The 576,716-nt window shown below is 45.2% G+C and overlaps 2 protein-coding genes and 1 long non-coding RNA gene across 4 annotated transcripts; 2 read left to right on the top strand and 1 right to left on the bottom strand.

Annotated features, from left to right (window-relative positions):
- Positions 1 to 137,663: 137,663 nt before the first annotated feature.
- LOC143963466 (gamma-tubulin complex component 4-like) lies at positions 137,664 to 322,959 on the bottom strand. Of its 2 annotated transcripts, XM_077473099.1 has the most exons (18): positions 322,796 to 322,959; positions 305,813 to 305,941; positions 299,119 to 299,241; positions 294,048 to 294,101; positions 293,160 to 293,216; positions 288,233 to 288,312; positions 284,540 to 284,741; positions 277,570 to 277,735; positions 268,034 to 268,158; positions 260,631 to 260,681; positions 259,338 to 259,434; positions 259,145 to 259,252; positions 255,658 to 255,796; positions 204,035 to 204,175; positions 198,521 to 198,699; positions 198,338 to 198,400; positions 190,622 to 190,693; positions 184,956 to 185,623 (listed from the first exon to the last, which is right to left on the bottom strand). In XM_077473099.1, exons 1-18 carry the CDS (start codon positions 322,871 to 322,873, stop codon positions 185,046 to 185,048), a joined length of 2,442 nt encoding a protein of 813 aa, XP_077329225.1. In that variant the 5' UTR covers positions 322,874 to 322,959; the 3' UTR covers positions 184,956 to 185,045. The 2 variants fall into 2 exon arrangements, with proteins under 2 accessions (XP_077329226.1, XP_077329225.1); XM_077473100.1 differs by lacking the exons at positions 184,956 to 185,623; positions 190,622 to 190,693; positions 198,338 to 198,400; positions 198,521 to 198,699 and adding exons at positions 137,664 to 138,670; positions 153,497 to 153,707 and having other exon boundaries at positions 322,796 to 322,956.
- A 243-nt stretch (positions 322,960 to 323,202) lies between these two features.
- POLR2M (RNA polymerase II subunit M) lies at positions 323,203 to 388,594 on the top strand. Its single transcript, XM_077473106.1, has 4 exons — positions 323,203 to 323,375; positions 351,764 to 352,522; positions 359,247 to 359,457; positions 381,223 to 388,594. Exons 1-4 carry the CDS (start codon positions 323,263 to 323,265, stop codon positions 381,352 to 381,354), a joined length of 1,215 nt encoding a protein of 404 aa, XP_077329232.1. The 5' UTR covers positions 323,203 to 323,262; the 3' UTR covers positions 381,355 to 388,594.
- Positions 388,595 to 471,955: 83,361 nt separating this feature from the next.
- On the top strand, positions 471,956 to 478,064 carry LOC143963472 (uncharacterized). Its single transcript, XR_013270970.1, has 2 exons — positions 471,956 to 472,450; positions 477,832 to 478,064. It is a non-coding gene; the product is annotated as an uncharacterized LOC143963472 (long non-coding RNA).
- The last annotated feature ends 98,652 nt before the right edge of the window (positions 478,065 to 576,716 follow it).

Raw genomic sequence — 576,716 nt, 5'->3', positions numbered from 1 at the left:
CTCCTCCCCTCTCCCCTGTGTGTTCTGTGACATAGGAATAATGGTGTCTGGATAAAGTGGGCTTTTAGAGGAAAGGAAGTCCTCCTCTTCCTCCTGCTGCTCTGCCTTGAGTGCCCTGTCCATAATGCCATGCAGAGTCTGCTCCAACAGGAACACAACAGGGATTGTGTCACTGATGCATGCACTGTCACGGCTCACCATCCTTGTGGCCTCCTCAAATGGTGACATGCATCCTTAATGATCAGCCACTAGCGTGGGGAAAAAAACAGAGGTGGCCTGAGCCTGTTGTCCTGCCGTATTGGCACAGATACTCGTTGACGACCCTCTGCTGCATGTATAGTCGATGCAGCATTGCCAAACTCAAGGGCAGGTGGATTTCCCGGTGAATTTCAGCCAACTGAGCACTGGCTGTGTATGATTGCCTGAAATGGCTACAGACTCTTCTGGCCAACTTTAATATATCTTGCAACCCTGGGTACATATTTAGGAAACACTGCACCACCAAATTGAGGACATGTGCCAGGCATGGCACATGTGTCAACTTTCCCTGTCTAAGGGCAGACAGGAGGTTTGAGCCATTATCGCACACCACTATTCCTGGCTCCAGCTGGCGTGGTGTGAATCACCTCTGGGCCTGTTCTCTGCAGAGCTGCAAGAATCTCTGCTCCAGTGTGGTTCCTGTCCAATAGACACACCAGCTGAAGCATTGCATGGCACGTTTTAGCCTGACTATGGGAATAGCCCTTTGAATGCTTAGGGGGTACCTGATGTTCATAGGACAATTCTGCAGAGGAGGGCATGGGGGTGGCGGAGAAGGAGGAGGAGGAGGGAGTAGAGCTCACAGGTCTGGCATCATCACCACCAGCTGTTTGGAGGCGTGGGGGCTCAACTAGCTGCAGCACAGAGCCATGCCCTGCATCTTTTCGAGTTGCAACCAGCGTTACCCAGTGTGCTGTGAACAAAATATGTCATCCCTGTCCATGCTTGCTGCCTAGCCCAATGATGCCAGAACATTCCCTTCCACGTGATGGTAGAGAGATGGAACGGTCTTATGTGAAAAGTAGTAGCGACTGGGAACCTGCCATTGTGGTACAGCACAGGGGGCAGAATACACCAGGCTGAAAGGCAGAAGTTGGAGAGTCAACAGCATTTGACAAGCTGGCATTTAGACATTGGGCAAGTGGGTGGCAGGGACTGTATTTTTTTTAGCTGCAACAGATGGGGCAGAGAAATTTGCCAGCTACAATCTACAGTTGGTGGTGTGCTGCTGGCAGATATGCTGCTAGGACCTGGGACAGCCTGTGCTATACCATCATCCCTGTCAGTGGAGGCTGCTGAGAGGTAACGACTCGGTATAGCAGGGGCAGACTGAAGTGGGTAAGGAGGAGGGACAGATTTGTGCCCCTTTTGTGTGGCGTTTAGGTGCTCTTGCCAACGGGCTAAGTGGTTGGACGTTAAATGCCTTGTTAAGCAGGTCGGTACCCAAATGGTTGGGGTTTATGCCATGTTTGATGTGCATGAGACACAGTTTGCAGATAGCAACAGTGCTGCAGATGTGCTGAAAAAGGCCTAGACAGCTAAGCTTTGGGGAATGAGCCACAAGATAGCTGCAGAATGTGATGGAATAGGGTGCCTGCTGTATACTTTTTTTTTATGTCGGCTCATTGGGGTTATGCCATCTCACCTTCAGTTTCCTCCTATACTCTATCTAGCACCCAAGTCACATCAGTGACCTCATCATCATCATCATCTCCATCTCCTCCATCTTCATCATTACCACTGGAGACAACTTGGCAATACGCTGCGGTTTGGGGAACATGAAAGCCAATTTGTCTACCAGTGTTCCTCCCTCTTGGCTCATGTTACTGTCATCCTCAATCTCAAAACCAACACCTGAATCCAGAAATGGCTGGGCATCATCAAGGAACAAGTGGCTGAAGCTGTGCTCAAATAACCCAGCTGACTCCTCAATGGCTGATGTTGGGGTTATGGCAGCAATAGATGTGGACAAGGAGGCAGGTTTATCCACTCTGGCAACTGCAGGGAACTGCACACTTGTCTCTGCTTGCAAGGACAGAGGATGAGGAAGGTTTAGTAAGCCAGTCCACCACCTCCTCTGCATGCTGTGGCTGGGGTGGATAGCATGGGTAAACTCACTAAACAGAGGAAATTATGCCCTGCCTGAGTACTGACCACCACGTCCACTTTTGCCTGTGGACATATTTGTTGCTGGCCACCTTACAGTGCAAGGGAATGTCTGCCTCTCCTTGTTGTTCTCCCAGACATTATTGGTAGGGAGGGGGTGGTGCTTATAAGCAAATGTAAAGAAGAAGTTGAAATCTGTTTGTAGATGTACTTTAATCAATGGAAAGATGTGTTTTGCATTGATTTTTGCAATGCACAAGACATGGCACGGAGCCCAATACTATCATGGAGCCCAGAGGCAGTTCACATGCATGTTTTGACTTAGCTTAATCGCAAAGTCTCATGCTCCAAGGTGAGTATTTATTACCTAAGGGGGGCACCTGAGTGATGACACCTTAGCATGGCTTGGATCACAGCTTTTGGATTACACGGACCTTTATCAATACTGGATTAGTGACGCAATTGATCGCTCCTTACATGCACATGAGCCCTTTGTTATATGATTTAAATCACTAAAGCCACATACACATGACTGGTTTTCCCGTCAGAATAAACTGTGAAGGTTTTTCAGACGGAGTTCCGCTGAAACTGTCTTGCATACACACGATCACACCAAAGTCTGATCTTTAAGAACACGGTGACATACAACACTTACGACAGGACTAGAAAAAGGAAGTTCAAAAGCCAGTAGCCAATAGCCTCTGTCTCGTACTTGCTTCAGAGCACGCCCCGTTTTTGGTCCATCGGAGCAGCATACAGACGAGCGTTTTTTTCCGATAGGAATTGGTTCCGTCAAAAAATTTAAAACTTGTTCTATTTCTAGGTCCATCAGAATTTTCCTAAAAAAAAAAGTCAGATGAGGCATACACACAATTGGAATATACAATGAAAGGCTTTTGTTTGACTTTTTCTGTTGGACATTCCGCTCATGTGTACGTGGCATAGTTTTTCAGCACAGTCATTATTGACATATTTGGACATTATATCAAAGCACAGAAGCACTTTGATATATTGCTGCTTTTTTAATATATATATATTATATATTTTTTGCCTTGTAATACACAGTTATGCACTAGGCACTTTAACAATATCCATAGTATGATATACGTGTATTAACATTTATAATTCACTGGTTCATTATTTATTTAATTTGAGATCATTTATTTACTGTGCACTTCTTATACATACCTTTTAATGCAGTGTATATATATATATATATATATATATATATATATATATATATATATATCTATTAGGGATGCACCGATACCGATACTGGGATCAGTATCGACGCCGATACTAGCCATTTTCGCGAGTATCGGTACTTGCAAAAATTCTACGATTCTGGAAACCGATACCAGAAGTGACGTCGCTTGGAAGAGGACTGGCTCCTCCTCCCCTCCGGACAATGCCATCCCTGCCTCCTCCTCCTCCCAGTGGCATCGCAAAGTGCAGGCCCACCAGCCTAACAGCCTACAAGACTCGTCTCCTCACTACACCCATCCCTGCTCCAGCTCTGACTTCTGTCCACACAGAGCACTGGAGCCAGGCTCTCCCTGGCTGGATACTGAGGCAGAGAACAGGGGGGCTCTGTATGAAGACACTCAGCAGCAGGGCTCTCTCCCTGTACCCTGCCTGCAATCTCTGGCACTCTCCCTGTACCATGCCTGCAGTTTCTGGCTGTCTCCCTGTACCATGCCTGCAGTTTCTGTCTGTCTCCCTGTACCATGCCTGCAGTCCCTGGCTGTCTCCCTGTACCATGCCTGCAGTCTCTGTCTGTCTCCCTGTACCATACCTGCAGTCCCTGGCTGTCTCCCTGTACCATGCCTGCAGTCTCTGCCTGTCTCCCTGTACCATGCCTGCAGTCTTTGGCTGTCACCCTGTACCATGCCTGCAGTCTCTGGATGTCTCCCTGTACCATGCCTGCAGTCTCTGGCTATCACCCTGTACCATGCCTGCAGTCTCTGGATGTCTCCTGTATCATGCCTGCAGTCGCTTCTGGCTGTTGCCTCCTCCTTCCCTCTACCAGCTGTCACCTCTGCCCCCATGTCTTTCAATAACCCCCCCAAGCGATCACAGCCTTTTCCATCCCAACGCTCCCACACCACAATCCCTATTTCACCCCACTCTCAACTACCTTGCCCTCACTTAACTCTCCCCTCCCTCCCTGCCGTCACCCAACTCCTGAACAACAACCCCCTGCCACCTCCCAAATCACTCCTCTTCCTAGGCAATAAGTATTGGTATTCGGTATCAGTGAGTACCTGCAAAAGAGTATCGGTACTCGTACTCGGTGTTGAAAAAATGGTATCGGTGCATCCCTAATATCTATATATCTATATCTATACTAAATCAAGCACTGATTGTGCCCTAGCTCTAGCAGGAGGTAAATATTCCTTAACGCCAAAGGGAACTGCCCAAATTGTGGACTGGATGGCTAAATTATTTGCTTTAATGCGTGATTATAGAAATGATAGGAATGAGGAAAAGATATGCAGCTTTTAGCAACTGTAGGGATCTGCTTCCCTCTTATGTTTGTAAATGTAAATGCATGTAAATATATTATGCATGCACTTCCTGCCCATGAGCTGTTGGCTTTGAAAACCTGGAAGATGAAAGTGGAGAGAAAGAGGATGTCTCAGTCACATGTCCTGTCCATGCTCCAAGCCAGGAGGAACGTTAATGTAAGTATTCGTATAATCTAATATTTTAAATGTAGCTGCTGAATGTGTATCTGTCAGGAACCATAAACCAAACGGCGACAGAAAGTGCAGTTAAAATCAGACTTTAATGAACTATCAAAAATAACACAATTCAGAAACAAGTAAAAAAACAGAAGCCAGGGTTTGCATTTGTCAGGAAATCAGGAGTCAGCGTAGTCAGGAGCACAGGAAGGAACGCCCTAGAGATCATAGACCATGCAAGGGCAAGGAGGAAATGAACTAAGCTCCTTAAATAGCAAATGGGGCTGGCTGTAGGCTGGACTAATGAGGCAAGTAAATGGCTTCTGAGCACTGAAAGAAAAGAGCTGCTTGTTAAGTACCAGTTGCCCAGCCCTGACAATATCTAAATCCTTGCAGCAGAGAATCAATGGCATTGGATGATGAAAGCGACATTAAACGTCACTTCCACCTATTGTCTTTTTAAGTCAAAGACCAGAATCCTTCCTGTATATTGTTAGGTGAATCTGTTTATTGCAATATAGTTTCTATGCAGCTCCTGTTATTCTAGTTAACCATGTCCCTTCTGGTCTGGGATTCTATAGCTAGTTTTGGCTTAGGGCTCAATAACCAGCATAGGTTAGACCCAGGTTAGGCTTCCAGTGGCCACATCATGATCATAGCTTTAGAAGTCCAGTTGCATGTCAGATTAGAAACTACGAAGGAGGTTCTAAAGCACAAAGTATGTAGGCTGACTCCCCATAATCTCAGATCTTGTCCTAAAGTAGAACTATTAGGCAAAACAGTGTTTTCATTTTGGATAGAGCAAAGGAGGGTATAACCCCTGTTATATTTTTTTTTCATCATCTATGTCCCATTGTGGCGATTTCTTTCCACTTCCTGTCCCATAGCCAAATGGGAAGTGAGAGGAAACCTCTGTAAATTAAGGAAATTTCTTGGGGACCCCAAGGTCACCAGAACTAGTGTCTCTATTGGAAGATTTCCCCTCTATTACATTTCTGGGGACAACCCAAAATTTTGAATTTTGTTTTACTTTTACGTTCAATGATAATGGTAAACAGGACAAATAGAGAGGGTGACTCTCCGTAACAGGGATACAGCCAGCAATAAGAACTGCCAAGTTCTAATCCCTCTTCAATCCATCCAAAGCTAAAAAAAAAAAGGCACCACATCACCCTCAGGGGCCCCTGAAACTGGACTTTGCTGCAACATTCATCCGGAGGTATTTCTGTTAATAACTTTATATACCCGGGTATGTGTGCACAATTCCACCTTATTGGTCCCTTAGCTGATAATACCTGTTTTTTCATTGGATTATGCACTTCTTATATAAAGCTTGCATTATTTTTGCACATTGGTGTGCATCTATATGCTTATAGTTAAAGTACAAGTATAGATTATTCAGTTTTGCATGGTTGCAGTAGTTCTGCTTTCAATTACTTTGATTAGATCACTGATTAATTTCCCAGGAAGGTAATCCACCCTATTCACAAAGGCCCTGTCCTAGGTGGGGGCAATGCCTACTTCTAAACCCGGTACTCTACTTAGCGAAGATTCTGTGTTTCTTATTTACCTACAGGTTTACCATAATATCCTGTTCGGGGAGGGCCATTTCTCATAGCCCCCCCCCCCCCAAATGAGGGCTACACAACCAATTAGGTTGCTTATTATCAATTAATAATGATATGCTGGGCAATATTTACCCAGTAAGTATTAATCGATTGAATTGTTAAGCTTCTACGCTGAACGTGTTGAAAATACACATATCCTATTGATAGTACAATGTCTATTATTAGACTGCTACCATAAAGATGTTTATCATCCTAAACCAAGCTTTCTCGTGTACAGTCCTAATTGGTAACAGCACCAGTGTTTGTTTCTTTTCATAAAATTCCTCTGTAACAGGAGTGGTCAGCGCTTAAGAAATGATAAAGTATATATCTGCAGAGAAAAGAAATATGTTAATAATTATAAGTTTATAACTAGCAAATAAATTATTTGAAGAAGGACAGAACGGTACTTCGTTAAAATGATAAATTGCTCTGCCTGACGATAATTTATGAGGTGAAGAGATGAGAGAGGAAAAAAACATCATTATATCAAGGGGCCTACTTTCTAGATTGACGTGGTAGATTTGAATATTGCATCCTGCATTCATCAAAAGCTTTTGTAGTGGGTCGGAAGGATGGAAATTAAAAGCGATGTTCTGCAGAAGTTAAAACCCGTAGTATTTGTGGCTTGATATGTGAACCACACATGTTTTATTTTCTCACTCCACATATAGTCATTTCCAAATGTTATGTGTTGGGAATGACATTAAAGAGGTCCAGTCATTTTTCCTCCCAGACAGGAGATTAGAAGGTCTTTATTTACCATCCTTTACATTTACTAAAGAGTCTACTTGCATCTGGGTGAAACCAGAAGCCATTGAATGTGAGGCATGCATTAGTCAGTTTTTTTTGTGCAACCACTGGGTTGATTGAAAAAAAAAAAAACTGACCAGATTTCCCCATCCACCTCATGAGGGACTCATCCTAGTTTTGTCATTGTATTCTGACAGCGGGGAGTTCCCCCTCCATCTGAATTCACAGATTAGCACTGCAGGCTGCAGTTCTTAACTACTTAACCACTTGCAGACCGGACCATTTTGCTGGTCAAAGACCAGACCACTTTTTGCGATTCGGCACTGCGTCGCTTTAACTGACAATTGCACGGTCGTGCGACGTGGCTCCCAAACAAAATTGACGTCCTTTTTTTCCCACAAATAGAGCTTTCTTTTGGTAGTATTTGATCACCCCTGCGGTTTTTATTTTTTGCGCTATAAACAAAAATAAAGCGACAATTTTGAAAAAAACGCATTCTTTTTTACTTTTTGTTATAATAAATATCCCCCAAAAATATATAAAAAACATTTTTTCCCTCAGTTTAGGCTGATACGTATTCTTCTACATATTTTTGGTAAAAAAAATCGCAATAAGCGATTATTGATTGGTTTGCGCAAAAGTTATAGCGTTTACAAAATAGGGATAGTTTTATAGCATTTTTATTAGTAATTTTTTATTATTTTTTTTTTACTAGTAATGGCGGCGATCTGCGATTTTTATTGTGACTGCGACATTGTGGGGGACCCATCGGACATTTTTGACACATTTTTGGGACCATTGTCATTTATACAGTAATCACTGCTATATAAATGCAGTGATTCCTGTGTAAATGACACTGGCAGTGAAAGGGTTAACCAGTGGGTGGCAGTGTAGGGGTTAAGTGTTCCTAGAGGTGTGTTACTAACTGTGGGGGGGTTGGGCTTTCATTTAGGCCGCGTACACACGCGCGGACTGTTCGGCCAACTTTGTCCATCCAACAGTTTCAGCAAACAGTCCGCTCAAAATTAGCATGGACGGACATGCCCACACACGACGAACGAACAGTTTGCTGAAACCGTGCGCGATGACGTGAACAGCACGTACGACGGGACGAAAAATACGACGTCCTATACACTGCATTATAGCTTTCGGCGTGAAAATCCTTTCTGAGCATGCGCGCAACTTTGTTTGACGAACAAGCCTACACACGAGCGGGCTGTTCGCTGAAACAAGGTTTCAGTGGACAGTTTTTCGGAAATTCCGAAAAACCTTGTCCGTCCAACTGTCCGCTGAAACTGTCCGCTGAAAGCCCACACACGAGCGGACTGTCCGCCCAAACACTGTTCAGCGGACAAAGTTGGGCGAACAGTCCGCCCGTGTGTACGCGGCCTTAGTGTACACTGATCTCTGCTCCAATCACATGGAGCAGAGATCAGCGTCACTAGTTGCTAGGCAGAATGGAGAAATGTTGTTTATACAGCATTTCCTCCATTCGGCCGCTCCGTGAGACGATCGCGGGGATGCCCGCGGCGATCGAGTCCGCGGGTCCCGCGACCGGACTCACGGGGGTCCCGACCAGCGCGGGAGCGCGCCGCTGGCGGCACGCTCCCGAAGGCAGGGCGGCATTGAATATTGGACGTACCTGTACGCCAATATGCCTGCCTATGCCATTCTGTTGACGTACATCATCGTGCGCTGGTCGGGAAGTGGTTAAGGACCAATTTTTTACACTTGGTGTTTACAAATTAAAATCAGGGTTTTTTTTGCTAGAAAATTAGTTAGAACCCTCAAACATTATTTAAACTTTTTTTTAGACACCCTAGAGAATTAAATTGTGGTCGTTGCAATACTTTATGTCACACCTTATTTGCAAAGCAATCTTACAACGCAATTTTGGTGAAAAAATACACTTAAACAGTAAAGTTATCCAAGTTTTTTTTTATATTGTGAAAGATAATGTTACGCTGAGTAAACTGATACCCAACATGTCAAAATTTCGCCAGCTCGTGGAATGGTGACAAACTTTGACACTTAAAAATCTCCATAGACAATGTTTAAAAATGTCTACAGGTTACCAGTTTAGAGTTACAGAGAAGGTCTTTTGGTAGAATTATTGCTCTCACTCTAACGATCAAGGTGGTGTGTGGTTTGAACACCGATTACATATGCGGGTGCGACTTACATTTGCGTTTGCTTCTGCGCGTGTGCATGGTGGGTCATGGTGGGACAGTGCACTTATTGGGATAGTGACTCGGTCCAGATCTGGACTGCGATCCGCCATTTAGCAAAGCCTGCTCTATAGCGCTCACCTTTCATTCCTCCCCTGGAGGGTACATATGTAAGGAGATAAAGGAGAAGCCGAGAATCTTAGCCAGTACAGAGAGTAATTAGACACTCTTAGGAATGGAAAGGGCTATAATGTACAAGGAGGAAGGGCCTGTGCTACAGAAATGGCTAATTCTGGAGTGGTCAAATTCTTAAGCATATTCAAACAAGATTGCACATGCATAAGAAATAATTTATGGAAAGGAAAAACACTGCAAGTATTCATTTAAAAATGAATTTTCTGTGTGTTTTACCTATCTATTGATCACATTCTGTTGAACAGACCTGTGGGAAAAAGTTGCTCAATCAGTGGTTGCAGCTAATGCCTGTAGCTCTGATCTGTGTATTCTGACAGTAGAGAAGTCCTCCAGCTGTCAGAATACAATAGTGCAGTGGGGAGGATTCCTCCATCCACCTTGATTGTGTGGATGGGGGAATTGGTTCAGTTTTTTATTATTAAGCCCACAGGGGGACAGCAAAAGGAATATCAACCATCAGGCCGTTGTACTTACATGTTGGCTGCTGAGTAGACTTTCCCAATAACCTCAAGGCAAATGCCACTCTACTCAATGACTAAAACTGCCTTGTAAATAAACAGACAGATATCCTAATGTACATTACCTTTTTTCATATTGATGGATAAAAAAAAAATTCTAGAATCTGCGTATCTCACTTATAAATATTGTATATATATATTGGCATGCAAATTTCCTATGACACATTCAAATTCACTTTGTTAGAAAATACTTAATTTGAAAAAAAAATATTATGATGTAAGAAGAAACATTAAAACAAAATGGCAATTTTTTTACCTCTGCCCATTCTACTTTGCTGTCAGAATCCCTTTACTACAAGTCAAAAATGAAGTCATTTAAAACAAGACTGTGCAGCAAAAATCAAAATACCTTCAAAAGAAATTCTTTGGCGAGCATGATTAACCATGCTGTATTTTTAAGACTCAAATAATTGAAAACAGGATTTGAGATCAGTTCATTTAGATTGTGCTGAAATATTTATTATTGCAAGTCGGGAGGATTTGTCTGGTGTTTCTCAGTGAGAATGTCTAAACTCAGTATCCAGATGTTTGTTTAAATTGCCCCCACATAGTTCCAATGTCAGTTAACAGGGGTTATCAAGGAGCATCACAGTGTATCTTCCTCAGATAATATTCTGATTACCTCTGAATCTTTGAAGATGTTTTCCATTAAAACCTGATGCCTAAAGTCACAAAATATTAGCCCTCAGCTGACATGAATGTGTTGAGAAAATAAGAGCGAAAATTGTCGTTAAAACTAATTGCTAAGTGAAGATGAATTGGCGTTTTCCTTATCTGTTGAAAGTCAATTTAAGTAATCAAAAGTAAATTTAAGTATTCAAGCTAATGAGGTTTAAAGCTAAGCTCTCGTGTAAATGTTTTCCACCAGTTTCACTATCTTTATTACAATTATTATTAAGTGCCAATCTCTTCCGCGGCACTATACAAAGTGAGATCTAATGGGAGCTTCAACAATGCAACCATGATACAGTAGGAATGTGAATCCTGCTCAAGGCAGTTTACAATCGTGTAGTTATAAGGCCAGTTGCACATGGACATAACAATTTACTGATGTTTATACTCAGGATTTTAATTTCGTTAAATGTGCATCAACGTGCATTTTCACATACACGCGTAAAATTCCTATTCATTGATAGTGTTGCAAGTTACGCGCATACACGTGTAAATTACTGCACTCAAATGTAAAATTTTCTATTGTTATTTCAGGGCTCTGTTCTCATCTCTGCATTACTGATCTTTACACAGCTGTGTGCATTGTTCCATAGACAACAATGTATCTATATCCAGATCAGTAAAGGACATGATGTGCAAGAGACCTAAAAGGTAAAGGAGGCCTGGCACCAGAGGCTGTGTTGTAGATAACAGTTCACTAACAGTAGTTGAGAGGAGAAAGATATTGTTATCTAGGTTATAAAGTTCAGTGATTTGCAGCTGAAATAATAGAATAGGTCAGTGTGTTGAAATAAAAATCATTCTGATTCTTTTTTCTTCTCACTAACTCAATATACAGCGGGTAAAATAAGTATTGAACACGTTACCATTTTTCTAGGTAAATATATTTCTAAAGGTGCTATTGACATGAAATTGTTACCACATGTCGGAAACAACCCATGCAATCCATACATACAAAGACACCAAAACAAATAATTTCATCAATTAAGTTATGTGTAATAAGCTATAGGACCAAGGACTACTTGTGGAGAGCTTCAGAAAGACCTGGAATTAGCAGGTACAATTGTTTCAAAGAAAACAGTAAGTAATGCACTCAACCGTCATGCATGTTCCCCAGGCAAAAAGAGAAAGTGGGGGTAACTGGCGCCAAACCCAGAATATCATAAATACTGACAGCCCTATGGATAATAACATGTAATCGTGGGCAACATAAATAAATTAGTTAAAATCAGATAAGATTCAATGATAAATTCTCAGGTACAACAAGTCCCAGAGTTCAATCAATGGCTAATGGTGGCAGCCTTTCTCAGAGATAAGCCAACATTGTGAATACAGGGAAAAATGGACAAAGAAAGCCCCGCCTGAGTGTAGTATTAAAATACGCAATTTTACTCATAGAATTAAAAACACTCACAGGAAAAAAGTATTAAAAGCTCATCTGGTGCATGGAGGGGGTCACTCTGATCTGTCCTACGGACATCGCTCTCACATTAGGGACACGGTGACTGCTGCTGCTGGTAGACAAGGCTGGATAGCATCCAGAGAAGCTGGAAGAGCAGCTGTTGTGATGGGCAAGGCAATGCACTCGGAGCACTCGTCTCTTTTGAAAGGCCTCTTTTTTTGTCCTGTGAATGTTTTTAATCTTATGAGTAAAATTGTACATTTTGATGCTACACTTAGCTGGCCCTTTCTTTGTTTGTCCATTTATGCTCACCAGGCAAGACTCCATTGCTGAAGAAAAGCACGTTTAAGCTCGTTTGAAGTCTGCTGCACAACATTTAGACAAGCCTGTGAAATACTGGATAATGACTAATTTACAGGGCGCATCACATTGTTTAGGTGTTGCTTTAATCCAGTGTCACCTGTAAGCAAGGTGGGATAAGAGATGTGGTCGGGTCAGTTCCAGGTTCCTGCAAAAAGAATGGTGTAAAGTTAAAGCGGGATAGTGCTTCGGCCGAGACATTGCACTTGCCCAGGATATAGATGCAGTGCACTTTGAATTGATGCTGCAGGGATAGTTGCACCAGCCTGCACTGGAAGGACATGATGGCTAGCGATTTGGACCTACCTTTATTTATGATATTGGCTGTGGCCTTATTGTCTGTGACAAACTTCACTGTTTGCCTGTCCAGGTGCTGCCCCAGACTTGAGCTGCAGCCACAATGGGGTAGAGTTTAAACAGTGAGAAGAACTGACTGAACCAGAGAATCAGGAGGATTTCTGGTTGCCATGGCCCTGCAAGCAATGTTGGCTACCCGAGGTGACGAAGAGGATGCTGATGGAATGAACATTGATATGCCATTCCAGTTTGTGAGAAATTCGTCCCACATTGACAAATCCGGTATTGCTGCTGTGTCTAGCCTAGGAATTTGGTCAGGATCTTGCGCCTATGAGAGGAAAACTAAGAGGCGCGAGATGAAGGACCGCCCCTGAAGGATGATGCTCATGGCAAAATCAAGCATGCCCAGCAAAGATTGTAGCTGTCTCTTGGTGTACTCTCGAGTAAGAGTAAAGGTGTGAATGGCCAACCTGATGTGGGTCAACTTGTCAGGAGGCAAGCGGGCTTGCATGGACCGTGTGTGGAGCATGACACCCAAGAAGGTGATGGACTGTGCCAGGCTTTCCACTTTACACTTTGCTTCGGGCAAATTAAAATGACCAAATACCCCTCTTAATCTGTCTACGTTTACTGGGGTCTCACTGGGTTTTATTTAGGACCAAATGTCAATTTGGTGGTGAAATAATACAAGTCTTTCCACTTGATCCCTATGCCATAGCTAGAGGGATGGCTCAATGGGCAGTAATTTGAAAGAGTCTGAGATGTCCGCTTTGTACCGTTAAGCACCTACTCCTATGCTAATGATGGCTTGAATGGCTAGGTTGACTGACGAATACTTAAATACTTAATCTGAGGGTATAAGGGAGTTCAAACTTGGGATGCGAGAACAATGAGGTGCGGACAAATCATACACTAACGAAGTGTATTAGAGTACATGCTTTCAGCAAGTCCAATAGGGCTGACTATCCAGATGGTAAAAGGTGACTTGGAAAAGGGGCGATCGTGTATTCGAAGTCCTGTTTGGTTTGTAACAAGATGCCGATGGCTGACTGAATCGGTGGCAGCTGAGAGTAGGCTCTTGCATTGGTGGGTCGTGTGGGGCAGTGTGATGAGGCCAGTGTGGAATCCTGAGGTGCATCCCTGCACAAGGAAGGCAGCCAGGGAGAGAGTCGTGTGGAGGATAGGAAGAACCCGAGCCACCTGACATGCATGCCGCCTAGTCATGATGTATTTAGCTGCTTAATGCTGCATGTGACTTTGGGATGTGCTTTATGGCATGAGAGGCAAGCATGAAGGAGCTCACAGTGAGTGTAGTTGCAAGTCCCGATCCTTTTTTTTTTTTTGGGGGGGGGGGGGGGGGGCTGAGCAATATCCGAGGATATAGACTGCGGAGAAGCCTGGGTGCCAGGTTGGGCTGCCGCTGGTGGTGGGGATAACAGCCTAAAAAGCTTGGCTTTCCTGGCTGTGGCAGGGTAGGAAATACCCCTGCGCTGCAGCTCTGCTGCAAGCTTGAAGATGGTCCATGCTCAGGGAGGTTGAGTGCCGCCGCTTAAAAGGTGAAGTCTTCACTGTCAGCCTGCGACATGGCTTTGGCTAAAAGACAAGGAGAGGGGAAGTGCATATGTTAAGATAAGTAGAAAAAAGGCAGGAGGGGACAGACACGTTGGGTAGGTAAAGTTGGGAAAAAAGGAGGAAAACGAGGACAGGAAAAGAAAAGACAGGAGTAGTGAAGAAGGCAATTTACATACGAACACTGTTGAGTGGAAATTTAGAAAACTCGAAAGAATGCGTGGCAACTGAAGTGAGCCAGGAGGTGACTGGCCAGGTAACCGTTAGCTCAGGTGCCCATTTGTGCTTGGCACAAACCTGTGAACCAGAGCCCCCAGGGTGTACTGGGGTGGGGATCTGCAGTCTGGTATTTCTTTTTTTTTGTCAATTTTTGTTTATTAACAGTTTTTCAACACATACAATACAAAACACATGTACACCCCCCCCACTCCCTCCCCCCAGGCCCTTGTGCAGCCCTCCGACCAATACCAAATCACATTCCACGTTCACCAGCTGTACCCCACAAAAATCATACTTCCCAGACATCAATGGCAGTACCAATCCCCCGAGGCCAGACAAATAACCAACCGTGATTACATTATTGCTCTGCCCATTATATCAGATGGCTATTGAGGGGCCCGCTCCCAGCTCAGTGAATTAATTCAAGGTATCCTTGGCATCCATCCAACACTACCATACCTTCTCAAATTTCTTGGGACATCCCCTACTTAAGTAAGTAGCTTTATAAAAAGGTAGTGCTTTATTAATTATGCTTTTCCAGTTGGACACCGTAGGTGGTTCAGGTTTTTTCCAGCACAACAGAATAGCTTTGCGTGTGTAAAACAAGGACACCAGTCCAAGCAAGCATGTCGCGACCGTGACAGGAATTGGCACTGAAAGAACTGTCTGTATAGTGTGCGTCACTCCTTTATCTGCCGGCACTGCCAAAATATATGGTCAAAGTCAGCGTGGCTATCTGTGCAGCGGCAGCACCCTGCTTTACCCGTACCATATATCACAGCTATGCTTACAGGGGTATAGTACACTCTGTGTAAAATTTTGAATTGAATGAGCCTGTCTCTGCCTGACACCAGGGTTTTGAACAGGTAATCCCACATGTTGTCCCAATCCCCCCCCCCCCCCAAAATCTGTTACTAATGTGCTCCACGTGTCTCTACATTTTTTGAGCATGTTTGGTCTATCGACAATTAGTTATTTGTAGACTGTGGAGAGGGGCTTCATCAAATCCTCCGTCCTCAGCATACTCTCCAGGGCGGACATACCCAGCTCCAGAGTATCAGAACCAAACTGAGTGAAGAAGGCATGTCCCAACTGGAGATATCGAAATAGATACCAATTTGGAAGGTTGTATTTAACTTTCAGTTGGTCAGCTTTGTCCCCCCCCACTAAATGCTTCAATTGTTTGATGCCAACCCTGGCCCATATCACTGGATCAGGAATCGCACCTAAGTGTGGTAGTCTGGGATTGAACCAAAGGGAAGTGTCCTGTGACCAGCTCCCCACTTAGTTTTTCATCAAGATCTGTGCCTTGTCCCATGCTCGCACAGTTGCGCGCATTGAGGCAGTCAAAGATGAGGAGGCTTGTGGACCCCTGTATACTAGGTAGGATAAGCTCTCATACGAGCCCAGAAGGGCTGTCTCTACTACTATTGCCGAGTCACCATTGTCCCTTGTCAGCCAGTGTTGAGCGATCACCATCTGCCCTGCTATGAAATATTTAAAAAGATCCGGTAATGCCAAGCCACCTTGACCCTAGGGCTCCTGCAAATTACAAAGATTTATTCTGGGGTGTGCGGTGGCACATAAAAAGGAGCTAAATTGACTACTCACCCTCCTAAAAAAGGAACAGGGGATCCAAATTGGCATGTTTCACAGGAGGTATAGGAAAGCCGGGGGTAGAACTTTCATTTTAAGTAATTTAGCCCTACCAATCAGGGACAATGACAAATGTTTCCATGCATCTAGCTGCACTTTAACCCTGGCTAGTAATGGGAGAAGGTTTAAGGACAGAAAGTCACCAACTCAGGGTGATACTCGTACACCCAGATACTTGAACTGCTTCACCCATTCGATGGGTACCCTGTTGGTCGCTAGAGCCTGGGTATCAGTGTCAACAGCCATCACATTAGACTTCTCCCAATTAACTCGGAGCCCGGAGAACACAGCAAATTTGTCAAGCACTCCGAACACCGCCTCCAGGGATGGCCCTGCGCCTCGGAGAAAGAGAAGCATGTCATCCGCGTACAATGCTATGCATTCCCGGATACCCCCTACCTCTAATGCTCCAACCTCAGGTGACCTCCGCAGAGCTATAGTCAGGGGCTCTATTGCTAGAGAAAACAAGGATGGGGACAGCGGGCACCCTTGACGCATGCCCCTGCCCACTCGAAAATGAGAGGAGACTGAGAAACCTATCTTTATGGCCGCTTGGGGATTCCTATAGAGCAGAGAGATCCAGGTCACAAAAACCTCTCCAAAGCCCATGTGCCGTAGAACCGCTAACATATACTGCCAGTCCACCAAATCAAAGGCCTTGGCCATGTCAAGGGACACCACTACCCTAGTTCCCTTCCTGTCATGTTCAATTTGTAAGTGAGCAAACAGTCTGCGAAAGTTGGTGTAAGTAGATTTTTGCGAAATAAAGCCTGTCTGATCTGTGTCAACCAGGGTAGTAATGACTTGGGAAAGTATGGTAGTCAACACCTTCGTTAAAATTTGTAGATCCTGGTTCAGCAGCGCTATAGGCCTATATGACGAGCATAATAAGGGGTCCTTGCTCGGCTTCGGTAGAAGAATCACCTGCGCTTCTATTAGTAAGTCGGGGAGGCATTTTGTGTTTAAGACAGTAACAAAACAGAGCTTTAAGTCTAGGGACCAAGTCCTCCATATGTAACCTATACCATTCAATACAAAAACCGTCAGGTCCGGGAGATTTGTGTGGGGAGGGGGGGGGGGGGACCTGATGGCCGCCTCAATTTCTTTTTCAGTGATGTCGGCCTCCAAGACGTCCCTGTCCGTCACAGACAGCACCGGCACATTCAGGGATGCCAGCAATATATCTAAGTCTAGGGCATCATAGGCCGGAATAGGAGCATACAAAGCCTTGTAGTACTCCACAAACGTGTCCATGATGTCAGTTGGGTTTGTGAGAACATCTCCCCTCTCATTTTTGATCCAGGGTATGTTTGTTTGTACTCTCTGGTCAGCCACCAACATTGCCAGCAGCTTACCATTTTTATCCCCTTGCTCCAAAAGGGATCCAGGTAATTTTGTCCTAGATGTGTGCGCTAAGTCAGTGAAATGAAGTGCTAGCGTGCGCCTCACCTCCAGAAGTTCCTCATATGTGACATCTGACTGATTGTTTGCATGAGCCAATGCACAAACCCTCTCCATGTCCTGTAATTCCTGCTCTTTCTTATTGTGTGACCTGCGTGCCTGCTTAATGGCTGAAATGTACTGTCCACGCATGCAGGCTTTAAACGCATCCCAAACCATTGTGGGGTCAGCAGACCCTATATTGTCATTCCAATAATTACTAAAATGTGGCGCTACCTGAGAGGACACCTCTTCCACCTCCAACCAGCCGGGGTTTAACCTCCATGCCCCCCCCCCCAGAAGCCGAGGGGGGACCAATGTGTACCGATAGGGGCGTATATTCTGAGATGCCACCAGCCAGGTATTTGGCTCCACCCACTAACTGCAACATAGCTGCATCAACAATCAGAAACCTGCCTCCTGGGTCTGAGATGACATGATGTATGGTGGCAGTCTGGTATTTCTAAGTAGGAAGGTTGCGATCTGTAGTTTATTGATGTGTGTTTGGCCTGCAAATGCTTGCACTACCAGCAAGCTTGATGTTGAATGACCTTGTCTGCGTGGTGAAGGTTTTCGCTTCGAAAACAGAGTGTAGTGTCCAGAAATATGGGACAGTTACTAACGCCTAACATGCAACTCAAATCATGTATGTGAAGTAAAACATTTTGTGAAAGGGTGTTTAAGGAAATATTGCAAGGGAAGGTCCCTTGTATTATGCAACGGACTCGATGCCCTAGCTTGCGAAGTCCTGGTTGAGGTCGAGAACTGGGTCGACCGGGAACCTGTAGTAAGGTGACATAGGAGTTTAATTTAAAAAGGGGTTGCAAAGAGCTGTTTGGGGCATAGCTGGCCCCCTGGAGAAGGTGTGAACCCTATCGTCAGTGTGTGTTTTTTTTTTTGAGGAAATACCAACCAAACCTGGTGCAGGATGGACCAACTTCAGCTCACTGACCTAAAGGGGAAATGACAGAGAATAGGTGAATGACCGTTTTGCCACTGGAGACGATGAGTGGCTGTTTTTGAAAGCCACTTGCAGAAGTGCTTGAAACAATTGCAAGTAAGCAGCCTTATCAGGAAGGCAAAAACAAAGGTAGTGGAATTTGACTATGTAGGAATGACCAACTGCAACAAACGTACAAATAGATGGAGTAAGATGTGCATGTTATGCGCCTGATTTTAGTAATGTAAATCCCAGGATCTGAATCGTTGTGCCCCTGCGATGTCACGCCAATGCAACTAGATTTGGATCAAGCTGAAGAGTGAAAAATGGGTGTGGTGTGTAGAGCAGAGGATCCAAATTGTTGTTCTGCTGCGATGTCACACCAATGTGACTAGATTCGGATTGGGCTTAAGGGTGAGTAAATGGTGTGATGTGTAGAGCCGCAGATCTGAATTATTGTGCCGCTGCAATGTCACTTGGATGCAACTAGATTCAGATTGGGCTGAAGAGTGAAGAAATGGTGTGGCGTGTAGCGCCGGAGATCCGAATCGTTGTGCCGCCACAATGTCACGCTTATGTGACTAAATTCGGATCGGGCTGAATAGAGCGTGAGGGGTGTGGTTTGTAGAGCTGAGTATTTGGGTCATTATGTCACCCGTACGTCTAGATTCGGAAGTGTGAGTGAGTGGCGTGAATTCGAATCGTTCGTGCCGCTGACGTGACTTGATACGAATCGTCCTGGGCAGTGGGCTGACATGAGTCTTTACATCTAATTAGTCGTTACGTCTAATTAGCAATCAGCCATAGAACCTGTGCAAACAATACATGCTCATCTCCAAATAGATGAGATGGCAACCCCATGGACAGTGAATCCTATAATCAGTGAAGCCTATGTTGAGTGATATCGGACAACGACCAACAGCGGCTCGGAGGCTTGAATCTACAAATGAATCGTATGTTTGTAGATGTGATGACAAACAAGGCAGAAGAAACCAATCAAATGTACTATGCCTGTGCCAAATGATGTCGGGACCGACAGCAACTCAGACGCAAGTTTAATTTTTCAGGTTCAGGTCAAATATATGGAATAAAGTGTCGTTTTTATACCAGAAAAGGAAGGAACAATGTGCACCCGCCAGTGCGCCAGCACGTGATGATGTCACAGATCCTGCTCCACCCAATGCATTTCTCCATAACAGATGTCCTATGGGAATGGAGCCTCCCGTGAGAGGCAGAGGATGCCAGTTACGAAGAAACATGTACTCTTTTTCTTTATACACTTTACTTTAGTCTGGTATTCAGGATTGTTTTTTTTTTTAACAGAAAAAACTGAAAAATTCAGGATTGGTTTGGCGCAGCAGTCTAGGTGGGGCTTGAACTAAGTGCAAGGTTTTTAAAAAATTTTAGTTCACATCTTCATTTAGCTTTGAAGGACAAAAACTATTTAAAAGTTTAGAATGTTGTAGATTTTTCAGAAACAGATCTAAGGAATATAGTGCAGGCTGCATGGGCATTATTTTAAAACATTTCTAGGCCTCATTTGCTTAAACACATATCTCATGCAGCTTTTCAGGAAAAAAAAGTGTATATTTTTCATTGGTAAAACAAGGAAATTATGTAAAGACTGTGTTGACAGTATTTCATGCAGGCTACATTTTGAAAATGACACACCATATGCAATTTTAAGGCACAAAAATCTACATTTAAGTGTACACAATTGACATAAAAAGGAAAAAATATTTTAGTTATATAGACAGTATTTAAGCACTTTTGGTAGGCTTTATTTTAAACAGGAGTGGAAATATTCAGCTTTTAATCAACAATTCATCATTAGAGTATTTATTTTCCAAAAAAGGCATTTAACCACTTCAATACCAGGCTATAGTCATATGATGTCTGCAGATGGGATCTCCCATCCTGGACGGGCGTCATATGACATCCTCGGGTGCCCCCGGTGGCCTCGCAGCATGACGACCGGGGATAAGGTGTGTCCCTCGGACAAAGCCCATCCACTCCCAAGCACCCCCCTAGGGCTCACGCAGAGCGGCGATCGGGGACGAGGCTTGTCACCCTGACACAGCCCAACCCCGATTGCAGTAAACCAGCTGTGACCATGTGACCAGCTGTGTCCAATCAAAGCTGGTCACAGAATGTGAACAAACTGTGGTAACGAGATGTTACCAGGTTCTCCTCCTCGCACGCCGATCATGTGTGAGGAGATTGTGGTAACATCTCATTACCGCTTACAGTGCACCCCAACACACACTGATTGCCCCCCAATAAAGAGGACCTGTCACCAGCCAGCAAAGTACCCGAGTACCTGTCACAGTCCATCTGAGTACCTGTCACAGTTCATCTGAGTACCCGAGTACCTGAGTATCTATCACAGTCCATCTGAGTACCCGAGAACCTGCCACAGTTCATCCAAGTACCTGTCACAGTCCATCTGAGTACCTGAGTACCTGTCACAGTCCATCTGAGTACCGAGTACCTGTCACAGCCCATCTGAGTACCCGAGTACCTGCCACAGTTCATCTGAGTACCCGAGTATCTGAGTACCTGTCACAGTCCATCTGAGTACCTGTCACAGTTCATCTGAGTACCCAAGTACCTGTCACAGTTCATCCGAGTACCTGAGTACCTGTCACAGTTCATCTGAGTACCTGGGTACCTGTCACAGTCCATCTGAGTACCCGAGTACCTGTCACAGCCCATCTGAGTACTCGAGTACCTGTCACAGTTCATCTGAGTACCTGTGTACCTAAGTACCTGTCACAGTCCATCTCAGTACCTGTTACAGTTTATTTGAGTACCCAAGTATCTGAGTACCTGTCACAGTTCATCTGAGTTAATCTCAGATGGACTGTGAGTACCTGTCACAGTCCATCTGAGTACCCGAGTACCTGTTACAGTTCATTTGAGTACCTGAGTACCTGAGTTCTTGCCACAGTCCATCTGAGTACCTGTCACAGTTCATCTGAGTATCTGAGTACCTGTCACCAGGCCATCAGAGTACCCGAGTACCTGTCACTAGCCCATCGGAGTACCCTAGTGCCTGTCACCAGCCTATCAGAGTAGCCGAGTAACTATCTGCAGCACATCAGAGTACCCGAGTACCTATCTGCAGCCCATGCCTCATAGAATATTCGTCAGGTGTTTGCTTTCCAAAATGGGGTCATTTTGTGGGTAATTCCACTGTCTTGGTGCTCAAGGACCTTCAAAAATGTGATAGGTAGGAATGAAACGAGATGTGCAATTTATGCTCCTAGAATGCCTGAAGGTACTACTTCAGTGTTGGGCCTCTGTATGTGGCCAGGCTGTGTAAAAGTCTCACACATGTGGTATCACCATACTCAGGAGGAGTAGCAAAATGTGTTTTGGGGTGTAATTTTTGCTATATACATGCTATGTGTTAGAAATATCTTATAAATTGACAAATTTGTGTAAAAAAAAAAAAGATTATCATTTTCTTTCCACGTTTTCTGAATAAAAAAATGAACCATTCAAAACTCATAATTCTTCATAGAATATACGTTGGGGAAGGGTACCAACCTCACTCTATGCAATATTTACTCCCCGAACATCAACTAGATCTCCTTTTTATCCAAAGTATATAAATGCCTGTTTGTAGCTACCCACCAGTATCAGGTCATAGGAGGAGACTTTAACTTGACCTACTCCCTGGGCCTAGATAAGCTCTCCATTGTTCCTGGAAAAGCCTCCTTAGCTGCTGATAGGAAATCCACCCCTTTTTGCCAATTAACTAGGAAATATGCCCTATTTGACACCTGGCGCACCACATATCTATCAGCTAAGCAATTTACTTTCTACTCCCAGGCCCACAAATCCTACTTGCGTCTTGATTATTTTTTTGTTAATGCCCCAACCCTGAGAGCCTGTACAAGCTCGGATATCCAAGCAATCTCTTGGTTGGACCATGCCCCGATTAAACTCTCCCTAGCACTCTGCGGGATGCTTTTGAGTATGTCATTGGCATTTAAATGAGTTCTTGCTTAAGCATGACCCTTCCAAAGCAGAACTGGAGAAAACATTGAAGCTGTACTTCACTGAAAACAGCTCCTCTGAGGTCTCCCCCGCCTCCTTATGGGAAGGCCATAAAGCGGTCTTTCGTGGCCAGTGCATATCATTCTCCACATCCCTAAAACATAATGCCAACAAGGCCAGATGGCTGCTGTTAGATCAGCTCTGACAACTGGAGACACGCCTGCTGGAGTCCCCCACCATGTGTACGCTTAGGGCATTGGTGAGCACTAGGGCTAGTCTATGTGACATAGACCTGGGGAAAACGGAGAAAGCCCTTCTCCGGCTGCGCCAAACCTATTATGACAAAGCTAACAAGCCACACACCCTTCTAGCAAGACAACTCCACGAGCGGGTGGCAGCCACCTCACCCAACTCTATTAAAGACGCACATGAAACTCTTCAATCCCACCCCTCTAAATTTGCCCAACTCTTCCATGACTACTATTCCACTCTATATAATGACCCAAGTGTACCACATAATCCTCCCTCTCCTAATCTATCCCAGGCCATCCATCCTTATCTAGCCGACTGCAACCTTCCTTCTCTCTCCCCCTCCGCCCTAACCAGCCTTAACTCCTCTATTTCTGAAGAGGAAGTAGCTGGCACGATTAAATCTCTCCCGAATAACAAAGCCCCCAGGCTTGATGGTCTGCCATACCTTTATTATAAAATCTTCTTGCCGCTTCTTTTCCCCCATGTCACCCCTCTCTTCAACTCCTTCATGGCCAACACACCCTTTCCGAGAGACATGCAGACCTCTTTCCTTACAACGATCCCCAAATCAGGAAAGGACCATACACTGTGCTCTAATTACAGGCCAATTGCACTCCTGAATACAGACTTAAACATTTTTACTAAATTAATAGCAAACAGGTTAAACAACTTCTTCGCTGATCCATAAGGATCAAGTGGGGTTTATCCCCCCCAGACAGGCAGGGAATAACCCCAGGAGAGTTATTCACCTCGTGGAGGTAGCAAACATGAACAGATCTGAGGTGTTGTTTTTAGGTCTTGACACAGAAAAGGCCTTTGATAGGCTGGACTGGCCTTTCCTCTTTGCTACCCTTTGTCAAGCCAGTATAAAGGGCCCCTTCCTTCCAGCCATTACCCACTTATACTCATGCCCCTCGAGCGTAGTCAAGACTCAGTTTGCCTCCTCTCCCACCTTACCTATCACCAACGGTACCCGACAGGGCTGCCCACTTTCTACACTCCTTTATGCCCTATGTAATGAGCCCCTAACAACCCATATTAGACATAATTCAAATATTCATGGCATCTCAGTCTGTATTAGGGACGTTAAGATTTCTCTAATTGCAGATGATGTCCTGCTCACACTTACCCCGCCCCATATTTCCCCTTCTGAACCTACATATAGAATTAGATCGCTACAGCTCTCTATCAGGCTACAAAATTAACAACTCTAAGACGTAAGACCTCCCCCTCAATATGACTCCTCAGACACTGTCTGCCCTCTCCCAATTATTTAACTACTCATGGAAGACATCCAAATTAAAATACCTCGGTATCCACCTCACACCCTCCTATGAAACTCTATACAAGGCCAACTTTCCTCAATTGTATACATCCATCAGAGCCTCTTTGGCCAAATGGAAAACCCAAAAGCTGTCTCTTTTTGGTCGCTTGGTGACCATTAAGATGGTGATCCTACACAAACTCCTCTACCTCTTCGAGACACTTCCTATACCTATCCCAGCTGCATATTTCAGGATCCTCCAAGGTGACTTGATAACATTTTTCTGGAACTACAAGAGACACTGGATTGCTAAATCAATTTTATATGCCCCCTGCTGCCAAGGTGGCCTCCCGTTTCCCAACATAGCCAAGTTTTACTTGGCTGCCCAGTTGTGCCCAATAGCCTCCTGGTGTAACCTTCATGCATATGACAGGTGGACACAAATTGAAAAGCTGTGGCTGGCTCCTACCCACCCGAATTCCATGTTATGGAGTACGGGTGTGCCTCTCGGTGGGTCCCAACTACTAGGACCAATGGCGCTCTTACAAAAGTTATGGTGACGTGCTAAATCGATGTACCCGCTCACCTTCACTCCCTCCCTGGTCACTTCCTTTCTGTTTACTCCCAACGTCCCGGACAGCTTGACCTCGCAAATATCCCATTTATGGATGGATAGGGCCTTGTTTTGGTACGGTCAATTGGTGGATACCAGAACCAGAACTTTGAGGTCCTTCCAGGAACTGAAAGATAACTTTGAGTTACCCAGACAGGCCTTCTTTAGTTACCTACAAATCCACCACTTTCCACAACTCTGGTACCGAACCTGCAATTCTCCACTTTAACCAAGTTTGAGAAAATCTGTCTGGAGGGTTCGTCCCCTAAAGGTATGATATTACGCCCCTATCAACTTGGGCAGGCCTTGGGCAAGGATATACCCTTGAAGACATGGCAACTTATCTGGTCGCAGGCCTCTAAGAGCTCTGTTTGTACACTATACAAAGAAAATCAATACAAAATCTTACTTCACTGGTACCAAACCCCTGACCTGCTCCATTCTATATACCCCTCTGCTGATCACCATTGTTGGCGCTGTTGTAAAGCGGTGGGGACACTGTATCATACCTATTAGACCTGCCCACTGATCGTCCCCTACTGACAGACAGTACACTCTCTTCTCCACTCCATCTTTGGTTACTGGGTGCCCTTCGACCCTAAAATATTCTTCTTAGGCCTCCCACCTTCTTCCTTTTCCAAATCCTCTAAAAAAACTCTTGGCCCGAGTGCTAAAGGCTGGAAGATGCTTGATAGCCCTGAAATGGAAAAGGAAGGAACCTCCATCTTTGTTTGAATTGCACTTCAGGATCAGAGACGTCAAGCGGATGGAATATCTGACAGCTTCCCTAAACAATACCCTCGATACACACAACCGAGTATAGGAGTTGTGGGATATGCTAGAAGCCCCAATTTCAGCTGACATCTGGTCGATATCCCCGGGCAGTGCGGGGGCCCAAGGCTGGGTGGTTGTCCTCTTCTTTCCTACCCTTTATCTCTCTCTAACCTTTCCTTCTTTCCTTACCCCCACTCTATCTAGCCCCCTTGGCTCCATCTAACTTTTCTACCCTTTGGTTACTGACACGCACTTGAACACGTTTGAAGTTTGTGGTAATACAGAAGCACTGAATCCTACCCCATTGTTTGGTTGCTGATATGCATTGTTTTCTATTTTCTTTTATCTGTTTTACATGCCTCAACCTTGTTTTTCTATGGGCGACAATGTGTGTGGATAGTTCGCCTGATGTATTCCACCTGATGTATGCCACCTATCACAATGTGTGCCTTTTCTTTTTTCTGTTTGTCTTTTTCTGTTGGAAAATATGGAAATTCAATAAAACTGTTAGTTTTCAAGAGAATATACGTTGGGGTGTTTGTTTTCCAAAATGGGGACAGTTTGTGGGTAATTACATTGTCCTGGTGCTCCAGGGCCTTCAAAAGTGTAATAGGTCATTAGGAAATTAGAGGTGTAATTTATGCTCCTAGAACCCCTGATGGTGCTCCATGCATGTTGGACCTTTCAGGCTTGTTGGACAGGCTGTGTAAAAGTCTCACACAAGTGGTATCGACATACTCAGGAGGAATAGCAGAATGTATTTTGGGGTGTGAGAAATAACTTGTTATTATGACAATTTTGTGAAAAAAAAAATCTTAATTTCCCCAAGAAAAATTACAACTTCAAAAAACTCACCATGCCTCTTACTAAATACCTTTGACTGTCTGCTTTTCAAAAAGGGGTCATTTGGGGGGTATTCGTACTTTCCTGTCATTTCAGAGCCTCAAGAAATGAGATAGGCTGTCAGTGCATCAGGTGTAGACTATATAACTTTCACAGAGACCAAATAATATTCACAAATTTGGGTTATTTTTACCAAAGAGATGTAAAGGTATATATTTTGGCCCAAATTTATGAACATTTATTGAGTTTTTTTCAAAATGATCGCTCTTTTTTCACTTATGTCGCAAAAAATAAAAGACCCAATGGTGATTAACCACTTGAGATCCGTCATTCGGCTATAGCGCGGACCTCCTTTGCCAGGACTACGTCTATCGACGCCGTTCCGTGCACGAGCGGCGCGCTCTGTGATCGGCGAGTCTATGAGACTCGCCGATCACGGATCCGAGGAAGGGGTCGATCCCGACCCCTTATCACGTCATCAGCTAATCATGTGATGCAATGGAGCCGGTAATCGGCTATTATTCCTCTTCGCGCTGACAGCGCGAGGAGAAAAAAAAAGAGCCGATCACCGGCGGCCGTGATCGGGACATCAGTCCCGATCACGGCCAGCCCTGCCAGTGCCCACCTGCCCCCTGCCAGTGCCACCTTAATAAAATAGAAGTGCCCCCCGTCAATGCCACACAGCAGTGCCCACAGTGCCACCCAGCAGTGCCCACAGTGCAACCCAGCAATGCCACCCACAGTGCCACCCAGCAGTGCCCACAATCTGCCTCAACAATGGTGCTGCACCCCAGTGCCACATATCCATGCCCATCAGTGTCATCTACCAGTGCCCATCAGTGCCCAGCAGTGCCGCCCATCAGTGCCCAGCAGTGCCACCTATCAGAGCCACTTATCAGTGCCACCTATCAGTGCCCATTAGTCCCATCTATCAGTGGTATCTATCAGTGCCCCTTAGTGCCACCCATCCGTGCCCATCTTTGCCCATCAGTGCCGCCTTATCTGTGCCCATCAGTACTGCCTTATCTGTGCCTATCGGTGCCACCTTATCTGTGCCTATTAGTGCCGCCTTAACTATGCCCATCAGTGTCCGCCAGTGCAGCCTATCAGTGCCCACCAATGCAGCCTATCAGTGCCCACCAATGCAGCCTATCAGTGCCGCCTCATCAGCGCACTTCAATGAAGGAGAAAAATGACCTGTTTGCAAAATGTTATAACAAACTATTAAATATGATTTATTTTTTATTTATTTTTTGCATCTTTTTTTGTTTGTTTAGCAAAAAATAAAACTCCGAGCTGTAATTAAATACCACCAAAAGAAAGCTCTATTTGTGGGAAAAAAATGATAAAAATTTCATTTGGGTACAGTGTTGTATGCCCGCGCAATTGTCATTCAAAGTGCATCAGCGCTGAAAGCTGAAAATTGGTCTGGGACTGAGGGGGGTTTAAGTGCCCAGTAAGCAAGTGGTTAAATACCACCAAAAGAAATCTCTAGTTGTATGAAAAAAATGATAAAAAATGTGTTTGGGTACAGTGGTCTGGGAAGGAATGGTGTATAAATGCATTGTATTGAAGTGGTTAAATGTTGTACCAGCTCCGTACACAGTATTTTACTTGGCTGCATTTTCAACAAGAGAAAGCTTCTGTTGACTGAATAAGAGAAAGCACCAGACAGCTTTTAATAAAAAAGAAAAAAAAAATGTTTAAAATTGAGTATTTTCACTAATTTTATACACAATATGTAAGCACTTTTTTTTTTTTTAAATATAGTTTTTATTAAATTTCACAGTTACAAGTGGAGTGTCGAACAAGGTCACTTGAATAATACATTGTAACTAGTGATGGACGAACTTCCGACGGGACGTTTTGCGAACGCGGACCGCGAACGGGGCTGACCGTTCGCGAAACCGAACGTTCGCCGCGGGCCCCATTGACTTCAATGGGAGGCGAACGTTTCAAACCTTTAGGTCGAATTTGCAGCCACTAGGTAATTATTAGCAGGAAAAACATAGTCCCACCACATGGCCAATGACATAATACATGTATGAGGTGAACTTGGGATCGATAACTACAAGCATTCTTTTTTTATTTGGGAAATTGTTCTGACAATTCAGGACTGTGGAGCGCATGAAGGCAATGGAGGAGAGGGAAGGTCAGGGACCAGGGTAGGCAAAGAAGAGGGTGCAGGAGATGATCACCAGCAGCGTGACATACAGCAATGACACATGCACCGTGATAGACGCATCTGACAACAGCACTGTGATAGAGGGCACTGACATCAGAAGCGTGACATACAGCACTGACAGCAACACCGTGATAGAGAGTACTGACATCAGAAGCGTGACATTAAGCACTGACATCAGCACTGTGATATACAGCACTGACAGCAGCACCGTGATAGAGGGCACTGACATCAGAAGCGTGACATACAGCACTGACATCAGCACAGTGATATACAGCACTGACAGCAGCACCGTGATAGAAAGTACTGACATCAGAAGCGTGACATTAAGCATTAACACCAGCACCGTGACATACAGCATTGACAGCAACACCGTGATAGAGAGTACTGACATCAGAAGCGTGACATTAAGCACTGACATCAGCACCGTGATATACAGCACTGACAGCAGCACCGTGACATTAAGCACTCACACCAGCACCGTGATATACAGCACTGACAGCAGCACCGTAAGCAGCCCCAGGAGTAAGTCAGCACAGCACAGGGATGGTGTGATCCCCTCATAATAAGAACCCCCAGGAGGAAGTCAGCACAGCACAGGGATGGTGTGATCCCCTCATAGTAAGCAGGCCCAGGAGAAACTCAACACAGCACAGGGATGGTGTGATCCCCTCATAATAAGAACCCCCCAGGAGGAAGTCAGCACAGCACAGGGATGGTGTGATCCCCTCATAGTAAGCAGGCCCAGGAGAAACTCAGCACAGCACAGGGATGGTGTGATCCCCTCATAATAAGAACCCCCAGGAGGAAGTCAGCACAGCACAGGGATATCATAAGCAGCCCCAGTATAGAGTATAGGCTGCAGTATAGGGCAGCAGTCAGCAGTGGTGCACCTCAACCCTATCTATTGTGGACCGATAGCGGTCCTTACAGAACAGCAGACTGTACCGCACTCAACCCTATGTACTGTAGCACCCTAGACCAAGTTACCAGTCCTTATAGGAACTTTTGTGGACCAAGCAGGTTGTGTGTTAGTGATTAGCAGACTGTACTTCAGTCCCTATACCAATGAAGGACTGCTGCAGTATAGGGCAGCAGTCAGCAGTGGTGCACCTCAACCCTATCTATTGTGGACCGATAGTGGTCCTTACAGAACAGCAGACTGTACCGCACTCAACCCTATGTACTGTAGCACCCTAGACCAAGTTACCAGTCCTTATAGGAACTTTTGTGGACCAAGCAGGTTGTGTGTTAGTGATTAGCAGACTGTACTTCAGTCCCTATACCAATGAAGGACTGCTGCAGTATAGGGCAGCGGTCAGCAGTGGTGCACCTCAACCCTATCTATTGTGGACCGATAGCGGTCCTTACAGAACAGCAGACTGTACTGCACTCAACCCTATGTACTGTAGCACCCTACACAGACCAAGTTACCAGTCCTGATAAAGAGCTTTGTGGAACAAGTGAGTTGTGAATGATTAGCAGACTGCAGCAGAAGGGCAGCAGTCAAGTATAATATTCTTTCTATATTTGGAAGAAAGAATATTATACGTGTACAAGCCTATTACCGTACCACTGATACCAGTCCTGAAAAGAACCTTTGTGGAACTAATAGTAACAGCAAGTCTTTAAAATGACCCTCACTGCCTGCCAACACTGCTTCCTTCCTGTCCCTATACAAAGTGGCAAAAAAGAGTAGACTGGAACGATTAGTGGTTACTGAAACAGCTCTTTTGTGGACCTGATAGTAACAGCTAATGATGATGATGATGATGATGATGATGATGAAAGACTAATCTGGCTGTCCCTGTAGCACACACCGTCCTTTCCCTTTCTCTAAACTGACAAAAGACACTCAGGCTGCTGCAAGAATCAGTAGCACAGCAAACCTATATACACCTAACACCTATACCAGTCCTGAAAAGAACTTTTGTGGAACTAATAGTAACAGCAAGTCTTTAAAATGACCCTCACTGCCTGCCAACACTGCTTCCTTCCTGTCCCTATACAAAGTGGCAAAAAAGAGTAGACTGGAACGATTAGTGGTTACTGAAACAGCTCTTTTGTGGACCTGATAGTAACAGCTAATGATGATGATGATGATGATGATGATGAAAGACTAATCTGGCTGTCCCTGTAGCACACACCGTCCTTTCCCTTTCTCTAAACTGACAAAAGACACTCAGGCTGCTGCAAGAATCAGTAGCACAGCAAACCTATATACACCTAACACCTATACCAGTCCTGAAAAGAACTTTTGTGTACCAAATAGCTAGCGTTTTATCTCTCCCTACTCCACACAGCAACCTTTCCCTATAGTGACAGAAGAAAGAATGTAAAATGGCCACCGGACCGGGTGTATTTATAGGTTAGGGGGAATGTCCAAGTGTCCATGTGCTGTCATGTCTCAATTGGCTGGCCTGTACCCCATGACAGACGTGTCATCATAGGTCAAAGTTCTTTTACACATTAAACACGTAAGTCCGCCGGAGCAAACGACGGGAAAAGGCGAGCGAACGCGCGGACCGCGAACGACCGAAATTCGCCGCGAAACGACCGCCGGGCGAACCGTTCGGCCATCACTAATTGTAACATTCAAAATAAAATACAATTAAACTGATCGAGAACATTACCATGAGAACATACAGATAATGTTTGCATGTGAACATTGCAGCTGTGGTCACTCCAACTGGAATTCACGTCTAAGGGACATGCCCGAACCCCTCTAGCGCCCCAATTGGGATCACACTGCGCCAGAGGAGGTCCGTTGTTTGGAGTTGAATAAAACATATATTCCAGCTGGAAGATCGCTTATAAAGGGACTAACAATGAATTGACTTCCTAAACAAATAACTTGCTTCCACTACCTGGTAGGTGACGTGGACGATAGGTTTCTAGGGATGTCAACGGCCATACCATTCTTTCCAACAATTCCAGGTTTTGTCAAAAGTCAAGCAAGAATTATTTCTAATCGATAATAATCTTTCATAATGGTAGTTGAGATTTACTTGAGCCATTACCTCAGAGGGATTCGGAGAGAGGGTATTTTTCCAGTGCATGGCAATTATCAGTTTTGCTGTGGTTAGGACATGCGTCACGACCAACCGGAATTTATAAGGGTAGTTATGTATACCTAAATGGAGAATAGCCAGAGCTGGGTTTGGATTCTGTAATATGCCGGTAATTTGGGCAAGGACCGTGAATATTTTTCTCCAGAAGCTGGTTAGATTTTTGCAATGCCAGAAAATGTGTAGTATTGTTCCGGGTGAGTCACAATTTCTCCAGCATAATTGGGAATGTGTAGGGAACATTCTAGCTAATTGAAAGGGTATCCTGTACCATTTGGTGAGGATTTTTTGGGTCAGTTCCCAGTGATTAATGCAGTGCGTGGCTTTGTAATTGTAACGCAGGGCTACTCGCCAGTGGTCAGGGTCAAATGTTATATCCAGATCTTTTTCCCAGGACAGTATATTTGGAGTTTTGAGGAACTTGAGTTTGGATTGTAATATGTTGTAGATAAGGGATATGCCTCTTCGTTTGCTGTGTTGTGACGTAAGGAACTGCCATACCTGGGTGTTTATTTGTATAATCGGAAGGGAATGTTTAGTTAAGAATGATGAGACTTGCTTATACAACATAATATGAGAGGTAGGTAGATTGTATTTACTTTGTAAAGTGTTAAATGACATCAAAGTGCCATTGTCAAGAAGTTCCTCCACTGTTTCTATTCCTAAATCTGTCCATTTATGAATATGGCTATAGGGAAGAATTATACCAAGCGTCTGCAATGGTATTTTTAGGGTGGTAAGTTTATGTTCATGTTTGGGTTGTGACATAAGATACCTTCACGCAAGAAGTGTGGCCTTTGTGGTTGGGGACAGGGATGTAAGCGACAACTGTTTCCAGGAGTCTGCTATCAGTAGTAGACTTAAAGGGTACGCCTTATTGACAAATGCTTCTATATTCACCCATAATGGGAGAGAAGAGTCCTGGAACCAGCTTTTGGACTGGGCAAGAAGAGAAGCCCAGTAATAGTCTTTTAGATCCGGGAGCCCCATCCCCCCTCCTTTCCTATGTCGAGTAAGAATAGCATGTGAGCAGCGAGCTCTTTTCCCTTGCCAGATAAACAACTTAAGGGATCTGTTTAGTTCGTTGAAATAGGAGGCTTTAAATGGAATGGGAAGTGTTCTGAACACGTACAGTATTTTGGGGAGAATGATCATTTTGTAGGATGCAATTCTGCCCGCCCAGGAGAGTTCAGTTTTGGTCATATTGTCCAATATTTTCCGAATGTCCGAAATTAACAATTTAATATTAATCTCGGCTATCTGTGAGGTATTTGCCGCAAGCTGAACGCCCAAGTATGGAATGGATTTCTCCGCCCACATATACGGGAAGGCATTTTTTAAATGAGTTTTAGTAAGATGGTGAACGCCTAAATCTAATATTAGGGACTTATTGAAGTTTACTTTATAGTAAGATAGTTTACCAAATTCAATGAGAACATTGTGGGCGAATTGGAGTGAAAGAGAGGGGTTGGTAAGTAATAGTATAACGTCATCCGCAAAGAGACTTATGACGTGGTTAACCCTATGGAATTTAAAGCCTGATATATGGGGATGGGTACGAATGGTCTCCGCCAGGGGCTCCATCATTAGATTAAAAATTGGTGGCGATAATGGGCACCCCTGGCGGGTTCCATTCGTAATTTGAAATTCTTTCGATAGTAGTCCTGATGTGTAAACCTGTGCTATTGGGTTTGAATATAGGGCCATAATAGCTGATAGGGATTCACCTTGGAAACCAAATTTCTGCAAAACTGCTTCCATATAGCCCCAGTGGACCCTGTCGAACGCCTTCTCTGCATCCACTGATAGGAGCAGAGAAGGCGTTCCCCAGGTCTCTGCCTGGTCAATGATATTCAAAAGGCGTCTTGTAGCATCTGACGCCTGACGGCCTTTGGTGAAGCCCGTCTGGTCTGGTTTCACCAGGTCTGGGATAAGATCATATAATCTGTTAGCGAGCAGTTTTGCATAGATTTTTACATCCCCATTGAGAAGAGAGATGGGGCGGAAATTAGCTGGCGTGTCGGGAGTTTTGCCCAGTTTTGGTAGTGTGATTACATAAGCTTTTAGCATTTCAGGTGGGAAAGAGCCTTTTGTCCTGGCCTCATTGAATAGTGATATGAGATTTGGGGTCAATATCTTGGTAAAGGCTTTGTAGTATCCATTGGATAAGCCGTCTGGGCCGGGAGCTTTATTAAGGGGGAGGGACCCTATGGCTTTTTCTAATTCTGGGATTGAGAAAGGGTCGTTCAATGTTTGAAGCTGGGATTCTGATAGTGAAGGTAATTTGATTGTAGCTAAAAAGTTGGCTATGTCCGTTCTATTTGGTTGGGTGACATTAGGGTCGTCTTTTAAGTTATATAGTGACGAGTAGTAGTCCGCGAATGCGTTGGCAATTCCCTGTGGATTTTCTATTTTCTTGGAGACATCGGGGTAGTGCAGATGGGGAATTACCGATTTGGATCTTCTTTGTTTTAGTCTGTTCGCTAGGAATTTACCTGCCTTGTTGTTATCAGCATAGTAGTTTAATTTTAGCCTGTTCATATATTGGTCATGTTGAGTGCAAAATAATTCCCTGAGTTGTGAGCGTGTATTGGCTAGTTTCGAGGCCGTGGCAGCTGTAGGTGTGAGTTGGTTCTCTTTTTCAAGCTTACGAAGTGCAGATGTGAGTTCCGTGATCTTAGCCGAGCGGGCCTTGTGGGCTACTGTGTTTAGTTTGATAAGGATTCCCCGGGTATAAGCTTTGTGGGCATTCCAATTTGTAAAGGGGTTTGTGTCAGCGGGGGTATTAAAGTGAAAGAATTCTGTCAACTGGTTGGCGATATCTTTTTGTAGTTTAGGGTCCTGTATTATGTGATCATTGCAACGCCATAAGCGAGCTGCGGCAAAAGCACTCCCACCCTCTATTTGAATAAGTACTGGGGCATGGTCTGACCACGTTATATCATATATAGCAGAGTGGGAGATTCTCTGCAACAGCAACTTATCTACTAGAAACATATCCAATCTGGAGTATGAGTTGTGTCTGGGGGAGTAATAAGTGTACGTTCTATCATTTGCATTTAGACAACGCCACGCATCATACAAATCTTCTTTGATAAGAAGATCCCGAAAATTCGGGTTACGATTTTTAGTGCGGGAGGAAGAGTCTAGGTTGTCATCTACTACCATATTGAAGTCACCACAAATTAATATACTCCCCGCTCGCATCTCTGATATTTTTTTGGTGACACGTTTTACAAATTGGAGTTGACGCGAGTTGGGAGCATATATACACGATAATGTAAAAGGAAGCTTATTTATGGTACAAACCATAATAATGTATCGACCATCTGGGTCGCAAAAGGAGTCTTTCAGTTCAAATACCACCGTATCTCTCACCGCTAGCATCACTCCTCTCTTCTTCGCCATAGCAGATGACAGGAACACATGCGGGAAGTTCAGGTGGGAACATCTAGGTGTAGCTGAGCTATGAAAATGAGTCTCTTGGACTGCTAGAATGTCTGCGTTGTGCTGGATAGTCTCTCTCCATAGGGATCTTCTTTTAGCCGGGTGGTTAAGGCCCCGCGCGTTGATCGACAAGATCTTAACTGACATTTAGAGTTGTGGGGCGATAAGGCAGTCAGTAATGTCTTTGTTCATGGGGTAAATGGCACAGTGGTCTCGGAAGTGGAAAGGGTATAGATGTAACAGTCAATAGGTCCTCCGGTATATGTTTAGTGAGACAGGGAGCAGAGTTAAAACATAGGTGGAACTTCGCGACAGTCAATATCCAGGATGACTGCCAATAGTAGTGGTAAGGAAGGCAAACAATTGGAAAAACGGTAATGTCCAGAACTGTCTGTGGAGGTATTTGAAAAATTACAGCTGCGAGCATAGTAGTCGAGCATAATCTCCAAAGTGCAAAAAAGGTAGGAAAACAAAAAGAAAACAAAAGGAAAACTCTCAAAAACATACAAATAAGTCCAGACGGACCAGGCAGACTGGCCGCCCAACTGGAGGGAGCTGCGGTACGGTGTGCGGTGCCATAGGCCTTCGGGGAACCCTACTGTATTTGGTAGGTCGAGTTATACTGGTCGGTTCAGGTACGCCTCGAATTGGATCTTCTGCGCTGTTGTATTTGCCACTCTGGTTGTACTTTGCCAGGTGTGGGCTTATGCAGTGGAGGTGGATCATCACTTGTGTCTGGCGGTAAGATTTGCCACTGACGGACGAGGTGTAATCCATCTTCCAATGAGGTAATCAAGTGAGTAGTGCCCTGATGTGAAACGACAAGTTTAGCTGGGTATTTCCATTTATACATTATTTTGTGGTTTCTAAGCGCTTTAGTGACTGTCGCCATGTTGCGTCGCAGTTGCAGTGTGTATTGCGAAAGGTCCGGGAGCACTTGTAAGTTTGCAGCCTGTTCTGGAATATTCTCCGCTTTGCGGAAGGCATCTAAAAGTAGCTCCTTGGTCTGGAAGAAATGGACTCGAAGGAGCACGTCTCTCGGAACTTCTTGCGGTAAGAAGGAAGGTTTGGGTGCTCTATGAATCCTATCTATCTTCAGATCCATTGGGGACAATGATGGCGCTACAGCATGGAATAGATCTGTGGCATAGGACTGGAGCTGTTGCGTCGTGACGCTTTCCGGTATGCCCCTTATTTTCAAATTGTTCCTGCGGGAACGGTCCTCGAGGTCTGCCAATTTCGCTTGTATTTTAGATATAGAGTCCTGCTGGGACATATGGGAGTCGACAAGTGCGTTGAAAGATACCGTAACATCACTCATCTGTGTTTCAACTTGATGCACCCTGCCCCCCAATTCAGTGATTTCAGCTCTACATTGCTGGAGGCACGTCATCATATCTGACTGCAGCGATGATCTAAGCGACATGAGCATTTATTTGAGTGTGATATCCGAGATTGATTGCCCTGTAGTTGGAAACATAGCGATTGGATCTGCTGGGGTATGTGTGCCTGAGTCCTTGTCATGAGCACCACTCACCTCCATGTCCAGGGCTGAGTATTTGTTTTGGTGTGCAGGGATGTCTGGATCCAGCCTGGGCTTGGATTTCGCCGGACTTCTCGTTGTGGGTGAGTCACACGGAGAGGTACTTCCACTGTGCCGTGGAGCGAAAATAATGTGTTCAGTATCTGCGTACCTCTCCTTCTCTGTCCGCAGCACTTCCAGTCCGGATGGTGGCACTAGAGCACTTGAGGCTTGCCTGTGTTTATGTCTCTCGCCGCCATTTTCCTGTGGTCCGCGGGAGACGGCTGGAAAAAAGGCCGGTAGTTTTTGCATTTTCTCCGCCGCGCGGAGCTTCTTCTTCATGTCCCCGGGACTTCTCGCGTCTGCGGTGATTCGTCAAGCCGAGGCGGCGGTTCCGGCGTACGACCGAGCGGCGATAGGTCGATAGTTCCCCGTCAGCCGAGCGGAGCTCTATTCGCTTGCGGCCATCATGTTCGGCGGTCGCCACGCCCCCATATGGAAGCACTTTTAATGGGCTGCAGTTTAATTAGGAAGGAGTTCACAGGCATTTCAGACAGACAATAGCCACAAATATTACTGTTTTTCCAGAGCAGTGGAATACGCCACAAACTAGGAGACAATGGCCATGATTTATCCTGCAGCAAAGACTATAAGTTCTCAAGTTGGGGCCTAGCTGTGTAAACATTATGTGTGTCACCTTGACAGGGCATGATCTGCTGAATACCTTCATTAGCTAGACCTGACTGATGGATTCTAAAAAATGACTTTAAAGTCTAGCTTAGGCAGCCACCACAACTGCTTCTCTTTTCACCAAACTTAAGATTATAGAGACATTGCTCATGAAAGACAGCTAAGATTAGCTTCCACAGCACCTCTTTCATTTTTATGCTCCTTCTGGGATGACAGCATGAAATCTGGCATTTTTGATTCAGAGATCCAAAAGGGTGGCCGACCAACAACAGTCCCTCTCTTTTATGGCCTTATTCCTGGGGTCTTTGAGCAGGGACTACGACATGAATAAACATATTCACCAGCAATGTCTTTAATGACCTCTCCTCACCCACATACAACTCCTGGGGTTTGGGAGAGGTGAAACAGCTTGGAAGCCTGCCCCATGTCCTTCCCCTCCTCCTCCTCCTCTTGACTGTCCTCTGCCTGCTGCTTCCTCATAGGGACAGAGTCAGATGTAAAAGGATCCAGCAGGCCCTGGGACAGCAGGAAGTCCTCCTCTTCCTCCTGCTTCTGTCTTTTCCCCATTACACCACTCTATGCATGCTCTAGCAGGAAAACCAGAGGGATCATGTTGCTCACTATTACACATGTCCTGAATCAGGAACTGCTGATGTAGTGAAAAGAAAATTTCCAAAAAACAGGTGTATCAGATATCAGGCGACTGGCAGGCAGCTTGTGTTGCCATGGAATTTCAGCTAGGCAAAAACTCTTCTAGCCTGCTGCAGGAAATCACAGAAGCCAGGATACCTAACCTGAAACCACTACGCCACCAGGCTGAAGTTGTGTGCCAGGAAGGACATGTGTGTGAAAATTCCATGATGAGGGGTGGACAGCAGGTTGGTGCTGTTGTCACACATTATCTTTCATGGCACAAGATGGTTTGGGGCCAGTCACCTCTCAGCCTGCCCTTGAAAAGCTTACAGATTCTCTGCCCTGGTGTGGCTCCTGTCCCTCTAGCTTACAAGCTAAAAAAACAGCATGGCAAAATTTTGATTGGGGCATTGCATAGACTTGGGGGGACTGGTGGTTCTGATGGGTCACCAGATGAGGCCAAAAGAGGAAGAGGGTGTAGAGGTAACCATAATCAAGTAGCTGGACTCCTGGCTGTGCCACCATCTCCAATGGTGTGCCCTGTCCTGCATTCTTCCCTTAGGAAATGTACTCGATGTGCTGTAAAAGAGAGGTAACATTCCTGTCCACCTGCCCATGCTGGCTGGACCACATTTCTGTGATCATGTGGACCCTGCCAGTGACTGTGTGGTCGAGAGACACAGATACATTATCTTCCACACGCAGGTGAAAGGCAAGGATAGCTTTCTGGGTAAAAAAAATGCTGGTTGAGTACCAGCTACTGTACTGGCCTTAAAGTGGCAGAAAAAGAGCAAATTCCACCAGCTGGAACAGGAACAGCTGTAAAGCCAGCAGTGTTGCCAAGCTGGCATGGAGATAATGGGCATAGGGATATTTGGGTAAATATTTTTCCTTTTGCTCCAACAACTATGGAAGTGTCATGTGTCTGATTAAGAATGCTCCTGGAGACAATGGAGTGGGGTTAGAAGACTTACAGCAAGGTTGATGCCCACTCTTGGCCCTACTCTTCATGGCCTGATGCTTACCCACTTTCCCACTTGAGGTGCCATAATGTAGGTCTCTCAAATGCCTTGTCAGGCTTCCATCTCTACTGTATGAGGCCACAGACATTGCAGGGGATGCAGATGTAGATTCTTTTGAGAGTAGGGAGAGGTGGAACAGAAGCAGCAAGGAGGAGGTTGAGCAGTCTGGGCCTTTTCTGCCTAAAAGTATCATTGATGTGCTGCTCCCACTGAGCTTTGTGGTGGTGAACAGTCTATGTCTCCTTATGCATATGGTACCCAAACGATTGGTATATTTACCAGATCTAATATGCTGCAGGCAGACGTTGCAAACCACTATGCTGGCAGCAGATGTTTAAAAAGGCTCAGATTGCTGAGCTCTTTAGAGCAGATAGCAGTGGCCTGCATTTTTAAGTAGGAGCAGTACCATTCAGTGGAATAAGACAGCTGTTCCTTGCACTCACCTGCAAGCTGTACCTGCCCCTGGATAACACCCTGTCTCACTGATGCAATGACAGGATTAGCTCTAGAGAAGGGGGAAGAATAGAGCACATTTTCATATCCTGATAAAGGTGTTCTGCTCAGCATCTGGGAGGTGAATGAGGAAGGTTTTGATTATCCACTCCTCTGCTTGCTCAGAATGTATAGCAAGCCTAATACCAGATAGAACGACACACATGCCCTATTTCTCAAAGGCGCAATGACTAACTTTATTGGCAGCATTGGCAATAGGGGATTAAGGATGTGGTGTTTTGGAGCACTTTACAGTGTGATGAGTTGGTGCACAAAATTGTATTTATATGCAGTAATAAGGTGCTAACACATGGCAACTTTTCCTGGGTCAGCAACAAGTTAAACGACCCTAGAAAAATTATATATGAATATGTAGCGGGGTCTCTTTAGGAACTATAAAACTACTGTTCCCAGAACCCCGCTGGTTCCCAGGATGCTTTGAGTTATGCCCCAGAGACTTATGGGGAAGGAAATATAAGGAGGGGGAGAGGCCTAGTTCGCTCTCTTTGGACACCCCCCTCTCTCCTAGCAAGAGAAGGTCTGTGCTGAACTGCTGAAAGCACAAGGCCTGAAGCCTGGGCCTTGTGCTCTTTTCCAAAGAGCTCTCTGCCAGCTTAGTTGCACCTGAGAGACATTTTCTCATCTTTGCTGCAGTACACCAGAAGGATTGAAGACTGGGAGGTCGGTGGATTCCTGTTCCTAGACGAAAAGGCAGAGAAACCGGACTTGGACTTGTCCGAGTGGTGAGAGCTGTTTAAAGACAGATGCTTTATCTTTATTATTCGTTTGGATTACAAAGTTGTTCTTCAAGTGCACCACCGAAAGATTGCTAGCGAATATTGTTTTACTGGACTTCCATTTAGATCAGTCAGGCCTGACTGCATAGGTAGATAGTGCTGTATGTTAGTTTACCCATGCGGGGAAGTAGCTGAAAAAGGGCAGCGTTAGAGTTGCATAGCAATACTTTATTATGCTGATTACTCTGTTCATCTTTATTACTGGTTACTGCAGGGACCTGCTTATGTGTTGCAATCCAAATGTTTGATTCATGTTATTCCTTTTATAAAACACACCAAGTAAAGTCAGTTATATACTTTCAAAGATTGTCTATGAGCTTGAGTTATCCACCCACGCACACACACATATTTAGAGTTTAAGTGATTTAATGTGTATTGCTAGTTACTAACTGTGCCAAAGTGGGTAGAGCAGATTGCCGGGGGGTTGGCGGAGCTGTGCTCAGGACCCAAACCAAACTTGCGGCCCTCTTAAGTGAGGGTATCGCTATACGTGGGGGCTCGTCCAGGATTTCTGAGACAGCGGTGAACACTCCAGAGGTACCGGCATGGACCCACAGGGAGTCAGAGCGTGGTGTGAAGCGGCTAAGGCCGACCCAAGTCAGTCAGTGGTCATTAGCCTCCCAGGGGAGGAGCCATCGCCAACAGAATCACTGCAGGCTGCGGCCCGTACCTCACCCGAGAGTCCCAGATCAGCACCGGCCACCCTTAGCGCAGAACTGTGTGCTGTCCTGGGGGAGATTGTGGCCCAGTGCAAGAAGGATCCCACAGATTACCCGATGTCGGGGTACAGGAAACTCCAGATGTTTTCAGGGAGGAAACCTGTACCTTCGGAAGAAGAGGGATTTGAAGATTGGTTAGATAGCGCAACTCAGGCACTAGAGGAATGGGAAGTTCCAGAGCGCAGAAAGAAGCAGAGGGTTGTGGAAAGTCTAAAGGGGCCTGCTCTAGAGGCCGTACGCAACCTGAAGATGAGCAGGACAGACTGTAATGCGCAGGAGTACCTAGATGTACTACAGACTGTGTTTGGTGGGACAGAGAAAATCTCTGAGCTTGCTTATCAGTTAGAGCATTGCTACCAGAAGAAAGGTGAAAAACTATCAGACTACGTGGGACGTTTAGATAAAATCCTGCATAGGATGATCCTAAAGAAGGGGATCAGCCCAGGAAAAGTAGATGAGGCCCGTGCTCAACAGGTACTGAGGGGAGCTCAACCCATGGATCCTATTGCATGGACACTGCGTGCCCGACTGGATGGAAAGAATCTGGAGTACACTGACCTCATCCGAATGATCAGAGAGGAAGAGGCCCTACTGGAAGAGAAAAGGGAAGAACATCTCACCGAGCCCGTCAACCAACCGGTAGCAATAGTTACACCGGCCATGACTCCCGCTAGAGATAAGGAGCTGGACACTTTGAAGTTACAGATGTCCCAGGTGATGGAGATGTTGACTGCTATGATGGCGAAAGGTCAAGGGGGAGCCGAGAAACCAAGTCCTAGGAGGGAGTTGTTTCCAGATACACCAACACCAAGCCCCACTCAAGACCGAGAAGAGATGCTATGCTACAACTGCGGGGGCAGTGGCCACTTCGCCAGTAGATGTTCCAGTCCCAAGAAGAAGAAGATAGATAACCGCCAGCCGGCGGGAAACTTCAGAGGGCCCCGGTGAGGGAGTCAACCGGGTGCCCATGCCTTTCAGTGAACTCCAAACTGAATAGAAGGAAGAGAGAGAGAGGAAACCAGACCCCTCAGAAGGAATGTCTACAAATAAGAGACAATAACATCCCTCAGCGGGTTTGTACTCCCATTACTGTGGGGAGGGACACTGGAGCTCAAGTGACTTTGTTGTACAGAGACTTCTATGATAGGCACTTGAGCCATTTGCCTATACAGAAGATAGAAGAGCTGGAGATATGGGGCCTGGGAACTCAGAGTTTCCCCTACGATGGTTACCTGCCCATAAAGCTGACCTTCGACGGGCGTGACCGGAAGTGGAGACGGACGGATGTGCCTTGGCTGAGCTCCGCAGAGACCTCTCAGCATCTATAGCCATCCGTGCCCGCTGGGCGTTTTTTCGCCCTTCCAGGCTGTCCATCCATCCCAGGGACCATCCGTGCTCCGGACGGAGCCGCTATTTTCGGCCGATCCATCGCCGAAACGGACCCCGGGGCTGCGAGCGGCAAGACAGGCCGGTCTCCGCCGCCATCTTGCGGCCTACTCCGTGCCTCGAGACCTCCGGACGGCGGTTCTCGAGGCGTATCCCGAGTCGGATCCCACGGCGCATCTCCCTACTGGACCCACCGGACCCCCTCGCCTGAGACAGGAGGCGGATGAGCGCCCGCCGGAGGCCCGGAGAAGATCCAGAGCTGCGCCCTGGGAGGTGAGACCCGGCGGCCATCTTGGTACACCCGAGGCCTAAAGCAGTCCTCCTGCAAACCCCTTTTGGCAGCTGCTCCACAGATTCCTGCAGGGAGAACATTGCCCCCACTCTCAGTTCAGCCTGTCCCCCACTGGATCGCTGCCCACTTGGTTCTGGTGCCTCTCTGAGTCCTGCACACACGCCCTAGGCCCCACCAGCGGCCATCTTGGTGCACCCAGTCCCTCCACCCACCCTCCTGCGGCCTACATCTCTCTCAGCCGCACCCTGGTTTATGCCTAGACTCTCCTCATACTCCAGTGATGTAGTGTTACCTGGGCTCCAACCCCCCCACTACCCTCTAATCTGCAACGTCCTATTCTGGGGTCACACCCCGGGTCCCTTTACTTGACAGACATGTGATCACTCTCTACGAGCCCTAGCCGCCTTTCAATGTTCCCCTACAGCTCACAGTCGCTACCTTTACATGGGGAGCTCCACGTGTAACTGAATGTATGCCTAGTCCCAACGCCTCATGGTGAAATACGGTCCGAAACACCTCCCTCAATCTCTGTCTCCTGAACTGCGGCCCTCACAGACTTTAGATCGCTTCCTAAGCAGGCCGGCCTCCCCTGTTCCAACTCCGGGTTCTTCCACATACGCACAAGTGGCTTCCCAACTGTCCGTACAAGATAATCTGAGCCCTTTGTCAAAGGGCCACTTTGACACGATGTCCGCCCCTGTTACAGTTGAAGTACTCGACGATAAACTGCGAGTTCTCCTGCAAGACTTGACCAGTAATGTTTCGAAGGAAATGGGCAAACTCGCCCATGAACTGCGGGGGGAGCTGGCCCAGATTGGGGAACGGACTGACGTCCTGGAAACCAAATTTGACGATTTATTGCAATATGTACACGTCTTGGAGGAGGACAATGCCGGTTTGAAGCAGTCTGTCTCACAGCTCCAGTCCCAACAGGAGAACTTGGAGAACAGGGAACGCCGCCAAAACCTACGCATCAGAGGAGTCCCCGAGACCGTTAGTGAGGGGGAGATTAAACCTTACCTTCTCAGCCTCTTCAATGTTGTCGCCCCTAAAATCCTGGACATTGATTGGAGATTGGATAGGGCCCACAGGTCTTTAGCCCCAAAGCCCCCAGCCGGGGCCAACCCTAGAGACATCATTGTACGCTTCCACTACTACGACAGCAAAGAAGCTCTGACTGTGGCCACCCGTAACAAGTCTCGTCTGGAATTTAAAGGGGCCAAGATACAAATTTTCAGTGACCTATCCCCCATTACCTTGGCTAAACATCGCAGCTTCCGCCCTGTGACTGCCTATCTGCAGAATCACCAGTTTCCGTATCGCTGGGGTTTCCCCTTTCGCCTTTCGGCTACTAAAGATAGGATTCAATACTCCATGAGGGACCTTCAGGAAAGTGAAGCTTTCATACGCAGTCTGGGTTTGCCACCACTGCCTGACGAAGACCCTGTCCCGCTTCCAACGACACCCAGACCCACAGCCATCCCGACACGGATTTGGACCCCAGCTCGTCAGAGATCGCAGAAGTCCTTCTCTACTCCCCAGCGGAACTTGCATCCCAGACTACCTCCTTGAAGAGAACATTTAAGTGCTGTGTTTGGTTTACCTTGGCTTCGGCCCCTATTTCGCCATGTTTGTGTTTTTTTTTTTTTTCTCCCCCTCTTGACAGGGGGTATTCGCACCCCTAGTTACGGGTTGTGACTTTTCTTTTTGTTTTTGTTGATTGGGACTATGGTATATTGTTCACGCTGCCTATAGCTTTTTTCTGGAAGGTGGCAGGGTCCCTCTAGATGAGCAGATACCCCTGATGTGCCTCCTTTTGTTCCGCGGCTGCGGCTGTGGACTCCTGGGTGGTTTTTACCCCCCAGGCCTTTTTGCTATTACTTATAGTTTACTTTTTTACTTTTTAGGCCTTTTTTTTGGCCTTTTTTTCATTTCTTGCCCATTTTGGCTGTTGTCTTTTTCAATCTCTAGATGCATTATTGTTGTTATTATATGTTTCTACCCGCTTTTCATTCCTAGGATACACCACGGCTCCCAGTATTTCCTTGGTTTACTCAGGTATATTTGTTTATTGTATGTTGGTTATGGGTACTTTAAGCTTCAACTACTTGGTGCACAATGGCTTTAAGGGTACTTACATACAATGTTAAAGGCTTGAACTCTATTCATAAGCGATGGTTGGCTCTGAAGGAGTTCAAGTCCTCCAACGCAGACGTGGTCCTAGTCCAGGAGACTCACTTCCGCCCAAGAGGCTCTCTTAAATTTGCTGCTAAACATTTTCCGGTTTCTTTTATGGCTTCCGATCCCTCTGGTAAAGCAGGGGTCGCGATACTGATTAAAAAAACCTGCCCGTTGCGGGTGAAGTCCTCATTCCTTGACCCACAGGGTAGATACATTCTCCTGGACTGCGACTACTTATCCCGCTCACTTACTATAGTTAATATTTACGCCCCAAATTCGGGCCAGGTTCAGTTCCTCTCTGGGGTCTTGAATGCTCTGGGCTCCTATGCCCAGCCATTCATGATCATTGGCGGGGACTTTAATATGACCATGTCCGCTAAGAGGGACAGACAAACCCTTTTCCCAGGTAACCCCTCTTCCAAAACTGAACGTCAATCCACTGCGTTTCGCAAGCTTATTAGATCCCATCACCTGCTAGATATTTGGAGGATTAAACACCCCACACACCGCCAATTTTCTTTTTATTCCCCCCCACATAAAATGTACTCTAGATTAGATTATATTTTTGTAACGGCACCTCTACTGACGTCGGCAGTAGCCTCAGAGTTGAATCCCATGACGTGGTCGGATCATGCCTCGGTCCAGCTCGACCTTACCCTCTCCTCCTCTACACCCAGGACCTGTCATTGGAGACTTAATGACTTCCTTCTCCGGGATCCGGTCACTAAGGCTCATTTATCTCAAAGTTTAGCTGACTTTTCCGATTTAACGTATCCACCCTTTGGGAGGCGCACAAGGCCTTCTTTAGAGGAGAATGTATCTCAGCCGGCTCCCGCCTTAAGCGGGACTCGGCAGTGCAGAGACTAGATATTCTTTCTCAGTTGCAAAAAGCTGAAGCTCTGCTCCTGTCCTCCCCTTCGGTGTCTCGTCTCCGCGCAGTGACCTCCCTACGCGAACGGTTAAAATCATTAGATTTGCATAGATGCTCCAAAGCCCTACTCTGTGCAAAACAGAAATTTTATGAGTTCGCTAACAAGCCTCATAGGATGTTGGTGAATAAGCTCAAACCCCGCCCATTCCACTCCTATCCCGATCTTCTTATTCAGTCGGATGGCACTCCAACCTATTGCCCCTTAACAATGTCTAAAGTTTTTGGTGCTTTTTATAAGAAACTATATAACTGCCTAACCTCCGATCCCAACCACGCTTTCTCCCAAGATAGCTTTAATGACTTCTGCACCTCTTTGAAACTACCAGTGTTATCCTCTTCCCAGGTGGATACCCTGAACGCTGCCGTCACGCCAGAGGAATTGGCTGCGGTAGTGAAAGCTCTCCCTTCCCATAAATCCCCAGGCCCAGACGGACTTCCTTATATCTATTATAAATCTTTCCTTCCGACTCTGAGCCCTCATTTGCTAAATCTTTTTTCCTCTTTACAGAAAGGTAGAGTGCCTCATTCCCAATTCCTACATGCGCACATAACGGTTATCCCGAAGCCGGGTAAATCCCCTACCCTACCGGACAATTATAGACCCATAGCTTTACTTAACTCCGATTATAAGATCTTCACCAAAATTTTAGCTAATAGACTTTCCTCGATGATTCCCGCCCTGGTCCATAATGACCAGGTGGGATTTGTCCTGGGTAGACGAGCCGGTGATAACACTAGACGCACCATCGATCTCATAGACCTGCTAGACAAAACATCCCGCCCTGCCATTATTTTGAGTTTAGACGCACAAAAAGCCTTTGATAGGCTGGGATGGCCATACATATTTGCCACGCTCCAGCGTTTTGGTTTTTCTGGTTCTTTCCTGTCAGCCCTGCAGGCCTTGTACTCACTTCCCACGTCCCAGGTTCAATTGGCATCTTATAGATCCCCACTCTTTACGCATAGTAACGGCACTAGACAGGGATGTCCCCTATCCCCCCTGTTGTTTATATTATGCCTTGAGCCCTTGGCCGCAGCTATAAGGGAAGACTCAGATATAAGCGGGATTTCTCTCAAACTGAAGGAATATAAGTTATCCTTTTTTGCAGATGACATCCTCCTCACCTTGACGAAACCTCAAATTTCCCTCCCCAAACTTCATACACTCCTGGATACATTCAGTAAACTCTCGGGGTATAGGGTTAACACGACTAAAACTGAAGCGCTCCCCATTCATATTCCTCCTCCACTTCTGGCTTCTTTAAAAAATGACTTCCCCTACCATTGGTGCCCGGTCTCCCTTAAATACCTTGGCATTAATTTGACCGCTACATATAATTCCTTATACGAAGCTAACTTTGTCTCTCTGATAGCGGAAACACATAGTCTGCTCAGAAGCTGGTCAACTTTCCCTCTGTCCCTCCTGGGTAGGATTAATGCATTAAAAATGGCCATACTCCCTAAATTTTTGTATCTCTTTGAAACGTTACCAATTGCTATTTCCATGCCTCAGCTTCGGAATATTCAATGGGCCTTCACTAAATTTATATGGGGAAATAAAATGCACAGAATCGCCCAGACCGTGGTCTTTGCTCCGCGGTCTCATGGGGGGTTAGGAGCTCCTGATATAGTGAAGTACTTTTATGCGACTCACCTTCTGCCGGCTATCTCCTGGTCATCCTATTTCGCTACCAGTAGATGGTCGGAACATGAAATGAGTGTCATTGGTCCTGTTCACCCTTGCTCCATGCTGTGGTCAGATCTGCCCTCCTCTATGGCTCAGCTTAGACGCATACTCCTTGGGCCGATGTTATTTACTCTATCCATATGGAAAAAATGTCATGGGAGGTACTCTCTCTCTTCTCCATGCTCACCCTTGTTAAATGTCGTTTTCAACCCAGACATACCTGATAGTCTCTCCTTGAAGAATATGTACCCCTGGTTCAGTTTGGGTATCTTCCAACTTCGCCACCTAGTAAACCCGATATCTCGTAAATTCCTATCCTTTTTAGAACTTCAGAATAAGTATGATATCCCGAACCAACTCCTATTTTCATACCTCCAATTTAAACACTATTTTCATTCCAGATCCCCTGACCTGGCTCTGGTCAATCCTACCACCTTTGAAACTTTATGTTCCCAGGGTCCTTGCCAGAAAGGCCTCATATCCGCCATATACAGCATACTTCACAATTCTACTGCTCCCACCGCGGAGGCTCACCTCTATATGAGGAAATGGGCCACTATTTTACAGACTCCCTTAACCCTCTCTCAATGGCAAGAAGTCTGGTTGTCTACCTCCAAGGTTTCTAGGTGCGTGGAGCAGAGAGAGACAGCCTACAAGGTACTGATGTTTTGGTACAAAACTCCTGAAATGCTACACAAATATGACCCCTCTATATCTAAGATGTGCTGGAGGTGCTTACGACATGAGGGCACCCATTATCACATTTTTTGGAGTTGCCCCTTAATTGTACCTTTTTGGTCTATGGTCCACTCCGTACTCCATACCGTGTTGGGGATCACCATCCCTTTAGACCCGAGGCATTACTTGCTGGGCCTGCCTGTTGCGACGCTATCAAAAAGCGCTAAGAAGCTGACAGCATATGTCCTCCTAGCTGCCAAGAGAGTGATCCCTACTCTTTGGTTGTCCTCCTCCCCCCCAACCCACTCTCAGTTGATTTCCGCTATTGCAAACATACGTAGAATGGAACATATGACTGCTTTGGTACAAGACTCTCTACCTAAATTTTCTAAAATATGGGACAGATGGGACAACTCTATATCGAATCCTGAGGCAACACCCCGATGTATAGACATGAGCTTCCAGGAAATTTTTCCCATGGCTCTCTCCCGAGATCCTACCCCTGCGTTAGCTCTATAAAATACGGTATTTGGTTTAACTATGCATTTTTATATGCGAATCTGTGGTGTATCCTGTTCCTTCCCCTTTAATGTGATATTTTAAGTTACCGACATTTGATATCCCGCCTGCGGCGGTACTTGCTGTTACAGTTGCAATGTTAATTTTGATTGTATGTATCGGAAGCATATATACTTTGTTCTGTGAAAGAAATCTTTTTCTCAATAAATATACATTTATAAAAAAAAGCTGACCTTCGATCCATCTGTGGCAGGGAAAACGGAGGTGTTTGACACCCTGGCAGTTGTGTGTCCTAGACCGCCCGGGGCCAGCAAGATGTCCCTCATCATAGGGACCAATACGGATCTGGTGCGAAGACTTCTGACCCCTCTAGTGGAGACGAATAACCATCAAGATCCCAATATCCATCCCATGCTGAAGACAGCCTACCAACGGTTGGTCCTAGAGCAGAAGGCCCCAGAAGAGGGGATAGGGAAGGTGTGGAGACTTGGGAGAGAGGGAGTGGTGCTGCAGCCCGGAGAGGTAGCCTGCCTCAGGGCCACGGTGAAGCTTACCTGGGAGCAGCCTGGCCCCTTTGTCATGCTGGAATCCGATCCAAGGGAGGATCACTCAGGCCTGGAAGTGATACCGGAAGTGATTTCAATCAAGGCCCTGAAGAAGGCTCGAGGAAGAGTCCCAGTGAGTGTGAGAAACCCTATGGAGAGACCCATAGAGATCCCTGCCAGGATGCTGTTGGGGCAGGTGAGTCCTGCGGCCCCAGTCAGCTGGTCAGAAGTAAAAGGAACGGGTGAAGGAGGAGATGTTTGGGAGAAACTTTCCATGGAGAACCCGGACCTACCTGGAGCCTGGAAGGAGAGAGCCAAGGCCCAGCTGACTAGATGGGAGAGGATTTTCTCAAAGGATGAGTTTGATGTGGGATGTGCCAGGAGTACCACCCACCGAATCCGCCTCCAAGAAGACAAACCCTTCAGGGAAAGGGTTAGGCGGGTCCCTCTAGCTGATCTGGAGGATCTGAGGGAGCAGCTTGCGGAGTTGAAGAAGACTGGTGTGATTCGGGAGTCTAGAAGTCCCTATGCCTCCCCCATAGTGGTGGTCAGGAAAAAGAATGGGTCGTTGAGGCTTTGTATTGACTACAGGACTCTCAACAGGAGGACCATCCCTGACCAGTATGCCACACCGAGAATAGAGGATGCCCTACAGAGTTTGGCTGGTGCCAAGTGGTTCAGTGTAATGGACCTCAAGAGTGGGTACTACCAAATCCCCATGCACCAGGAAGACCGAGAGAAGACAGCCTTCATAACCCCAGTGGGATTCTTCGAATTCAACAGAATGCCTCAGGGCCTGTCTGGAGCCCCTACTACCTTTCAACGCCTCATGGAGAAGACCGTTGGAGACATGAACCTCATAGAAGTCCTTGTGTACTTGGACGATGTCATTGTCTTCGGGAAAACTTTGGAAGAACATGAGGCCAGGTTGGAGAAGGTGTTGAGAAGACTCAGCGAAGAGGGACTCAAGCTTTCTCCCGAGAAGTGCCGGTTTTACCAATCCTCTGTGAACTATCTGGGACACATAGTGTCTGAAAAGGGAGTGGCTACAGACCCTGAGAAGTTGGAGGCAGTTACCTCTTGGCCAAGACCGACAACAGTCACAGAGCTCAGATCTTTCTTGGGGTTCTGCTCCTATTATAGAAGATTTGTGGATGGGTTTGCCCGGATTGCCAAGCCACTAAACAAATTGCTCAAGACTGAAGGAGAAGAGGATGGCTTGGGACCTAGGAGGGCCGGTGAGTCGGTTCAAGATCAGTGGAACCCAAGGTGTGAAGAGGCTTTCCGAACCTTGAAGAGGAGCCTTACCACGGCCCCAGTCCTGGCCTATGCCAACCCCACCAGACCATATGAGCTACATGTCGATGCCAGTCATGAGGGCCTAGGCGGAGTGCTCTATCAAGAGTATGAAGGGCAGCTGCGACCAGTGGCCTATGTGAGCCGGAGCCTGACTCCCTCGGAGAAGAACTACCCCACTCATAAATTGGAGTTCTTGGCCCTCAAATGGGCAGTAGTAGACAAACTGAAGGACTATCTCTATGGGGCGGAGTTTACCGTAAAGACAGATAACAATCCTCTGACCTACCTCTTCACTACTGCAAAGTTAGATGCAACCGGACACAGATGGTTGGCTGCATTATCCGGATTCAACTTCAGTCTAAAGTACAGACCAGGGGCTGGAAATAGGGATGCAGATGCCCTGTCCCGAAGATCTCATGTCATGGTCAATGACTGGGAAGACTGGACCCAGGTAGCACCGGAAGGAGTGCGAGCACTCTGTCAGGGTGCTGAGTTTCAAGCAAGAGGGGGCCCCAGAGCAGAGGAGATAGGAGTCACCGCAGTGGGAGTCCCTCAACCCTACTGTGGGGTAACTCAACTAGCAGAGGAACTCCTGCCAAAGCTGTCCAGAAAGGAGCTGAGCTATGACCAATTGGAAGACTCCATGGGGAGATTGGTCCTTGAATCTTTGGAGAACGAGAATCCAGAGGGACTTCGACATCACCCTTCCAAGGAGGCTCGCCTGCTGAGGAAAGAGTTGGATAAGCTACAAGTACATCAGGGAGTGGTCTACCGAAGGGGCCCCTCTGATAACTCAGAAGATAAGTGGCAGTTGTTTCTCCCAGAGAAGCACCGAGAGACGGTACTAATTGCCTTACATGACCAGCATGGCCATATAGGGGCGGAGAGAACTTTTCAGCTTGTCAGAAGCCGGTTCTATTGGCCCTGTATGAGGGCAGAAGTGGAGGAATATTGCCGTTCTTGTGCACGATGCATCCAGAGGAAGACTCTACCCCATCAAGCTGCCCCAATGGGCCACCTACAGAGTCAGGGTCCAATGGATCTGGTGTGCATTGACTTTCTCTGCCTCGAACCCGATTTGAGTGGATTGGGAAATGTTCTGGTGGTAACCGATCATTTCACCCGTTATGCCCAGGCTTTCCCCACCAAAGACCAAAAGGCCTCCACTGTGGCCAAGGTGCTCATGGAAAAATACTTTGTCCACTATGGATTACCACAGAGAATCCACTCAGACCAAGGAAGGGACTTTGAGAGTGGTCTGATCCGGAACCTACTGGACTCATTGTGAGTAGAGAAGACCAGGACTACACCTTATCATCCACAAGGAGATGCCCAACCTGAGAGGTTTAATCGGACCTTACTAAACATGCTTGGAACTCTAGAGACAGAGAAGAAGCAACACTGGAGCCAACACATATCAGCTCTGGTGCACGCTTACAACTGCACCACAAGTGATGTGACGGGTTACTCCCCCTACCGGCTCATGTTTGGGAGGGAAGCAAGATTGCCGGTGGATCTGGCCTTTGGCATTTCCCTAGACCATGCCTCTGCTACCTCCCACAAGGGATATGTGGATCGACTTAGACACAATTTGAAAGTGGCCCATGAACGAGCTCAGGCGGCCTCGGACCAAAGGGGAGCCCGTAACAAGAGGAACTTCGATCTGAAGGTTCGAGTGCAAGACCTGCAGCCTGGGGACCGTGTACTGCTACGCAATCTGGGGATCCCTGGGAAGCACAAGCTTGCTGATAGATGGAGATCGGAGCCCTATGTCATTTGCAGAAAGCTACCTGGATTGCCTGTGTATAAGCTAAAACCAGAGGGGAAAGTGGGGCCCTTGAAGACTTGGACACAGGAATCATTTGCTCCCGCTTACTGAAGCAGTCAGAATACCTCCAGTGAGAAATCCACCTGAATCTGTTTCCATTCTGGATACCCCGGGACCCAGCACTCGGTCTCAGACCTCCCGGGTTAGAGATGGACAAGATCCCCAACTAGGTGAAGGTGGAAGAGGAGAGCTTGAGTGGCTATGGCCTTCATCAACTCCAGAAAATTCTGCCATAGATCTCCCACCTACTGAGGATACACAGGATGGGACACTGAACCCAGAAGCTACAGAGTTCATTCCATCTAGTGGTGTGCCTGAAGGCTGGGAAGATATCCCTAGCATTTACTCAGAAGAGGAAGGAACCGATGTTCCAGAACCAGTGATGCTGTCAGAATGTGTTCCTGAAGTTGAGCCTGTGGCACCAGAGCCTGAAGTCCCAAGAAAACAGAGAGCTCGCCGAGTTGTGAGACCCCCCAAGAAGCTAACCTACTCTCAAATGGGAGAGAGCTCTGAGGACTCTGTTGTGACTGCTAGAAGAAGTGCTGAACGCTCTAATCCTTCCACTGACCATTTGGTGGAGGGCAACCCCAGCTCACTCTCTGGCACAGTTAGGCAGGCCACTCATGTCAGTGTGACCTGTGGGACAGGGAATCCCACCTCTGAGTTCTGGTGGAAATTCCCTGTACCAACATCATACTCAGCACTTTCAAAATTGGTACAGGATATGTGTTAAAAGTTTACCTTTGGGGACCAAAGAGTTAAAGTGGGGGGAGTGTGTAGCGGGGTCTCTTTAAGAACTATAAAACTACTGTTCCCAGAACCCCGCTGGTTCCCAGGATGCTTTGAGTTATGCCCCAGAGACTTATGGGGGAGGAAATATAAGGAGGGGGAGAGGCCTAGTTCGCTCTCTTTGGACACCCCCCTCTCTCCTAGCAAGAGGAGGTCTGTGCTGAACTGCTGAAAGCACAAGGCCTGAAGCCTGGGCCTTGTGCTCTTTTCCAAAGAGCTCTCTGCCAGCTTAGTTGCACCTGAGAGACATTTTCTCATCTTTGCTGCAGTACACCAGAAGGATTGAAGACTGGGAGGTCGGTGGATTCCTGTTCCTAGACGAAAAGGCAGAGAAACTGGACTTGGACTTGTCCGAGTGGTGAGAGCTGTTTAAAGACAGATGCTTTATCTTTATTATTCGTTTGGATTACAAAGTTGTTCTTCAAGTGCACCACCGAAAGATTGCTAGCGAATATTGTTTTACTGGACTTCCATTTAGATCAGTCAGGCCTGACTGCATAGGTAGATAGTGCTGTATGTTAGTTTACCCATGCGGGGAAGTAGCTGAAAAAGGGCAGCGTTAGAGTTGCATAGCAATACTTTATTATGCTGATTACTCTGTTCATCTTTATTACTGGTTACTGCAGGGACCTGCTTATGTGTTGCAATCCAAATGTTTGATTCATGTTATTCCTTTTATAAAACACACCAAGTAAAGTCAGTTATATACTTTCAAAGATTGTCTATGAGCTTGAGTTATCCACCCACGCACACACACATATTTAGAGTATAAGTGATTTAATGTGTATTGCTAGTTACTAACTGTGCCAAAGTGGGTAGAGCAGATTGCCGGGGGGTTGGCGGAGCTGTGCTCAGGACCCAAACCAAACTTGCGGCCCTCTTAAGTGAGGGTATCGCTATAAATACAATACAGTATACCTCCCCACAAATTATACCTAAAACACAAAACTACAATCCTAAAAACCCCAAACTATTCACAGTAACGCAGCACAATATAACACAGTGAATAGGTAGGGTACACTTGCTTTGCTAACCTTGCTCTGAAGCCCACCACACTGCAATTCACTGTTATGTTGCACAACACAGCAATGTATAGCTTTGTGTGCAGCACTATATATACATCAGTATTTTTTTACAAAGTTGATTATTAACAATGAGTGAGGTAGAGAGTGAAGTGTAGAGAAAACTAATATAAAATAATATAAAAGTCTCATTGCCAGTATTTCATGTATGTAAGGTCACAACATTTTATCAAAAGCCTTTTTGGCATTATGGCTCAAAAGTATATGGTTTGGGTAGGGGGTAAGTGTGTGGCAGCTATGGCTGTTTATATCCCAGTTAAAACGTGTTTATTCCTAACAAAGAGAGATGGATGTGGCATAAGAAGAGAAGTAGCCAATTTGACATTGTCTCTGCCAAAGATTTGTAGTTAGCATTTAGTAGCACAATGGGACAATAGGTGGCAGGTAGTTTTGAGTTTTTGTTAAGTTTAGGTATCAAAGCCTCCTTTTAAAGCGGGGCATGAGGCTGTGAGAATAACATTAAGTAATTATTTTAAAAGGGGAGTGACATAGGGCTCTAGAGGCTTATAAAATTCACGCACAGACCATATGGTCCAGATGTTTTACCATTAGGCAATAGCCTAATTGCCTGAGCTATTTTATTTTATTTTTAATGAAACGAGTGTAACTATCTGATATCAGGGTCCTAAAATTCCCTGTAGAGTAAAGCTCAGATTGGGAAATTGAGCAGCAACACCAAGGACCAATTCAGTGCGCTGCTTGCACATGTGCTGATAAGCTGCTCCTTCACTGTCCAATTACACGGTAGGGTATTCTCTTTGTATGGTTACCTTAAATCATGCTATGAAAAGTATAACACAAAACTAACACTTTATTAAAATCTCAATCCCACCACCCCTGTTTGTGCTAAGCACCCTCTGTCTATACGTACCCTGGCATCTGATACTTTGGGTTATGGGGAATAATTTGGCATGTGAAAGTGCACAGCTCAAGGGATGAGAAGCCAATCCCCAGGCCCTACGTTTGTTGCATGGACATATGGTGGCAAGGGGTATGTCATAAAAATGTGTGATAGTCACCAGTTGCAGGTGACTTTGCAGGGGGTCAACACTAGGCACTGATGCTAGAGCTAAAGTAGGCAAGATAGGCATAGGCAGAATAGGTACCTAGCACAGTGTGGGAGTTAGGTTTGGGATTTATTTAACTATGTTTAGGTTTACTTTTAGTATTAATGTAGATGTTCATGCAAACAGCATGCTTGTGTGGTAACTTAAAAATGTATAGGGCATGGTTTATAAGTGTTTTTTATAAAAAGCCATAATGTGCAGGTGATCATTTTGTGGTTTGAAATTGAAGAACAACCAACAGGTTTGAATTCTCTCTTATCTACATTTGATCCTACAAAAGAGGGACACACTGTTATAGTTAAAAGTCTGACAGCATCTTTATTATTTCATGTCAACCAAGCAACTGAAAACGTGCCTCCTGGGACATTAAGACCTTTTCTTTGCCTGTATGGATTTTATGTGCGCCAACTTATTTTGTAAGAAATACCTAGAGAAATTATGTTATGTTATGGAGTTTCGAGTCACTTCGGATGACATATACTCAATATATTTTCCTGAAGATATTCAAAGACTAGGAACGCTGTTTATGACTTCCTGCTTTCCTTCTGCTGTCAGAGAGTAGAAATCTCTCTCAATGGCTGAGCAGTCACAGTAATGGGCTTGCCAAGTTTCTTGCCTGCAGTCTGAAGTGTTGGCTTTGCAAGAATTACCTTGTCAGTTTTACAACTATAGTCTATAATATAAAAAAAAAAAAAAAACTAAAGACCTTCCAATACTATAGTGGCTCAAGAATACTCCTTCATGTCCATTTTGCTTTGACATATTTCTGATAGAACAAGGAAGAACTATAACCTTTGTTGCGTTTGCTATTACCCAGGACTACCTTTGAGGCTCGGTTCACACCATTTCCGCATCCGTCTCACAGCAGGGGGTCCGATGCGTGCTGATTCACCGTTTCAGGTCTGATTTCAGCCCAAGTTTTGGGCTAAAAGGCGCACGCGTTTTTTCTGCAAAATTCCCCGGACCTGCTGCTGAGATATGTGAACTGTCTCCATAGAGAGCCAGGCACATTCTCCTGCTATGCGAATTGGATGTGGAGAAACTATGGTTGCCACCTCATTCCTTTAAACCCAAACACATATTAATTAACACAGGTTCTGTGGCTGATTAATGTGCTAATTAAACTCACTTGGTGCATTATCTGCATTTAATTAGCCTCAGAACCTGTGTAATTCAAAGGTGTTTGGGTTTAAAGGGATGAGGTGGTAACTCTAGGGCAGTGATGGTGAACCTTGGCACCCCAGATGTTTTGGAACTACATTTCCCATGATGCTCAACTATACTGCAGAGTGCATTAGCATCATGGGAAATGTAGTTCCAAAACATCTGGAGTGCCAAGGTTCGCCATCACTGCCCTAGGGGAAACCCACATCCAATTTGCATAGATGTGAACCCAGCCTAAGTGATTCGGTTCACTTCCATTTTCCACTGACAGTGGTTTCACAAGACAGCTGCGACAGCAGGTAAACAACATAAACTGTATTAGAAGCTGCCTTTATATTGTCTGGAAGTTTTCATGCATAGAGATATACAGCAGGCCAAGAGAGGTAGGCTTGACTGGGTGGCATAGGCATGACCAGGCATGTTCGAATGCTAATTGCAATCTTGAGGAGCATCTTGAGGTCATGGCTCTTACAGGGAGGGGTTGTGCAACGCTTACTGCAGCACAATCAGAAATACAGCAGTAAGGCAAAGGAGGAATTTATTAAAGTGGTTCTAAACCCTCACATGTACCCAGTGATGTGACTGGCATCGGGTGGTATGCTGAGGTGAAAAAAATACTCCTGTATAAGTTGTAGCTATGTGTCTGCAGCTATTTCTTCTGTAGATCTTTCTGAAAACACAAAAATAGGATTTCTTGGTTCTATCAGGAGTGGGGATCTGAAGTAGTGATGGCCGAACAGTTCGCCCGCGGCGAATTTTGGCTGTTCGCGGTCCGCCAGTTCGGCGGACTATTGGCGCCGTTCGCCCGGCGGACTTCCGTGTTTTTACTGTGTAAAGGAACTTTGACCTGATGACACATCCATCATGGGGTACAGGACAGCCAATTGAGACATGACAGCACATGGACACTTGGACATTCCCCCTAACTTATAAATACACCCGATCCGGGGGCCATTTTACATTCTTTCTTCTGTCACTATAGGGAAAGGTTGCTGTTTGGAGCAGGGAGAGATAAACCACTAGCTATTTGGTACACAAAAGTTCTTTTCAGGACTGGTATAGGTGTTAGGTGTATATAGGTTTGCTGTGCTACTGATTGTTGCAGCAGCCTGAGTGTCTTTTGTCAGTTTAGAGAAAGGGACAGAGCGCTGTGTCTGCTGCTATTTTAGGGACAGCCAGATTAGTCATCATCATCATCATCATCATTAGCTGTTACTATCAGGTCCACAAAAGTGCTATTCGAGTGACCAGTAATTGTTCCAGTCTCCTCTGTTTTGCCAGTTTGTATAGGGACAGGAAGGAAGCAGTGTGTCAGGCAGTGAGGGTCAGTTTAAACAGTTGCTGTTACTATTAGTTCCACAAAGGTTCTTTTCAGGACTGGTATCAGTGGTACGGTAATAGGCTTGTACACGTATAATATTCTTTCTTCCAAATATAGAAAGAATATTATACTTGACTGCTGCCCTTCTGCTGCAGTCTGCTAATCATTCACAATTCACTTGTTCCACAAAGCTCTTTATCAGGACTGGTAACTTGGTCTGTCTAGGGTGCTACAGTACATAGGGTTGAGTGAGGTACAGTCTGCCGTTCTGTAAGGACTGGTATCGGTCCACAATAGATAGGGTTGAGGTGCACCACTGCTGACCGCTGCCCTATACTGCAGCAGTCCTTCAGCAGTATAGGGACTGACGTACAGTCTGCTATTCAGTCACACACAACCTACTTGGTCCACAAAGGTCCTTATAAGGACTGGTAACTTGGTGAAGGGTGCTACAGTACATAGGGTTGAGTGAGGTACAGTCTGCCGTTCTGTAAGGACTGGTATCGGTCCACAATAGATAGGGTTGACGTGCACCACTGCTGACCGCTGCCCTATACTGCAGCAGTCCTTCAGCAGTATAGGGACTGACGTACAGTCTGCTAATCAGTCACACACAACCTACTTGGTCCACAAAGGTCCTTATAAGGACTGGTAACTTGGTCAAGGGTGCTACAGTACATAGGGTTGATTGAGGTGCAGTCTGCCGTTCTGTAAGGACTGGTATCGGTCCACAATAGATAGGGTTGACGTGCACCACTGCTGACCGCTGCCCTATACTGCAGCAGTCCTTCAGCAGTATAGGGACTGACGTACAGTCTGCTATTCAGTCACACACAACCTACTTGGTCCACAAAAGTCCTTATAAGGACTGGTAACTTGGTGAAGGGTGCTACAGTACATAGGGTTGAGTGAGGTACAATCTGCTGTTCTGTAAGGACCGCTATCAGTCCACAATAGATAGGGTTGAGGTGCACCACTGCTGACCGCTGCCCTATACTGCAGCAGTCCTTCACTGGTATAGGGACTGACGTACAGTCTGCTAATCAGTCACACGCAACCTACTTGGTCCACAAAGGTCCTTATAAGGACTGGTAACTTGGTGAAGGGTGCTACAGTACATAGGGTTGAGTGAGGCACAGTCTGCTGTTCTGTAAGGACCGGTATCGGTCCACAATACATAGGGTTGAGGTGCACCACTGCTGACCGCTGCCCTATACTGCAGCAGTCCTTCATCGGTATAGGGACTAAGAGTTTTGTCACAGGGTCTTTTAAAAAATGACAGGCAGAGGAAGAGGCAGGCCCTTCCGCAGGGGTGGTAGGGGTAGGGCAGGAGCAACAGCCTTGAGCCAAAGTGGGAAGTTGCAGAAGGTGTGTTCAATTACTTTAAAGGACGCACCAGACTTGGATGAGTGGCTCACTCAGCCTTACTCTTCTGCACCCTCCTCATCCTCTCGATCTGCACCCTCTTCTTCACTCTCTGCTATGTGCACCCCCAAAGACACTACCACCAACAACACCACCACCACCACCACATACCTTCCGCTTGAGTCACAGGAATTATTTTCCGATCCATATCAAGAGGACATTTCTGATGCGCAGCCACTCTTGGTATTGGATCAGGAAGAGGAGGTAGCAACAACCGCTACTCAGCAGTCTGACGACAGTACCCAGATCAGCCCAAGGAGGAGGTTGGTCCCCGGTGTTGCTGCCTACTCCGAGATCTCTACTTATAGCGGTGGGGAAGGTGACGTTGATGATGACGTGTCTAGTGATGTCACGTGGGTGCCCACAAGAGAGGAAGAGGAGGGGAGTTCAGAGGGAGATATGGACCAGCAGATAGGGAGGAGAAGCAGGACTAACTTACATTGCACAGGAGGGACAAAGCAGACTGCAAATGTATCAGGAGCGAGTCATCGACCATGTACGGTCACATCTGGCGCTCCCAGGACACCGGCACATGGCTCCGCAGTGTGGGCTTTTTTTAACGTGTCCGCTGCTGACAATAGCGTTGCCATCTGCAATCTTTGCAGTCAACGCATTAGTCGCGGTAAGCCCAACACTCACCTAGGGACGACCGCCTTAAGAAGGCACATGGGCAGCCATCACCGAGCCGAGTGGGAGCAACGGAACACACAAAGCCACACTGCAGGCTCTCACCGTCCAGCCTTATCTTCTACTTCTCCTTCTCCTCTCTCCTCACAATTGTCCTCCACTCCGCCTTCCATCACGCCAAGCTCACATTTTTCTGCAAAAAGGCAGGCTTCCGTGGGCCTAATGTTCGAGCGTAAAAAAATGATGACGCCGGATAACCCTCTTGCCCAACGATTGACGCCTGGCTTGTCAGAACACATAGCCCGCCAACTACTGCCATATAAACTGGTGGACTCGGAGGCCTTTCGCAAATTTGTGGCCATTGGAACTCCACAATGGAAGGTCCCAGGAAGGAAGTATTTCTCAGAGAAGGGCATCCCAGAGCTATATGGCCATGTTCAGCGGCAAGTGAATGTATCTCTGGCACACAGTGTCGGTGCCAAGATACATCTGACCACAGACACGTGGTCTAGCAAACACGGGCAGGGAAGGTATATCACTTTTACTGCCCACTGGGTGAACCTTCTGACTGCCGTCAAACATGTAACCCGTGGCACCCATGTAGATTTGGTTTTACCGCCACGGATTGCATGCAGGCCTGACTCTTCTTCTCCTCCTCCTCCTACTCCATCCTCCTCCCTCTCCTCCTCAGCTGCCTCCTCCTTTTCCGCTGCTAGCGTCTCTTCCGCTGCACCGCCCAAGCTCCCCAGAACCTATTCCACATGCCAGGTGAGACGTTGCCATGCCGTGCTGCGTCTGTTGTGCCTGGAAGCCAAGAGCCACACTGGCCCGGCACTCCTTTCAGCTTTGCGTTCACAGGCAGATCAGTGGCTAACACCGCTCAATTTGACAGTTGGTAAAGTGGTGTGTGACAACGGTGCCAATCTGCTTAGCGCATTGAAACAGGGCAAAATCACGCACGTGCCATGCATGGCACACGTCTTAAACTTGGTCGTGCAGCGATTCCTTGTCAAATACCCTGGGGTCCAGGACATCTTGTGGCAGGCAAGGAAAATCTCGGCCCATTTCAGAAGATCTTACACGGCCATGGCTCGCCTTGCTGACATTCAGCGGCGACACCATCTGCCGGTCAGACGTCTTATTTGCGATTCCCCGACGCGATGGAACTCAACCTTCTATATGCTTGATAGGCTGCTCCAGCAGAAACGTGCAGTTAACGTCTACCTGTATGAACTCTGCGAAAGAAACGGTTCTGGGGAGCTGGGTTTTTTTTCACCGCGCCAGTGGCTGCTCATGCGCGATGCATGCAGGCTTCTGCGGCCATTTGAGGAGATCACCAAACTGATCAGTCTCAGCCATGGCGCCATCAGTGACATGGTACCTTATGCCTTCTTTATGGAGCGTGCATTGCGTCGTGTCATTGATCAAGCTGTGGAGGAGCAGGAGCGGGAAGATGAGGAAGTCGCAATGCTGGATGAATTCCCAGGGGGGGCTACTCTATCTGAGACAAGACAACAACAGGAGTCTGATGAGGAGTCAGAGGAGGATAGTGCCGGGGCGGATGAGGAGGAGCAAGAAGAGCATGCTTTAAACCTTTCTGGGATCCCTGTTGTGCGTGGATGGGGAGAGGAGAATGAAGAGGATGAAATTATCCTGGATGATGAGCAGGAGCCAGGCCACCACACTGCTTCCACTTTAGTGCAAATGGGGGCCTTCATGCTCCAGTGTTTTAAAAGGGACCCCCGTATAAAAAGCATAAGGGTCAAGGACCAGTACTGGGTGGCAACGTACTTAGACCCCCGGTACAAACACAAAATGGCGGAAATGTTACCGCCGTCGCAGAGGGCTGTCAGAATGCAGCACTTCCAGGCCTTGCTTTGAGAAATGCTGCATTCTGCTTTTGCGAGCGCTGGCAGAGGAGCAATTCCCACTCCCAGAGAAGGAGTTGCGGATACCAATCCAACAGCGCCTGCAAGAAGAGGCCGGTTTGAAGATGTGTTGGTGACTTCGGATATGAGGTCATTCTTTTAGCCGACCCATCGACAGGTGTCATCCGGATCCAGCATCAGGGAACGCCTAGACCGTCAGGTGTCCGTACACTTTGGGTTAACAGCCGATGTGGACGCTCTGAGGAGTGACGATCCCCTGGACTACTGGGTGGGCAGGCTTGACCTCTGGCCAGAGCTTGCCCAATTTGCAATCGAACTGTTGGCTTGCCCCTCATCCAGTGTCCTGTCCGAAAGGACGTTCAGCGCAGCAGGGGGGATCGTGACCGATAAGCGTACTCGCCTAGCTCACGACAGTGTTAACTACCTCACATTTCTAAAAATGAATGAGGCATGGATCTCAGAGGAATTCAACACATGTGACCAGTAGACCATGTATATGTCTATAAACAATTTTTTTAATCAAGCACACAGACCTTCTTTCTTCATTTGGCTCACTTCCTTGTCCCAAAAAAGCACACCGTACTATATGCCCCTACCCTCCTCTTTGAAGAGGTTGAGCGGTGTCATATTTCTACTGGGGCTGCTTATGAGGGGATCACACCATCCCTGTGCTGTGCTGACTTTCTCCTGGGGGTTCTTATTATGAGGGGATCACACCATCCCTGTGCTGTGCTGATTTTCTCCTGGGCCTGCTTATTATGAGGGGATCACACCATCCCTGTGCTGTGCTGACTTCCTCCTGGGGGTTCTTATTATGAGGGGATCACACCATCCCTGTCCTGTGCTGATTTACTCCTGGGCCTGCTTATTATGAGGGGATCACACCATCCCTGTCCTGTGCTGACTTACTCCTGGGGGTTCTTATTATGAGGGGATCACACCATCCCTGTGCTGTGCTGTGCTGACTTTCTCCTGGGGGTTCTTATTATGAGGGGATCACACCATCCCTGTGCTGTGCTGACTTCCTCCTGGGGGTTCTTATTATGAGGGGATCACACCATCCCTGTCCTGTGCTGACTTACTCCTGGGGGTTCTTATTATGAGGGGATCACACTATCCCTGTCCTGTGCTGATTTACTCCTGGGCCTGCTTATTATGAGGGGATCACACCATCCCTGTCCTGTGCTGACTTACTCCTGGGGGTTCTTATTATGAGGGGATCACACCATCCCTGTGCTGTGCTGACTTTCTCCTGGGGGTTCTTATTATGAGGGGATCACACCATCCCTGTGCTGTGCTGACTTCCTCCTGGGGGTTCTTATTATGAGGGGATCACACCATCCCTGTTCTGTGCTGATTTACTCCTGGGCCTGCTTATTATGAGGGGATCACACCATCCCTGTCCTGTGCTGACTTACTCCTGGGGGTTCTTATTATGAGGGGATCACACCATCCCTGTGCTGTGCTGTGCTGACTTTCTCCTGGGGGTTCTTATTATGAGGGGATCACACCATCCCTGTGCTGTGCTGACTTCCTCCTGGGGGTTCTTATTATGAGGGGATCACACCATCCCTGTCCTGTGCTGACTTACTCCTGGGGGTTCTTATTATGAGGGGATCACACCATCCCTGTGCTGTGCTGATTTTCTCCTGGGCCTGCTTATTATGAGGGGATCACACAGGGGCGTAACTAGAAATCACAGGGCCCCATAGCAAAATGTTGTATGGGCCCCCCCCCCCCCCCATCAAAAAAAAAAAAAATGAACTAATGCCATTGAACAACAGACTACCACACCCATGTGGCACAGTACCCAGGCAACAGCTTATATTAATTTTGAACAACAAAGTATGCAGTATACTCTATGCAGCCCCTGAAGGGAACACATTGCTGACCTCCTGGCCTTCTAACCAATTTCTGTTCTGTTATATAAAATGAAATAGTTCAACTCACCATAATGCAAAATCAGTGGGATCCCTGAGCGTGTCACTTGCCATCATCGCCTGCCACCAGATGCAGATTGTAACTTGTCACAGGTTGCGGAATGTCACCTACCACATGTTGCAGATTGTCCACTTGCCACATCCCAGATTGTCACTTGCCAAGATAGATAAGTCACACATTATGCCACACATTATGGATTGTCACTTGCCACGTCCTGGATTGTCACTTGCCACGTCACTTGCTAAACATTATGGATTGTCACTTGCCACGTCCTGGATTGTCACTTGCCACATCACTTGCCACACATTATGGATTGTCACTTGCCACGTCCTGGATTGTCACTTGCCACGTCACTTGCCACACATTATGGATTGTCACTTGCCACGTCCTGGATTGTCACTTGCCACATCACTTGCCACACATTATGGATTGTCACTTGCCACGTCCTGGATTGTCACTTGCCACACATTAAGGATTGTCACTTGTCACATCACCTGCTACATGTTGCGGATTGTCCACTTGCCACATCGCCTGCCACCAGATGCAGATTGTCACTTGTCACACGTTGCAGAATGTCACCTGCCACATGTTGTGGATTGTCCACTTGCCACATCCCGGATTGTCACTTGCCACGTTACCTGCCACACATTACGGATTGTCACTTGCCACGTCCTAGATTGTCACTTGCCACGTCCTGGGTTGTCACTTGCCACGTCACCTGCCACACATTACGGATTGTCACTTGCCACATCACCTGCCACACATTACGGAATGTCACTTGCCACGTCACGGATTTTCACTTGCTACGTCCCCTGTCACATGTTACGGATTGTCACTTGCCACATCCAGGTTGTCACTTGCCACGTCACCTGCCACACATTACGGATTGTCACTTGCCACGTCATTACAGATTGTCACTTGCCACATCCTAGATTGTCACTTGCCATACATTATGGATTGTCACTTGCACGTCCCGGGTTGTCACTTGCCACGTCACCTGCCGCACATTACGGATTGACACTTGTCACGTCACGGATTTTCACTTGCCACGTCACCTGCCACATGTTATGGATTGTCACTTGCCACATCCAGGTTGTCACTTGCCATGTCACCTGCCACACGTTATGGATTGTCACTTGCCACGTCCCGGGTTGTCACTTGCCACGTCGCCTGCCACACATTATGGATTGTCATTTGCCACGTCATGGATTTTCACAAGCCACGTCACCTGCCACACGTTATGGATTGTCACTTGCCACGTCATTACAGATTGTCACTTGCCACATCCTAGATTGTCACTTGCCATACATTATGGATTGTCACTTGCACGTCCCGGGTTGTCACTTGCCACGTCACCTGCCGCACATTACGGATTGACACTTGTCACGTCACGGATTTTCACTTGCCACGTCACCTGCCACATGTTATGGATTGTCACTTGCCACATCCAGGTTGTCACTTGCCATGTCACCTGCCACACGTTATGGATTGTCACTTGCCACGTCCCGGGTTGTCACTTGCCACGTCGCCTGCCACACATTATGGATTGTCATTTGCCACGTCATGGATTTTCACTTGCCACGTCACCTGCCACACGTTACGGATTGTCACTTGCCACGTCGCCTGCCACACATTATGGATTGTCACTTGCTCTGCCACTTTCCTGCTGTGTCACTGAGTCAGGCAGCAGATTATCAGTCAGACAGCAGAGAGATAATGTCAGCTCTCTGCTTCCTGCCCAGTGAGGGGGGAACTGCACTGCAGGGATGCAGGGCGGCCAGAGATGATGTCATCTCTATGCTCCCCGCCTGTCAGCTCCCTGATTGGCCAGCCCACTCTCTCACCAGCGAACTGGCCACTCTCATCCGCCTCCCACGGATCCTTTGACCGCCCACTCTCACTCACTGAGCCGCCTGTGGACCACCCGCGGAGCCGCGGCGCCGCCCGCGGACTACCCGCGGAGCCGCCCGCGGACCACCCGCGGAGCCGCGGACTACCCGCGGAGCCGCCCGCGGACCACCCGCGGAGCCGCCCGCGGACCACCCGCGGAGCCGCGGACTACCCGCGGAGCCGCCCGCGGACCTCCCGCGGAGCCGCCGGCTATCTCCCGCGGAGCCGTGGCGCCTGTCCTCACCGGGCCCCACTTGACTGCGGGCCCCATAGCGCCCGCATGTGTTGCTATGGCGGTAGTTCCGCCACTGGGATCACACCATCCCTGTGCTGTGCTGACTTTCTCCTGGGCCTGCTTATTATGAGGGGATCACACCATCCCTGTGCTGTGCTGACTTCCTCCTGGGGCTGCTTACGGTGCTGCTGTCAGTGCTGTATATCATGGTGCTGATGTCAGTGCTTAATGTCACGCTTCTGATGTCAGTGCTCTCTATCACGCTGCTGCTGTCAGTGCTGTATATCATGGTGCTGATGTCAGTGCTTAATGTCACGCTGCTGCTGTCAGTGCTGCCTATCACGGTGCTGCTGTCAGTGCTGTATATCACGGTGCTGATGTCAGTGCTTAATGTCACGCTTCTGATGTCAGTGCTCTCTATCACGGTGCTGCTGTCAGTGCTGTATATCACGGTGCTGATGTCAGTGCTTAATGTCACGCTTCTGATGTCAGTGCTGTATATCACGGTGCTGCTGTCAGTGCTGTATATCACGGTGCTGGTGTGAGTTCTTAATGTCACGCTGCTGCTGTCAGTGCTGTATATCACGGTGCTGCTGTCAGTGCTCTCTATCACGGTGCTGCTGTCAGTGCTGTATATCACGGTGCTGATGTCAGTGCTTAATGTCACGCTTCTGATGTCAGTGCTCTCTATCACGGTGCTGCTGTCAGTGCTGTATATCACGGTGCTGGTGTGAGTGCGTAATGTCACGCTGCTGCTGTCAGTGCTGTATATCACAGTGCTGATGTCAGTGCTTTATGTCACGCTGCTGATGTCAGTGCTCTCTATCACGGTGCTGTTGTCAGATGACTCTATCACGGTGCAGGTGTCATTGCTGTATGTCACGCTGCTGGTGATCATCTCCTGCACCCTCTTCTTTGCCTACCCTGGTCCCTGACCTTTTGTCTCCTCCATTGCCTTCATGCGCTCCACAGTCCTGAATTGTCAGAACAATTTCCCATATAAAAAAAGAATGCTTGTAGTTATCGATCCCAAATTCACCTCATACATGTATTATGTCATTGGCCATGTGGTGGGACTATGTTTGCCCAGCTAATAATTATTTTGTGGCTGCAAATTTGACCTAAAGGTTTGCGAAGTTCGCCTCCAATTGAAGTCAATGGGGCCCGCCGCGAACTTTCCGTTTCGCGAACTATCGGCCGCGTTCGCGAAATGTCCCGTCGGAAGTTCGTCCATCACTAATCTGAAATCTTCACACAGCCAACAGCTTTGAGCCTTGATTGGAAGGAAGGGACACACCCCCTTAACACAGCCCCTCCCTCATCAGCATATGAACTGTTGGTGTCAGGAAAAGCTGCTAGAATTTTGATAAAAGTGGAACCAGGCAGCAGAGAGAAATGCGTGTGTGGGGGGGGGGGTTTAGGACGCGCTATGGATTGTGATTCTGGTAAGAGCGGCCCCTATTTTAATTTCAACCCAATGTGGGTGGAAACAGAGAGGTAAAGTGGGGGGGGGGGGGGGAAATAGGCTTGGAGCTATACTGTTTAAAATTTAAAATTCAGATAAGCAATAAGCAGGAATGTTCCAGCGTGCTGGATAATAAAATAAAATAGAGATAAAAATAAAAATAAATATGTGTTACCAACTGGTATAAATGTGCTTATCAATGGATGTCAACAAACGATCATTATGTCTTAGAAACCATACATGACATTGGAATCATAAATTCATGAGCCATAGATCAATTAAAGCAACATACAGTTACTAAATGGCAATATTAAAGTGCAGAGTGCCAGTGAACGAATAGTGTCAATGTCAAAATGCAAAAATACAATCACTAGTAATGTGAAAAAAAGGAACTATAAGGGTAAAAGGTGAAAACCAATAGTGTGAAGATTGGAATATAAAATATATAATATATATAGTCCGATTATCTGTTTCACATATCGGATCCTCACATGGTGCAACTGTGGTTAAAGGTACGTGCAAAAGTAATTACATAGGATAAAAATGCGTAAAAATACAAAAGGTGAAAAAAATTTGATAAAATTTAAAATTAAATAAAATAAAAATAACACTAAAACTGAAAAGTAAAAATAAAAAATGAAAATAGAATTGATGGTAAATAATGTCCCAAAAAATGGTGTCCTAAAAAATGAGAAAAGTAGTGGGGTATCCTTTATAAGTGGAGGTGAAGGGAAGAGGGAAGGTGACTTCAACTGTTGCTCCCGGTGCTCTGTGACCACTTATGCAATTGCTCTCACCAGAGTTATGACCCCGTCCGGGGTGGATCAGCCTTCACAGTATCAGCCACTGTGTTGCTCTCTGGCTTGCCTCTATTGTGGTTCTGGGAGTCCCTCGTTCCTCCGTTCGTATGCCGTGCTCGATTATATGTAATGAGTCCCAGACACATAGATTCCCCCTATATATACAGGAGTAATGTCCAACCATCTTTCGCAATTATATATTTATATCAACACAGGCGCATTGAACAATCACATGCCTAGCCTAATAAGTTCAGTATTACACTAATAGAGGGCATTCCCTCAATCAAAATGGCGGCGGGGTCTTCCGCGCATGCGTGTTGGCACATTACACCCTATATATAGAAAAAGGTGTATGCAGATGGCCGCTCCAGAGGACGTCTTTGATGACGAAGCGCATAGGGCGTGGCCAGACAGCATACACCTCTAACTCATACGGCGAGGCAGCCGAACGGGATCTTTCCTTCCCTTCCTTTTGAAGCATATACGAAGGAATGTTTGTGAGTAATTTTGTCTATTTAATAAAAATGGAATTTTAAAAAACATACTACACCATGGATATGCCTCTTACTCATTACATATAATCGAGCACGGCATACGAACGGAGGAACGAGGGACTCCCAGAACCACAATAGAGGCAAGCCAGAGAGCAACACAGTGGCTGATACTGTGAAGGCTGATCCACCCCGGACGGGGTCATAACTCTGGTGAGAGCAATTGCATAAGTGGTCGCAGAGCACCGGGAGCAAATGTTGAAGTCACCTTCCCTCTTTCCTTTACCTCCACTTATAGAGGATACCCCACTACTTTTCTCATTTTTTAGGACGCCATTTTTTGGGACATTATTTACCATCAATTCTATTTTCATTTTTTATTTTTACTTTTCAGTTTTAGTGTTATTTTAATTTTATTTTAAATTTTATCACATTTTTTTCACCTTTTGTATTTTTATGCATTTTTATCCTGTGTAATTACTTTTGCACGTACCTTTAACCACAATTGCACCATGTGAGGATCCGATATGTGAAACAGATAATCGGACTATATATATTATATATTTTATATTCCAATCTTCATACTATTGGTTTTCACCTTTTACCCTTATAGTTCCTTTTTTTCACATTACTAGTGATTGTATTTTTGCATTTTGACATTGACACTATTCGTTCACTGGCACTCTGCACTTTAATATTGGCATTTAGTAACTGTATGTTGCTTTAATTGATCTATGGCTCATGAATTTATGATTCCAATGACATGTATGGTTTCTAAGATATAATGATCGTTTGTTGACATCCATTGATAAGCACATTTATACCAGTTGGTAACACATATTTATTTTTATTTTTATCTCTATTTTATTTTATTATCCAGCACGCTGGAAAATTCCTGCTTATTGTTTATCTGAATTTTAAATTTTAAACGGTATAGCGCCAAGCCTATTTCCCCCCCCCCCCCCCACTTTAGCAGAGAGAAATGGCACTTGGAGCTCTGGAGAGTGACAAGTACACAGTATAGAAGGGTATGCTTAGTTCAGATTTCATGTCTTTACCTTTATGTGTGTACGGTGCCAAAAGTAATGTAAATCATAATGGTTTTTATTTTCTACGCTTTCTCTAGTTTGAAAAAAAAAAAAAAAAAAGTTGTATTAACCACTTCAATACCGGGCACTTTTATCCCTTTCCTGCCCAGGCCAAATTTCAGCTTTCAGTGCTGTCACACTTTGAATTAAGCGGTCATGCAACACTGTACCCAAACTCCATTTTTATTATTTTGTGCACACAAATAAAAACTTTCTTTTGGTGGTGATTAATCACCACTGGGTTTATTTATTGCAAAATAAACAAAAAAAATAAAAAAAAAGACAAATTTTTTAAAAAAGCTATTTTTTTTCTTTGTTTCTGTTAAAACATTTTGCAAATAGATAACTGTTCTTCATAAATTTAGCCCAAACTGTATTCTGCTACATTTCTTTGGTGAAAATAACCTAAATTAGTGTATATTATTTAGTCTGTAGGAAAGTTAGAGTCCACAAACTATGGAATAGATCTGAAAATTGATCAATCCTGATGTATAGCGCAAAAAATAAAAACCACAGAGGTGATCAAATACCACCTAAAAAAAGCTATATTTGTGGGAAAAAAGGACATCAATTTTATTTAGGTTCAGTTTTGTACGGCCACGCAATTGTCAGTTAAAGTAACGCAGTACCGTATTGCACAAAATAGCCTGGTTAAGGGGGTAAAACCTTCCAGGGCAGAAGTGGTTAAAGCATTCTTATACTATTCACATATAATTTGTTGTGAACACTAAAGTCGCATATTCAAAATTTTACATCCAAAAATATTTATTAAAGTGTACAGATTTTAAAACTTATAAAAATAACAAATAACGTGGCAGTTAAAAATTAAACAAAAAAGCCATTAATACAAGGAATACAGACAATGCATTCAATTAATTTAAGCTAATAATATTCGTAAAATGTGCATATAGTTGTTTAATACCAAAAATAAGTCAGCAAATTTAAATAATCAATCAGTAACTTAAAGCATAACTACACTGCATCTGCACCACAAACACTATTTAAATTCATTTTTATTATTGAAAAGCAAAAATTATCCTTCCATCCATGTCTCCATTCTTTATTATGCTGAGAAATCACTTAGCATTTCTGGCTGTGGCCATCTTGAGTAAGGGCAGATTCATGTAGCATTTACTTCCTGGAATCCATCAGCCCTTAGCTCAGACATGCAGGCAGGCAGGTGGTGTGCTGACAAAACCCCTGCCATCCTCCTGAAGACTCGTGGGATGCAGGATATCATTTGCCTGGGCATGGAAACCAGGAAATAACCAAAGAAATGTAAAAAAATAAATAAAAATAAGTATATGTCTTCCCATACATTTGCTAATGATAGCAGCATAAAAATTCACATTAAGTGAACTTGGCCTGGCTTAAAAAATGCACTTGGAAAAGAATGCCCATTCACATGCAAGAAAAAAAAACAAAAAACAAAAACCTATTGATGCCTGCACATACCGTATTTATTGCCGTATAACACACACCCCAACTTTAAGGGCACTTTAACAGGCCCCTGTAGAGGACACAGACCCCTTTCCCTGCACATCACACAGCCCCCTTTCATTATAAACCCCCTCCCTGTACTCCCAGGAGACCCCCCCCCCCCCCCCAGCATACTCTACAGTTGAGAAAACATCACTGTCATTCCCTTCTCATACACGGCTTCTCCTGTGTCACAGTCATTGTAAATTGGAGCTTCTAAATACCTCAATTAATGGCGCTCTATTGTGGACCCAGTCATGTGACTGCTCTCCTCAGCTGCTTCATTGACAGTCACATGACCCCTTCTCCAAGCAAAAGCTACACTTGAAAGAGGAGGAGAGTGGCCAGAACAAGTGGCATTAAGTGAGGCATTAGAGGCTTTGATTTACATGGAGAGTGACACATAAGGAGCGGTGTAAGAGAAGGGGCTGTCAGTAATGTTTTCTTAACTGTAAAGTATGGCAGCACTGTCCCAGGGCCAGGAGAGATGGGGCATCCAGCTTGACACCCCCCAAAATTCCCTTGCAAAGTAACCAAGTATTTGCCTTTAGTAAGTCAACTCCAATTTCTTCATACAAGGCTGGTGTTCTGTCAAAAACTGTCCAGCCATTGGATAGTGTCTGCCCCGTACTGTGCAGGCGCAGCGCTTGCGCAGTACAGAGGAGAAGGAGTCCAGGTGCAAGCCCCACCATCCAAGTGGACATACGGTAGGACATAATAACAGGGCTTTGCTCACCACGCTTCGGGCACAGCCAGGCTTTTCTCGCCACGCTTCGGGCACAGCCTCGCTTTGCTCTGATATTTTTTATTCTAACTCTGTCCACTTGGATGGTGGGGCTTGAACCTCAGCCTCAATGTGAATGTGAGACAATACTGAAAAGGGTACATCCACACAAAAGAAAAAAAAAAAACTTTTTTTAAATTTGCAATTTTAGTTACTATAGTTTTATTGTAGAAATGTATATTTCAGACTTTAAAAATTAGGAGAGCACCGGGATGAAAATCATTACCAGCAAAAACATCTAGTGCTTTGCCCATCCAAAAGCATTACTGCATACAAAAGATTGCTTTAAATTTTCAGGCTTTTTTTTTTTCTTCAAGAAAACATTGCAAAAAGTCAACAATGCGTGAATTGCAAATACCCACAGCATACAATCAGACATAAGAACCCTATAAACTAACCCGCATACAGTACACCGAAACCAACTGGCTACCCAGAGTAACTGCTCTTTGCATTGTCCCGCTATGCAGGAACAATGTGCACCCCGTTACTTCTTGAATGTGGACCTGAATGTAGTTATGTCATAGATAATAAAATGATTACCGACCTCAGGTGCAGTATACATCAACTTTTATCTGCGTGCACATACATATTTGTACACATACACTTTTTTGGTATGAAAGGTCTGTTTTCCTGTAATGTATATATAGCGATACCCTCACTTAAGAGGGCCGCAGGTTTGGTTTGGGTCCTGAGCACAGCTCCGCCAACCCCCCGGCAATCTGCACTACCCACTTTGGCACAGTTAGTATCTAGCAATACCCATTAAATCACTTATACTCTAAATATGTGTGTGTGCGTGGGTGGATAACTCATAGACAATCCTTGAAAGTATATAACTGACTTTACTTATTGTTTTTATAAAAGGAATAACATGAATCAAACATTTGGATTGCAACACATCAGCAGGTCCCTGCAGTAACCAGTGATAAAGATAAACAGAGTCATCAGCATAATAAAGTATTGCTATGCAACTCTAACGCTGCCCTTTTTCAGCTACTTCCCCGCATGGGTAAACTAACACCCAGCACTATCTACCTATGCAGTCAGGCCTGACTGATCTAGATGGAAGTCCAGTGAAACAATATTCGCTAGCAATCTTTCGGTGGTGCACTTGAAGAACAACTTTGTAATCCAAACGAATAATAAAGATAAAGCATCTGTCTTTAAACAGCTCTCACCACCCGGACAAGTCCAAGTCCGGTTTCTCTGCCTTTTCGTCTAGGAACAGGAATCCACCGACCTCCGAGTCTTCAATCCTTCTGGTGTACTGCAGCAAGGAATGAGAAAATGTCTCTCAGGTGCAACTAGGCTGGCAGAGAGCTCTTTGGAAAAGAGCACAAGGCCCAGGCTTCAGGCCTTGTCCCTCCAGCAGTTCAGCACAGACCTCCTCTTGCTAGGAGAGAGGGGGGTGTCCAAAGAGAGCGAACTAGGCCTCTCCCCCTCCTTATATTTCCTCCCCCATGAGTCTTTGAGGCATAACTCCAAACATCCTGGGAACCAGCGGGGTTCTGGGAACAGTAGTTTTATAGTCCTTAAAGAGACCCCGCTACACACTCCCCCCACTTAAACTCTTTGGTCCCCAAAGATAAGCTTTTAACACATATCCTGTACCAAATTTGAAAGTGCTGGGTATGATGTTGGTACAGGGAATTTCCACCAGAACTCAGAGGTGGGATTCCCTGTCCCACAGGTCACACTGACATGAGTGGCCTGCCTAACTGTGCCAGAGAGTGAGCTGGGGTTGCCCTCCACCAAATGGTCAGTGGAAGGATTAGAGCGTTCAGCACTTCTTCTAGCAGTCACAACAGAGTCCTCAGAGCTCTCCCCCATTTGAGAGTAGGTTAGCTTCTTGGGGGGTCTCACAACTCGGCGTGCTCTCTGTTCTCTTGGGACTTCAGGCTCTGGTGCCACAGGCTCTACTTCAGGAACACATTCTGACACCATCACTGGTTCTGGAACATCGGTCCTTTCCTCTTCTGAGTAAATGCTAGGGATATCTTCCCAGCCTTCAGGCACACCACTAGATGGAATGAACTCTGTAGCTTCTGGGTTCAGTGTCCCATCCTGTGTATCCTCAGTAGGTGGGAGATCTATGGCAGAATTTCCTGGAGTTGATGAAGGCCACAGCCACTCAAGCTCTCCTCTTCCACCTTCACCTCGTTGGGAATCTTGTCCATCTCTAACCCGGGAGGTCTGAAACCGAGTGCTGGGTCCCGGGGTATCCAGAATGGAAACAGATTCAGGTGGATTTCTTACTGGAGGTATTCTGACTGCATCAGTAAGCGGGAGCAAATGATTCCTGTGCCAAGTCTTCAAGGGCCCCACTTTCCCCTCTGGTTTTAGCTTATACACAGGCAATCCAGGTAGATTTCTGCAAATGACATAGGGCTCCGATCTCCATCTATCAGCAAGCTTGTGCTTCCCAGGGATCCCCAGATTGCGTAGCAGTACACGGTCCCCAGGCTGCAGGTCTTGCACTCGAACCTTCAGATCAAAGTTCCTCTTGTTGTGGGCTCCCCTTTGGTCCGAAGCCACCTGAGCTCGTTCATGGGCCACTTTCAAATTGTGTCTAAGTCGGTCCACATATCCCTTGTGGGAGGTAGCAGAGGCATGGTCTAGGGAAATGCCAAAGGCCAGATCCACCGGCAATCTTGCTTCTCTCCCAAACATGAGCCGGTAGGGGGAGTAACCCGTCACATCACTTGTGGTGCAGTTGTAAGCGTGCACCAAAGCTGATATGTGTTGGCTCCAGTGTTGCTTCTTCTCTGTCTCTAGAGTTCCAAGCATGTTTAGTAAGGTTCGATTAAACCTCTCAGGTTGGGCATCTCCTTGTGGATGATAAGGTGTAGTCCTGGTCTTCTCTACTCCCAATGAGTCCAGTAGGTTCCGGATCAGACGACTCTCAAAGTCCCTTCCTTGGTCTGAGTGGATTCTCTGTGGTAATCCATAGTGGACAAAGTATTTTTCCATGAGCACCTTGGCCACAGTGGAGGCCTTTTGGTCTTTGGTGGGGAAAGCCTGGGCATAATGGGTGAAATGATCGGTTACCACCAGAACATTTCCCAATCCACTCAAATCGGGTTCGAGGCAGAGAAAGTCAATGCACACCAGATCCATTGGACCCTGACTCTGTAGGTGGCCCATTGGGGCAGCTTGATGGGGTAGAGTCTTCCTCTGGATGCATCGTGCACAAGAACGGCAATATTCTTCCACTTCTGCCCTTATACAGGGCCAATAGAACCGGCTTCTGACAAGTGGAAAGTTCTCTCCGCCCCTAGATGGCCATGCTGGTCATGTAAGGCAATTAGTACCGTCTCTCGGTGCTTCTCTGGGAGAAACAACTGCCACTTATCTTCTGAGTTATCAGAGGGGCCCCTTCGGTAGACCACTCCCTGATGTACTTGTAGCTTATCCAACTCTTTCCTCAGCAGGCGAGCCTCCTTGGAAGGGTGATGTCGAAATCCCTCTGGATTCTCGTTCTCCAAAGCTTCAAGGACCAATCTCCCCATGGGGTCTTCCAATTGGTCATAGCTCAGCTCCTTTTTAGACAGCTTTGGCAGGAGTTCCTCTGCTAGTTGAGTTACCCCACAGTAGGGTTGAGGGACTCCCACTGCGGTGACTCCTATCTCCTCTGCTCTGGGGCCCCCTCTTGCTTGAAACTCAGCACCCTGACAGAGTGCTCGCACTCCTTCCGGTGCTACCTGGGTCCAGTCTTCCCAGTCATTGACCATGACATGAGATCTTCGGGACAGGGCATCTGCATCCCTATTTCCAGCCCCTGGTCTGTACTTTAGACTGAAGTTGAATCCGGATAATGCAGCCAACCATCTGTGTCCGGTTGCATCTAACTTTGCAGTAGTGAAGAGGTAGGTCAGAGGATTGTTATCTGTCAATACGGTAAACTCCGCCCCATAGAGATAGTCCTTCAGTTTGTCTACTACTGCCCATTTGAGGGCCAAGAACTCCAATTTATGAGTGGGGTAGTTCTTCTCCGAGGGAGTCAGGCTCCGGCTCACATAGGCCACTGGTCGTAGCTGCTCTTCATACTCTTGATAGAGCACTCCGCCTAGGCCCTCATGACTGGCATCGACATGTAGCTCATATGGTCTGGTGGGGTCGGCATAGGCCAGGACTGGGGCCGTGGTAAGGCTCCTCTTCAAGGTTCGGAAAGCCTCTTCACACCTTGGGCTCCACTGATCTTGAACCGACTCACCGGCCCTCCTGGGTCCCAAGCCATCCTCTTCTCCTTCAGTCTTGAGCAATTTGTTTAGTGGCTTGGCAATCCGGGCAAACCCATCCACAAATCTTCTATAATAGGAGCAGAACCCCAAGAAAGATCTGAGCTCTGTGACTGTTGTCGGTCTTGGCCAAGAGGTAACTGCCTCCAACTTCTCAGGGTCTGTAGCCACTCCCTTTTCAGACACTATGTGTCCCAGATAGTTCACAGAGGATTGGTAAAACCGGCACTTCTCGGGAGAAAGCTTGAGTCCCTCTTCGCTGAGTCTTCTCAACACCTTCTCCAACCTGGCCTCATGTTCTTCCAAAGTCTTCCCGAAGACAATGACATCGTCCAAGTACACAAGGACTTCTATGAGGTTCATGTCTCCAACGGTCTTCTCCATGAGGCGTTGAAAGGTAGTAGGGGCTCCAGACAGGCCCTGAGGCATTCTGTTGAATTCGAAGAATCCCACTGGAGTTATGAAAGCTGTCTTCTCTCTGTCTTCCTGGTGCATGGGGATTTGGTAGTACCCACTCTTGAGGTCCATTACACTGAACCACTTGGCACCAGCCAAACTCTGTAGGGCATCCTCTATTCTCGGTGTGGTATACTGGTCAGGGATGGTCCTCCTGTTGAGAGCCCTGTAGTCAATACAAAGCCTCAACGACCCATTCTTTTTCCTGACCACCACTATGGGGGAGGCATAGGGACTTCTAGACTCCCGAATCACACCAGTCTTCTTCAACTCCGCAAGCTGCTCCCTCAGATCCTCCAGGTCAGCTAGAGGGACCCGCCTAACCCTTTCCCTGAAGGGTTTGTCTTCTTGGAGGCGGATTTGGTGGGTGGCACTCCTGGCACATCCCACATCAAACTCATCCTTTGAGAAAATCCTCTCCCATCTAGTCAGCTGGGCCTTGGCTCTCTCCTTCCAGGCTCCAGGTAGGTCCGGGTTCTCCATGGAAAGTTTCTCCCAAACTTCTCCTCCTTCACCCGTTCCTTTTACTTCTGACCAGCTGACTGGGGCCGCAGGACTCACCTGCCCCAACAGCATCCTGGCAGGGATCTCTATGGGTCTCTCCGTAGGGTTTCTCACACTCACTGGGACTCTTCCTCGAGCCTTCTTCAGGGCCTTGATTGAAATCACTTCCGGTATCACTTCCAGGCCTGAGTGGTCCTCCCTTGGATCGGATTCCAGCATGACAAAGGGGCCAGGCTGCTCCCAGGTAAGCTTCACCGTTGCCCTGAGGCAGGCTACCTCTCCGGGCTGCAGCACCACTCCCTCTCTCCCAAGTCTCCACACCTTCCCTATCCCCTCTCCTGGGGTCTTCTGCTCTAGGACCAACCGTTGGTAGGCTGTCTTCAGCATGGGATGGATATTGGGATCTTGATGGTTTCTCGTCTCCACTAGAGGGGTCAGAAGTCTTCGCACCAGATCCGTATTGGTCCCTATGATGAGGGACATCTTGCTGGCCCCGTGCGGTCTAGGACACACAACTGCCAGGGTGTCAAACACCTCTGTTTTCCCCGCCACAGATGGATCGAAGGTCAGCTTTATGGGCAGGTAACCATCGTAGGGGAAACTCTGAGTTCCCAGGCCCCATATCTCCAGCTCTTCTATCTTCTGTATAGGCAAATGGCTCAAGTGCCTATCATAGAAGTCTCTGTACAACAAAGTCACTTGAGCTCCAGTGTCCAGGAGGGCCTTCGTGTAGACTCCTTCCACCTGGATGGAGACAGTGGGGGACGGGCTGACCAATTCTTCTGGGTAGGGCCGGGTTGAGGCCACCCTCTTCTGGGGACCCGTCTTCATCCAGTTGGTTTTAGACTTTATTCTTTTTCGAGCCTGGTATGCATTGACCCTCTCCACAGTAATGGGAGTACAAACCCGCTGAGGGATGTTATTGTCTCTTATTTGTAGGCATTCCTTCTGAGGGGTCTGGTTTTCTCTCTCTCTCTTCCTTCTATTCAGTTTGGAGTTCACTGAAAGACATGGGCACCCGGTTGACTCCCTCACCGGGGCCCTCTGAAGTTTCCCGCCAGCTGGCGGTTATCTATCTTCTTCTTGGGACTGGAACATCTACTGGCGAAGTGGCCACTGCCCCCGCAGTTGTAGCATAGCATCTCTTCTCGGTCTCGAGTGGGGCTTGGTGTTGGTGTATCTGGAAACAACTCCTTCCTAGGACTTGGTTTCTCGGCTCCCCCTTGACCTTTCGCCATCATAGCAGTCAACATCTCCATCACCTGGGACATCTGTAACTTCAAAGTGTCCACCTCCTTATCTCTAGCGGGAGTCATGGCCGGTGTAACTATTGCTACCGGTTGTTTGACGGGCTCGGTGAGATGTTCTTCCCTTTTCTCTTCCAGTAGGGCCTCTTCCTCTCTGATCATTCGGATGAGGTCAGTGTACTCCAGATTCTTCCCATCCAGTCGGGCACGCAGTGTCCGTGCAATAGGATCCATAGGTTGAGCTCCCCTCAGTACCTGTTGAGCACGGGCCTCATCCACTTTTCCTGGGCTGATTCCCTTCTTTAGGATCATCCTATGCAGGATTTTATCTAAACGTCCCATGTAGTCTGATAGTTTTTCACCTTTCTTCTGGTAACAATGCTCTAACTGATAAGCAAGCTCAGAGATTTTCTCTGTCCCACCAAACACAATCTGTAGTACATCTAGGTACTCCTGCGCATTACAGTCTGTCCTGCTCATCTTCAGGTTGCGTACGGCCTCTAGAGCAGGCCCCTTTAGACTTTCCACAATCCTCTGCTTCTTTCTGCGCTCTGGAACTTCCCATTCCTCTAGTGCCTGAGTTGCGCTATCTAACCACTCTTCAAATCCCTCTTCTTCCGAAGGTACAGGTTTCCTCCCTGAAAACATCCGGAGTTTTCTGTACCCCGACATCGGGTAATCTGTGGGATCCTTCTTGCACTGGACCACAATCTCCCCCAGGACAGCACACAGTTCTGCGCTAAGGGTGGCCGGTGCTGATCTGAGACTCTCGGGTGAGGTACGGGCCGCAGCCTGCGGTGATCCCGTTGGCGATGGCTCCTCCTTTATTGCGTGCGCCAACCTAAAGTATCTGTTGTCTTGTGTCCGTACACGGTTGCGCTTGCAAGCCTCCGGCATCCTATCCCAGTATTCCACTAGCGCGTACTGATATGAGATGTCTGGGTCTGATTTTATCTCCATCACCCATGGTTCATGGTCTGGGGACACTGACTTCATTAACTCCTCTACGGTCTCAGTCGACCATTTCTCCCCTGGGAGGCTAATGACCACTGACTGACTTGGGTCGGCTTTAGCAGCTTCACACCACGCTCTGACTCCCTGTGGGTCCATGCCGGTACCTCTGGCGTGTTCACCGCTGTCTCAGAAATCCCGGATGAGCCCCCACGTATAGCGATACCCTCACTTAAGAGGGCCGCAGGTTTGGTTTGGGTCCTGAGCACAGCTCCACCAACCCCCCGGCAATCTGCACTACCCACTTTGGCACAGTTAGTATCTAGCAATACACATTAAATCACTTATACTCTAAATATGTGTGTGTGCGTGGGTGGATAACTCAAGCTCATAGACAATCTTTGAAAGTATATAACTGACTTTACTTATTGTTTTTATAAAAGAAATAACATGAATCAAACATTTGGATTGCAACACATAAGCAGGTCCCTGCAGTAACCAGTGATAAAGATAAACAGAGTCATCAGCATAATAAAGTATTGCTATGCAACTCTAACGCTGCCCTTTTTCAGCTACTTCCCCGCATGGGTAAACTAACACCCAGCACTATCTACCTATGCAGTCAGGCCTGACTGATCTAGATGGAAGACCAGTGAAACAATATTCGCTAGCAATCTTTCGGTGGTGCACTTGAAGAACAACTTTGTAATCCAAACGAATAATAAAGATAAAGCATCTGTCTTTAACCAGTTGCCAACCGCCGCACGCCGATGTACGTCGGCAGAATGGCACGGGCAGGCATAAGGGCTTACATGTACGTCCTTTGCCTCCCGCGGGTCGCGGGCCCTATCGGGCCCCCGCCCGGTGCCTGCGGCGGTCGGTATTCGTTCGGGAGCGATCCCGGACGAGGGGACGGCCATTCATTCATGGCCACCCCCTCGCGATCGCTCCCGACGAATAGAAATCCCCGGTGACATCACTTCCTCTCCTGTAATGTAAACACAGGAGAGGAAGTGATGTATTCTCTCCTCCGTGTCGGTATTTTTCATTCCGACACGGAGGAGAGCGGATCGGTGAGTTGCACCAACACTCTACACACACAGTAGAACATGCCAGGCACACTCACACCCCCCCTTTACCCCCCGATCACCCCCCCAATTACCCCTGCCCCCCAGTCACAGTGACACCAATGTCATTTTTTTTTTTTTTTTTTTTTTTGCATTGGTGTCATTTGTGACTGTAATAACTGTTAGGGCAGTTAGAGTTAGCCCCCTTTAGTTCTAATGTACCCCCCTAACCCCCCAATAAAGGTTTAACCCCGTGATCACCCCCCGTCGCCAGTGTCACTAAGGCTGGGTTCACATTGCAGCGGTTTATGAGAACGAATGTGATTCGCACCGCACTGCAGTGCAAATCACATCCGATCTCTGTGCGATTCGAGTTCAGCCATTCGCCGCACCCGCCGCACCCGCCACACCCGCCGCACCCGCCGCACCCGCCGCAAATTCGCACGGGACCCTTTTTTTGGCCCGCAGCAGAATCGGATCGCATGGGTGTTCACACCATGCGATCCGAGTTTGCAGATCGCACTGCGATATGCGAACTGATCTGGGGGTGTCAGTATCATTTCACTGACACTCCCAGCAGTTCGCATAGGGCAGTGTGAACTGCCGCCGGGAGGCATGCGATGCGGGAACCCGCCGCGGATTCGCGGCGTTTCCGCATCGCTCCAGTGTGAACCCAGCCTAATAAGCGATCATTTTTCTGATCGCCGTATTAGTGTCACAGGTGACGCTAGTTAGGCAGGTAGGTATTTAGGTTCGCCGCAGCTTTTTATAGCGCCAGGGACCCCCATATACTACCGCATAAAGCCCCCTGATTGCCCCCTAGTTAACCCTTTCACCAGTGATCACCATATAACTGTTACAGGTGACGCTGGTTGGTTAGTTATTTTTTTATAGTTTCAGGGCACCCGCCATTTATTACCTAATAAAGGTTTAACCCCCTGATCACCCGGCGGGTGTCATTTGTGACTAATAACTGTTAGGGCAGTTAGGGTTAGCCCCCTTTAGTTCTAAGGTACCCCCCTAACCCCCCCAATAAAGGTTTAACCCCGTGATCACCCCCGTCGCCAGTGTCACTAAGGCTGGGTTCACATTGCAGCGGTTTATGAGAACGGATGTGATTCGCACCGCACTGCAGTGCAAATCACATCCGATCTCTGTGCGATTCGAGTTCAGCTATACAGATAGTATGGCTGAATTCGTGTCGCACCCGCCGCACCCGCCGCAAACTCGCACGGGACCCTTTTTTTGGTCCGCAGCAGAATCGGATCGCATGGGTGTTCACACCATGCGATCCAAGTTTGCAGATCGCACTGCGATATGCGAACTGATCTGGGGGTGTCATTAACATTTCACTGACACTCCCAGCAGTTCGCATAGGGCAGTGTGAACTGCCGCCGGGAGGCATGCGATGCGGGAACCCGCCGCGCATTCGTGGCGTTCCCGCATCGCTCCAGTGTGAACCCAGCCTAATAAGCGATCGTTTTTCTGATCGCTGTATTAGTGTCACAGGTGACGCTAGTTAGGCAGGTAGGTATTTAGGTTCGCCGCAGCTTTTTATAGCGCCAGGGACCCCCATATACTACCGCATAAAGCCCCCTGATTGCCCCCTAGTTAACCCTTTCACCAGTGATCACCATATAACTGTTACAGGTGACGCTGGTTGGTTAGTTATTTTTTTATAGTTTCAGGGCACCCGCCATTTATTACCTAGTCTCACTAGTGTACCCCTAAATTTAGGGGTGTCTACTTTCCAAAATGGGGTCATTTGGGGGGGGGTTTGTGCCATCTTGGCATTTTATGGCCTTCAAAACTGTAACGCCCTTAGAAAGCCTGAAGGCGGTGCTTGGTTTTCGGGGCCCCCGTACGCGGCTAGGCTCCCAAAAAGTCCCACATATGTGGTATCCCCGTACTCAGGAGATGCAGCAGAATTTATTTTGGGGTGTCATTTCACATATGCCCATGGCATGCGTGAGCAATATATCATTTAGTGACAACTTTGTGAAAAAAAAAAAAAAAAGTTTGTAATTTTCCTGCAACTTGTGGCAAAATATAAAATATTCCATGGACTCAACATGCCTCTCAGCAAATAGCTTGGGGTGTCTACTTTCTAAAATGGGGTCATTTGTGGGGGTTTTGTGCCATCTTGGCATTTTATGGCCTTCAAAACTGTAATAGGTAGTGAGAAGTGAACTCAAAAATTTACGCCCTTAGAAAGCCTGAAGGCGGTGCTTGGTTTTCGGGGCCCCGTACGCGGCTAGACTCCCAAAAAGTCCCACATATGTGGTATCCCCGTACTCAGGAGAAGCAGCAGAATTTATTTTGGGGTGTCATTTCACATATGCCCATGGCATGCATGAGCAATATATCATTTAGTGACAACTTTGTGAAAAAAAAAAAAAAAAAAAAAAAAGTTTGTAATTTTCCCGCAACTTGTGGCAAAATATAAAATATTCCATGGACTCAACATGCCTCTCAGCAAATAGCTTGGGGTGTCTACTTTCTAAAATGGGGTCATTTGTGGGGGTTTTGTGCCATCTTGGCATTTTATGGCCTTCAAAACTGTAATAGGTAGTGAGAAGTGAACTCAAAAATTTACGCCCTTAGAAAGCCTGAAGGCGGTGCTTGGTTTTCGGGGCCCCGTACGCGGCTAGGCTCCCAAAAAGTCCCACATATGTGGTATCCCCATACTCAGGAGAAGCAGCAGAATTTATTTTGGGGTGTCATTTCGCATACGCCCATAGCATGTGTGAGCAATATATCATTTAGTGACAACTTTGTGTAAAAAAAAAAAAAAAATTTTTTTTTTGTCATTATTCAATCGCTTGAGGCAAAAAAATAAAATATTCAATGGGCTCAACATGCCTCTTATCAATTTCCTTAGGGGGTCTACTTTCCAAAATGGGGTCATTTGGGGGGGTTTTGTACTGCCCTGCCATTTTAGCACCTCAAGAAATGAGATAGGCAGTCGTAAACTAAAAGCTGCGTAAATTCCAGAAAACGTACCTTAGTTTGTAGATGTGACAACTTTTGCGCAAACCAATAAATATACAATTATTGACTTTTTTTTTACCAAAGACATGTGGCTGAATACATTTTGGCCTAAATGTATGACTAAAATTGAGTTTATTGGATTTTTCTAATAACAAAAAGTAGAAAATATCATTTTTTTTCAAAATTTGCGGTCTTTTTACGTTTATATCGCAAAAAATAAAAATCGCAGAGGCAATCAAATACCATCAAAAGAAAGCTCTATTTGTGGGAAGAAAAGGACGCAAATTTTGTTTGGGTACAACATTGCATGACCGCGCAATTACCAGTTAAAGCAGCGCAGTGCCAAAGTGTAAAAAGACCTCTGGTCATTTACCAGCAAAATGGTCCGGTCTGAAAGTGGTTAAACAGCTCTCACCACCCGGACAAGTCCAAGTCCGGTTTCTCTGCCTTTTCGTCTAGGAACAGGAATCCACCAACCTCCGAGTCTTCAATCCTTCTGGTGTACTGCAGCAAGGAATGAGAAAATGTCTCTCAGGTGCAACTAGGCTGGCAGAGAGCTCTTTGGAAAAGAGCACAAGGCCCAGGCTTCAGGCCTTGTCCCTCCAGCAGTTCAGCACAGACCTCCTCTTGCTAGGAGAGAGGGGGGGTGTCCAAAGAGAGCGAACTAGGCCTCTCCCCCTCCTTATATTTCCTCCCCCATGAGTCTTTGAGGCATAACTCCAAACATCCTGGGAACCAGCGGGGTTCTGGGAACAGTAGTTTTATAGTCCTTAAAGAGACCCCGCTACACATACATGTAAACAATTATTAAAATAATTATCCTTTTGTAAAACGGGTCATAAACATATATACATAAGACCAGTCAGGGAACTGTTGTGTTGAGAGCCGTGCAGAACACCACAGAATCTGCTCTGTAGATTGAAAGCCACAGTCCATCTGTTAATCTTCTCAGTCAAGGCCCTCCTCCTCATCTCTCTGATCCTGGTATTTCATGTAGGCATCTCCTTCAGGGTTATAAGTAGGGATGAGCTTCGTGTTCGAGTCGAACGTAAGTTCGACTCGAACATTGGTCGTTCGTGCGTTCGCCGAATTCCGAACGTTTGGGCCGTTCGCGGCAAAATTCGTGTGGCCCACAATGCACTGCGATGGCGCAATGCATTGCTGGCTCACGATTGGCCAAGCATGCACTGTGACCCCGCATGCTTGGCCAATCGCAGCGCCAGCAGCGAGGAGAGCCATGGTTGGCCACAGGCATCCTGCCTGTGGCCAATCATAGCTCAGGCTGTGTAGTGCACGCCCCACACTATATAAGGCCGCCTTTGAGGCGGCCTCGTGTAGTGTGTTAGTTAGCATCTGAAGCAGTGGGTGTTCTGTGTACCTTCAACACAGTTACACACCAATCGTTTTTGGCTGATTTACTATCTTGCTCTTGTGTAGTGGTTACTGTCTGTGCCCTGACCGCAGTATACACCACTATATTCACCTCACCTATATAGCTAGTGATCTAGCTTTAATAATAGAGCTTGCAGTCAGTAGTGTTAGTGCGTGCTGTCTGCGTGCTCTGTACCCAGCCAGTGTCTTTTTTTTCACACCCCTTTGCTCTAGTTCTGCAGACTCTGTTATCCTCCATTCACACTTTTGCAAGTGTGATGGTATGGGAGTTAATGCGCAATGGACTGCCCTTTGGGCACAAATCGCACAAGTGCATGACAATTGTGCTGCACCAAAACGCTTGCTACCTTGTTACAAAAGGTTTTGACACATACAAGAGCATGCACGTTAGCAAGGTGCATTGAGATGGCACAAAAGGGATACACGTTTTTGTGTGAACGTATGAGTTTTTGTGTGCATTCCCACAATGCACAAATGTGAACATAACCTTTTCAATCATTTTGACCCTTCCAGGAGTGACAGATATCTTGGCCATGCAATTTGGGTTCCATCCACCAACCCCATGTCACATAAGTCTTTTCAATCATTTTGACCTTTCCAGGAGTGACAGATATCTTGGCCATGCAATTTGGGTTCCATCCATCAACTCTGTCACTGTTCTGGCTTGTAGTCAAAAAGGTGTCAGAGGTCGGGAACCATTTCTGGGAGTGTTTAAGGCTGGGGAGCCCTATGGAGACTGCATCACTGAAATGGAGGTAAGATATGAGACTTGGGCAGCTGGAGAGAGACCTTTCATCTAGATTAATTTTAACCAGACATGTTTGGTTTAACACACCCTGATATAATCCACTTTTATAAAATGATGGCATAATTGTATTATGTGGTACTTGATGGCAATATTGAACTGTTTTAAGGAAAAATCAACATTTTTATAAAAGATCAGGATTGCATGATCAACATTAATTTCAGGACAGAGGCAAATCTGCATTCATTGTCATCTTATCACCTTGCATAATAGATTCTGTAGCATTTCTTATCTTAATCAATTTGCTGACAGTTTGTTTTCTCAAACCCATCACAGGTAAAATATTCTGATGCTTTATACCTTTAGGTCATTGATTTTAATTACTGGATTTTTCTTCACCTTATATGAACATTTTAAAGCATTATTCATTTAAAAAATATATTCCTGCCAAAATAATTTTACTCCCAGGGTTACAAAAGCTTACTTATAAATATGTAAATAACAAGAACATATACAGTATTACATTGATTTCAACAGTTTAATAGTACAGACTACAGTGCAAAGTTAACAAGAGTTTCAAGTTGCATTTCCTTGATAAAGTGTATTTTATGCTATGTAAATTGCACTACTTAGTTAATGTTGTCCAGCAGGAGAAGTGTTGTTTGGTAGGCAGGGGGTTAACTCTGCTAGTCAGGTTTTCCTGGGCTTTTCTAAAGAGAACTGCCCTCTGCTGGACAAAGCATATAAAAAAGGGAACTTTGTCAAGGTCAGGTTCCTCTCTGCATGGAAAGCGGAGGAAAGTTCTGCTGAGGATGTAATTGACCCTTTGCTACTTTTACTAAGCTTCGTGGAAGCGCAGTCAGGGTTCTAAGGGGTATGGACTTTGCTGCTAAGTGGGCTATTGGACTTTCTCACCTGTTATCCACTTGCCTACTGGGCACTTTTACCCCCTTCCTGTCCAGGCCAATTTTTAGCTTTCAGCACTGTCGCACTTTGAATGACAATTGCGCGGACATGCTACACTGTACCTATATGAAATGTTTATAATTATTTTCACACAAATAGAGCTTTCGTTTCTGTTTTTGCTAAACGAAGAACAAAAAGTTTTTCTTATTTTCTGTTATAACATTTTGCAAACAAGCAATTTTTCTCCTTCACTGATGGGCACTGATGAGGCAGCACTGAAGAGCACTGATAGGTGGCACTGATGGGCACAGAAAGGCGACACTGATAGGTGGCACTGATTGGCAGCACTGACTGGCATCACTGATGAGCACTATTTGACACTAATAAGCAGCACTGATAGGCACTGTTGGGGCTGCACTGATCATCAGGACACTGATGATCAGTGCCCTGATGATCAGTACAGATGTCTCTTTTCACACGAGCCGGTTACCAGCTCTCTCCTCTCCTCGCGCCGCTACAGTGTGCGTAAAGGACTTCTGATAACTGGCAAGTGTGTTACCATGTGATCAGCATCCAATCACAATGTAGTCACTGTGATTGTAAATGATTCGAAGGACACAGTGATCAGAGTGCACTGCAGCGGGCTTGCGGTGGGCACAATCACAGGAGGACATAATATGACGCCCTCCCAGAATTGGCTGATCATGCTGTAGCCTGTTGCATTTTGCCATAGTGTGGCCAACCAGTGGTTCACCACTTCCGGACCACCGCATGCCGATACATGTCCTAAGTGTCAGATGCTCACCAGAGCCGAAGTGCTGAGAGTGGCTTCCCTTGCAACTGGGTGCACAGTACCCCTGAGGATGGAACAGTGGGTACAGGGCACGGAGGGGCATGGGTTGCCAACAGGTGACTTGTATGCAGAAGGTCTTCTGAAGGAAGAGATGCCCGTGCAGAAGGTCTTGGAACTTGTTAGAAGGGAACGCCCGGCAGGGGTTCTAACATCTGGAGTGAAGGACAGCATGAGGCCAGGGTCAAACACCAGGGAGATTAGATCAGAGTCCAAGAGCAAGCCAGGTCATACACAGGTCAGTTCGTGGATCCAGGCGTCACAACACAGGGAATAGGCAGAGACAAGTCCAGGAGGCAGGCCGAGGGTCAAACACATGAACAGCAGAGAGGGGAATCCAGGAAGCAAGCCAGAGGTCAATCACAGGAGAGGTCCAAGAGAGTAGTCAGGTACGATCCGTGTCACAACGGGAAGGACACAGAGCCATAGTAGTTACTATGTGGGTTATATAGGCCACCTTTAAGTGATGGACACTGGCACACCCTAAGAGAGGAAGCTCACTCCCTATATAACCCTTCCCATTACTGGCAGTACCTCAGTTTTTATACCAGTGTCTTAGGTGTTGGTCATGAGTAAAGATGTGCTATGCTGAACTCCACTGGAGTAATCTTTGCTGGGGCAAGCTATGCAGCCGGATCCATTCAAAGTGTCTTTTCAGACCAAATTGAATGGTACCCAGGCCTCGTGGCGGAAGAAACAAGATTTAGCCCAAAGTGCTTCTCTTGTTTGAGAGCGTGACGAGGTGAGTGACGAGGCCGCATCACTGGACCATGGGACAGGTGAGTGTCTGTCTATTAAAAATCAGCAGCACTTTTACTAAACTAAACAATGTGTGGAAACGCCGCTTTAACCACTTGGCGTCCACGCTATAGCCGAATGACGGCTACAGCGCGGACCTGAATTTCCGGGAGGCCGTCATATGACGATCTCCCCTTTGCACGCGCCCCCTGCAGGGGGAGTCACCGAGACTCGGGTGATCACAGATCCAAGTAAGGGGCCGGTCCCAGCCCCTTACCACGTGGTCAGCTGACAACCAATGACACCTGATCACATATGTAAACAAAAAGCTTGGTAATCTTTTACTTTTCTCCTCACGCAAAGCCAGTTGTCGGCTTGTGTGCAGGGACATCAGTCCCAAAGAGGAAGGAGGCACATCTGCCTCATCTGTGCCAATCAGTACCCCCTGCCAGTGCCACCTATCAATGCCCATGAGTGCCACCTATCAGTGCCCACCAGTGGTGCCAGTCAGTGCCAACTAGCAGTGCTGCCTATCAGTGTAACCTATCAGTGCCCATTATTGCCACCCATCAGTGTCCATCACTGCCACTTATCAGTGCCCATCACTGCTATCTATCAGTGACACTTCTCAGTGCCCACCAGTGTCACCTATCAATGCCCTTCAGTGCCCACCAGTGCAGCCCATCGGTGCCCACCAGTGCAGCCCATCGGTAAGCAAGCTGCTGCCCATCACACCATCAAGGCTAATACACACAGGCCGATTACCGGGTGACATTGTCTGGTTCAATAAAAACTGGCTGATACTCGGCACGTGTGTATGGCAGCTGGTCCGACAGAAGCCGACTGGCGAGCATGCTGGAAAACCAGCAGCCGGCTGGCTCTTAATTAGTGCTCTCTTAAAGCAGAGTTCTACACAAAAGTAGAACTTCTGCTTTAAGCACTCCTCACCTCCTGACATGCCACTTTTGGCTTGTCAATTTTTTTTGTGGGGGGGGTGGGGGGTGGGTACTTAGTTTAGATTGGGACTTCCTATCCCACTACCTTCTTCCTGCTCTTGGCCACCTAGGCGACTCCTCTTCTCCCCCTAGGCGGCCCCTCCCTGCCAGAAATCTTCTGGGACACATGACCGGTCCCAAAAGATTGCCTGGCCACTAGCAGAGTGCAGTGCAACTCGCGCATGCCTAGTGCGCGCCCGGCTGTGAAGCCAAAAGTTGTCAGGGCCAGGTGCCCACAGTGGCTATGACAGCACCAGGCGGAGAGGAGGGGGAGATGAGTGAGGCCATGGGGCAGGTGACTGACGAGGCCACATCACTGGACCATGGGACAGGTGAGTGCCTGTCTATTAAAAGTCAGCAGGTACACTTTTTGTAGCTGCTAACTTTTAATAAATGAAACAATGTGCGGAACTCCGCTTTAACCACTTGGCGTCCCCGGCTATAGCCAAATGATGGCTACAGCGCAGACTTGAATTTCCGGGAGGCCATCATATGACTGCCTCCCCTTTGCACGCTCCCCGCGTGCTCCCTGTAGGGCGTGCGCAGCGCGAGCTGTGATCACTGAGTCACCGAGACCCGAGTGATCACAGATCCGAGTAAGGGGCCGGTCCTGGCCCCCTACCACGTGATCAGCTGTCAGCCAATGATAGCTGATCACATGTGCAAACAAAAGCTCTGTAATCGTTCTTTTTTCTCCTCACGCTGACCATCACTGCCACCTATCAGTGCCCATCACTTCCAGCTCTCAGTGCCACCTATTAGTGCCACTTCTCTGTGCCTACCAGTGCCATCTATCAATGCCCTTTAACTCTTCTGCTGCTAGTATAGACAGATCTGCATCATTTTATTCTGGGAAGGTTTGATCATGTTTTTTTTACCTTTTGCCATGTGATTTTAACATATGATACGAAAAGCTTTTGTACTGGATGAGAAAGAAGAGGCATTTACATTGTAATGACAATCAAGCATTGGATTATGTGGCTCTGCTCCTTCCACAGCCGCATTCTTCATCTACCATTGGCTCCATCCATAACACTGATGCTCTGGGATGGCGGATCAGCAACTTGCAATCTGGGCTTGCCCACCTGCCATCCCAGAGCAGGAGGTCGTGGGCCACATCAGAGGGCTCCGCAGGCCACATGTGGCCTGTTTGGCACTTCTGTCCTAGTCTGTATTAGTATGTGGTTAAATCAAATGTAATTATACCCATGACACTCCTACTGCGTTCATTATTATTATAGCAGTATTGAAGACGAGCATTGTGCAGTTATACGCTCATAATTGTTTGACTTACCTTTAGTGAAAAACTGCACATTAAAATGCTCTGTAGGTACAGAGATATGGGTAGCTGAACATATATAAACTATGAAAAACGTAACCTTTCCTGAAGGGAGTCTCTACTTTACCTTTACCATTTAAAACAACATTTTACAGTTTTCACAAGAACAGGAATAGAAGGGAGATCTCCCATAAGGGACACTGTTTTGAAACACAATAGTTGGATTTTCCCTCACTATTAGGACCTGTCCTCTCATATAGGGCTTGTTTAAATGAGTGTCCCTCTCTGTAAAGGTGTTCCGGGAGGGTTGAGCAATGGCTACCGGGCATTAAGGAGGTGATACTGTCACCTCTTGCATGCCTTTTTTTTTTTTTTTTTTTGCAGCAAGAGATTTTATGAGAATACAATGCCGCAACCATGAGCCAAAAGTTGGGCTTGGGGTTGCGGTGAGGTCCCATTTAATTAAACTGGTTATGTTTGGCAACAGTATTGTCCACCAAACAACCTTTTGTATAGATTTTTGCACTGCAACCACAGCAGCGTGTACTAACATGACCTCACCCATGTTTACTTGTGGCTGCATAGTCAAACTGCGGCTCAACCGCTAATTTTTACCATCTCCGGCCTCCCACTTTGATGTATGACTGTGATTAGGGTATGCACTTTCAAATATTCACATCCTTAAAGTGATACTAAAGCTTATAGATTATTATTATTTTTTATTAAAATAAAAAAGAGCTTTTTGGTAACCTGCTCTGTGCAAAGATTTTACTTTTTTTTTTTTTTTTTTTCTGTAGTCCCCCTCGCTGTCCACATCTTCTTACTCCATAGAAAGCCGCGTGCTATGGAGGCACCCATGTGGGTGTGTCGTCCCGAGCTGTGCCATGTGCATACAGTGACTTGGCCATGACCATTACCTCAGGCACTGCTCCCTTCTTGCAGGATTCGGCTGACCTGCAGCTGGGACAATGCTGGATCGATCAAAGGAGACAGGTAAGTGTTTAGGGGCAGGGGGATAGAAAAGGTAGCTAAACCTTATTTACCTTAATGGGGGAATGCTTTAAGGTAATGCAGGGAATGCATTAAGGTAAGAAACATTGAGACTTTAGAACTACTTTAATGATTAAATGCCCAACTCATTTGCCACTGGGGGCATTCTGCCCTTCCTGGCATTACTTCAGTGACATTACGCCTCCAGCATTCAGAATGGTCTTTTTCCAGTGAGATCCCACCACCAGCACACAGATTGGTCCCTGTATAGTAGACACATATTTTCAAAGATTAGTAGTAGTAGTTGTAGTAGTAGGCCAGTAGGGATGAGCCGAACACCCCCCGGTTCGGTTCGCACCAGAACTTGCGAACGACCCCCGCGTTCGGTACGAACGTTAGAACCCCATTGAAGTCTATGGGACTGGAACGTTCGAATTGGAAAATGCTAATTTTAACGGCTAATATGCAAGATAGTGTCCTAAAAAGGGTTTGGCGACCTGCCTCCTGCCTCAGGGGACATGGGTCACTGCAAAAAAAAGTTTTAAAAACTGCCGTTTTGGCGGGAGCACTGATTTTAATGACGATTAAAGTGAAAAAAAAAAAGTGAAATATTCCTTTAAATATGGTGCCTGGGGGGTGTCTATAGTATGCCTGTGAAGTGCCACGTGTTTCCCGTGTTTAGAACAGTCCCTGCACAAAATGACATTAAACGGAAATAACACCATTTAAAACTGCTTGTGGTTTTAATATTATATATCTGGTTCCTGCAATATGGTTGAAAATCATTCAGAAAAATGGCATGGGTAGCCCTCCCTGCCCATTACCAGCCTATTTGGGTCTTGTACACATATTAAGGGGAACCCCGTACCCATATTAAAAAAAGGAAATGCGTGTGGCCCCCAGGCCCTGTATACTCAGAACAGCAGTATACAGGCGGTGCAAACAAGACAGGGACTGTGTAGGTTTGTTGTGTTAAGTTGAATCTGTTTGTCATTTTCAACCGGTACATTTTTAAAGTGTAGCTCCAGTCAAAAAAAATATCTTTAAGCTTTTTGGAAAACATAGGGAAGGGTTATCACCCCTGTATAATTTGTTTTGTCGTCCATCTTTTTTCATCTCACTTGCTGTTGTCTCCTTGCGTTTGCAAGTAGGAGATGTTTGTAAGTTGGATGTTTGAAAGTAGGGGCCTGCCCTATATTATAGCGGTATGTACTGGGTACAGAGCACGCAGACAGCACGCACTATCTCCTAACACTACTGACTGCAAGCTCTATTATTAACCACTTGTTAGCCCAATGTTTGCATAAAGTGAAAGATGAAGTTATGCTGAGTAAATAGATATCAAACATGTTACTCAAAATTGCACATGCCCGTGGAATGGCGCCAAACGTCGCTACTTAAAAAATCCCCATAGGCGACGCTTTAAATTTTTTTTTACTGGTTACATGTTTTGAGTTGCAGAGGAGGTCTAGGACTAGAATTATTGCTCTCGCTCTAACATTCTCGGCGATACCTCACATGTGTGGCACATGCGAGCACATGGGGACATGGGCGCTTTAATTTTTATTTTATTTTTTTATTGTTCATTTTAATTTATTTATTTTAGTTTGACATTTTTTCCCCAAAAATATATTTTTGATCACTTTTATTCCTATTACAAGAAATGTAAACATCCCTTGTAATAGGAATATGGGGTGACAGGTCCTCTTTACAGTGAAATCTGGGGGGTCAATATGACCCCACATCTCACCTCTAGGCTGGGAACCCTGAAATAAAAAATAAAAAAAAGATTCTGGCTTTGATCGTACTGGCGAGTTGGTAGAAGCACCGGAGGGCGGTGAGGGGCATCTATGGCTGGGTATTTCAGGGTATCACCGAGTATGGCTGGGTATCTCTGAGTATGGCTGGGTATGGCAATTTATGGCAGGGTATTACAGAGTATTGGCGGGGTATTGGCGGGGTACTACAGAGTAATAGCAGGGTACTGCAGAGTAATGGCGGGTACTGCAGAGTAATGGCGGGTACTGCAGAGTATTGGGGGGTACTGCAGAGTAATGGGGGTTACTGCAGAGTAATGGGGGGTACTGCAGAGTAATGGCGGGGTACTGCAGAGTAATGGCAGGGTACTGCAGAGTAATGGCAGGGTACTGCACTGCAGAGTAATGGCAGGGTACTGCACTGCAGAGTAATGGCGGGGTACTGCAGAGTAATGGCGGGGTACTGCAGAGTAATGGCAGGGTACTGCAGAGTATGCACTGGTATTGCAGAGTATTGGCAGGGAATTGAGGGGTTAAATTCGGTGAGCAGCGATGTGGGCACTGCAGATGCAGCCCACATCGCTGCTGACACCGATCTCTTTCCCCTCCGCTGTACCGATCGGTACAGAAAGGGGAGGGAGGAACAGGCGTCATAACATGACGCCGGTTTGTTTCCAAGTGATCACTCCGTCATTTGACGGAGCAATCACGTGGTAAACGGCCGCTATGAGCGGCCGTTTACCGTGATGCGCCGGGTCCTGTGGACCCGGCGGTCACGGATGCTCTCGAGTGCGCACACCTCGTGGGCACGCGAGAGTAGAATTCTGGGAGGCCGTTAATTAACGGCCTCTCTGAGTTAAACAACCGCCCTGAAGCCGTTAATCGGCAATGGGCAGTTGTTAAGTGGTTAAAGCTAGATCACTAGCTATATAGGTGAGGTGAATATAGTGGTGTATACTGTGGTCAGGGCACAGACAACAACCACTACACAGCAGCAAGATAGGAAATCAGCCAAAAACGATTGGTGTGTACTGTGTTGAAGGTACACAGAACACCCACTGCTTCAGATGCAAAGTAACACACTACAGGAGGCCGCCTTAAAGGGGGCCTTATATAGTGTGGGGCGTGCACTACACAGCCTGAGCTATGATTGGCCACAGGCAGGATGCCTGTGGCCAATCATGGCTCTCCTCGCTGCCGGCGCTGCGATTGGCCAAGCATGCGGGGTCACAGTGCATGCTTGGCCAATCATCGGGCAGCAATGCACTGCGCCAACGCAGTGCATTGTGGTCCGCGCGCGCGTCACTCGAATTTTGACGCGAACGGCCAAAACGTTCGGAATTCGCCGAACGCACGAACAGCCAATGTTCGAGTCGAACATACGTTCGACTTGAACACGAAGCTCATCCCTATAGGCCAGTAGTCACACACCCCCACCACATAAATTGCATATTGAACATATCTTTCCCATAGACATTGCACACTGAGCCAAGACACACATGTCTGAAGGTTCATCGCAGTGAAGCTCAGATCACCAGCAGTCTCTGCCTCCTCATACCTCTTTGCAGATGTCGGTTTCTCCTTGCTTCTTAGTAATTGTAGATTGTGTGTGTGTGTGTGTGTGTGTGTGTATAGTCCAGGATTGCGCACACACGCGTGTGTGTGTGTGTGTGTGTGTGTGTGTGTTAGGATGTTTTCGATTTTCTTCTGCATCCTGTCCCCAGCAGATGCACATCATTACCCAGTATCCATACCAGTGTAGCTGGGTGCAGAGACCCTGGCGCGGTTGTGGTCAGGACACAGTCTTCTGCTTGATTACCTTCCTCTATCCCACTCACCATGTTGTTTTGCCTCTACACACTAGGGAGATCTGGAGAGACAGAAAGGACTAAAATGACTATAATGCAGTTGCATGGCTATAGCGTAGGAAATGTAGTTTGCAAGGAAAGCTGCACTTTGAAACTGAATGGGGACTGTCAACTACAAAAGGACGAGGACAACCTGGAAATACTAGGAGAGTTGGGCAATTTTCTCTTGCGCTTTTGATAAGAACTTCCTGCTGTTTCTGGGGCCCGGAGTTGTGTGTGTGTGTGTGGCAATGGCCCCTGAATGAGCCGCTGGTTCCCTGATTCTGCATGACACAACCCCTTCTAGCAAAGCTACACCTTCTGACACACCAAAACTCATGAAGGAAAATGTATTCCGGCTTATCCAAGGTCTCACTCCTACTGACCACCATTGCTGGGAACTCTCAGGAGGGGGTAAGATGGGAGGGAGCTAATGTTAGGGTATTATGCATCAAGTAGCGATGTACAAGGAGTAATCAAAGTCTGCAGCCTGAAGTAATAGCAGCTTTGTTGGCTGTCTTTGTTGTTAATAGCTGCTGCTTTCAGTAAAATAAACACTAGTAAGTGTGTTTAGCTTTCATTGGGGAATAGGGTTAATGGAGGGTAATTGTCCTTCCTGGGCCTGAGTTGAAAACAGGAATTTACTGTAGGTTATAGTTGCTGTGTCCATCAACATCCCTCTCACCAGATCCTTCTGCAGCAGTCCATAGGTGACAGTCAGTTGTCTGTTGGGAGGGGGCCCCCTTAAGCAGCATTGCGATAGATGATGCAGCAATGGTGGAAGCTCTATCTCAGGCTATCACCATGACTCTGCTCTCAGCTCAGCAGTCCTCCCCTCAGGCCTGGTAAAATCCTGTTGGATGCAGTCCAGTCTAGCCTGGTCCAACACAGCATAGCAGGGCAGGGCAAACACACACACCTTCCCAGTTGGCGCATCACTCCCCAACTGCCCAGCTTCTTCCCAGCCTTTTGCTTTTATATCATCCCTCCTCTCCAAGGCTTGTAGACATTGTAGATGTGACCCCATGTAGATGTAACCCCCATATGTTTACTGTGTACAAGATCCTCATTCAAGACTACACACCAAATAAGGCACCAAAAATGGCAACAGCAGTGTTCTGCTTTTGCAATTAAAGCACTGAAAACATGATCTCGATAACTGATCAAGTTGTGGTGAGTTAGCCTAACCTACAGTCTAGTACTGGGGTCAGTAACCAGTAGATTGCAGACAGGAGACTGGTAGATTGCAGTCTGGGCTTGCTGACCTGCCATTCCAGAGCATCAAACAGAGTGCAATGCAGAGGTACTACGGGTAAAGTTGGAGCTGTAGTAGGGAGCAAGAGCCACATACGCTGATGCCTCCTCTGTAGTGCTGGCTCCTGTCCCATGTGGAGTGATACCAACTGCACTCCTTTCAGAAAGTGTACCACAGCTGTAGGATATAATAGAAGTCTATAGCAAAGCGCAACTAACCCAGGAAAGTTGCAGATGTACTGTGCTGCACCGGTGGTGTGGGTAAACCGCAGCACATCAATGTGAAAGCAGCCTTATAGGGGCCTTAGAACAGTAAGGGTCTATTCAAAACATTAACAGCAGACACTGCTGTTCCCTTGAAAAGCGATCTGAGTGTGGTTGACAGGTGCTGAGGAGGCGATATGTTGCCTCCTTACCACCTTTTTTAAACCCATAATTGCCATGCAATGCACGTGATTTCTACACGGTAGTATGGCAATTAGAGGCTTAACCACTTGTACATCCCTACTTTTGGGACGGATATCGTTGTTATGGGAGCATTTAGCTGCCACAACCCCGGTATCTCCGTGTTTGGCCGGCAGTTGGCTACAAGATAAAAGTGGTCTATGTGGTGGATTCACCGCAAGATCACTTTTATTGTTGGCGGGAGAGGGGCCCCCCGCCATGATCCGGTGCCTTCCGCCAATTACCAGAGCCATTGGCAGTGGCGGAGGCAATCGCGTGTGTCTCCTTTCTAGTTATGGAGATGAGTGAGGGGAAGATGGCCCCCACCCATCTCCATACCATAGCAGGGTGGAAGTGACATCAAAACGTCACTTCCTCCCATACTTCTTAAAGGAACATTTTTTTAATGTCATTTTTTGAAAATTACAAAATTATATATATTTTTTTTGCATTGAAGTCCAAATATCAGATCTGACGACTTTTTGACCCCAGATCTCATGTTTAAGAGGACCTGTCATGCTTTTTTCTATTACAAGGGATGTTGCACAATTTTATTTTTAAAACAGTGTAAAAATAAAAAATAAAAGGTAAAATAAATAAGACATTTTTTTTTTTTTTTTTTTTAAACGTCCCCCCATCCTGCTGAGCTTGTGTGCAGAAACGAACGCAAATGTGAGTAGCGCCTGCATATGAAAACGGTGTTCAAACCACACATGTGAGGTATCACGCGATCGGTAGAGCGAGAGCAATGATTCTAGCCCTAGACCTCCTCTGTGACGCAAAACATACAACTGGTAGAATTTTTTAAATGTCGCCTATGGAGATTTTATGTATAAAAGGTGGTCACCATTCCACGAGCGGATGCAATTTTGAAGCATGACATGTTGGGTATCAATTTACTCGGCGTAACATTATCTTTCACAGTATAAAAAAATGTGGCTGTTGTCTTATTTTTTCATTCAAAAAAGTGTATTTTTTTTTAAAAAAGTGCGCTTGTAAGACTGCTGTGCAATTACAGTGTGACAAAGTATTACAACGACCGCCATTTTATTCTCTAGGGTGTTAGAAAAAAAAATGTATAATGTTTGGGGGTTCTAAGTAATTTTCTAGCAAAAAAAAACAGTTTTGAGCTTGTAAACACCAAGTCTGAAAAAGAGGCCCGGTCCTTACCTGGTTAAATCAGGTGTGAGGAGGTGACACTGTGCCCCGTGATCTTTGACTTCTCCCATATTATTCAGGTAAATCTCAACATCTTTAAGGTTGCCTACCCCTGGTCTAATAGCTTGGCAGAGCTTGACTCAATCCAAATGACATACTGCAGATCATAGAAAGCTTTAATTGAAAACTTGTGCAGAGCTTCACAAATGAACATCAGATCAAAAGACCATGGTGTGTCTGTCTTGTCCCAGCAGAATACAGCATGTGATGAATGGGGGCTAAGGCATGAAGAAAAAGAAGACTGGAACTAACTATATAGAGCAGTCCCAAGCTATATGGAGTAATGCCTGGTACACACAATGAGATTATCGGACGAATGATCGTCCATTTTTTATTTTTTTTTGCATGCTAATCTCAGGTCGAATGTGAATAGTTTACTAAAGTCAAAATGATTGTACGACAGAATAAAAATTTGGAAGTGATGTAATGTGTTGTAGTGTATTTGTATTGCATTTTCAAGGACAACTGTACTGATTAAATAAAAAAATAATAATTTTGTGCATGTCTGATCAAATAATATCAGAACTGTCCTGATCGGCTCTGAAAGCTGTGTACTAACGATCATACGATCGATACGAAATTGGTATTTTTTTGTAAGATTTTCTGATTGTGTGTACGGGGCTTAAGGAAATATAACATTTTTTAAAGGCAAACAAACAACAATGCATGTGTAATATGATACTCCACATTGAAATCTATGATTTAAAATATTAAACAATTTAGTATTCAGATCATATATTAAGTGAAGACTCTATTCCAAGAACACTGGAAAGAGAAAAAACGGAGAACAAGAGAATAACAATGCAAACATTAACATACTGTAAGCCCCCATTTACACCGGAGCGACTTGTCATGCGATTTGACAACAAATCGCATGACAAGCCGCACCCTATTGTCAGCAATGGAACTGTTCAAATTAGTTCAAATTGTTCAAATTAGTTCCTGCACTACGTTTGGTGATTTCCGGTGCGACTTGCATATTCATCTGTGCATGAAGCCGCACAGATGTCTTCCAAATTTCACCTGAAGTTGCACTGACGTGCTGCTTTGTGCTTTCAGATGAAGTTGCATGATTTTAAAGCCGCATTCAGTTTAAACGAGGGCTAAACCTGAAAGTCACTACTAGTGTTTTTAAAGTGCTATTAAACCCAAAAGCAAACATTTATTATATTGCAGCTTACTAATTCTAAGCCCTTGTACACAAGGTCGGAGATTCCAACAACCAAATCTGTCCGATTTTGTCTGACGAATTTTGTCTGAAACTGTTGCATACACACGGTCGGACAAAGATGTCGGAAAATCCGACGTGATGACGTTATTTCGTTACGACGGGACTACGTTCACGCTAGAAGCCAATAGCTTTGGTGTGGGAATATGATCTGAGCATGCGTGGCACTTTGTCCGATCGGAATTCTCTACAGATGATCGGAGTATGTCCGATTGGAGCATTTTGTCGGAAAATTTTACCAACAAGTTGGAAAACTTGGTCCTTCGGATACTCCGACGGAAACAGTCCGATGTAGACCACACACAGTCGGAATATCCGACAAAACGGTCCGATCGGACACATTCCGTCGGAATCTCTGACCGTGTGTACAAGGGCTTAGATATGATGGTTCTATTTGTTTCCTTTTTTTTTTTTTTTTAGGCCTATTTTCATCAGATGATCCAGCCAGCAAGTCTGTTGCTTTTCACAACATTCAAGCTCTCCAGCAGAATGTATTAATTTACATGGATGGGGCAAACCACTTAACACTGGCAAGGGTAACTAAAATGATCAGCTTTTTTTATTTGTGTAAAACATTTATGCCAAAAAAAAACAAACCCTGCTCTAACTTATAAAGCAGGATAGGGAAGGGAATACCACCGCCCCAGGAGGGTCAGCCAAAAATGAGATCTCTCCAGTTTAGAAGCCACAGGTGCTGGCAATACATATAGCAATGAAAAATAGGAAAAATTCTGGACTCCAAAAACTGCCTTTTATTCAAAAATACATGCCACAGCAGAATGGAGAGAGGAGCTTCTGGGAAAAAAACGGGAAAATGAAAAAAAACTGAAAACTGAATAAATAAGGAAATGTTCATGAATGATTCAGATAGATATACAGTAATTAAACTGGGAAAAGTATATCAAAGACACTTACATTATCACTAATCTGAAAAAAAAAACCCCATCTGTTTAGCCCTCTTGCTCTGAATTCGTATGGAAGAGTTACTTAGACCCCTTTCACACTGGGGTGGGGGCGGCGTCAGTGGTAAAACCCGCTATTTTTAGCAGCGCTTTACTGCCAATTTCACAGCACTATTTGGCCTCTAGCGGGACGTTTTTACCCCCGCGAGAGGCCGAGAAAGGGTTAAAACCACTGCAAAGCGCTGCTGCAGCAGCGCTATGCCGGCGGTATAGCCAAGCTGTCCCATTGATTTCAATGGGCAGGATCAGTGTATACACCGCTCCTTCTCCACTCCAAAGATGCTGCTAGCAGAACTTTTTTTTTACCATCCTGCCAGCGCAGGCCTTGGGGCTTTCACATTGGAGACACTGCAGCAGCTCTTTGAAGATTTGCAGACGCTATTTTTAGCATTGTAGTGCCTGCAAAGCGCCCCAGTGTGAAAAGGGTCTTAGTGAATGTTAGTGCAACACCATGATCCGATATCACAAACAATCTGATACAATGTCGTAACCAGTAACAAACAGTGTACCAACATAGCAATCATAGGATTCATCAACAGCCGCTATATTGACATGAGGATCTAAAATACAAGGACATTAACTACCGAGATGGAGAAACATTGTTACTCATAAAAATGGCAAATGTCCCATTCATGATTCACCCCCCCCCCCCCTCCCCCGGTTTCCTAGTATTGAAAAAGAAGATCCAATACACCTCCCTCTTGCATAATATTCTGAATTTATCCCCGCCTCTAGCTGGCACAACTATCTTCTCAATAATGTGGATCACTAGGCTAGAGATGTCATTCTGATGCACCAGATTCATTGGTTAGCTACATTGGTGTTATGGCCCTTGTGAATGTTGTACAGGCGATCACGCAATCTGCGCGTAGTAAGACCAACGTATTGTATATGACACATTTGACATGTATTAATGTAGACCACAAACTTAGTATTGTAGTGGGCAAATGTGGTGATATTAGATTGTTTATTAGTGGCAGTAGCTTGAACTGTGTCTCCTTTAAGAATATGTGGACAACAAGGACAACCATTTTGTCCGCATCCAAAAGTGCCCTTGAACTGTAACCAATGCTTACAGGGACCTGTACTGGTATATCAACTTGGTGATAGAGTTTAGTTTATAGTCAAAATGATATACCAGTACACGTCCCTGTAAACATTGGTTATCCTGTAAATGGTTTGCTGTAACTAAATTATAAAGTGTGAGCTGGAGTTTGGCTTTAATTGATTGTATTATTTAAATCATCCTATACATTAAACAGTTCCTTCCCCCAGACTGACAAGGCTGCTGTCTACTGTGCCTCCTGTTCTCCTTCATCCAGAGTGGAGGGGAGGGGGGCGCTCTAACACAAGAGGTGTGTTACTGGCCAGGTCACCAGGTGATATCAGAGGGGAAAAAAACCTTTAAAAGAAAACTAAAGAAGCCACCGCATCTAATGATCGGTAAGCTGCAATATATTGCATTGTTGGTTTTAAGATCACTTTAAGACTCGGTTCACACTGAGATGACTTGTCTGGTGACTTAGTCGTCTGACAAGTTCCGTTCTGTACAACGGAACCGTTCTATTAGGAGTGGCTGAAGTCGCTCCGACTTAGAAAAAGGTTCCTGTACTACTTTGGGGGCGACTTGAGGCGACTTGGTTTGACTTCTGTACAGAAGTTGTTTTGCAAGTCCCCGCTGCAGTCGTGTGCAGGTCGCCTGCGGCAGTCGCACCGCATGTTGTGCTGCCTCAGTGTGAACCGGCTCTAAAGAACCCGCAGACTAATGACGAGTCTTCCTTCTATTCCCATGTGCTTGTAGTACACCTGATATTCACTCTTCCCCTCTCATTATATATATATATATATATATATATATATATATATATATATATATATATATATATATATATAAATTTCATCTAGATAGACAGATACATTTGATTAGATAGATAAACTGCAGATTTTTTTTTTATTAGCAACAAAAAAGGTAAATTATTACTATTGATAATAATATTTTATTACATTTAATATGAATTGAATGTATTAGTATTATTACTATTTTTATTACTACTACTACTACAGTAACAATAATAATCAGAATACAATATTATATCATTAATATATTATATTAATACTGTAATGAAAATACAAATATTACTACAATAAATAAATAGCAGCAATAAATAACAATGTACTGACTTGTGACAGCTTGTGAAATGCAAACTGATCTTACACACAGTGGGGTGAAGGTCAATCAAGTAGTATGTAAAGAACAGTCAGTCAAGGTTTTTAGATAGGTAGCTGTGTATGTAAACTTTTCATTACAAGTTAAATGATAAAAAAAAAAAAAAAAAAAAGGGGGTTGTGCTTTCTCCGAAGCAAATTATGTGTGCAGCAATACTGCCATCCAGAGGACAATAGACAGAACTTCTGTTTGGAATAATTAGCTGCTTTAGGCTCTTAACCACTTGCTTACTGGGCACTTAAACCCCATCTCCTGTCCAGACCATATATATACACACACAGTGGTGTGAAAAAGTGTTTGCCCCCTTCCTCATTTCCTGTTCCTTTGCATGTTTGTCACACTTAAGTGTTTCGGAACATCAAACCAATTTAAACAATAGTCAAGGACAACACAAGTAAACACAAAATGCAATTTGTAAATGAAGGTGTTTATTATTAAAGGTGAAAAAAAAATCCAAACCATCATGGCCCTGTGTGAGGGTACCTCATTCAACTATGCTCGAGGCTTAAAAAAGCACGAAACGAGTTGATTAATGCCAAAACGAAGGAATATGAAGCCTTAGCGTCCCAACATAAGGATTCACCATCTCCCAATCTCTTAACTAAACTCGAGCAAGCTCGCTTAGAACTCAATATTTGTCTCATCACAAGAGCTGAAAAGCAATTACGCTGGTCCAAGCATAGGTTTTTCACATGGCGTGATTGTCCAGGATCTCTACTGGCACATAAGCTTACTCCGAGATATACTCACTCAACATTACCCAAAATTAGACTCACAGGAGGCCAAATCTCCCAAAATCCTCAAAAGATCTTACAAGAATTCCATAACTTTTATGCTGATCTATATGGACAGACTCGGGAGGCCGCGTCTTCATCTATAGGGGAATTCCTAGAGAACCTACCTGTTCCCTCTATCGAGGAAGCACATAGAGAACTAATGCGTCAACCTTTTACCTGTGAAGAGATTAGTAATACTATCAAACTGTTACCGCCAAAAATCACCTGGACCAGACGGTCTCACCAATATTTATTACAAACAGTTCTCAGAACAGTTGGTCCCACATATGGCTCTGTATTTCAATTCCCTGCGGAGTGGAGGCGTGGTCCCCCCAGACGAGATTAGGGCCTATATTAGTGTTATCCCCAAACCTAATAATCATAATACTGTCCTTAATTATCGTCTGATCTCGCTAATTAATTGTGACCTGAAAATTCATACAAAACTTATGACCCTACGTCTTAGCTCATTTCTGGCAGAATATATACATGGGGACCAGTCGGGATTTATCGCTGGGTGCCAAACAGTAGACCAAAGCCGTAAAACTGTCAGCCTGATCTCAGCTGTACGTACTAACTGGGATGCCTCCATTTCTCGGGAGCTTCTTCTACTATCATTAGACCTTCACAAGGCGTTTGATAGTGTAAATTGGAATTACTTATTCATTAAGCTAGAGGCTTTCGGATTTGGCCCCAGCTTTCTATCCCTACTGAAAACTCTATATGGATTCTCGTCAGCTCAGGCCTCCATACGGGGTTACAAATCGTTGGCATTCACTATCAAACGTGGCACAAGACAAGGATGCCCTTTATCTCCCTTACATTTTGCACTAGCTGTTGAGCGTTTGTCCATGGCAATTAGGAACCACCCTAGTATATCTGGTATCAATTGTGGTCAACAAGTGCATAAATGCGCATTGTTTGCCGACGATGTCCTTATGTATATTACAAACCCTCAGGTCTTGTTTCCCCATTTGCTATCTCTACTGGAGCAGTTCTCCCAGCTCTCTGGCCTCTCTTTGAACCCTCTTAAAACAACAGCTCTTAATGTGTCACTTCCCCCCTCAATTGTATGAAGTCTTAGGGAAAAGTACGATTTTCAATGATCGTCACATTCCCTTTCGTATCTAGGGATCCAACTAACACCTACTATAGAGACTCTCTATAAAGCTAACTACCCCCCACTGTTTAGGAAACTAATGCCGCGTACACACGGTCGAACTGTTTGACGTACTTAGTCCGTCATACAATCTGGCGTACTTTCCACTGAACGGACTTGACCACACACGGATACACAAACAGTCCGACGAAAGCTTGCGCGATGACGTACAGCACGTACGACGGGACTAGAAATAGGAAGTCCAAGACACAGCAAAACCCTGTAAATCCTTTCTGGGCATGCGCCATTCTTAGTCCGTCGGACTAGCATACTGACGACCGTATTGTCCGCTGAAACCCAAGTACGACGGAAAGGTTTTTGGAAAAACCGAAATTCTTAGTACTCCGGACTGCACGCTGAAAAAGTCCGCTGAAGCCCACACACGAGCGGATTGTCCGCTGAAATGTGTTTCAACGGACTAAGTAAGTCAAACAGTTTGACCGTGTGTACGCAGCATTAGGGAAGACCTTCGTAGCTGGGCAGATTATTCCTTATGGTTTTTTAGAATCAATTCAGTCAAGATGACACTCTTACCCAGGATACTTTACTACTTTTAGGATCCTACCAGTAACAGTCCCGAGAGGAGACCTGCAGTGTCTACAGGCTGAAATTCTCAGCTTCATTTGGAGCAATAAAAGACCTTGCATGAACAAACAGATATTGTACACACCAAAGCTGAAGGGAGGCCTTGGGCTTCCCAATATACTAAACTATTATTAAGCTGCCCAAATCTCCCAACTTGCCCAAACTACAGCTACAGGCTCTGCACCTCTATGGGTTTCTCTGGAAGCGCTTTCCTGTCACCCCTTGGCCGTAGGGGCAATGATGTGGCTCTCTAGCCGACTACACCCTCCTATATTATGCCCATCCCTATCACATTCGTTGTCTTCTGTAATCCAGAGTTCCCAGCTGGGTTGACACTGCAGTCATTCCAATGGTGACTTAATAAAGGCTTGCTGAGAATAGAGGACTATCTTGATGGCAACCAGGTATACTCTTTACAGCATTTTAAAGATAAACTGCAGATTCCTACCAGTGAATTATTTCGATATAATCAAATTGCATCCTTTATCAGACGCAAACTTAATCTGGTACGCTTACACTTACAACGTTTGAGTTGTCATGTCAAGCTAGGACGATTATCTATGGTATATACTTCCCTCACGGAGCCTACTTTAAAGCTTTCCTATATGACACAATAGGAAAAAGATTTGAAACTTAGTCTTGATTAGGGATGAGCTTCGTGTTCGACTCGAACATCGGCTGTTCGCCCGTGTGGCGAATTCCGAACGTTATGGGCCGTTCGTGCCAAATTCGTGTGGCGCTCACGGCCCACAATGCACTGCATCATCGCAGTGCATTGCTGGCTCATGATTGGCCAAGCATGCACTGTGACCCTGCATGCTTGGCCAATCACAGCGCCAGCTGCGAGGAGAGCCATGATTGGCCACAGGCAGCATGCCTGTGGCCAATCATAGCTCAGGCTGTGTAGTACACTCCCCACACTATATAAGGCCGCCAGCGCGGCGGCCTAGTGTAGTGTGTTGGCGTCTGAAGCAGTTAGTGGGTGTTCTGTGTACCTTCAACACAGTACACACCGATCGTTTTCGGCTGATTTTCGATCTTGCTGTTGTGTAGTGGTTGTTGTCTGTGTGCCCTGACCGCAGTATACACCGCTATATTCACCTCACCTATATAGCTAGTGATCTATCTTTTATAATAGAGCTTGCAGTCAGTAGTGTTAGGAGCTTGTGCGTGCTGTCTGCGTCCTCTGTACCCAGTACACACCGCTATATCCACCTACATAGCTCTTCTCTATTTGAGCCCACTTGCCATCTGCAGGAGTTATTGGAAGTTGTGTGTGCCTCCAGCACAGCACAGTATACATCTGTATATACCCCTTTATCTCTGGTGTTCTATAAAAAAGGCATCTGCAGGAGTTAGTGGGTTTTTTGTGCCTCCAGCACAAAATAAACCTGTATCTACCCTTTATTGCTGTTCTCTAATAGAGCCATCTGCAGGGCTTAGTGGGTGTTGTGTGACTCCATTACACTGCTGTTTTACCCAACTCCCTTCAGGCCATTACCATGTCTGGAAGGCCAGCAAGGAGAGGCAGACAGGCGCGAGCCGATAAAAGAGGGCAAGCAGGCTCTGTGTCTAGAGACAACAGTGCTGGTTGTGGACGCGGTGCATTGTCATCAGCACGTGGCCATGGGACACACTTGTCCTTCTTTTTGGCAGCTGGACATGTTGAACCGCAACATGCCAACGACTTGGTAGAGTGGATGACCAAGCCCTCTTCATCCTCCTCATCCTCTCTCACCCAGTCTCAGGGTACTAGCAAAGCAGCTGCCAACGCATCGTCTTCCCTCCTCTCAATGTCATCATCAGTGACTCCTTCCCTAGACCCACCACGTCCTCCTGAGAAGTCTCCTGAACTCTTTGAGCACAGTGTTGGGTACATGCTCCAGGAGGATGCCCAGTGTTTGTGGGCTCTGATGATGACACTCAGCTAGAGGAAGGCAGTAGCGTGAGCGCAGAGAGAGGGGATGCTCAAGAAGGACAGCAATCTGGCAGTCATGTTCCACAAGCTGCAGCATACTGCCAGGTTTGCTACAGCGATGAAGAGGGAGGGGATGATGAGGGCACTGACTCCACGTGGGTGCCTGGTAGGAGAGAGGAGGAGGAGGCACATGTCCAACGAGGCAGGATGCCCTCCGGGGGCCAGCTTAGGGGCAGCACACTGACTGAATCACACCGCAGAGCTCCGCCTGTGCAGGGCGCTGCCTCTGCGCGTTATTCTAAGTTCTTTGGTGTGGGCCTTTTTTGAGACGAGTGCATCAGATCGCACCGCTGCTATTTGCAACATATGTCTCAAGCGTATCTCACGTGGCCAAAACATCAGCCGCTTGGGCACCACATGCTTGACCAGACATATGTTGACCTGCCATGCAGCTCGTTGGCAAGCGTACCTCAAAGACCCACACCAAAGAACGAAGCGGTCCTCTCCTTGCTCCTCATCAGCTGGCATCTCCAACCCCACTAGACCTTCAGTCCTCTCTGAAACCTGCTCTGAGAGGAATGAAGGTGTAGAATTAGGTATGTCACAGCCAAGTGCTTCCGGGAACTCTGCTAGCGGTACACCCACGTCCGATTATAGCAGGCAAATGTCCCTGCCCCAGCTGCTGGACCGGTGAAAGAAGTTCACTCCCAGCCATCCACATGCCCAGCGGTTGAATGCTAGCTTGGCTAAATTGCTAGCACTTCAACTGCTGCCTTTTCAGTTGGTAGACTTGGCCCCCTTCCGTGAGTTTGTACAATGTGCGGTTCCTCAGTGGCAGGTCCCCAAACGCCACTTTTTCTCATGAAAGGCGATTCCGGCTCTCTACCGGCATGTGGAAGGCAATGTCCTTGCCTCGCTGGACAGGGCGGTCAGCGGTAAGGTGCATATTACCGCTGACTCATGGTCCAGCAGGCATGGATAGGGACGTTACCTGTCTTTCACGGCCCATTGGGTCACTCTTCTGGCAGCTGGGAAGGATGCAGGACAAGGTGCAGTAGTGTTGGAGGTTGTTCTGCCACCACGCCTCCAAAATGCTACTATTGGTTGTGACACACCTCTCTCCTCCACCCCCTCTTCTTCTTCCTCCATGGCCTCTTCCAGTGCTCTGTCCTCAGAACCAGCGGTGCTCCGTAGGCGTTCCAGGGGCTACGCAAGTACGCAGGCAAAACGATGCCATGCCGTGCTTGCGCTGGTTTGTTTGGGGGACAGGAGCCACACTGGGGCGGATGTTTTGTCTGCTCTGCAGGGGCAGGCCGAGAGGTGGTTGATGCCACGCCAGCTTAAGCCAGGAATGGTGGTTTGTGACAATGGCACCAACCTCCTCTCCGCCCTCCGACAGGGACAACTGACCCATGTGCCCTGTGTAGCTCACGTCCTTAACCTGGTGGTGCAGCGGTTCTTGGGCAGGTACCCCGGCTTACAGGATGTACTGAAGCAGGCCAGGAAAGTCTGTGTGCATTTCCGCCGATCATTTAATGCCTGTGCTCGGCTGGTTGAGCTCCAAAAGGAGTTGAACCTGCCCAAGAACCGCCTTATATGTGACATGCCCAGCAGGTGGAACTCAACATTGGCCATGCTGCAGCGGCTGCACACGCAGCAGAGGGCCATCAATGAGTACCTGTGCGACTACAGCACCAGGACAGGGTCAGGGGAGCTCGGTTTTTTCTCACCACGCCAGTGGGGCATGATCAGGGATGCATGCACTGTCCTGTCACCATTTGAGGAGGCCACAAGGATGGTAAGCAGTGACAGTGCATGCATCAGTGACACTGTACCTCTTGTCCACCTCTTGGAGCATACGCTGCGTGGAATAATGGACAGGGCACTTGAGGCAGAACAGAGGCAGGAAGAGGAGGACTTCCTTGCCTCTCAAGGCCCCCTTTATCCAGACAGTGTTCCTGCTGTGCCACCCATCACACAGGAAGAGGATGAGGAGGAGGAGGATTATTGTGTCAGCATGGAGGTGGAGGCTGGCACTCAGCAGCAGCAGTCTTGTAGGGATGATTTACAGTCCCAAGAAACACGTGGACTTGTACGTGGCTGGGAGGAGGTAGCTGTGGATCATGCTGCCCTTAGTGACCCAGAGGACACCGGACCGAATGCCTCAGCTAACCTACGCTGCATGGCCTCCCTCATCCTGCAAAGCCTGCGGAAGGATCCTCGTATTCTTCGGATCAAGGAGAGGGACCATTACTGGCTGGCCACTCTCCTTGATCCACGGTACAAGGGTAAGGTTGCCGACCTTATCTTGCCATCGCAGAGGGAGCAGAGGATGAGACATCTCCGGGAGGCCTTGCAGAAAGGTCTGTGCAACTCGTTCCCAGAGACTGGGAGGTTACAAACTCCTGGTCCTGGACAACATGTTGCTGAGGCATCGGTCAGAAGGAGCGGTGGAGAAGGTGGCCGTCTGACTGATGCTTTCAGACAATTTTTTTAGTCCGCAGCCCCAAGGTATGATCGGTTCCAGCAACCATTGCCAGTGTCTGATTTACATGGTGCAGGAATACCTAGGGGCAAGGTCAGACTTGGACACCTTTCCCACCGAAAATCCTCTGGCTTACTGGGTCTTGAGGATGGATCACTGGCCAGAGCTTGCACAGTATGCAATTGAGCTACTGGCCTGTCCTGCATCCAGCGTTCTTTCGGGGTGCGCCTGTCCACTGAATCAGTTGATCGACTGACCTTCATCAAGATGAATCAGTCTTGGATCACCCACAGCTACCAAGCACCTGAAGCTGATGTAACCGAATAATTTTTTTTGAAATATCACATCCTTTCAAGACTGCCTATGCTGATGCTGAGTGACTGTCCTGTTATGTTGATTGTCTATCCTCTTCCTCCTCTGCTGATATGTTGGAAGAACATTTCTGGTTCTGGGTGATGCCATTAGCCCAATTTTTCTGCCCCTGTTTAACAGGGGCATTTAAGTACAATTTTTGATGCAATGCTTTGCAGCAGGGCTAATTCCTGCAATAAAACAAGCGTATATGGGAGAGGTTGCAGTGTGGTGGCACCAGTGCCTAAGGCCCAATTTTTCTGCCCCTATTTAACAGGGACATGTAATTACAATTTTTTGATATAATATTTCACAGAAGGGCCCGTTCCTGTGCCCACCCAGAGTAACTGTGAGGACTTATAGTGTTGTGGCACCAGCACCACAACCACCAAAGGCCAATTTTTCTACCACTGTTCAACAATGGCATGTAATTACAATTCTTGATATAATTGTTCACAGCAGGGTGCTCCAGCGCCCACCAAGAGTCACTTTGGAGGGTTTACAATGTTGTGGCAAAACCAACACCTTGTTCCGCCATTTCTGCAGAGCATATAGGGCAGGCCCCTACTTTCAAACATCCAACTTACAAACATCTCCTACTTGCAAACGGAAGGAGACAACAGCAAGTGAGATGAAAAAAGATGGCCGACAAAACAAATTATACAGGGGTGATAACCCTTCCCTATGTTTTCCAAAAAGCTTAAAAATAGTTTTTTTGACTGGAGCTACACTTTAAAAATGTACCAGTTGAAAATTACAAACAGATTCAACTTAACACAACAAACCTACACAGTCCCTGTCCTGTTTGCACCGCCTGTATACTGCTGTTCTGAGTATATAGGGCCTGGGGGCCACACGCATTTCCTTTTTTTAATATGGGTACAGGGTTTCCCTTGATATGCGTACAAGACCCAAAGGGGCTGGTAATGGGCAGGGAGGGCTACCCATGCCATTTTTCTCAATGGTTTTCAACCATATTGCAGGAACCAGATATAAACATTAAAACCGCAAGCAGTTTTCAATGATGTTATTTCCGTTTAATGTCATTTTGTGCAGGGACTGTTCTAAACACGGGAAACACGTGGCACTTCACAGGCATACTACAGACACCCCCCAGGCACCATATTTAAAGGAATATTTCACTTTTTTTCACTTTAATCATCATTAAAATCAGTACTCTCGCCAAAATGGCCATTTTTAAAAACATTTTAGGCATTGACCCATGTCCCCTGGGGCAAGAGCCAGGTCCCCAAACCCTTTTTAGGACAGTAACTTGCATATTAGCCGTTAAAATTAGCACTTTTAATTTCGAACGTTCGAGTCCCATAAACGTCAATGGGGTTCTAAAGTTCGTTCGAAAGTTCTGGTGCGAACTGAACCGGGGGGTGTTCGGCTCATCCCTAGTCTTGATCTAAGCGACTGGCAAGAAGTTGCCTATAGCCTATCCAAAATCTCAATCAATACCAGGTTAATTGAAGCCAATTATAAGACATTGTTACGTTTTGTATTTGGTCCCAACTCGAACAGCTAGAATGCATCCATCCGTATCACCCAATTGCTTTCGACGCTGTGGCCAACCTGGGACAATGCACCACATTTGGTGGCAGTGTCCCCTAATGATTAGATTTTGGATTAGGATATTTAATTTAATAAACTCAGTGACAGGAATAAATATCTGTAGATCTCCGGAAGCAGCCTTGTTCCACAGACTACCTGAAGAGATACCCAGGAAATGAACTTAATTACATATATACTATTAGCGGCAAGGAATACAGTGACCAGGCATTGGAAACAAACAAGTATCCCATTAGATTATGTAAAAAATAAACTTAACTGGATTATGGTAAACGACAAACTTACTCACATACTCCATAATACATCCAAACAATTTGACAAAATTTGGGACCCGTGCATTCGCTACATCTCAGTTCCCTAACGAACTCTGGACTGAGCCTCTTGACTTCCTCTTCTTTCATCTTTCTGTCTTTGTTCTGGTTTTCTTTACTTCCATTCTTGTTTAAATATAGATTACACCCAGTATTTATTGAGCAGACTCAGAACTCTACCAAGTTTCGGAAGCTGATTTCCTAAATATATGATACCAAAGTTTTTCACTGTGCTCCATCCATTGCCCCCTTCGATTTATCTTTTTCTATAGCTGCCTGAATATACCACATGTAAGCTTGGGACACCGCTCTATAGGGGCGTGGTGCCAACCATTGGTTGAGACTACAAGGGGTTCAGTTAGTTAACCAGGCACTTAAAACTGGTGAACGACACGTAATGGAATTATCTTTTGTTAAATAGTAGATTTACCTGAAACTACCTTATGATAACTGTTTGGGATATCATAGTAGTAGACTATGCAAGACTTTGGTTAATTATACTCTGGATATCTCTAACTTTGTTATAACATGTTTGGAGACTAGTCTAAATGTATTTGTTGAATCTGTTATGTCTAAAAACTTTTCAATAAAAATATTGAAATATAAACTTTTGCAAACAGGTAATTTTTCTCCTTCATTGATGTACGCTGATGGGCACCGATGGGCTGCACTGGTGGGCACCGATAGGGCGGCACTGATGGGTGGCACTGAAGGGCATTGATATGTGGCATTGATGGGCACTGATCAGCACTGGTAAGTTACACTGAAAGGCAGCACTGCTAGGTGGCACTGATTGGCACCACTGGTGGGCACTGATAGGTGGCACTTGTGGGCATTGATAGGTGGCACTGGCAGGCACAGAGGAGGCACAGGAGCAGGCAGATGTGCCTCCTTCCTCTTGGGGACTGATGTCCCTTGAGCATAAGCATAAGCCGGTGATTGGCTTTTTTTTTCTCCTCATGCTGTCAGCGTGAGGAGAAAAAAAAACAATTACCAAGCTTTTTCTTTAAAATTTACATTTTTTTTTCTGAAACTTCCCTCTCAGAAATAAAGTGCGTGCTATATGCCTGTGCATGTTATATGCCGATAAATAGTAAATAAATGGAGAAGGAGAATAAAGAGCTAATTAAGGCTGATTAGACTACATTAAAGGATAAGTCCATCCAAACACTAAAATCCCTGCATCTACAGACATCCACGATCTAACACTAACCTATCTAGCCCTGTAAAGAAGAAATCTGTATATATAACTTTTCTGGGCTGTCAGCTGTGGCTTTGCTGTGGAGGTGGGTGCAGAGGAGTCAGCCGACAACGGAAACCCCATAGTAAGTCTATGGGTGACGTCACTCTATATTAATTTCACAGCTGTTGTCGGACGTGTCCTCTGCAGAGCTTCCGCCGCTGGAGACCGCTTCATAAAAGGTATGCATACTGATTTCTTCTTTACAGGATTAGATAGGTTAGTGTTAGATCGTGGATGTCTCTACTGTAGATGTAATGATATTAGTGTTAGGGTGGACTTCTCCTTTAAGGGTTAATAAGGGGTTAAACAGAGGGGCATTTCTTTTTAATTTTTTTTATATTTTTATGACTTGACAGGTTGCTTTAACCGCTTGCCGATCGTATACTGTATACGGCGGCAAGGCAGCTTTCCTGGGCAGAATCATTTACCTGTACATGATCCTGCACTTGCAAGTCTTTGGTGCGCATTCGGTTCGCCGGTGACCTGCTCCCGCTGTGATTGAACACAGCAGGAGCCAATCAGCGGGTCCGGGAGACTTGATGTCTGCTGGGACTCAACGATCATTCAGGACAGAAGCAGAACGGCAGTCCGTCAGTAGGAAAGACATGGATCCTGGCAGGGATAGATCTATGTCTTCCCATAGTACAAGCACCTCATCTAAGGTAAGAAAGCACATTTGAGGTGTAGGCACACATTTAACCCTTTGACCCCCCTGATAACCCCTTCCCAGCCATTAGTACAGTGATAGTGTGTATTTTTAACACTGATACTGTATTCAAGTCAAGTCAAGTCAAACTTTATTGTCATTCTACTACACGTAGGAACATACGAAATGTCGAATCTCACAGGACAACGGTGCTACATACAAATTAAACATAATTATAAATATACAGAAAATAAAAAACATCAATAAAAGAAAACCTATACACATCTGGGAACTACATAACTGTACATATACTATATGTTTCCAAAAGTCTTTGTAGCAGCAAGTGTTTATAAAAGTGTCTATTTAAGATTAAAATGGGGGGACGTGAGATGTTCCTGGTCACAATTTATAGGTTGTAGAAGAGGTTTCAAAGAGGATTGGAGTTGAGGGCTCTCACAGCCTGGGGGAAAAGACTGTTGAGCAGTCTCATAGTCCTGGTTTTGATACTTCGGTACCTTCTACCTGATGGCAAGAGCTGAAAGAGACTGTGGGAGGGATGGGTAGGATCCCTCACAATACTGATAGCTTTGCTGGAGCATTGTGTATGGAAAATGTTCAGTTTAGCAGACACAAGTCCATCAAGTCCAACCTATATGTGTGATTATATTTCAGTATTATATTGTATATCCCTGTATGTTGCGGTCGTTCAGGTGCTTATCTAATAGTTTCTTGAAACTATCAATGCCCCCCGCTGGGACACCACCTGTGGAAAGAAATTCCATATCCTTGGTGCTCTTACGGTAAAGAACCCTTAGTTTAAGGTTAAACCTCTTTTTTCTTTTAATTTTAATGAGTGACCACATGTCTTGTTAAACTCCCTTTTGCAAAAAAAAGTTTTATCCCTATTGTTGGGTCACCAGTATGGTATTTGTATATTGAAATCATATCCCCTCTTAGCATCTCTTCTCCAGAGAGAATAAGTTCAGTGTTCGCAACCTTTCCTCATAACTAATATCCTCCAGACCCTTTATTAGCTTTGTTGCCCTTCTTTGTACTCGCTCCATTTTCAGTACAGCCTTCCTGAGTACTGGTGCCCAGAACTGGACAGCATACTCCAGGTGCGGCCAGACCAGAGTCTTGTAGAGCGGAAGAATTATCGTTTTATCTCTGGAGTTGATCCCCTTTTTAATGCATGCCGATATTCTGTTTGCTTTGTTAGCAGCAGCTTGGTATTGCATGCCATTACTGAGCCTATCATCTACTAGGACCCCCAGGTCCTTTTCCATCCTAGATTCCCCCAGTGTATAGATTGCATTCATATTTTTGCCACCCAAATGCATAATTTTTCTACATTGAACCTCATTTGCCATATAGTTGCCCACCCCATTAATTTGTTCAGATGTTAACTTAGTATCGTCCGCAAATACAGAGATTGAACTGTTTACTCCATCCTCCAGGTCGTTTATGAACAAATTAAATAGGATCGGTCCCAGCACAGAACCCCGGGGGACCCCACTACCCACCCCTGACCATTCCGAGTACTCCCCATTTATCACCACCCTCTGAACTCATCCTTGTAGCCAGATTTCAATCCATGTTCTGACCTTATGGTCCATGCCAACGGACCTTATTTTGTACAGTAAACGTTTATGGGGGACTGTGTCAAATGCTTTTGCAAAATCCATATATACCACGTCTACGGGCCTTCCTTTATCTAGCCACTTCAGACCTAGGCCAATTCTGACATTTCTCTCCTACATGTAAAATTCCTAATTTTTTTGCTAGAAAATTACATAGAACCCCCAAACATTATATATGTTTTTTTAGCAAAGACCCTAGAGAATACAATGGCGGTCATTGCAACTTTTTATCTCGCACGGTATTTGCGCAGCAATTTTTCGAACGGGTTTTTTTCAGAAAAAAAAACAGTTTCATACTTAAAAAAAAAACAGTAAAGTTAGCCCCATTTTTTTGCATAATGTGAAAGAGGAGGATACGCCGAGTAAATAGATACCCAACATGTCACGCTTCAAAATTGCACGCGCTCGTGGAATGGCGCCAAACTTTGGTATTTAAAAATCCCCATAGGCAACGCTTTAAATTTTTTTACTGGTTACATGTTTTGGGTTACAGAGGAGGTCTAGGGCTAGAATTATTGCTCTCGCTCTAACGTTAGCGGCGATACCTCACATGTGTGGTTTGAACACCGTTTTCATATGTGGGCGGGACTTACGTATGCGTTCGCTTCTGTGTGCGAGCTCACGGGGACAGGGGTGCTTACATTTTTTTTTTTTTTTATTGTTAGTTTTATTTTTATTTTTTTTAGTTTTACACTTAAAAAAAAAATAAAATTGATGACTTTTATTCCTATTACAAGGAATGTAAACATCCCTTGTAATAGGAATATGGCACGATCGGACCTATTTACAGTGAAATATGGGGTCAATAAGACCCCATATCTCACCTCTAGGCTGGGAAGAATAAGAAAAAAAAAAAAAAAAGATCATGGCTTCCTAGCCAGATCGGCACCGTTAATTTGAATACCGAGGCCGGGCGTGACGTCATAACATCGTGCCCGGCCTCCGAACAATCATAGAGACTCCGGGGACAATCTAGTCCGCCGGAAATCTCTATAATCACATGCTGGGGTCGGCGGGTCCTGTGACCGACTCACCGATGGAAACGGTGAGTCGGTAGAAGCACCGGAGGGCGGCGGGAGGGGGGGGAGGCGTCCCCTCCCGCCGCCCGTAAGAACGATCAAGAGGCGGAACAGCCGCTTTGATCATTCTTATGGTGTAGGGAATCGCCGGCTGAAAACGGCAATATCTGAATGATGTCTGTGGACTCAGGCATCATTTAGATATAACCAGCGAAACCCCATGACGTCAATAGACGTATTGCGGGTCTCAGGTGGCTAGATGGAAACTCACCTCCTCATAGAAGGTTAGTGGATTGGTTTAGCATGAATGATTCTTCATGAGTCCATGCTGATTACTGCTAATGATACTGTTCATATTACTAAAATCTTGTGTATATACTGTATCATCCCCTCCAAGAGTTTACATACTATTGATGTTAGGCTAACTGGTCTGTAATTCCCAGGGATGTATTTTGAGCCCTTTTTAAATATTGGTGCTACATTGGCTTTTCTCCAATCAGCTGGTACCATTCCAGTCAGTAGACTGTCAGTAAAAATTAGAAACAATGGTCTGGCAATTACCTGACCGAGTTCCCGTAATTACCCTCGGGTGCAAGCCATCTGGTCCTGGTGATTTATTAATGTTAAGTTTCCCAAGTCTAATTTTAATTCTGTCCTCTGTTAACCATGGAGGTGCTTCCTGTGATGTGTCATGAGGATAAACACTGTTTTGGTTACTGAAGCCCCCCGATTCCCTCGTGAAGACCGAGGAGAAGAATACATTCAATATATTCGCCATCTCCCCATCCTTTGTAAACAGATGTGCTTCCTCATTCTTTATGGGGCCAATATGGTCTGTCCTCCATTTTTTACTGTTTACATACGTAAAGAATTTCTTGGGATTTTTTTTGCTCTCCTCCGCTATGTGTCTTTCATGTTCGTTCTATCTTTAGCCTTCCTTATTGCACCCTTTGGCCGCGTACACACGGGCGGACTGTTCGCCCAACTTAGTTCGTCAAACAATCCGACAAACAGTCCGCTCAAAATTTGCATGAACGGACTTGACCACACACGATGAACGAACAGTCCGCTCAAAACGAGCGTGATGACGTGTACAGCACGTACGACGGGACTAGAAAAACGACGTCCTATACACTGCAATGCAACCTTCGGCCGTGTAAACCCTTTCTAAGTATGCGCGATACTTAGTCCGTCCAACTTGCCTACACACGAGCGGACTGTCCGCTGAAACCAAGTTTGGATGGACAAAACCAAGTTTCAGCGGACTGTCTTACGGAAATTCCGAAAGACGAAAGAAAGACTTTGTTCGTCAGACTGTCCGCTGAAACTGTCCGCTGAAGCCCACACACGAGCGGACTGTCCGCTGAAACACTGTTCAGCGGACAAAGTTGGGCGAACAGTCCGCCCGTGTGTACGCGGCCTTACATTTCTTGTTGCATTCTTTGAATGCTGATGATGATGATCCCTCAACCTTGTATTTTTTGAAGGCCTTCTCCTTTGCTTTTATATGCCTTTTTACATTGGAGTTAAGCCATCCAGGACTTTTGTTTGCTCTTTTAAATGTATTACCCAATGGGATGCATTGGCTAATGCCCTTATTTAATATGCTTGTAAAGCAAACCCATCTCTCCTCCACATTCTTTGTTCCTAAGATTTTATCCCAATTTATGCCTTCTAGTAAGGTTCATAGTTTAGGGAAGTTGGCTCTTTTGAAATTCAGTGTCTTTGTATTCCCCTTATGTTTCCTATTTGTGTGATTTATACGGAAGCCAATCTGTGGTCGCTGTTCCCTAAATTCCCCTGTATTTCCACATCCATGATCAGGTCTGTATTATTGGTAATCAGTAGATACAGTAACGCTTTATTTCTAGTTGATGCGTCTACCATCTGACCCATAAAATTGTCCTGCAAGACATTTAGGAACTGGCGAGCCTTAGATGAATGCGTGGTTCCCTCCGCCCAGTTTGTCTGGATAATCAAAATCCCCCATTATGATAACACTTCCCATCCTTGCTGCCAATCCAAATTGTGATAGGAGATATGTCTCCCCTTTCTCCCTCAGGTTAGGGGGTCTATAGTATACTCCCAGTATTATTTTCCCTTTATCTTCATCCCTTTGGAGCTCTACCCATAAGGATTCCACCTCCTCCGTAGCTCCCTTAGTGATGTCATCTCTCACATTCACTTGTACATTATTCTTGGTATATAGGCATACCCCTCCCCCTTTTTTACCCTCTCTATCCTTGCAATAAAGGGTATACCCTTGAATGTTTGCCAGCCGATAATGAGAGCTGTTGAACCAGATCTCTGAACTTCCCACAAAATCCAAATACTCCTTGTACAATAGTATCTCTAATTCACCCATCTTGTCCGCCAGGCTCCTGGCATTGGTGAATATGCCAAGTAGTTTAGACCGGTCGCATATTATCCTCTTATTGGGTGTTCCCAGATTGCAACTAGGACTTGCTACTATACTTACCTTTGGTTTATGTGCTTTGGTCAACCTACCACTAATGCCCCCAATACTATCCTCTGGAATGTGTTCCGTGCTGACTATCTCTACCTCTGGACCCTACCTACCATCGCCTAGTTTAAAAACCCCTTTAACTTTTCAGCCATCTTCATTCCCAGCTGATCTGCACCCTCCTCATTTAGGTGCAGTCCATCCCTTCTATAGTATCGGTTATCGACTGAGTAGTCATCCCAGTCCTCCAGGAAACCAAACCCCTCCTTACTACACCAGCTCTTCAGCTACTTGTTTACTTCTCTAATCTCCCTCTGCCTTTCTGGTGTGGCTCGATGTACCGGTAGTATTCCTGGGAATTCTATCCTGGAGGTCCTTTCCCTCAATTTAGCTCCTAAGTCCCTAAATTGCGGTTGATCGGAACCCTCCCATAATATTCCCTGACAACCCTTTTTTTATCTTTCTTTTCTTCTATGCATCTACCTAGCTTCTTTTTGCTTTTTCCAGTTTGGACCAGGTTAGGTCCTTGAGTTTAAATCGCCTCCCTTCCGCCTTATAGAAAAATAACAGCAGAGTGGGGCAGCTCTGGGACACCATCTCGGTATGCAACGCGGCAATCCCTGGGACACGAGGTGACCCTGATCTCGGTAAAGAGTCGCGGCTCTTTGCCCATGTGATCAGCTGTGTCCAATCACATTCGGTCATATATAAACAAGGAAATGCTGTTAATCGGCTCTCCTCACCTAACACTGACAGAGGAGGGATAGGAGAGCTGATCAGCGGCATCAACTTACAGGGGAGATTTGTATACGTAGTCAGGGCACTGATTACAGTATAGCCCCAACAGTGCCCATCAGTGAGGCCAATTTGTGCCCAGTGACAGTACTGCCTTTCAGTGTCCACCAGTGCCACCTATCATTGCCCATAAGTGCTGCATATTAGTGTCTCCTCATCAGTGTTACCCCATCAGTGCGGCCGCATCAGCTCACATCAGTGGAGGTGAAAGATTACTTATTTACAACTATTTCTGACATAAAAAAAAAGAAAAAATTTTTTTTTTCAGAGAGGACTTCTGCTTATGATCGCCCAGGCAGTCAGCGTGGAAGTATAAGCAGGTACCTGTCAAAAATATGGGTACAGTGTTGCATGACCGTGCAATTGTCTATCAAAGGGTGACAGCACTAAAGGCTGAAAATTGGCCTGGGCTGGGAGGGGGTTTAAGTACCCAGTAAGCAAGTGGTTAAAGGGGTTACATTGGAAAAAAAATTTCTAACTTGTCATGTTGCTTTAACTGATAACATATAAAGATATAAGTTCATCCATGAGATTAGATACAAAAGTAACAACGTTTATAAACACTGCACCATTTGATCCTTTCTTTTGACAGCAGCAGCTAATGGAGAAAATAAATCATTACACACCAAACCGCAGTCTTCGATCAGCCAACAAAAACCTCCTCCTCGTGCCCAAAGCCCGGTATAAATCTAAGGGGGATCGGAGATTCGCTGTCCAAGGGCCTCGGCTATGGAATCTCTACCTCTACCAATCAACATCCGCCTGGAAGAAAATCACCTGGCTTTTAGGAAAAAACTCAAGACCTTCCTCTTTTAGCAGATGATCAAAGCTCGCCACAGCGCCTAGAGGCGATTCAGTTCGCATTGTGCGCTATACAAGTATTTCATTCATTCTACAGTTTCTATATTTACGCAGCAACTGTCATGGAGGCTGGGAGAAGGGACTACACACCCTGTACATGTTGATAACATTAAGGATACTTTCACACTGGCTATAAAAAGAGGGATTACAGGGGAAAGGATCCCACGAGAAGAGACACAGTTGGGCCAAACCTGATTAAATAATCTTGATCACGACAGAGACGCTCCGCGCTTCACAAACGATGTACATGCAGTGTCGATTGATTGAAACGGCAATCATCTTGGCTGAGGTGAGCAGACGGTGGCCCAGAGGACTCAATACAGCAGTACAGAGCTGAAGGAAATCACTTCCTGGAGCCCCACGGACCCTGCTCGGAAACAAAACATACAGGACAGCATACTGTGAGGATCAAGGTATAAGAATAAAAATGGTTGACAGTATATTTCTTTAAATGCTTATCTCGTCTGTTTTCAGTTGTTTTAAAGATATCATTCTTAAAGGCCGGATGGGTGCAGTCACGTACACACAAAGAGGAAGCCATGTCATAAGGGTCAACTGCTGCATCAGCTCTAAAAGCAGAAGACACTTAGAAATTGCCTTTTATAGAAGTTGTTTTGTTTCAACATTTTTAACGCCTGTCTTTCCTTTGTGTATATAAGACCTGTGTTAATAAAGAGACTCAGAGAGTGAGTGAGTGCGACCGTCTGAGCAGACATACTGAGAACTTTTTCCGTGTCTCCTTGCTTAGATAAGACTCTAATAATAATTTGGAAACGGTAACATAACTTATGAATAGGTGACTTGCAGTAGTCACACCTAACATTTTTGGCGCACGAACAAGGGACTTCGCTAAAGAAACTACAAGAGGCGAACAAACATAAGGACGGAACAAAGAGGTCGGGCACATCAGGAACCACAGACAAATCCTGCGCAGGTAAGAAAAGCTTTATTTTCTTATAAACTCTGTGCTTCTTAGATTTGTGCCCACCCGATCTGTCTGTATTGTTCTTCAGGTAAAACCAACCTCTGTAGTAAGCGAGTCTTGAATTTAATATTTGACTTATGTTACCGTTGTTTCTTGTCTGTCTCCGTGTCATCTGTCTGTTGTGACTGAGATAAGCCCTGTTTGTATGGTGTGAATTGAAACATATATCATCCCAATGGGTAACGGAATGCGCCCTTAACTCGTAAGAGTACTTGGGGGTCCGACACTTAAGTTTGATATACGCTTTTTGATTCATGAGCCTAAAAACGGGTTGAAAGTATAAGTCCTGACTGCCTCGATAAAGCAGGAATAAGAAACGAATGCTGAGAGATTCCATGGTAATGGGAAGGGAATAAGGTCTCCACAAAGTCCGGAGATCTAGTTATATGTGTTTGGCCACCAAAAGGAATGCTTGTATATGTTGTAGCCGTCAGTCTGGTCATAATATTTGTCAGTTGGCTAGCATATAAAGTAATTCGATTTCAGAAATCTCATCCAGGAGAGGTTTTTAGTATTTTGGCACCCTAGGAGGAGAAGGCAACGAGACACTTAGTAAGTGATCCAAACGCCACCTAGGCAGGACTGTCAAAATGGGCCAGACACATGGTAAACCCCAGGAGGAATCTCAGAAATGTTATGCTGTTAAAGACATAATTACAATGTTGTATGGGAAGGACAAGGCACAGGGCACGAATAGGGTTCTCAAGAAATTTGGAATGGATGGAGAAAATGGGCTAAGTGTAGAAGGTTGGGAGAATATAAAGAGAGACAGACAGGGGGAGGTCCTGCAGAACAGATGGGTATCACAAATACAATGTTTAATTAAGGTTTCCAACAGGGCTAAAGAGGAGGGATGGAAGTATTGTCATGAACAGGGTGGATGGGATATGAAGGTCCGACGCAAGAGTCTCCCTTCTGCTCCCGAGGATGGAGTAAAAACGGAAGGTACTCCACCTCCTTATACCACTACCACACCAAGTAGCGAAAGACCAAAACTTTATCCTTCCTTAAGAGGAAGAGGATGGGTATGCCGAGTATGCGGTACCCAGAATACAGACTGGGCACAGGAATGTGTACATTGCGGAGCTCAAAGACCAGAGCCCGTAGCTCCAGTCCACAGCCGGACTAGGGTAATACAAGTAAATAATCCAAATGCGGGTCAAGCAGGACAGCCACCTACAGTGACTCGACAAGTCGTTCTGAGGACATGGACACCTTGGTCGGCTGACACTCTTATGGCATTAATACAGAATGCTCCTGATCCCGTAGCAAAACCTGCCGCATTCTGTAGATTCGTGACACAATTACTAGACACACATGAAGCAGCTTGGCAAGATGGGGAAGATTTGTGTAGACATAAAATGACACTGACGATGTTTAATCAATTTATGAATGAAATTGCTCCACATAGACCACAAGGGGATCCAGCGGCAGATCCACCAGGAATACACCCCCGTCATATAGACTCTAGACCCCTGTTTATTAATCAGTTACGAGAATTTTGCCAAGGGAAACAGCAGGAAAGGGGTTCGACAGCGCCCATAAAACAGGCCCCAGGTCAGACTGTTACAGAATTTTACCTCAACATGGAAAGCATGATGGCTGACGAAGGTCTAGATTTAGCCTTACCCGTCACCATTAGGGCTTTCAATCGACAGTTTATGGAAGGACTAGTACCCCAAATAGGTGACAAACTGAAGGCATGTACTCCCGAATGGAGAGCCATACGGGACAGAGGAACATTGTTGCAGAAAGCACAAGGCATAGAGGCTGATTTAGCAGAAGCTAAACCCAGAAGGACACCGGGAGTTAACACTGTTGCCCAGGTCAATGAAGGAGGGAATTCCTCCCGTAAACCTCTTACCTGTTATTACTGCAACAAGGTGGGACATATAAAAAGAGACTGTAGGAAAAGAATAAAAGACGAACAGGAAGGAAACACGGACAGAGACATGAGGGACTACAGACAGAGGCGTACCAACGATAGGGACGATCCGACCGAATGACTTGCCCCAGTCCTAGCTGAATCAGAGAATAAAATGCTCCACATGTTGATGAAGGTGGAAGGTAAACATATTCCTTGTTTAGTTGACACAGGAGCATCACGCAGCTTATTATCTGATTCAGTAGTCCCTCCACACATGACATCCCGTGACACCATACCCATAAGTGGTTATGACGGTCTTTTGTCCGATGCCCCACTGACTAAACCTTTAAAAGTAAAAATAGGGAATCACATGTTTTTGTCACGCTTTTTGATTTCCAGAGGAGCCCCTACTAATTTATTAGGAGCAGATATTCTTCAGAAAATAGGAGCAAACATTACTTATCATCCAGATGGTATGGTCACCTTAGCAATAGGAGATGACCCAGAGGGTATAGAAATCTGTAATAAAATACAATGTTTGGAAGTAGAACCAGAACTGTCCAATACACCCTCGCCGGAAATAGATCAAATTCTGTCTAGCCTTCCGGAAGGGCTATGGGAAACACATCCAGCAGACGTTGGGCTTTTGCCCATACCCCCGGTTACTCTACAGCTGATTCCAGGAGCAGTTCTCCCCCAGCAGAAACAGTACCCACTCAGTGCGCCCCAGGAAGCAGCTATAGAACTACAAGTGGAGGCTCTACTCAAAAGTGGAGCATTAAAAGAAATACAGTCACCAGCCAATACCCCATTGTATCCGGTCAAGAAAAAGACATTGGGGGATGGCCCAGTAAAGTATAGAATGGTACAAGACCTAAGGGCGGTAAACAAAATATTGGTCCCAATAACGCCACTAGTACCAAACCCGCATACTTTACTTTCAGAAGTACCATCAGATAGCTCCTCATTTACTGTTATAGACTTGGCTAATGCTTTCTTTTCTGTACCCCTGGCGGAGGAATGTCAACCGTGGTTTGCGTTCCGTCTCAAAAACCGCCAGTTGACCTGGACACGCCTACCGCAAGGAATGGCGCATTCGCCAACTCTATACTCGCAAGCCCTACAGACAGTGTTGGGGGAATGGCAACCACCTGACACTTGTGTATTGTTGCAATATGTAGATGACCTATTGTTATGTTGTCCGGATAACGATACTTGTTTAAAAGCCACTCTATCATTGTTACAATTCCTGGCTGAAAAAGGGTGCAAAGTGAATAGAACTAAGTTACAGGTATGCCAGAAAAACGTTGTCTTTTTGGGCCACTGTATATCCCAGGGTACTCGACACCTCACTGAAGAACGAGTCCAGGCCATAAGACAAATGAATGTCCCACGCAACTTTAAGCAACTTCGTATGTTTCTGGGAATCATATTGTAGACAACGGATACCACATGCCAGTTCTCTGATGCAGCCATTATATGATTGCTTGAAAATAGTACCCTATGTACTCACAGAAGCAGGTCATAAGTCTTTTAGCACCTTAAGAAAGTTACTAATTTTGGCACCTGCGATCGGGATCCCTGACTATACCAAAACATTTCATTTGTACATTGCTGAAATCACGGGACACGCAACAGGGGTGTTGACACAACAACACATCAAACAAAGGCCGGTAGCATATTTCTCAGCGGCTCTCGATCCTGTCTCTAGAGGATCACCGTCCTGTGTACGAGCAGTCGCAGCAGTGTCAATTATCATTGACAAATCCTCAGAAATTGTCTTAGACAATCCTGTAGTGGTACATACCACACATGACATACACGCCATCTTGTCACAAGTTCAGCCAAAGCACATATCAATGGCGAGGCAGCTTCGTCTGCAATGCACCTTGCTCCTACCTCCCAATGTTACCTTCCAGCGATGCACTTCCTTTAACTTAGCACAACTTCTACCCTTACAGACAGATTTGACAGGGGGGAGTAATGGTGAAGGCACAGCACAAGAAACTCAGGATTCTGACACACTTTCATTTCATGACATAACATCTGATGAACACGATTGTTTTCAACTTATGGAACAAGAGATCACGGGGTTCCCACATGTCACAGACACACCCATTGCAAATGCAGAACACACACTGTACATAGATGGTAGTAGATTTGCCGATGACAAAGGTAAATATCACACAGGTTATGCTGTGGTAACGGACACACAGGTAATTGAGGCAAAGTCATTACCAGCACACATGTCGGCACAAGAAGCGGAACTAACGGCCTTAGAAAAAGCCTTAGAACACTTAGAGGGACAAGAAGGGAACATTTACACTGACTCTGCCTATGCTTATGGTGTTGCACATGATTATGGCCACATATGGAAAGCTAGAGGTTACCTTACAGCAGCAGGCACACCTGTTAAACATGGTGAAGGAATCAAAAGAGTCCTGAACAATCTTCAAAAAGTTAGAAGAGTAGCCATTATGAAGATAGCGGCACACACGAGCGCAAAAACAATTGAGGCAAAAGGAAATGCATTTGCAGATTTAACTGCAAAACAAGCAGCTCTAGGGGAAGTAAGCCCTGAGACCTTAGCTACAGTAAAGGTGAGCATCCCAGAACCGACATGGCAGCAGATGAGTAAACTACAGGAGCAAGCAGGAGAGAGCGAGAAAGATAGATGGGTAAAAATGGGAGCAGCACCAGGCCTTGACAATATATGGAGGGAAGGAGGCAGAATATGCCTACCTGCCTCTCTATACCCAGCAATGGCAGCGGCTGTCCACTTGCCCACTCATGTCAGCTCCAATTCTATGTATAGGATTGTAAGCCAAGGATGGCTAGCCCCTGGATTCAGTAGTACTGCAAGGAACTACTGTGCTGCATGCCAAATCTGTCTGTTAAATAACCCAGGACAGAGAGTGAAAACCCCACGTAAACATCAGGTTCGGGCCCAGTATCCCTTTCAGAGACTGCAAATTGACTATATCCAAATGCCTAAGAGCGGCCCATTTGAATTTTGTCTCGTGTGCATCTGCTTATTTTCAGGCTGGCCAGAAAGTTATCCAGTGAAATCAGCTACAGCGAAAGCCACAGCGAAGAAACTGATCACAGAGTTAATACCTAGGTTTGGTCTTCCTGAAACCATAGAATCAGATAGGGGAACACACTTTACAGGAGAAATCATGCAGAATGTAATGGCTATGTTAGGGGTTCAACAAAGTTTCCACACCCCTTACCACCCACAGAGTTCAGGATCAGTAGAAAGAGTAAATGGGACAATAAAGTTAAAAATACAAAAAGCTATGCAAGAGTTAAATAAACCTTGGCCAGAATGTCTGCCTTTAGCTTTGTTCTCCATAAGGTATACTCCAACGGGAAAAACAGGGTTATCCCCATATGAAATACTTTTTGGGAATGCACCCAGACTAGGTTTATACTTTCCACAGAGTATGCAATTGCAATGTGATAGTTTGACTGCATATGTGATACAATTACAACAGCATCTAACTAAGATCCACAAAAGTGTGTATTCTTCTCTTCCAGACCCTAACTCAATAGCAGGTACTCATTCGCTGAGCCCCGGAGATTGGGTCTATGTAAAGAAACATACCAGAAAAGCTTTAGAGCCACGGTTTGAAGGACCATATCAAGTACTGCTGACCACTCCCACATCGGTCAAGTTGGAGGGTAAAGCAGCCTGGATCCACGCTTCACACTGTAAAAAGGAGCCAGTTGGCAAATGACAACATGTATCTTTTTATTCTTTTTGTTTCAGTAATCCTGACCAATAGTTTGGTTACCTCACAGAATGAAATTCACAAGGATGAAGGATTTTCTAAAAAAATGTTATTACTGAAGTTTAAATATGCTTATGCTCGGAAGTCAGGATATGAGAAATGTTGGATTTGCAGTAAATTACACCCCAGTACAGCAAACATACCACTGATGGCAGTTCCTATAAATTATACTGACCTTGCTAACAGTAGCATTAACATAACTGGAACAAATACCAGCAAGACAGTAATGTTTAAATCAAATGGTCTCGCCTTTCCCCCTGCCTGGTGTTTCAACTTAGGGAACACAACGGGAGGAAATAGAGAATGCCAAGACAGCAAGTTTAATTTGTCCATTGTCGTATTAAATGGAAGCTTCTACCCCAGTAATTCCAGCACACACCAGACATTATCTGACTTCCTCACTAACATTGTGGATAATAATGTTAGGTGGTTAGTATCCAACTTATCCCTCTATGGATACACCTCTCGTTATAGAAATGATATCAGTTCAAGATCAGTAGCTCTAGGAAACAATATATACATCTGTTGTGGGGATAAGTGTTATACCTGGATACCTAGAAGGGCTCAGGGATGGTGCTATCTCGCAAGTTTGGTACCAGTAATGGGAGTAGTGGGTGATGAACGAGGTGATCACCTACTAGAAGCTAGTATACACCCCAGATATCCCCTCAGATATCGTAGCAAGAGAGAAATATTCTTAGAGCAGGACATGGCATGGGCTTGGTTCCCGTCCTGGACAGGATGGGGTATAGACTTAATGAAGCGACTAAATAACTATACTGGAATAATTTAATGATATTTTGGAGAAAAACTCTGATGACATTACTAAGTTAAATCTAGAGACCAGAGCCATCACAAAACAAATAGAATTACATGAGTTAGCGATTGAAAGTATGAGTGCAGCATTAACAGGACTCTGTGAGGCTACAGAAGACTATGAATGTTGTACTTGGATACATAACACCAGCATCGAGATACCCGACTATTATGACATCATTGCACGACACCGCACGGAAGTAAAGGATCTACAGGAGAAGGCCCGTAATATTGGCCGTAACTGGGATCCGTTTGGTGGAACTTTTAGCTTCTCAGGGTTATTCTCTGAGCTTAAGAAGGCAGCGATGACAATTATAGTGGTGCTTTTATATGTATTTCTTCTTTATGCGTGCTTTAAACTGCTCATGTGCTTTTGCAAGAAAGCCAAGGTAAATGCTGTAGAAAAGATGGAACTTTTGTAAGTTGATAAGTTGGATAAGATAGGTGGATTTAGTTTCTTGACATCACCCATCTGTCAGAAAAGCCACTCTTCCTGAATTTTAGATGTTGGTACTATCCAGGGGGATGGGTGTATACCCCTCTGACAACTCGCGGTCAGGGAGAGTACTTTGGACATAGGCCGACTAGAACTTGTTCAGGTGGACCCAGGGTAAGAGGGAGGGGTGATGTCAAAGGGGGAAGTTGTGAGGATCAAGGTATAAGAATAAAAATGGTTGACAGTATATTTCTTTAAATGCTTATCTCGTCTGTTTTCAGTTGTTTTAAAGACATCATTCTTAAAGGCCGGATGGGTGCAGTCACGTACACACAAAGAGGAAGCCATGTCATAAGGGTCAACTGCTGCATCAGCTCTAAAAGCAGAAGACACTTAGAAATTGCCTTTTATAGAAGTTGTTTTGTTTCAACATTTTTAACGCCTGTCTTTCCTTTGTGTATATAAGACCTGTGTTAATAAAGAGTCTCAGAGTGAGTGAGTGCGACCGTCTGAGCAGACATACTGAGAACTTTTTCCGTGTCTCCTTGCTTAGATAAGACTCTAATAATAATTGGGAAACGGTAACATAACTTATGAATAGGTGACTTGCAGTAGTCACACCTAACAATACATAGCATCCATCTGGACTGTAACCATATTGTTCCATACATAGTCGGATGAGTGGACCTTTGGTCCTCCAATTGCTTGGTTTACTTTCCCCCTGGTATTTTGCTCTATCTCAGCCTATGTTAGCTTGCGTCACAATAGTGTCATCTTGCTATTGTTATCCAATGATGGAACTTTCAGTGAAAGTATCTAATTCAATCCTGGATTATTGTATACTTGTACCTCTGGACTAGCCACAAACTGTGGATCCTTTCCACCTCTTTACACTGGCAGCTTTACCTAGGTACAACTTCAATCAATACTGTTCCTATGGGACTAGCAATTTGAATCAACTATTAATCCTCTAACCAATGCTATCCCCCCGAAGGAGATTTACTTAATTAAACTTAGAAACAGGATGGACTTTTTCTCCTATGCAGTGGCGGAATTATAGGGGTCGCTGCGATCGCCAAGGCGACTGGGCCCCGTGCTGCAGGGGGGCCTTGAGGGCCCCCCTGTATAATTGAAGGAGCGGGCGGCTGTGACCGAGCTCCCCGATCTTCAGCCGAAGTGTAATCGGCACTGTGCGGGGAGCTCAGAGTCATCACACTGCTTGTAACTAAAGTGAAAGCATTGTGTGCTCTTTGTCTCCCCCTACAGTGCAGTACCCGGCAGGAAGAGGTAAGATAAAGCACTGCCGTTTTTGAACAGACTTTGTGTGTGTGCATTTGTGTGTGTATGTGTGTGCTTGTGTATGTGCGTGTATGTGTGTGCATGCAGGGCCGGTGCTAGACTATTTCGCACCCTAGGCAAGACCAGCTACTTGCGCCCCCCCCCCCCCCCCAAAAAAAAAAAAAAACATACCCTGCATGGCTTTGTGAAGTGTCATTAAATAATAGCACAACACACTCTTTGATCACAGATCCCAGTGTGTATTGTGTGACAATCTGTCAGTCTTAATGATCTCACTGTGAACACCAGGGCCAATTGCAAGTGCGACTGCTCAGCCTGGATTACGAGCATCATGGGCCTGGTGCTGAAGATTTTGGTGGGCTCTGGATTATGAAGCCCCTTGCCCTGAATTATACATTACATTTTTCTTTACAGGCCCGCCTTAACCATCACTTGTGCCTAGGCATGCCTTTCATCCCCACCCACTGCATCTGGGACCCCTTTCTTCATCATCTACTGTGCCTGCAGCCTCCCTTGCTTTACCACCCACTGCGCCCACAGCCCTCTTCCCTCACCACCCAACATACCTATAGGCCCCCTTGATTGCAGAAATACTACAGGAGAGGGTCAGAGACTGCCGACAGGGTACAGGAGAGGGTCAAAGACTGCAAAACGTGCTGCAGGAGAGGGTCAGAGACTGCCGACAGAGTACAGGAGAGGGTCAGAGACTGCCAACAGGGTACAGAAGAGGGTCAGAGACTGCCGACAGGGTACAGGAGAGGGTCAGAGACTGCCGACAGGGTACAGGAGAGGGTCAGAGACTGCCGACAGGGTACAGAAGAGGGTCAGAGACAGGGGACAGGGTACAGAAGAGGGTCAGAGACTGGGGACATAGTACAAGCGTTTCCTAGGCTAGCAGTGACCAGTGTGGAAAAACATTGATCACTGCAATATGTGTAAACAGGAGTTTACAAGATATAACAATGTGCCAAAAAAACTAACAGAAATTTCTCAAGCACAGGAGGACAGTAAATGGTTAACAGGTCTGAGACGCTCCCAGCCTGACCAACCTAATTCCTTCAAAGATAAATAAAAGGTCAAACAAATCATGGATGGACATAGCTATAGAAACAGCAGTCATTGCAGGTCTTGCAGAAGTCTAATCAGCATTCTCCTGTCCTGTGTTCAGTGTAAATAAATAAAACCACAGATAAGCAGCTTGAGAAGACAAGGGGAAGTCATCCCGATCAGTGTGATCTCTGCATATCCTAAACACAGCACAGGAGAAGGAGAACACTGATACATTTCTGCAGCCAGCATTGGGACAAGTTTTATCTCATACCTTCCCCATGCTCAGGTATGTCGGGTCCTCTCCATCCCTCCCTGCTCTGACCAACATCTTCTGGTCAAATGTGGCGGGCTGGACAATACGATTGGCTAAGGAGTTAGTGGGAGGCGGAGCAACTCAGCAGTCACGCCCTCCCACTCAGAAGAGGAGCGCTATTGGCTCCCTGCCTTGTTACACAGACGTGAAATTGTGAAATCCTGGGAGGGAGAGGGGAGAAGCTGCACACCACAGCGCTCGGCTACCACCCTCCCGCCGCACTGAACTCCTTGCTCTCCGGGTCCCCTGTCAGTGGCTCTGCCGGGAGCTTGGGGGTGGGAGAAGAGGAAGAAAGGGGAGGCAAGGGTCGGCTGCGCCCCTAGGCGGCAGTGCGCCCTAGGCGGCTGCCTAATCCGCCTAGTGGGTGCACCGGCCCTGTGTGCATGTGTGTAGATGGCGAGCGGGCAGGGGGGGCACACTGGCGGCATTCAAGGACACACTAGCAGCATTTGATGGCACACTGGCAGCGTTTAATGGCACAGTTGTAGCATTTGAGGGCACAGTGGCAGCGTTTGGCACAGTGGTTGCAATTGATGGCACAGTGATAGCGTTTGATGGCACAGTGGCAGTGTTTGAGGGCACAGTGGCTGCAGTTGATGGCACAGTGGCAGTGTTTGATGGCACAGTGGCAGCGTTAGATGGCACGGTGGCAGTGTTAAATGGGCACGGTAGCAGCGTTTGACGGCGCGGTGGCAGCGTTTGACGGCGCGGTGGCAGCGTTTGACGGCGCGGTGGCAGCGTTTGGGCACAGTGGCAGCATTTGAGGGTACAGTGGCAGCGTTTGACGGCACAGTGGCTGCATTTGATGATTTGGTTTATAAAAATTTTTGTGCCCCCCAAAAATTTTGAGCACCAGCCACCGCTGTTTAGATGTATTTATGCACATTTTATGTATCTGCGTTTAATCCTGCCCCCCCTTCCCATATTAGAGCTGGGCGATTTTCTAAAAAAAAAAAAATGATGTCATTTAAAAAAAAAAAACTCAATTCACAAATCGAATCCAGTTTTTTTTTTTTTTATGGACACCGTGCCAGTCCTGAGAAGCTGCGGGCAGGAGTTTTTAGGTGAGGCCGTGGCTTCGTCCTAGTCCGCAGGTCCGGCCTCGCGGGCTAGGCCGAAGCCACGGCCTCACCTAAAAACTCCTGCACGCAGTTCCTCAGGACCGGTGCGGTGTCAGCACTGATCCTGGTGAAAAAATAAATATCTGAAAAAAAACTATTTGCTGAAAATTTTAATCGATTTGACCTCTCAACTCAATTCAAGATTCAAATCGATTTTTTTCCCCACCCCTACTCCATATGTGTACAATCAGAACTGTTTTTTTTTTCTTCCTTGTTCAAATTAGCAGCAAAAAAAATGCTATTACTCTGAAAAGCGATCTGTGCTCAGATCGCTTTTCAGAGGCATTTGACAGCTGGTAAAGGGGCAATATGTTGCCTCCTGACCACCTGTTTTAATCCCTTAATGTGATTGTAAAGGTTTTGCTTTTTTTTTTTTTTAATAACAAACATGTTATACTTACCCTCACTGTGCAGCTCGTTTTGCACAGAGTGGCCCCGAACCTTGTATTCTGGGGTCCCTCTGTGGCTCTCGTGGCTCCTCCTCTTATCAGACAACCCCCTAGGAGAAGCGCTCTCCCGGGGGGGGGGGGGGGGGGGTTACCTTGCAGGCGCCCCTGACGCTCGCCTCATTGGATTTTATTAACAGCAGTGGGAGCCAATGGTTGAGCTGCTATCAATCTATCCAATCAGGAGCCGAGAACCCCGGGCAAAGGAAGAGCGCATCTCCACCTGGTGAAGTTCCAGGGCTCAGGTAAGTAAAAAGGTGGGGGCTGGGGGTTCCGGTGACTGCCAGGTGTTTTTTCACCTTAATGCATAGGATGGATTAAGGTGAAAAAACACGAGGGTTTACAACCCCTTAAATGCATCATCGCTATGCTGCAACTGCATGCAATGCACACAGTTGCAGGGTGGTTGCAATGCAGCCCCATTCACCTAGGGATGTACTTAAAGGGTGCCCTGACTGGAAAAAGCTTGAGAAACACTGACATAGAGGAACCCATCTCTCCATTTTCCTCTTGCAGTCGCTGAATGCCTGTGGAAGGGAGAGGTGGAGAAGCGGTGGCAAATGGCGAAATTGGTTCCTTTACATGTAGCCACCCACTTGCAACTGGGTCCTGTTGTTCCGCCACCAAACTCGGAGTAAAGGGCCCTGTCAGGGGGGCCCTTCATGGTTTCTTGCATCGGGGCCCTGAAGGTTCTAGTTACGCCACTGAAATGGGCACTGCTGCCAAAGTGCATGCAAAGCGCTTCAGGAGCGTCTCTTTTCAGTCGCATTTAACCCTTTCTTAGGCCGATAGCGGGGGTTAAAAGCACCCCACTAGCAGCGCTTTACCGATATTGTGGCCCGCTGGCAGTGTAAAAGGGCACTTACAGTGTTTTCATATAAATGGTGTGGCATTGATCAGGGACACTGACTGGTGACAGAACAAAAAAATGTAAATAAAAAAGTATAATTTTTTTTTTTATTACATTTTTTATCACACTTTGACCAGAGCAATATAATGTTACCATAGTAGCTTTGTACTATTCTGGTGAAGCGATCAAGATTTATTTATTTTTTATACACAAGATGTTTTCTTATAGCAGTGCATTAAATTGCTATAAGCAAGCATTTTACTGAATGAAACCAAATTATTCAGTCCGTTATGTTGTGATTAGCTGTGATTGGTCAAAGCTAAATCACATAGTACAGATGGGCTGTGATTGGCCCTTTATGTACTATGTGATCAAATTGATCAATCACAGAACAATTGTACACAAAAGGATGGCATGAAAGGAAATCATCCATTGTGTACAACTGTCATGTGACCTGCTGTGATCGGTCACTTGGTACTGGCAGGGAGCCGGTACACCGATTGGTCATGTCCCATGGGCATGGCTGGTGACAGATAGCACTGTGCTTCCTGACAGGAGGTCATATGACGTCAAGTCAGGATAACAAATCCACCGCCCACTGTCTGACTTACAAGCTTGTTACTAGTAATTTCAGGGCACTTATCAGATTATGCCCACTAAAGTACGGTATTTAAATTTTTATTAACAGTCAGTACAATCACAAAGCAAGCCCCAATTCACCTACAGTCATGGCCAAAAATATTGGCACCACTTTGCCCAGAAAACTGTTGCAATTACAAACATTTAGGCATTCTCATGTTAATTTCTTTAACTTGTATTGGTATGACACAAAGAAGTGGAGAAACAAAAAGACACATTTCATGCAAAACTCCAAAAACTGACTGGACAAAATTATTGGCACCCTCAATTTAATATTTTGTAGCACACCCCTTGGAAAAAAAAAACTGAAATCAATCACTTCATGTAACCATTAATGAGTTTCTTACACCTCTCTACTGGAATTTTGGACTACTCTTCTTTCGCCAACTGCTCCAGGTCTCTCAGATTGGAAGGGTTCCTTTTCCCAAATGGCGTTTTGAGATCTCTCCACAGGTGGTCTCTATCAGTGGTTCTCAACCCCGTCTTCAAGTACCCCAACAGGCCATGTTTTGGGAATTTCACTTAGATAAAATAGCTGTCCACAATACCAAGCCTCTGACTTGGATTAAGGCCCGATTCAAAACTATGCATTTTTTAGTGCAGTTTCAGTTTTGCAGAAACACACTACAGTCCATTTAACTTGGTTTTCTATGGGTCACGATCACATCTGTGCATTTTATGGAAAGGTCCATGGACTTTTTTCTGGTTTTTGGTTCCATAGACTTCGATGAAAAACGTGTATTGAAAAATGCAAAATGCACCTGGAATATGCAAACTGCAACCTGCATAAGTGTGAATCAGGCCTTAAAGCACCTGTGCACGATAAAGAAAAACCTGCAAACATGGCCTGTTGGGGCACTCGAGGACAGAGTTGAGAACCACTGCTCTATGGGATTTATATCTGGACTCATTACCAAGAATTACTTCATTGTACAAATCGAAACATCAGGGAAGGCTTGCATTAACCAGCTGGGGACAATAGACATGCAAAAATGCAAAATACACAGGGAGTGTGTAGTACGCCTTGCCCTTCTGTCCCACTGCTGCTTCCCTCCGCAGACCTCGCACTTGTCCATAGTCTAGGCACAGGTGCACTTTAACCAACTGCCTACCCCATATTTACTGCGGCAGGTTGGCTCTATTGCCGGGAAATCACATACCTGTATGTCATTTTGTGCAATAGCCACTGGGGCAGAGCACGATCGTGCTGATCGGACACAGAGAATGCCAATCAGCGGGTCCAGCGATGTCTGCCTGCCACCCGCAATCATTCCTGGGAGAGGCAGAATGGCAATCTGCATATAGGAAACAAGGCAGATCACCGTTTTTTGTTTATAGCGCAAAAAATAAAAACCACAGAGGTGATCAAATACCACCTAAAAAAAGCTATATTTGTGGGAAAAAAGGACATCAATTTTATTTAGGTTCAGTTTTGTACGGCCACGCAATTGTCAGTTAAAGTAACGCAGTACCGTATTGCACAAAATAGCCTGGTTATTAAGAGGGTAAAACCTTCCAGGGCAGAAGTGGTTAAAGCATTCTTATACTATTCACATATAATTTGTTGTGAACACTAAAGTCGTATATTCAAAATTTTACATCCAAAAATATTTATTAAAGTGTACAGATTTTAAAACTTATAAAAATAACAAATAACGTGGCAGTTAAAAATTAAACAAAAAAGCCATTAATACAAGGAATACAGACAATGCATTCAATTAATTTAAGCCAATAATATTCGTAAAATGTGCATATAGTTGTTTAATACCAAAAATAAGTCAGCAAATTTAAATAATCAATCAGTAACTTAAAGCATAACTACACTGCATCTAAGCACCACAAACACTATTTAAATTCATTTTCATTATTGAAAAGCAAAAATTATCCTTCCATCCATGTCTCCATTCTTTATTATGCTGAGAAATCACTTAGCATTTCTGGCTGTGGCCATCTTGAGTAAGGGCAGATTCATGTAGCATTTACTTCCTGGAATCCATCAGCCCTTAGCTCAGACATGCAGGCAGGCAGGTGGTGTGCTGACAAAACCCCTGCCACCCTGCTGAAGACTCGTGGGATGCAGGATATCATTTGTCTGGGCATGGAAACCAGGAAATAACCAAAGAAATGTAAAAAAAAAAAAAATAAGTATATGTCTTCCCATACATTTGCTAATGATAGCAGCATAAAAATTCACATTAAGTGAACTTGGCCTGGCTTAAAAAATGCACTTGGAAAAGAATGCCCATTCACATGCAAGAAAAAAAACAAAAAACAAAAACCTATTGATGCCTGCACATACCGTATTTATTGCCGTATAACACACACCCCCAACTTTAAGGGCACTTTAACAGGCCCCTGTAGAGGACACAGACCCCTTTCCCTGCACATCACACAGCCCCCTTTCATTATAAACCCCCTCCCTGCACTCCCAGGAGACCCCCCCAGCATACTCTACAGTTGAGAAAACATCACTGTCAGTCCCTTCTCATACACGGCTTCTCCTGTGTCACAGTCATTGTAAATTGGAGCTTCTAAATACCTCAATTAATGGCGCTCTATTGTGGACCCAGTCATGTGACTGCTCTCCTCAGCTGCTTCATTGACGGTCACATGACCCCTTCTCCAAGCAAAAGCTACACTTGAAAGAGGAGGAGAGTGGCCAGAACAAGTGGCATTAAGTGAGGCATTAGAGGCTTTGATTTACATGGAGAGTGACACATAAGGAGCGGTGTAAGAGAAGGGGCTGTCAGTAATGTTTTCTTAACTGTAAAGTATGGCAGCACTGTCCCAGGGCCAGGAGAGATGGGGCATCCAGCTTGACACCCCCCAAAATTCCCTTGCAAAGTGAACCAAGTATTTGCCTTAAGTAAGTAAACTCCAATTTCTTCATACAAGGCTGGTGTTCTGTCAAAAACTGTCCAGCCATTGGATAGTGTCTGCCCCGTACTGCGCAGGCGCAGCGCTTGCGCAGTACAGAGGAGAAGAAGGAGTCCAGGTGCAAGCCCCACCATCCAAGTGGACATACGTTAGGACATAGTAACAGGGCTTTGCTCACCACGCTTCGGGCACAGCCAGGCTTTTCTCGCCACGCTTCGGGTACAGCCTCGCTTTGCTCTGATATTTTTTATTCTAACTCTGTCCACTTGGATGGTGGGGCTTGAACCTCAGCCTCAATGTGAATGTGAGACAATACTGAAAAGGGTACATCCACACAAAAGAAAAAAAAAAAAAACTTTTTTTAAATTTGCAATTTCAGTTACCATAGTTTTATTGTAGAAATGTATATTTCAGACTTTAAAAATTAGGAGAGCACCGGGATGAAAATCATTACCAGCCCAAACATCTAGTGCTTTGCCCATCCAAAAGCATTACTGCATACAAAAGTTTGCTTTAAATTTTCAGGCTTTTTTTTTTCTTCAAGAAAACATTGCAAAAAGTCAACAATGCGTGAATTGCAAATACCCACAGCATACAATCATACGTAAGAACCCTATAAACTAACCCGCATACAGTACACCGAAACCAACTGGCTACCCAGAGTAACTGCTCTTTGCATTGTCCTGCTATGCAGGAACAATGTGCACCCCGTTACTTCTTGAACGTGGACCTGAATGTAGTTATGTCATAGATAATAAAATGATTACCGACCTCAGGTGCAGTATACATCAACCTTTATCTGCATGCACATACATATCTGTACACATACACTTTTTTGTATGAAAGGTCTGTTTTCCTGTAATGTATACATGTAAACAATTATTAAAATAATTATCCTTTTGTAAAACGGGTCATAAACATATATACATAAGACCAGTCAGGAAACTGTTGTGTTGATATCCGTGCAGAACACCACAGAATCTGCTCTGTAGATTGAAAGCCACAGTCCATCTGTTAATCTTCTCATGAAAATTAAGAATGGCCTCATGGAATAACAATTTAGAAAGTAAATTTACATTATGCACCATCATCCCAATTATATATGGAAAGAATTTTTTGGAAATTCTGGTCTCCGGCCAGAAACATCAAAAGAAAATGCGAGCAGGGGGGACTATTGCGGTGCACATTCAACAATTATATAAATTAAAAGAACAAGAGAAAAAAGTGAATAAGAAGGATTTCATCGTTTATTAAAAATAAAAACATTTTGCAATGCAGCATATCAATAACTCATGGTGAAGATGTAGTATTTCGACTAGTTTCGCCTTTCGGCTTCTTCAGGAAATACATGTATCTAGAGATATATACATAAATCACAATTAGATCAATAAAACTGTATGAAATAACCTTCAATGACAACACAGAAAAAAAATGGAGAAAAGAACAATTGTACAATACATATCAAAGTTTGGCAGAGTCTTTCCCAAACGCCTTGGTCCCAGGGTGACTCAGACATACCGGGGAAAAGTCTCCCCCGGCGACTGGGAGGGGTATTAACCCCGACACAAGCCGATATCTAAATCTATGGAGACATTGGTATTAAACTTCATTAATTTAAAAAAAAAAGAGAAGAAATAACCCCGAGGCCTTTCACAAGTAGTGACCCTGTGTGAGATACAGGTGTATTATCACAAATGGATGTTTGTGAAAGATGTTCAAAGAGAGGGTGATAGGGACCATGTGTAACAATACCCAGTGGGAAAAAAGCCAACGAGTGAAGGATGTTAGGGAAGTGAAGGTAAGGATGAAAAACAGAATCACGAGAAAAAAAAGAAGAAGAAGAAGAAGAAGAAAGGGAACAAGGTGAAAATACATCACAAAAGAGTTTGATGAAAAAAAAAAAAAAAAGGTAAGGATGAAGTCCACCGTGAACTCCTGCTCGCATTTTCTTTTGATGTTTCTGGCCGGAGACCAGAATTTCCAAAAAATTCTTTCCTGTTAATCTTCTCAGTCAAGGCCCTCCTCCTCCTCATCACTCTGATCCTGGTACTTCATGTAGGAATCTCCTTCAGGGTTATAAAGTTCCATCTTCTCCTCATCCCCAAGGCCCTCCTCCTCCTCATCACTCTGATCCTGGTATTTCATGTAGGAATCTCCTTCAGGGTTATAAGGTTCCATCTTAATATTGAGCTTCTCAAATAGTCTTTCAGCTGCAAACTTGGCCTGTTTTTCCTGAAAGATAGAAAAATATTACAATAATCAACCCAAACCCAATTTGATCACTTTTGAAATTTAGTAACCTTGTTGCCATTATTTCCCTTTCCCAGAGTCCTAACTTACCACACATCAATCATAAACTGGCAGCTTAAAGTGATGGAAAAATCTTTTTTTTTTTTTTTTTTTTTGTTAACTACTTTTACTCCCTTAATGACCAGCCATTTGTGATACGGCACTGCGTTACTTTAACGGACATTTGCGTGGTCATTCGACACTGTACCCAAATAAAATTGATGTTCTTTTTTTCCCCCAGAAATAGAACTCTCTTTTGGTGGTATTTGATCACCTCCACATTTTTTTTTAAGCTATAAAAGAAAAAGGGACTGTTTAACAAAAAAAAAAAAAAAAAAAAGTGTGTATATATATATATATATATATATATATATATATATATATATATATATATATATATATATATATAAAAAATATATATTTATGGTCGGAGTCCTCCGCTGTAAGAGATATGAAAGAACACAAACACGTCACAAGACTAACAACATAAAATAGACCTGAGTTGTGCCCTTGGTCTGCTGTAAGGTAAGCCCTGGTGAGCTGGGCGGTGAGCCCTGCTCTGCTGGGCGATATGCCAAGAGAAGGCCGCATACCTTAAGAAAGTAAATGGATATTTCTGTAGAGAAACGTGTTTTAAGTGAAGTACTCTGAGAAGGGAAATGGGTGGGTGGGTACCTTGCACTGGAACCGACACAGACCGTTGTGGGTGGTCTGATTATATACCCTCCGGGCTCCTCCCATAATTACGGGCCACCATACTGGCCCTCTTATTTATGGTCGGAGCCCTTCGCTGTAAGAGATATGAAGGAACACAAACACGTCACAAGACTAACAACATAAAATAGACCTGAGTTGTGCCCTTGGTCTGCTGTAAGGTAAGCCCTGGTGAGCTGGGCGGTGAGCCCTGCTCTGCTGGGTGATATGCCAAGAGAAGGCCGCAAAAGATTTGGTGTAGGGAGGTAATTATTAATTTATGTACAACAAGACACTACGGGGCAAAGTTTCTGAAGGCTCAGGACATTTCCACTTGTGGATTGAAGATGTATCGAGTAAAGCAGGTGGATTCCCGCCTGCCCATCTTTGATCGCGTGGACTGGGACCCCGTTTCGTGAGGCTGCTGATGCTGCTCCAATGCGAAAGAATGTCCAAGAAAATGACCAAGGTCCTGGCCTAATTTGCTCAAAAGGAACCTGACGTGACTAATGAACTGGTTGCTGCCTGGGGTACTAATCGAGAACGGTAGTAATGGGCTGTCCTGCGAGGGATCAAACATATGGGCCAAAAATTGATCTAGGATGGACACGGGGCACCAGGCTTTCAGAGTTTGGAAAGGTTTTATGTCAACCCCTGGACCGGACTATTGTGTTTTGGACACGCTGAGGAGCAAGATGAAGTCTGATGGTGTGTGAGGTGGTGTCTACGTAACACTTTACAACTGGGATGGTGACAGTATTCACTGGGGCGTAAGAAGCTGTAGAAAGCCAGGTAGATGGCTGCTTGAAGGACCAGGCTGAATTTAGCCAAAAGGGGAATGTGACAGGATGAAAGACATGTCTCGGAATATGGCGCTGGTGATGGGTAGCCGTTTGATACTGATTTGGGGTCATTGCCTGTGAATACCACACAACATGGTCTTGACCGTATGGGCGGCGAACAAGACGGTTTGTTAGGATCTCATAAGGGGATGAAATACTGGATGTCAGCTGAGTGGGGTCTTAGGTATTGTGTGACAATGCCAACTGTGTGCGGTGGCATAATATGAAGACCAGGATGTGATGGAGAACTCTTGGTATTGCTCTGGGGTTTGAGGCTAGTAACCTGACATAGAACCTCTAGGCTGCCCGGTAGGCCTTCAGGGTGTTGTGAGATAATGAAAGATTAATAAGGCAGGTAGCATCGTGAAAGTGTTGTTTGAATCCGAGGTTAGCTACGACCAGTGTGGGATAAGAGACATGGTCGGGTCGGTTCCAGGTTCCTGCAAAAAACAACGAAGCAAAGTTAACGGGTAGTGCGTCGGCCAGATTATTGCGTTTGTCTGGGATGTGGACGCATAGGACGTTAGATTGGTGCTGTGGGGATAGTGGCACCAGCCTGCACAGGAAGGCCACAATGGCCAGCTACTAGGACCTCCTTTATTTATAATACTGGCTGTAGCTTGGTTGTCTGTGGCGAACGTCACTGTTTGTCCTGCCCAGTTGTTGCACCAGACTTGAGCTGCTGCGACAATGGGGTAGAGGTCGAACAAAGAGGAGGACTAACTGAACCCAGGAATCAAGAGGATTTCTGACGGCTATGGCCCTATAAACCCAATTTGGCCAAAATTGAGGCGAGGACCTGTGAAGGCTGCGGTGACCATGACTACCTGAGATGAAGAGAGAGATGCTGAGGGAATACACATTGGCATGCCATTCCAATTTGTGAGAAAAATCGACTCTCATGGGCAGATCTGCTATAGCTGGCACATCTTAATTTAAGTATTTAGTCAGGGTCTTTGCCTGGAAGAGAAACACTAAAAGATGGGAGGTAAAAGATCCCCTTGAGTCTGGCTGCTGCCTTGGCTGAAAATGAGCAGTGATAGTCAAAGGATGGGCACCCTGCGTACTTGTGACCTGCTGCGTGCAGATACGGGTCCTATTCTACCCTCCTGTTGGGGTTGCTCTGCCTAGCATGTCTCTGACTGTCCCCAAGGCCCGCACAAACTCTGTGACAGTGAGCTTGCGATTAAGTAAAGGGTCTCTGGCCTTCAGGATGACGGAGACATCTCCCCGCGAATATGATTTGTTCTAGGCCAAGTTGTGTACTGCTATGAGGAGGGATGCTAAGTTAACGTCGTTGTCATCCAAGATGTCCTCCTAGATGCCCTGCTAGGACAAGGTGTGCAGGGAAGACGATGGTGCAGAAGTTGGGTGTATCTGTAAGTGAAGGTACGGGAATGACGGTGGTGACTGGAGCTGGTAGGGGCACGGCTAGGCGTACCTCCAGGGCTGTCACTCTGCTTGGACTTCGGTGACTGCTGCTGACAGTGTGGTTACCCAGGAGTGCAGCTGAGTAGTCGCAAAGAAGATAGACTGAAGTGGTGCCTGGAAGGGCTGCCACTGGCGGTGGAAACAGTAGCCTAAAGGCTTGGTTTCCTAGCTACAGCAGGGTAGGATTTACTCCTGCGACACCGTTCTGCTATGAGTTTATTTTATTATTTTTTTTTTTTTTATTATTATTATTCTTTTTTTTTTTTTTAATTGGTCCAAGCTTTTGTGAGACTGTAAACCGCCGCTTGCTGAGCCCGTAAAGGGTGATGGCAGGGCTGAGGCAAATTCCTCACTGTCTGCCTGCGACATGGTGTCAACTAAAAGCAAGGGAGGGGTGTGTATGTTTGAGGTAAGTTGCAAAGGTAGGAGGGGATAGTTGCGTTGGGTAGATAAGATGAAAGGCGGAAGGAAACAAGAATAGGACAAGGAATGACAGCCATAGTGACAGTTGGTTTGCGCTTGAGCGCTGTTGAGTGTGACTTTAGAAAACTCAAAAGAATGCGTAACAACCGAGGTGAGCCAGGAGGTGACTGGCTAGGTAACCGATAGCTCGGGTGTCAGTCTGTGCTCGGCACAGACTAATGAACCAGATCGCCCCAGGGCGGACTGGAGTGGGTAGCTGAAGTCTGTTATACTAAGTAGGAATGTTGCGATCTGTAGTTAATTGACGTGGATTCGGTCTACTAATGCTTGCACTGCCAGCAAGTATGGAGATTAGGCGACCTTGTCTGCGTATTGAAGGCTTGTGCTTCGAAAACAGAGTGAAGTGCACAGAAGTATGTGACAGTTGCTAACGCCTCAGGAGCAGGTCAAATTCTGTATGTGAAGTAAAAATATGTAGTGAAAGAGTGTTTAAGAGAAAGGGGGAATCCCATTGAACTACACACCTAACTTTATGCACTAGTTGTGAAGTCGACTGGTTGGAGGCGAGAACTGAGTTGACCGGGAGCCTGTAGTAAGGTGACATGAGAATTTCGTTTTGACAATGGGGATTGCAAAGAGCTGTTTGGGGCAAAGCTGGCCCCCTGGTGAAGATGCAAGCCCTCGACAATGGGTTTTTTTTTTTTTTTTGGAAGATACTGTCCAAACCTGGTGCAGGGTGGACTAACTGGCCTAAAAGGGGAAAGCGACAGAGAAAACGATGAGCAGCCGTGTTGCTGCTGGAGACGATGAGTGGCAGTTTGAGCCATTTGCTGAAATGCTTGCAGCGATTGCAAGGAAGCGGCCTTATTTGAATTATAAATTGAATTATGAGGTGAGAATGAATGAATGAATGAATGAGGTGAACAGCTGTGTTGCTACTGGAGACGATGAGTGGCCGTATTAAGCCATTGCAAGAAAGCAGCTTTATTTGAATCTATAAATTTAATTATAAGTGTGTAGGAATGAGGAGAGCAGCCGTTTTGCTACTAGAGATGAGTGGCCATATTGAGCCATTGCATCGATGCTCGCAGCGATTGCAAGGAAGCAGCTTTATTTGAAAGGTGAAAGCAATGTTTTGCGGATTTATAAGTGTGTAGGTATGAGGTGAACAGCAGTGTTGCTACTGGAGACGATTGGCTGTTTTGAGCCAAATGCAGAAAGACTTGCAGCAATTGCAAGAACGCAGCTTTGTTGAAAGGCGAAAGAAAGGTTATAGAGGAAATGTGATTATGTAGGAATGACCGTGCGCAATACTGAGCAAATTGGTGGAGAGAATTGTGTACGATCATGTATGGATAGACTGAGAAGGTCAAATGTAAGTACTGCTGAATTCGTACAGTCGATGTGACTAGTTTGAACTGGGCTATAGTTATGGAATAGTCTGCGAAAGATTTGACTCATTTGAGTCAGTGATGCAACAGGATTCGGCTTGGTTGCATTTGGCAAGGACTGGAATCGTTGCGCCGATGCTGCGACTAGACTCAAATCCTCCGTAGATGCGACTGAGAGGCTCGTATATGGGATCCGACCGTATCGCTGAGGATATGGCTGGGTTCGGATTGATTGAATTGTGATGGTGGTTGAAGGGGCTGGGGATTGTCAATGATCCGAAACATAGAAGCGAAGTTGCGACTAGATTCGAAACGGCCGTAGATGCGAGGTGACTACAGGGCTCGTATGACAGATCTGACCGTATTGCCGATGATATGGCTGGGTTCGAATCAACTAAATGGTGATGACGGTTGAAGGGGCTTGTGACTGCCGAGGATCCGAAACATAGAAGCGAAGTTGCGACTAGATTTCGAATCGGCCGTAGATGCGAGGTGAGTAAGGGGCTTGAATGTCGGATTTGACCGCATCGACCGTGAAGTGATCGGCTCGAGTAAACTCGCGTTGGGTAGAAAGGATGAAATACATGAAAGATGACATAGACTTATGGTGGCGTAAGTGCGACTTTGCAAAACGAACATGATAAACGAACATGATAAGGTAACTATTGGAGTTTAGAAGAGCGGTAACAACAAAGTCCTACCTGCGACAGCGAGTGTGTAGCGGTCCGAGCGTGGGACAATCGATGAAGATATACGACCGATCTCGAAGGTACAACTATGTGGACATGCAGTGAGTTGGCAGAGTCGGCCTCTGCAATGCATTCGACACGAATCAGCTCAAAAATGTATGAGATGAATCTGATATAAATTGGCAGTAAGGAGTATCTGATACGAATTGGTTGTAGAGTGTATGCCATTCCTTACTGTGAAACCAAACACCTATCAACCACCCATCCCCCCCAGGCTAGTCAAGTGCAGGAAAGACATCAGGTGGGTTTAATTACACCCCAATCAGCCACAGAAACCCATACAAACAATACCTGTTTATCTCAAAAAAGGATGAGAACAGTGAATTTTATAACCAGTGAAGCCTATGGCGAGTGATATTGGAGAACGACCGACAGCGAATTTACGAATGTACTACGCCTGTGCCGAACAATGTCGGGACATGAGTGTCAACAACTCAGAGGTAGGTTTTGCGAAAGGGGTGCAGGATAGTAAGCATGATAAGTCGCAAGTTTGCACATGACATGAAAAGATTTGGATACTACTTATCTGCGACCATGAGCGGGAACCGCCGACGAAGACCACGAATGAAGAAGCCGAAGTGCACCTACGATTGGACGCACGGATAGACGACCGTGAGGGAGCTGAGAAGAGTCGGCACCTTGATGTGCAGTACCTTGCACTGGAACCGACACAGACCGTTGTGGGTGGTCTGATTATATACCCTCCGGGCTCCTCCCATAATTACGGGCCACCATACTGGCCCTCTTATATATATATATTATTTTTTTTCTTCTTTATCACTTTAGGCCAATATGTATTCTTCTATGTTTTTGGTAAAAAAAAAAAAAAAAAACCCAATAAGCGTATATTGATTGGTTTGCACAAAAGTTATCGTATCTACAAACTATGGGATATTTTTATTACATTTTTTTACCAGTAACGGCGGCGATCAGCAATGTTTAGTGGGACTGCGGCATTGCAGTGGACACTTTTGAAACTTTTTGGGGAACCAGTGACATTATTACAGTGATCAGTGCTAAAATAAAAACGGTCAAGATTTAATAGAGCTGTGTCCGTCAATGACCAAAAAGAAAAAATAGGATTGTTGTACTCACCGTAAAATCCTTTTCTCTGGAGTTCATTGACAGACACAGCTCCATTAAATCTTGACCATAGGGTTATCACGTCACCTTCAGGAGAGGACTAGGCAGAACATGTAATACATGTGAAAACAACGGAACTGTACAGTTCCGCCCAGGGGGCGGTCCCTCTGGCTACAGCCCCTCAGCCTGCTTCCTGTAGCTCAGTACGTCAACAAGCAGTATAATGTAAAATATTAAGAGGGGAGGGTGCCGTGTCCATCAATGAACTCCAGAGAAAAGGATTTTACAGCGAGTACAAAAATCCTATTTTTTCTTTCGGTCATTGACGGACACAGCTCTATTAAATCTTGACCGTAAGGACGCCCCCAAGCAGTGTCAGAATGAGGGGTAGAAACAGAAAACATAAATTCACCCATAGCCAGAGGCGCTCCTCAATGGAGGAGTTGCCATCTGAAACGACTGCATCAGAACTTGCGGCCAACGTATGCATCAGAATGCGTTTACAACCAAAATGCAACTTTCTCTAACATGAAGAGAGAGTGTAAATTGCAACGATTACATGGCCGCCTGCAAAACTTTGCAGCCAAAACAAGCATCTGCAGATGCGCACACATCAACTTTGTAGAACTTTTTGAAAGTGTAAACGGATGACCAAGTTGCCACCTTACACACCTGGGAGACAGACGCTTGATGTCGGAAAGCCCAGGAGGTGCCAATTGCCCTGGCGGAATAGGCCGTGATAGTAAAGTGGGGCACCTGCCCCTTCAAGGCATAAGCCTGGACCACGATCTGTCTGATCCACAGTGAAATGGTGGTCGACGAGACCGCCAGCCCTTTTTCGGACCAGCCACCAAAAAAAACAGAGTCTGACTTCTGGAAGGGAGCCGTGGCAGACAGATATACCCTTAGGGCCCGGACCACGTCCAGGGAATGGAGGGCCACCTCCTTAGGATGTGTCGGCTTAGGACACGGGGATGGTAGCACAATGTCCTCATTGAGATGAAAAGCTCAAACCACCTTTGGAAGAAAAGAAGGTTGCAGACGCAACATCACCTTATCCTTGTGGAAAACCAGATATGGCAACTTGCAAGACAAGGCCGCCAACTCAGAAACCCTCCTGGCAGATGTAATAGCCACTAGAAAGACTACTTTTTGAGAAAGAGTCAATAAGGGAATTTCCCTGATGTTCTCAAACGGCGGTTTCTGAAGCACCAAGCAAGTTCAGATCCCACGGAGGTAGGGGCGGTCGCACCGGAGGGACTACATGCCAAACCCCTTGCACAAAAGGTGCTTACCAATGAGTGAGATGCCAGGGGTCGTTGGAAAAAAACAGCCAAGGCTGATATCTGTCCCTTGATGGTGCTTAAAGCCAGTTTCTGGTGCACTCCTTGCTGTAAGAACAGCAGGATTCTGAAAATGGAATAGGCACGCGGACGACACCCCATCTCCTCACACATGGAGAAATAAGCCTTCCATGTACAATGGTATATCTTCCGAGAAGAAGATTTTTGTGCCCTCAGCATAGTGGAGATTACCGAGTCTGACAGACCTTGGTTCCTTAGCACCTGGCTTTAAACAGCCATGCTGTTAAAAACCAGAGACGGTAAAGCAGGATGGAGTATCGGACCTTGTGACAGAAGGTCTTCTCGCATCGGCAACCACCAAGGAGCATCCGCCACCAGGCATACTAGGTCAGCATACCAGGGCTGCCGGGGCCAATCTGGGGCGATCACTATCACTGGAACCCCCCCTCGGCCTCCACTCTGATGCAGAAGCAGATGTGGCAACAGTTTGAGCAGAAGGAAGGCGTAAATCAGCCGGTACTGCTCCCATGGAGCCACCAACGTGTCTGACGCGTCCGCCCAAGGATCTCTTGAATTGCACACGAATCTCGGCACCTTCTGATTGAGATGGGAGGCCAGAAGATCCACGTCTGGTGTGCCCCACCGCAGGCACAGTAGCCTGAACACCTCTGGATGCAACGCCCATTCTTCTGGGTCCAGCATCTGGCAACTTAGATAGTCCGCCTGCCAGTTCTCCACTCCCAGAATGTAAATGGCCGACAGGGCCGGTACATGTCGCTCTGCCCACCGAAGTATGTGAGCGACCTCCCGTGCAGCAGCTGAGTTTCTTGTTCCTTCTTGGTGATTGATGAATGCCACCGCAGTGGCGTTGTCTGATTGGATCCTGAATGGACGCCCTTGCAGTCTCATCGACCATGTGATCAATCTTAGCTCGAGCAGATTGATCGGCAACTTGGATTCCTCCATCGACCAAAGGCCCTGAGTCAACTGAACCCCCATCACTCCACCCCAGCCGGATAGGCTGGTGTCCATTGTGATCACAGTCTATTTCAGAGGCAGGAACGACTTCCCGGACTGAAGCACCGGGGACCTCAGCCACCAGATCAGTGAATCTCTTACTAACTGGCTCACCTGGATCTGTCGAACCAGGGACAACGGAGATTTGTCCCACTTTGTCAAAATCTCCTTCTGCAGAACTCTGGTGTGGAACTGGGCATATGGTACTGCCGCGAAGCGACATCCACTTGCGATTCATCAGCAGTTTTACCGCGGCTCTGAAAGTCTGCAGCTTGTCTGAAGGGAGAAAAGCCCTCACTTCCCTGGAGTCCAGCAACAAGCCTAGGTACTCCAAACGTTGGGTCGGTACTACCACCAACTTCTTTAGATTTAACAGCCACCCAAATTCTTGCAGGGTCTGCATGGAGATCGCCACATCCTCTTCTAATTCTGATGCGGAAGATGCTCTCAGGAGAAGATAGTCTAGATATCCCATGATCGCAATCCCACATTGCCACAGCAACGCCAAAACTGGAGCCAATACCTTGGTAAAGACTTGGGGGGCTAATGCCAAACCAAAAGGGAGAGCCACAAACTGATGGTGGGCTTCCCCGACTGCAAACCGCAGAAACTTTTGATGCTGGAGGCATATGGGTATGTGCAGGTACGTATTCTGGATGTCCAAGGGTGCCAGGGAGTCCCCTTGATGGAGTGCAGTGACTACTGAGCGAACTAATTCCATTCTGAATCTATGTACTTTTACAAAGTGATTGAGGGCTTTTAGATCCAAGATCAGACGTATCCCTTCCTTCTTGGGAACTACAAACAGGTTTGAGTAGAACCCCTGGAAACGTTCTGATTCCGGAACAGGTACAATCACCCCGCAGAAATGGGTATGCTGAAGGGGAAGAATCTGTTTTGCGGCCAAGAGAGAAACTCTATTTTGTAGCCGTGGGAAGCTGTGAGATCCCATTGGTCAGACAGTCGAGAGGAGCACCGGGCTGCAAACTCCCGAAGGCAACTCCCCACCCGAGTCATGGGTGGGGGCAAACCTTCATGCGGTAGCACATTTGTTTGCAGGCTTGTTAGGCTTTACAGTTCCAGGGATGTTTCTGTCCTTCCGTGGTCGTCCTGTGGGGCTGGGGATGTTTAGCCGAAGCTCCTAGGCGGACGAAAAAGCCGTTTGTGAGCGGAACAAGAGGGCCCTTGCCTACGGCGTGGCTCCTTAGCCTTCTTGGCCTGTGGGAGTAGAGTACTCTTACTACCTGTGGCATTCTTAATAATGTCATCCAAGAAGGCCCCAAAGAACCGGTAGTGAAGGAAGGGAAGATCCGTCAGGGCTTTTTTGGATGCCTGGTCAGCAGACTAGCATTTCAACCAAATCAGGCGCCTCAGCAACACTGCTGACTCTGAAGTCCTGGATAACAGAGGGAGAATATCCAGGACCGCGTCATAAACGTACTTAAGGCCTTGCACTAATTGGTCTGCTAGTGCGGATACCAGTACTGGTCGCACAGCTGACCCCACAACCGTAAACAAGGAACGAGCTCCTGCTTTGGCCTTCCTGTCCATGGGATCCTTAAATGCAGGAATCCCCTCTACCGGGATTGTGGTTACTTTGTTTAACCGGGATACTGGGGGCTACCAGAGAAGCCGACCATTTTTTGAGAAGGCTCTCCTCAAAAGGGGTAATGAACCGCCATGTAATTGGGTACCAAAATGGTCCGTTGCGGGCGACCCCATTCCTTGTAAATGAACTTGTCAAAACAAGTCAGATACGGGAACACGTTAAGTGAACGGGCTGCCTTATGGGACCCAAAAGGGACCGCTACCTCCGCAGAGGAATCTGCTGGCTCCTGAATCTTCAGGGTATCACGCGCAGCTGCGATAAGTGCTCCAACAAGCACTTTGTCACGCACGGACCCAGACGGGGACTCATCCTCACTGTCTGAATGGTCCTGGTTAGCGCTATCTGAAATGAAAGAGCAGAGGTCACCAGCCTCAGCGGGGCCCGAGTCTGCATCAGAGCTCTCCGCAGAGGACGGTGGGGCAGGGGACGTTTTTTAGCACCTTTGCGTCCACGCACCGCCTCCATCTTGGCAACGAACGAATTGAGCACCGCCGACAAGGTGTCCAAGGGCACTGCGTAGTCCGCAGGTGACCCGTTGCAATTGCCTGGATTTCTGGGGAAGAAAGACCAGTTTCTGAAGCATTGCTGACCCTACCCTGTCTGCCACCTAAAGGGGACTTAGGACAGTGACAGTCCCACCCTCCTTACTGCTGCTGGCTGAGGGGCTCTTTCCCGCAGGACTTACCACCCTGAGGGGTTCTGCGCTATCCAGCAGGTAGTGTCTGTAGTCGCTGTTGCCTCCCAGGTGCAGAGGAATCAGCTCGGTGGAAGCAGCTGCTAATGGCACTGAAACCGCTATGTAGTGTGCTCAGGCTCAAAGAAAATGACCACCCAGCATCAAGCATAAGGACATAAAACACAGGGAAAATGGCCACCAGAGCACATGCTGCCGCTAGAGAACACTAAAAAAACGTGTTCAGGCTTCCAGAAAATGGCAGCTGACATCCAGTATAAAGACAAATCACAGGGAAAATGGCCGCCGAAGCCCAGGAGAGCATGCCTTCTCTTGCCCACACGTAAGATGGTCGCTGTATGCAAAAGCCATGAGGGATAGAGAGAAAAAATGGCGGTGAAACAGTGCTGCACAGGACACAAACACAGTCTCACAGGCATCTCCAGGGACATGAAAAACAGGACACATCCAGCCAGAGCCCCTGCACAGACACACACACACCGCTCTGCAGCATCCCCCAAAGGTGGGGGGGGAGGGACAGGGAGAGAAGAGAGGGAGGTGAGGGACCCCAAATTAACCTCCCAGGGAATGCTCACCTGCTCAGCCCCACTGAGGCGGGGAGAGCTGTACTTACCAGTCCTGAAGAGCTTGGAGACATTCCATTACAGACCTACTCACTGATCAGTACAGGGTGGCTGCTGGCCTGGCACACTGACGCAGACATCAGTAGCCCGTTCATATGTGTGCCCCGGAGCATAAAAGCTCACCGACCACCGCTGAAGCTGAGGTTTCGTCGTGGCCGACCCAGCGCAGAGCTCTGGCCTGCACGCGCTCGATGGCCAGGCTGGGGAGACTACAAGGATAAGGGTATCCAGCCTGTCACCCAGCTGGCTGTTGATAGCAGATCACAGGATCTATCATCTTGCGCAAAAAGCCAAGCTTCTGCAGAAACCCCCGCCAAAAAAAAAAAAAAGGACCGATGGGCCTGTCAGGGTTCCTAGGTCCTCCTTATTCACTAGGCAAGATAAAACTGATAACTGGATGGCAGGCTGGAGGGTTGTTGCCTAGGGGACCGCCCCCTGGGCAAAACTGGAGAGTTCTGTGTGTTACATAACATGTAATGCCTAGTATTCTCCTAAAGGTGGCGTAATAACCCAATGGCTAAGAGGAGCTGTGTCGGTCGGTGAATATAAGAGAAATAGGATTTTTATAACAGCTTATCTGTAAAATCCTTTTCTTTGAAATACATCATGGGACACAGAGCCATAGTAGTTACTATGTGGGTTATAAGCCACCTTCCGGTAATGGACACTTGCACACCCCAAGACAAAAAGTGAACTCCCTATATAACCCCTCCCACTACTGAGAGTACCTCAGGTTTGTAGCTAAGCAATATACGTGTATACCAAAGATGGGGGGGACCTCTGTGTCCCGTGATGTACTTCAAAGAAAAAGGATTTTACAGGTAAGCTGTTATAACAATCCTGTTTTCTTATCGTACAACACGGGACACAGAGCCATAGTAGTTACTATGTGGGATGTTCCATAGCAATGCCAACTGACGGGAGGGAGGCTACAAAAAAGTAGGGCATTAGGAGACTTGAGGACACATACTGCAGCCTGCAGTACACTGCGACCAAAGTCAATATCCTCATGACCTTTTACATTGATTTGATAGAATCTGGTAAATGTATGGGCTGAAGACCAAGTTGTGGCCTTGCAGATCTGAGCCATGGAGGCTTGGTGATGCACTGCCCAAGAAGCACTTACAGTCCTGGTGGAGGGCGCTTTAACATGAAAAAAGAGGAATTTTCCTCTTTTGACCATAAGCTTGAATAATCACTTGACGAATCCATTTGGAAATAGTATATATTGATGCCATCTGTCCTGTTTTAGGACCTTCTGGCAATACAAACAAAACATCTGTTTTGCGAATCTGAGCGGTCTCCTTTAAATATACCTTGACCGCTCACTACATCATAGGAATGTGGTGACTTCTCTTCCCTAGTTCGAGGTTCTGGGAAAAAAAGAAGGCAGAACAATACCCTGGTTTAAATGAAAACCTGTCACTACCTTTGGTAGGAATTCAGGATGAGGCAGCAATACCACTTCATCCTTATGAATAATCAAATACGGCTCTTTACAAGAAAGAGCCGCCAATTCTGATACCTTTCTGGCAGAGGATATGGCAACCAAAAAGATTATCTTTCTCGTCAAAAGAACCAGGGGAATATCCTATATAGGCTCAAAAGACTGTTTCTGTAAAGCTGATAAGACTAAATTCAAATCTCAAGGGTTCAGGGGTGTCCTGAAAGGAGGATTAATCCAAGTTACCCTTGCATAAAGCTACGAACCAGAGAGTGAGAAGCAAGAGGCTGTTGAAACAATACTGATAAGGCCGAGACTTGGCCCTTGATAGTACTCAAAGCCAGCTTAATTTCCAGTCCCATCTACAGGAATGCAAGGATCCTACCTATGACATACTTTCTGGGGTGCCAACCCCTGGATCCACACCAGGAGACATATGCCTTCCAGACTCTTTAGGACTCTGGAGGCCAGCTTCCTAGCATTAACCAAAGTAGACACTACTGAAGCTTCCTGCCCGGCTCCCCTCCCGACACCCATGGAACCCAGAAGAATGCATTTCGAGATGGGGGAAGCCCCGGGAGTAGAGGGTGGGGGAGAGACCGCTTCAGGCAGCCCTCCCCCCTCAGTCTTTCGAGGGGGAACCCGCCTGCCGGTACCGCATGTGCCCCGCCGCCCTTTACCCGTGGGGGCGAAGGGGGCTTGGAAGCATTGAGCCCGGGCGCCCGAGAGGGGGCATCCGGCAAAGCACCCGGAAAATCAAGGCCGGGGAGGGATGGCGGTGGCCTACATCAATCACCAAGGGGGCACGAATAGATGGTTGGGGGCTGCACGCGGAGGAAAATAATGAATTTAATACATCTTGGAATAAGGCTGTAACATAACAAAATGTGAAAAAAGTGAAGTGCTGTGAATGCTTTCCAGATGCACTGTAAATGTCCCCTTGTATAGTGTACTGACACCCTTGACTGTGAACACAAATATAATTCACACAAAACAAAAACCATAAAAACAGAACAGTTAAGATTTATGGTGCCTAGAACAGAGGAAAACATTTATAAATCCTGTATAATAATTGTAAAGGAGTATTGCACAGCACATGGTGAGGGAGAGGATCTACAGGCATAATACATAGCGTGCAAAATAAAAGACCTTGGGGGATATTTACTAAAACTGGAGCATTCAGAATCTGGTGCAGCTGTGCATGGTAATCAGTCAGTTTCTAACTTTAGCTTGTTCATTTAAGCTTTCACAATAAAACAAACATGGAAGCCGATTGGTTTCTATGCAGAACTATCAGATTTTGCACTCTCCAGTTTTAGTAAATCATTCTCCTTGTCTAATGCGGCATATTATCAAGTACACTAGCAACTTATCTTCCGTTTGATATACATATGTGGTTGCTTTAACATAATGTGCCTGGCGTTCCTATACTTTCCATTGGAAAGAAAAAAAACAAAAAAACGTACCTCATAACTCTTTTTCTGTTCTATCTGTAGAGTCAGGGATTCCTCGAGAGGTATTTGCAGGGCTGGTAAGTAATGGAGTGGTGGAAGTCTAGCTGCAGTGATGTCATCCGGATGTTTCCTGTCCTGAGTTCTTCTCTCTTCCGCAGACAGCCTAAGTGCCCTCTCTCCTAGTGACTGATTGGTGGTTGAGGAATTGGAGTTCGATGGCAACCTGAAAATAAATATTATAATTGCTTGGCTGACCAATATACTTAATGGCTTTCTGTGAAAGATGAAAATATCTCTAATTAAAATGTATGAGCTTTAATGAAAATATACCGTAGATCACACAGCTCAATGTGCTCATTAAAGCTACCTGGCTTTCTGAAACAAAAATCCACTCTGATAAATGAGGCCCCCCATCCTTGAAAAACAGAGAAGAGCAGCTATATGGTCACACGTCAAATACATTTCTTCTTTTAAGTTCCAAAGCCTTAAAGCCGACCTGTCGGTAACTTTACAAGTCTGCAAAAATAAATTCCTAACCACAAAATAAAAACAGCCTTTCAGCTCTAGTCAAATGGCATAGAGAGAGTCCGCCAAGGTTGGCCTAAATATAATCTTCATCACTCAGCTGCAGGCTGGAGAAAGCATTTCTTTACTCAAACTAATTTTTCTGTACCCTACACAGAAATGCTGTGAACTACCTCCACAAATGTCACTTCATTTTTCTGTAACCTGGAGTTTGCCTTCTAAAACCACAGTCCAACCTATATGGATGTTTTACTGTCAAATGATATTTAAAACCACATTTACTTTTATATCTTTCAGGTACAGCAAGATCTCTACACCTGATCCCCCCCACTGCCTCCATCTGTCACAGTGTTAGAAGACCACAAAGCTTGTTTACATCAGCAGCAATGGGCAGCATTTCTTTATGCAGCCCCAACGCTAGAAAAACGTAGATTGCTTTATCTCTTAGTTACGTTAATACATGCATTTCAGACTGAATTGTTTCTTTACAGCTTTTGTCTAAGGCCACTTTAATATTAAACTGGCTTTTTACTTTGAGTCAATAACAATGGCAACAGGAATTTATTATCCTCTTCCTTATTTTTTTTAATAGAGGTTCAACAGTTACATTTAACCACTAGATATCCGCGCTATAGCCGAACGACGGCTACAGCGCGGACCTGCTTTGCTGGGAAAACATCTATTGACGTCGTCCCGTGCACGCGCGGTGCGCTCTGTGATAGGCGAGTCTACGAGACTCGTCTGATCACGGATCTGAGCAAGGGGTCGATCCTGACCCCTTACTACGTGATCAGCTGTCAGCCAATGACAGCTGATCATGTGACAAAACAGAGCCGGTAATCGGCTATTTTTCCTCCTCATGCTGACAGCACGAGGAGAGAAAAAAAAAAAAGCCGATCACCGGCGGCCGTGATCGGGACATCAGTCCCGATCACGGCCAACTTATCAGTGCCCACCTGCCCCCTGCCAGTATCAGCCAGTTATTAATAAAAGTGCCACATAGTGCCATACATCAGTGCCCACAGTGCCATACATCAGTGCCCACAGTGCCACCTATCAGTGCCCACAGTGCCACCTATCAGTGCCCACAATCTGCCTCAACAGTGCTGCACCTCAGTGCCACATATCCATGCCCATCAGTGTCATCTACCAGTGCCCAGCAGTGCCACCTATTCGAGCCACCTATCAGTGCCCATCAGTCCCATCTATTAGTGGTACCTATCAGTGCCCCTTAGTGCCACCCATCAGGGCCATCTTATCTGTGCCGCCTTATCTGTGCCCATCAGTACTGCCTTATCTGTGCCACCTTATCTGTGCTTATTAGTGCTCACCAGTGCAGCCTCATCAGCGCATTTCAATGAAGGAGAAAAATTACCTGTTTGCAAAATTTTATAACAAACTATTAAACATGATTTTTTATTATTCTTTTATTTTGCATCTTTTTTTGTTTGTTTAGCAAAAAAAATAAAACTCCCAGCTGTAATTAAATACCACCAAAAGAAAGCTCTATTTGTGGGAAAAAAATTATAAAAGTTTAATTTGGGTACAGTGTTGTATGGCTGCGTAATTGTCATTCAAAGTGCATCAGCGCTGAAAGCTGAAAATTGGTCTGGGCAGGAGGGGGGTTTAAGTGCCCAGTAAGCAAGTGATTAAAGTGATACTAAAGTTTCCTTTTGTTCGTTTAAAAATAAACATCTTATACTTAATTGCTCTGTGTAATGGTTTTGCACACAGCAGCCTAGATTCTCCTCTTCTTGGGTCCCTCCCTGACACTCCTGTCCCGTCCCTCCTGTCCCCAAAGCAAGCAGCTTTTTATGGGGGCACCCAACCTGCTGCTCAGCGAGTCCATTCACAGGCGGAGCCGCAGCTTGGCCCAGACCCCTTTCTCTCCTCACTGAATGCCGAATGAGCCAATGGCACCCCGCTGCTGTCGCCAATGAGGGAGAGTCACTGACAACCAAAACTCTTATGCAACATCACTGGATGGAGTTGGGGCTCAGGTAAGTATTAGGGGGGCTGCTGCACACATAGAATGCATTAAGATAAAAAGCTTTCTGACCTTAGAACCACTTTAAGATATTTGCCTTTACCTGACACAACCTGACAGCAATTTGACCTCATATTCCATAAATACCAACACATTACAATTTGTAAAAGCTCTGATGACAGGTGTACAATTGTATCAACCATAAGGGTCCTTTCACACAGGACGGATCAGTGGATATGTTCAGCGGGGACCACTCTGTGGATCCCCGTTGAGCAGGGAGATGACAGGTACGTCTCTGCACACTGCGCAGGGACAGACCTGTCAGAGCGCCGCTCTCCCCTATGGGAGATCGGATGACTACGGACCGCGGTGTCCGTCGTCACCTGATCCGATGACGGATGGAAAAATAGCTTTTTCCTCCGTCACACTTTTTCGGATCGGAGCGGGTCGGATGTCAGCGGACATGTTACCGCTGACATCCGACGCTCCATAGAGCTCTATGGAGCATCCGTTCAGGTCCGCCTGAAAAACTGACAGGTAGGCCTGAACGGATCGTCAGTGTGAAAGGGGCCTTATGCAGTAAAAATTCAGTTAACATATACAAAGCACCCAAAATTCTAAGGCTTTAAAGAGATTATAGCGTTTAACCACTACAGCCCCGGACCAATAAACACCTTAAGGACCAGAGGACTTTTTACAATTTTGCACTGCGCTGCTTTAACTGGTAATTGCGCAGTCATGCAATATTGCACCCAAATGAAATTTGCGTCCTTTTCTTCCCACAAATAGAGCTTTCTTTTGATGGTATTTGATTGCCTCTGCGATTTTTATTTTTTGCGATATAAATGGAAAAAGAGCGAAAATTTTGAAAAAAAAATGATATTTGCTTCTTTTTGTTATAAGAAAAATCGAATAAACTAAATTTTAGTCATACATTGAGGGCAAAATTTATTCAGCCACATGTCTTTAGTAAAAAAAATGTCAATAAGCGTATATTTTTTTGGTTTGCGCAAAAGTTATAGCGTCTACAAACTAGAGTACATTTTCTGGAATTTACACAGCTTTTAATTTATGACTGCCTATCTCATTTCTTGAGGTGCTAAAATGGCAGGGCAGTAAACCCCCCCCCCCCCAAATGACCCCATTTTGGAAAGTAGACACCCCAAGGAAACTGCTGATGGGTATGTTGAGCCCATTGAATATTTTTTTTTTTGTCCTAAGGGATTGAATAATGATAAAAAAAAAAACAAAAAAAAAAATTTACAAAAAGTTGTCACTAAACGATATATTGCTCACACATGCAATAGTTATATGTGGAATTGCACCCCAAAATATATTCCGCTACTTCTCCCGAGTATGGGGATACCACATGTGTGGGACTTTTTGGGAGTCTAGTCGCGCACGGCACCCCGAAAACCAATCACCACCTTCAGGATTTCTAAGGGTACAAATTTTTGATTTCACCCCTCACTACCTATCACAGTTTTGAAGGCCATAAAATGCCAAAATAGCACAAAACCCCCCAAAATGACCCCATTTTGGAAAGTAGACACCCCAAGCTATTTACTGAGAGGCATGTTGAGTCCATGGAATATTTTATATTTTGCCACAAGTTGCGGGAATATTACAAACTTTTTTTTTTTTTGCACAAAGTTGTCACTAAATGATATATTGCTCACACATGCTATGGGCATATGTGAAATGACACCCCAAAATACATTCTGCTGCTTCTCCTGAGTACAGGGATACCACATATGTGGGACTTTTTGGGAGCCTAGCCGCGTACGGGACCCCGAAATCCAAGCACCGCCTTCAGGATTTCTAAGGGCATAAATTTTTTATTTTACTCCTCACTACCTATCACTACCTATCACAGTTTTGACGGCCATAAAATGCCAAGATGGCACAAAACCCCCCCAAATTACCCCATTTTGGAAAGTAGTCACCCCAAGCTATTTGCCGAGGGCCATCTTGAGACTATTGAATTTTTTTTTTTTGTCTCAAGGGATTGAATAATGACAAAAAATAAAAAAATTTTTTTTTTTACAAAAAGTTGTCACTAAATGATATATTGCTCACACATGCCATGGTTATATGTGGAATTACACCCCAAAATATATTCAGCTACTTCTCCCGAGTATGGGGATACCACATGTGTGGGACTTTTTGGGAGTCTAGTCGCGTACGGCACCCCGAAAACCAATCACCACCTTCAGGATTTCTAAGGGTGCAAATTTTTGATTTCACCCCTCACTACCTATCACAGTTTCGAAGGCCATAAAATGCCAATATAGCACAAAACCCCCCAAAATGACCCAATTTTGGAAAGTAGACACCCCAAGCTATTTACTGAGAGAAATGTTGAGTCCATGGAATATTTTATATTTTGCCACAAGTTGCGGGAATATAACAAACTTTTTTTTTTTGCACAAAGTTGTCACTAAATGATATATTGCTCACACATGCTATGGGCATATGTGAAATGACACCCCAAAATACATTCTGCTGCTTCTCCTGAGTACAGGGATACCACATGTGTGGGACTTTTTGGGAGCCTAGCCGCGTACGGGACCCCGAAATCCAAGCACCGCCTTCAGGATTTCTAAGGGCATTAATTTTTTTATTTCACTCCTCACTACCTATCACAGTTTTGAAGGCCATAAAATGCCAAGATGCCACAAAACCCCCCCCCCCAAATGACCCCATTTTGGAAAGTAGACACCCCAAGCTATTTGCTGAGGGGCATGTTGAGACCATTGAATATTTTTTTTTTTTGTTCCAAGGGATTGAATAATGACAAAAAATAAAAATATTTATTTTTTTTACAAAAAGTTGTCACTAAATTATATATTGCTCACACATGCCATGGTTATATGTGGAATTGCACCCCAAAATACATTTTGCTGCTTCTACTGAGTACGGGGATACCACATGTGTGGGACTTTTTGGGAGCCTAGCTGCGTACGGGGCCCCAAAAACCAATCGCCACCTTCTGGATTTCTAAGGGCGCAAATTTTTTATTTCACTCCTCACTACCTATTACAGTTTCAAAGGCCATAAAATGCCAAAATAGCACAAACCCCCCCCCCCAAATTACCCCATTTTGGAAAGTAGACACCCCAAGCTATTTACTGAGAGTCATGTTGTCTGAACGAAAAAAAAGAGATTGATCGGTGGGTATGCCCACCATTAGAATACCTCCCTTCATCCACCCACTTCTAATAATGGACATACATGCACCATTTATATATGCCGAAGCATGGGGGCATCCTCCCGCAAAAAAGTTATGCCGCGTGCATACGTTCAAACTTTTCCATGGGCAAGCCCTCCGTCGGAATTTTGACCGTATGTTCGCAGCATTAGGAGCAAAATCGCTCCTCCACCCCTTATGCCCCCATGCTTCGGCATATATGCTCTTTTTTAACTGTGGTGGTGAAATCACCTCCTACAGCACTGGAGTCACAGCTTTATGTATCATGGGAGCAAACGCTGTTGCTGTCAAGATAAATAAATCCGCGCTGCAGCTGAATGGCGTACCTGCTAAGCAAATTATGGAGCGTCACCCCTTTTTAGTGCAGTTCCCTTTATATCACAGTGTCGCTGCACATTACAGTGTGGAGGACCAACACCAGCCACCCCTGCTAATGTCTACCGAACCCACCCCCCTCCGGTCCCTGGAAAGGTTGGCTGCTCAATCTAAAATGCCCGGGCCTATTTTTTTGTCCCAGTCCGGGCCTGATCTCAATACTTTGTTATATATCCTTTGTTGGCAATGACAGAGGTCAAACGTTTTCTGTAAGTCTTCACAAGGTTGTCACACATTGTTGCTGGTATGTTGGCCCATTCCTCCATGCAGATCTCCTCTAGAGAAGTGATGTTTTGAGGCTGTCGCTGGGCAATACGGACTTTCAACTCCCTCCAAAGGTTTTCTATGGGGTTGAGATCTGGAGACTGGCTAGGCCACTCCAGGACCTTGAAATGTTTCTTACAAAGACACTCCTTCGTTGCCCAGGCGGTGTGTTTTAGGATCATTGTCATGCTGAAAGACCCAGTCACGTTTCATCTTCAGTGCCCTTGCTGATGGGAGGAGGTTTGCACTCAAAATCTCACAATACATGGCCCCATTCATTCTTTCATGTATACGGATCAGTCGCCCTGTTCCCTTTGCAGAGAAACAGCAGCAAAGCATGATTTTTCCACCCCCATGCTTCACAGTAGGTATGGCGTTCTTTGGTTGCAACTCAGCATTCTCTATCCTCCAAACATGACGAGTTCTACTCGTCGTAAACAGTTCTACTTTGGTTTCATCTGATCAAATCTATACTAGCATCCCCAGCAGTTTAGGGTTCCAAAAAAACGCATCGTTAGCGGGATCAGCCCAGATACCTGCTAGTACCTGAGTTTTGCCCCTCCGCCCAGCCCACCCAAGTGAAGTATCGATCGATCACTGTCACTTACAAAACACTAAACACATAACTGCAGCGTTCGCAGAGTCAGGCCTGATCCCTGCGATCGCTAACAGTTTTTTTGGCAGCGTTTTATATTTAAATCCTGAAGACGGTGCTTGGTTTTCGGGGTCCCGTACGCGGCTAGGCTCCCAAAAAGTCCCCCACATGTGGTATTCCCGTACTCAGGAAAAGCACCAGAATTTATTTTGGGGTGTAATTTCACGTATGCCCATAGCATGTGTGAGCAATATATGATTTAGTGACAACTTTGTGCAAAAAAAAAAAAAAAAAAAGTTTGTAATATTCCCGCAACTTGTGGCAAAATATAAAATATTTCATGGACTCAACATGCCTCTCAGTAAATAGCTTGGGGTGTCTACTTTCCAAAATGGGGTCATTTGGGGGGGGGGTTTGTGCTATTTTGGCATTTCATGGACTTTGAAACTGTGATAGGTAGTGAGGAGTGAAATCAAATTTGCACCCTTATAAATCCTGAAGGCAGTGATTGGTTTTCGGGGTGCCGTACGCAGCTAGACTCCCAAAAAGTCCCACATATGTGGTATCCTCGTACTCAGGAGAAGCAGCAGAATATATTTTGGGGTGCAATTCCATATATAACTATGCCATGTGTGAGCAATATATCATTTAGGGACAACTTTTTGTAAATTTTTTATTTTTTTTTTGTCATTATTCAATCACTTGGGACAAAAAAAAAAATATTCAATGGGCTCAACATGCCCCTCAGCAATTTCCTTGGGGTGTCTACTTTCCAAAATGGGGTCATTTGGGGGGGGGGTTGTACTGCCCTGCCATTTTAGCACCTCAAGAAATGAGATAGGCAGTCGTAAATTTAAAAGCTGTGTAAATTCCAGAAAATGTACTCTAGTTTGTAGACGCTATAACTTTTGCAGAAACCAATAAATATACGCTTATTGACTTTTTTTTTTACTAAATATACATTTTGGCCTAAATGTATGACTAAAATTTATTTTATTCGATTTTTCTTATAACAAAAAGTAGAAAATATCTTTTTTTTTTCAAAAATTCTTTTTCCTTTTATATCGTAAAAAAAAAAAATCGCAGAGGCAATCAAATACCATCAAAAGAAAGCTCTATTTGTGAGAAGAAAAGGATGCAAATTTCGTTTGGGTACAACGTTGCATGACCGCGCAATTGCCAGTTAAAGCAGTGCAGTGCGAAATTGTAAAAAGACCTCTGGTCCTTAAGCCCCGGACAAATTGTCAGCCTAAGTGGTTAAAGAAGAAGATACAGGTCTGTCAGAGCCAGAAATCTTGTTTGTAGGTGACCAAATACTTATTCTCCACCATAATTTGCAAATAAATTCTTTAAAAAAAAAAAAATCAGACAATGTGACTGTCTGCATTTGTTTCCACATTTTGTCCCTCATATTTGGAGTATACCTATGATGACAATTACAGGCCTCTCTTGTCTTTTTAAGTGGGAGAACTTGTACAATTGGTGGCTGACTAAATACTTTTTTGCCCCACTGTAGAAACATATAGACATGTGCATTTCGTTTCGTTACAAATCGAAATTCGGACGAAATTTCATTTTTCGGACATTCGGATGCATCCGAATTACCGAATTACAATGCTAACGAATTCAACAGAATTCGACCGAAATTCGACTCAGTACCGGATTCGAAATGATTTGAACATGATTCGAAATTATTTCAACCGCATTCGAAATTATTTGAACATGATTCGAAATTATTTGAACATGATTCGAAATGATTTCAACCGCATTCGAAATGATTTCAACATGATTCAACATTATTTCAACCGCATTCGAAATGATTTCAACATGATTCAACATTATTTCAACCGCATTCGAAATGATTTCAACATTATTCGACATTATTTCAACGCATTCGAAATGGTTTCAACATGATTCGAAATTATTTCAACCGCATTCGAAAATATTTTGTGACCCAACTTTAAGGCCATGTATGTCGCGGTCACTTGATGCTAGAAACCCCAAATTTAGTGATTTGGTGAAATCATTATATACTAAATTCGAATTTCGGAAGATGGTGGTATTCTAATACATATATATTTCTTTCCGACATTCGTATTTCGTATAGAATGAATTCAAATTTGAATAGAAAAGATTAGAATGGAAGTAGAGAATAGACTAGAAAAACAATAGAACAGAATAGAATATATTATATTTTATTCTATTCTGCTCTATTTTTTTTTCTAGTCTATTCTATTGAAATCTTTTCTATTCAAATTCGAATTCATTCTATACGAAATTCGAATGTCAAAAAATCGAATCGAATCGAATTTGAAAGGAAAAATAGAACAATGTCCAATCAGAATTGTCCAATCAGCTACTTTCATTTCTTATTGTGGGTGGGGCTATGATTGAATCTATAAAAAACGAATCCTACTGGGAGGGTTTACCACAGCACAGATAGAGAGACTGAGAGTGTGAGTGTCTTCTTGTGGTTTGTCTTTGAAGAGGTGTGCCTTTTTCTAATTGCCTTGAATAGACTGTCTTAAAATCTACTCTAGTAGTTGTCAACAATTATTATTGTTATTGATGTTTTAGAGGGAGATAGTGGGATTGAGATATTTGGACGATTAATTAATTTTTTTACACTTATTGCAGTCATAAGGTATCAGGGTGGGGCTAGGTAGTCAGGTGATCAGATAGCTGTGTGACTGTGAAGTCAGTGAAGTAACTGTTTCAGGACAGGCAGTGTCATAGTTGTTTGAGGAGGACAGGCTCTGACTGTCTTTTTATGATGGAGCCTTCTCAGAGTCAGACTGCTCACACATTCAGCAAAAGTGCTCATGGTAGCAGCACAAGCAGCAGCAGCAGCACCATCAGTGCATCAGTACTTATTTCTTCTGACCATGGTCAGATGTCCAACAGAGCTGTTAGCATGAGGAGACAGAGAGAAAGCAGTGCAAGTAGTCAGCTGACTCTGAGCAGCCCACCTATTAAACTAAAAAGAACAAACAGTGTAATTGGAGGAGCTGCTAATACTGCCAGTGTGCAGACTAGGAAGAATAAGCCACCTACTAAGCGCCGGCTGTTTAGCAACCCCATACCCACTAACACAACCACCAGTGTTCCAACTACTTCAAACATAACTGCTGTAACAACATCTAAGTTCTACAGCAAAGGCCGTGCAATTACTGCACAGGGTTTATGGGCTTTAAATCCACACAAACAACCAAAAAAGGAGGTGCTAGATTTGGAGAATTATGCTCGCATTGCCAGAGCAAGCAACAGTACTACTTCTATTGCCACTGACACAACATTTGCTTGCTAAGGGTAGATTTGATAATGAGGGAACTCTGCATGTGCCCTTAATATCAGGGGAAATAGACATTCAGCAGCCTGACTACGGACGTGAGTGTAGTAGACGTCCATTTGCAGATGACACCAGTAAATCACCCCTTCTATATTCATCACCTTCACCACAAATGTCACCTCTAATGAACTCTCCATCTTCTCCAATTTCAATATAAGGCCGCGTACACACGTGGGGACTGTTCGCTCAACTTTGTCCGCTGAACAGTGTTTCGGCGGACAGTCCGCTCGTGTGTGGGCTTTCAGCGGACAGTTTCAGCGAACAGTCTGCTGAAAAAAGTTTTTCGGAATTTCCGAAAAACTGTCCGCTGAAACTTTGTTTGAGCAGACAGTCCGCTCGTGTGTAGGCTTGTTCGTCAAACTAAGTTCCGCGCATACTCAGAAAGAATTTACAGGGCGGAAGCGCTCGGTCTTGTAAAACTAGTGTTCGTATTGAAGCTAGCATATTCGTTATGCTGCTAATTTTGTGGTTTTTTAATATAGCCTGTTCTTTTCTTCTTCATAATGCAAGAAAAGTGAAGTAGCTTTGCTGCTTATATTCACACAGAGTTATACTACATGTTTTTATTCATCCTCATCCTATGATTAATCTTCCAATTATAGAAAAAATATATTCCAAATTAAAAAACAAAACAAAAAAAAACCCTCTAAAAAAAAAAAGAAAAAAAAATTTATATATATATATATATATATATATATATATATGTGTGTCTATCTTAAAAAAAATATATATATAAAATAAAAAAAAATAAAAATTTATATATATATTTTTATTTCTGGAAAAAAAAAATATAGAATTTATCTATTACTATATATTTTTGGAACTACTATTGTCATATTTTTTTTTTTTTTTTGTGGGGGGTTTGAAACAAGATGGACTTGCATTTTTTTTGGCCAAGCAGGACTATGCAAGTAGAGATAGATAGATAGATAGATAGATAGATAGATAGATAGATAGATAGATAGATAGATAGATAGATAGATACCCAAACCAGCATTTTCGCTTACACATGATTGCATGTTCAAAATCAGCAGAGCTTCCCCTCATTTCAAATGTTAAGCCTCAAATTTACAGCGACTGCACTTCCAAGTGCACTTGCAGTGCTTTAAAAATTGCACTTGAAGTTAGCATATTTACATGAACGTGTATTTTGTAAATAACCCCCAGAGTTTTTTGACATGTATCTGCCTACTCACAAATAAACTTTGTTTTTTAAGCCAAAATTATACAAAAATATTTATAAAAAAATAAAATAAAAAAAACACAAGATTTTTTGGAAATAATAAATTTTTATTTTTCCTCAGAACAAAAATAAATCAAGAGGGAGGCAACACTGGAGACAATTTTGACGTTTGTGAAGCCTTTTGTCCCCCAGGCACACATCAAGTGAGTGGACACCAAAATTTCGAACCTGCGTAGCATGTACATAGGGAGCACAACCAGGTCCTAGAATCCCAAAGACCAGGAACAGCAGCAGATGAGATCTATGTCCCCAGACTGTGGTACTACAACAGCCTGCGTCTTCTTTCAGAGCAGACTGAAGCCAGGCAGTCACTTGCGACTCTTCCGTCTAGCCTTCCCTCCACGCGTCGCTGGAGGCTGTGCCTCTGGTGGTGGAGTTGTGGTAGGAGGAGGAGGAGGAGGAGGAGGAGTAGGGTCTGTGTTGTAAAGCTTAGTGGTGGGTGTGAGCTCACCCTTCAGACCCCGTTGGATGGCATCAAAAAAGATTGCTTCACACAAGTTTCGCTGTGGTTTGTCCATTTCTTGTAGCTTACTAGCCAGATAAGTGGCATAGGCCTCCTCCGGATTGGGGGGTTTTGACAAAATTTGTGTGGCTTGGCGTATAAGCACCAAGGACTCCTCCTCTGTACGGCCCATCCTCCTGGGCCTTTTGCTGGCTAGGCGGAGGGGAGGGACCTGGCTTTCAGTCCGACTCCTGCTGGGCCCAGCTAGCTCCTGCGTGTGGCTGGTCCCGGCCTCCTCCTCCATACCACTGGTCCCGGCCTCCTCCTGGGTGAGCTCATCCTGTGTAAAAAAACAAAGAAATCAATAAATAAAATATGTCTATATTTTGAAATCATCAATCACTAACAATTTTACAGTTCTCACTTACAAATACATTTGTCTTGAAATACAAAAGGCTATCATTTTGACACCATAATTTTTCCATCAGTTCACCAAGATTTGAGCCACATTTGTGGAAACTACTGTATCCTTCTATCTAATTTAATTTGTGATGAAATCCTAGATTTGGAAGCAATTCAAACATTGAACTTGACATCATTAATATTTGAGCAATCCAAACTTTAGAAACTAAAATATACCTGGCTCCAGCTGGGCGCATCAACCTCGTCCAGCAAGGAAGGGTCTGGATCTTCCAGGGATGGCTCACCTGAGGCGGAGGGAAGGGTGGAGGGACGGGTAGACGGAAGAGTCGAAAGTGACGGCCTGGCTTCTGACGTGTCATCCAGAAAACGCAGCCTGTCATAATACCACAGCTTAAGTACATAGACCTGACCTGCTGCTGATCCTGATGTTTGGGACACTAGGATCTTTCTTTACTCCCGCCTATACACGCTACGCAGGTTCTTAATTTGAGCGTTCACAAAGTCAGTGTCTGCCTGGGGGACTCGGGTTTTCACAAACGCCAAAACTGTCTCCAGTGTCTTCTTCCGGGCAGCACGGCTTGAATATTGGGGGTGTTTTGTATCCCAAAGATTGCTGTGCGACTCCACTAAATCGAGAAATGTTGAGAGGAAGGCCTCCTCCTTAAAGGGGTCTGCAGTATACCTTTGCATTTTCTGAAAAAACAAATACAAAAAAAAACAAAAAAAAATAAAATAAAAAAAAAATAAAGTCAGACCAAATGCACACTATATTGTGACAATGTAATGTAGGCGAGACACACACTACACACACACACACACACACACACACACACACACTACCCCTCCCACACACACACACTACCCCTCCCACACACACAAACACTACCCACCCCACACACACACACTACCCCCACCCCCCCCCCCCCCTATACACCCACCTCCACCCCCACACTACCACACAAAACATCAACCCCACTCAACCACCAACCCACATAAAAATCAATTAAACATCAATAAGAATAAAATTCAATATGCACATCCCTAACGCAGGCTTTAAATTAAACGAAAATAAAACGATAACTATCTTACCGTCGTGTGTAGCACTCGCTGCTTCCGTTCGGACAAGCGTACGGCCTAGTGGTAACACTTTATATACAGCGCATGCTCAGGCTCCGCCTGCGTCGCCCGCCTCCGAAGTTCCTTGCGTCCGTGTTTCCCCGCCCCTTTTACCCTCGTTCCGCTGTGGGTGAATGAGAGGAGAAAATGGCGGACGCAAATTCTATGAGCAGCGTGAGCAGCGCGGAGGAAAGCCATGGGCCCCATGCTTCCGGAGGATGGAGGAGATATAAGGCCACCAATATGGCCTTTGAAGAGATGGTGGAGATGGTGGCTATCTTAAAAAGGGAGGATTATGATGGGGAACATGGCCCGTACCCCAAACCTAATGTCCGGAAAAGCGCCATCTTGGATGAGGTAGTCACAACCTTGGAGACCAAATTTGGGGTACGAAGAGGCAAGGACCAGCTCCGGAAACGATGGTCCGACATCAAGTCCAGGGAGCCGGACCAATATTACCGCATCAAAAAGGTCCTGAAAAAAAGTGAGTAAACTCCGCGATTTGATCGTAATCGTTCGTGTAGATAGTGTATGTAAATCTGGCGTATTTTATCGTAATCGTTCGTGTATGTAGTGTGTGAAAACTGGCGAATTTGAGTGTAATCGTTCGTGTAGATAGTGTATGTGAATCTGCGGATTTTATCGTAGTCGTTCGTGTAGGTAGTGTATGTAAATCTGGCGGATGTTATCGTAATCGTTCGTGTAGGTAGTGTATGAAACTGGCGGATTTGATCGTAATCGTTCGTGTAGGTAGTTTATGTAAATCTGGCGGATTTGATCGTTCGTGTAGTTAATAGTTCGTGTAATGAGCGCATATGGTTGTTCGTATATGTGGGCGTAAATAGCATGAATTTGTGTATGGTGTAAATTTATCTGGTGTTGGATTAGATTTTAATTAGTTATTATTTTTTTTTGTATTGTTCATGATAAACTGAATTGTCATGCTCAGTTTATAGGATATAAATTTTTATTAAAGTTTCATAAATTTATTCAGTGCAATGTAGACTCAATTAAAAAAATGAGATAGATAGATAAAATGCTGGTTCAACATCTGGACTAGGAAACTTTTAGAAGTGTAGTTTGGGCCATCATAGAACATTTTTGATATAATCACACACAGGTACTCCAGGCGATGATTCGAGTGTGTCCGTCTGTGAAACTTGGACAAAAGATATACAGTATCACAGTTTGGTTAAAGGCTAGGTTCACATTGCTGCAATGTACGAGATCAAATGTGATTTGCACCGCACTGCAGTGCAAATCACATGTGATCTCTGTGTGATGCGATTTCAGCCATGTATATAGTATGTATATAGCATGTATATAGCACATCGCAGCAGTCTGAACACAGCCTAACTAAAAAAAAGTCATTTTAAGGATGTATTAAACTAGGAGCTTGTAATAACCAGCTAATAATTGTACACCACTTCAAACCAATGTTTCATATTCAAATTTCTGAACTCAAATATCACTATGCTTAAAAGTATCTTTTTTTTTTTTTTCATTCTCATAGGGGAACAACGACTCAGACAAGAGGCGGAGCAGCCCAGGACCCCCCGACCTCGCCAGCCTGATTGGGCAATTAGCCCCAGCCCCAGCCCCGTGTCGGTGATGGAGCCATCCAGCCCTGTGTCAGTGATGGAGCTTCCCAGCCCCGTGTCCCAGCTGGAGCAGACAAGCCCAGGGCTAGATGTGGAGGAGGAAGAGGTGGTGGAGATCCGCACCCCACAAAGTGAGTGTCTGACAACCCAGCTTAAGGTAAACAATTAATGGCTGTATATGTTAACCAATTTTTTATCTACACATGTTTTTTAGGTGATGATCTGGTTGTGGAAGGACAAGCCGAGCCATTTACCTCGGACAGTGCCCACAGGCTGATTGGGCAGATCATGGCCTGGAATGGCACAATTGATGAAATGCAGAGACAACTGGACACTATGAGGCAGGAAATGAAGAACATGATCGATGTTTTAGGGAGAATCTAAGCCCCTTTTCCCTAAAACACAATCAATCATGTTCTTCATTTCCTTGCCAAAAAGTTTTTAAGGTTTTTACTTGATTTTTAGAGGCCAAATTTTGAAGATGCACACGGTGTGTCAACATGTGCTATGTGCCATCAGAGGATCGCAATGGACGCATTTGGTGTTTGCAAACCCTTCCTCATTCTAGTATGTGAGAGGAAGGGATTGCACACACCAAACACGTCCATTGATCACTCATGATGGTACATAGCACATGTTGACATTACCAGTTTTTGGTGTGCATCTTCAAAATTTGGCTTTACCCCTTGTTTTATGTAAATAGTTAAAAATCTGATTTTATTTTTTTATTTTTGTGATAATTGCATTTTTGATATATCTATATATTTATATGTTTACCAAAAAAGAAAAAAAGAAAAAACAAAAAAGAATTTATAAAAAAAAAAAAAATATATATATAAAAAAAATTGTTTTAAAAAACAATTTCCCCCCCAAAAAAAAAAAAGAATTTATTAAAAAAAAAAAAAAAAAAAAAAAAAAAAAGACACAAAAAACAAAAAAAAGATCTAAATAAGAGGCACTGGTTGGAATGTGCACTATTAAAAAATCAAAAAAAAAAAAGGTGTGTGTGTGTCTACTTCTTTCAATACTCAATACCAGTTTGGGAAGTCATTTTGTGTTTTGTGTCACAAAGGGCCTTATTTCCTATTGTCAAAAACCACTTTGCTATACAAATGCACTAGGACAGGAATATGCAATTAGTGGAAATCCAGCTGGTGCAGAACTACAAGTCCCATGAAGCATAGCAAGACTGACAGCCACAAGCATGAGACCCAGAGGCATGATTGACTTGTAGTTTTGCACCAGCCGGAGGTTGGCCAATTGCATATCCCTGAATTAGGAGAATGTAGGATACAAGCAACGTGAAAAGCAAACAAGAACCAAACTTCAAAATTTGAACAGACAAGACATATTTTCAGAAAAATACATTTTTATTGGTCAGCTGGCATTGGAATAGCCCCCCTACCATTAAAATAGCTGACATAGCGGTCACGCACCTCACGTGCTGTTTGGGGGGCTAAGCCAGGAAGGGCATGATCCAGCCCTGTCAGTTCTGGAAGCCTGAGTCCAGCCTCAGGCCCAATAGGCTGCAGGTACTGGTTACCTGAAAATTTCCTTAGAAAATTGTGCAGAATGCAGCAGCACAGAATCACATAGTTCAGTTTATATTCTGCAAGGTTGATGGCTGTCAGTAACAGACGGAACCGGCTGGCCATAATGCCAAAGGCACTCTCCACAACCCTTCTTGCTCTGGCCAGCCGGTAATTAAAAACCCTCCTCTCCGGGGTGAGGGTCCTTTGGGGGAAGGGTTTCATAAGATGTTCACTCAGACCGAACGCTTCATCAGCCAGAAACACAAACGGTAGACCCTCCACATTCTCGGCATCTGGTGGCAAGTCCAGGCCACCAGTGATAAGACGGTGGCAGAACTCGGTCTGCCTAAAGACTCCTCCGTCAGACATCCGGCCGTTCTTCCCCACATCCACATAAAGAAAGTCACATTGTGCCGACACCACCGCCATTAGCACCACACTATGGAACCCCTTATAATTCCAATAGTAGGACCCCGAATGGGGTGGGGGCACAATCCTCACATGATTCCCTTCGATCGCCCCTCCGCAGTTGGGAAAGTCCCAACGGGCAGCGAATTGGGAAGCCACAGTCTGCCATTCCTGTGGTGTGGAAGGACACTGGGGAGTCAAACACAGGGAAAAAAAAAAATAGTCATTAAATAAAAACAATTCATAACAACTAAAACACCAAGCCCCAATATAGCACGAACTCGTTCCCGAGTACGTCCACTCTCCATGGCTTTCAAACGGTCGGATGGACAGACAAGCTCAACTGAACGCACTGAAGAACAGTCAGACCTATGAAGAACGACCTGAAACCCAGAAACGAGCGGACCAGAAGCGCCTAATAACAGGTACAACTGATCCACGCGTACCGAAAGACAGATATAAACCTCACAGGTAGACTGCGCTGTAGTGAACGGACAAATTAAGCTGAAGTCTGAAAAGCGCGAATCGTCTCTAACCAAACTTCTACTAACGCAAAGTCAGCAGAAGGAGCTCAAAGGGTGCTTTGCTGTGTCTTGGACTTCCTATTTCTAGTCCCGTCGTACGTGACGTACGTCATCGCGCACGGTTTCAGCGGACTGTTCGTTCGTCGTGTGTGGCCAAGTCCTTCCATGCTAATTTTGAGCGGACTGTCCGCTGAAACTGTTTGACGAACAAGGTTGAGCGAACAGTCCCTGCGTGTGTACGCGGCCTAAGAGTCTCCTGCCCTTGTATCTAAAAGTTCTGCCACCGGTGCCACCATTCAGGCTAGGCCCCCAAAGCCAGACATTGCCACCATTCCCGCTATCTTTATGCCCCCTGTGGTCAAGTCACAGACCACAGCCAAGCAACCAGTTGTTCCAGCACAGCAGGCTACTGAAACCTCAGCAGAGCAATCTTCAGCACCTGCATCCAGTGGCTCTTCCAGTCGCCGTTCCCAGATATGGAAGTACTTTACAGCAAATGGTGATGGACGCATAGCCAAATGTAAACTATGCTGTCGGGAGGTGAGCCGTGGGCAAAAGATAGGACATCTTACAAATGCAGGCATGAATCAACACATGCGCTCTCACCACCAAGCTGTGCTACTAAGGGAGGAACATGGTGTGGCTTCTCCTCCATGCACAACTAGTGTAAATTTAGGTTTGACTATTGCTATTAGCAGTTCACAGGCTAAGTCACATATTTATCATGCCACTTCTTCCACAGCATCATCGAGTCAAATGTCACATACCCGCCATTCCACATACACACAGGCGACCCTTGAACAAGTTGGTGCCTTTCATGCAAAAGTCATGTCCCGCCAGCAGTCGCGCAAAGTTACAAGATTAATAGCACAGCTCATAGCAGTTGGAGGAGCTCCTTTTAATATGGTTGAAGGGGAGCCCTTTAAACAACTTTTGGAAACTCTGGCCCCGGCTACAAAGTACCTTCTCGTACAACATTTAGCCGTACTATAGTGCCATCCCTTTACAGCTCATGTGTTGGAGTGTTGAAGGAGGAGCTGGCAAAGGCTCCTGGCCAGTCGGTGCACTTCACCACAGATTTATGGAGTGCTCCAAGTGGCCAGCATGCCTTTTTGTCCCTGACAGCACATTGGTGGCAACCTAAGGTGCCGCAAGACATGTTATGTTCCGGGGCAACAGGCTCAACCACCTTAGCCAAGCAAGGATACCGTTCCTTCCTTCTCCATGCTGAGGTCATGGATGAGCAACACACTTCCCACAACATTCTTCAATCTCTGAAGAGGATGGTGGCACAGTGGTTGGGAGAGCAGGCAGGTACTCGGGCAGAGATGGGCTTTGTTGTTACAGATGGGGGGTCAAATATGCTCAAAGCTGTACGGGATGGGAAATATGTGAGTGTGCGCTGCTCAGCCCATTTGCTAAATCTTGTTGTGAAAGATGCCCTTTCTGAGGACAACACATCTGGAAAGCTGGCCGCACTACTTGACTCGTGTCGCAAGATTGCGGCACACTTTCATCGTAATGTCAAAGATAGCCATATCCTCAGAAAGGAGCAAAAAAAACAAGGGCTGAATGAGCACCGCCTCAAAATTGATGTTGTCACGAGATGGAATTCAACTTTGGATATGTTGGAACGCATACAAGAACAGCAGAAGGCCCTTCATGCCATGTCAAGCGACCATTACATTGGAATTAGCAGACCGCTTGCTAGGGAGGATTGGGCAATGATTGCTCAGCTTGTGGCAGTACTCAAGCCTTTCAAGGCTGTCACTGAACAAATGAGCCAAGAAAGTGCCAGCATATTGGAAGTAGTACCACTCATGTCATATCTGGTTAGTAACATTGATGCCTTTCTTTCATATAAGGAGGTGTTGCCTAGGGGACATATACCAGAAGTAATGGCCCTGCTCAGGAGGTGTAAGGTTGAAATAAGTAGGCGGCTGAAAGAGCTCACAGACTCATGCCCTGAAGTAATGTTGGCCACTCTTTGTGATCCACGGATGAAGGGCAAGCTTGCCCTGGGATCCAATTCCCTGACCTTCTGGCGAGATAAATTGGTAGAGAGGGTCAGAGAGAAACATCAAAAAAACTCAAGGCTTCAACGTGAGGAAGAGGATGAAGAAGCAGAGCTGGAGGAAGATGACTCTGTGTCTCTGTCCAGTAGCCATAGCAATAGTGCAACCACTACTCAGTCCACCAAAGCAGCCTCTGTTTTATTTCGGGCAATAGACAGCGTAGTGGGACCCATCAGACTTCCCTCCCTAAAAAAAATTGGTGTGCAGGACATGGTAACTACATACCTTGCAGAGCCCATTTTGCCCCCCACTGTAAATCCTTTAGAATTTTGGGATGACAAGAGAGATATTTGGCCAGCTCTCTCTCAAGTAGCCCAAGAACTCCTCTCATGCCCACCTACCACTGTTCAAAGTGAACGCGTTTTTTCTGTTACTGGTAACATATTGTGCCCCCAACGTTCACAACTGGCCCCCCATCTAATCGAAAAACTTGCTTTCCTAAAAGTCAACTTGCCGAAGCTGGAATACCCAGTTCTCAGCTATGATATTGAATGAAAGTCCCAAAAAATTTTTTTTATTTTTGTTCAGTGTTTTACGTTATAATTTTCCTATTATGTTTCCATACAGGTTTTTGAATGATTAAGATAAAGCGTTATAACACATTTAGAGTCTAAACAATGGAGTGTTGTTCCACAAAAAAACAATATAAAGTTAAAAAAAAAAAATTGTTTTGAATAGTTACAGTAGGCTGTATTGTGTTCTTTAAGATATATACCCAAGAGTCTTTTAAAATTATCCATTCTCCCAGCAGCCAACACTGGTTGTGGAAGTGTTCCACATCCATTCCTTATTGGCCTGATAGTGGAAAACCCCCTGCAAAGTTTAAGGTTAAACCACTTCTCCTCATGCCTCATTGTATGACCCCTTGTCCTATTACAGTCTATGAGACTTTATTGTTTTTTCCTATGTTGGGATCCCCATTGAGGTATTTGTAGATTATCATGGCCCCTCTCAATCGTCGCTTCTCCAATGAGAATAAATGTAGTGTTTGCACTGTAGTTGAGGTACTCCACTCCCTTTATTAGTTTCATTGCAGTTTGTTTATTCAGGGGTCTCACCCATGTAGTGTGAGAAGGTTCCGGGATAGTGAATAAAAAGGAGAGGACTGATGTAAAGTTTTCTCTGATTTTACAATTGTCTATTTGGGACCTGGAATTTTGGAGGTTCAGAGAGATTTTAGGGTGGGAAAGAGCCTCCACCCCTGAATACGGTGACTCTGAACCTGAAACTTTAGCTACAGGAAGCAGCACTGAAGACTGGACGATAGTAGGGCAGAGGGGTGGATTAATAGGAGCTGTAGGAGACACCTGTAAATTTAAAATAACACAGACATCACAAGTCCAGGCATTGGCTATACTGTCTCCCACTGCTCCCACTACATTACCAAAAAGGTTACTGGGTGTCGCCTTCAACTGGACCTATGGTGTAGTGATGACAGCCTGCTGCTATGTGCTGCCATGTCGATTCCAACCATATTAAATTAGCTGGCTACAGATTAGGGCACTCCTCCTGAAGACCACACTACATAGCAAGACTGGAAAAGCTTACCCCTCGGGATTCAACCAAAAAAGGTGATTAACTTTTTAATAGCCAACTTACTGTCTTGTCAATCAATCATTGACATATATAATATATATATATACATATATATATATATATATATATATATATATAGAACACTTTTTGCTTATTAACACTTTCCTATTTTATCTCTTTCTGTCCACCATGTCCTCTTATGGATCCAGCTGTTTCCTTCGCTATACACTGTGTCTGTCCACTATGTATGTAACACTCTCTTTTCTTATTCTCGCTTTCTCTCAACCATATTCCTTGATGTAGCAAATAAACTTTCTCTCTCTCTTTCCCAGCATAGTGAAAGTAATGCTACTGCTGTATGACCTTGAAGAGGAATTGGAAGAAGACGAAATCATATCGGAGGATTTCTAGACTTTGGTAAGTATTAAAGTGGTTGTAAACACGTTATTTTTTCTTCTTTTGAAAAAACACCTGTAAGACAAAGCTATAGTGAGCTAGTATGACTAGCATACTAGCTCATTATGCATCACTTACCTTAGATCGGGGCCCCCAAAGTGGTCCTCATCTCCCCCTCCAGCCACAGCCATCTCTCCACTGATACCTGGAAGGTTACTTCTGGGTATCGCCGCTCCGGCCAACCAAGACGCCGCTCCGCGCATGCGTGCGGGAGACGTCAAATACGGCAAGGCTGGATTTGTGAATGGGGATTAACCCTGTGAATGCACTGTTGTCCACGGCGCTGAATACTATCACTGAACTGGCCCTGAATACTAATACTAAAATAATAATGGGGGATTTTAACTACCCAGAAATTGACTGGGGTAATGGCACTGCTGGGACAGTTAAAGGGCAAAAATTTGTAAACCTATTACAGGACAATTTTACGGTCCAGTTTATTGAGGCCCCAACTAGGAATGAAGCTCTGTTGGACCTGGTAATCTCAAACCATGCAGAACGTATTACTAATGTTCAGATAAAGGAACATCTGGGTAGCAGTGACCATAACATGATTTCATTTGATGTTAGCTGTAAGCAAAAATCACATACGGGAAAGATAAAAACACTTAATTTCAAGAGAGCAAATTTTCCAAGGATGAGGGCCGCTCTCCAGGACTTAGACTGGGAGAGAATATTGGCACCAATGGGCACAGAACAGAAATGGGAATTCTTCAAAAAGCTTGTTTGTGATCTCACGGCAAAGTATATTCCCATGGGCAATACGTTTAAAAGGTTAAAAATAAAGCCGATGTGGCTCACGGCCAAAGTTAAAAAAGCTATAAACTATAAAAAAAGAGCTTTCAAAAAATATAAAAATGAAGGAACGCTAGTGTCATTTAAATGTTACAAGGAATATAACAGAATATGTAAAAAGGAAATCAAGGATGCAAAAATTCAGAATGAAAGACAGATTGCAAAAGACAGTAGGACAAACCGCAAAAAATTCTTCAAATATATTAATAGTAAAAAGGTTAAGTCTGAGCATGTAGGCCCTTTGCAAAATAATCTGGAGTGGGTGACTGGGGACAAAGAGAAGGCTAACTTATTAAATACTTTCTTCAGCTCTGTGTATACAAAGGAGCATGGGGGAGCTCATGTCCATAATGGGGGTGGTAGTGACGCAGCCCCAAATCCACAATGGCTGTCAGGAACTTACCAGCAATAGACAGGTACAGCTGCGTGCACACAGGCGTCGGCGTGTGTCTTCTGCGCGTTCGCGTACGCGTTCGCGTGCGCGTTCGTTTACGCGTTAGTGTGCACGTTCGCGAGTGGCGTTCGTACGCGCGCTCGTCCACGTGGTCGTGCGTGGCGTGCGTGCGCTCCTTCCCGCCACTGAGCGTTTAAAGGACTCTCAAGTGCGCCGGTGCGGCGCTGTTTCGTCTCAGCTTCCGTGTGTCTGAACATCTGATCCTGAACCCGGTTACCTTTGAATACCTGATCCTGAACCTGATTACCTGCTACCGTTATCGACCCGGCTTGCTTGACTTCTCTGCCTTCTCCAATCCCGACCCGGCCTGCCTGACCTCGAAACCTCTTCTGCTAGTGATTCCGTTGCCGACCTCTGCCTGCTTACCGACACCTCTTCTGCCTTCCGTTACCATCAGTCTGCTTACCTTCTGACCCGGACCGTCTGACTCTTCTCCAGCCTGCTGCCAGTTCCAACCTTCGGTCTCTGAAGCTACTGCCTGCATTTCTCAGCTTCCAGCAACCCGCAGTCCACTCAGCCTTCAGAGGGATCTCCGCTCTTCTACCAGCTCCAGCGGCTCTATCCAGCAGGCCCTCCTACCCACTGTGCTCTCGAGACCGCTGTTCCCATTCCAGCGGCTCCTGAACCAGCGCTGTAAGAGAGGTCTCCTCCTACAAGTCGGGCTCCACATCTGGACTCTAACAGTACGAAACAGCCATGACTGAGCCCGCAGGAGAGACCTCTCCCATGAAGGAGATCTGCACGCACCTGTCGGCCCTTACCCAAGCGGTAAAATCGCTTCAAGATAGCTACGCCAGGCTTGAAGGACAGGTCCAGGACCTTACAGATACTGGTCACATGGCCTCTGCTCCTGCCTCCTTATCGGCACAGCCCGTCGCCTCACCATCCGTTGTCATGCTTCCACCTGAACCAAGGGTACCCATTCCGGAAAGGTTTTCTGGGGATCGAACCAAATTTCGGGCTTTTCGGAGCGCTTGTCAACTCTATTTTGCCCTACAACCACGGACTTTCTCCCTGGAAGCCACGAAGGTAGGATTTGTAATCTCCCTCCTACAAGGAGAACCGCAGACCTGGGCCCACCGTTTACTTGAAGGAGATTCACTCGCAACCTTCTCTCTGCAATCCTTCTTTGAGGCCATGGCTCAGCTTTACGAGGACCCCCAAAAGACTGCCACGGCTGAATCTGCTCTGGTTGCGCTCCAGCAGGGCCGCAGACCGGCTGAGGATTATGTCTCGGACTTTCGACGCTGGAGCGCAGACACGGAATGGAATGATGCGGCTTTAAGGCATCAATTTCGCATGGGGTTATCTGAAGGACTTAAGGACGAACTGGCTCGAGTCGGTATACCAGAAACCCTGGAGGCCCTGATCTCCTTGGCAATCCAGATTGATCGCCGTCTCAGGGAGCGAAGATCAGAGCGCTCCGCTCAGCAAGTCCGTCCAGTCTGGATGACAGCGAGAGCCCCAATGCCTGCTTCTCGCTATGTATCTCCGTCCAGCCCTATTCCGCCCTGCACGGCTCCTGACACCTCCGAGCCCATGCAATTAGGACTACTGCGCCCCGCTTTGCTTCCAGAAGAGCGTGCACGTCGCCGGCAGCAGAATCTCTGCCTCTACTGCGGTGGTTCGGGTCACTATGTCTCTAATTGCCCTGTCAAGACAAGTAAGTGCCTACCTTCTGCTTCTACCAGTCTCTCTGCATTGACTGCCAATTCAACCCACCTTGCTGTTCCTCTCTCACTACAGCTCCAAGGAAGGACGGTGACAGTCAACGCTATCATTGACTCCGGGGCATGCCGCTGCTTCATAGACTCCACCTTTGCGGGCCGACAGGGCATCCCGTTACGAGGCAAGGCTCATGAACTCTCAGTTTTTCTGGCCGATGGGTCTAGCATCAGTTCTGGAAAGGTAACTCAAGAGACTCTCCCTCTACCTGTCATTATCTCCTCTCAACACAAGGAATTCCTGACGTTGGATGTCATCTCCTCTCCAATGTTCCCAATCATTCTGGGCATACCCTGGCTCCAGGCCCACAACCCCTACATCAATTGGGTTACCAGAAAAGTCACATTCCCATCTTCCTATTGCTTGAAACACTGCCTAACAGATTCCACCAAGCCTTCCGCCACCCTTTTATGTGTAGACTCTGATCAAGACCTACTGCAGACTGTGCCCAAGCACTATCATGACTTTATTGATGTGTTCAGTAAAAAGGGAGCAGACACTCTGCCTCCTCATCGTCCCTATGATTGTCCGATCGAACTCCTCCCTGGGGCCGAGATTCCTTTCGGACGCATATTCCCTTTATCAGAAAAGGAGCAGGGGGCACTGAAGACCTACTTGGACGAGAACCTAGAGAAGGGGTTCATCCGTCCTTCAACTTCCCCAGCAGGGGCTGGAATCTTTTTTGTCACTAAAAAAGATCAGTCCCTCCGTCCATGTGTGGACTATAGAGACTTAAACAAGATTACGGTTAAGAACCGCTACCCCTTACCCTTGATACCCGAACTCTTTCAGAGACTGAGATCCGCTAAGATATTCACCAAGTTGGATCTAAGGGGGGCGTATAACCTAGTTCGCATCCAGGCCGGGCATGAATGGAAAACAGCCTTCCGGACCCGATTCGGTCATTATGAATATTTAGTGATGCCCTTTGGGCTCTGCAACGCCCCGGCCACATTTCAACACCTAATCAATGATGTGTTTAAGGATTTCCTCGACGTGTTCGTGATTGTCTACCTGGACGACATTTTAATATTTTCCAACTCTCTTGATCAGCATCGAGAACACGTCCGTAAAGTCCTGGACCGCCTTCGCCAGCACCGACTCTACGCAAAGGCTGAGAAATGCGAATTTGAGTTACAGAGCATCCGATTCCTGGGACTAGTGATCTCTCCAACGGGTATCAGGATGGATCCCCAAAAGGTGTCTGCTGTACTAGATTGGCCAGCGCCTCTGGATAAGAAGGGTGTACAACGCTTCATTGGTTTTGCGAACTTTTATAGAAAGTTCATAAGAGACTTTTCAGCTATAATTGCGCCCATCACGCAACTGACCAGACAAAACTTCCGCTTCTGCTGGACTCAGGAGGCCCAGAGTGCTTTCGAAAGACTTAAAAAACTCTTCACGTCCGCCCCAATTCTCAGCCATCCGGACCCGTCTCTACCCTTCATCCTCGAGGTAGACGCCTCTGAAGTGGCCGTAGGAGCGGTCATCTCCCAACGTCAAGGCAACAAGGACCTAATGCATCCCGTGGGGTTCTTCTCCAGGAAACTCTCTCCCGCGGAGAAGAATTACGACGTAGGCGACCGAGAGTTGCTCGCCATTAAGGCCGCCTTGGAGGAGTGGAGATACCTATTGGAGGGCGCTGCTCACCCGGTACTAATATACACAGACCACAAGAACCTAGAATATCTACGGTCTGCCAAGCGACTGAGACCCCGACAAGCCCGCTGGGCCCTGTTCTTTTCACGTTTCTCCTTTCACATCACGTACCGACCCGGATCGAAGAACGTGAAACCGGATGCGCTGTCACGGATGTATGACAATCCTAAGGACTCATCTGTTCCTGACACCATTTTACCTGCCGGGAATTTTTTACTTTTACAGCCTGACCTCCTCTCTCTGATCAGAGAAGCATCCTCTGACTCCTCAAGACCCCCCGGAATCACCTTAATGTCCAGAGATGGCTTGTTCTGGAGGGGAAGTCAAATTTTTGTCCCCGAGAATGTCCGAGTTAAGGTGCTGTCCCTTCTTCATGACCACCCACTGGCAGGCCACTTTGGGGTCCGTAAGACCCTTGATCTGGTACAACGCACGTTCTGGTGGCCCAATTTGAAGGACTTTTGCGAAAAGTACATCAGCTCTTGCCCCGTCTGTATCCAGAACAAGACACCCAGGAACCGGGCTTGGGGACTGCTGAAACCCCTACCTGTACCCGACAGACCCTGGAGAATGATTAGTATGGACTTTATTGTCGAGCTTCCATGTTCTGAGGGATGTTCAACTATTTTTGTGGTTGTTGACCGCTATCCAAAATGGCCCACTTCTCACCCTTAAAAGGCACCCCATCTGCCGTGGAGACTGCCCACGTGTTCATTAAGGAGATTGTGAGGCTACACGGGATTCCAGCGAATATAGTCTCCGACAGAGGAGTGCAGTTCACTTCACGCTTCTGGAGGGCCCTGTGCGAGATCCTGAAAATTGAGCTGGCACTGTCCTCGGCCTATCATCCCCAAACCAATGGGCAGACAGAAAGGACCAACCAGACTCTTGAGCAGTACATTAGGTGCTTCACATCATTCGTACAGAATGATTGGGTGTCCCTGCTGCCTTTGGCAGAATTTGCCTACAATAATGCTTGTCATTCGGCCACCGGTCAGTCCCCTTTTTTCGCCAATTATGGCTTTCATTTAACCTTTTTGCCTGATTTTCTTCCAGAAACCTCAGTTCCAGCGGTCCAGAAGACAGTGGATTTCCTCAGCCACAATAACCGGGTGTTGCAGGAAGCAGTGGCCAAGGCCCAGGCAGACAGTAAGAGAGCCTTTGACCGGAGAAGAAGAGGGGAACTGATCCTACAACCTGGCGACCAGGTATGGCTTTCTACCAATAACATTAAAATGGCTTGTCCCTCCAGGAAGCTTGCACCTAAATTTATGGGACCATTTCCGGTTAAGAGGAAAATTAATGAAGTTTCCTACGAGCTAACCCTGCCTGAGTCGCTTAGGATTCATCCTGTGTTCCATGTGTCACTGCTGAGACCTGCCACCCCTGATCCCTTTCCTGATAGAGGAACTAGACCTCCAGAACCCATCTTAGTGGATGGAAACGAGGAGTACGAGGTGGAGGCCATCCTCGATTGCAGAAGAAGACAGGGACGCATCCAATTTCTGATCAAATGGAAGGGATTTGGGCCAGAGAACAATTCCTGGGAACCAAACAGCAATATCCATGCCAGGCGGTTAATTCACGCATACTTGTCTGCCCATCCAGAAAAGAGGAACCTGTTGGGCATCCGGAGGCTGCCCCTTGGGAGGGGGCAATGTCAGGAACTTACCAGCAATAGACAGGTACAGCTGCGTGCACACAGGCGTCGGCGTGTGTCTTCTGCGCGTTCGCGTACGCGTTCGCGTGCGCGTTCGTTTACGCGTTAGTGTGCACGTTCGCGAGTGGCGTTCGTACGCGCGCTCGTCCACGTGGTCGTGCGTGGCGTGCGTGCGCTCCTTCCCGCCACTGAGCGTTTAAAGGACTCTCAAGTGCGCCGGTGCGGCGCTGTTTCGTCTCAGCTTCCGTGTGTCTGAACATCTGATCCTGAACCCGGTTACCTTTGAATACCTGATCCTGAACCTGATTACCTGCTACCGTTATCGACCCGGCTTGCTTGACTTCTCTGCCTTCTCCAATCCCGACCCGGCCTGCCTGACCTCGAAACCTCTTCTGCTAGTGATTCCGTTGCCGACCTCTGCCTGCTTACCGACACCTCTTCTGCCTTCCGTTACCATCAGTCTGCTTACCTTCTGACCCGGACCGTCTGACTCTTCTCCAGCCTGCTGCCAGTTCCAACCTTCGGTCTCTGAAGCTACTGCCTGCATTTCTCAGCTTCCAGCAACCCGCAGTCCACTCAGCCTTCAGAGGGATCTCCGCTCTTCTACCAGCTCCAGCGGCTCTATCCAGCAGGCCCTCCTACCCACTGTGCTCTCGAGACCGCTGTTCCCATTCCAGCGGCTCCTGAACCAGCGCTGTAAGAGAGGTCTCCTCCTACAAGTCGGGCTCCACATCTGGACTCTAACAATGGCTCAAAAGTGATATGGTCCAGAAATATTTGGACAGAATAAAGGTGGATAAAGCACCTGGACCTGATGGCATCCACCCACGGATCCTAAAAGAATTGAGCTCTGTAATCTCGAAGCCATTGTATCTAATTTTTAGGGACTCATTAATGACAGGAATAGTACCACTGGATTGGCGCAGGGCCAATGTGGTGCCTATATTTAAAAAGGGAACAAAGTCTTTACCAAGTAATTATAGACCCGTTAGTTTAACTTCTATAGTTGGGAAGATACTGGAGGGATTAATAAAAGACCACATAGACGAGTTCTTGCAGGAAAAAAATATTTTGAGCAACAGACAGCATGGATTCATGAAAGACAGGAGTTGTCAGACAAACCTGATTTCTTTTTATGAGGTGGTAAGTAAAACCTTGGACAGAGGGGTGGCGGTGGACGTGATATATTTGGATTTTGCAAAAGCGTTCGATACAGTTCCCCACACACGGCTCATGTGTAAGGTAAAGTCTACAGGTTTGGAAACATCAGTTTGTAGATGGATAGAAAACTGGCTTAATGACAGAATTCAGAGAGTAGTGGTTAATGATTCTTACTCTGAATGGTCTAAGGTTATGAGTGGTGTACCCCAAGGTTCAGTGCTGGGACCCTTGCTTTTTAATATCTTTATAAATGATATTGGGTCTGGGATCAAGAGTAACATTTCCGTCTTTGCAGATGACACCAAGCTATGCAGTGCAATAACGTCCTTACAGGATGTCACCAATTTACAAGCCGACCTGGATGCTCTGTCAAATTGGGCGACTATGTGGCAGATGAGGTTTAATGTTGAGAAATGTAAGGTTATGCACTTGGGGGCTAAGAATATACATGCATCATACACGCTAGGGGGAGTACAACTGGGGGAATCCATAGTGGAGAAGGATCTGGGGGTTTTGGTAGATCATAAGCTCAATAATAGCATGCAATGCCAAGCTGCGGTTTCCAAAGCGAGCAAAGTCCTTTCCTGTATTAAGAGAGGTATGTACTCCAGAGAGAGAGACATAATTTTGCCCCTGTTCAAAATCATTAGTAAGACCTCATCTGGAATATGCCGTTCAGTTTTGGGCACCAGTTCTCAAAAAGGATATCGGGGACCTGAAGAAAGTGCAGAGAAGGGCAACCAAACTGATAAGAGGCATGGAGGAGCTCAGCTATGAGGAAAGATTAGAGGAACTGAATTTATTCTCTCTTGATAAGAGGAGATTAAGGGGGGATTTGATAAACGTGTACAAATATATAAGGGGTCCATATAGGGAACTTGGTGTCGAGTTATTCACTTTACAGTCAACAATGAGGACAAGGGGGCACTCTTTACGTCTAGAGGAGAAGAGATTTCATCTCCAAATACGGAAAGGTTTCTTCACAGTAAGAGCTGTGAAAATGTGGAATAGACTCCCTGCAGAGGTGGTTATGGCCAGCTCAGTAGAGTGCTTTAAGAAAGGCCTGGATTATTTCCTAAGTGTACGTAATATAACTGGGTACTAAAATTTATAGGTAAAGTTGATACGGGGAAAATCCGATTGCCTCTCGGGGGATCAGGAAGGAATTTTTTCCCCTGCTTTAGCAAATTGGATCATGCTCTGCTGGGGTTTTTTGCCTTCCTCTGGATCAACTGTGGGTATAGAATTGGGTATAAGGGATGGTATATTTATTTTATATATATATATGTATATATATGTGTGTATATATATATATATATATATATATTATTTTTTTATTTTTGGTTGAACTGGATGGACTTGTGTCTTTTTTCAACCTGACTAACTATGTAACTATGTAACTGGCCCTGAATACTATCACCATAGTAGCATACTACGTTTTGTTGTAGAACAAGAATTGTAAAAATAAATATTGAACAGTGCAAAACATTTCTAATTTAGGTACCTACCAGAATGGGCAGGTGCTCGACTTGGGCCTGTGGATGAGACTTCATCATGACAGACACATACAAGTCGAAAACTTCACAGGTATGTATTAACCATACACATCTTTTAGGATGTATGAATAATGGCAAACTTGTATGTAGGGATGCACGATAGCAGTATTGGATACGAGTAATTTATCTGTTTATCTATGCTTGTCGTCAATACCAAAGACCATTCAGGTGCATCCAGGTGCTGTTAGAGAGCGTGATGCTGGCTTCACAGCTTATCAGGAAGCCAGGCCTCCCAGATTCTTGATTGGCAGGGAAGCCGGCGCCAAGCTGCCTCGTGGCACCTGGACACAGGTAATGGTATTTGGTATTGACGAGTACAGATAAAAGATTGCTCGTATCCAATACCAGTATACATACGTGGAGGGAATCTCAAGTGATGCATGTTCCTTTTAAACATAAAATAAAGACAGCTGTATAGAACACTTTTCAAGGTCATTATATGTTGTAGTCCAAAGTTTCAGTAACATAAATGGAAATAGTATTAGTCATCACGACTATTTCCATTTCTGTTACTGCAACTTTGAACTACAACATATAATGATGCGGAAAAAGAAAGAGAATACTAAGGTCAGTGAGGCAGTATAATACCTAGCTAAACCTAAATGAAGTTGTTGGTGATAACTGGCAAAGATGTTCTTTTAACTGTTTACATTGATTACCATGTGTGATAGCATGTGAGTTTTTATTAAGCAACCAGCTATGTAATAAAGTATACAATGTCACATAATGATCAATATCTAAGCACTAAAGTATGCTTTTATTAGGCAAAAATAATTTGCACAAACGTAGAAAAAAAATAAAAAATATTAACACGTATACATATATGCAACTATTAACAAAAAGGTGAGCTGAGCTGCCTTGGGTCCTGGAACAGAGGAAGAACTAGCCCTCAGATTCCTGAAGGAGAGGGTTCTCTGCTGCTCTGACTACTAGCAGACGAGCTCCCAGGCAATGGAGCATTGTGCCTGGAAATTGCTTCCATCAAAGAGAGTCTCAAATGCTCCATTGCCTGGTTCTGCTGTTGGTTTACTCGGGCCAACATAATCTCCATATGGTCAGTCTGTTGCCTGGCTGCAAGTTGAATGCTCCGGGTTAACCTCCTGATGTCCCGTGACATCCTTCTATTGTCACTTGCCAGACTCTGAAGTTCTCTGAGGAGCCTCTGATGGACTGCATCAGGGACAGTTGCTGATCCAGGCGGTACAGCAGTAGATGGCAGTGCCATCTGGGTACGAGGGGGCAACAGCTGTGGCTGCTCCTGTAGAGGCACACCAGGGGCAGCATCAGATGGTGGCAGGATGCGGGAAACATGGCCCGTGGCCTCCTCTGGCCATGGGGAGAAGACAGGAGTCTGAGGAATCACAGGGGTCAGCTCTGGCTCATTCTGGAGCTCAATGTCCTCGCAAATAAGGACAGGTGAGCAAGGCAGGCTGCATTGCGCTCTCCCCTCTGACTGGTCTTGTTGATCTGAAATAGACGAGATAGCCAATGTTGATGATAGCATTCAAAGAAATAGATTTCTAGACATTAGAATAAAAATAATTATTTTACTTTTTTTTTTTTTTTTTACCCTGTCCTTTAACCACTTTCAGACCGGACCATTTTGCTGGTAAATGACCAGAGGTCTTTTTACACTTTGGCACTGCGCTGCTTTAACTGGTAATTGCGCGGTCATGCAATGTTGTACCCAAACAAAATTTGCGTCCTTTTCTTCCCACAAATAGAGCTTTCTTTTGATGGTATTTGATTGCCTCTGCGATTTTTATTTTTTGCGATATAAACGTAAAAAGACCGCAAATTTTGAAAAAAAATGATATTTTCTACTTTTTGTTATTAGAAAAATCCAATAAACTCAATTTTAGTCATACATTTAGGCCAAAATGTATTCAGCCACATGTCTTTGGTAAAAAAAAAGTCAATAATTGTATATTTATTGGTTTGCGCAAAAGTTGTCACATCTACAAACTAAGGTACGTTTTCTGGAATTTACGCAGCTTTTAGTTTACGACTGCCTATCTCATTTCTTGAGGTGCTAAAATGGCAGGGCAGTACAAAACCCCCCCAAATGACCCCATTTTGGAAAGTAGACCCCCTAAGGAAATTGATAAGAGGCATGTTGAGCCCATTGAATATTTTATTTTTTTGCCTCAAGCGATTGAATAATGACAAAAAAAATTTTTTTTTTTTTTTTTTACACAAAGTTGTCACTAAATGATATATTGCTCACACATGCCATGGGCATATGTGAAATGACACCCCAAAATAAATTCTGCTGCTTCTCCTGAGTACGGGGATACCACATATGTGGGACTTTTTGGGAGCCTAGCCGCGTACGGGGCCCCGAAAACCAAGCACCGCCTTCAGGCTTTCTAAGGGCGTAAATTTTTGAGTTCACTTCTCACTACCTATCACAGTTTTGAAGGCCATAAAATGCCAAGATGGCACAAAACCCCCACAAATGACCCCATTTTAGAAAGTAGACACCCCAAGCTATTTGCTGAGAGGCATGTTGAGTTCATGGAATATTTTATATTTTGCCACAAGTTGCGGGAAAATTACAAACTTTTTTTTTTTTTTTTTTTTTCACAAAGTTGTCACTAAATGATATATTGCTCACACATGCCATGGGCATATGTGAAATGACACCCCAAAATAAATTCTGCTGCTTCTCCTGAGTACGGGGATACCACATATGTGGGACTTTTTGGGAGCCTAGCCGCGTACGGGGCCCTGAAAACCAAGCACCGCCTTCAGGCTTTCTAAGGGCGTAAATTTTTGAGTTCACTTCTCACTACCTATTACAGTTTTGAAGGCCATAAAATGCCAAGATGGCACAAAACCCCCACAAATGACCCCATTTTAGAAAGTAGACACCCCAAGCTATTTGCTGAGAGGCATGTTGAGTCCATGGAATATTTTATATTTTGCCACAAGTTGCGGGAAAATTACAAACTTTTTTTTTTTTTTTTTTTTTTCACAAAGTTGTCACTAAATGATATATTGCTCACGCATGCCATGGGCATATGTGAAATGACACCCCAAAATAAATTCTGCTGCTTCTCCTGAGTACGGGGATACCACATATGTGGGACTTTTTGGGAGCCTAGCCGCGTACGGGGCCCCGAAAACCAAGCACCGCCTTCAGGCTTTCTAAGGGCGTTACAGTTTTGAAGGCCATAAAATGCCAAGATGGCACAAACCCCCCCCAAATGACCCCATTTTGGAAAGTAGACACCCCTAAATTTAGGGGTACACTAGTGAGACTAGGTAATAAATGGCGGGTGCCCTGAAACTATAAAAAAATAACTAACCAACCAGCGTCACCTGTAACAGTTATATGGTGATCACTGGTGAAAGGGTTAACTAGGGGGCAATCAGGGGGCTTTATGCGGTAGTATATGGGGGTCCCTGGCGCTATAAAAAGCTGCGGCGAACCTAAATACCTACCTGCCTAACTAGCGTCACCTGTGACACTAATACAGCGATCAGAAAAACGATCGCTTATTAGGCTGGGTTCACACTGGAGCGATGCGGGAACGCCACGAATGCGCGGCGGGTTCCCGCATCGCATGCCTCCCGGCGGCAGTTCACACTGCCCTATGCGAACTGCTGGGAGTGTCAGTGAAATGTTACTGACACCCCCAGATCAGTTCGCATATCGCAGTGCGATCTGCAAACTCGGATCGCATGGTGTGAACACCCATGCGATCCGATTCTGCTGCGGGCCAAAAAAAGGGTCCCGTGCGAATTTGCGGCGGGTGCGGTGGGTGCGGCGAATGGCTGAACTCGAATCGCACAGAGATCGGATGTGATTTGCACTGCAGTGCGGTGCGAATCACATCCGTTCTCAAACCGCTGCAATGTGAACCCAGCCTTAGTGACACTGGCGACGGGGGGTGATCACGGGGTTAAACCTTTATTGGGGGGGTTAGGGGGGTACCTTAGAACTAAAGGGGGCTAACCCTAACTGCCCTAACAGTTATTAGTCACAAATGACACCCGCCGGGTGATCAGGGGGTTAAACCTTTATTAGGTAATAAATGGCGGGTGCCCTGAAACTATAAAAAAATAACTAACCAACCAGCGTCACCTGTAACAGTTATATGGTGATCACAGGTGAAAGGGTTAACTAGGGGGCAATCAGGGGGCTTTATGCGGTAGTATATGGGGGTCCCTGGCGCTATAAAAAGCTGCGGCGAACCTAAATACCTACCTGCCTAACTAGCGTCACCTGTGACACTAATACGGCGATCAGAAAAATGATCGCTTATTAGGCTGGGTTCACACTGGAGCGATGCGGAAACGCCGCGAATCCGCGGCGGGTTCCCGCATCGCATGCCTCCCGGCGGCAGTTCACACTGCCCTATGCGAACTGCTGGGAGTGTCAGTGAAATGTTACTGACACCCCCAGATCAGTTCGCATATCGCAGTGCGATCTGCAAACTCGGATCGCATGGTGTGAACACCCATGCGATCCGATTCTGCTGCGGGCCAAAAAAAGGGTCCCGTGCGAATTTGCGGCGGGTGCGGCGGGTGTGGCGGGTGCGGCGGGTGCGGCGAATGGCTGAACTCGAATCGCACAGAGATCGGATGTGATTTGCACTGCAGTGCGGTGCGAATCACATTCGTTCTCATAAACCGCTGCAATGTGAACCCAGCCTTAGTGACACTGGCGACGGGGGGTGATCACGGGGTTAAACCTTTATTGGGGGGGGTTAGGGGGGCACATTAGAACTAAAGGGGGCTAACTCTAACTGCCCTAACAGTTATTACAGTCACAAATGACACCAATGCAAAAAAAAAAAAAAAAAATGACATTGGTGTCACTGTGACTGGGGGGCAGGGGTAATTGGGGGGGTGATCGGGGGGTAAAGGGGGGGTGTGAGTGTGCCTGGCATGTTCTACTGTGTGTGTAGAGTGTTGGTGCAACTCACCGATCCGCTCTCCTCCGTGTCGGAACGAAAACTACCGACACGGAGGAGAGAATACATCACTTCCTCTCCTGTGTTTACATTACAGGAGAGGAAGTGATGTCACCGGGGATTTCCATTCGTCGAGAGCGATCGCGAGGGGGTGGCCATGAATGAATGGCCGCCCCCTCATCCCGGATCGCTCTCGACGGAATGCCGACCGCCGCAGGCACCGGGGGGGGGCCCGATCGGGCCCCCCACCCGCGGGCAGGCAGGGACTTATATATACGCCCATATGCCTGCCCGTGCCATTCTGCCGACGTATATCGTCGTGCGGCGGTCGGCAAGTGGTTAAAAAACAAATACATTTTGTGCCATATATATTCCTATTACAAGGAATGTAAACATCCCATGTAATAGAAAAAAAGAATGACAGGTCCTCTTTAATGTGAAATCTGGGGTCAAAAAGACCTCAGATCTCCTAATTACACTAAAATGCAATACTAAATGTATATCAAAAGAATTGTCATATCCCCCCCCCCCCCCCCCCAAAAAAAAAAAGCCCCTTTAAGACAGGAGGGCAGAAGTGGACCTGATCGTCTCCACTGCTACTGGTAAGCGGCAGAGGTGACTGGAGCGTGGTGGGCCTCTCATGTCCCTGATAAAAGTGAACTTGCGGCAAGTCCACCGCAGTGACCACTTTTATCTGAAAGAGGACTGCCCGCTGAAGAAGATACCAGCCATAACAATGGTGGTCCTCTTCAAACAGCCGACGTATAACTGTGGCGTGTGGTCCTTCCTTAAGTTGTTAAGGGAACAGGTTTGTTTTTTGTAGGTTAACAAATGCTTTAAAGAAACATATGTTTGTTTTTCTTTTCATTATATAGCAAATATTTTATTTTTGCTACTCTTTTTTAAGTTCCATCCTAGTTACTGGTGGCCGATTGTAGTGGCGGTCGGATACTAAGATCAGATGCATTTCCAAATATTGTAGTAATAGAATAAACAATTATAGGTTACAATACTAACAGTGGGGTCTATTTACTAAAGGAAAATACACTTTCCACTACAAGTGCACTGTAGATCTGAGGGGGACATGCAAGGAACATAAAAAAACAGAATGTTTGCTTGTACACGATTGGATGATAAAATCAGCAGAGCTCCACCTCATTTCAGAGTTTCTCCTCAGATTTACAGTGACTGCACTTCTGGGGAGGACATCCCCTCCGGCTGTTTGTAATAACAGACAAGCGGCTGCTTAGCCATATCGGTTGTTAAAAAACGGTACCGGGTGATGTCTGCCGCTGCAGGCATCACCCCAGTACAACTCTTTGAAGCACTATATTGGTAAGTTTGTCAATGATAACGATTATTAAAAAAAGTGGCCACCAATAATCGGTCGACCCCTAGTTTGAGGTGTGTGTGTATGAACTTAAAAATGGATGGTTGTTAAATAGCTTTTTATGTGTTTTATAGTGCTTGTTTGTAAAGTGTGGATGATGATGGTGCCTCCTGTCCTGTTTCTTTATATTGGCAGCTTGCGTATTCTACTCACGTTGGGGAGTAATGTGCCGCTGCTTCCTGACAGTAGCTGACGCTGAAGGGTCCGGGATATGGCTCACGCTTTCTGTTAAAGATAGAATAAAAGAGTTACGGTAAACACTTCTGGACCAAGCCTATTTCTGTCAGTTATTGTTTACAATTTAAAATCATTATTTTTTGCTAGAAAATTACTGAGAACCACAAACATCATATATATATATATATATATATTTATGGTCCAGAGCCCTCTGACCGATACCGATAAGGATAACAAACAAGGTTAACATAAACTCGCTTACTTGAAATGGACCTGAAAGTGTGCCCTGGTCCGACGTACGGTATACCAAAATAAGGGGGCATACCTTAGATAGAGAAGTGGGTGATAAATGAAATGAATATGAATGGAGTGAAATGAGTACTCTCATGAGGAGTATAACGCTTGAGAAATGCCCTGAAAAGGGGATGGGTGGGTGGGTATCGCGCACCGGAACCGACGAGGAGGAAAGGCGAACGGGCTGGTTATATACACCACCGGGCTCCTCCCATAATTTCAGGCCACCACACTGGCCTTTCTATTTATGGTCCAGAGCCCTCTGACCGATACCGATAAGGATAACAAACAAGGTTAACATAAACTCGCTTACTTGAAATGGACCTGAAAGTGTGCCCTGGTCCGACGTACGGTATACCAAAATAAGGGGGCAAAAACATTCAGGTAGGGGTTGCATTCTATTGATTCAAGTTTGTTACTGGGTGAGCTCGACAAAGGCCTGGGCCATCTCCACTAGCGGATTGGGTATGAAGCGGGCGAAACAGGTGGACCTCCATCTGCCCAACTTCTTGATAATGTGGTCCGGAACCCCTTGGCGGGATGCTGTTGAGGCTGCTCCGATACGGAATGAATGTCCGGAGTAGTAAGTAGGATAGAGGCGAAGGATACCTAGGAGTATCCTGAGATGTTCCATAAAGCGGGCAGCGTTCAGAGGCTTAGTGTGAAACGGCAGAAGCGGACTAGTACTTGGTTGATCAGCCAAAAGGGGCAACGAGCGGTGAGAATGGCGACCGGGTACCAGCGGCTGTTGGACTTATAGAAGTGAATGTCCGTACCCGAGCCAAGCTGCTGTGTCTTGGAGACTGCTAAGTATAAGGCGGAATGGTCTTGTATCGGACCAGGTGGTGCTTGCACAGCATGCGTGCTGTGAGGCTACTACAAGTAAACTCGCTTGGCCGTAAGAAGCCGTAGAAGGCCGAGTGAATGGCTGCTTGTAAATGACACTAATGTGGAGACCGAAAAGGTGCAGTGGCCAGGATATCTGACACATTTCTAAACGTCTCCTGTGATAGGCAGTCGTCTGGTGCCGGCCATCGGCTGGCGCTTCTGGATACCGCACATAACAGCCTGAACGGCATGGTAAATAAGGAGGGTACGGTAGGGTCCTGGTGGGAGGTGAAATGTTATACACCGGTCAGGTATAGCCGGATCGTATTAAAGGATAACGCCAACTGCGAGTGGCAGAAGGAAATGAAGGCTATGACTTGCCTGACACGGGACGTCTCTGTGCTGTGATACGTGACTAAGCGATTAAAGGCCCTCCAGGCTGACTGATAGGCCTTGAGGTTATTTGCGGGAAAGGGAGTGATCAATGAGTTGGGTAGCCGCTAGGAGGTGAGGGGCTAATCCAGGGTCAGCTGAGACCAGTCCGGGATAGCTGCTGATGTTGATCCGGCTCCAGGTACCTGAACGGAAAACGAGACAAGGTTAAAGCGGGAGAGGGCGTCCGCTGCCTGATTGAATTTACCGGGGATAAAGGAACAAGGATGTTGAACTGAAACAGCAACAAGAGCTGGACCAGTCGACGTAGGAAGGACATAACAACAGAGAGGACGCCTTGGCGCCGCCAGGAATTGCCAGTAACTGGGGAGGCCAGGGAGCTGCGAGCCAGAGGTGGCCAAAAAACAGCCGCAAGCCCGTGGAGGCCGCTGCGTCGGTCATCACCTGGGGAGAAAGGGAAGACACAGAGGGAATGAACAGGGAGACGCCATTCCCAAACGATAGGAATTCCTCCCGCAAGGCAAGGACTGCTATTGCCGCGGGATCCAGGCTGAGGACTTGCTCTGAATCCTGTGAAAGGGACAGTAAGACCAATAGGCGTGACACAAAGGCGCAACCCTGAGGGATGATGCGCATAGGGAAACTCGACATGCCGTGTAGGGACTGTAGGTGTCTATTGGATGACTAGACAGGGGAATATGCGAGGATATTATATGCCCCTAAAGACGGTAGTTGTGATGGGCGAGCGTCTGCCGTTGGCTATGGGCTGATGCCTCTGGATGCCTCGCAGTGGGGATCTTGCTGTATGGGCCGAATGACAGATGGCTCTCCGTGCACTGTAAGGATAAGAAATGCTGAACGCTGGCTAGAAATAGCCTGGGCGTGCTACAGGAAGAAGCCAGTTGCGTGTGTCAACATGATCCTGGTGCGGGACGGGAGTTGAACTCAAGTGTCCTAAGGAAGAGACGAGTAGGCAGACAACAGTGAGTGGTTTGTAAGAAAAGCCACAGGAGACGAGTGGCCAATTAAGTGCTGCTGAAAATGACGTGTAGCCAGTTCGTGTGCCACTGAGAACGTGCTTGCCAACGAATGATTGCAAGAAGTTATGCTCAGTCGCGAGCCTTGGTATGACCAAAAGTGTGTTAAACGTGTGCTTGCGACAATTGCCCGGGAGTTTGTCCCTGGAGATGTGTACGTAGTGACTGCGAGCCATTCGTGTTACCGCATGTGCACTGCGAAGACTGCAGGAGTTGTGCTTGAATGTATGTTTTGGACGCGTGCCTGCAAGATGTTACCCAGGATGCGTGCTTGCTATGATTGCAAGATGTTATGCTAGGATGCGTGCCTGCAACTAATGCAAGGAGTTATGCCGGGACTCGTGCTTGCAACGATTGCAAGGAATTATGGTAGGTCACATGGGTAGCCAGGCCGGAAAGACAGAAGTCCATCCAGTCCCACCACAAATCAAAATAAATAAGGTATCACACAACCCGACACACCCAATTCTACGCCCGCAGCTGATCCAGAGGAAGGCAAAAAACCCCCAACTGAGCATAGCCCAATTTGCTACAGCAGGGGAAAAAATTCCTTCCTGACCCCTCGAGAGGCAATCGGATTTTTCCCTGGATCAACTATACCTATAAATAAGTACCCCGAAATACAACGTACCTTTAGGAAGGTATCCAGGCTTTCCCCAAAACAATCTATCGCGCAGCCAGAAGTGCCTGCCAACAATGATTGCCATGAGTTGTGCCTGGACATCTGTTTGCAACGATTTGCAAGAGGTCTATGCTCGAATGCGTGCTTGCCATGATTGTAAGAGGTCTATGCTCGAGTGCGTGCTTGCCATGATTGTAAGAGGTCTATGCTCGAGTGCGTGCTTGTAATGAGTGCAAGAGGTCTATGCCCGAATGCGTGCTTGCAACGATTGCAAGGGGTCTATGCTCGAATGCATACTTGTAATGAGTGCCAGAGGTCTATGCTCGAATGTGTGCTTGCGATGACTGCGAGAAGTCTATGCTTGAGTGCGTGCTTGCGATGATCGCAAGAGGTCTATGCTCAAATGCGTGCTTGTGATGATCGCAAGAGGTCTATGCTCGAATGCGTGCTTGCAATGATTGCAAGAGGTCTATGCTTGAATGCATGCCTGCAATGAGTGCCAGAGGTCTATGCTCGAATGCGTGCTTGTAATGATTGCGAGAAGTCTATGTCTAGATGCGTGCTTGCCATGATTGCAAGAAGTCTACGCTTGGATGTATGTTAGCAACGATTGCAAGAAGTCTACGCTTGTATGTGGAGAAAACGACGAGACCCGCCTAAATGAAGCTGTGTTTCCCTTCCGAGGCAACTGATAATGAAATGAGGCCGAGGAGCAAGGCCCCCGGTAGGCGTCCAAACATTGAAGAATCAACTGGACCCAAACCGGGAAGCGGTATGTGACAGTGAAGTGAGAGAACCTGCCATGACAGAGATCCAGATCGCCATGCCACAACTTGCGACCGAGCACGAAATGGATTCTGGAGCATGTACCGAAATGAGGCCATTCCTGGGGCACGCCGAGACGAATTTGGTACACAGATGTGACTATTCGTATCGGAACGTGATAGGTGAAATGAAATGAAAACCCATGACAAAGACAAGAATCAGAGGACGAGCCCATGAAGCAAACAGATGAATCCTGTCTTTGGAGCATGTACCGAAATGAGGCCATTCCTGGGGCACGCCGAGACGAATTTGGTACACAGATGTGACTATTCGTACCGGAACGTGATAGGTGAAATGAAATGAAAACCCATGACAAAGACAAGAATCAGAGGACAAGCCCATGAAGCAAACAGATGACTCCTGTCTTTGGAGCATGTACTGAAATGAGGCGTAGCAGCTGGGCACCCCAGAACGAATCAGTGCATAAAAAACAAAATGCGACGTGATTCGAATTGGCGCGTAATAAGTGACAGAAATGGTATCCCATGACAGAGACAAGATTCAACGACTGGACTGATGGTTACAACAAAGAATCCGTCCCTGGAGCATGTACTGAAATGAGGCGTAGCAGCTGGGCACACCGGGACGAATCGGTGCATAAATAAACGCAACAGGATTCGAATCGGAGCGTAATAAGTGACAGAAATGATATCCCATGACAGAGACAAGATTCAACGACTGGACTGATGGTAGCAATAAAGAATCCGTCTCTGGAGCATGTACTGAAATGAGGCGTAGCAGCTGGGCACACCAGAACGAATCGGTGCATAAAAATGCGACAGGATTTGAATTGGAGTGTAATAAGTGACAGAAATGATGTCCCATGACAGAGACAGGATTCAACGACTGGACTGTAGGTTACAAAGAATCCGTCTCTGGAGCATGTACCGAAATGAGGCGTAGCAGCTGGGCACACCAGGACGAATCGGTGCATAGAGGAATGCGACAGGATTCGAATTGGAGCGTAATAAGTGACAGAAATGGTATGCCATGACAGAGACGAGAATCAGGGACCGTGCGTGAACCTGCGAGTGATTCAGTCTCTGGAGCATGTACAGAAATGAGGCCGAACCCTGGGGTACTTCAAAGCGAATCGGTGCACCAGAGGTGCGACAAGATTCGCGCCGGAGCGCGACTAGTGACAGAAATGATTTGAAACGGTAGAAATGACTGGGAGTGAAATGATTTGACATGAGATGAAATAAGATACATAACATAACTGCATGAATGAAGAGACATATATTCGAACTGGAGCAGACAAAGCGAAACGTGCGGACTGCTTGCCTTGTCGTAACAAGCAGTCGGCTGTGAGTCGAACGATTCGACCGATACTAATAGAAATGCTCGGGCAGACGAATGGTTTCGAATGCTGTACCTGCGAATGAATCGCCTGACGTGGCGTAATCGAACGTGTCGAAAAGTGATAACGACTACATCGAAAATAGAAAATAGTGACATGCGTACGAGGGCCACAGTAAAACATTCGATTTAAAAGAAGCGAGCGGGTCGTGAGTACAGGGAATGTTGACGGTACATCGAAATACATAAATTGAAAAGGGGATGCCGAAGCCAAACCTGCGACAGCCGGCCCAACGTGTAACGACAAATTCGATGGGTACGACGACACTCCGACGGCGAAACCCACGGACGCTGATGTACGGGAAAACGAATAACGCGGGAACTCACGAACAGGCTCGCTGCATCTGATCTGGATAGTCGGCCCTTGATGTCTGACGTATCAGATATCGCGCACCGGAACCGACGAGGAGGAAAGGCGAACGGGCTGGTTATATACACCACCGGGCTCCTCCCATAATTTCAGGCCACCACACTGGCCTTTCTATATATATAAAAATGTGTATTTGCACAGCGGCCTTTCAAAAGCAATTTTTGGTGAAAAATTTACAGAATTAAAAAAAGAAATTTACAGTAAATTTATTTAGCCCAATTTTTTTGGAATATTGTGATAGTCGATGTTACTCAAAGTAAATATATATCGAACATGTTATGGTTTAAAATTGCAAACACTCTTGGAATGGCAAGAAACTACGGTACTTGGAAAATCGCTATAGATGAGCATGGGATTTTTGTTTTACGATTACCAGTTTAGAGTTACAGAAGAGATCTTTTGCTATAATTATTTCTCTCAATGTGAGGATCGCGGCGATACCTCACAAGTGTGATTTGAACACCATTATGGGCACTTTCAAATAATTTATTTTGTTCTTATTTGTTTTGTTTTTCCAGTTTTACTTTTAAAAAAATCCCATTCCCCAAATCCCTCCTTTGCATGTACAAGTATTCAAAAAGCAAAAATCTGCATATTTGAATACTGTGGACTTTTTCATATCGTTGCCATTGACAGCTATGTAAACAAGTACGTAACTTCTGAGTTACTACATTGGAGACTCGATTGAAGCCGATTCTGGCTTTGTTTGCGACTCTGGCATGCCGGCGGACGTGCCGTCTGGTCGCTCCAGACTGGAGACCCGGGCGAAGTGGTGGAAAGCGGCAGGCGGGGGCTTGTCGTATCCTCTCCCACTCCTTATGATGACAGCTGAGCAGCTTCGGAGCCGCATCGGTTGTTATCATAGCAAAGCCAACCACCAGATCTAAAAAGAGGTACCGGGGTGACGGCTGCAGTTGCTTATCACCCCGGTACAACCACTTCCTCAAAGCGCTGTACAGATTACATTATTTTGCGTGAAGTGGTATGCTACAGGACTTATTTGAGCTTTATTTTTTTTATTCCCTTGCACAGTGTGCCATTTATTGGCTGAGAACAATCAGCTAATCTCTCAGCCAGAGAATGGACGGCAGAGGATTGTCACCCGGCTTCGGCAGCACAGCAGAAGCCAGATGCCATAAATCTGACTTCATAACAAAAAAGGATCCTAGCAAGTCCCAGATAAGAGGACAAATCATTGCTAAATTGTGCTTTGACAGCCCCTCCTCTTTTATTTCTCAATCCCATTCTTACATCAGTTTCCTCAGTCCCCTGGCATATCACAATCCCCCTTCACATCACAATTTACAGTAGTGTTCTAAACCTCCATTCACAATGGTATCTTAATCTTCTCCGCCACCTTCATAGCACCTCCCCACAGCTTTGTCCATTGCCCTCCTTCACATCACAGCCCCCTGCAACTCTGGCTCCCTTCACATTACACAGCACCCTGCATCTCTGGGCCCCTTCAGATTACACAGCACCCTGCATCTCTGGGCCCCTTCATATTACACAGCACCCTGCATCTCTGCCAGTTTCCCATCTTAACCTCACAGCTCTGCCCCTGTCAGAATACAGCCTCCACAGCTTTGCCCCTTGCTACCTTATTTGGAGACACAGCAGCACTGAATAGTGCGTAGGAGCGGGAGGTGCTGAAGTTAACCAGCCTGCCTGCCTAGCAACCAATCACCTGCTGGTTAACTTGGAAAGTTATCTTCAAAAGCTCTGTTCTTGCCCAATATTCAGAGCTGCCTTGTCTCCCGCTGTGTCTCCCGCTGTGTCTCTGGCTCAGTGTGAAGAACTGCACATAAATGGCTGGACTGTGGCGGTCTGGATGGCACAGTGTCTCGGTATGCATTTAGCCCACAGTCCGCCATTTAGAGATGTCTGCTTTAAATATTAAATAGATGTTTGTTATTATGTTTATTTATTATTATATTTGCTTTGTGTTTATGTTAGGTACTCACCACTGCCAGAATATTGAGGGCAGGACCTTGGAGCTGATCCTTCCACAGATGACGTTGCTCGATCTGCAAAACATGAATGTAAAGTAAAACGTAAGTCTTACATGCATAGTCATAAAAAAAAAATATATAGTGAGCTGGAAACAACATATAACAGCAATATATGATATATTTTATTTTACTCACCAGCTCTCTGATGCTCGGCTGGACTCTTTCTGCTGACTCCAGGGACATCCTCGTCTGCAAGCAGGCCATCTCTCAGCTCTGCCTCCCACTGTCTGAAGACCACAGCCTTTCCTCTAGTAGACTGGGCCAGAAGATGCTTCTCCATCTTTTTATTAACGGACGCCCGACAATCATAAAACCTGCAAATGAAAAAACATAAGATATAGTATAGTTAATACACGTTACAACAATATTATTTTTATTTTACATGTTACTTTTCTGTGTCTGTGCCAAATAAATAAATGTGTTACGTTCAAATCAGTTTATTGACTATATTGTGTATTTTTCACATATATGTGGTGTTGTAAGAGTGATATAATATTTGAATAATTGCCTGTGCCTGACACAAGAGGTGGCCCTGCGAACCTTGGAGACTGCATTCACTGAGTCCCGGACTCGTTCCCAGGCTGCTCTCTTTGCCGACGTTGAGACATTTAGGTTGAAGAGTCTCAGTTTGTCTCTGTTCACTGCAGCAACAAATGCAGAATTCTCCTCTAGGGTAAATACGGGTCCCCTTGATCTTCCCTGTCTCTTGGTTCGCTGGTGATGCTGCAGGTCGGCGTCAGAAATCTCTTCTGATGTAGGGGGGGACACTTGCCTCTTTTTTTGGACATACACCCGCTCCACTCCACCTCCATGGTCATGCCCTCTTCTATGCCTTGGCTCCACTCCACGCCTCCGTTCACCTCCACTCTTCCTCTCCCCTTCACGCCTCTCCTCTCCTCCAATCCTCCTCTCCCCTCCCTGCCTCCTCTCCCCTCTACGCTTCCTTTTCTCTACTCTCCCCTCCACACCTCCTCTCCTCTCCTCTTCCCTCCACGCCTCCTCTTCTCTACTCAACCCCCCACTGATCCTCCTCTCACCTTCACTCCTCTCCCCTCCACGCCTCCGCTCCCCTCCACGCCCCTCCTCCCCTACACTCCTCCTCTCCCCTCCATGCCTCTCCCCCGCTACACTCCTCCTCTCCCCTGAGTCCCCTCCACTCCTCCACTCCCCTCCACGCCCCCCCTCCCCTACACTCCTCCTCTCCCCTCCATGCCTCCCCTCCGCTAAACTCCTCCTCTCCCCTGAGTCCCCTCCACTCCTCCACTCCCCTCCACGCCCCCCCCTCCCCTACACTCCTCCTCTCCCCTCCATGCCTCTCCCCCGCTACACTCCTCCTCTCCCCTGAGTCCCCTCCACTACTCCACTCCCCTCCACGCCCCCCCTCCCCTACACTCCTCCTCTCCCCTCCATGCCTCCCCTCCGCTAAACTCCTCCTCTCCCCTGAGTCCCCTCCACTCCTCCACTCCCCTCTACACCCCCCCTCCCCTACACTACTCTCCCCTGAGTCCCCTCCTCCACTCTTCCGCTCCCCTCCACTCTCACTCACACCAACAACTCTCATACCATCACCAACATTCTCACTCACAAGTCTCACACGTCCATTCTCACTCCCAGACATTCTAATTTCACCAAAAGCACTAAACCACACAAAAACAAACACAAATCTAACAAGAAAACTCTGCTCTGCTCTCTGCTCCTCCCTCGCCACACCACTATACAACCTCTCAAAATGGCATACAGGGGCGGAGACTATAGCCACATGTCAAAAACGAAAGTAAAAAAATTGAGATTTCGAATAGTTACGAATAACCGCGATGTATTAGAAAAGTACGAATCGATTCGAAGCACGCAGCACCGCAGCGCCACTGTCAGACGTGTAAATTTATGAATCAACGTCAACGAACAGAAAAGTTTACGAATGTACGAATCCATTCGAAGCACGTTAGACAGCGCCGTCATTGTGTGAGAGATTACAAATCAACAAACAAAAAAAAAAGTTATGAATTTACGAATCCATTCGAAGCACGTTGGGTAAGGCAGCGCCATTGTAAGAGAATACGTAACATTACAAATCAACGAACAAAAAAAAGTAATGAATTAACAAATCCATTCGAAGCACGTTAGGCAGCGCCATTGAAATAATTTCTAATCATGTTGAAATCATTTCGAATGCGGTTGAAATATTTTCGAATGTGGCCGATTTTTCGAATTCGGTCGAAAACGAAACGAAATCCGAAAACGAATTTAAGGAAGTTAACGAATGTAACTAAAAGAAATTAATGATTTACCGAATTAAAACGAAATGAAACTAAACAAATTTTTTCCTTTTGCACATGTCTAGAAACATACAGTATCTCACAAAAGTGAGCACACCCCTCACATTTTTGTAAATATTTTAAATATATTTTCAAGTGGCAAAATTGAAAAAAATTACACTTTGCTACAATGTAAAGTAGTGAGGGCCAGTTCACACCACATGCAGTCTGAGTTTTTTTTCTGCATCAAAAACGCATGGAAAGTAGGTTATATGGTTTTCAATGGCATAGTTCACATGAGTGCTTGAAGTTTCAGTACGTTTAAGAGAAAAAAAAAAAAGTAGTAGAACATGCTTCATTTTTCCTGCACTGGAATGCTGTAAAACACATCAAAAACACACTGGAAGGCATCAAAAACGCACTGGGATGCACATGTCTTTATTTAAGGTTAAGAGAAAAAAAAAAAGAGGAAAAAAAACAAAAAAAAAAAAACGCACTGGACTGTATCAAAAATGCGCATGCAGAAAAGCATCTGAAACGCATCCGGACTGCGTTTCTATGGTGTGAACTGGCCCTGAATGTACAGCTTGTATAACAGTGTAAATTTGCTGTACCCTCAAAATAACTCCACACACGGCCATTAATGCCACCATTATTTTGCAGAAATGCCATAACCCTCTTGGGCATGGAGTTCACGAGAGCTTCACAGGTTACCACTGGAATCCTCTTCCACTCTTCCATGACGACATCACGGAGATGGTGGATGTTAGAGATCTTGCACTCCTCCACCTTCTGTTTGAGGATTTCCCACAGATGTTCAATAGGGTTTAGGTCTGGAGACAAGCTTGGCCAGTCCATTACTTTTGCCTTCAGCTTCTTTAGAAAGGCAGTGGTCATATTGGAGGTGTGTTTGGGGTCATTATGCTGGAATACTGCCCTGCGACCCAGTCTCTGAAGGGAGGGGATCATGCTCTGCTTCAGTATGTCACAATACGTGTTGGCATTCATGGTACAGTTCAATGAACTGTAGCTCCCCAGTGGTGACAGCAATCATGCAGCCCCAGACTATGACACTCCCACCACCATGCTTGACTGTAGACAAGACACACTTGTCTTTTTACTCCTCACCTGGTTGCCGCCACACATGCTTGACACCATCTGAACCAAATAAATTTATCTTGGTCTCATCAGACCACAGGGCATGGTTCCATTAATCCATTTCCTTAGTCTGCTTGTCTTCATCATCTTTAGAAGAGGCTTCCTTCTAGGACAGCCATGCAGACCAATTTGATGCAGTGTGCAGAATATGGTCTAAGCACCGACAGGCTGACCCCCCACCCCTTCAACCTCTGCAGCAATGCTGGCAGCACTCATGTGTATTTCCCCAAGACAACCTCTGGATAGGACACTGAGCACGTGCACTCAACTTCTTTGGTCGACCATGGCGAGGCCTGTTCCGAGTGGAATCTGTCCTGTTAAACTGCTGTATGGTCTTGGCCACCATGCTGCAACTGAGTTTCACGATCTTAATCTTCTCAGAGCCTAGGCCATCTTTATGTAGAGCGACAACTTATTTTTTTTTTCAGATCCTCAGTTCTTTGCCATGAGGTGCCATGTTGAAGTTCCAGTGACCAGTATAAAAGAATGAGAGCGATAACACCAAATTTAACACACCTGCTCCCCATTCACACCTGAGACCTTGTAACACTAACGAGTTACCGTATTTATCGGCGTATAACATGTACTTTTTTCCCCCTAAAATCAGGGGTGCGCGTTATACGCCCATCCCCCGCTGTTGCTAGGGCTTTCTGCCGCTATCTGCAGCTTCCTGTGTATTTTCGGCTGCACTCGGCCGTTCTCGGGGGCTTTCGGAAAGCCGAAAGCCGCCGAGAGCGGCCGAGTGTGGGTGAAAATAGCCAAGAACGGCCGAAAATACCCAAAAGCCGCTGAGAACGGCCGAGAACTACCGGCGCCATTTTTAAACGGCATAGGACTGACAAGGCTGCAAATGCAAGGCTGCATACGACTGACAAGGCTACAAATGCAAGGCTGCATACGACTGGCAAGGCTGCAAATACAAGGCTGCATACGACTGACAAGGCTACAAATGCAAGGCTGCATACGACTGGCAAGGCTGAAAATACAAGGCTGCATACGACTGGCAAGGCTGCAAATGCAAGGCTGCATACGACTGACAAGGCTGCAAATGCATGGCTGCAAATGACTGACAAGGCTGCAAACGACACTGACAAGGCTGCAAATGACACTGACAAGGCTGCATTGATGGCCATTTAAATGTACGTTTTTTTTTTTCTTAAACTTCCCTCCTAAAAGTTTTTTTTCTTTTAAATTCCCTCCTAAACTTGGGGTGCGTGTTATACGCCCGGTGTGTGTTATACGCTAATGAACACAGTACATAACGACCCTAAATATTGTCTGCTGGGGCTAGTGGAGCAAATGGCAATCCTTAGAACTAGGAAAATACTCATATATCCCTATTGCTGTATTATGCACGCAAGGCCATCACGATGAACTGGAAACAATCATCTACCCCTCTGTCAGGTTCTGGAAAAACCTGGTGAATGCTAGTTTACCTCTTTATAGAGCCACCTACTCGGGCAGGGGTTGCCCACGCATCTTTGAAAAGGTGTGGACCTGTTGGTTAGAAGATAGTACTACAGCAGCTGATGCAGTAACCAACCCTTAGACTGATATTATGGATATAGTATGATGATATGCTAATCCAAGTATTCTTGTGTCATAAGATCCTGCCAATATACTATTGAGCACAGTTCTCCTGCACTGAACCTTTCCTCTCATTGGGTATGGATAAGTAAGATTGTATTTGTTGTTGGTCTGCCCTGTTGCAGTCTGTTGCAGCTTCAGAGGCAGTATGTTCTAGTTATATGATGTGCCTGGTTGTGGTCTGCTACTGCATCAGAGATCTGCCCCTGCGTGGGCAATGTTTGGCCCCTGTGTGGGTAATTCTGTATGCCAACTAAAAACTCAATAAAAAAAGATTTTGCAAAATACGGTACATAACACTGGGGAGGGAAAATGACTAATTTGGCCCAATGCGGACATTTTCACTTAGGTGTCTACTCACTTTTGTTGCCAGCAGTTTAGACATTAATAGCTGTGTTGAGTTATTTTGAGGGAACAGCAAATTTACATTATACAAGCTGTACACATAAAAAGATATAATACAATGTGAGATACTAATTACACATACATATATATAAAAAAAAAAAAAAGGAAAAGGGTATTTTTTTTTATATATATAAAGATTTTAGTATGCTACTCTTGCTACTCTTTTTTGTACTTGTAACTCTTTATACACATCATATGCATATTATCCGTCTCCAATTAAACAGCAGCATTTCAGCCATTATACCTGTTTGGTTTGAACTTTTCCTTTTGATGAACTGGGCTCTTCGCCCTCTTCTCTATAACATGCTCTGCAATGGCAGCTCTCACTTTTTCTGTGTAATCCAGAATTTTCTTTCCTCTGTCCGGCAACCGGGCAATTAAATTCCTGCAGAAAGGAAGATTAAATAATTTACAACATAAACGATCAACTGCTATGAAGGTTTCTAGCTGTTTTCATACCAGATTTGTTAGTCTTCATATATCTGTTCAGATTCCCAATTTTGAAAATCTACTTTCACTAAACAGTTACCTTTTGTGTTGTTTTCTAATGCAGACTTTGTGTTTTTCTCGGAGGCTGGGTTCACACTGCAGCATGCAGAGGCTCACAGAAGGAGTCCGGTGTGTCTCCATTCACCATTTCAGGTCTGATTTCAGCCAGAATGTTTGGCTGAATTCGGACCTGAAACGGACCAAAAGACGCACAGGGCTGCAGAGATGTGTGAACCGGCTTCATTGAGAGCCGGTCATAATCTCACACTATGTGAATTGGATGTGGGGAAAACCGCATCCAATTCGCACTGGTGTGAACCCAATCTCAGATTTTAACAGAAAAAATAAATTCTTCAAATAATTCATTATTAGTTTAATCTGACCACTTTAAATGCACCTTGTTGATTTTGCGGCCACATGGAAAAAAGATGTTATGGCCACATGAGACTGAAATTGAATTATTTGGCCTCAATACCAAACTATATGTCTGGGTGAAAACCAATACAGCTCACTATCCAAATAACACCATTCCTACAGTAAAGCATGGAGGTGGTAATATCCTGTTATGGGGTGTGTCTCTGCAGCAGGGACTTGAGCACTTGTCAGGATAGAAGGAAAAATACCATTAAATTCTTGAAGATCACTGCTGCCCTTTGCCAGAAAAGTTGTCAATGGGAAGAAGGCTTCCAACATAAAAATGACCCAAAGCACTAGGGGTGCAACAGATCACAAAACCCACAGATCGTATCGTTCCTCGGATTGGAGTTACGGATCGGATAATAATTTAATTTACAAAAACCTGTGAAAATTCCACCACCATATAGTCCCCACTGTAATATCCACAATCTCCCCCACTGTAATATTGGCTGAGTATGGCAGAGTAATGGCTGGGTATGGCAGAGTAATGGCAGGGCATTGCAGAGTATTAGCAGGGCATGGAGGGATGGCTGCTTCCATCCAATCTCTCCCCTCCACTGTACAGATTAGTACAGCGATGGGAGAGAGGAACCGGCATCATGACATGACGCTGGTTTGTTTACAAGTGATCGCTCCGTCATCACTTGTTTCATTACCATCTTCTTTTCCCCTTCACTAGGTTTCATAGCTCCCCCTTACGTTGTACAATCCACGCCCCCCTTTTTTTCCATCCGCCCTCCCTTCCTTGTTTCTGCCTTGCCCAGCCCAACCTTAGTCCTTAGCTACACCTCCCCCTCGCCAAGCTCCACCTCACGTTCCAGTCACGCCTTATAGTGTAAAATTCCCTATTTAAATCCTTGCCTTCCCACTTTCCTCTGATTGGCCTGATGAAAGAGCGCGGTCGTCCTTCCATCTGGACCCGAACACTCAGGAAACGCGTCGCCAGCAAATGACGTGATAGCTCCGTGTCCTTCTTGCCATAGTATACCAAGCCTCGTTTTGAGACTACACTCTCTGCGTCCACTATAGCCGGCATATTTGAAACATCTACCAGTGGAAACGTTCAGAGATGCAAGAGGACACATGCGGACTGGACTTTAAACAGATGACAGATTGAACCAGATGACCCCTATGATTTTTAATGCTTGTTTTATTTACAGAACATGTGAGTATAAACCTTTTCGTTACTAATAAATTGTGAAAAATGTCCGTGTATCTATACTAATATGGACTGGGTAATGTGTTAGGAATGAAAGGATGTCACATTGTTTGATGGAAATAAAAACAACTTAGAGAGGGCTGAATTTAAAGACACACCGAAAAACAGAAAGTATCAATGCAGCAACTCAAAGTGGTACTCAGTAATTTGTATGGCCCCCACGTGCTTGTATGCATGCCTGACAATGTCGGGGCATGCTCCTAATGAGGTGGCAGATGGTGTCCAAGTATATTTCCTCCCAGATCTGGACAAGGGCATCACTGAGCACCTGAACAGATTGAGGTACAGCCTGGTGGAGTCAGATGGGCCAAAACATAATGTCCCAGTGGTGTTCTATTGGATTTAGGTCAGATGAGCATGGTATCAATTCCTTCATTCTCCAGGAACTGGCTGCATACTCTCACCACATGAGACCGGACATTGTTGTGCACCAGGAGGATCCCAGGAACCACTGCACCAGCGTAGGGTCTGACAATGGGTCCAGGAATTTCATCCCAATACCCAGTGGCAGTCAGGGTGCCACTGTCTAGCCCGTAGAGGTCTGCGAGTCCCTCCATGGATATGCCTCCCCAGGCGGTCATTCTGGACAATGCTACAGGCAGCATAACATTCTCCACAACTTCCCCGGACCCTTTTGCATATGTCACATGTGCTCAGGGTGAACCTGCTCACATCTGTGAAAAGCACAGCGCACTAGTGGCAGACTTGCCAATTTTGGTGTTCAATGGCAATCAAGCTCCACGACGCCAGGCACACACACACACACACACACACGTGTGAGTACACCCCTCATATTTTTGTAAATAATTTATATCTTTTCATGTGACAACACTGAAGAAATTAACCTTTGCTACAAAGTAGTGAGTGTACAGCTTGTATACCAGTGTAAATTTGCTGTACCCTCAAAGCAACTCAGCACACAGCCATTAATGTCTAAATTGCTGGCAACAAAAGTGAGTGCACCACTGAGTGAAAATGTCCAAAAATTGGGACCAATTAGCCATTTTCCCTCTACGGTGTCACATGACTCAGTGTTACAACTTTGTGGAAACAGTTTGGGGATGACCCCTTCCTGTTCCAACATGACTGTGCACCACTGCACAAACAAGGCCTATAAAGACATAGATGATTGATTTTAGGGTGGAGGAACTCGACTGAACTGCACAACCCTGACCCTCAACCGAACAGAACGCCTTAGGGATAAATTAGAGCAGAGACTGCGAACCAGGCCTTCTCATCCAACATCAGTGCTTGACCTCACAAATGTGCTTCTGGAAGAATGGTCAAACATGCCCATATAGACACTCCTAAACCTTGTGGACAGCCCCTACCCAGAAGAGTTGAAGCTTCTATAGTTGCAAAGGGTGGGCCAACTCAATATTGAACCCTATGGACTAAACTGCTGTTCACAAACACTCTCCATCCAACCTCACTGAGCTCGAGCTGGTTTGCAAGGAAGAATGGGCAAGAATTTCAGTCTCTCGATGTGCAAAACTGATAGAGACATACCCCAAGCGACTTGCAGCTGTAATCGCAGCAAAAGGTGGCTCTACAAAGTATTAATGCAAGGGGGCCGAAAAATTTTGCACGCCCCACTTTTCATTTTTTTATTAGTTAAAAAAGTTTCAAAAATCCAATAGATTTCGTTCCACTTCACAATTGTGTCCCACTTGTTGGTGATTCTTCACAAAAAATAAAAATTTTATATCTTTAGGTTTGAAGCCTGAAATGTGGCAAAAGGTTGAAAAGTTCAAGGGGGCCGAATACTTTCGCAAGGCACTGTATGTCCTTTATAGACTTGTATGGATCCTTTTCAGGATTTAATATTAACTGGGACAAATCGGTAATGCTGTTGTGGACCCTGAGGAAGAGGGACATCCGTGCCAGACTTATCAGATGGCCCTGGTTACATACCTAATGCAGGATTATATTGCATCACAATTACAACATTGGCATATTTGGGAGGTAGTGTACGTGGAGGACCCTATACAAAAGATAAGAGCATCTCAATTTAAAAAATATCCTTTAGGTCAACTAATAGTAGCTCACCATTTTCTTAATAAAAAAAAAAAAAAAAAAAAAAGTTCCCTACTTTCTACTTGATTCACAGAGTACGGGAAGCAGTACGAAATATTATTCAACATAACGGATATACGAAATATCTGCCCACATGGGATAATTACTCCCTTTATGAATTAACCACTTGACAATCGGCAAGACGTCATATGACGGCCTTGACTTTGTGGTGGTATCTCTGCATGATGCCTGAGGCTACAGGCATCATTCAGATATCAGCATTTTCAGCCGGTGAATTCCTACACCATAAGAATGATCATAGCGGCTGTTCTGCTGCTTGATCGTTCTTACGGGCAGCAAAAGGGGATACCCCCCCTCCCGCCGGTGCTTCTACCGACTCACTGCAGGGATTGCGGAGTCAAACAGAGGATCCACCGGCCCCAGATGTCCACCATAGAGATTTCCGGCAAACCAGATGGTTGCCGGAGTCTCTATGATCTTCAGAGGCCAGGTGCGATGTTATGACGCCATGCCCGGCCTCTGCATTAAAAAATTTTTTTTCAAAAAATGACGCCGCCTCGGCGGGAAGCCAGGATCGTTTTTTTTATTTTAGGCTTCCCAGCCTAGAGGTGAGATGTGGGGTCTTATTGAGTAGATGCGGCCGTTTCTTCTCTGAATAAGAGTCTTACTTGTCCAGTAGACAATGTTCAGGTGTTTAAAGTGGATGTAAACCCACTCTCATCAATTCTAAACTACTGCCATAGTAGTGATCTATAAGGATATACATACCTCCTGCATGTATCCTTACCCGTCAAATGTCACCCCTTTAGCTGATTGAAACCCAAAAAAAGTCCAGATTCAGTGGGCGGGTCTGTTGTTCAGCGCTCAGTGGGCAGAGTCATGATGTCAGCAGACTCCCCACCCACCTCTACACTCCCCTTGGCCAGAGCGTGCAAGAGAGGCAGAGAGCATTCTGGGTAAAAGCAGAGCACACTCACGGCCCCCTGTCACATCTACACAATGTCCAGTGACAGTGGGGGGATGACTGTCCTCGGTGTCCTCCTTCACCTCCCCCTCATCCCTCTCCACCGTGTGTACACATCCCCCGTGTGTCTTCCTCCTCCTCTGTCCCCCCTCGTCCCCAGAGCCGGCTTCCCTCTCCTCTCCCGCGGGCTGTGAGGGGGGGCATGACGGGAACCTGTCAGAATGGAGAGCGGAGAAATACCGGCCCATTTCTTTTCTAAATAGGACACAGAGCGTTCGTTACCGATCGCTCTGTGTCCTGTGTGTTACTCTGCTTCAGTGTATGAATGGAGAGGAGCTGCTGTCTCCCCCTCCATTCAATTTCAATGCAGAGAAAGGGACTGGGGAATCTGTGTGCAATGCATACCGTGTTTCCCCGAAAGTAAGACAGTGTCTTACTTTCTTTTTATCCCCAAAAGCCCCACTATGTCTTACTTTCGGGGTATGTCTTATATTGGAAAAAAATTGTCGAATTTTTTGTTTTAACCATAAAATTAACATTTATTAACAACCTGAACAGTATTGTATTCACCACAAAACAGTTTTATAAAAGGAAGTGCCAAGAATGTCTTGTTACAACATTGCATAACATGTAAAACAATGAAAAATGGTAAGAACTAACAGTGGAATACTGGAAGATAAAACAGATTTATGTGTGATCCAGTACCACCTGCTGTATTTAATCCAGTGTGACACCTGCTGATACCCACTGGGTTACATACAGCAGATGATACCCCAGTATGCCAGTGTGTATGTTTTACTGATGTATGATTAATACTGTGTGCATTACCGTATTTTAAGCAGGAGGCGGCAGTGACAAGTGCAGGGGACGGCGCGGTGACGTATGGAGAGGGGGACGGCTCAGGCGTGGGCAGGAGGCGCCGCTCATTAAGATCAGAGGGAAATGGCAGACGCGGCGACGTATGGAGAGGGGGGCGGTGCGGACGTGGGCAGGAGGCGGCGCGCAGCTAGATGAGAGGGAGGCGGCAATACCCCCGTGTTTCCCCGAAAGTAAGACATATGTCTTACTTTCGGGGTACGGCTTATATTAGCCGACCCCTCTGAAACTCCCGATACGTCTTACAATCGGGGGTGTCTTACTATCGGGGAAACAGGGTAGTAGTCCATTATGCTTTACCTTTGCAGGGAATGAAAGAGGAAGTAAACTCATCAGGGTTTACTTCCTCTTTAAAGTGGATGTCATAATGTAGAGAATAATATTTCCTATCATTTGAGCCCAGTCTTGCCACACAGATTTAATCCAGCTCTGAGCAATCGTCTTTTATTATTCAGTTAGAGAAATCTTGACAAAGTCTCTAAAACTTTGTCAAAATCTCCCCCTTGCTGTGAGTGACATGTTATTTACATATCTCATGCACTAGCCTGAGACAGGCACATCCTGTGTAACAAATTCACAATTCACATCCCACTCCCCTCCAGCTCTCCCAGGATTGGCTGCCTTTACTGTGTTTTTCACTGGATGTTTCTCATTGTGGGATGTGAACAGCGAGAAGAATAATCACAGACAAGTGATTTAGGGGAGCTGTATGTAGTCAGAGCTGGGTAGAGTAGAACATCCAGTGATCTGATGATTGTTATAGTGCAGTGTATGAGGTCACCTGATCACAGTTGCAACATTCCTTTCCATCACCAGGATTTGTTATGTGGGGGAGGGGTGGATTTCTAACTTTTTATAATTACACCCATAAGGCTGGGTTCACACTGCTGCGGGGGGAGATCCGGATGTGATTCGCACCGCACTGCAGTGCAAATCACATCCGATCTCCATAGCGATGCGAGTTCAGCCATACAGATAGTATGGCTGAATTTGCATCGCTCCCGCAGCAAACTCGCACGGGACCCTTTTTTTGGTCCGCAGCAGAATCGGATCACATGGGTGTTCACAGCATGCGATCCGATTCCTGTGCGAGTGTGCAGATCGCACTGCGATATGCGGACGGATCTGGGGGTGTCATTAACATTTCATTGACACTCCCAGCCGTTCGCATAGGGCAGTGTGAACTGCCGGCGGGAGGCATGCGATGCGGGAAAACGTTGCGGATTCGCAGCGTTCCCGCATCGCTGTGGTGTGAACCCGGCCTTAAAGAGGAAGTAAACCCTGATGAGTTTACTTCCTTTTTCATTCCCTGCAAAGGCAAAGCATAATGGACTACTACGCATTGCATAGTAGTCCATTATGTGTCACCGCTGTCCCCTGTAGTCCAGTGCGTCCATCTTCTCGTGGGTCTCGCTGCTCCGCCGCAATTACGTCACTCTTGCGCATTCCTTAATCTAGGCTTACCTGTAGGTCAAAGTGTGTTGTAAGGGTTTACAACCACTTTAAGGATCCAGCAGATAAGAGACTGGCTTAAAGCCTCATTTTCCATGGCTAGTGCAGTTGCACAGCCTGCTGTAGCAGCAATCTGCTTCTGTCAATCTCTTAATGACAAGGTAAAACAAATCATCAAAGGGGAAAAATTTGGCAGAATTGCCCAGGGCTTTTTGTTTTGCTGTTGACGTTATTAAAGATTCTATTCATCAGGCGTCTCGCCTTGCCCTTCTGTTCATTCACATGCGCAGGATTTTGTGGCTTAAGCATTGGTCAGCAGAGTTGCCTTGTAAGAAGCTGCTGACTGGTTTTCCCTTTCATGGGGAACAATTATTTGGGGATGACTTGGATAAATATATTCAAAAGATATCTGGTGGAAAAAGTACCCTTCTACCAGTAAAAAGGAAGAGTAAGCGTTTTTCTTTCAAACGTTCTGCCTCTCCATCACCAGGGGTAACAGCCTCCAGACAGTTACAATGGCCTCTCCGCAGTCAACTCCAAGAGGTAGCCTCAGAACCAAGGCAGGGCCAGAAGGAGCCCTGGGGACATGGGCGTCCGCAGCAGGGGGCAAGGGGGGTCAAGTGCCCCCCCCCCTGGAATCCCCAAGGTGTCATGCTGCATTTTTTTTTCACTTTTTTTTTGGCTGCATCCTCCGCCTGTTCTTTTTGGCTCCCCCCAGCACTCTCCACTCCCCACCCCTGTACTCTCCACTCCCCCTGCATTCTGCCCCCACCCATGTGCTCTCCAACCCTACCAGTGCTCTCCACACCCCATAGTGCTCTCCAGTCCCCAGTGCTTTCCACCCCTGTTCTTTATGGCCCCCACTGGTGCTCTCCACTCCCCCCTGCTCTTTGTTCCCCCCAGTACTCTCCAGCCCCCGTGCTCTCCACCCCTGTTTTTCTGTTCCCCAGTGCTCTTCACCGCACCACACTCTCCTGCCCCCCGTGCTCTCCTCCACCACCACAATCTCCTGCCCCCCCCACAGTTTTCTCCTCCCCTGTTCTTGTTGCCCCCCTGCTCTCCAGCTCTCCCCATCCTTCTCCAGCTACCATCCCAGTGCTCTCCCCCCCTCAGTGATCTTCTCCCCTGTTCCCCCCCAGTGCTCTTCCCCCCTGTCCCCCCCAGTGCTCTTCCCCCCTGTTCCCCCCCAGTGCATTCCCCCCTGGTCCCCCCCCTGTTCCCTCCCAGTGCTCTTCACTCCCCCCAGTGCTCCCCCCACAGTGCTCTCCCCCTGTTCCCCCCCCAGTGCTCTTCCCCCCTGTTCCCCCCCAGTGCTCTCCCCCCCTGTTCCCTCCCAGTGCTCTTCGCTCCCCCCAGTCCTCTCCCCTCCGTGCTCTCCCCCCAGTGCTCTCCACTCCCTCCAGTGCTCTCCCACCCTGTTCTCCCCCCCAGTGCCCTCCACTCCCCCCAGTGCTCTCCACTCTCCCCAGTGCTCCCCCCATGCTTCCCCCGTGCTCTCCCCCCTGTTCTTTCCCCCCCAAGTGCTCTTCAGCTCTCCCCATCACTCTCCAGCCCCCACCCCAGTGCTCTCCAGCCCCCCATTCTCCCCACCCCTGTCTTTTCTGCCCCCTGGTGCTCTCCAGCCCCCCCCCCCCCCACTGCTCTCTACCCCTGCATTTTGCCCCCACCCATGTGCTCTCCAACCCTACCAGTGCTCTCCACCCCCATAGTGCTCTCCAGTCCCCCTGTTCTTTCTGGCCCCCACTGGTGCTCTCCACTCCCCCCTGCTCTTTGTACCCCCCCAGTACTCTCCAGCCCCCGTGCTCTCCACCCCTGTTTTTCTGCCCCCCAGTGCTCTTCACCGCCCCACACGGTAGTAGGTAAGATGCACACACGGTCAGTGAAACAGGTGTGCCAGCAATCGAGTCTGTCCCAAAGACTCAATATAAAAAAGCAGAAAATGGATTGCTGCACAAACAAAAGTACATTTATTGATAAAATTTACATCACATCAGGTATAATATATATATAATATAAGCCCTATGTGATTTCATATCTATATATAATACACTCTTCATCAAATATGCTTTAAAATGTATGGTTTTGCCTTTCATGAACAAGAAAATAATGACTTTATTCTGTTGGACTGGTATAATAATGCTGTTGGGCTGGTATGAAATTTTTTCCAGGGCTGGTTTTTGAAAGCATGGGCGTCCGCAAGGTTACTCAGGTGGCTGGGTACCATGCCCATATAGCCTAGAGAATGTACATCTCTTTACATTGCAATACATCTGTTGTTGCCATATTTTTATCTTGATGAAAACAGTCTATACAGTGACAGTATGAGATCAAAATATGGCCACAACAGATGTATTGCAATGTAAAAAGATGTACATTCTCTAGGCTATATGGGCCTGGAACACAGCCGCCAGAGTAACTTCCAATACAAAGTGAAGATGAATTAGGCCGCGTACACACGCGCGGACTGTTTGCCCAACCTTGTTCGTCAAACAGTTTCGGCAAACAGTCCGCTCAAAATTTGCATGAGCGGACTTGCCCACACACGAGCGGACTGTTTGACGAACAATGTTGGGCAAACAGTTCGCTCAACTTTTGAAATGAACGGACTCGCCCACGTAAGGAGGAGGCAAATCCGCCCATTTCGAGCGCGTGTACAGGTAGGCGGGGCCCGCGAAGGAGACGTCGCGGGCTCCGCCGCCTGGAATGGGCTTAAAGGGGAACCCCAACGCCGAAAAAAATCGGCGTGGGGGTTCCCCCAAAGTCCACACCAGACCCTTGTCCGAGCACGCTACCCGGCCGGCCAGGAAAGGGGGGCGAGCGAGCGCGCCCCCCCTCCTGAGCCGTACCAGGCCGTGTGCCCTCAACATGGGGGGGTGCCTTGGGGAAGGGGGGGCCGCGCGGCCCCCCCACCCCAAAGCACCTTGTCCCCATGTTGATGAGGACAAGGGCCTCTTCCCGACAACCCTGGCCGTTGGTTGTCGGGGTCTGCGGGCGGGGGGCTTATCGGAATCCGGGAGCCCCCTTTAAGAAGGGGGCCCCCGGATACCGGCCCCCCACCCTATGTGAATGAGTATGGGGTACAATGTACCCCTACCCATTCACCTGTGAAATAAAGTACAAAAAAAAACACAACACAGGGAAAAAATATTTTATTGCACAGCTCCGGGGGTCTTCCGTCTTCGGGGGTCTTCTCGCCGGACTCCTCCGCTATCTGTGTGTAGCTCTTTTACTAGCGGAGGAGTCCGGCTTTCTTCCTCCCCGCCGCCGGCCTCTTCTCCCGACTTCGGGGGTCTTGTCCCCCTCTTCGGTTCTTCTGCCGGGCCACCGCGCCTTCTTGTAGCTCTTTTACAGGCGGTGGCCCGGTCTTCTGTCGTCGCCGCCGCCGCCGCCGCCTTCCGTTCTTGTTCTTCTTCTTCTCCTGGAGATGTTGACTCGACGAGCTCTCCGGCCGGAATGCCAGAGCCGCGCTGTGCGGTCACTTATATAGTGACAATGGGGCGGTGTCACATGGTATATGTCACATGGGTTGGTCACATGGTGACCCCGCCCCCTTACGATGTCATAGTCCCCATGTGACATCAACCCATGTGACCAACCCATGTGACATATACCATGTGACACCGCCCCATTGTCACTATATAAGTGACCGCACAGCGCGGCTCTGGCATTCCGGCCGGAGAGCTCGTCGAGTCAACATCTCCAGGAGAAGAAGAAGAAGAAGAAGAAGAAGAACAAGAACGGAAGGCGGCGGCGGCGGCGGCGACGACAGAAGACCGGGCCACCGCCTGTAAAAGAGCTACAAGAAGGCGCGGTGGCCCGGCAGAAGAAACGAAGAGGGGGACAAGACCCCCGAAGTCGGGAGAAGAGGCCGGCGGCGGGGAGGAAGAAAGCCGGACTCCTCCGCTAGTAAAAGAGCTACACACAGATAGCGGAGGAGTCCGGCGAGAAGACCCCCGAAGACGGAAGACCCCCGGAGCTGTGCAATAAAATATTTTTTCCCTGTGTTGTGTTTTTTTTTGTACTTTATTTCACAGGTGAATGGGTAGGGGTACATTGTACCCCATACTCATTCACATAGGGTGGGGGGCCGGTATCCGGGGGCCCCCTTCTTAAAGGGGGCTCCCGGATTCCGATAAGCCCCCCGCCCGCAGACCCCGACAACCAACGGCCAGGGTTGTCGGGAAGAGGCCCTTGTCCTCATCAACATGGGGACAAGGTGCTTTGGGGTGGGGGGGCCGCGCGGCCCCCCCTTCCCCAAGGCACCCCCCCATGTTGAGGGCACGCGGCCTGGTACGGCTCAGGAGGGGGGGCGCGCTCGCTCGCCCCCCTTTCCTGGCCGGCCGGGTAGCGTGCTCGGACAAGGGTCTGGTGTGGACTTTGGGGGAACCCCCACGCCGATTTTTTTCGGCGTTGGGGTTCCCCTTTAAGCCCATTCCAGGCGGCGGAGCCCGCGACGTCTCCTTCGCGGGCCCCGCCTACCTGTACACGCGCTCGAAATGGGCGGACTTTCCGAGCGGGAACAGTCCGCTCATTTCGAAAGTACAGCGGACAGGCCCACACACGGGCGGACTGTTCGCTCAAACACAGTTTCAGTGGACAGTTTTTCGGAATTTCCGAAAGACTTTGTCCGTCCAACTGTCCGCTGAAACTGTCCGCTGAAAGCCCACACACGAGCGGACTGTCCGCCCAAACACTGTTCAGCGGACAAGGTTGGGCGAACAGTCCGCCCGTGTGTACGCGGCCTTATTTGTTATATAACACATATGTATTTCCAGTGGAAAGATTTTCATGAGATTGTCGAAAAGGGGCGGAGCATGAGCGGCTTTTAAAATGGTGCCCCCCCTTGGAAAAAGTTCTGCGGATGCCCATGCCTGGGGACAAAAGTCTACAAAGCAGAGTCCCAAGGCCTCCTTATGAAGAGGCGCCCCTGCTCGATCAAGGGGGGGGGGGGGGGCTCAGGCAGTTCTCAGAAGTCTGGCAGGGGGAAATCCAGGAAAAATGGGTCATCTCCACAGTGTTTCTGGGGGTACAAACTAGAGTTTCGGGAGTTTACACCATCTCGCTTTCTAAGATCGAGCTTTCCCAAAGACCCGATAAAAAGAAAGTCCTTTTTTCTGGCAGTAGACTGACTGACTCTCTCAGGTGGTCATCATTGAGACTCCCTTAAGAGAACAGAGATTGGGGTTTTATTCAAACCTCTTTACAGTGCCAAAGCCAAATGGAAGTGTCAGACCCATTTTAGATCTCAAGGGTTCGAACCAATTCCTAAACTTTTGTTAGTTTCACATGGAAACAATTCGCTCAGTGGTATCCACCCTTCGGGGGGTTAATAGGAAATCAAGGACGCATATTTCCATGTTAGAATTTTTCCCGCTCAATGATTCCTGCGATTCGCAGTAGATCAGCGCCATTTTCAGTTTGTGGCCTTGCCCTTTGGGTTGGCTACCGCACCTCAAGTGTTTACAAAAGGTCCTGGCTCCGCCTTTGGCAAGATTGAGAGCCCAGGGTATAACAGTGGTAGCGTACCTGGACGATCTGTTACAGATAGATCAGTCTGTGGCAGGGCTGGACCAGCATGTGATAAGCACGGTCAGATATCTGGAACATTTAGGTTGGGTTCTCAACCTAGAAAAATCATCCTTATGACCAGTAAAAGATTGGAGTACTTGGATTTAGTTATAGATACTATCCACAAGAAAATGTTCTTACCCCAGGCAAAGGTTTGCGCCATAAGGGATCTGGTACTCTTGGTCAGGACAAAGTAGAGACCTTCCGTCCGCCTTTGCATGAGATTGTCAGGGGAAAAATGGTAGCCTCATTCGAGGTGGTTCCCTATGCTCAATTTCATTCAAAGGTTCTGGCTGCCTGGAGCAGGAAAAGCCAGGATTTGGATTGTCCAATATGTTTGACTCCAAGTGTTCGTCAAAGTCTCAATTGGTGGTTGTCAGCCAAAAATGTACAGAAAGGGAAGGCTTTCATACCCTTCACTTGGAAGATAGTGACTACCGATGCCAGCCACTTGGGCTGGGGAGCAGTCTTGGAGAAAGACACTGCCCATGAGAAATAGGCGGATTCCAAAAAGCTCCTTGCCATCAACATTCTAGAAATTCAGGCGGCACGCCTCACCCTGAACAGACAGCCTACGAAACTGTCCTGTCTGGGTTCAGTCCGACAATGCCACGGCAGTAGCCTATATCTCCCAACAAGGTGGCACCAGGAGCCGTGTTGCCCTGAGAGAGGTAAACCATGATCTTTCTTGGGCAGAAGAACATGTGCCATGCCTATCTGCGGTGTTTATCCCAGGAGTTGAAAATTGGCAGGCGGACTTCGTAAGTCGCCAACAGTTGCTCCCGGGAGAATGGTCCCTGCAACCCTTGTCTTTCGGGCCATATGCTAAAGGTGGGGCACCCCAGACGTAGACCTGTTGGCATCCAGGCTCAACAAAAAGTTGGACAATTTTGTGTCAAGGCCCCACTGACTTGCGGAACAGATGCCTTGTTAACTCCTTGGGATCAGTTTTCTCGGATCTATGCGTTTCCTCCAGTTCGCTTGCTCCCGCGTCTTTTGCACAGATTGAAAGAGGAACGGAAACTTGTGATCCTAGTGGCTCCGGCTTGGCCCAGCAGATCCTGGTATGCAAAAATCGTGAGGATGGCAGTAGGGGGATCCTTGGAGGGGAGAGACGTCTAACCCATACAGTTATTACCGATGCTCTGTCTCTCGTGATGTACTTTCAAGAAACAATTCCATTTTGACTGGAGCAGTGAATTTTTTTTTTTTTAAGCATTGATATTTGCAAAGGAAAACATATTTTAAAATGTTGACAAAAGACATTTCCAATCGGGCCTCTAATAACCTTTGGAGGGGTCTGTGTGCCATTTTTTTTTAAAGAAGCTGGCAATGAAGTGTCACTTGTCAGCAATTTAAATTGTTTGGTTTACGTTGCTTTGTAAATGTCCTACAGTAAGAATGAAAAAGAAATGTGCGCAGCATGCCCCCAAATTGCATGCCAGACTCCTTGAATCTGGTATGGATTTTAAGGGGGTACTTCATGTGGGGAATTAAAAAAAAAAGAAGAAAGAAGGGTGTGAGGTTCCTCAGGAAATCTATATTAGGCTCAAAGGTAGAGTAGTCACCTAGATAATCACTAGAGGTCCCCAGAGTAGTGGTGGGGTGTGACTCTAGGAAGTGTCAGCCTGGCCTATGCCAGTGTGGGGTATCTTTGGGAAGTAGGGGCTCAGATATAAAATAGTATTATTAGGAGTCTGCAGGGGGTTGCCATGAAAGTGTCTGAAAAGCAAGCCACAGCAAAGATGTAGTCTGCAAGGCTCTGTTTAAAAGAGAAATAAGGTTGTTTTTTTTTTTAACCCATCATACTTACCTAGGTGGATGCTGCATCTGTCCCCCAAGGCTTCTCTGCACTGAGAACCGAGCTATCAAACACCGCCAATGGCTTGGTTCTCGCAGATCCCCGAGCAGAGTGCTGCTGCCTGTCATTAGATCTCCACAGCGCTCCTGTGACCCTTAGGAGAAGCCCAGCCAAACAAGCTCAGGCTGGTCTCCTATAAGCTCACATTAGTCTGGGTTAGGAATGTGTGCAGAGTCATGTGTGTTCCCAACCTGCACAGAAATGTGCTGCTCTTAAGCACAATACTTAACGGTACCCCCATGCAACAGCAACTGCGCAGCAATAGGGTGGTTGATTCGAAAACCCAACCACGGTACCACCTGCCTGGAGTTTACATGTTCTCCCTGTCCCTGTTTGGGTTTCCTCCGGGTACTCCAGTTTCCTCCCATACTCCAAAGACATGCTGGTAGATTAATTAGCTCCTGTCTAAATTGGCCCTAGTATGTGTATGTATGAATGTGAGCATAAAGGACCTTTTAGACTAGCGGATCGATCAGACCCTCCATTCTCCTCTACAGAGCGGTGGATGTAAACAGATGTGTGTGCTTTTAGGCTTCGTGTACATGGGACGTTTTTACAACCTCTCCTGAATGATTTAACTTGAGAGATAATAACCCATGTTTAAAAAAGTTTATTGTGCAGCGTTTACATGTTATGTTTAGCAGAGTTTTGCCTCGTTTGCATTTAGAAGATTTTTTTACCTTCAAAATAGCCAAAAATAAAAAACGCCTGTAAACGAGACGCGGCTAAATGCGAGTTATTGCATTTATAAGCGTTTGGCGCATGAAGCTTCTGAACCCATTTTTTTGTGTTCCAAAAAAAAAAGCCTCTAAACTTAACTGCCTAGAAATGAATATAAACAACCCTGTGTACATGTACTGATAAGATAACAGAGGAGAGTTCAGATGCAGTAGAAAAAAAAAATGCCCAACTGCTCCTAAACGTCCATTTACCAGCAGCAGTGTACATGAGGCTTTAAACCCATTGACATTCAATCTGCTAAAAACAGGAGGGATGGGGATCAGATCCCCATCCGCCTGGTGGACAGGATGGCAGTTGGGTGTAAAACAGGTATTCCATTTACATCTGACGGCCCATAGAGGAGAGTGGGCTGTGAGCTATGAATAAGCTCCATGATGGGGCGTGAAAGGCGCTAGCTATTTGTCCCGTTTTCCCTATTTTTATGAGGTGACTGTACTTGGATTTTAATCATTTGCCAATAAAGATGCCTTTTTTGATGTGCGGCCATCCAGGAATTCTTTTTCTCCTCAATCTTGAGCAGAGCCAGCACCTGCGAGATCCAGTAGGGTGAGCACTTTATTGTGGATCTGTGAGGTTGGAGTGGTAATCTGTGTCTATGGGCTGTTTCCGTGTTGCATGAGTGGAACAGACACAGACCAGCCGCAGCAGTGATCAGCACACATATTCCCAGGTGGACTTCAACAGAGCCCTGTGTGGAAAGGGGCCTTCAGGGATCTTAGATTGAAAGCAAAAGCTCATTGAGGGTAGAGACTGATGTGAATGTACAATACAAATAGGAAGCAATGCGTAAATAGATGACACTTTATAAGCAACGGTAATAAATACACTGCATGTTTTTATGCACGCCAAACTGCATTTGGTACAGCACTAAGCGGTTCGCTATGGTGTTAGTTTAAAAAAAAAAAAAGGGTCAGGGACTAACATGCCCCCGAATCGCACATGCGTGGGATATTTGTTTAGCGGTCAAGAAAAATTATGGACTCAAGCGGGCGTAGACTTGCTGGGAGGGAGAGCTAGAGCGGAGCTTGGAGAGGGGGGCGGGGCCCCCTGCATAGCACTGACTACATGGGGGATGTTGGTGGGGTGGGCTGCTGCTGATGTTCTAACCATCTGTCCAGCTCCGCTCGCCCGCAAGTCTCCGCCCGCTTGAGTCCATAATTTTTCTCCACCTCTAAAGAAATATCCTGCGCATGCGCTGTTAATAGCATTGAAGTGGCGCATGCGTGATAAAGGGCCGCCGTCAGCTGTTTCAGTGATGGAGCCGCACCAGAAACGATGGAGTTAATTTTTTTCATGGGTCGCAGAAAAATTTACAACAAATCTAACCTAATAACTACTATCAAAAATGTAGCTTATTACAAATATCACTGATGATTTGCGCCAATAGGCGTCATCCTGGGACTCATCACTGCGGTCTGTTTGGAGGAACTTTGATCGGTGGTGAGCTTGGCATAAATCATCAGTGATATGCTGACTATGTTTTTATGCTTGTAATAAGCTGCAGTTTATTAGGGGGGAGAATTGCATTACTCCATCATTGGTATTTTATTCTGCACTTTGAGTGTAAGGCCCCTTTCACACGGACGATCCGTTCAGGCCCGCCTGTCAGTTTTTCAGGTGGACCTGAACGGATGCTCCATAGAGGTCTATGAAACGTCGGATGTCAGCGGTGACATGTCGGCTGACATCCGACCCGCTCCGATCCGAAAAAGTGTGACGGAGGAAAAAGCTTTTTTTCCATCCGTCATCGGATCGGATCGGGTGACGACGGACACTACGGTCCGTCGTCACCCGATCTCCCATAGGGGAGAGCGGCGCTATGACAGGTCAGTCCCTGCGCAGTGTGCAGAGACGGACCTGTCATCTTCCTGCTCAGCGGAGATCACTCCGGCGATCCCCGCTGAGCAAGCGGATATCCACAGAGCGGATCAGCACTGATCCGCCCCATGTGAAAGGACCCTTACACTGTTTTTTCATTATTATTTTTAAATAAATGGAAAAATGGTATATTACTTTTTTTTTTTTTTTATATGATTTTATCTGATTAATCGAAAAAATAATCGGCCCATTAATCGATTATGAAAATAATCGTTAGTTGCAGCCCTACTTGTTACCACTTTAACTTGAATGGGTCACTCTTGGCGGGCAGTGCCACCCGGTGAGCGTGGCAGGTGGTACAATTCCTACCATGGCTGCAAAGCATTGCGGCATGTGTACACCCTCAGCAGCAAAGGGGAGTGGTTGAGGGATGATTTTTGAGCTGTAGGGTTTTATTGCCCCTCAATTTCAAATGTACACAAGGCCTAAATGCTACAGTTTTGTTTACATCTAATTTAGAGAGCAATAGGCCGGCGGTGAGGAGGTGTGCCGCCCCCTAAATACTGGACAACCACAGCACAACGGCAAAAGTGAATCAGTGGGCGGTGCTGCCCCCGGGGCACAACAGGGGGTATAATCATAGTCGCAGAGCACAGAATCGCAGCATTTATACAGTGATTCTGCCACGTTTTGTCACACGTCTCCTCACTGTGTTTGGGGCGATATTAAGCTGCACGTATTTCTGGAGAAGTCCCCAGAACAGGAAGGTGTAAATGCAGCCTTAGGGAAGCAGGGTAAGGTGTAGGCTTACTAGGACTCCTATCACCCCTTTACATGGATACTTCACTCTGACTACCCCCTAGTAGGTGTGGGCTCCCTGACCACAGTCTCATATATGAGCATGCGCAGATGGACGTCTAGACAGGACAGAGGTCCAGGGAGAGGAACACTGAGGAGAGGACATGGTGGTCCTTGTATGTTCTTCTCACATCTTACCAGTTACACAGCAGCTTCTCTTGTCTCTTCAGGATCTCCATCAGTTCCTCCACAGTCTTTCCGACAACATCCCCCACTGCCCCGGCCTTCCTGCCACCCCCGGGAGCAGTCATCGTGTCTTGCCGTATCCCCTCACCTATGTTTGGGCGTCGCCATAGCAACGCGTCACATTCAAAACTGGAAAACTTTATTCACAGCGACACACATGAGCACCATACAGCGCATCTACAAGAATTGCTTCACTTTACACAGAACGAGTCCCGTTTTATAGCCGCTCATGTGAATGACAGACCACCCGACACTTCCGCTTATAGAGGGCAAACCGGTGTATATAATAAATGCCCGTGTGTGTGTGTGTGTGTTCGCACGTGTTATCACTGCGCATGCGCGATAAGAATCCTGTCATCCTCCAGTGTCGCTGTGTCTGTTTTGTGTGTATCTGAGGCACTGTGTGAAAACACATTCACATGTGAATTCCATTCTCCTCAGGACAGTGCTATGGAATGTCCATATACAAATCAATAAACTATCAATTTATTTTCCAATAAATTTCTCTAGTAGGGTTGCCACCTGTACCTGTTTTTTAATGATGTGTACGGGTTTTCATCTGCGCCAGACCCGTACACATCATTCAGGCTGGACTGCCCGAGAGTGATGAGACTGCTCTGTGGATGACGTGTCTCCCCTCCCCCGCCACTGCGGTCAAGCCAGCCGTGGTTTGCAAATGCACGGTCTAGCCAGCCGTCAAAATCAAAAGGTGTGTGCGCCTATTACGAGGAATACGGTAGTGACAAAACACAGCCCGCCCCGAGTTTAGGGGGGGTGGGGGTGCGAGGCCAGTCTGCACGACCCTTTCTCGGCTCAGATCAGTCACTCTCTACAGCGGCTGTCACAGCCGAGCACAGTGAAGCCGCCTCCCCCCTCCCCCTGCATGCAGGATCGCTGTGCCGGGTCCCGGGTGTGCAGACTGGCTCGGATGCGAAGCCATTACCTTGGGCTCTCCATGTGTGTTCTGAACGGGGCTGTATTGTGTTAGGGGGGGTCTGTGCACTGTAGGGAGGTTGTGTACTGGGGGGGGTCTGAACTGTAGTGGGGGGTCAACACTGTAGGGGTCTGCAGTGCACTATGGGGGGGGGGGAGTCTGCACTGTAGGGGTCTACACTGTAGGGGTCTGCACAGTAGTGGGGGGTCTGCACTATGGGTGGTCTACACTGTAGGGGTCTGCACTATGGGTGGTCTACACTGTAGGGGTCTGCACTATGGGGGGGTCTGAACTGTAGTGGGGGTCTACACTGTAGGGGTCTGCACTGTAGTGGGGGGTCTACACTGTAGGGATCTGCACTATGGGGGGGGGTCTGCACTGTAGGGGTCTACACTGTAGGGGTCTGCACTATGGGGGGTCTACACTTTAGGGGTCTGCACTATGGGGGGTCTACACTGTAGGGGTCTGCACAATGGGGGGTCTACACTGTAGGCGTCTGCACTATGGGGGGTCTACACTGTAGGCGTCTGTACTATGGGGGGGTCTGCACTGTAGTGGGGTCTACATTGTAGGGGTCTGCACTGTAGTTGGGGGTCTACACTGTAGGGGTCTGCACTATGGGGGGGTCTGCACTGTAGTGGGGTCTACACTGTAGGGGTCTGCGCTATTGGGGGGTCTGCACTGTAGTGGGGGGGTCTGCCCTTTAGGGAGAGGCTCTGTACTGTAGGGAGAGGGTCTGCCCTGTAGGGGGTCTGTGTAAAATGCAGGGAGTCCAGAACTGTTAGGGGGGGTGTCTGTAAGGGGGGTCCAGAGGTGCAGCAGGGAGCCGTGTAACGTAAAGGGGTCCAGCGGTGGAGTGTAATGCAAAGGGGTTCAGAGGTACAAGGGCTGTGTAATGTAAAGGGGTCCAGAGGTGTAGGCTGCTGTGTAATGTGAAGGGGTCCAGAGTGCCATATAATGTAAAGGGGTCCAGAGGTACAAGGGCAGTGTAATGTAAAGGGGTCAAGAGGTGCAGGGTGCAGAGTAATGCAAAGGGGTCCAGAGGTACAAGAGCTGTATAATTTAAAGGGGTCCAGAGGTGCAGGGTGCTGTGTAATGTGAAGGGGGCCAGAGGTGCAGGGTGCTGTGTAATGTGAAGGGGTCCAGAGGTGCAGGGAAGGGGTCCAGAGGTGCAGGGTGCTGTGTAATGTGAAGGGGTCCAGAGGTGTAAGGGGGCTGTGTAATGTGAAGGGGTCCAGAGGTGTAAGGGGGCTGTGTAATGTGAAGGGGTCCAGAGGTGCAGGGTGCTGTGTAATGTGAAGGGGTCCAGAGGTGCAGGGTGCTGTGTAATGTGAAGGGGTCCAGAGGTGCAGGGTGCTGTGTAATGTGAAGGGGTCCAGAGGTGCTGTGTAATGTGAAGGGGTCCAGAGGTGCAGGGAAGGGGTCCAGAGGTGCAGGGTGCTGTGTAATGTGAAGGGGTCCAGAGGTGTAAGGGGGCTGTGTAATGTGAAGGGGTCCAGAGGTGTAAGGGGGCTGTGTAATGTGAAGGGGTCCAGAGGTGCAGGGTGCTGTGTAATGTGAAGGGGTCCAGAGGTGCAGGGTGCTATGTAATGTGAAGGGGTCCAGAGGTGCTGTGTAATGTGAAGGGGTCCAGAGGTGCAGGGTGCTGTGTAATGTGAAGGGGTCCAGAAGTGCTGGGTGCTGTGTAATGTGAAGGGGTCCAGAGGTGCAGGGTGCCATATAATGTAAAGGGGACCAGGGGTGCAGTTGTGGAGAAGGCGTACACAGTAGTGGGGGGTCTACACTGTAGGGGTCTGCACTATGGGGGGGTCTGCACTGTAGTGGGGTCTACACTGTAGGGGTCTGCACTATGGGGGGTCTACACTGTAGGGGTCTACACTGTAGGGGTCTGCACTGTAGTGGGGTCTACACTGTAGGGGTCTGCACTATGGGGGGTCTACAATGTAGGGGTCTGCACTATGGGGGGTCTGCACTGAAGTGGGGTCTACACTGTAGGGGTCTGCACTGTAGTGGGGGGTCTACACTGTAGTGCGGGGGTCTGCACTGTGGGAAGGTCTGTACTGTAGGGAGAGGGTCTGCCCTGTAGGGGGTCTGTGTAAAATGCAGGGAGTCCAGAACTGTTAGGGGGGTGTCTGTAAGGGGGGTCCAGAGGTGCAGCAGGGAGTTGTGTAACGTAAAGGGGTTCAGAGGTACAAGGGCTGTGTAATGTAAAGGGGTCCAGAGGTGCAGCAGGGAGCTGTGTAACGTAAAGGGGTTCAGAGGTACAAGGGCTGTGTAATGTAAAGGGGTCCAGAGGTGCAGGATGCCGTATAATGTAAAGGGGTCCAGAGGTGCAGGGAATGTAAAGGGGTCCAGAGGTGCAGGGTGCCGTATAATGTAAAGGGGTGGAGTGTAATGCAAAGGGGTCCAGAGGTACAAGGGATGTGTAATGTAAAGGGGTCCAGAGGTGCAGGGTGCCATATAATGTAAAGGGGTCCAGAGGTGCAGGGTGCCGTATAATGTAAAGGGGTGGAGTGTAATGCAAAGGGGTCCAGAGGTGCAGGTTGCCGTATAATGTAAAGGGATCCAGAGGTGCAGGGTGCCGTATAATGTAAAGGGATGCAGTGTAATGCAAAGGGGTACAAGGGCTGTGTAATGTAAAGGGTCCAGAGTTGTAGGCTGCTGTGTAATGTGAAGGGGTCCAGAGGTGCAGGGTGCCATATAATGTAAAGGGATCCAGAGGTACAAGGGCTGTGTAATGTAAAGGGCTCCAGAGGTGTAGGCTGCTGTGCAATGTGAAGGGGTCCAGAGTGCCATATAATGTAAAGGGGTCCAGAGGTACAAGGGTTGTGTAATGTAAAGGGGTCAAGAGGTGCAGGGTGCCGTATAATGTAAAGGGATCCAGAGGTACAAGGGCTGTGTAATGTAAAGGGGTCCAGAGGTGCAGGGTGCCGTATAATGTAAAGGGGTGCATGGTGCTGTGTAATGCAAAGTGGTCCAGAGGTACAAGGGCTGTGTAATGTAAAGGGGTCCAGAGGTACAAGGGCTGTGTAATGTAAAGGGGTCCAGAGGTGTAGGCTGCTGTGTAATGTGAAGGGGTCCAGAGTGCCATATAATGTAAAGGGGTCCAGAGGTACAAGGGCAGTGTAATGTAAAGGGGTCAAGAGGTGCATGGTGCAGAGTAATGCAAAGGGGTCCAGAGGTACAAGAGCTGTATAATTTAAAGGGGTCCAGAGGTGCAGGGTGCTGTGTAATGTGAAGGGGTCCAGAGGTGCAGGGAAGGGGTCCAGAGGTGCAGGGTGCTGTGTAATGTGAAGGGGTCCAGAGGTGTAAGGGGGCTGTGTAATGTGAAGGGGTCCAGAGGTGTAAGGGGGCTGTGTAATGTGAAGGGGTCCAGAGGTGTAAGGGTGCTGTGTAATGTGAAGGGGTCCAGAGGTGCAGGGTGCTGTGTAATGTGAAGGGGTCCAGAGGTGCAGGGTGCTGTGTAATTTGAAGGGGTCCAGAGGTGCAGGGTGCTGTGTAATGTGAAGGGGTCCAGAAGTGCTGGGTGCTGTGTAATGTGAAGGGGTCCAGAGGTGCAGGGTGCCATATAATGTAAAGGGGTCCAGGGGTGCAGTTGTGGAGAGGGCGTACACAGTAGTGGGGGGTCTACACTGTAGGGGTCTGCACTATGGGGGGGGTCTGCACTGTAGTGGGGTCTACACTGTAGGGGTCTGCACTGTAGTGGGGTCTACACTGTAGGGGTCTGCACTATGGGGGGTCTACAATGTAGGGGTCTGCACAATGGGGGGTCTGCACTGAAGTGGGGTCTACACTGTAGGGGTCTGCACTGTAGTGGGGGGGTCTGCACTGTGGGAAGGTCTGTACTGTAGGGAGAGTGTCTGCCCTGTAGGGGGTCTGTGTAAAATGCAGGGAGTCCAGAACTGTTAGGGGGGGGTCTGTAAGGGGGGTCCAGAGGTGCAGCAGGGAGCTGTGTAACGTAAAGGGGTTCAGAGGTACAAGGGCTGTGTAATGTAAAGGGGTCCAGAGGTGCAGCAGGGAGTTGTGTAACGTAAAGGGGTTCAGAGGTACAAGGGCTGTGTAATGTAAAGGGGTCCAGAGGTGCAGGATGCCGTATAATGTAAAGGGGTCCAGAGGTGCAGGGTGCCGTATAATGTAAAGGGGTCCAGAGGTGCAGGGTGCCGTATAATGTAAAGGGGTGGAGTGTAATGCAAAGGGGTCCAGAGGTACAAGGGATGTGTAATGTAAAGGGGTCCAGAGGTGCAGGGTGCCATATAATGTAAAGGGGTCCAGAGGTGCAGGGTGCCATATAATGTAAAGGGGTCCAGAGGTGCAGGGTGCCGTATAATGTAAAGGGGTCCAGAGGTGCAGGGTGCCATATAATGTAAAGGGATCTAGAGGTGCAGGGTGCCGTATAATGTAAAGGGGTGGAGTGTAATGCAAAGGGGTCCAGAGGTGCAGGGTGCCATATAATGTAAAGGGGTCCAGAGGTGCAGGGTACCGTATAATGTAAAGGATCAAGAGGTGCAGGGTGCCGTATAATGTAAAGGGATGCAGTGTAATGCAAAGGGGTACAAGGGCTGTGTAATGTAAAGGGGTCCAGAGGTGTAGGCTGCTGTGTAATGTGAAGGGGTCAAGAGGTGCAGGGTGCCATATAATGTAAAGGGATCCAGAGGTACAAGGGCTGTGTAATGTAAAGGGCTCCAGAGGTGTAGGTTGCTGTGTAATGTGAAGGGGTCCAGAGTGCCATATAATGTAAAGGGGTCCAGAGGTACAAGGGTTGTGTAATGTAAAGGGGTCAAGAGGTGCAGGGTGCCGTATAATGTAAAGGGATCCAGAGGTACAAGGGCTGTGTAATGTAAAGGGGTCCAGAGGTGCAGGGTGCCGTATAATGTAAAGGGGTGCAGGGTGCTGTGTAATGCAAAGGGGTCCAGAGGTACAAGGGCTGTGTAATGTAAAGGGGTCCAGAGGTGCAGGGTGCCATATAATGAAAAGGGGTCCAGAGGTGCAGGGTGCTGTGTAATGTAAAGGGGTCCAGAGGTACAAGGGCTGTGTAATGTAAAGGGGTCCAGAGGTGCAGGGTGCTGTGTAATGTAAAGGGGTCCAGAGGTGCAGGGTGCCGTATAATGTAAAGGGGTGCAGGGTGCTGTGTAATGCAAAGGGGTCCAGAGGTACAAGGGCTGTGTAATGTAAAGGGGTCCAGAGGTGCAGGGTGCCATATAATGAAAAGGGGTCCAGAGGTGCAGGGTGCTGTGTAATGTAAAGGGGTCCAGAGGTACAAGGGCTGTGTAATGTAAAGGGGTCCAGAGGTGCAGGGTGCCATATAATGAAAAGGGGTCCAGAGGTGCAGGGTGCTGTGTAATGTAAAGGGGTCCAGAGGTACAAGGGCTGTGTAATGTAAAGGGGTCCAGAGGTGCAGGGTGCTGTGTAATGTAAAGGGGTCCAGAGGTGCAGTTGTGGAGAGGGCGTACACAGTAGTGACAAAAATATATTGAAGGATGCATGGGGGCACAATGTGATGTTTTTACATTTCAAGGTGGGGGGTGTCAGATATAGGATCCGCCCCGGGTGCCAAATGCTCTAGGTACGCCCCTGCGGTAATTTCAGTAACAGCAGAGAGAGAACTCGCTTTTAGAGCGCTTGAGTTGCCCTGTCTGTCTGTCTGTCTTTATTTCTCTCTCTCTCTTGAATTCTTAATTATTCCTTATTATTTCTCTCCCGCTCTCTTGCTTTCATTCTTTATTTTTTTCTTCTCTGTTTCTTTTTTCTCTCTCTCTCACTATCTCTCTCTTTCAATCTTTATTTATCTCTCTTTCATTGTTTTATGAAAACGTTTACAGCACAAGCGTTTATTTTTTTTATTATCTTTCTCTTTTCTATCTTTATCCTTTTTAACCACTTCCTTACTGGGCACTTAACCCCTTCCCGCCGAGCGTACGCAGATGTGCGTACTCGGCTTCCGGGGGTTATACCGGGATGATGCCCGCACCTGCAGGCATCATCCCGGTACCGTTTTTCTGAGCGGGCAATTGGCTTTCCAGCCATAACAACCGATGCGGCTAAAAGCTGTTCGGCTGTTATGCGGGAGGGGACCTCCTGCCACCTCCCACCACTCTTACCGGTGCTCCCGTTCAATCGGGAGCACCGATATCACATCTGCCGCTTCCAGCGGCTAGGGAGGGCGTAAGCGGCGTCATTCCAGTCTCCTAATTGTAAACACTGTCACTTTTCCAAAAAAGTTGCGTTTGAAACACTGCTGTGCAAATACTGCGTGACATAAAATATTGCAACAATCGCCGTTTTATTCTCTAGAGCAGGAGTCTCAAACTGGTGGCCCTCCAGCTGTTGCAAAACTACAAGTCCCATCATGCCTCTGCCTGTGGGAGTCAGGCTTGTAACTGCCAGGCTTGCAATGCCTCATGGGACTTGTAGTTTTGCAACAGCTGGAGGGCCGCCAGTTTGAGACCTCTGCTCTGGAGTCTCTGCTAAAATATATATATAATGCTTGGGGGTTCTAAGTAATTTTCTAGCAAAAAATATGGATTTTAACTTGTAAACACCAAATGCCAAAAATAGGCTTAGTCATGAAAGGGTTAAACTTCCCTCCTGCCCAGACCAATTCTCAGCTTTCAGCGCTGATGCACTTTGAATGACAATTGCGCGGTCATACAACACTGTACTCAAATGAAATTTTTGCATTTTTTTCACACAAATAGTGCTTTTTCCACCTCTAAAGAAATATCCTGCGCATGCGCTGTTAATAGTATTGAAGTGGCGCATGCGTGATAAAGGGCCGCCGTCAGCTGTTTCAGTGACGGAGCCGCACCAGAAACGATGGAGTTAATTTTTTTCATGGGTCGCAGAAAAATTTACAACAAATCTAACCTAATAACTACTATCAAAAATGTAGCTTATTACAAATATCACTGATGATTTGCGCCAATAGGCGTCATCCTGGGACTCATCACTGCGGTCTGTTTGGAGGAACTTTGATCGGTGGTGAGCTTGGCATAAATCATCAGTGATATGCTGACTATGTTTTTATGCTTGTAATAAGCTGCAGTTTATTAGGGGGGAGAATTGCATTACTCCATCATTGGTATTTTATTCTGCACTTTGAGTGTAAGGCCCCTTTCACACGGACGATCCGTTCAGGCCCGCCTGTCAGTTTTTCAGGTGGACCTGAACGGATGCTCCATAGAGGTCTATGAAACATCGGATGTCAGCGGTGACATGTCGGCTGACATCCGACCCGCTCCGATCCGAAAAAGTGTGACGGAGGAAAAAGCTTTTTTTCCATCCGTCATCGGATCGGGTGACGACGGACACTACGGTCCGTCGTCACCCGATCTCCCATAGGGGAGAGCGGCGCTATGACAGGTCAGTCCCTGCGCAGTGTGCAGAGACGGACCTGTCATCTTCCTGCTCAGCGGAGATCACTCCGGCGATCCCCGCTGAGCAAGCGGATATCCACAGAGCGGATCAGCACTGATCCGCCCCATGTGAAAGGACCCTTACACTGTTTTTTCATTATTATTTTTAAATAAATGGAAAAATGGTATATTACTTTTTTTTTTTTTTTATATGATTTTATCTGATTAATCGAAAAAATAATCGGCCCATTAATCGATTATGAAAATAATCGTTAGTTGCAGCCCTACTTGTTACCACTTTAACTTGAATGGGTCACTCTTGGCGGGCAGTGCCACCCGGTGAGCGTGGCAGGTGGTACAATTCCTACCATGGCTGCAAAGCATTGCGGCATGTGTACACCCTCAGCAGCAAAGGGGAGTGGTTGAGGGATGATTTTTGAGCTGTAGGGTTTTATTGCCCCTCAATTTCAAATGTACACAAGGCCTATATGCTACAGTTTTGTTTACATCTAATTTAGAGAGCAATAGGCCGGCGGTGAGGAGGTGTGCCGCCCCCTAAATACTGGACAACCACAGCACAACGGCAAAAGTGAATCAGTGGGCGGTGCTGCCCCCGGGGCACAACAGGGGGTATAATCATAGTCGCAGAGCACAGAATCGCAGCATTTATACAGTGATTCTGGCACGTTTTGTCACACGTCTCCTCACTGTGTTTGGGGCGATATTAAGCTGCACGTATTTCTGGAGAAGTCCCCAGAACAGGAAGGTGTAAATGCAGCCTTAGGGAAGCAGGGTAAGGTGTAGGCTTACTAGGACTCCTATCACCCCTTTACATGGATACTTCACTCTGACTACCCCCTAGTAGGTGTGGGCTCCCTGACCACAGTCTCATATATGAGCATGCGCAGATGGACGTCTAGACAGGACAGAGGTCCAGGGAGAGGAACACTGAGGAGAGGACATGGTGGTCCTTGTATGTTCTTCTCACATCTTACCAGTTACACAGCAGCTTCTCTTGTCTCTTCAGGATCTCCATCAGTTCCTCCACAGTCTTTCCGACAACATCCCCCACTGCCCCGGCCTTCCTGCCACCCCCGGGAGCAGTCATCGTGTCTTGCCGTATCCCCTCACCTATGTTTGGGCGTCGCCATAGCAACGCGTCACATTCAAAACTGGAAAACTTTATTCACAGCGACACACATGAGCACCATACAGCGCATCTACAAGAATTGCTTCACTATACACAGAACGAGTCACAAAAAAAAAGTCCCGTGTTATAGCCACTCATGTGAATGACATACCACCCAACACTTACGCTTATAGAGGGCAAACCGGTGTATATAAATAATGCCCGTGTGTGTGTGTGTGTTCGCACGTGTTATCACTGCGCATGCGCGATAAGAATCCTGTCATCCTCCAGTGTCGCTGTGTCTGTTTTGTGTGTATCTGAGGCACTGTGTGAAAACACATTCACTTGTGAATTCCATTCTCCTCAGGACAGTGCTATGGAATGTCCATATACAAATCAATAAACTATCAATTTATTTTCCAATAAATTTCTCTAGTAGGGTTGCCACCTGTACCTGTTTTTTAATGATGTGTACGGGTTTTCATCTGCGCCAGACCCGTACACATCATTCAGGCTGGACTGCCCGAGAGTGATGAGACTGCTCTGTGGATGACGTGTCTCCCCTCCCCCGCCACTGCGGTCAAGCCAGCCGTGGTTTGCAAATGCACGGTCTAGCCAGCCGTCAAAATCAAAAGGTGTGTGCGCCTATTACGAGGAATACGGTAGTGACAAAACACAGCCCGCCCCGAGTTTAGGGGGGGTGGGGGTGCGAGGCCAGTCTGCACGACCCTTTCTCGGCTCAGATCAGTCACTCTCTACAGCGGCTGTCACAGCCGAGCACAGTGAAGCCGCCTCCCCCCTCCCCCTGCATGCAGGATCGCTGTGCCGGGTCCCGGGTGTGCAGACTGGCTCGGATGCGAAGCCATTACCTTGGGCTCTCCATGTGTGTTCTGAACGGGGCTGTATTGTGTTAGGGGGGGTCTGTGCACTGTAGGGAGGTTGTGTACTGGGGGGGTCTGAACTGTAGTGGGGGGTCAACACTGTAGGGGTCTGCAGTGCACTATGGGGGGGGAGTCTGCACTGTAGGGGTCTACACTGTAGGGGTCTGCACAGTAGTGGGGGGTCTGCACTATGGGTTGTCTACACTGTAGGGGTCTGCACTATGGGTGGTCTACACTGTAGGGGTCTGCACTATGGGGGGGGTCTGAACCGTAGTGGGGGTCTACACTGTAGGGGTCTGCACTATGGGGGGGGTCTGAACTGTAGGGGTCTGCACTATGGGGGGTCTGCACTGTAGTGGGGTTTACATTGTAGGGGTCTGCACTGTAGTTGGGGGTCTACACTGTAGGGGTCTGCACTATGGGGGGTCTGCACTGTAGTGGGGTCTACACTGTAGGGGTCTGCGCTATTGGGGGGTCTGCACTGTAGTGAGGGGGTCTGCCCTTTAGGGAGAGGGTCTGTACTGTAGGGAGAGGGTCTGCCCTGTAGGGGGTCTGTGTAAAATTCAGGGAGTCCAGAACTGTTAGGGGGGTGTCTGTAAGGGGGGTCCAGAGGTGCAGCAGGGAGCCGTGTAACGTAAAGGGGTCCAGCGGTGGAGTGTAATGCAAAGGGGTTCAGAGGTACAAGGGCTGTGTAATGTAAAGGGATCCAGAGGTACAAGGGCTGTGTAATGTAAAGGGGTCCAGAGGTGTAGGCTGCTGTGTAATGTGAAGGGGTCCAGAGTGCCATATAATGTAAAGGGGTCCAGAGGTACAAGGGCAGTGTAATGTAAAGGGGTCAAGAGGTGCAGGGTGCAGAGTAATGCAAAGGGGTCCAGAGGTACAAGAGCTGTATAATTTAAAGGGGTCCAGAGGTGCAGGGTGCTGTGTAATGTGAAGGGGTCCAGAGGTGCAGGGTGCTGTGTAATGTGAAGGGGTCCAGAGGTGTAAGGGGGCTGTGTAATGTGAAGGGGTCCAGAGGTGTAAGGGGGCTGTGTAATGTGAAGGGGTCCAGAGGTGCAGGGTGCTGTGTAATGTGAAGGGGTCCAGAGGTGCAGGGTGCTGTGTAATGTGAAGGGGTCCAGAGGTGCAGGGTGATGTGTAATGTGAAGGGGTCCAGAGGTGCAGGGTGCTGTGTAATGTGAAGGGGTCCAGAGGTGCTGTGTAATGTGAAGGGGTCCAGAAGTGCTGGGTGCTGTGTAATGTGAAGGGGTCCAGAGGTGCAGGGTGCCATATAATGTAAAGGGGTCCAGGGGTGCAGTTGTGGAGAGGGCGTACACAGTAGTGGGGGGTCTACACTGTAGGGGTCTGCACTATGGGGGGTCTGCACTGTAGTGGGGTCTACACTGTAGGGGTCTGCACTATGGGGGGTCTACACTGTAGGGGTCTGCACTGTAGGGGTCTGCACTGTAGTGGGGTCTACACTGTAGGGGTCTGCACTATGGGGGGGTCTACAATGTAGGGGTCTGCACTATGGGGGGTCTGCACTGAAGTGGGGTCTACACTGTAGTGGGGGGTCTACACTGTAGTGGGGGGGTCTGCACTGTGGGAAGGTCTGTACTGTAGGGAGAGGGTCTACCCTGTAGGGGGTCTGTGTAAAATGCAGGGAGTCCAGAACTGTTAGGGGGGTGTCTGTAAGGGGGGCCCAGAGGTGCAGCAGGGAGCTGTGTAACGTAAAGGGGTTCAGAGGTACAAGGGCTGTGTAATGTAAAGGGGTCCAGAGGTGCAGCAGGGAGCGGTGTAACGTAAAGGGGTTCAGAGGTACAAGGGCTGTGTAATGTAAAGGGGTCCAGAGGTGCAGGATGCCGTATAATGTAAAGGGGTCCAGAGGTGCAGGGTGCCGTATAATGTAAAGGGGTCCAGAGGTGCAGGGTGCCGTATAATGAAAAGGGGTGGAGTGTAATGCAAAGGGGTCCAGAGGTACAAGGGATGTGTAATGTAAAGGGGTCCAGAGGTGCAGGGTGCCATATAATGTAAAGGGGTCCAGAGGTGCAGGGTGCCATATAATGTAAAGGGGTCCAGAGGTGCAGGGTGCCGTATAATGTAAAGGGGTCCAGAGGTGCAGGGTGCCGTATAATGTAAAGGGATCTAGAGGTGCAGGGTGCCGTATAATGTAAAGGGGTGGAGTGTAATGCAAAGGGGTCCAGAGGTGCAGGGTGCCATATAATGTAAAGGGGTCCAGAGGTGCAGGGTGCCGTATAATGTAAAGGGATCCAGAGGTGCAGGGTGCCGTATAATGTAAAGGGATGCAGTGTAATGCAAAGGGGTACAAGGGCTGTGTAATGTAAAGGGTCCAGAGGTGTAGGCTGCTGTCTAATGTGAAGGGGTCCAGAGGTGCCATATAATGTAAAGGGATCCAGAGGTACAAGGGCTGTGTAATGTAAAGGGCTCCAGAGGTGTAGGCTGCTGTGTAATGTGAAGGGGTCCAGAGTGCCATATAATGTAAAGGGGTCCAGAGGTACAAGGGCAGTGTAATGTAAAGGGGTCAAGAGGTGCAGGGTGCCATATAATGAAAAGGGGTCCAGAGGTGCAGGGTGTTGTGTAATGTAAAGGGGTCCAGAGGTACAAGGGCTGTGTAATGTAAAGGGGTCCAGAGGTGCAGGGTGCTGTGTAATGTAAAGGGGTCCAGAGGTGCAGTTGTGGAGAGGGTGTACACAGTAGTGACAAAAATATATTGAAGGATGCATGGGGGCACAATGTGATGTTTTTACATTTCAAGGTGGGGGGTGTCAGATATAGGATCCGCCCCGGGTGCCAAATGCTCTAGGTACGCCCCTGCGGTAATTTCAGTAACAGCAGAGAGAGAACTCGCTTTTAGAGCGCTTGAGTTGCCCTGTCTGTCTGTCTGTCTTTATTTCTCTCTCTCTCTTGAATTCTTAATTATTCCTTATTATTTCTCTCCCGCTCTCTTGCTTTCATTCTTTATTTTTTTCTTCTCTGTTTCTTTTTTCTCTCTCTCTCACTATCTCTCTCTTTCAATCTTTATTTATCTCTCTTTCATTGTTTTATGAAAACGTTTACAGCACAAGCTCTTTTCTATCTTTATCCTTTTTAACCACTTCCTTACTGGGCACTTAACCCCTTCCCACCGAGCGTACGCAGATGTGCGTACTCGGCTTCCGGGGGTTATACCGGGATGATGCCCGCACCTGCAGGCATCATCCCGGTACCGTTTTTCTGAGCGGGCGATTGGCTTTCCAGCCATAACAACCGATGCGGCTAAAAGCCGTTCGGCTGTTATGCGGGAGGGGACCTCCCGCCGCCTCCCACCACTCTTACCGGTGCTCCCGTTCAATCGGGAGCACCGATATCACATCTGCCGCTTCCAGCGGCTAGGGAGGGTGTAAGCGGCGTCATTCCAGTCTCCTAATTGTAAACACTGTCACTTTTCCCAAAAAGTTGCGTTTGAAACACTGCTGTGCAAATACCGCGTGACATAAAATATTGCAACAATCGCCGTTTTATTCTCTAGAGCAGGAGTCTCAAACTGGTGGCCCTCCAGCTGTTGCAAAACTACAAGTCCCATCATGCCTCTGCCTGTGGGAGTCAGGCTTGTAACTGCCAGGCTTGCAATGCCTCATGGGACTTGTAGTTTTGCAACAGCTGGAGGGCCGCCAGTTTGAGACCTCTGCTCTGGAGTCTCTGCTAAAATATATATATAATGCTTGGGGGTTCTAAGTAATTTTCTAGCAAAAAATATGGATTTTAACTTGTAAACACCAAATGCCAAAAATAGGCTTAGTCATGAAAGGGTTAAACTTCCCTCCTGCCCAGACCAATTCTCAGCTTTCAGCGCTGATGCACGTTGAATGACAATTGCGCGGTCATACAACACTGTACTCAAATGAAATTTTAGCATTTTTTTCACACAAATAGTGCTTTCTTTTTGTGGTATTTAATTACATCTGGGGTTTTTCATTTATTTTTATTTTTTGCTAAAACAACAAACACAAAAAATGGAAAATTTTGAAAAAAAGAAAAGAAATAATGTTTCATAGTTATAAAATTTTGCAAATGGGTAATTTTTCTCCTTCATTGATATGCGCTTATGAGACGGCACTGATAGGCACTGATGGGAACTGATAGGTCACACTGGGCACTGGCAGGTGATACTTATGAGCACTGGTAGTGGACACCGATAGGTGGCACTGTGGGCTTTGATGGGTGGCACTGATGGATGGTGCTCGTGGTCACTGGTAGGCAGCACTGTTGTGCAATAACAGGTGGCACAGAAGAGCATTGACTCGCTGATCACAAAATGCACCCTGCAGGGGGTGCGCAGGCCGCTCGAGCACGTGAGGACGTCCTGGGACACTCTCCCGGCAGTTCAGGTACGCACTGTAGCCCTCTTTCAGCTATAGCATGGGTCTGTAGAGGTTAAAACCCACATTGTTTTTGACTAATGTTTTTTCTTTATAGGTCACATCCCAATACATTGTTTTATGTAAATGTTTTCAGCACAAGCAGACAAAATAAAGTGTCTCTTTCTAAATACATTTACTGCATATGTTTTTGGTTATCTTGTATTCAGTGTCCCATACATTATACACACCGCCCTTAAAGACCTCATTTAAATTATTTAGAAAAAGAATGTTCAGTTACAGGACATCCCATACACTATGCACAACTTATTTGAGACCATTTTACTGTAGCGTTTTGGAGATATGTCACGTTATTCGACTTTTTGAAGGTCTATAACGACCTCATTTCTAATAAGTAGAAATAAATAAAGGTCAATTCTACTACAGGACGTCCCATACCCTATAGACACCTCATTTGAAACCATTTTACTGTGGGGGTTTGGAGATAAATGACAATATTCCATTATGGAGGCCTATAAAGTTCTAATTTCTAATAAGTAGAAAAAAAGAATGGTCAGTTCTAGTACAGGATGTCCCATACACTAAGCACACCTCATTTGAAAACATTTTACTGTAGCGTTTTGGAAATATGTCACTTTATTCGACTTTGGAAGCCTAAGGCCCCTTTCACACGGGCGGCTGTTCTGTTTATTTTTTTCTACAAAATTCAAGGCTCCAGGCACAGCGATCAGCTGCGTTTGCACAGTGCGCTTACGTGCGTTTTTGATGCGGTTGCGTTTAACTGCAGTTTTTATTCCCATAGCAACCCCTTTATTTATTTATGTTTTTGTTCCCTGGAATGTACCCATGATGCATTGCGGTCCTCTGTATTTAAACCTGTTTCTTTGTTCTCTGGCTGAGTGTGTGTTGGAGTTTTGCAGGGAGAGGAGTGCTCAGTTTTGTGCAAGAGTTTTTTGAAAAAATGAATGCAAATATGGGTAGTTTGCTTGCAATGCTCATTTTGCTGATGATGAGGATGAAGACAAGAAGAGCGATCCAGAGTAGGCGACATCCTCGTCGTTACTGGGTCCATCCCTTAACGTCCCAGCGCCTATCGATCGGCTACTTTGCCCTCATGTTCGGTGAGCTGAGGACTCATGGGGACAAGTTCCATAATTACACAAGGATGTCGGTGGCGTGCTTCGATGAGCTGTTGGTACTTGTTAGAGGACACCTGACCAGAACCATGACCAATATGCGAAGAAGCATTAGTCCAGAAGAATGTCTGTTACTTACTTTAAGGTAGGTTTTCCATATGTTGAACAAATGCTTAAAATCATGTACATGCAGGCTTTTTCAATATTGGCAATAGTTTGTATGTGTATATATATATATATATATATATATATATATTTATGGTCGGAGCCCTCCGCTGTAAGAGATATGAAAGAACACATAAACACGTCACAAGACTAACAACATAAAATAGACCTGAATTGTGCCCTTGGTCTGCTGTAAGGTAAGCCCTGGTGAGCTGGGCGATATGCCAAGAGAAGGCCGCATACCTTAAGAAAGTAAATGGATGTTTCTGTAGAGAAACGTGTTTTAAGTGAAGTACTCTGAGAAGGGAAATGGGTGGGTGGGTACCTTGCACTGGAACCGACACAGACCGTTGTGGGTGGTCTGATTATATACCCTCCGGGCTCCTCCCATAATTACGGGCCACTATACTGGCCCTCTTATTTATGGTCGGAGCCCTCCGCTGTAAGAGATATGAAAGAACATATAAACACGTCACAAGACAAACAACATAAAATAGACCTGAATTGTGCCCTTGGTCTGCTGTAAGGTAAGCCCTGGTGAGCTGGGTGGTGAGCCCTGCTCTGCTGGGCGATATGCCAAGAGAAGGCCGCAAAAGATTTGGTGTAGGGAGGTAATTATTAATTTATGTACAACAAGACACTACGGGGCAAAGTTTCTGAAGGCTCAGGACATTTCCACTTGTGGATTGGAGATGTATCGAGTAAAGCAGGTGGATTCCCGCCTGCCCATCTTTGATCGCGTGGACTGGGACCTCGTTTCGTGAGGCTGCTGATGCTGCTCCAATGCGAAAGAATGTCCAAGAAAATGACCAAGGTCCTGGCCTAATTTGCTCAAAAGGAACCGGACGTGACTAATGAACTGGTTGCTGCCTGGGGTACTAATCGAGAACGGTAGTAATGGGCTGTCCTGCGAGGGATCAGACATATGGGCCAAAAATTGATCTAGGATGGACACGGGGCACTAGGCTTTGAGAGTTTGGAAAGGTTTTATGTCAACCCCTGGACCGGACTATTGTGTTTTGGACACGCTGAGGAGCAAGATGAAGTCTGATGGCGTGTGAGGTGGTGTCTACGTAACACTTTACAACTGGGATGGTGACAGTATTCACTGGGGCGTAAGAAGCTGTAGAAAGCCAGGTAGATGGCTGCTTGAAGGACCAGGCTGAATTTAGCCAAAAGGGGAATGTGACAGGATGAAAGACATGTCTCGGAATATGGCGCTGGTGACGGGTAGCCGTTTGATACTGATTTGGGGTCATTGCCTGTAAATACCACACAACATGGTCTTGACCGTATGGGCGGCGAACAAGACGGTTTGTTAGGATCTCATAAGGGGATGAAATACTGGATGTCAGCTGAGTGGGGTCTTAGGTATTGTGTGACAATGCCAACTGTGTGCAGTGGCATAATATGAAGACCAGGATGTGATGGAGAACTCTTGGTATTGCTCTGGGGTTTGAGGCTAGTAACCTGACATAGAACCTCTAGGCTGCCCGGTAGGCCTTCAGGGTGTTGTGAGATAATGAAAGATTAATAAGGCAGGTAGCGTCGTGAAAGTGTTGTTTGAATCCGAGGTTAGCTACGACCAGTGTGGGATAAGAGACATGGTCGGGTCGGTTCCAGGTTCCTGCAAAAAATAACGAAGCAAAGTTAACGGGTAGTGCGTCGGCCAGATTATTGCGTTTGTCTGGGATGTGGACGCATAGGACGTTAGATTGGTGCTGTGGGGATAGTGGCACCAGCCTGCACAGGAAGGCCACAATGGCCAGCTACTAGGACCTCCTTTATTTATAATACTGGCTGTAGCTTGGTTGTCTGTGGCGAACGTCACTGTTTGTCCTGCCCAGTTGTTGCACCAGACTTGAGCTGCTGCGACAATGGGGTAGAGGTCGAACAAAGAGGAGGACTAACTGAACCCAGGAATCAAGAGGATTTCTGACAGCCATGGCCCTATAAACCCAATTTGGCCAAAATTGAGGCGAGGACCTGTGGAGGCCTCCTGTGGAGGCGGTGACCATGACAACCTGAGATGAAGAGAGAGATGCTGAGGGAATACACATTGGCATGCCATTCCAATTTGTGAGAAAATCGACTCTCATGGGCAGATCTGCTATAGCTGGCACATCTTAATTTAAGGATTTAGTCAGGGTCTTTGCCTGGAAGAGAAACACTAAAAGATGGGAGGTAAAAGATCCCCTTGAGTCTGGCTGCTGCCTTGGCTGAAAATGAGCAGTGATAGTCAAAGGATGGGCACCCTGCATACTTGTGACCTGCTGCGTGCAGATACGGGTCCAATTCTACCCTCCTGTTGGGGTTGCTCTGCCTAGCATGTCTCTGACTGTCACCAAGGCCCGCACAAACTCTGTGACAGTGAGCTTGCGATTAAGGAAAGGGTCTCTGGCCTTCAGGATGACGGAGACATCTCCCCGCGAATATGATTTGTTCTAGGCCAAGTTGTGTACTGCTATGAGGAGGGATGCTAAGTTAACGTCGTTGTCATCCAAGATGTCCTCCTAGATGCCCTGCTAGGACAAGGTGTGCAGGGAAGACGATGGTGCAGAAGTTGGGTGTATCTGTAAGTGAAGGTACGGGAATGACGGTGGTGACTGGAGCTGGTAGGGGCACGGCTGGGCGTACCTCCAGGGCTGTCACTCTGCTTGGACTTCGGCGACTGCTGCTGACAGTGTGGTTACCCAGGAGTGCAGCTGAGTAGTCGCAAAGAAGATAGACTGAAGTGGTGCCTGGAAGGGCTGCCACTGGCGGTGGAAACAGTAGCCTAAAGGCTTGGTTTCCTGGCTGCAGCAGGGTAGGATTTACTCCTGCAACACTGTTCTGCTATGAGTTTAATTTTTTTATTTTATTTTTTATTTTTTTATTTATTTTTTTTAATTGGTCCAAGCTCTTGTGAGACTGTAAACCGCCGCTTGCTGAGCCCGTAAACGGTGATGGCAGGGCTGAGGCAAAGTCCTCACTGTCTGCCTGCGACATGGCGTCAACTAAAAGCAAGGGGGGGGGTGCGTATGTTTGAGGTAAGTTGCAAAAGGTAGGAGGGGATAGTTGCGTTGGGTAGATAAGATGAAAGGCGGAAGGAAACAAGAAGAATAGGACAAGGAACGACAGCCATAGTGACAGTTGGTTTGCGCTTGAGCGCTGTTGAGTGTGACTTTAGAAAACTCAAAAGAATGCGTAACAACCGAGGTGAGCCAGGAGGTGACTGGCTAGGTTACCGATAGCTCGGGTGTCAGTCTGTGCTCGGCGCAGACTAATGAACCAGAGCGCCCCAGGGCGGACTGGGGTGGGTAGCTGAAGTCTGGTATACTAAGTAGGAATGTTGCGATCTGTAGTTAATTGACGTGGATTCGGTCTACTAATGCTTGCACTGCCAGCAAGTATGGAGATTAGGCGACCTTGTCTGCGTATTGAAGGCTTGTGCTTCGAAAACAGAGTGAAGTGCACAGAAGTATGTGACAGTTGCTAACGCCTCAGGAGCAGGTCAAATTCTGTATGTGAAGTAAAATAATGTAGTGAAAGAGTGTTTAAGAGAAAGGGGGAATCCCATTGAACTACACACCTGACTTTATGCACTAGTTGTGAAGTCGACTGGTTGGTGGTCGAGAACTGAGTTGACCGGGAGCCTGTAGTAAGGCGACATGAGAATTTCGTTTTGACAATGGGGATTGCAAAGAGCTGTTTGGGGCAAAGCTGGCCCCCTGGTGAAGATGCAAGCCCTCGACAATGGGTTTTTTTTTTGGAAGATACTGTCCAAACCTGGTGCAGGGTGGACTAACTGGTGTACTAACTGGCCTAAAAGGGGAAAGCGACAGAGAAAACGATGAGCAGCCGTGTTGCTACTGGAGACGATGAGTGGCAGTTTGAGCCATTTGCTGAAATGCTTGCAGCGATTGCAAGGAAGCGGCCTTATTTGAATTATAAATTGAATTATGAGGTGAGAATGAATGAATGAGGTGAACAGCTGTGTTGCTACTGGAGACGATGAGTGGCCGTATTAAGCCATTGCAAGAAAGCAGCTTTATTTGAATCTATAAATTTAATTATAAGTGTGTAGGAATGAGGAGAGCAGCCGTTTTGCTACTAGAGATGAGTGGCCGTATTGAGCCATTGCATCGATGCTCGCAGCAATTGCAAGGAAGCAGCTTTATTTGAAAGGTGAAAGCAATGTTTGCGGATTTATAAGTGTGTAGGTATGAGGTGAACAGCAGTGTTGCTACTGGAGACGAATGGCAGTTTTGAGCCAAATGCAGAAAGACTTGCAGCGATTGCAAGAACGCAGCTTTGTTGAAAGGCGAAAGAAAGGTTATAGAGGAAATGTGATTATGTAGGAATGACCGTGCACAATACTGAGCAAATTGGTGGAGAGAATTGTGTACGATCATGTATGGATAGACTGAGAAGGTCAAATGTAAGTACTGCTGAATTCGTACAGTTGATGTGACTAGTTTGAACTGGGCTATAGCTATGGAATAGTCTGCGAAAGATTTGACTCATTTGAGTCGGTGATGCAACAGGATTCGGCTTGGTTGCGTTTGGCAAGGACTGGAATCGTTGCGCCGACGCTGCGACTAGACTCGAATCCTCCGTAGATGCGACTGAGAGGCTCGTATATGGGATCCGACCGTATCGCTGAGGATATGGCTGGGTTCGGATTGATTGAATTATGATGGTGGTTGAAGGGGCTGGTGATTGTCAATGATCCGAAACATAGAAGCGAAGTTGCGACTAGATTCGAAACGGCCGTAGATGCGAGGTGACTACAGGGCTCGTATGACAGATCTGCCCGTGTTGCAGATGATATGGCTGGGTTTGAATCGACTAAATGATGATGGCGGTTGAAGGGGCTTGTGACTGCCGAGGATCCGAAACATAGAAGCGAAGTTGCGACTAGATTTCGAATCGGCCGTAGATATGAGGTGACTACGGGGCTCGTATGACAGATCTGACTGTATTGCCGATGACATGGCTGGGTTCGAATCAACTAAATGGTGATGACGGTTGAAGGGGCTTGTAATTGCCGAGGATCCGAAACATAGAAGCGAAGTTGCGACTAGATTTCGAATCGGCCGTAGATGCGAGGTGAGTAAGGGGCTTGAATGTCGGATTTGACCGCTTCGACCGTGAAGTGATCGGCTCGAGTAAACCCGCGTTGGGTAGAAAGGATGAAATACATGAAAGATGACATAGACTTATGGTGGCGTAAGTGCGACTTTGCAAAACGAACATAATAAACGAACATGATAAGGTAACTATTGGAGTTTAGAAGAGCGGTAACAACAAAGTCCTACCTGCGACAGCGAGTGTGTAGCGGTCCGAGCGCGGGACAATCGATGAAGATATACGACCGATCTCGAAGGTACAACTACGTGGACATGCAGTGAGTTGGCAGAGTCAGCCTCTGCAATGCATTTGACACAAATCAGCTCAAAAATGTATGAGATGAATCTGATATAAATTGGCAGTAAGGAGTATCTGATACGAATTGGTTGTAGAGTGTATGCCATTCCTTACTGTGAAACCAAACACCTATCAACCACCCATCCCCCCAGGCTAGTCAAGTGCAGGAAAGACATCAGGTGGGTTTAATTACACCCCAATCAGCCACAGAAACCCATACAAACAATACCTGTTTATCTCAAAAAAGGATGAGAACAGTGAATTTTATAACCACTGAAGCCTATGGCGAGTGATATTGGAGAACGACCGACAGCGACTCGAAGGCTTGGATCTATGAATGAATCGTACGTTTGGTAGAAAGAATTTACAAATGTACTATGCCTGTGCCGAACAATGTCGGGACATGAGTGTCAACAACTCAGAGGTAGGTTTTGCGAAAGGGGTGCAGGATAGTAAGCATGATAAGTCGCAAGTTTGCACATGATATAAAAAGATTCGGATACTACTTATCTGCGACCATGAGCGAGAACTGCCGACAAAGACCACGAATGAAGAAGCCGAAGTGCACCTACGATTGGACGCACGGATAGACGACCGTGAGGGAGCTGAGAAGAGTCGGCCCCTTGATGTGCAGTACCTTGCACTGGAACCGACACAGACCGTTGTGGGTGGTCTGATTATATATCCTCCGGGCTCCTCCCATAATTACGGGCCACCATACTGGCCCTCTTATATATATATGAATCTATGACCTAATCTATATCACAACAGCGATTTTTCGCACATTACTACCATTACCATTATTTTCTATCCTTGAAAACTATCTATCGTGCCTTGCACAGTCAGTTTTATTTTTTGCAAATAGAAAACGTCATCAAATTTCAGTAGTTTCTCATTATGTAGGTGAGCTCTGAACACAAAGGCAGAATTTTGCATTAACAAGCAAGGTACCACCAAATAATATTTTGTACTAGACCAACCCACCACCAGGCTTCCTGTTTGGATGCCAGCACCTACTACCTGAGCCGAGGGATGTTTCATCTTTGGGCTGCAATGTGTTAAAAGTCATCAGCTTATATAGATGCTGATGTTTATTTGTTACCATGTAGAACTCCATATGTATATTGATTTTTTTATTTTGAATTTTATTTATTTTACTATATTTTATATTTTCTGAATTGTTATCAATTTTGTATTGCAGATACCTTGCCACTGGTGCCAGTTTCACCTCCCTCCATCATCAATTTCTGATGGGAATTTCCACCGTATCCACCATTGTGCACGATACCCGTCATATTATCTGGGAAGAACTGAGAACATCAGTCATGCCGGAGCCAACATCCAGTCTGTGGGAGGAAATAGCGGAGGAATTTTGGGAGAAGACCAACTTCCCAAACTGCATTGGGGCATTAGATGGGAAACACATCCGGCTCATCAAGCCTCCAAAATCCGGTTCAACTATAAGAAATACTTTTCCATTGTGCTTCTGGGACTCAGCGATGCAAATATGAAGTTCATCGCTGTGGATGTTGGAGCGTATGGGAGTTCTAGAGATTCTAGAATTCTCAGAAATTCCGTAATGGGGCGGCGGTTTCAATATGGCGAATTTCAGGTGCCACAGTCAAGGCCCTCTCCCTGGTACTACTGGACCAGATCTTCCATTTGTAGTGCTGGGAGATGAGGCATTTGCCTTATCTACTCACCTGCTAAGGCCCTATACCAGGCATGGTCTCACTGCCAGGAGGCAAATTTTTAACTATCGACTCAGCAGAGCTAGAAGAATGGTTGAGTGTGCATTTGGCATTTGCACTGCCAAATGGCGTGTTTTGATGACAGCCATGCATCTAGAAGTTGATCATGCCGTCAATGTGGTTCTAGCATGTTGTGTTCTCCACAATTTTTTGAGGGGTAAGGAGATCGTGGCCACCGAAACCCCTGTTTCTGAGGATCCCATAGGTCATGTTACTGGCACTCGTCCAAGTAATCAGGCCCTACAAGTCCGTGAACATTTCACTGATTACTTTTTGAGTGAAGATGGACAGCTGCCATGGCAATTGGACTATGTGTAAATTTTTAACCGGTGTTGCATGGACCTTACATGTCAAAGTTTTTTCATCACAGTTTTCAAGTTTTTGTGTCAGTTTTCACGTTTGCCTTAAATAAAGTAGTCAACAATTTTCAACAATTTAAATTGTTTTTATTTCTATCTTTTGCTATGCACAGGGTGTATAAAAAATAGACAAACCTTACAAAAACATTGAATGCTTGCAAGTATAGAAAAATGATTTTTAATTCCTTTGGAATATATATATATATATATATATATATATATATATATATATATATATATATAAAAATCTCCTTTTAGTTTCAAGTATTGAATTTCAAGTATTGAAATTCAAGTGCAACAGATAAGGAGTCCACAAAATATCCCCCACTACCCCCCTAAAAAAAACAAAGGTTACAGTATTCCTGAAGTGCTGTAAGGCCCCTTTCACACAGGGCAGATCAGTAATGATCCGTCCCGTGATGATCCGCTCGGTCGGCAGGGATCGTTCCATTGTCCATTGTCCCCACTGAGCCGGTGGCAGACAGGGCTGTCCCGGCACACTGTGCAGGGACCGCCCTGTCAGCTCTCTGTTCTCTTCTATGGGGATCGGAAGAGCACGGACCGTCTGTCCGTGTTCATCCAATCTGCTCTGCAGACGGCTAGAAAAATTGGATTTCCCTCCGTCTACAGAATCGGACAATTGCGGTGGCACCCGATATCGTCCGCCTTCGCAACAGTCCGATTCTGCAGACGGAGAAAAATCCTATTCTATCCGTCTGAACAGCGGATCGGATGGACACGGACAGACGGTCCGTGCTCGTCCTATCACCATAGAGGAGAGCGGAGAGCTGACAGGGCAGTCCCTGCACAGTGTGCGGAGACCGCCCTGTCCGCAGCCGGCTCAGCGGGGTCAACGGAGCAATCCCCTCTGAGCGAGCGGATCATCACGGGGCAGATCATTACTGATCCACCCCGTGTGAAAGGGGCCAAAGATGGGCACTGAGTGCGGCAAACAGTTCTGAAATATTTGGCTAGATGGAGAAAGTGCAAAAGATGTCTCCATGTACACTCCACTGTGTAGAAGGGGTAATCTCCCACTGGGCCAAGGCTCTCAACCTAAACAATGCTAGCACCCAATCAGAAAGTTCAGGTATTGTGAGAGCAAGTGGGGCCCAGTAGCAACATGTATAAGCTTGGGACAGTGGGAGATTCTTCTGTGCGTACAGTTCAGTGTACATGGAGGAATCTGAGGTTGGTTGTAAACATTAGTTCGTGTAGGTAAAACATTAAGTAGTGTAGGTAAAACATTAAAAGTAACATTACACAACAAGAAAAATAAAACTGTAGGAATACTATAAGTTTTCATAAATTGGATAATTAGGGTTCCGCAGGGAAGAATGACTTGGTTCACTGCCAACATCTACGGGTGATCCTGAATGGGAAGATGAGGGTGAAGACACTGGTTGTGGCTGCACATGCATCCTTTGGTAACCAGGATTAGACGGGTAAGGTGTATACAGTGGTGGGGGTCCTGTATAAGGGTTAATGGCAGATGTTGTGTCATGGCACTGCTGACTGGGCATTGGTCTACTGAAAGAGCCACTAGGTGAATTAAAACCCATAGCCCATGGCTGAAATTTAGGATATGGGCGTTGCTCTTTGCAAGCGGACACAATATACGTTAAATAGGCATGTATATCACCCCTGGACCTCAGTGCGCTTATCTGCAGGAATCTCCCTGATTACACAAAGCAACATTCTCAAGAACATAACATCTGGGTCTGAGATGTTGAGGAATTCATCATCTTTGGCCTGGTTTTGTGATTGTTTTCTCATTTCTTCAATGATACGGTTGAAATATTCCTCAAAAGGTGTCTCTTGTTGAGTACGTGTTCGACGGGTGGTGGAAGTAGACCGGACTCTATCTGGATTTGCCTGCAATAGTTATAATATATAGATTATGCATCTGATACTGAGGTCACACTTTAGTGAACAGCATATGATGATGATAAGGCTTGTACAAATATTGCAGCACCTGTTTAGAATAGATCACACACAGGTACTGGTTTTGCCGCAAAAACCTGATCTCACTGAAGACCTCCAAAGCCAGAAGAACAAGTCACACCTTGCCCAAAAATAAGCTGTTGTTGTTTCTCCAACATTTGTGCCAACACCAGCTGCCTTTTCAAAATGTAAGTAATACGTTTTTTTGTGGACAGAAATTGTGACATTTTTAAAATACATACCGCAGGTTCTTGAGTGGATGGATGATATTCTTGGGATGACACTGTCTCTGTGGTTTCTTGACTGGTGTCAGTGTCTCCTGATGGTGATGGCGACGAGCTTTCGCGCCTTGCGCTTGCTCTCACAGGGACACTTGACACAGTTCTACGTAACAATAAAGATTACATGTTTAAAAAAAAAGTGAACATGAATATGCCTTTACTGGTCACAAATCGCTAAGTAAAATAAATGGATATACTTACGCGCGCATCTCAGTGGTGCGCCTCAAAAATGACAAAGCCTCTGCATGGGGGTTAGGCCTACGACGAGTTGAGGGTGCTCCGCTTCTCTCCGCAGCCTTCTCTTCGTTGACTTATTTTTTGTAACGGTCGCGCAGGGACCTCCAACGTGTATAAACCTCCTTTCCTGCAATATATAAAAAACATAGAATGCACTTTTTGGTTAAGTTCTATTGGCAGATAGCATGTCTAATTTTGTGGAATTTGCAGCATTGTCAGTGACAAAGTGCTGTATTGCTATAAAGGCCTGGTCATTAGCGGGTAAAATCTTTACTAGGATGCATGTGTACCCTGCTGCATAGACACAACAAACCTTGCACTCACCTCGGTTATCCTGTTCAGTTGCAGACATCTCGTCCCAGTTCGGTGTGACATATTTGTAGACTTCCTCCCACTTTGCTCTCTTCAGCACTCGGTCTGCATATCCTGGGCATTCTGAGTCCCATAACTCTGGTCGGGCATGCACCAGTGCGATGATGGCCTCGTGTGAGATATCTCTTGCCGCCCATGCTGTCTTCTCCCCTTTCATCCCTCTCAACTTCCTGTGTCATTTCCCAGGTACACCTGCTGATTAGGATGTGCTTCCGGGTGTTTTTTTTCTTCTTTCACGCTGCTGGCCACAATTGACACAAAACACTGCGATTACCTGTGGTTATGTGCTTATAGCTGCGCTACATCGCACCTGGACGCATACAATTCTATTTTTTCTATTCGCACCGAACCGCACGTAACGAAATCGCAGTTAAACGCTGTGTGTGAACAGAGCCATAGGAAAGCATTGTGTGCCTTTGGCTGTGGTGGAAAACTAGAAAATCCGCAGCTAAAAGCACCATTCTATCCGCCCATGTGAAAGGGGCCTAATTGCACAGCGGTCTTACAAGCGCACTTTAAAAAAAAAAAAAAAAAATACACTTTTTTGAATGAAAAAATAAGATAACAGCCACATTTTTTTATATTGTGAAAGATAATGTTACGCCGAGTAAATTGATACCCAACATGTCACGCTTCAAAATTGCATCCGCTCGTGGAATGGTGACAACCTTTTATACATAAAATCTCCATAGGCGACATTTAAAAAATTCTACCAGTTGTATGTTTTGCGTCACAGAGGAGGTCTAGGGCTAGAATCATTGCTCTCGCTCTACCGATCGCGTGATACCTCACATGTGTGGTTTGAACACCGTTTTCATATGCAGGCGCTACTCACATTTGCGTTCGTTTCTGCACACAAGCTCAGCAGGACGGGGGGGAAGTAAAAAAAAAAAAAAAAGTCTTATTTATTTTACCTTTTATTTTTTATTTTTACACTGTTTTAAAAATAAAATTGTGCAACATCCCTTGTAATAGAAAAAAGCATGACAGGTCCTCTTAAACATGAGATCTGGGGTCAAAAAGTCATCAGATCTGATATTTGGACTTCAATGCAAAAAAATATAAATAATTTTGTAATTTTCAAAAAATGACATTAAAAAATGTGCCTTTAAGAAGTATGGGCGGAAGTGACGTTTTGATGTCGCTTCCACCCTGCTATGGTATGGAGATGGGTGGGGGCCATCTTCCCCTCACTCATCTCCATAACTAGAAAGGAGACACGCGCGATTGCCTCCGCCACTGCCAATGGCTCTGGTAAGTGGCGGAAGGCACCGGATCATGGCGGGGGGCTCCTCTCCCGCCAACAATAAAAGTGATATTGCGGTGAATCCACCGTATAGACCACTTTTATCTTGTAGCCAACTGCCGGCCAAACACGGAGATACCGGGGTTGTGGCAGCTAAATGCTCCCATAACAACGATTTCCGTCCCCAAAGTAGGGATGTACAAGTGGTTAAGCCTCTAATTGCCATACTACCGTGTAGAAATCACGTGCATTGCATGGCAATTATGGGTTTAAAACAGGTGGTAAGGAGGCAACATATCGCCTCCTCAGCACCTGTCAACCACACTCAGATCGCTTTTCAAGGGAACAGCAGTGTCTGCTGTTAATGTTTTGAATGAACCCTTACTGTTCTAAGGCCCCTATAAGGCTGCTTTCACATTGATGTGCTGTGGTTTACCCACACCACCGGTGCAGCACAATACATCTGCAACTTTCCTGGGTTAGTTGCGCTTTGCTATAGACTTCTATTATATCCTACAGCTGTGGTACACTTTCTGAAAGGAGTGCAGTTGTTATCACTCCACATGGGACAGGAGCCAGCACTACAGAGGAGACATCGGCTTATGTGGCTCTTGCTCCCTACTACAGCTCCAACTTTACACGTAGTACCTCTGCATTGCACTCTGTTTGATGCTCTGGAATGGTGGGTCAGCAAGCTCAGTCTGCAATCTACTGGTTACTGACCCCAGTACTAGACTGTAAGTTAGGCTAACTCACCACAACTTGATCAGTTATCGAGATCATGTTTTCAGAGCTTTAATTGCAAAAGCAGAACACTGCTGTTGCCATTTTTGGTGCCTTATTTGGTGTGTAGTCTTGAATGAGGATCTTGTACACAGTAAACATATGAGGGTTACATCTACATGGGGTCACATCTACAATGTCTACAAGCCTTGGAGAGGAGGAGGGATGATATAAAAGCAAAAGGCTGGGAAGAAGCTGGGCAGTTGGGGAGTGATGCGCCAACTGGGAAGGTGTGTGTGTTTGCCCTGCCCTATGCTGTGTTGGACCAGGCTAGACTGGACTGCATCCAACAGGATTTTACCAGGCCTGAGGGGAGGACTGCTGAGCTGAGAGCAGAGTCATGGTGATAGCCTGAGGTAGAGCTTCCACCATTGCTGCATCATCTGTCGCAATGCTGCTTAAGGGGGTCCCTTCCCAACAGACAACTGACTGTCACCTATGGACTGCTGCAGAAGGATCTGGTGAGAGGGATGTTGACGGACACAGCAACTATAACCTACAGTAAATTCTTGTTTTCAACTCAGGCCCAGGAAGGACAATTACCCTCCATTAACCCTATTCCCCAATGAAAGCTAAACACACTTACTAGTGTTTATTTTACTGAAAGCAGCAGCTATTAACAACAAAGACAGCCAACAAAGCTGCTATTACTTCAGGCTGCACACTTTGATTACTCCTTGTACATTGCTACTTGATGCATAATACCCTAACATTAGCTCCCTCCCATCTTACCCCCTCCTGAGAGTTCCCAGCAATGGTGGTCAGTAGGAGTGAGACCTTGGATAAGCCGGAATACATTTTCCTTCATGAGTTTTGGTGTGTCAGAAGGTGTAGCTTTGCTAGAAGGGGTTGTGTCATGCAGAATCAGGGAACCAGCGGCTCATTCAGGGGTAATTGCCACACACACACACACACACACACACACACACACACACACACACAACTCCGGGCCCCAGAAACAGCAGGAAGTTCTTATCAAAAGCGCAAGAGAAAATTGCCGAACTCTCCTAGTATTTCCAGGTTGTCCTCGTCCTTTTGTAGTTGACAGTCCCCATTCAGTTTCAAAGTGCAGCTTTCCTTGCAAACTACATTTCCTACGCTATAGCCATGCAACTGCATTATAGTCATTTTAGTCCTTTCTGTCTCTCCAGATCTCCCTAGTGTGTAGAGGCAAAACAACATGGTGAGTGGGATAGAGGAAGGTAATCAAGCAGAAGACTGTCTGTGTCCTGACTACAACCGCGCCAGGGTCTCTGCACCCAGCTACACTGGTATGGATACTGGGTATGGATGTGCATCTGCTGGTGACAGGGGCCTTAAACCTGATAACTTTATGTAGGGAGTGCTGTCATGCATTGAATATTTTACAAAGAAATCACTGCATGATCCCAGGGAAAGTTGTGATTTTAATGCTGTATATATTTAAATAGACAGCAAAACATTTAAATACAATAACAGAATGTATTTTTAGGCAACTGTAATCATAATTCTAAACACACAAATGTCATATTTATAAAGTCAATTTTAGGCCTCTTCCACACAGGCACTGAGGCCCATACACTGCAAATGGGTGTTTATGGCACTGGGGAGCCGCTAGATGCTGCATTCAGCTACATCATACAATGATGGAAAAAAGTATTTGATCCCCTGCCGATTTAGTACGTTTGCCCACTGACAAAGAAATGATCAGTCATTTTAATGGTAGGTTTATTTTAACATTAAGACAGAACAATAATAACCAGAAAAATGCAAAAAAAAAAATTTGATTTACATTTTAATGAATGAAATAAGTATTTGATCCCCTATCAGCAAGATTTCTGGCTACAAGGTGTCTTCTATTTAGGTAACAAGCTGAGATTAGGAGTGCTCTCTTAAAGGGAGTGCTCCTTATCTCAGCTTGTTACCTGTATAAAAGATACCTGTCCACAGAAGCAATCAGATGCCAATCTCTCCACCATGGCCAAGACCAAGAGCGTGACAACAGTTGGTGCAATTATTTGCAAATGGAAGAAACACAAAATAACTGTCGATCTCCCTCGGTCTGGGGCTCCATGCAAGATCTCACCACGTGGAGTTTCAATGATCATGAGAACGGTCAGCCCAGAACTACACAGGAGAATCTTGTCAATGTTTTTAGGGCAGCTGGGACCATAGTCACCAAGAAAACAATTGGTAACACACTACGCCGCAAAGGACTGAAATCCTGTAGTCCCTGCAAGGTCTCCCTGCTCAAGTAAGCACATGTACAGGCCCGTCTGAAGTTTGCTAATGAACATCTGAATGAATCAGCGGAGAACTGGGTGAAAGTGTTGTGGTCAAATGAGGCCATAATTGAGCTCTTTGGCATCAAATCAACTCACCATCTTTGAAGGAGGAGGAATGCTGCCTATGACCCCAAAAACACCATCCCCACCAACAAACATGGTGGTGGAAACATTATGCTTTGGAGGTGTTTGGGGGACAGGACAACTTCATCACATCAAAAGGGACGATGGATGGGGCCATGTACCATCAAATATTGGGTGGGAACCTCCTTCCTTCAGCCAGGGCATTAAAAATGGGTCGTGAGTACGGTGATGTAGACCACTGGCGTTCTATTTCTTTTTCCTTCTTTCTCTCTTTTTTTCTCTCTTCTACTCTCTCTGTTCACAATGTTAATGGTCCTTTCTATGTTATGAATCAGGCATTCGAGACAGACAGCAAACCTTGGGTGGCCTTTTGGTTGCTAGCACGGATGACTGACCTGCAATGTCTTCCGTCCGGCTGCGCACCCTCGGTCGGATTGCCTACTATTGCTGCACCCCCTAATGCTGTGTTACCTTGCACTGTTTATTTGTACTGGGCCCCGCAGATTTTGGGAGCCGTATTGCTGTATGCCTGTACTATTATTTTTGTCTTGCGACCAAGAAAAATAAATAAATTATTTGAGAAAAAAAATGGGTCGTGCATGGGTATTCCAGCATGACAATGACCCAAAACACACGGCCAAGACAACAAAGGAGTGGCTAAAGAAGAAGCACATTAAAAGGTCCTGGAGTGGCCTAGTCAGTCTCCAGACCTTAAAGCGGACCTTCAGTCATTTTTTCAACTCTCCATCTATTAAATCTTCTGCCCTTGTTGTTCTTATAGGCCAGCATTAGAGATGATCTGCAAAGAGGAGTGGGACAAAATCCCTCCTGAGATGTGCGCAAACCTGGTGGCCAACTACAAGAAACATTTGACCTGTGATTGCCAGCAAGGTTTTTACCACCAAGTACTAAGTCATTAAGCTAAGTTTTGTGAAGGGGTCAAGTACTTATTTCACTCATTAAAATGCAAATCAATTTATAATTTTTGAAATGTATTTTTCTATATCTTTTTGTTGTTATTCTGTCTCTAACTGTTAATATAAACCTACCATTAAAATTATAGACTGATCATTTATTTGTCAGTGGGCAAACATACAAAATCAGTAGGGGATCAAATACTTTTTCCCTCACTGTAATCTATGATGATGAAGCAGCTGCACAGACGCATCACCATAGACTTACATGGGCTGGCTGCATGCAGCATCTGTGGCTCCAGCCGCAGCCTCAGTGCTCATATGAATGAAACCTAAAAAGTTAACATTGAGAGTGCCAAAATCCACACCAATTGCCCCTTACTGCTGCTAACAGATTGATGTTCTTTAAAGAGGGAGTCCATCTAAAAATACAAAAAACAAATACTGCAGCTGCTGACTTAATAAACTGACACTTACCTTTCCTGGAGTCCAGCGTTGTAGGCAGCTGAAGCCGAGCAATGGCTCGGCTCTCGGCTGCTGCCGGGCACCATTCTCAGTGAGATAACTGGGAGTTGAAGTGTTGCGGCTTCATTTCCTGGTTCCCTACGTCTTAAGTGGTCCCCGCTATCTCCTGGAACCTGTGTGTTTCCCAGGAGACAACGGGGGGGGGGGGGGGGGAGGGGTGGCAGGAAGGGGTATGACTCTATTCCTGGATCTGCATCCCCCCTCCCCCCTGAAAGGTGCCAGTTGTGGCACCGGAGTGGGGAGATGGTTCCGATGAGTGGAAGTTCCACTTTTGGGTGGAACTCCACTTTAAGGTCCTTTGTATAATTATGTTACCTATGCAAACAGCCTTTTTAAAGCAGTATTAAAAACAAGAGCAATTACGGTATATTGCAGCTTACCAATACTTAGATGTGATGGCTGCATTCGTTTTCTTTTTAAGGCTTGCTTTCTTCTAGTTTAATCTGGGGGATCTGGCCAGTAAGCATGTTTTTCACATGTTCAAGCTCTCCAGGAAATCATTATCAGCTTACATGGATGAGACAAACCACTTAACACTGGCAAGGGTGCTTAAAATGATCAGATTTTAGTTTCTTGTGCAAAAACTTTATCCGAAAAGGAAACCGCTTGCTGCAACTGATTTTAAAGTGTGAGCTGGAATTTGGCTTCAATATGTTAGTTCTCCTCCCCAGACTGACAATGCTGCTGCCTGCTGTGTCTCATGTTCTCATTCCTCCAGAGTTGTCTCACATTAATACAGGAGGTGTGTTACTGGCCAGATCCTCAAGGGAAAACAGAGGGGAAAAGCCAAAGAAAAAAAAACAAAAAAACTGATAGTCACCACACCTAACAATTGGTAAACTGAAATATATTACATTCATGGTTTTGGGTTTAATAACACTTTAACACATAATAGACTTTATCACAAATATGTCTAAAATACAATGTAGGTAGAAAATCATGAACCGGTCCAAGCTTTGAGTAAAGTATTTTTAAAGTAGTAATGTAAGAAGCTTTGGCTCCTGAACCCTTCAAAGTTGAAGCAGAAATAGAAAGTTACATATAAAAGAATAAACAGTTAATCTTAAAGCACTGGCATGAAAAAGTTATAACGTAAATCTGCCATGGTTCTGATTACTGATGAAACGCAAGTGGTTTCTATAGTACCAGCAATTTATAGCAATCAGTCAGCAGCAAAAGTGTATGGTATTACAGAACTCAATGATTACAAGCTACTAGATGATCATACCAAAAGATCACATCATGGGAAAGACTCACTTTTCTAATATAGCCGGTGTGAAGAGAATGTGAAGAGGCCACTGCACCTTATAGAACAGTCCAAGTGCAGCCCAGCCTGAGGTGGGGGCCTCCCTTGGAGAGGTGTCCCGTGATGCAGCATCTCGTGGCTGGGACATATCTACAGACACATACAGAAAATATTGACACAAATGCAATTAGAAAATAATAAGCAAAAATAATAATACATTTTGTACTCCACACCAAAAATTCTTTGCTTGGAGTCCATACAGGGACACGGGAAGATATTAAAAGGGTTGTAAAGGTAAGTGTTTTTTCACTGGTTTTGTCACCAGCCCCCCCGTTTTACTTACCTGAGCCCTAGAACTTGGCCCTCTCTGCCCGGGGTTCTCAGCTCTTGATTGGATTGATTGATAGCAGTGAAGCCATTGGCTCCCGCTGCACGAGGGCCGGGGGCCGAGTCACGCATTCGGCCTCTATGAACACCGAATGCTGGACTCAGGAACGCGCCCGCAAGGTAACCCCCCGGGAGAGCGTTTCTCCCAGGGGGTTATCTGATGTTGGGAGGAGCCGCAAGAGCCACCGAGGGACCCCAGAAAAGGATGATCGGGGCCACTCTGTGCAAAAGGAGCTGCCCAGTGGAGGTATGATTTTTTTTATTTATTTGTAATAAAAACATAACAACCTTTATTGTCACTTTAACCTTTGGGTAATACTGCCCCCTACAGGAAGATTGGACACTGGCAAACCAAAAAACCTGTAGGCTAGCCCAGGCCTGACTTTTGTAGCAAAGCAATATAGAGAGCACAATCATAAACAGAGAGGAGGCAGCTAGGTTCCTACTAGACTTCAAGAAAAGGATTTTATGTCTATTGCATAACCATGGTAAAAACGTTAGCCGAAAGGAACCAAAGAGATTTCTCAGGTCAGAGGTAGACTTTAAATCCGAGGACATGCATGACTCCAGGCTGCAGATGGGGGCACCAGCATTAGACAAGCAGCCCTGGAGCCCTTCATCCAGCAGTGGTATAGCGAAGAGTCTTGATTGGGGGGGTGGGGGAATGTCAGCAAAATAATAGGTTAGTTAGCAGAGCCAAAGAAAAACGTCATACATCCTCCGGGGACACCAAGCCAAATGCTGGTAATAGGAGAATTTATCCTGAGCTGGCCTACAGTTTTTATTTGCCAGTGTCCAGAAGTAGAATCCAAAGGTTTAAGACTTCCCGAGTTCCTCAATTTATGAAAAGAAGAGAAGAGGAGAGTGGCAAGAGGTTAGCTGTAGCTTCCTATTCACAGAATACTGTGACTAAGTGATGCGGCCGGGTGCGTGAAGCCCCACACAGCCACATCTTTTTTGTATTGTGGCAGCAGACACTGGGAGAAGATCCCCAGTCTGCTGTCACAGCGGGGACTTCTGGGAGGGCCTGGTTTGTGTTGGGGCGCGGGTGCAGCACTAGCATGTTACCCCCTGAATATGGATACAACATGTCTGTAAAGGTGAACTTATCCTTTAACTCTCACCTACTCAATCTGAAATAAAAAAGGCTTGGGTTTTAGATATTCTTTATGAATGCGGTTACCACAGCTCTAATTTTCATCCTACAGAAAGGTAAATATATATCACCTAATTGCCACTTTACTATAGACTAACATCTTCTGCTCTGACACCTGCTTAAAGCGAAGGTTCACACAAAAATTGAACCTCCCCTTTTCGGAACCCTCCCCCCCTCCGGTGTCACATTTGGCACCTTTCAGGGCGGAGGGGGGTGCAGATACCGGTCTCAGACAGGTATTTGCACCCACTTCCGGGCATAGACTCCCACGGGAGTCTATGCCTCTTCCTGTCCTGCCGCACTGTCTGCTGGGACACACACAGGTCCCCGAGACATAGGGGACCATTCGGATTGCGCTTCACAACCCACACATGCACAGCAGGGAGCCGGGAAGTGAAGCCGCAAGGCTTCATTTCCTGATTCTCTTACCGAAGATGGCTGCAGCAGCATTCGAGGACCAAGGGACGGTTCGGCCTTGGGTGCCGACATCGCTGGACCCCGGGACAGGTAAGTGTCCTTATTTTAAAAGTCAGCAGCTGCAGTATTTGTAGCTGCTGACTTTTAAAAAAAAATTTGCAGGACTTCCGCTTTAAATAATAAGCTCCGCCCCAACACTTAATATCACTGGAATTCAGTGAGTAATGGGAGTTGGAAATTGAATGAGTATCTAAAGCAATAGGGCAGGGAAGGTTTAAAACCCATGCAAGTTTTTTTTTTTTTTGTTTTTGTTTTTTTTGCCATTTGTATCCCATTGAATAGATTAACATTCACTTACTTTCCTGTTAGCACAACAGAAAATGAGAGGCATCTAGCCAAAGCCAGGAGATATTTTCTCTTAAGCTGGCCATAGAGTGATTAAATCTCGGCCGGTTCAGCAGGGGCAGGCTGGTTGTACTGAAGTCAATCAACCGATTGACTCAAGTACAGCCAGCTTGTCAGATTTTTTGCATGCGATCACTGCAGGTGGTTATAGCCGCTTACAGTGATCATTGTGTTTTGCCAGATGAACACAATAGTGCTGTGGGTGTGATGTGTTGATGGAAATCAAGCGATTTTTTTTTCTGCAACCAGTGGCTGCAGAAAAAAAATAAAGATAATAAAGATATTAATATATTCAATTTAAAAATATTTCCACTCAGTACTAAAATTTCAGTGTTAGCTCGAGTTTGAAATATGTCCCAGGAGGGCTCATTTCATGCAAACAGTTATTCAGCTACATTTTTAAATGCTACCTTGTGTTTATTATTTACGGAGTAGAGAAATTAGGAGCAGCAATGACATATTCTATGGGACAATAGGGACACATGTTCCAGTGTCAAGCCATAGCTGATGTATTTTTTTTTTCTGCAGCCACTGGATTGCAGAAAAATAAATTGCTCGATTTCCAGCAACACATCACACCCACAGCACTATTGTGTTCATCTGGCAAAACACAATGATCACATGCAAAAAATCTGACATACACACATGAGAGTAAATCGCCCCCCTTTCTTTGCAATACAAGTGTAGGTGTGGCTGGTTATCAGCTATGCCAGCACAGAAAGAAGCGTTTTACAGAGAAAAAGAAAAAAAGCATCCCAAGACATTTCAAAGCTAAAATCAGTCACCAATTTTAACATGCAGAAGGTTATGAAATGATAAAAAAGGTGTGCAATGTCTGGGCTTCAATAGCGGCTGAGACAACATCTGACTGATAAAAGTAAGAGACAGCATTAAGCCCCATACACACATCAGATATCAGATTTTCTGCTGATTTTTTTTCCTTCAGATTTACCAAAACCATATAATATGAGGTCAAACCTTAGGAGTTTCAATTTGTATGCAATCAGGCAGGCCCTTGCACTACATGGTTTTAGGAAAGATGAAGGAAAAATAATCAGCAGACAATCTGATAGTGTGTATGGGGATTAAGTCTATTATAGAATATAAATATATATATATATAGAGCCACATACCTTTATGTTCTTTTCCATGATAATCAATGGTTAAATGGAGCAGAGGCAGAAGGTTGTCATCATCTAGTAGCACTTTATGTGCTGATAACTGGAATGCCACATTAATATCTGAGAGGAAAAAAGGCCAGTTGTTACATATAAAAATTTGCAGCCTATCTGCCGAAATAATGGCCTCATATAAAAAGGCACTCACCATGTTCAGTTGGTGGCATTTTCAGCATGTTCTGGGCTATGTCTATGAATGCCTGGAATAATTCCCCTCTTCCTAGCAGGTAGAAATCTTTAATAATCTGAAATGGACAAATACAGAAGGAAGATGGGCACACAGTGACTCTCCAGATGGGCTGCCGATATAAGTGCAAGCAATGACTAGCGGGGTAGGAGATTATGCTGGGAGGGCTGACTAGTGATGTTTACTTCCGCCAGGTCCAATTAGACAAGGTGACATCCAACACCGATGTCAGCACCTTATCATGTCTAGCAATATCTTATTTTAATTTCCTGAAACAGATTCTCGTCTCATAATGGATGAGAAATAGTAAGTGATATCTCAAAGCCCAATATCCTGGAATTGAGCATTAATATTACATACATATTTATAATTTGTTTTATCACTACTCGTTCATGAAAAACAGGTTATAACGCATTCTAGACCAAAACACATTTTGATGACAGCTTACATACATACTAAACTGTGCAATACAAACAACAGAAATAAATGATAGAGAATTTACAACTAGTAAGAAAACAGCATAATGATTAATGTGGTCCTACATGTCAAGAAATCCAGTAGGTTACCACTGAGAGTGCAAAGAATGGGAAGCCTTTGTCCATGGCAACCATGCAAACAGCTGGATTTTCTTGATTTAGAGCAAAAAGAAAATAAAATAAAAAGTTCCACTAGCCTAGAGTTGGAAATTTTAATCAGAGGCCCAAAAGAAAACAAAAATGTTGGGTTTTGCAATATTTTATGTTATGTTTCATGTGTTTTTTTTTGTAGGCGTAGGAGACTGATAGTTAAGCCTTCCACAAACACACGTATGTATTTTTTATGCATTCCCATTGAAGTCCATCGGGCCAAAACTGCTGCACCAAAAGAAGAAACTGCCCCATGTTACACTAATGTCAACAGGCACCATAGAGAATATCTTGACTATCGTTGTACATTGTAGCGCAATGGCAGACGCAGAAGAAATTGCACTAGTATGAATGGGGCCTTAAATGACATGTTATAGGCTATAGCCCATGGGTCTTCAAACTACGGCCCTCCAGTTGTTCAGGAACTACAATTCCCATCATGCCTAGCCTGTCTGTGAATGTCAGAGTTTTACAATGCCTCATGGGATGTGTAGTTCCGCAACAGCTGGAGGGCCGTAGTTTGAGAATCCCTGCTATAGCCAGTTTTGTTAAAATGTGGAGTTTTCTTTAAGCAGATTTAGAGTAACCGGATCCCATAGTGCTTGTGTTAAAATAAAATAAAACTCACCTTTAACTGGCCTATTAAATCTGATTCTTCTACCATGAGTTTCCACAAGTGCTACAACCAATAAGATATTAATGTTAAAGTTCTTCCAGTGCAGATTTCAGAAAAGGTACATGAAGCAAATACCAAATTACATAAAGATTAGAAGTACATTAGGTTGTACAAAGAACCTGTAACTCAAGACACTGAATGTGGTGTCACATTTGCTTGTTGTCTCAATTCTGCCACACAAGTTACAATGTAAAAAGTGGTAATTATTGAATGATGCTTCAAATCTTCAAACAAAGTTTGCAATATATACACATAATTTAGAGCTGCAAAGACCTTAAAATGGTAGAAAAACCCCAATTATAACTATTCCCCCCACTCCTACCCATCATGCCTAGTCTGTATAAAAAAGATGCGTGTACCTACCTATTTTCAATCTGCTCCAGTCTGGGCAAGTGATCCTGCAGCTCCTAACAACAGTTGTGAATTTCGGGAGCCACGACATCCCCCATAGGCACCCATGGCCCAGTCGTTGTCTGTACACCCTCTTCTCCCCTGCAGCAGTCACTTATTCACAAGGTAGCAGGAGTTGTAGGATCATGTGACCGGATTGTAGCAGATTAAAAAAAGGGAAGGACGGGGGGCATGTCCAGAATGGCACCGGGAGCAGATGAGTTTGTCTGAGCTCCCCAGGACTGGCGCAAAAATCCTAATTTTACCAGGTGCAGACCCTAGAAAAACAACCCTCCTGTATCCCCCCAGCCTTGGGGGCCACTCCGAGTGCAAGTGAAGAGATGGCTGGCGGTGTTCCCGGGAAAAGGCCGCAAGGCTGGAGATCGCGGAAAGGGCCGAAGCTGCGGACTCGCCTAAAACTCCTGCTCAGAGCTCCACAGGATCGGCGCAGTAACTATCATTATAATAGATATAGATACTCCAGCATGAATCTCCTGTACCCTTCGGCCTCAGTACCTTCTCTGAGGTATGCAAAGGAGAAAAAAAAAAAAACCAGCCCCGATCCCAGAAAAAGGCCTTGCAGACAAGGCACCAGCCACGGCCTCGTCTAAAACTTCTGCCCGAATGGAGAACCTGGCCGAGGACCCCCGATCGACTGCCTGCTACGGCGGCCGACTTTAAAGCTGTCCTGCAGGCCATAACTACCCTGACTGCCAAGGTGGACCATATCCAAGTCAATGTGGAGTTTATTAGAAAGGACTTTGATGTCTTTCGTGCCAGAATGACTGAGGTGGAGCAAAGGGTCTCCCAGACCGAAGACATGGTATGTGATCATGGGACCGACATTCATGCACTTAAAGCTAGGGTTAAGGTGATTGAGTCCCACACAGAAAATGCAGAGAATCACAACAGACAAAATAATTTGCGTATTCTGGAACTCCCTGAGGGGGCTGAAGACACAGACCCCAACGGGTTTTGCTGAACGCTTACTGCAACAGCTACTTCCCTCAGCATGTTCTTTTCCATTCTTTACTGTGGAAAGGGCCCATCACATACCTGCCACCAGGGGGCCCCAGGGAGCACCACCTCAAACTTATCTTTAAACTTCTTCACTTCAGAGACAAAGATATAGTAATGAAGGAAGCTAGGGCTAAAGGTGAACTCCGCTTCGAAAATGCCAAGCTTCTAATCTTCCCGGACTATTCACTGGAAACCCAGAAACAGCGAAAATCCTTTGATGCTGTAAGAGCAAGGCTTTGCTCCATCCATACCAAGTACAGCATGATGTTCCCGGCCAGACTGAGGGTAGAAAACGGTGAATCGGTCTGGTTCTTCACGTCCCCAGAGGATGCCTCCGGTTGGATTGATACACTCCTGCACAGATAAGCAATTCATCTGACTGCCTGCTCAAGTGGGCCGATTCCACCTGCTATCTTTTTCAAGGTGCCTTCTTTCCACGCACTGGCCTGGGTCTTCCTTCCAAGTCCTGCTACTTCCCATGTCCTACTGTGTTCCCCACTTCAGGACCCTGGAGACCAGGAGGCTAAGCATCAAACTATCCCCTGAGGCTCACTACTGGAGGTCTCCCTCCAGGACTGTATCCTGCTTCTTCCCTCCTTCTCCCCTCTCTCCATCCTGTGACCCAGGCCCTCTGAGTCTGACAGCACATGCTCTGTTGCTAGTACCCCTACTGTAGGGAAATTAGCTCATAAGTGCCATGGCCACTTGTGGCCTTAAAGACGTGCCTCTCTAACACACTGGCCTGAATATAGCTTCTTGACCCTGGGGATCCCTCATGTGCCACTGAATAGCCACCCTCAGAGATGACAGGGGTCCCAAGAGACATTGATCCTCAAGCTTCCCTTTGGCTAGTTGGGGCACCTCGAAGGGAGATCTATGTGAAGGTTGATCCCTGCCATATCCTCCCCCCACCCTTCGCCCTCCATCTTCTCTCCATTGGCCATGGCCGTAAAAAGATGAATAACTCTGCTACGTTAACGTTCAAGCTTGTACCCTGGCATTTGCTGAGAGACTGCACCCACATTTTCTGATCCGGTCTCCAGCAAGAGACTAGATGTAACATCTAAATTGCTGAACTCTTGATGCCGCTCCACACACGTGTCCCCATTACAGGCATGTTTGCCTTGGTTCTTGGAGGTCTATGGCTTGAAAATGTAACATTAGATGCATATGGCCGATTGTACTATTGTTTCATGGAACACTAGGGGTTTGAACTCCTCTGTGAAGAGGTCACTAGTGTTTCAGTTTCTCAAAACCTACCATCCCCAAATTTGTATACTACGGTAGACTCACTTTTTCAGGCAGTAAACTCTTGAACCTTAGACGGCCCTGGGTGGGACATCAGTATCACTCCACATACACCAATTACTCTAAAGGGGTCAGCATACTTGTTCACAAATCTCTACTGTTTAGACTGTTGGCGCTAGAACTAGACCCGGAGGGATGCTTTGTTATACTCCATGCCATAGTGGATAGACTGGAGCTGGTGGGAATGTACCTCCCCCCGCCGGCCTCCACGAGACTACTTAATCAGCTTATCTCTAAAATTGCCGCCTATGCTACAGATAATGTGGTGATGCTGGGGGAGTTCAACCTGGCCCCGAACCCTGGGATGGACAGACTCTCACCCGAAGCGGGCGCATCTTCAGAGATGCTCCCCTGGGCAGAAGCCTCCAACCTGACTGATGTGTGGAGGTGGCACCACCCCTCTCAGCGGGCCTACACATGCCACTCATACACACAAAACCCTCTCACGTAAAGACCTTGCCTACACAGGGGGGGGGGGGGGGAGGTCTGTCCTGCCCAGGGTTAGTGACATCTCTATTCTCCCCTGTGGCATATCTGACCACACTCCGCTTGCTTTAAAGCTGTGCGAGTCCAATGCGCCGGGGGGGGGGGGGGGGGGGTGGTCTACGCCGAATTCGGGATGCCCGCCGAAATACTACCACAGTTCAAATTAGTGCTCCAAAAAGCCATGAAGGGGAACTCATTGCCCCCGACAATGGCTGAGGCAGTTATTGTGGTCATTGTTAAATCTGGTAAGCCCCCTGAACAGTGTTCGTCATACCGCCCAATATCCCTCCTTAATGTAGACGCCAAGCTGTTGGCGAAGCTATTGGCCAGTCCATTGAACACTGTGATTATGGCACTGGCGCATGCGGACCAGTCTGGATTTATGCCAGGCAGGGGGACCGACAAACATTCGATGACTCCTTACACATCTCTCTAGGGCAAGAGGGGACAGTCCGGAGGTAGTTGCCTCCTTAGACGCCGAAAAGGCTATTGACCTCTGGGCCGTCCTACGCAAATTTCAGTTTGGCCCCCATTTTATCAGATGCTATACCATAAGTCTACGGCCCATATATGTACAAACAACTCCCTGTCCCCACAGTTTCCCCTGTCCAGGGATACTAGACAGGGTTGTCCACTCTCCCCTGGATTGTTTGCGCTCCCTCAGTAAAAGGAATCCAAGTCGGTGTAATATCAGATAAAATATCCTTGTATGCCAACGATACCCTCCTCTTCCTCAGGGACGTCTCCTCTCTCCCACCAGCACGTCAAATAAGGGATAAATGCAGCTCTTTTTCGGGCATCAAGGTTAACTGGGGGAAATTACTCCTTTTCTCGCGTCGGGCCACAACCCAGCAACAGGCACTCCCCTAAACTGGACACCTGAATTTAAATACTTGGAAGGGTTGGAACTCCGCTGTCCTCATACTTTGAGCTGAACCTCCAACCACTACTTAAAAACAGAAATGTATAACCTGGAGGACCCTCCCCCTGTCGCCGGTGGGTAGGATAATTTAGTTAAGATGGTATATCTCCTCAAATTCCTCTACCTTTTTCTAAACACCCCTAAACCCCAAAACATCCCATTAGCCAGGGAGACCTGTCCCTACCAGACTTTCAGCTCTACTTCTGGGTGGCTGTCCTGGTGACGGTCAGATGGTGGCTCTCCCAACCATAGGATAACCCAGCAGTGATCCTAGAAGCAGTTATAATGGGCTCGTACTCCTCCCTTAGCAATGTGGTATTCAGAGGGATGAAATCTCACCCTGGCATCACGGTATGGAATAGAACTAGGTCCTGCTTTTGTGCCCCCAAGACATTTTCTCCCCACATCCCTCTCTGGGGCAATCCCAACCTACCACATATGAATACTGTTCCAGATTCCCAGATCTGGGCAAGAAATGGAATAGTAACATTGAAGTATATCGTTGCGGGAGAAAATCTGAGAACCTTCTCTGATCTCAAAAGTGCCTACTCACTACCAGGGTGCATGCCGTTTTAGTATTACCAGCTCCGACTCGCTTACAGGAAACAGTTCCCAGTGCACCTCACACTGAAATCAGACTCTGTGGAGGGACTACTTACTGCCAAGATTGTGGATAAACCCCTATCCTCCCTATACTTCCATTTGTCCATAGCTCCTTTGAAGAAACTTGAAAAAACCCTGGACAAATGGAAATCTGACATCCCAGATCTGTCAGAGGAGGATTGAGAGACATGTGTACCCTCCTTTGTCACTAATATGATCTCGGCCAGAGACCAATTTATGCAGGTCAAGTTCGTTCATAGAGCCTGCTAAACTCTGAAGCGGTTAATCATGAATCCTAGCACCCCAGTGGCCTGTTCTAAATGTGATCTGAGATCCGCCTCCTCCTTTCATATGGTCTGGTCCTGCCCCGCCTCGGGGACTATTGGTCGGAGATAGCCGACACCCTTGACCAGATTACCTCCCTGGAGCTGGGAACTGACCCCAAAATGATGCTGCTAAATGTTTTCAACCCTAGGGTAAAGGGCAATATACTAAACTGTTCCTGAATTACGCTACATTTTATGCCCGTAGAGAGATATTCCTCTATTGGAAGGATGCTATACCCCCCAGGGTGTCTTCATGGCATCTAACACTGAACTCAGTGCTGCCACTGTGTAAGCTCACCTATGCCAACTGAAAATGCCCTGACAAATTTGACAGGGTATGGTCGGAATGGATAGATGCTTGGGGCACAGAAGTGGCGGATGATAGCTGAAATATTACTGCTGTACCTGCCCCACAATAATGCACTATTGCTATGATCTCCTGAATGTGTATTTACTGTTTAGGCTTTGTGAACTTAAAGTAGACGAGGTCCCTCCTTCGCACACCCCCTCTTTTCGCCTCCCCCCCACCCTTATCATCCACGTATCCTGCCTCTCCTCCCCCAGGACCTCCTCAAGTAATATTGCTGAAACTTACTACCTCCCATATCCTAAGGAGATGTAATATAACAGTTTTAAATATTTTTCTCCTGTTTAACCACTTGCTTACTGGGCACTTAAACCCCCCTCCTGCCCAGACCAATTTTTAGCTTTCAGCGCTGATGCACTTTGAATGACAATTGCGCGGTCATACAACACTGTACCCAAATGAAATTTTTATCATTTTTTTCCCACAAATAGAGCTTTCTTTTGGTGGTATTTAATTACAGCTGGGAGTTTTATTTTTTGCTCAAACAAAAAAAAGCAAAATAAAAAAAATCATGTTTCATAGTTTGTTATAAAATTTTGCAAACAGGTCATTTTTCTCCTTCATTGAAATGCGCTGATGAGGCGGCACTGGTGGGCACTGATAGGCACGGTTAAGGTGGCACCGATAGGCACAGATAAGGCGGTACTGATAGGCACAGATAATGCAGCACGGATGGGCACAGATAAGGCGGCACTGATGGGCACAGATGGGCACAGATAAGATGGCACGGATGGGTGGCATGGATAGGTACCACTGGTAGATGGGACTGATGGGCACTGATAGGTAGCACTGCTGGGCGGCACTGCTAGGCACTGGTAGATGACGCTGATGGGCACGGATATGTGGCATATGAGGTGCAGCACTGTTGTTGAGGCAGATTGTGGGCACTGATGGGTGGCACTGTGGGCACTGATGGGTGGCACATTTACTATATGTTGCACTGGCAGGGGGCAGGTGGGCACTGATGGCTTGGCCGTGATCGGGACTGAAGTCCCTCTCACGGCCGCCGGTGATCAGCTTTTTTTTTCTCCTCACGCTGTCAGCGAGAGGAGGAAAATAGCCGATTACCAGCTCTGTTGTGATCACATGATCAGCTGTCATTGGCTGACAGCTGATCACGTGGTAAGGGGTCAGGATCGACCCCTAGCTTCCATCCGTGATCAGGCGTGTCTCATAGACTCGCTGATCACAGAGCGCGCCGCGTGCGCCCCTCCGGGGGCGCGCAGGCCGCTCGTGCACGAGACAACGTCAATAGACGTCGTCCCGGCAAAGGAGGTCCGCGCTGTAGCCGTCATTCGGCTATAGCGCGGATCCCTAGTGGTTAAATGTGCAAACCAACCGTCTTGTGAACAAATGTGTATATGCATTGTATATACTGTAAAAATCAAATAAACCTTTTTCTTGTGAAAAAAAAATAGGCAAGTACACACATCATTTGTTTCGCAAAGATAGGTAAGAAGCGGGGGGAGGAAACATTTTTAAAAACAGTTATAGTTGTTTAATGTAGAATTTAAAGTATTTTATAGACAGATGTGAATCATACAAAATGGTTGAAGGCCTACTACACACAATATACATAATTCTCTTTATTATGATCTCATTTTGCTAACGGATATTAACTTCTTAAGCCCCTTTCACACTTGTGCGACTTGGGACTGCAAAGTCGCACAACACGTCGTACCCCATAATTTACAATGAGTACCATTCATATCTGTGTGACTTCAAGTCGCAGCGACTTCAAGGTAGTCCCTGCACTACTTTGTTCTGACAGGCGACTTGAGGTCCATAGAACTCAATAATACAAGTCGCATCAAAAAATTGCGGCAAAAGCGAATGACTTTCAAGTCGCACAAGTGTGAAAGCCTTACAATGAAACCAAATTCTTCTGTGTAACCAAATATTGTTATACAAGCAAATGACTTTTTTACAATACCTCTGCAACTGTGCTTCTGATCCTGTCGAGAACAGACTCAAAATCCACCAAGTTAAACAAAGGTTGTTGTTTTAACCTGTGTAACTCTGCAGCAAATATATCTTCCTGGTTTTTCAGTATGGAGCCTAGAAGAAGGAAAGAGAAAGAAAGAAAGAAAGAAAAATAAAGATTGTTTGGCAATGTTTGGCTTTACGTTATTATATAAAGTACCACAAGTGATGATCATCCAGAAATTCACTAACCATTATTGTCCCATTTTTTTGTTCATACACCGCAATGGGGAAACCAAAGTCCATACAAGTCCATACACCTGCAGTTGGTTTTGCACATTACTTTCAGCCCTCACAATTACTAATAAATGATAACATCACTTTTAAACAAAAGAAAAAAAATATATCCAGAGCACTGGCATCTTTTAGCCATGGATTCCATTTATTAGTGATAAAAATACATTAAATCTACTTACAAAAATCTTGTAAAAACATGCATTATATTCACTCTCTCAACAGCAACATTAGCCTTAAGGCCAGTTCACAACACAATTTCTGTTTTCTCATGAATTCCGGGGCTTTTGCGTCTTCAGAACACATCATGTCAATTCAGAACATGCGAGTTCCACTGCATTTTGCTGCATTCCAAATGCATTCCATACAGAAAAAAATAGCATGTTCTACTTTTGTTGACTGCACTGAAACGGACAGCACCGGTGTAAGCTAGGGCCATTGGAATACATGGAAAACGCTGTGCATTCCTTTTTCATGCAAATTAAACACACACTGGACTGCATCTGGTGTGAACCAGCACTCAGGATGTACCCTCACAACAGCCTTTGAAGCTAAAAGTAATCCAAAATACACGAGTAAGAAGGTACTCTGCATTAATCTTCAGTATCAGCCTCTTACATGTTTCAAAAAGGACGTGCCCTCTTTATCAGAACCTATGGCACTTAGAACTTTTGTGTACAAACCTTAAGAATGACAAACTAACCTCTAGGATACCTGCGTGCCATCATAGACTAATAATGAACGTCTCTTACTCCTTTTGATGTGTTAAAGGGGACCCTTCCTGGTCTTTAGAGGTCATAAGAGCAAGACTACGCATGCTCAGAGACAAAATACATACAAAACTATTCAACACATTACGTCACTTCTGACATTGTATTCTATCGTACGAAAAGTTTCGTATTTTGAGCAACGTCTTCACTTTCGACATCAGACTAGGATGCCACAAAAAACGGACGAACGGTCGTCCGACAATATAAGTGTGTGTACGAGTCTTTACTATGTTATGTCAAAGAGGCAGTTTTAGCCCTCCTAGTTCTTATCTTGGACAAAAGAAAGATTAGACTTTATGCTGTAGATCAGTGGTTCCCAACCCTGTCCTCAAGTACTCCCAACAGGCCACGATTGTAGGTTTTCCTTTATTTTGCACAGGTGCTTTCAATCAGAGTCAATGGCTTGTTATTTTGGACAGAGAAATGCCCAAAACTTGGCCTGTAGAGGGTACTTGAGGACAGGGTTGAGAACCACTGCTGTAGAGAACTAAGAGTGGAAAAGGATGGGTGTTTAGCAAAAGACAACTGGAAAGGGCTGAAAACACAGTCCACAAAAATGCTGCGTTTTTCTGGGCTCAGCAGCTGTGGTAATTTTTATTAGATCAACTGCTATTGTTCTGTACTGCATACGATTATTTCCTTGACATACATGTTAAAAGACTGGACATAAATAGGGGTTTACAAGATTTTCGTGACTAGTTTTCATGAACATTTATCTGTAATAAATGTAATCCACAACCACACTCTACCAATATTTATCCATGCACAAAAGGTGTTAAAAGATTTTGTTTAAAGACATTTTATTGAAGTTTAGTGTATAACAGAAACAGTAAAGTCAAACGTTAGGGTACAGAGCAAAAAGAAAAAAATGTTACAATGCCTCAAATAGTAGATGCATCAGTTAACATAAGAAGAACCAGAGAGTAAACATTTGTACGCTTATAATGGTATAAGGTGAGGTTATCTGATAGGTACAGTGTTATAGTCGTGAGTACAGTGCCTAACTGTGATTTAGAAGATGTTAAGTGAGCAGAACAGGCACTGTGCTTATTTGAAAGAAACAAAATCCAATACAGAGTCATTATCTCTTAGTAGATAGATGCAATTGTTGGCAATAGTATGTTGGTGTGGCAATGGTATGTGCAGATGAATTCAGAGAAGTACAGTAAGTGGTAATCTCCAGTGTAGAGAACTAGTGCGTAATGCACTAAGGGATGTTCGTTAAAGGAAGGGGAACTGGTCCAGCCAGTCATTTTCTCAGATCACTGACATATTTAGTGCTTTAGGGGAGCAGTGAAAGATATTCTGGGGATGTACTGAAAAGCAACCAACTCGACCATATGCATGTGAAGGTAGAAGGGGTATCATTGGCTTGATGTATCAGGTTCTCCATCTCAGCTGTTTTGTTAATACGGTTGAACCACTCCAGTAAAGAGGGGGGATGTTTGGATTTCCAGTTGGCTGGGATGCACATATTCGCCGCCATGATCATATGCATGGTTAGGGATCCCATGTAGGCTTTTTTGGATTGTGTGGAGACATGAAAAAAGTTGAGCAGGGGAAAACTGTATTGGGCGGGTAGAAAATTTCTGGGTGATTCTATGGACTTCTTGCCAAAATGGCTGGACGATGGGACATGACCACCAAATATGTTCCAGGGTGCCAAGACTGGCCTGACATCTCCAACATTGCGGGGAGACAGATGGGAAGATACGATGCAGTTTTAGAGGTGTATTGTACCACCTGGATAATAATTTAAATGCATTCTCCTGAACACAGACATTTCGGGAGCCTTTATGTATGACAGAATATGTATCTTCCCAATCCTTGGGATTTAAGGGTGATGGCAGGTCTCTATTCCAGGCTTTGGTAGACCAACAATCATTGCTGGTCTGTTGTGGGAATAGTATATTATACGAAAAGGAGATGAGGTGTCTTTGTGGTTCGATCAGTGTACATGTTTGTTCAAAGGAGGTTAAGGTTCGAACTCCAGCTAGGGAGTGGGGCTTGGAAGTCAAAAAATGGTGTATCTGATTATATGTCCATTGGGAAAACCCACTTTTGAGCATATTGCTCGACAGGTTTGTATAGGATAGAAGATGATTACGGTCATAGAAGTCTTTAGACAGGACTTTAGGATGAGGCCACAATCCGTGGAGAAAAGAGGGGTGCATACCCGGTGGGAACGCTGGATTGAGTTTTAGTGGTGTTAGTGGGCCCGTGACTGAGGAGATCTGATATGTTTTGCAAGCGTATCGAAATGCGTTGAGTGACGTGGCGATTAACGGGTGTGAGGAATAGCTACGGGGGACATGTGTGGGGAGTAACCATGGTGTTTGAGCCACTGGTATTTGATCAAGGGATGATTCAAGTTGAACCCAATCTTTCGTGTTGGAATGGACGTTCCAGTCAATTATTCTGGCAAGGTGACATGCTAGGTAGTACCTATGGATGTCTGGCAAACCAATACCTCCTTGTGTTTTTGGTGTAACAAGTCTTGAATAACTCAGTCTGGGTCTTATGGAACCCCAGACAAACGTCGAACAGAGTTTGCGGAAGGAAGCGAAAAACGTTTGGGGAAGTGAGATAGGTATAGTCTGGAGGAGATACAAAATCCTTGGTAAAATATTCATTTTTATGATGGCTGCTCTGCCAAACCAGGAGAATATGCCTTTTGACCACCTCTGAAGGTCAGTGGACATGGTGCGTAGTAAAGGCAGGAAATTAAGATCATATAAATTAGCTAGGGATCTTGGAAGTTGGATACCTAAGTAGGGTATACTATCAGGACTCCATTTAAAGGGGAAATTCGCCCGGCATTGGGCGCACACTTTTTCGGTCAGCGATACATTTAGTGCAAGGGATTTTTTAAAGTTAATTTGTAGGTTAGAGATGATATGGAATTGGTCGAATACTTTGAGTAAGTTAGGGATGGATGTTAGGGGTTCTGTTAGGAATAGAAGAATGTCGTCCGCAAATGCAGCCGTTTTAAATGTTCTTTTGCCTATATCCACACCCTTAATGTCTGGGTTTTCTCTAATTTGTCTCAATAATGGTTCAAGAGTAAGGATAAAAATTATCGGGGATAACGGGCACCCCTGACGTGTGCCATTGGAGATAGAGAAGGCATTCGACAGGTGGCCATTGACTTTCACTCTCGCCGTTGGTCCTGAGTAAAGCAGATTGATATAATTGAGCATTCTATTAGGCAGACCAAGAGCTTTTAAAGTCGCTGACATGTAATCCCAGGCCACCCTGTCGAATGCCTTCTCCGCGTCTAGGGAAAGGAAGAATCCAGCTTGTTTTTGGGAAGATAGCCAATGGTGGACATTAAGAGCTTTGAGAGTGTTGTCTCTCGCTTCCCGGCCAGGCGTGAAGCCCACCTGATCGGGATGTATAAGGTCAGGGAGTAAAGGCAAAAGTCTGTTAGATAAAATTTTAGCGTACCATTTAAGGTCAACATTTAGGAGCGATATAGGCCTATAGTTGGTAACCTGTGTGGCATCTTTGTTTGGTTTTGGGATTACGGCTACATGTGCAGACAACATATCTCGCGGGGCAGAACACGGGGATGAACATGTGTTAAAGGAGGATAGAAAGTGGGGTAGTAAAATATGTTCATAGGTTCTATAGTAACCAACGGGCAGTCCATCAGGGCCCGGGCTTTTACCTGCGTGCATGGCTTTAAGAGCCGTTCGAGCTTCTTCTGAGGTCAGAGGAGTATCGAGCATCTGGCATGCGGAGGTGGAGATAGGAGTTGGGCTATATTTATTTAAAAAGTCAGATATAAGTTGGGCCCGCCGCTGGTTAGGGATTGGTGGTGTATTAGATGATGAGGTAAGGTTGTATAGATTTGAATAATATTGTACAAATTGCGTGGCGATGTCAGGTGTTGTGGATAATTTTTTGCCCGTTGGATCTGTGATATGGTGAACAGTTATTGATGCTTTCTTGGATTGAAGGGCTTTTGCTAATATTTTCCCAGATTTATTACCATATTCATAAAACGTTTTCTGAGAGAGTATATATTTGCGCTTAGTCTGCTTTCCCAGTAATTCTAACATTTCTTTCCTGGATTGGATAAGGGTGGCAAGCAGTGTGGTGGTGCTCTTTAGACTATGTGCACGTTCCAAACGTCTAATTTTAGTGGCCAAATCATTGAAGTGTTTTTTGTACTCTTTTCTCTTTTTTGCCGCCGCTGCTATGAGGGTTCCTCTTACTACACATTTGTGTGCGTCCCAGTGAATGAGGGGAGAGGTATCTGTGGCTTTGTTATCTAAGAAGTAATGTTTCATTGTTTGCTCCACTTCTGCAGCTATAATCGGATCAGTTAACAAGGATTGATCTAGTCTCCAGGAGTGGGCGCGTGGGGTGGAAGATGGGATGGATAGTGTGATTGAAACCGGATTGTGGTCAGAAAGAAACATAGGGTTGATGGATGCGTGTGTAAGATAAGGTAAAGCTTCTTGAGAGATAAAGAGGAAATCAATTCTGGAATATTTTCCATGAGGTGTCGAGTAGAATGTAAAGTCCTTTGTATCTGGGTAGAGGGTTCTCCAGGCATCATGTAAAAGCAAAGTTTGCATCTGAGTTTTTATTGATCGAAGGGCAGCATAGGTAAGGGAGGAGTGCCCATTAGAGGTATCGAGTATAGGGTTCAAAGGAACATTGAAGTCCCCTCCCATAATAAGTGTGCCTTCTTGAAACGAGACCAATTTGGACACAATTCCCTTGAAGAACGGTACTTGGAGTGTGTTGGGCGCATATATGTTTGCAAGTGTAAATGGCTTGTTTTGGAGGAGTCCTTTAAGGAATAGAAACCTGCCATCATCATCAGCTAGAGTGTCAGTGATCTGGAGGGGGCAATGTCGGGCTAGTAAGATGGAAACACCTTTTTTTTTCGCTAGTGTGGTGGTGGAGTGGTATGCCGTGGGATAGTATTTGCACTGGAGTTTCGGTATATTGTCTGATCTGAAGTGTGTTTCTTGTAAGAATAGTATGTCTGCTCCACTTTTTTGCATGGCTAATAATAGTTGTGAGCGTTTTTCCGGGATATTTAAACCCTTAGCATTCAAGGATATGATTTTGAGATGGAGTAGATTGGTTGCATCCCCAGAGGTAGTCATGGTGTTGAGATCGAAATGTGAATGACGATGCGTCCGGGGAAAAGGGTAGTAGAGAGAGTAAGCAAGTAAAAAAAAAAAAAAAAAAAAAAAGGGGAAAACAATTTGGGGGAAGGGGTAAACGGTAATCCGGCAGCAGGTAAGAACCCGCTCACCTGCGTCAAAGATAAGGGGGTATAGGCCGGAATGTGGTAGAGGCCTGCAGGGTATGTCCCGTACGAAAGCACTGGACAGTCCTACAAGCCACTAGGGAGGAGGTGATTGTCGAAAGACAAAGATATAAAGTGCGAGAACCCTCACACCACAGCTTTAAGTTGTAATTATAGAGAGTTTGCCGACATATTACCAATGGTCACCCTTTTACAGTTCGCGTGGAAAAGATCGTGGGCTGAAGCGTTTAAACACTATCGGTGGGGGAGGTGCCCGTTTGTAGTATTGATAGTGAATTTGAGTTCCCTGTATAAAATATGTAGGGGCAGAGATACCTTATTGGGTAGGCGTTTTCAGGTAACATTTGCTTAACATAAATGTCTACAAACCTTTCTTTGTAAAGCAGGAACTAGAGGAACAGACCAATAAGCTAAATCAATAACAGAGATACATATCATGTTGAGAGGTAGCCAAGGGCTGGAGGAGGATGGGATTATCACATCAAAGCCGTGACGGCACATGGTACATATAAAGGTTCTCTCCAGTAAGTGCTGGTAAGAGGACCAAACTAATTTTCGATGGAAATAACTAGGCTAGGCCAAAGGTTTAGGTATGGCTTTACCGGCTTGATGTGGGAGATCACATCCCCTCGTCCTCAAAGCAATAAAAGGATCAAATGTCAACAGGTCTGACGTGATGAGCGTTTGAACAATTATACGCTATCTCATTAACGAAGTTAAGACAATACAGTAAGTAAACAAACTAATGAGAAAGAAAGCACGTACTATAAGTATGTGCATAGTAATCATGCTGTGGGGCATGATACAGCTTCCTGAACACACTGCATTGTTGTTTGTGAGCCAGTGAGGAAACCTTTGCGTGCAGAAGGTAAGGGAGGCATTGTCTCAAAGATCAGGGTAAAATAGAGGGGCTTAGACTAGAAGGGGGGTAGGTTGAGGGAAGGACAATGGGTAGTGAGCCAATAGGTTGTGGGACATGCCTGGAACAATACAATATTGGGTAGAAGACACTGCCTATTGGTAGGAAATAACGTGGTCGGTAGGTTACCGTTGAGGACAAAGGCTGAGTCCGTCCGTTTAAACGATGGGAATTTCCCAAACGGGTTGGTCAGTGAGGATAAACTGAAACTGGAGGTCTACTAGGAGAGGAAAGAATTACTGCATCGTGAGCTGAATTCCAAGTATAGGAAGGATCCGACCGGTGGATTCAACATAGCCACTTCTTCAACGGTCACGGCGTGCTCTGCGGGATGTTGGCACGGCAGTGGGACTGCGCAGATGATCGTAGGCTTCCGGAGAAATTCGTCGGATCGATGGAGAGCGACGTCTTCGGTACGGCGACGGCTGGGTGTCCATCCGATCGGTAGATCTGTAGTCTGAGCGGGACGAAGATCCTTTGAATTCCGCGTACCAGTCGGGGAGTGAGACCAGAGGTATGTCTAAGGTGCGGCAGAAGGCGAGCAGTTCCTCAGGAACCCTCAGGATGACCGATCGTCCCTGATGGGTGGCTGAAAGTCCGAATGGGAAGCGCCAACGGTAGGGGATGCCATTATTCCTTAAGACTTCTAAGAGGGGGCGCAGGTCTCTCCTATTACGAAGTGTAATGGCTGAGAGGTCTTGGTAGATAGAGATGCGTTGGCCCTCATATTGTAGAGCTTGTTGCAGTCTGGCCTGTTTTAGGATCATTTCTTTGGTTTGAAAGTCACAGATACAGCAAACCACGTCTCTGGGAGGATCTGTGTCGCGTTCGCGGGGTCGGAGAGCACGATGGATGCGCTCCATCGCTATGGGTGAGTGGCTGGGTTGATCAAGGAGCTGATTGAAGAGGGCAGTAACCACCGGGGTGAGGTGATCGGTGTCTACACTTTCGGGGAGGCCTCTCACCCGGAGATTATGCCTCCGACCCCTGTTGTCCAGGTCTTCAACGTGCCGCTGGACGTCCCGCAGTTGTGCAGTATGTGTGTCTATGGAGCGGTGCATCGTGGAGATTGCCGCTTGATGGACGGCGGTGGTTTTCTCTACTTCCTGCACCCTTCCCGCAATGGCTTGAATTTCGTGTTTAAGGTCCGTTATGGCAGCAAAAAGGGTGTCTTTAATATCAGCTGCTACCGTGCGTAGGTCTAGCAGGCTTGGAGATTGCAAGGAATCCGGCTGGGACGCAGCAGTTGTGGGAGGAGAAGGGTTGGGAGTTAGTAGTATCCCATCTCGTGAGGGAGCTGAGGTGCTCGTCGCCATGTTGGATCTCTGTGATCTGAACAGATCAGCGATATTCCGCGTTCCTCGGCTGGGATGTTCCCTCGGGGATCTCGATCTGGAGGTAGAAGAGTTCCTGGATGCAGTACCCATCATCCGGGGTGGTGTTGAAGGGGTATTTCTCTCTCTCAGGGCTAATGGTGAGCTGTGGTGTGAAGGAGCTCAGGAGTTATGCTGCCATCTTCGCTCGCGGCAAGCCACGCCCCGTTAAAAGATTTTAACTTCACTGGTTTTTACCTGTTGGTTGTGTTGTTATAGACCAATCACAAAAATCTGTTTCCAAATACATGTTGCTAATGGAAGTGTACTTAAACGCAATACAACTCTAGGCACACCAGAGTGATGGTGTCCTTTCATACAAGCTCAGCCTCTGGCATTACGCAAATATTTTAGGAGATACTAATGTTAGAATGTGTTATGGACAGAAACCTGATGTACACTTTATATTAAATCAATTATTAAGGACGACCAAAACAAGTGAAAGAGATGGTTTTCATATTTACTGAATTAAATGGATTCTTTTGACTACCATTAAGGTTCCCGACTCCCCTTTTCCCTATATCTAGGAGGTAGCCAGAAGAGAGAAACAAAAGGACAAAATGATCAGATTTTGTTTTGTGTCTTTACCCTGATCTCCTGGGTCCTAGCCCATAAAACAATTATGGTAAATAAAACTCTGGTGCTAGCAACTTTGGTTCAAATTGAAGGGGAGGTTTCATTTTTAGGCAAAATATCACAGCTAGATTTATCTCACTGCTGTTCCTGCACCAGACACTGTTCTGGTTCATTATACTCCAAAAATGTATTTAACCATATACCAATAGATGATAAAGATGCTACAGTAGAAGTGTCTAAATATCATAGTAATCAAATGTAATATGCAGCATATAGCATAAAATGTCAGTCTGAATAAATGGGCTATAGATTGGAGCATACCTGTTCTAGTCATAGTTACATTCCAGTTTTCAAACATCTGAACGGATTCTCCCACAAACAGCATTTTCTCAGCAACCCTCACAGGGATGTAAGATGGTAGCATTTCAACCCTCAGTGAAAACTGCTTAAGAGTAGGTGCCAACATGTTCTCCTCTTCAATCAGACGCTGTTAGAAGACAAACAGGCAAATCCTCATAATCAAGGCCTAATAGATGCATTGTTGCGCATAAAGCTCATTCATATCTAACCAGGGTACATTTGTGTGTTATATATATATATATATATACATATATACACATACACATATATATATATATATATATATATATATATATATATATATATATATATATATATACACACACACACACACACACACACACAGGTGCATCCCAAACAAATTAGAATATCATCAAAAAGTGGTTGTAAAGGCAGAAGGTTTTTTTTATCTGAATGCATTTTATGCATTAAAATCAAAAGCCTTCTGTGTGTAGCAGCCCCCCTCAGCCCTCCTAATACTTACCCGAGCCCCATCTCTGGCCAGCGATGTCCACGAGTGCCTTGGCCATCCAGGATTGGCTGAGACACAGCAGAAGCACTACTGGCTCCCACTGCTGTCACTCAAACTCAGTTAGTCAATGAGGAGAGAAAGAGGGTGGGGCCGCACTACAGCTCCATGCCTGAATGCATACTTCAAGCAGCTTGCTGTGGGGGCACTCAACAGGAGGGAGGGATCAAGAGCTCCAGCCAGGGACCCGAGAAGAGGAGAATTGGAAAAGAGGGGGCGCACCAGCCTTGCGCATTATCCTTTGGATAGGTATTAAAAGTAATAAAAGAAAACTACCGTATATACTCGAGTATAGGTCGATCCGAATATAAACCGAGGCCCCTAATTTACCACAAAAAAACTGGGAAAACTTATTGACTCGTCTATAAGCCGAAGATGAGACATGCAGCAGCTACTGTTACAGCTTAAAAGAGTGGAAAAGAGGGTCAACAATGCCCATCTGCAGCTGCGTACCTCCCTGTGTACCTCCCTGTGTCCATTGCAGTCTACCTGTGTCCTGTGCATGCCTCTGTGTGCCAATCTGCAGCCTCTGTGTCCTTCTGCAGCCTCTGTGTCCTTCTGCAGCCTCTGTGTCCTTCTGCAGCCTCTGTGTGCCATTTTGCACCGATCAGCATGTATCAGCATGTCATAAAAACATGCCAGGATTCAAAAGCCGCAATTCTCCTCCTCATCTGTGACAGACGGCGGCCATTCCACTGTTCAAAAGCCGCACCTCCCTGTCTGTGATAGGCGGAACACTCAATTTCCCAGCAGTCAGTGTTCCGCCTATCACGGACATCCTCTTATCCTCGTCCGTAGTATGAGGATGAGCGGATGTCCGTGATAGGCGGAACACTGACTGCTGGGAAATTTAGTGTTCCGCCTATCACAGACAGGGAGGCGCGGCTTTTGAACAGTGGAATGGTCACCGTCTGTCTGCATGACACGCTGATCAGGTAGGCAGACGGCGGTGACTCGAGTATAAGCCGAGGGGGGCACTTTCAGCCTAAAAAAAGGGGCTGAAAATCTCGGCTTATACTCGAGTATATATGGTACTCACAAACAATTGTAGAATTCTTGCAAAACGAATAGGGCTGTTACTGATTAAAATTTTCCTGTTCGATTAATCGTTTGGTTTTTTTAATCGATTAATCGACTAATTTCGATTAATTATAATGCACATACAGTTTTTACAATTTTTTTTATTAAACTTTAAGAAAAAGGTAGAAAGTTAGTTTAACTTTAACTGTAATGTCCACATTTCCCCCATACTCCCCCCCATGCTGTATTGTCCACATCTCCCCCCCATGCTGTATTGTCCACATCTCCCCTCCATAAAGTACTGCCCACTTCTCCCCCCATAAAGTACTGCCCACTTCTCCCCCCATAAAGTACTGCCCACTTCTCCCCCCATAAAGTACTGCCCACATCTCCTCACATCCCCCCCAAACCTTAATATTCATGATTGTCTGCTCTGTCTGGAATAGACAGAAGGCAGACCCGTCCATCCTCAGAGTAGACACAAGCAGGCGGGCGATGATGATGTCAGCGCATGCGTCTAGGCCGCCGTCGGGTGGACCAAGATGGCTGCGGCTCCGGAGCCAGGCTGAAGCCGCGACCTTTCCTATGGGCGAGACCGCGGAGCTGACTCCGTGGATCGTCCTCGATCAAAATTATTTTGATCGATCAAAGAAATTAACGATTAATCGAACAATTAATCGTTAATTTCCGCAGCCCTAAAAATGAATAGTCATCAAATAGCAGCATTCGGTCAGAGATGAACAAATACTCTCCAAAGGTCACAGAGGAAATCACAGGGATCACTGCCAGCTGACGTGTTTCGAAGGGAAAGTACCTTCTTCCTCAGAGCTCAGCAGTCTCAGCTTCCTCTGATGAAGAAGGGACTTTCCCTTCGAAACACGTCAGCTGGCAGTGATTTCCTCTGTGACCTTTGAAGAGTTTTTGTTCATCTCTGACTAAATGCTGTTATTTGATGACTATTCATTTTGCAAGAATTCTACAACTGTGAGTAGTTTTCTTTTATTACTTTTAATAAACACATATCCAAAGGATAATGCACAAGGCTGGTGCGCCCCCTCGTTTCTTTTTATATCTTTGACTATTAGGATTCCCCCATCCTTGAGGACAGCAAGGCTTGTGGCATTATATAGTTTGTCTGGTAATCCACTTGTGCGCAGAAGCGTTTCTTCTCTGCTATCAAGAGGAGAATTGGGGCTGCCCTGTGCAAACCACTACACAGAGCAGGTAAGTATAACATGTTTGTTATATTTATAGGAAAAAAAAAATGACTTTACAAACCACTAACTTAGTTCATCAATTCAATTCAAAAAGTGAAACTCATTATATAGAGTCATTACACACAGAATGATATATTTCAAGCATTTTTTTTATTTATGTATTTTTTTAAATTTTGATGATTATTGCTTACAGCCAATGAAAACCCAAAATTCTGTATCTCAGGAAATTAGAATATTGTAATAAAGGTCAATATTATGGACTCATGGTGTCACACTCTGATCAGCTAATTCAGAACACCTGTAAAAGGTTTCCCGAGCCTTTAATCAAACTCTCAAACTGGTGGTCTCAAACTGGTGGCCCTCCAGCTGTTGTGAAACTACAAGTCCCATCATGCCTCTGCCTGTGGGAGTCATGCTTGTAACTGTCAGCCTTGCAATGCCTCACGGGACTTGTAGTTTTGCAACAGCCGAAGGGCTGCCAGTTTGAGACGCCTGCATGGTCTCTCAGTCTGGTTCAGTAGGGTACACAATCATGGGGAAGACTGCTGACTTGACGGTTGTCCAGAAGATAGTCATCGACACCCACCACAAGGAGAGCAAGTCAAAAAAGGTCATTGCTAAAGAAGCTGGCTGTTCACAGAGTGCTGTACCCAAGCATATTAATGGAAAGTTGAACGGAAGAAAAAAAGTGGTAGAAAAAGGTGCACAAGCAACAGGGATAACCACAGCCTTGAGAGGGATTGTGAAGCAAAGGCCAGTCAAGAATTTGGGGGAGATTCACTAGGAGAGGACTACGGCTGGTGTCAGTGCTTCAAGAGCCACCACAGAGACGTATCCAGGACATGGGCTGGAGTGGAGAGGCACGCTAGTAAATAAACCCCACAGAGTGATATCTGAAGGCAAATAGACTGTGCACTCTGCAAGTGCAATTTCTCCAGAGCTTAGTAAATGAGGTAAAGTTTCAAGTTCCAAAAAAAAAAACCCAGGCACGTGCAAGGAAAATAAAAAGAAATATGGAATTTTTGCTTGCACGTGATTGAATGATGGAAGTCAGCAAAACGTCTTATTTACTAAGCTCTGAAGCAACTGCTCTTACAGAGGGCAGCTGCCTATTTCTAGTTTATCTATTTGCCTGTAGTAAATCAACCACTGTGTGTAATGAATCTATATAATATATGAGTTTCACTTTTTAAATTGAATTACTGAAATAAACGTAACTTTTAATGATGATATTTTTTGAGATGCACCTGTATACACTTTTTTTTGAAAATTATTTATAAAACCATGTAATACAAAAAGCAAACCATATACAAAAACAGCACACACACACACATAATACACTCACATATTCACACACAGGATGTAGAATTTAAAAACATGAGGATTTTTGGGGGGCAAATGAAGCAAATCACATTCGCATTAAAAAAAAAAAAAAAAAAATAAAGAAAAAACTTGGGAGTCCAGCAGGGCTGTGGACATTCAACTTTTTACAAATTCTTAACAAGCAGTAAATGAGCTTTAAAGCGTACGTTCACCTTTTCAGAAAAAACACAAAAATGGTAAACCAACATCCTATAACCCCCTCCCCCCCACCCTCTTCTGACCCTTGTTTCTTGAAAGTTTCCAGGACAGATCATAGTGATTCTGATTGGTCAGCGCAAGCACAGAGCGTTGGGAGCGGGGACCGCTACACCAACTGCATGGGCACTGACAGCTCATTACCCACATAGGTAAAGTACAGTGGGGATGGTGTACGGTGTTTTTTTTCTGAAAAGGTAAACAAACCGTTTAAAGAAACCCTCACTGACTTCTGTAACTGTAGGCACTGTGCAACAATCTATTGTGCCATTCTCTCTGAGGTTCAGCTTGCACATCCAAAACTCCTGCTATATTTTAATTAGAGATTAGAAAACTGGTGGTCTGCTGGGAAGAGCAATCAGATGAAGCTGCACTACTAAGAGAACAATCTGGATGACTTCAGTGATACTGTAACTGTGGAAAAACAAATTGCTCCACGGTGCCCGATTTACTCCTTGTTAGGAATACGTACAGTTGTGCTCAAAAGTTTTCTTCTCCTTGGTGACTTGGTAATATACAGTATGTACCATTTTTAAAGAAAACATGAGTGAGCAGCCATGGGATTCATCTTCAACTGTAGGTCATAACAGAATGGCACAATCATAAAACAAAACCTGGCAAGAAGTAAACCAGTGAAATGACCCCTGTTAAAATGTTTGCATACCCCAAGTTCATAATCCTGTTTATTGCCCCCTTTAGAATCCATGACAGAGTGCAGTCTTTCGTAATATTTGTCTATGAGGCCCCGAGTTCTTGCAGGTGGTATAGCTGCCCATTCGTCTTGGCAAAATCCAGGTCATGCAGTCTGTTCGTCTTGCATGAACCGCACATTTGAGATCTCCCCAGAGTGGCTTGATGATATTAGGGTCAGGAGACTGATTGCCACTCCAGAACCTTCAACTTTTTCTGCTTTAACCACAGGAGGGTCAATATGGCCTTGTGCTTAGGGTCATGTTCATGCTGGAATGTCCAAGCGCTTTAAATTGTCTGCCAGTATCTTCTGATAACATGTTGCATTCATCCTGCCATGAATTTTCACAAGATTCCCCATACCGTTAGAGCTCACACACCTCCAAAGCATCAGTGAGCCACCACCATGCTTCAAAGTGGGGATTGGTGTTCTTGTGGCTATGGGCCTTGTTCACACCTCTCTAAACATAGCGCTTATGGTTGTCACCATGAAGCTATATTTTGGGCTCCTCACTCCAGATGACAGTGTGCCAGCAGCTGTGAGGAGTGTCAAGGTGTTGTCTGGCTTTTTTGTGGCATTGGCACAGTAAAGGCTTCTTTTCTGGCAACTTGACAATGCAGCTCATTTTTGTTCAAGTATCATCGTATTGTGCTGCTTGAAACAACCACACTTTTTCCAGAGCAGCCTGTATATCTCCTGAGGTTACATGTGGGTTTTTCTTTGTATCCCAAACAATTCCTCTTGCAGTTTTGGCTGTTATCTTTCTTGGTCTACCTGATCTTGGTTTGGTATCAAGAGGTCTCTGAATTTTCCACATCTTAATAAGTTATTGAACAGTACCGACTGACATATTCAAGGCTTTGGATATCTTTTATATCCTTTTCCATCACCTTGTTTCGCATGTCTTGACAGTTTTCTGCTCCCTGCTCAGTGAATCCACATGAGAATTAACAAACTCATTGACTCATACATAGACACAATTTTTAATTTAAAAAGCCACAGATTTAGGAAATTAACCTTTGATTGCCATTTTAATCTGTATGTCCCCCCTTGTGTGTCTGTACCAAGGGCAACCATTCCAGGGTATGGAAGCTTTTGATCCATTTGGTTGATTTCTGTTATCATTATGATTTGAAAAAGCCAAACAACTGTGATAATAAATGGCTTCAAATGATAACTATCCTTAAAGCGGACCTTCAGTCATTTTTTTAAATCTTTCCATCCATTAAACCTTCTGCCCTTGTTGTTTTAACTTTGGATAGTAAAATATTTTTTTTCTGACAGTAAATACCTTATACAGCCCACTTCCTGTTTCTTGTCTGGTAAAAAGCCTAGGCTTATGACATCATGCACAGCTCTCTGTAACTCTGGAGAGAGTTTGCCAGGAAGGGAGGGAGGATGAGTCATAAGAGGGCCAATGAGAGCTGCAGAGTTGGGCGGTGCGGGTCTGTAAATCCAGGAACAGGCAGCAGCTTCAGCTGCCCATAGTTAAAATGGCTGCAGCCAGACTCAGTGGAGGGAGATTTCTGCAGAAAATTTGGCAATATTTTATATATCACAGGATATATAAAATATGCAAAGCAGTTAGAGGGAAACCTCAAAATGACCAAAAAAATTATTACAAATTACGTGAGCAGACTGCAGTTCCTCTTTAAATAAAAAAAAGACAGTTTTTTGGAATGATCAGTCATATTTTCAATAACGATGCCAACATTTCTCGATTTCTGCCAGAGTATGCAAACTTTTGAGCCCAACTGTAAATATGTACCCTGGCCACAGGTTTACTTTAAAGTCTATTAGGAGGTGTCAATACAAAATAAAATTTACCATTTATAAGATGCCATTTACATTCAAAAGAACGTGTACAAAATATACGTTTAGAATTAAATATCTCACCAAGTCTTGCAGCTCTCGCAGCTGTTTCCCAGTAAGGCCCCCGATACCCAAGTCGTCATCTTCTTCATCAGGCTGGGTAGAAGCATTGCCAGAAGCGGACCCTTGTCTCACAAAAAACTCTTCATACTGGTCTAATAAAAGCCCATGAAGCATCCAGGCAGACAACTGTTTGTACATAACCCCATGACACACTGCCAGGATCCTAGGTAGATATAAGATACATAAACAACATCTACATACAAAAAAACTAATGGAACCAAAATATCTTATCACTATTTAAGGCTCATTATACTCTGGTAATTGCAGTTCTGTGTGCTTTTCTGTGCTTATTGTTTTCAGCTTTATAGAACGCTGTGGGGACCCCAGGTCGCTGCAATGTGCTGTACGCTCTGAAAACCTAATGTTCTCAAATGCAAAAAGTTGTGTATGCAATCTTGTAGATCTTAATCACAAAAACTCAGTGCATGCTAGAATTCGTTTTCCCCAAGACTATCAGTAAAGCCTTCTCTACTCCAGAAACATGCGCTTTGAAGTGATATAGCTGCACGTGGTTTTGCAGTAACCATTTATTGAAAAAAAATCACTTTGGCTGTATCCCATTTATGGCTAATTTTACCAAACACAAATAGGGATGGGCTCAGGCATGTTGGGATCGTAGTACCATCTCACCTGAGCAATCCCACCAGGAAGCCCTCACAGCACACCATCAATCATAGACAGTGAGGCATTTCCTGGCCCGCAGCTGAACATAAACACGCTGCCTATGATTGGCAGTATGCAGTGAGGGCTTCCTGGCGGGATTGCTCAAGTGGGTTGGGACTACGATCCGAACACACCTGAGACCATCCCTATACAAAGACAGACTTTTATTTACATGAACCCATACACAGGAATGTTAGGCTGCTCAGAAGTATCACATTTGCGTGGTTTACACGGTTTGGGAAGGTTTTGGCACCAATCGTTGAGCAATCATCCAGCTCAGGTGTGGGCGCCTTCTCCCCCTGCCGCGGACTCAAGCACGTGACATTGGCGGCATATATCTACCTCCCAGTTTGAGCGGGCAGTTTATATGGCCAGTCTCCTCTGCTGACCCTGCATACTAGCAGTTTGTCAGCCGGTACTTCATGGCTTACAGCAATTGGGTAAGTGTTCATGGTATTAGGTGCACCTTGGTAGTCATTTTTTCATTTTGTTTCACTGCACAATCTTTGTTTAATTTTTTTTTTCTTTTTCATCATTAGTTCAATGCTTGCACATATCTAGGCTACTGTCATCCACTATTTATATACAGGTCGGTCCACTATAAACATCCACGAAACGCGGCGAGCTATATTTGATGCTACAGCCATATCACTTACACCTCAATGATGTCACCAACATTACTTTAGTACCATTATACGTATATATACCATGTGATTACAGATTCAGGCATGTCTCCCTTGGCACCATTAGGTTGCATTACTGTTCTATGTATATTAACACTCTGACTATTATTTATTACGATAGTGTCTTCATTTGTATATATGTCTCTATCCATTATGCCTATACTTTGTGCTAAATGTATGTATGTATGTATGTATGTATGTATGTATGTATGTATGTATGTATGTATATATATATATATATATATATATATATATATATATATATATATATATATATATATATATATATGAAATAATTTTTCTACTATACTCGCTACGAATAAAAGTATTTTTTACTCTTATCTCCACATTTCAACTGTTTCATCAAAAGTCCCAATTTCCCTTTAAATGTAGAGGTATTGGGGAATGGTTGGATGTAAATGTACAAAATGGCCACCCTCAACCTAAAGACTGCAGACTATTCCATAAGCTTTTATTTTAATATGAGCAAGGAGGAAGCAAGTTGTTACATCTCTGGTCATGAGGGGTGGGGGGGGACAATCAGCAATCAGAAAAAGTCTTTGACAAAAAAAAAAAAAAAAAAACAGATCAGACCACTTGCGTCTCATTCATATTCTGACTGCATCATGTATCAGTGCACTGTTAGCTTTAGGTACAGTTTTGAAGTTAGGTTTGTGGATTGTAAAAATAGTTTTCCCAGTCTTATATTATATGGGTAAATCTGTTAAAGATCAAGGTGGATGGGATGGTCACAAGTACATGAACTTAATCTCCAACCCCTTTATGCTTGTACAAGAATAAAGTTGCATCATTGCCACACTGTACAACACAAGAAAAACACAAGGCTGTCCACAGAAGCTGGACTAAGCTTCCTTCTGCAGTTTGGAATATCAAAGCACACTTTAAGCGGCTCATGCAGGGTCAAGTACTCAGTAACAGGCACATTTGGCTGTCAAAAGCATGTATTGCTATTAGGCATGTACAGATACCATTTTTTTTTTTAACACCGAGTATGAGTACAGATTTTTTATTTTTTTTAAGTACTCGCTGATACCAATTTCCGATACCTATCGTCAATATACACTTATTGGGATTTTTTGTACCAAAGACATGTAGCAGAAATTTTTTTTCCTAAAAACCCAGTGGTGATCAAATACCACCAAAAGAAAGCTCTATTTGTGCAAAAAAAAAAAAAAAATGAAATGGCCATGGATGTGTGCAAACTTCAGCAGGCACTGCTTCAATGAAGCTCTGCAGATGACAGCCCCTATCTGTCAGGGACAATCAAAGGCTGTCATCAGGTCTGATCTGCTGCTTCAGAAAGCCCCTAGAAGAAGTGTGTTGTGATTACACAACCTGTGATTGTTCCATGCCTCTTGCCCCTGTGCACCCAGCTCAGCACTTATCTATGGGAAAGTTTGTGTGCGCAGAGCCTGCAGGACTCGCACGGCTGCAAGGAAAGACAGCAATGGAAGTTTCTCCTGAAGAGTGTGGGGCAGAGAGGAGTGCACAGTCTCCTGTCCTAATCCCTGGTAATAAAGTGCCGGCTCAGGGCACTGCAGGCAGTAGGACAAGGAGGACATGCACGAAGAGCAATGAGCCCCACCGCCGGGCACCCAACCCACATATGTAGCCAGCTCCCTTCTGCAGCAGGGCTGTGCACCGCCCGCATATACTTTCCACTCACCACACCAGACTGTAACCCCCCAGAGTCTACGGGACTCAGGTTCTGAAATCTCTTGGGCACCTCCCACAGGGTCTTATTCAGTTCCTAACAGTAGAATTCTGGGGGCATGTTGGAGGACATTGCTGCAGCTAACCCTGGCTCTCACGAACACTCGGACAGCTGAAACGTCATTGGTTAAGGACGCAGCGGTCACGCTCCTTAACAACCAACTGCCGGCATTATTTTCTTTACATTTCAGTTGTTTGCAGGGAAATCCCGCTGGCAACTGAAAGAAAGGTCAAAAGGTATCGGTTCCGGGTATCGGAGCATTTGCACGAGTACTGATAACCGTGAAAATGCTTGGTATTGGTACAACCCTAATTGCTATATACAGAGGCCATCCAACATTTCTGAAATCCTCTAGATGAGAAGCACTGACTATTTCCTTTATTTAATGAAACTAAGTGCTCCATTCTTGCTCAGCACATGCACTTGTCGACCAGGGAGAAAACCATAGCAGTTTACAGAGGCACTACAATACAGTAGAGAGGTCTCTCCACAGATTCTCAGTGAAACATCTGCCTGAGAATCCTAAGGCTTCATGAAGGTATCTCATACAAACTGTAAGGAAGGATTTCTTACTTTTCCAGTGCACTCCGAACAGGCGGCAGACCCCCACAACTGTGCTTGTAGACGGTTTCCAACAACTGACATCCATGAATCTGCAACAAAGAACGGAATACAAATTCTGCTATGAAGCGTACCAGATATGTAGTTGTATAGCGAATGTTAATTCACCTTATGGAACATGTTACACGTTCCGCTTGTATTTAGGGTGAAACATGTAACATATTTCCACAGCTACAGCATTTCCTCCATCTCCGCCCATCCGGCCAGCCATGTCATTCATTCACAGTCCTCTAGGAATGGGGAGCTACAAGTCTTGATAGCCTTGTAATTTCAATGAACTACCATGGTGCTGTTGAACACTCTGGTAGTTCATTCCTTCTGTCAGTGTCTGTCTGCCCGTATGCGGTATGAGCAGACAGATACACCGAGAAGTCTGCAGGAGTCCTGCATGGCACCTGCAATCTGCTGATCATGGATGCACTGCAATCCGGGCTCAAAGTAAAAAGAAAAAATAACTGCACACTTTTTTACCAGCAAAAAGATGTCCAATCATTTTATTTTTATTTTTTTTAAAGGTGAACTTATCCTTTAACTTTCATTCTATAATAATGTCCCTTGGTTTATCTCATATAACCTTCACTAGACTACATGACTTGTTTACTAACACTGAAATGTCGTTCTTACTCCTGTCCATAGAGGAATATACACTTCAGATAGTTGTTATTAAAGGTCAACATGACATGACATTTCATTTAGTGGTCCATTTTCAAAATGACTTGACATAAAATGATTTCTTAATACAATGGAAACATATCAAAGCGTAGAGATGGCATTCCAAGGAAGACGTGTCTATAAAGTCATAAAAATGGATTCAATGCTGTAAACAGTAATATAATACACCGTCCTTGTAGGAAACCACCAGTGGTCCCTGGAATGCAAATAGAGAATGTTGCATCGTCACCCCTAGCTCTGGAGTGTCAGGGTCTATTATTGGATCACTCTGGCTTGGGAAATATGATGTCAGATGAAGACCCCATGAACACTGGGTGTTTGCCGTCTCTCCTAAACGCCTTTCTCCTAGCAGGAGAAAAGCATTGTCAAAAATGCACTGCGTTTTTGTAAACACAAATGGGTGTGTTGAGCACTTGGGCATATATTCATTTCATTGGGCAGAATAATAATTTATTGCACTAAATGCAAAAACCTTATGGAATAAGTGAACGAATATTAACAGCGCTAGTGGAGTGATCAAACATATACAATCACAATGTAAAGAGCACAAGTGCAATAGTGTTAAAATAATTAACAAAAGTTTTTCGATAATGGTAAAAGTTTGACAACCAAATGGCAAGGAAACCTCAGATATCAATCATCAGAGATACGCTTCCCTCCTGTGACCCCACTCATCAGATATCATCAACCCTCAGCTTTGCAGTCCGGGGGGGTCAAAAAAGTCAGGATGTCCTTGATGATGCCCTGGAGGAGGGGCGAAATGCATCAACGCATTTTCGGTTCACGTACCAGTGACGCAACTTCCGCCGTCCGTGGAACACACGCCGTCAATGCGAACCCGGAAATACACTAATACACTGATGCCTGTTTCATCTGTCCCGTGAGTGGCGTTTGTCAATGCGCAGTGTTTTATGCCGGCAGCACTTCACCATGCTATTTTTTCTTTTTCTACACATGTAATCCTCTGTGGTCCGTATGGGAATTGTCTGTGGTAGTCTTACCATTCTTCTATTCCAATCATCTGAAAAGCCTCTCCAAGTTCTGGTATAATCCATCATAACCCGATCAAGCTTTTTTGACCCCCGGACTGCAAAGAGGGTCCATGATCTCTGGCGAATGGGGTCTCAGGAGGGGATAGTATCTCTGATGATTGATATCTGAGTTTTCCTTAAACGTTTACAGTTATCGACAAACTTTTGTTAATTATTTTATCACTATTGCACTTGTGCACTTTACATTGTGATTGTATATATTTAATCACTCCACTAGCGCTGTTAATATGTGTTCACTTAGTCCTTGAGAACAGGTTTTCTTTAAATGATAAGTTTACCTTTTCCAGAAAATAGCCTAAATTAAGGGGTCCCTGTAGATTTTAGAAATTAGGAGTTTTCAGCCAGGCAGAAAAGGGGGGCAAATGGCATACAGGTATGACAATACAAATAATTTACATTTTACAGAGCTAGACAGTTTTTTAATACCCACTTGACTGCATAGACCATTTTCTGATAAAAGCTGAACTTAGCCATAAGAAGGTTAGCTCACCCTTACCAAAACACTGCCTATGCAGATAAGGGGCACATGTAGATAAAAACAAACTATGCAGCTCTGACTAAAGTTGAATAAATGCCCTTGCTATAGGTGTAGGCCATTTATGTACCTCCTGAAGCCTGACTAGAATACTCCCAGGACATTGCAAAGTAAAGCCTAGTCATAACTGCTCACTTCCTCCATCACAGGAGTGAGCTCTCAAATGCTGAGCTCAGAGCTACTGCATCAGGGAAGAGAAAGAAAATTCAAGAAAGTTTGAATCAAAGAAAAAGCTCACTCCTGGGACAGTGAAGGTGAGCAGTAATGACTAGGCCTCACTTAGCAAAACCCTGGAAGTACTCCAGTCAGGCTTTGGGAGGCATGTAAATGGCCCACACCAATATAGCAAGGGCATTTTAGTTAGAGCTGCACGGTTTGTAATGTTTTTATATACAAAAACACCCCTTACCTGCAGAGGAATTTTTTTTTTTTTTAAAGTGAAATAACCCTTTAAGGATATATTGTAGACATTGCAAAGAATTAAGATTAAGAATTATTTTGCTGCAATGACAGAGATGAGGTAAGGAACGCATGCAGGGTAATTTAATCACATAAGCCCACAAAGCAAGAAAACCTAGTGGGTGGTTCAACCCATTAACATTTATCCACGATCAATATTGACAGTGGGCCAGACTTTTAACTGTCAAATTCATACGAGCCATCACGCTAAAAACACTGCATGCTTATCTCAACTTTACTCCCTCTTGCTCAATATCTCCTCTCCTGACCTCCCACCGTTTACGGTGGCCTGGGAGACAGAACTACAACACTATCTCCCTTATTGACTGGCAAAAATGTTTTATCCTGACACACAAATTATCCCTAGCCACTAAGACCTAGGAAAAGGGATTTAAACTGGTAACAAGATGGTACAGATGCCCATCGACTATAAACCATTTCAACTCGGCAGTATCAGATACCTGCTGGCGGTGTCTTAGCTCCCGAGGAACCATGCTCCACATCTGGTGGGAATGCCCTCCAGTGCAGGGGTATTGGCAACAGATCTTCTAACTATACTGCAAACTGATGGTGACCTCTATTCACCCTTCACCTGAGGTGGATTTCTTATCTATACTCCCTGGTACGTTCAAATCCATCAAAAAAGATGTATTACATCACTTTCTGGCGGTGGCCAGCGTAGTGATTCCCCGTCATTGGAGATCGGCAACCATGCCTTCCCTGGGGGATTGGGCTACTGAAGTGGACCGCATAAGGGACATGGATCGTCTGTTGGCAGAGGAATATGGTAAAGACGAACAGTTTTCCCTCACCTAGAATTCATGGTCCATGTTCCGATACTCCTCTGAGTTTATCTCCTGGGCTGAACATGGCCTGGATGACGTCGCTCTGGGAACATGATGGAGTGATCCTTGCCCCCTATCTTTCTGCCCCCGCTCCCTTTTCTTCTCTCTATATTTAAATACACCCTTGGGAATCCTTCAAGCCAAGGTACCATGGCTTTGCTTATCTATTGTTACTGATTCGATGTGTGACCCCCTATGTCATATTTTTTCATTCAGATTTTTATATAATCTCTTCTGATGCACTACGTAAGGGGCATCTATGATCCCTTTAACTGAAATGAGGATGAAGGTTTCTTTAACTTATATTTTTTGCTACAGGGATTGCTATCACAAAAGGTCTCCTGGTGGGCTTTATATAGATGCTTTCAATCCTTTTATTTGTGACCTAGGTATGTTTTGTTCTGACGCACACGTGGCCTATTGTTGGTATATCTTATCACTGTTTGTAATGTTTAAGATAATATCTGTTTTTCTTTATTTCTCTATTGAATAAAATAAGCTTGAATTAAAACACTGCATGCTTCTAGACCAGTGGTTCTCAACCTGTCTAGTGCCGTGACCCCTTGATAAAATTTCCCAAGTTGTGGGGACCCCTAACAGTAACATTTTCATAGCGTGGGTTGTCAGGACCCAAGCCAAGACAAGTAATTTGTGCCCCTAATGGACATTTAGCGCTCCCCGAGTCCCTTATACTTGTACAGTATTAAAACACCTTATGGTACATTTTAGGATGTACCACTTTCTTTGTTATCCTTTTTTCCCCTTTTATCTCTCTCTATCCTATTTTTTGTTTTGTTCCCCCCCCCTCCCCCCTCTCTCTAGCCATCCTTCTTGTTCTCTATCTTATTCTTTCTCTCCCCTTTTTATTTGTTCCTCCCTCTCTTTTCCTCTCCCTTCCATGTACTCTCAATTTTTTTCCTTTTCTTACTCCTTGGTGGGGGGGGGGAGGTGGGGGGAAATGGGATGAGTGGCAGTGCCGGCAGATAGTTGGGATGAGTGGCAGTGCTGGGGGGAGTTCTGATCCAGGTTGAGAACCAATGTTCTAGATAGAGGTTTGTCTGAAATGGATGTGTTTGTAACTCAGTATATGCAAATTCAACCAGGTACTGCATGTCTATCTGTTATAGTCAGCCTAGTTTTGATGTATTAGAAGGAATACTGTAACAAAACAGAATTCACGTCAGATTTAATTGACCTTTATAAATGTGCTCTGCCTGTGGGCTCATCTACTTAGTCCCTAAATTCTTCAGTGAAATTGAATATCCTTATCCTGTATGGTTACAAGATGCACTAATAGGAAGTACAATTGTACATACCTTCTGACTCTTAATTTGCTCCACAACAATCATTACTGATGGGAAGAGGAGGTGAAACTGAAAAATAAAATGAGCATATCAATTTATAGTTTTGCAATGTAGAATTAAAAGCAAACATTTTTTGGAGGATTATAATCCCTGCCATGTGTCCCATTGGGGACTTTTTCCTTCACTCCCTGCCCCACAACCAAAACAGTGAAGTGAGAAGAAATGCCTTTAAAGTGAGGGAATCTGTGGTTGTCACCAGAACTTGTGTCCCCACTGGAAGATTTCCCCTCTATTCCTGTTTTGGTGAAAACTAAAAATTGGTGTATTCTCACTTTCAGTGAGAATGTTAAACAGGACAAACAGAGAAAGTAAACCTCCTTCTACACTGTATCCAAAAAAAATAAAAAATAAAAGCCTTCAAACAAAACCTGTATAGAGATAAATATGTAGGATGCCATTATTGAAAATGCTAGATGGCATCATTATCCAATGCTTTCTGCCATGGAAAAGAGAGCAAGCTAATTGATGCAAACCAGTGATTAAGAAAGTAGTGAAATCATACCAAGCATAACAACCAGAATTTTCTTGAGGTCAACAATGGCAGTCTTCATATTTCTCTCTAGAAGTTTCCTTTAACAATACAACAGGGTTTAAAGTGACCTGTCATAGCCTAAAACGTTTCGGTATGGTTGACCTGCAGGCACCAAGTAACTGTTTTAGTCTTAAAATGTATCTTTGTGGAAACCTCACAATTTCAGGTTCAGATTGTACACGGGGCTTCAACCTTTGTTCAGGTCTGCATGAAGCCCCACCCCCTCCAAAACTTAGCTCCGCCAGCTACATTATTGTACACAAATAAAACAAAAGAAATAATGATACCAGTTACTACTAATCACCCACCTGATCCAGGGAGTAGTTAATATGAGAAATGGAAAGGTGTGGGTCAGCCAAGAACTGCATTTAAACGAAACAAAATAAAAACAATTAGATATATATAAAAAAAAAAAAAAAAGGTTCACTTTTCTGACTCTCGGACTGTATACTAGTTCCAGAGCAGTGACATCACTTGGCATAAAGCAAAATTTTTCTTGGAGTTCACTGAGGCATACATGAATTTGCTTACTGTAGGGTTATACTGTTGCCTACAGTGGCAGTTTTGGCAAAGAATATCCTGGGAAAGTAGTTATTCCACCTCCTGACAATCCAGGGAAGCAAAGGGGCATCAGTCAAGGACCTCCACCTGCCACACAGGATCTAAGGCACTCCTACATGCATAAACCTCTCCTCCATGTCTAGAGTCTACCAGTTAAAAGTACGGGTGCAACGGATCAAAAAACTCACGGATCGGATCGTTCCTCAGATCATAGTCACGGATCGGATAATTTTTCAGATCAGCAAATAATGATTGAATTTGCAAAAACCAGTGGAAATTCCACCACCATATAGTCCCCACTGTAATATACATCTCCCCCACTGCAATATTCACATCATCTCCCCCACTGTAATATTGGGTAATATACTGAGCATGGCTGGGTAACACTGAGTATTGCTGGGTATTGGCTGGGTATGGCAGAATATTTGCTGGGTATGGAAGAGTATTGGCAGAGTATTGGCGCGGTATGGCAGAGTATTGGCACGGTATTGGCAGAGTATGGAGGGCATGCTGTTACTGCAATTGTCACAGAGCAGCGCTGTGGGCACTATAGATCCAGCCCACAGCGCTGCTGCCATCCGTTCTCTCCCCTCCACTGTACAGATCTGTACACAGAGGGGAGAGAGGAACTGGTGCCATCATGACGCCGGTTTGTTTACAAGTGATCGCTCTGTCATTTGACGGAGCGATCACATTGTAAATGGCTGACGGGTGCACCAAGATAGCTGCCACTCCGGAGCTAGGCCGAAGCCTTTCCTAATGCTGAGACCGCGGATCCCTCCACGGATTGTGGCGTGTGCCGATCCGATCGGGGTGACCCGTTCGGATCACGGATCGGTGACGATCCGTTGCACCCCTAATTAAAAGAAATTGATTGTCAAGGTATTGTCCTCGACACAGCATTCACACCTAAGAAGAGCGTCTTTGGTCGCTTTTATTCGTCACTTGCGCGTTTTTGGGTTTTGCCGTTTTTTTTATTAGCCAATAGAGAAAACTATTATCTGTTCCATCATTTGTTGCTAGATATTTTAGATTTTTCATTAGCTTTTATTTCTCCTATTATTATGTTTCTTTGTTAGGGTAAGGGGTTTTAGTTCAGTTTATTTATTATTCTACTACTACTACATGAATAAAAATTAATTCAATAAATTAATACCAAGTATCAAAAAATAATTAACCCCTACCCTTTAAAAAAAGAAACAACAACTAAACACTCCAACACTAAATAAATAAATATTATTAATAATTTAATATTAATAGTTTTACTTTTTTGTTCGAGTTTGGGTGTTTATATTAGTAGTAGTATTTTTAATAACAATAAAATATTTTTTAAGGTGAGGGGTTAATTATTCATTACAACGTATTAATTTATTTTATGATTTTTAGCTATTTCTGCATTTATTTTTACATTTACAGTATTTATTCATATATTATTACTATTTTGTTTTTTACTTTTTTTGTTTGAGTAGAAACACGCATAAAAAGGCTCGACAAAACACTTGAATGCGTACAAAACCACGCCAATGGCGCGTTCATTAGTTTCTATGAAAATAAAAATGCGCCAAAAAGCCTGCAAATCTGCCTGATTCAAGCTACAAAACTTTTTTGAGCTTCAGGCGACTTGGAGTGCCGATGTGAACCATCTCCATAGAGAATAGATTTTTCTTCCCCTCCAGCGTTTTGGAGCTCCAACGTACAAAACGCCGAGGTGTGAATGGGGCCTAAGGGTATTTGTGCAAGTGAGGCTGAGGCTCACAAAATCATATGGCTCAGGAACCAATTCTACCTGCCCTGTCGCTGGAAGGACTGCTCTCTTTTTCATTGGTGAAGACACAGGAGGACCAGCGGAGGATTGTATCTAATGGAGTCCGAACCAGGAGACCTTCCTAAGGCAGGATCTCATGATATGAAAGGAACCACCTGTTCTGGAAGGCCAGAAGGTGGACCCAACAATAATAGTTCTCCAATAAGCGAATCCCCTCAAATACAGGATTAGGAATCCATCTCTACCATTTGGAGCGGCTAAAGGATTACACCAGGTGCTACCTAGTCCATAGAGACAGACACGGTAGACTGCTCAAGAACTACAACCATAACAATAAAGAGGACTGAAACAGAGAAAAAAAATTGGATAGAGATGGACAACCTTAAGAAGAGGGCCCCCAACACTCCCAAAGGGGAGCAAAAAAGAGTTAACTCCCTGTCTGATGAGGGACTTGAAGGTACGCGGACTCTGAACACCTACGCAGTGAGGAGCTAAGCTAGGTAACTTCGCCCAGAGATAGACTGTTTCCAACACTGAAACCTGGTGAAGCCAGATGCTGACTACAAGGATCCACAAAGCTGACTATCTTCAAGAGAGGTTGTTTGAGAAGCACAAAATGAGGCTGCCAGGAAAAAAACACTAGGCCAAACACAGGCTTCCCATACATCATTAAGTGCTCAACATGTCTCAAAGCAAAGGGATTTCCCTGAGGGAAAGAATGGTAGGCTGGATGGGGTACAGCTCCAGACTGAATACATAGGCTGAAACAAGGAAATCCAAGATGACCGAGTAGGATGCATTATTCATTGCAGCTGCTCAGGGAAGATAAGAGAAAGAAGCTGAATATGAATATTTGAATATTTGAAAGAGGCAAAATATGAGTCTAAAACAGCACCTTCTACACATGAATGTGTGAAAGGCAAGCTACCCTGGGACCCGCCAGCCCCCACTTGAAATGCACCTTCATGCAAAAAGCTTTTCAGAGTGCTTACCCGGCCTCTGACTTCAAACATTTTGGATTATTCAAGAATCCTGGCCTGGGGCACCTACTGCAGAAGTGGGTCAAGGACAAGGACCAAGTCAACCACTCCCGTGACCTCAAATTGTGAAGCAGTATGCTCTTTCCTATGGAATCCTTTATGATTGCAGCAAGTGTAGGCCCAAATAGACCTCCAAGTCAGAATAAGATTCTCTTTGGATATGAAAACAGCATTCCAGCACCTTAAGAGAGCAAAAGTGTAGATGCTCATAACAAGCCATCACAACTAAAGTGTAAGGCTCCAGCCATCTGTCTGTCACTCAGAGTTTTTCATTCCCCCAGTAAAAAATCGACAATAGTGGGAAATCTGAAAGGCATCCAGTGGTGTAAATAGTGAGTTAAGCTCCCAATGCTCAACCCGATTGGCAATGGCACCACTCTGGATCTGGAAATTATGGCTAGTTTTTATCAGAACACGATTGTCTAAAAAACATCACACAAGCAGAACCCAATGCCCGAAGGTCACAATCCAAGCTAAAACAACAACATTCAGCTCAGAGGGGTCCATGTATAGTGGGGAAAATTATTATTTGATCCCCTGCAGATTTTGTAAGTTTGCCCCCTTACAAAGAAATGAAGAGTCTATTTTTTATTTTATCAAAGGTGTCGTTTACATGATAGAGACAGACTATCAACCAAAAATACAGAAAAAACACATGATACAAAATGTTATAAATTGTGTTGTAGTTCAGCGAGTAAAATAAGTAAGTATTTGATCCCCAAGCAAAACATGATTTAGTGCTTGGTGGAGAAACCCTTGTCGGCAAGCACAGAGGTAAGGTGTTTTTATTGTAGCTTGCTACCAGATTTGCACACATCTCAGGAGGGGTTTTGGTCCACTCTTCTTTACAGAGCTTCTCTAAATCCTTAAGGTTTCTTGGCTGTCACTTTACAAGTTGAAGTTTCCATTCTCTCCATACATTTTCTATAGGATTAAGGTCTGGAGACTGGCTAGGCCATTCCCTGACCTTAATGTGCTTCTTCTTCAGCCACTCCTTTGCTACATTGGCAGTATGTATTGGGTCATTTTCATGCTGGAAGACGCATCTATGACCCATCTTCATTGTTCTGGCTGAGGGAAGAAGGTTCTCATCCAAGATTTTACAATACATGGCCCTGTCATTTGGCCCCTCAATGCAGTAAAGTTGACCTGTACCTTTACCTGAGGAACAGCCCCAAATAATAATGTTTCTACCTCTGTGCTTGACTGTAGGGATGGTGTTTTTAGGATCATAGTCAGCATTTTTACACACACATAACGAGTTGTCGTTAGGAGCAACTTCTTACATTGACAGGTCTAATCTGTGTACCACATGAGCACATACCGTAGCCAGTCAGTGGGAGTCAGAATTATTGTTGATTGGTAGGGGATCAAATACTTATTTTATCACTGAACTGAAACTCAATTTATAACATTTGTATCGTGTTTTTCCTGTATTTTTGGTTGATATTCTGTGTCTATTATTTAAAACGGTGATCATCAACCCTGTCCGCAAGGCTCAATAACAGGCCATGTTTTATGTATTACCTTGGGGAGATGCAGACTAGATTACTGCAATCACCGATCAGCAATTGATATCAGCTGTGATGTATTTCAATTATCTTGCAAACTCGGCCTGTTAGTGGGCCCTGAGGACAGGGTTGATGACCACTGATTTAAAATACACCTATGATAAAAATTATAGACCCTTAATTTGTTAGTGGGCAAACTTACAAAATCTGCAGGGGATCAAATAATTAATTTTCCCCACTGTATAAAGCCAAGCAGAGGAAAGGCTGATCTGGATACTGGCTACGTAGAGACCAGCTCAAGCAGCAATGTAGTGAGGAATACTTAGATCAATGGAAGAAAACCACAAACAAAATCGTAGAAAAAAAAAAAAAAAGATGATCAAAAATTATGTTTACCAGTGTCCAATCATCCTGTAGGCAACAGTATAACCTGACAGTATCTGAATTGCTGTGTCCCTCAATGGATAAGAAAGAGGTTTCACAATTCTCTATTTTTATATACCTCTTGCTCCAAGTCTAACAAAGCTTGTCTGTATGGCTGCAGGATTGAGTCCAGACCCCTACAGAAGGCCCGTAAGTAAATTCCATGCAGACCAATCTGCCCCTGCTGAGAAGGGTGGTGATCCTGAAATATAAAAATAAAAAACATTAAAAGTAGATAACTGAAAGACGTTTAGTTTGTTAAAATACTGTGCATTAAAAACAAGGGAGAGGGTGTGACAAAGCAGGGAAACAATCAGGCCAGAGGGACAGAGCATTGTCAACCTATAAAAGGAAATACCTGAACAAGCATTTTCATGGCAGGATTACCAGGTATTTTTTTTTTTTTTAATGTAAACTGCAGATTTAAAAATGTTAAATATGACTTACATGTTATTAACATGTTAAAAAATCTGATTATAAATTAGGACACAAAAACTTATTTTAAAAGGGACTAGGCTTCAGAAATTTTTTAGAACAGGAGGTCAAATCTGGAGCACAGAGTGATATTTTCCTACATATGAACTCCTACCCACTAATACTATAGAATTAAACTACTGAGTGGTAGAGCTGTACGATTCTGGTAAAAATGAGAATCACGATTCTTTTGCTTAGAATGAAGATCACAATTCTCTCACGATTCTCAAAAAACAGTTTTATTTGAAAAATTTACAGGCAGGGTATCGCTGAGTATTGGCAGGCGGGGTGCGGCTAGAGTATTGGCAGGCGGGGTGCGGCTAGAGTGTGGCTAGAGTATTGGCAGGGTATTGGCAGGGTATTGCTGGTTACTGCAGGGTATGGAGGGATGGCTGCTTCCATCTCTGGATCTCTCCCCTCCACTGTACACATTAGTACAGAGGGGGAGAGAGGAACCGGCGTCATGACATGATGCCGGTTTGTTTACAAGCGATCGCTCTGTCGGAGCGATCACAGTGTAAACAGCCTGGGTGTAGAAAGATGGCCGCCGCTTCGGAGCTAGGCCGAAGCCACTGCCTTTCCTAAGGCCGAGACCGCGGAGCGCAGCACGTGCCGATCCGAGCGGGGTGACCCGTTTGGATCACGGATCGGTGACAATCAGTTGCACCCCTACTACTGTGTATAGCAGCGCGCACTCACACTGCTGTTTCCCGGCCACTGTACCCGCCCACAACCAGGCAGCGGCATGCCACATCGCACGCTCCAATGACTGACGTCAGTTCTGGTGGCTGACGTCAGTTCCGATATCCGCCATTTGCGTTCCACTCTGGTTATGCGGAACCGGCGGCACTAAAAGAAAATCGCGGGTCACCCAGAACTTAGATCGCGTGGGGGGTGAATCGCGATCATTTTCGCGATTAATTGCGCACCTCTACTGAGTGTCACTTTGATTTCTAACTTATTAGCACTTTAGAGAAAAGCTAACAAATAAAGTTGTGGACATTCTTGAATATATCTGTGATTATTATTAGGAGCTCGAACACAATCATTTTCATTAACCCTTTAAAATCAGATTCAAAAGGAGAAGCAGGGTCAAAGCTCCTTTGACCCTACCACACCTGTATTTCACAGAAATGCACTTGGTTCTGCACTCCTGTGACCCGTATTCAGCCGACACTGGGCTAAAGTCTTCTGATGTCATGAGTTCAGACTGTGGAGAGATCCTGACTTTAATGTTGGGACCAACCCAGTTGCCTAACCAGCAGCTGACTCAGCCGCTCAGCAAGCCACGCAAAGTTTGAGCCAGTCATTCCCACCCCCTCCACAGCCCAGCGAAGACGGACAAACAAGCAATCAGAGGTCTTTGAGGCAGTGTGGGACCAGTGCTGCATCCATCTAAGTGAGTATGTCTGTTTATTTTAAAACCCCATACTTCTCTTTTAAAGCAACTCCAGTAAAACTCCTTTTCTAGTTCTGGATAGAATGGGAAAGGGACAGAACCTCTGTCAGTATTTTCATTGGACAGACATGTTTAGAGCGCCATCCTACATATGTCCATAAATGGCTGAAAACATATGGGAGTGCATGGCAAACTGTAGTGCCATTCAAGGGCGCAAAGGCACATAAGCCGGCACTGAAAATACAATATAGTTATGGCTCATAACAAACCAACATTTGGACACACAGGACATTATTGTCTTGATAAAGACAACCTGTACATCTTCAAAACATCAGTTTGCTATGTGCTGGAAGTAAAAAAAAAAAAAAAAAAAAACTGCATTTAGAATGCTGCCCTGCTTACTCCTCTTCATTGGGAAGACTTCCCATTGCTTACGGTTTAGGTCTATATAGTTTAGGTCTAGAATATCATGCAGGAAACCTGTACTACAAGAACATGCAGAGTGTGCTGACTTCTTTTAAGAATGCCAGTTGCCCGGATCACCTGCTGATTCTAAAAACAACCAGATAACTCATTTTCAAAAGCCCAGCAATGGCAGCCCACATCTTTTTCACCAGGGGCGTAACTATAGGGGGTGCAGCAGTCGCGACCGCAACCGGGCCCTGTGATGCAGGGGGCCCATGCAGCCCCCTCTACATATGGCTGCTCTTTAGTTGTGCATTCCCCGCATGACCTGTGTCCTCAGCCGGCTCCTCAGAGTACCCCTCTCCTGCTCAATGCATTTCCGCTCAGTCCGGTGTCTGTTATCCCCAGCCAGAGTCCCGCCCACACTGCACTGCATACTTCTCCCAGGTAAACAAACTTTAAGCACACAGATGCAGTGCAGCCCTATGAGAGCCGGCTCCCCGGAGGACACTGCAGGCTTGTCTGCCAGCCCCGCTCCTCCCCCGTCATACACCGATGATGAAAGGTCTTTCTGGGAGATATGCTGATCGCCCGTCCAGCACACTAGATGGAGCCCAGGCCAACATGGATGAGTGTGCGGCCTACAGCTTGGTCATGGTGAGTGAGAGGACCCCATCCCCCACACACCATTACATACCCCCTCCATCTCCCCCTGGGGACAGGGACCCCTTCTCACGTGGGGATAGGGACCCCCCACCTCCCCTGGGGACAGGGACCCCTTCTCACTTGGCGGCAGTAACTTCATCTGCCCTGGAGAAAAGGACCTCATCTCTTCTGGGGACGGGGACCCCATCCTGCCTAGGGACAGTCCCCCAATGGGGCACCTAAAAATAAAAAATAAAATAATAAAAAAAAACTACTGATACCAGTTGTGGAACTACAGGGCTCACAAAGGTCATACCTGTGACCACGCCCTGGATTTCCACCGCCGGACTCGGAGGGAAGGGCCCTGGCTGGGGTTCAGGGGGGCCCTTCATGGTTTCTTGCATCGGGGCCCTGAAGGTTCTAGTTACGCCACTGTTTTTCACTGTACAAGTCTACTTCAAAAGCTGTTTTAAATCTGCCTATTTGCCTTCCCTAGTTCCTCTTTTACCAACATGCTAAAAAAAAAAAAAAAATACTAAATAAAACCTTCCTTTTTACCTTATTTTAGACCCCGTAACACAACCACTGGGTCTCTTTACTTTCCTATTCAATTCAGGCAGATTATGGCAAGTGGGAGGTGGTGACAGGGTCCTGTATATAGCTTCCTGAAAACAGGAAGGTATAGTAATGCCCACATGCGATGCTGAGCCTCAGTAACCGAAAGAACTGAACTCCAATGAATGAAAGGGGCGGGACAGGGACAGTAAGGCAGGGGAGGAAAGAGCTAGATGGCTATCCTTTTTAGCCAGGAAATGTGGCTAGCTCTATCCTACTTTCTGCAGCTTCCAATGCACACTGTACAGAGAGGAGCCTGTACAACTGTGCAAGAGGGAAGGTAAGGCTGGAGTCAGCATACTTCAGATGTCCTTCCTGAGGGTACCTAGTTTTGTCAGGTACCTGCTCCCACTTCAACTAGAATTACATAGGTGATTCCACCAAAGTTTCAACCCCCCCCCCCCCCCCCCTGCAACCTCCCGGGACACATCACAGGGGACTGCAGGACCATTCACACATAGCAGCTCCCATATGCACAGTGGGGTGACTCTGCATAGAGTCACAGCTGGCCTCCCACTGTAAACATGCTGGTGCAGGGGACCCGAAGACCGGTGAAGAAATAGCCAGATGAGGGCGGTGCTGGATCCCTGGATAGGCGAGTGTTACTAAACCCAGGAGCCTGCATCCACTAGATATGTTCTCCCACAGTACACACAACATGGAAATGCAATTAGTTTAATAAATATAAACTGCCAAATACCTTTTCTCATCGGCAGTATATAGCAGTCTTACACTATCAGTTAGAGCTGCACAATTATTCGTTAAAAAAAAAACACGATCTCGATTCACCCCCTCTGACGATCTCTCCCTCTGAGAGTAGATTCTTTCATATAAACAAGTGGAGAGATTATCTGCTCACTCAGCTGTCAAAAGAAAGCATCCCGGTGTTCTGCCTAATAGAGTCCGCCTATCAAATGCTGTCCGCTCCGTACTGCGCATGCGCAGTACGGAGCAGACGAAGCTTCGGAAAAACTCCGAAGCTGAACGGCGCCTGCGCCGTGAGTGGAGGAGGTAGCCCCACTATCCAAGCGGACATAGGGTTAAGAATTTTAGAGGGCCCCTCGCGGGCGAGCTTCGCTCGCCACGCTTTGGGCTCGGCCTCGCTCCGCTCTTTTTTATTCTAACTCTATGTCCACTTGGATAGTGGGGATAGAACCTGGACTCACGGCGCAGGCGCCGTTCATCCTCGGCAATTTTCGGAATCTGTGTTCCTGTGTACTGCGCATGCGCAGTAAGCGGGGACACCATCTGATGGAGGACACTATTTTACAAGACACCGGCAATCTGCCAAGTGTAGAACATGAAACATTGTAACTAAGCTTACTTCTTTGATAAAAGGGAAAGAATTTCTTGTGTAAATAATCTGGGCAGTCTGCCAAGCTTTCAACCAGTGTAAATGCAGGAAGTTTAACCACTGAAAGTCTAAATCTTTTTCTGGCACTTCTTTCTTAAAGTGGTTGTAAACCCTTACAACCAACTTTGACCTACAGGTAAGCCTAGATTAAGGCTTACCTGTAGGTCCAAGAAATATCTCCTAAACCTACATGGTTTAGGAGATATTTGCCGAAAGACAGGCATCGGCGATATGCCGCGAGTGGCGGCTCCCGTGCGCATGCACGGGAGTGACGTCATCGCCGAATGACAGCGGCGGAGCAGCGAGACCCACCGAGAAGATGGATGCGCCGGTGACTTCACTGGCTCCTGTGTCAGGTAAGTGACACATAATGGACTACTATGTGATGCATAGTAGTCCATTATGCTTTACCTTTGCAGGGAATGAAAGAGGAAGTAAACTCATCAGGGTTTACTTCCTCTTTAGGTTAAAATCAATATTTTTTGCTAGAAAATTACTTGGAACCCCCAAACATTAATATATATAATCAGAGACCCTAGGGAATAAAATGGCAATTGCTGCAATATTTTATGTCACACTGTATTTGCCCAGCAGTCTTTCAAATACAATTTTTGGGGAAAACATACACTTCAATAAATAAAAAAACGAAACAGTAAAGTTAGCACAATTTTTTTTGTTTTAATGTGAAATTTGTTTTAATGTGAAAGATGTTAAGCCGTGAGAATCATCATGAGTGAATCGTGATCTATCTTCCAAGCCAAAAAAAATTGCGATTCTCATTTTAGCCACAATCGTGCAGCTCTACTATCAGTGTCTGGTTAAAGCTTGTAGGAGGAGATTTCATTCTACTCTGACTGTCCTATGATGCTGCACAGTGTCTGGACAGTGGCGATCACATGCGCACCACCCCAAAAAAAAACTCTCTAGCAATACACACCAAACTGAGCATGTGCAGAGTGACTCCAAAGGCTGTCTTATCAAGAGACAGATTTGTGACATTGGAAGAACAGGCGGATCAATGCAGAGGATTAACCCCTTAGGTTCCACAGTGAGTATAACAAGCATGTTTTATTGCATATACAGACCGATTTTACTGTTGTGCGTTTAGTGACACTTTAAGTCAGCAGTTACAGGATTTGTAGTTGACTTAATTTTCGCAAAAATAACTTAAAGCGGGAGTCCGCTGGGACTCCGCGTTTTATTTTTTTTATTTTTAAAAGCCAGCAGCTACAAATACTGCAGCTGCTGACTTTTAAAATGGTGACACTTACCTGTCCAGCGCGCCCGCGATGTCGGCACCCGAAGCCGATCTCTAGATCGTCTCTCGGGTGCTGCCGCCGCCATCATGGGTATGGGAATCAGGAAATGGAGCTTTTCGGCTTCATTTCCCGGTTCCCTACTGCGCATGTGCGAGTCGCGCTGCGCAATAAGGACAGTCCCCGCTGCCTCTGGGATCTGTGTGTTTCCCAGCAGGCAGCGGGGCACTTGCGTAATCTACGCCCCTTTCCGCAGAGAGCTATCCCGGAAGTGGGTGCAGATACCTGTACTGTACAGGTATCTGCACCCCCCTCCCCCCTGAAAGGTGCCAATTGTGGCGCCGGAGGGGGGGAGGGTTCCGATGAAGAACCACTTTAAAGACAAACAATGTCTCATTCAATAAGGCAGTACAAAGAGCAATGGTTACAGAAAAAACAGATCAGTTAAAAAAGGATTTATCAATGATCACTATAGGCAATTTCACTTTGTACAACTTCACTAAACAAGCTTGCCAGTATACCTTACACAATACTTTATCATAATAATTTTCCTTTGGGATTAATAAAGTATTCTGAATCTAACCATCTCTACTTTAGTTTTCTATGCAGTCCATGATCTTATTACCGGGTGCTGAACATGCCCTGTGTACTGTTCAATGAACTCCGTGAAACGGATGTAATCGGTTCCCAGCTTGCACAGAAGGTTCAATACACTGGTTTCACTGGGATGGAGAAAGGGAAGATCTTGTGATACCTTAAAAAAAAAAACAAAAAAAAAAAAAAAAAAACACAATACTGTAAATAATGTGCAACACCCAAGCTAAATGCACTAAAGAACTCAATGTGAATAATGCAGCTACTTTCTGTAGCCTCCCTGGCGGTATTCCCGAGTCTGGCTCGGGGTAAGATTTAAATACCATAAGCGGTATTCCCGAGCCAGACTCTGGACCGCATCACTGGATCCATGGATGGGGTTACTTACCTTGTCCCCTGGATCCAGCGATGTCTCCCCGCACTGTGACCTGCGAGCTGTCCTCGCTCGATCTGTCACATCGCCAAGCTCCGTTCCCTGTGAGCGTCGCGACGCATGGGGACGGAGATCGGCGCCAAATTCAAAAAGTAAAAAACACAGTATAGATACAGTATACTGTAATCTTACAGATTACAGTTCTGTATCAAATAATTACACATCCCCTTTGTCCCTAGTGGTCTGCTCAGTGCCCTGCATACAGTTTTATATTAGAAATACTGTTCTTTATGCCTGGAAACTGGAGATTGTCCATAGCAACCAAAAAATGTCCATTTACATCAAAAGTGCTTATAGACCAGCTAGAAAACAGCAATAATAAAATTAGAATCACTCGCAGAATTGAGCGATAGTAATTTGTGGGGAAATTCATCAAACACTAAAAGCAATGACAATGACAATTCTGCAACTCAGCATATTTCTGTGTTTTTGATTTGATTACATTATTGAATAATTATTATTATTTGTTATAATTATTTATAGTTATTTATTTTGATTGAGAGAGATATATTATATATATATATATATATATATATATATATATATATATATATATATAAATAAATAAATAAATGTGTGGGGGTGCAGTGCCTCCCGCTCGGTGCGATGTGGGGAATTCTGAAATTGGAACGCTTTAGTGTCTCACCGACACTTCCCTGCGCTGCTCTGGGGAGGGAGTCGAGCGCCGGCAAAGGAGGCTTTGTGTGCCGCATGCGGCACCAGTGCTTCCTCTTCCCTAAGCCTAGGTTCATAAGCATGTGCACTGAAATGCTTGGCTCTTTGGCAAGTGCTGAGGGCGCCATCAATTCCTTATGGCATCCCCACGCAAATCCGCATGGTGTTGCAGCACCATGTGGTTCTGTGGGGCTCCTTTTAAAAAAGGGTTGGGGACTTTTTCCCCTTTTGTTTCTCACAGGTACAGCAGCCTATTCAAAGGATACGTGCATCCATATACACTATATTAACAAAAGTATTGGGACGCCTGCTTTTACACGCACATGAACTTTAATGGTATCCCAGTCTTAGTCCTTAGGGTTCAATATTGAGTTGGCCCACCCTTTGCAGCTATAACAGCTTCAACTCTTCTGGGAAGGCTGTCCACAAGGTTTAGGAGTGTGTCTATGGGAACGTTTGACCATTCTTCCAGAAACACACTTGTGAGGTCAGGCACTGATGTTGGACGAGAAGGCCTGGCTCACAGTCTCCATTCTAATTCATCCCAAAGGTGTTCTATTGAGTCGAGGTCAGAACTTTGCGCAGGCCAGTCAAGTTCCTGCACCCCAAAGTCGCTCATCCATGTCTTTATGGACCTTGCTTTGTGCACTGGTCCAAATCATTTGGTGGAGGGAGGATTATAGTGAGGGGTTGTTTTTCAGGGGTTGGGCTTGGCCCCTTAGTTCCAGTGAAGGGAAGTGTCAACATTAAAAAGACATTTTGGACAATTTCATGCTCCCAACTTTGTGGGAACAGTTTGGGGATGACGTCTTCCTTTTTCAACATGACTGCGCACCAGTGCACAAAGCAAGGTCCATAAAGACATGGATGAGCGAGTTTGGGGTGGAGGAACTTGACTGGTCTGCACCTGACCTCAACCTGATAGAACACCTTGCCCTGATAATTGATACAAAAAGGGTACGCCACTTGCCCCATCTATAGCTGGCTATCACGATAAGAAACATTGGAAGGCTAACAACAGTTATAAACCAGGCCAAGGATAAATCCAAGCTTAACTTACCGACCAGCCCGCAGACGACCAAGTAAACCTGTCTAAGGGTCCTTTCACACAGGGCGGATCAGTTCTGATCCGCCCCGTGGATGTCCGTTTGCTCAGCGGGGATCACTCCGCCGATCCCCGCTGAGCAGGGAGATGACAGGTCTGTCTCCGCACACTGCGCAGGGACGGACCTGTCACAGCGCCGCTCTCCCCTATGGGAGATCGGATGACGACGGACCGCAGTGCCCGTCGTCACCCGATCCGATCCGCAGACGGATGGAAAAATAGCTTTTTCCTCCGTCACACTTTTTCGGATCGGAGCGGGTCGGATGTCAGCGGACATGTCACCGCTGACATCCGACGCTCCATAGAGCTCTATGGAGCACCCGTTCAGGTCCGCCTGAAAAACTGACAGGCGGGCCTGAACGGGACGTTAGTGTGAAAGGGGCCTAACAGTATGCGTTAAAAGCAGGGGTTTTGCAAATGTGTGCTAAACAACTGCTTTTAACGCATACTGTTAGACCCCTTTCACACCACTCTGCTCATAGCGTTGGCGGTAAAACGCCACCATTTTTAGCTGCGTTTTACCGTCGGATTTGCGGCGCATTTCGGCCGCTAGTGGGGCACTTTTACCCCCACTAGCGGCCGAGAAAGGGTTAAAACCGCCGGCAATACACAACAATAGTGGCATTTTGCCAGTGGTATTACAGAGCTGCCCCATTGATTTCAATGGGGAGCAGTGGTAGAGGAGCGGTAAACACACCGCTCCTTCACCGCTCCAGAGAAGCTGCTGGCAGGACTTTTCCCTGACGTCCTGTCAGCGCTCCGCTGCACACTACAGACAATGGTGCAGCTGTTTTAGCGTGGATTGCAGGTGCTATTTCTAACGCTATAGCGCCTGAAAAACGCCCTTGGTGTTAGACAGGTTTACTTGGTTGTCTGCGGACTGGTCGGTAAGTTAAGCTTGGATTTATCCTTGGCCTTGTTTATAACAGCCCAGCTAATTGCCCTGGAAGAGCTACTCTCTCAGTATAATCAGTGGAGCTCTGCCCAACACAGAAGAGCCGACAGCGGCCGACTGTCATAGCATAATGTGTGCTGTAACCAGGCCCATGGATAGGAGGGGGGAATAGGGAGTACTACATACCAGATCCAGCCTCCCTTGGGTCAGTAGGTGCCTATGGATTGTGTCAGTGCAGCGTTATTCTGGAGAAGTATGACAGGCCACACATTACACATTTTTTCGTTCAGTAGGTTGAAAAAAAAAAGTGCAGATTCCCCCATCCATAAGCTTAAACTGGATGGGGCAAACCACTCCCGTTGTGCAATTGGGTTCTCACAGCAGAGGGCCTCCCTGGCATGAGAGCACAATGATCAGTGCTGCCAGCTATAGCCGGCAGCACAGATCATTCAAGAAAAACCTGACTGCTTGTTCAGAAGTTGATCAGCCCTGTCAGGTAGGCTATATGGGGCCCCCATATAGCCTACCTGACTATATGGTGATCCTGGCTGTATCAAGCCACTCTCCTTGTTACCCACTTATTGTTTTTCCAGGTTGATCAATGCCACAAAAAAATGTTCAGCAGTGGAAAGGTATAAATCCAGGAAAAAATTATAACAGATAATAAATGTAAAACTAGGTTCATACCCACAGATGCGAGCATGTGCGTTGTGTTGTGCAGAGCAGCCTATTCATTTCAATGGGCTGCCCTACCCGCAAGAAATGTGGAAAAGAGGTCCCTGACCCTTTTCCAAAAATACACAACGCTGCAGCACCATGTGGTTTGGCATGCACATTAGCGGATATATGGGGGTGCCATTAAAGTAGAACTACAGGCAAAACATTTTTTCCCCCATTTTGGATAGAGTAAGGGGGGGGGTATAATCCCTGTCATTTTCTGTGTCCCATTGCAGAGATTTACCTTCACTTCCTGTCCCATAGCCAAAACAGGAAGTGAGAGGAAATTCCTGCAAATTAAGGGAATTTCTTGGGCATCTCAGGTCACCAGAACTAGTATCCCCGTTGAAAGATTTTCTCTCTATTACTGAATCTCCCGAACGGGGGTGAAGGTAGCAATAAAACCATGACAGGGCTTCTAATTCCTCCCTTCTCCATCCAGTTATACTTTAACTATTAGCCTAGGCTCACACTTGTGTGTTCCCGACTCGCAGGCAAAATGTGCATCTCCCTAGCAGATGTGGGGGGCGTGCCAGTTACAGGAGCGGGGCTCTCTGTGCAAATGGACGCAGCAGTAGTACTCGGGGGGGGGGGAAACACCTGCACGGGAGCCCCCAGGGAAAGCGGCTTTTCCTTGTGGGCACCTTTTCATATTCACATGTGCGGAATAGCAAGGCAATTTTTATAAAATGGTTCCAGGATTTCTTTATTCACATCTCTCTACTTTCAGACTGGGGCGTTGGCGGTAAAGCGCCACTATATTTAGTGGCGCTTTACCGTCGTTTTAGCAGCGCTAATCGGCCACTAGCGCGCGGAAAGGGGTTAAAAGCGCCCACAGAACAGCGCTTTGCCGGCGGGTTTGCAGCGCTACCCGGTTGTTTTCAATGGGAAGGGGCGCTTTAGAAGCTGTGCATACACCACGCTCCTATAGCGCTGCAAAGATGCGCCTTGCAGGACTTTTTTGACCGTCCTGCAAGCGCACCGCTCCCTCTGGCTTTCACACTGGAGACACAGGAGAGGAGCTTTACAGGAGCTGTTTTTAGCAATGTAGCGCCTGTAAAGCGACTCAGTGTGAAAGGAGCCTCACAGGTCCAGCAGCCAACTCAAAGTGCACATATATGAACCTGGCTTCCATGACACTACCGCCCCTCTGATCAAATGCAACACGTTTGTGTTTATATTGGGGAAACCATAGTGGGAACCATTGATAATAGTAGTTGGGAACCACCGATTAGAGTAGTGTGGGACCCATTGATTATAGTAGTGGGGCACCATTGTTTATAGTAGTTGGGAACCATTGATTATAGTAGTGGGGCACCATTGTTTATAGTAGTTGGGAACCATTGATTATAGTAGTTGGGAACCATTGATTATAGTAGTTGGGAACCATTGATTATAGTAGTTGGGAACCATTGATTATAGTAGTTGGGAACCATTGATTATAGTAGTGGGGCACCATTGATTATAGTAGTGGGAACCATTGATTATAGTAGTTGGGCGACCATTGATTATAGTGATGGGGGACCATTGATTATAGTAGTGGGGCACCATTGATTATAGTAGTGGGAACCATTGATTATAGTAGTGGGGCACCATTGATTATAGTAGTGGGGCACCATTGATTATAGTAGTGGGGCACCATTGATTATAGTAGTGGGGCACAATTGATTATAGTAGTGGGGCACCATTGATTATAGTAGAGGGAACCATTGATTATAGTAGAGGGAACCATTGTTTATAGCAATGGGAAGCATTGATGATAGTAGAGGGAACCCTTGATGATAGTAGTGGGGAACCATTGATTATAGTAGTGGGGAACCATTGATTATAGTAGTGGGGAACCATTGATTATAGTAGTTGGGAACCAATGATTATAGTAATGGGAGACCATTGATTATAGTACAGGGGAACCATTGATTATAGTACAGGGGAACCATTGATGATAGTAGTGGGGAACCATTGATGATAGTAGTGGGGAACCATTGATGATAGTAGTGGGGAACCATTGATGATAGTAGTGGGGAACCATTGATGATAGTAGTGGGGAACCATTGATGATAGTAGTTGGGAACCATTGATGATAGTAGTTGGGAACCATTGATGATAGTAATGGGAACCATTGATTATAGTAGAGGGAACCATTGATGATAGTAGCGGGGAACCATTGATGATAGTAATGGGAACCATTGATGATAGTAGTGGGGAACCATTGATGATAGTAGTGGGGAACCATTGATGATAGTAGTGGGGAACCATTGATGATAGTAGTGGGGAACCATTGATGATAGTAGTGGGGAACCATTGATGATAGTAGTGGGGAACCATTGATGATAGTAGTGGGGAACCATTGATGATAGTAGTGGGGAACCATTGATAGTAGTGGGGAACCATTGATGATAGTAGTGGGGAACCATTGATGATAGTAGTGGGGAACCATTGATGATAGTAGTGGGAACCATTGATTATAGTAAAGGAGCCCAGCTGACTATCAGGGGACACATGCTCAGGAAGGGGAAATACTAAAAGGAATGACAGAATGGAATGCCCATAGACTTTAAAGCAGAGGTCCACCCTAAAGTGGACCTTCCGCTCATCGGAACCCTCCCCCCCTCCGGTGCCACAATCGGCACCTTTCAGGGGGGAGGGGGGTGCAGTTACCTGGATAATCCAGGTAACTGCACCCACTTCCGGGATAGCTCTCTGCGGAAAGGGGCGTAACTTACGCCCCTTTCCGCAAGTGCCCGCCCCTTCCCGCAAGTGCCCCGCTGCCTGCTGGGAAACACACAGCTCCCAGAGGCAGCGGGGAGCGTCCTTATTGCGCAGCGCGATTCGCGCATGCGCAGTAGGGAACCGGGAAATGAAGCCGAAAGGCTCCATTTCCTGATTCCCATACCCAAGATGGCGGCGGCAGGACCCGACAGACGACCTAGTGATCGGCTTCGGGTGCCGACATCGCGGGCGCGCTGGACAGGTAAGTGTCACTATTTTAAAAGTCAGCAGCTGCAGTATTTGTAGCTGCTGGCTTTAAAAAAAAAAAAAAAAAAACAAAAAAAAAAACGCGGAGTCCCGGTGGACTCCCGCTTTAACAGGGAGATGGAATGCCCATAGAGAATAATGGAACAAAGTGGAATGCCCATAGAGAATAATGGAAAAAAAATTCAGTTTGTGAGAGACTCTTTTGACATATAAATGTTTTTTTTTTTTTTTTTTTAAAGACCTACTTTTAAATATCAGTGGCCATGTTTAATATTGAGATTAGATGGGATTAATGTTGTTTTTTATGGCATAACAAAGGTAAATGACAGAGTGGAATGCCCATAGAGTATAATGGGAAGTAAAATATAAACTCATTTGCAGGCAAATCTGAGTGACATAGCAATTTATCCTTTCCCACAGCTATTCCTCATGTAGAGTAGCAGATTGTAAGATTGAGATTATTTGGGATTACGGCTGTTTTCTATGGAATGACAGATAAATAATAGAAAGGAATGCCCATAGAGTATAATGGGAAGCAAGATGTGACCTGGAGTCAAAACCATTGGTCATATCAGATCATTCTTTAGCAGACATACTCTCTATGTCCAGTTGTGATGCCCAAAATTCAGATTAAGTTGGATTATTATTGGTTTCTATGGAATGACATACATATGACAGAGTGGAATGCCCATAGAGAATAATGGGAAGCAAGATGTGACCTGGAGTCAGAACCATTGGTCATATCAGATCAATCTTTAGCAGACATACTCTCTATGTTTGTTAGTGATGTCCAAATTAGACATTAAGTGGGATTATTTTTTTTTTTCTATAGAATGACAGATAAATAATAAAAAGGAATGCCCATAGAATATCATGGGGAGCAAGATGTGTCCTGGAGTCAAAACCATTGGTCATATCGGATCAATCTTTAGCAGACATACTCTCTATGTCCAGTGGTGACTTCCAAAATTCACATTAAGTGGGATTATTATTGGTTTCTATGGAATGACATACATATGACAGAGTGGAATGCCCATAGAGTATAATGGGAAGCAAGATGTGACCTGGAGTCAGAACGATTGGTCATATCACATCAATCTTTAGCAGACATATTCTCTAATGTCCAGTGGTGATTTCCAAAATTCAAATTAAGTGGGATTATTATTGGTTTCTATGGAATGACAGATAAATAATAGAAAGGAATGCCCATAGAGTATAATGGGAAGCAAGATGTGTCCTGGAGTCAAAACGATTGGTCATATCAGATCAATCTTTAGCAGACATACTCTCTATGTCCAGTAGTGATGTCCAAATTTCAAATTAAACGGGATTATTATTGTTTTATATGGAATGACAAGACATATGACAGAGTGGAATGCCCATAGAGCAGGGCTCGACAAACCCCGGTCGCCAGGTCGCATTTGCGCCTAGATTTCGTGTCCTGGCGACTGGGGCAACGCTGCTGGGGTATCCTGTCTCCATTTGGACCCCGAACTCCGCCGTGCAATTCCATCGGGCCGCGCCGGCCAGTAATTGAGGCCGTGGCTTTGCGGCCTTCTAAAATCTTTTGGTAGTCTGGCGCCATCTTGTGGTGGATGTAGAAATTACACCATATTCCAATAATGCTAATTCCTAATGGAGTGAAGCTCCCCTGCCTGTTTTTCACTGCCCGCCCATTTCCTTCCCAAAGTGAAGAGAAGGAAGTGATTGCGGGCGTCATCTTAAATTTATTAATTATATATATATATATATATATATATATATAATTTTTTTTTTTTTTTTCTTTGTAAAAAGTAAAAAAAAAAATTATTTTAATTAAGGAAAAAAAAAATATTATTTGTAATCCTCCCTGCTTGACCCCTTTCACAAGGGCTGTCTGATCAGGTTCACCTGTCAGTTTTTCAGGCGGACCTGATCGAACAGGGAAATGGCAGTAAATGAGCGGGAATATGTCGGAAATAATAGTCACATTCTTTTGTTAACCACTTCGTGCCCGCGCTATAGACGAAAGATGTCTACAGCACGGACACCAATTGCCGGGAGGGCGTCCCTAGACATCCTCCTGTTTACTTCCCCTCTGCACGCCGCCATGGGCGAGCATCGGGGAAGTTCTGTGTTGGCCGTGTCCCTTGGATACAGCCAATCACAGATCATGCTAAATGACCAATCACAGCGGCCATTTAGCACTCGAGCGGTGTGTCCAATGAGAGGTGATCTCATATGTGGGGGGCTGGGGGCTATCTTCCCCTCACTCGTCTCCATGTCAGACCAGGGACAGGTCCAGATCGCCGTCACGGACCTGGCTCCTAACTTTTTTAGCTGGCTCCTAGATTCCAAGCAAATTTGTCAACCCCTGCCATAGAGTATAATGGGAAGTAAAATATAAACTCATTTGCAGGCAAATCTGAGTGACATAGCAATTTATCCTTTACCACAGCTGTTCCTCAAGTAGAGTAGCAGATTTTAAGGTTGAGATTATTTGGGATTACAGCTGTTTTATATGGAATGACATACATATGACAGAGTGGAATGCCCATAGAGTATAATGGGAAGCAAGATGTGACCTGGAGTCAAAACCATTGGTCATATCAGATCATTCTTTAGCAGACATACTCTCTATGTCCAGTGGTGATGTCCAAAATTCACATTAAGTGGGATTATTATTGGTTTCTATGGAATGACAAACATATGACAGAGTGGAATGCCCATATAATATAATATAATGGGAAGGAAGATGTGACCTAAAGTCAAAACCATTGGTCATATCAGATCAATCTTTAGCAGACATACTCTCTACGTTCAGCAGTGATGTCCAAATTTGACATTAACCACTTCAGCTCCGGACCAATAAATACCTTAAGGACCAGAGGTCTTTTTGCAATTTCGCACTGCGCTGCTTTAACTGGTAATTGCGCGGTCATGCAATATTGCACCCAAACGAAATTTGCGTCCTTTTCTTCCCACAAATAGAGCTTTCTTTTGATGGTATTTGATTGCCTCTGCGATTTTTTTTTTTTGCGATATAAATGGAAAAAGAGCGAAAATTTTGAAAAAAAAAGATATTTTCTTCTTTTTGTTATAAGAAAAATCGAATAAACTAAATTTTAGTCATACATTGAGGGCAAAATTTATTCAGCCACATGTCTTTAGTAAAAAAAATGTCAATAAGCGTATATTTTTTGGTTTGCGCAAAAGTTATAGCGTCTACAAACTAGAGTACATTTTCTGGAATTTACACAGCTTTTAATTTATGACTGCCGATCTCATTTCTTGAGGTGCTAAAATGGCAGGGCAGTACAAATCCCCCCCAAATGACCCCATTTTGGAAAGTAGACACCCCAAGGAAATTGCTGATGGGTATGTTGAGCCCATTGAATATTTATTTTTTTTGTCCTAAGGGATTAAATAATGACAAAAAAAAAAAAAAAATTTTTTTTTACAAAAAGTTGTCACTAAATGATATATTGCTCACACATGCCATGGTTATATGTGGAATTGCACCCCAAAATATATTCCGCTACTTCTCCCGAGTATGGGGATACCACATGTGTGGGACTTTTTGGGAGTCTAGTCGCGCACGGCACCCCGAAAACCAATCACCACCTTCAGGATTTCTAAGGGTGCAAATTTTTGATTTAACTCCTCACTACCTATCACAGTTTCGAAGGCCATAAAATGCCAAAATAGCACAAAACCCCCCAAAATGACCCCATTTTGGAAAGTAGACACCCCAAGCTATTTACTGAGAGGCATGTTGAGTCCATGGAATATTTTATATTTTGCCACAAGTTGCGGGAATATTACAAACTTTTTTTTTTTGCACCAAGTTGTCACTAAATGATATATTGCTCACACATGCTATGGGCATATGTGAAATGACACCCCAAAATACATTCTGCTGCTTCTCCTGAGTACGGGGATACCACATGTGTGGGACTTTTTGGGAGTCTAGTCGCGCACGGCAACCCGAAAACCAATCACCACCTTCAGGATTTCTAAGGGTGCAAATTTTTGATTTAACTCCTCACTACCTATCACAGTTTCGAAGTCCATAAAATGCCAAAATAGCACAAAACCCCCCCAAATGACCCAATTTTGGAAAGTAGACACCCCAAGCTATTTACTGAGAGGCATGTTGAGTCCACGGAATATTTTATATTTTGCCAAAAGTTGCGGGAATATTACAAACTTTTTTTTTTTTTTGCACAAAGTTGTCACTAAATGATATATTGCTCACACATGCTATGGGCAGAAGTCAAATTACACCCCAAAATAAATTTTGCTGCTTCTCCCGAGTACGGGGATACCACATGTGGGGGACTTTTTGGGAGCCTAGCCACGTACGGGACCCCGAAAACCAAGCACTGCCTTCCGGATTTGAATATAAAATGCTACCAAAAAACCTGTTAGCGATGGCAGGGATCAGGCCTGACTCTGCGATCGCTGCAGTTATGTGTTTAGTGTTTTGTAAGTGACAGTGATCGATCGATACTGCACTTGGGTGGGCTGGGCAGAGGGGCAAAACGCAGGTGCCAGCAGGTATTTGGGCTGATCCCGCTAACAATGCGTTTTTTTGGAACCCTAAACTGCTGGGGACGCTAGTATAGATCTGATCAGATCAGATATTGATCTGTTCAGATTCTATACCACTACGGGAGGTGTATGCTTTGTGTGTGGGTGTTAGCGGTACTGGCACTAACCTAGCGCTGCCTGGGGCGACGCAGACCCTGACCCTAAAACCTAATTGATATCACCCGCCGGGTGATCAGGGGGTTAAACCTTTATTGGGTAATAAATGGTGGGTGCCCTGATGCTATAAAAAACAAACTAACCAGAGTCACCCGTAACACTTATACGGTGATCAGTGGTGAAAGGGTTAACTAGGAGCAATCAGGGGGTTCAAATTTTTATTAGGTAGTATATGGGGGTCCCTGGCGCTATATAAAAACCTGACGGGGAACCTAAATAACTAACTGGCTAACCAGCGTCACCAGTGACACTTATACTGTGATCGCTGGTGAAAGGGGGTGAAAGGGTTAACTAGCAGCAATCAGGGGGTTAAAACCATTATTGGGTAGTATATCGGGGTACCTAGCGCTATAAAAACCTGGCGGTGAACCTAAAAAAATAACTAGCTACCTAGCGACACTGATGCAGCGTTCAGAAAAATTATCGCTTAGTGACACTGGCAAAAGGGGGTGAAAGGGTTAACTAGCAGAAATCAGGGGGTTAAAACCATTATTGGGTAGTATATCGGGGTACCTAGCGCTATAAAAACCTGGCGGTGAACCTAAAAAAATAACTAGCTACCTAGCGACTGTAGCGACACTAATGCAGCGATCAGAAAAACGATCGCTTAGTGACACTGGCAAAAGGGGGTGAAAGGGTTAACTAGCGGCAATCAGGGGGTTAAAAACATTATTGGGTAGTATATCGGGGTACCTAGCGATATAAAAACCTGGCGGTGAACCTAAAAAAATAACTAGCTACCTAGCGACACATGCAGCGATCAGAAAAATGATCGCTTAGTGACACTGGCAAAAGGGGGTGAAAGGGTTAACTCTAGGGGCAATCAGGGGGTTAAATCTTTATTGGGGGGTGATAGGGGGCTACCCTGGACCTAACACTAACTGTCCTGACAGTTTTTACTGTCACAACTGACACTGAATGCATTGATCAGTAAAGAAATGATCAATGCAATCAGTGACACTGTGACTGGGGGGGGAGGGGGGGCGGGGGGGGATGGGGGGGCGATCGGGGGGGATCGGGGGGGGGTTTGTGTGCCTGTGTGTACCTACATGTCAGTGTAGTGTTGGTGCACACTTACTTTCTGTCTTCTCCTCGTAGTCCGGTCAAAAAGACCGCCCCGAGGAGAATGACATCACTTCCTCCTTCCTGTGTAAACAATACACAGGGGAGGAAGCTTCTCATTGGCCAGGAGCGATCCAGAGGGGGTGGCCGAAAACCAACGGCCATCCCCTCATCACGGAGCGCTCCTGGACCGAATCGGACCGCCGTAACCAGCGGGAGGGGGTCCGATCGGACCCCCCACCCGCTGGAAGGCAATCACGTAGATGTACGTGATTGTGCCTGCCTGTGCCATTGTGCTGACGTACATTGGCAATACGGCGGTCCTCAAGTGGTTAAACGAGATTATTATTTTTTTTTATGGAATGACAAGACATATGGCAGAATGGAATGCCCATAGAGTATAATGGGAAGTAAAATATAATCTCATTTGCAGGCAAATCTGAGAGACATAGCATTTTCACCTTTCCCACAGCTGTTCCTCAAGTAGAGTAGCAGATTGTAAGATTGAGATTATTTGGGATTACAGCTGTTTTCTATGGAATGACAGATAAATGATGGAAAGGAATGCCCATAGAGTAGAATGGGAACCAAGATGTGACCTGGAGTCAAAATCTTTCAGCATACCAAATAAATCCTTAGCAGATATAGTATCCAAGTTTAGTGGCACGATTTTAAATCGAGTGTGTATGGATTATAATTGTTTTATAAGAAATGAAAGAAGAAAATGCCCATAGAGCAGCCCTCAAAAATTACGCTCGCCTGCTCACATTTTGCGAGTGGATTTTGAGGGCTGGCAGATGTGGGCTGCCTGGGGGGGGCCAGCACCACCTGCAGGCGGGTTGTATGGGAGCCGTTCTCCCAGAGATCAGAGGAGAAGAGAGATTAGAGCCGTCTACCATATGGTCAGAGCGCCGGTAACATAACTTTAATTTTAATAGCTGCGTGTTCCCCGCTGCATGCCGTCACCTACTACCCTTCCTCTTTGTCCGGGCACTTTGATAGACAGATCACCCTTCCAATCCTGGGACAAGTGATCTGTCTTCCAAAGTTCCCTGGACAAAGGAAGGGTTGTATGTGAGGGGGGCATGGCGGGGAACACACAGCTAATAAAATAAAAGCTGTTATGTTACCGGCGCTTTGATCATGCGGGGGGGCGGCGCTCCTCTCCCTTCCCCTGCACAGGTAGCCTGGGGACATGGGCTGCATTGGCGGACACAGGCAGGCTGCATTGGTGGGCATGGATATAGTTTTGTTAATATTATTTTTTATAACTTAATTCTGCATAAAACATGTAAGCCCTTGTACACACGGTCGGAGATTCCGACGGAATGTGTCCTATTGGACCGTTTTGTCGTATATTCCGACTGTGTGTGGTCTCCATCAGACTGTTTCCTTAGGAATATCCGACGGACCAACTCTTCCAACTTGCCGGTAAAATTTTCAGACAAAATGCTCTGATCGGACATACTCAGATCATGTGTAGCCTACTCTGACGGACAAAGTGCCACGCATGCTCAGATCAAATTCCTAGACCAAAGCTATTGGCTACTAGCGTGAACGTAGTCCCGTCCTAATGAAATAACGTCATAACGTTATGTACAATCGGATTTTTATCTGTCATTCTATAGAAAAAAATAATAATCCCACTTAATGTCTAATTTGGACATCACTAACAAACATAGAGAGTATGTCTGCTAAAGATTGATCTGCTATGACCAATGGTTCTGACTCCAGGTCACATCTTGCTTCCCATTATTCTCTATGGGCATTCCACTCTGTCATATGTATGTCATTCCATAGAAACCAATAATAATCCCACTTAATGTGAATTTTGGGCATCACCACTGGACATAGAGAGTATGTCTGCTAAAGAATGATCTGATATGGCCAATCGGTTTGACTCCAGGACACATCTTGCTTCCCATTATACTCTATGGGCATTCCTTTCTATTATTTATCTGTCATTCCATAGAAACCAATAATAATCCCACTTAATGTGAATTTTGGGCATCACCACTGGACATAGAGAGTATGTCTACTAAAGAATGATCTGATATGGCCAATCGTTTTGACTCCAGGACACATCTTGCTTCCCATTATACTCTATGGGCATTCCTTTCTATTATTTATCTGTCATTCCATAGAAAACAGCTGTAATCCCAAATAATCTCAACCTTACAATCTGCTACTCTACTTGAGGAACAGCTGTGGTAAAGGATAAATTGCTATGTCACTCAGATTTGCCTGAAAATTAGTTTAGATTTTATTTCCCATTATACTCTATGGGCATTCCACTCTGTCATATGTCTTGTCATTCCATATAAAACAATAATAATCCCATTTAATTTAAAATTTGGACATCACTGCTGAACATAGAGAGTATGTCTGGTAAAGATTGATCTGATATGACCAATGGTTCTGACTCCAGGTCACATCTTGCTTCCCATTATACTCTATGGGCATTCCACCCTGTCATATGTATGTCATTCCATAGAAACCAATAATAATCCCACTTAATGTGAATTTTGGAAATCACCACTGGACATAGAAAGTATGTTTGCTAAAGATTGATCCGATATGACCAATCGTTTTGACTCCAGGACACATCTTCCTTCCCATTATACTCTATGGGCATTCCTTTCTATTATTTATCTGTCATTCCATAGAAAACAGCCGTAATCCCAAATAATCTCAATCTTACAATCTGCTACTCTACATGAGGAATAGCTGTGGGAAAGGATAAATTGCTATGTCACTCAGATTTGCCTGCAAATGAGTTTATATTTTACTTCCCATTATACTCTATGGGCATTCCACTCTGTCATTTACCTTTGTTATGCCATAAAAAACAACATTAATCCCATCTAATCTCAATATTAAACATGGCCACTGATATTTAACCACTTGCCGCCCGCCCTATTACAAATTGACGGCGGCAAAGTGGTTTCATTATCCTAACCGGACGTCATATGACGTGATTAGGATAATGAGCCGCTGCGCGCCCCCGGGGGCGCGCATCGCGGCGATCGTTGTTGCGGGGTGTCAGTCTGACACCCGGCAACTACGATCTCGGTAAAGAGTCTCCGACGGAGACTCTTTACCATGTGATCAGCCGTGTCCAATCACGGCTGATCACAGTGTAAATGGGAAGAGCCGGTGATCAGCTTTCCCTCACTCGCGTCTGTCAGACGCGAGTAGAGGAGAGCCGATCGGCTGCTCCTCTGACAGGGGGGGTCTGTGCTGATCGATTATCAGCACAGCCCCCCCGAGGATGCCCACACTGGACCACCAGGGACACCACTAGACCACCAGGGAAAAGGTAATAAAAATCCATAATCCTCCCTAGACCACCAGGGTGCCAGTCAGCACAATGGGTGCCAATCAGTGCCCATAATGAATGCCAATCAGTGGCCACAATGGGCATCACTGATTGGCATGCATTATTGTTTGGCACTGATTGGCATCCATTACTATAACACCGATGCCGCCTATGAGTGCCCACCTGTGCCGCCTATGAGTGCCCACCTGTGCCGCCTGAGTGCCCACCTGTGCCGCCTGAGTGCCCACCTGTGCCGCCTATCCATGCCCACCTGTGCCGCCTATCCATGCCCACCTGTGCCGCCTATCCATGCCCACCTGTGCCGCCTATCCATGCCCACCTGTGCCGCCTATCTATGCCCACCTGTGCCGCCTATCCATGCCCATCCGTGCCGCCCATCCGTGCCAGCTATCAGTGCCAATTTGTGCCACCTATCAGTGTCCGTCCGTGTCGCCCATCCGTGTCGCCCATCAGTGCCGCCCATCAGTGCCACTTCATTGGTGCCACATTGGTGCCCATCAGTGCCACCTTATCAGTGCCCATCAGTGTAGCCCCATCAGTGCCCATCAGTGAAGGAGAAAACGTACTTATTTACAAAGTTTTGAAACTGAAACAAAAAAAAAAACATTTTTTTTTTTCAAAATTTTCGGTATTTTTTTATTTGTAGCGCAAAAAATAAAAACCGTAGAGGTGATCAAATACCACCAAAAGAAAGCTCTATTTGTGGGAAAAAAATGATAAAAATTTCATTTGGGTACAGTGTAGCATGACCGCGCAATTGTCATTCAAAGTGCGACAGCGCTGAAAGCTCAAAATTGGTCTGGGCAGGAAGGTGGTTAAGTGCCCTGTATTGAAGTGGTTAAAAGTAGGTCTTTAAAAAAACAAAACATTTATATGTCAAAAGAGTCTGTCACAAACTGAATTTTTTTTCCATTATTCTCTATGGGTATTCCACTTTGTTCCATTATTCTCTATGGGCATTCCATCTCCCTGTTAAAGTCTATGGGCATTCCATTCTGTCATTCCTTTTAGTATGTCCCCTCAGGAAGGGCCCCATAGAATAGTGAGGAGATGAGTGACAACCTGCAGGCCGCTCCTCTTGTTCCAGGTGAAGATACTCCCCGGGTATCCGCTCAGGGCCAGCAGCAGCTCGTGTATCATGGTCAGGCCCCGGCCGGTTCCCCGGTCTCTCCGTACTGTTTACATCCGACTAGACCGCCACACAGAATGAACGGGGAGCGGACTACACCTCCCGAAATGCACCGCGCCGCCGCCCCATTGGTATGACTGTGCCTGGACTGGACTCCATCTCCCGGCATGCTCTGGGTATGGGGGACAGCGGGTGTAGTGTCACATTTTGCTGCCTATCACAGGATGCTGCGGAAGTGACGTTCCCGCCAGAAATTGCGTACTGCGCTATGTTGGAACGCACGGCGCGAGTGTTTGGAAGGCATCGCGCATGCGCAGTACGCAAATTCTGCCCGCAACGTCACTTCCGCAGCATCCTGTGATAGGCAGCAAAATGTGACACTACAGGTCGGCGGGACACGATGACTGCTCCCAGGGGTGGCGGGAAGGCCGGGGCAGTGGGGGATGTTGTCGGGAACACTGTGGAGGAATTGCTGGAGATCCTGGAGAGACAGGAGAAGATGCTCTGTAACCGGTAAGAAATGAGAAGAACATACAGGAACCATGATCGCACCTCAGTGTTCCTCTCCCTGTACCTCTGTCCTGGCTGGACGTCCATCCATCCACCACCCCATTACTCTGCAATACCCCCATTACTCTGCAATGCCCTGCAACACTCTGCAATGCCCTGCAACACTCTGCAATGCCCTGCAACGCTCCGCAACGCCCCGTTTTTTTTTTTCAGGCTTCCCAGCTTAGAGGTGAGATGTGGGGTCTTATTGAACCCACATCTCACTGTAAAGAGGACCTGTCACCCCATATTCCTATTACAAGGGATGTTTACATTCCTTGTAATAGGAATAAAAGTGATCAAAAAAATTATTTTTGGGGGAAAAAAATGTCAAACTAAAATAAATAAAGTAAAATGAACAATAAAAAAAAAAAAAATGTTTTTTTTTTTTAACCACTTTCAGACCGGACCATTTTGCTGGTAAATGACCAGAGGTCTTTTTACACTTTGGCACTGCGCTGCTTTAACTGGTAATTGCGCGGTCATGCAATGTTGTACCCAAACGAAATTTGCGTCCTTTTCTTCCCACAAATAGAGCTTTCTTTTAAAGGTATTTGACTAACTCTGCGATTTTTATTTTTTGCGATATAAACGTAAAAAGACCGCAAATTTTGAAAAAAAATGATATTTTCTACTTTTTGTTATTAGAAAAATCCAATAAACTCAATTTTAGTCATACATTTAGGCCAAAATGTATTCAGCCACATGTCTTTGGTAAAAAAAAAGTCAATAACTGTATATTTATTGGTTTGCGCAAAAGTTGTCACATCTACAAACTAAGGTACGTTTTCTGGAATTTACGCAGCTTTTAGTTTATGACTGCCTATCTCATTTCTTGAGGTGCTAAAATGGCAGGGCAGTACAAAACCCCCCCAAATGACCCCATTTTGGAAAGTAGACCCCCTAAGGAAATTGATAAGAGGCATGTTGAGCCCATTGAATTTTTTTTTTTTTTTGCCGCAAGCGATTGAATAATGACAAAAACAATTTTTTTTTTTTTTTTTTTTTTTTTTTTTTACACAAAGTTGTCACTAAATGATATATTGCTCATACATGCCATGGTTATATGTGGAATTGTACCCCAAAATACATTCTGCTGCTTCTCCTGAGTACGGGGATACCACATGTGGTCGACTTTTTGGAAGCCTAGCCGCGTACGGGGCCCCAAAAGCCAAGCACCGCCTTCAGGATTTCTAAGGGCATACATATGTCATTTTACTCCTCACTACCTATCAGTTTTGAAGGCCATAAAATGCCAAGATGGCACAAAACCCCCACAAATGACCCCATTTTAGAAAGTAGACACCCCAAGCTATTTGCTGAGAGGCATGTTGAGTCCATGGAATATTTTATATTTTTACTTTCTAAAATGGGGTCATTTGGGGAGGTTTTGAACTGTCCTGGCATTTTATGCACAACATTTAGAAGCTTATGTCACACATCACCCACTCTTCTAACCACTTGAAGAAAAAGCCCTTTCTGACACTTGTTTACATGAAAAAATATTTTTTTTTGCAAGAAAATTACTTTGAACCCCCAAACATGAAGTGTTTTTTTAAAGCAAAAGCCCTACCGATTAAAATGGTGGGTGTTTCATTTTTTTTTCACACGGTATTTGCGCAGCGATTTTTTCAAACGCATTTTTTTGGGAAAAAACACACTTTTTTTTATTTTAATGCACTAAAAATCACTATATTGCCCAAATGTTTGATGAAATAAAAAATATGATCTTAGGCCGAGTACATGGATACCAAACATGACATGCTTTAAAATTGCGCAGAAACGTGCAGCGGCGACAAACTACGTACATTTTTAAAAGCCTTTAAATGCCTTTACAGGTGACCACTTTAGATTTACGGAGGAGGTCTACTGCTAAAATTAGTACCCTCGATCTGACCTTCGTGGTGATACCTCACATGCATGGTGCAATTGCTGTTTACATATGACACCAGACCAACGCTTGCGTTCGACGTTGCGCCTTAGCAGGGGGGGACAGGGGTGTGTTTTTTTTTTTTGCTTTTTTTATTTTATTTTTAAACTGTTCCTTTCATTTATATATATTTTATGATTTTTATTGTTATCTCAGGGAATGTAAATATATGATTGCAATAGGTAGTAACAGGTACTCTTTTTAAAAAAAATTAGGGTCTATCAGACCCTAGATCTCTCCTCTGTCCTCAAAGCATCTGACCACACCAAGATCGGTGTGATAAAATGCTTTCCCAATGGCACTGTTTACATCCCGCAAAATCTAAGTCATGAAATGCTTGTAGCTTCCGGTGTCTTAGGCCATAGAGATGACTGGAGCCATTCTGGTCTCTGATCAGCTCTATGGTCAGCTGGCGGAACCACCGGCTGCATTCTCAGGTTCCCTGTTGGGACAGGAGAGCCTGAGAAAACCATGGAAGATGGTGCGCGGGGGGGCATTCCCTCCCACTGCTTGTAAAAGTAGTCTAGAGGCTAATTAGCCGCTAGGATTGCTTTTACATAAAAGCCGACCGCTGGCTGAAAAGAATGATACCAAGATGATACCTAAACCTGCAGGCATCATTCTGGTATAAGCACTCAAAGTCCCGCAACATACCAGTATGTTGCTGGAACTGGTTGGGCATATATTGTAATTTTTTTTTCATGCAGCCTGTGGGCTGAACGAAAAAAAAATATTGATCGGTGGGTATGCCCACCATTAGATACCACCCTTCATCCACCCACTTTTAATGGTGGGCATACATGCACCATTTATATATGCCGAAGCATGGGGGCATCCTCCCGCAAAAGGTAGGAGCAGATCGCTCCTCCACCCCGTATGCCCCCATGCTTCGGCATATATGCTCTTTTTTAACTGTGGTGGAGAAATCACCTCTGACAGTGCTGGAGTCGCGGCTTTACGTATCGTGGGAGCAAACGCTGTTGCTGTCAAGATAAATAAATCCGAGCTGCAGCAGAATGGCGTACCTGCTAAGCAAATGATGGTTAACAATAAAACAAAGTAACATTACAGTATAACAGTAGGACTTACCATACCTGCAAAGCAAATACAAAAAAAATAGCAAAAAATAACACATTTAACACAATCTGTGCCTAAAATATATATATGCCGAAGCATGGGGGCATCCTCCCGCAAAAAAGTTATGCCGCGTACATACATTCAAACTTTTCCACGGGCAAGCCCTCCGTCGGAATTTTGACTGTATGTACGCGGCATTAGGAGCAAAATCGCTCCTCCACCCCTTATGCCCCCATACTTCGGCATATATGCTCTTTTTTAACTGTGGTGGTGAAATCACCTCCGACAGCGCTGGAGTCGTGGCTTTACGTATCGTGGGAGCAAACGCTGTTGCTGTCAAGATAAATAAATCCACGCTACAGCTGAATGGCGTACCTGAAAACAAAAAATGGTTAACAATAAAACGTTGCAGAATAGAATACAGTACAAAGGAGCAGAACAATAGAGAGAGAGAGAACAATAAAACGACAACTATTTTTGGCTTTTTTATTTTACATTTTTTTTTTTTTTTTTTTACTTTTGTTTTTTTTAAACACTTTTTTATGTAACTTTAACACTTCTGTTATAACGGTTCCAGCGGTTTGGGTCTCTCAAAATGCGATGGCATCTTGGGAGACCCTGTGAACGTGTGCCTAGCCTGTGCAATGCTGTACCCTACGCTAATACTCAACTAGTTCATGGTAGCGTTCAAAACATTCACCAATGCAAAGACCAGGATTGTCAGGACAGCGGGGACAACAATAACGGGTGTCACGCCTAAATCCGCGCTTTCTGCAGACACGACATTTTCTTTGGGGGGCTCGTTGGGTAGGGGTACTCGGGAGGGCATAAAGATAATGCCTCTCATGCAGCCGGCTTACTGCATCTGGTAGGGGAAGGTGAGGTGGAGCACCGTCTGGATACAGAAGGGCTCTGACGATATCCTCCTGGAATTTAAGGAAGGATCCAGTCCGTCCTGAAGCTTTGTGTAGTACATAAGCATTCAGTATAGCCAATTGGAATAAATAAACAGACACTTTTTTTGTACCAGCGTCTGGCCTTACGGGCAACTAGATACGGCGCCAACAACTGGTCATTGAGGTCCACCCCCTCCCATGTTAAGGTTATATTTGTGGACACAGAGGGGTTTCTCCACAATACCAGTCGCCGTAGGAATTTGGACCGTCGTGTCTGCATGAAGGGAGGTAAGAACGAAAACATTCTTATTATCCCTCCACTTCATAGCGAGCAAATTATTACTGCGCAAGCAGGCTCTCTCCCCCAGCCTAAGACGGGACTCTACAAGCCGCTGGGGAAAGCCCCGGCGATTAGGTCGCACGGTGCCACATGCTCCAATCTGCTGATCAAACAAGTGACTAAACAGTGGCACGCTTGTGTAATAATTGTCCACGTACAAGTGGTACCCCTTTCCGAATAAGGGTGACACCATGTCCCACACTATCTTGCCAGCGCTTCCTATGTAGTCAGGGCAGTTCTCCGGCTCTACGTGACTATCTCTTCCCTCATAAACCATGAAACTACGTGTATAGCCTGTGGCCCTGTCACAGAGCTTATACATCTTGACCCCGTATCTGGAACGCTTGTTGGGGACGTATTGTTTGAATGACAAGCGACCAGAAAACTTAATCAGGGATTCATCAACGCAGACAACTTGATGGGGAGTAAACAAGTCTGCAAAACGTTGGTTGAAGTGGTTTATGAGGGGCCGAATTTTGTAGAGCCGATCGTATTCAGGGTCTCCACGAGGACGACAGAGTTCATTGTCGCTGAAGTGCATGAACCGCAAAATCATCTCGTATCGTGCCCTGGACATGGAAGCAGAGAACACGCGCATATGGTGAATTGGGTCAGTGGACCAATATGACTGCAACTCACTCTTTTTGGTTATGCCCATGTTGAGGGAGAGGCCCAGAAAGATTTTAAATTCGGAAACCGTAACTGGTTTCCATTGTTTGGCAAGGGCGGACTGGGGAATAGTGGCGATGTGTTGACCAGCGTACAAATTGGTTTGGTCCACAATAGATCTATAGAGATCTTCGGTGAAAAACAGTGAGTAAAAGTCAAGTGTCTTAAAATCAACTGTTTCCACGTTAATGCCAGGTTGGCCAGTGAATGGGGGAAGTACGGGTTCTGCAGAAGTGGTGGGCACCCAAATAGGATTGGCGAATTCTGCAGGAAGGGCACTATGGGTACGACGGGCCTGTCTTTGTCTTCTTGGTGGCAGCGGGACACTACTTGTGCTTGCCACCTCGCCAGCTTGAACTTCACTTATGGGACTCGCCACGTCACCACGTGTTACTGCAGTGCTGGATGTACGTCCAGGGTGTACTAGGCCGCTGGTGCTTGCCAGTTCACCAGAAGGATGAGCGGCTCTAGTACGTCTCTGCTCCATACGAGTGACCTGCGGTTCCTGCACCTCAACAACAGAATACATTCAGGATCGGGTACACCTGTCCTTAACAGGGACCTCATCTCCGTCGTCAGAGCTATCTGTCATGGAGCCGCTGTCCTCTACAGGATCGTATTCTGAGCCTGAATCTGACAGATGAGTGACGTCCTCTTCACTATCTGTCATGCTCAGAAACGTGTAGGCCTCTTCACTAGTGTACCTTCGCTTTGCCATTTTGGGCTCTAAATTTAGGGGTACACTAGTGAGACTCACAGGTAAAAAAGCACCTAGCCTGTCAGCGACTGTTTCAAAACGCTGCAAAAAAAAACTGTTAGCGATCGCAGGGATCAAGCCTGACTCTGCGAACGCTGCAGTTATGTGTGTTGTGTTTTGTAAGTGACAGTGATCGATCGATACTGCACTTGGGTGGGCTGGGCTGGGCTTGGCGGAGGGGCTAAATGCAGGTGCTAGCAGGTATCTGGGCTGATCCCGCTAACAATGCGTTTTGGGAAACCTAAAATGCTGGCAACGCTAATATAGATCTTATCAGATACTATATTACTAAGGGAGGTGTATGCTTTGCGCGTGGGTGTTAGCGGCACTGGCACTAACCTGACGCTGGGGCGACGCAGACCTTATCTGACCCTCAAACTTATATCACCCGCCGGGTGATCAGGGGGTTAAACCTTTATTAGGTAATAAATGGCGGGTGCCCTGAAACAAAAAAAAATAACCAACCAGCGTCACCTGTAACAGTTATATGGTGATCACTGGTGAAAGGGTTAACTGGGGGGCAATCAGGGGGCTATGCGGTAGTATATGGGGGTCCCTGACGCTATAAAAAGCTGCGGCGAACCTAAATACCTACCTGCCTAACTAGCGTCACCTGTGACACTAATACAGCGATCAGAAAAACGATCGCTTATTAGTGACACTGGCGACGGGGGGTGATCACAGGGTTAAACCTTTATTGGGGGGGTTAGGGGGGCACCCTAGAGCTAAAGGGGGCTAACCCTAACTGCCCTAACAGTTATTACAGTCACAAATGACACCAATGCAAAAAAAAATGAAAAATAAATAAAAAAATGCACTTGGTGTCACTGTGACTGGGGGGCAGGGGTGATTGGGGGGGTGATCGGGGGGGGGGGTGAAAAGTGTGCCTGGCATGTTCTACTGTAAGTGTAGTGTTGGGTGCAACTCACCGATCCTCTCTCCTCGGTGCCGGAACGAAAAAGACCGACACGAGGAGAGATTACATCACTTCCTCTGCCTGTGTTTACATTACAGGAGAGGAAGTGATGTCACGAAGGATTTTCATTCGTCGGGAGCGATCGCGAGGGGGTGGCCATGAATGAATGGCCGCCCCCTCATCCCGGATCGCTCCCGAACGAATGCCGACCGCCGCAGGCACCGGGGGGGGCCCGATCGGGCCCCCGACCCGCGGGAAGGCAGGGACTTACATATACGCCCATATGCCTGCCCGTGCCATTCTGCCGACGTATATCGTCGTGCGGCGGTCGGCAAGTGGTTAAAGCGCCTCTGTCCCCATGTGCTCGCATGCAGAAGCGAACGCATACGTAAGTCCCGCCCACATATGAAAACGGTGTTCAAACCACACATGTGAGGTATCGCTGCGAACGTTGGAGCGAGAGCAATAATTCTAGCCCTAGACCTCCTCTGTAACTCAAAACATATAACCAGTAAAAAAAAATTAAATCGTCGCCTATGGGGATTTTTAAGTAGCGACGTTTGGCGCCATTCCACGAGCGTGTGCAATTTTAAAGAGTGACATATTAGGTATCCATTTACTCAGCGTAACTTCATCTTTCACATTATGGAAAAATTGGGCTAACTTTACTGTGTTTTTTTTTTTTTTTTTTTTTTTTTTTTTAAAGCCCAAAACTGTTTTTTTTCCAAAAAAAAGCATTCGAAAAATTACTGCGCAAATACCGTGCGAGATAAAAAGTTGCAAAGACCACCATTGTATTCTCCAGGGTGTTTGCTAAAAAAACATATATAATGTTTTGGAGTTCTCTGTAATTTTCTAGCAAATAAATGATGATTTTTACATGTAGGAGAGAAATGTCAGAATTGTCCTGGGTGCTCCAGAACACCTGATGGCGCTCCCTGCATGTTGGGCCTCTGTATGTGGCCACACTGTGTAAAAGTCTCACACATGTGGTATCGCCGTACTCGGGAGTAATAGCAGAATGTGTTTTGGGGTGTAATTTGTGGTATGCATATGCTGTGTGTGAGAAATAACCTGATAATATGACAATTTTGTGAAAAAAAAAAAAAAGTAAAAAAAATCTTGATTTTGCAAAGAATTGTGGGAAAAAATGACAACTTCAAAAAACTCATCATGCCTCTTACTAAATACCTTGGAATGTCTTCTTTCCAAAAAGGGGTAATTTGGGGGGTATTTGTACTTTTCTGGCATGTTAGGGTCTCAAGAATTGAAATAGGCCGTCAGTACTTCAGGTGTGATCAATTTTCAGATATTGGCACCATAGCTTGTGGACTCTATAACTTTCACAAAGACCAAATAATATCCACCAATTTGTACTTATTTTTACCAAAGATATGTAGTAGTATAAATTTTGGCCAAAATTTATGAAGAAAAAATTACTAATCTGCTAAATTTTCTAACAGAAACAAAGAAAAATTCATTTCTTTACAGAATTTTCTGTATTTTTTCTTTTATAGCACAAAAAATAACCCAGCGGTGATGAAATACCACCAAAAGAAAGCTCTATTTGTGTGAAAAAAAGGTAAAAAATTTCATATAGGTCCAGTGTTGCATGACTGAGTAATTGTCATTCAAAATGCGAGAGCACCAAAAGCTGAAAATTGGTCTGGTTATTAAGGGTGTTTAAGTGCCCAGTGGTCAAGTGGTTAATATCGCCCCAAACACAGCGAGGAGACGTGTGACAAAACGTGCCAGAATCACTGTATACATGCTGCGATTCTGTGCTCTGCGACTATGATTATACCCCCTGTTGTGCCCCGGGGGCAGCACCGCCCACCGATTCACTTTTGCCGTTGTGCTGTGGTTGTCGGGTATTTAGGGGGCGGCACACCTCCTCACCGCCGGCCTATTGCTCTCTAAATTAGATGTAAACAAAACTGTAGCATTTAGGCCTTGTGTACATTTGAAATTGAGGGGCAATAAAACCCTACAGCTCAAAAATCATCCCTCAACCACTCCCCTTTGCTGCTGGGGGTGTACACATGCCGCAATGCTTTGCAGCCATGGCAGGAATTGTACCACCTGCCACGCTCACTGGGTGGCACTGCCCGCCAAGAGTGACCCATTCAAGTTAAAGTGGTAACAAGTAGGGCTGCAACTAATGATTATTTTCATAATCGATTAATCTGCCGATTATTTTTTCGATTAATCGGATAAAATCATATTTAAAAAAAAATAACAAAAAAAACGTAATATGCCATTTTACCATTTATTTAAAAGTAATAATGAAAAAACTGTAAAGGTCCTTTCAAAGGGGGCGGATCACTGCTGATCCGCCCAGTGGATATCCGCTTGCTCAGCGGGGATCGCTGGAGCGATCTCCGCTGAGCAGGAAGATGACAGGTCCGTCTCTGCACACTGCGCAGGGACTGACCTGTCACAGCGCTGCTCTCCCCTATGGTAGATCGGGTGATGACGGACCGTAGTGTCCGTCGTCATCCGATCCGATGACGGATGGAAAAATAGCTTTTTCCTCCGTCGCACTTTTTCGGATTGGAGCGGGTCGGATGTCAGCCGACATGTCACCGCTGACATCCGACGTTTCATAGACCTCTATGGAGCATCCGTTCAGGTCCACCTGAAAAACTGACAGGCGGATCTGAACGGATCGTCCGTGTGAAAGGGGCCTTACACTCAAACTGCAGAATAAAACCAATGATGGTGTAACACTATTCTCCCCCCCCCCCCCCCCCCTAATAAAATGCAGCTTATTACAAGCATAAAAACATAGTCAGCATATCACTGATGATTTACGCCAAGCTCACCACCGATCAAAGTTCCTCCAAACAGACCACCGTGATGAGTCCCAGGATGATGTCTATTGGCGCAAATCATCAGTGATATACTTGTAATAAGCTACATTTTTGATAGTAGTTAGTTATTAGGTTAGATTTGTTGTAAATTTTTCTGCGACCCATGAAAAAAACGAACCCCATCGTTTCTGGTGCGGCTCCGTCACTGAAACAGCTGACGGTGGCCCTTTACTGCGCATGCGCCACTTCAATGCTATTAACAGCGCATGTGCAGGATATTTCTTTAGCGGTGGAGAAAAATTATGGACTCAAGCGGGCGGAGACTTGCGGGCGGGCGGAGCTGGACAGATGGTTAAAACATCAGCAGCAGCCCCAACCACCCCACTAACATGCCCCCGAATCGCACATGCGCAGGATATTTGTTTACTGGTCGAGAAAAATTATGGACGCAAGCTATTAACAGCACATGCGTGGGATATTTGTTTAGCGGTCGAGGAAAAATGATGGACTCAAGCGGGCGGAGACTTGATGGGAGGGAGAGATAGAGCGGAGCTTGGAGAGGGGGGCGGGGCCCCGTGCATAGCACTGACTACATGTACAGTATTTTCTGGGCACAGTGAGGCATATTTATTGGCAGAACAATGTACTGTACATGTAGTCAGTGCTATGCACGGGGCCCCGTCCCCCTCTCCAAGCTCCGCTCTATCTCTCCCTCCCAGCAAGTCTACGACCGCTTGAGTCCATAATTTTTCTCGACCGCTAAACAAATATCCCACGCATGCGCTGTTAATAGCTTGCGTCCATAATTTTTCTCGACCAGTAAACAAATATCCTGCGCGATTCGGGGGCATGTTAGTGGGGTGGGCAGGACTGCTGCTGATGTTCTAACCATCTGTCCAGCTCCGCCTGCTTGAGTCCATAATTTTTCTCCGCCGCTAAAGAAATATCCTGCGCATGCGCTGTTAATAGCATTGAAGCAGCGTATGCGCGGTAAAGGGCCGCCGTCAGCTGTTTCAGTGACGGAGCCGGAAGTGACGGGGTTACAATTTACAACACAGCCGCCAAGTGTGCCAAGATGGCCACCAGCTCCAGAGCTAGGATCGCATGATGTGGACCAACTAATTGATAATGAAAATCGTTGTCAATGATTTTCATTATCGATAATGTCGATTAATCGTTTCAGCCCTAGTAACAAGCACATCCTGCCCATGCTGTAGCCGAAAGACGGTTACAGCGTGGGTTTGCTTTGCCAGCAGGGCATATGGATGTCCTTGTATGGGCGCATTGCCAGCGCACCCCCTGTAGCACGTGGGCGGCACGCTCTGTGATTGCTGAGTCCTTTGGGTTCAGCTGATGACAGATCGGGGTAATGGGCCAATCACAGCAGCCCTCTACCACATGATCAGCTTTTTTTTTTTTTTGCTAAACAAACAGTGGTAATTAAATAACCTCAAAAGAAAGCTTTATTTGTGTGAAAACCATAAGCATTTCATATGGGTTGGCTTGGCAGAAAGGGGGTAAAAGTGCCCAGTAGGCAAGTGGTTAAAGGTTCAGATTAAACCCCCCCCCCCCCCCCCCCCCCCCGAACACAAACATGTTATACTTATCTGCTCTGCACAGTGGTTTTGCACAGGGCAGCCCAGATCCTCTTCTTCTCTGGTCCCCTGTCAACACTAATGGCTCTTCCGCCTTGACTAATGCCCCAAATAGCAAGCCTCTTGCTATGGGGGCACTGGTGTGTGCTCGTTCCTGAGCCCCACTCTATGCATCCATAAGACACATAGAGCTGTGACTTGGCCCCACCCCTCCCCCCACTCTCCTCATTGGCTGTGATTGACAGCAGCGGGAGCCAATTGCTCCCGCTGCTGTCTCCTCCAGTGAGGAGAGGGAGTCCTGGGACAGCAGAAGCCTCCGTGCACATCTCAGGATCTTTACGGGGCTCAGGTCAGCATTAGGTAGGACTGTGGATGAAATGCATGAAGGTAAAAAAAAACCTTTACAACCACTTTAATGTGTCACGCTGTAACTGCCTCACAACTGCGATGACGCATGCAGCTGACCAGTATTCAGGAGATTATAACAGATGGAGAGCATATCCACACACAACACGTAAAGGTGTCCAGTATTTAAGGGGTTAAAGCAGATGGTGAGGAGGTGCTACAACTGCTCCTCATTTCTGTCTATTGCTGTCCTGAAGTGCGATCCAAACACGGGTCAGCCAGTAAAGAAAATGTAAACAAGCCCTGTGACGTGCAAAGACATTTGAATGTCCATTAACCTATTAAAATGGGGCTCGTTTATGTTGATGCTTTCCGGACATCTCCTTTGTGCTTTCTAATGTATGGATTTTTGAACACCGTGCGGGTTGATTTACTAAAACTGGAGAGTGCGAAATCTGGTGCAGCTGTGATTGAAAGCCAATCGGCTTCTAACTCCACCTTGTTCAATTAAGCTTTGCCAAAAAAAAAAATCCTGATTAGTTTCTATGCAGAACTGCACCCGATTTTTGCAGTCTCCAGTTTTAGTAAATCACCCCCAGTGGCATCTCAGCTAATAGCAATTTCTAAAGGTATCTCAAACACGGTGTGAACTTTGTAAACGCGCTGCAAAGATGCCACAAATACAAAGACATCAATAGAAGCATTTGGGGAGTGGTGAAGCATGCCAAATGACATATGTTGGATCAGTTTTTGGGGTGACATGAAATGCCAAATCTGCAACCATGTGAACAACACTGGGCACTGCAATGCAGTGGAGTTTCCATGATCATGAAAACGGTGAAGAATTGTCCCAGAACAACACAGTTGAATCTTGTCAATGATCTCAAGGCAGCTAGGACCATAGTCACCAAGAAAACAATTGGTAACACACTACGCCGTGAATGACTGAAACCCTGCAGTGCCCACAAGGTCCCCCTGATCAAGAAAGCACACGTACAGGCCCGTCTGAAGTTTACTAATGAACATCTGAATGATTCAGAGGAAAACTAAGTGAAAGTGTTGTGGTCATATGAGACCAAAATCAAGCACTTTGACATCAACTCGCCCAGCACCACAGCCATGGCATGTGTGCAGGCCGAGCCGCTGCATGTCTGTGTTTAGGTGGGCGGTTGGGACTGTGAAACTACACCTGGTTTTACTGCCCCTGGCTCCACATGTGAACAAGTCCTAAGACACTCCTTTAAAGAAGTCCCTGACCTTTTTTTAAACTAACACCATAGCGAACCGCTTGGTGCTGTACCAAATGCAGTTTGGCGTGCATAAAAACATGCAGTGTATTTATTACCGTTGCTTATAAAGTGTCATCTATTTACACATTGCTTCCTATTTGTATTGTACATTCACATCAGTCTCTACCCTCAATGAGCTTTTGCTTTCAATCTAAGATCCCTGAAGGCCCCTTTCCACACAGGGCTCTGTTGAAGTCCACCTGCTCAGCTGGGAATCTGTGCTGATCACTGCTGCGGCTTGTCTGTGTCTGTTCCACTCATGCAACACGGAAACAGCCCATAGACACAGATTACCACTCCAACCTCACAGATCCACAATAAAGTGCTCACCCTACTGGAACTCACAGGTGCTGGCTCTGCTCAAGATTGCGGAGAAAAAGAATTCCTGGATGGCCGCACATAAAAAAAGGCATCTTTATTGGCAAACGATCAAAATACAAGTACAGTCACCTCATAAAAATGGGGAAAACAGGACAAATAGCTAGCGCGTTTCACGCCCTATCATGGAGCTTATTCATAGCTCACAGCCCACTCTCCTCTATGGGCCGTCAGATGTAAATGGAACACCTGTTTTATACCCAACTGCCATCCTGTCCGCCAGACGGATGGGGATCTGATCCCCATCCCTCCTGTTTTTAGCAGATTGAATGTCAATGGGTTTAAGGCCTCATGTACAAAAAAATGGGTTCAGAAGCTTCATGCGCCAAACGCTTCTAAATGTAGTAACTCGCATTTAGCCGCATTTCGTTTACAGGCGTTTTTTATTTTTGCCTATTTTGAAGGGGAAAAAAATCTTCTAAATCCAAACGAGGCAAAACTCTGATAAACATAACATGTAAACGCTGCACAATAAACGTTTTTAAACATGGGTTATTATCTCTCAAGTTAAATCATTCAGGAGAGGTTGTAAAAACATCCCATGTACACGAAGCCTAAAAGCACACACTTCTGTTTACATCCACCGCTCTGTAGAGGAGAATGGAGGGTCTGATCGATCCGCTAGTCTAAAAGGTCCTTTACGCTCACATTCATACATACACATACTAGGGCCAATTTAGACAGGAGCTAAATAATCTACCAGCATGTCTTTGGGTTTCCTCCGGGTACTCCAGTTTCCTCCCACACTCCAAACAGGGACAGGGAGAACATGTAATCTCCAGGCAGGTGATGCCGTGGGTTGGGTTTTCGAATCAACCACCCTATTGCTGCGCAGTTGCTGTTGCATGGGAGTACCGTTAAAGCGGGAGTCCACCGGGACTCCGCGTTTTTTTTTTTTTTTGTTTTTTTTTTTATTTTTTTTTTAAAAGCCAGCAGCTACAAATACTGCAGCTGCTGACTTTTAAAATAGTGACACTTACCTGTCCAGCGCGCCCGCGATGACGGCACCCGAAGCCGATCGCTAGGTCGTCTGTCGGGTCCTGCCGCCGCCATCTTGGGTATGGGAATCAGGAAATGGAGCCTTTCGGATTCATTTCCCGGTTCCCTACTGCGCATGCGCGAATCGCGCTGCGCAATAAGGATGCTCCCCGCTGCCTCTGGGAGCTGTGTGTTTCCCAGCAGGCAGCGGGGCACTTGCGGGAAGGGGCGGGCACTTGCGGGAAGGGGCGTAAGTTACGCCCCTTTCCGCAGAGAGCTATCCCGGAAGTGGGTGCAGTTACCTGGATTATCCAGGTAACTGCACCCCCCCTCCCCCCTGAAAGGTGCCGATTGTGGCACCGGAGCGGGGGAGGGTTCCGATGAGCGGAAGGTCCACTTTAGGGTGGACCTCCGCTTTAAGTATTGTGCTTAAGAGCAGCACATTTCTGTGCAGGACGGGAACACACATGACTCTGCACACATTCCTAACCCAGACTAATGTGAGCTTATAGGAGACCAGCCTGAGCTTGTTTGGCTGGGCTTCTCCTAAGGGTCACAGGAGCGCTGTGGAGATCTAATGACAGGCAGCAGCACTCTGCTCTGGGATCTGCGAGAACCAAGCCATTGGCGGTGTTTGATTGCTCGGTTCTCAGTGCAGAGAAGCCCTGGGGGACAGATGCAGCATCCACCTAGGTAAGTATGATGGGTTAAAAAAAAAAAACAACCTTACTTCTCTTTTAAACAGAGCCTTGCAGACTACATCTTTGCTGTGGCTTGCTTTTCAGACACTTTCATGGCAACCCCCTGCAGACTCCTAATAATACTATTTTATATCTGAGCCCCTACTTCCCAAAGATACCCCACACTGGCATAGGCCAGGCTGACACTTCCTAGAGTCACACCCCACCACTACTCTGGGGACCTCTAGTGGTTATCTAGGTGACTACACTACCTACTCAAAAAAATGATTTACAAGTTTCTGTTCCTCTTTCAATCTGTGCAAAAGACGCGGGAGCAAGCGAACTGGAGGAAACGCATAGATCAGAGAAAACTGATCCCAAGGAGCAATAAGGCACCTGTTCCGCAAGTCAGCAGGTCCTTGACACAAAATTGTCCAACTTTTTGTTGGATGCCAACAGGTCAACGTCTACCTTTAGCATATGGCCCGAAAGACAAGTGTTGCAGGGACCATTCTCCCGGGAGCAACTGTTGGTGACTTATGAAGTCCACCTTCCAATTTTCCACTCCTGGGATAAACACCGCAGATAGGCATGGCACATGTCCTTCTGCCCAAGAAAGATTATGGTTTACCTCTCTCAGGGCAGCACGGCTCCTAGTGCCACCTTGTTGGGATATATAGGCTACTGCCATGGCATTGTCGGACTGAACCCAGACAGGACAGTTTCGTAGCTTGTCTGTTCAGGGTGAGGCGTGCTGCCTGAATTTCTAGAATGTTGATGGGAAGGAGCCTTTTGGAATCCGCCTATTTCTCCTGGGCAGTGTCTTTCTCCAAGTGGCTGGCATCGGTCGTCACTATCTTCCAAGTGAAGGGTATGAAAGTCTTCCCTTTCTGTATATTTTTGGCTGACAACCACCAATTGAGACTGACACTTGGGGTCAAACATATTGGAATCAAATCCTGGCTTTTCCTGCTCCAGGCAGCCAGAATACTGTTTTGCAGAACCTTTGAATGAAATTGAGCATAGGGAACCACCTCGAATGAGGCTACCATTTTTCCCGACAATCTCATGCAAAGGCGGACGGAAGGTCTCTCCTTTGTCCTGACCAAGAGTACCAGATCCCTTATGGCAAGGCTCGACAAAACCCGGGCGCCAGGTCGCATTTGCGACTAGATTTAGCGACCTGGGGCAGCACAGCTGGGGGTATCCTGTCTCCGTGGAAGGAGACGGATCGATGCAGTTTAGGGGGGTGGAGGGGAGACTTTGGGGAAGGAGATGAGAACTCCCCCCCCCCCCCCCTCCCCCTCTCTCTGGCTTGGTTTGCCCTTTTTTTTTTTTTTATTTTTTTTTTTTTCTCGGGGCGGGGGGGGGGGGGGTTGGGAGAAGAATAGGGGGGAAAATATTAAGGGGGAAAGATGAGAAAGAAGGAGATAACAATACAACTCTAATCTGATTGGGAACAGTACCAACCTAGGATCAGACATGGGGTACGTGGGACTGAGAGAGAAGTTTCTATGATACTGTCCCGATATATTATATATATATTACCACTAACCTTGCTTGTTCTCTTTGTGGATTTATACATTACACTATAAGGGGAGTAAGAAGCGAAGGGAATAGAATGAATTGTTATGCTATTTCTTTTTATTATGTATGAATATGGAAACTCGATGTATGACTCTTAGATTGTTTATGTAAAATTCTATTCTTGTTTACCTGAGGGAAAAAAATGGAAAGGGAAAAAATAAATAAATAAAGAAATTGAAAAAAAAAAAAAAAAAACGGCAGTGGAATCCCGCTTTAACTTAGAATTCCAAAACATGATATATATTTTTTATTCTAACACCCTAGAGAATTAAAAGGGTGGTTGTTGCAATACTGTCTGTCACACTGTATTTGCACAGCGGACTTGCAAGAGCACTTTTTTGGGGAAAAATTAATTTATTTAATAAAAAAAAAAAAGACAACAGTAAAGTTAGCCCAATTTTTTTTTTATATTGTGAAAGATAATGTTACGCCGAGTAAATCGATACCCAACATGTCATGCTTCAAAATTGCGCCCGCTCATGGAATGGCGACAAACTTTTACCCTTTAAAATCTCCATAGGCGACGTTTAAAAAATTCTACAGGTTAATCATTTTAAGTTACAGAGGAGGTCTGGGGCTAGAATTATTGCTCTCACTCTTCCGATCGCAGCAATACCTCACATATGTGGTTGTAACACTGCTTTCATATGCTTTCGCTTCTGCACGCAAGCTTGGCGGGACAGGGCGCGTTTAAATTTTTTTTTTTATTTCTAGAATAATGCATGACAGGTCCTCTTATATATGAGATCTGGGGTCAGAGAGACCTCACATCTCATATTTACACTAAAATGCAATTTAAAAAAAATTTGTCATTTGAAAAAAAATTTAAATAAATAAAATGTCCCTATAAGAGCTATGGGCAATGACTTGGAGACAGGTGGGGGGCTGGGGGCTATCTTCCCCTCACTCGTCTCCACGTCAGGCCAGGGACAGGTCCAGATCGTCGTCACGGACCTGCCTCCTAACTTTTTTAGCTGGCTCCTAGATTCCAAGCAAATTTTTCAACCCCTGCCTTATGGCGCAAACCTTTGCCTGGGGTAAGGACATTTTCTTGTGGATAGTATCTATAACTAAATCCAAGTACTCCAATCTTTTTACTGGTCATAAAGATGATTTTTCTAGGTTGAGAACCCAACCTAAATGTTCCAGATATCTGACCATGCTTATCACATGCTGGTCCAGCCCTGCCACAGACTGATCTATCTGTCACAGATCGTCCAGGTACGCTACCACTGTTATACCCTGGGCTCTCAATCATGCCAAAGGCGGATCCAGGACCTTTTGTAAACACTCGAGGTGCGGTAGCCAACCCAAAGGGCAAGGCCACAAACCGAAAATGCCGCTGATCTACTGCGAATCACAGGAATCTTTGAGCGGGAAAAATTGTAACATGGAAATATGCGTCCTTGATTTCCTATTAATGCTAGAACTTTCACCCCCACCAGAAGGGTGGATACCACTGAGCAAATTGTTTCCATGTGAAACTAACAAAAGTTTTTAGGAATTGGTTCGGACCCTTGAGATCTAAAATGGGTCTGACACTTTTTTTGAATAAAACCCCAATCCCTGTTCTCTTAAGAGAGTCTCAATGATGACCCCCTGAGAGAGTCAGTCAGTCTAGTGCCAGAAAAAGGACTTTCTTTTTATCGGGTCTTTGGGAAAGCTCGATCTTAGAAAGCAAGATGGTGTAAACTCCCGAAACTCTAGTTTGTACCCCCAGAAACACTGTGGAGATGACCCATTTGTCCTGGATTCCCCCCTGCCAGACTTCTGAGAACTGGGGCGCCTCTTCATAAGGATGCCTTGGGACTCTGCTTTGTAGACTTTTGTCCCCAGGGCTCCTTCTGGCCCTGCCTTTGGTTCTGAGGCTACCTCTTGGAGTTGACTGCAGAGAGGCCATTGTAACTGTCTGGAGCTGTTACCCCTGGTGATGGAGGGGCAGAACGTTTGAAAGAAAAACGCTTACTCTTCCTTTTTACTGGTAGAAGGGTACTTTTTCCACCAGATGTCTTTTTGAATATATTTATCCAAGTCATCCCCAAATAATTGTTCCCCATGAAAGGGAAAACCAGTCAGCAGCTTCTTATAAGGCAACTCTGCTGACCAATGCTTAAGCCACAAAATCCTGCGCATGTGAACTAACAATAGAATCTTTAATAACGTCAACAGTAAAACAAAAAGCCCTGGGCAATTCTGCCAAATTTTTCCCCTTTGATGATTTTGTTTTACTTTGACATTAAGAGATTGACAGAAGCAGATTGCTGCTACAGCAGGCTGTGCAACTGCACTAGCCATGGAGAATGAGGCTTTAAGCCAGTCTCTTATCTGCTGGATCCTTAAAGTGGTTGTAAACCCTTACAACACACTTTGACCTACAGGTAAGCCTAGATTAAGGCTTACCTGTAGGTCCAAGAAATATCTCCTAAACCTATACAGTTTAGGAGATATTTGCCAACGACGAAAATGCCACGCGTGGAGGCTCCCGTGCGCGGGAGTGACGTCATTGCGGCGGAGCAGCGAGACCCGCCGAGAAGATGGATGCGGCGGACTACAGGTAACAGCGGTGACTTCGCTGGCTCCTGTGTCAGGTAAGTGACACATAATGGACTACTATGCAATGCATAGTAGTCCATTATGCTTTGCCTTTGCAGGGAATGAAAGAGGAAGTAAACTCATCAGGGTTTATTTCCTCTTTAAGGCTGAATGAGCTTAGGGCCAGTAGAAGGGCCTGTAGAAGATCGCATGTGATTCCCACTGCACTGCAGGGCAAATCACATGCAATGTCCGTGCAGTGCGATTTCAGTCATACAGATAGTATGGATGATATTGCACCGCATTCTGACCAAACTCACCCACAGGATCCTTTTTTTGGTCCGCACCAGAATCGCAAGGGATATCAACTCGCATATCGCACTGCGAACTGACTGTACATGAATCGGATCGCATAGTTGTGAACACCCATGCGATTCTGGTGCGGACCAAATGTGATGCGATTTCAGCCATACAGTTTATATGGCTGACATCACATGTGATATAAACAGCAATGTGGTGCGAAATAACAGGAATGTGGAGTGTACAGTAGTGGGTAGTACATGCAGGATGGTGTCAGATTATTTTTTTATTTTACAATTTAATTTTTATTTTATTTTTTTTCAAAAGGTTTTTCGGGACCAGTGGCTATATTATTTATTAATTTTTATTTTTTATTTTATAAATTTTTACAGTTTAATTTTTTACTTTATTTTTTTTTATTTTTTTTTACAATTAAATATTTGTACTATTCTAACAATGATGGGAGGGTGTTTTTTTAATATATTTTTCACAGTGCTTTTGGGAAAGGGGGTGGTTGGTGTCGGTGGGGCAGTGGACGGAGTCCGTGTCAGTGGGGTAGTGGTCGGTGTCAGGTTTTTTTTTTTTTTTTTTTTATCTACAATTTTTGATTTTTTTTTTTTTTTTTTTTTTTTTTGTTTTTTTATCAGCCCCGTTGGGGGCTTTGGTGACATGTCAGGGGTCTAAACGGAGACCCCTGACATCTCCCATTTGAGACAGAGAAAGGGACAGAGGACGCAGATTCCCCAGTCCCTTTCTCTGCATTGAAATTGAATGGAGGGGAGATTGCGGCTCCTCTCCATTCATACACTGAAGCAGAGTAATACACAGGTTACTCTGCTCAGTTATCACCGGACACAGAGCGATCGGTAACGAACGCTCTGTGTCCCATTCAGAAAAGAAAGGGGCCGGTATTTCTCCGCTCTCCATCCTGACAGGTTCCCCCCCATGCACCCCCTCGCAGCCCGCGGGAGAGGAGAGGGAAGCCGGCTCTGGGGATGAGGGGGGACAGAGGAGGAGGAAGACACACGGGGGATGTGTACACACGGCGGAGAGGGATGAGGGGGGGTGGAGGAGGACAATCATCCCCCACTGTCACTGGACATTGTGTAGATGTGACAGTGGGCCGTGAGTGTGCTCTGCTTTTACCCAGAACGCGCTCTGCCTCTCTTGCACGCTCTGGCCAAGGGGAGTGTAGAGGTGGGTGGGGAGTCTGCTGACATCATGACTCTGCCCACCGAGCGCTGAACAACAGACCCGCCCACTGAATCTGGACTTTTTTGGGGTTTCAAACAGCTAAAGGGGTGACATTTGACAGGTAAGGATACATGCAGGAGGCATGTATATCCTTTATAGATCACTACTATGGCAGTAGTTTAGAATTGATGAGAGTGGGTTTACATCCACTTTAAACACCTGAACATTGTCTACTGGACAAGTAAGACTCTTATTCAGAGAAGAAACGGCCACATCTACTCAATAAGATTCTACATCTCACCTTTAGGCTGGGAAGCCTAAAATAAAATAACGATCCTGGCTTCCCAGCCGAGGCGGCACCACTTTTTTTTTTTTTTTTTTAGGCAGAGGCCGGGCATGACGTCATAACATCGCACCTGGCTTCCGAAGATCATAGAGACTCCGGCAACCATCTGGTTTGCCGGAAATCTCTATGGTGGACATCCGGGGCCGGTGGATCCTCTGACTCAGCAATCCCTGCAGTGAGTCGGTAGAAGCACCGGCGGGAGGGGGGGTATCCCCTTTTGCTGCCCGTAAGAACGATCAAGCAGCAGAACAGCCGCTATGATCATTCTTATGGTGTAGGGATTCACCGGCTGAAAATGCTGATATCTGAATGATGCCTGTAGCCTCAGGCATCATGCAGAGATACCACCACAAAGTCAAGGCCGTCATTTGACAGCTTGCCAATGTAAAGCGGTTAATTCATAAAGGGAGTAATTATCCCATGTGAGCATATATTTCGTATATCAGTTATGTTGAGTAATATTTCGTACTGCTTCCCATACTCTGTGAATCAAGTATAAAGTAGGGAACTTTTTTTATTTATTTATTTTATTAAGAAAATGGTGAGCTACTATTAGTTGACCTAAAGGATATTTTTTAAATTGCGATGCTATTATCTTTTGTATAGGGTCCTCCACGTACACTACCTCCCAACCATGCCAATGTTGTAATTGTGATGCAATATAATCCTGCATTAGGTATGTAACCAGGGCCATCTGATAAGTCTGGCACGGATGTCCCTCTTCCTCAGGGTCCACAACAGCATTACCGATTTGTCCCAGTTAATATTAAATCCTGAAAAGGATCCATACAAGTCTATAAAGGACATAACTGCAGACATGGCTGGACCCGTATCCCCCAAAAACTCTACAGCATAATTTTGCATAAAGTGCCATTTTATCATCATATGTAGATCTACATAATCCCACAATATTTATAGATGCACAAATAGCCTCAACCAATGGTTCAAAGGCCAGAGCAAAAATAAGCGGGAATAGGGGACATCCCTGCCTCGTCCCTCTGGTCAACAGGAAAGGGGCCGTTACACATCCATTCACCCGTACCCTCACGCTTGGGAGTCATACAGAAGTTGTATCCATTTAATAAACTCATTACATGAACTTTAATGTCATCCCAGTCTTAGTCCATAGGGTTCAATATTGAGTTGGCCCACCCTTTGCAACTATAGAAGCTTCAACTCTTCTGGGTAGGGGCTGTCCACAAGGTTTAGGAGTGTCTATATGGGCATGTTTGACCATTCTTCCAGAAGCACATTTGTGAGGTCAAGCATTGATGTTGGATGAGAAGGCCTGGTTTGCAATCTCTGCTCTAATTTATCCCTAAGGCCTCATGCACACGAGACGCAGTTAAACGCGCGTTCAGATGCAGTTGGACAGTTTTTTCAACTGCCCCTGAACTCATTCAATGTTATCCTATGTGTCCATGCACACAGTCTCGTTTTTTTCCGTTTTTATGCAGTTGCGTTTAATCTCGTTTTTCCAGAAGCAAAAAAATGCGTTCAGAAGCAAAAATTTCCAAGTTTCAGACGCAAAACGCGGCAAAACGCCGCTACCGCGTTTAGCCGCGTTTGCGTTTATATGCGTTTTTAAAGGTGACCTTTTTTTTTACATTAAAAATCTCAAAAATGATTGCAAATGATGAAAAACCATTAGAAAAATATTTTAAACAATTGCAATTGCAAGTGGACAATCCACAACTTGTGGCAAGTGACGTGGCAAGTGGACAATCCACAACTTGTGGCAAGTGACATGGCAGGTGGCAAGTGATGTGGCAAGTGGACAATCCACAACTTGTGGCAGGTGACGCGGCAAGTGACCTGGCAGGTGACGTGGCAAGTGGAAAATCAACAACTTGTGGCAGGTGACTGGCATGTGACGTGGCAAGTGGACAATCCATAACTTGTGGCAGGTGACATGGCAGGTGACGTGGCAAGTGGACAATCCACTTGTGGCAGGGGACGTGGCAAGTGACGTGGCAAGTGGACAATCCACTTGTGGCAGGGGATGTGGCAAGTGACGTGGCAAGTGGACAATCCACAACTTGTGGCAGGTGACGTGGCAGGTGACGTGGCAAGTGGACAATCCACATCTTGTGGCAGGTGACGTGGCAAGTGACGTGGAAAGTGGTGTGGCAAGTGGACAATCCACAACTTGTGGCAGGTGATGTGGCTGGTGACGTGGCAAGTGGACAATCCACAACTTGTGGCATGGCAGGTGACGTGGAAAGTGGACAATCCACAACTTGTGGCAGGTGATGTGGCAAGTGATGTGGCAGGTGATGTGACAAGTGGACAATCTACATCTTGTGGCAAGTGACGTGGCAGCTGACATGGCAAGTGACGTGGCAAGTGGACAATCCAAAACTTGTGGCAGGTGACGTGGCAGGTGACGTGGCAGGTGACGTGGCAGGTGACGTGGCAGGTGACGTGGCAGGTGACGTGGCAAGTGATGTGGCAGGTGACGTGGCAAGTGACGTGGCAAGTGGACAATCCACATCTCGTGGCAAGTGACGTGGCAGGTGATGTGGCAAGTGACGTGGCAAGTGGATAATCCACAACTTGTGGCAGGTGACGTGGCAGGTGACGTGGCAGGTGATGTGGCAAGTGATGTGGCAGGTGATGTGACAAGTGGACAATCCACATCTTGTGGCAAGTGACGTGGCAGCTGACGTGGCAAGTGGCGTGGCAAGTGGACAATCCAAAACTTGTGGCAGGTGACGTGGCAAGTGACGTGGCAAGTGGACAATCCACATCTCGTGGCAAGTGAAGTGGCAGGTGATGTGGCAAGTGACGTGGCAAGTGGACAATCCACAACTTGTGGCAGGTGACGAGGCAGGTGATGTGGCAAGTGATGTGGCAAGTGATGTGGCAGGTGATGTGACAAGTGGACAATCCACATCTTGTGGCAAGTGATGTGGCAGCTGACGTGGCAAGTGACGTGGCAAGTGGACAATCCAAAACTTGTGGCAGGTGACGTGGCAAGTGACGTGGCAGGTGACGTGGCAAGTGACGTGGCAAGTGGACAATCCACATCTCGTGGCAGGTGATGTGGCAAGTGACGTGGCAAGTGGACAATCCACAACTTGTGGCAGGTGACGTGGCAGGTGATGTGGCAAGTGATGTGGCAGGTGATGTGGCAAGTGGACAATCCACATCTCGTGGCAGGTGATGTGGCAAGTGACGTGGCAAGTGGACAATCCACAACTTGTGGCAGGTGATGTGGCAGGTGATGTGGCAGGTGATGTGGCAGGTGATGTGGCAGGTGATGTGACAAGTGGACAATCCACATCTTGTGGCAAGTGACGTGGCAGCTGACGTGGCAAGTGATGTGGCAAGTGGACAATCCAAAACTTGTGGCAGGTGACGTGGCAAGTGACGTGGCAGGTGACGTGGCAAGTGACGTGGAAAGTGGACAATCCACAGCTTGTGGCAAGTGACATGGCAGGTGGCAAGTGATGTGGCAAGTGGAAAATCCACAACTTGTGACAGGTGACGTGGCAGGTGATGTGGCAAGTGGACAATCCCCAACTTGTGGCAAGTGACGTGGCAAGTGGACAATCCAAAACTTGTGGCAAGTCACGTGGCAAGTGACGTGGCAGGTGATGTGGCAAGTGGACAATCCACAACTTGTGGCAGGTGACGTGGCAGTTGGACAATCCACAACTTGTGGCAGATGACATGGCAAGTGACGTGGCAGGTGATGTGGCAAGTGACGTGGCAAGTGGACAATCCACAACTTGTGGCAGGTGATGTGGCAAGTGATGTGGCAGGTGATGTGACAAGTGGACAATCCACATCTTGTGGCAAGTGACGTGGCAGCTGACGTGGCAAGTGACGTGGCAAGTGGACAATCCAAAACTTGTGGCAGGTGACGTGGCAAGTGACGTGGCAGGTGACGTGGCAAGTGACGTGGCAAGTGGACAATCCACATCTCGTGGCAAGTGATGTGGCAAGTGACGTGGCAAGTGGACAATCCACAACTTGTGGCAGGTGACGTGGCAGGTGACGTGGCAGGTGATGTGGCAAGTGATGTGGCAGGTGATGTGACAAGTGGACAATCCACATCTTGTGGCAAGTGACGTGGCAGCTGACGTGGCAAGTGATGTGGCAAGTGGACAATCCAAAACTTGTGGCAGGTGACGTGGCAAGTGACGTGGCAGGTGACGTGGCAAGTGACGTGGCAAGTGGACAATCCACAGCTTGTGGCAAGTGACATGACAGGTGGCAAGTGGACAATCCACAACTTGTGACAGGTGACGTGACAGGTGACGTGGCAGGTGATGTGGCAAGTGGACAATCCCCAACTTGTGGCAAGTGACGTGGCAAGTGGACAATCCAAAACTTGTGGCAAGTGACGTGGCAGGTGATGTGGCAAGTCACGTGACAAGTGGACAATCCACAACTTGTGGCAGGTGACGTGGCAGTTGGACAATCCACAACTTGTGGCAGATGACATGGCAAGTGACGTGGCAGGTGATGTGGCAAGTCACGTGGCAAGTGGACAATCCACAACTTGTGGCAGGTGCCGTGGCAAGTGACACGCTAAATACAAGTACACTGCATCTCTCACAGCTGCTGCTACTCACTCTGGTCTCACAAAATTGCTGAAATAGTTAATTTTTGAGCTGGGGAGGGTCTATAATAGCTTAACTAAACGCTTCTAGACGCAAACGCGGTAAAACGCCGCTAAATCGCGGTAAAAATCGCGGCAAACCGCGCGTTTCTAAACGCCGGTTTCAACATGTGTCCAGCAGCGTTTGCATCTGCGTCTCGTGTGCATGAAGCCTTAGGCGTTCTGTTCGGTTGAGGGTCAGGGTTGTGCAGGTCAGTCGAGTTCCTCCACCCTAAAATCAATCATCTATGTCTTTATAGGCCTTGTTTGTGCAGTGGTGCACAGTCATGTTGGAACAGGAAGGGGTCATCCCCAAACTGTTTCCACAAAGTTGTAACACTGAGTCATGTGACACCGTAGAGGGAAAATGGCTAATTGTTCCCAATTTTTAGACATTTTCACTCAGTGGTGCACTCACTTTTGTTGCCAGCAATTTAGACATTAATGGCTGTGTGCTGAGTTATTTTGAGGGTACAGCAAATTTACACTGGTATACAAGCTGTACACTCACTACTTTGTAGCATAGTGTCATTTCTTCAGTGTTGTCACATTAAAAGATATTATAAATTATTTACAAAAATACGAGGGGTGTGTGTGTGTGTGTGTGTGTGTGTGTGTGTGTGTGTGTATAATTTAATATATATGCCTGATGCCCCCTAGTGGGCTCTGTGCTCACTGCCTGGCGTCGTGGAGCTTGATTGCCATTGAACACCAGAATTGGCAAGTCTGCCACTGGTGCGCTGTGCTTTTCACAGATGTGAGCAGGTTCACCCTGAGCACATGAGACATATGTGAAAGGGTCCAGGGAAGTCGTGGAGAATGTTATGCTGCCTGTAACATTGTCCAGAATGACTGTCTGGGGAGGCATATCCATGGAGGGACTCGCAGACCTCTACGGGCTAGACAGTGGCACCCTGACTGCCACTGGGTATCTGGATGAAATCCCTGGACTCATTGTCAGACCCTACGCTGGTGCAGTGGTTCCTGGGATCCTCCTGGTGCACAACAATGATCGGTCTCATGTGGCTGGAGAATGAAGGAATTGATACCATGCTCATCTGACCTAAATCCAATAGAACACCACTGGGACATTATGTTTCGGTCCATCTGACTCCACCAGGTTGTACCTCAATCTGTTCAGGAGCTCAGTGATGCCCTTGTCCAGATCTGGGAGGAAATATACTTGGACACCATCTGCCACCTCATTAGGAGCATGCCCCGACATTGTCAGACATGCATACAAGCACATGGGGGCCATACAAATTACTGAGTACCACTTTGAGTTGCTGCATTGATAATTTCTGTTTTTCGGTGTGTCTTTAAATTCAGCCCTCTCTAAGTTGTTTTTATTTCCATCAAACAATGTGACATCCTTTCATTCCTAACACGTTACCCAGTCCATATTAGTATAGATACAAGGAAAAGAAGAGGGGGCTCCTCTGGGTGCAGATTTTTTAAAAGGTTTTTTCACAATTTATTAGTAACGAAAATGTTTACACTCTCACATGTTCCGTAAATAAAACGAGCATTAAAAATCATAGGGGTCATCTGGTCCAGTCCACATGTGTCCTCTTGCATCTCCGAACGTTTCCACTGGTAGATGTTTCAAATATGCCGGCTATAGGGGACGCAGAGAGTGTAGTCTCAAAACGAGGCTTGGTATACTATGGCAAGCAGGACGCGGAGCTATGACGTAATTTCCTGGCGACGTGTTTCCTGAGCGTTCGGGTCGAGATGGAAGGACGACCGCGCTCTTTCATCAGGCCAATCAGGGGAAAGGGGGAAGGCAAGGATTTAAATAGGGAATTTTACACTATAAGGCGTGACTGGAACGTGAGGTGGAGCTCGGCGAGGGGGAGGTGTAGCTAAGGACTAAGGTTGGGCTGGGCAATAGTAAGGCAGAAACAAGGAGGGGCGGGCGGATGGAAAAAAAAGGGGGGGCGTGGATTGTACAATGTAAGGGGGAGCTATGAAACCTAGTGAATGGGGAAAAGAAGATGGTAATGAAACAAGTGATGACGGAGCGATCACTTGTAAACAAACCAGCGTCATGTCATGATGCCGGTTCCTCTCTCCCATCTCTGTACTAATATGTACAGTGGAGGGGAGAGATCGGATGGAAGCAGCCATCCCTCCATGCCCTGCCAATACTCTGCAATGCCCTGCCATTACTCTGCCATACCCAGCCAATACTCTGCCATACTCAGCCAATATGGGGGAGATTGTGGATATTACAGTGGGGACTATATGGTGGTGGAATTTTCACAGGTTTTTGTAAATTTAAATTATCCGATCCAAGGAACGATACGATCTGTGGGGTTTGTGATCTGTTGCACCCCTAGTGCTTTGGGTCATTTTTATGTTGGAAGCCTTCTTCCCATTGACAACTTTTCTGGCAAAGGGCAGCAGTGATCTTCAAGAATTTAATGGTATTTTTCCTTCTATCCTGACAAGTGCTCAAGTCCCTGCTGCAGAGACACACCCCATAACAGGATATTACCACCTCCATGCTTTACTGTAGGAATGGTGTTATTTGGATAGTGAGCTGTATTGGTTTTCACCCAGACATATAGTTTGGTATTGAGGCCAAATAATTCAATTTCAGTCTCATGTGGCCATAACATCTTTTTTCCATGTGGCCGCAAAATCTACAAGGTGCATTTAAAGTGGTCAGATGAAACTAATAATTAATTATTTGAAGAATTAATTTTTTCTGTTAAAATCTGAGATTGGGTTCACACCAGTGCGAATTGGAATGCGGTTTTCCCCACATCCAATTCACATAGTGTGAGATTATGACCGGCTCTCAATGAAGCCGGTTCACACATCTCTGCAGCCCTGTGCGTCTTTTGGTCCATTTCAGGTCCAAATTTAGCCAAACATTCTGGCTGAAATCAGACCTGAAATGGTGAATGGAGACACACCGGACTCCTTCTGTGAGCCTCTGCATGCTGCAGTGTGAACCCAGCCTCCGAGAAAAACACAAAGTCTGCATTAGAAAACAACACAAAAGGTAACTGTTTAGTAAAAGTAGATTTTCAAAAGATTATGAAAACCGCTAGAAACCTTTATAGCAGCTGATCGTTTATGTTTTAAATTTATTTAATCTTCCTTTCTGCAGGAATTTAATTGCCCGGTTGCCGGACCGAGGAAAGAAGATTCTGGATTACACAGAAAAAGTGAGAGCTGCCATTGCAGAGCACAAAAGATTACAAAATACATCAGACTTGCTTTCAAAATTCAAATTGAAATTTGAAGAAAAGCAGAATGAAATCAAAGAGAGAGCCCAAATATCCTTGCCGGTGGATAAAAAGACATTGGCATTACCAGCTGACACTCTGCAAAATACCAGCTCAAACAGTCCTGTATCTGAAAGAAAGAACAAACCTCATACAGGTACATTTGCTACCCCATCTGAAGCAGAATGTAAAAGCATTATAAATACAGAAAATTCTTCACTGCCAGTGGAAAATTCATCCAAGACAGAGAATCCATTTTATAAAGACACAAGCAGCCCTTCATTATCAAAGTTTACATTACATGAAGAAGACCAATCTAATGTGGATACAGCTGTCTCCCCTTTTACAGCGGATGCTATGTCTGAAATGAGCCATAAAACTATTGTAGATGCGGGTAGCCTCACAGTACATGAAGATAGGAATCTAAAGACTGCTAAAAATGATGCCGGTGCAGCTGATGATTTGGCAGATAGCTTGAAGATGATCAGCATCAATGGTAGTGCTGAGAGGGGAAGTGATAGCTCATATAACCAACCAAAAAACCCTTCAAACACTTATACAACGCAGTCACATTTCCTGGATGTTATAGAGAAGAGGGCGAAGAGCCCAGTTCATCGAAAGGAAAAGTTCAAACCAAACAGGTATAATGGCTGAAATGCTGCTGTTTAATTGGAGACGGATAATATGCATATAATGTGTCTAAAGAGTTACAAGTACAAAAAAGAATCGCAAGAGTAGCATACTAAAATCTTTATATATATAAAAAAAATAACCTTTTTCCTTTTTTTTTTTTTTTTTTTGTTTTTTTTTTTTTTTGTATGTATGTGTAATTAGTATCTCACATTGTATTATATCTTTTTTTATGTGACAACAGCTTGTATAACAGTGTAAATTTGCTGTCCTCTCAAAATAACTCAACACAGCTATTAATGTCTAAACTGCTGGCAACAAAAGTGAGTAGACAGTGACACCTAAGTGAAAATGTCCAAATTGGGCCAAATTAGCCATTTTCACTCCCAGTGTTATGTACCGTATTTTGCAAAATCTTTTTTTATTGAGTTTTTAGTTGGCATACAGAATTACCCACACAGGGGCAGATCTCTGATGCAGTAGCAGACTACAACCAGGCACATCATATAACTAGAACATACTGCCTCTGAAGCTGCAACAGGGAAGACCAACAACAAATACAACCTTACTTATCCATACCCAATGAGGGGAAAGGTTCAGTGCAGGAGAACTGTGCTCAATAGTATATTGGCAGGATCTTATGACACAAGAATACTTGGGTTAGCATATCATCATACTATATCCATAATATCAGTCTAAGGGTTGGTTACCGCATCAGCTGCTGTAGTACTATCTTCTAACCAACAGGTCCACACCTTTTCAAAGTTGCGTGGGCAACCCCTGCCCGAGTAGGTGGCTCTATAAAGAGGTAAACTAGCATTCACCAGGTTTTTCCAGAACCTGACAGAGGGGGAAATGACTGTTTCCAGTTCATCGTGATGGCCTTGCGTGCATAATACAGCAATAGGGATATATGAGTATTTTCCTAGTTCTAAGGATTGCCATTTGCTCCACTAGCCCCAGCAGACCATATTTGGGGTCGTTATGTACTATGTTTATTAGCATATAACGCACACACCCAAGTTTAGGAGGCAATTTAAAAGAAAAAAAACTTTTAGGAGGGAAGTTTAAGGAAAAAAAAAAACGTACATTTAAATGGCCATCAATGCAGCCTTTCAGTGTCATTTGCAGCCTTGTCAGTCGTTTGCAGCCTTGCATTTGCAGCCTTGTCAGTCATTTGCCATTTAAAAATGGCGCCGATAGTTCTCGGCCGTTCTCAGCGGCTTTCGGGTATTTACGGCCGTTCTCGGCTATTTTCAGCCACTCTCAGCGTCTTTCGGCTTTCCGAAAGCCGCCGAGTGCGGCCGAAGATAAACGGAAGCCGTAGATAGCGGCAGAAAGCCCTAGCAACAGCGGGGGATCGGCGTATAACATGCACCCCCGATTTCCCCCTGATTTTTAGGGGGAAAAAAGTGCATGTTATACGCTGATAAATATGGTAACTCGTTAGTGTTACAAGGTCTTAGGTGTGAATGGGGAGCAGGTGTGTTAAATTTTGGTGTTTATCGCTCTCATTCTTTTATACTGGTCACTGGAACTTCAACATGGCACCTCATGGCAAAGAAAAAAAAGTTGGCGCTCTACATAAAGATGGCCTAGCCTCTGAGAAGATTGTCAAGATCCTGAAACTGAGTTGCAGCATGGTGGCCAAGACCATACAGCGGTTTAACAGGACAGATTCCACTCGGAACAGGCCTCGCCATGGTCGACCAAAGAAGTTGAGTGCACGTGCTCAGCGTCCTATCCAGAGGTTGTCTTGGGGAAATATACACGAGTGCTGCCAGCATTGCTGCAGAGGTTGAAGGAGTGGGGGGGTCAGCCTGTCGGTGCTCAGACCATATTCTGCACACTGCATCAAATTGGTTTGCATGGCTGTCCTAGAAGGAAGCCTCTTCTAAAGATGATGCACATGAAAGCCCGCAAACAGTTTGCTGAAGACAAGCAGACTGAGGACATGGATTAATGGAACCATGTCCTGTGGTCTGATGAGACCAAGATAAACTTATTTGGTTCAGATGATGTCAAGCATGTGTGGCAGCAACCAAGTGAGGAGTAAAAAGACAAGTGTGTCTTGTCTACAGTCAAGCATGGTGGTGGGAGTGTCATAGTCTGGGGCTGCATGATTGCTGCCAGCACTGGGGAGCTACAGTTCATTGAACTGTACCATGAATGCCAACATGTATTGTGACATACTGAAGCAGAGCATGATCCCCTCCCTTCAGAGACTGGGCCGCAGGGCAGTATTCCAGCATAACGACCCCAAACACACCTCCAATATGACCACTGCCTTTCTAAAGAAGCTGAAGGCAAAAGTAATGGACTGGCCAAGCATGTCTCCAGACCTAAACCCTATTGAACATCTGTGGGAAATCCTCAAACAGAAGGTGGAGGAGTGCAAGATCTCTAACATCCACCATCTCAGTGATGTCGTCGTGGAAGAGGATTCCAGTGGTAACCTGTGAAGCTCTCGTGAACTCCATGCCCAAGAGGGTTATGGCAGTTCTGCGAAATAATGGTGGCATTAATGGCTGTGTGTGGCGTTATTTTGAGGGTACAGCAAATTTACACTGTTATACAAGCTGTACATTCAGGGCCAGTTCACACCATAGAAATGCAGTCCGGATGCGTTTCAGATGCTTTTCTGCATGCGCATTTTTGATGCAGTCAGTGCGTTTTATTTTATTTTTTTGTTTTTTTTTTCTTAACCTTAAATAAAGACATGTGCATCCCAGTGCATTTTTGATGCGTTCCAGTGTGTTTTTGATGTGTTTTACAGAATTCCAGTTTTTTTTTTTTTCTCTTAAACGCACTGAAACTTCAAGCACTCGTGAACTATGCCATTGAAAACCATATAACCTACTTTCCATGCATTTTTGATGCAGAAAAAAAAACTGACTGCATGTGGTGTGAACTGGCCTTCACTACTTTACATTGTAGCAAAGTGTAATTTTTTCAATTTTGCCACTTGAAAACATGTTTAAAATATTTACAAAAATGTGAGGGGTGTACTCACTTTTGTGAGATACTGTATATTTCTACAGTGGGGCAAAAAAGTATTTGGTCAGCCACCAATTGTGCAAGTTCTCCCACTTAAAAAGATGAGAGAGGCCTGTAATTGTCATCATAGGTATACCCCAAATATGAGGGACAAAATGTGGAAACTAATGCAGACAATTGCATTGTCTGATTTTTGAAAGAATTTATTTGCAAATTATGGTGGAGAATAAGTATTTGGTCACCTACAAACAAGATTTCTGGCTCTCACAGACCTGTATCTTCTTCTTTAACCACTTCAGCCCCGGACCAATTTTCAGCCTAAGGACCAGAGGTCTTTTTACAATTTCGCACTGCACTGCTTTAACTGGTAAATGCGCGGTCATGCAATGTTGTACCCAAACGAAATTTGCGTCCTTTTCTTCCCACAAATAGAGCTTTCTTTTGATGGTATTTGATTGCCTCTGAGATTTTTATTTTTTACGATACAAAAGGAAAAAGACTGAAAATTTTGAAAAAAAAAAAAAAAAAAAAGATATTTTCTACTTTTTTGTTATAAGAAAAATCGAATAAACTAAATTTTAGCCATACATTTAGGCCAAAATGTATATTTAGTAAAAAAAACTGTCAATAAGCGTATATTGCGCAAAAGTTATAGCGTCTACAAACTAGAGTACATTTTCTGGAATTTACACAGCTTTTAATTTATGACTGCTTATTTCAATTCTTGTGGTGCTAAAATGGCAGGGCAGTACAACCCCCCCCCCCCCCCCTCCAAATGACTCCATTTTGGAAAGTAGACACCCCAAGGAAATTGCTGAGGGGCATGTTGAGCCCATTGAATATATATATATATATTTTTTTTTTTTTTTTGTCCCAAGTGATTGAATAATGACACAAAAAAAAAGTTTACAGAAAGTTGTCACTAAATGATAAATTGCTCACACATGCCATAGTTATATGTGGAATTGCAGCCCAAAATATATTCTGCTGCTTCTCCTGAGTACGGGGATACCACATATGTGGGACTTTTCGGGAGCCTAGCTGCATACGGCACCCCAAAAACCAATCACCGCCTTTAGGATTTCTAAGGGTGCAAATTTCATTTCACTCCTCACTACCTATCACAGTTTCGAAGTCCATAAAATGCCAAAATAGAACAAAACCCCCCCAAATGACCCCATTTTGGAAAGTAGACACCCCAAGCTATTTACTGAGAGGCATGTTGAGTCCATGAAATATTTTATATTTTGCCACAAGTTGTGGGAATATTACAAACACTTTTTTTTTTTTTGCACAAAGTTGCCACTAAATGATATATTATTTGCACATGCTATGGGCATAAGTGAAATTACACCCCAAAATAAATTCTGCTGCTTCTGAGTAGGGGGATACCACATGTGGGGGACTTTTTGGGAGCCTAGCCGCGTACGGCACCCCGAAAACCAAGCACCGCCTTCAGGATTTAAATATAAAACGCTGCCAAAAAAACTGTTAGCGATCGCAGGGATCAGGCCTGACAGTTATGTGTTTAGTGTTTTTTTAATAGCGGTTCAACAGTTACGTTTAAAGTGATACTAAAGTTTCCTTTTGTTTAAAAATAAACATCTTATACTTAATTGCTCTGTGTAATGGTTTTGCACACAGCAGCCTAGATCCTCCTTTTCTCGGGTCCCTCCCTGACACTCCTGGCCCGTCCCTCCTGTCCAGAAACTGGTAGGACGCTGCAACAAAGTCCGTTAGAATCCTTACAATGTACATTGATCACCCAGGGGGGATTGTTTTTTCTCTTTAAAAAAAAAATAAAATAAAAAATTTCTCTAACAAAAGTTAAGTTATTCTTTTAAACGCTATAATCTCTTTATAGCCTTAGAATTTGGGGTGCTTTGTATATGTTAACTGAATTTTTACTGCATAATGGTTGATAAAATTGTACATCTGTCATCAGAGCATTTACAAATTGTAATGTGTTGGTATTTATGGAATATGAGGTCAAATTGCTGTCCGGTTGTGTCAGGTAAAGGCAAAGATCTTAAAGTGGTTCTAAGGTCAGAAGGCTTTTTATCTTGATGCATTCTATGTGTGCAGCAGCCCCCCTAATACTTACCTGAGCCCCATCTCCATCCAGTGATGTTGCATAAGAGTTTTGGCTGTCAGTGACTCTCCCTCCTTATTGGCTGAGACAGCAGCGGGGTGCCATTGGCTCATTCTGCTTTCAGTGAGGAGAGAAAGGGGTCTGGGCCAAGCTGCGGCTCCGTCTGTGAATGGACTCGCTGAGCAGCAGGTTGGGTGCCCCCATAAAAATCTGCTTGCTGTGGGGACAGGAGGGACGGGCCAGGAGTGTCAGGGAGGGACCCGAGAAGAGGAGGATCTAGGCTGCTGTGTGCAAAACCATTACACAGAGCAATTAAGTATAAGATGTTTATTTTTAAACAAACAAAAGGAAACTTTAGTATCACTTTAAACGTAACTGTTGAACCGCTATTAAAAAAAAAAATAAGGAAGAGGATAATAAATTCCTGTTGCCATTGTTATTGACTCAAAGTAAAAAGCCAGTTTAATATTAAAGTGGCCTTAGACAAAAGCTGTAAAGAAACAATTCAGTCTGAAATGCCTGTGTTAACGTAACTAAGAGATAAAGAAATCTACGTTTTTCTAGCGTTGGGGCTGCATAAGGAAATGCTGCCCATTGCTGCTGATGTAAACAAGCTTTGTGGTCTTCTAACGCTGTGACAGATGGAGGCAGTGGGGGGATCAGGTGTAGAGATCTCGCTGTACCTGAAAGATATAAAAGTAAATGTGGTTTTAAATATCATTTGACAGTAAAACATCCATATAGGTTGGACTGTGGTTTTAGAAGGCAAACTCCAGGTTACAGAAAAATGAAGTGACATTTGGGGAGGTAGTTCACAGCATTTCTGTGTAGGGTACAGAAAAATTAGTTTGAGTAAAGAAATGCTTTCTCCAGCCTGCAGCTGAGTGATGAAGATTATATTTAGGCCAACCTTGGCGGACTCTCTCTATGCCATTTGACTAGAGCTGAAAGGTTGTTTTTTATTTTTTTTATTTTGTGGTTAGGAATTTATTTTTGCAGACTTGTAAAGTTACCGACAGGTCGGCTTTAAGGCTTTGGAACTTAAAGGGGTTGTAAAGGTTTGTTTTTTATTTTCTAAATAGGTTTCTCTAAGCTAGTGCATTGTTAGTTCACTTACCTTTTCCTTCGATTTCCCTTTTATAAATGTTTTTTTTCTTTGTTTGAATTTCTCACTTCCTGTTCCTCCTCAGTAAACTGTTCAGTAAGCTGTTTTGGCTGACTAACCACCACTCGGATGATGGTGAGAAGTTTACTGAGGAGAAACAGGAAGTGAGAAATTCAGACAAAGAAAAAAAACATTTAGAAGGGAAATCAAAGGAAAAGGTAAGTGAACCAACAATGCACTAGCTTAGAGGAACCTATGTAGAAAATAAAAAACAAACCTTTAAAACCCCTTTAAAAGAAGAAATGTATTTGACATGTGACCATATAGCTGCTCTTCTCTGTTTTTCAAGGATGGGGAGCCTCATTTATCAGAGTGGATTTTTGTTTCGGAAGGCCAGGTAGCTTTAATGAGCACATTGAGCTGTGTGATCTACGGTATATTTTCATTAAAGCTCATACATTTTAATTAGAGATATTTTCATCTTTCACAGAAAGCCATTAAGTATATTGGTCAGCCAAGCAATTATAATATTTATTTTCAGGTTGCCGTCGAACTCCAATTCCTCAACCCCCAATCAGTCACCAGGAGAGAGGGCACTTAGGCTGTCTGCGGAAGAGAGAAGAACTCAGGACAGGAAACATCTGGATGACATCACTGCAGCTAGCCTTCCACCACTCCATTACTTACCAGCCCTGCAAATACCTCTCGAGGAATCCCTGACTCTACAGATAGAACAGAACAAGAGTTATGAGGTACGTTTTTTTTTTTTTTTTTTTTTTTTTCCAATGGAAAGTATAGGAACGCCAGGCACATTATGTTAAAGCAACCACATATGTATATCAAACGGAAGATAAGTTGCTAGTGTACTTGATAATATGCCGCATTAGACAAGGAGAATGATTTACTAAAACTGGAGAGTGCAAAATCTGATAGTTCTGCATAGAAACCAATCAGCTTCCATGTTTGTTTTATTGTGAAAGCTTAAATGAACAAGCTAAAGTTAGAAACTGACTGATTACCATGCACAGCTGCACCAGATTCTGAATGCTCCAGTTTTAGTAAATATCCCCCAAGGTCTTTTATTTTGCACGCTATGTATTATGCCTGTAGATCCTCTCCCTCACCATGTGCTGTGCAATACTCCTTTACAATTATTATACAGGATTTATAAATGTTTTCCTCTGTTCTAGGCACCATAAATCTTAACTGTTCTGTTTTTATGGTTTTTGTTTTGTGTGAATTATATTTGTGTTCACAGTCAAGGGTGTCGGTACACTATACAAGGGGACATTTACAGTGCATCTGGAAAGCATTCACAGCACTTCACTTTTTTCACATTTTGTTATGTTACAGCCTTATTCCAAGATGTATTAAATTCATTATTTTCCTCCGCGTGCAGCCCCCAACCACCTATTGGTGCCTCCTTGGTGATTGATGTAGGCCACCGCCATCCCTCCCCGGCCTTGATCGTCCGGGTGCTTTGCCGGATGCCCCCTCTCAGGCGCCCGGGCTCGAGGCTTCCGAGTCCCCTTCGCCCCCCCCCTGGGTAAAGGGCAGTGGGGCCCATGCGGTACTGGCAGGCAGGTTCCCCCTCGAAAGACTGAGGGGGAGGGCTGCCCGAAACGGTCTCTCCCCCACCCTCTACTCCCGGGGCTTCCCCCATCTCGAAATGCATTCTTCTGGGTCCCATGGGTGTCGGGAGGGGAGCCAGGCAGGAAGCTTCAGTAGTGTCTACTTTGGTTAATGCTAGGAAGCCTGCCTCCAGAGTCCTAAAGAGTCTGGAAGGCATATGTCTCCTGGTGTGGATCCAGGGGTTGGCACCCCAGAAAGTATTTCATAGGTAGGATCCTTGAATTCCTGCAGATGGGACTGGAAATTAAGCTGGCTTTGAGTACTATCAAGGGCCAAGTCTCGGCCTTATCAGCATTGTTCCAACAGCCTCTTGCTTCAAACTCTCTGGTTCGTAACTTTATTCAAGGGTAACGTGGATTAATCCTCCTGTCAGGCCACCCCTGAACCCTTGGGATTTGAATTTAGTCTTATCGGCTTTACAGAAAGTCTTTTGAGTCTATAGGATATTCCCCTGGTTCTTTTGACGAGAAAGATAATCTTTTTGGTTGCCATATCCTCTGCCAGAAAGGTATCGGAATTGGCGGCTCTTTCTTTTAAAGAGCCGTATTTGATTATTCATAAGGATGAGGTGGTATTGCTGCCTCATCCTGAATTCCTACCAAAGGTAGTGACAGGTTTTCATTTAAACCAAGGTATTGTTCTGCCTTCTTCTTTTTTCCAAGAACCTCAATCTAGGGAAGAGAAGTCACCACATTCCCTTGATGTAGTGAGCGGTCAAGGTCTATTTAAAGGAGACCGCTCAGATTCGCAAAACAGATGTTTTGTTTGTATTGCCAGGTTCTAAAACAGGACAGACGGCATCAATATATACTATTTCCAAATGGATTTGTCAAGTGATAGTTCAAGCTTATGGTCAAAAGAGGAAAATTCCTCCTTTTTTCATGTTAAAGCGCCCTCCACCAGGACTGTAAGTGCTTCTTGGGCAGTGCATCACCAAGCCTCCATGGCTCAGATCTGCAAGGCCACAACTTGGTCTTCAGTCCATACATTTACCAGATTCTATCAAATCGATGTAAAAGGTCATGAGGATATTGCCTTTGGTCGCAGTGTACTGCAGGCTGCAGTATGTGTCCTCAAGTCTCCTAATGCCCTACTTTTTTGTTGTCTCCCTCCCTTCAGTTGCCATTGCTATGGAACATTCCACATAGTAACTACTATGGCTCTGTGTCCCATGTTGTACGATTAAGAAAATAGGATTTTTATAACAGCTTACCTGTAAAATCCTTTTCTTTGAAGTACATCACGGGACACAGAGGTCCCTCCCATCTTTGGTATACACGTATCTTGCTTAAGTACTAGTATCACTGGAATGTGCACACAAAATATTGAAAGTGACAAACAATGATCCCAGCGCCCTATGCAGTAAGTCAAAACTCACCCTAACAAGCTGCTATCATACAAAAGGACAAATCACAAAAATATATAGTATACCGTATCCGTACCCTAATTACCCCGCATATACTATATTGACAGCGCTAAAACAAAAAAGGGAAAATAATCAAAAAATAAAATATAATAAATATATAGAGGATAAAATATAATAAATATATGGAGGATAATAATTCAGTGTCTAAAAAAAGTCACTAGCAAGTGTCCATAATATCTCCAAACATATATGACTCAATATTCAATTGAGCTATCACACTTTGGAAAAAAGTTCAGAAAAGAAGATCCATCTCCGAAGAAGAAAACACCAGTGTGCGAAGGGTCTGACGGCCGGTGACACCCCTTATGGTAATTCACTCACCAGAACCCAAAGGGTTAACAGGCACTTCACTACGGCTGTAGAAGTAGTCCCACTAGTGTCCCTCCGGAAAATCGTCTTATCAGAACACCATAGGTTCCTCTCTCTCGGGCTCCCTGCTCTCTCACCGATAAGAGTTCACTTAATTCTCATTCACAGCCCCAGATCCACATATAGAAAACAATAAAATATAGATTCCATAGTGCAACACAGCTTTATTCATTAAAAACACTCATGCGCTTAAAATCATACGTACACAATGTGCACAGCAAAATGTCACATTTAAAATGTCACTTGCAGTGATAACGAGGTGGTCTCACCGCAGTCCTGAGCGCGTTTGGTCGAATACTGCCTCAGCTTCCACGGCGGGTCCCGGGTAACCACTCCGAATAGCCTGCTCTGGTGACGTATAGCTGCCTGGTCACGCCCATACGCGTTTCGTCATCACGTCTTCGTCCGTGGGCGTGGCCAGGCAACGCAGCTAGTCCATTTAAATACCTTGCGGGGCGGGAAGCCAGATCAAAATAACGCCCACGTCCGGCCCCCTCTCCTCGCATTCGATGTGACAATGTAATGACATCGCCGTATAAGCGATCGTCATAACAACGGCCTGCTAAAAATCACTATCTAGCTTAAGGGGAAGGAAATGAAGAAAACCTTCTGCTTTGTTCATTGTTACATGATTAGGTCCCGCCGTGCAAGCCATCAGCATACCGGCCAGGATACTGATAACAGAACCTTATCCTTATTGCCTATCTAAAATACCTGTATGCCTACCCCATCACCTATATTAGTTTAAACAGGGCATATCATTACTATGATATAACAAATCCGGGGCATACTGCTGTAGATATTATGAGTCTACACTAAACCATATTACAATATGTCAAAGTCACCTATGTGCAAACTATAAGTGATCAAAATTATCACTCACTGATCGACCAATAAGCACAAAATCCCAATTATCCAGTCTAGATGACAGAGGTGAGAAAAAATGAAAATGAAAATAAAATGATATGATGGAAAAAAATATATAAAACAAATAAATAAAATTAAAAATAAAAAATAAATAAAGGTGAAAATAAAAATAAAAATAAAAATAAAAATAAAAATAAAAATAAATATAAAAATAAAAATAAAATTAAAATAAATAAAATAAAAAATGAATAAACGTCAAAATAAAATAAAGAAAATAAATAAACAGAACTGTGAAAATGAAATAAAAATAATGATGATACAAATGGGAGAGAATAAAAATAAATAAAAATGAAAATAAAAACAAAATTGCTGAATATTAGAACCCATGCATTGGATGATAACAACACGCTCAAACTCAAATCCCAACTTTTCTATAATAAATAAAATCAATAATCACTAATAAAGCAGTTAATATCTAACTCTATGTTCAAACCAAAAGGACTCAAAGTATTTGTACGGAAAATCCATTCCGTTTCTCGCTTGGATATCTCCCGGACTAGGTTGCTGCCCTTCCAATCAGGAAAGATCCTATCCACTCCCCAAAACTTGAGTCCAGTTGGGTCCCTACCATGTTCACGTCTAAAATGTAGGGAAACACTATGTTCTTTATAACCGATGGAGATGTTATAAATATGTTCTGCTATCCTGGTGCATAGCTTTCTTTTAGTACGTCCTACATACATAAGCCCACACGGGCACTGAAGGACATATACTACATGCGTGGTAACACATGTAATGAATTGATCGATTTTGAAATTTTGTCCATTACCAGTAGAGGTGAACTGGACCAACCCTCTTAGATGATTACAAACTGATTTGCAAGCCCGGCAGTTGCGACAGGCATAAAAGCCAGCTCTATCCCAAAACATAAGTGGTTTAGAGGGAGGATCCAGAACCTTTTTAACTAATTTATCCCCAAAGGAGGAGTTCCGCCTATATATAAACCTAGGTCTATCCGGAATGACATCCCTGAGAGTCTTATCCAATTTAAGAATATTCCAATATTTATGGATAATACCCTCCACCTCTTTATATTGAGTATGTAGAGTACTAATAAAACTCCATTCCTGTGTGTTTCCAGTTTTATTTTCTTTGGGTCGTAAACATTGTTCCTGAGGAACCCGAAGAACCCGTTGTAACTCTTGGTCCAAAATCTCAGCTGGGTAACCCTTTTCAACAAATTTGTCTCTAACTAGGGACACTTGTGTCAGGTAATCAACATCAGAAGTACAGTTTCTCCTCACACGGAGAAACTGTCCCTTTGGAATCCCCCTTAACCAAAGGGGGTGATGACCACTATGAATGGGGATAAAACTGTTTCTGTCCGTGGGTTTGAAAAACACCTTTGTGGATAGGTTAGTCCTCTCTCTCATTACTGTTACATCGAGAAAATTAATAGTTTGTTTACTCCAACTAAACTCTAATTTAATATTGTTGTTATTATTATTTAAACTATCGGAGAAGCTCATCAAGGAATCCTCAGTGCCCTGCCAAATGAAAAACAAATCATCAATATACCTTTGATAAAATAATAGTTCACTTCTTCGATTTGCAAAGATGCGAAAATCCTCCCATTGGCTCATAAATAAATTAGCCAAACTTGGTGCGAACTTTGAACCCATCGCCACCCCTTTCTTTTGGTTATAGAATTTGTCATTATACCAAAAGTAGTTGTGAGAGAGGCAAAACTCAAGAGACATACTCAAAAATTTCTTCTGGATAAAAGGCAAATCATCTCTCTGGGAAAAAGCCCAGTTGAGAGCCAACAGAGCGTCCTCATGTTGTATAATAGTGTAGAGCGAGGCTACATCCGCCGTTACCAGATAAATCTCAGCTTCTGCAGGGAACTCAACCTCCCGTAGTAATTTTAGAAAACTAGTGGTATCTTTCAAATAGGAACGTGTAGTGACTACACTCATCTGCAAGAAGTGGTCTAGATATTGTCCAATCCTTGCAGTCACTGAGTTAATTCCATTGACAATTGGTCTGGCCGGGGGGTCACTCTGATCTTTATGAATTTTGGGTAGTGTATAGATGTTAGGAATTCTGTTATAACTCGGTACCAGAAACAATTGTTCTTTCTTCGTTAAAACACGCATACAATACCCATAATTCACCAGATTCGTCAAATCCTTACGGTAAGACTTTGTGGGATCTTTAACTAATGGTGTATACGTTGTTTGATCTGACAGCATATTAATCAGCTGAGTATGATAAAACTGCTTGTCAAGAAGTACCACACCTCCCCCTTTATCAGCTGGTCGGACTATTATATCCTTCCTCTCCTCTAGGGCTTTAATCCCTTCTTTAATGTGTTTGGGACAGAGATTTTTCTTCAAAGGCAGGATATTCAAGTCTCTGAGCACTGATTGCTTAAAAACCTCCACCTGATGATTAGAAGGTAATGAAGGATTAAACAATGACTTGTTCCTGAGTCCACTATTAATGCCTATTGTCTCACTGTTCCTATTATTCATTATCATGCTATTGTTTGAAAGCATGTATTTCTTAATATTAATCTTACGTACATATTTGTGTACGTCAATATAGACATTAAATTTATTCATAGTCTGCCGAACAGAGCATTTTAAACCAGCGTTCAAAATGTTCTTCTCCTTCTGGGATAAAATTGCTTGGGTCAGATTGTAAATCCCTGTCATTCCGTCTCCCTGCGTCTTTTTTTGCTTGAGGCGCTTACCGGCTCTGCAGCCTCTTTTGTGATGGTTTTTAATTGCCTGATTGGGCTGTACGGCATTCCCCAATCTTGGGGTTGCCTCCATTCCTGAGTGTTCTGAGTGGTTGGAGGGTACGGCGGTCGACCCCTCCATGGACGTCCCCCTCTTGATCTCCCTCTCCATTGACCTCTCCCTCCTCTCCCTAAAAAAGGGGGCCTCTGAGTATTATGAGGTGAGGATGATCTCAATAATGGTGTAAATCGGTTGTATGTGTCAACCTGGTAAGGCCCTTGTTGATTATATACCGGGCGAGGGTCCCTATATCCCTTATTTGGTTGGTAGTATCCCTGATTTTTCTGGGATTTTTTACTTACTAAGTTTAATTTTTTTGGCAGGACTTCATCAGTCATCCTTGGGATATTCCCAGAATTCTTTGATGTTCCTGATGATGATTGAATCCCTACTCTACCCTCATTAATCACTTCTTGTGTTGGTGGCCTATTACCTTCTTGCCAGCTATAAATAGTATGGTTTCTGAAGTCATTGTAATCTCTCCTAAATTTTTTTATTTTCTTTTTCTGTGTTTCTCTATCTACCTTTTCTAACTTCTTCTGAATATCATTATTAAAAGAAACCCATTGTGGCACTGAGGATTCCTTGATGAGCTTCTCCGATAGTTTAAATAATAATAACAACAATATTAAATTAGAGTTTAGTTGGAGTAAACAAACTATTAATTTTCTCGATGTAACAGTAATGAGAGAGAGGACTAACCTATCCACAAAGGTGTTTTTCAAACCCACGGACAGAAACAGTTTTATCCCCATTCATAGTGGTCATCACCCCCTTTGGTTAAGGGGGATTCCAAAGGGACAGTTTCTCCGTGTGAGGAGAAACTGTACTTCTGATGTTGATTACCTGACACAAGTGTCCCTAGTTAGAGACAAATTTGTTGAAAAGGGTTACCCAGCTGAGATTTTGGACCAAGAGTTACAACGGGTTCTTCGGGTTCCTCAGGAACAATGTTTACGACCCAAAGAAAATAAAACTGGAAACACACAGGAATGGAGTTTTATTAGTACTCTACATACTCAATATAAAGAGGTGGAGGGTATTATCCATAAATATTGGAATATTCTTAAATTGGATAAGACTCTCAGGGATGTCATTCCGGATAGACCTAGGTTTATATATAGGCGGAACTCCTCCTTTGGGGATAAATTAGTTAAAAAGGTTCTGGATCCTCCCTCTAAACCACTTATGTTTTGGGATAGAGCTGGCTTTTATGCCTGTCGCAACTGCCGGGCTTGCAAATCAGTTTGTAATCATCTAAGAGGGTTGGTCCAGTTCACCTCTACTGGTAATGGACAAAATTTCAAAATCGATCAATTCATTACATGTGTTACCACGCATGTAGTATATGTCCTTCAGTGCCCGTGTGGGCTTATGTATGTAGGACGTACTAAAAGAAAGCTATGCACCAGGATAGCAGAACATATTTATAACATCTCCATCGGTTATAAAGAACATAGTGTTTCCCTACATTTTAGACGTGAACATGGTAGGGACCCAACTGGACTCAAGTTTTGGGGAGTGGATAGGATCTTTCCTGATTGGAAGGGCAGCAACCTAGTCCGGGAGATATCCAAGCGAGAAACGGAATGGATTTTCCGTACAAATACTTTGAGTCCTTTTGGTTTGAACATAGAGTTAGATATTAACTGCTTTATTAGTGATTATTGATTTTATTTATTATAGAAAAGTTGGGATTTGAGTTTGAGCGTGTTGTTATCATCCAATGCATGGGTTCTAATATTCAGCAATTTTGTTTTTATTTTCATTTTTATTTATTTTTATTCTCTCCCATTTGTATCATCATTATTTTTATTTCATTTTCACAGTTCTGTTTATTTATTTTCTTTATTTTATTTTGACGTTTATTCATTTTTTATTTTATTTATTTTAATTTTATTTTTATTTTTATATTTATTTTTATTTTTATTTTTATTTTTATTTTTATTTTTATTTTCACCTTTATTTATTTTTTATTTTTAATTTTATTTATTTGTTTTATATATTTTTTTCCATCATATCATTTTATTTTCATTTTCATTTTTTCTCACCTCTGTCATCTAGACTGGATAATTGGGATTTTGTGCTTATTGGTCGATCAGTGAGTGATAATTTTGATCACTTATAGTTTGCACATAGGTGACTTTGACATATTGTAATATGGTTTAGTGTAGACTCATAATATCTACAGCAGTATGCCCCGGATTTGTTATATCATAGTAATGATATGCCCTGTTTAAACTAATATAGGTGATGGGGTAGGCATACAGGTATTTTAGATAGGCAATAAGGATAAGGTTCTGTTATCAGTATCCTGGCCGGTATGCTGATGGCTTGCACGGCGGGACCTAATCATGTAACAATGAACAAAGCAGAAGGTTTTCTTCATTTCCTTCCCCTTAAGCTAGATAGTGATTTTTAGCAGGCCGTTGTTATGACGATCGCTTATACGGCGATGTCATTACATTGTCACATCGAATGCGAGGAGAGGGGGCCGGACGTGGGCGTTATTTTGATCTGGCTTCCCGCCCCGCAAGGTATTTAAATGGACTAGCTGCGTTGCCTGGCCACGCCCACGGACGAAGACGTGATGACGAAACGCGTATGGGCGTGACCAGGCAGCTATACGTCACCAGAGCAGGCTATTCGGAGTGGTTACCCGGGACCCGCCGTGGAAGCTGAGGCAGTATTCGACCAAACGCGCTCAGGACTGCGGTGAGACCACCTCGTTATCACTGCAAGTGACATTTTAAATGTGACATTTTGCTGTGCACATTGTGTACGTATGATTTTAAGCGCATGAGTGTTTTTAATGAATAAAGCTGTGTTGCACTATGGAATCTATATTTTATTGTTTTCTATATGTGGATCTGGGGCTGTGAATGAGAATTAAGTGAACTCTTATCGGTGAGAGAGCAGGGAGCCCGAGAGAGAGGAACCTATGGTGTTCTGATAAGACGATTTTCCGGAGGGACACTAGTGGGACTACTTCTACAGCCGTAGTGAAGTGCCTGTTAACCCTTTGGGTTCTGGTGAGTGAATTACCATAAGGGGTGTCACCGGCCGTCAGACCCTTCGCACACTGGTGTTTTCTTCTTCGGAGATGGATCTTCTTTTCTGAACTTTTTTCCAAAGTGTGATAGCTCAATTGAATATTGAGTCATATATGTTTGGAGATATTATGGACACTTGCTAGTGACTTTTTTTAGACACTGAATTATTATCCTCCATATATTTATTATATTTTATCCTCTATATATTTATTATATTTTATTTTTTGATTATTTTCCCTTTTTTGTTTTAGCGCTGTCAATATAGTATATGCGGGGTAATTAGGGTACGGATACGGTATACTATATATTTTTGTGATTTGTCCTTTTGTATGATAGCAGCTTGTTAGGGTGAGTTTTGACTTACTGCATAGGGCGCTGGGATCATTGTTTGTCACTTTCAATATTTTGTGTGCACATTCCAGTGATACTAGTACTTGTTACATTGTTTTATTTACCCTGAGCGAACATGGAGGCAGTCAATTTTTTGAGGGATCGACAGATCGATTTAGAAACAGTTTTTTCCTTTGAAGGGGGGGAACTTGAGGATAATGATTACACCGAAACTTTGACAGCTCTGGCCAACACCCTGGAGAAACAAGTCCGTACATGGTGGGATATCTGTACGTTTGAACAATATCTCAAGGACAAATTAATAATGAGAAGTCTGAGGTGGGATGTGGCACCTCAAGACGGCCTTGATGATATTTGCTCTATGTCAGAGTGGCTTGATTTTTTTAATGGTGTTGGCTACAAATTGCAGCAATTAGTCTTAATACGTAAAAAGAAAAAAATGGTGATCCTGGAAAAAAGGATTGCAGATTTACAAGCATCACTCGAACCAATAAGGGGCAGTCCACAATGGGTTTCTTTTAATAATGATATTCAGAAGAAGTTAGAAAAGGTAGATAGAGAAACACAGAAAAAGAAAATAAAAAAATTTAGGAGAGATTACAATGACTTCAGAAACCATACTATTTATAGCTGGCAAGAAGGTAATAGGCCACCAACACAAGAAGTGATTAATGAGGGTAGAGTAGGGATTCAATCATCATCAGGAACATCAAAGAATTCTGGGAATATCCCAAGGATGACTGATGAAGTCCTGCCAAAAAAATTAAACTTAGTAAGTAAAAAATCCCAGAAAAATCAGGGATACTACCAACCAAATAAGGGATATAGGGACCCTCGCCCGGTATATAATCAACAAGGGCCTTACCAGGTTGACACATACAACCGATTTACACCATTATTGAGATCATCCTCACCTCATAATACTCAGAGGCCCCCTTTTTTAGGGAGAGGAGGGAGAGGTCAATGGAGAGGGAGATCAAGAGGGGGACGTCCATGGAGGGGTCGACCGCCGTACCCTCCAACCACTCAGAACACTCAGGAATGGAGGCAACCCCAAGATTGGGGAATGCCGTACAGCCCAATCAGGCAATTAAAAACCATCACAAAAGAGGCTGCAGAGCCGGTAAGCGCCTCAAGCAAAAAAAGACGCAGGGAGACGGAATGACAGGGATTTACAATCTGACCCAAGCAATTTTATCCCAGAAGGAGAAGAACATTTTGAACGCTGGTTTAAAATGCTCTGTTCGGCAGACTATGAATAAATTTAATGTCTATATTGACGTACACAAATATGTACGTAAGATTAATATTAAGAAATACATGCTTTCAAACAATAGCATGATAATGAATAATAGGAACAGTGAGACAATAGGCATTAATAGTGGACTCAGGAACAAGTCATTGTTTAATCCTTCATTACCTTCTAATCATCAGGTGGAGGTTTTTAAGCAATCAGTGCTCAGAGACTTGAATATCCTGCCTTTGAAGAAAAATCTCTGTCCCAAACACATTAAAGAAGGGATTAAAGCCCTAGAGGAGAGGAAGGATATAATAGTCCGACCAGCTGATAAAGGGGGAGGTGTGGTACTTCTTGACAAGCAGTTTTATCATACTCAGCTGATTAATATGCTGTCAGATCAAACAACGTATACACCATTAGTTAAAGATCCCACAAAGTCTTACCGTAAGGATTTGACGAATCTGGTGAATTATGGGTATTGTATGCGTGTTTTAACGAAGAAAGAACAATTGTTTCTGGTACCGAGTTATAACAGAATTCCTAACATCTATACACTACCCAAAATTCATAAAGATCAGAGTGACCCCCCGGCCAGACCAATTGTCAATGGAATTAACTCAGTGACTGCAAGGATTGGACAATATCTAGACCACTTCTTGCAGATGAGTGTAGTCACTACACGTTCCTATTTGAAAGATACCACTAGTTTTCTAAAATTACTACGGGAGGTTGAGTTCCCTGCAGAAGCTGAGATTTATCTGGTAACGGCGGATGTAGCCTCGCTCTACACTATTATACAACATGAGGACGCTCTGTTGGCTCTCAACTGGGCTTTTTCCCAGAGAGATGATTTGCCTTTTATCCAGAAGAAATTTTTGAGTATGTCTCTTGAGTTTTGCCTCTCTCACAACTACTTTTGGTATAATGACAAATTCTATAACCAAAAGAAAGGGGTGGCGATGGGTTCAAAGTTCGCACCAAGTTTGGCTAATTTATTTATGAGCCAATGGGAGGATTTTCGCATCTTTGCAAATCGAAGAAGTGAACTATTATTTTATCAAAGGTATATTGATGATTTGTTTTTCATTTGGCAGGGCACTGAGGATTCCTTGATGAGCTTCTCCGATAGTTTAAATAATAATAACAACAATATTAAATTAGAGTTTAGTTGGAGTAAACAAACTATTAATTTTCTCGATGTAACAGTAATGAGAGAGAGGACTAACCTATCCACAAAGGTGTTTTTCAAACCCACGGACAGAAACAGTTTTATCCCCATTCATAGTGGTCATCACCCCCTTTGGTTAAGGGGGATTCCAAAGGGACAGTTTCTCCGTGTGAGGAGAAACTGTACTTCTGATGTTGATTACCTGACACAAGTGTCCCTAGTTAGAGACAAATTTGTTGAAAAGGGTTACCCAGCTGAGATTTTGGACCAAGAGTTACAACGGGTTCTTCGGGTTCCTCAGGAACAATGTTTACGACCCAAAGAAAATAAAACTGGAAACACACAGGAATGGAGTTTTATTAGTACTCTACATACTCAATATAAAGAGGTGGAGGGTATTATCCATAAATATTGGAATATTCTTAAATTGGATAAGACTCTCAGGGATGTCATTCCGGATAGACCTAGGTTTATATATAGGCGGAACTCCTCCTTTGGGGATAAATTAGTTAAAAAGGTTCTGGATCCTCCCTCTAAACCACTTATGTTTTGGGATAGAGCTGGCTTTTATGCCTGTCGCAACTGCCGGGCTTGCAAATCAGTTTGTAATCATCTAAGAGGGTTGGTCCAGTTCACCTCTACTGGTAATGGACAAAATTTCAAAATCGATCAATTCATTACATGTGTTACCACGCATGTAGTATATGTCCTTCAGTGCCCGTGTGGGCTTATGTATGTAGGACGTACTAAAAGAAAGCTATGCACCAGGATAGCAGAACATATTTATAACATCTCCATCGGTTATAAAGAACATAGTGTTTCCCTACATTTTAGACGTGAACATGGTAGGGACCCAACTGGACTCAAGTTTTGGGGAGTGGATAGGATCTTTCCTGATTGGAAGGGCAGCAACCTAGTCCGGGAGATATCCAAGCGAGAAACGGAATGGATTTTCCGTACAAATACTTTGAGTCCTTTTGGTTTGAACATAGAGTTAGATATTAACTGCTTTATTAGTGATTATTGATTTTATTTATTATAGAAAAGTTGGGATTTGAGTTTGAGCGTGTTGTTATCATCCAATGCATGGGTTCTAATATTCAGCAATTTTGTTTTTATTTTCATTTTTATTTATTTTTATTCTCTCCCATTTGTATCATCATTATTTTTATTTCATTTTCACAGTTCTGTTTATTTATTTTCTTTATTTTATTTTGACGTTTATTCATTTTTTATTTTATTTATTTTAATTTTATTTTTATTTTTATATTTATTTTTATTTTTATTTTTATTTTTATTTTTATTTTCACCTTTATTTATTTTTTATTTTTAATTTTATTTATTTGTTTTATATATTTTTTTCCATCATATCATTTTATTTTCATTTTCATTTTTTCTCACCTCTGTCATCTAGACTGGATAATTGGGATTTTGTGCTTATTGGTCGATCAGTGAGTGATAATTTTGATCACTTATAGTTTGCACATAGGTGACTTTGACATATTGTAATATGGTTTAGTGTAGACTCATAATATCTACAGCAGTATGCCCCGGATTTGTTATATCATAGTAATGATATGCCCTGTTTAAACTAATATAGGTGATGGGGTAGGCATACAGGTATTTTAGATAGGCAATAAGGATAAGGTTCTGTTATCAGTATCCTGGCCGGTATGCTGATGGCTTGCACGGCGGGACCTAATCATGTAACAATGAACAAAGCAGAAGGTTTTCTTCATTTCCTTCCCCTTAAGCTAGATAGTGATTTTTAGCAGGCCGTTGTTATGACGATCGCTTATACGGCGATGTCATTACATTGTCACATCGAATGCGAGGAGAGGGGGCCGGACGTGGGCGTTATTTTGATCTGGCTTCCCGCCCCGCAAGGTATTTAAATGGACTAGCTGCGTTGCCTGGCCACGCCCACGGACGAAGACGTGATGACGAAACGCGTATGGGCGTGACCAGGCAGCTATACGTCACCAGAGCAGGCTATTCGGAGTGGTTACCCGGGACCCGCCGTGGAAGCTGAGGCAGTATTCGACCAAACGCGCTCAGGACTGCGGTGAGAACACCTCGTTATCACTGCAAGTGACATTTTAAATGTGACATTTTGCTGTGCACATTGTGTACGTATGATTTTAAGCGCATGAGTGTTTTTAATGAATAAAGCTGTGTTGCACTATGGAATCTATATTTTATTGTTTTCTATATGTGGATCTGGGGCTGTGAATGAGAATTAAGTGAACTCTTATCGGTGAGAGAGCAGGGAGCCCGAGAGAGAGGAACCTATGGTGTTCTGATAAGACGATTTTCCGGAGGGACACTAGTGGGACTACTTCTACAGCCGTAGTGAAGTGCCTGTTAACCCTTTGGGTTCTGGTGAGTGAATTACCATAAGGGGTGTCACCGGCCGTCAGACCCTTCGCACACTGGTGTTTTCTTCTTCGGAGATGGATCTTCTTTTCTGAACTTTTTTCCAAAGTGTGATAGCTCAATTGAATATTGAGTCATATATGTTTGGAGATATTATGGACACTTGCTAGTGACTTTTTTTAGACACTGAATTATTATCCTCCATATATTTATTATATTTTATCCTCTATATATTTATTATATTTTATTTTTTGATTATTTTCCCTTTTTTGTTTTAGCGCTGTCAATATAGTATATGCGGGGTAATTAGGGTACGGATACGGTATACTATATATTTTTGTGACGTATCTTGCTTAGTTGCAAAACTGAGGTACTCTCAGTACTGGGAGGGGTTATATAGGGAGTTCACTTTTTGTCTTGGTGTGCCAGTGTCCATGGCTTATAACCCACATAGTAACTACTATGGCTCTGTGTCCCATGATGTATTTCAAAGAAAAGGATTTTACAGGTAAGCTGTTATAAAAATCCTATTTCTCTTATATTTACCGACCGACACAGCTCCTCTTAGCCATTGGGTTGTTACGCCACCTTTAGGAGAATAGTAGGCATTTCATGTTATGTAACACACAGAACTCTCCAGTTTTGCCCAGGGGACGGTCCCCTAGGTAACAACCCTCCAGCCTGCCATCCAGTCATCAGTTTCCTTTTGCCTAGTGAAGGAGGACCTAGGAACCCTGACTGGACCATCGGTCCTTGTTTTTTTTTTTTTTTTTTTAATTATTTTTTTTTTTTGGGTGTTTTTCTGCAGAAGCTTGGCTTTTTGCGCAAAATTAAAGCAGATCACAGGATCTATCAACAGCCAGCTGGGTGACAGGCTGGCTACCCTTATCGTTGTAGTCTCCCCAGCATGGCCATCGAGCGTGTGCAGGCCAGAGCTCCGCGCTGGGTCGGCCACGACGAAACCTCAGCTCCAGAGGTGGTCGTGAGCTTTTATTCTCCGGGGCACACATATGAATAGGCTACTGATGTCTGCGTCAGTGTGCCAGGCCAGCAGCCACCCTGTACTGATCAGTGAGTAGGTCTGTAATGGAATGTCTCCAAGCTCTTCAGGACTGGTAAGTACAGCTCTCCCCGCCTTAGTGGGGCTGAGCAGGTGGGCATTCCCTGGGAGGTCGATTCGGGGTCCCTCACCTCCCTCTCTTCTCTCCCTGTCCCTCCCACCTTTTGGGGGATGCTGCAGAGCGGTGTGTGTGTGTGTCTGTGCAGGGGCTCTGGCTGGCTGTGTCCTGGGTCCTGTTTTTCATGTCCCTGGAGATGCCTGTGAGACTGTGCTTGTGTCCTGTGCAGCACTGTTTCACCGCCATTTTTTTCTCTCTATCCCTATGGCTTTTGCATACAGCGACCATCTTACATGTGGGCAAGAGAAAGCATGCTCTCCTGGGCTTCGGTGGCCATTTTCCCTGTGATTTGTCTTTATACTGGACGTCGGCGGCCATTTTCTGGAAGCCTGAACACGTTTCAGTGTTCTCTAGCGGCAGCATGTGCTCTGGTGGCTATTTTCCCTGTGTTTTATGTCCTTATGCTGGACGCTGGGTGGCCATTTTATTTGAGCAGTTTCAGTACCATTAGCAGTACCATTAGCAGCTGCTTCCACCGAGCTGATTCCTCTGCACCTGGGAGACAACAGCGACTACAGGCTCTACCTGCTGGATAGCGCAGAACCCCTCAGGGTGGTAAGTCCTGCGGGAAAGAGCCCCTCAGCCAGCAGCAGTAAGGAGGGTGGGACTGTCACTGTCCTAAGTCCCCTTTAGGTGGCAGACAGGGTAGGGTCAGCATTGCTTCAGAATGCAGTGCCCTTGGACACCTTGTCTCCGGTCCTCAATTAGTTCGTTGCCAAGATGGAGGCAGTGCGTGGACGCAAAGGTGCTAAAAAACGGCCCCTGCCCCACCGTCCTCTGGGGAGAGCTTTGAGGCAGACTCGGGCCCCGCTGAGGCTAGTGACCTGTGCTCTGTCCTTTCAGATGGCGCTAACCAGGACCATTCGGACAGTGAGGATGAGTCCCCGTCCGGGTCCGTACGCGACAAAGTGCTTGTTGGAGCACTTATCGCAGCTGCGCGTGATACCCTGAAGATTCGGGAGCCAGCAGATTCCTCTGCTGAGGTAGCGGTCCCTTTTGGGTCCCATAAGGCAGCCCGTTCACCTAACGTGTTCCTGTATCTGACTTATTACAAGGAATGGGGTCGCCCGCAACGGACCATTTCGGTACCCAATTACATGGCGGTGCGTTACCCCTTTTGAGAAGAGCCTTCTCAAAAAATAGTTTGGCTTCTCTGGTAGTGGACCCCCCAGTATCCCGGTTAAACAAAGTAACCACGATCCTGGTAGAGGGGATTCCTGCATTTAAGGATCCCACGGACAGGAAGGCCAAAGCAGGGGCTCGTTCCTTGTTTACGGTTGTGGGGTCAGCCGTGCGACCAGTACTGGCATCCGCACTAGCAGACCAATTAGTGCAAGGCCTTAAGTACGTTTATGACACGTTCCTGGATATTCTCCCTCTGCTATCCAGGACTTCAGTGTCAGCAGTGTTGCTGAGGCGCCTGATTTGGTTGAAATGCTAGTCTGCTGACCAGGCATCCAAAAAAACCATGACGGATCTTCCCTTCCTTCACTACCGGTTCTTTGGAGCCTCCTTGGATGACATTATTAATACTGCCACAGGTGGTAAGAGTACTCTACTCCCACAGGCCAAGAAGGCTAAGGAGCCATGCCGTAGGCAAGGGCCCTCTTGTTCCGCTCACAAAGCTTTTTCGTCCGCCTAGGAGCTTTGGCTAAACATCCCCAGCCCCACAGGACGACCACGGAAGGACAGAAACGTCCCTGGAACCACAAGCCTGCAAACAAAAGTGCTACCGCATGAAGGTTTGCCCCCACCCATGAATCGGGTGGGGAGTTGCCTTCGGGAGTTTTCAGCCCGGTGGTCCTCTCGACTGTCCGACCAATGGGATCTCACGGCTTCCCACGGCTACAAAATAGAGTTTCTCTCTTGGCCGCAAAACGGATTCTTCCCCTTCAGCATACCCGTTTCTGCGGGGTGATTGTACCTGTTCCAGAGTCGGAATGTTTCCAGGGGTTCTACTCAAACCTGTTTGTAGTTCCCAGGAAGGAAGGGGTACGTCCGATCTTGGATCTAAAAGCCCTCAATCACTTTGTAAAAGTACAGAGGTTCAGAATGGAATCAGTTCGCTCAGTAGTTGCTGCACTCCATCAAGGGGACTCCCTGGCATCCTTGGACATCCAGTATATGTACCTGCACATACCCATATGCCTCCGGCATCAAAAGTTTCTGCGGTTTGCAGTTGGGGGAAGCCCACCATCAGTTTGTGGCTCTCCCTTTTGGTTTGGCATCAGCCCCCCAAGTCTTTACCAAGGTATTGGCTCCAGTTTTGGCGTTGCTGTGGCAACGTGGGATCGCGATCATGGGATATCTAGACGATCTTCTCCTGAGAGCATCTTCCGCATCAGAATTAGAAGAGGATGTGGCGATCTCCATGAAGACCCTGCAAGAATTTGGGTGGCTGTTAAACCTAAAGAAGTTGGTGGTAGTACCGACCCAACATTTGGAGTACCTAGGCTTGTTGCTGGACTCCAAGGAATGGAGGGCTTTTCTCCCTTCAGACAAGCTGCAGACTTTCAGAGCCGCAGTAAAACTACTGATGAACCACAAGTAGTCATTGCTTCGCTTCTGCATGCGAGTCCTGGGACTCATGGTGGCCTCCGAGGCAGTACCGTATGCCCAGTTCCACACCAGAGTTCTGCAGAAGGAGATTTTGACAAAATGGGACAAATCTGTTGTCCCTGGATCGACAGATCCAGGTGAGCCAGTTAGTCAGAGATTCACTGATCTGGTGGCTGAGGTCCCCGGTGCTTCAGTCCGGGAAGTCGTTCCTGCCTCTGAAATGGACAGTGATCATAATGGACACCAGCCTATCCGGCTGGGGTGGAGTGATGGGGGTTCAGTTGGCTCAGGGCCTCTGGTCGATGGAGGAATCCAAGTTGCCGATCAATCTGCTCAAGCTAAGATCGATCATATGGTCGATGAGACTGCAAGGGCGTCTGGTCAGGATCCAGTCAGACAACGCCACTGCGGTGGCATTCGCATCACCAAGAAGGAACGAGAAACTCAGCTGCTGCATGGGAGGTTGCTCACATACTTCGGTGGGCAGAGCGACATGTACCGGCCCTGTCGGCCATTTACATTCCGGGAGTGGAGAACTGGCAGGCGGACTATCTAAGTTGCCAGATGCTGGACCCAGAAGAATGGGCGTTGCATCCGGAGGTGTTCAGGCTACTGTGCCTGCGGTGGGGTACACCAGACGTGGATCTTCTGGCCTCCTGACTCAATTAGAAGGTGCAGAGATTTGTGTCCAGGACAAGAGATCCTTGGGCGGACGCGTCAGACACGTTGGTGGCTCCATGGGAGCAGTACCGGCTGATTTGCGCCTTTCTTCTGCTCAAACTGTTGCCACATCTGCTTCGCAGAGTGGAGGCTGGGGGGGAGGGGTTCCAGTGATAGTGATCGCCCCAGATTGGCCCCGGCAGCCCTGGTACACTGACCTAGTATGCCTGGTGGCGGATGCTCCTTGGTGGTTGCCGATGCGAGAAGACCACCTGTCACAAGGTCCGATACTCCATCCTGCTTTACCGTCTCTGGTTTTAACAGCATGGCTGTTGAAAGCCAGGTGCTAAGGAACCGAGGTCTGTCAGACTTGGTAATCTCCACTATGCTGAGGGCACAAAAATCTTCTTCTCGGAAGATATACCATTGTACGTGGAAGGCTTATTTCTCCATGTGTGAGGAGATGGGGTGTCGTCCGCATGCCTATTCCATTTCCAGAATCCTGCTGTTCTTACAGCAAGGAGTGGACCAGAAACTGGCTTTAAGCACCATCAAGGGACAGATATCAGCCTTGGCTGTTTTTTTCCAATGACCCCTGGCATCTCACTCATTGGTAAGCACCTTTTGTGCAAGGGGTTTGGCATGTAGTCCCTCCGGTGCGACCGCCCCTACCTCCCTGGGATCTGAACTTGGTGCCATTGGCGCTTCAGAAACCGCCGTTTGAGAACATGAGGGAAACTCCCTTATTGACTCTTTCTCAAAAGTAGTCTTTCTAGTGGCTATTACATCTGCCAGGAGGGTTTCTGAGTTGGCGGCCTTGTCTTGCAAGTTGCCATATCTGGTTTTCCACAAGGATAAGGTGATGTTGCGTCTGCAACCTTCTTTTCTTCCAAAGGTGGTTTGAGCTTTTCATCTCAATGAGGACATTGTGCTACCATCCCCGTGTCCTAAGCCGACACATCCTAAGGAGGTGGCCCTCCATTCCCTGGACATGGTCCGGACCCTAAGGGTATATCTGTCTGCCACGGCTCCCTTCCAGAAGTCGGACTCTGTTTTTTTTGGTGGCTGGTCCGAAAAAGGGCTGCCGTTCTCGTCGACCACCATTTCACTGTGGATCAGACAGATCGTGGTCCAGGCTTATGCCTTGAAGGGGCAGGTGCCCCGCTTTCCTGTCACAGCCTATTCCGCCAGGGCAATTGGCACCTCCTAGGCTTTCCGACATCAAGCGCCTGTCTCCCCAGGTGTGTAAGGTGGCAACTTGGTCGTCCGTTCACACTTTCAAAAAGTTCTACAAAGTTGATGTGTGCGCATCTTCAGATGCTTGTTTTGGCCGCAAAGTTTTGCAGACGGCCATGTAATTGTTGCAATTTACACTCTCTCTTCATGTTAGAGAAAGTTGCATTTTGGTTGTAAACGCATTCTGATGCATACGTTGGCCGCAAGTTCTGATGCAGTCATTTCACATAGCAACTCCTCCGTTGAGGAGCGCCTCTGGCTGTGGGTGAAGTAATGTTTGCTGTTTCTATCCCTCATTCTGACACTGCTTGGGGGCATCCTTACGGTCAAGATTTAATAGAGCTGTGTCCGTCAATGACCGAAAGAAAAAATAGGATTTTTGTACTCTCTGTAAAATCCTTTTCTCTGGAGTTCATTGACGGACACGGCACCCTCCCCTCTTAATATTTTACATTATACTGCTTGTTAATGTACTGAGCTGCAGGAAGCAGGCTGAGGGGCTGTAGCCAGAGGGACCGCCCCCTGGGCGGAACTGTACAGTTCTGTTGTTTTCACATGTATTACATGTTCTGCCTAGTCCTCTCCTGACGGTGGCGTGATAACCCTATGGTCAAGATTTAATGGAGCTGTGTCTCCAATGTGTGTCAATGAACTCCAGAGAAAAGGATTTTACGGTGAGTACAACGATCCTATTTTTTTTTTTTTGATCACTGTAATAATGTCACTGGTTCCCAAAAAAGTGTCAGGTGTCTGATTTGTCCACTGCAATGTCGCAGTCCCACTAAACATTGCTGATCGCCGCCGTTACTGGTAAAAAAATGTAATAAAATTATCCCATAGTTTGTAGATACGATAACTTTTGTGCAAACCAATCAATATACGCTTATTGGGATTTTTTTTTTTTTGTTTTGTTTAGTTTTTTACCAAAAACATGTAGTAGAATACATATTGGCCTAAAGTGATGAAGAAAAAAAAAAATATATATAAATATTTTTTTATTATTGGATGTGTTTTATAGCAGAAGGTAAAAAAAAAAATTATATTATGTATGTGTGTGTGTGTATATGTATGTGTGTGTGTTATATATATATATATATATATATATATATATATATATATATATATATATATATATATATATATATATATATATGTATATGTATATATATGTATGTATATGTACACTTCTTTTTTTTTTTTTTTTTTTTAGTTAAATAGTCCCTTTTTCTTTTATAGCTTAAAAAAAAATTGCGGAGGTGATCAAATACCACCAAAGGAGAGCTCTATTTCTGGGGGAAAAAAAGAACTGGGGGAAGAAAAGAACATCAATATTATTTGGGTACAGCGTCGAATGACCACGCAAATGTCCGTTAAAGTAACGCAGTGCCGTATCACAAATGGCTGGTCATTAAGGGAGTAAAAGTAGTTAACCAAAAAAAAAAAGATTTTTCCATGACTTTAAGCTGCCAGTTTATGATTGATGTGTGGTAAGTTAGGACTCTGTGAAAGGGAAATAATGGCAACAAAGTTACTAAATTTCAAAAGTGATCAAATTGGGTTTGGGTTGATTATTGTAATATTTTTCTATCTTTCAGGAAAAACAGGCCAAGTTTGCAGCTCAAAGACTATTTGAGAAGCTCAATATTAAGATGGAACCTTATAACCCTGAAGGAGATTCCTACATGAAATACCAGGATCAGAGAGATGAGGAGGAGGGCATTGACTGAGAAGATTAACAGATGGACTGTGGCTTTCAATCTACAGAGCAGATTCTGTGGTGTTCTGCACGGATATCAACACAACAGTTCCCTGACTGGTCTTATGTATATATGTTTATGACCCGTTTTACAAAAGGATAATTATTTTAATAATTGTTTACATGTATACATTACAGGAAAACAGACCTTTCATACAAAAAAGTGTATGTGTACAGATATGTATGTGCACGCAGTTAAAAGTTGATGTATACTGCACCTGAGGTCGGTAATCATTTTATTTATGACATAACTACATTCAGGTCCACATTCAAGAAGTAACGGGGTGCACATTGTTCCTGCATAGCGGGACAATGCAAAGAGCAGTTACTCTGGGTAGCCAGTTGGTTTCAGTGTACTGTATGCGGGTTAGTTTATAGGGTTCTTACGTATGATTGTATGCTGTGGGTATTTGCAATTCACGCATTGTTGACTTTTTGCAATGTTTTCTTGGAAAAAAAAAAAAAGCCTGAAAATTTAAAGCAAACTTTTGTATGCAGTAATGCTTTTGGTTGAAAGCACTAGATGTTTGGGCTGGTAATGATTTTCATCCAGGTGCTCTCCTAATTTTTAAAGTCTGAAATATACATTTCTACAATAAAACTATGGTAACTGAAATTGCAAATTTAAAAAAAAGTTTTTTTTTTTTTCTTTTGTGTGGATGTACCCTTTTCAGTATTGTCTCACATTCACATTGAGGCTCCATGCACAGTGGAGTTCATAACTGGCCGTTTTTTTGAGTTTGCCCGTTTTTTGTTTTTTTCTATGTTATCCTATGTGTCCATGCACACAAGGAAGTTTTTTAGCTTTTATCAGCAGTGGAGTTTATGGGCTGTTTTCTCAATGCCATTCAAAGTGCTGTTTTTTTCTGGCCAAAAAATGCAGATAAACGCGCATTAATTAGCATTCGGCTTTCTATTTTTTTAATGCATCATTGTGTGAGTTTGGGAATGCATTGTGGGATTTTTGGAGTGTCCTCCTGTGTATTTTTATTAAAAAACGCTCATAAACGCTAGTACAAAACAAAGGCAAAGGCTTTTTAGAGTTCCAGTGTGCATGGAGCCTGTACAGAACCAATCAGTGGCCATTTGTAATAATCTCAATCTCCACTCATCAATAGTTATAATAGACTAGCCATAGTTGCCACTCTGCAATAGCTGTATCCTAACACTTACTGGTGTTTTTGACCTTTTTAGAAGACGTGTGGGGCTAGAAGTCCCACAGTGACTGTTATTTCCTGCTTCAGCTCAGTGCTGAAATCCCTCCTTCCTAGGATGCTGAAGCAAAACTGACTTTTAACCAGGTTTATTTCATTTTCTTGGATGTAATCCTGGCAGCACCTGTTTTGATAATGCTATGTGTGTTAGCTATCAATGTTAGGCGGAGGAAGGAGATAAAAGTTTACACTTTTACCCTGAGCAGGAGAGAGTACAAGTAACTAAAAGCTAACATTGCTTTTCCTAAAAGATGCAGCTGTGCTATCAGAACAATGCAAGAGAGAAAATTCAGGGTATTAAAGGAGAAGTACAGCCAAAGCTAATTTGACTATAGTTCTCCTGTGTATCACAGGAGTGCAACTCGTTCTGCACTCCTTTGATCTGTTTTCATCAAACGGTGGGCTGTAGCCTGCTGACATCACAGAGCCTGTCCAAGCTGGGGAAAGATCGTGACTATATGGTCAGACTTTGCCCATAACCCTGAATCGGCACCTGGCTCAGGCTTTCAGTGAGCCACTGAGAGCCTGAGCCGGCCACTCCCACCCCCTCCACAGTGCAGCGATCCAGTAAGTGTGTGGGGGTGCAGGTGAGGGCAGAGCAGACAGCGGTGACTGTCAGTCACCAGCTCTCTGCTCACGGAGGAGTGGTGTTTGATTGCTCGGTTCTCAGTCTTGGAGCCAGCAGGGGGACTGATGCAGCATCCACCTACAGTAGGTATGATGCTTAAAATAAATCCCTATCTTCTCTTTTTAAAAATGCTAATTCATGGCCACTGATGGTTTTGTAAAAAAAATCTTTTTTTTTTTTTTTTTATTCTCTAGGGACTGCATATCTCATGCTACCTTGCTGCCTCCAGCAAGCTATGTTCAGGGATGCTGGTAGGTTAATTGGCTCCTGTCTAAATTGGCCATAGTATAATAGTACACATTATATAGTGTAAATGTGAGGGACCTTTAGATTGTTGGCTCCTTAAGGCTAATTTCAAACTGAGGCGTCGGCGGTAAAGCGCCGCTATCTTTAGCGACGCTTTACCGTTGCATTAGCAGCGCTATTCGGCCGACAAAGGGTTACAACCGCCCGCAAATCGCCGCTGCCTCATTCATTTCAATCTTTAGAAGCAGTGTATACATCGCTTCTACAGCGCTGCAAAGATACGGCTTGCAGGACTTTTTTTTTTACCATCCTGCAAGCGCACCACTCCAGTGTAAAAGTACTCGGCCTTTCACACTGGAGAGACGGGAGAGGCTCTAAGCAGGCGCTTTTCTTAAGCAATGTAGCACCTGTAAAGCGCCTCATTGTGAAAGTAGCCTAATGCCAAGTACACACGACCGGACTTGCCGTTGGAATGAACTCTGACGGACTTTTCGACAGAGTTCCGCTGAAACTGTCTTGCCTACACACGATTACACCAAAGTCCGATTGCTTAACGTAATTATGTAAGATGGGACTAGAAAAGGAAGTTCAATAGCCAGTAGCCAATAGCTGCCCTTGCGTCGTCGTTGGTCCTTCGGACCTGCATACAGACGAGCGGTTTTCTCCATAAGAACTGGTTCCAGTGGAGTTCCGGCGGAAAGATTTGAAACATGTTCTATTTCTAAAGTCTGTCAAATTTTTCGACAGAAAAGGTCAGATGAAGCCCACACATGATCAAATTGTATGACTGATTCGTTCCGTCTGAACTTTGCTGTCAAAGTCCGGTCGTGTGTACACGACATTAGGGTAGGGACTGATGTGCCTGTCCATTATATATGTAAAATGCATAAATTGAAGCGCTATATAAATACTTGTAATAAATAGATACAAATATTTCTGTGAGTCCAAGAGGTCCTAAGTCACAGTGATGGCGAACCTTGGCACCCCAGATGTTTTGGAACTAGATTTCCCATGATGCTCATCTACAGTGTAGAGTGCATGAGCGTCATGTGAAATGTAGTTCCAAAACATCTGGGGTGGCAAGATTCACTATCGCTGTTCTAAGAGATCTTGTTTGCTTAGGCTGCATTTACACCTATGCATCGCATTCTGTAACTGTTTCCATCGCTGTACATTTTACATGTGCTGCCATTCATTTCTAAGCCTTCCTAGAATTTAAGTCAACTCTGCAGTAGGCCATTGTTTGTGTTTTTTTTCTTTTGTTATGTTTTTTGAGGACTCAAACCAGAATGCTTAGGTTTTATTGTAGCTTTATACATAATAGGTTTTTTGTATTATTACCTAGCAATTTTTCAGTTTTTCTCTTTACCACTGGGGGGTACTGTTCCACAGGAGTATGCTTGCCAAGGAACTTGCATGCAAAGACTTATTTCTATGCCTAAACAATCGTCTTCTTTTTAAGGTATTTAGGTATGGTTCCTGGCTATAACCAAAAAAATGACGATTTATTTATAGGCATGCATCAAAAAGTGAGTGAATGAGAAGCTTGCACTCTTATTTCTTGAGGATTTATAACTTTTAGAGCCCTTTCACACTGACAGTGCAGGGCACTGCTAGTTCTTAGCGGAGCTTTACTGCAAGCAAAAGAGAGAGAGACACCGAAGTGCCGCTGCTCTAGTGCTCATCACTGGATTAACATGGCTAAGTATAGGAGGGGGGGGGGGGTGTAGCTGCACCCAGAAGGTTTTTTTACCTTCATGCATTAATTGCGTTGAGGTGAAAAACACTAAGCCTTTAGAACCAGTTCACATGGTATATGTATTACCTGGGTGGTCAAGGTGAAATTCTTATCACATTTTTGTGAGGAGAAAAAAAATAAGGTGCAGGAATTGTGCACTTCAAAAGTTGTCAAAAATATTTTGAAAAAATTAATTTATGTTTTAAGAAGATAAGCCAATGTTACAAACATACCAAATGAAAGAGTAGAAATATTAATATTTCTGAGTTATTTTGTTAGAATTACATATAGTAGCTTCAGTTTGTGAATAATACTTCCCACTGATGGCAGCAGATTAACATTTGACTATTCAAAAGCATCGTTTTCAAAGATTAAACTGGTGATGTGTCGAATACTGTCCCCCGTCGGATAGTGTCCACCCTGTTATGCGCTTGCGCAGTACAGAGGACAAGGAGACGCCGAAGGTCTCTGAAGATGAACAGTGCCTGCGCTGTGAGTTCAGGTTCAAGCCCCACCATCCAAGTGGACAGAGTTAGAATAAAAAATATCAGAGCAAAGCGAGGCTGTGCCCAAAGCATGGTGAGAAAAGCCTGGCTGTGCCCGAAGCGTGTTGAGCAAAGCCCTGTTACTATGTCCTACCGTATGTCCACTTGGATGGTGGGGCTTGCACCTGGACTCCTTCTCCTCTGTACTGCGCAAGCGCTGCGCCTGCGCAGTACGGGGCAGACACTATCCAATGGCTGGACAGTTTTTGACAGAGCACCGGCCTTGTATGTAGAAATTGGAGTTGACTTACTAAAGGCAAATACTTGGTTCACTTTGCAAGGGAATTTTGGGGGATGTCAAGCTGGATGCCCCATCTCTCCTGGCCCTGGGACAGTGCTGCCATAATTTACAGTTAAGAAAACATTACTGACAGCCCCTTCTCTTACACCGCTCCTTATGTGTCACTCTCCATGTAAATCAAAGCCTCTAATGCCTCACTTAATGCCACTTGTTCTGGCCACTCTCCTCCTCCTCCTCCTCTTCAAGTGTAGCTTTTGATTGGAGAAGGGGTCATGTGACCGTCAATGAAGCAGCCGAGGAGAGCAGTCACATGACCGGGTCCACAATAGAGTGGTGTTAATTGAGGTATTTAGAAGCTTCAATTTATAATGACTGTGACACAGGAGAAGCCGTGTATGAGAAGAGACTGACGGTGATGTTTTCTCAACTGTAGAGTATGCTGGGGGGGTCTCCTGGGAGTGCAGGGAGGGGGTTTATAATGAAAGGGGGCTGTGTGATGTGCAGGGAAAGGGGTCTGTGTCCTGTACAGGGGCCTGTTAAAGTGCCCTTAAAGTTGGGGTGTGTGTTATACGGCAATAAATACGGTATGTGCAGGCATCAATAGGTTTTTGGTTTTTTTCTTGCACGTGAATGGGTATTCTTTCCCAAGTGAATTTTTACCACATTCACTAAGCTAAGGAAAAAAATCCCTTTTTTTCTTTTGTCTGCCTGATTGAGTCCTTCACTCAAGATCAAATAGGGCAGGAAAGACACTTGTACAAGACTGTGTCTCATCCTAACAAACATATCGGAGAGCCTTACAGACCTGTATCTGACAATGCCCAAATGTGCCTTGGATTACAAATGCTTGTTAGTTTTCAAATCAATCTGTTGGTCTTTGTGAAGCCCCTTGTATCTTAGGCTGGTGTCTAGGGCCTCCAATTGTTTTCCACATTTAAATAAAACTCCCATGACTAATGCTGGCCATACGCATGTCTGATTCTGAATGATTTTTCATTTGAAAATTACAACTTTCAATAATCCATTCGATTTTTCCACCATCAGTGGGGCCGCAGCAACGGCTGATTTTCATTTGGCCAACAACTTGAGTGATCAGGCATGTTGGAAGTTTTTTTTAAAAAAGAAAAATGTGCATGAGCTGTCACCCGGAAAGAAAAGATGCTCTGGCACGTTTTCTTTTCCGTAACAACATGAGTTGAAATTTTAATGGCTTGGTTGGTCGAATCTCGAAATCAATGGTGGCACCATCGGATTACAATACGCATGAAATATGCAATCAACAAATTGTTTGACAATGGTGTGGCTTCATTTTGACGTGGACATTAGTCTTGAACTGAAAACGGGTTAGTCTCCTACTTGCAGGCAACACAAAAGTGACAACTCTTCAGAACAGTTGCCTTGGGCATTTTTTAAAGTGGTTGTAAACCCTTACAAACCACTTTGACCTACAGGTAAGCCTAGATTAAGGCTTACCTGTAGGTCCAAGCAATATCTCCTAAACCTATATGGTTTAGGAGATATTTGCCCGAAAATGGGCACCGCTGTCTACGGCGCATGCGCCGTAGACAGCGGCGCGCAGGCGCACTAAACGCAGCAGTTCCAAGAATGGAGCTGCCGCATTTGTCGACTCCCGTGCGCGGGAGTGACGTCATCGCGGCTTCGCCGAATGACAGCGGCGGAGCTGCGAGACGCGACTCCCGTGCGCATGCGCGGGAGTGACGTCATCGCGGCTTCGCCGCTGTCATTCGGCGGAGCTGCGAGACGCCACCAGCAAGATGGATGCGGCGGACTACAGGGGACAGCGGCGACTTCGCTGGCTCCTGTGTCAGGTAAGTGACACATAATGGGCTACTATGCGATGCATAGTAGTCCATTATGCTTTACCTTTGCAGGGAAAAAAAAGAGGAAGTAAACTCATCAGGGTTTACTTCCTCTTTAAGCCAGGCCAAGTTCACTTAATGTGAAACTTCATGCTCTCAATCAACGTTAACTATTTTGAATCCTTATGCTGCTATCATTCGCAAATGTATGGGAAGACATTATACTTGTTTTTACATTTCTTTGGTTATTTCCTGGTTTCCATGCCCAGGCAAATGATATCCTGCATCCCACGAGTCTTCAGGAGGGTGGCAGGGGTTTTGTCAGCACACCACCTGCCTGCATGTCTGAGCTAAGGGCTGATGGATTCCAGGAAGTAAATGCTACATGAATCTGCCCTTACTCAAGATGGCCACAGCCAGAAATGCTAAGGGGTTGTTTTTCAAAGTGATTTCTCAGTATGATAAAGAATGGAGACATGGATGGAAGGATAATTTTTGCTTTTCAATAATAAAAATGAATTTAAATGGTGTTTGTGGTGCAGATGCAGTTTAGTTATGCTTTAAGTTACTGATTGATTATTTAAATTTGCTGACTTATCACTTTTGGTATTAAACAACTATATGCACATTTACGAATATTATTAGCTTAAATTAATTGAATGCATTGTCTGTATTCCTTGTATTAATGGCTTTTTTGTTTATTTTTAACTGCCACGTTATTTGTTATTTTTATAAGTTTTAAAATCTGTACATTTTAATAAATATTTTTGGATGTAAAATTTTGAATATGCGACTTTAGTGTTCACAACAAAGTATATGTGAATAGTATAAGAATGCTTTAACCACTTCTGCCCTGGAAGGTTTTACCCCCTTAATGACCAGGCCATTTTGTGCAATACGGTACTCCGTTACTTTAACTGACAATTGCGTGGCCGCACAACACTGAACCTAAATAACATTGATGTCCTTTTTTCCCACAAATATAGCTTTTTTTAGGTGGTATTTGATCACCTCTGTGGTTTTTATTTTTTGCTCTATAAACAAAAAAACGGTGATCTGCCTTGTTTCCCATATGCAGATTGCCATTCTGCCTTTCCCAGGAATGATTGCGGGTGGCAGGCAGACATTGCTGGACCCGCTGATTGGCATTCTCTGTGTCCGATCAGCACGATCGTGCTCTGCCCCAGTGGCTATTGCACAAAATGACATACAGGTATGTGATTCCCCGGCAATAGAGCCAACCTGCCGCAGTAAATATGGGGTAGGCAGTTGGTTAAAGTGCACCTGTGCCTAGACTATGGACAAGTGCGAGGTCTGCGGAGGGAAGCAGCAGTGGGACAGAAGGGCAAGGCGTACTACACACTCCCTGTGTATTTTGCATTTTGGCATGCCTATTGTCCCCAGCTGGTTAATGCCAGCCTTCCCTGATCTTTCGATTTGTACAATGAAGTAATTCTCGGTAATGAGTCCAGATATAAATCCCATAGAGCAGTGGTTCTCAACTCTGTCCTCGAGTGCCCCAACAGGCCATGTTTGCAGGTTTTTCTTTATCGTGCACAGGTGCTTTAAGGCCTGATTCACACTTATGCAGGTTGCAGTTTGCATTTTTCAATACACGTTTTTCATCAAAGTCTATGGAACCAAAAACCAGAAAAAAGTCCATGGCCCTTTCCATAAAATGCACAGATGTGAACGTGACCCATAGAAAACCAAGTTAAATGGACTGTAGTGTGTTTCTGCAAAACTGAAACTGCACTAAAAAATGCGTAGGTTTGAATCGGCCTTAATCCAAGTCAGAGGCTTGGTATTGTGGACAGCTATTTTATCTAAGTGAAATTCCCAAAACATGGCCTGTTGGGGTACTTGAAGACAGGGTTGAGAACCACTGATAGAGACCACCTGTGGAGAGATCTCAAAACGCCATTTGGGAAAAGGAACCCTTCCAATCTGAGAGGCCTGCAGCAGTTGGCGAAAGAAGAGTAGTCCAAAATTCCAGTAGAGAGGTGTAAGGAACTCATTAATGGTTACATGAAGTGATTGATTTCAGTTTTTTTTTTTTTTCCAAGGGGTGTGCTACAAAATATTAAATTGAGGGTGCCAATAATTTTGTCCAGTCAGTTTTTGGAGTTTTGCATGAAATGTGTCAGATTTGGCTTTTTGTTTCTCCACTTCTTTGTGTCATACCAATACAAGTTAAAGAAATTAACATGAGAATGCCTAAACGTTTGTAATTGCAACAATTTTCTGGGCAAAGTGGTGCCAATATTTTTGGCCATGACTGTAGGTGAATTGGGGCTTGCTTTGTGATTGTACTGACTGTTAATAAAAATTTAAATACCGTACTTTAGTGGGCATAATCTGATAAGTGCCCTGAAATTACTAGTAACAAGCTTGTAAGTCAGACAGTGGGCGGTGGACTGACTTATCCTGACTTGACGTCATATGACCTCCTGTCAGGAAGCACAGTGCTATCTGTCACCAGCCATGCCCATGGGACATGACCAATCGGTGTACCGGCTCCCTGCCAGTACCAAGTGACCGCTGTGATCAATCACAGCAGGTCACATGACAGTTGTACGCAATGGATGACTTCCTTTCATGCCATCCTTTTGTGTACAATTGTTCTGTGATTGATCAATTTGATCACATGGTACAGAAAGGGCCAATCACAGCCCATCTGTACTATGTGATTTAGCTTTGACCAATCACAGCTAATCACAACAAAACGGACTGAATAATTTGGTTTCATTCAGTAAAATGCTTGCTTATAGCAATGTAATGCACTGCTATAAGAAAACATCTTGTGTATAAAAAATAAATAAATCTTGATCGCTTCACCAGAGTAGTACAATGTTACTATGGTAACATTATATTGCTCTGGTCAAAGTGTGATAAAAAATGTAATAAAAAATTATACTTTTTATTAAAAAATTTTTGTTCTGTCACCAGTCAGTGTCCCTGATCAATGCCACACCATTTATATGATTACACTGTAAGTGCCCTTTTACACTGCCAGCGGGCCACGATATTGGTAAAGCACTGCTAGTGGGGTGCTTTTAACCCCCGCTATCGGCCTAAGAAAGGGTTAAATGCGACTGAAAGGAGCAGCTGCTGAAGCGCTTTGCAGGCACTTTGGCAGCAGTGCCCATTTATTTCAATGGGCAGGGGTGGTGTAGAAGTGGTATATACACCGCTCCAAAGATGCTGCTTGCAAGACGTTTTCTAACATCCTGAAAGCACATGGGCTGCAGGGGAGGAATTGTTCAGGAGCTATTTTTAACCCTTTTAGCGCCTGAAAAAAGCCTCCAGTGTAAAAGGGGTCTAATTCACTGGTGACGTGTGTTTTAAAAAAAAAATTAAAAATTGAAGATTTTTATTTTTTTATTTGATTTTCCAAAAAATGATGACAAATTACAACTTAAACTCGCCATGCCTCTTAAAAAATACTTTGGGCTCTCTGCTTTCCAAAAAGGGGTCATTTGGGGGATATTTCTACAGTCCTGGTATTTTAGGGCCTCAAGAAATGAGGTCAATACATCAGGATTGATTAATTTTCAGATCTATTCCATAGTTTGTGGACTCTAACTTTCCTACAGACTAAATAATATACACTAATTTAGGTTATGTAGCAGAATACAGTTTGGGCTAAATTTATGAAGGACAGTTATCTATTTGCAAAATGTTTTAACAGAAACAAAGAAAAAAAAAATAGCTTTTTTAAAAAATGTATCTTTTTTTTTTTTTTTTTGTTTATTTTGCAATAATAAACCCAATGGGGATTAATCACCACCAAAAAGTTTTTATTTGTGTGAACAAAATAATAAAAATGGAGTTTGGGTACAGTGTTACATGACCGCTTAATTCAAAGTGCGACAGCACTGAAAGCTGAAATTTGGCTGGGGCAGGAAGGGGATAAAAGTGCCCAGTATTGAAGTGGTTGATACAACTTTTTTTTTTTTTCAAACTAGAGAAAGCGTAGAAAATAAACCATTATGATTTACAGTACTTTTTGCACTGTACAGACATAAAGGTAAAGACATGAAATCTGAACTAAGCATACCCTTCTATACTGTGTACTCGTCGCTCTCCAGAGCTCCAAGTGCCATTTCTCTCTGCTGCCTGGTTCCACTTTTATCAAAATTCTAGCAGCTTTTCCTGACTCCAACCGTTAATATGCTGATGAGGGAGGGACTATGTTAGGGGGGTGTGTCTCTTCCTTCCAATCAAGGCTCAAAGCTGTTGGCTGTGTGAAGACTTCAGATCCCCACTCCTGCTGATAGAACCAAGAAATCCTATTTTTGTGTTTTCAGAAAGATCTACAGAAGAAATAGCTGCAGACACATAGCTACAACTTATAAAGGAGTATTTTGTTTCACCTCAGCGTACCACCCAATGCCAGTCACATCACTGGGTACATGTGAGGGTTTAGAACCACTTTAATATAAATTCCTCCTTTGCCTTACTGCTGTATTTCTGATTGTGCTGCAGTAAGCGTTGCACAACCTCTCCCTGCAAGAGCCATGACCTCAAGATGCTCCTCAAGATTGCAATTAGCATTCGAACATGCCTGGTCATGCCTATGCCACCCAGTCAAGCCTACCTCTCTTGGCCTGCTGTATATCTCTATGCATGAAAACTTCCAGACAATATAAAGGCAGCTTCTAATACAGTTTATGTTGTTTACCTGCTGCCAGTGTCACAGCTGTCTAGTGAAACCACTGTCAGTGGAAAATGGAAGTGAACCGAATCACTTAGGCTGGGTTCACACCTATGCAAATTGGATGCGGGTTTCCCCTAGGGCAGTGATGACGAACCTTGGCACTCCAGATGTTTTGAAACTACATTTCCCATGATGCTAATGCACTCTGCAGTATAGTTGAGTTGCAAGAGAACGATCCATCTTCCTTGCTTGTGCCCCGTGCACTTACCTGTCAAGCCCTGCAGAAGCTGATCCGTCTCCATTATATCAGATGCCGGCAGCAATCCAGACTGGAGGGATGGACACCACAGAGGCTTCTTGATATGCTTTCCATTTCTTCTTCAGTCAGTGCATATAGTGCGTGTTTTAATTATCCATTTTTAATAAAATCTACAACTGTACACCTAATTAGTGGGACCCTATCCTTCTCTTCTTTATTACATGAATTGACCAGCGGGATGTACCCAAGGTCATTCTTTCATAGAGGTGCTGCAGGTGAGGAAAGTGTTCATATATATAGAACATCATAATAATATGGACTCTTGGGGCTGGTTCACACCAACCTCTGCATTACAGTGCAGAAGCTGGAGTGCAGTGCGATCCGACTGAGCTCAGCACAGTGATGAAGAGCTGTGTTTGGTGGATTACGCTGTTTCCTTTTTTTCTTTATATACAAACTTTGAGACAAAGACATCTTACAAAGTTCAATCGCTGGTGACGCAGTGCAAAGCAGTGGATTGCCTCTCATCGTACTGCATTGATAAGAGGTAATACATGCCGTACCCTTTTCATTGCACACACCACCAAAATACAGTGCTGTAAAACTGGGCAAATAGGGGACAAAGAATTTTGCTTTGTCCATAAGGTGGGACTGCACTGGAATAGCCGCCCAACACAGTCCCACCACATCTGATGTTAATATACCCTTATTGAGGCTGTAAAGTCAGAAGGTTTTTTATCTGTGTGCAGCAGCCCCCTCAGTGCCCCTACTACTTACCTGATCCCCATCTGTGTCCGGCAATGTCTACAAGTGCCTCAGTTGTCCGGGACTCTCCCTCCTGATTGGCTTAGACACATCAGTGGTGTCATTGGCTCCTGCTGCTATCAATAAAAGTCAGTTAGCCAATCAAGAGTGAGAGGGGGCAGGGCCCAACCATGGCTCTGGGCTTGGGTTCCCCTATAGCAAGCTGCTTACTGTGGGGGCACTCAACAGGAGGGAGGGGCCAGGAGCACAGAATAGGGACCCGAGAAGAGGAGGATCCGGGCTGCTCTGTGCAAAACCAACTGCGCAGAGCAGGTAAGTATAACATATTTGTTATAAACATCACTTTTACAATCACTTTAAGGACATTTAATTCTCAATTTATCATACAAGGGGTGGCATTTCCTTTTTTTCTGCAATTTTTTGTTTTAGTAAAGCTTTTTTTTTTTTCAATAAACAGATGGATTGATTTAGGGTACATATTTAAACTATTGGAAAATGTATATAGTTTTACTTTATTTTATAAGTACTGTAATAAGGTATTATGTGATGAAGATTGCCTTTGTTCATTTTGCCCTGTATGGGTCTGTTGGTTTATGGAGAGATGTATAAATGGAGAGCTCTGGTGATAAAGCACTTGTGACCCACTTATTAGGGTAAAGAATAAGTTCACCTTTGGGGAAAAAAATAAGAAATTAACATATTTCTTTATTGCATTACACCCGTGATCAGTGGCTAGAGAAAAAATGGTATTTCAGTATAGGATATGTATATTAGTATTAGTATATTATTACTATATTAGGAACTGTCCTAAGAAAAGTAAAAAAAAAAATAATTCTATAAATATATATAAATAAATAGATATAACTATCTATCTACCTGCCTATCTATATGTATGTATATAATTATATATATCTCCTGTTAAATTAACATAAAGTTACCTTCATATGTAAAAGTTATATTAGACTAGAATACACTAGAATTATGATGTGAAATAATGAGACTTTAACATATAGTGTAAAACCTTTATTTTATAATATGTCAAATTACACATTCTGTTAACACTGGAAGATTTCTTAAGACATTTATCAATAACTTTATATTGGTTTTATAAATGAGTATAACAGAGTTGCATTTTTTAATGTCTATTTACAATAAAAATAAAATATGCCGGTTCTGACAACATTGTACTGTTTAAAATGTAAATATTAACCATTAAAGTTTAGTAAGTATTACTGATCTATCTCTATGTGTAGTAATGGACACCTGTTCTGGGAGAAACCCATTGACTCTCATTACTGACCCCCTTTTAGAAATCCTCTTTCTGGCTGCCATAGTTTGGAGTCCCTGACACAGAACAAATGAGAAATACATATCTGGGACTTGTTCTTGTTCAGGGAGTCTGTATGAAAGCCAGCAGAGTAACATGACATGAGGTCACTAATATCTGAATCTATATCTCTAAATACAGATGTCCCCAATATTCCTAATTACCAATATATAAAGGTCTATTTTTTTATTCAGCATTGTAATGTCAATGATGAGCCGAACACCCCCCGGTTCGGTTTGCACCAGAACTTTCGAACGGACCCCGCGTTCGAAACGAACGTTAGAACCCCATTGAAGTCTATGGGACTCGAACGTTCGAAATGGAAAGTGCTAATTTTAACGGCTAATATGCAAGATACTGTCCTAAAAAGGGTTTGGGGACCTGACTCCTGCCTCAGGGGACATGGGTCAATGCAAAAAAAGGTTTTAAAAACGGCTGTTTTGGCGGGAGCACTGATTTTAATGACGATTAAAGTGAAAAAAAAAGTGAAATATTCCTTTAAATATGGTGCCTGGGGGGGTGTCTGTAGTATGCCTGTGAAGTGCCACGTGTTTCCCGTGTTTAGAACAGTCCCTGCACAAAATGACATTAAACGGAAATAACACCATTTAAAACTGCTTGCGGTTTTAATGTTATATCTGGTTCCTGCAATATGGTTGAAAATCATTCAGAAAAATGGCATGGGTAGCCCTCCCTGCCCATTACCAGCCTATTTGGGTCTTGTACGCATATTAAGGGGAACCCCGTACCCATATTAAAAAAAGGAAATGTGTGTGGCCCCCAGGCCCTATATACTCAGAACAGCAGTATACAGGCGGTGCAAACAAGACAGGTACTGTGTAGGTTTGTTGTGTTAAGTTGAATCTGTTTGTAATTTTCAACTGGTACATTTTTAAAGTGTAGCTCCAGTCAAAAAAACTATTTTTAAGCTTTTTGGAAAACATAGGGAAGGGTTATCACCCCTGTATAATTTGTTTTGTCGTCCATCTTTTTTCATCTCACTTGCTGCTGTCTGATGTTTGTAAGTTGGATGTTTGAAAGTAGGGGCCTGCCCTATATGCTCTGCAGAAATGGCGGAACAAGGTGTTGGTTTTGCCACAACATTGTAAGCCCTCAAAGTGACTCTTGGTGGGCGCTGGAGCGCCCTGCTGTGAACGATTATATCAAGAATTGTAATTACATGCCATTGTTGAACAGTGGTAGAAAAATTGACCTTTGGTGGTTGTGGTGCTGGTGCCACAACACTATAAGTCCTCACCGTTACTCTGGGTGGGCACAGGAAGGGGCCCTCCTGTGAAATATTATATCAAGAATTGTAATTACATGTCCCTGTTAGGGATGAGCCGAACACACCCCGGTTCGGTTCGCACCAGAACTTGCGAACGACCCCCGCGTTCGGTACGAACGTTAGAACCCCATTGAAGTCTATGGGACTCGAACGTTCGAATTGGAAAGTGCTAATTTTAACGGCTAATATGCAAGATAGTGTCCTAAAAAGGGTTTGGCGACCTGCCTCCTGCCTCAGGGGACATGGGTCACTGCAAAAAAAAGTTTTAAAAACTACCGTTTTGGTGGGAGCACTGATTTTAATGACGATTAAAGTGAAAAAAAAAAAGTGAAATATTCCTTTAAATATGGTGCCTGGTGGGTGTCTGTAGTATGCCTGTGAAGTGCCACGTGTTTCCCGTGTTTAGAACAGTCCCTGCACAAAATGACATTAAGCGGAAATAACACCATTTAAAACTGCTTGCGGTTTTAATGTTATATCTGGTTCCTGCAATATGGTTGAAAATCATTCAGAAAAATGGCATGGGTAGCCCTCCCTGCCCATTACCAGCCTATTTGGGTCTTGTACGCATATTAAGGGGAACCCTGTACCCATATTAAAAAAAGGAAATGCGTGTGGCCCCCAGGCCCTATATACTCAGAACAGAAGTATACAGGCGGTGCAAACAAGACAGGGACTGTGTAGGTTTGTTGTGTTAAGTTGAATCTGTTTGTAATTTTCAACTGGTACATTTTTAAAGTGTAGCTCCAGTCAAAAAAAATATTTTTAAGCTTTTTGGAAAACATAGGGAAGGGTTATCACCCCTGTATAATTTGTTTTGTCGTCCATCTTTTTTCATCTCACTTGCTGTTGTCTCCTTCCGTTTGCAAGTAGGAGATGTTTGTAAATTGGATGTTTGAAAGTAGGGGCCTGCCCTATATGCTCTGCAGAAATGGCGGAACAAGGTGTTGGTTTTGCAACAACATTGTAAGCCCTCAAAGTGACTCTTGGTGGGCGCTGGAGCGCCCTGCTGTGAACGATTATATCAAGAATTGTAATTACATGCCATTGTTGAACAGTGGTAGAAAAATTGACCTTTGGTGGTTGTGGTGCTGGTGCCACAACACTATAAGTCCTCACAGTTACTCTGGGTGGGCACAGGAAGGGGCCCTCCTGTGAAATATTATATCAAGAATTGTAATTACATGTCCCTGTTAAACAGGGGCAGAAAAATTGGGCCTTAGGCACTGGTGCCATCACACTGCAACCTCTGCCATATACTCTAGTTTTATTGCAGGAATTAGCCCTGCTGCAAAGCATTGCATCAAAAATTGTACTTAAACGCCCCTGTTAAACAGGGGCAGAAAAACTGGGCCTTAGGCACTGGTGCCATCACACTGCAACCTCTGCCATACACTCTAGTTTTATTGCAGGAATTAGCCCTGCTGCAAAGCATTGCATCAAAAATTGTACTTAAACGCCCCTGTTAAACAGGGGCAGAAAAATTTGGCTGCTGGCATCACCCAGAACCAAAAATGTTCTTCCAACATATCAGCGGAGGAGGAAGAGGATAGACAATCAACATAACAGGACAGTCACTCAGCATCAGCATAGGCAGTCTTGAAGGGATGTGGTATTTCAAAAAAAATTATTCGGTTACATCAGCTTCAGGTGCTTGGTAGCTGTGGGTGATCCAAGACTGATTCATCTTGATGAAGGTCAGTCGATCAACTGATTCGGTGGACAGGCGCACCCTGTGATCGGTAACAAAGCCACCAGCAGCACTGAAGGTGCGTTCCGAAAGAACGCTGGATGCAGGACAGGCCAGTAGCTCAATTGCATACTGTGCAAGCTCTGGCCAGTGATCCATCCTCAAGACCCAGTAAGCCAGAGGATTTTCAGTGGGAAAGGTGTCCAAGTCTGACCTTGCCCCTAGGTATTCCTGCACCATGTAAATTAGACGCTGGCGATGGGTGCTGGAACCAATCATACCTTGGGGCTGCGGACTAAAAAATTGTCTGAAAGCATCAGTCAGACGGCCACCTTCTCCACCGCTCCTTCTGACTGATGCCTCAGCAACACGTTGTCCAGGACCAGGAGTTTGTGACCTCCCAGTCTCTGGGAACGCGTTGCACAGAGCTTTCTGCAAGGCCTCCCGGAGATGTCTCATCCTCTGCTCCCTCTGCGATGGCAAGATAAGGTCGGCAACCTTACCCTTGTACCGTGGATCAAGGAGAGTGGCCAGCCAGTAATGGTCCCTCTCCTTGATCCGAAGAATACGAGGATCCTTCCGCAGGCTTTGCAGGATCAGGGAGGCCATGCAGCGTAGGTTAGCTGAGGCATTCGGTCCGGAGTCCTCTGGGTCACTAAGGACAACATGATCCGCAGCTACCTCCTCCCAGCCACGTACAAGTCCACGTGTTTCTTGGGACTGTAAATCATCCCTATAAGACTGCTGCTTCTGATGCTGAGTGCCAGCCTCCATCTCCATGCTGACACAATCATCCTCCTCCTCCTCTTCCTCCTCCTCACCCTCTTCCTGTGTGATGGGTGGCACAGCAGGAACACTGTCTGGATAAAGGGGGCCTTGAGAGGCAAGGAAGTCCTCCTCTTCCTGCCTCTGTTCTGCCTCAAGTGCCCTGTCCATTATTCCACGCAGCGTATGCTCCAAGAGGTGGACAAGAGGTATAGTGTCACTGATGCATGCACTGTCACTGCTCACCATCCTTGTGGCCTCCTCAAACGGTGACAGGACAGTGCATGCATCCCTGATCATGCCCCACTGGCGTGGTGAGAAAAAACCAAGCTCCCCTGACCCTGTCCTGGTGCCGTAGTCGCACAGGTACTCATTGATGGCCCTCTGCTGCGTGTGCAGCCGCTGCAGCATGGCCAATGTTGAGTTCCATCTGGTGGGCATGTCACATATAAGGCGGTTCTTGGGCAGGTTCAACTCCTTTTGGAGCTCAGCCAGCCGAGCACAGGCATTAAATGATCGGCGGAAATGCACACAGACTCTCCTGGCCTGTTTCAGGACATCCTGTAAGCCGGGGTACCTGCCCAAGAACCGCTGCACCACCAGGTTAAGGACGTGAGCTACACAGGGCACATGGGTCAGTTGTCCCTGTCGGAGGGCGGAGAGGAGGTTGGTGCCATTGTCGCAAACCACCATTCCTGGCTTAAGCTGGCGTGGCGTCAACCACCTCTCGGCCTGCCCCTGCAGAGCTGACAAAACATCCGCCCCAGTGTGGCTCCTGTCCCCCAAACAAACCAGCGCAAGCACGGCATGGCATCGTTTTGCCTGCGTACTTGCGTAGCCCCTGCAACGCCTACGGAGCACCGCTGGTTCTGAGGACAGAGCACTGGAAGAGGCCATGGAGGAAGAAGAAGAGGAGGGGGTGGAGGAGAGAGGTGTGTCACAACCAATAGTAGCATTTTGGAGGCGTGGTGGCGGAACAACCTCCAACACTACTGCACCTTGTCCTGCATCCTTCCCAGCAGCCAGGAGAGTGACCCAATGGGCCGTGAAAGACAGGTAACGTCCCTGTCCATGCCTGCTGGACCATGAGTCAGCGGTAATATGCACCTTACCGCTGACCGCCCTGTCCAGCGAGGCAAGGACATTGCCTTCCACATGCCGGTAGAGAGCCGGAATCGCCTTCCGTGAGAAAAAGTGGCGTTTGGGGACCTGCCACTGAGGAACCGCACATTGTACAAACTCACGGAAGGGGGCCGAGTCTACCAACTGAAAAGGCAGCAGTTGAAGTGCTAGCAATTTAGCCAAGCTAGCATTCAACCGCTGGGCATGTGGATGGCTGGGAGTAAATTTCTTCCGCCGGTCCAGCAGCTGGGGCAGGGACATTTGTCTGCTATAATCGGACGTGGATGTACCACTAGCAGAGTTCCCGGAAGCACTTGGCTGTGACACACCTAATTCTACACCTTCATTCCTCTCAGAGCAGGTTTCAGAGAGGACTGAAGGTCTAGTGGGGTTGGAGATGCCAGCTGATGAGGAGCAAGGAGAGGTCCGCTTTGTTCTTTGGTGTGGGTCTTTGAGGTATGCTTGCCAACGAGCTGCATGGCAGGTCAACATATGTCTGGTCAAGCATGTGGTGCCCAAGCGGCTGATGTTTTGGCCACGTGAGATACGCTTGAGACATATGTTGCAAATAGCAGCGGTGCGATCTGATGCAGTCGTCTCAAAAAAGGCCCACACCAAAGAACTTTTAGAATAACGCACAGAGGAAGCGCTCTGCGCAGGCGGAGCTCTGCGGTGTGATTCAGTCGGTGTGCTGCCCCTAAGCTGGCCCCCGGAGGGCATCCTGCCTCGTTGGACATGTGCCTCCTCCTCCTCCTCCTCCCTCCTTCCAGGCACCCACGTGGAGTCAGTGCCCTCATCATCCCCTCCCTCTTCATCGCTGTAGCAAACCTGGCAGTATGCTGCAGCTTGTGGAACATGACTGCCAGATTGCTGTCCTTCTTGAGCATCCCCTCTCTCTGTGCTCACGCTACTGCCTTCCTCTAGCTGAGTGTCATCATCAGAGCCCACCAAACACTGGGCATCCTCCTGGAGCATGTACCCAACACTGTGCTCAAAGAGTTCAGGAGACTCCTCAGGAGGACGTGGTGGGTCTAGGGAAGGAGTCACTGATGATGACATTGAGAGGAGGGACGACGATGTGTTGGCAGCTGCTTTTCTACTACCCTGAGACTGGGTGAGAGAGGATGAGGAGGATGAAGAGGGCTTGGTCATCCACTCTACCAAGTCGTTGGCATGTTGCGGTTCAACATGTCCAGCTGCAGAAAAGAAGGACAAGCATGTCCCATGGCCACGTGCTGATGACAATGCACCGCGTCCACGACCAGCACTGTTGTCTCTAGACACAGAGCCTGCTTGCCCTCTTTTATCGGCTCGCGCCTGTCTGCCTCTCCTTGCTGGCCTTCCAGACATGGTAATGGCCTGAAGGGAGTTGGGTAAAACAGTAGTTGGGTAGTTTATATTGTGCTGGAGGCACACAACACCCACTAACTCCTGCAGATGCCTTTTTTATAGAACAGCAGAGTTAAAGGGGTATATACAGATGTATACTGTGCTGTGCTGGAGGCACACACAACTTCCAATAACTCCCGCAGATGCCAATCGGGCCCAAATAGAGAACAGCTATGTAGGTGGATAATAGCGGTATGTACTGGGTACAGAGCAGGCACACAGCACGCACTATCTCCTGAGTGACACTACTGACTGCAAGCTCTATTGTTAAAGATGGACCACTAGCTATATAGGTGAGGTGAATATCACGGTGTATACTGCGGTCAGGGCACGCAGACAATAACCAGAAAACAGCAGAGTTAAAGGGGTATATACAGATGTATACTGTGCTGTGCTGGAGGCACACACAACTTCCAATAACTCCCGCAGATGCCAATCGGGCCCAAATAGAGAACAGCTATGTAGGTGGATAATAGCGGTATGTACTGGGTACAGAGCAGGCACACAGCACGCACTATCTCCTGAGTGACACTACTGACTGCAAGCTCTATTGTTAAAGATGGACCACTAGCTATATAGGTGAGGTGAATATCACGGTGTATACTGCGGTCAGGGCACGCAGACAATAACAAGAAAACAGCAGAGTTAAAGGGGTATATACAGATGTATACTGTGCTGTGCTGGAGGCACACACAACTTCCAATAACTCCCGCAGATGCCAATCGGGCCCAAATAGAGAACAGCTATGTAGGTGGATAATAGCGGTATGTACTGGGTACAGAGCAGGCACACAGCATGCACTATCTCCTGAGTGACACTACTGACTGCAAGCTCTATTGTTAAAGATGGACCACTAGCTATATAGGTGAGGTGAATATCACGGTGTATACTGCGGTCAGGGCACGCAGACAATAACCAGAAAACAGCAGAGTTAAAGGGGTATATACAGATGTATACTGTGCTGTGCTGGAGGCACACACAACTTCCAATAACTCCAGCAAATGACAATCGGGCTCAAATAGAGAACAGCTATGTAGGTGTATATAGTGGTATGTACTGGGTACAGAGCACGCAGACAGCACGCACTAACACTACTGACTGCAAGCTCTATTATTAAAGCTAGATCACTAGCTATATAGGTGAGGTGAATATAGTGGTGTATACTGCGGTCAGGGCACAGACAGTAACCACTACACAAGAGCAAAATAGTAAATCAGCCAAAAACGATTGGTGTGTAACTGTGTTGAAGGTACACAGAACACCCACTGCTTCAGATGCTAACAAACACTACACGAGGCCACCTGAAAGGCAGCTTTATATAGTGTGGGGCGTGCACTACACAGCCTGAGCTATGATTGGCCACAGGCAGGATGCCTGTGGCCAACCATTGCTCTCCTCGCTACTGGCGCTGCGATTGGGCAAGCATGCGGGGTCACAGTGCATGCTTGGCCAATCGTGAGACAGCAATGCATTGCGCCATCGCAATGCATTGTGGGCCACACGAATTTTGCCGCGAACGGCCCAAACGTTCGGAATTCGGCGAACGCACGAACGACCGATGTTCGAGTCGAACATGCGTTCGACTCGAACACGAAGCTCATCCCTAGTCCCTGTTAAACAGGGGCAGAAAAATTGGGCCTTAGACACTGCAACCTCTGCCATATACTCTAGTTTTATTGCAGGAATTAGCCCTGCTGCAAAGCATTGCATCAAAAATTGTACTTAAACGCCCCTGTTAATCAGGGGCAGAAAAATTGGGCCTTAGGCACTGGTGCTGGTGCCACCACACTCCAACCTCTGCCATATACTCTAGTTTTATTGCAGGAATTAGCCCTGCTGCAAAGCATTGCATCAAAAATTGTACTTAAACGCCCCTGTTAAACAGGAGCAGGAAAATTGGGCCTTAGGCACTGGTGCTGGTGCCACCACACTCCAACCTCTGCCATATACTCTAGTTTTATTGCAGGAATTAGCCCTGCTGCAAAGCATTGCATCAAAAATTGTAATTAAACGCCCCTGTTAAACAGGGGCAGGAAAATTGGGCTGCTGGCATCACCCAGAGCCAAAAATGTTCTTCCAACATATCAGCGGAGGAGGAAGAGGATAGACAATCAACATAACAGGACAGTCACTCAGCATCAGCATAGGCAGTCTTGAAGGGATGTGGTATTTCAAAAAAAATTATTCGGTTACATCAGCTTCAGGTGCTTGGTAGCTGTGGGTGATCCAAGACTGATTCATCTTGATGAAGGTCAGTCGATCAACTGATTCGGTGGACAGGCGCACCCTGTGATCGGTAACAAAGCCACCAGCAGCACTGAAGGTGCGTTCCGAAAGAACGCTGGATGCAGGACAGGCCAGTAGCTCAATTGCATACTGTGCAAGCTCTGGCCAGTGATCCATCCTCAAGACCCAGTAAGCCAGAGGATTTTCGGTGGGAAAGGTGTCCAAGTCTGACCTTGCCCCTAGGTATTCCTGCACCATGTAAATTAGACGCTGGCGATGGGTGCTGGAACCAATCATACCTTGGGGCTGCGGACTAAAAAATTGTCTGAAAGCATCAGTCAGACGGCCACCTTCTCCACCGCTCCTTCTGACTGATGCCTCAGCAACACGTTGTCCAGGACCAGGAGTTTGTGACCTCCCAGTCTCTGGAAACGCGTTGCACAGAGCTTTCTGCAAGGCCTCCCGGAGATGTCTCATCCTCTGCTCCCTCTGCGATGGCAAGATAAGGTCGGCAACCTTACCCTTGTACCGTGGATCAAGGAGAGTGGCCAGCCAGTAATGGTCCCTCTCCTTGATCCGAAGAATACGAGGATCCTTCCGCAGGCTTTGCAGGATCAGGGAGGCCATGCAGCGTAGGTTAGCTGAGGCATTCGGTCCGGAGTCCTCTGGGTCACTAAGGACAACATGATCCGCAGCTACCTCCTCCCAGCCACGTACAAGTCCACGTGTTTCTTGGGACTGTAAATCATCCCTATAAGACTGCTGCTGCTGATGCTGATGCTGAGTGCCAGCCTCCACCTCCATGCTGACACAATCATCATCCTCCTCCTCTTCCTCCTCACCCTCTTCCTGTGTGATGGGTGGCACAGCAGGAAAACTGTCTGGATAAAGGGGGCCTTGAGAGGCAAGGAAGTCCTCCTCTTCCTGCCTCTGTTCTGCCCTGTCCATTATTCCACGCAGCGTATGCTCCAAGAGGTGGACAAGAGGTACAGTGTCACTGATGCATGCACTGTCACTGCTCACCATCCTTGTGGCCTCCTCAAACGGTGACAGGACAGTGCATGCATCCCTGATCATGCCCCACTGGCGTGTTGAGAAAAAACCAAGCTCCCCTGACCCTGTCCTGGTGCCGTAGTCGCACAGGTACTCATTGATGGCCCTCTGCTGCGTGTGCAGCCGCTGCAGCATGGCCAATGTTGAGTTCCATCTGGTGGGCATGCCACATATAAGGCGGTTCTTGGGCAGGTTCAACTCCTTTTGGAGCTCAGCCAGCCGAGCACAGGCATTAAATGATCGGCGGAAATGCACACAGACTTTCCTGGCCTGCTTCAGGACATCATGTAAGCCAGGGTACCTGCCCAAGAACCGCTGCACCACCAGGTTAAGGACGTGAGCTACACAGGGCACATGGGTCAGTTGTCCCTGTCGGAGGGCGGAGAGGAGGTTGGTGCCATTGTCGCAAACCACCATTCCTGGCTTAAGCTGGCGTGGCGTCAACCACCTCTCGGCCTGCCCCGGCAGAGCTGACAAAACATACGCCCCAGTGTGGCTCCTGTCCCCCAAACAAACCAGCGCAAGCACGGTATGGCATCGTTTTGCCTGCATACTTGCGTAGCCCCTGGAACGCCTACGGAGCACCGCTGGTTCTGAGGACAGAGCACTGGAAGAGGCCATGGAGGAAGAAGAAGAGGAGGGGGTGGAGGAGAGAGGTGTGTCACAACCAATAGTAGCATTTTGGAGGCGTGGTGGCGGAACAACCTCCAACACTACTGCACCTTGTCCTGCATCCTTCCCAGCAGCCAGAAGAGTGACCCAATGGGCCGTGAAAGACAGGTAACATCCCTGTCCATGCCTGCTGGACCATGAGTCAGCGGTAATATGCACCTTACCGCTGACCGCCCTGTCCAGCGAGGCAAGGACATTGCCTTCCACATGCCGGTAGAGAGCCGGAATCGCCTTCCGTGAGAAAAAGTGGCGTTTGGGGACCTGCCACTGAGGAACCGCACATTGTACAAACTCACGGAAGGGGGCCGAGTCTACCAACTGAAAAGGCAGCAGTTGAAGTGCTAGCAATTTAGCCGAGCTAGCATTCAACCGCTGGGCATGTGGATGGCTGGGAGTAAATTTCTTCTGCCGGTCCAGCAGCTGGGGCAGGGACATTTGCCTGCTATAATCGGATGGGGATGTACCACTAGCAGAGTTCCCGGAAGCACTTGGCTGTGACACACCTAATTCTACACCTTCATTCCTCTCAGAGCAGGTTTCAGAGAGGACTGAAGGTCTAGTGGGGTTGGAGATGCCAGCTGATGAGGAGCAAGGAGAGGTCCGCTTTGTTCTTTGGTGTGGGTCTTTGAGGTACGCTTGCCAACGAGCTGCATGGCAGGTCAACATATGTCTGGTCAAGCATGTGGTGCCCAAGCGGCTGATGTTTTGGCCACGTGAGATACGCTTGAGACATATGTTGCAAATAGCAGCGGTGCGATCTGATGCACTCGTCTCAAAAAAGGCCCACACCAAAGAACTTTTAGAATAACGCGCAGAGGAAGCGCTCTGTGCAGGCGGAGCTCTGCGGTGTGATTCAGTCAGTGTGCTGCCCCTAAGCTGGCCCCCGGAGGGCATCCTGCCTCTTTGGACATGTGCCTCCTCCTCCTCCTCCTCCCTCCTTCCAGGCACCCACGTGGAGTCAGTGCCCTCATCACCCCCTCCCTCTTTATCGCTGTAGCAAACCTGGCAGTATGCTGCAGCTTGTGGAACATGACTGCCAGATTGCTGTGCTTCTTGAGCATCCTCTCTCTCTGCGCTCACGCTACTGCCTTCCTCTAGCTGAGTGTCATCATCAGAGCCCACCAAACACTGGGCATCCTCCTGGAGCATGTACCCAACACTGTGCTCAAAGAGTTCAGGAGACTCCTCAGGAGGACGTGGTGGGTCTAGGGAAGGAGTCTCTGATGATGACATTGAGAGGAGGGAAGACGATGCGTTGGCAGCTGCTTTGCTACTACCCTGAGACTGGGTGAGAGAGGATGAGGAGGATGAAGAGGGCTTGGTCATCCACTCTACCAAGTCGTTGGCATGTTGCGGTTCAACATGTCCAGCTGCAGAAAAGAAGGACAAGCATGTCCCATGGCCACGTGCTGATGACAATGCACCGCGTCCACGACCAGCACTGTTGTCTCTAGACACAGAGCCTGCTTGCCCTCTTTTATCGGCTCGCGCCTGTCTGCCTCTCCTTGCTGGCCTTCCAGACATGGTAATGGCCTGAAGGGAGTTGGGTAAAACAGTAGTTGGGTAGTTTATATTGTGCTGGAGGCACACAACACCCACTAACTCCTGCAGATGCCTTTTTTATAGAACAGCAGAGTTAAAGGGGTATATACAGATTTTCTACTGTGCTGTGCTGGAAGCACACACAACTTCCAATAACTCCTGCAGATGACAATTGGGCCCAAATAGAGAACAGCTATGTAGGTGGATTATAGCGGTATGTACTGGGTACAGAGCACGCAGACAGCACGCACTATCTCCTGAGTGACACTACTGACTGCAAGCTCTATTGTTAAAGATGGACCACTAGCTATATAGGTGAGGTGAATATCACGGTGTATACTGCGGTCAGGGCACGCAGACAATAACCAGAAAACAGCAGAGTTAAAGGGGTATATACAGATGTATACTGTGCTGTGCTGGAAGCACACACAACTTCCAATAACTCCTGCAGATGACAATTGGGCCCAAATAGAGAACAGCTATGTAGGTGGATTATAGCGGTATGTACTGGGTACAGAGCACGCAGACAGCACGCACTATCTCCTGGCACTACTGACTGCAAGCTCTATTATTAAAGATGGACCACTAGCTATATAGGTGAGGTGAATATCACGGTGTATACTGCGGTCAGGGCACGCAGACAATAACCAGAAAACAGCAGAGTTAAAGGGGTATATACAGATGTATACTGTGCTGTGCTGGAAGCACACACAACTTCCAATAACTCCTGCAGATGGCAATTGGGCTCAAATAGAGAACAGCTATGTAGGTGGATATAGTGGTATGTACTGGGTACAGAGCACGCACTATCTCCTAACACTACTGACTGCAAGCTCTATTATTAAAGCTAGATCACTAGCTATATAAGTGAGGTGAATATAGTGGTGTATACTGCGGTCAGGGCACAGACAGTAACCACTACACAAGAGCAAGATAGGAAATCAGCCAAAAACGATTGGTGTGTAACTGTGTTGAAGGTACACAGAACACCCACTGCTTCAGATGCTAACACACTACACGAGGCCGCCTCAAAGGCGGCCTTATATAGTGTGGGGCGTGCACTACACAGGCTGAGATATGATTGGCCACAGGCAGGATGCCTGTGGCCAACCATGGCTCTCCTCGCTGCTGACGCTGCGATTGGCCAAGCATGCGGGGTCACAGTGCATGCTTGGCCAATCATGAGCCAGCAATGCACTGCGCCATCGCAGTGCATTGTGGGCCACACGAATTTTGCCGCGAACGGCCCAAACATTCGGAATTCGGCGAACGCCCGAACGACCAATGTTTGAGTCGAACGTATGTTCGACACGAAAACAAAGCTCATCCCTATCAGTGATTAACATGAATGGCAGCAATACATTACAGATTTCGTCCCTGGTGTGTCAGTCTACTCCCCCTCCCCTTCCCCCTCCCCCTTAGCCCCGCCCCTCCACTAGTCATGGCGGACATCTTTTAACTGTCACTAAGAGTTTCCAGGCATTAAACCCTGACAACTAACAGAAAAGTTCTCACTATTTGTGATCATTCCTATCAGAAAACATGTATATTACTGGAAATGAGTGGATTACAATAAATTCTCCCATGTATTACACTTCGGGTGTCACTTAAACATAATATACATGATTTCTGGCTGCCTAACCTGTCTCCATGGCTACCTGACTGCACTGAGTGACCCCTAAATCTACCTAAATGTACACTAAATGTAATTCCTGTATCCTAAATAGTATATATTAGAGTGTAAGCTCCTAGTGTGAAGTGTATATAGAGTGTCAGCTCCTAGTGTGAAGTGTACATGTCTGTATACAACTTAGCATGCTTTGTCCCTGTGGACTTCAGCGATTGTTCAGCTCCCCAGCGTCTTCTCTTCCTCCTCTCCTCCTGGAGCTCCTCCTCGCTCATCTTCCTCTTTAGCTTGTCTGGCTGACGATGATGAGTCTTCTCCATCCTCTTCTTTCCGTCCATTTCTCTTCTTTCTGTAAAATAAAGACTCTGCAGAGAGCACAGCACACCGCCTCCCTCTCTGGCTACACCACTGCAGAGTGACAGTTGCTAGGGTGCACCTGGTGAGGGTCCTGTTACTAGGACCCCAGCACTGAGCCCCGGTCTGTCCTTCCTGTGCCTGATATTAGTGCAGAATTGGACTGTAACTTTTTTGGATTCTTGGATGGGACCTTTTAAATAAAGTCGATTTTGATATAAAACCTCCTCTGGTTATTTTTAGCCCTTCATAAAGAAGGCAAAACAAATCTTGATACCTGAATATGGCTTTGCAGCTGTGACCTGTGTTAGTAAAACTGTACATTTCATCGCAACTACTTTGTGTATCCAGGTGAATTATACCTTGTTATTTTCAGGAGAAATTGGGCTTTCAGTTAGAGATAAATAGTAAAGTATATCTCCTATTTTTTTCTCAATATCATAGCAAAACTGGCACATACTAAACTATTTTTTTTCTTTCTAAATGTAGCTTTATGTTTCTTGCTATTACTATGATCTACCATTAAAGAGCGACCCAAAACTAATTCCCCTGCTCCTTACAATTGCAGCAATACTGCATATGTACATGTTATTTCTTGTTTGTACCCATAGTAGGGCCCTCCAGAAACAATATTGCACATTTAGCTGATTTATTATTCTACCTAAAAACACACCGTCACTGACACTAAGACCCCTTTCACACTGAAGTAGTCAAAAACTGCCAATAAGGGTCGGGCGCTTTTGCGGCATTAGTGGTGAGCTAAAACGCTATTTTTCAGCACTTTTGGAATTGCTTCCCATTCATTTTAATGGACAGGGGTGTTTTTGAGGTGCTTTTTAAAACACTCCAAACATGCACCACAGATGCTGCTTGCAGGACTTTTTGCACCGCCCCACCAGCGCATCGCCCCAGTGTGTAAGCATCCATCAAAATCTATGGGAAACAGTTTTGAGATGCTATTTTAAGTGCAAAAGTGCCTGAAAAGCACCTCAGTGGGAAAGGGGTTTGATATTAATTACAATTAAAGTAATTTTTTTTTCTGTTTTTTTTAATTCGCTGACCCTGACCTTTGACCCCAAGTCTAATTATGACAATGATCTAGATCTAGACCTGATCTAGCTGTTGTAGCTTAATTTATTTTTGAAGGGGTCCTTCACATGTTATCATGCAACATGCAATCGGTGCTATTTAAATGCACTTATTCTTGTGTAAATTACACTGCTAGTGAAGGAGTTAACCACTAGAGGGCGGGGAGGGGTTAAGTGTGTGTTTTTTTTGTTTTGTTTTTTAACTGTAGGGGGCGTGGCTTGGCATCTGACATCACTGATCATCTTTCTCTTTAACAGGGAACAGAAGATCAGTGACAGGCTCTGTAGGAAGCACGAGGAGAGGTTTCTTTACACTTACCTCTCCTTGTTCTTCAGCTCTGTGACCCGATCACGGGACACCATTGGGATTGGGTCTGCTGGTTCCGTGGCCACGGTCACGGAGCTCAGGACCGGGTCGGGAGCGTGCCACCAGCGGTACGCTCCCGACCCAGGGCTGGGCTCTTATAGAGCAACCTACCGGTACATGCTTGTGCCCAGCTGTGCCATTCTGCCAACGTATATATGCAGGAGGCGGTCCTTAAGCAGTTAAAGAGCCGCGTCAGCTTGATGGTGCAGAATCGGCCATTCGTGCGTGCCATCATATGACATCCACCCAGAACGAGAGCCACACCATCCCACTGTCTTTTGACGGTGGGCGGGCGGCAAGTGGGTAACTGCTTGCTTACTGGGCACTTAAAATCCCCTCCTGTCCAGACCAATTTTCAGCTTTCAGCTCTGATGCACTATGAATGACAATTGCGCGGCCATACAACACTGTACCCAAATTAAATTTTTTTCAACCAAATAGAGCTTTCTTTTGGTGGTATTTAATCACAGCTGGGATTTTTATTTTTTTCATTGATATGCACTGATGAGGCGGCACTGATAGACTGCACTGGTGGGTACTTATAGGCAAAGATAAGACGGTACTGATAGGCACAGATATGGTGGCACTAATGTGCAGCACTGTTGATGAGCCACTGATAGGCGGCACTGGTGTCTACTGCTAGGTGGCACTGGCAGGTGGCAGAGGTGGGCACTGAGGAGCTTGCGCCATCTTTCTATGATTGTCCCTCTCATAGCCGCCGGTGATCGGCTTTTTTCTCCTCAGGCTGTCAGCTCGAGGAGAAAAAATAGCGGATTACCAGCTCTGTTCACATCACATGATTAGCTGTCATTGGCTGACAGCTGATCACGTGATAAGGGGTCAGGATCGACCCCTTACTCCGATCTGTGATCCAGCAAGGCTCATAGACTCGCTGATCACAGAGCGCACCTCGTGTACCCCGCAGGAGGCGTGCAGGCTGCTCGGGCATGGGAGGATGCCAATAGTTACCCTCCCGGCAAAGCAGGTCCTCGCTGCAGCCGTCATTCGGCTATAGCGCAGATCTGAAGAAGTTAAACTGTACTATGATCATTTTAATGGCTGGGCATAATTCTCAGTATCTGTTATTATTTTGCATGTATGGACCCTGCAAAGCACCACTTCTCTTTTCCCCTATGCTGGATGTAATTCTTAGTAACTTATTATTGTATGTGACGTTATACTGTGTCACTGATCCTGAGCAGGGCCGTCATCAGGGTTGTACCATGGTTCTCCTGTAGGGGGCCCAGACAGCAGGCAGATTGGACGTTGGGGTGGGAAAGAGCAATTGCAGAATGATGCCCTGTGCTGCTCTCGGCAGCAACTTAAAGCCGGTTTCTCCCCCTCTCACTGGCTTTCAGCTGCTGGATGGAGAGACACAGACAAGGCGGATCCAGGGGGGTGCTAATTTACACCCAGATTTGTGCTAAGAGGAGGGATGGGAGGGGGATTTGTGCTAAGAGGGGGGATTGGGGGGGTTGTGTACGGAGAAGGGATTGGATGGATTTGTGCTGGTTGGAGGAATTAATGGGATCTGCGCTGAAAGTAGTGATTTGTGCTGGGAGGAGGGATTGGGAAGGATTTGTGCTGTTATGGGGTATTTTGGGGAGCAGATTCTTGTTAGGAGGGGGAAATGGGGATAACGTGAGTTGGGATTGGTGGGGCAAACTTTTGAACTTGGCAGAGGGGGGACTTTAAAAGCAAGCTCATGTGTTATGACCTTCCATACCAAGTACACCTCTACACCGATCTGAATCTATCTTGCTTGGCACTTTTCCGTCTCTACCAGAGAGGCAGCAGCCGAAACTCCAATGATGCTCACCTACGTCTTGCCTTCAACCACCATGTATCTCTGTGATAGAACAGACAAAGGTTCTGTGCGCCGCATATCACTGCAAGACCCTGTGAATGTGTTAAATGACAGCCTCGGCCAAGCCACGCCCCCAATGACCTGTGACCAGACTAACTATAGCAAATAAGTTACTTATCCAAACACAATCCTTTAACCAGTTGTGGACCATGGACATACTTTACACGAAAAATAAGAATATTGCTGCGTTAAATATTTGTGAACACTCCCAAATAAGCTTAATTGAAGTGATATATATATATATATAGTGATACATGAAGCTACATAAACCATGTGGGTAATCAATAAGCTGTATAAACTCTCATATTTTTGTAAACAGTCCATGAACTGCACAACCGGCCAAAAAAGGAATAAATCCTATACCAGTCCAATAATAGTGACAAAAAAAACTTTTTGAATGTGAAAAAAAAACGAAAAATGAAAAAAAAATGATAAAAATAGTAAATAAATATCTCAATCCATTTATCAGATCAGATGTTTTATCCCAAATCTTGAAAGACACCTTTTCCTGGTATTTCTAATACGCGTGGGTCCTTACCGAAGCCGGTGGACCCCCTCACGAGCAGAGTCAGCAGCGTGTATGGAGATACCCTCTCCGGGGGTGAACAAATCCTCCGTGTGCGTACTTTTCCCCCAAAACAAACCGGGAACTCGCTTGTGGGCCGCCCCTATACTCCGATGGCTCTGAATACCCCCGAGGTCTGCTGATGATCTCCGAACATGACCGATCAACGTCCGCTGTCACTGGTGTTGCAGAGAAGATGGACAGGCAACCCGGCCAATCCCTGCCATAGTATCGCTTCTCCTCACTGTTAGGCGGAGAAATCGCTGGGACACCGGGAGACTTTGCAGCCTATTAATCAAGTTATCAAGTAGATGGCGGTTGGGCTTGAGAGGGTGGGAATCTCCACAAATGGTACACCGGAGTTGAAAGCAGGTGAGGGATAACTGCAAAACTGTAAAAGCAAAGGGACCAGGAACTGCCGGGATAGCTAGAGGTTTTGCTGCGTCAGAAAACCATGTGCCAAAAGTGACCATAGATGATAGATAAAGACCAAAAAGGCATGTTCTGCAGCAGGCTAATGCCAGGAGCCACACACCACCAAGTATTCTGATCACTTTGAAATATCTCTGTGACAGAGAGCAGCGTGCATGTGTCCCCTGGTTCCAGCAGCCCTTAAGGCTGCTTTCACACTGAGGCACTTTACAGGCACTATAGCACTAAAAATAGCACCTGCATAGCGCCTGTAAAGAGCCTCTCCTCTCACTCCAGTGTGAAAGCCCGAGTGCTTTCACACTGGAGCGGTGTGCTTGCGGGACGGTAAAAATAGCCCTGCAAGCCGCATCTTTGTAGCGCTGTAGGAGCTCCTAAAGTGCCCCTGCGCATTGCAATCAATAGGCAGCACCGCCAAACTGCCGGCAAAGAGCAGCTGTGGTTGGTTTTAACCTTTTTTTGGCCGCTAGTGGGGGTTAAAAGCGTCCCGCTAAAATGATGGTAAATCGCCGCTAAAAATAGTGGGCGCTTTACTGCCGACGCCCTTAATGCCCCAGTATGAAAGTATAAAAGTAAGGTTTTTTCTTTTTTTGAAGATAAACACTCTCTATTTGTTATCACAACACTGGGTAATGATCAAAGATGCCCGTGTGGTGTCCCTAAAAATTGCAGTCTCACTAGTATATGGTGCAGTCTCTGTGCCTAAATACAATAACTATAAAAAGAGGGATTACAGGGGAAATGATCCCACTGAGAAAAGACACAGGCGGACCAAGCTGCTTAATAAGGGAATAAATTTATTTTTGGAATTTTTATTACAAAAATGTATTTAAAACAAAAAATAAATAAAAAAAATGCCAAAACCAGGTACCAATCACCAACATCAAGGTCATGTTAAAATTAGACAACGTTGTCTGTTTAAGAGCAGCTGCATCACGCTTTCACTATGCATGCACACACCTATAACTAAGGATGAGCTCCGGCGTGGAAGTCGGCACTGCGCTAATCACAGGCAGTGAGACATTGTCCCAAGGCGTGGATGCAGAGATCAAAAATGTCTCATTGCCTGTGATTAGCGCACTTCCTGGTGGGCTCTGCACAAGGGGCGTGTTAACGCGCTGGAGCTCATCCTTACCTATAACCCAAGCAGTGGTTAATTAAAGTGAATAGTATTTGTTGGACTAGACTAGAAATCCCAGTGACATGCACCATAGGAGAAAAAGTCCATCCTGTTACTAAGTTTAATTAAGTAAATCTCCTTCGGGGGGATAGCTTTGGTTAGAGGATTAATAGTTGATTCAAATTGCTAGTCCCACAGGAACAGTATTGATTGAAGTTGTACCTAGGTAAAGCTGCCAGTGTAAAGAGGTGGAAAGGATCCACAGTTTGTGGCTAGTCCAGAGGTACAAGTATACAATAATCCAGGATTGAATTAGATACTTTCACTGAAAGTTCCATCATTGGATAACAATAGCAAGATGACACTATTGTGACGCAAGCTAACACAGGCTGAGGTATAGCAAAATACCAGGGGGAAAGTAAAGCAAGCAATTGGAGGACCAAAGGTCCACTCATCCGACTATGTATGGAACAATATGGTTACAGTCCAGATGGATGCTATGTATGCTGTCCTGTGTGTTTTGTTTCAGAGCAGGGTCCGTGGGGCTCCAGGAAGTGATTTCCTTCAGCTCTGTACTGCTGTATTGAGTCCTCTGGGCCACCGTCTGCTCACCTCAGCCAAGATGATTGCCGTTTCAATCAATCGACACTGCATGTGCAAGTGTGATGTGGTACATCGCTTGTGAAGCGCGGAGCGTCTCTGTCGTGATGCAAGATCCGGTATTATTTAATCAGGTTTGGCCCAACTGTGTCTCTTCTCGTGGGATCCTTTCCCCTGTAATCCCTCTTTTTATAGCCAGTGTGAAAGTATCCTTAATGTTATCAACATGTACAGGGTGTGTAGTCCCTTCTCCCAGCCTCCATAATGACAGTTGCTGCGTAAATATAGAAACTGTAGAATGAATGAATGAATGAAATACTTGTATAGCGCACAATGCGAACTGAATCGCCTCTAGGCGCTGTGGCGAGCTTTGATCATCTGCTAAAAGAGGAAGGTCTTGAGTTTTTTCCTAAAAGCCAGGTGATTTTCTTCCAGGCGGATGTTGATTGGTAGAGCATTCCATAGCCGAGGCCCTTGGACAGCGAATCTCCGATCCCCCTTTTGGATTTATACCGGGCTTTGGGCACGAGGAGGAGGTTTTTGTTGGCTGATTGAAGACTGCGGTTTGGTGTGTAATGATTTATTTTCTCCATTAGCTGCTGCTGCAAAAAAGAAAGGATCAAATGGCGCAGTGTTTATAAACGTTGTTACTTTTGTATCTAATCTCATTTATCTGTAGATCACAGGGATGAACTTCTATCTTTATATGTTATCAGTTAAAGCAACATGACAAGTTAGAATTTTTTTTTCCAATGTAACCCCTTTAACCACTTGCTTACTGGGTACTTAAACCCCCTCCCAGCCCAGGCCAATTTTCAGCCTTTAGCGCTGTCACCCTTTGATAGACAATTGCACGGTCATGCAACACTGTACCCATATTTTTACAGGTACCTGCTTATACTTCCACTCTGACTGCCTGGGCGATCGTAAGCAGAAGTCCTCTCTGAAAATTTTTTTTTTTCTTTTTTTTAATGTCAGAAATAGTTGTAAATAAGTAATCTTTCACCTCCACTGATGTGAGCTGATGCAGCCGCACTGATGGGGTAACACTGATGAGGAGACACTAATATGCAGCACTTATGGGCAATGATAGGTGGCACTGGTGGACACTGAAAGGCAGTACTGTCACTGGGCACAAATTGGCCTCACTGATGGGCACTGTTGGCGCTATACTGTAATCAGTGCCCTGACTACGTATACAAATCTCCCCTGTAAGTTGATGCCGCTGATCAGCTCTCCTATCCTCCCTCTGTCAGTGTTAGGTGAGGAGAGCCGATTAACAGCATTTCCTTGTTTATATGTGACCGAATGTGATTGGACACAGCTGATCACATGGGCAAAGAGCCGCGACTCTTTACCGAGATCAGGGTCACCTCGTGTCCCAGGGATTGCCGCGTTGCATACCGAGATGGTGTCCCAGAGCTGCCCCACTCTGCCGTTATTTTTCTATAAGGCGGACGGGAGGCGATTTAAACTCAAGGACCTAACCTAGTCCAAACTGGAAAAAACAAAGAGAGAAGCTAGGTAGATGCATAGAAGAAAAGAAAGATTAAAAAAAGGTTGTCAGGGAATATTATGGGAGGGTTCCGATCAACCGCAATTTAGGGACTTAGGAGCTAAATTGAGGGAAAGGACCTCCAGGATAGAATTCCCAGGAATACTACCGGTACATCGAGCCACACCAGAAAGGCAGAGGGAGATTAGGGAAGTAAACAAGTAGCTGAAGAGCTGGTGTAGTAAGGAGGGGTTTGGTTTCCTGGAGGACTGGGATGACTACTCAGTTGATAACCGATACTATAGAAGGGATGGACTGCACCTAAATGAGGAGGGTGCAGATCAGCTGGGAATGAAGATGGCTGAAAAGTTAAAGGGGTTTTTAAACTAGGCGATGGGAGGTAGGGTCCAGAGGTAGAGATAGTCAGCACGGAACATATTCCAGAGGATAGTATTGGGGGCATTAGTGGTAGGTTGACCAAAGCACATAAACCAAAGGTAAGTATAGTAGCAAGTCCTAGTTGCAATCTCGGAACACCCAATAAGAGGATAATATGCGACCGGTCTAAACTACTTGGCATATTCACCAATGCCAGGAGCCTGGCGGACAAGATGGGTGAACTAGAGATACTATTGTACAAGGAGTATTTGGATTTTGTGGGAAGTTCAGAGATCTGGTTCAACAGCTCTCATTATTGGCTGGCAAACATTCAAGGGTATACCCTTTATTGCAAGGATAGAGAGGGTAAAAAAGGGGGAGGGGTATGCCTATATACCAAGAATAATGTACAAGTGAATGTGAGAGATGACATCACTAAGGGAGCTACGGAGGAGGTGGAATCCTTATGGGTAGAGCTCCAAAGGGATGAAGATAAAGGGAAAATAATACTGGGAGTATACTATAGACCCCCTAACCTGAGGGAGAAAGGGGAGACATATCTCCTATCACAATTTGGATTGGCAGCAAGGATGGGAAGTGTTATCATAATGGGGGATTTTGATTATCCAGACATAAACTGGGCAGAGGGAACCACGCATTCATCTAAGGCTCGCCAGTTCCTAAATGTCTTGCAGGACAATTTCATGGGTCAGATGGTAGACGCACCAACTAGAAATAAAGCGTTACTGGATCTACTGATTACCAATAATACAGACCTGATCATGGATGTGGAAATACAGGGAAATTTAGGGAACAGCGACCACAGATTGGCTTCCGTATAAATCACATAAATAGGAAACATAAGGGGAATACAAAGACACTGAATTTCAAAAGAGCCAACTTCCCTAAACTATGAACCTTACTAGAAGGCATAAATTGGGATAAAATCTTAGGAACAAAGAATGTGGAGGAGAGATGGGTTTGCTTTACGAGCATATTAAATAAGGGCATTAGCCAATGCATCCCATTGGGTAATAAATTTAAAAGAGCAAACAAAAGTCCTGGATGGCTTAACTCCAATGTAAAAATGCATATAAAACCAAAGGAGAAGGCCTTCAAAAAATACAAGGTTGAGGGATCATCATCAGCATTCAAAGAATGCAACAAGAAATGTAAGGGTGCAATAAGGACGGCTAAGATAGAATGAACATGAAAGACACATAGCGGAGGAGAGCAAAAAAATCCCAAGAAATTCTTTACGAATGTAAACAGTAAAAAAGGGAGGACAGACCATATTGGCCCCATAAAGAATGAGGAAGCACATCTGTTTACAAAGGATGGGGAGATGGCGAAGATATTGAATGTATTCTTCTCCTCGGTCTTCACGAGGGAATCGGGGGGCTTCAGTAACCAAAACAGAGTTTATCCTCATGACACATCACAGGAAGCACCTCCATGGTTAACAGAGGACAGAATTAAAATTAGACTTGGGAAACTTAACATTAATAAATTACCAGGACCAGATGGCTTGCACCCAAGGGTACTTACGGGAACTCAGTCAAGTAATTGCCAGACCATTGTTCCTCATTTTTACTGACAGTCTACTGACTGGAATGGTACCAGCTGATTGGAGAAAAGCCAATGTAGCACCAATATTTAAAAAGGGCCAAAAATACATCCCTGGGAATTACAGACCAGTTAGCCTAACATCAACAGTATGTAAACTCTTGGAGGGGATGATACAGTATATACACAAGATTTTAGTAATATGAACGGTATCATTAGCAGTAATCAGCATGGACTCATGAAGAATCGTTCATGCCAAACCAATCCACTAACCTTCTATGAGGAGGTGAGTTTCCATCTAGATAAAGGAAGGCCTGTAGACGTGGCGTATCTGGATTTTGCAAAAGCATTTGACACAGTCCCCCATAAACGTTTACTGTACAAAATAAGGTCCGTTGGCATGGACCATAAGGTCAGTACATGGATTGAAATCTGGCTACAAGGATGAGTTCAGAGGGTGGTGATAAATGGGGAGTACTCGGAATGGTCAGGGGTGGGTAGTGGGGTCCCCCGGGGTTCTGTGCTGGGACCGATCCTATTTAATTTGTTCATAAACGACCTGGAGGATGGAGTAAACAGTTCAATCTCTGTATTTGCGGATGATACTAAGTTAACATCTGAAAAAATTAATGGGGTGGGCAACTACATGGCAAATGAGGTTCAATGTAGAAAAATTATGCATTTGGGTGGCAAAAATATGAATGCAATCTATACACTGGGGGAATCTAGGATGGAAAAGGACCTGGGGGTCCTAGTAGATGATAGGCTCAGTAATGGCATGCAATACCAAGCTGCTGCTAACAAAGCAAACAGAATATCGGCATGCATTAAAAAGGGGATCAACTCCAGAGATAAAACGATAATTCTTCCGCTCTACAAGACTCTGGTCTGGCCGCACCTGGAGTATGCTGTCCAGTTCTGGGCACCAGTCCTCAGGAAGGCTGTACTGAAAATGGAGCGAGTACAAAGAAGGGCAACAAAGCTAATAAAGGGTCTGGAGGATATTAGTTATGAGGAAAGGTTGCGAAAACTGAACTTATTCTCTCTGGAGAAGAGATGCTTAAGAGGGGATATGATTTCAATATACAAATACCATACTGGTGACCCAACAATAGGGATAAAACTTTTTTTTGCAAAAGGGAGTTTAACAAGACATGTGGCCACTCATTAAAATTAAAAGAAAAAAGAGGTTTTACCTTAAACTAAGGGTTCTTTACCGTAAGAGCACCAAGGATATGGAATTTCTTTCCACAGGTGGTGTCCCAGCGGGGGGCATTTATAGTTTCAAGAAACTATTAGATAAGCACCTGAACGACCGCATCATACAGGGATATACAATATAATACTGAAATATAATCACACACATAGGTTGGACTTGATGGACTTGTGTCTGCTAAACATAATAGGGGTGGTATATTACATCTAGATTGACGGAGGTTTCACTTCCCTCTTATTCTAAGACAAGCTGGGGGAGCGTGACATAGCATGTACTGGCAGAAATCTGCCCACACCATGTTATTGAGAAAAAATTATAAAGATTTAATTACAAATGTATATTTGTATGACAATTTAAAACAGGCCATTGCAATGAATTATTTATTTTTACTCTGTATTCCAAAGGCTTAAAGGTTCTTAAAAACCAATAACTCATTCAGCTGTCAGTGGGGTTCCCCCGTTGACAACTGAAATATAAACTTAATTCCCAGCAAATGGAGCTGTCTTCATCTACAGATCAAAGGGCTGAACTTGGATCTGTAGATTTAGTCAGTTTAACCACTTCAGCTCCGGAAAGGTTTGGCCCCCTTCCTGACCAGGCGATTTTTTACGAAACTGCACTGCTTTGCTTTAACTGACTATTGCGCCATCGTGCAAACGTTGTACCCAAATACAACTGATGTCCTTTTTTTTCCCACAAATAGAGCTTTCTTTTGGTGATATTTGATCAGGTCTGCGGTTTTAAATTTTTTGCGCTATAAACAAAAAAAAAAAAACTGACAATTTTGGGGGAAAAAAAAATTAGTTTTACGTTATGTGCGAGTGCACATATCAGAGGATCTTACCTGTATAACTAACATCACACAGCACAGCAGCGCCTACATTTTCTCTGCCGTCTTAAAAAAGCCAGCCTCCCTCCACCCATTCTTACTACATTTTATAGGGGAACCATTGAAAGCGTGTTGACCAGCTGCATCATTGTCTGGTATGGGAACTGCAGTTCTGCTGACCGCAAAACCCTGCAGCAGCTAGTGAAGACAGCAGAAAAGATTATTGGTGTCTCTCTCCCCTCCATCCCGAACATTTTCCATACACGATGCTCCAGCAAAGCTATCAGTATTGTGAGGGATCCTACCCATCCCTCCCACAGTCTCTTTCAGCTCTTGCCATCAGGTAGAAGGTACCGAAGTATCAAAACCAGGACTATGAGACTGCTCAACAGTCTTTTCCCCCAGGCTGTGAGAGCCCTCAACTCCAATCCTCTTTGAAACCTCTTCTACAACCTATAAATTGTGACCAGGAACATCTCACGTCCCCCCTTTTTAATCTTAAATAGACACTTTTATAAACACTTGCTGCTACAAAGACTTTTGGAAACATATAGTATATGTACAGTTATGTAGTTCCCAGATGTGTATAGGTTTTCTTTTATTGATGTTTTTTATTTTCTGTATGTTTATAATTATGTTTAATTTGTATGTAGCACCGTTGTCCTGTGAGATTCGACATTTCGTACTACTGTATGTTCCTACGTGTAGTAGAATGACAATAAAGTTTGACTTGACTTGACTTGAATACAGTATCAGTGTTAAAAATACACACTATCACTGTACTAATGGCTGGGAAGGGGTTAACATCAGGGGGGTCAAAGGGTTAATTGTGTGCCTACACCTAAAATGTGCTTTCTTACCTTAGGTGAGGTGCTTGTACTATGGGAAGACATAGATCTATCCCTGCCAGGATCCATGTCTTTCCTACTGACGGAACTGTCGTCTGCCTTATTTACATAAGCAGACTGCCGTTCTGCTTCTGTCCTGAATGATCGTTGAGTCCCAGCAGACATCGAGTCTCCCGGACCCGCTGATTGGCTCCTGCTGTGTTCAATCACAGCGGGAGCAGGTCACCGGCGAACCGAATACGCACCAAAGACTTGCAAGTGCAGGATCATGTACAGGTAAATGATTCTGCCCAGGAAAGCTGCCTTGCCGCCGTATACGATCGGCAAGCAGTTAAAGCAACCTGTCAAGTCATAAAAATATAAAAAAAATTAAAAAGAAATGCCCCTCTGTTTAACCCCTTAAAGGAGAAGTCCACCCTAACACTAATATCATTACATCTACAGTAGAGACATCCACGATCTAACACTAACCTATCTAATCCTGTAAAGAAGAAATCAGTATGCATACCTTTTATGAAGCGGTCTCCAGCGGCGGAAGCTCTGCAGAGGACACGTCCGACAACAGCTGTGAAATTAATATGGAGTGACGTCACCCATAGACTTACTATGGGGTTTCCGTTGTCGGCTGACTCCTCTGCACCCACCTCCACAGCAAAGCCACAGCTGACAGCCCAGAAAAGTTATATATACAGATTTCTTCTTTACAGGGCTAGATAGGTTAGTGTTAGATCGTGGATGTCTGTAGATGCAGGGATTTTAGTGTTTGGATGGACTTATCCTTTAATGTAGTCTAATCAGCCTTAATTAGCTCTTTATTCTCCTTCTCCATTTATTTACTATTTTCCTGCTGTATTTTTTTCCCCTCTTTTTAATATTTTTAATTATTAATAACTATTAATAATTAAAACCTTTTTTTTGTTTGTTAATATTTTTACACCTTTAACGTATACCGTATTTATCGGCATATAACATGCACAGGCATATAGCACGCACTTTATTTCTGAGAGGGAAGTTTCAGAAAAAAAAAATTAAAATTTTAAAGAAAAAGCTTGGTAATTGTTTTTTTTTCTCCTCACGCTGACAGCATGAGGAGAAAAAAAAAGCCAATCACCGGCTTATGCTTATGCTCAAGGGACATCAGTCCCCAAGAGGAAGGAGGCACATCTGCCTGCTCCTGTGCCTCCTCTGTGCCTGCCAGTGCCACCTATCAATGCCCACAAGTGCCACCTATCAATGCCCACCAGTGGTGCCAATCAGTGCCACCTAGCAGTGCTGCCTTTCAGTGTAACTTACCAGTGCTGATCAGTGCCCATCAATGCCACATATCAATGCCCTTCAGTGCCACACATCAGTGCCGCCCTATCGGTGCCCACCAGTGCAGCCCATCGGTGCCCATCAGCGTACATCAATGAAGGAGAAAAATTACCTGTTTGCAAAATTTTATATTTCAATATTTTTATTGAAAAGTTTTTAGACATAACAGATTCAACAAATACATTTAGACTAGTCTCCAAACATGTTATAACAAAGTTAGAGATATCCAGAGTATAATTAACCAAAGTCTTGCATAGTCTACTACTATGATATCCCAAACAGTTATCATAGGGTAGTTTCAGGTAAATCTACTATTTAACAAAAGATAATTCCATTATGTGTCGTTCACCAGTTTTAAGTGCCTGGTTAACTAACTGAACCCCTTGTAGTCTCAACCAATGGTTGGCACCACGCCCCTATAGAGCGGTGTCCCAAGCTTACATGTGGTATATTCAGGCAGCTATAGAAAAAGATAAATCGAAGGGGGCAATGGATGGAGCACAGTGAAAAACTTTGGTATCATATATTTAGGAAATCAGCTTCCGAAACTTGGTGGAGTTCTGAGTCTGCTCAATAAATACTGGGTGTAATCTATATTTAAACAAGAATGGAAGTAAAGAAAACCAGAACAGAGACAGAAAGATAAAAGAAGAAAAAAGAAGAGGAAGTCAAGAGGCTCAGTCCAGAGTTCGTTAGGGAACTGAGATGTAGCGAATGCACGGGTCCCAAATTTTGTCAAATTGTTTGGATGTATTATGGAGTATGTGAGTAAGTTTGTCGTTTACCATAATCCAGTTAAGTTTATTTTTTACATAATCTAATGGGGTACTTGTTTGTTTCCAATGCCTGGTCACTGTATTCCTTGCCGCTAATAGTATATATGTAATTAAGTTCATTTCCTGGGTATCTCTTCAGGTAGTCTGTGGAACAAGGCTGCTTCCGGAGATCTACAGATATTTATTCCTGTCACTCAGTTTATTAAATTAAATATCCTAATCCAAAATCTAATCATTAGGGGACACTGCCACCAAATGTGGTGCATTGTCCCAGGTTGGCCACAGCGTCGAAAGCAATTGGGTGATACGGATGGATGCATTCTAGCTGTTCGAGTTGGGACCAAATACAAACGTAACAATGTCTTATAATTGGCTTCGATTAACCTGGTATTGATTGAGATTTTGGATAGGCTATAGGCAACTTCTTGCCAGTCGCTTAGATCAAGACTAGGGATGAGCCAAACACCCCCCGGTTCGGTTCGCACCAGAACTTTCGAACGGACCCCAAATTCGAACGAACTTTAGAACCCTATTGACGTCTATGGGACTCGAACGTTCGAAATTAAAAGTGCTAATTTTAACGGCTAATATGCAAGATACTGTCCTAAAAAGGGTTTGGGGACCTGGCTCCTGCCCCAGGGGACATGGGCCAATGCCTAAAATGTTTTTAAAAATGGCCGTTTTGGCGGGAGCACTGATTTTAATGATGATTAAAGTGAAAAAAAGTGAAATATTCCTTTAAATATGGTGCCTGGGGGGTGTCTATAGTATGCCTGTGAAGTGCCACGTGTTTCCCGTGTTTAGAACAGTCCCTGCACAAAATGACATTAAACGGAAATAACATCATTGAAAACTGCTTGCGGTTTTAATGTTATATCTGGTTCCTGCAATATGGTTGAAAACCATTGAGAAAAATGGCATGGGTAGCCCTCCCTGCCCATTACCAACCCCTTTGGGTCTTGTACGCATATCAAGGGGAACCCTGTACCCATATTAAAAAAAGGAAATGCGTGTGGCCCCCAGGCCCTATATACTCAGAACAGCAGTATACAGGCGGTGCAAACAGGACAGGGACTGTGTAGGTTTGTTGTGTTAAGTTGAATCTGTTTGTAATTTTCAACTGGTACATTTTTAAAGTGTAGCTCCAGTCAAAAAAACTATTTTTAAGCTTTTTGGAAAACATAGGTAAGGGTTATCACCCCTGTATAATTTGTTTTGTCGTCCATCTTTTTTCATCTCACTTGCTGTTGTCTCCTTCCGTTTGCAAGTAGGAGATGTTTGTAAATTGGATGCTTGAAAGTAGGGTCCTGCCCTATATGCTCTGCAGAAATGGCGGAACAAGGTGTTGGTTTTGCCACAACATTGTAAGCCCTCAAAGTGACTCTTGGTGGGCGCTGGAGCACCCTGCTGTGAACGATTATATCAAGAATTGTAATTACATGCCATTGTTGAACAGTGGTAGAAAAATTGACCTTTGGTGGTTGTGGTGCTGGTGCCACAACACTATAAGTCCTCACAGTTACTCTGGGTGGGCACAGGAACGGGCCCTCCTGTGAAATATTATATCAAGAATTGTAATTACATGTCCCTGTTAAACAGGGGCAGAAAAATTGGGCCTTAGGCACTGGTGCTGGTGCCACGACACTGCAACCTCTCCCATATACTCTAGTTTTATTGCAGGAATTAGCCCTGCTGCAAAGCATTGCATCAAAAATTGTACTTAAATGCCCCTGTTAAACAGGGGCAGAAAAATTGGGCTAATGGCATCACCCAGAACCAGAAATGTTCTTCCAACATATCAGCGGAGGAGGAAGAGGATAGACAATCAACATAACAGGACAGTCACTCAGCATCAGCATAGGCAGTCTTGAAGGGATGTGATATTTCAAAAAAAATTATTCGGTTACATCAGCTTCAGGTGCTTGGTAGCTGTGGGTGATCCAAGACTGATTCATCTTGATGAAGGTCAGTCGATCAACTGATTCGGTGGACAGGCGCACCCTGTGATCGGTAACAAAGCCACCAGCAGCACTGAAGGTGCGTTCCGAAAGAACGCTGGATGCAGGACAGGCCAGTAGCTCAATTGCATACTGTGCAAGCTCTGGCCAGTGATCCATCCTCAAGACCCAGTAAGCCAGAGGATTTTCGGTGGGAAAGGTGTCCAAGTCTGACCTTGCCCCTAGGTATTCCTGCACCATGTAAATCAGACACTGGCGATGGTTGCTGGAACCGATCATACCTTGGGGCTGCGGACTAAAAAATTGTCTGAAAGCATCAGTCAGACGGCCACCTTCTCCACCGCTCCTTCTGACCGATGCCTCAGCAACACGTTGTCCAGGACCAGGAGTTTGTTGCCTCCCAGTCTCTGGGAACGCGTTGCACAGACCTTTCTGCAAGGCCTCCCGGAGATGTCTCATCCTCTGCTCCCTCTGCGATGGCAAGATAAGGTCGGCAACCTTACCCTTGTACTGTGGATCAAGGAGAGTGGCCAGCCAGTAATGGTCCCTCTCCTTGATCCGAAGAATATGAGGATCCTTCCGCAGGCTTTGCAGGATCAGGGAGGCCATGCAGCGTAGGTTAGCTGAGGCATTCGGTCCGGAGTCCTCTGGGTCACTAAGGGCAACATGATCCACAGCTACCTCCTCCCAGCCACGTACAAGTCCACGTGTTTCTTGGGACTGTAAATCATCCCTACAAGACTGCTGCTGCTGATGCTGAGTGCCAGCCTCCACCTTCATGCTGACACAATCATCCTCCTCCTCCTCTTCCTCCTCCTCATCCTCTTCCTGTGTGATGGGTGGCACAGCAGGAACACTGTCTGGATAAAGGGGGCCTTGAGAGGTAAAGAAGTCCTCCTCTTCCTGCCTCTGTTCTGCCTCAAGTGCCCTGTTCATTATTCCACGCAGCGTATGCTCCAAGAGGTTGACAAGAGGTACAGTGTCACTGATGCATGCACTGTCACTGCTCACCATCCTTGTGGCCTCCTCAAACGGTGACAGGACAGTGCATGCATCCCTGATCATGCCCCACTGGCGTGGTGAGAAAAAACCGAGCTCCCCTGACCCTGTCCTGGTGCTGTAGTCGCACAGGTACTCATTGATGGCCCTCTTCTGCGTGTGCAGCCGCTGCAGCATGGCCAACGTTGAGTTCCACCTGCTGGGCATGTCACATATAAGGCGGTTCTTGGGCAGGTTCAACTCCTTTTGGAGCTTAGCCAGCCGAGCACAGGCATTAAATGATCGGCGGAAATGCACACAGACTTTCCTGGCCTGCTTCAGTACATCCTGTAAGCCGGGGTACCTGCCCAAGAACCGCTGCACCACCAGGTTAAGGACATGAGCTACACAGGGCACATGGGTCAGTTGTCCCTGTCAGAGGGCGGAGAGGAGGTTGGTGCCATTGTCACAAACCACCATTCCTGGCTTAAGCTGGCGTGGTATCAACCACCTCTCGGCCTGCCCCTGCAGAGCTGACAAAACATCCGCCCCAGTGTGGCTCCTGTCCCCCAAACAAACCAGCGCAAGCACGGCATGGCATCGTTTTGCCTGCATACTTGCGTAGCCCCTGGAACGCCTACGGAGCACCGCTGGTTCTGAGGACAGAGCACTGGAAGAGGCCATGGAGGAAGAAGAAGAGGAGGGGGTGGAGGAGATAGGTGTGTCACAACCAATAGTAGCATTTTGGAGGCATGGTGGCAGAACAACCTCCAACACTACTGCACCTTGTCCTGCATCCTTCCCAGCTGCCAGAAGAGTGACCCAATGGGCCGTGAAAGACAGGTAACGTCCCTGTCCATGCCTGCTGGACCATGAGTCAGCGGTAATATGCACCTTACCGCTGACCGCCCTGTCCAGCGAGGCAAGGACATTACCGGCATGTGGAAGGCAGAGAGCCGGAATCGCCTTCCATGAGAAAAAGTGGCGTTTGGGGACCTGCCACTGAGGAACCGCACATTGTACAAACTCACGGAAGGGGGCCGAGTCTACCAACTGAAAAGGCAGCAGTTGAAGTGCTAGCAATTTAGCCAAGCTAGCATTCAACCGCTGGGCATGTGGATGGCTGGGAGTGAACTTCTTTCGCCGGTCCAGCAGCTGGGGCAGGGACATTTGCCTGCTATAATCGGACGTGGGTGTACCGCTAGCAGAGTTCCCGGAAGCACTTGGCTGTGACACACCTAATTCTACACCTTCATTCCTCTCAGAGCAGGTTTCAGAGAGGACTGAAGGTCTAGTAGGGTTGGAGATGCCAGCTGATGAGGAGCAAGGAGAGGTCCGCTTTGTTCTTTGGTGTGGGTCTTTGAGGTACGCTTGCCAGCGAGCTGCATGGCAGGTCAACATATGTCTGGTCAAGCATGTGGTGCCCAAGCGGCTTATGTTTTGGCCACCCGAGATACGCTTGAGACATATGTTGCAAATAGCAGCGGTGCGATCTGATGCACTCATCTCAAAAAAGGCCCACACCAAAGAACTTTAGAATAACGTGCAGAGGCAGCGCCCTGCGGTGTGATTCAGTCGGTGTGCTGCCCCTAAGCTGGCCCCCGGAGGGCATCCTGCCTCGTTGGACATGTGCCTCCTCCTCCTACTCCTCCCTCCTACCAGGCACCCACGTGGAGTCAGTGCCCTCATCATCCCCTCCCTCTTCATCGCTGTAGCAAACCTGGCAGTATGCTGCAGCTTGTGGAACATGACTGCCAGATTGCTGTCCTTCTTGAGCATCCCCTCTCTCTGCGCTCACGCTACTGCCTTCCTCTAGCTGAGTGTCATCATCAGAGCCCACAAACACTAGGCATCCTCCTGGAGCATGTACCCAACACTGTGCTCAAAGAGTTCAGGTGACTCCTCAGGAGGACGTGGTGGGTCTATGGAAGGAGTCACTGATGATGACATTGAGAGGAGGGAAGACGATGCGTTGGCAGCTGCTTTGCTAGTACCCTGAGACTGGGTGGGAGGATGAGGAGGATGAAGAGGGCTTGGTCATCCACTCTACCAAGTCGTTGGCATGTTGCGGTTCAACATGTCCAGCTGCCAAAAAGAAGGACAAGCGTGTCCCATGGCCACGTGCTGATGACAATGCACCGCGTCCACAACCAGCACTGTTGTCTCTAGACACAGAGCCTGCTTGCCCTCTTTTATCGGCTCGCGCCTGTCTGCCTCTCCTTGCTGGCCTTCCAGACATGGTAATGGCCTGAAGGGAGTTGGGTAAAACAGCAGTGTAATGGAGTCACACAACACCCACTAAGCCCTGCAGATGGCTCTATTAGAGAACAGCAATAAACGGTAGATACAGGTGTATATTGTGCTGGAGTCACACAACACCCACTAACTCCTGCAGATGCCTTTATTATAGAACACCAGAGATAAAGGGGTATACTGTAATTGAGTCACATAACACCCACTAAGCCCTGCAGATGGCTCTATTAGAGAACAGCAATAAAGGGTAGATACAGGTGTATTTTGTGCTGGAGGCACAAAAAACACACTAACTCCTGCAGATGCCTTTTTTATAGAAGACCAGAGATAAAGGGGTATATACAGATGTATACTGTGCTGTGCTGGAGGCACACACAACTTCCAATAACTCCTGCAGATGGCAAGTGGGTTCAAATAGAGAACAGCTATGTAGGTGGATATAGCGGTGTGTACTGGGTACAGAGCATGCAGACAGCACGCACTATCTCCTAACACTACTGACTGCAAGCTCTATTATAAAAGATAGATCACTAGCTATATAGGTGAGGTGAATATAGCGGTGTATACTGCGGTCAGGGTGTAGTGTCATATTTTGCTGCATATCACAGGATGCTGCGGAAGTGACGTTGCCGCCAGAAATTGCGTACTGCGCATGCGCAATGCGTTCCAAACACTCGCGCTGTGCGTTCCAACATAGTTTCGGCAATACAGTTCAGCGAAACCATCACATAATGTTATGGAAGTGATGTAAAACACAACACAAACACTGGGCCGTGCGTTACAACACTAATACTTCCCTTGTTACCTAGTATCATTTTTTACCAACCATGCTGAGCTTCGTGCGGTGTTAGGTTTTGCATTGCTGAGACTTGTAGTGCCTATCCTGAGCTACATGCTTCAATGTTCAGTGTCCTCATCCTTATCCCCGAGCTTCATTGTTCAGTGTCCTCATCCCTATCCCCCTGCTTCAATGTTCAGTGTCTTCATCCTTATCCCCCTGCTTCAATGTTCAGTGTCCTCATCCTTATCCCCGTGCTTCAATGTTCAGTGTCCTCATCCATATCCCCCTGCTTCAATGTTCAGTGTCCTCATCCTTATCCCCATGCTTCAATGTTCAGTGCCTCATCCTTATCCCCGAGCTTCAATGTTCAGTGTCCTCATCCTTATCCCCGAGCTTCAATGTTCAGTGTCCTCATCCCTATCCGCGAGCTTCAATGTTCAGTGTCCTCATCCCTATCCCCCTGCTTCAATGTTCAGTGTCCTCATCCTTATCCCCGTGCTTCAATGTTCCGTGTCCTCATCCATATCCCCCTGCTTCAATGTTCAGTGTGCTCATCCTTATCCCCGAGCTTCAATGTTCAGTGTCCTCATCCTTATCCCCGTGCTTCAATGTTCAGTGTCCTCATCCATATCCCCCTGCTTCAATGTTCAGTGTCCTCATCCTTATCCCTGTGCTTCAATGTTCAGTGCCTCATCCTTATCCCCGAGCTTCAATGTTCAGTGTCCTCATCCCTATCCCCAAGCTTCAATGTTCAGTGTCCTCATCCTTATCCCCGAGCTTCAATGTTCAGTGTCCTCATCCTTATCCCTATGCTTTAATGTTCAGTGCCTCATCCTTATCCCCGAGCTTCAATGTTCAGTGTCCTCATCCTTATCCCTGTGCTTCAATGTTCAGTGCCTCATCCTTATCCCCGAGCTTCAATGTTCAGTGTCCTCATCCTTATCCCCGAGCTTCAATGTTCAGTGTCCTCATCCTTATCCCCGAGCTTCAATGTTCAGTGTCCTCATCCCTATCCGCGAGCTTCAATGTTCAGTGTCCTCATCCCTACCCCCCTGCTTCAATGTTCAGTGTCCTCATCCTTATCCCCGTGCTTCAATGTTCAGTGTGCTCATCCATATCCCCCTGCTTCAATGTTCAGTGTCCTCATCCTTATCCCTGTGCTTCAATGTTCAGTGCCTCATCCTTATCCCCAAGCTTCAATGTTCAGTGTCCTCATCCATATCCCCCTGCTTCAATGTTCAGTGTCCTCAACCTTATCCCTATGCTTCAATGTTCAGTGCCTCATCCTTATCCCCGAGCTTCAATGTTCAGTGTCCTCATCCTTATCCCCGAGCTTCAATGTTCAGTGTCCTCATCCTTATCCCAGAGCTTCAATGTTCAGTGTACTCATCCTTATCCCCGAGCTTCAATGTTCAGTGTCCTCATCCCTATCCGCGAGCTTCAATGTTCAGTGTCCTCATCCCTATCCCCCTGCTTCAATGTTCAGTGTCCTCATCCTTATCCCCGTGCTTCAATGTTCAGTGTCCTCATCCATATCCCCCTGCTTCAATGTTCAGTGTCCTCATCCTTATCCCTGTGCTTCAATGTTCAGTATCCTCATCCCTATCCCCGGGCTTCAATGTTCAGTATCCTCATCCCTATCCCCCAGCTTCAATGTTCAGTGTCCTCATCCCTATCCCCGAGCTTCAATGTTCAGTGTCCTCACCCTTATCCCTGTGCTTCAATGTTCAGTGTCCTCATCCCTAACCCCGAGCTTCAATGTTCAGTGTCCTCATCCCTATCCCCGGGCTTCAATGTTCACTGTCCTCATCCTTATCCCCATGCTTCAATGTTCAGTGTCCTCATCCTTATCCCCGAGCTTCAATGTTCAGTGTCCTCATCCTTATCCCCGAGCTTCAATGTTCAGTGTCCTCATCCCTATCCCTGTGCTTCAATGTTCAATGTCCTCATCCCTATCCCCGAGCTTCAATGTTCAGTGTCCTCACCCTTATCCCTGTGCTTCAATGTTCAGTATCCTCATCCCTATCCCCGGGCTTCAATGTTCAGTGTCCTCATCCTTATCCCTATGCTTCAATGTTCAGTGCCTCATCCTTATTCCCGAGCTTCAATGTTCAGTGTCCTCATCCCTATCCCCGAGCTTCAATGTTCAGTGTCCTCACCCTTATCCCTGTGCTTCAATGCTCAGTGTCCTCATCCCTATCCCCGAGCTTCAATGTTCAGTGTCCTCATCCCTATCCCCGGGCTTCAATGTTCACTGTCCTCATCCTTATCCCCATGCTTTAATGTTCAGTGTCCTCATCCCTATCCCCGAGCTTCCATGTTCAGTGTCCTCATCCTTATCCCCATGCTTCAATGTTCAATGTCCTCATCGAAGCCGGGGGATAAGGATGAGGACACTGAACATTGAAGCACAGGGATAAGGATGAGGACACTGAACATTAAAGCACGGGGATAAGGATGAGGCACTGAACATTGAAGCATGGGGATAAGGATGAGGACACTGAACATTGAAGCTCGGGGATAAGGATGAGGCACTGAACATTGAAGCATAGGGATAAGGATGAGGACACTGAACATTGAAGCAGGGGGATATGGATGAGGACACTGAACATTGAAGCTCGGGGATAAGGATGAGACACTGAACATTGAAGCACAGAGATAAGGATGAGGACACTGAACATTGAAGCAGGGGGATATGGATGAGGACACTGAACATTGAAGCACGGGGATAAGAATGAGGACACTGAACATTGAAGCAGGGGGATAGGGATGAGGACACTGAACATTGAAGCTCGCGGATAGGGATGAGGACACTGAACATTGAAGCTCAGGGATAAGGATGAGGACACTGAACATTGAAGCTCGGGGATAAGGATGAGGCACTGAACATTGAAGCACAGGAATAAGGATGAGGACACTGAACACTAATACTTCCCTTGTTACCTAGTAGGTTTTGCATTGCTGGGACTTGTAGTGCCTATCCTGAGCTACATGCTTCAATGTTCAGTGTCCTCATCTCTATCCCCGAGCTTCAATGTTCAGTGTCCTCATCCTTATCCCCGAGCTTCAATGTTCAGTGTCCTCATCCTTATCCCTGTGCTTCAATGTTCAGTGTACTCATCCCTATCCCCATGCTTCAATGTTCAGTGTCCTCATCCTTATCCCTGTGCTTCAATGTTCAGTGTCCTCATCCCTATCCCCCTGCTTCAATGTTCAGTGTCCTCATCCTTATCCCTGTGCTTCAATGTTCAGTGTCCTCATCCTTATCCCCGAGCTTCAATGTTCAGTGTCCTCATCCCTATCCCCATGCTTCAATGTTCAGTGTCCTCATCCCTATCCCCATGCTTCAATGTTCAGTGTCCTCATCCTTATCCCCGAGCTTCAATGTTCAGTGTCCTCATCCCTATCCCCCTGCTTCAATGTTCAGTGTCCTCATCCCTATCCCCATGCTTCAATGTTCAGTGTCCTCATCCTTGTCCCCGAGCTTCAATGTTCAGTGTCCTCATCCCTATCCCCAAGCTTCAATGTTCAGTGTCCTCATCCCTATCCCCATGCTTCAATGTTCAGTGTCCTCATCCTTATCCCCGAGCTTCAATGTTCAGTGTCCTCATCCTTATCCCCGAGCTTCAATGTTCAGTGTCCTCATCCCTATCCCCGAGCTTCAATGTTCAGTGTCCTCATCCCTATCCCCATGTTTCAATGTTCAGTGTCCTCATCTTTATCCCCGAGCTTCAATGTTCAGTGTCCTCATCCTTATCCCCGAGCTTCAATGTTCAGTGTCCTCATCCCTATCCGCAAGCTTCAATGTTCAGTGTCCTCATCCCTATCCCGCTGCTTCAATGTTCAGTGTCCTCATCCTTATTCCCGAGCTTCAATGTTCAGTGCCCTCATCCTTATCCCCGAGCTTCAATGTTCAGTGTCCTCATCCCTATCCCCGAGCTTCAATGTTCAGTGTCCTCATCCCTATCCCCATGCTTCAATGTTCAGTGTCCTCATCCCTATCCCCCTGCTTCAATGTTCATTGTCCACATCCTTATCCCTGTGCTTCAATGTTCAGTGTCCTCATCCTTATCCCCGAGCTTCAATGTTCTGTGTTCTCATCCCTATCCCTGTGCTTCAATGTTCAGTGTCCTCATCCTTATCCCCTGCTTCGATGAGGACACTGAACATTGAAGCATGGGGATAAGGATGAGGACACTGAATATTGAAGCTTGCGGATAGGGATGAGGACACTGAACATTGAAGCTCGGAGATAAGGATGAGGACACTGAACATTGAAGCATGGGGATAGGGATGAGGACACTGAACATTGAAGCTCGGGGATAAGGATGAGGACACTGAACATTGAAGCACAGGGATAAGGATGAGGACACTGAACATTGAAGCAGGGGGATAGGGATGAGGATACTGAACATTGAAGCTCGGCGATAAGGATGAGGACACTGAACATTGAAGCTTGCGGATAGGGATGAAGACACTGAACATTGAAGCTCGGGGATAAGGATGAGGACACTGAACATTGAAGCTTGCGGATAGTGATGAGGACACTGAACATTGAAGCTCGGGGATAAGGATGAGGACACTGAATATTGAAGCTCGGGGATAGGGATGAGGACACTGAACATTGAAGCTCGGGGATAAGGATGAGGACACTGAACATTGAAGCTCAGGGATAAGGATGAGGCACTGAACATTGAAGCTCGGGGATAAGGATGAGGACACTGAACATTGAAGCAGGGGGATAGGGATGAGGACATTGAACATTGAAGCTCGGGGATAAGGATGAGGACACTGAACATTGCAGCTCGCGGATAGGGATGAGGACACTGAACATTGAAGGTCGGGGATAAGGATGAGGACACTGAACATTGAAGCTCGGGGATAAGGATGAGGACACTGAACATTGAAGCAGGGGGATAGGGATGAGGACACTGAACATTGAAGCTCGGGGATAAGGATGAGGACACTGAACATTGAAGCTTGCGGATAGGGATGAGGACACTGACCATTGAAGCTCGGGGATAAGGATGAGGACACTGAACATTGAAGCTTGCGGATAGGGATGAGGACACTGAACATTGAAGCTCGGGGATAAGGATGAGGACACTGAACATTGAAGCTCGGGGATAAGGATGAGGACACTGAACATTGAAGCAGGGGGATAGGGATGAGGACACTGAACATTGAAGCTCGCGGATAGGGATGAGGACACTGAACATTGAAGCTCGGGGATAAGGATGAGGACACTGAACATTGAAGCTCGGGGATAAGGATGAGGACACTGAACATTGAAGCAGGGGGATAGGGATGAGGACACTGAACATTGAAGCTCGGGGATAAGGATGAGGACACTGAACATTGAAGCTTGCGGATAGGGATGAAGACACTGAACATTGAAGCTCGGGGATAAGGATGAGGACACTGAACATTGAAGCTTGCGGATAGTGATGAGGACACTGAACATTGAAGCTCGGGGATAAGGATGAGGACACTGAATATTGAAGCAGGGGGATAGGGATGAGGACACTGAACATTGAAGCTCGGGGATAAGGATGAGGACACTGAACATTGAAGCTTGCGGATAGGGATGAGGACACTGAACATTGAAGCTCGGGGATAAGGATGAGGACACTGAACATTGAAGCTTGCGGTTAGGGATGAGGACACTGAACATTGAAGCTCGGGGTTAAGGATGAGGACACTGAACATTGAAGCTCGGGGATAAGGATGAGGACACTGAACATTGAAGCTTGCGGATAGGGATGAGGACACTGAACATTGAAGCTCGGGGATAAGGATGAGGACACTGAACATTGAAGCTCGGGGATAAGGATGAGGACACTGAACATTGAAGCAGGGGGATAGGGATGAGGACACTGAACATTGAAGGTCGGGGATAAGGATGAGGACACTGAACATTGAAGCTCGGGGATAAGGATGAGGACACTGAACATTGAAGCAGGGGGATAGGGATGAGGACACTGAACATTGAAGCTCGGGGATAAGGATGAGGACACTGAACATTGAAGCTTGCGGATAGGGATGAGGACACTGACCATTGAAGCTCGGGGATAAGGATGAGGACACTGAACATTGAAGCTTGCGGATAGGGATGAGGACACTGAACATTGAAGCTCGGGGATAAGGATGAGGACACTGAACATTGAAGCTCGGGGATAAGGATGAGGACACTGAACATTGAAGCAGGGGGATAGGGATGAGGACACTGAACATTGAAGCTCGCGGATAGGGATGAGGACACTGAACATTGAAGCTCGGGGATAAGGATGAGGACACTGAACATTGAAGCTCGGGGATAAGGATGAGGACACTGAACATTGAAGCAGGGGGATAGGGATGAGGACAATGAACATTGAAGCTCGGGGATAAGGATGAGGACACTGAACATTGAAGCTTGCGGATAGGGATGAAGACACTGAACATTGAAGCTCGGGGATAAGGATGAGGACACTGAACATTGAAGCTTGCGGATAGTGATGAGGACACTGAACATTGAAGCTCGGGGATAAGGATGAGGACACTGAATATTGAAGCAGGGGGATAGGGATGAGGACACTGAACATTGAAGCTCGGGGATAAGGATGAGGACACTGAACATTGAAGCTTGCGGATAGGGATGAGGACACTGAACATTGAAGCTCGGGGATAAGGATGAGGACACTGAACATTGAAGCTTGCGGATAGGGATGAGGACACTGAACATTGAAGCTCGGGGTTAAGGATGAGGACACTGAACATTGAAGCTCGGGGATAAGGATGAGGACACTGAACATTGAAGCTTGCGGATAGGGATGAGGACACTGAACATTGAAGCTCGGGGATAAGGATGAGGACACTGAACATTGAAGCTCGGGGATAAGGATGAGGACACTGAACATTGAAGCAGGGGGATAGGGATGAGGACACTGAACATTGAAGCTCGGGGATAAGGATGAGGACACTGAACATTGAAGCTTGCGGATAGGGATGAGGACACTGAACATTGAAGCTCAGGGATAAGGATGAGGACACTGAACATTGAAGCAGGGGGATAGGGATGAGGACACTGAACATTGAAGCTCGGGGATAAGGACGAGGACACTGAACATTGAAGCTTGCGGATAGGGATGAGGACACTGAACATTGAAGCTCGGGGATAAGGATGAGGACACTGAACATTGAAGCTCGGGGATAAGGATGAGGACACTGAACATTGAAGCTTGCGGATAGGGATGAGGACACTGAACATTGAAGCTCGGGGATAAGGATGAGGACACTGAACATTGAAGCTCGGGGATAAGGATGAGGACACTGAACATTGAAGCTCGGGGATAAGGATGAGGACACTGAACATTGAAGCAGGGGGATAGGGATGAGGACACTGAACATTGAAGCTCGGGGATAAGGATGAGGACACTGAACATTGAAGCTTGCGGATAGGGATGAGGACACTGAACATTGAAGCTCGGGGATAAGGATGAGGACACTGAACATTGAAGCAGGGGGATAGGGATGAGGACACTGAACATTGAAGCTCGGGGATAAGGACGAGGACACTGAACATTGAAGCTTGCGGATAGGGATGAGGACACTGAACATTGAAGCTCGGGGATAAGGATGAGGACACTGAACATTGAAGCTTGCGGATAGGGATGAGGACACTGAACATTGAAGCTCGGGGATAAGGATGAGGACACTGAACATTGAAGCTCGGGGATAAGGATGAGGACACTGAACATTGAAGCTTGCGGATAGGGATGAGGACACTGAACATTGAAGCTCGGGGATAAGGATGAGGACACTGAACATTGAAGCTTGCGGATAGGGATGAGGACACTGAACATTGAAGCTCGGGGATAAGGATGAGGACACTGAACATTGAAGCTCGGGGATAAGGATGAGGACACTGAACATTGAAGCTTGCGGATAGGGATGAGGACACTGAACATTGAAGCTCGGGGATAAGGATGAGGACACTGAACATTGAAGCTCGGGGATAAGGATGAGGACACTGAACATTGAAGCTCGGGGATAAGGATGAGAACACTGAACATTGAAGCAGGGGGATAGGGATGAGGACACTGGACATTGAAGCTCGGGGATAAGGATGAGGACACTGAACATTGAAGCTTGCGGATAGGGATGAGGACACTGAACATTAAAGCTCGGGATAAGGATGAGGACACTGAACATTGAAGCTCGGGGATAAGGATGAGGACACTGAACATTGAAGCAGGGGGATAGGGATGAGGACACTGAACATTGAAGCTCGGGGATAAGGATGAGGACACTGAACATTGAAGCTCGGGGATAAGGATGAGGACACTGAACATTGAAGCAGGGGGATAGGGATGAGGACACTGAACATTGAAGCTCGGGGATAAGGATGAGGACACTGAACATTGAAGCTTGCGGATAGGGATGAGGACACTGAACATTGAAGCTCGGGGATAAGGATGAGGACACTGAACATTGAAGCAGGGGGATAGGGATGAGGACACTGAACATTGAAGCTCGGTGATAAGGACGAGGACACTGAACATTGAAGCTTGCGGATAGGGATGAGGACACTGAACATTGAAGCTCGGGGATAAGGATGAGGACACTGAACATTGAAGCTTGCGGATAGGGATGAGGACACTGAACATTGAAGCTCGGGGATAAGGATGAGGACACTGAACATTGAAGCTCGGGGATAAGGATGAGGACACTGAACATTGAAGCTTGCGGATAGGGATGAGGACACTGAACATTGAAGCTCGGGGATAAGGATGAGGACACTGAACATTGAAGCTTGCGGATAGGGATGAGGACACTGAACATTGAAGCTCGGGGATAAGGTTGAGGACACTGAACATTGAAGCTCGGGGATAAGGATGAGGACACTGAACATTGAAGCTTGCGGATAGGGATGAGGACACTGAACATTGAAGCTCGGGGATAAGGATGAGGACACTGAACATTGAAGCTCGGGGATAAGGATGAGGACACTGAACATTGAAGCTCGGGGATAAGGATGAGAACACTGAACATTGAAGCAGGGGGATAGGGATGAGGACACTGAACATTGAAGCTCGGGGATAAGGATGAGAACACTGAACATTGAAGCTTGCGGATAGGGATGAGGACACTGAACATTAAAGCTCGGGATAAGGATGAGGACACTGAACATTGAAGCTCGGGGATAAGGATGAGGACACTGAACATTGAAGCAGGGGGATAGGGATGAGGACACTGAACATTGAAGCTCGGGGATAGGGATGAGGACACTGAAAATTGAAGCTCGGGGATAAGGATGACACTGAACATTGAAGCATGTAGCTCAGGATAGGCACTACAAGTCCCAGCAATGCAAAACCTACTAGGTAACAAGGGAAGTATTAGTGTTGTAACGCACGGCCCAGTGTTTGTGTTGTGTGTAACATCACTTCCGTAACATTATGTGATGGTTTCGCTTAACTGTATTGCCGAAACTATGTTGGAACGCACGGCGCGAGTGTTTGGAACGCATCGCGCATGCGCAGTACGCAATTTCTGGCGGCAACGTCACTTCCGCAGCATCCTGTGATAGGCAGCAAAATGTGACACTACACCGTATCCCCTCACCTACGTTTGGGCGCCGCCATAACAACACGTCACATTCAAAACCGGAAAACTTTATTCACAGCGACACACATGGGCACCATACAGCGCATCCACAAGAATTGCTTCACTATACATAGAACGAGTCATAGAACAAGTCTCGTGTTACACCCGCTCGTGTGAATGACAGAACACCGTATGCTTTGTGTATATCTGAGGCACTGTGTGAAAATACATTTACTTGTGAATTCCATTCCCCTCAGGACAGTGCTGAAGTCTGTTTATTATGTATACATCTATGGAATGGCCATATACCAATAAATATACTATCAATTTATTTTCCAATAAATTTCTCTAGGCGTAACCAATCTATGGTTGACACAATTATGTCTAGTTCATACAGGAATACTATGTAGTGCATAGCTCCCAACTGTCCCTGATTTCAAGGGACTGTCCCTGATTTGGAGCAATGTCCCTCTGTCCCTCTTTCCTCCTCATTTTTCCCTCATTTTTGTCTGATCCATATAGTTGTATATTAAATTCACTATTTATCTTTCAAAAAATGTTTCCCGGTGCTAAACCTTTCACCGGATTTCTAAATTGCTGCATTTGCACATTTTAAAAGCCAATATAAAGGAATAGTGGTAAAAAAAGCACTTGTGGATTTAGTTTGGATTCACACCTATGCATTTTTAGTGCTTTTTGCATTTTGCAGATTTGCACTACAGAAAGTGTTCCATAGGAAACCAAGATAAATGGACTGTAGTGCAAATCTGCAAAATGCGAAAAGCACAAAAAATGCATAGGTGTGAATCCAGTCTAAATTAACCTTTTTTTGGTTAATTCTCCTTTAAGGGGGCGTGGCAGGGGGGTGCCCTATGCCTACATACGTTTGTTAGTAGATGTCCCTCATTCCTATCTCAAAATGTTGGGAGGTATGATAGTGTACACCTGTGTGGGGACTAGGGATGAGCTCCGGCGTGTTCGCATACACCACGTGCAGAGCCCGCCAGGAAGTCAGTGCAGCACTGCGCTAATCACAGGCAATCAGACATTACCCGATCTCTGCAGCCGTGCATCAGGGTAATGTCTCACTGCCTGTGATTAGCGCAGCGCTGACTTCCTGGCGGGCCCATACACACTATCGGAAATTCAGCCTGTAAAAGACAGATGAGAGCTTTTGGTCGGAAAATGCGACCCTGTGTATACCCCATCGGACTTTTGCTGGCCGAATTCCAGCCAGTAAAAGATTGAGAGCAGTTTCTCAAAAACCGATCGTCTATAGAAATTCCGACGCGCAAAATTCTCGGAAACAATTCGAAGCATGCTCAAAAGCATTCTCGGCTCATCGTAGTGTTGGACTGTCGAAAGTTCAGCAAACTTTTATGTGACCGTGTGTATGCAAGCCAAGCTTGAGTGGAATTCCGTCGGAAAAACCATCCAAAATGTTCGTGTGTACGCGGCATAACAGATACTTTCAGCTGAGACAACTGCAGCCGGCAACCCTGCTGCAGCCAGAAACCCGGACACGTGATTCCAAACCCGAACTGTCCGGGGGAATCCTGGACCGGTGGCAACCCTAATGGTGCTGCTATAAGACCAGCAAACAGTACAGAATAGATTACAGCGCACACATACAAAAATGACATTGAACCCTGCAGACAGGCGTGAGAAGCTGCAACCTCGAGGATAGACAGAGATAACTGGGACTATGTATAGGGAATTGTAATTCAGACCCTGGTCTCTAATAGGGACAGACTAATTCACTATGAATTCCTGCACAGGATCTATCTGACCCCAACTAGACTTGCTGGAATGTTTGGGAATCAACAATCCTCTTCCTCACCACTAGCAAATTTTATGCATATCTTTTGGGAATGCCTATAGGTCAAAGCATACTGGCAGACTGTAGCAACCTGCATAAGGTCGGTCACCTCTATTTCGATTCCCATGATGGTTGAGGTATGCTTACTACATCTAGTGGAACCCCTGGCTACTACCAGGGCTTTTAGAACTTTTCTTACCCTATTGCTATTTTATGCCAAAAAGCAGATTATTCTCTCCTGGAAAATTTCCTCAGTCCCAACCTTGGAATCCTGGAAAGCATTTATTAACAAGGCAGCAGGGGCGGACTGAAAACTCATGGGGCCCCCAGGCAATAGGAGATTATGGGGCCCCCAGCAATCAGAGATTATGGGGCCACACAGTATACACACACACAGTATACAATGGCACAGTATACACAGACATGTTTCTATTGGCTGAGAAGGTACTGGAGAGTTGGGGCAGCTATAATCTCAGGATTTTTAGACCAAAAGGATGTCGGTAAGGGACATTTCAGATACTGTCCCTGGTTTTACTGAGGCTGGCAACCCTGATGGGGCCCCCTAGTGGCCCGGGGCCTTCGGGCAGTGCCCGAGTAGCCAAATGGTCAGTCCGCCCCTGCAAGGCAGTACCATTTTACAAAGCCACCTACTTGAGTAGGGGGGCACTGACCAAATTTTATAAGGTGTGGGGGGGGTTGGATGGCATTGGTGGGTACGGTATTAGACTAATTACAGATAACCTATAACTATTGATATTGGTATGCTAGGCCATAACGGGGGATGTATATGACTGGCATACGGGAGAAATATTGATAATTCTGCATTAGAATAACTGGTCACTTTTGTAGGGGGGGACGAGTTATTTCTTCATATAAAATTCTTGGTGCTGGGGGGGTGGGGGGGGGGTCATACTTTGGACTGCAATTAGCATCATGGCCCAAAATGTCAGACAACGCCTGTGCGGTGTCACCTAGTGCCTTCCTCCAGTTGGAGGCCAACTTGAATGGTATATATATAGACAAAAGTTTTATTGTTTTGGGGGGGGTTAACTCTACGTTTGGTTTTTGTTTTGTATGTAAATGTCCACCGGCAACTGTGTTATAGCCGGTGGGTGTCATACGCAAGAGTGGCCTGTTGTTATTTGTATGCTATAAAAGTGTAATAAAAAAGAATAAAAAAAAAAATGACATTAAATCCTGCAAGGCTATTTAAAACACCTGAACATATTAAAAAAATATAGGGATTTGGGGACATCATATGATTATATTGGACTTAGCCTTACACGGTTTAATGTCATTTTTGTATGTGTGTGCTGTAATCTATTAATGTTCTGTTTGCGGTCTTACCATCTTGAATGTAAATGTATTTATTGATTGGTTTGCGCAAAAGTTATAGAGTCTACAAAATAGGGGATAGTTTTATGGCATTTGTATTAATATTTTTTTTTTCTTTTACTAGTAATGGCAGCAATCAGCAATTTTTATAGTGACTGCGACATTATGGCAGACAGATTGGACACTTTTGGTGCTATTTTGGGACCATTCACATTTATACAGCGATCAGTGCGATTGATTACCGTGTAAATGTGACTGGCAGTGAAGGGGTTAACCAGGAGGGGGTGCTGTAGGGGTTAAGTGTGTCCTAGGGAAAGATTCTAACTGTAGGGGAGATGGGCTACATGTGACATGACACTGATTACCGCTCCCGATTAAAGGGAGCTGTGATCAGTGTCAATGTCACTAGGCATAACAGGGAAAGGCATGTTTACATCAGCATTTTCCCGTTCTTCCTCTTCTCCGTGAGAAGATCGCGGGTGTTCCCATGGACATCGAGTGCACGGGACCCCCAATCAGACTCACGGAGCTTGCATTGGGTGCACCGGCGGCGCTCGTGTGCCCGCAAGCTGCGTCTTTAAGGGCAACGTACAGGTACATTATTATATTCCTGTACGTGCCCTTCTGGCGACGTATATCAAGGTGAGCTGGTCGGCAAGCAATTAACGGGTTAATCATCCACATGTTAATATGATTTAGATCGACAGCCCCTCCCACCCCCTGCCCTACTGATAGGATGATGCTGCAGATTACCCATCCTGCTCTATAGGGGTGCATCAAGCCACTTGGTCCCTGTGGGGTACCCTCTGCTCGGCCTTGTAGGCTCATCGATTCAATTCGGCTTCACCTACTTGCTGCTATTGGGTAAGAGGCTTAATCCCCACGTGGAATGAGACTGCAATCCACCCTACTAACATCTTTTTCCATTCCAGCATTATCTCTTCTCTGTCTTTTTGGCCATGATCAAGTGTCATGTCGGCTTTATCCCTTAGGGGTGTGCCTGTTGACTAAAGAGGGTGACAACGGGGCCTCCAACAGATTCGATTTCATTCAATTTAGCAAGTCAGATAAAATATGAGCAATATATTGCCAGCTTTAAAGTGGCACTAAACTATGTTATTGTATCACACCCCCATAGGAGACTCTGGTGAATGCAGTCCTACTTCCCCACTTAGGGCACACACAGAGCCAGGCACCCAGCATTTTTCTGACTATTCTACTTGCCCCATTGAACAGTCTGGGGGTTTATTTTTAGGGTTCTTATTGGGAACCATGAACTGGAATAGGGAGCGGGAGCATGGGATACCCCAATAAATTGTAAAATTGAATAATTTGAAGACTCCTCAACTTTCTGGTGCACAGTACAAAAAGAAATGCCCCACAGTATCTCCACACTGATGGTGAATAGTAGTTTAACAGCTACACACATTCATTAACTCCCCAGCAATGTGATTACGTACTCACTTAGCCACAGGATCATCGGTTGCCTCCTGCTGCTATCCACAAGGCTCTTTCTAGTGAGGCAGATGTAGACTGACTTCAACATAGGACAGTTGGACTCTTTCCCACCAGCTTCCTCCTGGCTCTCTCCAATAAGCTTCTCCAGACCAAACTTGATCTTTGTACTCAAGCTTATGAATAGGCCCCCAGGTGATACCTCAGTGTCTTCCCTACAGATTCTCCTTAACGTCTGCCCCAGGGGCAGAGCCCCTGCACAGGGGTCTCCTCCAGCAGACCTGGACCCAGGAACTCTGCACCTGTTTGCTCAGGCCTATACTATGTAAGGGCTCTCTCACCACCAACTGTACACACCTCCTCAGGAATTGTCTGGAGTCACATAAATATTCAGGCTGCATGCTCTGTTCTTCTACCCACTATGTTTCTAGAATCCTCTAGAAGAAAGGGGGGCGTAACAGAGCAGAGCTTGTAAGTCACTGAGCAGCCCTAATTAATCAACCCCTGCACCTCTAATTATAGTGGAGCCAACTTAATTTACCTAGCAGCTTACTCTCCTTTCAGGAAGGTGCTACATAATCCTAAAATGTTACTAAACCCACAACAGTAAAATCAGTCTGTAGATGTAGTAAAACATGCTTGTTACATTGTGTAAAAGGGCTGTTTGATCCTGTCTTCTCTGATCCTTCCCTTCAGTGTCACTTATTGCTAGGCAGAATGGGGATGCTGTTTACTTCCGCATCTCCCTGTTCAGCCACCCCGTCATACCCGCCATCGGACTCACGGGGTCCCGACCGCCGTGAGCGTGCACCGTCGGTGGTGTGCACGCGATGGCACGGCAGCATTCTTAGCCCTTGTACACATGGTCGGAGAATCCATCGGAATGTGGCCTATCGGACAGTTTTGTGTGTGGTATGCATCGGACTGTTTTCGTCGGAATATCCGTCGGACCAAATTTTCCAACTTGCTGGAAATATTTTCTGACAAACTGGTCCGATCGGACATATTCCGATCATGTGTAGAGAATTCCGATCGGACAAAGTGGCACGCATGCTCAGATCAAATTCCTAGACCAAAGCTATTGGCTACTAGCCTGAACGTAGTCCCGTCGTAACGAAATAACGTCATCAAGTTCTGAACGATCGGATTTTCCGACAACTTCATCCGATCGTGCGTATGCAACAGTTTCGGACAAGATCCGTCGGACAAAATCCGACGGACAAAATCCGTCAGATTTGGTTGTCGGAATCTCCGACCGTGTGTACAAGGGCTAAAAGGGACGTACCTGTATACCCATATGCCTGTCCAAGCCATTCTGACGACGTACATCGTCGTGCGCCGGTTGGGAAGTGGTTAAACAAATGTCCACAGTGTATGAACACACACTTATATGAATCAGTGGGGGCTATGGTTATAAGTCCATATGTTCTGCAGGGTCAAAGCAAAAAACTTCAAAGAATTCCTTCTGAAATGGTGGAAAATAAGCAAACTTTAACTGAATGGCAACAGTTTTTCTTTGCTTTATTTCTTCTAATACAGCCTCCACATGTAATCCCGCAAACGATATATGAAAATAACCAAATGGCCGCTTACCATATCCAAAGATCAAATGGGCATATATCAGAATTAACCCTCCACACTGAGCAATATCCCACTCTCTTCCACAGCAAGGACGATCTGTTCTCCAATCAAAGGTGATCACTCTCCTGCTTCATGCTCAGCTGTTTTCCATCCACACTACTCGCCTGCTTCACTGGCTGTGAGTGCTCCAAAAACGCTTTTGTAGTACTCAAAATAGGATTAATACAACACCACTATCAGAGGTAACCTCACACCTACTGGTTATTTCCAGTCACTTTTGTGTCCCTTCAAAATGGTTCTAAAAGGTAAAAGTTTTTTTTCAATAATGACCTTCATTAACCTGTTTCTGCTCAGGATGAGCTTGGATGGAGAAATGCATCTGTCCAATGGCAGTTCAAGGGCTTGGGAGAAGAAGAAGCTCTCCTTATTCCCCAGACATCACAGAAAGCAGGGATTTAATTGACTTTTCTTCAGAGGATGTTATGGATGATGAGCCACCTGCCAAAGTGTTGGCATTGGGCCCAAGGGCCACCAGCCCATGACCTGGACTTTCGACAATTCCAGAGACTGGAGATTTAATAGACTTTTCTGTAAAGAAGGAACTAGATAGCGAACCCCCAGCAGAAGTGCTGGCAGCAGTACTGCAGAGCCCTGCTCCATACCCATGGCGGTTTCGGAGGCCTGAGGTGAGAAGGTGGTGGTTCTTCTTCCTCAGTGTATTTGAGAGATGCAGGGAGGGGAAGCAGTCATTCCCCCTCCCCAAGAAGGATTTGTGCACCCAGGAGACAGTACCAGAGAAAGGGTGCCCCAACAGCAGACGCCAACCCAGAATGATAACACCAACCCAGCTGAAGTGCTGGCTACTGGACAGAGGGTCCAAGATCTCTGCCCCATACCTTTGGCAGTTCTGGAGGCCGGGGGTAAAGAGGAGGTGGTCACACCCGAGCAGCAGCTCAGGATCCATGGGGAGAAGGGAGAGGTTTTTGTCGTCAGAGTAAAGAAAACCGTGTTCCCTCCCCAACGGTTAGCTGAAATGGATGATTTGAGTGCTGAAGTGCTAACAGGGCAGGACACTACTGGCCTCTGTGAGCAACAATCCACTCTGCAGGAGCTCCAGGGAGAGAATGCAATTGGCACCTCACAATGGCAGCTTGAGCTGGTGTCGGTATATGGGCCTGTGGTCTCCACTGACAGAAACCAGGCAGAAGTGCTGGCAACAGGGCAGAGTGTAACCAACCTCTGCCCCCGTGCGCGAGTGATCACAGGCACGCGCTGGAACGCGCGAGTCTGTCTTGACGGCAATTGGCGCCAATGTGCGCTATTTAAAGGGGATCCATGCCTTGCTGTCTTGCTGCCCGATCAACAGCGTTCCTGTGTACCCTGCTACCCTGTATCTGAAGTTTACTTACTGTATCTGACTTGGCCTGTTCCTGACTTCTCTGCTTACTGCCTGCCCCGACTCTGGCTTCTGGACTTGACTACTCTCTTGTATTTAGTTTTTCTTACCTTATCTGCCTGCCTGTGTTTGACCCGGACTGTTTACCTACTCTGCAACCTGCCATTTACTTGCTTACCGCTGCTGGACTACAGGACACCTCGTCGTTGGCCGCTGTACCCTGCTTGCTGTCTGCATTCTGCTACTGGGTTACAAGACCCCTCCCTGCTGTCCGCTTATCCGGCCGGTGCAACCTGCTGTATCCTGCTGCCACCCGCATCCTGCTGCTGAACTACAGGACTCCTCCTCTATGTCTGCTGTATCCTGCCTGCTGTCTGCACTCTGCCACTGGGCTACAAGACACCTCCCCGCTGTCCGTTGTATCCGGCTGGTGCTGTCTGCTGCATCCTGCTTTCATCTGCATCCTGCTGCTGGACTACAGGACGCCTCCCTACCACCTTCATTTTCCTGCCTTCTACACCAGCCACCCAGTCAGGCGCTTGTGCTCCTTTGTGCTCCCAAGCCCCTGTCATCTCTACCAGGGGTTCCCGAGTCAGAGGTTTATAAGAGCCCACTCCCTGCACTCTGGGCTCTGCCTTAAGGTACGTGACAGGCAGTCAGCCCGGATCCCCAACAGCATGACGGAGTGAGCCCAGCCACCCTGTCTTCTCTCCAGAGGCTGATTGGACTCCAGGGGGAAGGACCAGTCGCACTTCTCCCCATTAGTGGGAATGTCCTATGAGAGAGGCAGAGGTTGGCTGGGTGAGTAATGTTCTGTTTGGGAAAATGTGTTTGGGGTACTGTGTGGATACAGGCATTGGGGCACTAGAACTACAGACTAACTTTGGAGTCAACCCGTCTGGGGTCTCTCCCTGTGTTATTTTGCTGCCAAAAGGGGAGAGATGTGACAGTAGTTACTTTGGGTGGGGGGGCTGGTGGAACCCAGAATCCCTTGGAGAGGTTGGGAAACCCTTGCTTCAGCTCCCCATGCACCTCCTATGTCTAAGTGACCCTGTGTCTATTAGGGGCACTGGGTAACCAAGAAAATAATGGACATTAAGAATGTGGCCTGGATTACTTAAAATCGAACAGTAATATTTATCCACAATATCTCCCAGGAAATATTAAAGGCTATTCTTGGTTTGTTTGATTCTGAACTACACATGTTAATTGAAAGAGCTGGTCACCTTGGCCTCTGGAGACGGACAGTCTGCTAATTCTGAGAGCTCCTGCTATTGTGTAAAGGTATCATGTGTTTATATTTATTATAATGTGTGTTGTGTCTCCTGAGCTAAAAGACAGCAAGTCTTCCCTAAAGTTCAGGGCTCTGACTCACATAGGCTGGTTAAATGATTACTTAATTAGCGCATGTTAATTTATGTTTCTGGTTACAGTTGTATTGTAAAGGGTAATATGAAGAGGGTAATATGATCAGGAGGGGGAATATTCTTCTCAAATGTATAAAAGCCTGTATTTCTTGTCCAATAACTAGTTCCATGTTGCAGGTTGTAACTGAGCTAGTCTTGGCTGTTTTTTGTTACAATATGTGGCTGTAATATCTGATATTTTAAGGTCCACACTGGACAAAGCAGTTTACTGATGAAAGTATTCAAGTAGAGTGCGACGGGGTACATGAGAGGGACTACCTACCTTTTGCTACACCATAATGGCTTGCGGTCCCTGCCTGTAAAGGGCATCTGCTTTAGGCTTGGCTGAGCCAGTGTCAGGCCTATCTATCAGTGCTAGCTGGTCCTGAAGAGTGAGAGCAAGAGTCAAGTAAAGTGCAAGAGTTTTGCTGGAGCTGAAAGTAAAGAGGTGTGTATACCTAAGGTGTATATGGTTTGGTTCAATATGCCTTTTCTGCAATCAATTGGGAATCTCTTGAATATTGTAACCCCATCCAAGTTAAATCCCCCCAATAAAAATACAAAAACAGAGTTCAAGGACTGGTTTGAATGAGAACTGTGTGCCTGGTTGGGCAGGGTGAGAGACCGATCATAATTACCAGCAGCTCCTACGGGGGTACCGCTACATATAATGCCACCCACATGAAATCATTCTCTGCAGCTACTGTATTACCTTTTGTATCACCCCCTCCCTTTAAAATGTAAGCTCTATGAGCAGAGTCCTCCTGTACCTTTTGTATTGAACTGTAATTGTAATGTCCCCCTATACATTTTAAAGCTCTGCGTAAACTGTTGGCGCTATATAAATCGTGTATAATAATATAATACTTATAATTCTGGCAGCCAGTGTCTCGTTCACACCCCTTTGCTCTAGTTCTGCAGACACTGTTATCCTCCATTCACACTTTTGCAAGTGTGATGGTAGGGGCGTTTATGTGCAATTTTGTGCAACGCAGCCCATTTATTTTAATGGACTGCCCTTTGGGCGCAAATCGCACAAGTGCATGACAATTGTGCTGCACCAAAACGCTTGCTACCTTGTTACAAAAGGTTTTGACACATACAAGAGCATGCACGTTAGCAAGGCGCATTGAGGTGGCACAAAAGGGATACACGTTTTTGTGGGAACGCATGAGTTTTTGTGTGCGTTCTCACAATGCACAAATGTGAACATAACCTTTTCAATCATTTTGACCCTTCCAGGAGTGACAGATATCTTGGCCATGCAATTTGGGTTCCATCCACCAACCCCATGTCACATAAGTCTTTGCAATCATTTTGACCTTTACAGGAGTGACAGATATCTTGGCCATGCAATTTGGGTTCCATCCATCAACTCTGTCACTGTCCTGGCTTGTAGTCAAAAAGGAGTCAGAGGTCGGAACCATTTCTGGGAGTGTTTAAGGCTGGGGAGCCCTATGGAGACTGCAGCACTGAAATGGAGGTAAGATATGAGACTTGGGCAGCTGGAGAGAGACCTTTCATCTAGATTAATTTTTAACCAGACATGTTTGGTTTAACACACCCTGATATAATCAACTTTTATAAAATGATGGCATAATTGTATTATGTGGCACTTGATGGCAATATTGAACTGTTTTAAGGAAAAATCAACATTTTTATAAAAGATCACATTCATTTCAGGACAGAGGCAAATCTGCATTCATTGTCATCTTATCACCTTGCATAATGGGTTCTGTAGCATTTCTTATCTTAATCAGTTTGCTGACAGTTTGTTTTCTCAAACCCATCACAAGTAAAATATTCGGATGCTTTATGCCTTTAGGTCATTGATTTTAATTACTGCATGTTTCTTCACCTTATATGAAAGCATATTTAAAGCATTATTCATTTAAAAAATATATTCCTGCCAAAATCATTTTACTCCCATTGTAACTAAAGCTTACTTATATATATATATATATATATATATATATATATATATATGTAAATAACAAGAACATATATTACATTGCTTTCAACAGTTTAATAGTACAGACTACAGTGCAAAGTTAACAAGAGTTTCAAGTTGCATTTCCTTGATTAAGTGTATTTTATGCTATGTAAATTGCACTACTTAGTTAATGTTGTCCAGCAGGAGAAGTGTTGTTTGGTAGGCAGGAGGTTAACTCTACTAGTCAGGTTTTCCTGGGCTTTTCTAAAGAGAACTGCCCTCTACTGGACAAAGCATATGAAAAAGGGAACTCTGTCAAGGTCAGGTTCCTCTCTGCATGGAAAGCGGAGGAAAGTTCTGCTGAGGATGTAATTGACCCTTTGCTACATTTACTAAGCTTTGTGAAAGCGCAGTCAGGGTTCTAAGGGGTATGGACTTTGCTTCTAAATGGGCTAATGGACTTTCTCACCTGTTATCCACTTGCTTACTGGGCACATTTACCGCCTTCCTGTTCAGGCCAATTTTTAGCTTTCAGCACTGTCACACTTTGAATGACAATTGCGCGGACATGCTACACTGTACCTATATGAAATGTTTATCATTATTTTCACACAAATATAGCTTTCGTTTCCGTTTTGCTAACCGAAGAACACAACATTTTTCTTAATTTCTGTTATAACATTTTGCAAACAAGCAATTTTTCTCCTTCACTGATGGGCACTGATGAGACGGCACTGAAGAGCACTGATAGGTGGCACTGATGGGCACAGAAAGGTGACACTGATAGGTGGCACTGATGAGGAGGCACTGATTGGCAGCACTGATGGGCAATGATTGGCAGCACTGACTGGCATCACTGATGAGCACTATTTGACACTAATAAGCAGCACTGATCATCAGGACACTGATGATCAGTGCCCTGATGATCAGTGCAGATGTCTCTTTTCACACAAGCTGGTTACGGGCTCTCTCCTCTCCTCACGCCGCTACAGTGTGCGTAAAGGACTGCTGATAACTGGCAAGTGTGTTACATTGTGATCAGCTGTGATTGGATGCTGATCACATGGTAGTCACTGTGATTGGAAAGGATTCAAAGGACACAGTGATCAGAGTGCACTGTGGTGGGCACAATGACAGGGGGACATAATATGAGGCCCTCCCAGAATTGGCTGACCACGCTGTAGCCTGTCGCATTTTGCCATAGTGTGGCCAACAAGTGGTTCACCACTTCTGGACCACCGCAAGCCGATACACGTCCTAAGTGTCAGATACTCACCAGAGCCGAAGTGCTGAGAGCGGCTTCCCTTGCAGCTGGGTGCACAGTACTCCTGAGCATGGGACAGTGGGTACAGGGCATGGAGGGGCACGGGTTGCCAGCAGGTGACTTGTATGCAGAAGGTCTTCTGAAGGAAGAGATGCGCATGCAGATGGTCTTGAAACTTGTTAGAAGGGAACGCTCGGCAGGGGTTCTAACATCTGGAGTGGAAGACAGCAGGAGGCCAAGGGTCAAACACCAGGGAGATTAGATCAGAGTCCAAGAGCAAGCCAGGTCATACACAGAGGTCAGTCCATGGATCCAGGTGTCACAACACAGGGAATAGGCAGAGACAAGTCCAGGAGGCAGGCCGAGGGTCAAATACAGGAACAGCAGAGAGGGGAGTCCAGGAAGCAAGCCAGAGATCAATCACAGGAGAGGTCCAAGACAGTAGACAGGTCCCGTGTCACAACGGGAAGGCTCAGGAAATAAGGCACAGGGACACAGGAACACTGGAGCTGAAAATACAAACCAGCAAAGACACAGAGCACATTGATGCCTTTTATAGGCCTGTCAGGCCAATCAGGTAATGTGCATAGCTGTGTGCACAGGTGTGCGCATACGCGCACGACGTTGTATTGTATCGAGCATATGCGTGCACCAGGCCGCGGAACTGTGTGTGCGCGTGGACCCGCTAATTCACGCACCCTTATGAGCAAACCCGCTGTTCTTCCCTGCAGGTGCACGGGGAAGTGCCGACGTTGAAGTCTGGTGATTCTCTGACAGTGCCCCCCCCCCAGGGGCAGCATAATCTGGCTGATAGCTCGGGGTGTCTCCGGTGAAAATCTCGTATCAGGCGAGGAGCGTGGATGTTACTGGAGGGTTCCCAAGAACTGTCTTAAGGGGGATACCCTTTCCATTTTATCAGGTATTGGGTCTGTCTTCCCCTTCTTCGACAGTCCGTTATGGCTTCCACTTCAAATTCTTCCTCCCCTTCAACTTCGACTGGTGGAGGTGGTGCCACTTGTCTTCCGGTGAAGGAGCTTGGAATCAATGGTTTTAATAGGGATGCATGGAACACCGGGTGAATTTTGTACGAACTAGGTAGCCCCAGTTAAAAAGCTACTGGGTTTACCACCCATTTGATCTTGAAAGGGCCAATGAACTTGGGACTGAGCTTCCGTGATGGGTATGGCAATCTCAGGTTGGCAGAAGGTAACAAAACCTTATCCCCGATCTTGAAACTCTGGCAACTTCTTCTTCCTCTATTGTATTACACCTCATAATCCCTTTGAGCCTTTTTCATGGCCTCCTGAATCTGTAAAAAATTGTCCTGAATTGACTTTACCCGTTCTTGGACCGCAGGAGCGGAGACTTCAGGGACGGAATCCATCAGGAAAGAAGGGTGGTAGCCATAGTTCACCCAAAAGGGTGCTTGGTTGGTAGCGGAACGTACAGCGTTATTATAGGCGAATTCTGCGCTGGGCAGGAGAGAAGACCATTCGTCTTGGGAGCAGGAGCAAAAGCAACGGAGGTATTGATCTAACGTTTGATTTGTTCTTTCTGTTTGCCCGTTGCTTTGCGGATGGTATGCGGAAGATAGAGAGGTCTTGATCTCCAGAGCCTTGCAGAGATCCTTCCAAAATTTTGGAGGTGAACTGAATTCCCCTATCAGACATGATATTGGTGGGGACGCCATGTAGCCTCACAACTTCCTTGATGAAAATACTTGCTGTAGCTGCAGCAGAGGGAGTGCCACACATCAGTAGGAAGTGTGCCATCTTCGAGAAGTGATCTACTACTACTAGGAATTAGTGATGGACGAACTTCCGACGGGACGTTTCGCGAACGCGGAGCGAAACGAGGCCGACCGTTCGCGAAACCGAACGTTCGCCGCGGGCCCCATTGACTTCAATGGGAGGCGAACTTCGCCAACCTTTAGGTCAAATTTGCAGCCATGAGGTAATTATTAGCAGGGCAAACATAGTCCCACCACATGGCCAATGACATAATACATGTATGAGGTGAATTTGGGATCGATAACTACAAGCATTCTTTTTTTATATGGGAAATTGTTCTGACAATTCAGGACTGTGGAGCGCATGAAGGCAATGGAGGAGAGGGAAGGTCAGGGACCAGGGTAGGCAAAGAAGAGGGTGCAGGAGATGATCACCAGCAGCGTGACATACAGCAATGACACATGCACCGTGATAGAGGCATCTGACAACAGCACCGTGATAGAGGGCACTGACATCAGCAGCGTGACATAAAGCATTAACACCAGCACCGTGACATACAGCATTGACAGCAACACCGTGATAGAGAGTACTGACATCAGAAGCATGACATTAAGCACTGACATCAGCACCGTGATATACAGCACTGACAGCAGCACCGTGATAGAGGGCACTGACATCAGAAGCATGACATACAGCACTGACATCAGCACCGTGATATACAGCACTGACAGCAGCACCGTGATAGAGAGTACTGACATCAGAAGCGTGACATAAAGTATTCACACCAGCACCGTGACATACAGCATTGACAGCAACACCGTGATAGAGAGTACTGACATCAGAAGCGTGACATTAAGCACTGACATCAGCACCGTGATATACAGCACTGACAGCAGCACCGTGATAGAGGGCACTGACATCAGAAGCGTGACATACAGCACTGACATCAGCACAGTGATATACAGCACTGACAGCAGCACCGTGATAGAGAGTACTGACATCAGAAGAGTGACATTAAGCACTGACATCAGCTCCGTGATATACAGCACTGACAGCAGCACCGTGACATTAAGCACTCACACCAGCACCGTGATATACAGCACTGACAGCAGCACCGTAAGCAGCCCCAGGAGTAAGTCAGCACAGCACAAGGATGGTGTGATCCCCTCATAATAAGCAGGCCCAGGAGAAACTCAGCACAGCACCAAGTCTGGTGCGTCCTTTAAAGTAATTGAACGCACCTTCTGCAACTTCCCACTTTGTCTCAAGGCTGTTGCTCCTGCCCTACCCCTACCACCCCTGTGGAAGGGCCTGCCTCTTCCTCTGCCTGTCATTTTTTAAATGACCCTGTGACAAAACTCTTAGTCCCTATACCGCTGAAGGACTGCTGCAGTATAGGGCAGCGGTCAGCAGTGGTGCACCTCAACCCTATCTATTGTGGACCAATAGCGGTCCTTACAGAACAGCAGACTGTACCGCACTCAACCCTATGTACTGTAGCACCCTAGACCAAGTTACCAGTCCTTATAGGAACTTTTGTGGACCAAGCAGGTTGTGTGTTAGTGATTAGCAGACTGTACTTCAGTCCCTATACCGCTGAAGGACTGCTGCAGTATAGGGCAGCAGTCAGCAGTGGTGCACCTCAACCCTATCTATTGTGGACCGATAGCGGTCCTTACAGAACAGCAGACTGTACCACACTCAACCCTATGTACTGTAGCACCCTAGACCAAGTTACCAGTCCTTATAAGAACTTTTGTGGACCAAGCAGGTTGTGTGTTAGTGATTAGCAGACTGTACGTCAGTCCCTATACCAATGAAGGACTGCTGCAGTATAGGGCAGCAGTCAGCAATAGTGCACCTCAACCCTATCTATTGTGGACCGATAACAGTCCTTATAGAACAGCAGACTGTACCGCACTCAACCCTATGTACTGTAGCACCCTAGACCAAGTTACCAGTCCTTATAGGAACTTTTGTGGACCAAGCAGGTTGTGTGTTAGTGATTAGCAGACTGTACTTCAGTCCCTATACCAATGAAGGACTGCTGCAGTATAGGGCAGCGGTCAGCAGTGGTGCACCTCAACCCTATCTATTGTGGACCGATAGTGGTCCTTACAGAACAGCAGACTGTACCGCACTCAACCCTATGTACTGTAGCACCCTACATAGACCAAGTTACCAGTCCTGATAAAGAGCTTTGTGGAACAAGTGAGTTGTGAATGATTAGCAGACTGCAGCAGAAGGGCAGCAGTCAAGTAAAATATTCTTTCTATATTTGGAAGAAAGAATATTATACGTGTACAAGCCTATTACCATACCACTTGAAGTAACTGATCAATTCACTCAATTATTATTATTATCAGTTATGTATTCCTTTGTCTAGTCCCTATAGTTCAGCTATCAATCAATACGCCAAGCACATGTTATCGTTAATATCACAATACTATCACCCTTGGCTATGAAATCAATACACGGTCTAAGATCAATCAAATCTCATTTATTTCCCAAGGAAATAAGAAAACGTGCATAAAGTTACAATAATACATAGCATACAATCAAAGTACAATATAAGCCATACTTATCCGACCTTCGCAGCTAAGCCTCATGATGGAAGTGAGAGGAGACCGAGCTCAGGTTGCAACCCTTTTTGTTAAACATACCTCAGCCATACCACACCCCATAGCCCATCCTACTTTTCCCGTAGACCAATCAGCGTCTCTGGGGCATTTCCTCCCCCAGGCTAATTACCTCGTACAGTCCTGCCATACTTGGCCTCTGGGGGGCAGTGTCTGCCCATGAATTGCAACTGCTCCGACTGGATTGCCATCTTGTGGCTCGATCTCGGACGCCCCACCAGCTGTCCTTTTGTTCTTGCAGACAAGCCGGCGCCATATTGTCTTTGAAGTTCAGTACATTCCAGGTGGGCTGAATAGAACTCATTCTGCTATTCAAATTGTGTCACATTCCTTGCTTTTAAACATGTGAGACTGCCTGGCATCAATATGGCTGAGTTCGGCTGTACAAACAGCTGTGTAGATGTATAATACTAATTCCTGTCTGATTCCAACATATGCCGCTTTGCGCCTAAAAGGCGCATACCACCCTTCTTCAGACACGGCTCCTTTTGAACAGTCCATAACTGTCTTAACGTGTGTGGTTCCCCAACATGTGCTTCCGAACCAGTACCTGTGGCACAGTCCTTAGCTTGTGTAACGCGTGGTTGTTTCCAACGAGCGCTCCAGAGACATCTCTTATGGAACAGTACACAAGTGTCTTACCACGCTGTGTTTTCAACGTGTGCAGAAACAGGTCCTATGGAGCAGTCCATAATTGTTTTACCATGTGATGTTTCCCAACACGTGCCGCTCTGCCACTGAGTGACACATCTCCACCATTCTTCAGCGACAGCTTCCATGTCACCATTCTGCATCTTGGGTATCTTCAGGACGGCAGTACAGGCAAGGGGTGCCCATTCATTCACCATTCACCAGCACCCATTCAGAGCAACATATCACCCAGCTTTCAGACCCAGAGTCTTGAGGAGGGCCTTTCTTGCCCATATTACTAGCCTACAATACCCCTAGGTCACACTCTACCACAAACATAAATCAACTTATTACCATAATATATACATATATATGTATTACGCACCCCACTCCCAACCTCCTATAACCTTTTACTGTAACTACGGGTCGGGATTAGGCAGGCTTGCTCGCAGCGGCGTTGCAGGGCTCTGACTTGGCAGCAACGTCTCCAATTTGTACACAGAGAGCTTACTGTCAAATCGTCCCTCAACTTGCATAGACAAATGGGAGACCCTTCTAGATAAATATCGCTTAACTACACATATATGTTTACAACAATTACCAAACCCACACAATTCCACCCCTGTGCCTGAATTTCAGAGATCATGCCCATTGTATACCATGCACCTCTACCTACGGTTAGGTTCAAGGAACCCTCTAGTTCCATGACTAACACTACACCGGTATTCTTTAGGACAACGAAATAAACTCGCCTATGTCCTAAATAATACCTGGATGCCTTCTTCCCAGCAATGATCTCTCCATCCAGAACACAGAGAGAAATAACTTCCCAACATTATTCGTTCATCCCCACGTATTAACCTGGCATACAAAGGACATTATGGTCATGCTTCCGACAAAGGGAAATATCAACCTGCCTCCAGCGTTTATCTTCTCTGATCACATGTGTGATATAGCCTCAAATGCAACAAGATAAAATCTCCAGTCAGTAAGCCCATTGATGCCACCAAATATACAGTGGTGTGAAAAAGTGTTTGCCCCCTTCCTCATTTCCTGTTTCTTTGCATGTTTGTTACACTTAAGTGTTTCGGAACATCAAACCAATTTAAACAATAGTCAAGGACAACACAAGTAAACACAAAATGCAATTTGTAAATGAAGGTGTTTATTATTAAAGGTGAAAAAAAATCCAAACCATCATGGCCCTGTGTGAAAAAGTGATTGCCCTCCTTGTTAAAACATACTATAACTGTGGTTGTCCACACCTGAGTTCAATTTCTCTAGCCACACCCAGGTCTGATTATTGCCACACCTGTTCACAATCAAGGCATCACTTAAATAGGAGCTGCTTGACACAGTAAGGTCCACCAGAAGATCCTTAAAAGCTACACATCATGCCGAGACCCAAAGAAATTCAGGAACAATTGAGAAAGAAAGTAATTGAGATCTATCAGTCTGGAAAGGGTTATAAAGCCATTTCCAAAGCTTTGGTAATCCAGCGAACCACAGTGAGAGCCATTATCCACAAATGGCGAAGACATGGAACAGTGGTGAACCTTCCCAGGAGTGGCCGGCCGCCCAAAATTACCCCAAGAGCGCAGCGACAACTCATCCAAGAGGTCACAAAAGACCCCACAACAACGTCCAAGGAACTGCAGGCCTCACTTGCCTCAGTTAAGGTCAGTGTTCATGCCTCCACCATCAGGAAAAGACTGGGCAAAAATGGCCTGCATGGCAGAGTTCCAAGGAGAAAACCACTGCTGAGCAAAAAGAACATCAAAGCTCGTCTCAATTTCTCCACAATACATCTTGATGATCCCCAAGACTTTTGGGACAACATTCTGTGGACCGATGAGACAAAAGTGGAACTCTTTGGAAGGTGTGTGTCCAAGTATATCTGGCGTAGAAGGAACACTGCATTTCATAAAAAGAACATTATACCAACAGTAAAATATGGTGGTGGTAGTGTGATGGTCTGGGGCTGTTTTGCTGCTTCAGGACCTGGAAGACTTGCCGTGATAAAAGGAACTATGAATTCTGCTGTCTACCAAGAGATCCTAAAGGAGAATGTCCGACCATCTGTTCGTGTACTCAAGCTGAAACGAACTTGGGTTCTGCAGCAGGACAATGATCCTAAACACATCAGCAAGTCCACCACCGAATGGCTGAAGAAAAACAAAATGAAGACTTTGGAGTGGCCTAGCCAAAGTCCTGACCTGAATCCTATTGAGATGTTGTGGTATGACCTTAAAAAGGCCGTTCATGCTCGAAAACCCTCTAATGTAACTGAAATAGGACAATTCTGCAAAGATGAGTGGGCCAAAATTCCTCCAGGACGCTGTAAAATCCTCATTGCACGTTATTGCAAACGCTTGGTTGCAGTTTTTGCTGCTAAGGGTGGCCCAACCAGTTATTAGGTTTAGGGGGCAATCACTTTTTCACACAGGGCCATGATGGTTTGGATTTTTTTTCACCTTTAATAATAAACACCTTCATTTACAAATTGCATTTTGTGTTTACTTGTGTTGTCCTTGACTATTGTTTAAATTGGTTTGATGTTCCGAAACACTTAAGTGTGACAAACATGCAAAGGAACAGGAAATGAGGAAGGGGGCAAACACTTTTTCACACCACTGTACAGACCGAGTCTGCACTTCTGTATATGGGAACATACAGCATAACCCCTTTCACAATCCAACTTAGTACAGCCCATACAGGCATTCGACCACTACTTTGGATTAGTGTAAGCAACGTGTTTTGGCAAAATCTTACTGAGCGGTGATGCTAACTCATCAGGCCACTGCCCCTTCATACAGAGACGGTACAATCAGCTTGATGTTGGCTGATATTTCCACCTGCCACAGAGTGCGCGCCAGAGCCAATGACAGGTTTCTGTCCTCTCTACCAACCTCTCAACATGGTTGACAAAATCCGGAGCCATTCTAACCTGGGTGTTTCTGTGACTTCATTGAATGTTATCAAGGATGCCACCAATCTCCCGTGGTAACAAAGTCACGCTCCTTCTCTGAAGCTATGGCTGTGAGTTTGTTTCTCAGGAGGCTGATGTCCACTCCATTACCAACACCCATCCCAGCTATTGTTCCCCCCCCCAATATAGTGCTGAATACATCCCTCCTCTGTCGGGTTACTCCTCAGAAATAAGCATCCTGCATGGACCTCATTCTCTGGGAGTAAGTCACTGGTGCAATGACCGCACTTGATTCAGTGTATACTCAGCACATATAGGGTGATAGGTTTTTGTCAACCACCGTGAGATGTTGCAGCACCATGTGGTGAAGTCCTACGGTACCCTGGTAGCCAGCGTTTGTTCCCTTTATTTTAACGGAGCATGCTCCTGTGTGTATTTACTGGCATTATCTGTGCAGGGTTTCAACCTCTCAGGTGAGACACCAACCGGGCGTATCTTCCTCATGTCTAGTTCTGGTGTCCCGCATGTCCTGTAACCGAAAGCTTCTCTCTAGGACCGCTAGGATTGAGACACCACCCCTACGAGGATGTTTTCACCCCATTGATGTGTCACCTGGCACCCTTTAGTCTGACCAACAGCTACTTTATTATGCATAAGCGCCAGCCTGCCTCCTGGGTACCTGCACCATATTAACTCTGTTACATCAATACATGTCATATATTAAAACCTTTCTTCTTTCAATTCCTCCTTCCAACAAAAAAAACACATATTTTACATTTTCATGTTTTGACGGATTGGATGTGTCATAATTCTTCCCCAACCTCCAACCCATTGCACATGTATAAATAACATGTTTGCATTCATCAGGAGAGACTTCAGCAAAAATATTTCACAAGTTCTCTTGCTAGGCACAGTCTTTCAGATTCAGCATTAGCACCAAATTGTCCATATGAAAAAACAGGTATTAATCTGAATCTTTCAGTTTTCCTTCTCTCCTGATGTTTATCGGAACTAATTTGTGGTATGGTGTGGCACAGACAAACTGCCAACCAGATGATCATCTGTCATCCATGTTCCAGAAGCCTCTCCAATTCTCGCCCCACTTGGATTCTGGAAGTGAAAAACAAGAGCAGTATCAAATTCTTATCCACAATATCTGCTCGCTTACCATGTTTACTTATAGTTCCCTCCTTGGAGCCCAGGACCTCAGTATTCCTGGCTTCTGCAACTCTGACCAAACTATCCAAACAACCATGACCTCTTTAGGCTGAACCCACTGTAAAATGGATCCCCATGGTATGATCAAAAAATGTTTAAAACTGAACGTCAGTGTTGCTTCTCAAAAACTTCAAATTTTATAAACTAAAAAAAACAATGCATCTATCTGTATCTTTACGATGTATGCACTACCCCTTTTCAGGTGACTGGTTCTAACTGAGGGCATTGTCAATTCCCCCCCTTTCAGGTGGATTAGACCTACTACTTTTCCACCTGAATAAAAATATAACTAAAATAGAGGACTAAACCAATATCAAACAAAACTTTTTTGAGAAAAAAAAAACAAAATTAACTAAAAAAAAAATGTAAAAAAAAAAAATTAAAAATCTGGCCATGATCACACAAATAACATGACAAGACAACCATCATACGACAAGACAACCATCATACAACAATGACAAACACTCAACTTTTAGTTGACAACATCCATGGACTTTTCTCCTGCAAAGAGTGCTTATTCCAATCTGAAATACAATTAGTTAATGGGGAAAACGAAAAACAAAACAAAGCATATGTATCATCACAACATTTTAGCTTCATTTGTAACTCTTTTTAGTACTATTTATTTTTCATTGTTTGCAAACAATTACTAACTAATGAGCTCAAGGTACCATGTGATAATCGATTATGCATTTACAATAACCTAACCCATGTTCTGCTATATTTTACCACTGTTGTTCTCACTTTGACAGACCTGCAAACAAACGCAAATGTTAGTATCTAAAGCCATTTAACTTCTTCCATGGTCTGTGGAAAAAAAAACACAAAGACAGTGATTACACACAATTATCATGACAATTGACTTTAAGTCCCCAAAGCCTTTCCCATTAATGCAATATAGTTGCCATACCTTTCTATATTATGGAAATCTTTGCCATATTACCCAAGAAAAATGTCAATGCCATTTGTGTCCAATTACATACAAGCCAAAATGGTAGATTAGCCCAGGGCGCAAATATTGGAATGTTCATCCAGTCTTGTTGCTGGCTGTGCTTAGGGTGTGAACTGTCATTCCTTATCTCTCCTTCAGAACTGTGTAATCTGTCCTGGCTGCTATCTTTCATATCAGGCCTTTGAGTTATGCTGTCCCTGTCCTGGGTGGGGGTTTTCATTGTAGGTACTTGTATTTCTGGGGTTTCCTGTTCAATGCTAGCAATTTTAAGGACTTTATGAAATCTATGTCTATGCCTATTCCATTTACTATGTCTGAACTTTCTCTGCCTTCCTGTACCTCTGCTTATTACGGACACATCTGCCTTTGACCCATACTCCCTTTCCCTGGACTCTTGACAGCAGTCTCTGAGAATATTGACAACATTTTGGTAGGATCTAGCATTCCTCAGAGCCATTCTAGTTGGATAGCTTACATAACACTTATTGGCCATTGAGTATATGAAACTTGCATCATCCTCCAATAAGTCAGGACAGTTGAACACTTTCATATACAATGCAAGATACTCACTGCAGAACAAAATTGGGTCATCTCCTCTCCTAAATTTCATTCGTTGCAAATCACTCATACCATTATCACGACTGTCCACAATACGCTGCAACTCTTTCCTCAGCACCTCTGCATCTGCTACGTTATCATTAACTTGTGCCGATAACTGACCTACCAAAGGTCCTCTATCATATTCTGAACCTGAAACTTACATCAAACCTTTTTCATAGCCGGGAAACATTGACCAGAATATTCTTACCATGCTTGCAGCTCACTAAGTTCTGCTAACATTGTTTCCCCCAGTGCTATATTTGAGTAACCATGCATCTATCTCCATTTTGACTCTAATGCCCCGTACACACGAGCGGACTTTTCGACATCCAAACTCCGACGGACTGAGTCCGGCGGACTATCCGATCGTGTGTGGGCTGCAACGGACTTTAGCGAAGCTAAAGTCTGACGGACTTTAGAAATGAAGCATGCTTTAAATTTTCCCGACGGAACTCCGCCGGACCCGGTCCCCTTTGAAAAATCCGCTCGTGTGTGTGCTACTCCGACGGACTAAAACCGACGCTAGGGCAGCTATTGGCTACTGTCTAGGAACTTCCTACGTCGAATCCAGTCGTACGTCATCACGTTCGACTCCGTCGGAGTTTGGTGTGATGGTGTGTGGTCAAGTCCGTTCGGTCGAAAAGTCCGCCAGAACTCCGTCGGAACTCCGGCGGAACTCCGGCGGAACTCCGGCGGAACTCCTTTGGAGGTCTGTCAGACTTAATTCCTCTCGTGTGTACGGGGCATAAGTAACTGTCCTACATATTGCTTTTTAGTTTGTAGACCCCGCATTTGCGTTTTACACGGGAAATGGGTTTGATTACTATGGGTTCCATGCTTTGGATGGCTACCCCACCTTGCTGAATAACACACCTGAAGCCTTGGGGTCGTTTTCGGGTATAATTTCCTTTCGATATCATTATTCGCCGCCCAACAATATTTTGAAATGTGACCCCCCCCCCCCTTTACACAAAAAACATTTTAGTTCTGGTTTCCCTGCATAGGCCATTTTTTTAGCATATGGCGCTGGAAACCCACATTGCTGGATAATATTATTGCGATTGGAATGCACAGACTTTACACTTTCGTTGTCTGAGGAGTCATCAGAAGTTTCAACTCCTGAGTCAATTTCAAGTGCAGTTATCTCACCTTTATTTGCTTCTTCCACATCGATTCCCATCACAGTACTATCATTTGCAGTGATAATAGCATACGGGTTTTCTTCATATTTCACTTCTAGCTTTTCTATACACTGAGCATGTGTGGAGGGTATCTCCACTATTGCACACTTGGAGGATAACTCCATTATGGCTGCTTGGGCCTTAAGCCTTGTGATAACCTGCAAATTCTCAGCCTCCCTTTGATTCAAAGAGGCAATGCAACTTTCTCTTAATTTGCACGTTTGTTCTAATTCATCTAATCTGTGTTGCAATACACATTTCTCAGTCACTAATTGCTTAATCCGACTACGAGCATCCGCATCAGCCTTTTCAATCCCCATTGCTATATCACTTACCTGTTCCATCACTTTTTCTCTATCAGCAAACCATTCTAATTCTTTTTGTTCCGCAATTTCTTTCATTCTCATTAACATGCATAAGGCATTGGCCATTCTCTGTTTCCTGCCTTTTTTTGATTTATTACTTATGAGACTGTTATGTGTATTACATTGTTTTAAAAGTTCATTGAATTGATATGTTAATTTACTTTCGTGAGTAAGTTGAAATCTAATCCCACCATGCTTGCTAATGAAACCTTCAATGGCTTCCATTGATATGCTAATTAGCCTATCCACACTACGGTTGCTTAGACAATAGAAACCTGACAAACAACTATATAACCCCCACAAAGACAGAGCTGTTTAAAAACTAGTCTACCTTCTAGTCCTACCAAAAAAAAAAAAAAAAATAGATACGAACCGTTTAAATTTCCAGTGACTTGTGGTTCTACAGCATACAAGGCACACTCTTAATGCCTTAGGCTGCAGGTTATTTTACCAGAGCTATTTCACTCTCACGTGGGTAGAAATAAAAACCTATATTTCCCCCACTTTTTTTTCTTTTTCCTCAAAGATGTATGGTAATTCCTGTCACTCTCTAACCAACACTGTGCATTAGCAATACACTAAACAAACAGATACCAAGCACACAAAGACACAGATGAAGCTGTTTAGAAGCTAGCTTTGACCTGTAGTCCCACTCCAAATACAAACAAAAAAAAATAAAAATACAAAAAGCCAAAAACAAAAAAAAAACAAATACAAATCCGTTTACCCACGAATTTCTTTAGGAGAACACACTCTTATTCAATGCCCTCCTATCCGATAGCAGGTCATAGGGAATTTCTATTGGGACAGAAAGTTTTTTTTCACAATCACGTGGATTTTTCCACTTTTCCCTCAAAATTGTATGGTTTATCCTGTCAATCTGCGGTTATATCACATAACCAGGGATGATCAGTCCCTTATCTCGCCAGTGCGCCAATTTGCCCTCTGGTTACAAGTTTGCAGCAAACACAACAATACGTACATATATATATATATATATCAGTCACAGTTCTCAGCAGGTTTTACGCGTGCGTTTATACCAGTGAAATATCTCACAGAATTTTCCTGCTCATCCAAGCGTGGTTTCAGAATTCGCGAGCCAGCGCCAATCTTGTCCACACTAGAGATGACTTTCAGTTCTGGGTGTCTGAGCATCTGTGCTTACAGGGACTCAAACAAAAATACCTTAGATTTTTGTGGATTCTGTGTAAAAATACGTTTTACACGCCTTCAGGGGTGCCAAATGAAGTAACTGATCAATTCACTCAATTATTATTATTATCAGTTATGTATTCCTTTGTCTAGTCCCTATAGTTCAGCTATCAATCAATACGCCAAGCACATGTTATCGTTAATATCCCAATACTATCACCCTTGGCTATGAAATCAATACACGGTCTAAGATCAATCAAATCTCATTTATTTCCCAAGGAAATAAGAAAACGTGCATAAAGTTACAATAATACATAGCATACAATCAAAGTACAATATAAGCCATACTTATCCGACCTTCGCAGCTAAGCCTCATGATGGAAGTGAGAGGAGACCGAGCTCAGGTTGCAACCCTTTTTGTTAAACATACCTCAGCCATACTACACCCCATAGCCCATCCTACTTTTCCCATAGACCAATCAGCGTCTCTGGGGCGTTTCCTCCCCCAGGCTAATTACCTCGTACAGTCCTGCCATACTTGGCCTCTGGGGGGCAGTGTCTGCCCATGAATTGTAACTGCTCCGACTGGATTGCCATCTTGTGGCTCGATCTCGGACGCCCCACCAGCTGTCCTTTTGTTCTTGCAGACAAGCCGGCGCCATATTGTCTTTGAAGTTCAGTACATTCCAGGTGGGCTGAATAGAACTCATTCTGCTATTCAAATTGTGTCACATTCCTTGCTTTTAAACATGTGAGACTGCCTGGCATCAATATGGCTGAGTTCGGCTGTACAAACAGCTGTGTAGATGTATAATACTAATTCCTGTCTGATTCCAACATACTGATACCAGTTCTGAAAAGAACCTTTGTGGAACTAATAGTAACAGCAAGTCTTTAAACTGACCCTCACTGCCTGACACACTGCTTCCTTCCTGTCCCTATACAAAGTGGCAAAAAAGAGGAGCCTGGAACAATTAGTGGTTACTGGAATAGCTCTTTTGTGGACCTGATAGTAACAGCTAATGATGATGATGATGATGACGACTAAACTGACTCTCCCTGTAGCACACACCGTCCTTTCCCTTTCTCTAAACTGACAAAAGACACTCAGGCTGCTGCAAGAATCAGTAGCACAGCAAACCTATATACACCTAACACCTATACCAGTCCTGAAAAGAACTTTTGTGTACCAAATAGCTAGCGATTTATCTCTCCCTACTCCACACAGCAACCTTTCCCTATAGTGACAGAAGAAAGAATGTAAAATGGCCACCGGATCGGGTGTATTTATAGGTTAGGGGGAATGTCCAAGTGTCCATGTGCTGTCATGTCTCAATTGGCTGTCCTGTACCCCATGATAGACGTGTCATCATAGGTCAAAGTTCTTTTACACATTAAACACATAAGTCCACCGGGGCGAACGACAGCAAAAGGCGAGCGAACGAGCGGACCGCGAACGACCGAAATTCGCCGCGAAACGACCGCCGGGCGAACCGTTCGGCCATCACTACTAGGAATGTGGTAAATTTGTCTGAAGATGGCAGGTCCACAATAAAATCCATAGAGATCTCTCTCCAGGGACGTTCGGTAACAGAAAAGGATCTCAGAAGTCCCCAGGCTTTGGTGTTAGCCCCCTTATTTCGTTGGCAGATAATACAAGACTGGACATAGTTCCTGCAATCCTTCCTCCAACCCGGCCACCAGAAGGAACAATGGATCAGATCTGCAGTCTTCTGGACCCCAAAATATTCTGCAATCTTGAGCCTTACAGAGGGAGGAATGAATATCTTGCTGTGTGCCCATAGTAAACCATGTTTCTTTTCAAAGGGGGATGCTGTAGTTTCAGAGATTTGATCGGTGGCTTGTTTAATGGCTGTTTCTAAGTCAGGCTGGATGATTTGGAGGAAGTTGTGTGGAGACAGAATAGTTGCAGGTTCAGATGGTTCTTCGGCTTCTGGAAACATTCGGGAGAGTGCGTCTGCTTTTCCATTTTTGGAACTGGGGCGATAGGTGATGTGGAAATTGAACCTGGAGAAAAAGAGGGCCCAGCGTGCTTGTCGGGGTCTGAGGCATTTGGCAGCTCTGAGGTACTCCAGGTTCCTGTGGTCTGTGAAGATCATGATGGGTTGAGACGTACCCTCCAATAGATACTCTTGCAGGCCAATTCGCCACTCTTCCAGAGCGAATTTTATAGCTAGACGTTCTTGGTCCCCGACATCGTAATTCCTCTCCAGAGGACTGAGTTTCCGGGAGGCGAAGGCGACTGGGTGAAGGAGAGCCTTTGGGCCACTTCTTTGAGAAAGGATTGCCCCTGCTGTGGATTCGGAGGCGTCTAAGAAAGACTTGGGTCGGGATGCCGGAGGATAGGGGCCGATGTGAAAAGTCTCTTTAGTTCATCAAAAGCTTCCTGGGCGTGCTCAGACCATTGGAATTTAACTTGTTAAGGGGTTAGTTGAGTAATAGGGGAAATGATTGTGGAGAATCCCTGAATAAACCTGCGATAAAAGTTGGCGAAGCCGACAAATTGCTGAACGGATCTCTTGTCTGTGGGTGCTGGCCATTCTTGGATAGCTTTGACCTTTTGTGGGTCCATTGAGATTTCCCCTGTGGTGATGATAAACCCGAGGAATTTGATAGTGTCTCTTTCAAACTCACATTTCTCTCCTTTTAGGTATAGCCCGTGTTCTCTGAGGATGAGGAGGACCTTCCTGACGTGTGTTTCTAGTGAGCTGGAAAAAATCAAAATATCGTCAAGATACACAATTATGAAGTTGTCTAGATACTCACGGAATATATGGTTGATGAGGTGTTGGAATGTGACCGGTGCATTGCAGAGCCCAAAGGGCATCACTAGGTATTCAAAGTTTCCGAATCTAGACCTGAAAGCGGTTTTCCACTCATCTCCATCGCAGATTCGGACTAAATTATATGCTCCCCGCAGGTCTAGCTTGGTGAATACCTTGGCAGTTCTTAGGCGTTGAAAGAGTTCAGGGATGAGGGGAAGTGGGTACCTGTTCTTAATAGTAATTTTATTAAGTTCTCTGTAGTCCACACAGGGCCTGAGTGAACCATCCTTTTTCTCAAGGAAAAAAAATCCCTGCGCCAGCTGGAGAAGAGGATGGTTGGATAAATCCTTTTTCTAGGTTTTCATCTATGTAAGAGCTCAGAGCTTCAAATTCAGTTTCCGATAATGGGACGATCCGCCTGAATGGTATTTCAGAACCCGGGTAGCAGATCAATCGGGCAGTCATAGGGCCGATGGGGCGGCAGAGTATTAGCTTTTTTCTTGTCGAAAATGTCCAAAAAGTCATGATAAGCTGAAGGGACATGGGGGTTGCGGGAGATTATCAGGACTAGTCTGTATTGTTAAGCAAGAGGTGGACTTGTGGGAGGTTGGCAGGAGATAGTGCTGTGAACAGTAGGGAGAAGAAAAGTGTACTTCCTTCTTGTTCCAGTTAATTAGTGGACTTGTAACCAAGGAAACCCAAGGATGATCTGAAACTTGCAGAATTGATAATGTTAAAGCGAAGAAATTTGCGATGGCCAGAATCTGTGGATGTCAGGATCGGTTTAGTTTCTTGGGTCACGGGACCAGAGCAGGGTAGGGAGGCATCAGCCAGGTGGATTTGAAGATGTTTCTTAGTGCAGAGAGGGATGTGCAGATTCCGAGCTAAAGTTACATCCATGAAACAACTGCAGGCTCCAGAGTCATTGATGGCTCCCAGCCGAACCTCCTCTTCCGCCACCTGTAATGAAATCGGGAGAACAAGGTGAGATTGGGTGGAACCTGAAATTTGAGAATTCACAGCAGCATGAGGTCGGCACTTACTGGGTCTTACAGGGCAGCTGCGCAGGAAATTACCCAATTCGCCACAGTACAGACAAATGTTGGCTTGATGCAGACGGAGTCTTTCATCAGGGGTAAGCGGAGCATGGACTAGGCCCAGCTGCATGGGTTCACTGTCAGTAGAGGAGGAAGGAAGTGGAGCAGGTGTAGGCACAGGGGGTACCCGGGGTAGCATCCACGTGGGTTTAGATGACTGAAAACGCTCAGAGCGAGGCTCCCGCATATGTCGGCCAAGCTTGGTAGCCACCTGGACCAGGTCTTCTAAAGAGGCAGGGGTATCTACCCAGGCCAGTTCATCTTTTAAGGTCTCGGAGGGGCTCAGGCGAAATTGGTATTTAAGGGCAGCCTCGTTCCAGTCAGTGTCCCCAGGCCATTTCCGAAACTCTAAAATATAGTCCTCTACTGGTCTTTTTCCCTGGGTTAGGGAGTGTAGGATGGCTTCGGCCGTAGCGGTGCGTTGAGGGTCATCGTATAGTTGTGACATGGCTTCAAAAAAAGTCTCTACGGAATCAAGAAGGGAGATCTTCTGTTCCAGGAGGTTATGGGCCCAGAACTGCGGTTCATCGGATAGCAGAGAGATGATGAACCCCACCTTCACTGATTCAGAGTGGAAAGTCCTGGGCTGCAGAGCCAGGTACAGGAGACATGCATTTTTGAATGCCCTAAACTTCTTTCGGGTGCCCGAAAATCACTCCGGAGTAGGGACCTTGGGTTCTGGAAGAGTCATGACTACTGCAGGTGTAGCACCGCCTTGAGCTTGTGAAGAGGAAGAGCTGCTGGCTGTAGAAGGTGAGAGATCGCCAGGTGCTGTAGACGGCCTTCAATGTGAAAGTAGCCATCCTAGAGTCGCTGCACTGCCTGAGTGAGGGCTGCAACCTGCTGGCAGAGAGCCTCAAAAAGGTGAGCCAGCTCTGTCGGCTTCTGACATGGCTGGTTTGTACTGTCAGGTACTCACCAGAGCCTGAAGTGATGATAGCGGCTTCCCTTGCACCTGGGTGCACAGTATCCCTGAGGATGGAACAGTGGGTACAGGGCATAGAGGGGCACGGGTTGCCAGCAGGTGACTTGTATGCATAAGGTTTTCTGAAGGAAGAGATGCCCATGCAGATGGTTTTGGAACTTATTAGAAGGGAACGCCTGGCAGGGGTTCTAACACCTGGAGTGAAGGACAGCAGAAAGCCGTGGGTCAAACACCAGGGAGATTAGATCAGAGTCCAAAAGCAAGCCAGGTCATACACATAGGTCAGTCCGTGGATCCAGGCATCACAACAATCACAGGGAATAGGCAGAGACAAGTCCAGGAGGCAGGCCGAGGGTCAAACACAGGAATAGCAGAGAGGGGAATCCAGGAAGCAAGCCAGAGGTCAATCACAGGAGAGCTCCAAGAGAGTAGTCAGGTACGATCAGGGTCACAACAGGAAGGCTCAGGAAATAAGGCACAGGGACACGGGAACACAGGAACACTGGAGCTGAAAAGACAAACCAGCAAAGACACAGAGCACATTAATGCCTTTTATAGGCCTGTCAGGCCAATCAGGTGATGCGCATAGCCGCGTGCACAGGTGTGTGCACGCACGCACGACATTTTATTGTACAGTGCATATGCGTGCGCCAGGCCGTGGAACTGTGTGCGCGTGGACCCGCTAATTTGCGCATCCGCATGCGCAAACCCTCCGCATCGCGCACCCACGTGCGCCGTTCTTCCCCGCAGGCATACGGGGAAGTGCCGACGTTGAAGTCTGGTGATTCTCTGACAGTAAGTTTGAAGAGGAATATCGTTGTTATGGCAGCAGCTAGCTGCCATAACCCCGATATCCCCCTTTCTTTATCGTACATCATGAGACACAGCCATAGTAGTTACTATGTGGGTTATATAGGCCACCTTTAGGTGATGGACACTGGCACACCCTAAGAGAGGAAGCTCACTTCCTATATAACCCCTCCCATTACTGGGAGTACCTCAGTTTTTATACCAGTGTCTTAGGTGTTGGTCATGAGTAAAGATGTGCTATGCTGAAATCCACTGGAGTAAACTTAGCTGGGGCAAGCTATGCAGCCGGATCCATTCAAAGTGTCTTTTGAGACCAAAGTGAATGGTACCCAGGCCTCGTGGCGGAAGAAACAAGGTTTAGCCAGCAGTTCTCTTTTTTGAGAGAGTGACGAGGCCGTATCACTGGACCATGAGACAGGTGAGTGTCTGTCTATTAAAAATCAGCAGCACTTTTACTAAACTAAACAATGTGTGGAAACGCCGCTTTAACCACTTGGCGTCCACGCTATAGCCGAATGACGGCTACAGCGCGGACCTGAATTTCCGGGAGGCCGTCATATGACGATCTCCCCTTTGCACGCTCCCCCTGCAGGGGGAGTCATCGAGACTTGGGTGATCACAGATCCAAGAAAGGGGCCAGTCCCAGCCCCTTACCACGTGGTCAGCTGACAACCATGACAGCTGATCACATATGTAAACAAAAAATTTGGTAATCTTTTTCTTTTCTCCTCACGTAAAGCCAGTTGTTGGCTTGTGTGCAGGGACATCAGTCCCAAAGAGGAAGGAGGCACATCTGCCTCATCTGTGCCAATCAGTACCCCCTGCCAGTGCCACCTTCCATTGCCAACTGCCAGTGCCCACCAGTGCCACCTATCAATGCCCACCAGTGGTGCCAGTCAGTGCCACTTAGCAGTGCTGCCTATCAGTGTAACCTACCAGTGCTGATCAGTGCCCATTATTGCCACCCATCAGTGTCCATCACTGCCACTTCTCAGTGCCCACCAGTGTCACCTATCAATGCCCTTTAGTGCCACCTCTCAGTGCCCACCAGTGCAGCCCATCGGTGCCCACCACTGCAGCCCATCGGGGCCCACCAGTGCCACCCATCGGTAAGTAAGCTGCTGCCCATCACACCATCAAGGCTAATACACACAGGCTGATTACCGGGCGACATTGGCTGGTTCAATAAAAACTGGCCGATACTCGGCACGTGTGTATGGCAACCGGTCCGACAGAAGCTGACTGACGAGCATGCTGGAAAACCAGCAGCCGGCTGGCTCTTAATTAGTGCTCTCTTAAAGCAGAGCTCTATACAAAAGCAGAACTTCTGCTTTAAGCACTCCTCACCTCCTGACATGCCACTTTTGGCATGTCAATTTTTTTTGGGGGGGGGGGGTTTAGTTTAGATTGGGACTTCCTGTCCCACTACCTTCTTCCTGCTCTTAGCCGCCTAGGCGACTCCTCCTCTCCCCCTAGGCGGCCCCTCCCTGCCAGAAATCTTCTGGGACACATGACAGGTCCCAGAAGATTGCCTGGCCACTAGCAGCAGAGTGCAGTGCAACTCGCGCATGCCCAGTGAGGGCTCAGCTGTGAAGCCAAAAGTTGTCAGGGCCAGGTGCCCACAGTGGCTATGACGGAGATGTGACGGACTGGGGTTTATATGGTCACAAAACAGACACCCCAAAGCAAAGTACATATTCATTTTTTTTTTAATATCTCCCTTCTATTCTATTAATAACCAGTAGATGGCAGAGAAGGTACACAAACAGAGTCTATATAAGGCCACACACCATGTGACTGGAAATTAAACTACTTCCAGCCATAAAGTCAGTGGTCATATCTCATGCTGTTTGTGTGATTCTTTGCAGGTATGTACTCTAAATTGTTCCTAATCTGTATTAACCTGTGATAGAAAGATTCCTAAACATCTTGAGCAGATGCAGAAAAAGTCTCAGCAGATTTCATGCTATAGTTTTGCTGTAATTAGAAGTTTAGAACAGCATGTGTCAGAAACAAGTGAAAAGTGCATAAGAACATGAAAATACTGCATTAGTCAGAACAAATGTCTATGATAAACACTAAACCTTTCTAAATAGGTATATTTAAACCTGATTTATTGGAAATTGCATAGATTTATAGAAGCACATGTTTTCTGTTATTTAATATAGAAAAAAACCTATTGTATGTAAAGCTTATGTATTGCATCATACATACATGCAATGTGCACCATCTAGTGGTTAAAAAAGAGTACTACCATGAAAATTTGTATTAAAGCAATGCATTGCTAGTATGATTATTGCACACTTAAAGTGTACCAGAGAGATAAAGATAATTATCTATAACACTGAATAACAGGGATATATATGTTATTAAATTTAGTAATGTTCATTGTTATAACTACGTTTTAAAATACTTTAGTTAAAATCTGTATTATATATATTGTTAATGGTTATAAACATGTGACTATAAAAATGTAAAAGATGTATTGTTATGTAAAAATTAAACTACTTCCAGCCATAAAGTCAGTGGTCATATCTCATGCTGTTTGTGTGATTCTTTGCAGTCCACGCCAAGCTGATCACCTTATCTCATCGCGTCTACAACCATCGGCTCTCTTAATTCACATTTTGAGGCCGGTAACAGAGAGAAAGGGGAGATGAGTGAGGCCATGGGACAGGTGAGTGACGAGGCCACATCACTGGACCATGGGACAGGTGAGTGCCTGTCTATTAAAAGTCAGCAGCTACACTTTTTTTTGTAGCTGCTAACTTTTAATAAACAAAGCAATGTGCGGAACTCCGCTTTAACCACTTGGCGTCCATGCTATAGCCAAATGATGACTACAGCGCAGACTTAAATTTCTGGGAGGCCATCATATGACTGCCTCCCCTTTGCACGCTCCCCGCGTGCTCCCTGTAGGGCATTCGCAGCGCGAGCTGTGATCACTGAGTCACCGAGACCCGAGTGATCACAGATCCGAGTAAGGGGCCGGTCCTATAGAAAAAGCATCGGATTATGTGGCTCTGCTCCTTCCACAGCCGCATTCTTCCTCTACCATTGGCTCCATCCATAACACTGATGCTCTGGGATGGCAGATCGGCAACTTGCAATCTGGGCTTGCCCACCTGCCATCCCAGAGCAGGAGGTCGTGGGCCACATCAGAGGGCTCCGCAGGCCACATGTGGCCTGTTGGGCACTTCTGTCCTAGACTGTATTAGTATTTGGTTAAATCAAATGTAATTATACCCATGGCGCTCCTACTGCGTTCATTATTATTATAGCAGTATTGAAGACAAGCATTGTGCAGTTATACACTCATAATTGTTTGACTTACCTTTAGTGAAAAACTGCACATTAAAATGCTCTGTAGGTACAGAGATATGGGTAGCTGAACATATATAAACTATGAAAAACATAACCTTTCCTGAAGGGAGTCTCTACTTTACCTTTACCATTAAAACAACATTTTACAGTTTTCACAAGAACAGGAATAGAGGGGAGATCTCCCATAAGGGACACTGTTTTGAAACACAATAGTTGGATTTTTCCCTCACTTTTAGGACCTGTCCTCTCATATAGGGCTTGTTTAAATGAGTGTCCCTCTCTGTAAAGGTGTTCCGTTGTGCATTGCTTTCTAACTGGGAGGGGGGGGGGGGGGGTTTGAGCAATGGCTACCGGGCATAGAGGAGGTGATACTGTCACCTCTTGCATCTGTCACCTCTTGCATGCCTTTTTTTTTTTTTCAGCCAGAGATTTTATATGAGAATACAATGCTGCAACCATGAGCCAAAAGTTGGGCTTGTGGTTGCGGTGAGGTCCCATTTAATTAAACTGGTTATGTTTGGCAACAGTATTGTCCACCTAACAAACTTTTGTATAGATTTTTGCGCTGTAATCACAGCAGTGTGTACTAACATGACCTCACCCATGTTTACTTGTGGCTGCATAGTCAAACTGCGGCTCAACCGCTAATTTTTACCATCTCCGGCCTCCCACTTTGACGTATGACTGTGACTAGGGTATGGACATTCAAATATTCACATCCTTAAAGTGATACTAAAGCTTATAGATTTTTTTTTAAATTAAAATAAAAAAAAAAGGTTTTTGGTAACCTGCTCTGTAAAAGATTTAACTTTTTTTTTTTTTCTGGAGTCCCCCTTGCTGTCCACATCTTCTTACTCCATAGAAAGCCGTGTGCTATGGAGGCACCCATGTGGGTATGTTGTCCCGAGCTGTGCCATGTGCATACAGTGACTTGGCCATGACCATTGCCATGACCATTGCTTCAGGCACTGCTCCCTTCTTGCAGGATTTGGCTGACCTGCAGCTGGGACAATGCTGGATCGATCAAAGGAGACAGGTAAGTGTTTAGGGGCAGGGGGATAGAAAAGGTAGCTAAACCTTATTTACCTTAATGGGGGAATGCTTTAATGTAATGCAGGGAATGCATTAAGGTAAGAAACATTGAGACTTTAGAACTACTTTAATTGATTAAATGCCCAACTCATTTGCCACTGGGGGCATTCTGCCCTTCTTGGCATTACCTCAGTGACATTACGCCTCCAGCATTCAGAATTGTCTTTTTCCAGTGAGATCCCACCACCAGCACACAGATTGGTCCCTGTAACTCTGTATAGTAGACACATATTTTCAAAGATTAGTAGGCCAGTAGTCACACACCCCCACTCATAAATTGCATATTGAACATGTCTTTCCCATAGACATTGCACACTGGGCCCAGACACACATGTCTGAAGGTTCATTGCAGTGAAGCTCAGATCACCAGCAGTCTCTGCCTCCTCATAACCCTTTGCAGATGTCGGTTTCTCCTTGCTTCTTAGTAATTGTAGATTGTGTGTATAGTCCAGGATTGCGCACACACATGTGTGTGTGTTAGGATGTATTCGATTTTCTTCTGCATCCTGTCCCCAGCAGATGCACATCATTACCCAGTATCCATACCAGTGTAGCTGGGTGCAGAGACCCTGGCACAGTTGTGGTCAGGACACAGACACTGTTGTCTTCTGCTTGATTACCTTCCTCTATCCCACTCACCATGTTGTTTTGCCTCTACACACTAGGGAGATCTGGAGAGACAGAAAGGACTAAAATGACAATGATGCAGCCGCATGGCTATATCTTGGGAAATGTAGTTTGCGAGGAAAGCTGCACTGTGAAACTGAATGGGGGCTGTCAACTACAAAAGGACGAGGACACCTTGTAATAGGAGGAGAGTTGGGCAATTTTCTCTTGGGCTTTTGATAAGAACTTCCTGCTGTTTCTGGGGCCCGGAGTTGTACATGTGTATGGCAATTACCCCTGAATGAGCCGCTGGTTCCCTAAATTCTGCATGACACAACCCCTTCTAGCAAAGCTACACCTTCTGACACACCAAAACTCATGAAGGAAAATGTATTCCGGCTTATCCAAAGCCTCCCTCCTACTGACCACCATGGCTGGAAACTCTCAGGAGGGGGTAAGATGGCAGGGAGCTAATGTTAAGGTATTATGCATCAAGTAGTAATCAAAGTCAGCAGCCTGAAGTAATGGCAGCTTTGTTGGCTGTCTTTGTTGTTAATAGCTGCTGCTTTCAATAAAATAAACACTAGCAAGTGTGTTTAGCTTTCATTGGGGAATAGGGTTAATGGAGGATAATTGTCCTTCCTGGGCCTGAGTTGAAAACAAGAATTTACTGTAGGTTATAGTTGCTGTGTCCATCAAAATCCCTCTCACCAGATCCTTCTGCGACAGTCCAAAGGTGACAGTCAGTTGTCTGTTGGGAGGAGCAGCATTGCGACAGATGATGCAGCAATGGTGGAAGCTCTACCTCAGGCTATCACCATGACTCTGCTCTCAGCTCAGTAGTCCCACCCTCAGGCCTGGTAAAATCCCGTTGGATGCAGTCCAGTCTAGCCTGGTCCAACACAGCATAGCAGGGCAGGGCAAACACACACACCTTCCCAGTTGGTGTATCTCTCCCCAACTGCCCAGCTTCTTCCCAGTCTTTTGCTTTTATATCATCCCTCCTCCTCTCCAAGGCTTGTAGATGTGACCCCATGTAGATGTAACCCCCATATGTTTACTGTGTACAAGATCCTCATTCAAGACTACACACCCAATATGGAACCAAAAATGGCAACAGCAGTGTTCTGCTTTGCAATTAAAGCTCTGAAAACATGATCTCAATAACTCATCCAGTTGTGGTGAGTTAGCCTAACTTACAGTCTAGTACTGGGGTCAGTAACCAGTAGATTGCAGACAGGAGACTGGTAGATTGCAGTCTGGGCTTGCTGACCCACCATTCCAGAGCATCAAACAGAGTGCAATGCAGAGGTACTACGTGTAAAGTTGGAGCTGTAGTAGGGAGCAAGAGCCACATAAGCCGATGCCTCCTCTGTAGTGCTGGCTCCTGTCCCATGTGGAGTGATACCAACTGCACTCCTTTCAGAAAGTGTACCACAGCTGTAGGATATAATAGAAGTCTATAGCAAAGCGCAACTAACCCAGGAAAGTTGCAAATGTATTGTGCTGCACCGGTGGTGTGGGTAAACCGCAGCACATCAATGTGAAAGTAGCCTTATAGGGGCCTCAGAACAGTAAGGGTTCATTCAAAACATTAACAGCAGGCACTGCTGTTCCCTTGAAAAGCGATCTGAGTGTGGTTGACAGGTGCTGAGGAGGCGATATGTTGCCTCCTTACCACCTTTTTTAAACCCATAATTGCCATGCAATGCACGTGATTTCTACACGGTAGTATGGCAATTAGAGGCTTAACCACTTTGGGGACGGATATCGTTGTTATGGGAGCATTTAGCTGCCATAACCCCGGTATCTCCATGTTTGGCCGGCGGTTGGCTACAAGATGAAAGTGGTCTATGCGGTGGATTCACCGCAATCACTTTTATTGTTGGCGGGAGAGGGGCCCCCTGCCGTGATCCGGTGCCTTCCGCCACTTACCAGAGCCATCGGCAGTGGCGGAGGCAATCGCGTGTGTCTCCTTACTAGATATGGAGATGAATGAGGGGAAGATAGCCCCCACCCATCTCCTTACCATAGCAGGGTGGAAGCGACGTCAAAACGTCACTTCCTCCCATACTTCTTAAAGGCACATTTTTTTTTTATGTAATTTTTTTGAAAATGACAAAATTATTTTTTATTTTTTTGCATTTAAGTCCAAATATCAGATCTGACGACTTTTTGACCCCAGATCTCATTTTTAAGAGGACCCGTCATGCTTTTTTCTATTACAAGGGATGTTGCACAATTTTTTATTTTATTTTTTTAAAACAGTGTAAAAATAAAAAATAAAAGGTAAAATAAGTAAGACTTTTTTTTTTTAAACGCCCCCCACCCGTCCTGCTGAGCTTGTGTGCAGAAACAAACACAATGATTCTAGCCCTAGACCTCCTCTGTGATGCAAAACCTACAACCAGTAGAATTTTTTTAAAATGTTGTCTATGGAGATTTTTATGTATAAAAGTTTGTCACCATTCCACGAGCGGATGCAATTTTGAAGCGTGACATGTTGGGTATCAATTTACTCTGCATAACATTATCTTTCACAATATAAAAAAAATTTGGCTGTTGTCTTATTTTTTCATTAAAAAAAGTGTATTTTTGTTAGTGCGCTTGTAAGACCGCTGTGCAATTACAGTGTGACAAAGTATTACAACGACCGCCATTTTATTCTCTAGGGTGTTAGAACCCCCAAACATTATCCATTTTTTTTTCTAATTAATTTTCTAGCAAAAAAAAAAAAAAAAAAACAGTTTTTAGCTTGTAAACACCAAGTCTGAAAAAGAGGCCCGGTCCTTACCTGGTTAAATCAGGTGTGAGGAGGTGACACTGTGCCCCGTGATCTTTGACTTCTCCCATATTATTCAGGTAAATCTCAACATCTTTAAGGTTGCCTACCCCTGGTCTAATAGCTTGGCAGAGCATGACTCAATCCAAATGACATACTGCAGATCATAGAAAGCTTTCATTGAAAACTTGTGCAGAGCTTCACAAATGAACATCAGATCAAACGGTCATAGTTTGTCTGTCTTGTCCCAGCAGAATACAGCATGTGATGAATGGGGGCTAAGGCATGAAGAAAAAGAAGACTGGAACTAACTATATAGAGCAGTCCCAAGCTATATGGAGTAATGCCTGGTACACACAATGAGATTATCGGACGAAGGATCGTCCATTTTTTATTTTTTTTGCATGCTAATCTCAGCTCCAATGTGAATAGTTTACTAAAGTCAAAATGATTGTACGACAGAATAAAAATTTGGAAGTGATTGTAATGTGTTGTAGCGTATTTGTATTGCATTTTCGAAGACAACTGTACTGATTAAATGAAGAAAAAAAATTTCATGCATGTCTGATCAAATAATATCAGAACTGTCCTGATCGGCTCTGAATGCTCTGTACTAACGATCATACGATCGATACGAAATTGGTATTTTTTGTATGATTTTCTGATTGTGTGTACGGGGCTTAAGGAAACATAACATTTTTTAAAGGCAAACAAACAACAATTCATGTGTAAAATAATACTCCACATTGAAATCTATGATTTAAAATATTAAACAATTTAGTATTCAGCCCATATATTAAGTGAAGACTCTATTCCAGGAACACTGGAAAGAGAAAAAACGGAGAACAAGAGAATAACCATGCAAACATTAACATACTGTAAGCCCCCATTCACACCAGAGCGACTTGTCATGAGATTTGACAAGTCAAATCGCATGACAAGCCGCACCCTATTGTCAGCAATGGAGCTGTTCAAATTTTTCAAATTAGTTCCTGCACTACGTTTGGTGATTTCCGGTGCGACTTGCATAGACATCTGTGCATGAAGCCGCACAGATGTCTTCCAAATTTCACCTGAAGTCGCACTGACGTGCTGCTTTGAAATCATGTGCTTTCAGATGAAGTTGCATGATTTTAAAGCCGCATTCAGTTTAAAACAAGGGCTACACCTGAAAGTCATTACTGGTGTCTTTAATGTGCTATTAAACCCAAAAGCAAACATTTATTATATTGCAGCTTACTAATTCTAAGCCCTTGTACACACGTCGGATTTTGTCCAAAACTGTTGCATACACACGGTCGGACAAAGTTGTCGGAAAATCCGACGTGATGACGTTATTTCATTACGACAGGACTACATTCACACTAGTAGCCAATAGCTTTGGTGTAGGAATTTGATCTGAGCATGCGTGGCACTTTGTCCGATCGGAATTCTCTACACATGATCGGAGTATGTCCGATCGGAGCACTTTGTCGGAAAATTTTACCAACAAGTTGGAAAACTTGGTCCTTCGGATACTCTGACGGAAACAGTCCGATGTAGACCACACACAGTCGGAATATCCAACAAAACGGTCCGATCGGACACATTCCGTCGGAATCTCCGACCGTGTGTACAAGGACTTAGATATGATGGTTCTATTTGTTTCCTTTTTTTAGGCCTTCTTTCTTCTATTTTCATCAGATGATCCAGCAAGCAAGTCTGTTGCTTTTCGCAACACTCAAGCTCTCCAGCAGAATGTATTAATTTACATGGATGGGGCAAACCACTTAACACTGGCAAGGGTAACTAAAATGATCAGCTTTTTTTTATTTGTGTAAAACATTTATCCAAAAAAAAACAAAAAACCCTGCTCTAACTGCTTATAAAGCATGATAGAGAAGGGAATACCACCGCCCCAGGAGGGTCAGCCAAAAATTAGATCTCTCCAGTTTAGAAGCCACAGGTGCTGGCAATGCATATAGCAATGAAAAATAGGAAAAATTCTGGACTCCAAAAACTGCCTTTTATTCAAAATATATCTATCTATCTATCTATCTATATCTATCTCTTGATAGATAGACTAGTTAGATAGATAAAAAATAAATAAAAATCTGCAGTTTATCTATTAGCAACAAAAAAGGTAAATTATTACTATTGATAATGATATTTTATTACATTTAATATGAATTGAATGTATTAATATTTTTACTATTTTTATTACTACTACTACAGTAACAATAATAATCACAATACAATATTATATTATTAATATATTATATTAATACTGTAAAAGGAAAATACAAATATTACTACAAAAAATAAATAATAGCAGCAATAAATAACAATGTACTGACTTGTGACTGCTTGTGAAATGCAAACTGATCTTACACGCACACAGTGGGGTGAAGGTCAATCAAGTAGTATGTAAAGAACAGTCAGTCAAGGTTTTTAGAGGTAGCTGTGTATGTAAACTATTCATTACAAGTTAAGAAATGATAAAAAAAAAAAAAAGGGTTGTGCTTTCTCCGAAGCAAATTATGTGTGCGGCAATACTGCCATCCAGAGGACAATAGACAGAACTGCTGTTTGGAATAATTAGCTGCTTTAGGCTCTTAACCACTTGCTTACTGGGCACTTAAACCCCCTCTCCTGTCCAGACCAATTTTCAGCTTGCAGCACTGTCTTGCTTTGAATAACAATTGCGTGGTCATACAACACTGTACCCAAATAGAGCTTTCTTTTGGTGGTATTTAAGCACATCTGCAGTTTAAAAAAAAAAAAAAAATTATATATATATATATATATATATATATATATATATATATATATATATATATATATATATATATATATATATATTAGGTTTTGTTATAAAATTTTGCAAACAGATGTTTTATGCGCAGCCCAGTTAATTGCGGGGGTAGTGTCTTCTGCCTCTGTTAGAGGGTTCCTCATTCAACTATCCTCGAGGCTTAAAAAAGCACAAAACGAGTTGATTAATGCCAAAACTAAGGAATACAAAGCCTTAGCGTCCCAACATAAGGATTCACCATCCCCCAATCTCTTAACTAAACTCGAGCAAGCTTGCTTAGAACTCAATATTTGTCTCATCACAAGAGCTGAAAAGCAATTATGCTGGTCCAAGCATAGGTTTTTCACATGGCGTGATCGTCCAGGATCTCTACTGGCACGTAAGCTTACTCCGAGATATATTCACTCAGCATTACCCAAAATTAGACTCACAGGAGGCCAAATCTCCCAAAATCCTCAAAAGATCTTATAAGAATTCCATAACTTTTATGCTGACCTATATGGACAGACTCGGGAGGCCGCGTCTTCATCTATAGGGGAATTCCTAGAAAACCTACCTGTTCCCTCTATCGAGGAAGCACATAGAGAACTAGTGCATCAACCTTTTACCTGTGAAGAGATTAGTAATACTATCAAACTGTTACCGCTTCACAAATCACCTAGACCAGACGGTCTCACCAATATTTATTACAAACCGTTCTCAGAACAGTTGGTCCCACATATGGCTCTGTATTTAAATTCCCTGCGGAGTGGAGGCGTGGTCCCCCCCAGACGAGAATAGGGCCTATATTAGTGTTATCCCCAAACCTAATAAGGATAATACTGTCCTTAATTATCGTCTGATCTCGCTAATTAATTGTGACCTGAAAATTCTTACAAAACTTATGGCCCTACATCTTAGCTCATTTCTGGCAGAATATATACATGGGGACCAGTCTGGATTTATCGCTGAGCGCCAAACAGTAGACCAAAGCCGTATAACTGTCAGCCTGATCTCAGCTGTACGTACTAACTAGGATGCCTCCATTTCTCGGGAGCTTCTTCTACTATCATTAGACCTTCACAAGGAGTTTGATAGTGTAAATTGGAATTACTTATTCATTAAGCTAGAGGCTTTCGGATTTGGCCCCAGCTTTCTATCACTACTGAAAACTCTATATGGATTCTCGTCAGCTCAGGCCTCCATACGGGGATTACAAATCGTCGGCATTCACTATCAAACAAGACAAGGATGCCCTTTATCTCCCTTACCTTTTGCACTAGCTATTGAGCCTTTGGCCATGGCAATTAGGAACCACCCTAGTATATCTGGTATCAATTGTGGTCAACAAGTGCATAAATGCGTGTTGTTTGCCAACGATGTCCTTATGTATATTACAAACCCTCAGGTCTTGTTAACCCATTTGCTAGCTCTACTGGAGCAGTTCTCCCAGCTCTTTGGCCTCTCTTTGAACCCTCATAAAACAACAGCTCTTAATGTGTCACTTCCCCCCTCAATAGTATGGAGTCTTAGGGAAAAGTACGATTTTCAATGGGCGTCACATTCCCTTTCATATCTAGGGATCCAACTAACACCTACTATAGAGATTCTTTATAAAGCTAACTACCCCCCCACTGTTTAGGAAACGAAGGGAAGACCTTTGTAGCTGGGAAGATTATTCCTTATGGTTTTTTAGAATCAATTCAGTCAAGATGACACTCTTACCCAGGATACTTTACTACTTTAGGATCCTACCAGTAACAGTCCCGAGAGGAGACCTGCAGTGTCTACAGGCTGAAATTCTCTGCTTCATTTGGAGCAATAAAAGACCTTGCATGAACAAACAGATATTGTGCACACCAAAGCTGAAGGGGGGCCTTGGGCTTCCCAATTTACTAAACTATTATCAAGCTGCCCAAATCTCTCAACTTGCCCAAACTACAGCTACAGGCTCTGCATCTCTATGGGTTTCTTTGGAAGCACTTTCCTGTCACCCCTTGGCCGTAGGGGAAATGATGTGGCTCCCTAGCCGACTACGCCCTCCTATATTATGCCCATCCCTATCACATTCGTTGTCTTCTGTAATCCAGAGTTCCCACCTGGGTTGACACTGCAGTCATTCCAATGGTGACTTAATAAAGGCTTGCTGAGGATAGGTGACTATCTTGATGGCAACCAGGTATACTCTTTACAGCATTTTAAAGATAAACTGCAGATACCTACCAGTGAATTATTTTGATATAATCAAATTGCATCCTTTATCAGACGCAAACTTAATCTGGTATGCTTACAACGTTCGAGTTGTCATGTCAAGCTAGGACGATCATCTATGGTATATTCTTCCCTCACGGAACCTACTTTAAAGCTTTCCTATATGACACAATGGGAAAAAGATCTGATCCTTAGTCTTGATCTAAGTGACTGGCAAGAAGTTGCCTATAGCCTATCCAAAATCTCAATACCAGGTTAATCGAAGCCAATTATAAGACATTGTTACGTTTTGTATTTGGTCCCAACTCGAACAGCTAGGATGCATCCATCCGTATCACCCAATTGCTTTCGACGCTGTGGCCAACCTGGGACAATGCACCACATTTGGTGGCAGTGTCCCCTAGTAATTAGATTTTGGATTAGGATATTTAATTTAATAAACTCAGTGACAGGAATAAATATCCGTAGATCTCCGGAAGCAGCCTTGTTCCACAGACTACCTGAAGAGATACCCAGGAAATTAACTAAGTTAATTACATATATACTATTAGCGGCAAGGAATACAGTGGCCAGGCATTGGAAACAAACAAGTATCCCATTAATTATGTAAAAAATAAACTTAATTGGATTATGGTAAACGATAAACGTACTCACATACTCCATAATACATCCAAACAATTTGACAAAATTTGGGACCCATGCATTCGCTACATCTCAGTTCCCTAACGAGCTCTGGACTGAGCCTCTTGACTTCCTCTTCTTTCATCTTTCTGTCTCTGTTCTGGTTTTCTTTACTTCCATTCTTGTTTAAATATAGATTACACCCAGTATTTATTGAGCAGACTCAGAACTCCACCAAGTTTCGGAAGCTGATTTCCTAAAGATATGATACCAAAGTTTTTCACTGTGCTCCATCCATTGCCCCCTTCGATTCATCTTTATCTATAGCTACCTGACTATGCCACATGTAAGCTTGGGACACCGCTCTATAGGGGCGTGGTGCCAACCATTGGTTGAGACTACAAGGGGTTCAGTTAGTTAACCAGGCACTTAAAACTGGTGAACGACACGTAATGGAATTATCTTTTGTTAAATAGTAGATTTACCTGAAACTACCCTATGATTACTGTTTGTGATATCATATTAATAGACTATGCAAGACTTTGGTTAATTATACTCCGGATATCTCTAACTTTGTTATAACACAAAAATGAAAGTGGATTGTGGGACTTTAAATGAGGCATGGATATGTATTTGAAATGGTCTGGGATACCTGAAATTTTATTCATTGTCACTGTCCCTGCGGGAAAATCTGTACACCCATAAAGAATTGCTAATCAATCCAATAAATGAAATACAAATACTGAATAGTAGGTATATATAAATGTATAATAATATATAATACATGGATCATGCAACAAGAAGCATAATTAATTGTAGTAATAATCATATTGACATATTTAATGTATATAATGGATAGACATAATTGGTACAAGCAATCACAATTAAAAAATTGAATGGACATACAGAACAGGTGAACATGGTTATCCTAATAAATATAACAATAAATTAATAAAAGAAATTCATGATTGTAGCAAACTTGGCTTGGCATCCCTGAGTATGGACTCTACGTGTTTCATGGCGATTTCAGCCAATCATCAGGAGTGGGATGCATCAAAAAAAAAAAAAAAAAAAAATCACTAAATAGAGAGATGAAATAAATGAGTAAATTGGTCGGTCACAGTCTCAAATGAAAAATTATTGCTTTCTAAAAGAGAGCAGGTGTTGAATGTGAATGCATTACCTTTGGCCACGTTCAGATAAGTCACCCAGCAGACCCAAAAAGGGAATAGGATGGTGGCACTGAATGAACCGTCTCCCCCGGGGTTAAGGCGGGGACACATCCCCCTCACCCTAAGCCATAGTTCTCCAAGGAACCTGGAGGAATGGAGAAGGGGCAGTGGGAAACAGCGGCCAACGGGAGAAGCAAACAGCCACACCACAATGCCAGAGTATGAGGTATGCACATATGGGCCGCAGATCAGAATCTAAAAAGAGTAAATAAATAAAATGAATGAAAAAATAAATATAGTGAAATAAAATAAAAATTGGATGATAAAAGCTATGATGAATAATGACGTTTTAAAGGGAGGAAAAAAAAACAAAAAAAAAACGTGTTATAAAATGTGTGTGAAGTAAGAGGAATTGCAAAAAACAACACTGTCCACCTAGGCTTAAACACCTATCAAGAAGTGACTAGGTGATAAACATTACAAATAGGTGAGTGTATATACAATGAAATAAACTAAGTAGTAAGTGATAGAAAAAAGGGTTAAATAGCCTATATATACAAAAAGGTCTAAGTGTTATGCAAGCATGTGTCTAGATTGATCCTTAAATAGGACCTCCTAATTACCTAGAGTGTAGATCAGAGCCCATAGAACCTCTCCTCCTGATGGAATGTGTGAAGTGAGCTGCTGGCCTGACCCTGCCTTTGTATCCACAGATATGGGGCGTGTCACCGCCAACGTCATGCGATTGGACAGAGTGGACACCCACCCGTGGTGCAAAGACCACAGCTGTAGTCCATCCCGTCCATATAGCCTAGCTAGATGGAAAAAGCACTACCACACAAACCGGCATCAAGCAAGATGCCGAGCATGCAGCATGCTGGCATGACGCCGAAGCATCAAGGTCCCACTCTGCCCCCATCATCTAACAGGGATAGGCAGGGGAGAGGGAGCTGGATGCCTCGCAACCCCAGGAGAGAAAGACCAAAATAAACAGGACCACCCATCCAGTGGGCTGGACGAGCCAAAGGGCATGAAAAGAGGAAGCTGATTAGCTGAAATATCAGAACATTAATAAAAAGAGACTTTCAGATAATGACCCATTAATGAAAAGAGAAATATTAATATAGATCCTAATGATGATACAAACTAGTGGGGGGAGATGCCAAAAATATAAATTAACTCAGAAATCTAAAAACTGAGGGTATACAATCATTTGGATATATTAGGTTTTTGTATTTCCATAGCAGGTCACAAGGGGAATGGGTGTCTTCCACCCTGGTATATGTATACTAAAAAGCGCGTGACCTGTTTGGACCCCACATTTGGAGACTAGTCTAAATGTATTTGTTGAATCTGTTATGTCTAAAAACCTTTCAATAAAAATATTGAAATATAAAAATTTGCAAACAGGTAATTTTTCTCCTTCATTGATATACGCTGATGAGCACCGATAGGCTGCCCTGATGGGCACCGATGGGCTGCACTGGTGGGCACCGATAGGGCGGCACTGATGGGTGGCACTGAAGGGCATTGATATGTAGCATTGATGGGCACTGATCAGCGCTGGTAAGTTACACTGAAAGGCAGCACTGCTAGGTGGCACTGATTGGCACCACTGGTGGGCATTGATAGGTGGCTCTTGTGGGCATTGATAGGTGGCACTGGCAGGCACAGAGGAGGCAGAGGAGCAGGCAGATGTGCCTCCTTCCTCTTGAGGACTGATGTCCCTTGAGCATAAGCCAGAGCAAAAGCATAAGCCGGTGATTGGCTTTTTTTTCTCCTCATGCTGTCAGCGTGAGGAGAAAAAAAAAAAACAATTACCAAGCTTTTTCTTTATTTAAAATGTACGTGTTTTTTTCGGAAACTTCCGTCTCAGAAATAAAGTGCGTGCTATACGCCTGTGCATGTTATATGCCGATAAATACAGTATATGTTAAAGGTGTAAAAATATTAACAAACAAAAAAAAGGTTATAATTATTAATAGTTATTAATAATTAAAAATATTAAAAAGAGGGGAAAAAAAATACAGCAGGAAAATAGTAAATAAATGGAGAAGGAGACTAAAGAGCTAATTAAGGCTGATTAGACTACATTAAAGGATAAGTCCATCCAAACACTAAAATCCCTGCATCTACAGACATCCACGATCTAACACTAACCTAGCTAGCCCTGTAAAGAAGAAATCTGTATATATAACTTTTCTGGGCTGTCAGCTGTGGCTTTGCTGTGGAGGTGGGTGCAGAGGAGTCAGCCGACAACGGAAACCCCATAGTAAGTCTATGGGTGACGTCACTCCATATTAATTTCACAGCTGTTGTCGGACATGTCCTCTGCAGAGCTTCCGCCGCTGGAGACCGCTTCATAAAAGGTATGCATACTGATTTCTTCTTTACAGGATTAGATAGGTTAGTGTTAGATCGTGGCTGTCTCTACTGTAGATGTAATGGTATTAGTGTTAGGGTGGACTTCCCCTTTAAGGGTTAATAAGGGGTTAAACAGAGGGGCATTTCTTTTTAATTTTTTTTATATATTTATGACTTGACAGGTTGTTTTAACCGCTTGCCGATCATATACTGTAAATATACGGTGGCAAGGCAGCTTTCCTGGGCAGAATCATTTACCTGTACATGATCCTGCACTTGCAAGTCTTTGGTGCGCATTCGGTTTGCCGGTGACCTCCTCCCGCTGTGATTGAACACAGCAGGAGCCAATCAGCGGGTCCGGGAGACTCGATGTCTGCTGGGACTCAACAATCATTCAGGACAGAAGCAGAACGGCAGTCTGCTTATGTAAATAAGGCGGACGACAGTTCCGTCAGTAGGAAAGGCATGGATCCTGGCAGCCGGCAGGGATAGATCTATGTCTTCCCATAGTACAAGCACCTCACCTAAGGTAAGAAAGCACATTGTAGGTGTAGGCACACATTTAACCCTTTGACCCCCCCTGAAGTTAACCCCTTCCCAGCCATTAGTACAGTGATAGTGTGTATTTTTAACACTGATACTGTATTCAAGTCAAGTCAAGTCAAACTTTGTCATTCTACTACACGTAAGAACATACAGTAGTACGAAATGTCGAATCTCACAGGACCACGGTGCTACATACAAATTAAACATAATTATAATCAATAATCCAATAATCTTTTCTGCCGTCTTCACTAGCCGCTGCAGGGTTTTGCAGTCAGCAGAACTGCAGTTCCCATACCAGACAATGATGCAGCTGGTCAACACGCTTTCAATGGTTCCCCTATAAAATGTAGTAAGAATGGGTGGAGGGAGACTGGCTTTTTTAAGGCGGCAGAGAAAATTTAGGCGCTGTTGTGCCTTCTTAGTTAGTGACGTGATGTTAGTTGTCCAGGTAAGATCCTCTGATATGTGCACTCCCACATAATGTAAAACATATATTTATTTATTTTTTCCCCAAAATTGCCAGTCTTTTTTTTTTTTTTTGTTTATAGCGCAAAAAAATAGAAAACCGCAGACCTGATCAAATACCACCAAAAGAAAGCTCTATTTGTGGGAAAAAAAGGACATCAATTGTATTTGGGTACAACGTTTGCACGATGGCACAATAGTCAGTTAAAGCAAAGTAGTGACGTTTTGTACAAAATCGCCTGGTCAGGAAGGGGGCCAAACCTTTCCGGAGCTGAAGTGGTTAAACTGACTAAATCTACAGATCCACGTTCAGCCCTTTGATCTGTAGATGAAGACAGCTCCATTTGCTGGGAATTCAGTTTACATTTCAGTTGTCAACAGGGGAACCCCACTGACAGCTGAATGAGTTATTGGTTTTTAAGAACCTTTAAGCCTTTGGAATACAGAGTAAAAATAAATAATTCATTGCAATAACCTGTTTTAAATTGTCATACAAATATACATTTGAAATTAAATCTTTATAATTTTTTCTCAATAACATGGTGTGGGCAGATTTCTGCCAGTACATGCTATGTCACGCTCCCCCAGCTTGTCTTAAGCCGCGTACACACGGGCAGACTGTCTGGCCAACTTAGTCCGTCAGACAATCCGACAGACAGTCCGTCATACTTTCGAATGAACGGACTTGCCCACACACGGCACTTTTTGAGCGGACTAATACGGCGGACTAAGTCCGCCATACTATCCGCCCTACTTTTGAAATGAACGGACTCGCCCACACACGCGGAGGAAAGTCCGCTCATTTGGAGCGCGCATCCAGGTAGGCGGGGCCCGCGACGGAGACGTTGCTGACCCCGCCACCTGGTATGGACTTAAAGGGGAACCCCAACGCCGAAAAAAATCGGCGTGGGGGTCCCCCCCAAGTCCACAACGGACCCTTGTCCGAGCACGCTACCCGGCCAGCCAGGAAAGGGGGGCGAACGAGCCCCCCCTCCTGAGTTGTACCAGGCCGCGTGCCCTCAACATGGGGGGGTGCCTTGGGGAAGGGGGGCCGCGCGCCCCCCCCCAAAGCACCTTGTCCCCATGTTGATGAGGACAAGGGCCTCTTCCCGACAACCCTGGCCGTTGGTTGTCGGGGTCTGCGGGCGGGGGGCTTATCGGAATCCGGGAGCCCCCTTTAATAAGGGGGCCCCCGGATACCGGCCCCCCACCCTATGTGAATGAGTATGGGGTACAATGTACCCCTACCCATTCACCTGTGAAAAAAAGTACAAAAAAAACACAACACAGGGTTAAAATATTTCATTGCACAGCTCCGGGGGTCTTCCATCTTCGGGGGTCTTCTCGCCAGACTCCTCCGCTATCTTCTTGTAGCTCTTTTGCTAGCGGAGGAGTCCGGCTTTCTTCCTCGCCGCCGTCCTCTTCTCCCGACTTCGGGGGTCTTGTCCCCCTCTTTGGTTCTTCTGCCGGGCCACCGTGCCTTCTTATAGCTCTTTTGCAGGCGGTGGCCCGGTCTTCTGTCGCCGCCGTCGCCGCCGCCTTCCATTCTTCTTCTTCTTCTTCTTCTCCAGGAGATGTTGCCTCGACGATCTCTCCGGCCACAATGCCAGGGCCGCGCTGCGCGGCCACTTATATAGGGACAATGGGGCGGTGTCACATGGCTTTATGTCACATGGGTTGGTCACATGGTGACCCCGCCCCCTTACGATGTCATAGTCCCCATGTGACATCAACCCATGTGACCAACCCATGTGACAAAAAGCCATGTGACACAGCCCCATTGTCCCTATATAAGTGGCAGCGGAGCGCGTCCCTGGCATTGTGGCCGGATAGAGCGTCGAGGCAACATCTCCTGGAGAAGAAGAAGAGGAAGAAGAAGAAGAAGAAGAACGGAAGGCGGCGGCGACGGCGGCGACAGAAGACCGGGCCACCGCCTGCAAAAGAGCTATAAGAAGGCGCGGTGGCCCGGCAGAAGAACCGAAGAGGGGGACAAGACCCCCGAAGTCGGGAGAAGAGGCCGGGGGCGAGGAAGAAAGCCGGACTCCTCCGCTAGCAAAAGAGCTACAAGAAGATAGCGGAGGAGTCCGGCGAGAAGACCCCCGAAGACGGAAGACCCCCGGAGCTGTGCAATAAAATATTTTAACCCTGTGTTGTGTTTTTTTTTTACTTTTTTTCACAGGTGAATGGGTAGGGGTACATTGTACCCCATACTCATTCACATAGGGTGGGGGGCCGGTATCCGGGGGCCCCCTTATTAAGGCACCCCCCCATGTTGAGGGCACGCGGCCTGGTACGGCTCAGGAGGGGGGGGGGGCGCTCGCTCGCCCCCCTTTCCTGGCCGGCCGGGTAGCGTGCTCAGACAAGGGTCTGTTGTGGACTTTGGGGGGACCCCCACGCCGATTTTTTTCGGCGTTGGGGTTCCCCTTAAAGTCCATACCAGGCGGTGGGGCCAGCGACGTCTCCGTCGCGGGCCCCGCCTACCTGGATACCCGCTCGAAATGAGCAGACTTTTCTCCGGGCGGGAAAAGTCCGCTCATTTCAAAAGTAGGGCGGACTGGCACACACACGGGCGGATTGTCCGCCGAAATGCGAGTCCAGCGGACAGTATTTCCAACATTCCGAAATACTTAGTCCGCCAGACTGTCCGCTGAAAAAGTCCGCTGAAGCCCACACACGAGCGGACTGTCCGCTGAAATGTGTTTCAGCGGACTAAGTTGGACAGACAGTCCGCTCGTGTGTACGCGGCCTTAGAATAAGAGGGAAGTGAAACCTCTGTCGATCTAGATGTAATATACCACCCCTATTATGTTTAGCAGACACAAGTCCATCAAGTCCAACCTATGTGTGTGATTATATTTCAGTAGTACATTGTATATCCCTGTATGTTGCGGTTGTTCAGGTGCTTATCTAATAGTTTCTTGAAACTATCAATGCTCCCCGCTGGGACCACCACCTGTGGAAGGAAATTCCACATCCTTGGTGCTCTTACGGTAAAGAACCCTTAGTTTAAGGTTAAACCTCTTTTCTTTTAATTTTAATGAGTGGCCACATGTCTTGTTAAACTCCCTTTTGCAAAAAAAAGTTTTATCCCTATTGTGGGGTCACCAGTATGGTATTTGTATATTGAAATCATATCCCCTCTTAAGCATCTCTTCTCCAGAGAGAATAAGTTCAGTGTTCGCAACCTTTCCTCATAACTAATATCCTCCAGACCCTTTATTAGCTTTGTTGCCCTTCTTTGTACTCGCTCCATTTTCAGTACAGCCTTCCTGAGGACTGGTGCCCAGAACTGGACAGCATACTCCAGGTGCGGCCAGACCAGAGTCTTGTAGAGTGGAAGAATTATCGTTTTATCTCTGGAGTTGATCCCCTTTTTAATGCATGCCGATATTCTGTTTGCTTTGTTAGCAGCAGCTTGGTATTGCATGCCATTACTGAGCCTATCATCTACTAGGACCCTCAGGTCCTTTTCCATCCTAGATTCCCCCAGTGTATAGATTGCATTCATATTTTTGCCACCCAAATGCATAATTTTTCTACATTGAACCTCATTTGCCATGTAGTTGCCCACCCCATTAATTTGTTCAGATGTTAACTTAGTATCGTCCGCAAATACAGAGATTGAACTGTTTACTCCATCCTCCAGGTCGTTTATGAACAAATTAAATAGGATCGGTCGCAGCACAGAACCCCGGGGGACCCCACTACCCACCTCTGACCATTCCGAGTACTCCCCATTTATCACCACCCTCTGAACTCATCCTTGTAGCCAGATTTCAATCCATGTACTGACCTTATGGTCCATGCCAACGGACCTTATTTTGTACAGTAAATGTTTATGGGGGACTGTGTCAAATGCTTTTGCAAAATCCAGATACACCACGTCTACGGGCCTTCCTTTATCTAAATGGAAACTCACCTCCTCATAGAAGGTTAGTGGATTGGTTTGGCATGAACGATTCTTCATGAATCCATGCTGATTACTGCTAATGATACCGTTCATATTACTAAAATCTTGTGTATATACTGTATCATCCCCTCCAAGAGTTTACATACTGTTGATGTTAGGCTAACCGGTCTGTAATTCCCAGGGATGTATTTTGGGCCCTTTTTAAATATTGGTGCTACATTGGCTTTTCTCCAATCAGCTGGTACCATTCCAGTCAGTAGACTGTCAGTAAAAATTAGGAACAATGGTCTGGCAATTACTTGACCGAGTTCCCGTAAGTACCCTCGGGTGCAAGCCATCTGGTCCTGGTGATTTATTAATGTTAAGTTTCCCAAGTCTAATTTTAATTCTGTCCTCTGTTAACCATGGAGGTGCTTCCTGTGATGTGTCATGAGGATAAACACTGTTTTGGTTACTGAAGCCCCCCGATTCCCTCGTGAAGACCGAGGAGAAGAATACATTCAATATCTTCGCCATCTCCCCATCATTTGTAAACAGATGTGCTTCCTCATTCTTTATGGGGCCAATATGGTCTGTCCTCCCTTTTTTACTGTTTACATACGTAAAGAATTTCTTGGTATTTTTTTTGCTCTCCTCCGCTATGTGTCTTTCATGTTCGTTCTATCTTAGCCGTCCTTAACGCACCCTTACATTTCTTGTTGCATTCTTTGAATGTTGATGATGATCCCTCAACCTTGTATTTTTTGAAGGCCTTCTCCTTTGCTTTTATATGCATTTTTACATTGGAGTTAAGCCATCCAGGACTTTTGTTTGCTCTTTTAAATTTATTACCCAATGGGATGCATTGGCTAATGCCCTTATTTAATATGCTTGTAAAGCAAACCCATCTCTCCTCCACATTCTTTGTTCCTAAGATTTTATCCCAATTTATGCCTTCTAGTAAGGTTCATAGTTTAGGGAAGTTGGCTCTTTTGAAATTCAGTGTCTTTGTATTCCCCTTATGTTTCCTATTTGTGTGATTTATACGGAAACCAATCTGTGGTCGCTGTTCCCTAAATTTCCCTGTATTTCCACATCCATGATCAGGTCTGTATTATTGGTAATCAGTAGATCCAGTAACGCTTTATTTCTAGTTGGTGCGTCTACCATCTGACCCATAAAATTGTCCTGCAAGACATTTAGGAACTGGTGAGCCTTAGATGAATGCATGGTTCCCTCCGCCCAGTTTATGTCTGGATAATCAAAATCCCCCATTATGATAACACTTCCCATCCTTGCTGCCAATCCAAATTGTGATAGGAGATATGTCTCCCCTTTCTCCCTCAGGTTAGGGGGTCTATAGTATACTCCCAGTATTATTTTCTTTTTATCTTCATCCCTTTGGAGCTCTACCCATAAGGACCAACTGCGTAGCTCCCTTAGTGATGTCATCTCTCACATTCACTTGTACATTATTCTTGGTATATAGGCATACCCCTCCCCCTTTTTTACCCTCTCTATCCTTGCAATAAAGGGTATACCCTTGAATGTTTGCCAGCCAATAATGAGAGCTATTGAACCAGATCTCTGAACTTCCCACAAAATCCAAATACTCCTTGTACAATAGCATCTCTAGTTCACCCATCTTGTCCGCCAGGCTCCTGCCATTGGTGAATATGCCAAGTAGTTTAGACCGGTCGCATATTATCCTCTTATTGGGTGTTCCGAGATTGCAGCTAGGACTTGCTACTATACTTACCTTTGGTTTATGTGCTTTGGTCAACCTACCACTAATGCCCCCAATACTATCCTCTGGAATATGTTCCGTGCTGACTATCTCTACCTCTGGACCCTACCTCCCATCGCCTAGTTTAAAAACCCCTTTAACTTTTCAGCCATCTTCATTCCCAGCTGATCTGCACCCTCCTCATTTAGGTGCAGTCCATCCCTTCTATAGTATCGGTTATCGACTGAGTCATCCCAGTCCTCCAGGAAACCAAACCCCTCCTTATTACACCAGCTCTTCAGCTACTTGTTTACTTCCCTAATCTCCCTCTGCCTTTCTGGTGTGACTCGATGTACCGGTAGTATTCCTGGGAATACTATCCTGGAGGTCCTTTCCCTCAATTTAGCTCCTAAGTCCCTAAATTGCGGTTGATCGGAACCCTCCCATAATATTCCTTGACAACCCTTTTTTTTAATCTCTTTCTTTTCTTCTATGCATCTACCTAGCTTCTCTCTTTGCTTTTTCCAGTTTGGACCAGGTTAGGTCCTTGAGTTTAAATCGCCTCCCGTCCACCTTATAGAAAAATAACGGCAGAGTGGGGCAGCTCTGGGACACCGTCTCGGTATGCAACGCGGCAATCCCTGGGACACGAGGTGACCCTGATCTCGGTAAAGAGTCGCGGCTCTTTGCCCATGTGATCAGCTGTGTCCAATCACATTCGGTTACATATAAACAAGGAAATGCTGTTAATCGGCTCTCCACACCTAACACTGACAGAGGAAGGATAGGAGAGCTGATCAGCGGCATCAACTTACAGGGGAGATTTGTATACGTAGTCAGGGCACTGATTACAGTATAGCCCCAACAGTTCCCATCAGTGAGGCCAATTTGTGCCCAGTGACAGTACTGCCTTTCAGTGTCCACCAGTGCCACCTATCATTGCCCATAAGTGCTGCCCGTAAGTGCTGCATATTAGTGTCTCCTCATCAGTGTTACCCCATCAGTGCGGCCGCATCAGCTCACATCAGTGGAGGTGAAAGATTACTTATTTACAACTATTTCTGACATAAAAAAAAAGAAAAACAATTTTTTTCAGTGAGGACTTCTGCTTACGATCGCCCAGGCAGTCAGAGTGAAAGTATAAGCAGGTACCTGTCAAAAATATGGGTACAGTGTTGCATGACCGTGCAATTGTCTATCAAAGGGTGACAGCGCTAAAGGCTGAAAATTGGCCTGGGCTGGGAGGGGGTTTAAGTACCCAGTAAGCAAGTGGTTAAAGGAGTTACATTGAAATTTTTTTTTTTCCAACTTGTCATGTTGCTTTAACTGATAACATATAAAGATAGAAGTTCATCCCTGTGATCTACAGATAAATGAGATTAGATACAAAAGTAACAACGTTTATAAACACTGCGCCATTTGATCCTTTCTTTTGACAGCAGCAGCTAATGAAGAAAATAAATCATTACACACCAAACCGCAGTCTTCGATCAGCCAACAAAAACCTCCTCCTCGTGCCCAAAGCCCGGTATAAATCCAAGGGGGATCGGAGATTCGCTGTCCAAGGGCCTCGGCTATGGAATGCTCTACCAATCAACATCCGCCTGGAAGAAAATCACCTGGCTTTTAGGAAAAAACTCAAGACCTTCCTCTTTTAGCAGATGATCAAAGCTCGCCACAGCGCCTAGAGGCAATTCAGTTCGCATTACAAGTATTTCATTCATTCATTCATTCTACAGTTTCTATATTTACGCAGCAACTGTCATTATGGAGGCTGGGAGAAGGGACTACACACCCTGTACATGTTGATAACATTAAGGATACTTTCACACTGGCTATAAAAAGAGGGATTACAGGGGAAAGGATCCCACGAGAAGAGACACAGGTGGGCCAAACCTGATTAAATAATGCCGGATCTTGCATCACGACAGAGACGCTCCGTGCTTCACAAGCGATGTACCACATCACACTTGCACATGCAGTGTCGATTGATTGAAACGGCAATCATCTTGGCTGAGGTGAGCAGATGGTGGCCCAGAGGACTCAATACAGCAGTACAGAGCTGAAGGAAATCACTTCCTGGAGCCCCACGGACCCTGCTCTGAAACAAAACACACAGGACAGCATACATAGCATCCATCTGGACTGTAACCATATTGTTCCATACATAGTCAGATGAGTGGACCTTTGGTCCTCCAATTGCTTGCTTTACTTTCCCCCTGGTATTTTGCTATACCTCAGTCTGTGTTAGCTTGTGTCACAATAGTGTCATCTTGCTATTGTTATCCAATGATGGAACTTTCAGTGAAAGTATCTAAATCAATCCTGGATTATTGTATACTTGTACCTCTGGACTAGCCACAAACTGTAGATCCTTTCCACCTCTTTACACTGCCAGCCTTACCTAGGTACAACTTCAATCAATACTGTTCCTGTGGGACTAGCAATTTGAATCAACTATTAATCCTCTAACCAAAGCTATCCCCCCGAAGGAGATTTACTTAATTAAACTTAGTAACAGGATGGACTTTTTCTCCTATGGTGCATGTCACTGGGATTTCATGAACAAATACTATTCACTTTAATTAACCACTGCTTGGGTTATAGGTAAGGATGAGCTCCAGCGTGTTAACACGCCCCTTGTGCAGAGCCCACCAGGAAGTGCGCTAATCACAGGCAATGAGACATTTCTCGATCTCTGCATCCACGCCTTGGGACAATGTCTCACTGCCTGTGATTAGTGCAGTGCCGACTTCCTGGCGTGGGGTGTGCGAACACGCCGGAGCTCATCCTTAGTTATAGGTGTGTGCATGCATAGTGAAAGCGTGATGCAGCTGCTCTTAAACAGACAACGTTGTCTAATTTTAACATGACCTTGATGTTGGTGATGGGTACCTGGTTTTGGCATTTTTTTTTTGTATTAAATACATTTTTGTAATAAAAATTCCAAAAATAAATTTATTCCCTTATTAAGCAGTTTGGTCCGCCTGTGTCTTTTCTCAGTGGGATCCTTTCCCCTGTAATCCCTCTTTTTATAGTTATTGTATTTAGGCACGGAGACCGCACCATATACTAGTGAGACTGCAATTTTTAGGGACACCACACGGGCATCTTTGATCATTACCCAGTGCTGTGATAACAAATAGAGAGCGTTTATCTTCAAAAAAAGAAAAAACCTTACTTTTATACTTTCACACTGGGGCATTAAGGGTGTCGGCAGTAAAGCGCCGCTATTTTTAGCGGCGATTTACCATCATTTTAGCGGGACGCTTTTAACCCCCACTAGCGGCCAAAAAAACGTTAAAACCACCCACAGCTGCGCTTTTCCGGCAGTTCGGCGGTGCTGCCCATTGATTGCAATGTGCAGGGGCACTTTAGGAGCTCTTACAGCGCTACAAAGATGCTGCTTGCAGGGCTGGGTGTAAATTAGCACCCCCCTGGATCCGCCTTGTCTGTGTCTCTCCATCCAGCAGCTGAAAGCCAGTGAGAGGGGGAGAAACCGGCTTTAAGTTGCTGCCGAGAGCAGCACATAGCATCATTCTGCAATTGCTCTTACCCACCCCAACGTCCAATCTGCAAAATGCAAAATAATAACAGATACTGAGAATTATTCCCAGCCATTAAAATGATCATAGTACAGTTTAACTACTTCAGATCTGTGCTATAGCCGAATGACGGCTGCAGCGAGGACCTGCTTTGCTGGGAGGGTATCCATTGGCATCCTCCCATGCCCGAGCAGCCTGCATGCCTCCTGCAGGTTACACGAGGTGCGCTCTGTGATCAGCGAGTCTATGAGCCTTGCTGGATCACAGATCGGAGTAAAGGGTCGATCCTGACCCCTTATCACGTGATCAGCTGTCAGCCAATGGCAGCTAATCATGTGATGTAAACAAAGCTGGTAATCCTCTTTTTTTTCTCCTCGAGCTGACAGCCTGAGGAGAAAAAAGCAGATCACCGGAGGCTGTGAGAGGGACAATCATAGAAAGATGGCGCAAGCTCCTCAGTGCCCACCTCTGCCACCTGCCAGTGCCACCTAGCAGTAAACACCAGTGCGGCCTATCAGTGGCTCATCAACAGTGCTGCACATTAGTGCCACCTATCAGTACCAATCAGTGCCACCATATCTGTGCCTATCAGTACCGTCTTATCTTTGCCTATCAGTACCCACCAGTGCAGCCTATCAGTGCTGCCTCATCAGTGCATATCAATGAAAAAAATAAAAATCCCAGCTGTGATTAAATACCACCAAAAGAAAGCTCTATTTGGTTGAAAAAAATTCTAAAAATTTAATTTGGGTACAGTGTTGTATGGCCGCGCAATTGTCATTCATAGAGCATCAGAGCTGAAAGCTGAAAATTGGTCTGGACAGGAGGGGATTTTAAGTGCCCAGTAAGCAAGCAGTTACCCACTTGCCGCCCGCCCACCGTCAAAAGACAGTGGGATGGTGCGGCTCTCGTTCTGGGTGGATGTCATATGATGGCACGCACGAACGGCCGATTCTGCACCATCAAGCTGACGCGGCTCTTTAACTGCTTAAGGACCGCCTCCTGCATATATACGTCGGCAGAATGGCACAGCTGGGCACAAGCATGTACTGGTAGGTTGCTCTATAAGAGCCCAGCCCTGGGTCGGGAGCGTACCACCGGTGGCGCACTCCCGACCCGGTCCTGAGCTCCGTGACCGTGGCCGCAGAACCAGCAGACCCGATCCCAATGGTGTCCCGCGATCGGGTCACAGAGCTGAAGAACGAGGAGAGGTAAGTGTAAAGAAACCTCTCCTTGTGCTTCCTACAGAGCCTGTCACTGATCGTCTGTTCCCTGTTAAAGGGAAAGACGATCAGTGATGTCAGATGCCAAGCCACGCCCCTACAGTTAAAAAAAAAAACACACACTTAACCCCTCCCCGCCCCCTAGTGGTTAACTCCTTCACTGCCAGTGTAATTTACACAAGAATCAGTGCATTTAAATAGCACCGATTTCATGATAACATGTGAAGGACCCCTTCAAAAATAAATTAAGCTAAAACAGCTAGATCAGGTCTAGATCTAGATGCGTGTCATAATTAGACTTGGGGTCAAAGGTCAGGGTCAGCGAATTAAAAAAAACTGAAAAAAAAATTACTTTTATTGTAATTTAGTATCAGATCCCTTTCCTGCTGAGGTGCTTTTCAGGCACTTTGCACTTAAAATAGCGCCTCAAAACTCTTTCCCATAGATTTTGATGGATGCTTTCACACTGGGGCGATGCGCTGGTGGGGCGGTGCAAAAAGTCCTGCAAGCAGCATCTGTGATACATGTTTGGAGTGTTTTAAAAAGCACCTCAAAAACACCCCTGTCCATTGAAATGAATGGGAAGCACTTCCAAAAGTGCTGAAAAATAGAGTTTTAGTTCACCACTAACGACGCAAAAGCACCCGACCCTTATTGGCAGTTTTTGACTACTTCAGTGTGATAGGTGTCAGTGATGGTGTGTTTTTAGGTAGAATAATAAATCAGCTAAATGTGCAATATTGTTTCTGGAGGGCCCTACTATGGGTACAAACAAGAAATAACATGCACATATGCAGTATTGCTGCAATTGTAAGGAGCAGGGGAATTCATTTTGGGTTGCTCTTTAATGGTAGATCATAGTAATAGCAAGAAACATAAAGCTACATTTAAAAAACTAAAAAAATAGTTTAGTTTGTGCCAGTTTTGCTATGATATTGAGAAAAAAACAGGAGATATACTTTACTATTTATCTCTAACTGAAAGCCCAATTTCTCCTGAAAATAACAAGGTGTAATTCACCTGGATACACAAAGTAGTTGCGATGAAATGTACAGTTTTACTAACACAGGTCACAGCTGCAAAGCCATATTCAGGTATCAAGATTTGTTTTGCCTTCTTTATGAAGGGCTAAAAATAACCAGAGAGGAGGTTTTATATCAAAATCGACTTTATTTAAAAGGTCCCATCCAAAAATCCAAGAATCCAAAAAAGTTACAGTCCAATTCTGTACTAATATCAGGCACAGGAAGGACAGACCGGGGCTCAGTGCTGGGGTCCTAGTAACAGGACCCTCACCAGGTGCACCCTAGCAACTGTCACTCTGCAGTGGTGTAGCCAGAGAGGGAGGCGGTGTGCTGTGCTCTCTGCAGAGTCTTTCTTTTACAGAAAGAAGAGAAATGGACGGAAAGAAGAGGATGGAGAAGACTCAGCATCGTCAGCCAGACAAGCTGAAGAGGAAGATGAGCGAGGACGAGCCCCAGGAGGAGAGGAGGAAGAGAAGACGCCGGGGAGCTGAACAATCGCTGAAGTCCAGAGGGACAAAGCATGGTAAGTTGTATACAGACATGTACACTTCACACTAGGAGCTTACACTCTATATACACTTCACACTAGGAGCTTACACTCTAATATATACCATTTGGGATACAGGAATTAGATTTAGTGTACATTTAGGTAGATTTAGGGGTCACTCAGTGCAGTCAGGTAGCCATGGAAACAGGTTAGGCAGCCAGAAATCATGTATATTATGTTTAAGTGACACCCGAAGTGTAATACATGGGAGAATTTATTGTAATCCACTCATTTCCAGTAATATACATGTTTTCTGATAGGAATGATCACAAATAGTGAGAACTTTTCTGTTAGTTGTCAGGGTTTATTGGCTGGAAGCTCTCAGTGACAGTTAAAAGATGGCCGCCATGACTAGTGGAGGGGCGGGGCTAAGGGGGAGGGGAGGGGGGAGTAGACTGACACACCAGGGAGGAAATCTGTGATGTATTGTTGCCATTCATGTTAATCACTGACATTACAATGCTGAATAAAAAAATAGACCTTTATATATTGGTAATTAGGAATATTGGGGACATCTGTATTTAGAGATATAGATTCAGATATTAGTGACCTCATGTCATGTTACTCTGCTGGCTTTCATACAGACTCCCTGAACAAGAACAAGTCCCAGATATGTATTTCTCATTTGTTCTGTGTCAGGGACTCCAAACTATGGCAGCCAGAAAACAGAAAATTGTACCATACTTACCGTAATTTTCTTTTCCTGGTGCCTATCCATGGCAGCATACCTGTGACAAGCTCCGCCTTGGCTCCTCCCTCAGGACTAGTGAATATTATAAAAGAAAAAGGTTAGTACAGCCCCCGCATTCTCCGTAATATAGAATACCGAGGGTGGGATTGTATGCTGCCATGGATAGGCACCAGGAAAAGAAAATTACGGTAAGTATGGTACAATTTTCTGTTTTCCTGGTGCCTCCATGGCAGCATACCTGTGACAAATAACTAGCTGAGATGGGTGGGATGCTTAGAAGTCTATTTTAAAGAAATTATTGTTTAGAAGAAGCGAGGGCTGATGTGACTGCCTGTCTGCCAAACTCCACCGATGCAAGAGCTCCTGGGTCCACCCTGCAATGTTTCAGAAACGTATGTCGGGACGACCAAGTCGCTGCCCCACAAATAGTTTCAATTAACACATTCGCTCTTGCCGCCCAAAAGGCAGAAACTGCTCTGGTGGAGAGCGCCCTGACCGCCAAAGGGGGTTCCAGCCCCTTTGTCCTGTACACCTTGTGAATGAGTCTAACGATCCATGAGGCAATCGTTCTTGCTGACGCCTCCTTGCCTTGGTGTTTGCCCCAGGGAATTATAAACAGCCTGATGGAATCCCTGAATGATGCTGTGGCCTGCAGATAGCATTTCAAAGGGGAGGCAATGTCTAGCTCATGAAGAGAACCAGAGTCCTGTTCTGAAAATGTTGGGAGTGCCCAAAGTTCTGACATGTTTAAGGATGATGCGACTTTGGGAATAAATCCTCGCACTGTTCTGAGTTCTACTCTGTCCGGATGGAATATGATATGATTATGATCTGCTCCTAAAGCTTGGAGCTCTGAAACCCGTCTGCCAGAGGTTATAGCTATCAGGAAAGCTAGATTCCAAAGCGAAGCTGACTCCGAAGGGGCAAAAAGGTAGACTGGCTAAGGACTCTAGGATAATAGCAAGGTCCCAAGAGGGAAAAGATTGTTTAGTTGGCGGTCGGATCTTTTTGACAGCTTTGAAGAACTGTATTATTAATGAGTCCTCGGCCCATCTTCTACTGGTTTGCCGATGAAATTGCTGATACCTGTACTTTTAGTGTACCTAGTGCAAGACCTAGGTCTAGGCCTGCCTACAAAAACTCAAGAATTTTAGAGGATGATGGGGAATCTGGATCACAGCTTCTGCCAATCATGAAGGCCCTGAACTTTTGTTTGTGGATGGTTTTCTTGCCTTGAGCGGGGTTGCGATCACTTTGTTGGAACACCCTAGAGATTGGAACCTTTCCCTTTCAGCTGCCAGATGTGAAGATCCAGCCTGCGGGGATCTGGAAGGGTGTGACATCCTTGTGAGAGGCGAAGAGGTATTATTGGAACCTTGACTGGAAGTCGGGTACTTAGATACATTGCTGTGGGGAACGAAGGACGTGTTGGCCAGTACAGTCGGACCTTTATCACTGTTGAGGTTTCTATCATAAGCCTTGACAGGAATCTTGGAATGAAAGGCCGTGGAGGGAAGGCATAGGCCTGATTGCATGCCCAGGGGGCTGAGAGGGCATCTAATGCCTCCGCTTGGGGTTGAGGAAGCCTTGAGATGCACCTTGGAAGCTTGGTATTGAATGCTGTTACAAATAGGTCTAGCTCGAGGGGACCCCACTGGTTCACTATCCAGTCGAAAATCTCCGGATGTAGAGACCATTCGTTGGCATCCGCAAACTTGCGGGAAAGGCGGTCGGCCCTCAAGTTGAGATGGCCGGGCAGATAAACTGCCCTCAGGTCCTTTAGATTCCTTTCTGCCCAGAGTATTATGGGTTCCACCTCCTTCAGGAGGGACCTGCTGCGTGTCCCCCCTTGCCGGTGTACATAGGATACCGCAGCCCTGTTGTCCATTCGGAGGAGAACAGGTTTCCCTGTAATCTCGAACCTTAGGGCTAGTAACACAAGGTAGGCCGCTCTGACCTGCAGGACATTCGACACCAGGCCTGTTGTATGGAAGGACCATCTACGCTGCACTGAGATCCGGTTGCAGTGTGCTCCCCAACCTGCTGCACTGGCATTGGTATTAATTGTGATCCAGTCGACATGCCCTAACGGGCGTGATTTCAGAAGTGTCTGTTTCTTCATCCACCAATGCAGACTCCTGAGCATCAAGGTCGTCAAGTGTATGGGTTGGGATAGATACCACCTGTTCCACAGTCTTTTGCCAGCAGTAGAAGGTCGTCCAAGTAGTGGCATACCCGAAGCCCCAATTCTCTCAGAGGGGCTATGATGGCAATTGGGGTCTTTGTGAAGACTCTTGGCGATGTGCAGAGGCCCAATGGAAGACTCTGGAATTAGAGATGTACCTGCCCCACCGCCAATCTCAGATACTTCTGGAAAGGAGGGAGTATGGGTATATGCAGGTAAGTGTCCTGCAAGTCTATTGACAACATCCAGCCCCCTGGTTGGTCTACACAAATAATCGTTCGTAGTGACTCCATTTTGAATCTTACTAGGAAGAAATAACGATTTAGACTTTTTAGGTCTATCACGGGTCTCCACCCTCCATTTCTCTTGGGGACTGGAAACAGGGTTGAGTAAAAACCCGAAAATCTCTCTGATGGAGGCACTGGAACTACCGCTTGCTGTTACTGCAAGGAGAGAAGAAATTGCTGTAGCACTTCCGTTTTTTAGGGGGGAACCTTGACACCCTTGTCAGGGAGAAGAAGACCTTGGGAGGTTTGTCTAGGAACGGCCAGAAATGGCCGTATTTGACTGTGGAGACTACCCAAGAATCCCTGCACTTTTGCTCCCAGATCTTTGAGAAGTGTTTTAGCTTGGCCCACACAGGACTCGCTTGGGCTGGCCAGGCGTCGAAAGGATTTAGTAGAATCCTGTGGGGTAGGCATTGGTCTCTGTCTTCGGGTTTTGAGGAACGTGGACTGTGTGCTTTCCCAATTATGCCTGAAGCCTTTTCCCTGCCTGGACTATCGGTAATCCTTATTCTTGGAGTATTGGAATATGGGTGCGATTGTCCTGGAGCGCCTAGATCACCTGTCTTGGGGTAGCAGGCCTGATTTTCCACCAGTGACTCGAGAGATGTCCTTGTCCAGTTTTTCCCCCAAACAAGGCTTCACCATCAAATGGTATCTTGCACCAGTTCTGTTTGGAGGCGATATCTGCTGCCCACGGTTTCAGCCACAAGGCCCATTTGGCCATAACTGTGTGGAGCATTGCCCTTGCGGAGCAACGAATTGAATCGATGGCGGCTTCACCAATAAAGTCTGCTGAGAACTTCAGCTCATCCAAGGCCTTGATTATATCCTCCTCTGGGATGTCCTGTTGGATTGCTGACTCTATATTATCTGTCCAGACGCGTAGCGCATTGGACACTGATGTAAAGGCTATGACAGGTTTACAGGCGTTGTCTGCCATCTGGAGCCTTAAAAAAAGTTGAGTCTTCCAGGGGCAATGTGACATTCTTTGCCAACCTTACCACTGCTGCATCGACCACTGGAGAACCCTCCAGCATTGCGGAATTAGGCTATGAGAGAGGGAATAACTTTCCCAACCGATTAATAGAGAACATTTTCTCTGTCTTTTCCCACTCTTCCTCAATCACATCCCTGATCTCGTCCATGAGAGGAAAAACGGAGATCTGGCGTTTGAGAAAGGGGAAGTACGATTTAGACTTCTTAAACCTTTGTGTTGGTCTCTCCCAGCCGATCGCTTGTTTAGCTGCCTGTACATAAGGCTGGACCATGGCGAAAGCAAAGCCAGAGGCATCTAGGTCATCAGATGATTCCTCTGAGATGGCATTCTCTTCCTGATGTTTAGAGGAGGATGCCGGCGTCAGATGAAAAATTCCACTTGTGAACAGCCCCGGGATGGAAGCCTCAGCCGTTTGCTCCTGAGGAGGAGACGCTGGTTGTTGCGTCGTCATTGTGGCTACCAATTCCGCAAGGGAGTCCTTTACTGCTTTCTTAAGTAGGTCCGCCATTTGCAGACCTTCAGCTGCATCGTCCCTGAGGCAATCTCAAACAGATCAGTTTGTCTGAAAGTGGGGCAGCTCCACACGCCTGACATCTTGGAGATCTAGGTCTCGGGGAGCATGAGTGATGGCGCCTTTTTGGCCGATGCTTTCTGCCACTTCTATAATCCCCATGCCAGGACGACCTGTCTCTGCTGTGACTAGAGTCATCATCGTCTTCATGTCGCCTTGAGGTCCTCTTAGACATCTTCTGGCGTACAGGACTGAAATACATAAAGTACCAGCCTGAGTGCACTCTTGTTTTTTTCAAAAGTGTATCAACTTACCTGGACGTAGGTCCTTACCTCAGGTGTAGAGTAGGATCTTGTGCGGGTGACGAATGGCTCATACTAGACGGATTAGCAGAAGCAGCAGCTAAGAAAAGAGTTTTAGAGGAGAAAAATCAACCAACCGTGTCCTTGACTGGAAAAAGGGACTTCAATAAATACATCTAAAATACGTCTAAATCTACATTTTGTCTTCTTGTCCCTTTTTTTTTTTTTTGGGGTGGGGGGGGTTAAATTATATATATATATTTTTTTTTTTTTTTTGTAAATAAAATAACTTATTTAATTATTATTATTTTTTTTTGTAAATAAAATAATTTATTTAATTATTTTTTATTAATTTTATTTAATAATTTAATATGTTTATTTAATTTTATACTATTTAATTAATTAATTAATCCATCTTCTCTTTTTTTTATTTTTTTATTATATTAAAGCTCAGAGTAGCAGTTCTCCCTGCAGCCACAGGCGTCCCACTGAGGCCATCAGGGAGATAAACAGTAGAACAGGAGAGGCAGGGCACGCCTCTATCCTGTCTTTGACATTTTGAGGGCACAGACGTCACTGTGCCCTTATCAAAGATGGCCGCCGCGGCCTCCGAATCCACTGCGCATGCGCCGATCGGCGGAACAGTAAGCTAGAAGCCTCACACCGCCGGCGCATGCGCAGAGCACGGCGGGGAACGCCGAAAGTTAAATAAAGCCCCGGCGCTGAGCGCGCGCGGCTCCTATGGAGCCGGGAATGGCGGCAGGGGCTAAGAGGGAGATTTTTTCTCTGAGAGAAACAAACAAATGGGAGGTCAAAAGAAAAGAAACAAAGAAAGAAAGAAATGGAAGGTTGGGGAGGGGAAGAGAGCAAAAGAGAGAGGAAAGAGAAAAGGGAAAAGATAAAGATATAAAACCTAAAAGGGAAAGGAAAGGAAGGAAGAAAAGAGAGAAGGGGGGAAAAAAAAAAGAAATGTAGAAATAGCTGCTGCCTCCATTACCATGAATGAGCTGGTGCCTGATCAATTTGCAGATAAAGCTCTTACTTAAGAGACAAACTGCTTGTCCCAAAAGATCCTACAGAAGGGACTTCCAACCTTATAAGCGCGTTTAGCTGCCCAAGAGAAGGAACTGCGTCTGGGAGAGGCTTGAACCCGGACGGAAGCTGCCGACTGCAGGAGGTAAGGACGCCGACCAGAATTCACTGCCATGAGGTATGAGGAAAAAAAGGAGAATGCGGGGGCTGTACTAACCTTTTTCTTTTATAATATTCACTAGTCCTGAGGGAGGAGCCAAGGCGGAGCTTGTCACAGGTATGCTGCCATGGAGGCACCAGGAAAGAGGATTTCTAAAAGGGGGTCAGTAATGAGAGTCAATGGGTTTCTCCCAGAACAGGTGTCCATTACTACACATAGAGATAGATCAGTAATACTTACTATACTTTAATGGTTAATATTTACATTTTAAACAGTACAATGTTGTCAGAACCGGCATATTTTATTTTTATTGTAAATAGACATTAATAAAATGCAACTCTGTTATACTCATTTATAAAACCAATATAAAGTTATTGATAAATGTCTTAAGAAACCTTCCAGTGTTAACAGAATGTGTAATTTGACATATTATAAAATAAAGGTTTTACACTATATGTTAAAGTCTCATTATTTCACATAATAATTCTAGTGTATTCTAGTCTAATATAACTTTTACATATGAAGGTAACTTTATGTTAATTTAACAGTATACGTATATATATATATATGTATATGTGTGTACGTACGTAGGTAGATAGTTATATCTATTTTTATATATAAATTATTAATTTTTTAACTTTTTTAGGACAGTTCCTAATATACTAACAATATACTAATACTAATATACATATCCTATACTGAAATACCATTTTTTCTCTAGCCACTGATCATGGGTGTAAAGCTTTGCAGGCTCCTTGGGGGAAAAAAATAAAACACTATTTTTTTCTTAAAGAAATATGTTGATTTCTTATTTTTTTCCCCAAAGGTGAACTTATCCTTTACCCTAATAAGTGGGTCACAAGTGCTTTATCACCAGAGCTCTCCATTTTTACATCTCTCCATAATCCAACAGACCCATACAGGGCAAAAAGAACAAAGGTAATCTTCATCACATAACACTGTTTATTATAGTACTTATAAGATAAAGTAAAACTATATACATTTTCCAATAGTTTAAATATGTACCCTAAATCAATCCATTTTTTTAAATCGAAAAAAAAAACAAGCTTTACTAAAACAAAAAATTGCAGAAAAAAATAGAAATGTCACCCCTTGTATGATAAATTGAGAATAAAATGTCCTTAAAGTGATTGTAAAAGTGATGTTTATAACAAATATGTTATACTTACCTGCTCTGCGCAGTTGGTTTTGCACAGAGCAGCCCAGATCCTCCTCTTCTCGGGTCCCTATTCTGTGCTCCTGGCCCCTCCCTCCTGTTGAGTGCCCCCACAGTAAGCAGCTTGCTATGGGGGAACCCAAGCCCAGAGCCATGGTTGGGCCCTGCCCCCTCTCACTCTTGATTGGCTAACGGACTTTGATTGACAGCAGCGGGAGCCAATGACGCCACTGATATGTCTAAGCCAATCTGGAGGGAAAGTCCCAGACAACTGAGGCACTTGTAGACATCGCTGGACACAGCAGGCAGCCAGAGGAGGAGAGGAGAGAGGATAGCCGAGCACCGAGCGGGGATCTCACAGTGGAATGGCGGCCACATTGTAATTCCCGCCTTCTGGAGCCTGCAGCACCTATGATGGACGTCATACGTCCCGCCGTCCCACCATTGGACCAGTGGGACGTCCATCATAGGCGCTGCAGGCACCAGCAGGCGGGACCTGCTATGTGACTCGGACGCACTCGGTGGCACTCGGCGACGCTCGGGGCTACTAATACAGTTGTGCATCCCTGAGGCCTGGGGCTTTTCAGGGACCCATCTGAGTTTCCAGCCCCTCCCTCCCAACGCCACTGAATAGTAGCACTGTTTATGGCCCCCGAAAAGCGATTTGCGATAGATCACTTCTTTTCAGAGGATGGTGAAAGGAAATTTTCAAACATTCATACTGCCACCTCCTGATGATGCTGATGATTTTGTACAGCGAGCCCACACCGCAACTGTGAGACAAGCTCTTGTCTTGCAGTAGTGGATCGGTCACATTCACTTACATGGAAGAATTAGACAGGTGGAACTTCTTCAAACTTGCCATGTCTTGCTAAAATTGCTGCATTGCAATTGAAAACATAGCAGTAATGTGTACTCACCAGACGCATTACCTCCTCACTGCCTCTGAAAAGCAATCCACTACAGATCTCTGTCAGAGAGGTAGTAATGTTTGACGCACATCTAAACTTAGCCAAGAGTAGGGACCCATTCACACTATTGCTGAACGCTGAAGTGTTGCACCAATGCATATACACTATTGTATTGCAGCAATGCATGTTATGAACAATGATATGATGAGGTGTCATACTGAATGGAACCACAACACCCCTGCATTGAAGCACACCGCCAATGCATTGCCATGCTGTGCCATGCTGTGGCGTGTTGCAATGAAAAACGTGGTGCACTCAGGGCTATCTTTAATATTGATTGGACCCTGGGCAAAAATTTTCTTGGGGCCCCCCCCCATGCAATTATCATTATCCACATGCTCTGACACATACAATAAATAGCAGCCAGACTTAAAATCTATTTACTGTATCAGATCAGGCAGAAATTATGATTGGTTGCCAGCAGTCACAGCATATCATTACTGCTTACTGACTGGTTGCTAGAGGTTACAGACCAGATTACGGCTCACTGATTAGTTGCTAGAGATTATAGCACATCATCCCCTTAATGCAGGGGAGCATGATATACATACGAATGCTGCCTTTATTTACATATCAATGCTGCCGGCCACAACTATTTACTCGGTTCCCGACTCCCCACCCTATGTTAATGAGTATGGGGTACAATGTACCCCTACCCATTCACCTGTGAAATGGGGCCAGCGCCGCCTCCTTGGCTGGTCCCGGTTAACTGGAGCCGCGCTCAAAATGAACGGACTTTACTCCGTGTGTGTGGGAGAGTCTGTTCATTTGAAAAGTACGGCGGATAGTCTGGCGGTATGGCGGATAGTATGGCGGACTTGGTCCGCCGGACCTAGTCCGCCGTAAAAGTACCGTGTGTGGGCAGGTAGCTCGTTCGGAAAGTCCGGCGGTTTGTCCGCCAGACTAAGTCCGCCGGATAGTCTGATACGCGTGTACGCGGCAAAAGTGTTATATTTACTCTTTATTGTTGTATATCTATTGATGTCTTACACAAATAGCTTTGTGAACAGTGCAATAACCCAGAAGCAACCAATCAGCAATTAGCCTAAACATTGTACTCACTGCTGGTGAAAGATAACATGTGATTGGTTGCTTAGGGTAACAACTCCTAATATGATCACTACTCTTCCATTGTTTAAATAGCACAGCAGGATGTTTCATACAAACTGAATTAGGCCTCATGCACACTTAACGCTAACTCTCCTAGACTTCTTGCCTCCTTGCAGTAGAGATTTGGTAGAAAAAAACCTTGACACTTGTAAACTCTTTTAACACAACGAGACACGACAAACACTGGGTCGTTAATTCATTTTATCAGCCAATAATTTATTCTGACCATTAAAATAATGTCCAAAATGCCTTGTGCTTAGGAGTGTTTACACGTATTTAGGGGCATCAAGCACCTAAAGTACGATGTGTGTATAGGCACATAGGCTATCATGCAGAAGCGATAAGGCAGAAAAAAAATACCCTTAGATGCAGAAGAAAACGCATTCAATGTGCATGAGGCCCTAGCTGCAAAGATTGGGGGAAACTGAAAAGAGAATGTTACTTACCTGGGTGGCCCTGGTCTACCAGTTATTGGGCCCTGCTTTGTGGCGCTGAAGCTAAATGTTCCCCAAAGTCTTGTATGAGGAAGACGTTGATCCTCCAAAAGGTAAGACCTTTCCAGATCTATACTTGGGTTGTGTTTGGATTTGAAAAGGTGGGGTGTGGATTTTCCTTGTCAATGTGTGTGAATTTGGGGAGGGGAGGTGAGGGAGGTTGGGTTTTCTGTGTGTGTGTATTTGGGGGGAAGGTGAGGAAGGGTGGATTTGCTGTGTGTCTCACTTTGGGCTATAGGCCACAAAGTATTTCTCCTGTCTGATAGTGCATTCATGCGCTATAAATAAAAGGAGTACAGGGAAGTGTTGTGTACCCCTACTCTGCTGAGGGGTAAAGACAGCACTTCATTAAAATTGTGCGCACCACTGTCCAGTTGAATGTATTGGCTGAGCGACCAATGGCTCAGACATTAAGCTTTGAACTATCGGGGCCATCAGATGGGCACACATGAGCAAAAAGACAGAATATGAGAAAATTGTTGCACAGACCCCTTCATCAGAGCATGGAGGAGAAGTTGAGATTTTCCCTCAGAAGAGCTAGAAGAATCTTTTCTGCACAAGCAAGGAAGAAGTTGATCCTCTTGGAAAGGTAGGACCTTTCCATATTTATACTTGGGTTGTGTTTGGATTTGAAAATGTGGGGTATGGATTTGCTGTGTCAATGTGTGTGGATATGGGGAGAGGTGAGGGAGGTTGGGTTTGCTTTGTGTGTGTATTTGGGGGGAAGGTGAGGAAGGGTGGGTTTGCTGTGTGTCTTATTTTTGGCTATATGCCTCAAAGAATTAATCCTGTCTGATAGTGCATTCATGCGCTATAAAAAAAAGGAGTAAAGGGAAGTGTTCTGTACCCCTACTCTGCTGAGGGGTAAAGACAGCACTTCATTAAAATTGTGCACATCACTGTCCAGCTGAATGTGGTGGCTGCGCGACCAATGGCTCAGATATTAAGATATGAATTATTGGAGTCATCAGATTTGCACACATGAGCAAAAAGACAGAATATGAGAAAAGGGTTGGCCGGATCTATGTAACCCATGTGGCCCCCTGTTCCACTCAGTAGCTGACAACAAATATGCCCCCATACATACCCTCTTCCACCTTGAAAAATAAATTCAATATGTATTTTAATTATTTTTAATTATTTTTAATCTTTAAATATTTTTACATTTTAATTATCCCTAGGAAAAGAAAATTAATGTGGACTATTTCTCAACTAAGTTGAGATTTTCCCTCAGAAGATCTAGATGAATCTTCTCTGCACAAGCAACAAAGAAGTTGATCCTCTTCGAAAGGTAGTACCTTTCCAGATCTATTCTTGGGTGGTGTTTGGATTTGAGAAGGTGGGGTTGTGGATTTGCTGTGTCAATGTGTGTGGATTTGGGGAGGAGAGGTGAGGGAGGGTGGGTTTGCTTTTTGTGTGCATTTGGGGGGAAGGTGAGGAAGGGTGGGTTTGCTGTGGCTCTGACTTTGGGCTATTAGCCCCAAAGTATTTTTTCCTTTCAGATACTGCATTTTTGCACTATATAAGATAAAGGAGGACAGGGAAGTGTTGTGTACCCCTACTCTGCGGAGGGGTGAAGCCAGCACTTCATTAACATTTTGTGTATCACTGGCCAGCTGAGCGACAAATGGTTCAGATATTAAGATTTGAACTATCGCAGCCATCAGATGTGCACACACAAGCAAAAAGACAGAACATAAGAAAAAGTGTTCCAAGGACCCCTTCATCAGAGCTGGAGGAGAAGTTGAGATTTTCCATCAGAAGAGCTAGAAGAGTCTTCTCTGCACAAGCAAGGAAGAAGTTGATTCTCCTTGAATGGTAGGACCTTTCAAGATTTATACTTGGGTTGTATTTGGATTTGAGAAGGGGGGTGTGGATTTGCTGTGTCAATGTGTGTGGATTTGGGGAGGGGTGGTGAGGGAGCTTGGGTTTGCTGTGTGTGAGGATTGTGGAGGAAGTTGAGGAAGGGTGGGTTTGCTATGTCTCTGATTTTGGGCCATAAGCCCCAAAGTATTTCTCCTGTCTGATAGCGCATTTTTGCGCTATGAAAGAAAAAGGAGGACAGAGAAGTGTTGTGTACCCCTATTCAGCGGAGGGGTGAAGCCAGCACTTCATTAAAATTGTGTGTTTCACTGGCCAGCTAAATGTGGCGGCTGAGCAACCAATAGTTCAGACATTATGCTTTGAATTATCAGGGCCATCAGATGTGCACACACGAGCAAACAGACAGAATACTAGAAAAATGTTGCACAGACCCCTTCTTCAGAGCATGGAGGAGAAGTTGATATTTTCGCTCAGAAGAGCTAGAAGAATCGTTTCTGCAGAAGCAAGGAAGAAGTTGATCCTCTTCGGAAGGTAGGACCTTTCTAAATCTCTACTTGGGTTGTGTTTGGTTTTGAGCATTTGGGGTGTGGATTTGATTTGTCAATGTGTGTAGATTTCGTAGGGGAGGTGAGGGAGGTTGGGTTTGATGTGTGTGTGGATTTGGGGGGAAGGGAGAAAGGGTGGTTTTGCTGTGTGTCTGACTTAGGGCTATAGGCAACAAATTATTTCTCCTGTCTAATAGCGCATTATTGCGCTATAAAAGAAAATTAGGACAGGGAAGTGTTGTGTACCAGCACTTCATTAAAATTGTACTTATCACTGGCCAACTGAATGTGTGAACAGAGCCATCAGATTTGCACACATGAGCAAAAAGACAGACTATGACAAAAGGGTTGGACAGAACCCTTCATCAGAGCCTAGAGGAGAAGTTGAGTTTTTCCCTCAGAAGAGCTAGAAGAATCTTCTCTGCACAAGCAAGGAAGACATTGATCCTCTTCGAAAGGTAGGACATTTCCAGATGTATACTTGGGTTGTGTTTGGATTTGAGAAAGTAGGGTGAGGATTTTCCTTATCAATGTGTTTGGATTTGGGGAGGGCAGGTGAGGGAGCTTGGGTTTTCTGTGTGTGTGGATTTGGGGGGAAGGTGAGGAAGGGTGGGTTTTCTGTTTGTGTGTATTTGGGGGGAAGATGAGGAAGGGTGGGTTTTCTGTGTGTCTGACTTTGGGCTATAGACCACAAAGTATTTCTCCTGTCTGATAGCACATTTTTGCGCTATAACAGAAAATGGAGGACAGGAAAGTGTTGTGTACCCCTACTCTGCGAAAGGGTGAAGGCAGCACTTCATTAAAAATGTGCGTATCATTTGCAGGAGGATGCCCCTGTGCTTCAGCATATATATATTTTAGGCACAGATTGCGTTAAAAAATGTTTTATTTTTTACTACTTTTTGGGATTTGCTTTGCAGGTATGGTATGTCTTAGCCCCCGTACACACGGTCGGAGAATCCGTTGGAATGTGTCGTATTGGACCGTGTTGTCGGATAATCCGACTGTGTGTGGTATGCATCGGACTCTTTCCATCGGAATATCCGTCGGACCAAATTTTCCAACTTGTTGGAAATATTTTCTGGCAAACTGGTCCGATAGGACATACTCCATACTCCATACATCATTTGTAGAGAATTCCGATCAGACAAAGTGCCACGCATGCTCAGATCAAATTCCTACATCAAAGCTATTGGCTACTAGCCTGAACGTAGTCCCATCGTAACAAAATTAAGTCATCACGTTCTGAAAGATCTGATTTTTTGACAACTTTGTCCGACCGTGTGTATGCAACAGTTTTGGACACAATCCGACGGACAAAATCCAACGGATTAGATTGGCAGAATGTCCAACCGTGTGTACGGGGGCTTACTGTTATACTGTAATGGTACTTTGTTTAATTGTTGACCATCATTTGCTTAGCAGGTATGCCATTCAGTTGCAGAGTGGATTTATTTATCTTGACAGCAACAGCGTTTTCTCCCACGATACATAAAGCCATGACTCCAGTGTACTTGGAGGTGATTTCACTGCCATAGTTAAAAAAAAAGAGCATATATGCCAAAGCATGGGGGTAGCAGGGGTGTAGGAGTGATTTGCTCCTAACTTTTGTGAATTTTCCCGAGGCATTTCAAGGCTGACAATTACAAGCATGACTTCCATAGACAGAGGCATGATGGGACCTGTAGTTCCGCAACAGCTGGGGGGCCGCCAGTTTGAGACCCCTGGATTACAGTGACAACAGGAAGTGGGCGGGACTTGGCATTCTCCAGCATTGGAGACAGAGAGAAAGCCTGGAAAGACAGGGTGACACACTAGTGCAGGGATCTAAGGGTTAAATCAGTCAGTGAGATTGTGATACAATTGCTCTCTGAAAAGTGTTTTAAACACACATCACTCTTCAGAGAGTACTGCACATGTGAAGGACCCCTTCAAAAATAAATAAAGCTAAAACAGCTAGATCAGGTCTAGATCTAGATCAGTGTCATAATTAGACTTAGGGTCAAAGGTCAGGGTCAGCGAATTAAAAAAACTGAAAAACAAACAAAAAAATAACTTTTATTGTAATTTAGTATCAGACCCCTTTCCCACTGAGGTGCTTTTCAGGCACTTTTGCACTTAAAATAGCGCCTCAAAACTGTTTCCCATAGATTTTGATGGATGCTTTCACACTGGGGCGATGCGCTGGTTGGGCGGTGCAAAAAGTCCTGCAAGCAGCATCTGTGGTGCATGTTTGGAGGGTTTTATAAAGCACCACAAAAATGCCCCTGTCCATTGAAATGAATGGGAAGCACTTCCAAAAGTGCTGCAAAATAGCTTTTTAGCTCACCACTAATGTCGCAAAAGTGCAAGACCCTTATCTGCAGTTTTTGACTGCCTCAGTGTGAAAGGGGTCTTAGTGTCAGTGATGGTGTGTTTTTAGGTAGAATAATAAATCAGCTAAATGTGCAATATTGTTTCTGGAGGGCCCTACTATGGGTACAAACAAGAAATAACATGCACATATTCAGTATTGCTGCAATTGTAAGGAGCAGGGGAATTCATTTTGGGTCGCTCTTTAATAGTAGATCATAGGATTAGCAAGAAACATAAAGCTACATTTAGAAAAAAAAAATGTTTAGTTTGTGCCAGTTATGCTATGTTATTAAGAAAAAACTAGGAAATATACTTTACTATTTATCTGTAACTGAAAGCCCAATTTCTCCTGAAAATAACAAGGTATAATTCACCTGGATACACAAAGTAGTTGCAATGAAATATACAGTTTTACTAACACAGGTCACAGCTGCAAAGCCATATTCAGGTATCAAGATTTGTTTTTCCTTCTTTATGAAGGGCTAAAAATAACCAGAGAGAAGGTTTTATATCAAAATCGACTTTATTTAAAAGGTCCCATCCAAAAATCCAAGAATCCAAAAATCCAAGAATCCAAAAAAGTTACAGTCCAATTCTGCACTAATATCAGGCACAGGAAGGACAGACCGGGGCTCAGTTCTGGGGTCCTAGTAACAGGACCCTCACCAGGTACACCCTAGCAACTGTCACTCTGCAGTGGTGTAGCCAGAGAGGGAGGCGATGTGCTGTGCCCTCTGCAGAGTCTTTCTTTTACAGAAAGAAGAAAAATGGACGGAAAGAAGAGGATGGAGAAGACTCATCATCGTCAGCCAGACAAGCTGAAGAGGAAGATGAGCGAGGACCAGCCCCAGGAGGAGAGGAGGAAGAGAAGACGCCGGGGAGCTGAACAATCGCTGAAGTCCAGAGGGACAAAGCATGGTAAGTTGTATACAGACATGTACACTTCACACTAGGAGCTTACACTCTATATACACTTCACACTAGGAGCTTACACTCTAATATATACCATTTGGGATACAGGAATTACTTTTAGTGTACATTTAGGTAGATTTAGGGGTCACTCAGTGCAGTCAGGTAGCCATGGAGACAGGTTAGGCAGCCAGAAATCATGTATATTATGTTTAAGTGACACCTGAAGTGTAATACATGAGAGAATTTATTGTAATCCACTCATTTCCAGTAATATACATGTTTTCTGATAGGAATGATCACAAATAGTGAGAACTTTTCTGTTAGTTGTCAGGATTTATTGGCTGGAAGCTCTCAGTGACAGTTAAAAGATGGCCGCCATGACTAGTGGAGGGGCGGGGCTAAGGGGGAGGGGGGAGTAGACTGACACACCAGGGAGGAAATCTGTGATGTATTGCTGCCATTCATGTTAATCACTGACATTACAATGCTGAATAAAAAAATAGACCTTTATGTATTGATAATTAGGAATATTGGGGACATCTGTATTTAGAGATATAGATTCAGATATTAGTGACCTCATGTCATGTTACTCTGCTGGCTTTCATACAGACTCCCTGAACAAGAACAAGTCCCAGATATGTATTTCTCATTTGTTCTGTGTCAGGGACTCCAAACTATGGCAGCCAGAAAGAGGATTTCTAAAAGGGGGTCAGTAATGAGAGTCAATGGGTTTCTCCCAGAACAAGTGTCCATTACTACACATAGAGATAGATCAGTAATACTTACTATACTTTAACTACTTGCCGCCCGCCCTATTACAAATTGACGGCGGCAAAGTGGTTTCATAATCCTAACCGGACGTCATATGACGTGATTAGGATTATGAGCCGCTGCGCGCCCCCGGGGGCGCGCATCGCGGCGATCGTTGTTGCGGGGTGTCAGTCTGACACCCGGCAACTACGATCTCGGTAAAGAGTCTCCGACGGAGACTCTTTACCATGTGATCAGCCGTGTCCAATCACGGCTGATCACAGTGTAAATGGGAAGAGCCGGTGATCGGCTTTCCCTCACTCGCGTCTGTCAGACGCGAGTAGAGGAGAGCCGATCGGCTGCTCCTCTGACAGGGGGGGTCTGTGCTGATCGATTATCAGCACAGCCCCCCCGAGGATGCCCACACTGGACCACCAGGGACACCACTAGACCACCAGGGAAAAGGTAATAAAAATCCATAATCCTCCCTAGACCACCAGGGTGCCAGTCAGCACAATGGGTGCCAATCAGTGCCCATAATGGATGCCAATCAGTGGCCACAATGGGCATCACTGATTGGCATGCATTATTGTTTGGCACTGATTGGCATCCATTACTATAACACCGATGCCGCCTATGAGTGCCCACCTGTGCCGCCTATGAGTGCCCACCTGTGCCGCCTGAGTGCCCACCTGTGCCGCCTGAGTGCCCACCTGTGCCGCCTATGAGTGCCCACCTGTGCCGCCTATCCATGCCCACCTGTGCCGCCTATCTATGCCCACCTGTGCCGCCTATCCATGCCCACCTGTGCCGCCTATCCATGCCCACCTGTGCCGCCTATCCATGCCCATCCATGCCGCCCATCCGTGCCGCCCATCCGTGCCAGCTATCAGTGCCAATTTGTGCCACCTATCAGTGTCCGTCCGTGTCGCCCATCCGTGTCGCCCATCCGTGTCGCCCATCCGTGTCGCCCATCAGTGCCGCCTATCAGTGCCACTTCATTGGTGCCACATTGGTGCCCATCAGTGCCACCTTATCAGTGCCCATCAGTGTAGCCCCATCAGTGCCCATCAGTGAAGGAGAAAACTTACTTATTTACAAAGTTTTGAAACTGAAACAAATAAAAACATTTTTTTTTCAAAATTTTCGGTATTTTTTTATTTGTAGCGCAAAAAATAAAAACCGTAGAGGTGATCAAATACCACCAAAAGAAAGCTCTATTTGTGGGAAAAAAATGATAAAAATTTCATTTGGGTACAGTGTAGCATGACCGCGCAATTGTCATTCAAAATGCGACAGCGCTGAAAGCTCAAAATTGGTCTGGGCAGGAAGGTGTTTAAGTGCCCTGTATTGAAGTGGTTAATGGTTAATATTTACATTTTAAACAGTACAATGTTGTCAGAACCGGCATATTTTATTTTTATTGTAAATAGACATTAAAAAATGCAACTTTGTTATACTCATTTATAAAACCAATATAAAGTTATTGATGAATGTCTTAAGAAACCTTCCAGTGTTAACAGAATGTGTAATTTGACATATTATAAAATAAAGGTTTTACACTATATGTTAAAGTCTCATTATTTCACATAATAATTCTAGTGTATTCTAGTCTAATATAACTTTTACATATGAAGGTAACTTTATGTTAATTTAACAGGAAATATATATATATATATATATATATATATATATATATATATATATATATATATATATATATAAATATATATATATATATTATATACCTACAAATAGATAGGTAGGTAGATAGATAGTTACATCTATTTATCTATTTATATATATTTACTAGCTTTATTTACAAGCTTTACTAAAACAAAAAAATGCAGATAAAAAGGAAATGCCACCCCTTGTATGATAAATTGAGAATAAAATGTCCATAAAGTGCTTGTAAAAGTGATGTTTATAACAAATATGTTATACTTACCTGCTCCTGGCCCCTCCCTCCTGTTGAGTGCCCCCCCAGTAAGCAGCTTGCTATGGGGGAACCCAAGCCCAGAGCCATGGTTGGGCCCTGCCCCTTCTCATTCTTAATTGGCTAACTGACTTTGATTGACAGCAGCAGGAGCCAATGACGCCACTGATATGTCTAAGCCAATCAGGAGGGAGAGTCCCGGACAACTGAGGCACTTGTAGACATCGCTGGACACAGATGGGGATCAGGTAAGTAGTAGGGGCACTGAGGGGGGCTGCTGCACACAGATAAAAAACCTTCTGACTTTACAGCCTCAGTAAGGGTATATTAACATCAGATGTGGTGGGACTGTGTTGGGCGGCTATTCCAGTGCAGTCCCACCTTATGGACAAAGCAAAATTCTTTGTCTCCTATTTGCCCAGTTTTACAGCACTGTATTTTGGTGGTGTGTGCAATGAAAAGGATACGGCATGTATTACCTCTTATCAATGCAGTACGATGAGAGGCAATCCACTGCTTTGCACTGCGTCACCAGCGATTGAACTTCGTGAGATGTCTTTGTAACATCTCAATAAAGTTTGTATATAAAAAAAAGGAAATCCACCAAACACAGCTCTTCATCACTGTGCTGAGCTCAGCCGGATCACACTGCACTCCAGCTGCTGCACTGTAATGCAGAGGTTGGTGTGAACCAGCCCCAAGAGTCCATATTATTATGATGTTCTATATATATGAACACTTTCCTCACCTGCAGCACCTCTATGAAAGAATGACCTTGGGTACATCCCGCTGGTCAATTCATGTAATAAAGAAGAGAAGGATAGGGTCCCACTAATTAGGAGTACAGTTGTAGATTTTATTAAAAATGGATAATAAAAACACGCACTATATGCACTGACTGAAGAAGAAGAAATGGAAAGCATATCAAGAAGCCTCTGTGGTGTCCATCCCTCCAGTCTGGATTGCTGCCGGCATCTGATGTAATGGAGACGGATCAGCTTCTGCAGGGCTTGACAGGTAAGTGCACGGGGCACAAGCACTGAAGATGGATCGTTCTCTTGCAACTCAATGGCAAAGCTCATTGAGGAAACAGCCGGAGGTCTGGAACTCAGGAGGATGATATCACACACTGCAGGAAATTGAGGGCGTCTGGTAATGCATTTCAGGGTGAGACTTTGTGCATTGGTGTGCAGTCATGTTGGAGGATTAGGAAGGGGCCATCCCCAAACTGTTCCCACAAAGTTGGGAGCATGACATTTTGCAAAATGTCTCGGCATGCTGATGCCTTAAGAGTTCCCTTCACTGGAACTAAGGGGCCAAGCACAACCCCTGAAAAACAACCATAACACCCCTCCAACAAATGATTTGGACCAGTGAACAAAGCAAGGTCCAAAAAGACATGGATGAGTGAGTTTGGGGTGGAGGAACATGACTGGTCTGCACAGCGTCCTGACCTCAACCCAACAAAACACTTTTGGGATGAATTATAGCAGAGACTGTGAGTCAGGCCTTCTTATCCAACATCACTGCCTGACTTCACAAATGCGCTTTCCGAAGAATGGTCAAACATTCCCATAGACACACTCCAAAACCATGTGGATAGCCTTCCCAGAAGAGTTGAAGCTGTTATAGATGCAAAGGGTGGGCCAACTATATATTGAACCCTACAGACTAAGACTAGGATGCAATTAAAGTTCATGTGCATGTAAAGGCATGCGTCCCAATACTTTTAACAATATAGTGTATATGGGCATCGCTGTCTGTGTAACCACAGCCTAACATTCCAAGTTTCCTTTCACAATAGCAGTAGGGGAGTTGCCAGGTGGCAAAAAGACCAGGAGCTTCAGCCCGAAGTCCAAACCCGGTGGCGACGGTAGTGGTGCAGGGTTTTTGGCTGGGCGGTGGGATTGTGAGGTTGTGTGGCGGGGGTAAGCTCACTTGCTGTTTGCTGCCTGGCTTACCGGTGCCCATCAATGCTGACCACTAAACTCCCACTGACATACACTTTTTACATTCACTGACCTACCCATATGACATACACTGACCAACTACTTGCCACGCACTGACCTACCTGACATACACACATTGACCTACCTCACATGCACTGACCTACCTGACCACATACACTGACCTACATACACTGATGGTGGTGCTCCCATCATCACAGCAGGCAGCCAGAGGAGGAGAGGAGAGAGGATAGCCGAGCACCGAGCGGGGATCTCACAGTGGAATGGCGGCCACATTGTAATTCCCGCCTTCTGGAGCCTGCAGCACCTATGATGGACGTCATACGTCCCGTCGTCCCACCATTGGACCAGTGGGACGTCCATCATAGGCGCTGCAGGCACCAGCAGGTGGGACCTGCTATGTGACTCGGACGCACTCGGTGGCACTCGGCGCTCGGAGCTACTAATACAGTTGTGCATCCCTGAGGCCTGGGGCTTTTCAGGGACCCATTCGAGTTTCCAGCCCCTCCCTCCCAACACCACTGAATAGCAGCACTGTTTATGGCCCCCAAAAAGCGTTTTGCGATAGATCACTTCTTTTCAGAGGATGGTGAAAGGAAATTTTCAAACATTCATACTGCCACCTCCTGATGACGATGATGATTTTGTATAGCGAGCCCACACCGCAACTGTGAGACAAGCTCTTAACTTGCAGTAGAAGATTGGTCACATTCACTTACATGGGAGAATTAGACAGGTGGAACTGCATCAAACTTGCCATGTCTTGCTAAAATTGCTGCATTGCAATTGAAAACATAGCCGTAATGTGTACTCACCAGACGCATCACCTCCTCACTGCCTCTGAAAAGCAATCCACTACAGATCTCTGTCAGAGAGTTAGTAATGTTTGCCGCACATCTAAACTTAGCCAAGAGTAGGGACCCATTCACACTATTGCTGAACGCTGAAGTGTTGCACCAATGCATATACACTATTGTATTGCAGCAATGCATGTTATGAACAATGATATGATGAGGTGTCACACTGAATGGAACCACAACACCCCGGCATTGAAGCACACCGCCAATGCATTGCCATGCTGTGCCATGCTGTGGCGTGTTGCAATGAAAAACATGGTGCACTCAGGGCTATCTTTAATATTGATTGGACCCTGGGCAAAAATTTTCTTGGCCCCCCCGCCCTTGCAATTGTCACTCTCCACATGCTCTGACACATACAATAAATAGCAGCTAGACTTAAAATCAATTTAAAACATGAATCAAAGGACAGGAAGGGAAATTAGGGATTTTTGCGGTGCTAATTAGCAAAGTACAATTAATTAAAGTACAAAATTAGTAGTACAAAAATTTATTAAGTTTGAGCTTAAAATCAGTAGCAATATATGCTTAAAAGATTCAGAATAATGCAATACAGTGGTTGTTCTCGTCAAGCACACATAGTCCCGACATGTTTCGCATTAGATTGCTTCTTCAGGGGATGTGTGAAAGTTTGAACAAGATCTAGACCGAAAATACAAAATACAAAATAATAATACAGTATATCACAAAATTCATAAGTGCAGAAATAGAGAAAAAAATAAAAAAAGGGGGGGGAAACCACAAACAAACACACATCAAACCCACCTTCAACCACTACGTTGGTGGTAAAGTAGTGGGATTGTCCACCTCGGGGGTTAGCCGCAGCAGTGCTGAATCGCAGGGGGCTAAAAAGCCAACCCAAGAAAACTGATAGAAAAAGAAATATATAGTAAAAAACCAAATTTAAAATTTTTTTTTTTTTTTTGGGATGATTTAAAGTTCTTTGAATACCTAACTTAATTTTAAGTTTGCTAAAATAAAACAACCTTTTGGGGGTGAAAAACCCTCTAAAGTATAAAAATTAAGAAAAAATAGGACAAGGATATATTTTAGTTTCAAATGTATTACTTACGTAGGTTGGATGATTGTAAGCAATGGGGACGCTCGTATTTTGAAAAAAATCTTTTTGAGCACTCAGGGAGACACACCTGCATAGAAATACCAGCTGGGTGGCCAATCAAAGAGAAAACAAAACGAAGATTAGAAGAGTTAAAGTAGATAAAAAAGTGTATCTCAAAAGGGTGGTGTGTACATCATAAACTGAGTGTTATAAAGACACAAACCCTCAGGCATATAGATATACCCAAAGAGTTAAACATTCGCATCCCAAGGCATAGAATTCAAAGCCAGGGAGTTAATGCAGACATATAGAAAGAGACATGGACAGTAGCCTAGGTCCAAAGGGTTGAAACACCGGCAGAGAGATAGGTGAACGTTTGCAAATGAAAAAAAGACCGATCGAGTAAATGTTGAAGAATATAACAGTAAACTTACCGAAAAGTACAGAGTCTGAACGATCAAGCGTCACCCTTGGCTGCAACCCGCAACGGAATGACGATATCACGAAGGCTTTTTATATGCCCCGCCATCAAGCCGGCGTCTGACGTAGTCGGCCTGATGCGGACAAAAGGAGCGCTATTGCGCATGCTCACCAATGGGACGAGACTGAATAAGCCTACAAATCCCATAATGCCTCAGGCATGTGGGCGGAGGAAAGAGGGGAACGATCGATGCCTTCGTAGAAGACGAAGGCATAGACGAACGCGACCACCAATCTGACCGCCCGGTCAGGCGTAGAGGCAAGAAACGATGGAAAAAAGGGTCGGAACAGAATGGCAGAAGAATTAGCCAATCCTTCCGACCAATGTAAGGGGAGCGTCGCAGCGCTAAAAAGGGGCAGTGGCACACAAGGCGCCTGTGCCCCCGGGCGTCCGTGCGAACAGTACTGATGGGGAAACCGTAGAGGTGGACCATTCGGGTGGGAAATCATAAAAGGGAAGGACAAAAAATATTTCTCTAAAAGCTGCACATAACAGAACATAGTAATATCGTAAACATATAAACATATACATGATGTATTTTTATACTCAAAACAAATCAATACAGACAAATTTCAAATAATACAATAAAACAAACAAAAAAAAAAAAAGAGGAGGGAGGGGGAGGGGAGGGGGGGAAAAGGGGAAAGAGGGGAGGGGGAAATGGTAAAATCAATTTACTGTATCAGATCATACAGAAATTATGATTGGTTGCCAGCAGTCGCAGCATATCATTACTGCTTACTGAATGGTTGCTAGAGGTTACAGACCAGATTACGGCTCACTGATTAGTTGCTAGAGATTATAGCACATCATCCCCTCACTGCAGGGGAGCATGATATACATACCAATGCTGCCTTTATTTACATATCAATGCTGCCGGCCACAACTATTTACTCGTGTACACGGCAAAAGTGTTATATTTAGTCTTTATTGTTGTATATCTATTGATGTCTTACACAAATAGCTTTGTGAACAGTGCAATAACCCAGAAGCAACCAATCAGCAATTATCCTAAACATTGTACTCACTGCTGGTGAAAGATAACATCTGATTGGTTGTTTAGGGTAACAACTCCTAATATGATCACTACTCTTCCATTGTTTAAATAGCACAGCAGGATGTTTATCATGCGAACTGAATTAGGCCTCATGCACACTTAACGCTAACTCTCCTAGACTTCTTGCCTCCTTGCAGTAGAGATTTGGTAGAAAAAACCCTTGACACTTGTAAACTCTTTGAGACACGTCAAACGCTTGGTTGTTAATGCATTTTATCAGCCAATAATTTATTCTGACCATTAAAATAATGTCCAAAATGCCTTGGGCTTAGGAGTGTTTACACGTATTTAGGGGCATCAAGCACCTAAAGTACGATGTGTGTATAGGCACATAGGCTATCATGCAGAAGCGATAAGGCAGAAAAAAAATGCCCTTAGAAGCAGAAGAAAACGCATTCAATGTGCATGAGGCCCTAGCTGCAAAGATTGGGGGAAACTGAAAAGAGAATGTTACTTACCTGGGTGGCCCTGGTCTACCAGTTTTTGGGTCCTGCTTTGTGGCGCTGAAGCTAAATGTTCCCCAAAGTCTTGTATGAGGAAGACGTTGATCCTCTTCGAAAGGTAGGACCTTTCCAGATCTATACTTGGGTTGTGTTTGGATTTGAGAAGGTGGGGTGGGGTGTGGATTTTCCTTGTCAATGTGTGTGAATTTGGGGAAGGGAGGTGAGGGAGGTTGGGTTTTCTGTGTGTGTGGATTTGGGGGGAAGGTGAGGAAGGGTGTGTTTGCTGTGTGTCTGACTTTGGGCTATAGGCTACAAAGTATTTCTTCTGTCTGATAGAGCATTTTTGCGCTATTATAGAAAATGGATGACAGGGAAGTGTTGTGTACCTCTACTCTGCGGAAGGGTGAAGCCAGCACTTCATTAAAATTGTACGTATCACTGGCCAGCTGAATGTGGCGGCTGAGCGACCAATGGCTCAGATATTAAGATATGAATTATTGGAGCCATCAGATTTGCACACATGAGCAAAAAGACAGAATATGAGAAAAGGGTTGGCCTCTATGTAACCCACGTGCCCCCCTGTTCCACTCAGTAGCTGACAACAAATATGCCCCCATACATACCCTCTTCCACCTTGAAAAATAAATTCAATATGTATTTTAATTATTTTTAATTATTTTTAATCTTTAAATATTTTTACATTTTAATTATCCCTAGGAAAATAAAATTAATGTGGACTATTTCCATATTTTTTTTTATTCTCACTTTACTCCACCCCCCTTTCTAATCCTATTTAGAATAGTTACAAAAGGAAATCCTCGGGCGCAGCCCCTTTTCTATTCCTATTTTTATTTAATTCCATTTTTATATTTTTTATTTTATTTTTATTTTTATTTCCACCAAGCAAGGTTATTTTCCTTTTAAATTTATTTGTATAGTTTTAAGGTTATTGGTATATTTCTTATTGTATATTTAATTATATGCTGTAATGCAGTGAAATTAAACATAATGTTTAACAATGAGCCGCCGGATATATACAAGTAGGACAGCCGCTGTAAAGTTGCTTTTGAGTTGAATCAGGTGTCGGATGTAATGCAATACATGCCCATATGCTGAAACACAATGGACTTCCATCTATAACCTAATTTCCAGATACCAATATGGCGTTTATGCGCCCGCGCATGTGCAGTATATGCATTACACCCTATAATAAGAGAGAGGTGCACCAAGATGGCCGCTCCAGACGACGTCCAATGACAAAACGCGTAGGGCATGGCCTAAGACGTGTACACACTCTCTCACAAGGTGGCGGCGGTGAATGTATCTCATAGCGTTTGTTACCTTTTGATTAATGTGAGTAGCCACTTTTTGGATTTAATAAAGTTAATAAGTTACAACAATACTACACTATGGATATTTAATTTCTTATATAATGCGATGGAATGAGGAGTAACTGAATATTCACCGGACCAGCTTCATATAGCGACACAGGGGCTCACACTGTGGAGGCGCGTTAACCCCTGCAGGGGCAGGGGAGCTGGTGAGTGCAGCAATTTGTCTCATGCACGGAAAACGCACCGGCTGCAATTCAGGCTACACCAGACACCGAGCACAAGTCACTTTGATTTATGTGGAACTTTTTAAAGTTATTTTGCTTTTTCAAACGGACTTTAATGTGTGGAGACAATAGAAGTTTTATACCCACCCATTTTGCATAAAAGCATAAAAGCACTTTATACTGCACATAGCTGTGTAACACAGAATTAATTTGTGATTTTTTTTTTTTGCACAAGAACTGTCAGTTTGCAATTTGCACTTGTATCAATTTTTATAGATGTTTACCAGTTTATTAGCACTAGCACTTTCAATACAAATATTACAGATGTTCACTAGTATTAGCACTTCTAATTTGCAATCCGCATTTGGTATTAATTGACCATGTTCATGGTGAATTTTGAACTATAGGAAATAGAGATATATATATACATTTTGCTGTTTTAGGAGAGCGCCATAGCTACCACCACAGTATTTACATTTCTCCCAACCTTTTAGGCTGGCAATATTTGGTAGTGGCAGCCTACCTTCTATTACATATAATTTTTACATTATATATTTTAATTTTTATTGCTTCTTCTATTACTATTACCTCTTCCAATATCTACAAAAAATATTTTTAATCAATTTTTTTCCATAGCGCAAACCTTAAACCCCCCTTTTTTATCTAATAGATCAGACATTAAGCTTTAGATTATCGGGGCCATCAGATGTGCACACACGAGAAAAAGACAGAACATGAGAAAAGTGTTACACAGATCCTTTCATCAGAGATGGAGGAGAAGTTGAGATTTTCCCTCAGAAGATCTAGATGAATCTTCTCTGCACAAGCAACAAATAAGTTGATCCTCTTCGAAAGGTAGGACCTTTCCAGATCTATACTTGGGTTGTGTTTGGATTTGAGAAGGTGGGGTTGTGGATTTGCTGTGTCAATGTGTGTGCATTTGGGGGGAAGGTGAGGAAGGGTGGATTTGCTGTGGCTCTGACTTTGGGCTATTAGCCCCAAAGTATTTTTTCCTTTCAGATACGGCATTTCTGCGCTATAAAAGAAAAAGGAGGACAGGGAAGTGTTGTGTACCCCTACTCTGCGGAGGGGTGAAGCCAGCACTTCATTAAAATTGTGTGTATCACTGGCCACCTGAATGGGGCAGCTGAGCGACAAATGGCTCAGATATTAAGATTTTAACTATCGCAGCCATCAGATGTGCACACACAAGCAAAAAGACAGAACATGAGAAAAGTGTTCCAAGGACCCCTTCATTAGAGCATGGAGGAGAAGTTGAGATTTTCCATCAGAAGAGCTAGAAGAATCTTCTCTGCACAAGCAAGGAAGAAGTTGATCCTCCCTGAAAGGTAGGACCTTTCAAGATCTATAATTGGGTTGTGTTTGGATTTGAGAAGGGGGGTTGTGGATTTGCTGTGTCAATGTGTTTGGATTTGGGGAGGGGAGATGAGGGAGCCTGGGTTTGATGTGTATGTGGATTTTGGGTGAAGGTGAGGAAGGGTGGGTTTGCTGTGTCTCTGACTTTGGGCTATAAGCCCCAAAGTAGTTTTCCTGTCTGATACCGCATTTTTGGGCTATAAAAGAAAATGGAGGACAGGGAAGTATTGTGTACCCCTACTCTGCGGAAGGGTGAAGCCAGCAGTTCATTAAAATTGTACGTATTACTGGCCAGCTGAATGTGGCAGCTGAGCGACCAATGGCTCAGACATTAAGATTTAAATTATCGAAGCCATCAGACGTGCACACACGAGCAAAAATACCGAATATGAGAAAAGTGTTGCACAGACCCCTTCATCAGAGGTGGAGGAAAAGTTGAGATTTTCCCTTAGAAGAGCTAGAAGAATCTTCTCTGAACATGCAAGGAAGAAGTTGATCCTTTTCAAAAGGTAGGACCTTTCAAGATCTATACTTGGGTTGTGTTTGGATTTGAGAAGGGGGGTGTGGATTTGCTGTGTCAATGTGTGTGGATTTGGGGAGGGGTGGTGAGGGAGCTTGGGTTTGCTGTGTGTGAGGATTGTGGAGGAAGATAAGGAAGGGTGGGTTTGCTGTGTCTCTGACTTTGGGCCATAAGCCCCAAAGTATTTTTCCTGTCTGATAGCGCATTTTTGCGCTATGAAAGAAAAAGGAGGACAGGGAAGTGTTGTGTACCCCTATTCAGCGGAGGGGTGAAGCCAGCACTTCATTAAAATTGTGTGTATCACTGGCCAGCTAAATGTGGCGGCTGAGCAACCAATAGTTCATTATGCTTTGGATTATCAGGGCCATCAGATGTGCACACACGAGCAAAAAGACAGAATACTAGAAAAATGTTGCACAGACCCCTTTTTCAGAGTATGGGGGAGAAGTTGAGATTTTCGCTCAGAAGAGCTAGAAGAATCGTTTCTGCAGAAGCAAGGAAGAAGTTGATCCTCTTCGAAAGGTAGGACCTTTCTAAATCTCTACTTGGGTTGTGTTTGGATTTGAGCAGTTGGGGTGTGGATTTGATTTGTCAATGTGTGTGGATTTTGGAGGGGAGGTGAGGGAGGTTGGGTTTGATTTGTGTGTGGATTTGGGGGGAAGGGGAGAAAGGGTGGTTTTGCTGTGTGTCTGACTTAGGGCTATAGGCCACAAATTATTTCTTCTGTCTAATAGCGCATTATTGCGCTATAAAAGAAAATTAGGACAGGGAAGTGTTGTGTACCCTACTCTGTGGAAGGTTGAAGCCAGCACTTCATTAAAATTGTACTTATCACTGGCCAACTGAATGTGGTGGCTGAGCGACCAATGGCTCAGATATTAAGATTTGATTTATCAGAGCCATCAGATTTGCACACATGAGCAAAAAGACAGAATATGAGAAAAGGGTTGGACAGAACCCTTCATCAGAGCATGGAGGAGAAGTTGAGATTTTCCCTCAGAAGAGCTAGAAGAATCTTCTCTGCACAAGCAAGGAAGACATTGATCCTCTTCGAAAGGTAGGACATTTCCAGATCTATACTTTGGTTGTTTTTGGATTTGAGAAGGTAGGGTGGGGATTTTCCTTGTCAATGTGTGTGGATTTGGGGAGGGCAGGTGAGGGAGCTTGGGATTTCTGTGTGTGTGGATTTGTGGGGAAGGTGAGGAAGGGTGGGTTTGCTGTGTGTCTGACTTTGGGCTATAGGCCACAAAGTATTTCTCCTGTCTTATAGCGCATCTTTGCGCTATAAAAGAAAATGGATGACAGGGAAGTGTTGTGTACCCCTACTCAGCGGAGGGGTGAAGGCAGCACGTCGTTAACATTGTGCGTATCATTGGCAAGCTGAATGTGGCAGCTGAGCCACCAATGGCTCAGATATTAAGCTTTGTATTATCGGGGCCATCAGATGTGCACACATGATAAAAAGACAGAACATGAGAAAAGTGTTGCACAGACCCCTTCATCATGGCATGGAGGAGAAGTTGAGATTTTCCCTCAGAAGAGCTAGAAGAATCTTCTCTGCACAAGCAAGGAAGACGTTGATCCGCTTCAAAAGGTAGGACATTTCCAGATCATACTTGGGTTGTGTTTGGATTTGAGAAGGTGGGGTGTTTATTTTCCTTGTCAATGTGTGTGGATTTGGGGAAGGGAGGTGAGGGACGTTGGGTTTTCTGTTTGTGTGTATTTGGGAGGATGGTGAGGAAAGGTGTGTGCCTGACTTTGGGCTATAGACCACAAAGTATTTCTCCTGTCTGATAGCGCATTTTTGCGCTATAAAAGAAAATGGAGGACAGGGAAGTGTTGTGTACCCCTACTCTGCAGAAGGGTGAAGCCAGCACTTCATTAAAATTGTGCGTATCATTTGCAGGAGGATGCCCCTGTGCTTCAGCATATATATATTTTAGGCACAGATTGCGTTAAAAATGTTTTATTTTTTACTACTTTTTTTGTATTTGCTTTGCAGGTATGGTATATCTCAGCCCCCGTACACACGGTCGGAGAATCCGTCGGAATGTGTCCTATCGGACCGTGTTGTCGGATAATCCGACTGTGTGTGGTATGCATCGGACTGTTTCCGTCAGAATATCCGTCGGACCAAATTTTCCAACTTGTTGGAAATATTTTCTGACAAACTGGTCTGATAGGACATACTCCGATCATGTGTAGAGAATTCCGATCGGACAAAGTGCCACGCATGCTCAGATCAAATTCCTACATCAAAGCTATTGGCTACTAGCCTGAACGTAGTCCCATTGTAACGAAATTACGTCATCACGTTCTGAAAGATCTGAATTTTCGACAACTTTGTCCGACAGTTTCGGACACAATCCGACGGACAAAATCAGATGGACAAAATCCAATGGATTTGGTTGGCAGAATGTCCGACCGTGTGTACAGGGGCTTACTGTTATACTGTAATGTTACTTTGTTTTATTGTTGACCATCATTTGCTTAGCAGGTATGGCATTCAGTTGCAGAGTGGATTTATTTATCTTGACAGCAACAGCGTTTGCTCCCACGATACATAAAGCTATGACTCCAGTGCAGTTGGAGGTGATTTCACTGCCATAGTTAAAAAAAAGAGCATATATGCCAAAGCATGGGGGTAGCAGGGGTGTAGGAGTGATTTGCTCCTAACTCCCGAAGCATTTCAAGGCTGACAATTACAAGCATGACTTCCATAGACAGAGGCATGATGGGACCTGTAGTTCTGCAACAGCTGGGGGGCCGCCAGTTTGAGACCCCTGGATTACAGTCACAACAGGAAGTGGGCGGGACTTAGCATTCTCCAGCATTGGAGACAGAGAGAAAGCCTGGAAAGACAGTGCCACACACTAGTGCAGGGATCTAAGGGTTAAATCAGCCAGTGAGATTGTGAATGAAATACTTGTATAGCGCACAATGCGAACTAAATCGCCTCTAGGCGCTGTGGCGAGCTTTGATCATCTGCTAAAAGAGGAAGGTCTTGAGTTTTTTCCTAAAAGCCAGGTGATTTTCTTCCAGGCGGATGTTGATTGGTAGAGCATTCCATAGCCGAGCCCCTTGGACAGCGAATCTCCGATCCCCCTTGGATTTATACCGGGCTTTGGGCGCGAGGAGGAGGTTTTTGTTGGCTGATCGAAGACTGCGGTTTGGTGTGTAATGATTTATTTTCTCCATTAGGTATTGCGGAGCCTCTCTATGCACGCATTTGTGGGTGAGGCAAAGGGTCTTGAATGTGATCCGATTTTTTATGGTTAGCCAATGTAAGCTCCTCAGTGAAGGAGAGATGGATTCCCAGGGTTTTTTTCCTGTTATCAGCCTTGCCGCCATGTTTTGGATCAGTTGTAGTCACGCAAGTTGATATTGTGGTAATCCTATGTAAAGCGAGTTTGCGTAGTCCAGTCGTGAATTAATGATTGTTCCAACTACCACTGCTTTGTCATTCTTTGGGATAAAAGGGATGAGTCTGCGAAACATGCGTAGCAGATGGTGAGATCCACTGACTACAGATCCTATTTGCGCATCCATTGACATTTGTGCGTCTAAAATAACCCTGAGACTCTTCGCTTTGGTCTTTGGGGAGATAGTCTGCCCAAAGACGGTTGGTGGAGACCAGGAGGTTTTGGTTGCAGGCTTATGATTTTGGTGTAAGATAGGAAGCTCTGTCTTTGATTCGTTCAGCTGGAGGGAGTTAGTGGTCATCCAGTCCTCTATTGATTTGAGGCAGTTTTCAAGTTGTTGTTGGTGATCTTTTTTTCCATTGATCCGGAAATAAAGTTGCGAGTCATCAGCGTAAGAGTGGAAGCAGAGATCTGAGCATCTGATGATTTGGAGGAGTGGGCGAATGTAAATGTTGAAGAGAACGGGTGATAAAGGAGAGCCTTGAGGGACTGTCTGTGACCGATTTCCTAGGAAGGACGCGAACCACAATTGCTCTCTGAAGAGTGTTTTAAACACACATCACTCTTCAGAGAGTACTGCACATGTGAAGGACCCCTTCAAAAATAAATAAAGCTAAAACAGCAAGATCAGGTCTAGATCTAGATCAGTGTCATAATTAGACTTAGGGTCAAAGGTCAGGGTCAGCGAATTAAAAAAAACAAAAAAACAAACAAAAAAATAACTTTTATTGTAATTTAGTATCAGACCCCTTTCCCACTGAGGTGCTTTTCAGGCACTTTTGCACTTAAAATAGCGTCTCAAAACTGTTTCCCATGGATTTTGATGGATGCTTTCACACAGGGGCGATGCGCTGGTTGGGCGGTGCAAAAAGTCCTGCAAGCAGCATCTGTGGTGCACGTTTGGAGTGTTTTAAAAAGCACCTCAAAAATGCCCCTGTCCATTGAAATGAATGGGAAGCACTTCCAAAAGTGCTGCAAAATAGCTTTTTAGCTCACCACTAGGGATGAGCCGAACACCCCCCCGTTCGGTTCGCACCAGAACTTGCGAACGACCCCCGCATTCGGTACGAACGTTAGAACCCCATTGAAGTCTATGGGACTCGAACGTTCGAAATGGAAAGTGCTAATTTTAACGGCTAATATGCAAGATAGTGTCCTAAAAAGGGTTTGGGGACCTGCCTCCTGCCTCAGGGGACATGGGTCACTGCAAAAAAAAGTTTTAAAAACTGCCGTTTTGGTAGGAGCACTGATTTTAATGACGATTAAAGTGAAAAAAAAAAAGTGAAATATTCCTTTAAATATGGTGCCTGGGGGGTGTCTGTAGTATGCCTGTGAAGTGCCACGTGTTTCCCGTGTTTAGAACAGTCCCTGCACAAAATGACATTAAACGGAAATAACACCATTTAAAACTGCTTGCGGTTTTAATGTTATATCTGGTTCCTGCAATATGGTTGAAAATCATTGAGAAACATGGCATGGGTAGCCCTCCCTGCCCATTACCAGCCTATTTGGGTCTTGTACGCATATTAAGGGGAACCCCGTACCCATATTAAAAAAAGGAAATGCGTGTGGCCCCCAGGCCCTATATACTCAGAACAGCAGTATACAGGCGGTGCAAACAAGACAGGGACTGTGTAGGTTTGTTGTGTTAAGTTGAATCTGTTTGTCATTTTCAACCGGTACATTTTTAAAGTGTAGCTCCAGTCAAAAAAACTATTTTTAAGCTTTTTGGAAAACATAGGGAAGGGTTATCACCCCTGTATAATTTGTTTTGTCGTCCATCTTTTTTCATCTCACTTGCTGCTGTCTCCTTGCGTTTGCAAGTAGGAGATGTTTGTAAGTTGGATGTTTGAAAGTAGGGGCCTGCCCTATATTATAGCGGTATGTACTGGGTACAGAGCACGCAGACAGCACGCACTATCTCCTAACACTACTGACTGCAAGCTCTATTATTAACCACTTGTTAGCCCAATGTTTGCATAAAGTGAAAGATGAAGTTATGCTGAGTAAATAGATATCAAACATGTCACTCTTCAAAATTGCACATGCCCGTGGAATGGCGCCAAACGTCGCTACTTAAAAAATCCCCATAGGCCACGCTTTAAATTTTTTTTTACTGGTTACATGTTTTGAGTTGCAGAGGAGGTCTAGGACTAGAATTATTGCTCTTGCTCTAACATTCTCGGCGATACCTCACATGTGTGGCACATGCGAGCACATGGGGACATGGGCGCTTTAATTTTTATTTTATTTTTTTATTGTTCATTTTACTTTATTTATTTTAGTTTGACATTTTTTTCCCCAAAAATATATTTTTGATCACTTTTATTCCTATTACAAGAAATGTAAACATCCCTTGTAGTAGGAATATGGGGTGACAGGTCCTTTTTACAGTGAAATCTGGGGGGTCAATATGACCCCACATCTCACCTCTAGGCTGGGAAGCCTGAAATAAAAAATAAAAAAAAGATTCTGGTTTTGATCGTACTGGCGAGTTGGTAGAAGCACCGGAGGGCGGTGAGGGGTGGGGGGCGTCTATGGCTGGGTATTTCAGGGTATCACCGAGTATGGCTGGGTATCTCTGAGTATGGTTGGGTATGGCAATTTATGGCAGGGTATTACAGAGTATTGGCGGGGTATTGGCGGGGTACTACAGAGTAATAGCAGGGTACTGCAGAGTATTGGGGGGTACTACAGAGTAATGGCAGGGTACTGCAGAGTATTGGGGGTACTGCAGAGTAATGGCAGGGTACTGCAGAGTAATGGCGGGTACTGCAGAGTATTGGGGGGTACTGCAGAGTAATGGGGGTTACTGCAGAGTAATGGGGGTTACTGCAGAGTAATGGGGGGTACTGCAGAGTAATGGCAGGGTACTGCAGAGTAATGGCAGGGTACTGCACTGCAGAGTAATGGCGGGGTACTGCAGAGTAATGGCGGGGTACTGCAGAGTAATAGCAGGGTACTGCAGAGTATGCACTGGTATTGCAGAGTATTGGCAGGGAATTGAGGGGTTAAATTCGGTGAGCAGCGATGTGGGCACTGCAGATGCAGCCCACATCGCTGCTGACACCGATCTCTTTCCCCTCCGCTGTACCGATCGGTACAGAGAGGGGAGGGAGGAACCGGCGTCATAACATGACGCCGGTTTGTTTCCAAGTGATCACTCCGTCATTTGACAGAGCAATCACGTGGTAAACGGCCGCTATGAGCGCCCGTTTACCGTGATCCGTGATGCGACCCGGTCACGGATGCTCTCGAGTGCGCGCACCTCGGGGCACGCGAGAGCAGAATTCTGGGAGGCCGTTAATTAACGGCCTCTCAGAGTTAAACAACCGCCCTGAAGCCGTTAATCGGCAATGGGCAGTTGTTAAGTGGTTAAAGCTAGATCACTAGCTATATAGGTGAGGTGAATATAGTGGTGTATACTGCAGTCAGGGCACAGACAACAACCACTACACAGCAGCAAGATAGGAAATCAGCCAAAAATGATTGGTGTGTACTGTGTTGAAGGTACACAGAACACCCACTGCTTCAGATGCTAAGTAACACACTACACGAGGCCGCCTCAAAGGCGGCCTTATATAGTGTGGGGCGTGCACTACACAGCCTGAGCTATGATTGGCCACAGGCAGGATGCCTGTGGCCAATCATGGCTCTCCTCGCTGCCGGCGCTGCGATTGGCCAAGCATGCGGGGTCACAGTGCATGCTTGGCCAATCATGGGGCAGCAATGCACTGCGCCACCGCAGTGCATTGTGGTCCGCGCGCGCGTCACTCGAATTTTGACGCGAACGGCCCAAACGTTCGGAATTCGCCGAACGGCCGAACAGCCAATGTTCGAGTCGAACGTACGTTCGACTCGAACACGAAGCTCATCCCTACTCACCACTAACGCCGCAAAAATGCCCGACCCTTATCAGCAGTTTTTGATTGCCTCAGTGTGAAAGGGGTCTTAGTGTCAGTAACGGTGTGTTTTTAGGTAGAATAATAAATCAGCTAAATGTGCAATATTGTTTCTGGAGGGCCCTACTATGGGTACAAACAAGAAATAACATGCACATATGCAGTATTGCTGCAATTGTAAGGAGCAGGGGAATTCGTTTTGGGTCGCTCTTTAATAGTAGATCATAGGATTAGCAAGAAACATAAAGCTACATTTAGAAAGAAAAAAAATAGTTTAGTTTGTGCCAGTTTTGCTATGATATTGGGAAAAAAACTAGGAGATATACTTTACTATTTATCTGTAACTGAAAGCCCAATTTCTCCTGAAAATAACAAGGTATAATTCACCTGGATACACAAAGTAGTTGCGATGAAATGTACAGTTTTACTAACACAGGTCACAGCTGCAAAGCCATATTCAGGTATCAAGATTTGTTTTGCCTTCTTTATGAAGGGCTAAAAATAAGCAGAGAGGAGGTTTTATATCAAAATCGACTTTATTTAAAAGGTCCCATCCAAAAATCCAAGAATCCAAATATCCAAAAAAGTTACAGTCCAAATCTGCACTAATATCAGGCACAGGAAGGACAGCCCGGGGCTCAGTGCTGGGGTCCTAGTAACAGGACCCTCATCAGGTGCACCCTAGCAACTGTCACTCTGCAGTGGTGTAGCCAGAGAGGGAGGTGCTGTGCTCTCTGCAGAGTCTTTCTTTTACAGAAAGAAAACAAATGGACGGAGAAGACTCATCATCGTCAGCCAGATAAGCTGAAGAGGAAGATGAGCGAGGACGAGCCCCAGGAGGAGAGGAGGAAGAGAAGACGCCGGGGAGCTGAACAATCGCTGAAGTCCAGAGGGACAAAGCATGGTAAGTTGTATACAGACATGTACACTTCACACTAGGAGCTTACACTCTATATACACTTCACACTAGGAGCTTACACTCTAATATATACCATTTGGGATACAGGGATTACTTTTAGTGTACATTTAGGTAGATTTAGGGGTCACTCAGTGCAGTCAGGTAGCCATGGAGACAGGTTAGGCAGCCAGAAATCATGTATATTATGTTTAAGTGACACCCGAAGTGTAATACATGGGAGAATTTATTGTAATCCACTCATTTCCAGTAATATACATGTTTTCTGATAGGAATGATCACAAATAGTGAGAACTTTTCTGTTAGTTGTCAGGGTTTATTGGCTGGAAGCTCTCAGTGACAGTTAAAAGATGGCCGCCATGACTAGTGGAGGGGCGGGGCTAAGGGGGAGGGGGAGTAGACTGACCCACCAGGGAGGAAATCTGTGATGTATTGTTGCCATTCATGTTAATCACTGACATTACAATGCTGAATAAAAAAATAGACCTTTATATATTGGTAATTAGGAATATTGGGGACATCTGTATTTAGAGATATAGATTCAGATATTAGTGACCTCATGTCATGTTACTCTGCTGGCTTTCATACAGACTCCCTGAACAAGAACAAGTCCCAGATATGTATTTCTCATTTGTTCTGTGTCAGGGACTCCAAACTATGGCAGCCAGAAAGAGGATTTCTAAAAGGGGGTCAGTAATGAGAGTCAATGGGTTTCTCCCAGAACAGGTGTCCATTACTACACATAGAGATAGATCAGTAATACTTACTATACTTTAATGGTTAATATTTACATTTTAAACAGTACAATGTTGTCAGAACCGGCATATTTTATTTTTATTATAAATAGACATTAAAAAATGCAACTCTGTTATACCGTACTCATTTATAAAACCATTATAAAGTTATTGATAAATGTCTTAAGAAACCTTCCAGTGTTAACAGAATGTGTAATTTGACATATTATAAAATAAAGGTTTTACACTATATGTTAAAGTCTCCAAAGAAAATTTTGGGAGAAAAAAAGGGAATTCATACATGGAACATCATAACCATGATTTACCCTGAAATCACCCAGCAAAGTGACGGACTATCTTGATACCAGTTTATAAAAATACAAATGCTTATTATTATATATAGAAAGTTTTTTTATAGAAAAAGGAGAAATTATATAAACATAAAATTTCAATAGGTGCACAATATAGCTATAACATAGACAAAAAAATATTACGACGATATTTAGTGTCCAATTCGGTCTTTAGTTTCTACTAGTTTCGCGACTTTTCTGTCGCTTCTTCAGGAGACCTTGTTTGTCTGAAATCAGAGTTTATCACAGTTTACTTAACAGGAATAACATAGTTCAACATATTTGATGTATTATTTTACAGAAAAAACCTTAGAGCAAAAGGGAAAAGAAAGCAAAGGGTAGAAAACGAAGTGTGCAGCTCACCACCACAAAGATATCGAATCGCAAAGCATTTGGAGTTCGGGTAGTCCCTGCCAACTAGGCTTTAACCACCCTTTGGGGCGGACACGGGAGGTTCAATGTCAGCTACAAAACAATAATCATAAATTCTTAATAATAGGCATGTGTAATTAAAAAACATAACATTTATATCTCGATATGGGTACAAAATCCACATACCAATGTAGCCAGATCCTTTTGAATAGTACAGCGTAGGAAAAGGTACGTCAATTCGGCAACGCTAGGGTCCGAGTATGGATGTTAAACATGCCCAGGAAGGTATTGTAATGGATCTGGTTCACAATAGACAATGCGCCCATAAAAAGTGCAGTGGGGGATCCAGGTCTCTGCCCAATGCACCATGGGTATCTATATGTGCAAAGTTAACCTAGTAGAGACATACATACATATGAATCAGCCAGAGGGTATGTACTATATAGGTGGCTCTAGATTAATGGCCACCATAGAGGACGTTTAGAAAGAGGGGCGCTTACCGGTAGGCGAGATCCCCCCACGACAACTCTAGCCTGGAGGCCCTCGGTCCTCCGTTCTGCTGCTGTAGATGTGCGCCATGATGGCGCACCTTTAACCTCCGGCCCGGCGACGTCAGAGGCTCGACGCAGACACCGAGCTATGACGTCGCCGGGTCCGCCGCTCCTACTGCGCATGCGCGAAAACGTCGCGGCGCGCATCAGCTTGAGTCACCGTGGAAACCCTCGGTGACTCATTGCTAGAGCGGACCTGGTACCACCCACAGGTGGGAGTCTTACAGGGCCGCCGGAGAGGCGCGTGCCCGCCCCTGGGAGTCTCCTCCCATACTCCACTCTATACACCATAACGATGTCAGATAGCTTGATCACAGATAGCTTGTGTAGTATCTCACACTTTGCTTAACATTACAAAAATCAATACGTGCAAAGGGTAAACAGGAAATAAAGTGTTGAATCAATTAAATTGGCAGCATTTTTTTACAGATATTTTATTATATCTATAATTCTCACCATACGTAGCACTTGTCTAGAAGAAGGTAATACAAAAACAAGACAAAATAGATTAGGGTACTAAGTCAAGACGGACTGCTGTCCACAAAATATATTGTTTGCTAGTACCAAAAAATCGCAGTGATATCGGAAATGTCGGGAAATTGAGCTCACAGGATACCAGACAGCTTAAGGACAGAAAAGGGAAGAATAGGGGGGAAGAAAGGGAACAGAAAAAAGGAAAAAAAAGGAAACAAAAAACAAGAGACAGAAGAAGAAGAGGAAAAGGAAAGAGTGTGAGAAAAGGGAAAAAGGGGGAAAGGAATGAGAAGGAATGGGGGGATCTCGCCTACCGGTAAGCGCCCCTCTTTCTAAACGTCCTCTATGGTGGCCATTAATCTAGAGCCACCTATATAGTACATACCCTCTGGCTGATTCATATGTATGTATGTCTCTACTAGGTTAACTTTGCACATATAGATACCCATGGTGCATTGGGCAGAGACCTGGATCCCCCACTGCACTTTTTATGGGCGCATTGTCTATTGTGAACCAGATCCATTACAATACCTTCCTGGGCATGTTTAACATCCATACTCGGACCCTAGCGTTGCCGAATTGACGTACCTTTTCCTACGCTGTACTATTCAAAAGGATCTGGCTACATTGGTATGTGGATTTTGTACCCATATCGAGATATAAATGTTATGTTTTTTAATTACACATGCCTATTATTAAGAATTTATGATTATTGTTTTGTAGCTGACATTGAACCTCCCGTGTCCGCCCCAAAGGGTGGTTAAAGCCTAGTTGGCAGGGACTACCCGAACTCCAAATGCTTTGCGATTCGATATCTTTGTGGTGGTGAGCTGCACACTTCGTTTTCTACCCTTTGCTTTCTTTTCCCTTTTGCTCTAAGGTTTTTTCTGTAAAATAATACATCAAATATGTTGAACTATGTTATTCCTGTTAAGTAAACTGTGATAAACTCTGATTTCAGACAAACAAGGTCTCCTGAAGAAGCGACAGAAAATTCGCGAAACTAGTAGAAACTAAAGACCGAATTGGACACTAAATATCGTCGTAATATTTTTTTGTCTATGTTGTAGCTATATTGTGCACCTATTGAAATTTTATGTTTATATAATTTCTCCTTTTTCTATAAAAAAACTTTCTATATATAATAATAAACATTTGTATTTTTATAAACTGGTATCAAGATAGTCCGTCACTTTGCTGGGTGATTTCAGGGTAAATCATGGTTATGATGTTCCATGTATGAATTCCCTTTTTTTCTCCCAAAATTTTCTTTGTAGTTAATATATAAGGATGAGGATACCATACACTCCCGTTTTTGTAAACTAGGCACAACAATAGAAATATGTTAAAGTCTCATTATTTCACATAATAATTCTAGTGTATTCTAGTCTAATATAACTTTTACATATGAAGGTAACTTTATGTTAATTTAACAGGATATATATATATATATATATATATATATATATATATACACATACATATAGATAGGTAGGTAGATAGATAGTTATATCTATGTATCTATTTATATATATTTACTAGCTTTATTTACAAGCTTTACTAAAACAAAAAATTGCAGATAAAAAAAGAAATGCCACCCCTTGTATGATAAATTGAGAATAAAATGTCCTTAAAGTGATTGTAAAAGTGATGTTTATAACAAATATGTTATACTTACCTGCTCTGCACAGTTGGTTTTGCCCAGAGCAGCCCGGATCCTCCTCTTCTCGGGTCCCTATTCTGTGCTCCTGGCCCCTCCCTCCTGTTGAGTGCCCCCACAGTAAGCAGTTTGCTATGGGGGAACTCAAGCCCAGAGCCATGGTTGGGCCCTGCCCCTCTCTCTCTTGATTGGCTAACTGACTTTGATTGACAGCAGCAGGAGACAATGACACCACTGATGTGTCTAAGCCAATCAGGAGGGAGAGTCCCGGACAACTGAGGCACTTGTAGACATTACTGGACACAGATGGGGATCAGGTAAGTAGTAGGGGCACTGAGGGGGCTGCTGCACACAGATAAAAAACCTTCTGACTTTACAGCCTCAATAAGGGTATATTAACATCAGATGTGGTGGGACTGTGTTGGGCGGCAATTCCAGTGCAGTCCCACCTTATGGACAAAGCAAAATTCTTTGTCCCCTATTTGCCCAGTTTTACAGCACTGTATTTTGGTGGTGTGTGCAATGAAAAGGGTACGGCATGTATTACCTCTTATCAATGCAGTACGATGAGAGGCAATCCACTGCTTTGCACTGCGTCACCAGTGATTGAACTTTGTGAGATTTCTTTGTAACATCTCAATAAAGTTTGTATATAAAAAAAGGAAACAGCATAATCCACCAAACACAGCTCTTCATCACTGTGCTGAGCTCAGTCGGATCGCACTGCACTCCAGCTGCTGCACTGTAATGCAGAGGTTGGTGTGAACCAGCCCCAAGAGTCCATATTATTATGATGTTCTATATATATGAACACTTTCCTCATCTGCAGCACCTCTATGAAAGAATGACCTTGGGTACATCCCGCTGGTCAATTCATGTAATAAAGAAGAGAAGGATAGGGTCCCACTAATTAGGTGTACAGTTGTAGATTTTATTAAAAATGGATAATAAAAACACATACTATATGCACTGACTGAAGAAGAAGAAATGGAAAGCATATCAAGAAGCCTCTGTGGTGTCCCTCCCTCCAGTCTGGATTGCTGCCGGCATCTGATGTAATGGAGACGGATCAGCTTCTGCAGGGCTTGACAGGTAAGTGCACGGGGCACAAGCACTGAAGATGGATTGTTCTCTTGCAACTCAATGGTAAATCTCATCGGGCAAACAGCCGGAGGTCTGGAACTCAGGAGGATGATATCACACACTGCAGGAAATTGAGGGCGTCTGGTAATGCATTTCAGGGTGGGACTTTGTGCACTGGTGTGCAGTCATGTTGGAGGATCAGGAAGGGGCCATCCCCAAACTGTTCCCACAAAGTTGGGAGCATGACATTTTCCAAAATGTCTTGGCATGCTGATGCCTCAAGAGTTCCCTTCACTGGAACTAAGGGGCCAAGCACAACCCCTGAAAAACAACCATAACACCCCTCCAACAAATGATTTGGACCAGTGAACAAAGCAAGGTCCAAAAAGACATGGATGAGTGAGTTTGGGGTGGAGGAACATGACTGGTCTGCACAGCGTCCTGACCTCAAACCAACAAAACACTTTTGGGATGAATTATAGCAGAGACTGTGAGTCAGGCCCTCTCATCCAACATCACTGCCTGACTTCACAAATGCGCTCCTGGAAGAATGGTCAAACATTCCCATAGACACACTCCTAAACCATGGGGATAGCCTTCCCAGAAGAGTTGAAGCTGTTATAGATGCAAAGGGTGGGCCAAATCTATATTGAACCCTACAGACTAAGACTAGGATGCAATTAAAGTTCATGTGCATGTAAAGGCATGCGTCCCAATACTTTTAACAATATAGTGTATATGGGCATCGCTGTCTGTGTAACCACAGCCTAACAATCCAAGTTTCCTTTCACAATAGCAGTAGGGGAGTTGCTAGATGTCAAAAAGACCAGGAGCTTCAGCCCGAAGTCCAAACCCGGTGGCGACGGTAGTGACGCAGGGTTTTTGGCTGGGCAGTGGGGTTGTGAGGTTGTGTGGCGGGGGTAAGCTCACTTGCTGTTTGCTGCCTGGCTTACCGGTGCCCATCAATGCTGACCACTAAACTCACACTGACATACACTTTTTACATACACTGACCTACCTATATGACATACACTGACCAACTACTTGCCACGCACTGACCTACCTGACATACACACATTGACCTACCTCACATGCACTGACCTACCTGACTACATACACTGACCTACATACACTTACGGTTGTGCTCCCATCATCACAGCAGGCAGCCAGAGGAGGAGAGGAGAGAGGATAGCCGAGCACCGAGCGGGGATCTCACAGTGGAATGGCAGCCACATTGTAATTCCCGCCTTCTGGAGCCTGCAGCACCTATGATGGACGTCACACATTCCGCCGTCCCACCATTGAACCAGTGGGACGTCCATCATAGGCGCTGCAGGCACCAGCAGACGGGACCTGCTATGTGACTCGGATGCACTCGGTGGCACTCGGGGCTACTAATACAGTTGTGCATCCCTGAGGCCTGGGGCTTTTCAGGGACCCATTCGAGTTTGCAGCCCCTCCCTCCCAACGCCACTGAATAGCAGCACTGTTTATGGCCCCCGAAAAGCGATTTGCGATAGATCACTTCTTTTCAGAGGATGGTGAAAGGAATTTTTCAAACATTCATACTGCCACCTCGTGATGATGATGATGATTTTGTACAGCGAGCCCACACCGCAACTGTGAGACAAGCTCTTACCTTGCAGTAGCGGATCGGTCACATTCACTTACATGGGAGAATTAGACAGGTGGACCTGCATGAAACTTGCCATGTCTTGCTAAAATTGCTGCATTGCAATTGAAAACATAGCAGTAATGTGTACTCACCAGACGCATCACCTCCTCACTGCCTCTGAAAAGTAATCCACTACAGATCTCTGTCAGAGAGGTAGTAATGTTTGCCGCACATCTAAACTTAGCCAAGAGTAGGGACCCATTCACACTATTGCTGAACGCTGAAGTGTTGCACCAATGCATATACACTATTGTATTGCAGCAATGCATGTTATGAACAATGATATGATGAGGTGTCATACTGAATGGAACCACAACACCCCTGCATTGAAGCACACCGCCAATGCATTGCCATGTTGTGCCATGCTGTGGCGTGTTGCAATGAAAAACATGGTGCACTCAGGGCTATATTTAATATTGATTGGACCCTGGGCAAAAATTTTCTTGGGGCCCCCCCCCCATGCAATTATCACTCTCCACATGCTCTGACAAATACAATAAATAGCAGCTAGACTTAAAATCTATTTACTGAATCAGATCAGGCAGAAATTATGATTGGTTGCCAGCAGTCACAGCATATCATTACTGCTTACTGACTGGTTGCTAGAGGTTACAGACCAGATTATGGCTCACTGATTAGTTGCTAGAGATTATAGCACATCATCCCCTCACTGCAGGGGAGCATGATATACATACGAATGCTGCCTTTATTTACATATCAATGCTGCCGGCCACAACTATTTACTCGGTTCCCGACTCCCCACCCTATGTGAATGAGTATGGGGTACAATGTACCCCTACGAATTCATCTGTGAAATGGGACCAGCGACGCCTCCTTGGCTGGTCCCGGCTAACTGGAGCCGCGCTCAAAATGAATGGACTTTACTCCGTGTGTGTGGGAGAGTCTGTTCGTTTGAAAAGTACGGCGGGTAGTCCGGCGGTACGGCAGATAGTATGGCGGACTTGGTCCGCCAGACCTAGTCCACCGCAAAAGTACCGTGTGTGGGCAGGTACCTCGTTCGGAAAGTCCGGCGGACAGTCTGGCGGTTTGTCCGCCAGACTAAGTCCGCCGGATAGTCTGATACGCGTGTACGCGGCAAAAGTGTTATATTTAGTCTTTATTGTTGTATATCTATTGATGTCTTACACAAATAGCTTTGTGAACAGTGCAATAACCCAGAAGCAACCAATCAGCAATTATCCTAAACATTGTACTCACTGCTGGTGAAAGATAACATCTGATTGGTTGCTTAGGGTAACAACTCCTAATATGATCACTACTCTTCCATTGTTTAAATAGCACAGCAGGATGTTTATCATGCGAACTGAATTAGGCCTCATGGACACTTAATGCTAACTCTCCTAGACTTCTTGCCTCCTTGCAGTAGGCAAATGTGATAGGTTTGTTGTGTAATGAGCCCTTAAGGAAAACATATCTACCTTGGTCATTAATCACCGTATCTGTGATTGAAGAGGGATCCTTTTAGACACTAAAATGGAGACAACTTTTGTTTTAGAATTTGGAGTGGTTGAGTGGTAACCGTTTGGGTAATGATAGTTGGCAAATTTAGGTGTAGCCTGAGAACTAAAGTGTGTCTCCTGAACGAAGATGACATCGGCTTTCATAGATTTCATATGAGCTAGAAGCTGAGATCTTTTTTCAGGGGTGTTTAGACCTTTCGCGTTCAAAGATACTATCTTGAGGAATCTAGAACTTGGTAATTGAAGTTGTTTCCGAGGGTGCATGATGATCGAGATGTGAGTAGGTCTGTGGGAGTGTAGACAGCGAGTTAGCGGAGACACAGAGGGGTTGTAAAGGGAGGTACGAGGAAAGGGAACAATTTACAGAAAAAAGGAAGAGGGATGAGGGATCGAGACCGCGAGAGAGATAGTAATGTATTCAGGTAAGCGTGCTGATGGTATGTAGTGTGATAAAAAATGGGGTGGGGTGAGGTTATTACTGGGGTCAGGAAGTATAGTTAGAACTTTGCTGACGTAGAACAATACCAGTATAGGTCAGGGGAGTCTCACAGAGATTCCTGTGGTGGAGAGTGATTGGTGGTCGAGCAGGGATGAGTGTAGACTCTATTTCCCTTGAGGTCAAAAGGGATTGAAGAGGGTACCAGCTAGTGTTTGGGACTGTTGACTCTAGGATGGAGAGTAGGGGAGTTGAAAGGAGAACGGGAGTATGTATGTATGTATGTATGTATGTATGTATGGGGAGCAGGCAAGCTTAATTTAGAGGAGCTGAATTGGTGGTGTCTAATTGAGAATGAACCCGTTGTCATAGCCATGGGGAACCGGTATTTCAAGTGTGTTATGCCGCGTACACACGGGCTTTCAGCGGACAGTTTCAGCGGACAGTTTGACGGACAAGGTTTTTCGGAATTTCCGAAAAACTGTCTGCTGAAACCTTGTTTCAGCGAACAGTCCGCTCGTGTGTAGGCTTGTTCGTCAAACAAAGTTGCGCGCATGCTCAGAAAGGATTTTCACGCCGAAAGTTATAATGCAGTGTATAGGACCTCGTATTTTTCGTCCCGTCGTACGTGCCGTTCACGTCATCGCGCACGGTTTCAGCAAACTGTTCGTCCGTCGTGTGTGGCCATGTCCGTCCATGCTAATTTTGAGCGGACTGTTTGCCGAAACTGTTTGACGGACAAAGTTGGGCGAACAGTCCCCGCGTGTGTACGCGGCCTTAGACAGACAGTCCGTCCTACTTTCCACTGAACGGACTTGACCACACACGGATGCACAAACAGTCCGTCGAAAGCTTGCGCGATGACGTGTACAGCACGTACGACGGGACTAGAAATAGGAAGTCCAAGACACAGCAAAGCACCCTTCCGCCGTGTAAATCCTTTCTGGGCATGTGCCATTCTTAGTCTGTCGAACTAGCATACTGACGACCGTATTGTCCGCTGAAACCAAAGTACAACGGACAGAATTTCGGAAAAACCAAAATTCTTAGTACTCCGGACTGCACGCTGAAAAAGTCAGCTGAAGCCCACACACGAGCGGATTGTCCGCTGAAATGTGTTTCGACGGACTAAGTACGCCATACAATCCGCTCATGTGTACGCGGCATTAAGAGTGTAAAGTATGACCATTCTTCACAGTGAATTAGGAATTCTGTATATAAGGGGTAAAGAATAAGAAGAGTATCCAGAAAGTGGGCATGGATCTTAGGGTAATAGTAGGAAAATGTATTACACATACCGTAACATCACCAGGATTGGAAACCAAAAGATGTCAATAAGTGTGCATGGAAAATGATCTCGGATCTAAACTGAGTAGGAATATCATGAAACCCCTGAGATCATCACATTAACAAGTCTATTACAGGAATAAAAAACAGAAAGAAACGTTATTAACAGGGGTATCGTACATCCTGAGTCTCGACACATATGTATTAAAGATTAACTCTGCAGTAAAGGCACTAGCCATGGTGAGTTCTCCCTCCCCGCTGATGTTTGTAGTAGGAGGACCTTGTTGTCAGTGTCATCTCAGTAAAGCTAGATATATCACAATGTTCAGCTAACATGGAACTCGGATGCAGGATTAAGTAAAATTGAGGCATAAAAGAGTAATCAACCGGAAGTAATGATACAGTACCTTTACCCACGATGTGTGTCCAACTGGCCATTTGGGCACTAATCAGAAAAAATCTGAAAAAATCTGAAGAAATCAAAAAAGAAAGCATTCCACCCACTGTAAAAATGTGTGACTAAGGGAGTTGAGTATGTTCCAGCCCTTAAAAGTTAATAGGTTGAGACAGTGAAACGTCCGAGGGTAAATTCTCTAAATGTAAGGGACCAGGTCATGAGCAGGTGCGTGAATCGGGGGAGCAGTTTATTATTTAACTAGGTGTTGCTTGGACGTCTAACAATGTTTCACTTAAGGGTTGCGGCAAAAAAGAGGTAAGGAGAGTGTGTATCATCCGTGAGGACAAGTCCATATGAAAGTGACCTATGAGTAAACTTCAGGTCAAGGTCATCCGTAAGATCCCCCTAAATCAATTGTAAACTCAAGAGGGAGAGGGGGGTGGAAGACTCCAGAACAGTAATGTAACTAAATAGGCGTGAATCCGAACGAGACTCAGGCAAAAATGGTAAAGTTGAACAAGGTGCAGTAAACTGTGTTCTGGCACATAGGGATAATAATAGAAGGATCATCATGATCTTCTTGGCTTTCTATGGTCAGGAGAGGCTGTGGGGCTGTGGTTACGCAGGTTGCCTTGGGCTCTTGGAGATGAGGCAGGGGGGTGAGCTCTCCTGCGCCTGCTGATGCTGAAGTTACCAGCCTCAGCTATGCCATCCATGGAATCCGCTCTACGTAGCAATGGAAGACAGAAATCACTGTACCAATCGGGAACTTCAACAGGTGGTAAATTAAGAGTGCTGCAGAAGTGTTCTAGATCTTCAGGAACCCTGAGATTGACAGTGTGGCGATTATAAGTGACAGAAAGGCAAAGAGGGAACTTCCATCTGTAAGGGATTGCGCGAGCCCTCAATAGGTCTAGAACGGGTTTCAGCTCCCTTCTTCTCTGCAAGGTGATAGCCGACAGATCCTGAAATAATTTGATTTCAGCTCCTTGATGGTGCAACCGCCCCCCATTCCTGGCCTTCCTCATTATTTCCTCTTTTTGGAGATAGTCAGCTACACAGCAGATAACGTCCTTAGGAGGGTCAGCCTCTCTCCCCCTGGGTCTCAAGGCCCTGTGTATGCGCTCCTGGATAATAGGTGTGTCAGGGGGTCTCTCTAAAAGGCCGTTAAAAATGGCCGTGACTGAGCGTGTAAGTTGTGCGGGTTCTATGGATTCTGGAAGACCTCCTACCCGAACGTTGTGTCTCCTTCCACGATTGTCGAGGTCTTCCAGATGGCAGTTGATATCCCTGAGGTGGATCTGAGACTTGTTGTACACGGCAGAGAGTAGTGTCATGGCGGGCCTGCGTCTCCTCTATGTCTTCCACCCTCAGGACCATCGACTGAAAGTCGGCGCGCAATTCTGATACAGCAGCCGCCAAAGCCCCTTTAATGTCCGCAGTCATGGCCCTTAAATCTGCCAAGCTAAGCGCCTGTGATGACGGTGGGTCCAGGAATTGTGTTTACGGACTCCGGCTTCTGGATCTAGGAGCCCCCCTGCCATTCGGAGATGTCTCAAGCGGTGCTGTCTGTGAGTCAGACGCCAGTCCTCTAGGCCGCGCCCAGAATATCTCCGGTATATGTTGGTTTGTGTGGGCGTCTTGACTCCTGGAAGAACGGGAGGGTAGCCCTGAGGGGTTTTGTGGTGTGCTCCCCATGTTTGCTGCGAGATAGGTAGCCGAGGGAATGATAGCTGGACCTCTTGGAGTGAGAGCTTAGCAGCGAGCGTCCATCTTCCTCAGGCACCAAACGCCTCCTTGTAGTAGAGATTTGGTAGAAAAAACCCTTGACACTTGTAAACTCTTTTAACACATTGAGACACGTCAAACGCTTGGTCGTTAATTCATTTTATCAGCCAATAATTTATTCTGACCATTAAAATAATGTCCAAAATGCCTTGTGCTTAGGAGTGTTTACACGTATTTAGGGGCATCAAGCACCTAAAATACGATGTGTGTATAGGCACATAGGCTATCACGCAGAAGCGATAAGGCAGAAAAAAATGCCCTTAGAGGCAGAAGAAAATGCATTCAATGTGCATGAGGCCCTAGCTGCAAAGATTGGGGGAAACTGAAAAGAGAATGTTACTTACCTGGGTGGCCCTGGTCTACCAGTTATTGGGTCCTGCTTTGTGGCGCTGAAGCTAAATGTTCCCCAAATTCTTGTATGAGGAAGACATTGATCCTCTTCGAAAGGTAGGACCTTTCCAGATCTATACTTGGGTTGGGTTTGGATTTGAGAAGGGGGGTGTGGATTTTCCTTGTCAATGTGTGTGAATTTGGGGAGGGGAGGTGAGGGAGGTTGGGTTTTCTGTGTGTGTGGATTTGGGGGAAAGGTGAGGAAGGGTGGGTTTGCTGTGTGTCTGACTTTGGGCTATAGTCTACAAAGTATTTCCACTGTCTGATAGAGCATTTTTGCAGTATTAAAGAAAATGGAGGACAGGGAGGAGTTGTGTACCCCTACTCTGCGGAAGGGTGAAGGCAGCACTTCGTTAACATTGTGCGTATCACTGGCCAGCTGAATGTGGCAGCTGAGCGACCAATGGCTCAGATATTAAGCTTTGTATTATCTGGACCATCAGATGTGCACACACAAGCAAAAAGGCAGAAAATGAAAAAAAATTGTTGCACAGATCCCTTAATCAGAGCATGGAGGAGAAGTTGAGATGTTCCCTCAGAAGATCTAGAAGAATCTTCTCTGCACAAGCAAGGAAGAAGTTGATCCTCTTCAAAGGTAGGACCTTTCCAGATCTATACTTGTGTTATGTTTGGAATTGAGAAGTTGGGGTGTGGATTTGCTGTGTCAATGTGTGTGGATTTGGGGAGAGTAGGTGCAGGATTTTGGGTTTCCTGTGTGTGTATTTGGGGGGAAGGTGAGGAAGGGTGGGTTTTCTGTGTGTCTGATTTTGGACCATAAGCCTCAAAGTATTCCTCCTGTCTGATAGCGCATTCATGAGCTATAAAAGAAAAAGGAGGACAGGGAAATGTTATGTACCCCTACTCTGCTTTAGGGCGAAGCCAGCACTTCATTAAAATTGTGCGCATCACTGGCCAACTGAATTTGGCGGCTGACCAATGGCTCAGACATTAAGCTCTGAACTATCTGGACCATTAGATGTGCACACACAAGCAAAAAGGCAAAAAATGAGAAAAGTGTTGCACAGACCCCTTCATCAGAGCATGGAGGAGAAGTTGAGATGTTACCTCAGAAGATCTAGAAGAATCTTCTCTGCACAAGCAAGGAAGAAGTTGATCCTCTTCGAAAGGTAGGACCTTTCCAGATCTATACTTAAGTTATGTTTGGAATTGAGAAGTTGGGGTGTGGATTTGCTGTGTCAATGTGTGTGGATTTGGGGAGAGTAGGTGCAGGATTTTGGGTTTGCTGTGTGTGTATTTGGGGGGAAGGTGAGGAAGGGTGGGTTTACTGTGTGTCTGATTTTGGGCCATAAGCCTCAAAGTATTCCTCCTGTCTGATAGCACATTCATAAGCTATAAAAGAAAAAGGAGGACAGGGAAATGTTATGTACCCCTACTCTGCTTTAGGGTGAAGCCAGCACTTCATTAAAATTGTGCGCATCACTGGCCAACTGAATTTGGTGGCTGACCAATGGCTCAGACCTTAAGCTCTGAATTATCTGGACCATCAGATGTGCACACACAAGCAAAAAGGCAGAAAGTAAGAAAAGTGTTGCACAGACCCCTTCATCAGAGCATGGAGGAGAAGTTGAGATGTTCCCTCAGAAGATCTAGAAGAATCTTCTCTGCACAAGCAAGGAAGAAGTTGATCCTCTTCGAAAGGTAGGACCTTTCCAGATCTATACTTGTGTTATGTTTGGAATTGAGAATTTGGGGTGTGGATTTGCTGTGTCAATGTGTGTGGATTTGGGGAGAGTAGGTGCAGGATTTTGGGTTTGCTGTGTGTGTATTTGGGGGGAAGGTGAGGAAGGGTGGGTTTGCTGTATGTCTGATTTTGGGCCATAAGCCTCAAAGTATTCCTCCTGTCTGATAGCGCATTCATGAGCTATAAAAGAAAAAGGAGGACAGGGAAGTGTTGTGTACCCCTACTCTGCTTAGGGATGAAGCCAGCACTTCATTAAAATTGTGCGCATCACTGGAAAGTTCATCACAACTGAATTTGGAGGCTGACCAATGGCTCAGACATTAAGCTCTGAACTATCTGGACCAACAGATGTGCACACACTAGCAAAAAGACAGAACATGAGAAAAGTGTTGCACAGACCCCTTCATCAGAGCATGGAGGAGAAGTTGAGATGTTCCCTCAGAAGATCTAGAAGAATCTTCTCTGCAAAAGCAAGGAGGAAGTTGATCCTCTTCTAAAGGTAGGACCTTTTCAGATCTATACTTGGGTTATGTTTGGAATTGAGAAGTTGGGGTGTGGATTTGCTGTGTCAATGTGAGGATTTGGGGAGAGTAGGTGCAGGATTTTCGGTTTGCTGTGTGTGTATTTGGGGGGAAGGTGAGGAAGGGTGGGTTTGCTGTATGTCTGATTTTGGGCCATAAGCCTCAAAGTATTCCTCCTGTCTGATAGCGCATTCATGAGCTATAAAAGAAAAAGGAGGACAGGGAAGTGTTGTGTACCCCTACTCTGCTTAGGGATGAAGCCAGCACTTCATTAAAATTGTGCGCATCACTGGAAAGTTCATCACAACTGAATTTGGAGGCTGACCAATGGCTCAGACATTAAGCTCTGAACTATCTGGACCAACAGATGTGCACACACTAGCAAAAAGACAGAACATGAGAAAAGTGTTGCACAGACCCCTTCATCAGAGCATGGAGGAGAAGTTGAGATGTTCCCTCAGAAGATCTAGAAGAATCTTCTCTGCAAAAGCAAGGAGGAAGTTGATCCTCCTCGAAAGGTAGGACCTTTCCAGATCTATACTTGGGTTATGTTTGGAATTGAGAAGTTGGGGTGTGGATTTGCTGTGTCAATGTGAGGATTTGGGGAGAGTAGGTGCAGGATTTTCGGTTTGCTCTGTGTGTATTTGGGGGGAAGGTGAGGAAGGGTGGGGTTTGCTGTGTGTCTGATTTTGGGCCATAAGCCTCAAAGTATGCCTCCTGTCTGATAGCGCATTCATGAGCTATAACACGCACACGCAAAAAGGCAGAAAATAAGAAAAGTGTTGCACAGACCCCTTCATCAGAGCTGGGAGGATAAGTTGAGATGTTTCCTCAAAAGATCTAGAAGAATCTCCTGGGTTTGCTGTGTGTCTGATTTTGGGCCATAAGCCTCAAAGTATTCCTCCTATCTGATAGCGCATTCATGAGCTATAAATGAAAAAGGAGGACAGGGAAGTGTTATGTACCCCTACTCTGCTTTAGGGTGAAGCCAGCGCTTCATTAAAATTGTGCGCATCACTGGCCAACTGAATATGGTGGCTGACCAATGGCTCAGACCTTAAGTTCTGAATTATCTGGACCATCAGATGTGCACACACAAGCAAAAAGGCAGAAAGTGAGAAAAGTGTTGCACAGACCCCTTCATCGGAACCTGGAGGAGAAGTTGAGATGTTCCCTCAGAAGATCTAGAAGAATGTTCTCTGCACAAGCGAGGAAGAAGTTGCTCCTCTTCGAAAGGTAGGACCTTTCCAGATCTATACTTGTGTTATGTTTAGAACTGAGAAGTTGGGGTGTGGATTTGCTGTGTCAATGTGTGTGGATTTGGGGAGAGTAGGTGCAGGATTTTGGGTTTGCGTGTGTGTATTTGGGGGGAAGGTGAGGAAAGGTGGGTTTGCTAGTTTCCATAAGCCTCAAAGTATTCCTCCTGTCTGATAGCGCATTCATGAGCTATAAAAGAAAAAGGAGGACAGGGAAGTGTTGTGTACCCCTACTCTGCTTAGGGGTGAAGCCAGCACTTCATTAAAATTGTGCGCATCACTGGAAAGTTCATCACAACTGAATTTGGAGGCTGACCAATGGCTCAGACATTAAGCTCTGAACTATCCGGACCAACAGATGTGCACACACTAGCAAAAAGACATGACATGAGAAAAGTGTTGCACAGACCCCTTCATCAGTGCATGGAGGAGAAGTTGAGATGTTCCTTCAGAAGATCTAGAAGAATATTCTCTGCAAAAGCAAGAAGGAAGTTGATCCTCTTCGAAAGGTAGGACCTTTCCAGATCTATACTTGGGTTGTTTTTGGATTTGAGAAGGGGGGTGTGGATTTGACCCTCCCTCCTAGATTGTAAGCTCTAACGAGCAGGGCCCTCTGATTCCCCTTGTTTTGAATTCTATTGCATTGTACTGTCTACCCCAATGTTGTAAAGCGCTGCGTAAACTGTCTGTGCTATATAAATCCTGTAGTATAATAATAATAATAATAATAATTTGCTGTGTCAATGTGTGTGGATTTGGGGAGAGTAGTTGAGGGATTTTGGGTTTGCTGTGTGTGTATATGGGGGGAAGGTGAGGAGGGGTGGGATTGATGTGTGTCTGATTTTGGGCCATAAGCCTCAAAGTATTCCTCCTGTCTGATAGCGCATTCATGAGCTATAAAAGAAAAAGGAGGCCAGGGAAATGTTATGTACCCCTACTCTGCTTTAGGGTGAAGCCAGCACTTTATTAAAATTGTGCGCATCACTGGCCAACTGAATTTGGCGGTTGACCAATGGCTCAGACATTAAGCTCTGAATTATCTGGACCATCAGATTTGCACACACAAGCAAAAAGGCAGAAAATTAGAAAAGTGTTGAAAAGCAAGGAAGAAGTTGATCCTCTTCGAAAGGTAGGACCTTTCCAAATCTACACTTGTGTTATGTTTGGAATTGAGAAGTTGGGGTGTGGATTTGCTGTGTCAATGTATGTGGATTTGGGGAGAGTAGGTGCAGGATTTTGGGTTTGCGTGTGTGTATTTGGGGGGAAGGTGAGGAAGGGTGGGTTTGCTGTGGGTCTGATTTTGGGCCATAAGCCTCAAAGTATTCCTCCTGTCTGATAGCGCATTCATGAGCTATAAAAGAAAAAGGAGGACAGGGAAATGTTATGTACCCCTACTCTGCTTTAGGGTGAAGCCAGCACTTCATTAAAATTGTTAGCATCACTGGCCAACTGAATTTGGCGGCTGACCAATGGCTGAGACATTAAGATCTGAACTATCTGGACCATTAGATGTGCACACACAAGCAAAAAGGCAGAAAATAAGAAAAGTGTTGCACAGACCCCTTCATCAGAGCCTTGAGGAGAAGTTGAGAAGTTCCCTGAGAAGATGTAGAAGAATCTTCTCTGCACAAGCGAGGAAGAAGTTGATCCTCTTCGAAAGGTAGGACCTTTCCAGATCTATACTTGTGTTATGTTTGAAATTGAGAAGTTGGGGTGTGGATTTACTGTGTCAATGTGTGTGGATTTGGGTAGAGTAGGTGCAGGATTTTGGGTTTGCTGTGTGTGTGTATTTGGGGGGAAGGTGAGGAAGGGTGGGTTTGCTGTGTGTCTGATTTTGGGCTATAAGCCTCAAAGTATTCCTCCTGTCTGATAGCGCATTCATGAGCTATAAAAGAAAAAGGAGGACAGGGAAGTGTTGTGTACCCCTACTCTGCTTAGGGGTGAAGCCAGCACTTCATTAAAATTGTGCGCATCACTGGAAAGTTCATCACAACTGAATTTGGAGGCTGACTAATGGCTCAGACAATAAGCTCTGAAATATTCGGACCATCAGATGTGCACACACTAGCAAAAAGACAGAACATGAGAAAAGTGTTGCACAGATCCCTTCATCAGAGCGTGGAGGAGAAGTTGAGATGTTCCCTCAGAAGATCTTGAAGAATCTTCTCTGCAAAAGCAAGGAGGAAGTTGATCCTCTTCGAAAGGTAGGACCTTTCCAGATTTATACTTAGGTTGTTTTTGGATTTGAGAAGGGGGGTGTGGATTTGACCCTCCCTCCTAGATTGTAAGCTCTAACAAGCAGGGCCCTCTGATTCCCCTTGTCTTCAATTGTATTGCATTGTACTGTCTACCCCAATGTTGTAAAGTGCTGCGTAAACTCTCGGCGCTATATAAATCTTGTATAATAATAATAATAATAATAATAATAATAATTTGCTGTGTCAATGTGTGTGGATTTGGGGAGAATGGATGAGGGATTTTGGGTATGCTGTGTGTATATATGGGGGAAAGGTGAGGAAGGGTGGGTTTGCTGTGCGTCTGATTTTGGGCCAAAGCCTCAAAGTATTCCTCCTGTCTGATAGCGTATTCATGTGCTATAAAAGAAAAAGGAGGACAGGGAAATGTTATGCACCCCTAGTCTGCTTTAGGGTGAAGCCAGCACTTCATTAAAATTGTGCGCATCACTGGCCAACTGAATTTGGCGGCTGACCAATGGCTCAGACCTTAAGCTCTGAATTATCTGGACCATCAGATGTGCACACACAAGCAAAAAGGCAGAAAATGAGAAAAGTGTTGCACAGACCCCTTCATCAGAGCATGGAGGAGAAGTTGAGATGTTCCCTCAGAAGATCTAAAAGAATCTTCTCTGCACAAGCAAGGAAGAAGTTGATCCTCTTCGAAAGGTAGGACCTTTCCAGATCTATACTTGTGTTATGTTTGGAATTGAGAAGTTGGGGTGTGGATTTGCTGTGTCAATGTGTGTGGATTTGGGGAGAGTAGGTGCAGGATTTTGGGTTTGCCTTGTGTTTATTTGGGGGGATGGTGAGGAAGGGTGGGTTTGCTGTGGGTCTGATTTTGGGCCATAAGCCTCAAAGTATTTCTCCTGTCTGATAGCGCATTCATGAGCTATAAAAGAAAAAGGAGGACAGGGAAATGTTATGTACCCCTACTCTGCTTTAGGGTGAAGCCAGCACTTCATTAAGATTGTTAGCATCACTGGCCAACTGAATTTGGCGGCTGACCCATGGATCAGACATTAAGCTCTGAACTATCTGTACCATTAGATGTGCACACACAAGCAAAAAGGCAGAAAATAAGAAAAGTGTTGCACAGACCCCTTCATCTGAGCCTGGAGGAGAAGTTGAGAAGTTCCCTGAGAAGATCTAGAAGAATCTTCTCTGCACAAGCGAGGAAGAAGTTGATCCTCTTTGAAAGGTAGGACCTTTCCAGATCTATACTAGTGTTATGTTTGGAATTGAGAAGTTGGGGTGTGGATTTGCTGTGTCAATGTGTGTGTATTTGGTACAGGATTTTGGGTTTGCTGTGTGTATTTGGGGGGAAGGTGAGGAAGGGTGGGTTTGCTGTGTGTCGGATTTTGGGCCATAAGCCTCAAAGTATTCCTCCTGTCTGATAGCGCATTCATGAGCTATAAAAGAAAAAGGAGGACAGGGAAGTGTTGTGTACCCCTACTCTGCTTTAGGGTGAAGCCAGCACTTCATTAAAATTGTGCGCATCACTGGAAAGTTCATCACAACTGAATTTGGAGGCTGACCAATGGCTCAGACATTAAGCTCTGAACTATCTGGACCATCAGATGTTCACACACAACCAAAAGGTAGAAAATAAGAGAAGTGTTGCACAGACCCCTTCATCAGAGCATGGAGGAGAAGTTGAGATGTTCCCTCAGAAGATCTAGAAGAATCTTCTCTGCACAAGCAAGGAAGACATTGATCCTCTTCGAAAGGTAGGACCTTTCCAGATCTATACTTGTGTTGTGTTTGGAATTGAGAAGTTGGGGTGTGGATTTGCTGTGTCAATGCGTGTGGATTTGGGGAGAGTAGGTGCAGGATTTTGGGTTTGCTGTGTGTGTATTTGGGGGAAGGTGAGGAAGGGTGGGTTTGCTGTGTGTCTGATTTTGAGCCATAAGCCTCAAAGTATTCCTCCTGTCTGATAGCACATTCATGAGCTATAAAAGAAAAAGGAGGACAGGGAAGTGTTGTGTACCCCTACTCTGCTTTAGGTTGAAGCCAGCACTTCATTAAAATTGTGCGGATCACTGGCCAACTGAATTTGGCGGCTGACCAATAGCTCAGACATTAAGCTCTGAACTATCTGGACCATTAGATGTGCGCACACAAGCAAAAAGGCAGAAAATGAGAAAAGTGTTGCACAGACCCCTTCATGAAAGCATGGAGGAGAAGTTGAGATGTTCCCTCAGAAGATCTAGAAGAATCTTCTCTGCACAAGCAAGGAAGAAGTTTATCCTCTTCGAAAGGTAGGACCTTTCCAGATCTATACTTGTGTTATGTTTGGAATTGAGAAGTTGGGGTGTGGATTTGCTGTGTCAAGTGTGTGGATATGGGGAGAGTAGGTGCAGGATTTTGGGTTTGCTTTGTGTGTGTATTTGGGGGGAAGGTGAGGAAGGGTGGGTTTGCTGTGTGTCTGATTTTGGGCCATAAGCCTCAAAGTATTCCTCCTGTCTGATAGCGTATTCATGAGCTATAAAAGAAAAAGGAGGACAGGGAAATGTTATGTACCCCTACTCTGCTTTAGGGTGAAGCCAGCACTTCATTAAAATTGTGCGCATCACTGGCCAACTGAATCTGGCAGCTGACCAATGGCTCAGACCTTAAGCTCTGAATTATCTGGACCATCAGATGTGCACACACAAGCAAAAAGGCAGAAAATGAGAAAAGTGTTGCACAGACCCCTTCATCAGACAATGGAGGAGAAGTTGAGATGTTCCCTCAGAAGATCTAGAAGAATCTTCTCTGCACAAGCAAGGAATAAGTTGATCCTCTTCGAAAGGTAGGACCTTTCCAGATCTATACTTGTGTTATGTTTGGAATTGAGAAGTTGGGGTGTGGATTTGCTGTGTCAATGTGTGTGGATTTGGGGAGAGTATGTGCAGGATTTTGGGTTTGCTGTGTGTGTATTTGGGGGGAAGGTGAGGAAGGGTGGGTTTGCTGTGTGTCTGATTTTGGGCCATAAGCCTCAAAGTATTCCTCCTGTCTGATAGCGCATTCATGAGCTATAAAAGAAAAAGGAGGACAGGGAAATGTTTTGTACCCCTACTCTGCCTTAGGGTGAAGCCAGCTCTTCATTAAAATTTTGCGCATCACTGGCCAACTGAATTTGGCGGCTGACCAATGGCTCAGACCTTAAGCTCTGAATTATCTGGACCATCAGATGTGCACACACAAGCAAAAAGGCAGAAAATGAGAAAAGTGTTGCACAGACCCCTTCATCAGAGCTGGGAGGATAAGTTGAGATGTTCCCTCAGAAGATCTAGAAGAATCTTCTCTGCACAAGCGAGGAAGAAGTTGATCCTCTTTGAAAGGTAGGACCTTTCCAGATCTATACTTGTGTTATGTTTGGAATTGAGAAGTTGGGGTGTGGGTTTGCTGTGTCAATGTGTTTGGATTTGGGGAGAGTAGGTGCAGGATTTTGGGTTTGCTGTGTGTGTATTTGGGGAGAAGGTGAGGATGGGTGGGTTTGCTGTGTGTCTGATTTTGGGCCATAAGCCTCAAAGTATTCCTCCTGTCTGATAGCACATTCATGAGCTATAAAAGAAAAAGAAGGGCAGGGAAGTGCTGGGTACCCCTACTCTGCTTAGGGGTGAAGCCAGCACTTCATTAAAATTGTGCGCATCACTGGAAAGTTCATCACAACTGAATTTGGAGGCTGACCAATGGCTCAGACATTAAGCTCTGAACTATCTGGACCATCAGATGTTCACACACAAGCAAAAAGGTAGAAAATAAGAAAAGTGTTGCACAGACCCCTTCATCATAGCATGGAGGAGAAGTTGAGATGTTCCCTCAGAAGATCTAGAAGACTCTTCTCGGCACAAGTAAGGAAGAAGTTGATCCTCTTTCGAAGGGTAGGACCTTTCCAGATCTATACTTGTGTTATGTTTGGAATTGAGAAGTTGGGGTGTGGGTTTGCTGTGTCAATGTGTGTGGATTTGGGGAGAGAAGGTGCAGGATTTTGGGTTTGCTGTGTGTGTATTTGGGGTGATGGTGAGGAAGGGTGGGTTTGCTGTGTGTCTGATTTTTGGCCATAAGCCTCAAAGTATTCCTCCTGTCTGATAGCGCTTTCATGAGCTATAAAAGAAAAAGGAGGACAGGGAAGTGCTGGGTACCCCTACTCTGCTTAGGGGTGAAGCCAGCACTTCATTAAAATTGTGCGCATCACTGGAAAGTTCATCACAACTGAATTTGGAGGCTGACCAATGGCTCAGACATTAAGCTCTGAACTATCTGGACCATCAGATGTTCACACACAAGCAAAAAGGTAGAAAATAAGAAAAGTGTTGCACAGACCCCTTCATCAGAGCATGGAGGAGAAGTTGAGATGTTCCCTCAGAAGATCTAGAAGAATCTTCTCTGCACAACCAAGGAAGAAGTTGATCCTCTTCGAAAGGTAGGACCTTTCCAGATCTATACTTGTGTTATGTTTGGAATTGAGAAGTTGGGGTGTGGATTTGCTGTGTCAATGTGTGTGGATTTGGGGAGAGTATGTGCAGGATTTTGGGTTTGCTGTGTGTGTATTTGGGGGGAAGGTGAGGAAGGGTGGGTTTGCTGTGTGTCTGATTTTGGGCCATAAGCCTCAAAGTATTCCTCCTGTCTGATAGCGCATTCATGAGCTATAAAAGAAAAAGGAGGACAGGGAAATGTTTTGTACCCCTACTCTGCCTTAGGGTGAAGCCAGCTCTTCATTAAAATTTTGCGCATCACTGGCCAACTGAATTTGGCGGCTGACCAATGGCTCAGACCTTAAGCTCTGAATTATCTGGACCATCAGATGTGCACACACAAGCAAAAAGGCAGAAAATGAGAAAAGTGTTGCACAGACCCCTTCATCAGAGCTGGGAGGATAAGTTGAGATGTTCCCTCAGAAGATCTAGAAGAATCTTCTCTGCACAAGCGAGGAAGAAGTTGATCCTCTTTGAAAGGTAGGACCTTTCCAGATCTATACTTGTGTTATGTTTGGAATTGAGAAGTTGGGGTGTGGGTTTGCTGTGTCAATGTGTTTGGATTTGGGGAGAGTAGGTGCAGGATTTTGGGTTTGCTGTGTGTGTATTTGGGGAGAAGGTGAGGATGGGTGGGTTTGCTGTGTGTCTGATTTTGGGCCATAAGCCTCAAAGTATTCCTCCTGTCTGATAGCACATTCATGAGCTATAAAAGAAAAAGAAGGGCAGGGAAGTGCTGGGTACCCCTACTCTGCTTAGGGGTGAAGCCAGCACTTCATTAAAATTGTGCGCATCACTGGAAAGTTCATCACAACTGAATTTGGAGGCTGACCTATGGCTCAGACATTAAGCTCTGAACTATCTGGACCATCAGATGTTCACACACAAGCAAAAAGGTAGAAAATAAGAAAAGTGTTGCACAGACCCCTTCATCATAGCATGGAGGAGAAGTTGAGATGTTCCCTCAGAAGATCTAGAAGACTCTTCTCGGCACAAGCAAGGAAGAAGTTGATCCTCTTTCGAAAGGTAGGACCTTTCCAGATCTATACTTGTGTTATGTTTGGAATTGAGAAGTTGGGGTGTGGGTTTGCTGTGTCAATGTGTGTGGATTTGGGGAGAGAAGGTGCAGGATTTTGGGTTTGCTGTGTGTGTATTTGGGGTGATGGTGAGGAAGGGTGGGTTTGCTGTGTGTCTGATTTTTGGCCATAAGCCTCAAAGTATTCCTCCTGTCTGATAGCGCTTTCATGAGCTATAAAAGAAAAAGGAGGACAGGGAAATGTTATGTACCCCTACTCTGCTTTAGTGTGAAGCCAGCACTTCATTAAAATTGTGCGCTTCACTGGCCAACTGAATTTGGCGGCTGACCAATGGCTCAGACATTAAGCTCTGAATTATCTGGACCATCAGATGTGCACACACAAGCAAAAAGGCAGAAAATGAGAAAAGTGTTGCACAGACCCCTTCATCAGAGCATGGAGGAGAAGTTGAGATGTTCCCTCAGAAGATCTAGAAGAATCTTCTCTGCACAAGCAAGGAAGAAGTTGATCCTCTTCGAAAGGTAAGACCTTTCCAGATATATACTTGTGTTATGTTTGGAGTTGAGAAGTTGGGGTGTGGATTTGCTGTGTCAATGTGTGTGGATTTGGGGAGAGTAGGTGCAGGATTTTGGGTTTGCTGTGTGTGTATTTGGGGGGAAGGTGAGGAAGGGTGGGTTTGCTGTGTGTCTGATTTTGGGCCATAAGCCTCAAAGTATTCCTCCTGTCTGATAGCGCATTCATGAGCTATAAAAGAAAAAGGAGGACAGGGAAATGTTATGTACCCCTACTCTGCCTTAGGGTGAAGCCAGCTCTTCATTAAAATTGTGCGCATCACTGGCCAACTGAATTTGGCGGCTGACCAATGGCTCAGACCTTAAGCTCTGAATTATCTGGACCATCAGATGTGCACACACAAGCAAAAAGGCAGAAAATGAGAAAAGTGTTGCACAGACCCCTTCATCAGAGCTGGGAGGATAAGTTGAGATGTTCCCTCAGAAGATCTAGAAGAATCTTCTCTGCACAACCAAGGAAGAAGTTGATCCTCTTTGAAAGGTAGGACCTTTCCAGATCTATACTTGTGTTATGTTTGGAATTGAGAAGTTGGGGTGTGGATTTGCTGTGTCAATGTGTGTGGATTTGGGGAGAGTAGGTGCAGGATTTTGGGTTTGCTGTGTGTGTATTTGGGGAGAAGGTGAGGATGGGTGGGTTTGCTGTGTGTCTGATTTTGGGCCATAAGCCTCAAAGTATTCCTCCTGTCTGATAGCACATTCATGAGCTATAAAAGAAAAAGGAGGACAGGGAAGTGCTGGGTACCCCTAATCTGTTTAGGGGTGAAGCCAGCACTTCATTAAAATTGTGCGCATCACTGGAAAGTTCATCACAACTGAATTTGGAGGCTGACCAATGGCTCAGACATTAAGCTCTGAACTATCTGGACCATCAGATGTTTACACACAAGCAAAAAGGTAGAAAATAAGAAAAGTGTTGCACAGACCCCTTCATCATAGCATGGAGGAGAAGTTGAGATGTTCCCTCAGAAGATCTAGAAGAATCTTCTCGGCACAAGCAAGGAAGAAGTTGATCCTCTTTCGAAAGGTAGGACCTTTCCAGATCTATACTTGTGTTATGTTTGGAATTGAGAAGTTGGGGTGTGGGTTTGCTGTGTCAATGTGTGTGGATTTGGGGAGAGTAGGTGCAGGATTTTGGGTTTGCTGTGTGTGTATTTGGGGTGATGGTGAGGAAGGGTGGGTTTGCTGTGGGTCTAATTTTGGGCCATAAGCCTCAAAGTATTCCTCCTGTCTGATAGCGCTTTCATGAGCTATAAAAGAAAAAGGAGGACAGGGAAGTGCTGGGTACCCCTACTCTGCTTAGGGGTGAAGCCAGCACTTCATTAAAATTGTGCGCATCACTGGAAAGTTCATCACAACTGAATTTGGAGGCTGACCAATGGCTCAGACATTAAGCTCTGAAATATCTGGACCATCAGATGTTCACACACAAGCAAAAAGGTAGAAAATAAGAAAAGTGTTGCACAGACCCCTTCATCATAGCATGGAGGAGAAGTTGAGATGTTCCCTCAGAAGATCTAGAAGAATCTTCTCGGCACAAGTAAGGAAGAAGTTGATCCTCTTCGAAAGGTAGGACCTTTCCAGATCTATACTTGTGTTATGTTTGGAATTGAGAAGTTGGGGTGTGGGTTTGCTCTGTCAATGTGTGTGGATTTGGGGAGAGTAGGTGCAGGATTTTGGGTTTGCTGTGTGTGTATTTGGGGTGATGGTGAGGAAGGGTGGGTTTGCTGTGGGTCTGATTTTTGGCCATAAGCCTCAAAGTATTCCTCCTGTCTGATAGCGCTTTCATGAGCTATAAAAGAAAAAGGAGGACAGGGAAGTGCTGGGTACCCCTACTCTGCTTAGGGGTGAAGCCAGCACTTCATTAAAATTGTGCGCATCACTGGAAAGTTCATCACAACTGAATTTGGAGGCTGACCAATGGCTCAGACATTAAGCTCTGAACTATCTGGACAATCAGATGTTCACACACAAGCAAAAAGGTAGAAAATAAGAAAAGTGTTGCACAGACCCCTTCATCAGAGTGTGGAGGAGAAGTTGAGATGTTCCCTCAGAAGATCTAGAAGAATCTTCTCTGCACAACCAAGGAAGAAGTTGATCCTCTTCGAAAGGTAGGACCTTTCCAGATCTATACTTGTGTTATGTTTGGAATTGAGAAGTTGGGGTGTGGATTTGCTGTGTCAATATGTGTGGATTTGGGGAGAGTAGGTGCAGGATTTTGGGTTTGCTGTGTGTATTTGGGGGGTGGTGAGGAAGGGTGGTTTTGCTGTGGGTCTGATTTTGGGCCATAAGCCTCAAAGTATTCCTCCTGTCTGATAGCGCATTCATGAGCTATAAAAGAAAAAGGAGGACAGGGAAATGTTATGTACCCCTACTCTGCTTTAGTGTGAAGCCAGCACTTCATTAAAATTGTGCGCTTCACTGGCCAACTGAATTTGGCGGCTGACCAATGGCTCAGACATTAAGCTCTGAATTATCTGGACCATCAGATGTGCACACACAAGCAAAAAGGCAGAAAATGAGAAAAGTGTTGCACAGACCCCTTCATCAGAGCATGGAGGAGAAGTTGAGATGTTCCCTCAGAAGATCTAGAAGAATCTTCTCTGCACAAGCAAGGAAGAAGTTGATCCTCTTCGAAAGGTAAGACCTTTCCAGATATATACTTGTGTTATGTTTGGAGTTGAGAAGTTGGGGTGTGGATTTGCTGTGTCAATGTGTGTGGATTTGGGGAGAGTAGGTGCAGGATTTTGGGTTTGCTGTGTGTGTATTTGGGGGGAAGGTGAGGAAGGGTGGGTTTGCTGTGTGTCTGATTTTGGGCCATAAGCCTCAAAGTATTCCTCCTGTCTGATAGCGCATTCATGAGCTATAAAAGAAAAAGGAGGACAGGGAAATGTTATGTACCCCTACTCTGCTTTAGGGTGAAGCCAGCTCTTCATTAAAATTGTGCGCATCACTGGCCAACTGAATTTGGCGGCTGACCAATGGCTCAGACCTTAAGTTCTGAATTATCTGGACCATCAGATGTGCACACATAAGCAAAAAGGCAGAAAATTAGAAAAGTGTTGCACAGACCCCTTCATCAGAGCTGGGAGGATAAGTTGAGATGTTCCCTCAGAAGATCTAGAAGAATCTCCTCTGCACAAGCAAGGAAGAAGTTGATCCTCTTCGAAAGGTAGGACCATTCCAGATCTATACTTGTGTTATGTTTGGAATTGAGACGTTGGGGTGTGGATTTGCTGTGTCAATGCGTGTGGATTTGGGGAGAGTAGGTGCAGGATTTTGGGTTTGCTGTGTGTGTATTTGGGAGGAAGGTGAGGAAGGGTGGGTTTGCTGTGTGTCTGATTTTGGGCCATAAGCCTCAAAGTATTCCTCCTGTCTGATAGCGCATTCATGAGCTATAAAAGAAAAAGGAGGACAGGGAAGTGCTGTTTACCCCTACTCTGTTTTAGGGTGAAGCCAGCACTTCTTTAAAGTTGTGCGCATCACTGGCCAACTGAATTTGGCGGCTGACCAATGGCTCAGACCTTAAGCTCTGAATTATCTGGACCATCAGATGTGCACACACAAGCAAAGAGGCAGAAAATGAGAAAAGTGTTGCACAGACCCCTGCATCAGAGCATGGAGGAGAAGTTGAGATGTTCTCTCAGAAGATGTAGAAGAATCTTCTCTGCACAAGCAAGGAAGAAGTTGATCCTCTTCGAAAGGTAGGACCTTTCCAGATCTATACTTGTGTTATGCTTGGAATTGAGAAGTTGGGGTGTGGATTTGCTGTGTCAATGTGTGTGGATTTGGGGAGAGTAGGTGCAGGATTTTGGGTTAGCTATGTGTGTATTTGGGGGGAAGGGGAGAAAGGGTGGGTTTGCTGTGTGTCTGATTTTGGGCCATAAGCCTCAAAGTATTCCTCCTGTCTGATAGCTCATTCATGAGCTATAAAAGAAAAAGGAGGACAGGGAAATGTTATGTACCCCTACTCTGCCTTAGGGTGATGCCAGCTCTTCATTAAAATTGTGCGCATCACTGGCCAACTGAATTTGGCGGCTGACCAATGGCTCAGACCTTAAGCTCTGAATTATCTGGACCATCAGATGTGCACACACAAGCAAAAAGGCAGAAAATGAGAAAAGTGTTGCACAGACCCCTTCATCGGAGCTGGGAGGATAAGTTGAGATGTTCCCTCAGAAGATCTAGAAGAATCTTCTCTGCACAAGCGAGGAAGAAGTTGATCCTCTTTGAAAGGTAGGACCTTTCCAGATCTATACTTGTGTTATGTTTGGAATTGAGAAGTTGGGGTGTGGGTTTGCTCTGTCAATGTGTGTGGATTTGGGGAGAGTAGGTGCAGGATTTTGGGTTTGCTGTGTGTGTATTTGGGGTGATGGTGAGGAAGGGTGGGTTTGCTGTGGGTCTGATTTTTGGCCATAAGCCTCAAAGTATTCCTCCTGTCTGATAGCGCTTTCATGAGCTATAAAAGAAAAAGGAGGACAGGGAAGTGCTGGGTACCCCTACTCTGCTTAGGGGTGAAGCCAGCACTTCATTAAAATTGTGCGCATCACTGGAAAGTTCATCACAACTGAATTTGGAGGCTGACCAATGGCTCAGACATTAAGCTCTGAACTATCTGGACAATCAGATGTTCACACACAAGCAAAAAGGTAGAAAATAAGAAAAGTGTTGCACAGACCCCTTCATCAGAGCATGGAGGAGAAGTTGAGATGTTCCCTCAGAAGATCTATAAGAATCTTCTCTGCACAACCAAGGAAGAAGTTGATCCTCTTCGAAAGGTAGGACCTTTCCAGATCTATACTTGTGTTATGTTTGGAATTGAGAAGTTGGGGTGTGGATTTGCTGTGTCAATATGTGTGGATTTGGGGAGAGTAGGTGCAGGATTTTGGGTTTGCTGTGTGTATTTGGGGGATGGTGAGGAAGGGTGGTTTTGCTGTGGGTCTGATTTTGGGCCATAAGCCTCAAAGTATTCCTCCTGTCTGATAGCGCTTTCATGAGCTATAAAAGAAAAAGGAGGACAGGGAAGTGCTGGGTACCCCTACTCTGCTTAGGGGTGAAGCCAGCACTTCATTAAAATTGTGCGCATCACTGGAAAGTTCATCACAACTCAATTTGGAGGCTGACCAATGGCTCAGACATTAAGCTCTGAACTATCTGGACCATCAGATGTTCACACACAAGCAAAAAGGTAGAAAATAAGAAAAGTGTTGCACAGACCCCTTCATCATAGCATGGAGGAGAAGTTGAGATGTTCCCTCAGAAGATCTAGAAGAATCTTCTCGGCACAAGTAAGGAAGAAGTTGATCCTCTTCGAAAGGTAGGACCTTTCCAGATCTATACTTGTGTTATGTTTGGAATTGAGAAGTTGGGGTGTGGGTTTGCTCTGTCAATGTGTGTGGATTTGGGGAGAGTAGGTGCAGGATTTTGGGTATGCTGTGTGTGTATTTGGGGTGATGGTGAGGAAGGGTGGGTTTGCTGTGGGTCTGATTTTTGGCCATAACCCTCAAAGTATTCCTCCTGTCTGATAGCGCTTTCATGAGCTATAAAAGAAAAAGGAGGACAGGGAAGTGCTGGGTACCCCTACTCTGCTTAGGGGTGAAGCCAGCACTTCATTAAAATTGTGCGCATCACTGGAAAGTTCATCACAACTGAATTTGGAGGCTGACCAATGGCTCAGACATTAAGCTCTGAACTATCTGGACCATCAGATGTTCACACACAAGCAAAAAGGTAGAAAATAAGAAAAGTGTTGCACAGACCCCTTCATCAGAGCATGGAGGAGAAGTTGAGATGTTCCCTCAGAAGATCAAGAAGAATCTTCTCTGCACAAGCAAGGAAGAAATTGATCCTCTTCAAAAGGTAAGACCTTTCCAGATATATACTTGTGTTATGTTTGGAGTTGAGAAGTTGGGGTGTGGATTTGCTGTGTCAATGTGTGTGGATTTGGGGAGAGTAGGTGCAGGATTTTGGGTTTGCTGTGTGTGTATTTGCGGGGAAGGTGAGGAAGGGTGGGTTTGCTGTGTGTCTGATTTTGGGCCATCAGCCTCAAAGTATTCCTCCTGTCTGATAGCGCATTCATGAGCTATAAAAGAAAAAGGAGGACAGGGAAATGTTATGTACCCCTACTCTGCTTTAGGGTGAAGCCAGCACTTCATTAAAATTGTGCGCTTCACTGGCCAACTGAATTTGGCGGCTGACCAATGGCTCAGACCTTAAGTTCTGAATTATCTGGACCATCAGATGTGCACACATAAGCAAAAAGGCAGAAAATTAGAAAAGTGTTGCACAGACCCCTTCATCAGAGCTGGGAGGATAAGTTGAGATGTTCCCTCAGAAGATCTAGAAGAATCTTCTCTGCACAAGCAAGGAAGAAGTTGATCCTCTTCGAAAGGTAGGACCTTTCCAGATCTATACTTGTGTTATGTTTGGAATTGAGAAGTTGGGGTGTGGATTTGCTGTGTCAATGTGTGTGGATTTGGGGAGAGTAGGTGCAGGATTTTGGGTTTGCTCTGTGTGTGTAATTGGGGGGATGGTGAGGAAGGGTGGGTTTGCTGTGTGTCTGATTTTGGGCTATAAGCCTCAAAGTATTCCTCCTGTCTGATAGCACATTTATGAGCTATAAAAGAAAAAGGAGGATAGGGAAATGTTATGTACCCCTACTCTGCTTAAGGGTGAAGCCAGCACTTCATTAAAATTGTGCGCATCACTGGCCAACTGAATTTGGCGGCTGACCAATGGCTCAGACATTAAGCTCTGAATTATCTGGACCATCAGATGTGCACACACAAGCAAAAAGGCAGAAAATGAGAAAAGTGTTGCACAGACCCCTTCATCAGAGCATGGAGGAGAAGTTGAGATGTTCCCTCAGAAGATCTAGAAGAATCTTCCCTGCACAAGCAAGGAAGAAGTTGATCCTCTTCGAAAGGTAGGACCTTTCCAGATCTATACTTGTGTTATGTTTGGAATTGAGAAGTTGGGGTGTGGGTTTGCTGTGTCAATGTGTGTGGATTTGGGGAGAGTAGGTGCAGGATTTTGGGTTTGCTGTGTGTGTATTTGGGGGGACGGTGAGGAAGGGTGGGTTTGCTGTGTGTCTGATTTTGGGCCATAAGCCTCAAAGTATTCCTCCTGTCTGATAGCGCTTTCATGAGCTATAAAAGAAAAAGGAGGACAGGGAAGTGCTGGGTACCCCTACTCTGCTTAGGGGTGAAGCCAGCACTTCATTAAAATTGTGCGCATCACTGGAAAGTTCATCACAACTGAATTTGGAGGCTGACCAATGGCTCAGACATTAAGCTCTGAACTATCTGGACCATCAGATGTGCACACACAAGCAAAAAGGCAGAAAATTAGAAAAGTGTTGCACAGACCCCTTCATCAGAGCTGGGAGGATAAGTTGAGATGTTCCCTCAGAAGATCTAGAAGAATCTCCTCTGCACAAGCAAGGAAGAAGTTGATCCTCTTCGAAAGGTAGGACCATTCAAGATCTATACTTGTGTTATGTTTGAAATTGAGAAGTTGGGGTGTGGATTTGCTGTGTCAATGCGTGTGGATTTGGGGAGAGTAGGTGCAGGATTTTGGGTTTGCTGTGTGTGTATTTGGGAGGAAGGTGAGGAAGGGTGGGTTTGCTGTGTGTCTGATTTTGGGCCATAAGCCTCAAAGTATTCCTCCTCTCTGATAGCGCATTCATGAGCTATAAAAGAAAAAGGAGGACAGGGAAATGTTTTGTACCCCTACTCTGCCTTAGGGTGAAGCCAGCTCTTCATTAAAATTTTGCGCATCACTGGCCAACTGAATTTGGCGGCTGACCAATGGCTCAGACCTTAAGCTCTGAATTATCTGGACCATCAGATGTGCACACACAAGCAAAAAGGCAGAAAATGAGAAAAGTGTTGCACAGACCCCTTCATCAGAGCATGGAGGAGAAGTTGAGATGTTCCCTCAGAAGATCTAGAAGAATCTTCTCTGCACAAGCAAGGAAGAAGTTGATCCTCTTCGAAAGGTTGGAACTTTCCAGATCTATACTTGTGTTATGTTTGGAATTGAGAAGTTGGGGTGTGGAATTGCTGTGTCAATGTGTGTGGATTTGGGGAGAGTAGGTGCAGGATTTTGGGTTTGCTGTGTGTGTATTTGGGGGGAAGGTGAGGAAGGGTGGGTTTGCTGTGTGTCTGATTTTGGGCCATAAGCCTCAAAGGATTCCTTCTGTCTGATAGCACATTCATGAGCTATAAAAGAAAAAGGAGGACAGGGAAGTGCTGGGTACCCCTACTCTGCTTAGGGGTGAAGCCAGCACTTCATTAAAATTGTGCGCATCACTGGAAAGTTCATCACAACTGAATTTGGAGGCTGACCAATGGCTCAGACATTAAGCTCTGAACTATCTGAACCATCAGATGTTCACACACAAGCAAAAAGGTAGAAAATAAGAGAAGTGTTGCACAGACCCCTTCATCAGAGCTGGGAGGATAAGTTGAGATGTTCCCTCAGAAGATCTAGAAGAATCTTCTCGGCACAAGCAAGGAAGAAGTTGATCCTCTTTCGAAAGGTAGGACCTTTCCAGATCTATACTTGTGTTATGTTTGGAATTGAGAAGTTGGGGTGTGGATTTGCTGTGTCAATGTGTGTGGATTTGGGGAGAGTAGGTGCAGGATTTTGGGTTTGCTGTGTGTGTGTGTATTTGGGGGAAGGTGAGGAAGGGTGGGTTTGCTGTGTGTCTGATTTTGGGCCATAAGCCTCAAAGTATTCCTCCTGTCTGATAGCACATTTATGAGCTATAAAAGAAAAAGGAGGATAGGGAAATGTTATGTACCCCTACTCTGCTTTAGGGTGAAGCCAGCACTTCATTAAAATTGTGCGCATCACTGGCCAACTGAATTTGGTGGCTGACCAATGGCTCAGACCTTAAGCTCTGAATTATCTGGACCATCAGATGTGCACACACAAGCAAAAAGGCAGAAAATGAGAAAAGTGTTGCACAGACCCCTTCATCAGAGCATGGAGGAGAAGTTGAGATGTTCCCTCAGAAGATCTAGAAGAATCTTCCCTGCACAAGCAAGGAAGAAGTTGATCCTCTTCGAAAGGTAGGACCTTTCCAGATCTGTACTTGTGTTATATTTGGAATTGAGATGTTGGGGTGTGGATTTGCTGTGTCAATGTGTGTGGATTTGGGGAGAGTAGGTGCAGGATTTTGGGTTTGCTGTGTGTGTATTTGGGGGGAAGGTGAGGAAGGGTGGGTTTACTGTGTGTCTGATTTTGGACCATAAGCCTCAAAGTATTCCTCCTGTCTGATAGCGCATTCATGAGCTATAAAAGAAAAAGGAGGACAGCGAAATGTTATGTACCCCTACTCTGCTTTAGGGTGAAGCCAGCACTTCATTAAAATTGTGCACATTACTGGCCAACTGAATTTGGCGGCTGTCCAATGGCTCAGACATTAAGCTCTGAACTATCTGGACCATCAGATGTGGACACACAAGCAAAAAGGCAGAAAATGAGAAAAGTGTTGCACAGACCCCTTCATCAGAGCATGGAGGAGAAGTTGAGATGTTCCCTCAGAAGATCTAGAAGAATCTTCTCTGCACAAGCAAGGAAGAAGTTGATCCTCATCGAAAGGTAGGACCTTTCCAGATCTATACTTGTGTTATGTTTGGAATTGATAAGTTGGGGTGTGGATTTGCTGTGTCAATGTGTGTGGATTTGGGGAGAGTAGGTGCAGGATTTTGGGTTTGCTGTGTTTGTATTTGAGGGGAAGGTGAGGAAGGGTGGGTTTGCTGTGTGTCTGATTTTGGGCCATAAGCCTCAAAGTATTCCTCCTGTCTGATAGCGCATTCATGAGCTATAAAAGAAAAAGGAGGACAGGGAAATGTTATGTACCCCTACTTTGCTTTAGGGTGAAGCCAGCACTTCATTAAAATTGTGCGCATCACTGGCCAACTGAATTTGGCGGCTGACCAATGGCTCAGACCTTAAGCTCTGAATTATTTGGACCATCAGATGTGCACACACAAGCAAAAAGGCAGAAAATTAGAAAAGTGTTGCACAGACCCCTTCATCAGAGCATGGAGGAGAAGTTGAGATGTTCCCTCAGAAGATCTAGAAGAATCTTCTCTGCACAAGCAAGGAAGAAGTTGATCCTCTTCGAAAGGTAGGACCTTTCCAGATCTATACTTGTGTTATATTTGGAATTGAGAAGTTGGGGTGTGGATTTGCTGTGTCAATGTGTGTGGATTGGGGGAGAGTAGGTGCAGGATTTTGGGTTTGCTGTGTGTGTATTTGGGGGGAAGGTGAGGAAGGGTGGGTTTGCTGTGTGTCTGATTTTGGACCATAATCCTCAAAGTATTCCTCCTGTCTGATAGCGCATTCATGAGCTATAAAAGAAAAAGGAGGACAGGGAAATGTTATGTACCCCTACTCTGCTTTAGGGTGAAGCCAGCACTTCATTAAAATTGTGCACATCACTGGAAAGTTCATCACAACTGAATTTGGAGGCTGACCAATGGCTCAGACATTAAGCTCTGAACTATCTGGACCATCAGATGTTCACACACAAGCAAAAAGGTAGAAAATAAGAAAAGTGTTGCACAGACCCCTTCATCAGAGCATGGGGGAGAAGTTGAGATGTTCCCTCAGAAGATCTAGAAGAATCTTCTCTGCACAAGCAAGGAAGAAGTTGATCCTCTTCGAAAGGTAGGACCTTTCCAGATCTATACTTATTTTATGTTTGGAATTGAGAAGTTGGGGTGTGGATTTGCTGTGTCAATGTGTGTGGATTTGGGGAGAGTAGGTGCAGGATTTTGGGTTTGCTGTGTGTATTTGGGGGGAAGGTGAGGAAGGGTGGGTTTGCTGTGTGTCTGATTTTGGGCCATAAGCCTCAAAGTATTCCTCCTGTCTGATAGCACATTCATGAGCTATAAAAGAAAAAGGAGGACAGCGAAATGTTATGTACCCCTACACTGATTTAGGGTGAAGCCAGCACTTCATTAAAATTGTGCGCATCACTGGCCAACTGAAATTGGCGGCTGACCAATGGCTCAGACATTAAGCTCTGAACTATCTGGACCATCAGATGTGGACACACAAGCAAAAAGGCAGAAAATGAGAAAAGTGTTGCACAGACCCCTTCATCAGAGCATGGAGGAGAAGTTGAGATGTTCCCTCAGAAGATCAAGAAGAATCTTCTCTGCACAATCAAGGAAGAAGTTGATCCTCTTCGAAAGGTAGGACCTTTCCAGATCTATACTTGTGTTATGTTTGGAATTGAGAAGTTGGGGTGTGGATTTGCTGTGTCAATGTGTGTGGATTTGGGGAGAGTAGGTGCAGGATTTTGGGTTTGCTGTGTGTGTATTTGAGGGGAAGGTGAGGAAGGGTGGGTTTGCTGTGTGTTTGATTTTGGACCATAAGCCTCAAAGTATTCCTCCTGTCTGATAGCGCATTCATGAGCTATAAAAGAAAAAGGAGGACAGGGAAATGTTATGTACCCCTACTTTGATTTAGGGTGAAGACAGCACTTCATTAATATTGTGCGCATCACTGGCCAACTGAATTTGGCGGCTGACCAATGGCTCAGACCTTAAGCTCTGAATTATTTGGACTATCAGATGTGCAAACACAAGCAAAAAGGCAGAAAATGAGAAAAGTGTTGCACAGACCCCTTCATCAGAGCATGGAGGAGAAGTTGAGATGTTCCCTCAGAAGATCTAGTAGAATCTTCTCTGCACAAGGAAGGAAGAAGTTGATCCTCTTCGAAAGGTAGGACCTTTCCAGATCTATACTTGTGTTATGTTTGGAATTGAGAAGTTGGGGTGTGGATTTGCTTTGTCAATGTGTGTGGATTTTGGGAGAGTAGGTGCAGGATTTTGGGTTTGCTGTGTGTGTATTTGGGGGGAAGGTGAGGTAGGGTGGGTTTGCTGTGTGTCTGATTTTGGGCCATAAGCCTCAAAGTATTCCTCCTGTCTGATAGCACATTCATGAGCTATAAAAGAAAAAGGAGGACAGCGAAATGTTATGTACCCCTACTCTGATTTAGGGTGAAGCCAGCACTTCATTAAAATTGTGCGCATCACTGGCCAACTGAATTTGGCGGCTGACCAATGGCTCAGACATTAAGCTCTGAACTATCTGGACCATCAGATGTGGACACACAAGCAAAAAGGCAGAAAATGAGAAAAGTGTTGCACAGACCCCTTCATCAGAGCATGGAGGAGAAGTTGAGATGTTCCCTCAGAAGATCAAGAAGAATCTTCTCTGCACAAGCAAGGAAGAAGTTGATGCTCTTCGAAAGGTAGGACCTTTCCAGATCTATACTTATGTTATGTTTGGAATTGAGAAGTTGGGGTGTGGATTTGCTGTGTCAATGTGTGTGGATTTGGGGAGAGTAGGTGCAGGATTTTGGGTTTGCTGTGTGTGTATTTGGGGGGAAGGTGAGGAAGGGTGGGTTTGCTGTGTGTCTGATTTTGGACCATAAGCCTCAAAGTATTCCTCCTGTCTGATAGCGCATTCATGAGCTATAAAAGAAAAAGGAGGACAGCGAAATGTTATGTACCCCTACTCTGCTTTAGGGTGAAGCCAGCACTTCATTAAAATTGTGCGCATTACTGGCCAACTGAATTTGGCGGCTGTCCAATGGCTCAGACATTAAGCTCTGAACTATCTGGACCATCAGATGTGGACACACAAGCAAAAAGGCAGGAAATGAGAAAAGTGTTGCACAGACCCCTTCATCAGAGCGTCGAGAGAAGTTGAGATGTTCCCTCAGAAGATCTAGAAGAATCTTCTCTGCACAAGCAAGGAAGAAGTTGATCCTCTTCGAAAGGTAGGACCTTTCCAGATCTATACTTGTGTTATATTTGGAATTGAGAAGTTGGGGTGTGGATTTGCTGTGTCAATGTGTGTGGATTTGGGGAGAGTAGGTGCAGGATTTTGGGTTTGCTGTGTGTGTATTTGGGGGGAAGGTAAGGAAGGGTGGGTTTGCTGTGTGTCTGATTTTGGGCCATAAGCCTCAAAGTATTCCTCCTGTCTGATAGCGCATTCATGAGCTATAAAAGAAAAAGGAGGACAGGGAAATGTTATGTACCCCTACTCTGCTTTAGGGTGAAGCCAGCACTTCATTAAAATTGTGCACATCACTGGAAAGTTCATCACAACTGAATTTGGAGGCTGACCAATGGCTCAGACATTAAGCTCTGAACTATCTGGACCATCAGATGTTCACACACAAGCAAAAAGGTAGAAAATAAGAAAAGTGTTGCACAGACCCCTTCATCAGAGCATGGGGGAGAAGTTGAGATGTTCCCTCAGAAGATCTAGAAGAATCTTCTCTGCACATGCAAGGAAGAAGTTGATCCTCATCGAAAGGTAGGACCTTTCCATATCTATACTTATGTTATGTTTGGAATTGAGAAGTTGGGGTGTGGATTTGCTGTGTCAATGTGTGTGGATTTGGGGAGAGTAGGTGCAGGATTTTGGGTTTGCTCTGTGTGTATTTGGGGGGAAGTTGAGGAAGGGTGGGTTTGCTGTGTGTCTGATTTTGGACCATAAGCCTCAAAGTATTCCTCCTGTCTGATAGCGCATTCATGAGCTATAAAGGAAAAAGGACAGCGAAATGTTATGTACCCCTACTCTGCTTTTGGGTGAAGCCAGCACTTCATTAAAATTGTGCGCATTACTGGCCAACTGAATTTGGAGGCTGACCAATGGCTCAGACATTAAGCTCTGAACTATCTGGACCATCAGATGTGGACACACAAGCAAAAAGGCAGAAAATGAGAAAAGTGTTGCACAGACCCCTTCATCAGAGCATGGAGGAGAAGTTGAGATGTTCCCTCAGAAGATCTAGAAGAATCTTCTCTGCACAAGCAAGGAAGAAGTTGATCCTCTTCGAAAGGTAGGACTTTTCCAGATCTATACTTGTGTTATGTTTGGAATTGAGAAGTTGGGGTGAGGATTTGCTGTGTCAATGTGTGTTGATTTGGGGAGAGTAGGTGCAGGATTTTGGGTTTGCTGTGTTTGTATTTGAGGGGAAGGTGAGGAAGGGTGGGTTTGCTGTGTGTCTGATTTTGGGCCATAAGCCTCAAAGTATTCCTCCTGTCTGATAGCGCATTCATGAGCTATAAAAGAAAAAGGAGGACAGGGAAATGTTATGTACCCCTACTTTTCTTTAGGGTGAAGACAGCACTTCATTAAAATTGTGCGCATCACTGGCCAACTGAATTTGGCGGCTGACCAATGGCTCAGACCTTAAGCTCTGAATTATTTGGACCATCAGATGTGCACACACAAGCAAAAAGGCAGAAAATTAGAAAAGTGTTGCACACACCCCTTCATCAGAGCATGGAGGAAAAGTTGAGATGTTCCCTCAGAAGATCTAGAAGAATCTTCTCTGCACAAGCAAGGAAGAAGTTGATCCTCATCGAAAGGTAGGACCTTTCCAGATCTATACTTATGTTATGTTTGGAATTGATAAGTTGGGGTGTGGATTTGCTGTGTCAATGTGTGTGGATTTGGGGAGAGTAGGTGCAGGATTTTGGGTTTGCTGTGTGTGTATTTGGGGGGAAGGTGAGGAAGGGTGGGTTTGCTGTGTGTCTGATTTTGGACCATAAGCCTCAAAGTATTCCTCCTGTCTGATAGCGCATTCATGAGCTATAAAAGAAAAAGGAGGACAGCGAAATGTTATGTACCCCTACTCTGCTTTAGGGTGAAGCCAGCACTTCATTAAAATTGTGCGCATTACTGGCCAACTGAATTTGGCGGCTGTCCAATGGCTCAGACATTAAGCTCTGAACTATCTGGACCATCAGATGTGGACACACAAGCAAAAAGGCAGGAAATGAGAAAAGTGTTGCACAGACCCCTTCATCAGAGCGTCGAGGAGAAGTTGAGATGTTCCCTCAGAAGATCTAGAAGAATCTTCTCTGCACAAGCAAGGAAGAAGTTGATCCTCTTCGAAAGGTAGGACCTTTTCAGATCTATACTTGTGTTATATTTGGAATTGAGAAGTTGGGGTGTGGATTTGCTGTGTCAATGTGTGTGGATTTGGGGAGAGTAGGTGCAGGATTTTGGGTTTGCTGTGTGTGTATTTGGGGGGAAGGTAAGGAAGGGTGGGTTTGCTGTGTGTCTGATTTTGGGCCATAAGCCTCAAAGTATTCCTCCTGTCTGATAGCGCATTCATGAGCTATAAAAGAAAAAGGAGGACAGGGAAATGTTATGTACCCCTACTCTGCTTTAGGGTGAAGCCAGCACTTCATTAAAATTGTGCACATCACTGGAAAGTTCATCACAACTGAATTTGGAGGCTGACCAATGGCTCAGACATTAAGCTCTGAACTATCTGGACCATCAGATGTTCACACACAAGCAAAAAGGTAGAAAATAAGAAAAGTGTTGCACAGACCCCTTCATCAGAGCATGGGGGAGAAGTTGAGATGTTCCCTCAGAAGATCTAGAAGAATCTTCTCTGCACATGCAAGGAAGAAGTTGATCCTCATCGAAAGGTAGGACCTTTCCATATCTATACTTATGTTATGTTTGGAATTGAGAAGTTGGGGTGTGGATTTGCTGTGTCAATGTGTGTGGATTTGGGGAGAGTAGGTGCAGGATTTTGGGTTTGCTCTGTGTGTATTTGGGGGGAAGTTGAGGAAGGGTGGGTTTGCTGTGTGTCTGATTTTGGACCATAAGCCTCAAAGTATTCCTCCTGTCTGATAGCGCATTCATGAGCTATAAAAGAAAAAGGACAGCGAAATGTTATGTACCCCTACTCTGCTTTTGGGTGAAGCCAGCACTTCATTAAAATTGTGCGCATTACTGGCCAACTGAATTTGGAGGCTGACCAATGGCTCAGACATTAAGCTCTGAACTATCTGGACCATCAGATGTGGACACACAAGCAAAAAGGCAGAAAATGAGAAAAGTGTTGCACAGACCCCTTCATCAGAGCATGGAGGAGAAGTTGAGATGTTCCCTCAGAAGATCTAGAAGAATCTTCTCTGCACAAGCAAGGAAGAAGTTGATCCTCTTCGAAAGGTAGGACTTTTCCAGATCTATACTTGTGTTATGTTTGGAATTGAGAAGTTGGGGTGAGGATTTGCTGTGTCAATGTGTGTGGATTTGGGGAGAGTAGGTGCAGGATTTTGGGTTTGCTGTGTTTGTATTTGAGGGGAAGGTGAGGAAGGGTGGGTTTGCTGTGTGTCTGATTTTGGGCCATAAGCCTCAAAGTATTCCTCCTGTCTGATAGCGCATTCATGAGCTATAAAAGAAAAAGGAGGACAGGGAAATGTTATGTACCCCTACTCTGATTTAGGGTGAAGACAGCACTTCATTAAAATTGTGCGCATCACTGGCCAACTGAATTTGGCGGCTGACCAATGGCTCAGACCTTAAGCTCTGAATTATTTGGACCATCAGATGTGCACACACAAGCAAAAAGGCAGAAAATTAGAAAAGTGTTGCACAGACCCCGTCATCAGAGCATGGAGGAGAAGTTGAGATGTTCCCTCAGAAGATCTAGTAGAATCTTCTCTGCACAAGGAAGGAAGAAGTTGATCCTCTTCGAAAGGTAGGACCTTTCCAGATCTATACTTGTGTTATGTTTGGAATTGAGAAGTTGGGGTGTGGATTTGCTTTGTCAATGTGTGTGGATTTTGGGAGAGTAGGTGCAGGATTTTGGGTTTGCTGTGTGTGTATTTGGGGGGAAGGTGAGGTAGGGTGGGTTTGCTGTGTGTCTGATTTTGGGCCATAAGCCTCAAAGTATTCCTCCTGTCTGATAGCGCATTCATGAGCTATAAA

The sequence above is a fragment of the Lithobates pipiens genome, unplaced genomic scaffold, assembly GCF_037356315.1.
Source record: "Lithobates pipiens isolate NorthernLeopardFrog02 unplaced genomic scaffold, aLitPip1_a1.2 Scaffold_8, whole genome shotgun sequence".
Lineage (NCBI taxonomy): Eukaryota > Metazoa > Chordata > Amphibia > Anura > Ranidae > Lithobates > Lithobates pipiens.
This window is presented reverse-complemented; position numbering and strand designations above follow the sequence as displayed.

What these genes read in the sequence shown, in the direction of transcription:
- LOC143963466 (XM_077473099.1), bottom strand. Translation starts at nt 322,873, where the DNA reads ATGATACACGAGCTGCTGCTGGCCCTGAGCGGATACCCGGGGAGTATC. An exon ending in TGTTAGACTTGGAGCAAGAG is followed by an intron (nt 294,102 to 299,118) that starts GTATATAAAAAT and finishes GTTTAAATGCAG; the next exon opens with TTCTTGGCTGACCCACACCT. An exon ending in TGCGAGAGCTGCAAGACTTG is followed by an intron (nt 277,736 to 284,539) that starts GTGAGATATTTA and finishes GTCTTCTAACAG; the next exon opens with CGTCTGATTGAAGAGGAGAA.
- POLR2M (XM_077473106.1), top strand. Translation starts at nt 323,263, where the DNA reads ATGACTGCTCCCAGGGGTGGCGGGAAGGCCGGGGCAGTGGGGGATGTT. An exon ending in GAGAAGATGCTCTGTAACCG is followed by an intron (nt 323,376 to 351,763) that starts GTAAGAAATGAG and finishes TCCTTTCTGCAG; the next exon opens with GAATTTAATTGCCCGGTTGC. An exon ending in AACAGAACAAGAGTTATGAG is followed by an intron (nt 359,458 to 381,222) that starts GTACGTTTTTTT and finishes TCTATCTTTCAG; the next exon opens with GAAAAACAGGCCAAGTTTGC.